This window comes from Pleurodeles waltl, chromosome 2_1 (assembly GCF_031143425.1).
Source record: "Pleurodeles waltl isolate 20211129_DDA chromosome 2_1, aPleWal1.hap1.20221129, whole genome shotgun sequence".
NCBI lineage: Eukaryota > Metazoa > Chordata > Amphibia > Caudata > Salamandridae > Pleurodeles > Pleurodeles waltl.
In genome coordinates, this window is record NC_090438.1 from 194,740,678 (window position 1) to 195,239,597 (window position 498,920).

A 498,920-nucleotide genomic window follows, 5' to 3' on the forward strand; every position below is an offset into this window, starting at 1 on the left:
ACAAAAATCTGCCTGAAATTCCCCTATTCCGTATTAAGGAAAGCCAGTCTCTTGTTTCCCACTCGCCAAGCTTTGTACCGGTACATAATGATTTTCTGCTTCCTCACTGCTTGCTGGAAGTTGAAACTTTAGTGTTAAGTGCATGCGACGTCATTCTGCAGGGCCCGAATTTTCAATCAGTTTTACAAATGTAGTGCTTTATAATGCAAATATCTCTAGCTTTAATGTTTAAACTGCTGTTTTTTTGATGCACTTGCACTTTGACAAAGGGTAGGCCCAAACTAGTTTGTTGCTTCTAAAAGATATTAACTTTTTAGGCATTTCGTTAATCTCTTTCGTATAACCCAAAAAACGCTGCTGATTGCATGATCGTGCACTTTGATAATGGCACCTTTCCCAATTAACTTGGTGATATCCCTTCATCCACTTGTATCCAAGTGTCCACTACTGGTCATGCTTTTATCATGTTTCTAAAATTTGGCACGAAGTGTTTTTGTATAAAGGCAGGTATTACAATTATGTTGTACTATCCATAGAGATAATTTAGTCACCCGTTTACTAGCAGAGTTGTGTCATTTATAATTGTAATAATATTGTTATGGTTTTAATTGACTGAAACAATAAATCTGAATTTGAAATTTGAACATGTGCATTTACGAAATGATTTAAATGAGTACAGTCATGACATTGCATTATTGCTGCTGGAGCGAGTAGTGAATCATATACCTCTAGTTTCTTTTGTAAGCCCCACCAACCAACCTATGCAACAAGCACTGTAATTGGGCAGAAGAAAATTTAAAGTAGACTACTTTATGATGTATTTACAGGAGTATCAATTGATTCTAATAATTCGAGAAAGTAACTTTTACTTGGTTAGTATTTGTTTATGTATTATTGGGTTATTTATTACCTATTAAGGCAAAAACTAACTAAATTGAATTGACTTGTTAACCCATTGGAAAGATCCCTGGTTCCACAAGGCTCCAAGATGTAATCTTTGCCAAACAGTTTATTTATGGTAAAGCATGTGAATTTTCGGGACAAACCCTCCATCCCTATCCACCCTTCATTGAAAGTTATGTGATTCAGAAAAGGCTCACGTAGAGGCATTTTCTGTATGTTGAAGAATTTTGGAGTACCTAGAATAAAATTAGACCTACTAAATCTATGGCATGCTGCTGTTCAGAACCCAATTTACGACAGTGGTTGGCAATGGGGATCTCTGGCAATTACTTCAGGGACCTGTAACGCTTTCCACCTCCCCCATTGTCCCGGGCCTGGAATGCAGCTGATTTAATAGGAGAGAAAAGGAATACATCAGCTCAGCACTGATTTTGTTTCCAGAGTGGCCCATGGAAATATAAAGACAAACAATACAGCCATCCTTTACCACTCAGTGCATTCACAGACCGTCTTCTGTTTCCACAAATAGTTGAAATAAAAAAAGTCTTCTCTGTCCCAGAGGGTATGCTACTCTCCAGTAAGACTGGAGGTCTTGCAGTTGTAAGATGATTTTCGGTGCTCCAAGCTGAAACTGGGGCTACAATTGTTGGCAGGCATTACAGGGTCGAAAAAAGTCTGGAAGTGAACATTGAAAGGGTCTCTGGGATCTATGAAAAATGATTGAGCTCTTCTGGAAGAGCACGAACAGAAGGGTTACAAGGTGCTGGCGAGTCTTTCTCGTTTTTTCAGGGCAGTAACCTACCAAGCATTTCATTCCTCAACCTCTCCCGTGCTGGATGCTAGTCTGGCGGGGGTTTGAGCACTGACGAGACCCGGGCTCACCTTCTGGTGCTCATCCACCTTTCTGAACCTTCGAGATCTGGAGAGTGGCTTGGGGTATAAACAACTGCTCAAAATGTTGCCCTCCTTCCTCCTAGCAGGAGTAGGTGAAATCTGGAATCTTACGTGTGTCTGCCTTCTCCTGAGGTTACCACCTTTAATTGTGCTTGCAGTTCCTTCTTTGCTCACGAGGTGTATTTATACATCAGCAGGCAGTATCCCTGCTTGTAAAAGCTGCATATCTATTGCATTTTCGAAGGCTATAGCTGAGCATTACTGCAGTGCTTGAATTGTTAAATATGTAGAGTTGCCAGTTTTATAGTACAAATGTAAAAAATATATATTTTTGCCATTCTGAGGGGGTCCAATGGAATCTTTTAACAGGAGGGAAGGTGGCATTAAAAAGACACCTGCCTTATCACCTCCCAAACTGACCTCCCTACAGCATAGTCCAAAACTATATAGATTGATTGAACCAACATCTGGAGGCAGCATTGGAGACGACCTGAAAGCATAATAGAAACCATGAAATATAATGTGGGAATTTTATTACAATCACGGAGGCTCCTATTATGCTTTCTTCTCTTGCTTTAATTCAGATAGCAGCCAAGAAAAAACTACAAGTCCCAACATACCCTGTTGGGAAACTACAAATAACTACTATGTCATACCATATGTCATAACAAGTAACCAATCACGAACATGGAAGGGTATAAACATATTGACTGATAGCCGCAAGTCCTCTTTTCTTGCTGCTAGCAGTCAAGGATAAGTACTACCTTTCTATTCATATACATTTATGTCTTAATCAGTGTTTTTAACTTATTTGACTTAGTTTTCAATTATAACTTATTACGTTATTTTCCTTTCCTTCTTTCCGTGTTCATTTCCTGTCTGCAACGTTATTTTTATAACGTTATTTTTATAATCTTTCCTTTGGTGTTGGTTATCGCGCCCCAACGTTCTAAATTGAACGCCTGGGGCGCGCGCTCTAATCCGCTGCGTTTCTCTTCAGAACGCGAGCGGATTAAGCCAGTTGACAGCGCGTTTTCTTGACGCGTGTCGGATCAGCTGTTTTTCAGCTGAGGCTTGACGGCTGTCAGTCAGCGCTGCCGGGAAGAAGCATACCTGTTTCGGAAATCGTGTTCCTTAGTTAATTATCCTACAACGCGGTTTCGCTTGGCTGGATTATTTAATTATAGCATTTCCGACGGTAACGGAGACATTCAAAACTCAGTTTATTTTTTAAACTAGTTCACATCGGATTTTATTTATTTAAAAATAAGTATTTAACCCGGTTTTTAAGGGAAATTTTAGTTTCTTCAGTTTTAAAAATTTTCAAACATTCAAATCTCTTTTAAAAATGGAGAATTATTCGGAAGAAGACGACGCTCAACAATTTAAAGAAGATTTGGATCTATTTATCCAGGATTCTGTTCAGAAGGCGGTATCTTCTTCAATTTCGGGGTTTTCTAAAACTTTTGAAGCCTCCATTAAACGGCTAATTTCTTCTGCTTCTCCTTCCAAATCTAGGAAAAGAAAGTCAGACAATGTTGAGGATAAATCCGACTCTCCTGCAAAAAAGGTAACTAATCAGCCGTCTACCCCCAGCACTTCCTTTCCTATACAGATCACTAATTTGGGAGACACAGAGGATGATATGGGTGATTCTGATTCGGATAGAGACTCGGATAAGGATGATCCAGACATAATGATCTGGCCAGGGCCTTCGGAGAAGAGGCGTAAAACTTCTCTTAATAAATTGGGAGAGTCATCGCAATAAAAAATAAAAAATTCTTTATTGGACTTTGAGGGTCAACCGATGTTTGACCCCTCCCTTATCCGTCACCCAAATTCCACAGAATGGACTCCCTGTGATCACGTTTCGGAATACGTGCTAAAGAACTTGCGACAACCACTAGACAAATTAGTGCGCAACAGACTTAAATCCGAGTGTCCCAGACCTTCACTGCCCAACAACATTACCAATACTCCTGCCATAGATCCTAATATGATTATGTTTTTTACCAAATTTGGGAAAGATCCCAAAAAAGGAGTGGACAGAGCCTGGACCAACTGTCAGGACAGGTTGCTGGACATATCTGGTCCACTCACCAGAATTTTGGACCTAGCGGAAGAGGCTAGGATGGAGGGTAAGAAAGTGGACCCGGTAATTCTTTCTAATTGGGCCCAACGGGCGATATGCCTTCTTGGCAACGCAAATGCATCAATGGCACAGGAGAGACGGAAAAGTCTACTTTTAAAAATTGATCCGAAACTTAATTCTCTCGCTTCTAAAGAGACTGGTCCGGAAGCCAAGGGTTTGCTGTTTGGGGACTCCTTCCTTAAAGAACTCAGCAAATATGTACAGACTTTTACTTCTATGGATAAGGCACAGTCTTCCATGCACAAAATCTTCCACTCCCGTGTTTTTGGAAGAGCCGGCAAAGGTAGGAGCCGCTTTGCCGGCCGTTACACCCAGAGGGGTGCGGTCAGTCAGACCAGAGGCTCCACTTCCTACCCTCAGGAATACAAGCCACAATTTTACCCACAAAGATACCGGTCTTTCAGACGTGGCTTCAGGACCAGAGGCTCCCAGAACGCAGGTAAGCGCTCTTCCTTATGGCTCATTGTTGGTGGGAGGCCGGACGGCTTTGTTTATAATGAATTGGCGTTCTCTAACCGCAGATCCTTGGGTCCTGCAGACAGTCTCGTGTTATCATATAGAACTATATTCAATTCCGTTTCAACATCTTCCTCCAAAGCCCTTAAAGTTTTCCGCACAACAAGATGCTCTTCTCTCTCAGGAGGTCCACTCTTTAATTCTCAAACAGGCGATAGAGCCATGCGATCCTCATCCTTCAGGCTTCACCAGCACTCTTTTCCTGATACAAAAAAAGAACAAAAAATATCGTCCTGTTATAAATCTAAAGTTTTTCAACAAATTCGTAGTTTACCATCATTTCAAGATGGAAACCATTCTCCATCTTCGAGATTCCTTGTTAACAAACGATTGGATGGTCCGTTTAGACCTACAAGATGCCTACCTTTCCATTCCCATTCATCATTCCTTCAGGAAATTCTTACAATTTCAGTGGAACGACCAATTTTATCGATTTACATGTCTTCCGTTTGGCCTTTCCTCGGCCCCTTGGTGCTTTACCAAGGTGTTGAAGCCAGTGGTAACTCATTTACGAACACAGGGATTCAGGATTATCGTATATTTAGACGACTTTCTAATCTTACATCAGGACAGGTCCATTCTTTTACAGCAGGTAGACACATTAGTTTCTCTCCTTCAGGATTTAGGTTTTTTAATAAACAAAGAAAAATCCAACCTCATTCCATCTCGTCACATGGAATTCTTGGGGTTTCTCATAAATTCGGTCAAGGCCACCCTTCATCTTCCGACTCAGAAAATTTCCCATATCAAAAAGGAGATTCTCCTAGTTCTCAGCAAATCTCAACTTACGATCAAAACTCTCGCCCGGATAATCGGTCTATTAGCATCTTCTATTCAAGCCATATTTCCAGGCCCTCTTCATTATCGAGCTCTTCAAAGACTAAAAATCCGACATCTCAGAGAAGGTTTTACTTACGAAGACCTGATTCTTCTAGACCACGAATCCAGAATCGAACTCCAATGGTGGCTCGATCATCTAGACGCGTGGAATGGCCGGGCAATATTCTCTACAGCACCAGATCTTGTCTTAGAATCCGATGCAAGTCGGACTGGTTGGGGCGCAAGATGCGCTCAGTTCTCGACTGGAGGTTTATGGTCAAAAGAGGAGTCTTTTCTGCATATAAATTGTTTAGAGATTCTTGCAGGTTCCTTTGTGATCCAAACCTTCGCCAAAGACAGGGTAAGCTGTTCTATTCTCCTTCGGATGGACAATCTTTCAGCGGTTCGTTACATAAATCATCTGGGAGGTACTCGATCAAAACCCCTTGCCGAACTAGCAAAGAGCCTATGGGAATTTTGTCTCCAAAATCAGATTTCTCTTCGAGCAGAGTATCTTCCGGGGGACATGAACACAATCGCAGATTGGTGTTCCAGATATCTTCGAGATTCCAGCGACTGGCGTCTTCACCCTTCAATATTCAAAGTTCTTTCTTCCAAATTCGGTCCCTTCTCGGTCGATCTATTTGCTTCTCGTTTAAACAATCAGATTCCGCGATTCTACAGCTGGCGACCAGATCCTCAAGCTTTGGCCACCAATGCTTTTCAACAGGACTGGTCCAATCAAACCAACTATGCTTTTCCTCCTTTCATTATGATTTCCAGGGTTTTAGCTCAGATTCGACGTCAGACCACCAGAGTACTTCTGATCACCCCCCTTTGGAAGGGTCAGCCTTGGTTTCCGCTAGCTCTCGAATTACTTATAGACCTTCCGATCCTTCTTCCAATATTTCCATCCCTTCTATTAACTCCTCAGGGTCAATCTCACGATCTGATTCTCAATCAGTCCCTCCAATTAGTCTCTTGGATGGTTTCGGGTCTGCCTGGAGAACCCCAGGAATTTCGCAGGAAGCTGCAGATTTCATACGTCAAGCCTGGGCTCCTGGCACGACCAAAGCTTATAGGTCCGCCTGGTCAGTCTGGCATAATTGGTGTTTGCTCAGGGGTGCCAATCCCATTTCAGCAGATGTCGTCCTAGTTGTTAATTTTTTAGCATCATTGGCTGCTCAGGGTAAGGCCTATAGAACGGTCAATATGTATAGATCCGCCATTTCCGCGGAACATGATAGAATAGATAATAAACCTATCGGTGAGCATCCTCTGGTATGTCGATTGTTAAAAGGGGTTCGTTTTTCCAAACCTCCTTTACCCAAGTACAATTCCATGTGGGATGTAAATGTAATCTTACAGTTCTTTTTATCTCAACCGTCTAATTCCCTTCTATCTCTAAAATTACTTTCTGCTAAACTAACCATGCTTCTCTGTTTGGTTTCTCTGAAACGTATTTCCGATGTTAGAGCATTAGATGTGACCTTGGTACAGTATACCCCTCAAGGTGTTTTCTTTCAGATACAAAGAAGAACAAAAACTAATTTAATGTCTGTTTTTTATCCATATTTTCCCGAACATGTTAATTTATGTGTGGGCAATTGTTTGAAAGAATACATTGCTAGAACCAAGGATTTGAGAAGGTCTTCGGAAACCCAACTTCTCGTCTCATTCAGACCCCCTCATAAATCAGTCACTTCCACCACCTTAGCACGGTGGGTGAAATGGGTTATGGATTTGGCTGGTATTAACATTTCCATTTTTGGGGTCCATTCTACCAGAGGAGCTATGGCTTCCAAAGCCTTTTGGGCAGGTCTGAGTTTGGGAGACATTCTCAAATCCGCTGATTGGTCTAATGTTTCAACTTTTAGAACTTTTTATTGTAAACCTGTTTCTCATGTAGCTAATTCAATAATTTCTATGCTTTGAACTAAGCATAATAGGAGCCTCCGTGATTGTAATAAAATGGAGATTTTCTTAGCTTCAGTGAAAGAAAGTCTTGATTTTATTAAAACACGGAGGCGAGTATTATCCCACCTCTGTTGTTACACTGTTAACCCTCCCTTTATTTTTATTAGGTACAACCTCCACCAACAACCAGTCAACTTAAAACTTTTCCTCCACCTTCACGAGACATTCCGCGTGCGGCGGTCTACTCGAGTCAAGCAAGGACTTTGTTTCAAGATCTCTTCATTCCTAACCTGGATCAAAAGACTATTAATATTATATATCGTTGTGAAGCTTTGTTTTCAATTTTTTTGGCATGTATTATTTTATTGTTGATATTTCCGTTGTTCAGAGTGACTTAACTGCTCTGCAAGAAAAGAGGACTTGCGGCTATCAGTCAATATGTTTATACCCTTCCATGTTCGTGATTGGTTACTTGTTATGACATATGGTATGACATAGTAGTTATTTGTAGTTTCCCAACAGGGTATGTTGGGACTTGTAGTTTTTTCTTGGCTGCTATCTGAATTAAAGCAAGAGAAGAAAGCATAATACTCGCCTCCGTGTTTTAATAAAATCAAGACTTTCTTTCACTGAAGCTAAGAAAATCTCCATTGCAGACTAAACTATAACCAGCAGCTAATTACAATTATAACTTGGGCACCTATGTCTCACCTGCCCTTCTCCATCACACTCCTAGGTGTTGTGCCCCAAGACAAGACAACAGCACACACCTCTCTGGTCACTCACACACATAAAAACCTTCCCCCTTTGAATCACTACTCTGCCAATCACACACTTCCCCACTGTCCAGCGTGCTACTGGTCCAATAATATGTTTCAGCACCCCTGCTCTTGCAAAACAACAGAGCAGACTGTTGGAGTTTCATGACAATGCAAAGTCACTGTAGTGCAATTCTGGGTTATTTGATAAATCCCTGCTATAAGCAGATCTGCAGAAAACATGTGGTACTAAGTCTAAAACCCCAAAGATTGTGTTTTTTTCTTTCTTTTAATTCATTTATCAAGGTAGTGCAACTATTTACCAGGGTACTGCATACCCTCCATGAACCATTCTTAGAAATTGCCTCCATATTCTGAAACTCCCTGCCTACAGAAATCATAACCATGGCCACTCTTCCTTTCTTCTGTTGTTTAATAAAGACTCATTTATTTAGACTGCACTTGACCCAAAGCCCATATTAATCCAGAGGATTAGTGCATTGCTCCATAGTTAAGCATTAATTATCTTATCTTCCTCTATTTTTCCCATTGCCACCCTCCGGTTGTTAATGCTGATTTATTATTGAAATTATTAATGCATATTCATGTATTTTGAGTGTTGAATTTGCATAGGAAATGTAATAATATAGAGAAAATAATGCACACATTTGAAAGTGTGACCACGTCAGTGGCCTCCAATGTTCACAAAGTTTACTTATTAATGGTGTATTAATATGAAATGTTGAGCTTTTGTTTGGGTAATGAAGTAATATGTAATATTGAGGGTTATGCATTATGTACTGGTTTTATTAATTGTAGGCTTTAACTTAGTGGAGGTCTTGGCCTAGTTGCACGGCCTCATGTCAAGCTGCATTTCTTAGGCGTTTAATAAACTGCCTGCTTAGAGAATTAAAACTGTGATTTTCCACTGTACTATACTGTCCATGTGCTTGTAGATGAAAGTCTTTCTCATGAGAACTGCTTGCTTGAAGATGCTGTACTACCTACTGCAATATTGTTAATGTAATGTGTGTAAGACTGATTTTCTCAGGAGAGTACAATGGAGACTCTGACTGGAATATAAGCTGCAACAATATTGTTACCTGACGAGCCGGATGAATGAGAACAGGACAAGAGGAGCCAATCATCGACATGTGAACCATGTACTAGTAGAAATGTAGATTGATTTGAAGTTTTAGTTTTATTGGACAAAGTGTGAACATGCAATCCCTTGACCAATAGGGATTTGGGAAGTAGTTTTAGGAAATCTAACTTTGGCGTACTGCACTGATAGGAGAGAAGCCATTCACCCCATCCTTACTGAGACTTTAGATCCATTTTGCCCATTTTCCATCTTGTGAAGAGATGTGCTTAGCTTTACTGCTTAAAGACTTTGCCTTTTCTGAACTTTGATGCTGAATCCTGATGCCTTGCTGACCAGACTGATGCCCTGATGATGAAGACTGTCACAGCTTGCTGATCCTAACCGAGGATAGGTATATTGACTATGATATTGTTTGCTATGGCTATTTGCCTTTGTTTCTGGGTACCAGACGCAATTTTGATAGAGCCATAGTTAGATGTTTTTCAAAATTTGTGTTGATTAAATTGTTTAGCATGAAGCCCAAAATGCTAATTCTAATCTGATGTTAGCTAGGGAGCTCACTGATGAACTTAATTACATGTAATAACAGCTGATGTTTTTTTCTTTGCTGAATCTAAATGTATGTGATATCTTTTGTGCAGTTGTTCTTGTTATTAATTTGCACCGTTATTTTAGATTGTGTAGTAGCTCAAGCTTTGATTAGATTAAAAAATGTTCATCATTTCGGTCAGCCAGTGTTGTTTCTGTATGTTTATCAATTGATTTTGAGATTAACCAATATTACATTAGCATTGTTAATATATGGAAATAAATATTCTACCTTTTACATAAATGTGTGGTTATTCATGACTCCAAGGTCATGGTGTGTGACAATTACTGACTCCAATTAATTATTATAGTTATTGACTGTTATTCTGCACATACTGGATATCTTGTCGGAACATCTTAAGTGCAGTCAAAAGGTTCATCGACCTATTTGCGTCCCCTTGTAAGTTTACTTATTAAGGTCAGACGTGTCAACAGCACCCTCATAATTTTCCAGTCTACCATATTTCTGTTCCTCCTCCCCAGTCCAATGCTGCTTCCTCTTCCCTGAGTCTCCACTCCATCCACCTCGCTATCCATTCCCCATGGGCCCTTCTTCGGCTGCCTACTTCAGTTTTCTTTTAGGTATACTTGAAACACAATTCTTAAAATACAATCTCTATTCCAGCATCTCAAAGAAACAGTTTCTGTTACGAATCATTAGCCCTGTGAATGCCTAACACTTTTGTACCTGACGATACTCTGGAATTGAGAACATTCACAAGAACCTATCAGGAAAGACCCCCACCTTGTCCGTCTCCTCAACCAGTGACAACCACTTGAAATAGTGTGAAGCTGGGCTACCGCTGGAGGAATGATGAGCAAGCAATGTGGTCCTCTAAACGTAGTAAGCTTCAAGGCTGCTGTCTAGCGAAGTACAGCTCCAGAGAAAAAGTAAATAGAGCCTTGCAACCGCTAGGAAATATACCCCATAAAATTCTAGAGTGTAGTAGAAAATATTCAGGTAGCATAAATTAGAAAGAGCTCCAAGAGAAAGGACTTCAAAGTTAAAATCGAAGTGGTAGCTGCTGAGCAAAGTAACCAAGACTAGCACAGCCATGCCTCATTGAAACATTTACAGCAGGTGATTTGAGATAACAAAATGTCTGAGAAAGGTAGCAGAGACAGGAAGATGGGAGTTGCTGCTGGACTGTAGCTAGTTAACTCTTTGAACTAACATCTGAGGTCGGTCCTGTGCTTGGATCTGTAATTTACCAGTGAGCAGTTGTGCCTAAATTCTTCCCATCTAAGCAACTGGATCAGAGTGCTAATGTGGCACAGTGCTTTCGCTATCTGACAACGTTTCTGCATCACTTATGTCCATATCAAGGGTGTCCCGGATTACAGGAACACATACCGGTTGCAGCAAGCCATGAAGAGCAAACCTAGCAGTGAGCACCTGATCAGTGAGGAAACTGTGATACTAAATTATCCTACAGAGATTGTTCTAGGAATGTAAACTAGGCCGTACTCATTCCTATGGAACACTACTTCCAAATAAATGATAATTTATCAGCACTAAAATCCCTTTTCAGGGGAAACAAAGATTCCAAAGGAATATTGCCCATCATTTGATTTATTATTCATACATCTCTTTGGAGAATTATTTTCGCCCCTGCACAATACAAATTCCTCGAATCAAGATATCTAGGGATTCACTTTGGTAGCCCAATTTAACAGCCTTTCACTGTATTTTAGTAATTTTATCTTTTGCTGCAGACACTATGGGGGTCATTACAACATTGGCGGAAAAAGCCGCTTACCGCCGTGCAGAAAACCGCCAACACACCGCTGCGGAATTCTGCCACAGCTATTATGACCCACAGCTCGGAAACCGCCAAAATCTAAGACACCCACACAAGTCCGCCACACCAAAGGTCAGTGATGAACTGGCGATAACAAAACCTCCACCGTCACGCCAACAGGAATACGCCCACGCTATCACGACCTACGAATCCACACAGCGGTCTTTCAACCACAGTATTCCATTGGCGGTACACACCGCCGTGCTCAAAATACACACACATTTACAAAACACTACCACATTGGAAAAATCGAAATACACACACCTGATGCACATACACACACCACTCCCACACACCCAATACAATATAAAACACACACCCACATCACCCACTAACCCCTACGACAACAATTGCGACAGAAGGCCAGAGAGAGACACCACCAGAAACAACACTAGCATCCACAGGCACTCAACACCATCATTCACACAACATCCACGCACCTCACACAACACACAACACACCTCTAAATATCACCCCACACATCACAACACACACCACCCCACACATCACCCACACCACCCCATGGCACCACAAAGACACCCCAGTTTTTCTGAGGAGGAGCTCAGGGTCATGATGGAGGAAATCATCCGGGTAGAGCCACAGCTATTCGGATCACAGGTGCAGCACACCACCATAGCTAGGAAGATGGAGCTATGGCACAGAATTGTGGACAGGGTCAACGCAGTGGGACAGCACCCAAGAACTAGGGATGACATCAGAAAGAGGTGGAACGACCTATGGGGGAAGGTGCATTCAGTGGTCTCAAGACACCAGATTGTGGTTCAGAGGACTGGCTGCGGACTCCCACCTCCTACCCCAGACCTAACAACATGGGAGGAGCAGGCCTTGGCTATACTGCATCCTGAGGGCCTCGCAGGAGTAGCTGGAGGAATGGACTCTGGTAAGTCAAACCTTTAACTACCATATCCCTCACCCTATCTGCATGCCATCACATACCTCCACCCTCGCCCTCACCCCCATCACGCCAACTCCTCACACATGTCCCACTATCACAAACCACACATCCCAAACCAAAGCCCTGCATGCAACACCAAAGCCTAGACACCCATCACCAAAGCATGTCCACTGCACATACCCATACACCCTCCTAAACCATTATCACCGAAGGTCCCACACAAGAATGGAAGCACTGGGGTACAGGGTGACCCACCCATTGCACACCATGGCACACACAGATGCAATAATCATGCCTTTACACCCCTGCAGAACCCCTACCCAACGTCACCGGACAGGAGGGTCCAGACATGTCCACTCCACCCACAGAAGAGGCCCACAGTGATAACAGCAGCTCTGTCCAACTGGATCAAGATGACCAGCCCGGCCCATCAGGGACCTCGGGACAGTCGGTTCCCCTAGCACTGGCACACACCACTATAGAGCTTCCCCCCTCTGGAAACACCAGCACAGCAGCCACCCAGCGGGCCCATCCCTCTGTCCACCACTACAGGGAACCCAGGCTAACCCACCACCCCAACAACACCAGGGACCTGGGGGCAGTGGTAGTGGGCACACGGTTCAGGGGACAGAGGCCCAGGAACACAGGAGAACTGGGAGGGCTGCTGTGCGACAGGGGGAGGACAGGCCCAGGGAACCCACTTTCCACGAGGCCCTCTCCAACATAATGGGAGCCTACCACCATTCCCAGGAGACAATGGCAACTGTACTGGCCAAGTTTCAGGAGACCCAGCGGCTGCAGGAGGAACAGTATTTGGGGTTCAGGGAGGAACTCAAATCCATCAATTCCACCCTGGGCACCATTGTAGGGATGCTGAAGGAACTTGTCAACACCAGGAGGGACACTGGGCACAACAAGGGACCCCTGACACTAGCCTGGACGATGAACTGCCCACCACCTCCGCCGGCGCTAGTGGACAGGAGGCACCGCCACAGGACCACAACACCAGAACCCCACCCCCTGCAGATGGAGAACCACCCCACAAGCGGTCCCTGAGATCCAGGACAAAGACAGAGAACAATGCCAAGACCCCTGCCAAGAAATGAGACCTCCCTGATTGTCATCCTTCTGTCCCACTTTGTCACCCTGTCCATCCTTAAACTGCCCTAGCTCCACTTCCTATGCCCCTTTGGACAATGTACCTGTGAGACTAATAGACTGGACTCTGCCATGGACATTCCTCCACCATCACCCCAACCATTTTACAGCCCCCTCCACTATTTAGCACTTAAATAAACACCCTTAAATCACAAAACAATCTGGAGTCAGTCTGTGGTTTCGAAAATGTGTATGTGCAATAACTGTGGAAAAATGCTGTATCCAATGTAATGTCAACATACCTATGTCACACAGCTCTAGTCCATGCGGAAATAAAGCAGAGATCACACAGTGGGACCCACATCTGTGAAATCGAAAGGGAAAGTGATAACTCAGTGTCCATACACTGGATGAAAATGACAGACAGATGAGAGGTAGAAGAATTAAATCAGATGTAGCAGGCAGTGTTGTCTTCTTACCTGTGTCTCACTGGAAGTATTGCTGGATCACCGTGTTCCTGTTGTCTATGTCCTCTTCTTCAGCTTCCTTGTCCTCACTGTCCACAGGCTCCACAGCTGCCACAACTCCTCCATCTGGACCATCCTCCTGCAGAAAAGGCACCTGTCTTCGCAAAGCCAAGTTGTGAAGCATACAGCAGGCCACAATGATCTGGCACACCTTCTTTGGTGAGTAGAATAGAGAACCACCTGTCATATGGAGGCACCAGAACCTGGCCTTCAGGAGGCCGAAGGTCCTCTCTATAATCCTCCTAGTTCGTCCATGGGCCTCGTTGTAGCGTTCCTCTGCCCTTTTCCTGGGATTCCTCACTGGGGTCAGTAGCCATGACAGGTTGTGGTAACCAGAGTCACCTGCAAATGGCGAGGGACAACTGTTAGACACACACTAACTCTTAGGGACATCCCCAGACACCTAGTCACACTGTATTGGGTCCATGTCCTCACCTAATAGTCACACACGGTGCCTCTGAAGTTGCCCCATCACATAAGGGATGCTGCTATTCCGCAGAATGTAAGCGTCATGCACTGAGCCAGGAAACTTGGCATTTACATGGGAGATGTACTGGTCGGCCAAACACACCATCTGCACATTCATAGAATGGTAACTCTTCCGGTTTCTGTACACCTGTTCACTCCTGCGGGGGGGACCAAGGCCACATGTGTCCCATCAATGGCACCTATGATGTTGGGGATATGTCCCAGGGCACAGACGTCACCTTTCACTGTAGGCAAATCCTCCACCCGAGGGAAAACGATGTAGCTGCGCATGTGTTTCAGCAGGGCAGACAACACTCTGGACAACACGTTGGAGAACATAGGCTGGGACATCCCTGATGCAATGGCCACTGTTGTTTGAAAAGACCCACTTGCTAGGAAATGGAGTACTGACAGGACCTGCACTAGAGGGGGGATTCCTGTGGGATGGCGGATAGCTGACATCAGGTCTGGCTCTAACTGGGCACACAGTTCCAGGGTTGTGGTATAATCAAGTCTGTATGTGACAATTACATGTCGCTCCTCCATTGTCGACAGGTCCACCAGCGGTCTGTACACCGGAGGATGCCGCCATCTCCTCACCTGCCCCAGCGGACGTGCTCTATGGAGGAGAACAGCAAGCAGAGAGTCAACCAACACTGAGGTACGTAAACACAACTTTATAGCAATGTTTGAAAATCGATATATGGCTGTATTAGTATTTAAGCAAGGCCTAGATATGTGTGACGCAGTCAAAATTAATGCCATGTGGCCCCTGAAATGGCGGCTGCCTGACCTGTAATGTGAGACAAGGGGATATGAGGTAACCTCGCTGGCATTGTACACCGTCGCGGTAGGCGGTGGAAGTCTGCGGCGCAATCCTGCATTCGTTAACATTGGACCTTATGGTTCCCAGGAGCCAATGACGATGTACGCCGGCGGTGACGGTACACACCGCCGCAGACGTCACTGCCATTTTCTCTCTGTTCAATCACTTGATACCTGATCTTCGACAGGAGAGGACCTACACGGCAAGTGCTGCTGTGACCTCAGTCTGGAAGATACAATGGCTCATGTGTCTGGGGAAAGGGCCCCTGCCTTCAGCACAGAAGAGCTGGAGAAACTAGTGGATGGGGTCCTCCCCCAGTACACGCTACTCTACGATCCTCCAGACAAACAGGTAAGTACACTGTGAGCATGCCAAATGGGCAATGCCTGTGTGGAGTGGTGTTGATGAAAGATAGGGGTGGGGGAGAATGAGGCGTGCATGATACGACGGTGAGTGCATGTGCGTCATGGCAAGGGTAGGGATGCGGGCCAATGACTGTGACGATGCGGACGGTTATATCTTCTCCTTTTCCCCTGTACTATTCGTGTAGGTCAGCGCCCACCAGAAGAAGGATATTTGGTGTGCCATCGCCAAGGAGCACCCACTGCCGTAAAAGATGGGAGGACATTCACCGCTAAAGCAAGAAGACGGTGGAGGCCCAGCTGGGGATGGCCTCCCAACGTGGGAGGGGTGCCCGTCGCACCATGACCCCCCTGATGTTCCGGATCCTGGCAGTGGCGTACCCGGAGTTGGATGGGTGCTTGAGTTCATCTCAGCAGCCACAAGGGTGTGAGTACACTCTCATTCTGCTGATTCAGCGCGCATTGTAGGTGTCTGGGTGGGGGAGGTGGGATGTGGGTTCCCCTAGGCCAGGGCGAGTTTAGTAGACAAGGTCCCTTCTTAAGGCAGGCCCTGTGGCACCCCACCTGTGTCCAGAGCCAACTACACCTAGTCAGGCTCCTGTGACTTCCATGTGTGCAGCAATCGGGCATAAGCCTTGTAACCCATGTCCCTGTGATTAATTAGGGAACTCTAAGTGCACGGCGTAGTGCACTGGGCTTCTGTGTCTGTAGTGTCCGCCAACTGTAGCAGTATTGGATGCACTCAACATGTCTTTCTTCTGTCTTCCCCCCCCCCTTTTTGTGGTCTCCCTGTTCTTGTGTGCATTAGCATCATCAGGCGGAGGAGCAGTGCCAGCAGAGCAGGAGGGAGCTGCATCCCACATGGCCCTGGAGGGCAACACAACTGATTCAGAAGCCACCAGTGGGACGGAGGGTGAGGGGAGCTCTACGGCGGGGACAGGAGCTGAGACCAGCGACACGGACTCCTCCTCTGATGGGAGCTCCCTTGTGGTGGCGGGCCCCTCTGTGCCCACCACATCTACAGGTACAGCCGCCACCCCCCCTACCAGCACCGCCCTCCCAACAGCCCCCCAGCGTGTGCCCCGTGGCCGCTCACCCAGGAGGGTGGGCATCTCCTTCGCCCCAGGCACCTCAGGCCCTGCCCCAGTCAGCCATGCTGCCCTCAGTGAGGAGGCCATTGACCTCCTCAGGTCCCTCACTGTTGGGCAGTCTACCATTTTGAATGCCATCCAGGGTGTAGAGAGGCAGTTGCAACAGACCAATGCATACCTGGAGGGCATTCATTCTGGTCAGGCAGCCCAACAGCGAGCTTTTCAGACTCTGGCCTCAGCACTGATTGCAGCCATTGTCCCTGTCTCTAGCCTCCCCCCTCCAACTTCCTCCACCCAGACCCAAACCCCTGTACCTCAGCCTATCCCAAGCACAGCATCAGACCAGCATGCACACACGTCAACACACAAGGGAATCTCAGGCAAACATAAGCATCACACATCCCATAGGCACTCACGCAAGCATCATACACATTCAGATATACCAACATCCACTGCCTCCAACGTGTCCCCTTCCTCATCGTCTCCCTCCTCCCTCCCAGTCTCGACTCCACTCACACCTGCATGCACTACATCTTCAGCCACTACCTCCATCACCAGCACACCCACCACCACACCCTGCTCACATGCAGTCACCACCCCCACTACCATTCACACATCCCCTGTGTCCTCTCCCAGTGTGTCTGTGAGCCCGCCTCCCAAGGTACACAAACGCAGCCACACACCCACCCAACAGCCATCCACCTCACGACAGCCTCCAGCCCATGCACCTTCACCCAAAGTCAGCAAACGTACACCTCTTACAACCACTACCTCTTCCTCCACTCCCAAACCCCCTCCATCTACCCGTCCCAATGTGTCCAAAAACCTTTTCCTGTCCAACCTTGACCTCTTCCCCTCACCTCCCCCACCCCTTCAGTCTCCTAGAGCCCGCCTTTCCAGGTTCCAACCCAGCACCTCAGCCACAACATCTGCGGGAACAGTGGTGCCAGTAGTAACCGGCTTCTGGAGTGCGCCAAACAGCAGGGCAGCCTGTGTGCCAAAGAGCCAGACGACGGACAGTCCCCCACCTCAAAAGCACAAAAAGTTGGCCAGTGCCCGGCCGGGAGAGAGGCAAAACATCTACCACCAAAGCCTCTCCCAGGGGTACAGTTGGGAGTGGGAAGACAGCTGCGCCACCATCCAAGGTGGGGAAGGGGCACAGAAAAGCAGGCAAGTCGGCGAAAACCTGCACGGCGGACAAGACTGCCACCAGCATCGCTGCCACGACACTGCCGCCACAAGCACCGCTGGCAAGGAAACTGCCGCCACAAGCACCGCTGGCAAGGAAACCGCCGCCACCAGCACCGCTGAACAGGACACCGCCGCCACCAGTACCGCTGAACAGGACACCGCCGCCACCAGCACCGCAGGCCAATGAGCGCCAAAGCTTCCAACGCTACTGAGGCCGCCACGAGCAGGATGAATCACTCTGGGCAAAAGGCACCCTCCGGAACCAGTGGAGATTTGCATCCACTACCTCAGTCCTTGGCAGGATGAAGCACTCTGGGCACAAAGCCCCCTCCAGAACCAGTGGAGATTTACATCCACTACTTCTGTCCTTGGCAGGATGAAGCACTCTGGGCACAAAGCCCCCTTTAGAAACAGTGGAAATTTACATCTACTACCTCTGTCCTTGGCAGGATGAAGCACTCTGGGCACAAATCCCCCTCCAGAACCAGTGGAGTATCACATCCACTACCTCAGTCCTTGGCAGGATTAAGCACTCTGGGCACAAAGCCCCCTCCAGAACCAGTGGAATATCACATCCACTACCTCAGTCCTTGGCAGGATGAAGCACTCTGGGCACAAAGCCCCCTCCAGAACCAGTGGAGAAAGGCATCCACTACCTCAGTCCTTGGCAGGATGAAGCACTCTGGGCACAAAGCCCACTCCAGAACCACAGGAGTATCACATCCACTACCTCAGTCATAGGCAGAATGATGCACTCTGGGCACAAAGCCCCCTCCCGAACCAGTGGAGTAAGGCATCCACTTGAGAGACTGCGGCTTGGCACTCCCCAGGATAAAGCAGTGGGCAACCCACCCACTGGAAAGACTTGTGAGACTGTGGCTTTGCACTCCCCAGGATAAAGCAGTGGGCAACCCACCCACTGTAAAGACTTGTGAGACTGTGGCTTTGCACTCCCCAGGATACAGCAGTGGGCATTGACCCCCCTCGTGGATCTGGCGTCGTGCACTCATCCGGCTGAGGTGCCCCCCCTTCGCTTCCCCCTGAGGTTACTGTTGTATTTCTATCTAATGCCCCAGCAGTGTTCTTTCCGTTTTGATCGGGTATTGAGTGTGGGCCTCGCCCATGCATTTTAGGCCCAGTGGTCCACGGACTATGATGGTGGAATACCTTGGACTTGTATTCTTGGTGTATATATTTGTTTATAGTGTAAATATATATATATATATATCTTTGATTACTGTATTTGAATAGATTACAAACGTTTGACTCATTTCCTTTTGTCCTTGCATTCTTCCACAGGGGATTGGGGGTTGTAAATGTAATGTATCTACATGTACTTGTGTGTGTGTTGTAGTGGGTGAGGGTGGGGGTGGGAGTGTTGCGTGTTGCGTGTGTGTGTCACTCTTTCTTCCCTCCCCCCTCCCCTGTGTCGTAGGTGCAGTACTCACCCTGGTCTTCGCCGCCGTCTATGTTGTTCCTGGTAGAGGAGCAGGAAGATAAAGTCTGGGAGTATCTGGAGCTCGGGTTCCATGGCGTCCTGGCTCCTCGTGGGGTGTGTAGAGGTGAGTGTTTTCCCTTCCAAGTCCTGTTTCCGCTGTGTTTTTGTTCGCGGTGAATCCGCCCTGGAAAAGGTGGTGGATTGGCCGGTTGTAATACAGTGGGCGGAACCTTGTCTTCCGCCTGTCTGTTGGTGGTTAGCGCCGCAGTGTTTGTTTGTACCGCCGTGGCGGTCTGAGTGTTAAAGTGGCTGTCTAGGTTTCCGCCACTGTCGTGATTCCATTTTTTTTACCGCCGGCCTGTTGGCGGTTTTACTGCCGCTTTAACACAGACCGCCAGGGTTGTAATGACCCCCTATATATCTTTTTAAGTTTTACTCTGGATAAGACGTTTGAAAATCCACACAATGATCAGTTTTCACTCACCATTCACACTCTCCACTTATGTGTCACTTTACATGGATTGTTTGGCATGAGCTGTTATTTCTCCTCTCAGAATTTAATTCCCTGGCACCTAAAACCACCCTTGGCCCTTTCCATACTGAGGGGGTCATTCCAACCCTGGCGTTCGGTGTTAAAGCGGCGGCCAACCCGCCAACAGGCAGGCAGTCAAAAAAATGGAATTCTGACCCTGGCTGAAACCGCCAACACAGACCGGGGTCATTCCAACCCTGGCGGTCGGTGTTAAAGCGGCGGCCAACCCGCCAACAGGCAGGCAGTCAAAAAAATGGAATTCTGACCCTGGCGGAAACCGCCAACACAGACCGCCACTTTAACACTCCGACCGCCACGGCGGGACAAACAAACAGCGCGGCGGTGACCGCCAACAGACAGGCGGGAGACAATGTACCGCCCACCCTATCACAACTCACCAATCCGCCACCTTTTCCGGGGCGAGAGCCCTGCCGATAAAAACACGGCGGAAACAGACTACGAACGGGAAAACGCTCACCTCTACACACTCCACGAGGAATCTGGACAGCATGGAACCAGAACTACACATCCTACCAGCTATTGTCTACCTGCTCCTCTACCAGGAGCACGAACGCCGGCGCAGAAGACAACGGTGAGTACTGCACCTATGACACAGGGGAGGGGGGAGGAGAAAAGATTACGGGCACACACATACGTGACACACCCACCCTCACCCACAACTACCTACACATCAATGCAGAGCAACAACTCAGAGTGACACCCCCCAAACCCCCCGGAAGAATGCCAAGACAAAATAAAATGATCATGAAATTCAAATATATTGTAAGGCTGAGTAAAAAATTATTTCCAACATCTATAACTATATACACATATGTAAATTGTCCTGTCCAAATTGGGTTTCAGTCATTGTACGTGGGCCAATGGACCTCAACACATGGGCAAAGCCCACACAGGAGACCCGAATCCATTGGAGAGAACACTGCAGGGGCATCAGATAGAAAAACTACAGGCACCTCAGGGGGAAGGGAAGGGGAGGCACCTCAGCCACATGAGTCCACGACGCCAGATCCACGAGGGGCCTCCATGGCCACTGTCCCATCCTGGGGAGTGCAAAGCCACAGTCTCACAAGTCTCTACAGTGGGTGGCTTGCCCACTGTTACATCCTGGGGAGTGCAAAGCCACAGTCTCACAAGTCTCTACAGAGGGTGGCTTGCCCACTGTGCCATCCTGGGGAGTTCAAAGCCACAGTCTCACAAGTCTCTACAGTGGGTGGTTTGCCCACTGTGCAATCCTGGGGAGTGCAAAGCCACAGTCTCACAAGTCTCTACAGTGGGTGGCTTGCCCACTGTGCCATCCTGGGGAGTGCAAAGCCACAGTCTCACAAGTCTCTACAGTGGGTGGCTTGCCCACTGTTACATCCTGAGGAGTGCAAAGCCACAGTCTCTCAAGTGGATTACAGACTGGTACTGGAGGAGGCATGGTGCCCAGAGTGCATTGTGCAGCCCTGCCCGACACAGATCCGGGCCTGCCCCTTCTGCCAATGGGCCAGCGGTGCTTGACTTGAAGGGCCCAGCAGAGCGGTGCTTGAGATGAAGGGCCCAGCGGAGCGGTGCTTGAGATGAAGGGTCCAGCGGAGCGGTGCTTGAGACAGCGGTGCCCAGCGGAGCGGTGCTTGAGATGAAGGGCCCAGCGGAGCGGTGCAGAGATGAAGGGCCCAGCGGAGCGGTGCTTGAGACGGCGGTGCCCAGCGGAGCGGTGCTTGAGATGAAGGGCCCAGCGGAGCGGTGCTTGTGATGAAGGGCCCAGCGGAGCGGTGCAGAGATGAAGGGCCCAGCGGAGCGGTGCTTGAGACGGCGGTGCCCAGAGGAGCGGTGCAGAGATGAAGGGCCCAGCGGAGCGGTGCTTGAGACGGCGGTGCCCAGCGGAGCGGTGCCTGAGATGAAGGGCCCAGCGGAGCGGTGCAGAGATGAAGGGCCCAGCGGAGCGGTGCTTGAGACGGCGGTGCCCAGCGGAGCGGTGCAGAGATGAAGGGCCCAGCGGAGTGGTGCTTGAGACGGCAGTGCCCAGCGGAGCGGTGCTTGAGATGAAGGGCCCAGCGGAGCGGTGTAGAGATGAAGGGCCCAGCGGAGCGGTGCTTGAGACGGCGGTGCCCAGCAGAGCGGTGCAGAGATGAAGGGCCCAGCGGAGCGGTGCTTGAGACGGCGGTGCCCAGCAGAGCGGTGCTTGAGATGAAGGGCCCAGCGGAGTGGTGCAGAGATGAAGGGCCCAGCGGAGCGGTGCTTGAGATGAAGGGCCCAGCGGAGCGGTGCAGAGATGAAGGGTCCAGCAGAGCGGTGCTTGAGACGGCGGTGCCCTGTTCAGCGGTGCTTGTCTTGAAGGGCCCTGTTCAGCGGTGCTTGTCTTGAAGGGCCCTGTTCAGCGGTTCTTGAGACGGCGGTGCCCTGTTCAGCAGTGCTTGTCTTGAAGGGCCCTGTTCAGCGGTTCTTGAGACGGCGGTGCCCTGTTCAGCGGTGCTTGTCTTGAAGGGCCCTGTTCAGCGGTTCTTGAGACAGTGGTGCCCTGTTCAGCGGTGCTTGTCTTGAAGGGCCCTGTTCAGCGGTGCTTGTCTTGAAGGGCCCTGTTCAGCGGTTCTTGTCTTGAAGGGCCCTGTTCAGCGGTGCTTGTCTTGAAGGGCCCTGTTCAGCGGTGCTTGTCTTGAAGGGCCCTGTTCAGCAGTTCTTGACATGTGTCTCCAGGGCACCATATCCGGCCAATATATGGAGTTCACTCGCCATCCGACTTCTCGCTTGCGGGGCCCTCCTGTGCTGGAGTCCGGGGCCTGTGGGTGTCCTCCTTCACACCCGGAATGGGGCTGGTGGGGCCCTCCTGGGCAGCTCGCCTGCTGCCGGACTTGTCGGCCGTGCTGCCCTTGCCATCCTTCCGTGATTCTCTGTGGCCCTTGCCTCCCTTTGTAGATGTGCCAGGTGGCACCCCACTACCTGACGGTGCCAGGGTAGTGCCTTTGGAGGCTGCCGTCTCTGGCCTCTCGCGCCGGGCCTTGCCTTTCTTGGATTTTTTCCCAGGGGGTGGGCTGGCTGTCCCTTTACTGCTGGCCGATGTAGCTGCCCTTGAAGGTGGTGGACTCCAATATCCTTGTACTATGGTCCTTGTAGGTCCAGGGGTTGTGGTGACTGAGGTGCTGATTGGACTCTTACGAGATGGAGGGGGTGGGTCAGGTGATGGAAAGAGGTTAATTTTGGACAGGAAAAACTTTTTAGGAGCAGTGGGAAGGGTAGGTGCAGTGGGTATGGGAGTGGAGGAAGAGGATGTGGTTGTAGGAGAGTCAAGTGTGGTGTCTTTGGGTGCAGGTGCTTGTGACGGAGGCTGTCGTGAGGTGGATGGCTGTTGGGTGGGTTGGTGCCTGCGTTTGTGTGGTTTGGAAGAGGGGGTGACAGACACACTGGGAGAGGACACAGGGGACGTGTAAATGGCAGTGGGGGTGGTGACTGCACGTGTGCGGAGTGTTCTGGTGGGTGTGCTGGTGATGGACGTAGTGGCTGATGATGTTGTGCATGCAAGTGTGAGTGGAGACGTCACAGGGAGGCAGGAGGGAGACGAGGAGGAGGGGGACACAGAGGAGGCAGTGGCTGTTGGTATGTCTGCATGTGGCTGTTGCTTGTGTGAATGCTTGTGTGATGTGTGGTTCTTATGTCTGGATGAGCTGCCCTTGGGTGTTGAGGTGTGTGCAGGCTGGTCTGTAGGTCTGTGTCTGGGATAGGCAGAGGAACAGGGGAGTGGGACTGGGTGGAGGAAATTGGAGGAGGGAGGCAGGAGACAGGGACAATGGCTGCCGTCAGTGCTGAGGCCAGAGCGTTGAACGATCGCTGATGGGCAGCCTGACCCGAATGAATGCCCTCCAGGTATGCATTGCTCCAGTGCACCTCCCTTTCTACCCCCTGGATGGCATTCAAAAGGGTAGACTGCCCAACAATGAGCGTCCTGAGGAGGTCAATGACCTCCTCACTGAGGGCAGCAGGGGTAACTGGGGCAGGGCCTGAGGTGCCTGGGGCGAAGGAGATGCCCGCCTTCGTGAGCGAGCGGGCACGGGGCGAATGCTGAGGGGCTGCTTGGAGGGCGGAGCTGGTGCGCTGGGTGGCGGCTGTACCTGTTGTTGCGGTTGGCACGGATGTTGCCACCACCACAAGGGAGCTCCCTTCCGAGGACGTGTCTGTGTCGCTGATGTCTCCACGTGTCCCCGTTGTGGAGCTCCCCTCGCCCTCCGTCTCACTGGTGAACTCCGAGTCGGTTGCATGGCCCTCCAGGGCCATGTGAGATGCAACTCCCTCGTGCTCCGATGCCACTTCTCCTCCGCCTGATGATGCTAATGCACACATGAACAGGAAGAGAAGCAAAAAAGGGGGGGGTGAAATAAAGACATGTTGAGTGAATGCATTGGCAACACAGTTGGCGGAGAGGACAGACACAGAAGCCCCCTACACTATGCCGCGCACTTGGGGTACAGTACTCAATCATTGGGACTTGGCCTACAAGCCTATGGACGACAACTGCACACATAGGTGACACAGGGCCATGGATAGCTGTACTTGGCACCCTACAGAGGTGGGGGGCGGGGGCACAGGGCCATGCCTTACGGAGGGGCCTAGCCTACAGAAATCGCCCTGGCCTAGGGATACCCACAGCCCTCCTCCCCCACCCAGACACCTCCACTGCACGCTAAGATAGCAGAATGTGCTGGTACTCACCCCCTTGTGTCTGCTGTGATGTCCTCACGCGCCCATCCAAATCTGGGTAGGCCACCGCCAGGATCCGAGACATCAGGGGGGTCAATTGACGAGTGGCACCCCTCCTACGTTGGGAGGCCATCCCCAGCAGAGCCTCCGAGGTCTTCCTGCTTCAGCGGCGGATGTCCTCCCACCTCTTGCGGCAGTGGGTGCCCCTTCTGTTGTGGACCCCCATGGTCCGGACGTCCTTGGCGATGGCACGCCAAATGTGGGAGAAATAACATTGTCATAATTTTCTGCATGCTCGATATGAGTGGCCCCCCATCCCCACCCTTGCCATGTGGCACATGCTCTCATCCGTCGTTTGATGCATGCCTCAATCGTTCCCCTCCCCACCATCTTTCATCCACCCGACTCAACACAGGCATTGCCCCCAAAGCATGCTCCCAGTGTACTTACCTGTTGGTCTGGTGGACCGTAGAGTAGCGCATACTGGGGGAGGACCCCATCCACGAGTTTCTCCAATTCTTCAGAAGTGAAGGCAGGGGCCCTTTCCCCAGTCGCAGCAGCCATTGTATCTTCCAGACCGAGGTCACAGCAGCACTTGCAGTATAGGTCCTCTCCTGTGGATGATCAGGTCTCGAGTGATTAAGCAGATAGAAAATGGCGGTCACGTCCGCGGCGGTGCGTACCGCGACCGCCGGCGCACTTCGTCATTGGCTCCTGAAATGCATAGGGTTCAATGTTAACCAATGCGGCTTTGCGCCGCGGTCTTCGACCGCCTACCGCCACGGTGTGCCACGCCAGCGCATTGACCACACATCCCATTATTGTCGCACTTCACAGGTCAGGCAGCCGCCATTTCAAGGGCCCACATGGCTTAATTTCTACTGCGTCACACATGCCTAGGCCTTGCATCGACACTCATACAAGCCATTCAATGCATAGAGAATCGTGTACTGTGCAAGCTGTGGGAACGTACCTGTGGGTTGATTGACTCTGTGCTCGCTGTTGTCCTTCCTAGGCACCGTCCGCTGGGCCTTGCGAGGAGATGGAGGAATGTTCCCGTGTACAGACCGCTGGTGGACCTGTCGACAATGGAGGAACGACATTTCATTCTGACATACAGACTTGACCGAGCCACTATACAGGAACTATGTGCCCAGCTGGAGCCAGACCTGATGTCACCCATCCGCCAACCCACAGGGATCCCCCCTCTAGTGCAGGTGCTGTCAGTACTCCATTTTTTGGCAAGTGGGTCATTTCAAACAACAGTGGCCATTTCATCAGGGATGTCTCAGCCTATGTTTTCAAAGGTGTTGTCCAGAGTGTTGTCTGCCCTGCTCAAACACATGCGGAGATACATTGTTTTCCCTGAGGTGGGGGATTCGCCTACAGTGAAGGGTGATTTCTATGCCCTTGGACATATTCCCAACATCATTGGTGCCATTGATGGGACACATGTGGCTTTGGTACCCCCCAGAGAAAGTGAACAGGTGTACAGGAACAGAAAAAGTTATCATTCCATGAATGTCCAGGTGGTCTGTTTGGCTGACCAGTACATCTCCCATGTAAATGCCAAGTTCCCTGGGTCAGTGCATGACGCGTACATCATGCGAAATAGCAGCATCCCTTATGTGATGGAACAACTACAGAGACACCGTGTGTGGCTAATTGGTGACTCAGGTTACCCCAACCTGTCGTGGTTACTGACCCCAGTGAGGAATCCCAGGACAAGGGCAGAGGAACGGTACAATGAGGCACATGGGCGTACTAGGAGGGTGATCGAGCGGACCTTCGGCCTCCTGAAGGCCAGGTTTAGGTGCCTGCATATGACAGGTGGATCCCTAATGTACTCACCAAAGAAGGTGTGCCAGATCATCGTGGCCTGCTGTATGCTTCACAACCTGGCTTTGCGACGCCAGGTGCCTTTTCTGCAGGAGGATGGTCCAGATGGTGGTGTTGTAGCAGCTGTGGAGCCTGCGGAGAGTGAAGAGGAGGAAGATGAAGAGGACGACACAGACAACAGGGACACAGTGATACAGCAGTATTTTCAATAACACACAGGTAAGAATCAACACCGGCATTTTACATTTACTTACAGTCTCCTGCCTCTCTACTGTCTGTCCTTTTCACCCAGTGTATGCTAACAGAGTTGTGACTTTCCCTTCCAGTTTCAGAGATGTGGGCCCCACTGCGTGACCTCTGCTTTGTTTGCCCATGGACTACAGCTGTGTGACAGTGGTATGTTGTCATCACAATGTAACTGGTCATTTTGGCACGTTTATGTCTAATACTTATTTTCAAAAATACAGGCAGACTCCAGATTATTTGTGTGCAATAAGTGTGTTTATTAAAGTGCTCAATTTTGGGACATGGTTGAAAATCGGTGATGGGTGATGGTGGAGGAATGTCCATGGCAGAGTCCAGATTCTCAGTCTCACAGGTGCATTGTCCATATGCCTGTGGAAGGTGGAGCAGGGGCAGTTTAAGGTTGGACAGGGTGACAATGTGGGACAGTGGGATGACATCAGGGGGTATCCTTTCCTGGCGGGGGTCTTGTCATCCTACTCTGTCTTCTTCCTAGATCTCAGGCCCCGCTTGCGGGGTGGTTCTTCTTCTGCAGGAGGTGGGGTTCTGGTGGCCGGTTGTTCCTGTGTCGGGCCTCCTGTCCACTAGCGCCGGCGGAGGTGGTAGCCTGTTCCTGGTCCATGCTAGTGACAGGGGCCCTTTGTGGTGCCACATGGTCCCGCAATGTGGTGACAATCTGGTTGAGAGCCACAACGATGGTGCCCATTGCGGAACTAATGTTTCTCAGTTCTTCCCTGAACCCCATAAACTTTTCCTCCTGCAGTACCTGGATCTCCTGGAACCTGGCCAGGAACGTCGCCATCGTCTCCTGGGAGTGGTGGTATGCTCCCATGATGGAGGTGAGGGCCTCGTGGAGAGTGGGTTCCCTGGGCCTGTCCCCCCCCTGTCGCACAGCAGCCCTCCCAGTTCCCCTGTTTTCCAGGGCCTCTGTCCCCTGGACCGTGTGCCCACTACCACTGCCCCCAGGTCCCTGTTGTTGTTGGGGTGGTGGGTTAACCTGGGTGCCCTGTAGTGGTGGACACACCGCTGATTGACGTGTCCTGGAGACAGAGGCATGGGCCCACTGGGTGGGTGCTGTGCTGGTGTTCCCAGAGGGGGGTAGGTCTGCTGTAGCCTGTGGCTGTCTGAGGAAAACCGACTGTCCCGAGGTCCCCGATGGGCCGGGCTGGTCATCTGGGTCCAGGGAGACAGAGCTGCTGTCATCACTGGGGGCCTCTTCTGGGGGTGGGATGGACATTTCTGGACCCTCCTGGGCGGTGTGGTGGCGTTCGGGTCCTGCAGGGGTATAAGAGTATGGTTATTGCTTCTGTGTGTGCCATAGCGTGCAATGGGTGGGTGCCCGTGTACCCCAGTGCTGGCATTCCTTTGTGGGGGCTGTTGTTACGGCGGTTTGTGGGGGAGATGGGTATGTGCAGTGGGCATGCTTAGGTGATGGCTGTCGACGGTTTGTGGTGGCATGCAGGGTTTGGTGTTGGGATGGGTGGGTTGTGATGGTGAGACATTAGCAAGGAGGATGTGTGATGGTGGTGTGGGGTGAGGGTGGGGGTATGAGTTGGCATGCTGGTGGGTGGGGGGGATGAAGTAGTTGAGATTAGACTTACCAGAGTCCATTCCTCCAGATACTCCTGCGAGGCCCTCAGGATGCAGGATGTTCAAGACCTGTTCCTCCCATGTTGTAAATTCTGGGGGTTGAGGTGGGGGTCCGCCGCCAGTCCTCTGCACCGCAATGTTGTGCCTGGATACCATGGAACGCACCTTCCCCCGTAGGTCGTTCCACCGCTTCCTGATGTCGTCCCGATTTCGTGGATTCTGTCCCACAGCGTTGACCCTGTCCACTATTCTTTGCCATAGCTCTATCTTCCTGGCAACGGGGGTGTGCTGCACCTGTGTCCCGAAGAGCTGGGGCTCTACCCAAACTATTTCCTCCACCATGACCCTGAGTTCTGCGTCTGAGAACCTGGGGTGTCTTGGGGGTGCCATGGGGTGGTGTGGATGAGGTGTGGGGTGGTGTTTGCGGTGATGAGTGTGGTGAGTGTAGTGGTGTGTGGTGTTTTGTGGGTGGTTGTTGTGTGGGTGATGGTGTAGTGTGCCTCTGTGTGATGGTGTTCTCTATTCTGTGCTGTCTCTCTCTGGGCTTCGTCTCTGATTTGTGGTCGTAGGGGTTTGTGGGTGATGTGGGTGTGTGTTTTATAGTTAATTGGGTGTGTGGGAGTGTTGTATGTATGTGTCTCAGGTGTGTGTATTTCAAATTGTCCAATGTGGCTGTGTTTTGGAGCTGTATGTGTATTTTGAGAGCGGCGGTGTGTACCGCCAATGGAATACCGCGGTTGAAAGACCGCCGCGTGGATTCGTGGGTCGTAATGACATGAGCGTATTTCTGTTGCCGTGACGGTGGAGGTTTGGTCTTCGCCAGTTTAACACTGGGCGTTGGTGTGGCGGACTTTTGTGGATGTCGGGTTTTTGGCGGTTTGCCTCTTGAGGGTCAGAATGACCGTGGCGGTTTACCGCGACCGCAGCGGTGTTGTGGCGGCCTTCTGACCGGCGGTAAGCGTCTTTTACCGCTGAGGTCAGAATGACCCCCTGTATCCTTAAAAATTAGACCTGAAGCGCTTCTAGAAATGGTTGAGCACAAGATTTAGGTGGATGTTAAATAATTACATAATCTTACAAAATGCAGACAGGTTAAGCAGGACCGTTAGAATTTAATGATAAAAACAACGGATGATTTTCTGAAGTTTTGGAAACTTGTTGATAGGTGGCTTGATAATGTTAGTGACAGGGTGTGAATAAATGCAATTTACACTGTAGAACAACTGCCTAATGTAGCCTACAACAGCCATGTTTGCGTGACCATAGTGAAACCCGCTTACCAGAAGCTCCAGTCTGAGAGTCGAGTTGTGGGGTGCCCCTGGCACCCAAAGTGTGATTGTTTTTAATTGCTGTAGATTCCTTGCTCATGTGTTGATAGTACTCTGGTTTCGTAGGCTCACCACTTCACCTCGCTTATCAAAACTTTCAGAGAGTGACCTAGTCAAGAAACTTCAGTTGTTGGGTATGAATGTGTGTGTTGCTTCACCTCTGGAACCTTGACTCCTTGACCAACACTGTGGGATCCCTGCTACATTTTTCTGTGGTGTACACCTTTTATTGAATACATTCTCACACTCAAAGAAACCCAAAGCTGATGTTTTCTACCACAGTCTTGGTTCATTGACCAGGAAGTCACAACAACTTGACTAGCAGTGACAACTAGGGCAGGACCAGATCTTCACTCTACGACCCAAAATACACAAAATGTATGATGGAGATGTCTCCAAAGGGTATTTGGATGGGTAGCAATTGGGTCATTGACCACATCCGGCAGTTTTTCATGATTCCAACTTTTGTTTTGAAAAAGTCTGTTATGTATTTATTGGTTAAAATAAGGACATAAATAATTATTGGGTGATGCCTGGCAGGCCATCATGGATTAAATTGTTGGGTAGGAAAACACGGGAGTCCAGGGTATTAGGAAATATGGTGTGAGTGAAATCCACAGAAAGTGCAATTACTCAAGAGGGACATTGTAAATGTCTAAGAAAATACCCTTGTGTAGACCACATTGGATCAATCCTCTTGATTGATGGAAACCTATGCATCCACCCAAGTAGCTCTGTGAATTCCAAAAGATCAAGCCCAGAGATTTTGTGAATGCAAGGGAACAGTGGAACATTGTGGTTCAACAGGTGTGAATGTGTAACTTCTGTCTTCCCTCTTTGGCAGGAGCTATCAGTAGATGACAGACCACTTACTTCCTTTACCCTCATCCCTGTATTTGCTTCCTCTCTCAACAGGTATGGGCGGCTATATTGGGGGCAGACTACCTGTACAATTTCTCCTTTATTCAATGAAGGGTACAACAGTCTAATATGGAAACCACAAAATCTAAGAGTGATAATGTTACTGTTAGAAATGGGGTCTCTAGTTGGCAGAGGTATACACCCTTATCCAAATAGGGACCACAATCCTAGTCAGGGTAAGTCACACACAATCCAAATTATCCTGTGCCCACCCTCTGGTAGCTTGGCACTGAGCAGTCAGGCTTAACTTAGAAGGCAATGTGTAAAGTATTTGTGCAATAAGTCATACAGTACCACTCTGAAAACACCACAAAAATGCACCACACAGGTTTAGAAAAATATAAGATATTTATCTGGTTAAATTAAGGTCAAAACGAAATAGATTCAATAAACACAAGTTGAGATATCACTTTTGCAAGATTAAAAAGAGTCTTAAATCTTAGAAATCAACAGTTGTCTCTTCCTTAAACAAAAGTACCTGGTTTGCGTCAAAAATAACATGCACAGAGACCACAGAGGAGGAGATGCATGGAAAAATAGGGTGTTCGTTGGATTTGCAGATGAGGCGCAGACAATGCATTGTTTCTTTCCACGCTGCAAGGGGCTTTGTGTTGATTTCCGGCAAGCACTCTTGGTTCCTCACTGAGATGGGGATCTTTTTGACGCCCAGGGGCGATGCAGGGAAATCCTGGGCGTGCGGGAAGAAGTCACAGGGTTTGTGACGATACGGTAGGCGATGCGTCGAATTTTCTGTTGCACGGCAGGCGCTGCGTCGATTCTTCACTCGGGGAGTTGGGCTGCGTCATTCCGGTTTGGTTGTGCATCGATCCGGTAGGTTCTGTGTTGAATTTCCGGCCGCAAGGCAGGCGCTGCGTCGATTCTTAACTCAAGAAGTTGGACTGCGTCATTCCGGCTCAGCTGTGTGGCTATTTCTCAGTCGCAAAACAGCTATGCATCGGTTCCAGCAGGCTGTGGGTCAATTGTCGGCACACAAGGAGTTACCTGAAGAGATGAAGTCTTCTTGGCCCTGAGACTTCAGAAAACAGGAGGCAAGCTCAATCCAAGCCTGTGGAGAGCACTTCTCAGCAAAGTCAGAGGGCAGCAAGGCAGCAGGGTAACAGCAGGGCAGAAGTCCTTCTCAGCAAAGCAGTCCAAATGAGTCCTTTGGGCAGCCAGGCAGTTCCTCTTGACAGGTTGCAGGTTCAGGTCTAGAAGTGTCAGATCTGGTGGGGTCAGGGACCCAGTTTATATATACAGAAAAGCATTTGAAGTGGGGGAGACTTCAAAGAGTGGTTTTGAAGTGCACAAGGTCCCCTTTCAGTACAGGTCTGTCTGCCAGAGTCTGAGTAGGGGGTTTGGCAGTCCTTTGTGTGACAGCAGGCCACTAGCCTTTGAAATGTAAGTGTCAGGCCCTCCACCCTTTCAGCCCAGGAAGACTCTTTCAGTATGTAAATGAGTGCAGGTTGTGACTGAGTATCCTGTGTTTGTGGTTGTCCGGGAGAAATGCACAAGGAAGCTGTCAACCATCCCAAACGTTGATGGAGACAGGCTGTAAGGCACAGATGGATTTGAAGTGCAGAATGCCTGACTATAATGAAAGACTCACTTTCTAAAAGTGGCATTTCTAAAATAGTAATATAAAATCCAACCTCACCAATATTTTCTAATACCATTCTAGCCATACTAAATATGACCTGATTACCCCTTCCTGATCAGAAACTACCACTCAAACAGTATATGAGTGTAGCCCTAATGCTATCCTATGAAAGGAGCAGGCCTCACAATTGTGGAAAACTAATTTAGAACTTTTCCACTACCAGGATATATAAAACACATATGTACATGTCTTGCCTTTTACTTACATAGCACCCTGCCCTATGGGTTACCCAGGGCCTACCTTAGGGACGACTTATATGTGGAAAAAGGGGAGTTTAAGGTTTGGCAAGTACTTTTAAATGCCAAGTCGAAGGGCCAGTAAAGCTGCACACACAGGCCTTGCAAAGGCAGGCCTGAGACATGGTTAAGGGGTTACTTATGTGGGTGCCACAACCTGTGCTGCAGGCCCACTAGTAGCATTCAATTTACAGGCCCTTGGTACATGCAGTGCACTTTTACTAGGGGCCTACAAGTAAATCAAATATGCCAACTGGGATGCACCAATGTTACCATGCTTCAAGGGAGAGAGCATATGCACTTTAGCAATGGTTAGCAGTGGTAAAGTGTGCAGAGTCCTAAAACCAGCAAAAACAGTGTCAGAAAAGTGGAGGGAGGCAGGCTGTCAGGTCTAACAGTTACATATAAGGGATCCCCCCACCCATGTTATGTAAACCCAGTATGGGAGCAGCTCATGCAAGTATTTAAAGAATGAAAATAACTGCTCAGAGGAAGACCAGAATTGCTCTCCAGGAGAAGGTACCTTTCACATAAAAATGCCTAACCCTAAAAGCAAACTTAAGCAACTTACAAAATGAAATGTCACAAGAATAATGTCAGGCTTTACTGAATTGTCTAAAGAAAGCTTTGAAAGGCAGCAAGAATCTCACGTTAGAGGTCTTCAAAACACACAGGTAAAAGTAAGAAATACAATTAGTCACATGAAATAAAGAATATAGAATTAAGATTTGTTCCCCGACACCACTACCCCTCCTTACCTCTTCATTCAAATCACAGATAATATCAAGCAAGATAGGAAGGATGTCTCAGACATTTTAACGTTCCCCTCTTGGGTGAACAGAGCTCATTTCCTATTTGGTGAGCCTGTGGTTGCCCAAGTGTCAGTCTTTAGGCCGGCAAATGGGCTGCAAGCATATGTGGTGCAGGTAGATGAGGTGCAAGCAAGTGTAGCAAGCACGGTAAGCCACAGTACTACTAGTGGCAGTGCAGCCAGTACAACAACAAGGTAGGATGCAAGTACCACAAGTCATTACTTTCAGCCTCCCATGCAGTCAGTACCTGCCTGAACTAAGGTGCAAGCTCAGAACAGACAGATGCATACCCTGTAGATCACTTAGAATAACCTTAGACAGGTCATTGAGCAAAGCTATAATCTTGGAACTAACACATAGATCAATTAGTTCACCGTCCCTGAGTGATAATGACACTAAAAATCCTGATAACCCATCCACCTAAATGCACTCCTTCTCTTAAGACAGTACCCTGACCTAGAAGATGACTGTGTCCCCATCCTATCTTGTCAAGTAACTAGAAAATTCCAAAGAATTAGGAGAGTCCTTAAACATTTAGGAAGGAACCACTCTTTGAGTGCTACAATTATGATCGTGCTGATATCAATCAGTTATTGAGAAATATAATGCCTGCTGGTGTCCACGACAGATTGACATCCAAAGCTAATTAATCACAGCAGTCCCCTAGAGAATACACCGCACTAGCCACTGCTGAGATGCATTAATCAATGAAATAACTCACGCTTGGCCTCCTAAAGCAGAATGAAAATGAATAAATGCAAACAGAATAAAGGTGAGTGATCCTCTGATTAATTATTCAGATCAACTGAAACACATATTTGTACACAATTCTGGTATTTTGAATGACGAAGATCCTCTTTCTATTTTCTCTGTGGCCAACCGGAGCTTTCTGAGGAATACTGCCAGCATCAAACCCAGTTACCAGAATTAGCATCCCAGTTTCCTGCACATCCACCATTCCCCCCCCTCCCCCACCCCCCCCCACACACACACACACAATATGGGTATCTTGCCTGTTAGACCAGCACAGGAGACGTTGATGGCCCCATGCATACTTTAAATCCCGCAGACCACAAAGAGCCGTACTTCCAGTACACTATTAATGCCAAGTCCACCCCATGTACTACTGACGCAGGCGCTAGCTGAGTCACTTGAAAACCTCTGATTTCCTGTAATGTCTTCCATCAGGCAAATCAATAGATGCAAAAAGAATCCTTTACCCTGTCTCTAAACCCTTATTTGTTTCCCTGGGTCCCATCGCAGACTGACATGCCCCTTATTTGAGTCCTACCTTCCATCAAAATCCGTTGGGTAGTGATCGTTTTTTTTCAAACTGTATTTTACTGTATGTTGGACGAATGGTGGTGCATTTCCTGATGAGAATGAAACAATGAACATTAAGTTTCAGCCATGTTAAATAAATGTTCTCCCAGCATTAATATTGATGAAAGTGTTTCCTACTCTGAGAACATATCCCCTCTTCTGTATGGTCTCAATATGATAGCGATAAAGACTGTGCTGTAAATGTGGACCCGGTTAACATTGGTGTGAACCCAATGAAGAACTTTCCCCATGTACTACAATACTCCCTCCAGCCTGAGGAGAAGATCCATCATTTTATTGCTATTAGAACAAAGTGTGTTACTTTCTACTATCAGCATTTCTAACACTTTGGCATTGCCAGTGAATAGGTTGAAAAGGAAACATATACTTTTGTGCAAGTCCTGCGAACTATTCTGTATTGTCCACTTTTCCTATTATTCCAAACCCTGCTACAATTTATTCATGTATTCTGCCGACTGTTACCTATTGTAGTGTTGTTGGTATGTTTTCTGCTTTCCTCTCCATTTCAGTAGACCCAGAAAGTCACCTTCTATTTGAATCTTGATCAGTGGACAATACAAACGTGATTCATTGTGTGTGCCTAATGAATACACTAAACAAGGACACAAGGCTTCGAAAGAAAACTTACATTTCTGTTAACACTGTGTTTTATATTTAGGACACAATATTTCTGCCACTAATCGCAGCCAGGCTATTTAGTCAGATATTAAGCTCATCCAATTACTGTGTCCCACATGTGCGCCCTTTATTGCATGACAGGTTATCGCCATCAAAGGATTCTAGGCTATGTTTGTATTGTCAAGGCCTATGAGGATTTAACAAAAAAGGAGGCATCTGCCAGGTTTACAGAAGCAGAGAGAAGTTTCTAAAGAGTGCATTATCTTCTGGTCTCACAATAGGTTTGCCTAGTTTTTGTATTGAAAGGGAGGGCCTGGCCTTCAGGGTACTAATATAAGATCATAATTTAATAAGAACCACAGCACTCAATCAAATGGTTGTATAGCAAGGTAAGTAAATCGCTAAACATATGATAATGTTTGAAAACACACTCTTAGATACACGGTAGAAACTGCAGCACAACATTAGTTCTTTTTTCTTGTAATCTTCTTGGTTTATTTGTATCCAGAAATGTACACACAGTACATGCAGTAGTGTCTCGTTTGAGGTCCAATAAAGGAGGAATCCACAGGTAGCTATTGTATCCACCAGAAAAAGCGTTACCGAAGGTAAGTAACTTGTTCTTCTGATGGATACAACTACCTGTGGATTCCTCACCTTATGAATAGAGTCCCAAAGTAGCACCGCACTCAGAGGTGGGTGCCTGACTGGTTACACCAAGAAATCCTGCAGTACAGATCGTGAAACATGGCCGTCCCTCCTAACCTCTGAGTCCAAGCAATAATGCTTTGCGAAGGTGTGGAGGGACACCTAAGGTGCTGCCTTGCAAACATCCACCACCGGAACCCCTCTAGCCAGGGCCGAAGTGGCGGACTTAGCCCTGGTGGAATGGGCTCTAATACCCTCAGGGGGAATTTTCTTTGCCAATGAGTAGCGAACCTTGATACAGAGAATGACCCACCTGGAGATCGTTCTTTTATGGACTGCTCTGCCCTTCCTCTGTCCAGTATGCCCCACAAACAGCTCGTTCTCTAGGCGAAAGTCTTTCGTCCTCGCAATATAAAAACTGAGAGCCCTTTTGGGGTAAAAACGGTGAAGCCTCTCTTCCTCCTTCGAGGGGTTAGGAGGAGGGTAGAAAGATGGAAGGATAATGGTTTGCCCCATATGAAAAGGAGTGACAACTTTTGGTAGGAAAGCCGCCCTGGTTTTCAGCACCACTTTATCCGGAAAGAATAAGGTAAAGGGGGGTTTAACAGAAAGAGCCTGAAGCTCACCAACACACCTAGCCGAGGTTATAGCTATCAGAAAAACTGTCTTAAGAACTAGAAACCTTAGCGGGCAAGAATGCATGGGTTCGAACGGTGACCCCATTAAAAAAGTTAAAACGAGATTCAGATCCCAGTGAGGCATATGAAAAGGAGTGGGAGGAAACCTATTAGTTAAACCTTTTAAGAACCTAATAACAATAGGCGATTTAAACTAGGAGGGCTGATCCAGGAGGCAAAGAAAGGCTGACAGTGCCGCCAAATAGCCCTTAACAGTAGCAACTGTACAACCCTTCTGTGCTTAATCTAAAGCAAATAACAGAATATCGGAGCGGTGGGCCCTCAAAGGATCAATTTGCTTCTCTCCACACCAAGCCACGAATTTTGCCCACCTGCCGGCATAAACGGTCTTAGTGGAGTGTCGCCTGGCCGATAGAATAACATTCACTACATATGGTGGGAGAGAAAAAGAACTCAGGTTGCCCCTTTCAATCTCCAGACATGAATGTGTAGGCTCTGGAGGTGGTGATGTATAACCTGCCCCTGCGAGAGGAGGTCTGCCCTGAGAGGGAGACGGAGCAGAGGGCACAGTGAGAGTTGGAGAAGGTCCGTGTACCACACCCTTCTGGGCCAGTCCTGGGCTATTAAAATGACCTGAGCCCGATCTTGGCGAATCTTCCTCAGAACCCGAGGAATCAAGGGTATGGGGGAAATGCGTAAAGCAACTGGTTGCACCATGAGATCTGAAACACATCCCCCAAAGCTCCTTGCACCGGATACTGGAGGCTGCAGAATGACGGGCAGCGTGCGTTCTCCTGAGTGGCAAACAGATTTATCCATGGAAAACCCCACATCTGAAAGATGTGCAGGACCAGATCTGGATGGAGACGACACTTGTGATTGACCGAAAAATGTCGACTGAGAGTGTCCGCACGTACGTTGAGTACTCTGGCCAGATAATTCGATACCAAGCACATCCGGTTGTCCCGAAGCCAGGACCAGAGTCGCAGAGCTTCTCTGCAGAGACGATACGACCCTACTCCTCCCCGCTTGTTTATATACCACATCGCTGTAGTATTGTCCATCAGGACCTGAACTGACTGACCGCGAGGGGACCGGAGGAAGGCCTTGAGAGCCAGATGTATCGCCTGCAATTCTAACAGATTGAAATGAAAAGTCTGTTCCACTGAAGACCAACGATCCTTGATCTCCAGGTCCCCCAGATGAGCTCCCCACCCTAGAGTGGAAGCATCAGTCATGACCGTGGCCACCGGAGGCAGCAGGGAAAACGGCATTCCTTGAGAAAGGTTGCCATCCACAGCCCCCCATCGTAGATCCGCTGCAGCGTCTCTGGAGATTGTTATCGACTCCTCGAGATCCCCTTTGTGTTGAAACCACTGCTTGCGGAAGCACCATTGGTGAGCCCTCATGTGCCAATGTGCATGAGTGACCAACAGAATGCAAGAAGCGAACAGACGGAGCAGGTGTAGGACCTTGGGGACTGGAACAACCGCTCCATTTTGAAACATTGGAATCAACGCCTGGATGTCCTGAATCTGCTGAGGGGGAGGATAGGCCCGATTCAATGTAGTATCCGGTACTGCCCCTATGAACAGGAATCGCTGAGAGGGCTCCAGGTGAGACTTGGGTATATTTATCGTAAAACCCAGACTGAACAACAACTGAGTTGTCATCTGCAAGTGATGCAACACAAGCTCTGAAGACTTGGCTTTGATCAACCAATCGTTCAGATAAGGGAATCCCGATATCCCTTTCCTTCTGAGACTTGCTGCCACCACTGCCATCACCTTCATGAAGACTCGAGGTGCAGAAGTAAGACCAAACGGAAGGACCGCAAACTGGTAGTGTTCTGACCCCACCACAAACTGGAGATACTTCCTGTGTGACTTGAGTATAGGGAAATGAAAGTAAGCATCCTGCAAGTTGACAGACACTATCCAATCCTCTCTGTTCAACACCAGAAGTACCTGTGCCAGAGTCAGCATCTTGAATTTTTACTGTTTGAGGAACAAATTCAAAATCCTCATGTCTAGGATTGGTCTCAAACGACCGTCCTTCTTGGGAATCAGGAAGTATCTTGAATAACAACCCTGCCCCCTTGACCCCTTTCCTGCTCTGGAATCAACTCCACTGTACCTTTTGACAACAGGACCTGAACCTCCTGCTGCAAAAACAGGAGATGGTCTTCTGAACAAAACGAGGGACGCAGAGGGATGGGAGGGGGAAACTCCTGAAAAGGGAGAGCATATCCTTTCCTCACAATGTTCAGAACCCAGGAGTCTGATGTAATTAACTCCCACTCGTGGAGAAAAAGACGTAATCTTCCCCCTACAGGAGAAGTGTGGTTGAAAATGGGCAGAAAACTAGGGCTGCTTCCCTTGTTGTTGTCCTCCAGAGGAAGAGGATGATGAGGGTGCTGCTGGGTGGCCCCTCTTGTCCGAACCCTCCCCCGCCCTCTAAAGGACCTACAAGGGAGGCTGGTAGGCTGTTGGACTGTAGACTGGAGTCTCCCACGGTAAACGGCTCCACGCCCAAACCCTCTGAACCTCCGAAAGGACCTGAAAGGGGTAGTAGAGGAGGCTAGCAGACCCAAAGACTTTACCGTGGCCCGACTGTCTTTAAAGCGCTCTAGGGCAGGGTCAGCTTTATCACCAAAAAGTCTTTCCCCATCAAAGGGCAAGTCCAAGAGAGGAGTCTGTACATCAGAGGAAAATCCAGAGGAACTCAACCATGAGTGCCTCCTGGTTGCAATTGAGGTACCCGTCGCCCTGGCCACCGAGTCTGTGGAATCCAGGCCAGACTGGATTATCTGTTTTGCGGCAGCCTGAGCATCCGATAGGAGTTCTCCCAAATTGTCCCTGCACCTCCTGCGGCAGGTCAGGAACCACAGCCCTAGCTGAATCCATTAGGGCGTGCACGTATCTGCAGAGAACACAGGTAGCATTTGCTGCCTTGAGTGCCATACTGTAAGAAGAAAAAGGTTTCTTCACAGACTGCTCCATCCTTTTACATTCCCTGTCCAACGGATTCACAGGGAAGGAGCCTGGTGCAGACCGTGTGGAACAAGAGGCCTGAACAACCAGACTCTCCGGGATAGGATGTTTTGATAAGAACCCCGAATCCCCAGGCACCACTCTGTACCTCCTTGCCACAGACCTATTGACAGCAGGTGAAGACAGAAGCTTCCTCCATAGCTCTAAGATAGGCTACATAAGAGCATCATTAAACGGAAGCAATGGATCTGCCGAAGTAGAAGAAGGGTGCAGGACCTCAGTCAGAATATTTGTTTTGATCTCTACAGCAGGCAACGGAAGATCCCAAAAATGTGTAGCCATCCTAATCACAGAATGGAAAGAGGCAGCCTCCTCCGTAAACTCCCCTGGTGAAGAAAAGTTCCATTCCGGGTAAGTGTCAAGCCCACTGGCTGAATCCAGCCCTTGATATTCTCCCAAGGACTCCACAATTTCCCTTCTTCCAACAACTGCCGCTGGTACTCTTCTTCTTCCAAAAGTCTCAAAGCCTTTCTACGTGACCTCAGCCTGGCCTCTAGCCTCGGCGCTGACATAGAATTAGCCGATGTCGATGACACTGGCTTCAGAACTGTAAGGTGCGGAACAGGAGAAAAAGGCTGACTTCGGTCTAATCCAGCATCCGGATCCGGCGCTGGAGCGGATCCCATCGGCACCGTGGACACCTGAGGCTCCATCATCGGCGTCGACTGACGGGGCGATGAGATCGGCACCGTAGGTCTAGAAGGTGACGTCATCGGAACCTCAGGACCTCGAGGCGACTTCATCGTCGCCCAACTGGCACCCTCAGCCAGGTAAAAGGGCATAAACAGGCTGCCTTGTAAGGAGCAAGGGAGCCCAACGAAAATGCTAACGGACCCGTGGGACCAGCCGGTGCACCAGCAGGGTCCATAGCACTAAAAATGGAAAACATGGCATTTAAAAATGCCGCCGGATCCGCTCCTGGAGCCAGGAAGGCAGGATACCGCTGTTCTCCATGTTGCACCTGCGCCTGCTGAACATCCGAATCCCGTGCCGCAGGTGAGAATTGAGGACTCTCTGGAGGTGCAACTACCTTGAATGCCGACGGCGCCCGAGAAGCCTGAGGGCTCGGGTGTTGTGGAGTTACAGTCGGACTAACCTCCCACATCGTACAGCGCCGCAGAGATGGAGACCTGGATCTTGAACAGCTCCAAGCCGAGCAACGCCGAGAGTCATGACGACATCGTGTTTCTTCGATGAAGTGTGAGAAGATGACCTGTGAGTTTGGCCTCCCTCTTCTTTGAGCCTTAGGATTCATGCTCTAGCAGGATACAGACTCCTTGACGTCATGCTCGGAGCTCAAACACCAAAGGCAATCATCATGAGGATCTGTAACCAACATGCGACCCCCGCACTCTCGGCATGGCTTCAATCCCGACTTCCTAGGAGGAGACATGGTAACCATAAACAGGATTGTAACTAGTAACAAGATGGAACACCTTCAACAGTAGCGAGATCTAGGAGAAAACCGTTAGCATCAAAGGCACTGAAAAAAGGAACTGGCGTCAGCACACCGGCGAGGACCTCTTATTGGCACGGTGACTTCAGACAGAGTCGCGTGGAGCCGTGCAATTGTGACGTCCTTGTCGACGTGGAGAGCTGGGAAGAAGATTTTCCGTGGGATGCTGGCGCATGCGAGAATTCATAAGGTGAGGAATTCACAGGTAGTTGTATCTATCAGAATAACTGATACAAGTACTTATAAGAAAACACTTTTAGCGATATATGGACATGACACCATGCAAATCAAACGTGCTGAGCATTATAAAGGTAATACTATGCACCATGCATGGATTGGCATGGTATCAAGGGTTCCTTATCCGTGAAGAAGAAAAATAGTAACACCACACGTGAATCAAGTGTGACAGCTTGTACAAGTTCACATCTGAAGAGTGCCAAGAGTTATTTGTGAAACCATAACCAAATTAAAGAATGAATAGTATGATGCCCAAGATAAAGGCAATATCCGGTATGTCGGGGCTAGGGACAGCCTATGCCTACCCGATGAAGCAAAATGTAGAGTTCCCATATACTAGGATAACGTCAAAGACGAATAAGCTGTAATAAATAGTAAGACAATGAATTAGCAACCTCACATAGGAAGTTGTGGCGATAAAGAGGTTCTGTGGTTAGATAACCTATATTGAGCCAAAATATATATATAAGGACACACTGATAAGAGAGAAAAATGAAGATCTAATGCAAATACCTGTATTGAGGTATTTTAAAAGCAAAGTGGTTCAAAAGTAATGTGTTCTATAACACTGTCTGTAGGAATCCAATCTTCAAAATCTTTAGATACATGTGGACTGGAGGACTGATTTTTGAGAAAAGACATGGAACATCTTTGTGGGACACATGCCATGTAACATAACTATCTAGAGCAAGAATTTAATTTATTTTCCTTTGTTCTGCCAAGCTAACTTACAGAGAACTGTCTTTCTATTTGGATTTCATGTCAAGACCAGAGGGTAGCATTATGCATTAATCTTTTATTGCTACTGCATTGCAGCATTTCAAAGCAAACTTTAACCAAACTTAAAATTCCAGAGTTAGAACCATACTGCGGGTTATAGAAATCTGAACACAGCAGCAATCTTTCTCTTTTGATTGCTGCTCATTCCCAGTTACGTGTCTGTGTGCTTTATTAGCAGTTGTTTTCTATTTGTTTCAGATTTGTCATATTTTAAAGGAATATTATGTTTAGATTGTACTAAAGTATGAGTTTGTTTGAGTGTAGATATTTTGCAAAGTTTGATGTGTTTTCTATTTATGTATTTATGTAGTGTTCCCAATTTTCAGGATTATTAGGCCTCTACAATTTTGATTTGACTTAGGTGTTAACTCAGTAAAAATATTTTCACATCATAACTTTTCTAAGAACAATATTTTTAGTCTGCTGATGTTTTGTAGGCAAATCAGACTTCGATCTCAGTGTTCAGAACTAAACAGTCTCAGCGCAAGGCTTCTCTAGTCACCCCTCGTGCAGAGGTAGAAGCTGTGCTTCTTTGGAATGTGTGCATATGGAGATTGCCTCAGGCTTCTCTATGTGTCAAGTGATGTTGAACGGGGTCCGCACATGACGGTGTCACATGACTTGGGCAGCCATTTTGGATTTACCCCACTTTTAGGTTTTTGAAGCACTCAATGACCATTTTGGTGCAGGATAAAGTGCAAGACGGAATTGTAACAAAGATTTCTGTCATCCCAACAGAATCTTCAAGACGAGTGGTGTGCAGTACTGAGGTACTGAGACCAGATGTTGCAAGATATATTTTATAGATATGAAAAAGGAGAGAATAGTATATATTCTAAAGGAAAAGAGTTTGAGTTTCCACAGTTATAAATTCAAATAAAGAGAATGTATGTATTAGAGACAGATACATGCCTTCTCAGTTGGAGAGCTTGTTTGGATCAGCAAGAGACAGATGAACATGGGAAGAGAGTGGGAGCCATATAAATGGGTTGGAGATGAAGGCAGTCCTTTTTCTATTGAAAATGTTTTTGAAACATTAAGGAATTGCAATGTTTTGTTAAAGATGGACAATGTTTCAGCAGTACGTTATATAAATTGTTTGAAAGGCAACAAGTCAGAGAATCTAAGTCCGAGTGCAAAGGAAATTTGGAATTTCTGTCTGGAACAGAGGATAGGATTGCAGGCAGATATCTTTCAAGTCTGTACACTTTGATGTTAGGCTGAATTTGAGATATCTCAGGGACTACAGAGATTGGAAACTGGATGCTCACCTATTCAAGAGAATTCACAGAGTTTGGGGTACTTTAGAAGTATATCTTTTTGCTTCAAAGTTGACACTTCAGTTACCTCAGTATTTCATTTTGAGACCAGATCCACAAGTGGAAGTGGTGGATGCAGTCCAACAGGTTTGGAAAGGACTTCGAGGGTATGCTTTCCTTTCTTTTGCAATGATACAGAGAGTTTGTTGATGGTGAAAAGACAGTTGTCAGACAGTACTGATCACTCAGTGTTGGACAGCACAACTTCGGTTTCCAGGGTTGTTAGAGTTCATAGTAGAGGAGCCGTTTTTGATTCCAGTTTCAGAGAAGATTTTGTTAGGGCCAGAAGGAGAAGTTCATCTGTTGGTTGTGGAAGGGAGATTGAACCATCTTGTTTGGAAGATTTCAGGAGAGTGTCAGTACTCCCCGGATAGCCTCCTTACATAATTCTAGTATGCTTGCTGATTGTCCTTTGCCTACAGGCCTTCACTTTTCCTGGTGTCTACGTTGGCAGTCTGCGCATTCTGTGCCCACATCTACATTTAAAGCTTAGGAACCTACACCAGCTCAATGGGGAGGAAAGGCATAGAATCTTACACCATTTCAATTGGGGCCAAGGGCAATGTCTCAGTTTAGTAGCCATTAGCCTTAGAGTACTGGGGATAATGGACTTTTATGCTTACATGCCTACTTGCACTCTTGAAGTTCCCTTAACTATTGCCACCACAGACTTTACCGCAAGCAATAGGAAGGTGAGACTCTGCCTCCAGTTTAATCCCACTGGCTGATATCCCACAGACCACTTGAAGCCTCAGTGGCCATTTTGAAAGACGGAGGGCTATAAGTAGCCTGCTGTTGAACATTTGATGCTTCATATCAGGGAATCCTGTTTTGTCGCACTGCATCCTTGCTCCCGACCCTGGCCCCCAAGTGGTTCACAAGTCATCTTTCTACTCAGCTCTTCCTCACTTACTTATCTCCTGGAGCAGCGCGTATTGAGGGAAAAGTTGTTGCTATTGATGACACAGAAAAAGAGGGTCCTACACATATTCATTCATATCGCATAACCAGACATATAATGCAGTGTGATTTAGTAAAGGAAAAAAAAAAATGTACGAGGGAAATTGTGCCCTCGGGGTAGTTCGCCAACATTGTAAACGAGCTTTATTAATCATGAATTATTGAAAATGTATTAATCCGTCATAATTACAAATGTATGCCATGATTTATTATTTGAAAACTGCTTTACTTAGCTTAAATTTAGTGCAGGCTTTGGCCTAGTTGCCTGGCCTCAAATTCTAACTGCGTGGCTTTTTCTTGAACTAATGAAACATATATTCTTGCTTGAAGTTGTATTTTTCCAGCAGAGATGACTAATACACTTATCTCCAAGGTTTCGTACTAGGCCGGTTTCATCCCCTTTGATACAAGGTCAGTCTCTGCAGGTGCGGACAATGAAGGTACAGATACCAAAATAATTGGCAAACCATGATACAACTTGTGTTCCAAGGCTCCAAGGCTAATGTATGTACAAATAAGTTCTAGTAAAGGACAATTTTTCATTGGACAATTTGAAGCCAACCTATGAACCCTCCAATGAAAGACCCTGCAAGATTTGGAATGTTTCTTACTTAAACCCACCGGACAAAGAGAAGTCAGCCATTTTCCTCGATGCCAGTTTGAAGCCTGATGCCAGACTCCATTTTGGACGACACCCCGATGTTCTTTTCTCTATCTGAGAGAAGGAGACTTTAAGAATTCTCACCCTAGAGACTTTAACTTTGATTTGCCCCGTCTTGCCCATGCAATAACTTTGCCCATCTCCTTGCCGCTGCAAGGACGTTTGCCCTTAACTTTGCCCCCTTTTGAAACTTGTCCCATGCTGATCAACCGGTACCTGAAGGACGAAGACTTTTCTTGAATGCTGATTGTATTTGGTAAATATGAAAGGATAAATGTATTATGCATTGTGTTTTTCCTTTTAGGTACCAACTGCTATTTTGATAGTGTCCTAGCTAGAAGTTTTCCAAATTTGTGTTGACTAAATTCGTTTTGCATGAAGCCCCACATGCCGATGCTAATTAGAGGTTAGTCAAGGTATTCATTCAATGTACCATGTTAAATTGAAATCTTGTTATGCTGACCAATGTACGCAATTAGTCAAATACAGTTAGTCATATTAGTGATTTGTATTGCAATAACTGAGTGTATCATTATTCAGATTTTACGTAGATTGCGTTTCTTCCGCCACTATGGACAGCTAGTAATGTTCATATACATATATCAATTGGTTTTGAGACACATATATATCGTGCTAGCTTTGTTAATATAGGGAAATAAATTCACTAACTTTTAATAAACTGGTGTGGTTATTCATGACTGAAAGGTCATGGTGCGCCGAAATACCAACTGTTATTGATTTTGATGTGTTATATTGATCTATTAATGGTGTGTTGAATTACGGATTACAATAGTAATTGATTATTGATTTGAGCGACTCGACTATTTTAGGATGAGGAGAGCCCAACTCGGTTAAAAGATCCACCGACCTCCAACGTGTCCAAGTACAGGTAATTTACAAGGGCTGGACGCGTTATCAGTAGATGGTAGCAGAGATTGATGGTTTTGCCCTTTGGCACCCCATCCGAGCAATAGACAGAGTCAAGTTAGAATTTTCTTTGATAAAATAAGTTGGAAGGATGATGATGCCCTAAGTCCCCAATGACTTTCCCGGGATCTCGGAGCTTGCGAATGGAGGACATGGAGGTGTGAGAATGTTTTCGGCGTTTCTAGTGACGGTATGAGTAAAGTTAGGGGTTTGCGCTTGCATAGCTTATCGCCGCAGATTAATTGAGAAGTTTGTGAGGATTTTAGGGGGGTTAAAAGTGTGAGAGTAGGGAAGTCGTCGAACTTCACTTGTGTGTAGCGCTTTGTGCAGAAAAAAATTGTCCACGTGGTTGTTGATGTTGGGACGGGCCCTGCGAGGTCAAGAGACTCCGGAGTATGTTGAAAAGTGTATGAGACACTTGTTTAATGTTGTAATCTGGTCGGTTTAATAGGTTGATCGGGTGTGGTCAACGAGTCGGTATGAATGTTGCGGAGTGAGAGAAAACTTCGACTTTGAGATTTGACGAATTCTAAAGTGCACGAGAATAGTTCATTGATCAGTTGAGAGTAAAGTTTGCGGGTCAAATTTTGCTTGCGAAAGCGGGAAACCGAGAAAGATGGAATAACTGCCGAGGCTAGTGAAAAATCCCTAAGGTTTCTGAAGCGATTGTGTTACCCCTCCTGTAGTAAACCAACAGATTTGTTTTATTATTCTGGTTAAAGTGCTCGCGTTATATTGCAAAAAGTAGTTGTGAGTGAAGAACGAGTGAAAGAAGACAAGCCGCGGGACTTTGTCAGCCGCAGTGTGTGAGTGTGACGTCACTAAGAGCCGCGCTGGGATAGGTTGGTTGGTGAGAAGGGTCGCGCACGGATTGGATACAGTCCGTGAAGCGCAATTGGAAGGGGAAAGGCAAGCGAAGAGTATTGCGGGAATTAAAGTCATGCCATGAGGGGAGACGCTTATATTAAAGCAAACGTAGGAGAAGAAACACCGCCTGAGGGTACACCAGCTTACATTGTGATTTAAGAAAAGGGTGTAGCGCCATGTCTATGGCTAAAACAATGGTGCAAATTAACGGACAAACATGGGAGTGTAGCGTTCCTATCCACGGGTCATTTAATCTGAGGGTTTTAGAAAATTTGAGATTCGCGCTATACGATATGAAAGTACCTCCAAGACCAGCACAATTTGAGGCACTAGCAATTTGGGAGCTGATAGCTAGAAACCAACAACAAAAGAAGTTCGAGACTAGGATAAGAAAGGTAGAAAAGACACTAGCGGATGCTAGATGGGACACCACACAAAAGGTTTGGAGATCAGACGTATTGCAGGGGATTAAATTGTTTCCAGCAATTACTGATGAAGGGGAAACGGAAGGAAGGAAAGCTACCCATAAGACAAACAGGAGTCAGTCCAGAGATAGGGAAAGCAATAGAAACTCAAAAAGGGGAGACGAGTCAGACGATGAGGAGTTCATTATACAATTGTTGAATGACCGCCCGCCACCGTATGTGGAAAATGAGCAAGGCTCAAGTATCAGTACTGCCCCTCCAGAACCAACACAGGGTAATGTAACACCTAATTTGAGAAAATCTCAGAGACCGAGCAGCTCCAATATGCCTTTTTTCCCACAAATACCACAGGTTCAAAGGATGTACCCAGAAGTGCCTACATTGAAACCTGCTGATAACTATCAGCCACAGGTTCAAGGGCACTGTTGTAATGAGCATAACTTGGGAATGACTTCTGATTCAACGGCACAGGGAGGACAACACTATCAGAGACCGATATTGATTCAAGCGGAATCAACACAGTTCTCGATGCCCCAAAAGCAGACACAAGAGGCGCGAGTAATAGAAAGTCAGTTAGGTATGCCAGCAATGATGAACCACAATGTGGGGATTAACATGCCACAGAATTCGGGGAACAGACAGAATCCAGACGCAATATCTCTACCTATCACTGTAGGCCCACCAGTACCACTGTATATACAGGCAAATTCAGGCACAAGCGACCAAGGGTCAATGATACAGAACGGGACAGGGAGGAGATGCATAGAAAATACTCCAGAGACAACTCCGATAGCGGCAATGTCAAATGGATCTGGGTCCTTGTCGGAATTTAGCCCAATTCCAATTTGTGCTCCGTCAACCGTGGTAAGGTCACATCCACCACTGTTAGTACCGTTGACCTCACAGACTGAAACATTACAGAAACCGTCAGTGGCAGTCGATGTAACTGCTACACTGATGGGACTGAATGCGCAACAGTTGACACAATGGTTCAACAGCCTGAACTCCCCACAGAGTGCATCTAGTGGGAAGGGAGAAGAATATCTAAACAAGATAAGGTTGGGTATGGAGGCAGATGAACTAGTGGAGGGAACAATGGGGTTGAACAGACTAGAAGCATACACGGAGGAAGAACTAAGATACATGTGCCCTAGGATTACAAGAGAAGTGAGCAGCATACACAAGAAATTACAAGAAATTGCAGACAGACACAAGATTGATATAGGTAAGACTAAACACCTGAGTAGAAGTTACAGGTTAGATTTCGACACAAAAGACTTTGAACACATGAGGTCCGCAGGTATGAAAACTCACCTTAAAGAGATACTGCAGAGTGCACAGGTATGGAGATGTTTAGACAAGTGGGAAAACAGAAGGGTTAAGAAAAAGGATAAAAAGAAAGAAAATACTCTAGAGCGCAAAGAGAAAAAACAACAGAATGACGATTTGATAACAATGTTACCAATGAGAGAGACAGCAGGGGGAAAACTTGTACATGTACCGTGGCACAGATGCGATATTCAATCCTTTACGGATGACTTTCCCAAATTGAGAGAGAAACCGATTGAATGGTATCAACAAACAGATAGATTTGTGAAACTCGCGAAATGTCTCTGGGAAGACTTGAATACTTTGTTTGAAATTGTGGTTCCGGCAGATTTGTGGGAGGATTGTAAAAGGGCTGTAGGCTGGCCGACGAGTGAACCAGAGAGAGACAGGGACACAGGTGCGCCATCACCTACGGTAATGAGTTTATACCACAAGGTGATTGAGCACTTGAAAACCAAGGTTGCGTCGAAAAATGTGGATTGGCAAAGGATTGACAGGACCACCCAAGAGGTTAAAGAGTCCATACACGCGTATTATGAGAGGTTGTTGAAAGTGTTTAAAAATTACAGTGGCACGGTGTAGGAAAGTACCATCTTGCCTGGCATGTTACCCCCATTTTTCACTGTATATATGTTGTTTTAGTTGTATGTGTCACTGGGACCCTGGTAACCCAGGGCCCCAGTGCTCATAAGTGTGCCTGAATGTGTTACCTGTGTAGTGACTAACTGTCTCACTGAGGCTCTGCTAACCAGAACCTCAGTGGTTATGCTCTCTCATTTCTTTCCAAATTGTCACTGACAGGCTAGTGACCATTTTGACCAATTTACATTGGCTTACTGGAACACCCTTATAATTCCCTAGTATATGGTACTGAGGTACCCAGGGTATTGGGGTTCCAGGAGATCCCTATGGGCTGCCGCATTTCTTTTGCCACCCATAGGGAGCTCTGACAATTCTTACACAGGCCTGCCACTGCAGCCTGAGTGAAATAACGTCCACGTTATTTCACAGCCATTTTACACTGCACTTAAGTAACTTATAAGTCACCTATATGTCTAACCTTTACCTAGTAAAGGTTAGGTGCAAAGTTACTTAGTGTGAGGGCACCCTGGCACTAGCCAAGGTGCCCCCACATTGTTCAGAGCCAATTCCCTGAACTTTGTGAGTGCGGGGACACCATTACACGCGTGCACTACATATTGGTCACTACCTATATGTAGCTTCACAATGGTAACTCCCAATATGGCCATTTAACATGTCTATGATCATGGAATTGCCCCCTCTATGCCATCCTGGCATAGTTGGCACAATCCCATGATCCCAGTGGTCTGTAGCACAGACCCTGGTACTGCCAAACTGCCTTTCCTGGGGTTTCACTGCAGCTGCTGCTGCTGCCAACCCCTCAGACAGGCAGCTGCCCTCCTGGGGTCCAGCCAGGCCTGGCCCAGGATGGCAGAACAAAGAACTTCCTCTGAGAGAGGGTGTGACACCCTCTCCCTTTGGAAAATGGTGTGAAGGCAGGGGAGGAGTAGCCTCCCCCAGCCTCTGGAAATGCTTTGTTGGGCACAGATGTGCCCAATTCTGCATAAGCCAGTCTACACCGGTTCAGGGACCCCTTAGCCCCTGCTCTGGCGCGAAACTGGACAAAGGAAAGGGGAGTGACCACTCCCCTGACCTGCACCTCCCCTGGGAGGTGTCCAGAGCTCCTCCAGTGTGCTCCAGACCTCTGCCATCTTGGAAACAGAGGTGCTGCTGGCACACTGGACTGCTCTGAGTGGCCAGTGCCACCAGGTGACGTCAGAGACTCCTGCTGATAGGCTCCTTCAGGTGTTAGTAGCCTATCCTCTCTCCTAGGTAGCCAAACCCTCTTTTCTGGCTATTTAGGGTCTCTGTCTCTGGGGAAACTTTAGATAACGAATGCAAGAGCTCAGCCGAGTTCCTCTGCATCTCTCTCTTCACCTTCTGATAAGGAATCGACTGCTGACCGCGCTGGAAGCCTGCAAACCTGCAACATAGTAGCAAAGACGACTACTGCAACTCTGTAACGCTGATCCTGCCGCCTTCTCGACTGTTTTCCTGCTTGTGCATGCTGTGGGGGTAGTCTGCCTCCTCTCTGCACCAGAAGCTCCGAAGAAATCTCCCGTGGGTCGACGGAATCTTCCCCCTGCAACCGCAGGCACCAAAAAGCTGCATTACCGGTCCCTTGGGTCTCCTCTCAGCACGACGAGCGAGGTCCCTCGAATCCAGCGACTCTGTCCAAGTGACCCCCACAGTCCAGTGACTCTTCAGTCCAAGTTTGGTGGAGGTAAGTCCTTGCCTCACCTCGCTGGGCTGCATTGCTGGGAACCGCGACTTTGCAGCTACTCCGGCCCCTGTGCACTTCCGGCGGAAATCCTTTGTGCACAGCCAAGCCTGGGTCCATGGCACTCTAACCTGCATTGCACGACTTTCTAAGTTGGTCTCCGGCGACGTGGGACTCCTTTGTGCAACTTCAGCGAGCACCGTTTCACGCATCCTCGTAGTGCCTATTTCTGGCACTTCTCCGGGTGCTACCGGCTTCAGAGAGGGCTCCTTGTCTTGCTCGACGTCCCCTCTCTCTGCTGGTCCAATTTGCGACCTCCTGGTCCCTCCTGGGCCTCAGCAGCGTCCAAAAACGCTAACCGCACGATTTGCAGCTAGCAAGGCTTGTTGGCGTTTTTTCGGCGGGAAAATACTTCTGCACGACTTTCCACGGCGAGAGGGATCCGTCCACCAAAGGGGAAGTCTCTAGCCCTTTTTGTTCCTGCAGAAACCTCAGCTTCTTCTGTCCAGTAGAAGCTTCTTTGCACCCGCAGCTGGCATTTCCTGGGCATCTGCCCATCTCCGACTTGCTTGTGACTTTTGGACTTGGTCCCCTTGTTCCACAGGTACCCTAGATTGGAAATCCACAGTTGTTGCATTGCTGGTTTGTGTCTTTCCTGCATTATTCCTCTAACACGACTTCTTTGTCCTTAGGGGAACTTTAGTGCACTTTGCACTCACTTTTCAGGGTCTTGGGGAGGGTTATTTTTCTAACTCTCACTATTTTCTAATAGTCCCAGCGACCCTCTACAAGGTCACATAGGTTTGGGGTCCATTCGTGGTTCGCATTCCACTTTTGGAGTATATGGTTTGTGTTGCCCCTATCCCTATGTTTCCCCATTGCATTCTATTGTAACTATACATTGTTTGCACTGTTTTCTAAGACTATACTGCATATTTTTGCTATTGTGTATATATATCTTGTGTATATTTCCTATCCTCTCACTGAGGGTACACTCTAAGATACTTTGGCATATTGTCATAAAAATAAAGTACCTTTATTTTTAGTATAACTGTGTATTGTGTTTTCTTATGATATTGTGCATATGACACTAAGTGGTACTGTAGTAGCTTCACACGTCTCCTAGTTCAGCCTAAGCTGCTCTGCTAAGCTACCATTATCTATCAGCCTAAGCTACTAGACACCCTATACACTAATAAGGGATAACTGGGCCTGGTGCAAGGTGCAAGTACCCCTTGGTACTCACTACAAGCCAGTCCAGCCTCCTACTTTGGTTGTGCAGTGGTGGGATAAGTGCTTGAGACTACTTACCACTCTTGTCATTGTACTTTTCATAAGAGAAAAATATACAAAACAAGGTCAGTGTATATACACATAGCCAAAAAGTTTTGCATTTCCTCTTTTCACTCTTTTCTAAGTGCTGAAAAGTACTTCTAACTTTCTAAAAAGTTCTTAAAAGTTTAAAAAGTTTTTTTCTGTCTTTCCAAAAAGTTCTGAAAACTTTTTTCTCTTTTTCTATCACTTTAACTCTCTCTAAAAATGTCTGGCACAGGCCAAAATGTTGATCTGTCCAAACTTGCATATGACAACCTTAGCTGGAAAAGAGCAAGGAGTCTCTGTATAGAGAGAGGTTTGAGTGTAGGGAAGAATCCTTCCTTGGAACTGTTACTTAACATGCTTAGAGAACAGGATAAGGCCATAGGTGCCTCATCTGTTGAAAAAGTACCTAATAGTTCTCAATCTGATTCAGGGACTCCCCCAGGAAAAGATTCAGGAAAGAAACTTCCTAGCCTGCCCATTACTAGACAATCTAGCATAGATGGTAATGATGATGAGCCACACCATATAAATAGTGTTGTCTCACATCATAGCAAAAGCATTTATTCTCACCATACTGGTAGTAATGTTTCTGTTAACCAAGCTGTTAGGGTGGCTTCTGTAAGGGACAGGTCTCCTTCTGTTCATTCCCATCATAGCTCTGTTTCTAGGAATGTCCCTCCCACCAACCCTGATGACAGAATGTTAGAGAGGGAACTCAATAAGTTGAGGGTGCAACAAACCAGACTGAAGCTTAAAAAGCAACAGCTGGATTTGGATAGACAGTCTTTTGAATTAGAGAAGGAAAGACAGAAGTTGGGTTTAGATACCCATGGTGGCAGCAGCAGTATTCCCCATAGTCATCCTGCAAAAGAGCATGATTCCAGGAATCTGCACAAGATAGTTCCCCCTTATAAGGAGGGGGATGACATTAACAAGTGGTTTGCTGCACTTGAGAGGGCCTGTGTTGTACAGGATGTCCCTCAAAGGCAGTGGGCTGCTATCCTATGGCTATCATTTAGTGGAAAAGGTAGGGATAGGCTCCTTACTGTGAAAGAAAATGATGCTAATAATTTCCAAGTTCTTAAGAATGCACTCCTGGATGGTTATGGCTTAACCACTGAACAGTATAGGATAAAGTTCAGAGAGACCAAAAAGGAGTCTTCACAAGACTGGGTTGATTTCATTGACCATTCAGTGAAGGCCTTGGAGGGGTGGTTACATGGCAGTAAAGTTACTGATTATGACAGCCTGTATAACTTAATCCTGAGAGAGCATATTCTTAATAATTGTGTGTCTGATTTGTTGCACCAGTACTTGGTGGACTCTGATCTGACCTCTCCCCAAGAATTGGGAAAGAAGGCAGACAAATGGGTCAGAACAAGAGTGAACAGAAAAGTTCATACAGGGGGTGACAAAGATGGCAACAAAAAGAAGGATGGTAAGTCTTCAGACAAGGGTGGGGACAAATCTAAAAATGAGTCTTCATCAGGCCCACAAAAACACTCTGGTGGGGGTGGTGGGTCCAAATCCTCCTTTAATCAGAACAAGGAAAAGAAACCATGGTGCTATTTATGTAAAATAAAAGGCCATTGGACAACAGATCCCAGTTGTCCAAAGAAAGGCACCACTGCTCCTACCACTACAACCCCTACTGCTACACCTAGTGTCCCTACTAATAGCAGTGGTGGTGGGAGCAAACCTACTAATAGCCAATCCAAGGGAGTAGCTGGGCTCACTTTTGGTAACTTAGTTGGGGTTGGTCTGATTAGGGAGACCACAGAGGCTACTTTAGTCTCTGAAGGGGCTATTGATTTAGCCACTTTGGTTGCTTGCCCCCATAACTTGGAGAAGTACAAGCAACTAACCCTAATAAATGGTGTTGAGGTCCAGGCCTACAGGGACACAGGTGCCAGTGTCACAATGGTGATTGAGAAACTGGTGCACCCTGAACAACACATACTTGGACACCAGTACCAAGTAACCGATGGTCACAACATAACACAAAGCCACCCCATGGCTGTTGTAAATCTCAACTGGGGGGGGGGTAACTGGTCCAAAGAAAGTTGTGGTAGCTTCAGATTTACCTGTAGACTGTCTATTAGGGAATGATTTGGAGACATCAGCTTGGTCAGATGTGGAGTTGGAGGCCCATGCAGCAATGCTGGGCATCCCAGGGCATATTTTTGCTTTGACAAGGGCTCAGGCCAAAAAGCAAAAAGGACAGGGAAGCTTGGATCCTGGAACAATGGAACAAGTGCTCCCTAAAGCTAGGGCTAGTAGAAGCAAACCACTTCCTACTATCCCTCCCTCTACAGTGGATTCAACTTCTGAGGAAGAAGAATTCCCTCCCTGTGCAGAACCTACACCAGAGGAGCTGGAAGCAGACACTGCTGAGCTTTTGGGTGAAGGGGGGCCTGCCAGAGAGGAGCTGAGTGTGGCACAGCAAACCTGTACCACATTAGAGGGTCTCAGACAGCAAGCTGTCAAACAGGCTAATGGGGATGTCAGTGACTCTCACAGAGTTTACTGGGAGGACAACCTCTTGTACACTGAGCATAGGGATCCTAAACCTGGAGCTGCCAGGAGATTAGTGATTCCTCAGGAGTACAGAAAGTTCCTCCTAACACTGGCACATGACATTCCCCTAGCTGGGCACCTGGGTCAAATGAAAACTTGGGACAGATTGGTTCCATTGTTTCATTGGCCTAGGATGTCTGAGGACACAAAGGAATTTTGTAAGTCCTGTGAAACCTGTCAAGCCAGTGGCAAGACAGGTGGCACCCCAAAGGCACCCCTTATCCCACTGCCTGTGGTTGGGGTTCCCTTTGAGAGGGTAGGGGTTGACATAGTTGGCCCCCTTGACCCTCCTACTGCTTCAGGCAATAGGTTTATCTTGGTGGTAGTGGACCATGCCACAAGATATCCTGAAGCTATTCCTTTAAGGACCACTACAGCTCCTGCAGTGGCAAAGGCCCTCCTGGGAATATTTTCCAGGGTGGGCTTCCCAAGGAAGTAGTATCAGACAGGGGAAGCAATTTCATGTCTGCATACTTAAAGGCCATGTGGAAGGAGTGTGGTGTAACGTACAAGTTCACAACACCCTATCATCCACAAACAAATGGACTGGTGGAGAGATTTAATAAAACTCTCAAAGGCATGATTATGGGTCTCCCTGAAAAACTCCGCAGGAGATGGGATATCCTTCTACCATGCCTCCTTTTTGCCTACAGGGAGGTACCCCAGAAAGGAGTGGGCTTCAGCCCCTTTGAACTTCTTTTTGGACACCCTGTTAGGGGTCCACTCACACTTGTAAAGGAGGGTTGGGAACAACCTTTAAAAGCTCCTAAGCAGGATATTGTGGATTATGTACTTGGCCTCAGATCAAGGATGGCTGAGTACATGAAAAAGGGCAGTAAAAACCTTCAGGCCAGCCAAGAGCTCCAGAAGCAATGGCATGATCAGAAGGCTGTTTTGGTTCAGTACCAACCAGGGCAGAAAGTGTGGGTCTTGGAGCCTGTGGCCCCAAGAGCACTCCAAGATAAATGGAGTGGACCCCACACAATTGTTGAAAAGAAGGGTGAAGTCACCTACTTGGTTGACTTAGGCACTGCCAGGAGTCCCCTTAGGGTGCTCCATGTCAACCGCCTGAAACCCTACTATGACAGGGCTGATCTCACCCTGCTCATGGCAACTGATGAGGGACAGGTAGAAGACAGTGATCCTCTACCTGATCTCTTCTCTTCCACAGATCAAGATGCTCTTGTGGAAGGTGTAGTTTTGGCTGATTGTCTTACTGCTGAGCAGAAAGACAATTGCATAAATCTCCTAGATCAATTCTCTGAACTCTTCTCTACTGTGCCAGGTACCACTTCTTGGTGTGAGCACACTATAGATACTGGAGACAGTTTACCTGTCAAAAGTAAGATCTATAGACAGCCTGACCATGTCAGGGACTGCATAAAGCAAGAGGTCCAGAAAATGTTAGAACTAGGAGTAGTTGAGCACTCTGACAGTCCATGGGCTTCTCCTGTGGTACTGGTACCAAAACCCAATTCTAAAGATGGAAAGAAGGAAATGCGGTTTTGTGTAGACTATAGAGGTCTCAACTTGGTAACCAAAACTGATGCTCACCCTATACCCAGGGCAGATAAGCTTATAGATACACTGGCATCTGCCAAGTATCTAAGCACTTTTGATTTGACTGCAGGGTATTGGCAGATCAAATTATCAGAAGATGCTAAACCTAAGACTGCATTTTCTACCATTGGAGGACATTACAAGTTTACTGTAATGCCTTTTGGTTTGAAAAATGCACCTGCCACTTTTCAGAGGTTGGTGAACACAGTCCTGCAAGGGCTGGAAGCTTTCAGTGCAGCATATTTGGACGATATAGCTGTCTTTAGCTCCAGCTGGGATGATCACCTGGTCCACCTATGGAATGTTTTGGAGGCCCTGCAAAAGGCAGGCCTCACTATAAATGCTTCAAAGTGCCAGATAGGGCAGGGTAAGGTGGTTTATCTGGGACACCTTGTTGGTGGGGAACAGATTGCACCACTTCAGGGGAAAATCCAAACTATTATTGATTGGGTTCCCCCTACCACTCAGACTCAGGTGAGAGCCTTCCTAGGCCTCACTGGGTATTACAGGAGGTTCATTAAGAACTATGACTCCATTGCAGCCCCTCTTAATGACCTCACATCCAAGAAAATGCCTAAAAAGGTATTATGGACAGCAAACTGTCAGAAAGCTTTTGAGGAGCTGAAGCAGGCCATGTGCTCTGCACCTGTCCTGAAAAGCCCTTGTTACTCTAAAAAATTCTATGTCCAAACTGATGCATCTGAATTAGGAGTAGGGGCAGTCCTATCACAACTTAATTCTGAGGGCCAGGATCAACCTGTTGCTTTTATTAGTAGGAGGTTGACCCCTAGAGAAAAGCGTTGGTCTGCCATTGAGAGGGAGGCCTTTGCTGTGGTCTGGGCTCTGAAGAAGTTGAGGCCATACCTGTTTGGCACTCACTTCATTGTTCAGACAGACCACAAACCTCTACTTTGGCTAAAACAAATGAAAGGTGAAAATCCTAAATTGTTGAGGTGGTCCATATCCCACCAGGGAATGGACTATACAGTGGAACATAGACCTGGGAGTAGCCACTCCAATGCAGATGGACTCTCCAGATATTTCCACTTAGACAATGAAGACTCATCAGGTCATGGCTAGTCTTATTGTCCTTCGTTTGGGGGGGGGGTTGTGTAGGAAAGTACCATCTTGCCTGGCATGTTACCCCCATTGTTCACTGTATATATGTTGTTTTAGTTGTATGTGTCACTGGGACCCTGGTAACCCAGGGCCCCAGTGCTCATAAGTGTGCCTGAATGTGTTACCTGTGTAGTGACTAACTGTCTCACTGAGGCTCTGCTAACCAGAACCTCAGTGGTTATGCTCTCTCATTTCTTTCCAAATTGTCACTGACAGGCTAGTGACCATTTTGACCAATTTACATTGGCTTACTGGAACACCCTTATAATTCCCTAGTATATGGTACTGAGGTACCCAGGGTATTGGGGTTCCAGGAGATCCCTATGGGCTGCAGCATTTCTTTTGCCACCCATAGGGAGCTCTGACAATTCTTACACAGGCCTGCCACTGCAGCCTGAGTGAAATAACGTCCACGTTATTTCACAGCCATTTTACACTGCACTTAAGTAACTTATAAGTCACCTATATGTCTAACCTTTACCTAGTAAAGGTTAGGTGCAAAGTTACTTAGTGTGAGGGCACCCTGGCACTAGCCAAGGTGCCCCCACATTGTTCAGAGCCAATTCCCTGAACTTTGTGAGTGCGGGGACACCATTACACGCGTGCACTACATATAGGTCACTACCTATATGTAGCTTCACAATGGTAACTCCGAATATGGCCATGTAACATGTCTATGATCATGGAATTGCCCCCTCTATGCCATCCTGGCATAGTTGGCACAATCCCATGATCCCAGTGGTCTGTAGCACAGACCCTGGTACTGCCAAACTGCCCTTCCTGGGGTTTCACTGCAGCTGCTGCTGCTGCCAACCCTTCAGACAGGCAGCTGCCCTCCTGGGGTCCAGCCAGGCCTGGCCCAGGATGGCAGAACAAAGAACTTCCTCTGAGAGAGGGTGTGACACCCTCTCCCTTTGGAAAATGGTGTGAAGGCAGGGGAGGAGTAGCCTCCCCCAGCCTCTGGAAATGCTTTGTTGGGCACAGATGTGCCCAATTCTGCATAAGCCAGTCTACACCGGTTCAGGGACCCCTTAGCCCCTGCTCTGGCGCGAAACTGGACAAAGGAAAGGGGAGTGACCACTCCCCTGACCTGCACCTCCCCTGGGAGGTGTCCAGAGCTCCTCCAGTGTGCTCCAGACCTCTGCCATCTTGGAAACAGAGGTGCTGCTGGCACACTGGACTGCTCTGAGTGGCCAGTGCCACCAGGTGACGTCAGAGACTCCTGCTGATAGGCTCCTTCAGGTGTTAGTAGCCTATCCTCTCTCCTAGGTAGCCAAACCCTCTTTTCTGGCTATTTAGGGTCTCTGTCTCTGGGGAAACTTTAGATAACGAATGCAAGAGCTCAGCCGAGTTCCTCTGCATCTCTCTCTTCACCTTCTGATAAGGAATCGACTGCTGACAGCGCTGGAAGCCTGCAAACCTGCAACATAGTAGCAAAGACGACTACTGCAACTCTGTAACGCTGATCCTGCCGCCTTCTCGACTGTTTTCCTGCTTGTGCATGCTGTGGGGGTAGTCTGCCTCCTCTCTGCACCAGAAGCTCCGAAGAAATCTCCCGTGGGTCGACGGAATCTTCCCCCTGCAACCGCAGGCACCAAAAAGCTGCATTACCGGTCCCTTGGGTCTCCTCTCAGCACGACGAGCGAGGTCCCTCAAATCCAGCGACTCTGTCCAAGTGACCCCCACAGTCCAGTGACTCTTCAGTCCAAGTTTGGTGGAGGTAAGTCCTTGCCTCACCTCGCTGGGCTGCATTGCTGGGAACCGCGACTTTGCAGCTACTCCGGCCCCTGTGCACTTCTGGCGGAAATCCTTTGTGCAAAGCCAAGCCTGGGTCCACGGCACTCTAACCTGCATTGCACGACTTTCTAAGTTGGTCTCCGGCGACGTGGGACTCCTTTGTGCAACTTCGGCGAGCACCGTTTCACACATCCTCGTAGTGCCTGTTTCTGGCACTTCTCCGGTGCTACCGGCTTCAGAGAGGGCTCCTTGTCTTGCTCGACGTCCCCTCTCTCTGCTGGTCCAATTTGCGACCTCCTGGTCCCTCCTGGGCCTCAGCAGTGTCCAAAAACGCTAACCGCACGATTTGCAGCTAGCAAGGCTTGTTGGCGTTCTTTCGGCGGGAAAACACTTCTGCACGACTCTCCACGGCGAGAGGGATCCGTCCACCAAAGGGGAAGTCTCTAGCCCTTTTCGTTCCTGCAGAAACCTCAGCTTCTTCTGTCCAGTAGAAGCTTCTTTGCACCCGCAGCTGGCATTTCCTGGGCATCTGCCCATCTCCGACTTGCTTGTGACTTTTGGACTTGGTCCCCTTGTTCCACAGGTACCCTAGATTGGAAATCCACAGTTGTTGCATTGCTGGTTTGTGTCTTTCCTGCATTATTCCTCTAACACGACTTCTTTGTCCTTAGGGGAACTTTAGTGCACTTTGCACTTACTTTTCAGGGTCTTGGGGAGGGTTATTTTTCTAACTCTCACTATTTTCTAATAGTCCCAGCGACCCTCTACAAGGTCACATAGGTTTGGGGTCCATTCGTGGCTCGCATTCCACTTTTGGAGTATATGGTTTGTGTTGCCCCTATCCCTATGTTTCCCCATTGCATCCTATTGTAACTATACATTTTTTGCACTGTTTTCTAAGACTATACTGCATATTTTTGCTATTGTGTATATATATCTTGTGTATATTTCCTATCCTCTCACTGAGGGTACACTCTAAGATACTTTGGCATATTGTCATAAAAATAAAGTACCTTTATTTTTAGTATAACTGTGTATTGTGTTTTCTTATGATATTGTGCATATGACACTAAGTGGTACTGTAGTAGCTTCACACGTCTCCTAGTTCAGCCTAAGCTGCTCTGCTAAGCTACCATTATCTATCAGCCTAAGCTGCTAGACACCCTATACACTAATAAGGGATAACTGGGCCTGGTGCAAGGTGCAAGTACCCCTTGGTACTCACTACAAGCCAGTCCAGCCTCCTACTTTATTGAGCCAAAAGACATGCTCCATTTTGTGTTTAGGTTTGTGGAAGGGCTGAGACCCGAAATTAGCCAGATGATTAAGTCGCACTTGATTTGTTGGCAGTCAAAGTCGATCGATGAAGTGTTGAATTATGCGAAATACTGCAGTGATGAGATTGAGACCAAACAGAAAAAATTAAAGGAAAAGGTGATGGTGATGCAACTCAGAGCAGCTCAGACAGGTTTACAAGGGTTTCAACAACAGATGCCGCAGCAGCAGCAGCAGCAGCAGCAGCAGCAGGGAAATGCTATGTTCCAGCCGCAGATGAGAGGCAGAGGCCGAGGAGGTTTTGTGAATAATGGTCCTGATTTAAATACCGTTATGATTCCAAATGGTATACAAGCAATGAAAAAGGTGATGCCATGTCACACGTGCGGAATCGTCGGGCATTGGAAACGGGAGTGCCCAATGATGGTGCAGGAAGGTGTAGATCAGCAAAACAATGATGTCAATGCATTTCAGACTATGAGAGGACCAAAACAGAGAGGTCCAAATCCAAATTTCCAAAACAATATAAACCAGCTGCAGGGTTTACAACCCCTGCAACCGCAACAGGTGCAAATGCCCCGTGTGCAAATGACCCAATTGCAGCCAATGCAACAGCAGTTTCCCATGGTACCTAATCAGCAAATGCAAATACCCTTAGCACCAATGAATCAGCTGCAAGCAATGCTTCCTCAACAGGTTGCGGGTCAGGGAATGAGTCAAAATGACACAGTACACCAGTTCCCATTACACAGAGAGAATGGAATAAACGATGTATGGGAGAGTGAAAGTTCAGATGAGGAGGGAAATTGCGTGCTTGCAGCATCTTTGGAGGTTGATCAAAAGGGTCCGTATGTGGAGGGAATAGTTATGGGTCATTGCGTCTCATTCTTGGTTGACACAGGAGCTACGCGTTCCACTGTCAGGAGCATTGAAGTACCAAACTTGCCACTTTCAGGAAGAACAGTACAGGTAGTGGGGGTAGCAAATAGGTATCTGACGAACCCAATCACAGACTCAGTACAAGTCAGAAATGGCAACTACAGAGGATCACATAAATTTGTGGTGTGTGACTCAAGCCCGATATCACTATTGGGGAGAGACCTATTGTGCAAATTGGGATGTTCGATTATGTGTTCAAATGATGGAATTAAAATTCAGACGAGTAGTGATGGGGAAGAAGAGGACAGTGTAGGAGGGGACGAAGTGGAAACTGTCGATGAAGAGTATCCCCTGATTACCCTTTACCCAATGGTCACTGAGGCAGACATTCCTGCTGAGTTACAAGAAACAGTTGGAAAAGAAGTGTGGGACATGACTGGGAAAGAGGTGGGATTGGTGAAAGGAGTGGAACCAGTGAAGGTGACTGTAAAACCCAATGTAACCTTTCCCCAGACCCCACAGTACCATATGGCACAAGACACCCTCATAAAAGTCGCCCAACTTATTGATGAATTTGTAAAACAGGGAGTACTGAAGGAAGTATTAAGCAGTCCGTGTAATTCGCCAATAATGGGATTAATAAAACCCAGTGGGAAGGTCCGAATTGTTCAGGATTTGAGGAAAATAAAGGACATAATAGTAAAATGTTGTCCTGTAGTACCGAATCCAGCTGTGATAATGTTTCAAATTCCCTGTGATGCTGAATGGTTCTCAGTTATCGACTTATCACAAGCATTCTTTTCTGTGCCTCTTCATGAGGACAGCCAGTTTCTCTTTTGTTTTAAATTCCTAGACAGAGTTTACAGTTGGTGTTGAATTCCTCAAGGGTTTTCGGAGTCACCATCAATCTTCAATCAGATTCTAAAGAAAGATTTGGAAGCACTGGAGTTGCCATTCGAGTCAACACTAGTGCAGTACATTGACGACTTATTGATCGCGTCCAAGACAGAAAGTGACTGCACAGCTGACACCATCGCCCTACTGAACCATTTGGGAAGAAATGGACATAAGGTGTCCCCTTCCAAGTTACAATTCTGTCAAAAGAAAGTGAAATATTTGGGCCACCAAATAGAGAAAGGGTCTCGTAGAATAATGAAGGAAAGAATAACAAGTGTACTGCAAATGAGTCCCCCAAAGACGAGGAGGGAGGTGAGGAAGTTTTTGGGAATGGTGAGCTACTGTCGCCAATGGATTCCCAACTTCTCGACTCTAGCAAAACCTCTGTTGAAATTGACTCAGAAAGATGCGTTGGATGAAATAGAGCTGAAAGGAGATGAGATGGATGCTTTTATTGAATTGAAAGAATGCATGTGCAGGGCTCCAGCTTTAGGTATGCCTGACTACACAAAGCCTTTCACATTGTTTTGTCATGAACGTGATGCATGCTCCTTGTCTGTCTTGACCCAAGCCCATGGTGGCGTAAACAGACCAGTAGCATATTTTTCAGCTACTTTGGATCCGGTCGCAGCAGCACTGCCAGGGTGCTTGCGTGCCGTAGCAGCAGTTGGTATCAGCCTCACTCAGAGTGAAGGAATAGTGATGGGACACCCTTTAACAGTCATGGTCCCTCACTCAGTCGAGATACTTTGACACGTTCCCGAACACAGCACATGACTGGTGCTAGACTCACAAGGTATGATACAATAATCCTGGGATCACCTAATGTGCAGCTGAAAAGGTGCACTACGTTGAACCCAGCAACCTTGTTTCCCAGTGAAAATGCCGAAATTGAGAACGCTGAAGACATCGAGCACGACTGTCTTCAGGTGACTGAATTTTGCACCAAACCAAGACCTGATATCAAAGACACCCGATTGGAAGAAAACGATCAAATCATTTTTGTTGATGGTTCATGTTTAAGAGATGCATTGGGAATATTAAAAGCAGGATATGCTGTATGTACTGTAACAGGTGTTCTAGAAGCATCTTGGCTTCAAGGAGTTTACTCTGCACAAGTAGCGGAATTGGTAGCCCTTACTAGAGCTTGCCAACTCTCTGCATTAATGAAGGTTACCATTTACACTGATAGCCAATACGGATTTGGAATAGTGCATGATTTTGGACAATTGTGGTCACAGAGAGGCTTCATGACCTCTTCAGGATCACCAGTGAAAAATGGTGAAAGAATAAGAGAATTGTTACATGCCATTCAATTGCCCGGGGAAGTAGCAGTGGTAAAATGCAGTGCACACTCGAAGGGACAAGACTACGTTTCCCTGGGAAATGGATATGCGGATCAAGTCGCAAGGTTTTGCGCATTGAACTGTATATTGCTCAGGGATGAATGGAATTTGATAAGTGAACAAGAACTTGAACCAAGCGAAATATTTGCTCTAAAGGTTATAGATACAATGGACGAATTGAAATCCTTACAGAATGATGTCAGTGAGGATGAGAAACTCTCATGGACCAAATCACAATGTGTAAAGAGATTAGATGATTTATGGGTCTCAAGTGAAGGGAAATTTGTTCTTCCAAACAGCCTTTTGACGCAGATAGCAAGATTTTACCATGGACAGGCTCATCTTGGGAGGGATGCCATGATTAGATTGTTTAAAACTGATTGGTTTAACCCCAAATTCCGTCAAGTTGCTGAAGCAGTTTGCCACCATTGCGTCATTTGCCAACAGATGAACGCAGGGAAGGGAACCGTAGTACATTTGAGCCACATTGGAAGAGCAGGGGGTCCCTTCAGCAGGATGCAAATGGATTTCATTGAGATGCCTGTGCATGGAGGCTTGAAGTATGTGTTGGTGATTGTGTGCATTTTTAGTCACTGGATTGAAGCATACCCTATACGCAGAAATGACAGCCTCACAGTCGCAAAACTACTCTTGAGAGAATTAATACCACGTTTCGGATTCCCGATCTCTTTAGAATCAGACAGGGGAAGTCACTTCAATAACAAAGTAATAAAATTGCTTTGTGCAGCACTGAACATTGAGCAAAAGCTGCATTGTAGCTACCGCCCTGAAGCATCAGGTCTGGTGGAGCAAATGAATGGCACATTGAAATCAAGAATGGCGAAAATATGTGCATCAACAAATTTGAAATGGCCTGACGCGTTGCCTTTGGTGCTAATGTCAATGAGAAACACCCCTGACAGAAAGACTGGACTGTCCCCACATGAGATCCTCATGGGCAGAGCTATGAGACTTCCAGCAGTTCCTGCAAATGCTCTTTTGAATATTACAGATGATATGGTGTTAGACTACTGCAAAGGTCTAGCTGATGTGGTTCGCTCTTTCTCTCACCAGGCGGAGGCAACCACCTTGCCACCGATCCAAGGTCCAGGACACGCCCTGAAAGCAGGTGACTGGGTCGTGATAAAGAAGCACGTGAGGAAGTCGTGCTTGGAACCCCGTTGGAAAGGACCATTTCAAGTGATTCTGACAACTACCACTGCTGTGAAGTGTGCGGGAGTTCCCAACTGGATTCACGCCAGTCACACAAAGAGGGTATTGTGTCCCACAGACGAGGAAGTTGAAGTGCTGAAATCACAAGCACCTGATAACAAAGTACCAAGCACTGAGACAGAGCGAAAAAGAACTAGAAGCGAACAGGCAGAAATAGAGGAGGGAGAAATATTTTCCGAGGACGAAGCAACTGATTCACTTGGGGAAGACCAAGGAGGAGCCTCAGAAAGCGACGAAGCAGCTGAAGGAAACAAAGAACCTGACACAGCTGAGGGTGACAAAGAGCCTGAAGCAGCTGAAAGTGACAAAGAGCCTGAAGAAAGTAACGGCGACAAAGGGCTCGAAACGGGTGAAGAAGCAGGAGAGCCTGCTCAGAGGAGGGCTTTCCCAGACGTAGACGATACAGGAAAGGAACAGGAAAACCTGATCGACTTCCCAGAGGGAGAAGGCGAAACAATACAGAGTGAAACTGTTCAAACTCCTTCGGAAGAGGTTGCAGGTCCATCAAGTGGACCCAGTGCAAAAAGAAGACAAAGCATATCACCAGTAAAACTAAGAAAAAGAGAAACATCAAACGACAGTGAAGGGCCAAAGGTGAAAGAGAAAAGAAAGGAAGTGTCTGTCGTAGTACCGGCACCAAGTGAAAAAAAGGACTTGGCAAAAGAGGAAAGTACCAGTGAGAAAGAATCAAAGAGAGATGCAAAATTGAAAAGAAAAAGGATACCGAGCAGGAGGTATTCCGGTCCGGAATGGGCATATGTAGCCAATAACGATTGGTCAGACGAATTCGTATCCCTCAGTCTCGAGAACGAGGAGGCAGAACATCATTTTGGAAATAAAAGCCTCATGGACTCTGTCGATTGAAACACTGACAACCTGATTGACTTTCAACCGGCTAAGACATTGCTAACTTGATTGACTTTGAAACCGATCTTGAGACAACGCTGCTAACCGATAAGAGACAAAAGCTGCTAAAGAAAACTGTGTGAACATTGAACTCGTTCAGCTTTGTAAATACCTGCAAAACCGCTTTGATAAGGTGTCTTCGACTCTCTGATTCTATACAGATCATGACTAGTTTCACTACACAGGGGCGTAAAATGAAGTATTGTAAATACATGTGTATAGGGTTACTAACCACATGCGTATTAATCATAGTAGTAATAGTTCTTGGAATGCATGGAAAGAATGAGAGTGAGACGAATGATGCTACTACTTCTAAACCTACTATCGTTACTAAACTTACAGCACTGAAAAGACTCGAAAGAGACGAGAGACACTTGCATGATAAAAAGGAACTTTCATCTAACGTTTTCTATCGCTTGCTGAGTGAGTATGTTGAGACCATGGATGCGAAAGATTGTTATGTGTGTACACAAATACCTACCTCAGTGGTGGAAGGGGTAACATATCACAGCAGGCCCCTTACATATGGAATTACATGTAGTATTATAGCATCTAGATTTTATGGTCAAAAAGATATTCATTATTTCTACACTAATTATGATGTTACGTTTGCATATGTCCCCATAATAGGGCATCTAAGTAAGGTAGCTAGGGATTGGTCTGCCAAATTAATGAGGGAATTTTTCGAACCAATGTCACCTTTTCACACAGCTCACGCACATAGGGAGAACCTTACATGCTTGCTTTCACCAGTAGAAATAGAATTTTTAGACCGCACTGATGACAGAAAGAATGAAATGAAGGAGAAATTAGAAAGGGAATTACACGAAAGAACATCTGTAGATAATTATGCTTTTGCTGCAATAAAGACACAAGGGAAAATAGCTTTAGATACATTGCATGTGGGACGATTTTGTATACATAGATTCCAATCATATTATGACACAGTTTTTGTGGGAACGAGTGAATGTAAACACACGTATGCATTTCAACCTGAGTGGACGTTCATGCTGAATGGACAAGACCCAGTTATTCCTGGAGTATATTATATTTGTGGACTCAACGCCTATTATCGTCTTCCTAAAGGATGGTATGGGAGGTGTTATTTGGGAATAGTGTTCCCAAAGGTTTACCAACTAGACGACTTAAAGAAATTTCCAAGGCTGTCTGAATCACATCGCATTCAGAAAAGGGAGACAGCTTCTGGTGTGGTAGGAGATATATTTGGAGCATTGATTCCTTCAGTAGGAGTCACATTGAATTCAATCAAAATACGAAAGTTGTCTACTATTGTGGATAACATGTTGACAAAATTTTCAGGAGCAATAATCCTGATGGATGCTGAACTTGCTGCAGAAAGAGCTATGACTCTTCAAAATCGGCTTGCTTTAGACATTCTTTTAGCAAAGGATGGCGGCGTTTGCAAAATGCTTGGTACGCGTCACTGTTGTACATATATACCCGACAGCAGTGGAAAAATTAAAATAATGCTTACAAATTTAACCAAAGAAAGTGTAGATTTGAAGGAATTGAAGGAACCCGGAGTTTGGGAGAAAGTTGGAAAAGGATTTGCTTCTGTGGGAAATTGGCTCAGCAACGTTTGGAACGGATTGTTATTAAAGATAGTAAAGGGAATATTATTAGTATTAATTTGTTTATTAGGCCCTTGGGGAATATGGAAAACTATTAAAATATTAAAAGCAAGGAACAAAAGGAAGAGGGAAGAGAAAATAGAGAACAAAATGGTAGAAATTTATAGAGAGAAATCAAAAGGGACTAAACGAAAAAGGGAATTGACTGAAGTGCAAAATTACTATACAGAATTTTAATGGAATAAAATTTGTGGGAAGATTTGATGTGATGACATAATTAGTCATCAGAGGAGGGATTGATGATGCAGAAAAAGAGGGTCCTACACATATTCATACATATCGCATAACCAGACATATAATGCAGTGTGATTTAGTAAAGGAAAAATAAAAATTTACGAGTGAAATTGTGCCCTCGGGGTAGTTTGCCAACATTGTAAACGAGCTTTATTAATCATGAATTATTGAAAATGTATTAATCCGTCATAATTACAAATGTATGCCATGATTTATTGTTTGAAAACTGCTTTACTTAGCTTAAATTTAGTGCAGGCTTTGGCCTAGTTGCCTGGCCTCAAATTCTAACTGCGTGGCTTTTTCTTGAACTAATGAAACATATATTCTTGCTTGAAGTTGTATTTTTCCAGCAGAGATGACTAATACACTTATCTCCAAGGTTTCGTACTAGGCCGGTTTCATCCCCTTTGATACAAGGTCAGTCTCTGCAGGTGCGGACAATGAAGGTACAGATACCAAAATAATTGGCAAACCATGATACAACTTGTGTTCCAAGGCTCCAAGGCTAATGTATGCACAAATAAGTTCTAGTAAAGGACAATTTTTCATTGGACAATTTGAAGCCAACCTATGAACCCTCCAATGAAAGACCCTGCAAGATTTGGAATGTTTCTTACTTAAACTCACCGGACAAAGAGAAGTCAGCCATTTTCCTCGATGCCAGTTTGAAGCCTGATGCCAGACTCCATTTTGGACGACACCCCGATGTTCTTTTCTCTATCTGAGAGAAGGAGACTTTAAGAATTCTCACCCTAGAGACTTTAACTTTGATTTGCCCCGTCTTGCCCATGCAATAACTTTGCCCATCTCCTTGCCGCTGCAAGGAAGTTTGCCCTTAACTTTGCCCCCTTTTGAAACTTGTCCCATGCTGATCAACCGGTACCTGAAGGCGAAGACTTTTCTTGAATGCTGATTGTATTTGGTAAATATGAAAGGATAAATGTATTATGCATTGTGTTTTTCCTTTTAGGTACCAACTGCTATTTTGATAGTGTCCTAGCTAGAAGTTTTCCAAATTTGTGTTGACTAAATTCGTTTTGCATGAAGCCCCACATGCCGATGCTAATTAGAGGTTAGTCAAGGTATTCATTCAATGTACCATGTTAAATTGAAATCTTGTTATGCTGACCAATGTACGCAATTATTCAAATACAATTAGTCATATTAGTGATTTGTATTGCAATAACTGAGTGTATCATTATTCAGATTTTACGTAGATTGCGTTTCTTCCGCCGCTATGGACAGCTAGTAATGTTCATATACATATATCAATTGGTTTTGAGACACATATATATCGTGCTAGCTTTGTTAATATAGGGAAATAAATTCACTAACTTTTAATAAACTGGTGTGGTTATTCATGACTGAAAGGTCATGGTGCGCCGAAATACCAACTGTTATTGATTTTGATGTGTTATATTGATCTATTAATGGTGTGTTGAATTACGGATTACAATAGTAATTGATTATTGATTTGAGCGACTCGACTATTTTAGGATGAGGAGAGCCCAACTCGGTTAAAAGATCCACCGACCTCCAACGTGTCCAAGTACAGGTAATTTACAAGGGCTGGACGCGTTATCACTATCCTATTTCCCAAGCCAGTAGCCCACACACTCACAGACTTGCAACATCGTTTTCCGAGGCCCTGGGAAGAGATCTAAGCCACGAAACAAGGATGCCGAACATTGGAGACGGCAATTCTGAAATACGTACACTGAGATTATCTGCATGTTTTTACTGTTATTTCTTGCTGCAAACGTTTGCTATTCAGCTTTCTGTATAGGATTATGGTGCTGAGAAACAGACTGTTGATGGTTGTCATTGTACGACTCCTAAGTTTGATCTAGTTGAGATCTCTATCAACTAGGTTGCATGTTATTTGAACATTCATGTGCTGTTTAACATGTGCTACATTATAAGATTCTGTGTTTGTTTTATTATGCCTTTCACTACAGAGCGGCCCAGAATGTGATGCCTAAACACCATTGGAGACAGTTACCTGTCTCCTGTGAGTGCAGGCTACAGTGCGATGATTTAAACTCTTCTAAGGGGTGACGGAACTTGTACAAGCAGTTGCCCAAGGTACCCTATAGGTAGAACTCATCAGTGTCCATGTAGGTTGCGGAACTATTCTATTTCCCAGTGTTCTATCTTTTATTCTTTGCACATCCATTAGGTCTCAGGGGATCTCATGAAGATTACTGCTCAATACGTTTCTTATTTTGATATCTTGTTTTAGTTTACTATTTTAGTTCGTTTTCATTTTTTGTTTGTTCAAATCCTCATTCCCTTGTGTGTTTATCCTGACGCCATCACGTTTCATCACATCTGGTGGTTGCGAGGTGTGTGCAAGGGAGCTCCTGCAACAGTCGGTTCTAAGACATCATGAATGGTGACCTAAATTGAAAGAGCGCTCTATCAGAGAGGAAAGCACTTTGCAGGACTTTCACAACAGGCTCAGGAATTGCTTAAAGAATCTTAGGCTCCAGGGACTAACATTGTGTTAGAGCATGGAAGAAATGGGTTTGTTGGAGCATGGAGAGGGACTTTGATCCCGTGGAGGCATCTTTCATAGAGGTTTCACATTTTTTGTCATCTTTCTTTGAAAAGGGTATGAGTTATAGTACTATTAATTGCTCTAGATCTGCAGTGGCAGCAGGTCATGTTCCTCTAGGAGGTCTATATATATATGGAAAGATACTTTCATTTGTTGAGTAATGAAGGATATTAAGTCACAGAGGCCACCGAGACCTAGGTATAGTTGTCTATGGGGTGTGAATTTAATATTTCAGAAACTGGAAAGTAGGCATTCAAATAATGATTTGATCCCACAACCGTTATCTTGCAAGTTGGAAACTTTACTATGTTTGATTTATTTTAGAAGGGTTTTAGATGTAAGAGCTTTGTAAGGTGAGTAATTGTTTTTACAACCCAGATGGAGTGATATTTCAAATTACTAAAAAAACAGAAACTATGTCTACTCCAGTGTTTTACCTAAGATTTGATGAACATCCAGAGTTGTGTGTAGTGCGTTGTTTGAAGAAGTATGACAGTAGGTTAGATGTGTTTAGGAAGGATGGAGTGATTCAGTTGTTGATCTCTTATCTGATATCATTTAATCCAGTGAGTTCAGTGACTATACCGCAGTTGGTGAAAATATGTATGCTTGAGTCAGGAGCCGATATGCAAAGATTTGGGGCACATTCAATTCGATGGTGAGTAAGGTTTTTTCTTCAGGAGGTCGTTTGGAGGACATTTTCAAAGCAGCAGATTGGTCTGATGCTGATGTGTTTCCAAGGTTTTATTTAAAACCCATGGAACATGCTTCAACTGTTGGGTTTTCCAGGTATGACCAGGCATAATGCTAGCCTGCGGCCTTGACATAAAATGTAGATTCTCCAAATTTTGTATGAAAAAATCTGGATTTCATTAAAGATACAGAGACTAGCATTATCCCACTCTTCCTTTCCCTATTAACTAATTTCAGAAGCAGAGTAGGTTTAAAGGTATTTGGAAGCATTTGTAAAGTTTTCAATACATACACAGTTTCCAACATTGCTTGTTTTGCTTCTGAGAATCTATAAAGATGGAGAGTTTCAGTATTGGAGGAAATGTGAAACATTGGAACATTTTGTTATTCTTTTTAAAGTTCATGACAAAACTTGAAGAACGTTCAAGAATTTGAGAGCCTGTTGTAAAAATGGGGAAAAGGGTATGGGGTGACAGAGAAAACAGAGACATAGGACTCCACCGCTTCTAACATGTCTCCTGGCTAGTCTGTGAGTTCTGCAGAATATAGTAAATCACTGCAAGATGAAAGGACATCCCAAGTGACTTGTCATTGAGTGAGCTAAATGTAACTGCAATTGTAAATTAATGTACCTGAGCAGTATGTCTGTGTAACCAGCCCTCTGTACTTTGATATGAGACTGATATTTCCTGAACACATAAAACTAGAAAAACTAAGTATGTTATCTATGAATGTGCACTAGTATTTCTCCCTGTGCATTGGTTAACTACCCAAAGCTTTGTCACTACGCACTGTCTTGAGGGAGACAAGTAAAAATTCCTAGTTGGCTTCTGTAGAACTACAAAAAAATCCATGCAAAATCCTTTTGATCCCTGTTCTTAGCAATTGTATATGCTTACTAAAGCTCTAATACCTTGCACATGACTTTCGTAAATACATATGCAATAATCACCTTAAGTAGTTCTTAGCAGCTCGGGCTTTAAACTGCTGGTAGTGCCAGTGGTGGTGGTGGTGCCTCATGTAGTGTGTGCAGGGTCCAGGACGTCTCCTGCAGCCTCGGACGGCTGCCCACTGGGGATGCTGCTGATGTCCGCTGTAGTGGCAAAGGTTAGGCACGTCGCGGGGCAGGTGGTGGTGTCTGCGGCGGAGATGCTGGCAGTGCTGCCCATGGTGCGGGTGTCTGTAGTAGTGGAGGGAGACACCAGGCCATCTCCTGCAGCCTCGGACGGCTGCCCACTGGGGATGCTGCTGATGTCCGCTGTAGTGGCACTGGCTGGGCACATAGCGGGGCAGGTGGCGGTGGCTGTGGCGGGGTCTGCAGCAGAGATGCTGGCGGTGCTGCCCGTGGTGCAGGTGTCTGTAGTATCGGACGGCTGCCCACTGGGGATGATGCTGGTTACTGTAGTTGTGGCAGCTGCCTTGCAGTTGGCGGTGCAGATGGCGGTGCAGGTGGTGGGCGTTGCGGCGGTGCTCACCGTGGTACAGGTTGCTGGCCAGTCCTGAGGAATGGGGGTCACCAGTCCCTCACCAGGAGGCTCAGTGCCCTCAGGTGACTTTCCTTTGCTTTTTTGTCCCTTCCCCACCTTGGTAGTCGCTGCTGGGACCTTGCCACTGTCCTCTTTGGTTCTGGATGAGGCCTTGCTGGGTGGGTGGTGCGGATTTTCCCTTCTGCATGCTGTCCCCTTCTTTACCTTGGCAGGTGGTGGAATCGGGTGGTCCTTAGCTTCAGTAGGTGGCACACTGGCAGCCCTGATGGGTGCCCCCTTTGTTCCTCCCGGACTTGCAGGGACCACAGTGGACAACGATTTGGTGGCTGAGGTGCTGGTCTGGCCTCTAGACATTCTGGCCCTAGGGGAATGAAGGAGGGGAGGTGTAGGGAAGAGGTCAATGTTAGCCAGGAAACGTTTTTTAGACACACTGGGATGGGAAGATGGAGGGGGTTTGGGAGTGGAGGAAGAGGTAGTTGTTGTAGGAGCTGAACGTCTGCTGAGTTTGGGTGAAGGTGCATGGGTTGGAGACTGTTGTGAGGTGGAGGGCTGTTGAGTGCATGTATGCCGGCGTTTGTGTACTTTGGGAGGAGGGCTCACAGACACACTGGGAGAGGACACAGGGGACGTGTGAATGGTAGTGGGGGTGGTGATTGCACGTGAGTGGTGTGTAGTGATGGGCGTGCTGGTGATGGAGGTAGTGGCTGAGGATGTAGTGGAGAACGTGGAGGAGGGGGACACAGTGGAGGCAGTGGATGTTGGTGTGTCTGCATGGGTATGGTACTTGTGTGAGTGCCTGTGGGATTTGTGGTGCTTATGTTTTCCTGAGCCACTTTTGTGTGTTGATGTGTGTGCATGCTGGTCTGATGGTGTGCTTGGGATAGGCTGAGGTAGAGGGTATTGAGTCTGGGTAGTGGAAGTTGGAGGGGGAGGCTGGACACAGGGACAATGGCTGCCATCAGTGCTGAGGCCAGAGCCTGAAATGCTCTCTGTTTTGCCGCCACGCCAGAATGAATGCCCTCCAGGTATGCATTTGTTTGTTGCAAATGCCTCTCGACACCCTGGATGGCATTCAAAATGGTTGATTGCCCAACAGTGAGGGATCTCAGGAGGTCAATCGCCTCCTCACTGAGGCCAGCAGGGCTGACTGGGGCAGGGCCTGAGGTGCCTGGGGCGAAGGAGATGCCCACCCTCCTGGGTGAGTGGGCACGGGAAACATGCTGAAGGGCTGCTGGGATGGCGGTGCTGGTAGGGGGTGGCGGCTGTACCTGTTGATGCGGTGGGCACAGAGGTGCCCGCCACCGCAAGGGAGCTCTCATTAGAGAAGGAGTCGCTGTCGCTGGTGTATGCTCCTGTCCCTGTTGTGGAGCTCCCCTCGCCCTCCGTCCCACTGGTGGCTTCAGACTCCGTTGCTTCACCCTCCAGGGCCATGTGGGTTGCAGCTCCCTCCTGCTCCGGTGCCACTGCTCCTCCGCCAGATGATGCTAATGCACGCAAGAACAGGGAGACAAAACAAAAAGGGGGGGAGACAGAAGAAATACATGTTCAGTGCATGCAACACCACCACCGTTGGCAGACATAACACACAGGGAGCAGCCCTATGCACTAAGCCATGCACTAACAGTTCCTAGAAAATTCACATGGCCATGGGGGAACGAGGCCTAGGCCCAATTGCTGCACACCTTGAAGTCACAGGAGCCTGACTAGGTGTAGATGGCTATTACCAGTAGTGGGGTTGGGGTGCCACAGAGCCTGCCTAACAAGGGACCTAGCCTACCAGGTTTACCCTGGCCTAGGGGAACCCACAGCCCACTTCGACCACCCAGACACCTCGTAACGCGCGCAGAGTCAGCTGAAGGAGAGTGTACTCACCCCCTTGTGGCAACTCCGGATAGGCCACCGCCAGGATCCGGAACATCAGGGGGGTCATGGTGCGACGGGCACCCCTTCCACGTTGGGAGGCCATCTCCAGCTGGGCCTCTGCCATCTTCTTGCTCCAGGGGCGCAGGTCCTCCCATCTTTTACGGCAGTGGGTGCTCCGTCTATGGTGGACCCCCAGGGTCCGACGTCTTTGGAGATGGCACGCCAAATACTCTTCTTCTGGTGGGCGCTGACCTAGAGGAAAAGTGAAGTAAAAATGGATGTTTCTATCCCGTACATTTCATCTCACGCATTGCCAAACACCTCCCACCCTGGCCCAGACATACATACACACACTATCCTGACATGCTGGCCCATCCCCCTCCCCACCCTCTTCCATTGACGCCACTCCATACACTCATGTGCCATCCACCATGCTCACAGTGTACTGTTTGTCTGGAGGACCATACAGTTGCATGTACTGGGGGAGGACCCCATCCACCAGTTTCTCCAGCTCCTCTGAAGATAAGGCAGGGGCCCTTTCCCCAGACACTGTAGCCATCGTCGCTTCCAGACACAGGTCACAGCAGCACTTGCAGTGTAGGTCCTCTCCTGTAGAAGGTCAGGTATCAAGTGAGAGAACAGTAAGAAAATGGCAGCCACGTCCACAGCAGTGCGTACCGTCACCGCCGGCGTACATCGCCATTGGCTCCTGGGACCCATAGGGCCCAATGTTAACCAATGCTGAATTGCGCTGCGGACTTTGACCGCCCACCGCGACGGTGTACAACGCCAGCACAGCTACCTCATTTCCCCTTGTCCCACCTTACAGGTCAGGCAGCCGCCATTTCAGGGGGCCACATGGCATGGAAAAAAACTGTGTCACACCTATTTAGGCCTGGAACACGGACAGATAAAGGCACATTGCGAATTTCCAACTTTTAATCAAATAACACAATGTGATACCTAAGTGTTGGATGACCCTCTGCTCGCTGTTCTCCTCCATAGGGCACGTCTGCTGGGGCAGGTGATGAGATGGCGGCATCCTCCGGTGTACAGGCCTCTGGTGGACCTGTCGACAATGGAAGAGAGACACATCATTATCACCTACAGACTTGATCGTGCAACAATCCTGGAACTGTGTGCCCAGTTGGAGCCAGACCTGATTTCAGCTATCCGCCATCCCACAGGAATCCCCCCTCTAGTGCAGGTTCTGTCTGTACTCCATTTCATGGCAAGTGGTTCTTTTCAAACTACAGTGGCCATGGCATCAGGGATGTCCCAGCCAATGTTCCCTAACGTGTTATCGAGAGTGTTAACTGCCCTGCTGAAACACATGCCCAGCTACATCGTTTTCCCTCAGGTGGAGGATTTGCCCACAGTGAAAGGTGACTTTTATGCCCTGGGACATATCCCCAACATCATTGGTGCCATTGATGGTACACATGTGGCATTTGCCCCCCCCCCGCAGGAATGAACAGGTGTACAGAAACCGGAAAAGCTACCATTCTGTGAATGTGCAGATGGTGTGTTTGGCAGACCAGTACATCTCCCACGTGAATGCCAAGTATCCTGGCTCTGTGCATGATGCTTACATTTTGAGGAATGGCAGCATCCCTTATGTGATGGGGCAACTCCAGAGGCACCAGGTGTGGCTAATAGGTGAGCTCAAGGTCCAAATACAGTTGACATTGGTGTCTGGGTATGGGGTTGTCCCTAAGGGTTAGTGTCTGTCTAACAGTTGTCCCTCGACATTTGCAGGTGACTCTGGTTACCCCAACCTGTCATGGCTACTGACCCCAGTGAGGAATCCCAGGACAAGGGCAGAGGAACGCTACAATGAGGCACATGGGCGAACTAGGAGGATTATAGAACGCACCTTCGGCCTCCTGAAGGCCAGATTCCAGTGCCTTTATCTTACAGGTGGCTCCTTATACTACCGAAGAAGGTGTGCCAGATCATCGTGGCCTGCTGTATGTTGCACAACCTGGCTTTGCGACGCCAGGTGCCTTTTCTGCAGGAGGACGGGCCAGATGGTGGTCTTGTGGCAGCTGTGGAGCCTGTGGATAGTGAAGAAGAGTAGGCAGAAGAAGAAGATGTCGACAACCGAAACAACATCATCTTGCAATACTTCCAGTGAGACACAGGTAAGAAGATGTAACTGCTTCCCACATATCATCCTTGTCATTTTTACTCAGTGTATGGACCCTGACTTGTTACTTTGCCTTTCCGTTTCACAGATCTGGGTCCCAATTTGTGCCCTCTGCTATGTTTACTGCTGGGCTACAGCTGTGTAACATTGGTATGTGAGCAAGTACATTGGCATTGCTATATTCCAGAGATTTTGCAATTACACATTTGTGAAAGCACAGACTGACTCCAGATTGTTTTGTGATTCAAGTGTGTTTATTTCTGTGCAAATAACTGGAGGGGGTTGTAAAATGGGCTGGGGTGATGGTGGAGGAATGTCCATGGCAGAGTCCAGTCTATTTGTTTCACAGGTGCATTGTCCAATGGGGCATATGAAGTGGAGCGATTGCAGTTTAAGGTGGACAGAGTGTCAAAGTGGGACAGAAGGATGACATTCAGGGGGGGTCTTATTTCCTGGCGGGGGTCTTGGCAATGTTCTCTGTCTTGTTCCTGGATCTCAGGGACCATTTGCGGGGTGGTTCTCCTTCTGCAGGGGTGGGGTGCTGGTGGCCTGTTGTTCCTGTGGCGGTGCCTCCTGTCCACTAGCGCCGGTGGAGATGGAGGGCAGTTCATAGTCCAGGCTAGTGTCAGGGGCCCGTCGTGTGCCACTGTGTCCCTCCTGGTGTTGAGAAGGTCTGCCAGCACCCCTGCAATGGTGACCAGGGTGGTGTTGATGGACTTTAAGTCCTCCCTGATCCCCAGGTAGTGTTCCTCTTGCAGCCGCTGGGTCTCCTGAAACTTGGCCAGTACTGTGCCCATAGTCTCCTGGGAATGGTGGTAAGCTCCCATGATGTTGGAGAGTGCCTCGTGGAGAGAGGGTTCCCTTGGCCTGTCCTCCCCCTGTCGCACAGCAGTCCTCCCAGCTCCCTGTTATCTTGTGCCTCTGTCCCCTGAACCGTGTGCCCACTGCCACTGCCCCCAAGTCCCTGATTTTCATGGGTTGGTGGGTTTGCCTGGGTTCCCTGTAATGGTAAACACACTGCTGATTGACTTGTCCTGGGGACAGAGGGATGGGCCCGCTGGGTGGGTGCTGTGACGGTGTTTCCTGAGAGGGGAGGCTCTGTGGTGGCTTGTGACAGTGGCAGGGGAACCGACTGTCCATAGGTCCCTGATGGGCCGGGCTGGTCATCTTGATCCAGGCATGCAGAGTTGCTGTCATCACTGTGGGCCTCTTCTGTTGGGGGACTGGATATGTCTGGCACCTCCTGTCCGGTGACGTTGGGTATGGGTCCTGTTGGGGTGTGAATGCATAATTTTATTTTCTGTGTATGCCATATTGTGCAATGGGTGAGTTAACCTCTACTCCTGTGCTTGCATTATTGCCATGGCCCTTGTGTGATTGGTGTTTTGGAGCATGAGTGATTCTCTCTACTGGACATGCTTTGGTGATGGGCATCCATGCATTGGTGTTACATGCAGGGCTTGATTTTGGGATGTGTGGTGTGTGGTAGTGGGGTATCTGTGGGGTGTTGGGGGGATGGGTGTGAGGGTGAGGGTGGGAGTATGTGTTTGGCATGCAGGTCGGGTAGGGAGGATATGGTAGTTAAGATTTGCCTTACCAGAGTCCAGTCCTCCTGCTACTCCTGCGAGGCCCTCAAGATGCATGATCGCCAAGACTTGCTCCTCCCATGTTGTTAGTTGTGGGGGAGGAGGTGGGGGTCCACCGCCAGTCCACTGTACAGCAATCTGGTGTCTGGATACCATGGAACGTACCTTGCCCCGTAGGTCGTTCCACCTCTTCCTGATGTCATCCCGTGTTCTTGGATGCTGCCCCACTGCGTTGACCCTGTCGACGATTCTCCGCCATAGCTCCATCTACCTAGCAATGGATGTCTGCTGCACCTGTGATCCGAATAGCTGTGGCTCTACCCGGATGATTTCCTCCACCATGACCCTGAGCTCCTCCTCAGAAAACCTGGGGTGTCTTTGAGGTGCCATGATGTGGTGTAGGTAATGTGTGATGTGTTGTTTGTTGTGATGTGTGAGGGGATGTGTTGGTGTGTGTTCTTTGAGGTGCGTGGATGTTATATGAGTGATGGTGTTGTGTGTCTGTGGATGCTGGTGTTGTGTTAGCTAATCTCGCTCTCTGGCCTTCTTTAAAAAATTTGGTTGTAAGGGTATGTGGGTGATGTGGGTGTGTGCTTTATATTGGATTGGGTGTGTGGGTGTGGTGTGTATGTGTATCAAGTGTGTGTATTTCGAATTGTCAAATGTGGTGGTATTTTGTAAATGTGTGTGTATTTTGAGCGCAGCGATGTGTAGCGCCAATGGATTACCGCGGTTGAAAGACCACTGCGTTGATTCGTGGGTCGTGATACTGTGGGCGTATTCCTGTTGGCGTGACGGTGTGGGTTTTGGTATCGCCAGTTTTTCACTGACCTTTTGTGTGACGGACTTGTGTGGGTGTCTGTATTGTGGCGGATTCCGAGCTGGGAGTCGTAATACCTGTAGCGGAATTCCACTGCTGCAACAGTATGTTGGCGGTCTTCTGCACGGCGAAAGCGGGATTTACCGCCAGGGTTGTAATGAGGACCATAGTGTGTTGCTGTAGTCAAGTCTGCTGATGATCAGGGCCTGAGTGACGGTGCGTCTGATGCTCTTGGGAGTCCATCTGAAGGTTTTGTTTAAGGATGCGTAGCAAGTGGAAACAGGCAGAGCTAAATGCATTCACCTGAGCAGCCATGTAGAGTTTGTCATCTCATATGATCCCCAGGTCACATGTATGGTTGGAGGATGATGAGGGGTGGCCCGAGCTCTGATGGCCAGTAGGAGGAGTCCCACGGGGAGCCTTTGTTCTTGAAGATCAGCACTTCTGTCTTATCCGTGTTGAGTTTCAGGCCATTCCTCTACGTAGGTCATGCATTTGAGGAAGATGGATCTGGTGGTTGGAACTTGCCTGATATGGAGAGGATGAGCTTGGTGTCATTGGCGTAGGAGATAATTGGAATGCTGTGGGATCTGATGACGTCCTTGAGTGGAATCATGTAAATGTTGAACAAGGTGGGGCTGAGATGTGATTCTTGTGGGACTTTGTGGATCAGGCCCTTGGTCTCTGATGTGTAGTGGGGGTAGTCTGACTTGCTGAGTTCTCCTTGTGAGGAAGAAGCATTTCCATTTGAAGGCTTGGCCTTGGATGCCTGTGTCATGTAATGTTTTGATGAGGTTGGAGTGTGACACAGTATTAAAAGCTGCTGATAGGCTCAGACGAAGTCAGTCTAGGAGGGTGTGGATCTCATCTGTTGCAACAAAGAGTACTGTCTCTATTGCTGTGATTGCTGCAGAATCCGGACTGGAAGTAATCGAGAAGGTTGTGGCATTCCAGGTGGTTGCAGAGTTGCTGGTTGATAGCTTGCTATCACCTTTGCTGTATATGTCAGCATGAAGATGGGTCTGAAGTTGCTGAGTTCGTTGGGGGTCAGACGATGTTTTTCTTAGGAAGGCTGTGACTGCGGCATGCTTCCACTCCTCTGGGAAGGTAGTGGGCTCAATGGAGGAATTGATGATGAGGGTGAGGAACTTGCTGATCACAAGTCCTCCAAGGTTGTAGATGTGGTGTGAGCATAGGCCTGTGGGGGCACTGTAGTGGATGGTCTTCATGACTGAGGTGGTGTCTTCCTCAGTGAGTTTTCTCCAGTTGCCTAGGTGTCTGTATGAATGGCAGGTGTGCAGCTTGCTGATGATGTCTGTTAACTTTAGAATATATATATATATATATATATAAAACACTGATGCATGATAGGAGAGGTTTATTCAACGGGACGGGGCGCTGCTACCGACAGCAGCGCCCACCAGCAGAACATCGTCAGGCCATATCATTGTCATGATACAGCTGGCGGCGGTCTACTGGCGTGGTGCTGCTGGTGGTGGTAGCAGCGCCACCTTACCACCATACGCCAGTATGGCCACAGCCGGATTTCCGCCCTTCTTATGGTGGAAAACCGGCTGTGGTCATAATTTGTCGAATGGATGGTAGCAGCAGTGACGGTCTTTTGGCGCCCGTCACCGCGGCAGTAGGAGCCATTTACCACCAGTGTCATAATGAGGGCCATAATCTTATTCCTTTTCCTTTCCCTTTATTGGTGACTACAATGGGTGATAACCATTCAGAACTTTCAATTGGTTCAATTACTCCTAATTCTTCTCACCCTTTAAGTTCTTCTTTAAAGGTTCTTCCATGAGATGTTGTACAACTCTTGCTTTGTATACTGCAGGACGAGCATTGTTTTTCAGTTTGATTTCGTGTTGGTACTTTTTGAGGCATCCCAGTTTGCCCTCAAACAACTCTGGGAATTCATTACAGACCTCTTTTCCAACTGAAGATCTTTCACATAACAGTACTTGTTCAGGGTTATAAGGGTCTAATTTCACTCCTAACTCTTTTTGATGCCTCCATCCAAGCAGATTTGACCCTCGTTCGATTACATACACTTTACCTTCTGTGGAGTGACCCTTAATTCGTATGCATACAGTTGTCATCCCCAATAACAGGATAGGATCTTTGTTGTACCCACTAGGGCTTATGTCTGCTTCTTGTGATTAAAAGCCTTATGTGCCTAGTTTACTGTCAAATACTTTATTTTCAATTAATGTGTATGGAGAGCATAAATCTGCAAAGACAGTAACTTCTTTTCGATCCATAGTTACAGTGCATGTGGGGTATACATTCTTGTTAATTATGCAATCTGGTTCTACTTGAAACATGAATTTCTTCTTAGTATATTCTTCGCTTCCACCCATCTCTTGTATTTCTTTAATCTCACTGTTTCTACATACTCTAGTATAGTGTCCCCTCTTGTTGCATTTCCTACATGTACTTTGGCAGGTTGGACAGTTTGGGCTATTTGCTAAATGATTATTGTTTCCGCATCTATAACATTTATATTTGTTATTAATTTGTGCGGTTTTCTGTTGATATTTGGTGTCTGTTTTTTTTAAATTTCCGGTACCTTAGAATTATTTCCTAAGCTATCCCGTAGCTCATGTATTTCTTCATTGTGATTTGGTAGTTTTATTTCTTTTATACATTGGGCTGTATGTTCAATTCCTTTAGCTATGTCATTAGCTTCTTTTAGATCTGGATTCAGGGTGAGTAGTTTCTCCTGTGTTTTTGCATTATTTGTACACCTGACTAATTGGTCCCGAATCAATTAATCATTCAAAGAACCAAAATTACATGTATTAGCAAGCCCCCTGAGTTCAGCGATAATAACTAGCTATTTTTTCATTCTTTTCTTGGAACCTGCAAAATAATTTATGTCTTTCTAGTACTATGCTGATTTCCCCACTAAAATGCTCCTCCAGTTTTTTTAAGATAGTTTGGTACATGTCTAATGATTCTGCACCGGACTCTTCATTACTTATTGTGGGTTCTCCCGAATTGTCATATATTTTCCTTCCTTGTACTCCTAGGTTATGTAATAATATATGCTGTTTCCTGAAAGGTGAAAACTTCTCTCCCCCAACAGCCAATAAGTAGGATTCGAATAATTTTGCCCACTCATTCCAGGGTAGTGTAAGTTCACTTCCATCATCCAGGAAGAGAGGTGGTTGACATGCTTGCTGCTGCCATGTTATATGTTGGCTACCTCATTTATGTTCTGTGTCTTCCAAAATGCTTGTTTAACACTATATATACATTTTTTAGAATATTAACAATAGGGTAGATTATAATTTTACAATTTACAAAATTACAATTGTAAAATAAACAATACAAGATAAATTATTGTTGAATGGTTTAAGGTTCAATTCATTTCTTAATCAACCTCTATAGTGATATTACATTTGTTTCTTCCCCTTTAAGTTCTGGAGAGGAAGTAGTTTATGGTTGAATGTCACTGTAGCCAGAATTATTACCTTGTGAACTCTGTTCCAGTGTTGGTACCGAGATATTTGTGAATAACACAATTTTGATTGCGTTATTTATGTTCAAGTTGAGCCTGTCTACGATGAGACGTTCTGTTTCAAATGGATTCCTTTCACAGCTGTGCCTGTCAGCCTGACAAGCTAGAAAGTTCTCAGACTTTCACAGCTCATTCATTCAAGCATACGCTATGCTTGAAGGCAACAATTCCGCCTCCGGTCACCAGTCCACTCGCTGAATGCTATGTCTGTCAGGGTGACAGGCTCTGAGGGAGTTTTACAACGCACAATAGATTACACTGGCAGATCAGCCATGCCGTGTTTGTTTTCTGATTCAAATCCTCAAAAACGAATTCATTCCTCAAGGCCATCTGCGTACCCCATTCCGGACACGAGTTCCAACACCAAGAGAAAGCACGGTCGCACCCCACACTGCAATGTGCTGTGCCTGTCAGCAACGTGGCAGGCCAAAATATCACACCTATGCTGATTTCTGTGTGCCAACAACTCGTTGCACATGCGGGACAACATGCCTGGTGACAGAAAGGTTTGTTGCCGAAACCTCTATTTTGTAAGTTTATATTATTTCTTCCTCTAACGCAAGGTTGAGTACTTATACTTCGTTCGTTCAGAGGAAATGTACCTCTTCTGCACAGGTGTATCATGTTAAGATTGGTGACAAGCCTTTGCGTCAAAATTTTGCTAGTGAAGTCACTGACCTTGTATCCATAACTAGTATTAGGTCCTCCTTATACCTGAATGTCAGCTGTACCTCTTCTTTGTAGCTGTTCTCCCAGGACTCGTTAGTGTTTCTGGATCACAGGGGTGGAGGTGTCGCGCTGTCCCCATGCACAGCTGGATCCCATCTCTCGTCGCCAGTGTTAGGTTTAGAATATATATATATATATATATATATATATATATATATATATATATATATATCTCTGATACTTGATAGGAAAAGTTTATTCCTCATGACACCTCCAAGTTGACACACGATCTCTCTCTGACAGTTCCCCAGTTAACATTATAAGTCAGACGCCCGGAGATTCTAATGGGAAGGTGGGTGAAGGGGGGAAGGGAACGAACCATGACTACAGGTAATAACTTGGGAAAGGGACAAGTAAATTATTACTTAATAACTATACTTATTAATTCATTATTAACAGTTGCGTGAATTATTTAAATTACAACAATGTTCTTTGGGTTTTGCTGCTTTTCAAAGTTGTAGATTTTCTTGATTTTGTTGTTGAGGGCGGCCTTGTAGGTTGATCTGGAATTAGGGCTGTGGCTGTTTCTCTACTTCATTTCGAGCTGTTTGTAGAATCTTTTGGAATCTCACAGTTCTTCCACATACTAAGTGGCCCAGTTGTTGGTTCCACAATGTTTGTGAGTTTTGATGGGTGCAAGACTATCAGCACAGTCGGAGATCCATTGGTTGAAGTTAGTGATGTTCTTGGATAGGTTGCTGGTGGCGCACGGTTGGTTTCCTTTGAGAGTATAGCTCTCATCTGTTTCCATTATTCTGATCCAGTTTTGGCTGATTAGGTTGGTGTGGATAGGAGATTTGGCTTCAGCCATGGAAATGGTGAAAAGGATGATGTAGTGGTTTGTCCATGTGAGTGGGGTGAGGGAGCAGTAGCTGATGCAGTTTCAGGAGGCAAAGATAGCGTCTAATGTATGTCCTACACTATTGGTAGGGTCTGTGACAAACTGGTAAAGTCCTATATTGTGTACACTCTCAATGAGGTCAGTGGAGCATTAGTCAGAGGTGTCTTCCAGGCGCAAGCTTAAGTCTCCAAAAAGAAGGATGTTCTTAGTGTTCATGATGAGTGGAGCGATGAAGTCTGAGATGAGGTTGCAGAAGTTCCATTGCGGATCGAGCAGTCTGTGGGTTAGTGTTAGAAATGGGGTCCTTGGTTGACAGTCAGGTTGCCCCCTGTTCAAGCAAAGACCCTCACTCAAGTCAGGGTAAAAGAGAATCACCCTCAGCTAACCCCTGCTTACCCCCTTGGTAGCTTGGCAGAGCAGTAGGCTTAACCTCAGAGTGCTAGGCGTAAAGTATTTGTACCAACACACACAGTAACTCAATGAAAACACTACAAAATGACACAACACAGGTTTAGAAAAATAGGAAATATTTATCTAAACAAAACAAGACCAAAACGACAAAAATCCACCATACACAAGTCAAGTTATTAATTAAAAATCAAAAAGAGTCTTTAAGTAGTTTTAAAAACACACTTGCGCTGCTAGAGTGAAAATGTACCTGGTGTGCGTCAAAAATAACCCCGCACGGGCGGGCGTCCGTCGAAAATAACTCTGCACGCCGGTACTCGAGTCAAAAATCCAGCCGCACAATGAGTCGAAGGTCCAGCCGCGCAGGTTGCGATCTCCCAGCCTCCGTCAGCGATGCTGCACGTCGTTTCTCCTGCTCCGTGCGTCGATTCTTCGGTCGCATTTCCTGCGAGCGTCGTTTCTCAGCTGCGGAGCGGGCGGCGCGTCGTTTTTCAGCCGCAGATCGGATTCGCGTCGATCTTTTCCCCGCAAGGCGCTCTGTGCGTGGATTTTCTTGTCTTTAGGCTGCCAGCTTCTCCTTTCAGGGTCCCAGGAACTGGATGGGCACCACAGGGCAGAGTAGGAGTCTCTCCAGAGGCTCCAGGTGCTGGCAGAGAGAAGTCTTTGCTGTCCCTGAGACTTCAAACAACAGGAGGCAAGCTCTAGATCAAGCCCTTGGAGATTTCTTCTCAAGATGGAAGGCACACAAAGTCCAGTCTTTGCCCTCTTACTCTGGCAGAAGCAGCACTGCAGGAAAGCTCCACAAAGCACAGTCACAGGCAGGGCAGCACTTCCTCCTCAGCTAACAGCTCTTCTCCAGGCAGAGGTTCCTCTTGATTCCAGAAGTGTTTCTAAAGTCTGTAGATTTGGGTGCCCTTCTTATACCCATTTTAGTCTTTGAAGTCACCTTTCTTCAAAGGGGACTCACACCTACTTGTGAAATCCTGCCTTGCCCAGGCAAGGCCTCAGACACACAACAGGGGGTTGGAGCCGGCATTGTTAGAGGCAGGCACAGTCCTTTCAGATGAGAGTGACCACTCCACCCCTCCCTCCTAGCAGAGATGGCTAATCAGGAAATGCAGGTTACACCCCAGCTCCCTTTGTGTCACTGTCTGGTGTGAGGTGAAAAACAACCCAACTGTCAAACTGACCCAGACAGGGAATCCACAAACAAGGCAGAGTCACAGAATGGTTTAAGCAAGAAAATGCTCACTTTCTTAAAGTGGCATTTTCAAACGCACAATCTTAAAATCAACTTTACTAAAAGATGTATTTTTAAATTGTGAGTTCAGGGACCCCAAACTCCACATGTCCATCTACTCTCTAGGGGAATCTACGCTTTAATCATATTTAAAGGTAGCCCCCATATTATCCTATGAGAGAGACAGTCCTTGCAACAGTGAAAAACGAATTTAGCAGTATTTCTCTGTCAGGACATATAAACCACATTACTATATGTCCTACCTTATCCATACACTGCACCCTGCCCTTGGGGCTACCTAGGGCCTACCTTAGGGGTGCCTTACATGTAAGAAAAGGGAAGGTTTAGGCCTGGCAAGTGGGTACACTTGCCAAGTCGAATTTACAGTGTAAAAATAGACACACAGACACTGCAGTGGCAGTTCTGAGACATGATTACAGAGCTACTTATGTGGGTGGCACAACCAGTGCTGCAGGCCCACTAGTAGCATTTGATTTACAGGCCCTGGCACCTCTCGTGCACCTTACTAGGGACTTACTAGTAAATCAAATATGCCAATCATGGATAAACCAATCACATACAATTTCACACAGAGAGCATATGCACTTTAGCACTGGTTAGCAGTGGGAAAGTGCTCAGAGTTCAAAAGCCAACAGCGACAGGTCAGAAAAAAATAGGAGGCAGGAGGCAAAAAGACTGGGGATGACCCTGCATAAGTAAAAGTCCAACACGACCCCCTACCAGCCTAAAGCCAGGGGAGAACAATCAATACCTTGATGTACTTCCCTGATTGGGGCGATAGAACAAGGACCCAGGCCCACAACAGCAGGGGCATGTTCCAGTTCTACGCCTTCCTGACTCCAGTTGGATCCCTCTGTCCATACTCTCAGGGCCCACTAACCTAACCCAGGGGGAACCCTTCTCCACATCTACAGACACCATCTGTGCAGCACCTAACTTTACTTTGCTCACAGATGAATTGCAATGGGCAGATAGTACCACCAGGGCCAACACAGTGGTGTTGCCCACTCCACCCCCGGGGTGTGACTCTCGTCCCCCCCCCAGGGGCAACTCTGTCCACCAGGACAGCAAGCCACGGTGGCCCCGGACAACTGTCAGGGATGAGAGCCCGACCTCAGGCCTCTCCAACCACTGTGACTGCGGAGAGTGGGGGGCGGTAGCCCCAGGTGCCTGGCACCCTTTGACCACTCTCTCTTCCACCAGGTCAGGGATGACAACCTGACCCTGGTCCTCCCCTCTGGGGCTCTGTACCCTCCCTGCCGAAGCGGCACCCCCAGAGTCAAAAACTGTCAGGGTGCTTGTAGAAGCAGTCCTGCACAATTCTTCCACCAGTGCAGGGCTGTTAACCTGCAACTGGTCCGCCAACCTGGGGTCTGTACCTTCAGGTTGGACCAGGGCCAGGGGTGAGGCTCTTTCTCCCCTGTCCCTACTCTCAGGGTTCTGCACCCCCCTCTCAGGGAGAGCACCCCTTGAAACCACACATGGGGGGGTGATTGGGCAAACCGCCCACCCCTTCAGGTCAGGGTTTACCCCCTGCACCTGATCCTCCAGTCCAGGGTCTGTACCCACAGACTGGACCACTGCCTGGCAACCCAGGACTTCCTGGGGGGCATACCTACCCCCCATCAGGTCAGAGTTTACCCTCTGAACCTGGTCATCCAACCCAGGGTCACCACCCTGCGGTTGAACCACTGCCTGGCACACCAGGACTTCCAGGGGGGCACACTTACCGCCCTCAAGGGACACACTGTCCCCAAGGGCCACACAAGAGTCTGGCTGGCGCAGGTCTCCTGACCTCTGCCCATCTGACAGAGTCTGGATTCCCCCCAACCCCGAAATGGTCTTACCAAGGTCATTCCTAGGGGGCTCTGCTCTCAGAGCTGACCCCTGACCCTCCAGGTTCTCCACTGGGGTCCGCAACCCCCTCTCAACCCTCTGTCTGGACTTCTGCACCCCCTCACTAGGAGTGGTACTGCCAGACACCAGAACTGGTGGGACGCTGGCTACAGCCGCCCCCCCAAGTTCTCCTGACACTGTGGGGTCTCCCTCAACAGATGGCCCTATGGTACAGGCTAGGCTCCCCTCCTGGTGTTCCCTCATGGAACCCTCCAGGACCTGGGACCGGATCTCGGGCACCTTGGACCTCAGCCCATCCCCATTCCCTCTCCTCAGAGACTGGACATGGGGTCCCTCACCCATCCCACTACACTGGGACCTACCTGGGACACTACAATCCTTCCCTACCTCACCTGGTTGGGAAATACCTAGACCACTCCTCTCAGGAGCACCCCCAAATGCCTCTTCAGACTCTCTGGTACTCACCAAGAGGTCTGCCTCCATTGTAAGCTCCCTGGGGTCAGAGAACTCACACTCCACCTGGTGTTGGCATAGCTCTGGAAAATAAGGACTAGACATATGCTCTCCAGCAATTACATCACTCAGCCCCTCACATGAATTAACCAAAGTACCCTTCACCCAACCATCCAGTGACTCTGCTTTGAAAAAGCACCCCACATCACCCTCCTGAGACTGGTGAGACAGTACCTGACTGTCCCTGACACTCAACCCACACTCTTCTGGGATGTCTTCACACTCCATAACCAGGACTTCTACCTGGGGGGAACCCCTCTCCCTGTCACTCTCACCTAGAGTCAGTAGAGTGTCCTTCCCACCAGTAGGAATATGACTCCCCATGCCAGTTCCCCAATCCACCTCAGGGACCCTGTGCATCACTGGAGCTACCTCATACCCCTGAACCTCCTGGTGTGTGTGAACTCCCTCCTTCAAGTAGGGCACCACATCTCTGGGCATGTGCATTTCTTCAGCAGCACTAGATATAAAATTGTTGCTGCCACCATTCCAGCTGGATTCAGCCCTCATGACTTCCAGCAGTTTCAATTTAAGCTTGTAAGCATAAATCATCCTTTGTATCTCGAAGTCCCTTTCCCACTTGTCATACTCCCTTTGCATCCTCAACTTTTCTGCCTCCAACCGGCGAACCCTTTCTGCCTGTCTGTCCTGCACATCTTTAGGAGTCAGACCCTTAGACGACACCCTGCTACCCCTCCTGGGGACCCTCCCCCCAGGCGTAACAGGTACCTCCACTACACCACTGTGTATCCTCTGCACTTCCCCACCCACATTCTCCTCCTCTGTGTGCCCTCCAGCCTTCTTGATTGTCACCCCGGCCCTCTGTGCCTTTTGCAGCTCCCCCTCCCTGGTGGAGCTCTTAGTGGGACAGTCAAGATCTTTAAGGAACTGTTTCAATTGAGCAACTGAATACTCCTTCAGTTTCTCCATTTCAAACACAGCTCCAGCTGTTGCATCTCCAGATTGAGACATGATGGTCACAAGTGCAAAGTTCCAAAGGCAGAAAATAAGTTCCCAATGAAGTAAAAAGAATCAGTCAAGGGATCAGCAAAATCATGGAAGTAGAACAAAAAGGAGTCCTTAAGAGAAAAAATCACCAAACAAGTAGTATGTGGTCACGTAGTGGTCTGAGATCAAAACAGTAGTGTACACTTAATCACTGTATGTCAAGTACAAATACAAGTCCAAATCCCGACCGCTGATCACCAATGTTAGAAATGGGGTCCTTGGTTGACAGTCAGGTTGCCCCCTGTTCAAGCAAAGACCCTCACTCAAGTCAGGGTAAAAGAGAATCACCCTCAGCTAACCCCTACTTACCCCCTTGGTAGCTTGGCAGAGCAGTAGGCTTAACCTCAGAGTGCTAGGCGTAAAGTATTTGTACCAACACACACAGTAACTCAATGAAAACACTACAAAATGACACAACACAGGTTTAGAAAAATAGGAAATATTTATCTAAACAAAACAAGACCAAAACGACAAAAATCCACCATACACAAGTCTAGTTATTAATTAAAAATCAAAAAGAGTCTTTAAGTAGTTTTAAAAACACACTTGCGCTGCTAGAGTGAAAATGTACCTGGTGTGCGTCAAAAATAACCCCGCACGGGCGGGCGTGCGTCGAAAATAACTCCGCACGGCGGTACTCGAGTCAAAAATCCAGCCACACAATGAGTCGAAGGTCCAGCCGCGCAGGTTGCGATCTCCCAGCCTCCGTCAGCGATGCTGCGCGTCGTTTCTCCTGCTCCGTGCGTCGATTCTTCGGTCGCGTTTCCTGCGAGCGTCGTTTCTCAGCTGCGGAGCGGGCGGCGCGTCGTTTTTCAGCCGCAGATCGGATTCGCGTCGATCTTTTCCCCGCAAGGCGCTCTGTGCGTGGATTTTCTTGTCTTTAGGCTGCCAGCTTCTCCTTTCAGGGTCCCAGGAACTGGATGGGCACCACAGGGCAGAGTAGGAGTCTCTCCAGAGGCTCCAGGTGCTGGCAGAGAGAAGTCTTTGCTGTCCCTGAGACTTCAAACAACAGGAGGCAAGCTCTAGATCAAGCCCTTGGAGATTTCTTCTCAAGATGGAAGGCACACAAAGTCCAGTCTTTGCCCTCTTACTCTGGCAGAAGCAGCACTGCAGGAAAGCTCCACAAAGCACAGTCACAGGCAGGGCAGCACTTCCTCCTCAGCTAACAGCTCTTCTCCAGGCAGAGGTTCCTCTTGATTCCAGAAGTGTTTCTAAAGTCTGTAGATTTGGGTGCCCTTCTTATACCCATTTTAGTCTTTGAAGTCACCTTTCTTCAAAGGGGACTCACACCTACTTGTGAAATCCTGCCTTGCCCAGGCAAGGCCTCAGACACACAACAGGGGGTTGGAGCCGGCATTGTTAGAGGCAGGCACAGTCCTTTCAGATGAGAGTGACCACTCCACCCCTCCCTCCTAGCAGAGATGGCTAATCAGGAAATGCAGGTTACACCCCAGCTCCCTTTGTGTCACTGTCTGGTGTGAGGTGAAAAACAACCCAACTGTCAAACTGACCCAGACAGGGAATCCACAAACAAGGCAGAGTCACAGAATGGTTTAAGCAAGAAAATGCTCACTTTCTAAAAGTGGCATTTTCAAACGCACAATCTTAAAATCAACTTTACTAAAAGATGTATTTTTAAATTGTGAGTTCAGGGACCCCAAACTCCACATGTCCATCTACTCTCTAGGGGAATCTACGCTTTAATCATATTTAAAGTTAGCCCCCATATTATCCTATGAGAGAGACAGTCCTTGCAACAGTGAAAAACGAATTTAGCAGTATTTCTCTGTCAGGACATATAAACCACATTACTATATGTCCTACCTTATCCATACACTGCACCCTGCCCTTGGGGCTACCTAGGGCCTACCTTAGGGGTGCCTTACATGTAAGAAAAGGGAAGGTTTAGGCCTGGCAAGTGGGTACACTTGCCAAGTCGAATTTACAGTGTAAAAATACACACACAGACACTGCAGTGGCAGGTCTGAGACATGATTACAGAGCTACTTATGTGGGTGGCACAACCAGTGCTGCAGGCCCACTAGTAGCATTTGATTTACAGGCCCTGGCACCTCTAGTGCACCTTACTAGGGACTTACTAGTAAATCAAATATGCCAATCATGGATAAACCAATCACATACAATTTCACACAGAGAGCATATGCACTTTAGCACTGGCTAGCAGTGGGAAAGTGCTCAGAGTTCAAAAGCCAACAGCGACAGGTCAGAAAAAAATAGGAGGCAGGAGGCAAAAAGACTGGGGATGACCCTGCATAAGCAAAAGTCCAACAGTTAGGGTGCCATATACGGTGATGTTCTTGTTAGCTTGCAGACTAAAGCACAAGTGTTCCAAGAATGGGTCAGTGGTGGTTGTGCATTTGAGGATGTCCTTGTAGATGATGTCAAGGGCATCACCGAATTTCTGGAGGTGAGTTCCTGGCATGCAATTTTGTATCTTGCTGGGTTCGGTTTCAGTTAGGAAGAGGTGGTCCTGTGTGCAGTTGCTGATGAGGTCTCAGATTTTTCAATGGCATGTTTCTTTTAGAGAGCGGATGTTTAGGGGCATGCATTTGAGGGTGTGCTAAGGGTCGGGTGTGGTGCTGGATGAGGTGACGTGAGCTAGCGATGTGGGAGTCTGATTGGGGGGTTTCAGGTGTCGAGCTGCTGCAGGTGAAGTGGCAGTGGAAGCAAGAGAATGCTCCTAAAGTGCTACATGGTGCAGAGCAGCAGCAAAGGGAGGAGGCGCCTCCAGGGTCGAGTACGTGGAGGGTTGCTGCGCAGTAGTAGTGGATGGTGATCCAGCGAGGGGTTGTGGCCCTGGGAATGGTCCAGGTGTGGAGGGGAGCAGACAGACTTGCCTTTGCTGCACCAGTGGCATGGTCGCACAGTGCTCAACATTAAGCAGGGCATAGGAGGCGGAGTAGCGCTGGGAGGAGGATGCAGGGCTAAGGAGGAGACATTGGAAGAAAGTGCCGGAGAAAGACATGGTAGTACAGGTAAGGAGCAGCAGACGAAAAGGGGCACAAGGCAAGAGTGTGAGTGAGGAAAAAGGCATAGTAATGGAAACAAGTGAAAGAAAAGAGGCAAAGCAATGGAAATGAAAAAGAGTCAAAGCAATGAGAACAAGTGAGAGAAATGAGGCAAAGGGAGAAATGAGGCAAAGAAAGAAAAGAGGCAAAGCAAAGTCAAAAGGGTGTGAGAAAGAGGCAAAGTAGTGTAAATAAGTGTGTGTGAGAGAGAGAGAGAGAGAGACAAAGAAAGAAAATGAGTGAGGGAAAGAGGAAAGCAGATTCAGAGAGTGAGAGAGAAGCAAAGCAAGGGTAAAGAGAAAGGAGCGTGAGTGAGAGAAGAGTGCACCTAGGCACTGAAAGCAGCAGCAGCGAGATTGCATCAGTAAGTGGGGAGAAGGGGCCTAGGCAAAATATTGAATATTTATTGGATTTTTCCAAAAGCCAGGAAGGAACTACAAGAGAAATATGTAGTAATGTAGTGCTGTTCTGGTCACTGGTTTTGGAGTTCAGTAGCTTTCTACGATAACTAAATCTTTGTTTGCACTTCACTTTCAAGGGTTGGGGGCGCAGCATACATCCTAACTGAGAAGCCCAGGTCATTTACACCCTCCCTTCATGTTAAGTCAGCAAGTTTCTTCTTAACCATTTCTCAGTGACAGGAATTGGGACTGAAGGTGTTGATTGCCACTCAGTCCTGCCCATGTTTGTGGAGGTTATACTCTAACTCTGCTTGCGCTAGGCTCTTTTCAGTGGCAGAAGGGCTTGTAGTGTCTTTCTGGATACATTCTAGTGTTTCCACCAGCCATTCTGTGAGGTCTGGCTTCCACATTCACCCCACACCATCCATAACAGGAGTCACCAGTCAGGTGACCCTGCCAATATAAAAGGCTGACGCCAGTTACCAGTACCATACTTATGTGTCTGTGTTTCTTAGTTGCCCTGTATGTGGGCCCAGAGCCCATGACACAACATTGGTGACAAGTGGGTTTGATCCTTCGTGAGTGCTGGCTGCAGGTCTGTGGTGCCTCAAGGAGGATAAATAGCTCAAGGAGTGCCCGCATTTGTCATCTGTAAGGCTTGCCACTGCAGCACCCACCCTCCCCACCTGCTTTGAGCCAGCACGCTGACTGGACAAAGAGAGGAGGAAATCACATCGCGCAGAGTAGAGGAGAGCCTCTCTCTGTGTGATGGAGGAGGGGAAGAGACCGTTTTGTCTCTGACTCCTCACTAGCGTAACTGTCACCTGGGGGGTCTGTTGAGAAGGGTGGATGGTGCCACCTACAAAACGCCGAGAAAGCAAGTGCCCTGACCCCTCCATGTACATCTGGGCCCCTACCTGGGAGGCACCAGCAAGCCGCCCCTAAATACAGCCATCTGTTCTGGAAGGAGGAGAGAAGAGTGCCCTCTCAATGAAGGGGGAGCCACATGGCCAAAATCACAGTGAGGCCCAGAATAATGAGCACTTGCTGTCTGTTGTCTGACCTGCCCCGGAAGAGTGTGAGCAAGAAGTTGATAAAGGGGATGAGTGCTGCAGCCAGAGCTGTGCACCCACCCTCAACACTCGAGGCACCCGTGAGCTGCCAGCCTGCACTGCACTCAGGCGGCACCCAGGCAATCACAGCCTGTTTGCAGCAGCTATGTTATCCCGGTGAGCCAAGAATGAGGCTGTGAGGCATGATGCACCTCCACCCATCTACCATTCCTGCAACTGCTGCAGCGGCTGTTACATAAGGTGCCAGAACAACCAGCAGGCAAGACCTGACCGCATTCCATAAACGGACAAAAAAGTGGCAGTGCAAGTCTACTCTGTCCAGCAGATGGTATGTTCAGGAGAACTGACAAAGCCAGTCCCTACCAGCTGGTTAGTTGACCTTCCTCCTCTCATGCAGCAGGTCCTGCGACCATCAACACTCCAGACAGAGGCCGTGTTTCTTTTGGGGTTTGTGGCTTTTCCCAAATGCTTAGTATCCTACTCCTGAATACCCGTGAGGCACACAGCATCTGAGAAGTGGCCTTTGTATCAAAAAGAGTGGCTGTAGCACCACCTAACGGCCATTACCCAGCACACACTGCAGTGCAAGTTTTAACACCTACATTCAAAGTATGATTGAGTCCCCGTGAAGCACAGGGAGGCTGTGTTTGTTCTGACCAGCCCACAACACAACGCACTTGCAGTACAGAACCCGCACCCACCTGCAAGTTAAGCCCCAAGTGTTTTCCTCCTGTTAAACCAGCCAGCCTGGACAGACAAGAGATGCTACACAGGTGGAAGGAGGAACTACCAGGCCCAACAGTAATTCACTCCTAACATGGATGCTAATCCCACTACAAGAAAGTGTTACTGGCGCCAGGAAGCGCAATGAATAGTGTAAGTCTGCTACATGAGAGAGCACCCCGCAGCACAAAAGTACAAAAAGCACTGTCGCCCAAGAAAGAATCTACTGGGTGCCAGGCACTCACCTCAGGCCCCGGGAGAAGTGCATGCATACTGGTGCAGTAGCCAGAAACCAAGGAAGATGGGACGGGTGTAGAAAGTGATGTGCACCCTGGTAGCCTCCCACCACCACTACTGAGAGAGTGGTCAACCAGCACGATACCAGCCACCCTGCTGCCCAGCATCAGTGAGAGACTACAGTGCCTCGTTGACCTCGCCATGAGCAGCAGCACTAAGAGACTGAGAGAGAAAGACCCCACAGCATATCCACACTATCTACAGTGCAAGAAGCACCTACCCCTTGGTCAAGGACAGTCAGTGGCCGAATAAATAGAGTACTGCACCCCTCCAAGTGGCATCTACTGCCACTCAAATCGAAAGGCAGCACCGCAAGCCCCTAGAGGCAAATGGCCACCACCTCAAGCAAGAGGAGCAGACACATGAGGTGCCAGGTGAGGGCACACACGAAGGGACTGCCTCATAGCCTCACCACTGCCTCAAAAAGGCATTAAGCTCAAGGGGCACAGAGGCAATGCATGAATCCAAGGATGAAACTGCACCAGCCAGCGGCCAGCCCCAACACCAAATGGCCGCCAGTGGCAAGTCCAAGAGAAAGTCAAACAGAGTGACCAAGCCTGCACGAAACTAGGTAGGACAAGACATCGCAGTGGCGAAGCCTCAAGGCGCAAGCACTACGCCCTCGAGCGAAGGATGAAAAAAGGTTATCCAGCGAACAGAGCAACAAGAAGATCCCTGAGGAAAGGACAGGACCTGAGAGAGGTCCATGAGATGAAAGAGTCAAGTCCCACTGACATGACTGGGCCTAAGAGAGGTCCATGATGAGAAAGAGCCAAGTCCTACTGACAGGACAGGACCTAAGAGAGGTCCACAAGGAGAAAGAGTCAAGTCCTATTGACAAGACTGGGCCAGTGAGAGCCTGCAACGGAATATGGTACACCGTCCCAGAAACCAGCGAGAAGTCCATGTGCAGTGAACATGCAGCACATGGACAGATGCCACATCATAGCAGGCAAGGAGACAGCATAGAATGATGCCACGTCATGAAGCAGGAAGGCAAAGGAAAGAAGAGAGTGTGACTAGATCTGTCACACTGAAAGTCCCAACAACCACAGGTATGCAAGAGGAGTGAAGAAATGCGTTCAAGATCGAGGACTCGTACCACCACCCGAGAGTGCATCTATCTATCCAAGCCGGCCACTAGCCACTGGGGTGCAGTGACGTCACTGAAGATAGGCCAGCGAGAGTAACAAATGCAAGCAACCTGCATGCGTGAACCTCGTACCTGCCCTGCGCTTCACAGTGCGACCATCTAGCCACCTGTCACCATCTACTTGAGGCAAGCGACACCCTTGCTAGTAACAGTACATACCAAAGAAGAGCCGCACACAGCTACAAAGTCCCTCCATTCATCCTCACTTCAAGCAGGACCTCGCCACCTATAGCACAAGTTGTCAGATCGGTAAGAAAGTCATCATTACCACATGCATCACTTAAAAAACACTTAAGGAGCATCTCACAACCAGAGTGGAGCCTTACACCTGTGAAACACAAACACCAGGAGACCGACAAAGCATCCCTGGTGCTATGGGAGACCAATCACCCAAGACCATCTGTTAGGCTCCACATGCACCTGAGTCTGCTAGCAAGAGCACAGAGACCATTAGACACCCACCCTTTGTGGTTGCATGAGTAACTTGGCCGTGGGCTTGTTGGTGGTTCCGCATTGACCCCTGCGTGCAACCTATGAGAGGCCCCGCACAGCCCACGCAGTCCCATGGCAACCCAGCGAAAAAGGGCCTCCAGGGAATCCTGGCACAAGAGAGGAGTCTGAAGCTGCTCCACCAACAGGAACCAGGAGGCACCGAGGCCTCAGAAGGAGACATCCAAGTATCGCACTGTCATGCCAGTCTCTATGGGTTTTCCATCCACGGAGCCAGGACACCCCAAAAGAAACCTCTACAGCAGACTCCAATGCTCTCAATGCACACCTGTTTGAACAGTTTATATCAACTCCAACACCAGGAGAGCAGGCAGGACTGACAACCATACAGGTGCAAACTGTAACCTCTCCGACACGCTGTCGAAGGATCCAGACTCCATCCACACTGTGACTGTGCCCAGAGTTGGATGGTTAAATTACGGATGTGTGCCATGATGACCGGGTGCTCCTTGATGCACCTGTCCAGAGATCATGTACTGTCCTGCGAACTGTCTGAAAAGACCAAGACTCATTGGTGTTTTTGTTTTGTTGTCTATTTCTTTTCCACAGGTTGGACTCATTTGTTTTTTTTCAATAAAGTTTAGGGGGTATGTAGTGCCCTGCTGGACACATTCTAGTGTTTCCACCGGCCACTCTGTGAGGACTGATTTCAACACTTATCCCACAGCTATCCATCACAGGCATAGCTAGTCACGTGGCCCTGCCAATAAAAGAGGCAGGGCGCACGTGCCCTGAGGCTAGTTACCAGTACCATACATGTGTCTGCGTGCCTTATTTGCCTAGCATGTGGGCCCAAGGCCCACAACAGGGCTAGTGGTCATCACAGAGTGCTGGTACTGTGTGGACTGAAGCTAAGTGTGCATGAGGGATGCATTGCACTACAGAATGCTGGAAATTATCTATGATTCACAGACATGTAGGAAAGAAAGAAACATGAAGGTATCACCTGGTACTACCTCCCCATGCACATAGCAGGATGTGCAGCTCTTTGTTTAGTCTTGTTTTGTTGTGAAGGATGGAGTACGATTAGTAGAGATTAGGTAAAATCCTAGGGGAATATTTAAGTGCCCTGAGCTCCATTTTAGCGCCGCCATAGCATTATTTCTCTGAGGCTAAGGCAGCGCTAAAGTGGCCTTTTCCCTTGGCCATATTTACAAGGTAACACAATGCATGCATTGCGCCACTGTGTAAACTCTTGCGCCACATTATTCCTGCTCCAGGTATAATGTATGCAAAAGGGGCATTCCCCCATTAGGGGGGCCAAAAAAATGGCACAAGGAAATTTAAGAGATTTCCTTGTGCCATTGTTTTCAGCCCTTTTAAAGGCCGATCAGAGTAGGCTTTGAAAGGGGGCATAGCATTATTTATAATGGGCCCCTATGTACTCTGCATGAGTAGCGCCAAAATGTTGGCACTACTCCTGCAGAGTACATAAATAGCGTAAAAAAAATTATGCTATTGCCTCCTACTGTGCGCCATATTTTAAATATGGTGCACACATGGTGGCGGTAGGGGGCGCTAGGGGTGCAAGGAAGTGGCGCTGCAATGGGTGCCACACCACTTTCCTTAAATCTGCCCCCGAGTTTAGTAATGATTGTGTTAAATAATGTGTCAGGAAAAAGAGCTCGACCCAGTGCTAGAAATTGAAAACTTTTTCTCCGGGAACCCATAAATTGGGGGTAGTGGCAGAAGAGGGCGGAGTTATTAGAAAAGGCAGTGCCATGGGAGCGGAATGGAGAAAAGTCAGTTTATGCATTATTTTTAAAACTGACCGCAAAGGAATTTGAAATAAGAAAAAATGTAAGAAGAGAGCTATGTTGTTTTACATAATTGATCAGCAACATATTGCATTTTAGGCTAATTTGACAAGCTGAGGCACCTGCTGAGAAGATCTGTGCGTATCCTGAACGTTTCAGGGTTCGATCCATATGTATTGACGAATGTGAGGAACGATTATGTAATTTTTGGTTGAGATGGGTCTTGTTAAATGCAATTACATGTACTGTAGAGCACAAGGCTCATTTAGATAAGCTTTGCAAGAAGCAAACAAAAAAAAGGTCTGCAATCAGTTTGTAACGGAATTCTTTTGTTAAGGTTTTCGTAAAAGTATTATTTTTATGGACACCATTATACAATAAAGAAGAGGTGTAGTGTCCCTCCCGGCACCTACGTGCCATATAACCAGGTCAAGGCAACCCTGACACTGGACACTGCGGAAGAGATGAATAAAGGGAAATTGCAGCACTCAAGGTCAGCCCTGGCCTGGGAAGCACAGTGATCTGTCATGTGTGGTGCTTGAGCAGCGTCTGTGCAGTCTACTTCACTTTGCCTGCACCACGACACAGGCGACGAGGGTGAGGCTCAACGTGTCTCACCTCCATGGTGCCCAAGGCTGGACTGGGGAAAAAAAAGCAGCCCTGGCAGAAAGGCTCAAATCAGCCAGCTCCCTTTGTGTCTTCTTGTCTCTTTCCATCATCCATTATATTTCTCTCCTATTTCCTGTCTTGCATCTCCCCCTCTGATCGCTTTCCCTTGCCCCACCTACTAACTCCACCTCCTCTCACGCCCACCCTACGTATCAGCCCCTGCAGACACTTATCACCTCTTCAGAGCAGGCCATAAATGTATGTGGAAAACACCCACAGAATTGCAAATTCTGCATGATTTCACAGGCGGAAAACTGGCCCCACACAGTAATTCCTTATTCCATGAGGTTTAACTCATAAGTGCACAGTCCTGGACAGGTTTTCTGCATGGTAATAGTAATTTCGCATGCAAAGGTATTGTGCTGGGAATTTACCACAGTAGCATGCAACTTGTAATTTCAACCCAGGTGTTTCTTCAAAGCATGAAAAGCTATGCTCCGCAAAGCCATGAGGAAATACTTTGATCCTCAAATAAATACCGAACTAGTCATAGACAGCAGCCTGAACCGCTTAGGGGCGATGCTACTGCAACACCAAAACAACTGTTGCATTCACTACTTCAGTTGGATAGTAAGAAAGGATATTCCCAAACACTACAATTGATAACCCTGCTGACTACCAGTTGAGGCACGTTGCTAAGATGGCCATCTCACCGTGCAGAGATGCAGAAGAACTTGTGAACTTTGATGGTAAAGTGAGGTGCCCCAAAGTCATATCATGAAAGAATAATCAGTGCCACAGTCAGAAATGAATGCTTTTCACAAGCAAAGATGCCAGCCAGAAGTGGCTAACTGAAAATCTTCCTATCAAGCCTAAAGACTAAAGACATAGGGTCTGATTTAGAACTCTGCGGACGGGTTACTCCATCACAATGATGACGGTTATCCCATCTTCCGAAATCTAAATTCCATTATATCCAATGTGATTTAGATTTTGGCAGATGGGATACCCGTCACCGTTGTGACGTAGTAACCCATTGGCCGAGTTCTAAATCAAGCCCATAGACATCCAAACGCACTTCTGACTTTGTGAAGGGTCAATTAGGAGTTACATGCAGCAGATGAAGGACTGCACATGACTGTAACCCTCTGCAGGACAAAGCAATCTGGTTGACTCATGAGGGGCCATCAAGGAATTGTGAAAACAAAAGCTATGAAAAGTATGAAAAACTCTGCTTCTCCGCCATGGACGAGCTGTGTGATGAGAACTGTGGTGAACAGAATGAAGCTGTTAAGTGGGCCATCCTTAACATTCTACGCAGTTGCACAAAAACTACCTATTACACCACCGTACTTACTTCCGAGACCTTGATGTTTTGAGGAGCCCTACAGAACACCATACTAGTGGCTCTGCAATGTAAGCATTCAGCCCAAAAAATAGTAGTCAGCATCATTGACAACAGAAAAACGGCAATGCTAACAGAAGGCTGATATACACACCAATGAACATTCAAGTGGGAGTCACATTTTAGGCCAGGGACCAGCACCATGCACTAAAAACTCAGAACCTCATTTGAAAGTGCCCCATGGCCTGCTATCAAAATTCCATAGCAGCGACCATCACCCGTAACATGTTCATGTTTAAGAAACTGAAAGGCAGACACTTAAGCAGTAATCCACCACTGAGGGAGGGCAGTATAAAGGGTTAGCATTGACGTCATTTAGGGATCACCAAGGGTCGCAGCTGTGCCCCATAGCTTGCACCTTGTGACACCAGGCACTTCCTGTGTGACCCTTGGTCTCCTAGGTTGAAAATGAAGCAAAAGAAATAGAGGAAAATTAATTTTCTATTTCTCGCTCTGCTAAAAGCAGATCCCGTCTGTCTCTGGGCACAGACCACAGTTGAAACTTTTAAACGTTTCAATATGTCCAAAGAGCTGAGTTGTTACCTAGGAACACCTTTCCAGGCCCCAGTCTCCACCAAGCATGAGTATGCCTGGCCTGCAGGCTCTGGTCTTAGGAGTTTTTCTCAACTGGATAGTCCTGCATGTGGGTGAACTCAGGTTCCTCTACTATGTAACCTGTAGTTTTACAGAATTAAGCATTTTTAGGTCAAGCGTAAGCGTTCAACCTCGTGTATACTTTTAGTATACTTCTTATGGCTGAAGCGAATTAATTTGTTGGGTACTGCGTCCTTTAAAAGGTTTTGTTCGCTAGTGGTCAGTTCTGCCTTTTTCTCACTCCTTTTTGTGTTTGAGAGCAGTGGCCAACTACTGTATTATTCCACTTTGGTTTCTTTATCTGTTGCTGTGACAGACTATTTTTGTTATTTCTTTGGTGCTTCCCTGTCACTGTGGGTGTTTTAGGCTGGTAGCTCTCTGCATTTTATTGCAGCATTCCGTTCCTCCCATCTAGCTGACATTTGTTTTGGCTTTATTCCAGTGCTGTCCTCGTTTACGTCTGGCTCCCAAAATAAGCTTATTTTACAAAAGAAACACCCGGTCGTGTAGCTCTCTGCTCACAAAAGCCACAATATGCCCTTTCTGGTAGAATGTAGCTAATCCTAGAAGAAATGATGTGAAACTGGCTCAGCTTCGCGTTGCATTTCAAGCCTCTCTCTCCAGGGCCCCTCTCTGCCAACACTCACATCGCACACAGGGCATTGCTTATCTCCTTTATTGGGGTCATAAATCTTCTCAGACTGCACTGCTCATTGAAATGTGAGGCAAGAATGATTGCAAGACTTTTCATTCTGTTAAAATAAAAATAAAATACTTTTCCACTCTTATTTTTCAATTTGTGTTCAGACGTTTACACAACGCAAAGTAGTGAAGTCATCTTCTCATTTCTCCTCAAGGGCTTGTGATTTCTGATGACAGTAGCCACCAGTGACCACCAAAACATGGCAGCAAATGACGAAATTATGAGACGGGGTTGACCAATTTATGTGGCAAGAAAAGGCCAGTTCTGAATTTACAATGTACATAGCTCTAACTCAAGAAAATGCGAGACCTATTGCATTGCAAATGCGTTTTGCAATATGCCAGTTATCACAACGTTGCACATCCAGTAAATAGTTTAATTATAAAAAAAATTGTTAAACTTTCTTTATTAAAGTTTAAGTGGTGCAGACATCAATACATTGACCATAGAGTCAGAAGCCAACTGCAACCTGATGTTACAGATAGTTACAGTATCTCACAAAGTTTGGCCATTACCATGAAGTAAAAGTAATAGCATACATCTTGTCCCCTTGTCAGTAAATTATAGGGATGAAACATATTACCACCATATAGTAAAACATCCTAACAAGGATTACATTAACATTGAAACTACAAAAGACCAAATCAAAGGGCATGGAGAGGTCAGAGTGAGAGAGGAGTCCCATCAATGGGGTTATGTTGTCGACAAGGATTATTACATCAGGGGGGTCGCGTGTCATGAAGGGGGAAGTCTTAAATCTGTAATAAATTAAGCGCCCTTGTGTGGGGATGGCATGAAAAAAGGAGGATCCCCCTGGATAGAAACTGCACCAGTTGTCCCTAAATGTAGTAAAACCTTGCCCTGTTGTCTGTCAATACATCGGCCAGACGCTCCATAGAGAGTGCGTGCCAGGGCCTGGCACGCCATTGTGACAGAGATGGGGCCTCGGGCTTCTTCCACGCTGCCGCGAGTGCCATCTTAGCCGCCCCAAACATATTGAGCGGTCCCCTATTGTCTGACGACTCAGGGCAGAGTCACAGTCACCTAATAATACACATTCCGGCATACTATGGATGAGATATCCTAGAGTTTCTTTCATCTGTGCCAGTATTTCATTCCAGAAAGGGCCAATTGTTGGGCAATCCCATCATATGTTGCAGAAGTCTCCCAGCCTCCTACATCCCCTCCAGCAGGTATCATGCATGCTGAGGTAGATCTTTTTTCAAGTTTCTCAGGGTACAGGTACCAGTCATAGAGAAGATTATAATGTGCCTCCCGGAGACCTATGGATCTATTAAACATAGGGATGTCTCTGTACAGCTTAGTCCAAAGTTTTTTTACTTATATTAGTGTCAAGGACTCGATTCCAAAATGTGATGTGGCAGGGGTCGGGGACGGTCTGCTGCCTGTAACAGAGCATAAAGAGCAGAGATACAGCCTCTAGAAGCCCTGGCCTGTCAACACTGGAAGTAAGTCCCTTCTAGCTGCCACACGTACGCTAGGCTGAGACACACAATGTTTCAGCTGCTTATATTGCAAACGCTCAGAGGCCTATAACTGAAAGTCTCTAGTTGGCAGAGGTATGCACCCTTTTCTAAATAGGGACCACAATCCTAGTCAGGGTAAGTCACATAAAATCCAAATTATCCTGTGCCCACCCTCTGGTAGCTTGGCACTGAGCAGTCAGGCTTAACTTAGAAGGCAATGTATAAAGTATTTGTGCAACAAAATCATGTAATAACACAGTGAGAACACCATAGAAGGACACCACACAGTTTTAGAAAAATATAAGATATTTATCTGATTAAATGCAGGTCAAAACGATCAAGATTTAATAAGCACACGTTGAAATATCACTTTTGAAATGTTAAAAAAGAGTCTTTAGTTCTAAAAAGCAACAATGGTCTCTTGCAAGCACAAAGAACCTGATTTGCGTCAAAATTACACGCACGAGGACCACAGAGGAGGACATGCGTGGAATACAAAGGGTGTGCATCGGATTTCCGGGCGCACACTGACAATCAGTAGATTCCTTTACACGCGGCAAGGGCTTTACGTTGAATTCTGGAGCACAGGCTTGAATCATCTTTGCGATGCAGGCCTTTTTGATGCCCAGGGACGATGCGTGGAAATCCTGGGCATGCTGGACAGAGTCAAAGGTGATGCGTCGATCCGGTGGGCGATGCAGGGAGGTTTCTGTCGCACGGCTGGCACAGCGTTGATTCCTCTTGCAGGAAGTCGGGCTGTGTCGTTCTGGCTCGGCGATGTGTCGATCCGGTGGGCTGTGCCTCAAAGATCCAGTCGCAATGCTGGCGCTGCGTCGATCTCCACTCGGGGAGGCAGACTGCATCGTTACGGTTCAGCGATGCGGTCATTTTCTCACCGCTGGGCAGGCTGTGTGTCGATTCCGGCAGGCTGTGCGTCGATTTTCGCTGTACAAGGAGTTTCTTTGCAGAAATGAAGTCTTTTTGGCCCTGAGACTTCAGGAAACAAGAGGTAAGCTCAATCCAAGCCCTTGAAAAGCAATTGTCAGCAGAGCCAAAGGCCAGCAAGGCAGGAGGGCAACAGCAAGGCAGCAGTCCTTTACAGCAAAGCAGTCCAGGTGAGTCCTTTGGGCAGCCAGGCAGCTTCTCTTGGCAGATTGCAGGTTCTGGTGCAGAATGTCTTCCCAAGAAGTGTCTAGTTTGGTATGGTCAGGGGCCCAGTTTATATACCCAAATGTGCCTTTGAAGTGGGGGAGACTTCAAAGAGTGGCTTAGAAGTGCACAAGTTCCCCTTTCACTACAATCCTGTCTGCCAGGGTCCCAGTAGGGGGGTTGGCAGTCCATTGTGTGAGGGCAGGCCACTGTCCTTTGAAATGTAAGTGTCAGGCCCTCCACCCTTCCAGCACAGGAAGACCCATTCAGTATGCAGATGTGTGCAGGTGTGACTGAGCATCCTGTGTTTGTGGTTGTCTGGATGAAATGCACAAGGGAGCTGTCAACCTGCCCAGCCCAGACGTGAATTGGAGACAGGCTGTAAGGCACAGAAGGATTTTAAGTGCAGAGAAATGCTCACTTTCTACAACTGGCATTTCTAAAATAGTGATATTAAATCCAACCTTACAGTCAGCAGGATTTTGCATTACCACTCAGGCCATACTAAATATGACCTATTTACCCCTTTCTAATCAGACTCTACCACTCAAACAGTATATGAGGGTAGCTCTAATATTAGCCTATGAAAGGAGCAGGCCTCACAGCAGTGGAACATTAATTTAGGAGTTTTCCACTACCAGGACATATAAAACACACCAATATATGCCCTGCCTTTTACCTACACAGCACCCTGCCCTCTGAGTTACCTAAGGCCTACCTTATGGGTGACATATGTAGAAAAGGGGGAATTAAAGTTAAGGCTTGGCAAGTACTTTTAAATGCCAAGTCGAAGTGGCAGTGAAACTGCACACACAGGGCTTACAATGGCAGGCCTGAGGCATGGTTAAGGGCTACTTAGGTGGGTAGTACAATCAGTGCTGCAGGCCCACTATTAGCATTTAATCTACAGGCCCTAGCCACATGTAGTGCACTTTACTAGGGACTTACAAGTAAATTAAATATACCAATTGGGTATGAGCAAAACAGTGTAAAAAAAATGGAGGGAGGCAGGCAAAAAGTTAGGGGTGACCACCCTAAGGCTGTCAGATCTAACACCTGTTGACTGGGTCCCTTATAGAACTCCCTAAATGTTTGGGATTTCCCTCCTCCTGGTACTGTGGCCTACCTCCTTCATCCCATATCAGCCCTAAATATTCCTTCTCCTGCTTTCTCCTTAATTGTCTCGCCAACAGAGGACCTATCTTGTTGCCCTTTTCATAAGTAGTTTGCTTCAGCTGTAGTAGTGTGTGCTCCACTCTATTAGCATAGATTGCATTTTGTAAAGATTCTTTTAGAGGCAGTGATGGTGCAGTTTTATGGGCTTTCTCAGCCAAGAGTAATTCCTTTTCTAAAGCTATCTGTTCAGTAGTCTTTTGTCTATGTAGTGTGGTCATCAACGATATACATTTGCCCTGTCCCACCGCCTTGAAGGCATTCCAGGTTGTAGTATAGGAAGTATCTTCGGGGTCATTCAGAGCAAATAATTACCTTATTGTCTTTCTAAGTTTGTCCCTGAATTGCCAGTCTCTTGTAAGAGCATTGGGAAAGTACGATTTAGTAAACTTGGATTTCGGAGCCGGCCATTTGGAGATAACCTCGAGGGGGGCATGACCAGACATGAGGATGGGGTGGATGTTGGCAGACTTAGCTGCGGGTTGGAGACATTGGCTAGCAAATATGTAATCAATCCTGGAATATGATCTATGCATGTGGGAAAAGAAAGTGTAGTCCATTTTGGCAGGGATGCAGGTGCGCCATATGTCTAGAAGGCCTAATTCTTGTAGCCCCGCCTTTAAGGAGTTGGAAAAGAGCCCCCCTGAAGATCTATGGGGATGTATGGAGTCCATTGTCGGGTCCCAGATGACATTAAAGTCCCCCATTAAAATAATGGCCCCTTCCGCAAAATCCCCCAGGGTTGCCAAAAAGAGTCATAAGAATGTGGGCTGTCCAGAATTGGGGGTGTATAGTGTAGCTATTGTACATAACTTCCCTCTGAGAAGACCCTTGGCTATGAAATACCCTCCCTCCTTGTCGGTTTTGCTGTCCTGAATCTGAAAGGGGACCGAGGCGTGGAAGAGTAACGCCACCCTATTATGTTGGGTGGCTGCCGAAGTGCGGTAAATGAGCAGGTATCTCCTAAGGTGGAAGCGCTGGTCATCCCTTTGCGGAAGATGTGTTTCCTGGAGTGTTATGATATCAAAATGATGATCGCCTATATATTTCCACAATTGGGAGTGTTTTGTTTGGCAAATTCAACCCCTGTACATTCCACGTTAACATATTCAGGGCCATAGTAGTGATCCGAAGTTATCAATTGTTGAAAGAGGCCCCCTATTGTGCACAATAATATATTGAAAGGTACGTCAATTCCTTTTTTTCTCCTTTCACTCCAGTGGCCTCTCCCATTCCCCCCACACATGCCCCATCCCTTCCCCACTCCACGCAGGAAACATCCGTAACTGTGAACTTAATTTAAACTCTGAAAAACATAAAACTTTGAGATCTATTAATCACAACATTGTCTAACATTTAGGATATTAACTAACTTTCTTCTAAGCAGGCAGTGGACTGTTACGTGCCTATGTGCCCGCTGGTTGCCATAGGTTTTCACAGGCCTTTTACCTATAACTTGTAGATTTCTCAAAATGTGCCATCTGATTGTGAGCATCAGTATAGGTCCCCACTAGGGGTCCCTGACCTGAATCCCCCCCAGACCTGAATAGCCTGGTATCCGCAGCTAGCTTGATAGACTTCTCCGGAGTGGACAAAAAAGTCTAGCTCATGCAAGTCCTCAGCAGCCCTCCGTCCACACCAATTTCCAGTAAGGTTGTGGAGAGTGAGGTCCTTCACCTCTTTATGATTTGCAGGATTTTTTCCCCTTCTTCTGTTGGTGCCACAAGTTAGAGGTTCTTATGTCCCAAGGTCTCCACGGCTGCATCTGCACTTGTCTCAAAGCACTCGCTGAGTCATCTCTGGAGACACCCAACAGTGAGGCCGCCTCATCAAAATCCACGTAGTGATATGGTTATTGATATCAAATGCGATACCAAATGAGAATGTCCATCTATATTTGATGTTCTTGGATCGGAGGGCCGCCGTAATGTGCAGAAACTGTTGTCTACATGCCAGGATGGCCGGAGCAACATCTTGAAATAAAGAATAATATGCTCCCCGATAACTCACAGCCTCCTGCTGTCAGGCCTTTTGAAGTATCAGTTCCTTGACCTTGAAAGAGCTCACCTTGGATAAGATATCTCTGGGCTTCTTCTCATCTCCGGTGGTGTGCATACCCACCCGGTGCACCCGTTCCAATTGAACCTATGGGTGATCATCCCCTAGGATCTCGAAGAACATTCCCACCATGAAAGCCTCAAGATCATGGCTCTCGCTGCCATCCTCCAGGCCTCGCATCCTTATAATGTCCCAGCGTGAACAATTCTCCAGATCTTCACACTTTAGGAGCATGGATTGTAGTTGGGAATAAAGAACATCTATTTCCCCTGTCATTGGAAGAATCTGTTGTTCCAAGTCTTTAACTTTAGTCTCTAGATCCATTGTGCGCATGCCCACTGAATCTGTGTCTGTCTGGAGACTGGTTAAACAGGAGTTAAACTCTTCTCTAAAAGTCTCAAAAGTGTCTTTAATATCAGTTTTCAGTTCCTCCCTCAGCTTGTTTTTACATTCACGCAGGGAGGCTAGGAGATGCTCTTTGGTGAGCGCCATGGTGTTTCCCGTCGGGTGAGCCCCGTAGTCTGAAAGGGTCTCAGCAGGGGTGAAGTAGCTGGACACCCTTTTAGGCTGTGTCTTCTTACACAACATAGAAAACCCATTGTCACTGCTGTGTTTTGATAAAGGGCAGGGGCTGCACCTTATCAAAAACTCTGTGAAGCTGTCACTCTAGGGTTTCACCTTCAGGCCCTACAATTCTGCATCTGGCTGCGGCACTTAAGAGGCCACTGTTCCGTGGGTTACAGCAGGGGAGCTTCTGCCATATTCATTCTCTGATGGAAAGGACATCTGCACGTGGCTCCCTAGGCACCCCAGTGGGTTGCTTGCTCACACTCCTCCTCACGATGGAGCCCCCTTCATTGGCTTCTAAAATTCAAAGCTGTGTTCCAGTAAGCAGAATTTCTTCCCCTTGCAGACCCTTATTCTGCTTCAAGCGTTGTTTCTAGGTATGAGCCGCTTGGCCCTAGGTCGTTTCAAAGGGTGCAGGGGTGGCTTCACTCTGCCTGACCGGGCACCATCTTATGGTCAGGTAGCCTACTGTAAACTTTCTCCGTTGCCTGTGCTATGTCCCAAGTCTTCGTGTTTGCAGTGACCTGTGCCCCCGAGCAGCCCCCCCCCAGGATGTACCTGCTGTCTCCTCTCAGGGTTCCACCCCCTCATTGGGGTTTGTGTAGCGGCGATCCGCTCCCCTTCTCCTCCCTTGAGCAATGGGTGTGCTTTGCCCAGGGGCCATCCGCCTCCGCTCCCCCCTGTCACCGCCCTATCTTCATGGGTAGTCCCCTCAGCCCAACGATATTGTCTCAGGCCTCACGCTCCTTGAATCCACAGGCAGCTCCTGTCTCTGTCGTCTCCTTTCATCCCTGTGCCTCGGGCCTGCCATCTTATTTCACCTTCTCCCTCATCTGGGCCTTCTCACACCGGCGTGTTCATTCCCGAACAGCCAGCGCCTCAAGTCTATCTTCTTGATATTCCTATGGCGTTTGGCTGTCAGATAAACTTAATTCCATCAACCACTGGCCCCGGTGAACAGCCGAACCACGGGCGCAAAGCAGAGCCACAGTGGATCACGTCCACTCATCCATGTTGGCTGGCCATGCCTCTTAATTTTACATTTTCAATTTAAACAATGTGTGCCTGTGTTGCGCCTGCACCATTACATAACTGATAAGTTTTCCGTTTACTTGATTTTTTGTATGTGTGTCATTTCAAAGGCCTATTTATAACACCTTAGCTTCAACTTTGAGTTGCACAATACTGGCATGGTGAAAAATCTGCACCCATAATTTCCAGTAGCCTGAGTTAATACCCCTCTTCTACTGTGCAGTTAGAAATGGGGAATACCTATGAGGATCTGAAATTATATGGCAGAGTTCTGCATAATATTTTGTAAACAGAGAAACAAATCTAACATCTGCCAGGGTATGTGGGCAAGGGCTGAAGTGTGGGGTGGTAAAGTGGAAGGTGGTGTTGAAGTTAAGGCGGGAAAAGGAAGAATCTGTCTGGCAGGGAGACCATTACGAGCGTTCCCCACTCTTTGCTTGAAGGTGAGGTGGCGACCCGGAAATGGGACCATGCTCCACTGTAGCCCTTTCATAATGCAATTTTACTGACTGGATTTACATCTAGTAAAACACGGTCTGTTGTTTCAGCATGTGGTAAGTCTGGGTAAAGGAGCGACTGCCTCCTTCTGATTGAGTAGAGCAAATTCCACAACAGAATTCTGCTCCATGCAACCTACACTTTACCACTCAGGTTGGGGAGATGCTAACAATTTAATTGAATTGATTTTAAAACTGTACTGAAACTGTGGCAGCTTCACAAATTAAAGGGGTGAACAAAAACAGAACCTCTGCAACAGCTCGAGACATTCTTGTAGTTACTGTGGCAGCCAGTAGGGCTCCGCTGACACACACTCGTAAGTAAGTAAAATATCCAGGACTGTATGACACCATAAGATGCTCTTGTTTCACTGCAGCTGGAAATCCCACCTTGAGTGGCAGGACTTCTGGTGACCAACACCCAATGAGCTATTCTTTAATCCTCTTAAGACTGTATTTAATTTTCAGCTAAATATGTCAGACTACTATATGGCTAGGAAGATGTTTTATGATTCTCATCACGTGCCATCAATGAAAGCAGCTTCAACCTTTGCATTGGCCGTTGTTTCTCCTGACACCCCCCTTGTAAACTCCAAGATGCAAAAGCAGTGCCAGGAACAGAAAGAAAGCAATGCTCCTATGAGCCTTGTTTACTTTCTGCTGCTCTACCGAGCTGGTACTTTTAAATTTATTACACTGCAATACACTTCTAAAATTATTTATTTTGCAAATGGACATTTTGAAGAGCAAAGCACAAACTAAAGAATTAAAATGTTACTTTCACGCCCAGGTGTAACAAAAATCTCCAAAGCAACCCCTAAGGTGCCTGGGATTCGCTATTTATCAGTACCATTGTTGCTACAAAAGCAAAAACCGTTTTTCAAAAGAAGCAGGACTCAACTGCTTTAGCCTATACCCTAGCCTATGAAAGGAGGCAGAGAGTATTGGATAGACCTCCATGCTCTACTCATCATTACATTGAAGGTATAGATTATTCTAAGCTGGGGCCACCAGAATGGATAGTGCATTTCAGGACTAAGCTAGCACCAGAGGCTGTTTCACTTTCTCTGCTGCCTGGAGAAGAAAAGAAACTCCAGCAAGACAACGTCACAGAGGGCCTCTTTACAAGCCTTATGGTAATCTTGATGTTGCCAGTGATTGCAGTTACAACCCTAACCAGTGCTTAATTTGTGCTTGTTGTTTCCGGTGCGGAGCACCAGCACTTATTTTTGAGGGCCGGCACTTATATTTCTGCCTCAAGCATTTACTGCGAGGAAAAGACACATATGGAAAAGACTGAAGAAGACAAAAACGAAAATGCATCACAATGGGAGAAAGAAGAAAGCTGCAAGAGTGAGCTGAAGGGGCAGGGAGTGGCTGTAAATGGATTAAAGAGGCCTGAGATGGCTTTAGGATTACGCTGCCTCAGTATTGCGTGTTCGCACATTTAATTGCAGCAGCCGCGTGTTTCAGAGGAGAGCTTTGGGCACCAGCACATTTTTATTGACAAATTAAGCACTGGGCATAACCGATTTACAAGATCCCTGGTAGCTACACAGATCCATTGCACTTCTTCCAGAATTGTCGGCCACTGATATAGCTGAAATGACTGGGTTAAATGTTGTGGAGAAATGGGGAATTACCAGAGGAATGGGGTGAGATATTACTGATTTCCTCCTTTCTGAAGGTATCCTCAGTCTACACCTAGTAATGCCCAGTAATTCCAACCACTCATCACCATGGAGTTACCTATGCCCCTGATATTGGTGATTTCGAGTTGAGGGGAGACATTGTCATAATGCTCTGAGTCTGTGGCTAGCCTCTAATTGGTGTGGGGGGGACACATAAACTGCAACAAACCCAGATCATGCAGAGGGGGTCCCCAAGATTGTGAGGCATACTGGTTGACCTCTATCCCCCAATCACAGATCCTCCTGTGGACGTTAAGCGGTTCAATAACATATATGAGCAATAAACCAATACAAAGGGTATGGAAAGAGGAGCAGAAGGAATAGACATAACGAGAGCGAGGTGGAAACAGGGGAGAAATGGCATGAGAGGGAGGCCATCAGTGTAAGGACAAGAAAGGATTCAGGATAGAGAAAGCAGCAAGAAGGAGAGGTGTGATCTATTGCAGGATGGATGAGGAAGTAAGAAGTTAAACCAAGATGCAGTAGGCAAGTGGAGAAGTAGGATGACTAAGGGAGTGACCGAATGATGCAGGGACAGGTGTGAAGCATCAAAAATAAAAGGGAGAGTAGTAGAGATGAAACAGGAGCTAGCATATACTGAGATGAAAACTAGGAAAGATGTGACTAAGTAGGAAGTTATTTAAGAAGCAGATTAACAGGGGAGGATGGAATATGCAAGACTGATGTTGGTGAATGTCTGAGGTAGATGTGAAGTAGATGGGATGCTGGGAAAGATATGACAGTAAGAAAATTATAGGGAAGGGGACATAGAGATAGCGATAAGTCAAAAATAGTGCTAATAATTGTGTGGGCTTCAGCTAAGAGAACTCAAACCTGCTGGTCTAAGGAACATGGGATGGAGGTGATAAATGAGAGGAGTAGGGAGAGAACCTGAGAAAGGTGTAGGTGAATGTGAGACAAAGAGAGAGAAATGTGAATGATTAGAGTGATGAAGTTGAAGGTGAGAGGCAAATTATGGACCCAAATGAGAGTGAAAAGCATAAAGAGAAACCCAGGAGAAAGAGGAGACAGAGTCCGTCAGATAAAGAGGTTACGTAATGAGAGGCAGATGTGATGGGAAATACGCGAGCACTGGTAATGAAAGGTGGTAGTGGGAGGGAACAGGAAATGAAACCGTGGGTTGGGTATATTAGAGGTAGGTGGTTACGCGATAAACTGGAAAAGAGGAGAAAATATCACAGGATGATGAAGAAAACTTAAAGTGATGTGCATGGCATGTACTGGTGGAGGTTAGAGGAAGATAGGGAAGGAAGACGATAAGCAGATAGCAGCTACGGAGGTGAGAGAGATCCTGAGGCAGAGGTGTAACAGGTAGAGATGGTGAATGCAGATAAATGTGATGATATGATGAAGGTATACACAGTATTTCTATGTTATTAATTGTGCACTAATTGTAGAATGTATATATTTAGTGATTTACTTTCTGTGACATCAACAGGGACAGAGCTCATGTGGCATCACTTCCTGGAAGACACCAAAGGCCATATGATGTCACTTCCTGTAATGTAATGGGGGCAAAAGGGCATGTGATGTCACTTCTGTTACGCCTGGCATTTTGGTGTATCGACATCCCTGAGGGGAAGATCCAGTAGAACGGAAGTGGGGTTCATGTCAAACATCTGGCCACATCTCTCGAACTGAGCTGTCCCAAAGTGCCACAGAATGAGAATCTTGCAAAGATAGATTGAAAGGTACCACCTCCGGCTGAGTCCTCAAACATCCTAGAGAATGTGTGGTAACATAAAGGATGCAACTGTACTTTCTAGACTCTGATGGTCCAGTTATTATCCGACCTGGGAAGAGATGCGATGTGTCACCAGGCACCTATATGCCACATAACTCTTACACACAGAACCCTGATGCATGTGTGTTGGACGGAATAGAGAGGAACTGCACCCCCCAGCTCAGTCCTAACACAGGAAGCAAAACGCTGCGTCAAGTATTTTGCTTATTCGGCAACACGCCTGCATGTAGTTTTACTCGCCTGGCACTTAGCAGTGATATGCAAATTTATAGGGAGTAAAGGGCACAAAAAATGTGCCTGTGTGACGTTTCTGAGAGTATATCTTACACGTAGCCTTTTGATAAAGCCACACTGCTGTGTTGAATTGAACATGGGGATTTTTAAAGACAGATGTGAAAAGCTAATGATGTGTCATTGATGCAATGTGAGCGTTTCAGTATACTATAGAACATTTTGTCGGAGCCTGTGACAAAACCACATACAATTTACCCTTGCAACCATTAGTAGATAGGCATGCACAGTTGTGAATCATACAAATAATGCCATAAGACGAAAATGGACAAATAAAAAACACTTCTTGTATGAAACATACTTTGGTAAACAAAGTATGACACTTCAGCTCTACCTAACGACACTGGCTTCCACTTTTTAACCCCTTTGCTAATAGGCCTTTTCCTCCCAGTGCTTAGCTTTTGTTGACTATTTGGGGTATTTCTCGCTTACAAACCCATCACTTTTTAGTTTACATAAGCTATTCACGCCAAATTAACGTCCTTTTTTTCCCAATATCCTAGGGATTCTAAAGGTACCCAGGATTTGTAGATTACCCTAGAAGGGACCAAGAAATTAGCCAAAATATAGCTAAATTTTTCTTTGTGTGGGTAAAAGTGATGCAGAAGAAAGTGTCTGTTGTTTTCCTGCAAATGGCATCAATGAATGGTTTGCCGTGCTAAAATCACCATCTTCCCAGCTTTTAGGAACAGGCAGGCTATTCAGAAAAATGTTTTTTACCACAGTTTTGGCATTACTGGGAGATAGCCAATTTTTCCTATTTTTGTGCTTTTAACCTCCTTCCAGTTTGTAGTGGACCGGCTATGAATCCCATGGTCGATCCCGGAAAGCTATACATTTCTGAAAACTAGACAAAATTCTGAACTCAGCAAAGGGTCATTTGAGTAGATCCTTCAAGGTTTTCCCAAAGAAACTAAGAGACTGATTTAGAGTTTGCGGGAGCTTACTCTCTCACAACAGTGACAGACATCCTGTGTGCCAAAATATAAATCCCATAGGATATATTGGCATTTATATTTTGGCAACAGGATATCCGTCACCTTTGCCACCAAAACTTTTGTAAATTAGTAGGAAACAAATGGGCATTTGTGACAACTTTTTCATAAGTAACTTCTCATCACGACGGCCACTACCCAAAAGCAATGTACCATTACATCTGCCAGACCCTTCTGCGTGCAGGGAAATATTGAGTTTTTTTTTTCAATAACTCATGGTACCCAGAGCCAATAACTGAGCTGCACCTTGCAATGGTTTTCTTTGTGTACCGGGTATAGAGAAATTCATATGGTAAAATATAAATAGTGAAAAATAGGTCTCAAGCAAACCTATGTATTTCCAAAATGGGCACAAGATATGGAGTTTAGAACAAGTCGTTATTTGCACATCTCTGAATTTGTGGGTAGCCATACTACTTTGTGAATTAGAGGGCATTTCTCAAAATGACTTCTTTCTTACATACTGTCTTACATTTGGATGGCGCAAATGCAGAGAAATATTATTGACAATAACACTTGTTTTAATATTGAGTGTTCCCCTAAGTCTTCTTACAACAAAAATAGTATGTCACTTGTGTGGGTAGGCCTAGTGCCCGTGACAGGGCACAGCACAAAATGCAACACAGATAGATCAAATTTTCCCACTTAAAACAGCTTTTTTGCAATGTGTCTAGCTCTGAATTTTGAGCAGGCACCTACAGAAACCTAGCAAACCTAAATATTTTTTTTAAACTGGACACCTATAAAAATCCAAGATGGAGTGGCCTGTGTGGCTCTTGCTAGGTTGTGTTACCCACTCATAATTTGACTGGAAAAAACTCATTTTCCTTATATTTCTGTGATAGAAAGTTCTGGAATCTGGGGGGAGTTACAAATTTCCTTCCATTCAGCATTTCCCCAAGTCTTCTGATAAAAATGATACCTCACTTGTGTGAGAAGGCTTAGTACTTGCGACAGGAAACAACCCAAAACGCAACGTTGATACATCACAATGTTCTACTGAACACTGACCATTTTTTTGCAATGTGCTGAGATGTGGATTTTGTGCCCTAGCTCAGCTGCCACCTAGGAAACCTAGTAAACCAATACAGTTTTGAAAACTAGGCATTTAGAGGAATCTAGGATGTGGTGACTTTCGTGGCTCTCACCAGACTATGGCCCTCATTACAACCCTGGCGGTCGGTGATAGAGCGGCGGTAATACCGCCAACAGGCCAGCGGTACCAAAAATTGAATTTTGACCACGGCGGACACCGCTCAGACAGACAGCCACTTTAACACACCGACCGCCACAGCGCTAGCAACAAGCACCATGGCGGTAACCGCCAACAGCCAGGCAGAAGTCAATGTACCGCCCACTGTATTAAGACAGGACTATCCGCCACCTTTTCCGGGACGGTACCAAGCGTTGTAATGTCCCCGCCTGTCTCCGCCGTGGTGCTCCCCTTGCCCTCCGTCCTACTGGTGCCCTCACCGCCGGTGATTTCGGCCTCCAGGGCCATGTGGGATGCAGCTCTCTCCGTCGCCGGTGCCTCTGCTCTTCCGCTAGATGATGCTAATGCACATAAGGACAGGATGACAAAACAAAAAGGGGGGGAGAAGAGACAAAGAATAGACTTGGTCAATGGCTGCTCCAACACCACCGTTGGCGTACATGACAAACACACACACAGGGAACAGCCCTACGCAGTAGGCAATACACTACCAGTCACAATGATAGTCACCAGGCGATGGACAGGACTACCTAACGCCAATAGCAGCATACCTGAGACCCACAGACCCCTGCCCAATAGTGGATGCCTACTAGCTTGGTAGGAGGTGGTTTACATCATACCCTGCCCAACATGGGACCTACCCTTCAATGTCCGGCCTTGCCTAGGAGCACCCACAGGCCCACAAACCCCACCCGGAGACCACCCCACCACGTGCAAGTAATATATTGGGAAAATGTACTCACCCCCTTGTGGCTGCTGTGATGCCCTCAAGCGCCCATTCAGCTCCAGATAGGCCCGTCAACTGATGATATGTTTGTTTTCTCTGACAGGTTCCTTATGTAGACTATAGAATAAGATAGTCTCATATGTAAGTAATTTTTCTGTGTCTTGTTTTCCCTTTTTCATAAGCATAGGAGTTATATATTTTGTGGTCCTGAGGAAGTGCCAATTGATCTGTAGAAACACCCAGGGCACGAAACATGTTGACCGTTTACCAGCCTTAGGATATTTTCCCTGTTTAGGCTGTTTTTGGTCATTGAGTGGTGGAACCTTATTCCGTTCCCACTCCCCCTTGTTTTTAATATTGACCTAGAGCCTCCACACCAATTAAATCAGTTGTTTGGAGACTTGAGAGACAATTTTAATTGTCTTTCTTCTCCAACTTTTCTTTTGAGGGTAGACTTCACTGTAGCTCTACTGTTCTACTCGGCACAGATTTTCAATTTGAAAAGATCTCCGGTAAAGTGTCCCAGTGTGGGGCCCGTTAGGCATTGCAGCATCGGCCTAACGAGGAGCTGCCCTATGATGAAGCATGACACCCATTGTGTGTGTGAGGGCTCTTGCTCCTGACAAAAGAAGTGCCTCTTCTTGAACCTGTGCATGTTTCTACAGGAACAGTGTACTCTGTTTATATGACATTATCATAACATACAGAATTGATCGGGCCACAATCCAAGAACTGTGTGCCCAATTGGAGCCAGACCTGATGTCAGCTATCTGCCAGCTCACAGGTATCCCCACTCTGGTGCAGGTCCTGTCAGTGCTCCATTCCCTGACAAGTGGTGCCTTCCAATCTACAGTGGCCATGGCATCAGGAATGTCTCAGCCAATGTTCTCCAAGGTGTTGACCAGAGTGTTGTCAGCCCTGCTGAAACACATGCCCAGCTACATTGTATTCCCCCAGGTGGAGGATTTGGCCACAGTGAACGCTGACTTTTATGCCCTGGGACATATCCCCAACATCATTGGTGCCATTGATGGCACACATGTGGCATTTATCCCCCCCCCCAGGAGAAATGAAGAAGTTTTCAGGAATAGAAAAATATATCACTCTATGAATGTGCAGATGGTGTGTTTGGCGGACCAGTACATCTCACATGTGAATGCCAAGTATCCTGGCTCTGTGCATGGCGCCTTTATCTTGAGGAATAGCAGCATCCCATATGTGATGGGCCAACTCCAGAGGCACCGGGTGTGACTAATAGGTGAGCCCAAGGTATCCACCTAGTATAAGTAGGTATCTGGGTATGGGGTTGTCCCTAAGGGTTAGTGTGTGTCTAGCAGTTGTCCCTCGATATTTGCAGGTGTCTCTGGTTACCCCAACCTCTCATGGCTACTGACCCCAGTGAGGAATGCCAGGACAAGGGCAGAGGAACGTTACAATGAGGCACATGGGTAAACAAGATGGATTATCGAGAGGGCCTTTGGCCTTCTGAAGGCCAGGTTTCGTTGCCTCCATCTAACTGGTGGATCCCTGTACTACTCACCCAAGAAGGTCTGCCAGATAATCGTGGCATGCTGCATAACCTTGCCTTGAGATGCCAGGTGCCTTTTCTGCAGGAGGATGAGGCTGGAGATGGGCGTGTGGCAGCAGTGGACCCAGTGGACAGTGAAGATGAGGAGGCAGAGGACGAGGATGAGAACAACAGAACAGCAATAATACGACAGTACTTCCAGTGACACACAGGTAAGACACTGTAACTTCACTTTACATTGACAGTTTTGTGTTGGACATTGTACATGGCAGATTCTCCCAATGCCATGGCCTCTTACTGTACCCTTCAGAATCTCTATTTTCAGATATCTGTGCCCCATTCTGGCTCTGGTGTGTTGACTGCAGCCTTATACAGGTCATTCCCATGTATACATTCCTGTACAGTTGTATTGCAGTGTTTAAAGCTTGTTAAAGGAATACATAGTTCAATCATTTGCCAGGCTCCATACTTGTATTTTTTTAAATGGTGTTTATTTATGTGCCAATAAGTAGAGAAGTATGTGCAATGGGCTGGGGTGATGATGGAGGATAGTCCAGGATAGAGTCCAGTCTATTTGTATCACAGGTGCATTGTCCAAGGGGGCATAGGAAGTTTAGCAATGGCAGTTCAAGGTGGACAGGGTGACAGAGTGGGGCACAAGGGTGACAATCAGGGGTGTCCTATTTCCTGGTGGGGGTCTTGGCAATGTTCTCTGGCTTCTGCCTGGATCACAGGGACCGTTTGGGGGATGGTTCTCCTTCTGCAGGGGGAGGGGTGCTGGTGGCCTGTTGTTTCTGTGGCGGGGCCTCCTGTCCACTAGCGGCAGTGGAGGTGGAGGGCTGTTCATCAGTGTGGTTAGTGTCAGGGACCCAGTGGTGTGCCACCGCCTCCCTCATGGTGTTGGCCATGTCTGCCAGCACCCCTGCAATGTTGACCAGGGTGGTGTTGATGTCCTCCAGGTCCTCCCTGATCCCCAGGTACTGTCCCTCCTGAGCCACTGGGTCTCCTGCAACTTGTCCAGTATCTGGCCCATCGTCTCCTGGGAATGGTGGTATGCTCCCAGGATCCCTGCAAGTGCCTCCTAGAGAGTCGTTTCCCTGGATCTTCCCCTCCACCGTCTCACAGCAGTCCTCCCAGCTTCCCTGTTGTCCAGTGCCTCTGTCCCCTGAACCATGTGCCCACTGCCACTGACCCCAGGTCCCTGATTGTCCTGTGTTTGTGGGGTGTCCTGGGGTCCCTGTAGTGGTGGACACACTGTTGATTCACGTGTCCTGGGGACAGAGGTATGGGCCCGCTGGGTGGGTGCTGTGCTGGTGTTTCCTAAGGGGGGAGTGTAATAAAGAAGTTGAATCTGATGAGGTTGTAGTAGGTTCTTTAATGATGAAGCAGCCCATCCACAAACACAGCCTCTTCATAGCCCTCCAACTGCTATCTCCCCTTCACATTCTGGATGCTTCATTACACAGTGTTCCATTGCCTTCCCCCAGTGACATCAGCATCCAGAAGTCAAAGTATTGTATGAGGGAGAAGATACCACACATCTCCCCATTTTACAAATAGAAGAACTAAGGATGAACAAAGGAAATGGAGGAAAACTGTAAAAGTAACTTGGAAACAAATAAACATGAAAATGCAAAATTACCCATTAACACCAACAACTCTATTGAGATTCCAAACTCTTCCATCATCAACTTTCACAGAATTACTGAAAAGTTTCACAACTTTGAATGGGCCCAGGAACTTAGAGCTACTCTTTCATAATGTTTTTTTATCAGCACCTTGTCTCCAACATCAAAACACACATTCTTTGTGCTCTTCCGAAAATCATAATACTCCTTTCTTTTCTCAATCATTCTCTTTTCTCTCACATTACCCCCACTCATCAGCTCCCACGACACTCCTCCCCCTTTTCCCCAGTGCACCCATCTAGGGTGTTAGCCTTTCTCCCTCTGAATACCTCAAAAGGAACTTCCCCTGTGAAATATGCGGGGAAAACCTGTACGCTTTCAGAAAAGTTTTCAAACCATCTTTCCAACATCTACCCGCAATCAATTCCAACTGTATGCATTCTTTAACGCTTTTGTTGAACCTTTCAATAGTGCCATTACCCTCAGGATGATACACAGAGCACTTCTTGTGAACAATCCCATGCATATTAAAATAATTTTGCATTGTGGAGGACACAAATTGAGGTCCATTGTCTGTCAAAATATTTTTAGGTAGCCCCTCATGACTAAACACTTCATTCAAAAACTCTATGATTTTTCCCGATTCAGTGCTTCTGACAACTCCAATCTCAGCCCACCTAGTAAATTCATCAATTAATGTAAGCAGAAAATTAGTCCCACTTCTTGAATGTAATGGCCCAATTATGTTTAAGGCCATATCTTCCCATGGTTTGGAAGGCAAATCTCTAACCACCATGGGAGCAGTTCTGACTTTATGTATCTTGTCACTACAGGAACAATCAATACAATTTCTGATTAACCTCTCCACCATCAAGTCCATCCCAGGGCACCAATAACTAAGTCTGATCCTCGCCTTGGTTTTGCACATCCCTTGATGCCCCTCATGACCAAGACTCATCACTCTGTCCCTCAACTCTGAAGGTACAACAAGTCTGACCCATGTAACAATACACCTTTGTCAAAGGACAGTTCATCCTTAACCTTCCAATAACTCAACAAATCTTGAGCTCTTTTCCACTCACACTTCCACCCCTGTGATATAGCTTCCTTCACTTGTTGTAAAACAGAATCATTAACAACTGCTCTGACCCAATCATCCTGGGAAAAGCACCTATCAGTAATACTGCAAACTCTCACATCATCCTCATCAACTAACCCTTCTTCAACCACTGAACTAAGTCTCGATAAACAATCAGCAACCTTATTAGATGAACCTGTAATATACTGTATATTAAAGCAAAAATCCTGTAACCCCACTATCCACTTGCAAATGCGCATAGAAATGGAATCTAGCCCCTTTTTGGTAAATATTTCGACTAACGGTTTGTGATCAGTGTGTAAATAGAATCTTCTTCCCCACAAAAAGGACTTGAGTTTCTTCACAGGCCAATTGACACCTAATGCTTCCCTCTCAATCGTAGAATACCTTTCTTCCGCACTCTGCAATGATCTAGAAATGTATACTACAGGCTTTAGCACAGAATTCTTTTAATCTTCCTGCAACAAAACAGCTCCTAGACGCTTAAGGCTGGCATCCGTCATAACCACGCAATCTTTCTTAGAGTCAAAACATTTCAAAGATTCCACATGACTCAGCTCCCTTTTGATACTCGCAAACTCCATGTCGCACTCCTTAGTCCACACAAATTTGTCTTTTTTTTTTTAACAACTTCCTCATCTCAGTGCTCTTTGCAGCTAAGTTTGGTAAAAATTTTGTGTGGAATTCCATCATGCCCAAAAATGACAGCAAATATTCTTTTGACCCTGGAGTACATAATTTCACAAGGCTGTCAATCAAATCTCTTTTAGGTAGAACACCCTCACCATTGACTCTATGCACAAGATACTCAATCTCTTCCATTCCAAAATTGCATTTCTTCAATTTAAGAGTTAAACCTCCATTCCTCAATTTGTCTAAGACTTCTTTTACTCTCCTGTCATGTGTCTCTTTGTTTTCACCATAAATCAAAATGTCATCTTGAAATCATTTCACCCCACGCATCTCTCCCAACAACCTTGACATGACTCGTTGGAAAACAGCTGCTGCAGACACAAGTCTGAAGGGCATCATAGTATAACGAAAAATACCAAACGGCATCACAAAAGTAGTAAAATCTTTAGAATTTTCATGTAATCTAATTTGGTGATACGCTGCTGTTAAATCCAAAGTGGTAAAAAATGTTGCACCATGTAATAAAGTAACCATTTCAGTGATATTTGTCAGGGGAAATTGATCACTGATCACTCCCCAGTTGAGAGCTCTTAAGTCGACACACAACCGAATCTCTCCAGAAGCCTTACGAGCTAATACAATGGGCGCCACCCACTCTGAACATTCCACTGGTATAATGACACCCAGTTCACACAACTTCTTGATCTCTGTCTCCAGAGCGTCTCTCACAGATAAGGGCACAGGGCGAACCTTGGCCACTACAGGAACTGCTCCTCGTTTTAACCTAATTTGATGCACATATCCTTTCAAACAGCCAATTTCCCCACTAAAAACATCAGGGTATTCTTCACTCAAAGATGTGTAATCGTTCTGCGGATTCACACACTTAAGTTCACTCACACTCAATAAATCTTTAAAATATTCCTCTCTGAGCATGACCGGTGTAGGCGAATTAGGATCAAGGATGATTCCCAGACCCCTCTAATGAGGCCAGCTAATCACACTGTCTCCTTTTATCAGCACATAAATCTTCCCATACACAGACTTATTTTTGAAAGACAGGACAGATTCAAAGTACCCTTTCAATTGAATAATTTCTCCTCCATAAGCTCCCGGAATCACATCAGGATCAAGTAATTTTATCTTGTCACTGAAATGCTCATCAAACACTTCATTCGAAATCAAAGTCAACCATTCACCAGAATCGAAAAGCATCTCCACATTCACATCCCCAACATACACTTGTTCTTTAGGTTGTTTCTTCCGTTCACACTGAGAAGTCACAGACAAAATACAATCATCAACTACTCTAACCGAATTTTGTTTAGGATCCATCGCGGACCTACAACATTTGGAAAAATGTCCCCTCTTGTTGCAAGACTTGCATAGAACATTCAAAGCAGGATAAAATTTGAATGAAGCAAAGCGTCCAGGATTCCCACATCTAAAACAAACTCCTGTTCTCGTTTTTCCCATAGCTTGTGGAATCTTATTCTTGTCCAAATATTTTCCTTTGTTCTCTTCACTCTTCATACATACTTTATTGACAGGAAAGCTCTTATTTTTTTCTAACACTTCTACACAAGCCAGTGTGTGCTCAACTCTCTTGGCAATATCAATAACTTTGTGCAGAGATGGATTATCTTTAGTCCACAGTTCATGCCTAATCTTGTCGCTGTGACACTTTAACATAAACTGGTCCCTAATACGCTCCTCTAGAGTGGGTCCAAAATTGCAGGTGGACGCCAACTTCCTTAAAGATGTAATATATTCTTCCACACTCTCATCGGGTCTCTGTTCCCTTATTCCAAAATGGTACCTTTCCAAAATTGGGCTGACTTTTGGTAGATAATGGAGATCCAATTTCTTTAGGCACATCTCAAATTCATTCAGATCCATGACATCTTCTTCCAAATCAGGTAGATTGTCAAAGACCTCTTGACCCACGCTTCCCAGAGAATGTGTAACAAAGATGTTTTCCTCTCACTGGAAAGGTTGGTCCCGCAAACCCTCGCATAATGCAGGAAAGTATTTTTCCATTTACTCCACCTTATTATGGGTTTCCCCGGAGAGCTAAGGAAAAAGGGAGGAGGAGTGACGTTCTGCATTCTTTAGATATATACGATATTAAAGTACCTTTTTATTTAACTTGCCAAGCAGGTGCTCATGTTCAATCTTTCAGTCCTTTAAAAGTCAAATGGTTGAATAGTTATTTTTATTTTTTTATTTTTTAGAGGAGTGCTACAAAGTCAATAGAAAAAAATGTATAAGACCCTGTAGAGAACTCGAAATGCTTTATATGCTGAAACGTCTGTGCCTCACTGTATTTGTAGCACAAGTTTTTATTTGTTGCAGCGCATGTTGGAAAAATGTGTATAAAGTCTTTATGTGTTGCTAAGCAATACTCAAAACCGTCGAAAATACGCTTGAGGAAAATAGCACACGTCACTTTGAGTTGCTGGGCAACCCTAAGATATGCTCGACGGAATAGAACACGTGTCTCTTAGTGTTGCTAGGGAACACTCGAGAGGTTAAACGAGCGCGAGCAGGAAATGCAACTGATAGAGAACAACAAATGTTAGGAGAAAAAAATAAATAAAAAAGTTTCACTTGTTGAAACGCGCTGTGTTCCTTACTTGTAGGAAGAGTTTGGTCATCAGGATAATGAGAAATCAGTTCCTTCATGAGATGGTAAAAGCTTCAAATCTCTTCCTTCAAAAGCTTGTGAAAACTTCAAAATGGTGTTGAGCTGCTCCTTCACAGGTCCACTCGTCGCCAGTGTAATAAAGAAGTTGAGTCTGATGAGGTTGTAGTAGGTTCTTTAATGATGAAGCAGACCATCCACAAACACAGCCTCTTCATAGCCCTCCAACTGCTATCTCCCATTCACATTCTAGATGCTCCATTACACAGTGTTCCATTGCCTTCCCCCAGTGACATCAGCAACCAGAAGACAGAGTATTGTATGAGGGAGAAGATACCACAGGGAGGCTGTGTGGTGGTATGGGACTGTAGCTGGATAACCGAGTGTCCGGGGGTCCCTTATGGGCCAGGTTGGTCATCCAGATCCAGGCGTCCAGAGCTGGTGTCATCACTGTGGGCCTCTTCTGGGGGAGACTGGATGTTGCTTGCACATCCCCTCCGGTGACGTTGGGTGGGGGGACCTGTGGGGATGTAAATGCAGTGTTATTGTTTCTGCATGTGACATCTTGTGCCTGGGTGTGTTGCCCTCTATGATTGTGATTGCCCTGGCAGCTTCGACTTGTGTGAGTACTCATTTTGTGGGCTAGGTGATTGTCTCTTGTGTGCATGCTTTAGTGATGGGTGTCCATGCAGGTCTGTGATGGGGGTCCGTGCATTGGTGTTACGTACAGGGCTTGCTATTGGGATGGGTGGGTTGTGATGGTGGGGTGTATGTGAGGTGGTGGAGGGGTGGGGGTGAGAGTGGGGGTATGTGATGGCATGCAGGTGGGGGGTGAAAGTAGTAAAGAGTTGACTTACCAGAGTCCAGTCCTCCTGCTACTCCTGCTAGGCCCTCAGGATGCATGATTGCCCAGACTTGCTCCTCCCATGTTGTTAGTCCTCCGTACTGCTAGTTGGTGTCTTGTTACCACGGAACGCACCTTCCCCTGTAGGTCGTTCCACCTCTTCCTGATGTCATCCCTTGTTCTTGGGTGCTGTCCCACGGCGTTGGCCCAGTCCACGATTCTCTGCCATAGCTCCATCTTCCTAGCAATGGATGTCTGCTGCACCTGTGATCCGAATAACTGTGGCTCTACCCGGATGATTTCCTCCACCATGACACTTAGCTCCTCCTCTGAGAACCTGGGGTGTCTTTGTGGTGCCATGGATGTAGTGTGAGTGGTGTGTGTAAGGGTGTGTGGGGTGATGTGTTGGGGTGTGTGCTGAAAGGTGCGTGGATGGTGTATGGGTGATGGTGTTATGTGGCTCTTGTTCTGTGGGTGCTCTTGGTCTATCTCTCTAAGTTGGCAATTTATCTTAGTCGTAAAGGGTTGTGGGTAGTGTGTGTGTGTTTTATAGTGGTGTGGTGTGTGTATGTGTCAGGTGTGTGTAATTTGAATTGTCCAATGTAGTGTTGTTTTGTTTGAGTATGTGTATTTTGAGCGTGGCAGTATGTACCGCCAATGGTTTAGCGCCATTGAATGTCCGCCACGGTGATTCGTGGGTCATAATGCTGTGGGCATTGTTCTGTTGGCGTAACAGTGTGGGTTTTGGTTCCGCCAGTTTATCACTGTCCTTTGGGCTGGCGGACTTGTGTGTGTCGCTGTGTAGTGACGGATTGGTATGTGTGTGTCATAATATGGGTAGCGGTAATCTGCTGCGCTGACGGTATGTTGGCACAGTCAGCATGACGGTAAGCAGGACTTACCACCAATATCATAATGAGGGCCACTGTTACCCAGAATCTCTTGCAAATCTAAAATTTTGACTAAAAACACATTTTCCTCACATTTCCTTACATTTCTGTGATGGAAAGTTCTGGAATCTGTATGGAGCCACAAAAGTCCTTCCACCCAGCATTTCCCCAAATCTTCTGATAAAAATGCCACCTCAGTTGAGTGGCTGGGCCTGGTGTCTGCGACAGAACAAATCAAACCAAGGCCTATGAGGGTCCCTTTGCGAGGACTGACATTGATGTCAGTGTTCTGTTGTGGGCACAAGGCCTCACCAAACAAATGGGGCGGCATTATTTATAGAACAAGTAAGGAAACGCTAGGTGGTAGGAATTTTATGGCTTCTTCTGATTCCGGAAGAATATGGCACAGACATTTTAAGGTTTGCTGGCAGGGCATTGTGGGTAAGGAAACGATGGGGTCCACAAGAGGCACACCACCCTGTATTCCCATGGGTGTCTAGTTTATTAAAATATCTAGAGTTGGCAGATTTTCACTACTGACAATGTAAACTCTGGCAGAGAAAGACAGAAAAGCCAAATACTGCTGCAGAACCATCTGTTCCTCAAGTACACACACATACTGATTGGATTTGGCACAGGGATGAATGAAAGGTTAAAAATGTAAATTTTATTGGCAAGAGATTTCACAAAAATAAAATACACTGTTAATAACTGAAAGTTCAGAAAAACTGAACCAATGACTCACACCTCGTAAGATGTAAAGCAGCAACAAGGCACCAACCTCTGTACAGACCATTCAGACACCTTTCATGTGTGACACACACAAAACCATTCACACTGCCAGCCGCAGGCCCAGCACATTACAACACTCACATTAACAGACATTGCCATTCAAGGGCCCTTCACTTTTATATGCCCACATTAATGACATAGTAATCAGCTAGCGGCTGGCGAAGTGTGTGGACTGGCATTTGGCTGGCAATGTATGTGTAGTGATCAGCAGTAAGTCACTACACACACATCACCAGCCAAATGCCAGCTTACACACACCACAAGCCAAGTGCCAATCCACGTACACTACTAGCCAAGCGCCATTCAAGCACACTGCCAGCCAAGCGCCAGTCCACGACACGGTCAGCCAAGTGACAGCCACGTACACTGTCAGCCAAGCGCCAGTCCATGCACACCACCAGGTAGGTGCTAGTCCACACACACTGTCAGTCAGGCACCAGTCCACAACACTGCCATCACATTTTTCTAACAAAAAAAAACATTCACCGGCTTGAAGGAGATGGAAAACCAACTAAAACTACAAACACAACAGGTCTAACTAAATACATGAAACTACTGCCAACCGTGAAACTCAACAAAAAATATAAAATGATACAGACCAGCCACTTTTATGTTCATGGTTGCTCCCAATAATTCTGTTCCATGTGATAGAATTTAAAACATGCGGGCACACACATCCCAAGATTAGAAAGACAGTTGGGGCAGTACATACGACTCTCCTTCTGCACGCCTCTTCGGACACAGACTCTACATCTCCTACAGGGAAAGGTTTTCTTGGGTGTGGGAGGAATGTAATCATGAAAGTGGTGATCTTTGATTAGCTACAACCTCCACCACTCCAGCTCAAGGAACACTTGCCTGCTGCACTACAACTGAACAAAATCAATCTTTTAATCTGGAGAACAATCCTTGAATACAACAAAATCACTAAAGGTTGCTAAATGAAACAACTGGATAGCCAACTTCTAATACCATATGAACAGCAGTGTAGGGCTCCAACCTCTGATCTACTCAATGTACACCACCCACATGCTTATTGTAGTCTACAATGCACACAGGTGTGCGTGCTTCAGCAACCTGACCCCCAAACAGTCACAGGTGAAATACTTTCATCATGAATATTTATCAGCATGTGTCATATGCCTGACATTTTCACAGCTAGAAGTTCATCTCTATGCAAAGCACTGCACAGTCCCCTCCTAAGCTTTTTACATACATGCTCTTCAGGGCAATCTTCATGGTTAGGGTGGATTGTGCCACAAGCAACAGTGCCCACTTTGAAGTTTGACAGTAGCCATGATAATATAGAGCACTGGTGTCATTTTGTGCATACATAATATATCACATTCATAATTGTTCTTAAACACTTAGCTTAGTTCTTTACTTCCATATACACCTAGTTTGCCCAAACTCTGGTCTTTGTGTTCTACAGCAGCGTATGAAACCTTTGCCAAGTTTATGTATTACCAGATATCATGCCATTGGGTGGGGCCCTTTTGTTAGCCAGAGCCCACCCAAGCCATTTCAAACCACATAGACAGAGAATATAGACGTTATATTACTAAAGTGTAACTCTACAAACTAATTAACCATGTCCTTGTGTTGTGCAATCTCCAGCGATTCTGCAACAATATTTGAGTAGTAGCAGCTTGTCTGTCGCTGCTGAGTTGCTGCTGGGTTGGTTTTATCTGGGAACCCCAGCAACCTCCAGTGGACCTCTTTGGCGTTAATGATAGGGCCTTATCCCGGAGCCCTTCTCAGCCCCGGGCTCTGTATGGGTGTATTCAGGGAGGTCAATAGCTTCCCACTCTTACATAATCTCTGCCCAGAGATGCGCTATAGGTTGGCGTCGGAGCCCTTGTGATTCCTCTCTACTTAAAGTCCTCTCCTCCACCCCGGCCCAGCGTGTGACTTTGTGTACTCATGTTGTAAGCTGGGGTCCCTCCGGTGTTTTCCATGTTATCGCTGTCCTACCCCACGCCAGCACTAGGGCCAGATCTATGAACCTGTTCCCCACTTTTTTAGGAGGTTTCCTGACCAGGAGGCCCAATAGGCAGACCTCTAGGGTAACAGGTAGGGACCTATCTAGGGCGAGATTAAGACGCACCACCACCCCATCCCAGTAGACTCCCAGGGTAGGGCACCCCAAACTATGTGTCTGAAGTCTGCATCCCGAGCACAGCATCTAGGGCAGGCCCCGAGTTCCCCACCGTAGATGGACTGGAACATATGCAGGGTAATATATATCCTGTGTATGAGATTGAACTGAATTAGTTCAAGGCAAGTGTTCCGTGAGATGTGAGATGCAGATGCAATTACCTGTCCCCACTCAATCTCCGTCAGCTCCCTGCCCGTATCCGCCTCCCATCGAGCCTTCAGGGAATGCAGTGGCCTACTCACCATTCCATTTAGTGCCTTGTACAGCAAGGTCACCAAGTGGGGTCCTCCACCCATCTCTAGTATCGTCTGGAGCACTGCATGTATGGGTGGTACCCTCCCCCATACATACAGCTCGGTTCACTGCCTCATACCTCAAGAACTGACCCTGCTGGGTCCAGTAGTTCTGCAAAAGAGGACCGCTCACCCTGGCCAGAACAGTCGTCCATGGTAACCAGCCTCGCCTCCGTCCAAGGGGACATCTGTCTCTCTGTAAAGCAATGCAGGGGTTCACCAAGTGGAAGACCCACCAATGGGATCTCAGGCGCGTAGGGCGTCCGGATACCAGTATGCCTAAGTGCTTCACACCACGCCCTATAGAGCGCAGTCACGAGAACCCCATCCTGCCGGGACAGGAGTATCGGCCGGAATAATCCAGTCATTAGTGTATCTGAGCGCTGTCCAGCCCCATCCCAATACACCTCGGACAACCCATGGGCATTCAGCCACCACACCAGCCACTGCAGCTGTGCTGCCATATAGTAGCGCTCAAAGTCTGGGACCCCCAGCCCCCTGCTTCCAGGCATAGTCAGAGGGTGGTCAATGCAACCCTTTGGCACCCACCATTCCATATTAGGTCTCTGAGTAGGGTGTTTAATGCTCTAAACCAGTGTACCGGAACAGTTACCAGCAGATTAACAAAGAAATAAACAAGCCGTGGGAGCATAATCATCTTGGACAGTGAAATGTACACGTTGAAGGGAAAGTTGTGCGAACGCCAAAAACCAACCCCAGATCTAAGGGATCATATTGCTTTGCCCAGATTGCCCTCCCGCAAATCGACTATGTTGTGGTAGATTTGAATCCCAAGATATTTGAATGTACTAGCGGCCCATTTAACATCCATCGGGCAGGTGTGGGGTGGGGTACTGCCAGCAACTACCGGAAGCACACGCGTTTCCCCTGTGTTAAGGCGTAACCCTGAGTAGGTTCAAAAAGTTTCAGTGTCTCAAGCGCCCAGGGCAAGTCTCTCACCCCATCTCTTAGGTAAATCAACAAGTCATCAGCGTACAACAATATGATCTGTTCCACTCCTCCCCGACATATCCCTCAACCACGCCTCTCCTGTCTGAACCACTCCGCCAGGGGCTCCATAGCCAAAGCGAAGAGCAAAGGGGAGAGCGGACACCCCTGCCTGGTACATCTATGGATGTCGTACTCATCCGAGAGCTGCCACTAAGTTCTGGCTCTTGCGGATGAGGAAACCGTTTAACAGCCGAAACCATTTAAGACATGCCTTTCCTAATCCCAGCCGTCACATCGTATCTTCGAGGTAATCCCAACTCACTGTGTTGAAAGCTTTTTCAAGGTCTACTGACACTACCACTGCATCTGATTCCGTTGGGTGTGGGGAACTATATAATACTGTATACAGTCTACCGAGATTTTGTGAGGTGTTTCTGGTAGGTATAAACCTGCATTGGTCATCATGGATCAGGTTCTGCATATGCGGCTGGAGCCTGGTGGCTAGGAATTATAAAATCAGTATTGAGCATGAAGAGGGGCCGGAAGTCTTTAACCCCTGCATGTCGATCGGTAGTTTTAGGGAGGGGTACCACCAGCACCTCCCTCAGCATCACAGGGAGAAGGCCCAGCCCATAGGCTTCCACATACATCGCTACCAGCCTTGGGGCCAAAATACCTACAGTCAACTTGTAAAACTCTGGAAGAAGGCTGTAGGCAGTTGGCTCTGTATATACTATCTCAAAGTGAGAGATAGTGTGCACAGAGTCCAAGGGTTTCCCTTAGAGGTTGAGAATGGCAAAATTAGATAATACTAATGCTCTATTTTGTGGTAGTGTGGCCGAGCAGTATGCTTAGCAGAGGGTATTGTTAAGCATTTGTGCTACACACAGGCAATAAATGAGAACACACACTCAAAGACTTAACTCCAGGCCAATGGATTTTTATATAGAAAAATATTATTTTCTTAATTTATTTTAGAACCACAAGATTCAGAATTTAGGTAAGTACATAAATTGTAAGGTACTTCACACAGGTTAGTATGGAACTTTTAATTTAATTAATTAAAACAATAGTATACACAGTTTTGGCAAAAATGGCAATAAGCTATTTTAAAAGTGGACACTGCAAAATCAACAGTTCCTGGGGGAGGTAAGTAATAGTTAGTTTCTCAGGTAAGTAAAGCACTTACAAGTTAAGTCTCCTGGGCATAGACAGCCCACTGTTGGGGGTTCAAGTCAACCACAAACCCACAGCACCAGCAACACAGGGCCGGTTAGTTGCAGAGGTCAAAGGAGGGCCCAAATAACATAGGCGCCTTTGGAGAACAGGGGTGCTCCGGTTCCAGTCTGCTAGCAGGTAAGTACATGCGTCCTCAGGGAGCAGACTAGGGGGGTTTTGTAGAACACTGGTGAGGACACACACAGGCACACAAAATACACCCTCAGCGGCACAGGGGCAGCCGGGTGCAGTGTGCAAAGTAGGTGTCGGGTTTGTCATTGAAAACAATGGAGGGACACTTGGGTCACTCTGGCGATACAGGCAGGCCACAGGGGGGCTTCTCGGGCCAGCCACCAAATGGGTTAAGATGAGGGTCGCCTGCTGGTCACTCCTGTACTGGTAGGTGGTTCCTCTCAGTCCTGAGGGCTGCGGGTGCAGTGCTTGGTCCAGGCATCGGGTTCCTTTGTTACCAGGCAGTCGCGGTCATGGGGAGCCTCTGGATCCTCTTTGCAGGCATCGCTGTTGAGGTGCAGGGAGGTCGACTCAGGGTGTCCACGTCCTTGGAGTCGCCTGGGAGTCCTCTCTGTGGTGTTGGTTCTCCTGAACTCGAGCCGGGGGCGTCGGGTGTAGAGTGTGAAGACTCCCGCTTCCGGAGTGAGGCGAGGATCTCTTTAAAGTTGGTTTCTTCTTGCTGTTTTTTAACAGAGCCGCTATTCTTGGGAGGTTCTTGGTCCTTTAGGTGCAGGGCAGTCCTCTGAGTCCTCAGAGGTCGCTGGTCCCGCTGGATGCGTCGCTGTGCAGGTTCTTTGAGTCTGGAGACAGGCCGGCTGGGGCCAAGTCAGTTGTTGTCTCCGTCGTCTCTGCGGGGCTTTCAGGTCAGCAGTCCTTCTTCTTTCTTCAGGTTGAAGGAATCTGATTTCCTCAATTTAGGGACGTGTTAGGTCTGGGGGATAGTAGCAATGGCTACTGTCCTGGAGGGTGGCTACACCCTCTTTGTGCCTCCTCCCTGAGGAGAGGAGGGCACATCCCTATTCCTCCAAAACAAGATGTAGGATTTCTTAAGGCAGGGGTCACCTCAGCTCAGGACACCTTAGGGGCTGTCCTGACTGGTAGGTGACGACTCCTTGTTTTTCTCATTATCTCCTCAGGACTTGCCACCAAAAGTAGGAGCTGTGTCCACAGGGGGGGGTATCTCCACTAGCAGGAGTGCCCTGGGGCGCTGTAATACCAGGTTAGAGCCTTTGAGGCTCACCGCCAGGTGTTACGGTTCCTGCAGGGGGAGGTGAGAAGCATCTCCACCCAGTGCAGGCTTTGTTCCTGGCCACAGAATGACAAAGGCACTCACCCCATGTGGCCAGAAACCCGTCTGGATGTGGCAGGCTGGCAGGAACTGGTCAGCCTAACACTGGCATTTGGACTGATATACAGGGTACATCTCCAAGATGCCCTCTGTGTGTAGTTTTCAATAAATCTCACACTGGCATCAGTGTGGATTTATTGTGCTGAGAAGTTTGATACCAAATTTCCCAGAATTCAGTGTAGCCATTATGGAACTGTGGAGTTTGTGTTTGATAAACTCCCAGACCATGTACTCTTTATGGCTAACCTGCACTTACAATGTCTAAGATTTGGCTTAGACACTGTAGGGGCATAGTGCTCATGCAACTATGCTCTCACCTGTGGTATAGTGCACCCTGCCTTAGGGCTGTAAGGCCTGCTAGAGGGGTGGCTTACCTATGCCACAGGCAGTGGGTTGTGGGCATGGTGCTTTGAGGGGAGTGCCATGTTGGCTTAGTCATTTTCTCCCCACCAGCACACACAAGCTGTGAGACAGTGTGCATGTGCTGAGTGAGGGGTCCCCAGGGTGGCATAATACATGCTGCATCCCTTAGAGACCTTCCCTGGCCACAGTGCCCGTGGTACCAGGGGTACCACTTACAAGGGACTTATCTGTGTGCCAGGGCTGTGCCAATTGTGGAGACAAAGGTACAGTTTAGGGAAAGAACACTGGTGCTGGGGCCTGGTTAGCAGGGTCCCAGCACACTTTCAATCATAACTAGCATCAACAAAAGGCAAAAAGTTAGGGGTAACCATGCCATGAGAGGCATTTTCCTACAAAGGCCATCCGTCCCAGGAGTCTTACCGGTCGCCAGGTCCTTGATTGCCAACTTCACTTCATCTTCCGTCACCTCTGCACCCAGCAGTGCAGCGTTCTCCTCTGTGAGGGTTATAAGCTGCATTCCTGTCAATAGGTCATCTAGTGTGTCCGCGAGCGGGGTCTCTGGGTAGGCATACAGCGCTAAGTAATAATCATGGAACGCTGCATTTATACCAAGGGGTTCATGTACCAAAGAACCGTCAGACAATGTAATCTCAGTAATCGGGTTCCTCACTATGTGGGGGTGAACCAACCAGGCCAGTAACCGCCCAGCCCTACCTTCCTCCTCGTGTACCCTGCGCATATAACCTACATGATCATGAAACCTAAGCTTCTCAAGGGCCACTGCGTATTCCTCCCGAACTTCCAACAACCGGCGGAGATCCTCAGGGCAGCGGCCCTGCTCACTGTCCAAAGTTATCTATGTATAAATGGTGACCTTTGTTAAAATGTCTTCTACCAAGTTCCCACACAATATTCTCACTGACTCCAAAAGTGGGCAGACAACCTGGGAGGTCAATAGAACAATCCCTACCAGTGTACACCCTGAAATTATAGACATACCCAGTACGAATCTCAGACAGCACATACATCTTAATTCCATAGCGTGCCACCTTTCAAGGAATGTACTGCCTAAAAACCAATCAGCCTTGAGCAAGAGAAAAGACATATCCACAGCTATTTCTTTACTAGAACATCGATCTCTGAAAAGTGATCTACACAATCATCAAGGGCAGGCCAAATCTTGAAGAGACGGTCACAATCAGGGTGATCTCATAGCAATGCTGAAGCTTTGTCAACAAATGCAGCATCTGAAGCATGAGCAAATAACGATCATAACTCATGGTTGTAGAAAGTATAGCCATTGCCATCAAGGGATGGGTCAACCAATTTGAAGACAACAATGGCCTCCTTATCAAGCCCACCAAAAACTTAAACCTAAGAACTTCTTCAACTCATCCAGATTTGTGGGAGTCCACCGGCTAGCTCTAGAGTCGGGCTTAAGTGTGGCACTGTTGTCCCTCAAATACTGTTCAGCATACAAATTAATATGGTCAACAATATCATCCAAAAATACATCATCCATAAAGAAGTAAAAGAAATTCATAGGCAAAAAGATTTCAGTATTCACTCTATACCCTGCAACCCCATTAAAGGCCTGCAACACAGGTTGCTCCACGTTTGTGGCAACCCAGATTTCAGCACTTCCAATGGGAAGCCTTATAGCACATGGCTACAATCCAGATGCCTCTTGCTGCACTAACGGCATATCAGCATCCTCCTCTGAAAGAGGCACTTCCCCCACATTTAGAGTGGCTTCATCATCAGATGATTCCTCTCAAATAGAAAATTCACTACCAGAATCCTGGACTTCCTCCTCTGCCTCTGATGCAGAGTCAATCTCAGAACCATGGTCAGAGTAAGATTCAAAAAACAAGCTAACAACCTACTTAGCAGTAATCCTGCAGCAAATATGTTTGTAAAATAAGTAATGTGGCTTTATCAAACAAAAAGTAAAACTACTAACATATAGTAATGTGGAAGGAAAAGTCAATCAGTACAAAGCACACAAAGACCAATATTCTCAAAAAGGATACCACTCACCTGCCAGAGACAGCAAGAATGAGGATCAACCGCACCTACTTTGCTCTGACACACCATGCACCAAAGAAGTGCCACTGGAAAGAAAAAGAAAAAACAAATAACACATATCACAAGGCAGTGAAGAATGTGTACAAATCAATATGTTAATTTAAAAGACAATCACACAAAAGCTTAAGATTCAAATATTAGCACAGCAGTTAAAACAATTTATACAAACAGGCCAATAATACACATTAGAAGAAAAGATTACAAAATGAGTTGCTTACCAACCACAACTTCACAAACTATAGAGCTATCAAAGCTGCACCGGCAAACATGATCCACCAACAAGACAAAGGTAGTGATTTTCTCTACAATAAAAAAGAAATGAAAATTAAAACACGAATAAAAATGCTAACAAAATATCAGAAGAAACTGATGTTTCCACGAAAGGAGGCGTGACAAAGGCAAAAAAAGACACCACCACATGGAAGTAAACTCCACCGTAGAAGCAGATCTCCCACCACATGTATAACCTTATTCCCACGTGACTCAAATGTTACCACCCACCCTGAGGCCCAATCTACTAAAAAAAGACTAAACATCTGCTGTCAAAGGGGCAAAAATTATATGGTTTTAAACTAGAGCAAGTGATCTGCCTTCTGAGGGTGGAGGAATAAAAAAAATATCCCTCAAGGTAAGCGACCCTTGCCCAAGAGGTTGCTCCCTGTAATTATCACTAAAATATAATTCCTGGCATCTAGTGGGTTTGACATTGTTCAGCATTTGGTCCACCATCTGTTCTTTTTCCTTTTAGAAAGCTGGCATTTTTTTACTCTAGCCATTTTATACCTGGTGCCTGTCTCTAAGCACTTGTCTGGGGTCAGTGACAGCTGGGCTTTGTGTATTCCCCCTAGACTTCCACACACAATGGGAACTTAGGTGTGACTGATGGGCTTTGATGGACCATACTGGCATGATGGGACAGAGGAGCTGGCCACAGTCTCCCTTTCACCTGAATAGGCTGTGCCCTGTCCCCACACAAAGGGCTGCATAACCCCCATAGTAAGTCTGGAGCTAATGCAGGAAGAGCAGGACCTCTGTGTACTTCAACGGCCTGTTTTTGAAGTCTCCCCCACTTCAAAGGCCCAACTGGGTAGAAGTACTGGACCTCTGACACCACCAGCTCAGTACACTTCTGAACATATAACCACTCTGCCAGGAACAAGGACTTCTGTGCTGTTGAAGGACAGCCACTCTGCTGGGCTGCTGCCTTGTTGGACTCCTGCCATGCTGTGCTCCCTGCTGTTCCACTGCTTGGGTGAGAAGAACTGGACCTGCATCAGTTGAACCCAGAGTGGCTTCAATGGCAAGTCGTCTGGCCTCTTGATCACAAGTCTCAGGGACATAACAGACTTCCAACCACCCTGCTTCTGCACCTGGACTCTGTCATTTGTGAGTCTGTCCTGCCAAGAGGTACCACAGAAGTCCTGGACCCTCAGATGTAGACCTAAGGTGCTTGTTGCAGCAGAACCGATGCATCCTCTGCTGCGGGAGCAGAAACGACGTATCGCCACTTATGCATGGAAAAAATCTACACATCACCTCTAATGCCTGGGTTTGAAATGGCACAACCAGGATTTCATCTCTGCTGTACCTCGCATCTTAACACCACCACCTTCAGAACCAGCACTGTGGCACTTGTCTCAGCAGAAGGTCCTCACATTCCTGTCGACAGCAGCCTTGAAGACGACACTGAAATCTGCATCGCAGCCTCTGGGCTCATCAGAACTGATGCATCACCTCTACTGCACCTAAGCTCCTCATTGTTAACGTAGTATGAACTCTCACCACAGCTTCACCGCATCTTGAAAACAACGCATTGTTGCTGTTGTGAGGGGAAAAAGCAACACATCCCCTCTACTACATGGTTTCGACCCGACGCATTGGTCCGCAACCCAGATTTAAGGTACTTTTGTTCAGTGAGCCCAACTGGGTCCCTGTAGCAGGCACGTGTTACATTGCGGTCAGCATGAACTTTTGACTTTGTCCTTGTCTAGTGTGATCAGATGCCCTGGGTGAAGCTTCTTGCTTCTAAGTGCTAGTTTAATCTTTAAAAATTCATAACTCAAGTTCTACTCATTGGAGTTTTGTCTTGTTTTATTTATTAAATCTAACTCTATTTTTCTAAGGAAAGGTTAATTTAGGGTTTGTCTGACATCTACCCTGACTAGGTTTGTGGTTGCTGTTTGACTAAGGTTTACACCACAGTCAACCAACAACCCAAATTCTAACACTGGTGCTCAGCGGTGAGATAAGAACTTGTGTTTGTGCAGTGCCATACAGTAACTTGGTCCACACTACCAATTCACATCTAAGACCAATTAGAATTTGAAATTCTCTCTAATTGGCATTTTAGATTTTTTTTTTAAATCATGTCTCTGGCTGCTGGGTCTACAACTGGAAGCATGGAATTTGAGCTGGCCAACCTGGAAACCTATACAGTGGCCCAGCTCAGAGACTTCTGCAAGGAGATTGGGCTTCCTGCCAAGAGTGCCACAAGGAATGTTGAATTACAAAAGGTGCTAAGGCCTTGGCAGACGCTCACTTTGGGTAGGAAGATGACCCAAAGGAGAAAGATGGATTGGGGAGCCTTGACATGGCTCTTCTGAGGAACCAGCTGCATTGGTTGAGGGTCACATCCCTGAACTAGAGCTCCCTGTAATGGCAGAGAGCAGTGTTTCTTCCTGTAGTCTCTCCCCTGAGGAGCTGGAAGAAAAGAGGGAGGAAAGAGAATTCAAATTCAAGATTGCAAAATTAAAAACAGGGGCAGAAGAGCCTTAGCAGAAAAGAAAATCTTACTGGCTCAACACTGAGTCTAAAATAATTGGATATTAAAGCCCAACGGGGGGGATTCTATAAGTGATAATGGCAACATACTTACAGTACCTGAAGGAGATAAGAGGGTTTGCATATCTAAGAATTTGGTGCCCAGTTATGTACTGGGAGATGACATTGATAAATAGGAGCACTGGGGAGTGGTCTCTGGAAACACATGCCTCTTGGGTGAAAGCACACACTTCTGACACTAGAGGTTGGGGACCAAACCAAGTATACCCTCATGAAGGCCATCTTCACTGCCAAATTTGGACTGAACCCTTAGAGGTATTGCCAAAAATTCAGGGGCAGCCAGAAGCTCCCCAACCAATCCTGAGTAGATTTTGTGGACTACTTCAGTAAGGCACTGAATAGTTGCGTGTGGAGCAGGAAAGGTAATGATTATGTTGGGTTGTATAATTTAATCATGAGAGAGCACATGCTCAGCATCGGTTTTCCAGAATTGCGCCAGCACCTAGTTGACAGCTAGCTGACTGACCCCATGAAACTTACTACAGAGGCTACTATCAGGGTATCCAAGAAGGTAACAGGAGGGAACTCACACAAAGGTGGTCATGGTTCCAACCAGAAGAAAGGAGGAAGGGAGAAAAACTTAAAAATAAGGAGTTCTCTAAAGGCCCCTCAAATAATTCCCACGCAGACAGAGGCAGGGGTGGCCCCTCCACTATGGCAGAGAAGCGTTGCCATTGCTGAAAGACAGTAAAAAGCAGAAAAATAAAATAAATATAAAAGTATTTTATTATCATTTTATTTTTCTGCTTAGCCAGCCACTGCATGTTCGCCAGTCTAGGGCGGAGCATGGCAAACATCCTCTGTGTCAGCAGGGGGAGGAGGAGTGCTAACTGTACTCTAAGTGGGTATGTCAGTTTGGTTGGCGGTCTGAGGCCGGCCAAACCAACATGCACACTTAGAACTCTCTACCCCAGTTGCACAGCTGGGTGAAGACCAAGCGCAGTGTCCTACTCCCTAACTGAGTGGTATTTCAGCCCACTCAGGCCAATCCTGGCCATTCTCTTATACTGAGTATTAGCATGAGAGAAGCATCTGAATTGGATGAGGAGTGGAGCAATTTGAGAAGGGACCGAGGCAGCTGGAGCAAAGGGACATGGATGGCCAGCAGGGGAAGGTAAGTCTTATTTTTTTGTATTCATTATTCCCCCCTTCTCCTACATCCCGTACCCTCTGCTCCCACGCTGCCAAACCAAGCCGTCCTATTAGCAGCCACCTCTGGACAGAGGTGACCCTAGTTCCCCTGGGGTATAAAGAAATGTTGCATAAAGTCATTATGCCTGCAACTAATACAAAGGATATGCAGTGGATCACCATTAATGGGCAACAGATAGAGGCTCTGAAAGACACAGGCCACTGTCCACTGTCAGATGTTAGCTGGTGTCTGTGTCTGTAGAGCAGGTCTTACTGAAGACATTTCACCAAGTGGTAGTCTCCGACAATTGAGAGAGCCATCTAGCGGTGGCTCTGGTTCACTTTGAGAGGGGGTGGGGTATCAGGTTCTTTGAAAGTAGCTGTGACCACTGCTGAGCCTGTAAAAACCTAGGTAACAACCTGGAGCACATTGCCTGGAAGGAAGTAGAACTCAGGTCTCACTTGGAAATGTTGGGATTGCCTGAGTGGGTCTGTTTGACTACACGGTCTATGGCTGCCTGGGAAGGGAGTCAAGGGTGTCTGAAGCCTGGAACAGTTGCCCAGACAACTGCCAAGCAGCGGGACAAGGGGTATGGGAAATCAGCCCTTAAAGTTCTCACAGTGGAGGTTGATGGAGTCCCCAAGGAGGAGGCCCTCAAGCCAACCTGGGAGGACATTGCCACCTTAGATTACTTACCTGGGCTTGCTAGCTGGCAAGCAGAGGGTGGGCTCACCAGTGAGGAATTCTTCCAAGCGCAGAAGGAGTGTCCCACTCTTGAGACAACAGGTCTCAGTTCATGCAGCAAGTGAAGACTCTGGGGATCACCTAATCCGCTGGGCGGATGATCTACTCTATAGTCCATGTGCTGGTGGTCCCCCAGTGTTACAGGCCCTTCCTACTGGTTTAGCTCATGAAATACCCCTGGCAGGACATTTGGGGTAAGACAAGATCTTTCCCAGGCTTGTGCCCCAAATTAGAACACCCTCAGATGCATTCTGCAGGCCCTTTCACAACTGCCAGGCCAGTGGAAGGACAAGGAAACAGCAAAAAGCTCCTCTGCTCCCCATCTTTGGCAACACCTTTGAAAGGGTGGGCATCAACATCATTAGACCCTTGGACCCCAAGACAGCCTTAGGCAAAATGTCTGTCCTGGTCTTGGTGGACCATGCCACCCGCTACCCAGAGGCAATCCCTCTGAGGTCACTGACTGCACCAGTGGTGCCTAGAGCTCTGATGGGGATCTTTACCCGTTTTGGGTTCCCCAAGGAGGTAGTATTTGACAGAGGCATTAACTTCATGTCTGTGTACATGAAGTCCATATGGGATGAGTATGTAGTGACCTCCAGGTTCACCACACCTTATTACCCCCAAACCAATGGTCTTGTGGAGAGATTCAACAAGACCTTAAAAGGCATGATTATGGGCCTACCTGAGCCCATGAGGCGTAAGTGGAATGCCAAGTCTTCTCTTCCTTTTAGTAGACCTCTGAGCCTTGTCAAGGAGGGATGGGAGAAAGCTCCCAAGAAACTATCACAGGGTGTGGTCAGCTGCATGCTGGCCTTACGCAACCAGAAAAAGGTGAAAAGCAATCTAGAAGCCAGTCAAGAGGTCACAAAACTCTGGTATGACAAGAAGGCTACTCTTTTGAAGTTTCAACTTGGCCAGAAAGTGTGGGGCATAGAATAAGAAGCACCCAAAGCTCGCCAGAAGCACTGGACTGGCCCACACAAAATCAAGGAGTGCAGTGGGGAGACCACCCACCAGGTGGACCTCCAGAACCCTAGAAAGCCCCTAATGATGCGCTATGTAAACCAACTTAAGCTTCACATTGAGAGGTCCGAAGTGAGCATTCTCCTCATGACAGATGTCGGCGTGGAAGAGGAAAGTGAATCTCTCACAGACCTCCTCTCTGCACAGGAACACTATGGGTCAGTGGAGGGTCTCAACCTCTCTACCACCCTGACCCCAGAACTGCAGGTTGACTGTTGCTGGGACAGTTTGCCTCCCTTTTCTCACTCACCCCTGGACTCACGCACCTGCGCATCCATGATATTGCCACTAGAGACAGTCCACCTATAAAGAAGAAAATTTACAGGTTGTCAGACAGGGTGAGAGCCAGCATCAAGGAAGAAGTCTCCAAGATGTTAGCCTAAGGGGTGATTGATCCCTCTAATAGTTTCTGGTCCAGCCCTGTGGTGGTGGCACCAAAAGCTGCCCCACGGGGCACCACACCAGAACTCAAGTTCTGCGTGGACTACTGAGGTCTCAACTCAGTCACAAGGACTGGTGCACACCCCATCCCCGGAGCTGATGAGCTCATTGACTGGCTAGTGCTACCAAATTCCTCAGTACTATTGAGTTGACATCAGGGTACTGCCAGATTGCTCTGACTGAGGGAGATAAAAAGAGGTCAGCATGTTCAACCCCACAGGGCCACTTCCAGTTTCAGGTGATGCCCTTTAGATTGAAAAATGTCCCTGCTACCAGCCAAAGGTTGGTTAACAGGGTCCTGGCTGGTAAGCAGCCCTGCATTACCTCCATGAGGTGCTTCAGTCCCTGCAACAGGCAGGCCTGACCATCAAGGGCAGTAAGTGCCAGATTGGGCAGGGTTTTGTGCTGTACCTGGGGTATCTGGTAGATGGGGGCAAGGTGCAAGGTGCAGCCCCTCCGGGCCATGATTGAGGCTATCAAGGTCTGGCAACCACCTAAAACTTAAACAGAAGCGAGAGGTTAATGCACCATTTTTGCCCCTTTAAACATGTTGACTTCTAAGAAGCAGCTTGGTTTGGTGATCTGGACAGATGATTGTCAGAAAGCCTGTGATTTCCTCAAGAAAGCCATTTGTACAGCATCTGTACTCCAGGCACCTGATTTCTCTAAACAAGTTATTGTGCAAACGAACACTTCGGAGTATGGCATAAGGGCAGTCTTAGCTCAGTTAAATAACGAGCAGGGCCTAGACCAACAAGTAGCCTTCATTGATAAGAGGTTACGTCCACTGGAACAGAGGTGGAGTGCCATTGAAAGAGAAGCTTCTGCTGTAGTATGGACACTGAAGAAGTTGACACCACACCTTTTTGGGACTCACTTCCTGTTTCAGACTGACCACAGGCCCCTCAGATGGCTCATGCAGATGACGATTGAAAATAGCAAACCATTGAGGTGGCCCATCTCCCTAGAGGGAATGGACTTTATGGTGGAACACAGTCTGCGGTCATACCACACCAATGCCGATGGTCTCTCCAGGTTTTCCCACCTTAGTGAAGAGAACTCCCAGGGGGTTGGGTAGCTGTCCCCACTTTTATCTGGGGGAGACACATGTTAGACCTGACAGCTTTATGGTGGTCTTCCCTCCAACTTTTTGCCTACCTCCTGCCCTTTTCTGACCTCATTTTTTGAAGGTTTTAGGACTGTGTACACTTTACCATTGCTAACCAGTGCTAAAGTGCTTGTGCTTCCTCCCCTAAGCATGGTAATATAGGATCATGGTCCATTTGGCATATTTAATTTACTTATAAGTCCCTAGTAAAGTACACTACTTGTGCCCAGGGCCTGTAAGCTAATTGTATTAGTGGGCCTGCAGCATTCATTGTGCCACTCAATGAAGCAGTCCTTTAACCATGGCTCAGGCCTGTCACTGTATAGCCTGCATGTGCAGTTCTACACTGCCATTCTGAAATTTTACAAGTGTAACTCACAATCTGAAAGAGTACATTTTTCTGCGTTTGGTGTCGCTGGACTCACAATTTAAAATCACAACTTATGATGAAGTTGGATTTTAAATTGCTGTTCTGAAAATGCCACTTTTAGAAAGTAGGCATTTTCCTACTTTAGCAATTTGCTGCCTGCTGCCCATCTCTGAATACAAGTCTGAGGTGAGTGACAGTGGGGCTTTGTGAATTCCCTCTAGACAGCAGCACACAAAGGGAGTTTGGTGTGACTTAATGGGCCATCCACCCCTACTGGGACATCCTGGGCAGGATGGGAGGTGGTAACTGGGCACAGCTTTACATTTACATCTGAATAGGCTGTGTCATGTTCCCATACAGAGGGCTGCAAACCCCACTGTAGTGAATCTGGAGCCAGGGTGGGAAGGGAGGGAGGAAGGACCTTGGTGCACTTTTCTGTGAAGTCTCCCTAACTTCAGAGGCACAACTAGGTATACGTACTGAACCTTTGACACCACCACTTTAATGCACTTCTGGACCTGTGGATACTCTGTCAGGAAGAAGAAAAGCTGTGCTGCTACAAGAACTGCCACTCTGTTAGACTGCTACCCTACTGGACTCCTGCTTTGACGTGCTGACCAGCTGCCTGCTGCTCTCTTGCCTGGGAATGAGAAGAACTGGACCTGAATCTCTCTACCCTAGAACCCAGAGTGACTCCAAAGGTTAGCTGACTGGCCTCCTGTTTTCTGAAGCTTTAGGGACATAAAAGACTTCCAACTCATCTGCATCTGCACCTGGACTCTGCCATCGGTGGGTCTACCCTGCCAAGTGGTGCCACCCCAGCCCTGGACCTTTGAAAGTGAGGCCTAAGGTACTTTTTTCACTCAAATCCACATATCCTAATTGGAACCAGCACATCTTCGCCTTAGCATAGATAGGATCTGGTGCATCCTCGTCGCTGCGTGGAGCGGGCCTGGCGCATCACCTTCAGAACCAGCACATTGCCCTCGGAATCGGGACATCCTCTGCTATAGGAGCAGAACAAATGCATCACATTTGGGACCAGGGGACTGTCCTTGGAACCAACGCATCACTGACTTTGAGTGGAGATAACCAATGCATCTCTTTCTGTTGATGGATCAGAACCAACGTATTACCTCGGCTGCACCCTGTATCTTCCTCGCCATCGATGCAACCAGGATCAAGTTACTTTTGTTCAACAGGTCTAAGTGGGTCCCTGTAAATGCCCATGCAAACTCTTGATTTTGTTACGGTCCAGCGCGACTAGATTTTCCCGATTGCCGCTTCTTGCTTCTAAGCACTTTTCTACAGTTTACCCTTTAAAAAATCATAACTCAAGTTCTACTTATTGGATTCTTGTCATTTTGGTCTTGCTTTATTGATTACATTTGGTTCTAACCAGGGGTGGGATGTTTTTGTGTGGTGTCTTCACTGTTTTACTGTTTGAAATGGTGCACAAATAATTTACACATTGTCTCTTAAGTTAAGCTTGACTGATCTGTGTCAAGCTACCAGAGGGTGAGCACAGGTTAATTTAAGGTGCGTTTGTCACTTACCATGACTAGGATTGTGGTTCCTGCTTGTTCAGGGTGCATACTTCCGACAAACCAGAAACTCAACTTCTAACAATCTTTTTCTCTCTTTTAGGTCATTTAGTATTGCTCAACTCCAAGTCTACATCTGGAATATCAATCTGGTCCAAGTGTTCCTGTTCTTCTAACTCACAGTCTTCCCTGATCATCTCTGGTCTTGTCCTAGACACCAACAGTCTCTTTCTAGTGGCCCAGCTTTCACTTCTTGGGGAAGCTGCTACAGAAAGTTGGTCTCAGACTTCACTGAATTTTCGCTGCCCTGGTGGAGGTGCCTGCTAGAGGCAGATGCTGGTATCACAGTGGTTGCTGGAAGGACAGCATTTCCATCAGTCTCCGATCTGTACACTGCTCATACAATGGGATGACAGATCTTCGGTATAGTCCTCCTCGTCTTCTTCCAAAGCCTCGGACACCGCAAACCTAAGGCGACTAAAGGAAGTGACAGATGTTGACTTTACTTATGCCCCTTCGTACGTTGTCCTCTTGGTATGGGAGAGATGTATCCAGCTCAGCTGACCAGCACACTGAACAACTGTGTTGGTGACCAGGATCACCTGTTAGGGTCCCCGCCAGTGCTCTTCTAGACAGGACTTCCAAAAGTGTTTCTTGATATGGACCCAGTCACCAGGGTTCAAATCATACCTTGGGTTTTCTCAGACAGCTGGAGTAGTAATGTTGAGCCGATTAGAGATGTAAAGCACCATATCAGACAATCCCTTGCATTACTCGAGGACCATGTCATCTGTGATAGTCATAATAGCAGCTGTTGGGACAGAGGGTATTCGCAAGGCTCTCCCCATAAGCACTTAGTCTGGAAACATTCCAGATCTTTTAAAATGGGTACTTCCGATACTCATGAGCACTAAAAGAAGGGCAACAGGCAATTTAAGTGATGTAGAGGTGCAAGCTGTAGCCGGTTTAGCTTTGTCTCATTCAGTCTTTCTAGGAGCCCTTATTCTTCTGGTCTGTATCTACAGTGAAACCTTTGGTTAATCCTTGGAGCTGTACGTATCAACTGCATGAACTCACTTGTAAAGTGTGTTTCTTGATCCGATTCAAGATGAACTTGCAACCTAAATTGTGGTATTTACTACCAACAACAGTTTGGCAACTGTTAGTCTCTCACATCTCTGAGTGGAGTACGCCTCGACCAATCTTGAAAATAGGCACACAATGATAAGTATGTACCTCACCTGATTGCATTGTGACATTTCCACCAAGAAAATCGGAAGTGGTTAAAAGGACCATCAGATTTTTCAATGCACCCCAGAGTCACTGCAACTCTTTGGCCCACGTTTTGCTGTGTACAGATCATACATCGTTGGCACAAATCTTCCATTGTTCAGAATTGAGGATTAAACCAGTGAGAACAGAAAGTAGATACCATTCCATCTCTTCCCATGTGAGTTGGACCATGCATGTGCCTCACCATTGCAGACAGGAGGAAATCGGGAACAACTGGTTTTCCTTCTTTGGATAATTCAATGTCACTGACATCTTTCACACATCCCATTCTTTCCCATTTAGCCTTTTCTATCTCTGAGACAGCATGCTGTAATTCCCTCAACTCATTGGAATTATGTAAAGTACTCAGTTATATGTCGGGCATGGTCTCTTCTGTGCTAGACAGCTCATATAGATGTAAGGTGCTGGACTCAAGAGTGAAGTATCGGGTGGCTTATTTTGCATAACAGTTGCCTTTGGTGACAAAGTCACTGCCGCTCTCATGTGCAACACACCTCACTATGGCAATTTCCTGTGGCAATTGGATAGCAGTTATCAAATTTGAAACATTCAACCCATTTCTGATGGAGGAATCAGCCAAAATCAGAAATCCTCCCTGTGACCAGAACTGACCAAAGTCATGCACAAGTCCAAATCCATACTGGCTGTCAGGATAAATGGTAACGTAAGAGCCTTCTGCGGTACAGCAAGGTCTGGTAAGGGCAATCAATTCAGCTACTTGTGCAGGGGTTACATGGCACAAGTAAGACGTTTCTACTACTCTACACAGCGTACATATAGTGTAAGCAGCTCTAAGGATGCTCTGTTGGTCTCTCAGACATGAACCATCAACAAAGAGGGTGTGGTCGGAATCAGAAAGGGGAAAATCCAGTATGTCAGGCCTTGATTTTGTTCACAACTCAGTCACATTGACAGTCATAGTTGAAGTCCTCTTCATCATCTCCCTCTCGGGTTTATTGTGTTACATCTCTGAATAGAAACATCCTCAGCCTCCAAGTTGATTCTCTCCTAGCAGGTTAGGAGACTATGGGGGTCATTCTGAACCTGGCGGCCGGTGACCGCCAGGGTCACCGACCACGGGGGCACTGCCAACAGGCTGGCGGTGCCCCGTCGAGCATTCTGACCGCGGCGGTTCAGCCGCGGTCAGAAACGGAAAGTCGGCGGTCTCCCGCCGACTTTCCGCTGCTCGGGAGAATCCTCCATGGCTGCGGAGCGCGCTCCGCAGCCATGGGGATTCTGACACCCCCTACCGCCATCCTGTTCCTGGCGGGTCTCCCGCCAGGAACAGGATGGCGGTAGGGGGTGCTGCGGGGCCCCTGGGGGCCCCTGCAGTGCCCATGCCAATGGCATGGGCACTGCAGGGGCCCCCGTAAGAGGGCCCCACAAAGTATTTCAGTGTCTGCAAAGCAGACACTGAAATACGCGACGGGTGCAACAGCACCCGTCGCACCTTCCCACTACGCCGGCTCCATTCGGAGCCGGCGTCCTCGTGGGAAGGTAGATTTGCCCTGGGCTGGCGGGCGGCCTTTTGGCGGCCGCCCGCCAGCCCAGGGCAAATCTCAAAATACCCTCCGCGGTCTTGCGACCGCGGAGCGGTATTTTGTCGGGGGTAGACTGGCGGGCAGCCTCCGCCGCCCGCCAGTCTCGGAATCACCCCCTATTTATCAAATTCTGAGCCCTGATATGAGTCATAAGAATCTCAATAGAATGTGGTACCATTAAAATCAAATGGTAGCTCATCACGATCCCCTGAGTTTGTTTCATGCTAATGCTAACCTCTTTGAGAAAATGAGGCAATACTGCGGACACCGGATCAGTAATAGCTGCAAAATAGCTGATGAGGTGCTTGGTGTCTCCATGGGTTTGTGTTAGTACAGACAGTGCACGCTCATATCTTTTGTGAAAAAAGAGTACAAAATCGTTTGTATAGTCTGGCATTCCATGAGAGGGTGCACTGCAAAGCATGTTACTGAGCTTCTGGAAGGCTTCAATGCTTTCATCATTCCATGGTACTGGGTCATTGATATCAGCGTGCATCAGCCTTATCAAAGGCTTTGCCACCAAGGACAAGTCTGGGATCCATTGTTGGCAGCAGCCAAAAATGTCCAAAATTAACCTTACCTCTCTCTAATAGTTGGGAACCTCATTTTAAGAACTGTGTCTATGCGTTCATGAGACACTCGTCTCACTACCGTTTCTATGTCCCAGATACATGACTACTTTTTGGCACTACTGCAATTTTTCGGGTGAGAACTTGTTCCTGTTTTCAGCCACATGGTTGAGTAAGGCAATAGTGTCCTGTTTGCAAGCTTCGTTACTCACTGAGGCAATCAAGAGATCAACTATGTATTGGATCAGTGTTGAGCTACATGGAACCTAAAGGGACTTTATGTTCTTTTTAAGAACCTGGCACAAGCAGTATGTGCTCTCTGTAAACTTTTGTGAGGCGCAACACCACACAAGGGTCTTCTCTTGGAATGGAAACACAAAAAGAAACTGGCTCTCTACATGGAACGGGACTGAGAAAAAAAGATTAATGACCGTGAACCACTCCACTTCTTGAGGGATTTGGAATAGAATAATGGCAGGGGTCAGTACCACATTATAGCATTAAACGACAATTTGGCTAATATTTCAGATGTTTTGGACAATCCTCCGCTTTTTATTCGATTCCTGTAGGGCCATAATTGGGGAGGTACATGAATTCTCAATAACTTCCTCCAGAATACTTTGCTCTAGCATACTCTCAATGACATGGGTGATTCCTGCAATGGCCTCTAGGTTATCTTGTATGGACGAGTCAGGGGGTAAACAGAACTAGGTTGGAGGGTAATCCAGTCTCCCTTCCTGTAAAAAGCAAGACCTCTCCTTAATTGTATACCTAAATTGATTGGCAAATCCTCAGTAGCGATGACTGGATATAGCCTGATGACAGACTGCGGTGACTGTAATTTGAACTCAGCATCAGCCGCTTGGGTTTCAATTCTGATCCCAAAATGCAGTGTGCAATATATAACACAACTCATTTTGCAAAGAAGGACTGGAATCAAAGATTACAAACTGGTGTTCATATTTTTAGCGGTACTGGGGCAGTAACCTGGTTAGTGCACTGTTGATTTGTAATGCCTACAACTTGGACTTATTTTCCTGAGAGGGGTAGTTAGGGACCCTCAACAGTTCTAACCACTGAACGAGTAGCTCCAGTGTCAATGTGGAAAAATATGGTATGGCTGTTAACTTCTCCGTTCCACTCTGAATCACTTCTAGGACTGCACCAAGCACACTCTCCTTCTGCCCCCTCAGGCACCGTCATTGATCCTGATATGTGGAAGTTTCAAACATCATATTTCAAGCATCATGGATTTATTTGCACCAGCATTGGATTCTGAGGAACCCCGTGGTTTGGCTGAGAAGGTAGAACCTCTCCTTGCATCTGCATTAGGTTAAAGGTGTTGGGCAAAACTCTACATTTTGGGACTTTCTGGGCTGCCATAGGGGGTCTAGGTACTGGGGGAAACTCTCCCTGTACTGTTGAAGTCATTCCTAGGGATTCAGTCGCAATTCAGTCTGGATTGTAACTGTACTCCCTCTTCCAGTGTTTTACCCTGTTACAAATGTAGCAATGGGTAACCTTCCTTAGGGCCTTATGTTTGTCCCTACCGTATTTCCTTGACCTCTTCCTATTTCAGGTGTATTCCTACTGTAGTTTGGAGAAACTCTTTGCATTACCATTCCAAAACTGTGATTCAATTCGGACCATTGGACTGGGATTTAAGTCCTTTGGTCCCAACGTTCTGTGCCAACCGGGTTTGGGCTAACATAAACTTCTCCTTCGGCCCCCTTCACTTTGCCTCTAGTGTCTTGCTACAATATTTCACATATTGCAAAATCTCGTCTACTGACTTGCTTTGCCAACCAAGGACACCTTGGATGATTTGATTGCTGATTTCTAGCTTTAGTCTGTATACAAAAAAGGCTAGAAATCCTATCATGTGCTCTCCTAATGGGTCATTCTTTCCACTGTGCTCCCTATACACCTGCATTAATGTCTCAAAATAAGCATTTATGGATTCCTTGGGCTCTTGAGAGGTTCAATAAATCTTAGGCCAATTAATCTCTTTTTGAGGAACCTTCCTCTTCAGGTGTCTTTTTACTTCCTCATATTTGAACCTAATAATGGGCGAAGGGGCATTCGGCTCTCTTTCATCTTGCCCACAGCAGTGGCATAACAGAACATGAGGGGGGCCCCTAGTAAGTTATGCTTAAGGGGCACCCAAACTTACATCACTGTGGGCTGAGGGGGTCCCCTCCAGTATGGGTAATCCTGGGGACCCTGCACTGCGGGGCTGCTGTCAGGAATCCCCAAGGTGCCTCCTGCGTTATCTGTCAGCATCCCCAAGGATTAGGAATAAAGCATATCTCTGTTCTTGGTTAAACCTTCATGTTTCTAAGTAAACATAATGGCCCTCATTACAACCCTGGTGGTAAATACAGCCTACCGCCATGCTGACAGCCGCCAACATATCGAGCCCACGGCGGTATTCCGCTACCGGTATTATGACCCCACACTGAGAAATCCGCTACTATACAGACACCCACACAAGTCCGCCAGACCAAAGGTCAGTGATAAACTGGCGGTACCAACCGTTACACCAACAGGTATACACCCACAGTATCAGGACCCATGAATCACCGCGGCTGTCTTTCAACCGCGGTAAACCATTGGCGGTACACACTGCTGCACTCAAAATACACACACACTAACAAAACTCCACCACATTGGACAATTCAAACTACACACACCTGACACACACACACACACCACACCCACACACCCAATCCAATATAAAACACACACCCACAATACCCACAACCCTTTATGACCCAAACATTTTGGCAAGTGAGAGAGAGAGAGAAGCCAGGAGCACCCACTCAATCAGAGCCACAAAACACTCTCACCCATACACCATCCACGCACCTCACACCACACACCCCAACACAGCACCTCACACACCCGCACACATATCACTCACACCATATCCATGGCACCCCAAAGACACCACAAGTTTTCAGAGGAGGAGCTAAGGGTCATGGTGGAGGAAATCATCCAGGTAGAGCCACAGCTATTCGGATCACAGGTGCAGCAGACGTCCATTGCAGGGAAGATGGAGCTGTGGCGGAGAATCGTGGACAGGGTCAATGCCGTGGGAAAGCACCCCAGAACAAGGGATGACATCAGAAGAGGTGGAACGACCTATGGGGGAAGGTGCATTCCGTGGTTGCAAGACACCAGGTAGCAGTACAGAGGACTGGCGGTGGACCCACACCTCCTGCCCCGCAACTAACAACATGGGCGAAGCAAGTCTTGGTGATCATGTATCCTGAGGGCCTCGCAAGAGTAGCAGGAGGACTGGACTCTGGTAAGTCAAACCTTTACTACTATATCCCCCACCCTACCTGCATGCCATCACAAACAACAACCCCTACCTTCACCCCTTTCACACCACCACCTCACATATACTTCACTATCACAGCCCACCCATCCCAGTACCAAGCCCAGCATGCAACACCAATGCATGGACACCCATCACAGACCTGTATGGACACCCATCACCACAGAATCCACATTAGTGACAACCACTTAGCTTAGCCAAACCAAGCACAACTCACACAAGCCAAAGCTGCCTTGGGAATAACAACCATAGTGGGGAACATACCCATGCACAAGATGGCACACCCAGAAAAAATAACACTGCATTTATATTTCCACTCAACGTCACCGGAGAGGAGTTGCCACCAACATCCAGTCCCCCCCCAGAAGAGGCCCACAGTGATGACAGCAGCTCTGCACGCCTGGATCAGGATGACCAACCTGGCCCATCAGGGACCTCCAGACAGTCAGTTACCCTGCCACAGTCCCAACCCACCACAGAGCTTCCCCCCTCAGGAAACACAAGCACAGCGCCCAACCAGTGGGCCCATGCCACTGTCCCCAGTACAAGTCAATCAGCAGTGTGCCCACCACTACAGGGACCCGAGGCAACCCCACAAACACAGGACGATCAGGGACCTGGGGTCAGTGGCAGTGGGCACACGGTTCAGGGGACAGAGGCACAGGACAACAGGGAAGCTGGGAGGACTGCTGTGCAAAAGGGGGAGGACAGGCCCAGGGAACTGACTCTCCAGGAGGCACTCACCAACATCCTGGGAGCATACCAACATTCCCAGGATACGCTGGGCCAGATACTGTACAAGTTGCAGGAGACCCAGCGGCTGCAGAAGGAACAGTACCTGGGGATCAGGGATGACCTAAAAACATCTACACCATCCTAGTCACCATTGCAGGTATGATGGCTGACATGGGCAACACCATGAGGGAGGCAGTGGCACAACAACAGGTCCCCGACACTAGCCACACCGAAGGACAACCCTCCACCTCCGCTGGCGCTAGTGGACAGGAGGTCCTGCCACAGGACCAACAGGCCACTAGCACCCCACCCCCTGCAGAAGGAGAACCACCCTGCAAACGGTCCCTGCAATCCAGGCAGAAGCCAGAGAACATTGCCAAGACTCCCACCAGGAAATAAGACTCTCCTGATTGTCACCCCTCTGTCCCACTCTGTCACCATGTCCACCTTGAACTGACATTGCTCCACTTCCTATGCCCCCTTGGACAATGCACCTGTGATACCAAAAGACTGGACTCTACCCTGGACTTCCCCACCAACACCTCAGCCCATTGCACACCCCCTCTACTTATGAGCACTTAAATAAACACCCTTGGAACAAATACACATCTGAAGTCTGGCAAATGATTCAAATATGTATTAGTACAACATTATCAAAGCATAGCAAGTCATATGTAAAGTTAAATTTTCATTGAAACGACCTTTAGTGGGCAGCAGTAAACACACCAGGAGCCAGCAAGGGCCACAGAGATCTGAAAATAGGGATGCCAAAGGGTACAGTAAGTGGCCATAGACATAAGGAATTCAGGCTGCCATGTACAATGTCCAACAGAAAACTGAAATGTAAAGTGAAGTTACAGTGTCTTACCTGTGTGTCACTGGAAGTACTGCTGTATTTGTTACTTCTGTTGTCCTCATCTTCTTCCTCTGCCTCCTCTTCCTCACTGTCCACCGGCTCCACCACTGCCACAAAACCATCTCCAGGCTCATCTCCCTGCAGAAAAGGCACCTGGCGTCTCAAGGCCAGGTTGTGCAACATGCAACGATAATCTTGCACACCTTCTTGGGTGAGTGTCAGTGGAGACACTTGAACCTGGCCTTCAGGAGGCCAAAGGTTCTTTCAACTATCTGCCTTGTTCACCCATGTGCCTCATTGTAACATTCCTCTGCCCTTGTCCTGGCATTCCTCACTGGGGTCACTAGCCATGAGAGGTTGGGGTAACCAGAGACACCTGCAAATATAGAGGGACAACTGCTAGACACACACTAACCCTTAGGGACAACCCCACACCCAGACACCTCCTTGTTTTGGGTGGGGACCTTGGGCTCACCTATTAGCCCCTACCGTGTGCCTCTGAAGTTGGCCCATCACATATGGGATGCTGCTATTCCTCAAGATAAAGGTGTCACGCACAGAGCCAGGATACTTGGCATTCACATGGGAGATGTACTGGTCCGCCAAACACACCATCTGCACATTCATAGAGTGATATATTTTTCTATTCCTGAAAACTTGTTCATTTCTCCGGGGGGGGGGGGGACGGGGGGACAAATGCCACATGTGTACCATCAATGGCACCAATGATGTTGGGGATATGTCCCAGGGCATAAAAGTTAGCTTTCACTGTGGCCAAATCCTCCACCTGGGGAAATACGATGTAGCTGGGCATGTGTTTCAGCAGGGCTGACAACACTCTGGCCAACACCTTGGAGAACATTGGCTGAGACATCCCTGATGCCATGGCCACTGTAGTTTGGAAGGAACCACTTGCCAGGGAATGGAGCACTGACAGGACCTGCACTAGAGTGGGGATACCTGTGAGCTAGCGGATAGCTGACATCAGGTCTGGCTCCAACTGGGCACACAGTTCTTGAATTGTGGCCCGAGCAAGTCTGTATGGTGTGATAATGTCATATAAACAGAGTACACTGTTCCTGTAGAAACACGCACAGGTTCAAGAAGAGGCGCTTCTTTTGTAAGGAGCAAGAGCCCTCACACACCCAATGGGTGTCATGCTTCATCATAGGGCAGCTCCTTGTTAGGCCGGCGCTGCAATGCCTAACGGGTCCCACACTGGGGCACTTTACCGGAGATCTTTTCAAATTGAAAATCTGTGCTGAGTAGAACAGTAGAGCTACATTGAAGTCTACCCTCAAAAGAAAAGTTGGAGAAAAAGGACAGTTAAAATTGGCTCTAAAGTCTCCAAACAACTGATTTAATTGGTGTGGAGGCTCTAGGTCAATATTAAAAACAAGGGGGAGTGGGAACAGAATAAGGTTCCACCACTCAATGATCAAAAACAGTCTAAACAGCGAAAATATCCTAAGGCTTGTATACGGTCAACATGTTTCGCGCCCTGGGTGTTTCTACAGATCAATTGGCGCTTCCTCAGGACCACAAAATATATAACTCCTATGCTTATGAAAAAAACACATGTAGAGTTCAGGGAAAGCAAGACACAGAAAAATTACTTACATATGAGACTATCCTATTCTATAGTCGACATAAGGAACCTGTCAGAGAAAACAAACATATCATCAGTTGACACGGGGTAACATATCTATATTAAGTAATATCACCCAATATTGTGAAACACTCTGTGTAGGTTGTGCTAAAAAACAAACAAACCATGTGACACCATCCACCATGATAGGCAAAGGGAAAGAACAGAGGCAGGGGTATAAAAGCTCACCCCTCCATATTAGGAAATAGGCTCCTTGGGATGCAGCTGCCCGTAGAGACTGGCAAGGAACTGCGGAAATCATATAGTTAGTAGAACAAATATCATATAATAGACAGATAACAAAGTCAGGGGCAGCGTATACCCCGTCTGCCACTTGTTCTTTTATTAGACAGAGAACATACTAAACATCACTAAAGTAATCATGTGGATAGGGGGGCAAGTAGCCCAATCCGTTCACTTAATATTGGTGCAATATTGGTAAAATGGCAAAGTCTCGCCCAGTGACCTTCTTGATAAACGCATCCAGCAGACTACGAACCGCCCCGAGAGTCACTCAAGGATTACTGAAAACAGTAATCAGCACACAGTCTACACAACCCAGCTCGGGTTGTAACGTGGAAGGAGGAGAAAAAACTCCAACTACAATATACTCAATCCTAATGTTAGGTAAAGGTTGTCAGTTGGTCAAAGAAAGAAAGGTGACCCACCACAATAAATTGAGAATCGGGGGTCACCCAGCGGCATGCACCCTTGTGCACTCAGTGGCCAGGAGCACTTACAGGATGGCTAACAACGCTACTCTCAGGTGATTAAGCAACGCGCAATTCGCAGGGCTCCCGTCATTGAGACGGAATAGGCACTCAATAAAAAAAAATTAATAAAAACTTACTTACTTCACTGTCCTAGTCCCTTGATGCCATGGACCTGCCCAGCGGCCGTGCTCCTGGAAGTGAATGGGGATTGGCTGAGGGTCTACATTAAAAGGTCACGGCATAAGGAACAGACCTATCAAAATCAGAGCCTTACTATGACATGTATAGGCAAGGCCCCTCCCAAACTTTATATGACTTGGTATCTAGGGAGGCCGTGCACTGGACCTTATAATCTCCCTATCACTCTCTTTTTTGCTGTTATGATAATGTGGCTGTCCTCCATTGTAGCAAGATCCAGCAGGGTTCTGTACACCGGAGGATGTCGCCATCTCATATTCAGCCTCAGCGGTTGAAGCCTATGGAAGAAAACGATGATCAGTGGATCATATTCACACATCTATTGCACTAATGATGCATTTTTTCCTTTACAGAACCAGTATGTGAATCCGAAAATCAGTTGCTGTGCCAATGTCTGCTGTAGTGCATGGCCTAGTGCATAGGGCTGCTCCCTGTGTGTTGTGTATGCCAACAGTGGTGGCGTTGCTGGCATTGACCAAGTGTATCCTCTGTCTCTCCCCCCTTTATTTTTGTCACCCTGTCCTTGTGTGCATTAGCATCATGTGGTGGAGGAGCAGAGGCACCAGCGATGGAGGGAGCTACATCCCACATGGGCCTGGAGGCCCAATCTACCGACAGTGAGGGCACCAGTGGGACAGAGGGCGAGGGCAGCACCACAACGAGGACAGGAGGGGACACCACGGACAGTGACTCCTCCTCCGATGGATACTCCCTGGTGGTGGCGGACACCTCCGTGCCCACCCCAACAACAGGTACAGCCGCCACCCCCCCTTCCAGCACCGCCCACCCAGCAGCCCCTCAGCGTGTTCCCTGTGCCCGCTCACCCAGGTGGTGAGCATCTCCTTCGCCCCAAGCACCTCAGGCCCTGCCCCAGTCAGCCCTGCTGCCCTCAGTGAGGAGACTATGGACCTTCTGAGATCCCTCACTGTTGGGCAGTCAACAATTCTGAATGCCATCCAGGGTGCCGAGAGGCATTTGCAACAAATAAATGAATACCTGGAGGGCATTCACTCTGGCGTGGCGGCCCAACAGAGAGCATTTCAGGCTCTGGCCTCCTCCCTGATGGCAGCCCTTGTCCCTATCTCTAGCCTCCCCCCTCCAACTTCCTCTACCCAGTCCCAGTCCCAATCCCCTCAACTCCAGCCTATCCCAAGCACACCTTCAGACCAGCATTCACCCAAATCACCACACAAAAGTGGCTCAGGCAAACACAAGCACCACACATCATCCCACAGTCACTCACACAAGCACCATCCCCATGCAAACACACCAACATCCACTGCCTCCACTGTGTCCCCCTCCTCCTCGTCATCCACCTCCCTCCCAGTAGCGTCTCCACTCACACCTACATGCATTACATCCTCATCCACTGCCTCCATCATCAGCACGCCCATCACAAGACACCCCTCACTAGCAGTCACCACCCCCACATCCATGCACACGTCCCCTGTGTTCTCTCCCAGTGTGTCTGTAACCCCTCCTCCCAAAGTACACAAACGCAAGCACCCACCCACCCAACAGCCATCCACCTCACAACAGCATCCAGCCCATGCACCTGCACCCAAACACAGCAGACAGACACTCCCTCTTCCTCCACTCCCAAACCCTCTCCCTCTTCCCACCCCAGTGCCTCTCAGAAGCTTTTCCTGGCAAACATTGACCTCTTCCCTTCCCCTCCCCCCCATCCTTTCCCTCGGGCAAGGGTGTCCAGAACCCAGCCCAGCACCTCAGCCACCAAGTCGACGTCTGCTGTGGTTCCTGCAGCTAACAGAGGCTCAAAGGGGGCACCCGTCAGCCCCGTCAGTGTGCCACCAACACCTGCCAAGGACAAAACGATTCTGCCACCTGCCAAGGTGAAGAGGGGGACAGCATTCAGCAAGGGGAAGGAGCACCAACCACCCAGCAAGGCCACCTCAAAGACTCCAGCTGCCAGACCCAAGGTGACATCACCATCTGCCAAGGTGAGGAAGGGGCAGAAAACACCAGACAAGGCACTTCAGCCGTCGGAGGCTGCAGGTGAAGGTCTGGTGGCTACCAGTACAACCACCAGCACCGCTACCTGCACCACGGCCAGCACCGCCAGCAGCCCCGCCGCTAGCAGCGCTGCAAGCACCGCCACCTGCACCACCGCAAGCATCACTACTGTCAGCAGCAGCAGCCCCAGTGGGCAGCCATCCGATGCTGCAGGAGAAGGGCTGGGGCCTCCACCCACCACTGGCAGCACCGGCACCTGCACCACGGCCAGCACCGCCACCTGCACCACCGCAAGCACCGCCACCTCCACCACTGACAGTAGCACCACTACTAGCAGCAGCAGCCCCAGTGGGTAGCCATCCGAGGCTGCAGGAGAAGGGCTGGTGCCTCCCACCACCATTGGCAGCACCCCCATCACGCCCGGGACTACAACCAGTTTGCAGCCTTAGCCGCCGCATGGACTATCATGCAACCTGGTCCATGCAAATCTCGTGCCTCAGACACCCAGGTGAGGGACTGTGGACTGCCACACCCCAAGTGTTGCATCAATGGGCACCAAGCCCCCTTCAGACCCAGTGGAGAAAGGCATCCACTCACCCAATCCTTGGCAGGATGAAGCACACTGGGCACCAAGCCCCCTCCAGAACCAGTGGAGAAATGCATCCACTCACCCAATCCTTGACAGGATGAAGCACACTGGGCACCAAGCCCCCTCCAGAACCAGTGGAGAAAGGCACCCACTAGAGAGACTGCGGCTTTGCACTCCCTAGGACCAAGCAGTGGGCAAACCACCCACTTGAGAGACTTTAGAGACTGTGGCTTTGCACTCCCCAGGACCAAGCAGTGGGCATGGAGCCCCCTCGAGGAGCAGTGGCTTTATTCCATCTTTCGGCTTAGGTACCCCCCCTTCCCAGTCCCCGTGAAGTGCCAGTGTGTTTTCGACCTGATACCCCTGCAGTGTTCTCTCCGTATTGAGGCAGGAGTCAAGTGTGGGCTTGGCCCATGATTTTTGTCCCAGTGGCCTACGGACATTTTGAATGGACAATGTACCGCCTTATGTACATATTGTATATTTTAGTAAATACTGTTTTTCTATTTATTACGTATATCTGCCTATTTCTAAAATATCACTGATTTAACTCTATTCCTTTTGTCCTTGTGTTCTTCCAGGGGGTTACGGGGTGTAAATGTAATGTTGATGCATGTGTTTGTTTGAATGGTGTGGGTGAGGGTGGGGGGTGTTGCGTGTTACGTGTGTGTGTCACTCTCTTTTTCCTCCCCTGTGTACTGGGTGCAGTACTCACCATGGTCGTCGCCGCCGCCTTTTGTACTCCTGGCAGATGAGGGGGTAGACCAGCATGGGCAGATCCTGCAGCTCGGGCTCGATGGTGTCCTGGTGCTTCATTTGTGTCGATCGGTGAGTGCTTTTGATGGCGTTGGTATCGCCCCGGAAAAGCTGGCGGATTGGCAGGTTGTGTTGGGGTGGGCGGTACATTGTCTTCCGCCTGTCTGTTGGTGATTACCGCTGCTGTTTACATCCTCACAGAGAGTGTGTGATTACAGTCATGTTCATATCCCCACAGTGATACTGTGTGATTATAATGAAGCCCAGGCCCTGATAAAGATAGTGTGTGAATATAGTCATGTTCATGTCTCTGTAGAGCTACTGTGTGTAGTGATGGTCAAATCTCCACTGAGATACTGTGTGATTATAGTCATTTTCAAGTCCTTGCAAAGATAGTATGTGATTTAAGTCATGCTGAAGTGCCTGCAGAGCATGGTGTGTGGTTTTAGTCATATTCAGGTCATGAGAGATACGGTGTGATGATTTTTTATGTTCAAGCCATTGCTGAGATACTACACAATGATAGTTATGTCCATGTTAATGAAGTTGTGTGTGATTACTGTAATGTTAAAGTTCCCACAGATATCGTGTGATGATAGGCGTGTTGAAGTCCCCACAGTGATAGTGTGTAATTATAGTGAAACACAGGTCCCTACAAAGATAGTGTGTGATTATAGTTATGTTCAGGACTCTGCAGAGCTAGTGTGTGACAGTCCTGTTCAAATATCTGTAGAGCTAGTGTGTGTGAGTCATGTTCACATGTCACTTGAGATAGTGTGTGATGATAGCCATGTTTAAGTTCCTGGAGTGATAGTGTTTGATTATAGTCTTGTTCAAGTCCCCACAAAGATAGTGTGTGATTATAAACATGTTCAAGCCATTGCTGAGATACCGCAGAATGATAATCATTTTCAAGTTCCTGCAGTTATAGTGTATCATTACAGTCATGTTAATGTTAACTCAGAGACAGAGTGTGATGATAGGCATGTTGAACCTCCCACAGTGATAGTGTGTGATTATAGTGAAACACAGGTCCCCCACATAGATAGTGTGTGATTATAGTGATTCTAGTCATGTTCAAGTCTAAGCAGAGCAAGGGTGTGATAGTGATGTTCAAGTCTCTGCAGAGCTAGTGTGTGAGTCGTGTTCATATCTCACTTGAGACAGTGTTTGGTGATAGTCATGCTCAAATCTCCGCAGTGATAGTGTGTGATTATAGTCAATATTCAAGTCCATCCCCACAAAGATAGTGTGTGATTATAGTTACGTTCAAATCTCGGTAGCCATTAGTGTAATACCACATAATTATTTTCAAGTCCCTGCAGTTCTAGGGTGTGATTACAGTCAAGCTAAAGTTGCCTCTGAGATAGTGTGTGATGATAGGCATGTTGAAGTCTGTGCAGTGATAGTATAGGCTTATAGTGAACACACATGTCCCCACATAGTGTCTGATTATGGTTATGTTCAAGTCTCTGTAGAGCTAGTATGTACTAGTCATGTTCAAGTCTCTGTAGAGCTAGTGTGTGAGAGTCACATTCACATCTCACTAAAGATAGTATGTGATTAAATCCATGTGTAAGTCCCTGCAGAGATATTGTGTGATTATAATGAAACACAGGTCCCCACATAGCGTGTGAGTGTAGATGGCTGGCCAAACACACATGCACACTTAGTTGCACTCTCTCCTCCTCCTACCTCCAGTGACCCAGTCCCACCCCTCCCTGCACTGCTGGCTGAGCAAGCAGATGGAAAATAAAATGATAGTAAGCTATTGTTTCATTTTTCAATGGCTAGCTCTTAGCAGGAGGATGACGCCCCTACGTTGTTGCAGAGGAGCCACCCCTATGTAGAGGTAGTGTGTGAGTCGTGATCACGCCTCATTTGAGTTAGTGTATGATGATAGCAATGCTCAAGTCCCCACAGTGACATCTGGATCACAGTGATAGTGTGTGATTATAGTCACATTCAAGTCCCAACAGAGATAGTTTCTGATGATAGTCATGTTCAAGTCCGCACAGAGATAGTGTGTGATGATAATCATGTTCAAATCATTGCTGACATACCACACAATGATTGTCATGTTCAAGTAACTGCAGTTATAGTGGTGATTACAGTCATGCTAAAGTTCCCGCAGAGATAGTATGAGATGATAAGGATGTTGAAGTCTCCATAGTGATAGTGTGTAATTATACTAAAACACAAGTACCCACAGAGATAGCGTGATATTGTGGTGATTATAGTTATGCTGAAGCCTATGCTAGTGTGTGATAGTTATGTTCAAGTCTCTGTGGAACTAGTGTGTGAGAGTCGTGATCATGTCTCACTTGAGATAGTGTGTGATGATAGCCATGCTCAAGTCCCCGCATTGATAGTGTGTGATTATAGTCATGTTCAAGTCCCCACAGAGACTGTGTGAGATGCTTATCATGTTCAAGTAACTGCTGACATACCATACAATGATTGTCATGTTCAAGTCTCTGCAGTTATATTATGAGTACAGCCTTGTTGAAGCCCCGTCAATGATAGTGTAGTTATAGTGGAACACAGGTTCCCACAGAGATAGGCCCTCATTCGGACCTTGGCGGGTGGCGGAGGCCACCCGCCAAAGTCCCGCCGTCAAAATACCGTACCGCGGTCACAAGACCGCGGCGGGTATTTTGACTTTTCCCCTGGGCTGGCGGGCGGCCGCCGAAAGGCCGCCCGCCAGCCCAGGGGAAAACGACCTTCCTACCATGAAGCCGGCTCGTAATCGAGCCGGCGGAGTGGGAAGGTGCGACGGGTGCTACTGCACCCGTCGCGTATTTCACTGTCTGCTATGCAGACAGTGAAATACTAGCGGGCCCTCTTACGGGGGCCCCGCGACACCCCCTACCGCCATCCTGTTCCTGGCGGGCGAACCGCCAGGAACAGGATGGCGGTAGGGGGTGTCAGAATCCCCCATGGCGGCGCAGAATGCCCAAGGGAGCACCGCCGGCCTGTCGGCGGTGCTCCCGCCCCCGTTGGCCCTGGCGGTGCAACACCGCCAGGGTCATAATGAGGGCCATAGTGTCTGATTGTAGTGATTATAGTTTATGCATTTGGTTATTAGTATTAGGCCTCACCCAACTGGTTATTAGTATTAGGTCTCACCCATCCGTTCAAGGTACCCGCACACAAGGCCAGACACACCCTCGACCCTCTCTTCACCTCCAGCAACAGAGTCAGATTCAGCCACATCACAGAACCTTCCTGGTCTGACCACAGCATCGTCAACTTCACCATCGCTGATGCCCAAAACACCACCACCAAGAACCACAGAGCCGACTACCACAACTGGAGCAGAGTAACTGAATCACAGGGGACGCATGCCCCCAGCTCATCCAAACCCAAGGCCTCATCTGACCTTGACCAGGCCATGCTGAACTTTTCCTCCTGGGTCCCCAAATGTGCCAAATCAGTTGCCTCGCTGAAACCAGCCAGAGCCAACAAAACCTCTACAAACACCAGCTGGTATGTTCCATAGTTCAGAGCCACTAAGACAGGCGCACCTGCTACAAACTCAAGAAACAATGGCGATCCACCAGGAATTCCTCTGATAGAACAGCCCACAAAGCAGCCCTCAGCAACTACCACTGACAACTCAAGGAGGCCAGGAGAAGGGCCATCACGAGGAGCCAGATAACTTGTGGCTGGATATCTGCTCTTGTGGTGGAATCTGCATCGGCTTAGCAACCAACCACACAAAGGAACTTTTCAAAATAGTCAAAGAATACTCCATCCCGGCAAGACAGAGAACACCATTCACCCCTCCCAAGAACTCTGCAACTCCCTCTAAGACTACTTCCACAGCAAGATTGCCACCATCTACAACATCTTCGACTCCTAACCCACGATTTCCAACCTCAGCTCCCTTGACCCCCAAGCGTACACCAATAGCACTATCTCCAAGTGGGCATCACTCACCATTCAATCCACCTCAGCCATCATATCACCCATTCATTCGGGGATACCCACTGAGCCATGCCCCCACCACCTGTTCAACCTCAAAACCAACCTCATCAGCACGGAACTCGCCAGCATCCTCAACACCTTAATCACCCCAGCAGTTTTTCTGGACAAATGGAAACATACGGAACTCAAACACCTCCTGAAAAAACCTTCTGCCGACCCCAACGAACTCAAGAAATACCAACCCATCTCTCTACTCCCCTACCTGGCCACAGTACCTGAAAAGACCATCAATCAGCAGTTTACCAGCTACCTGGAAGAAAACAACCCACTGGATGACTCCCAATCAGGTTTTCGTTCCAACCACAGCACAGAGACTGCACTCATTGTCACTACTGAGGACATCAGAGCACTCTTCGACCACGGGGAAATAGCCGTCCTGATCCTCCCCAACTTGTCAGCCATGTTCAACACCGTCTCCCAACAGACCCTCATCAACAGACTCCACAACATCAAAATGCAAAACAATGCCCTCAAATGGATCGCCTTCTTCCTAACAGGACGCACTCAGATCATCAGACTACCCCTTTTGACCTCCGCACTCAAGAGTATCTTTGCGGCATATTCCAAGGCTCATCCCCCAGCCCCACTTCGTTAAATCCTACATGACCCCCTGACCGACATTGTTAGATCCCGCTGATTCAACATCATCTCCTACGCAGACAATACTCAACTGATCTCTTGCTTACTGAAGACCTCTCCACTACCAGAACCAACTTCTGCAACACCATGATAACCGCAGCCACCTGGATGAAAACTAACTGCCTGATGCTCAACTCCGACAAGACAGAAGACCTGATCTTCAGGAAAAACATCTCCATATGGGACCATAGCTGGTGGCCAGCACAACTCGGGCCCACTCCCATACTGACAGACCAATCTCGCAACATTGCCATCATCCTTGACAGTGAGCTGTCCATGAAGTGGCAGATCAATACAGTAGCCTTCTCTTGCTTCCACACAACGTTCATGTTCCGCAGAATCTTCAGACTGATCCCAGCGAATGCCAGGAAAACTAACATGCAGGCCCTCGTCACCAGCCGCCTCTACTACGGTAACGGTCTTGATGCTGGCATGTTCTCACAGCTCCTAAAGAGACTACAGACAATACAGAAAAATGCTGCCGGAGTCATCCTGGACCTTCCATGGTGCACCCACATCACCCTCACCTCAGAAACCTCCACTGCCTCCTGTCCAGAAGAGATGTCATTTCAAGCACCTCACGCACGTCTACAAAGCCCTACACATTTAAAGATTGGAAGATTAGCTACCATCTATACTTCTACCAACCCACCGGACACCTGTTTTCTTCCTTTCCGGCCCTCGCATACACAACCAAAACCCGGCGCAGCTGCAGTGACGGCTGCACTTTTTCCTTCTTTGCCACCATGGCCAGGAATGACCTACCCCTGCCCTCTGAAATGCACCTTCACTAGCAGACTTCAAGAAAAGACTCAAGATCTGGATCTTCAACAGAGACATCACCCCACCCCCAGCACCCAGGTACCTCCAGGGGTAACAGTGACACACTCTACAAATGACTGTATTGATTGAGTTAATTTTTTATCTTACCATGTTTATATTATTACATTTTTTTGTTTTTTTTTTTTAAATAAGGATGTTGTTGCAATGTTTGTTTTTTTAACTTTAACTTAAGTATATTTTTAAATATTAGAGCATTGTAACATTTTTAGCGCCGCGGTCAGAATGGGCTGGGAAGCACCGCCAGCCTGTTGGCGGTGCTTCCGTGGTCCCCGGCCCTGGCGGTCTTGGACCGCCAGGGTCAGAATGACCCCCAGAGTCTCCTGAACTGAACAATACATACTGTGTATGATAAGACTTTTTTTATTTAGCTAGCACCGCAGCAATATGTGCTTGTGATGCAAATGATTCTCCTGTAACATTAATATTAGATGTGCGTCTAAAGTCCAATAATTCTTCTGCTGTGTGATGATATATGCATGCAGAACCTTATCCCTCAAATACTTTGAATCATATTTAATGCAATTTACAACACATTCAGAAGCCTAATCAAGTATGTGGTTCAAAAAACTTCAGAGGAATGGGAGATTGTAACTCCCTAGAGGAAAATGTAACTTTAATTCAATGGAATCAATCATGAAACAGCACTGCCTTTGTGGTTAAACTTAATCAGACGGTGGAGTTGAATATGCTTTAACGTGATTGATACTATGAGGCATTTAAATATATAACAATGAGGGGAACCTAGTTATAGAATTAAACTCAATGAAATATATCACCCCCTAAATGAGACTCCCATTTTGAGGACCTATGTTCTCAATACCTTGTTTTAATTTCTACATGGAAACATCAGCCTATGATGCTACAAACATGCTGCTTAGTTGTTTTCTTCTTTCCTGCCTGACAGGTGCAGATACAGATGGAAAACCTTTGTTCCCTCAGATGACTTATTAAATGTGTAGCCAACTCTGTTTACTCAATATATATATTATATCAAAGTTGAATGCCATAAGAAAATCTGATTTTAAGTATCAGTCACATGCTGGTAACACTCAAATCCTGTTTAGGGTACATGTTATTATTTCAAATTTGTATACTCTATCTTTACTGAAAGACATTCAGGGCCAGATTCACAAAGAGCCTCTGTACTCGATGGGGAGGCCACACACTTGTGGCTGGATATCTGCTCTTGTGGTGGGGTCTGCACACTGCAGTTTCTCATTGTGGAGATCCTGCCACGACTGCAGAGCCTCAACCACGATTGTGGAGACTCTTTGTGAATCGGTCCCTCAGTTATGGATGATGACATTTTCCATTAGCTGAATGGTAGTAAATATAAGACATATTTAGAGGGACTAAGAATTGGATACAAAATGCTGACCTTCACCCATTAACTCCTGAGTTGTCTGATCTGCTTATTGATCCATAAAGCAAGGTCAAATACCTTGGGTATGGCTAGATTATTCATAATCATATTTATGTCAAGAACAAGTGGAACAGATGTCAAAGGCATAATTTTCCTTCTTAAGTGACTTTGAAAATGTATCATAAATCCCCGTCAAGTTAAAGACCAATTTTAATTGGATCCATTGAAAATTCCTGGCTGCCCTACAGAAATGAGCCCTTCCTGGGCATCGCTAAATTTAGATAAAGATGCAAGTCATGAGAACCAGAAGTAGAAGGCTTAGATTAGCTCTTGCCGGTTGAGCTCTTGTTCTGTCTAACTCTGACGCCAATGCTGTAATGTTGATAGATTTATTTTGTGGTGGAAGAACCTTCTTCATTAGATTCATATCCAACTCTGCTTCTATAAACTAGGCTGCTTTTTTCAAGTCATTAAATTGACAGAGAATCTCAAGTCAAGGAAAAGAGTGATTGTACTTGAAACGTTCTTTGACAACAACTTGTGCATTCTCGCCTTCAGCAAATAATTATCTAGCTAGGCATAAAGGAGAATTATATTCCAAATAAAATGGGTAACCACCACGGCCATTACTTTCATAAATACTTGAGGGGCTGAATCCAGGTTGGATGGCAGAATTGCAAATTGGAACTGCAATTTCCTGTAGTGAGTTAATGGCACTTTCTATAGCACTGTGCAATAGGAACATGAAAAGAAGCATCTTGCAGGTCTAATGAGAATAACCAATCCTCACCTTGAAAAGGTGGTGAGATTTATTGCAGTACACCATACAAAATGTCCCTTGAATGAGAACTCTGTTGACAAATCTGAACTCCAAATTAGTCTCTCTGTTAATTGGGATCAGGATGTTACAGGAGTACAATCCCACCCTTTCCCCAAACAATGAACTAACTATATGGCAACCTTCAGCAACAGATCTGCTACCTTCTTCATCGAGATGTTCATGTGGGGGGAGGTAACTTTTGTGTAAATGGCAGAGAATAGCCCCTGGCAAGAATTTACAGGACCCTTTGGTCTGAAGTTATCCTCTGCCTCTTGTTCATAAAATCAGCCAGCTAACCCGTGACTGGTGTCTTGTAATGCTGCATTACTAGGTAAGTAAAAGTGGATTTGCAGGAGTCACAAAAGAAGTTAACTCAGCTGCCTAACTTTGCCTCCAAAGGCCAGAGTGGATGCCTACTGCTGATGAACCACTTGCTAGAATTATGAATGGTGAATTTGAAGACATTAGTCCTAAAAATCTTGGTACTGTTGGTAGAATTTTCTTAGTAGAAGATTGGAGTCCAAACTTGCTGAACAATTTTGGCCCATCAAAACCAGTTTGCACAGCATGCTTAGTGTTCAAGTCATCTTTAGAAAGGTTGTGCGAATGCTTTGGTATCCTTTCCTGAAGTCTTGGCAAGACAAGTGCAGTCAACTCCAAAAGACACAAAATGTAATAGTAGGAATGCTTCCAATAAGTCTACCCACTGGTAATCACTTCGAGTACCTTTCCAGCCCATTGTTCTTTTGTCTACCATGGAACCTGAGTTTGGATCCACCGATCTACAAATCAGTCTTGACCAGTGCTTAATTTAAGCCGGTGGTTGCCAGTGGGGGCCACCAACACTTATTTTTGAGCCCCAGCACTCATTTCCCAAGATCAGACATTTCCCAAGAGCAAAAGAAGGAAAACACACACATAAACGGGAAAGAAGGATGAAGAGAAAGATGGAAAAGCGACACAAAGGGGGAAAGAAGGCACCTGCAGGAGTGAGATAATGGCGGATGGAGTGCCTGGCAGTGGATTAAAGATATCTCTCAAAAAGGTACACTGTTCCAACAGTGTACCTTTCTGAGCGATACAGTATAAGGGTGGATGCACACTGGACCAGATAACCCCCTAGTCCCCTCTCTTTTTTAAGTGGATTAAAAATGCTTGGGGTGCATTCAGGGCTACATAGCCATGCTATTCAGCATGCTGACGTTTTATTTCCCCAGTTGTGGGCTTCTGAGGAAGGCGTCGGGCACCAGCACTCTTTGTCTTACAAATTAAGTACTGGTCATGACCCTAGTCCATTGGGAACAGTCCAGTTCAAACTTCCAGGCCAGGTTTTCCACGGACCAAAACATGAAGAACTAAGGACAGGTTTCAACCTGATTGGGTGGCTGACATTAATTCAAGCATTCCATTCATCACCTTGTTGTTCTTGCATTTAACTCCCAAAGAGTGTGATTGTATCGCAACATTAAACAACCTGTGTTGGAGGAATTCAAAGCAGCACCAAGAGAGGCAAACCCTTCTGACCTAAAGGATAAATCTATTTATATTCTCTGTCATGTGATACATTCAGAATTCTCAACTTAACCTTAGAGGCAGACGCGTGAACTACAAAACTCTATGGGATTAGATTTGAAGCCAGAGATCACACACAGCAGCCTCCACTTCTTATCCACCATTCATGAAACAGCTTCATTTGATTGAGGTTTATCCCTAGTCTTTGGGACCTTGTCCACCAAGGCTTAATTTAGCTTTATTAAAACGTGGAACACCCTTCGTTTTTATTTACTTACTAAAACCTTCATAAGAAGAGATGAGTTTGGTTCCATAATGTGAGTATGTAACTTAGTAAAATGAAATTCAACTGCCTTTTTCACAACAGAAGTAAATTTTAACTGCCTTATAGATACTTGACCCTGCAGAAAAGGAAATTCAAGCATCTTATACAAACTACATGTGCTTGCAGACCTTCAAGCAAAGCATATTCTGAAGAAGAGGTAGACAGTTATATGTATCACTATCTATCGTTTATCCTCTTCCCAACAAGCAAAGGACAATTAAATTGAGACTGAATCAGGTCCAAAAAGGTCCAGGATTCTTTGCATAGTGCCCATAGTTGTGACCATTTGTATATTGTCAAATAATAATTCTGTGGATATGGTTAAGCCTTAGCTTCCACTCTGATAGCTTTTGAGTTTTACTTTGTAGATGAAACAGTCTAAAACAGCCTTAAATTTTGAGAATTCAAACATTTTGGGAGGTTTTGGTTAACACGATAATTAAGAATAGCCAGGTTTTATCTTAGACAAACCGCACTCAGAATCCAATACCTTATTTGCCAGGCTTATTTTTTTTAAAATAACATGTATGTTATGCAAAACTTCAGCTCACCAAGTAGCTATACATGCTGCCTTATTCATTTGGTGTCTGTGATAAGTAGGTAAAACACAGATCTCTGTGACAGACGCCCAACCTTCCAAGGCATCCCACTGAGGTTTACTATTACAACTGCTATTAATTACTACATTCATAAAGGATACATTATACAGTGATCCCTAACTGCTACTATTTAAGGAAGGCTTGAGACTGGGAGTTGGTTTCTACAATCAAAGTTTTTTTTTCCAATTGAAACAGCAGATTTGTATTTGTGTAGCAAAACTGTGGACGTTTGCAGGCTAGCTGGACGGCCCTGTCTCCCTATACCCATCCAATTCTTCTATGAAGTTGCTTCCCATTTCTAAGAGTCTGAGAAAGCACAGTGCTGTGCAAGATTGGGTTTTAACAATCACTAAGATTCAACTCTATACCTAATGGTGAACCAGAATAATACACAACTACTACCCAATCTCTAGTTTCCCCAGGATAGCAAACATTCTGAAGCCTATGGTAATCATAAAACATATCCCGTCTCTATCAGGGCACTGTTCTGAATGATTTGTAAACTGTTTTCCATCCCGCCATGAAACAAAGATACCATCATTTTCATCATCTATGAAACCAAGATCAACCACGTACACTTTTCATCCTTGATATTGTGCTGTCCTTCAAAATTATGGGATACAAGAGTCTCCTGGGTCAGCAAGCAGCCAACCGTAGCAATGGTGAATGGCTCTCTCCGTTTGAACTAACAGGTCTTCTCTGGGAGCTTTCTAATACCCCAACAACACCAACTGTTGAGTCCCCCATGATTTCCTATACACACCTCAGAATATATATGATACTGCTTACTACTGTAGTTTAGAGATACAATTTGGTTTAACGCATATATAGATGACACCAAAATGTATATAGGTTACCAATGAACCAGGTATCCTCAACAAATGAAATGTATGAATAGAGCATCCAACACTGGAAGCACCTAAATCTGCCATGTTTCAACTTCTCATAGACTTGTGTTCCCTTTTGACTGGCCTTCTTCTATGTGCTACCAACCAGTTGCCCAAAGTGTCTGACGTTCACTACATGAAACCACAGCCTGCTCCCTCTGGGATTTTCCTACACTTTTCTTCTAGAGCAGGACTGGATCCCTTAGAGATCAGGGGCTGCTTAGAAAAATAGGTTTCCTGTTTGGGAATGCAGGACCAGGAATGGTGGTCTGCAGTTCCTTTCAGACCACTAGTCCTGTGTTGTATTCAAACACAGGGTGTTGTAAATAATGACCTGCCTCATTGATATTCTTTAGACAGATTGCCCCAGGACTCCCTGTGATTGGTGATTACTTAATGTGACCTATTAGCGCTTATGTTGCATTGCAAAATCAGAGACAGGTCACAAAATGTTGATGAGCAATTTACAACTGCTTTTTGAGACCTGTCTCTTTGTACACATGGCCCCAAGATTCACTGTCTTAGTGTGTTGTACCTTTCTCTTGTCTGTATCGCTATCATTGATTATGCTATCCGATTGCCCTATCTCAGAGTCTGTGACACGCTGTTCTAGTGTCTCTTCACCAGTTGGCATTTCATCCTTCCCAATGTTTGTTTTCCCTGTTTCGGAGTCATTATAAATCGGTCACATTTAGATGTCTATCTGTTACAGTGTGTTCTGCTCTCCTCATGCCTCCCATATAAATCTTTAAATGTCTCTCTTTTCCAATTTTTCTTTTTCTCCATGTCGTTTCCCCATGTCACTACCCCATGGCTCAATCTCTAGTCTGTGTGAGATCTCTGGTCCATGTCTTGCTGTTTTAGTGTAGGCACATCTGTGTCTTCCTCTCTCTATCTGATACATGTTTTTTCATAAGATTAGTTCTGTCTGTTTCCAAGTATTATTGTGAACAATACCAATGCTTCCAAAGGGCTTATGACCAGCCCATTACTATGCACATTCCATGTTGCTCACTCTGCCCTCTCATCTTCTTTGATGGTTCCCCTACCCTTCGCAGCTTGTATTTTGTTTGCTTTTTTAATGCCTCCTGAGTTCAAGCTTATTCTCTGCTCCCTTGACTGCCAACACTCATTGCTCCTCCTTGTCTGGACTTTCCCCATCAGTTTCTTCATTGCTTTCCTCCTTCTCTCATCATGATCTTTAAAGAATAACATTTTTGAGAGCTCAGCTGCTGGGTGCCATTCACCACTCCAAGATCAATGTTTACTACTTGAAGTAGTACATTTAAAAACAATTAAAAAACATTGGTTGCCTAACTCCATATGGGCATCCGTGTGTAGTGATACATGTATACTTCATCACGCTAGGACGTTGTAGTGTCATAATGTATATAAACAATTGCGTTCTTTTACTTTATTTTGCTAATGATGTACAGAACAGTAAGAAATATTTTTGCTGATAGTAAACAGCACAAGCCAAAATCATGAAAAGGGCTCCATCGGCAAACTCAAGACAATGCCTACTGTCTTTTGCCAGTGCTTGATTTATAATGTTTTCCTATGTTCTACATCCATGCCTTCCTGTTTAGGTCAAAACCTACAAGATCCCCAGCTGTCTGGTTTGCTAAAGACATCTTGGGGACATTCAGAAAGCTGGCCTAGAAATGCAATCTGGCTGTTGCTTACCATTGGCTTTGTGGTTTGTAACTCACATTTCCTGGGTTTCCATTTGCTGTCTTTATGTGTTTTAAGCTGTCCAGGGTACGTTTGTCCCTCTCAAGGAGCAAGGCCCATTCACACCAATTCTCCTTGCATTCTTTTACGAGTGCTCCTTTCTGTAAACATGCCTGTAAATATTGTTCTTTTCTTGTCAACTTTACTGTGCATTCAAAGACAGTCTTCCAAGGGAACTTGGGGTTTACTTTTCTTTCTCTGACATCAAAGTAAGAGGATTTATGTGGTAATCTTGTTGGATATTGGAGGTAGGAAAGGGTTTTTTCAAGCACACACATTTAAATGAACTGTGCAAGTATTTTAGAATATTTCAGAATGAGGAACGCACAAACTAAACACATTTTTTGTTAGTTCTGAAGTGTGTTGGAAACATTTACTTTAATATGATCAAAACAAATGAATACACTAGGTGATGCCATTTACACACTTTGCTGTTTGTGCACTGTATAGTTTTATTAGTGAAACTGTATGTCTGTGCAAATGTTATGGTCATTTTATTTAAGATTGTGTTCTTTGCAGTGGCATTGTGCTACCACACCATGCATTCTCCACTCCATTCTACTCTGCACCACTCCATGCCACTGCACTCTGCCCCACTGCACACTACTCCACTGTGCACTACATCACTCTACTCCTCTCTACTCTACACCACTCTACTGTATGCCAATGCTCTCTGTGCCACTCTACTCTACAAAACTGCACTCATCGCAACTGTACTGTAAACCACTCCACTCTAGACCACTCCATTCTACTCTGCATAGTTGCACTCTTTGCCATGCCATATTATGCCACTCTCCTATACTGCACTCTATGCCAACACACTGTGGGGGTCATTCTGACCTCGGCGGTAAAAGGCGCTTACCGCCGGTCAGAAGGCCGCCATAACACCGCCGCGGCCGCGATAAACCGCCACGCTCATTCTGACCCGCAACCTGCAAACCGCCAAAAACCCGACAACCACAAAAGTCCGCCACACCAAAGGTCAGCGAAAAAATGGCGATGACCAAACCTCCACCGTCACGCCAACAGAAATACGCCCATACCATTCCGACCCACAAATCCATGCGGCGGTCTTTCAAACGCGGTATTCCATTGGCGGTACACACCGCCGCGGTCAAAATACACACACACATAGAAAACTCAGCCACATTGGTCAGTTTGAAACACGCACACCTGATACACATACTAACACCACTCCCACACACCCAACACAATATAAAACACACACCCACATCACCCACAAACCCCTACGACCCGAAATTATTGACGAAGGCTAGAGAGAGAGCACAGAATAGACAATCCCACAACACAGAGGCACACAACACCATCACCCACACAGATTCCACGCACCAAACACCACACACCACCACACGCACCACACTCATCACCACAAACGCCACCCCACACCTCATCCACACCACCCCATGGCACCCCAAAGACACCCCAGGTTCACTGACGCCGAACTGAGGGTCATGGTGGAGGAAATAGTCCATGTAGAGCCCCAGCTCTTCGGGGCACAGGTGCAGCACACCACAATTGCCAGGAAGATGGAGCTATGGCAAAGGATAGTGGACAGGGTCAACGCGGTGGGACAGCATCCACGCAATCGGGAGGACATCAGGAAGCGCTGGAATGACCTACGGGGGAAGGTGCGTTCCATGGTATCAAGGCACAACATTGCGGTGCAGAAGACTGGCGGCGGACCCCCACCTACTCCCCCAGAATTTACAGCATGGGAGGAGGAAGTCTTGCACATCCTGCATCCTGAGGGCCTCGCAGGAGTAGGCGGAGGAATGGACTCTGGTAAGTCAAATCTTCACTACTGCTTCCCACCCCCACCCCACCTGCATGCCAAATCATACCCCCACCCTCACCCCCACCCCATCACACCAACTCCTAGCAAAAGGCTCACCATCACAACCCACCCATCCCAACACCAAGCCCTGCATGCGACCACAAAGCATGGACACCCATCACCAAAGCATGCCCACTGTACGCACACATCACCCCCACAAGCCACCCTCACAAAAGCCCCCACAAGGGAATGCCTGCACTTGGGTACATGGACACCCACCCATCATACGAAATGGCACACACAGAAGCAATAACCATACCTTTATACCCCTTCAGGACCCGAACACCACCACACCGCCACGGAGGGTCCAGAGATGTCCATGCCACCCCCAGAAGAGGCCCCCAGCGATGACAGCAGCTCTGTCTCCCTGGACCCAGATGACCAGCCCGGCCCATCGGGGACCTCTGGACAGTCGGTTCCCCACAGACAGCCACAGGCTACACCAGACCCAACCCCCTCTGGGAACACCAGCACAGCTCCCACCCAGCGGGCCCATGCCTCTGTCTCCAGGACACGTAAATCAGCGGTGTGTCCACCACTACAGGGCACCCAGGTTGAGCCACCCCCCCAACAACAACAGGGACCTGGGGGCAGTGGTAGTGGGCACACCGTCCAGGGGACAGAGGCCCAGGAACACAGGGGAACTGGGAGGGCTGCTGTGCGACAGGGGGGGGACAGGCCCAGGGAACCAACTCTCCAAGAGGCCCTCTCCTCCATCATGGGAGCTTACCACCACTCCCAGGAGACGATGGCGACGGTACTGGCCCGGTTCCAGGAGATCCAGGCGCTGCAGGAGGAACGGTACATGGGGTTCAGAGAGGAACTGAGGAACATCGGTTCCGCAATGGGGACCATCGTCGTGGCCCTTACCCAGATAGTCACCACATTGCGGGACCATGTGGCACCCCAAAGGGCCCCTGTCACTAGCCCAGGCCAGGAACAGCCTACCACCTCCGCCGGCGCTAGTGGACAGGAGGCCCCCACACAACAACAGGCCACCAGAACCCCACCTCCTGCAGAAGAAGAACCACCCCGCAAGAGGAACCTGAGATCTCACAAGAAGACAGAGTAGGATTGCAAGACCCCCGCCAGCCTAAGATACCCCCTGATGTCATCCCACTGTCCCACATTGTCACCCTGTCCAACCTTTAACTGCCCCTGCTCCATCCTTCCACAGGCATATGGACAATGCACCTGTGCGACTGAGAACTGGACTCTGCCATGGACATTACTCCACCCCCACCCATCACCCTTTTACAATCATGTACCTTTATGTAGCACTTAAAATAAATCACTTATTGCACTTAAAATAACAGGAGTCTGCTTGTATTCTTAACAAATGTATTACACATAACGGTGCAATAATGTCCAGTTACTTTGTGATGACAACATACCAATTTCAATAAGCTTTAGTCCATGGGCAAACAAAGCTGAAGTCAGGCAGTGGGTCATACAGCTCTGAAAAGGGAAGGGAAAGTCACAAATCAGTTAACAGGAACTGGGGGGAAACACAGACAGTGGAGACGCATGAGGCCTTAAGTAAATGTAAAGTGGCGTGGGTGATTCTTACCTGTGTGCTACTGAAAATATTGTTGTATGACTGTATCCCTGTTGTCCGTGTCGTCCCCGTTGTCTTCCTCCTCTTCACTCTCCACAGGCTCCAAATCAAATCAAATCATTAGCATTTATAAAGCGCGCTACTCACCCGTGCGGGTCTCAAGGCGCTAGGGACAAAGGGGGTGGTTATCGCTGCTCGAACAGCCAGGTCTTTAGGAGTCTCCGGAAAGCGGAGTGGTCCTGGGTGGTCCTGAGGCTGGCTCCACAGCTGCTACAACACCACCATCTGGACCATCCTCCTGCAGAAAAGGCACCTGGCGTCGCAAAGCAAGATTGTGAAGCATACAGCAGGCCACGATGATATGGCACACCTTCTTTGGTGAGTACATTAGGGATCCACCTGTCATATGGAGGCACTTGAACCTGGCCTTCAGGACCCCGAAGGTCCTTTCTATGATCCTCCTAGTTCGCCCATGGGCCTCATTGTACCGTTCCTCTACCCTGGTCCGGGGATTCCTCACTGGGGTCAGTTGCCACGACAGGTTGGGGTAACCAGAGTCACCAATTAGCCACACACGGTGTCTCTGTAGCTGTTCCATCACATAAGGGATGCTCCTATTTCGCATGACATACGCGTCATGCACTGACCCAGGGAACTTGGCATTTACATGGGAGATGTACTGGTCAGCCAAACAGACCACCTGGACATTCATCGAATGATAACTTTTTCTGTTTCTGTACACCTGCTCACTTTCTTTGGGGGGCACCAAAGCCACATGGGTCCCATCAATGGCACCAATGATGTTGGGGATATGTCCAAGGGCATAGAAATCACCCTTCACTGTAGCCAATTCGCCCACCTCAGGGAAAATAATGTAGCTCCGCATGTATTTCATCAGGGCAGACAACACTCTGGACAAAACCTTAGAAAACATAGGCTGAGACATCCCAGATGATATGGCCACTGTTGTCTGAAAAGACCCACTTGCCAAAAAATGGAGTACTGACAGAACCTGCACCAGAGGGGGAATCCCTGTGGGTTGGCGGATGGGGGACATCAGGTCTGGCTCCAGCTAGGCACATAGTTCATGTTTAGTTGCTCTGTCAAGCCTGTATGTAAGTATGATATGTCGTTCTTCCATTGTCGACAGGTCCACCAGCGGTCGGTACACGGGAGGATTCATCCTTCTCCTCGCAAGTCCCAGCGGACGGTGCCTAGGAAGGACAACATGGAGCACAGAGTCAAGCAACCCACAGGTTCGTTCACACAGCTTGCACAGCACACGAATCGCTATGCATTGAAAGGCTTGTATGAGTGGCAATGCAAGGCCTAGGCCTGTGTGACGCAGTAGAAATTATGCCATGTGGGCCCTTGAAATGGCGGCTGCCTGACCTGTGAAGTGTGACAGTGGGATGTGAGGTCACTGCGCTGGCGTGGCACACCGTGGCGGTAGGCGGTCGAAGACCGCGGCGCAAAGCAGCATTGGTTAACATTGAACCCTATGGGTCTCAGGAGCCAATGACGATGTGCGCCGGCGGTCGCGGTACGCACCGCCGCGGGTGTGACCGCCATTTTCTAACTGCTTAATCACTCGAGACCTGATCATCCACAGGAGAGGACCTATACTGCAAGTGCTGCTGTGACCTCGGTCTGAGAGATACAATGGCTGCTGCGACTGGGGAAAGGGCCCCTGCCTTCACTTCCGAAGAATTGGAGAAACTTGTTGATGGGGTCCTCCCCCAGTATGCGCTACTCTACGGTCCTCCAGACCAACAGGTTAGTACACAGGGTGCACGTTGAATGGGCTATGCCTGTGTTGAGTGGGGTGTATGTAAGATGGTGGGGAGGGGAGCGAATGAGGAGTGCAACGCACGAAAGATGAGAGCATGTGCCACATGGCAAGGTTGGGGAGGGGGGGGCCACTCACATTGACCAGGCAGAAAACTGATGCGATTTCCTTTACCACCCTGTACATGTCATATAGGTCAGCGCCCATCAGAAGATTGACATTTGGCGTGCCATCGCCAAGGACGTCCGGGCCCTGGGGGTCCACAACAGACAGGGCACCCACTGCCGAAAGAGGTGGGAGGACATCCGCCGCGGGACCAGAAAGACCGCCGAGTCTCTGCTGGGGATGGCCTCCCAACGTAGGAGGGGTGCCAGCCGCCAATTGCCCCCCCTGATGTCCCGGATCCTGGCGGTGGCCTACCCCGATTTGGATGGGCGCGTGAGGACATCACAGCAGACACAAGGGGGTGAGTATCAGCACATTCTGCTATCTTTGCGCGCAGTGAAGGTGTCTGGGTGGGGGAGGAGGGCTGTGGCTATCTCTAGGCCAGGGCGCATTCTGTAGGCTAGGCCCCTCCGTTAGACACGGCCCTGTGCCCCCGCCCCCCACCTCTGTAGGGTGCCAAGTACAGCTATCCATGGTCCGGCCTCACCCATGTGTGCATTTGTCGTCCATAGACCTGTAGGCCTAGTCACAATAACTGAGTAGTGTACCCCGATTGCACGGCCTAGTGCAGGGGGCTTCTGTGTCTGTCCTCTCCGACAACGGTGTTGCCAATGCATGCACTCAACCTGTCTTCATTTCTCCCCCCCACCCATTTTCTTTGTCTTCCTGTTCATGTGTGCATTAGCATCATCAGGCGGAGGAGAAGTGGCATCGGCGCAAGAGGGAGCTGCATCTCACATGGCCCCGGAGGGCCATACAGCAGACTCCGAGTACACCAGTGAGACGGAGGGCGAGTGGAGCTCCACAACGGGGATCTGTGGAGACGTCAGCGACACCGACACGTCCTCGGAAGGGAGCTCCCTAGCGGTGGCGGCAACATCCGTGCCCACCGCCACAACAGGTACAGCCGCCACCCAGCGCACCAGCCCCGCCCTCCCAGCAGCCCCTCAGCCTTCGCTCCGTGCCCGCTCGCCCAGGAAGACGGGCATCTCCTTCGCCCCAGGCACCTCAGGCCCTGCCCCAGTTACCCCTGCTGCCCTCAGTGAGGAGGTCATTGACCTCCTCAGGACACTCATTGTTGGGCAGTCTACCCTTTTGAATGCCATCCAGGGTGTAGAAAGGGAGGTGCATCGGAGCAATGCATACCTGGAGGGCATTCATTCGGGTCAGGCTGCCCATCAGCGATCGTTCAACGCTCTGGCCTCAGCACTGACGGCAGCCATTGTCCCTGTCTCCAGCCTCCCTCTTCTGACTCCCTCCACCCAGTCCCAGTCTCCTGTTCCTCTGCCTATCCCATCCACACCATCAGACCAGCCTGCACACACCTCTACACCCAAGGGCAGCTCATCCAGACATAAGCACCACAGATCCCACAAGCATTCACCCATGTCCCCCACCTCCTCATCTCCCTCCTCCCTCCCTGTGACGTCTCCACTCACATCTGCATGCACACCACCATCAGCCAGTACTTCCATCACCAGCACACCCTCCATTACAGTCCGCACACGTGCAGTCACCACCCCCACTGCCATTTACACGTCCCCTGTGTCCTCTCCCAGTGTGTCTGTCACCCCCTCTTCCAAAGCACACAAACGCAGGCAGCCACCCACCCAACAGCCCTCCACCTCACGACAGCCTCCGTCACAAGCACCTGCACCCAAAGACAGCACACTTGACTCTCCTACAACCACATCCTCTTCCTCCACTCCCATACCCACTACACCTACCCGTCCCTGTCCTTCCCAAGTCCTTTTCCTTTCCAACCTTGAGCTCGTTCCAATCACTGACCCACCCCCTCCATCTGGTAAGAGTAAAAAAAGCACCTCAGCCACCACCAGCCCTGCATCTACTGTGACCATAGTGCAGGGCTATTGGAGTCCACCAGCTCCTAGGGCAGGAACATCGGCCAGCAGCAAGGGGACAGCCAGCCCTCCCCCTGGGAAGAGGACAAAAAAAAAGAAGGGCCGGCGCGACAAGCCTGAGACGGCTGCGACCAAGGACAGTAGCCTTGCCCCGTCACCTGCCACATCATCAAAGGGAGGCAAGGGCCACAGAGCTTCAGAGAAGGAGGGCAAGGGCAGCAGGGCGGAGAAGTCAGGCAGCAGGCGAGCTGCCCAGGAGGGCCCCACCAGCCCCATTCCGGTTGTGACGGACGACACCCACGGGCCCAGGACTCCATCACAGGAGGGCCCCGCGACCGCAAGGTCGGATGGCGACTGAGCGGGAAGTCTTGGCCAGGTCTGGCTCCCTAGAAACACAGGACAAGCACCGCTGAACAGGGCCCCGCAGGGAGAAGCACCGCTGAACAGGGCCCTGCCGGGAGAAGCACCGCTGAACAGGGCCCCGCCGGGAGAAGCACCGCTGAACAGGGCCCCGCCGGGAGAAGCACCGCTGAACAGGGCCCCGTCGTGACAAGAACCGCTGAACAGGGGCCCGCCGGGAGAAGCACCGCTGAACGGGGCCCCGCCCTGACAAGAACCGCTGAACAGGGGCCTGCCGTGACAAGACCTGCTGAACAGGGGCCCGCCGTGACAAGAACCGCTCCGCTGGGCCCTTCATCTCAAGCACCGCTCCGCTGGGCCCCGCCGTCTCTGCACCACTCCGCTGGGCCCCGCCGTCTCTGCACCGCTCCGCTGGGCCATTCATCTCAAGCACCGCTCCGCTGGGCCATTCATCTCAAGCACCGCTCCGCTGGGCCCTTCATCTCAAGCACCGCTCCGCTGGGCCCTTCCTGTCAAGCCCCGCTCCGCTGGGCCCTTCATCTCAAGCACCGCTCCGCTGGGCCCCGCCGTCTCTGCACCGCTCCGCTGGGCCCTTCCTGTCAAGCACCGCTCCGCTGGGCCCTTCATATCAAGCACCGCTCCGCTGGGCCATTCATCTCAAGCACCGCTCCGCTGGGCCATTCATCTCAAGCACCGCTCCGCTGGGACCTTCCTGTCAAGCCCCGCTCCGCTGGGCCCTTCATCTCAAGCACCGCTCCGCTGGGCCCGCTGTCTCAGCACCGCTCCGCTGGGCCCTGCCGTCTCTGCACCGCTCTGCTGGGCCATTCATCTCAAGCACCGCTCCGCTGGGCCATTCATCTCAAGCACCGCTCCGCTGGGCCCTTCCTGTCAAGCCCCGCTCCGCTGGGCCCTTCATCTCAAGCACCGCTCCGCTGGGCCCCGCCGTCTCAGCACCGCTCCGCTGGGCCCCGCCGTCTCTGCACCGCTCCGCTGGGCCATTCATCTCAAGCACCGCTCCGCTGGGCCCTTCATCTCAAGCACCGCTCCGCTGGGCCCTTCCTGTCAAGCCCCGCTCCGCTGGGCCCTTCATCTCAAGCACCGCTCCGCTGGGCCCCGCCGTCTCTGCACCGCTCCGCTGGGCCCCGCCATCTCTGCACCGCTCCGCTGGGCCCTTCCTGTCAAGCACCGCTCCGCTGGTCCCTTCAACTCAAGCACCGCTCCGCTGGGCCCCGCCGTCTCTGCACCGCTCCGCTGGGCTCTTCCTGTCAAGCACCGCTCCGCTGGGCCCTTCATCTCAAGCACCGCTCCGCTGGGCCCCGCCGTCTCTGCCCCGCTCCGCTGGGCCCTTCCTGTCAAGCACCGCTCCGCTGGGCCCTTCATCTCATGCACCGCTCCGCTGGGCCCTTCATCTCATGCACTGCTCCGCTGGGCCCCGCCGTCTCTGCACCGCTCTGCTGGGCCATTCATCTCAAGCACCGCTCCGCTGGGCCCTTCATCTCAAGCACCGCTCCGCTGGGCCCTTCCTTTCAAGCACCGCTCCGCTGGGCAATGCCGTCTCAAGCACCGCTGGCCCATTGACAGTGCCGGTTCTGTGTCGAGCAGGGCTTCACGAAGCACTCTGGGCACCATGCCTCCTCCATTAACAGTGGAGTCGGTAATCCATCTGATGGACTGTGGCTTGGCACTTCCCAGGATGGAACAGTGGGCAAGCCACCCACTGTAGAGACTTGAGAGACTGTGGCTTTGCACTCCCCAGGATGGGACAGTGGGCATGGAGGCCCCTCGTGGATCTGGCGTCGTGGACTCATGTGGCTGAGGTGCACCCCCTTCCCTTCCCCCTGAGGTGCCTGTAGTTTTATCATCTGATGCCCCAGCAGTGTTCTCTCCAATGGTATCTGGTCTCCTGTGTGGGCTTTGCCCATGTGTTTGTGCACATTGGCCCACGGACTATGGAACTTTGACAGTATGTGCAGGACTTATTGCCTATGTATATATTTTTGACTATGTTCATTCCTTATTTTGTATCATTCATATAGCATATTTCCCATACCTTCAGTGGAGCTATTTATACATATATTTTATAGATCATTTTAATTGTGTCTTTGCATTATTCCGGTGGGTTTGGGGGGTGTCACTCTGACTTGTTGCTCTGCATTGGGGTGTAGGTATTTGGGTTGTGGGGGTGGGTGTATGGCGCATGTGTGTGCCCGTAAGCTTTCCTCCTCCCCCCTCCCCTGTGTCGTAGGTGCAGTACTCACCGTTGTCGTCTGCGCCGGCGTTCGTACTCCTGGTAGATGAGCAGGTAGACAATAGCTGGTAGGATGTTTAATTCGGGTTCCATGCTGTCCTCCTTCCTCGTGGAGTGTGTAGAGGTGAGCGTTTTCCCGTTCGTAGTCTGTTTCCGCCGTGTTTTTATCGGCGGGCTCCCGCCCCGGAAAAGGTGGCGGATTGGTGAGTTGTGATAGGGTGGGTGGTACATTGTCTGCCGCCTGCCTGTTGGCAGTGACCGCCGCGCTGTTTGTCTGTCCCGCCGTGGCGGTCGGAGTGTTAAAGTGGCGGCCTGTGTTGGCGGTTCCCGCCAGGGTCAGAATACCTCTTTGTGGACCGCCTGCCTGTTGGCGGGTTGGCCGCCGCTTTATCACCGACCGCCAGGGTTGGAATGACCCCCTGTATGTCAAAGCATTCAACTCTACACTCCTGCACTCTACACCAATCCACTGTATGCCATTTTAATCTATTCTGCACCACAGCATTCTATGCCACTACACCCTACACCACTTTACTCGATGCCATTACACTCTGTGTCATTCTATGCTGCTCCAATGTACCCTGAACCACTCCACTTTATGCCCCTTAACTTTACTCTGAAACAATCTACTCTGCTCCACAGCACTCTGTCACTGCACTCTTTTACTCTACTCTGCACCACTCAGCTGTATGCAACCCCACTTTACGCCATTTACTCCAAACCATCACACTCTACACCACTGCATTCTATGCTAATGCACTCTACACAACTGCACTTTACGCCACTGCACTCTACACCACTGCACTCCACTCTGCAACATTGTGCTCTATACCACTCTAGTCTACACCACTGCAAACAAATACACTCTATGCCACTCTAGACCACTGCACTCTAGGCCACTCTACCCTGTACCACTGCATTGTATGCCACTGGACTCTGCATCACTGCAGTCTACACCACTGTACTCTGTGCCACTCCACTCTGATGTACTCTATGCCACTACACTCTTTGCCACTCTACACTTTGCTCTACACCACTGCACTGTATGCCACTGCACTCTACTCTGCACCACTGCACTTTACCATGCAGTGCTCTAATCTGCACAGCATTCTACGATGCTGCATTGTACAAACTGAATTCTATGCTGCTGCACTTTACCCTGCACTACTCCACTCTACACTGCTTCACTCTACTCGGAAACAATCTAATCTATGCCACTGAACACTCTAAATCACTCTACTCCACTCTCTGCAACTTCACTGTATGCCACTGTACTCTAAACCACTGCACTTTAAGCTACTGCACTCTACACCAATGCACTCTACCCAACTGCACTCTACATCACTGCACTCTACTCTGTACCTCTGCACTCTATGCAACTGTACTCTATGCCAATGCACTTGATGTCACTGCACTCTACACCACTGCAGCCTGCTCTGCACCACTGTACTCTTCGCCACTGCACTCTTCCAATGCACTCTATGCCAATGCACTCTATGCCACTCTACATATGGCACTCTATGTCACTCTACTCTGCAACACTGTACTGTCTGCCATTGAACTCTGTATCACCCTACTCTATGCCACTGAACTCTACGCTACTCCACTCTACACCACTCTACATCATTGCACTCTATGCCACTGCTCTCTGCCACTCTATTCTGCACAACTCCACTCTGCTCCACTGCAATTTATTATGCACTACTCTAATCTAAGCCACTGCATTGTACGGTGCTGTATTTTATGCTGAAGAATTATATGCCGTTGCACTCTATGCCACTGACTCTACTTCACTATACTCTGCAACACTCCACACCATTGCACTTTACACCAGTCCACTCTACACTACTGCAGTCTACCCCCACTGCACTCTACTCTGCACCACTGTACTCAACACCATTGCACTCTATGCCACTCTACTCAACACCACTCTACACCACTGCACCCTATCCCAATGCAGTCTATGCCAATGCACTCTGTACCACTCTACACCACTGCACACTATACAACTTAACCCTACGCCACTCTACTCTGCACTACTGCATCCCATGCCACTGTACTCCATGCCATTGAACCCTATGCCGCTCTACTCTGTACTACTGCATTCCATGCCAATGTACTCTATGCCACTCAACACCACTCTACTCTGCACCACTCCACTCTGTACCAATGCACTCTGCAGCACTCTACTCTACACCACTGCACTCTGTGCCACCGCACTCGATGCCACTCTTCTCTGCACCACTATACACCACTGAACTCTGTGCCACTCTACTGTGCACCATGGCACTCTACACTACTGTACTCTATGCCACTCTACTCTATACCACTGCTCCTTCCTTAGTCTCGTTGACATGACTCCTTGTGTTATTTTTGCAACTGGATTGAGTCTGGATGCAACTTATCAGCAAAATGAAGTTCTATCACCTTTATAAAACAAATTGTAGTTACATGTAATGCAAACTCTAAGGTGTTTAAGCACAAATTAAGATACACAAGGTTATTTTTTAGGAACGGTAGGTTATTTGCCCAGAGACACAGGATGTTGAGCCAGGGCCGAAACCTTCAACCTGGTTCCCCAGTTCCAGATAATAATGGCACATCCTATCTCCTTATACTTTCCTCCTCCCTTATGTTACCCTGTCGCCTTGTAATCTTATAGTGTTTGATGAAGCTCGGGCATGTAATTTCCAGGAATAGTGTGAAGTTGTATAAGAAAGCTTTTATTGTATACGTTTATTGAACGCGAGATGCTGTTTGCGGAAATAAGTGTGCATGTTCAGTAGTCGCTCTATTATAGAAACCGTGATGATATAGGAACTTGGAGAGTAGCAGAACACTTAAGAAGGGTGATAAAGCGACTGTGCAGAACAGCAAAATCTGTTTAACTAGTGCAGAAACGGAACCCATGTTTCCATGAGCAAAAAACTTTGCAATCTAAAGTTTCCTATCACAATTTATTAGAGCCCCAAACATTTTACAGTTTTAAATTAGTGTAAAATACACATGTTGCTAGCCAGCAGGTAGGGACGTGACTGCATTTCACATGTAGTGAAAGAGGTCCTAGCCTGAGAAGTATATTTTGTTAAGAACCAGCAAACAGTCTTTTGTAAGATACACTTGATATCATTTTCTTGGACATCTGCCTCTAAAGCATACCTTCGCATGGTGAATGGTTAATAATGAAAGAAATTCGGTTCAATGTTTTGTATGTGAAGCCCATTGTATCCTCCCCCACGACTACAGTCTGCGTTTGATGGTTGCCTCTGGATGACTTGCTGTTGTGCACGTATTAGTTCATGGTGGGAAATAAGCAGGTCAGAATGGAGCTGAGAGCGGCAAGCTCTCAGCCCTTTGATATGCTAAACCTGGGAGAGTGACCATTCACACCTGACCCAAGGGCACAGTCATGGCAACAGAGGCAGACAAAAGCAGCTCTCGTCCCTGCATCATCCTGAGTATGGGGGAGGGCTTCCAGAAAGGATGGGGCACTTAGGAAGAAGAGCTACTTCAGTAACAGTACATTAAATTAACGCGCACCTCTCAGTCATACATTCTCTGCATGTTCTTTGGGCAGCAGAGATCGCAGTTCGCGGGAACTTTCATTCCCAGGCCCTTGATAATGGGCATTTTAGCCTTGATATTTTGACTTGGGAATCCATTGTGAAAGTCGACTAGCAACTCCAAGGCACTTTTAAGAATAAAATGAAATTGACACCGCTAAATTATATTCACATGTCTAGTAAATGGCAACATGTTTATCTTTAAAACTCATTTACAATAATACTATGGGCCTGATTACAACTTTGGAGGAGGTGTTAATCCGTCCCAAAAGTGACAGTAAAGTGACGGATATACCACCAGCCGTATTACGAGTCCATTATATCCTATGGAACTCGTAATACGGCTGGTGGTAGATCCGTCACTTTAACGTCACTTTTGGGACGGATTAACACCTCCTCCAAAGTTGTAATCAGGCCCTATGTCTACTCATGTATTAGTGAGAGGCTATTTTTGAAAAATGAACTAGTCTCGATATGTTTGTGCTTTTTCCTTATTATCATTTTTATAGCTACAGTGAATGTGAATATATTTTATTATGCAGTGCTGCCATGGGTTCTCAGCATTGTATTATTATTGTTTTATGTGTTTTGCATTCTGAAACTTGTAGTTTTGCATTCACCCTTACAGATACAGCACTATCAGCATCACAACAAGGAAAAAGATGGGGTGAGGGCTGGATACAGAATAACTTTATGTATGTATATATGTATGTAGCACAGGCCTAGCCAGCTACAACATGGCAATATAGGAGGCCAAAAAAAAGAGTATACAGAGAGATTGTTTGTATGGTTTTGTGTGGACTCCAGTGCGAGAAGGGAATGGGACTTTCCAAGGCATTAAAGTGAATAGAGTCCACCTGCGTCAAATCTTTACACCTTTTTCAGTGAAGAAGAGGATGATAGCATTGCATTTATCTATTGAATGTGGTATTTTTCTGCCTGTTAAGGGTTTGGTGAAATGCTTAATTGTCCTGAAGACCATTCTACTTTTATTTGTGCACCTCTTTGATGGGGTTGATGCTGAATGCATGGATTTTGGTAGAGTGAGTTAATTGGTGGATGAGCTTTTCTTCCATTATTTCTTCTCAGTGAATGGTGAGCTTGTTGATGTCGAGCTACATGGAGTAGCAGGCTGCCTATGATTTGCTTATATACTTGTGTGTTTTCATTGGTACTTGGTTGTCTGCATAGTTTTCAGGAATGTAGTGAAGTTCTCAGGAAGGGTATTAATGTTGGGAGGTTTTCCTGGACCAAGATATATGGTCAAACTGTATATTATCATGATGCAGCATTACCCTGCAGGTGCTTGGTGAGAGGTGGGAGAAGAGGATTTGGAACAAAGGCCCACCATGATCCCTGGTAGAGGACAAACCAGGAAGTGCTTTTAAGTAATGACTTGCTCTGTCCAATTCACAAGAAGCACGTCAAAATATGCAGTTTGCTGGGAATGGCGGTTCTAAGCCTAAAGGAGGGCAGCGGCTTTGTAAGTAGAATTTTGCAGAGGCTGATTGGTAGGAAATAGTTTACATAATGCAGTGTTTCTAATAGTTGTGGTCCTGAGCCAGGGTTTGACTGGGATGAAAAATAGGCCAGAGCACCAAAAAGAAAGTGTCCCCTATTAATGAACGAGATAGCTAAAAAAGTGCCCCACACTTGCAAACCAGGGCACTCTTGAACTTGTAAAGATAGGCTAAGTGGTATTTTGAAAGATATGGGAGATTGCATGCATCTGTGTTTGCTGCAGCCAATGCCTGTAGTAATATCACAGAAATCAACAGTAAACACAGGCCCACAAAACAGACCCACATACTGAATTGTCAGACTAGCCCAGACTAGTGCAGGAAATCAGACGGATTCCAGTTGATGGACTTTCTTTTTTTAGAAGTTTCAGTGGTTCTGAGTACCCCATATTGTGTATAATTCTTTACTTTTTAAAGGGGACAAATAAATTATCTGTGAGGGGAAATTGAGGGGATTTAGTGATGATGATTGATGAGTGATTTGTCTCTGGAATGTTGTTGACTGAACGGGATGGATTTTCTTCACGGAGCAGAAATAGGAGGTAGGGTGTTTGCTAGTGATTGTGCTAGGTCAGGAGAGGACTATAGTGAAGAAGATGGCGATCAAAGACGGTGTGTTGCTCATACCAAATGACAGAGGTGATATTATGTCCACAGTGAAATATGGTGTCAAACAATGGCCTTTGCTTTAAAGGAATACAGTGACTGCTGTTTCCAGGCTGATGATATGGCATTTGTCAAAGAACTATTTGAAGGATGGGATAGTTTAGTCTGTGTGCTGAAGGTGAATCCGCTATCGATAGGCGGTGACTGGATGTGAGTAAGAAGTTGATTAGGAGAGAAGATAAGTTTTCAAAGAAGCTTTGTGCAGGCTAGGTGGGTAAGAACAAGTATAGATGTTGATGGAAAGGTAGGGAGGGTCTTCCCAAGGATTAAAAAAAAGTTGCTGTCACTGATGGTGAGATTGATAATGTGGAGATTTCGCCTCTGCATAATGAGTGAGACATGCACTGTACCTGTAGATCCATTGGTGAGTTTGAGGAAGTAAGTCTGTGGGCTAATGTGTTGAAATGTCAGGAAGGAGAAGGCAGTGACCCTGGTCTGAGTGATGAAGAAATAGCCAGGCTGATAATCAAGTTAGTGAAGGTCTAGGAATGTCTGGAAGCATATATAGCATTAATAAGGCAGTACTTTATATTAGATAAGTTTTGTTGTACATTTTGGTTTACATTGACAATTGACAGAGAAATGGTGAAGGTTTAGGATCCCAAGATTTTTTTAAGGAGATTATAAGGCTCTCAGAGATGGTGAAGCTGCAATTCATCACATTGTGTAGTTGTATGTAGAAGTAATCAATGGACTCTATATTTCAATGGCACTGAAGAAGGGTGCTGGTTGGGGACCTCCAAGGACTAAACATTTAGTGGCTGGAGAAGGTAGTCATGTGACAACCAGGATTTCCTTTCCTATCAGCCTGCTTAGAAAACGCTGATCACAACCCTTGCAATTACATGGTGGCCAGGGTATGTGTTTGTAATGGGCCAGTCTCGCCCACCTTGCTTTTCTTCATTCCATGGCTAAAGGCTGTCCAAGCTGTGCAGCCTCAACGCACTGCCTCTTTTGCTTCTTTTCAATGGCCCAAGACTCTCCAGGTTACCTGCATTGCTATTCAGGCACTGATAGACTGAGAATGTTGCCTTCCTCTCTAGGTCTCCACATCCTTTCACTGTTTTTTTTCCTTTCATCAAAAGTGTAGCAGGTCTACAGAAATTAATAACTAAAGTGGAGAAGCCTCAGTATCTAAATTAAGCAACACCATCTTACGTGCAGTCCATTGCTGCCAATAAACCACAGCAAATCACTTACAGAAAGTACATTTTACTGTATATATTTGGTGTATATGTTAGAAGGACAAATGCTCATTTTGCATCGAACAAAGGAGCAGTCAATGTTGATAAGGAATAATTGCATTTTAAACTACATCTTCAACACTTAGGGGGTCATTCTGACCCCGGCGGACTAAGACCGCCGGGGCCAGGGTCGGCGGGAGCACCGCCGACAGGCCGGCAGTGCCCCGCAGGGCATTCTGACCGCGGCGGTTCAGCCGCGGCCAGAAAGGGTAAACCGGCGGTCTCCCGCCGGTTTACCGCTGCCCTTAGAATCCCCCATGGCGGCGCAACTTGCTGCGCCGCCATGGGGGATTCTGACACCCCCTACCGCCATCCTGTTCCTGGCAGTTCGCCCGCCAGGAACAGGATGGCGGTAGGGGGTGCCGCGGGGCCCCTGGGGGCTCCTGCCGTGCCCATGCCACTGGCATGGGCACGGCAGGGGCCCCCGTAAGAGGGCCCCACAAAGTATTTCAGTGTCTGCCTAGCAGACACTGAAATACGCGACGGGTGCAACTGCACCCGTCGCACCTTCCCACTCCGCCGGCTCAATTCTGAGCCGGCATCCTAGTGGGAAGGTTGATTTGCCCTGGGCTGGCGGGCGGCCTTTTGGCGGCCGCCCGCCAGCCCAGGGCAAATCTCAGAATCACCGCCGCGGTCTTTCGACCGCGGTGCGGTGTTCTGACGGCGGAACCTTGGCGGACGGCCTCCGCCGTCCGCCAAGGTTAGAATCAGCCCCTTAGTTAATAATATCACTTTTCATACATATTTTCATCCAAAATACACCTAGTCTCTGCCTCTTGGATGTATCTGGGCTCATACAGATAACAGAATGTCTGGGTGAGCTGCATGTTCAGAAGTTTATATCCCATTGAACTTTGCTTCCGCCTTTCATCCTTCTGGGACAGGTAAAATCAATACCATTAAACAGGGTAATTGTAATTGTTTTGTATAGTGCTTCTTACCCCATTGCAAGGTACATAGGTGCATTATCAGAAGGTTAGCATGCTACAGGCTTAGTTTGGATGGTGGTGTATTGCAATGAGATCTTTGTGGAAAACATTTGCTGTTGTGCATGAGTGACCAGTCGTGTTCTTATCCTGTCCAAAACAGGAGAGCGTATTAGTGTGATCAGAGATAGAGTATGCACAGTTATACATGTAGTAGCTGCTATGATCTATATTTCAAGGTTGATCACAGAAATGCAGATGCGCCTGCTGATAAGATGGTTACACTTTCATTTCTCTTAAATACCGAGCAGGCCTCTATGTAGAAGTGACCCTCATGGAATTATTCTCTTTTCCTTGCAGGCTTCTGCAGGTAGGTCGCTCCCCGCTCTGCCTTCCGCGCCACCTCCATTCCTGCTTCCTTTTTGCCTTTTTCCCTGCCGCTGCGTCCCCTGAGGCCCCTCCCGCCTCCCCCCTCCTTCTCACCGCTTCTTTTTGCCTTTTTTCCCTGCAGCTGCGTCCCCTGCGGCCCCTCCTGCCTCCCCCTCCTTCTCACCGCTTCTTTTTGCCTTTTTTCCCCCGCCGCTGCGTCCCCTGCGGCCCCACCCCCAGCCCTCTCATTGGATGAACCCTCCCACCTCCCAGCTGCCACTCCCACCCTTCCCTCCTCTTATGGCAGCCGCGGTGCGGCCGCGTAGCGGGTACGCCAAAGGCAAGCCCGTCTGCACCCGTCCGCGCCCAGTGCCACCCACCCTGCTCCACGAGACCCCTGCGCCTCCAGACGCCGCTACTACACGGCAAACCATCTCAACGCCCTCAACTCTGGCCGCACCACAGCCTGCTCCCAGTCATCACCTAGGACCACCCACGGACCCTTTGCATGCTGCGCCTGTAAATTCACCTGCGACAGAACAAGGAAACCTACAAAGACCGGAACAAACCACCTCCACTACATACTCCTCAACACCAGCTCCGCACGCAAGCATGCCATCGAGCTCTGGGACCTGCTCGACTCCACCGCCCCAGACGTAGCCTTCCTGACCGAAACCTGGTGGAACGACTCCTCGGCGCCCGACGTCGCAATAGCCATCCCGGACGGCTACAAGATCATCCGTAGGGACCGCAACAACGGAACCGGAGGAGGCATAGCCATCGCCCATAAATCCTCCCTCAAAGTCGACACCCACACTGACGACTCCCTCAAGACTGCCGAACACCTACACTTCCGCATCTACACCGACCCCAACACCACTCTCAGAGGAACGCTCATCTACAGACCCCCCGGACCATGAGCACCTTTCAGCGAATCCCTCGCCGACTCCACCAGCACCCACGCACTCACCTCAACGGATGACATCCTCCTCGGAGACCTAAATTTCCACCTGGAGAACAACAACGACACCAACTCCACCACTCTGATCACCAACCTCGCCAACCACGGCCTCAGACAACTCGCATCGCCGGCCACACGCTTGATCCCATCTTCTCCTCAAGCGCCCACATCACCTTCAACCATACCATCGTACTCCACTGGACCGACCACCACTGCATCCACTTCACCTACAAAAAACATACCGAGCACCATCGCACCCAACAACCACCCCGCCGATGCTGGAACAAAGTTACGGAAGACCAGCTTACCAACGCCCTCGTCCAGAACCCACCCCCGACTCCACCGACCCAGACACCGCCGCCAACAACCTCACCCTGTGTATCAACGACTGCGCCAACACCCTCGCGCCACTCAAAATACCCACCGACAACCAAGCCAGAAGAAAAGCCACCTGGTTCACCGACGAGCTGCTAAATTCCAAACGTGACTGCCGGAAGCTAAAAAAAAATGGCTCCTCAAACGCACACCTGACAGCCTCACAGCCCACAAGGACGCCACCCGCAAGCACCACCAACTCATCAGACAAGCCAAACGATCCCACTTCAAAGACCGCCTGGACAACAACGCACACGACAGCAAAGAGCTCTTCAGCATTGTGAAAGAACTCAGCAAACCCCAGCGCCAATGTCAACAACATCTCTCCATCCCAAGAACTCTGCAACGCACTGTCCACCATCTTCCACCGGAAGATCATCGACATCCACGACAGTTTTGACGCCACTCCCACGCCAGGCCCCACCCCCGAACACTTCTCCTATGCAAACCACCTGACCTCCTGGACCAACGTGAGCGACACAGAGACACGCAAGATCATGAACTCCATCCACTCAGGTTCTCCGTCAAACCCCTGACCACACCATGTATACAACAAAGCCGACGCCACCATTGCCCCCCAACTACGGAAGGTCATCAACATCTCCTTCGAAACAGCAACATTCCCTGAAAAATTTAAACACACCGAAATCCACGCCCTCCTCAAGAAACCCAAAGCCGACCCGAACGACCTCAAAAACTTCCGACCCATCTCCCTGCTCCCCTTTCCAGCAAAGGTGATTGAAAAAATCGTCAACACACAACTAACCAGCCACCTCGAAGACAACGGCATCCTAGACCCTCCCAGTCCGGCTTCAGACGAAACCACAGCACCGAAACCGCCCTTCTCACCGCCACAGATGACATCAGACGCCAAATGGACAATGGCGAAACATCAGCCCTCATCCTCCTGGACCTATCTGCCGCCTTCGACACAGTCTGCCACAGCACCCTGGAATCACTCCTCCACGAAACCGGAATTCAAGGAAAAGCCCTCGACTGGATCGTCTCATTCCTCTCTGGCAGAACCCAGAGAGTCCGCCTCCTCCCTTCCGCTCCAAAGCCACCGACATCATATGCGGCATCCCCCAAGGCTCATCCCTCAGCCCGACGCTGTTCAACATCTACATGGTCCCCCTCGCACAAGTGGCCCGACAACACAACCTCAACATTCTCACCTACGCCGACAACACCAAGCTCATCCTCTCACTCACCAAAGACCCGCGCACCGCCAAAACCAACCTCCACGAGGGGATGAAATCCATCGCCGAATGGATGAGAATCAGCCATCTGAAACTGAACCCTGACAAAACGGAGGTCCTCATCCTCGGATCCACCCCCTCCACCTGGGACGACTCCTGGTGGCCCATTGCACTAGGAACCCCACCGACACCAACCAACCACGCTCGCAACCTGGGCTTCATCCTCGACTCCTCCCTCACCTTGTCTAAACAGGTCAATGCAGTTTCTTTCTCCTGCTACAACACACTCTGCATGCTCTGCAGAATCTACAAGTGGTTCCCGACAGAAACAAGAACAGTGACACAGGCCCTCGTCAGCAGCAGGCTGGACTATGGCAACGCACTCTACACAGGCATCCCAGCAAAAGACCTACTACGTCTCCAACACATCCAAAACGCCTCCGCCCGACTGGTCCTCAACGTACCCCGCCACAGCCACATCTCCCACCACCTGAGAAACCTTCACTGGCTCCCCGTGGACAAAAGGATTACTTTCAAGCTTCTTACCCACGCTCACAAAGCGCTCCACGACACCGGACCAGCCTACCTAAAACAACAGACTCAGCTTCTACACCCCCACCAGTCAGCTCCGCTCCTCTAACCTCGCCCTCGCCGTCGTTCCCCGCATCCGAAGAAAGACCTCCGGCAGCAGATCCTTATCATACCTCGCCGCCAAAACCTGGAACACCCTCCCCACCAACCTGCGACAGACCCAAGACCTACTCACCTTCAGAAGACTCCTCAAGACCTGGCTCTTCGACCAGTAACTCCAGCTGCCCCCACCTCCAGCGCCTTGAAACCCTCACGGGTATGTAGTGCGCTTCATAAATCCTATGATTGATTGATTGATTGAGTGATAAAACACTTAAAGCAAAAAACAACCGTCACTGGATATTTTCTCCTTGTGCGTCAGGGAGACTTCAACACTTTCCTTCCTGGGACTGACATGCTTAAATGGCAGTTTGAGAAAGAATCAGTGAGCTTAACGGCAATCTAGGCCAACTGCCACCTTTACCTGTGGTCTTCAAGTGGACAGACCACTGGGGTAATGGTTTACACTGGAGTTAGCTGAGGTTCTACTGACAGAAACCCAGTGGTCCCACTACTTGTTTGGCTGCAGAGAAGTGCTAATTAATAGCAGTGCTCTTGCTCTGCCAAACTCGAAATGACCACCAAAAAGGTTTTTTTCTGCTGGCTATTTATTTTATTAACTTTTAGGGAGATGGTCTTTTAGTTATCAAATTGCTGCTGTCAAATGAATAATTATTTGCAAAGTATCACAATGCATAAATGTATTTGTCAGGATAACAAATTCTCTAAAATTATGGATTGCAAATGTCAGCCCTGAAAGGTGTGAGCACCAATGGTTGTGCACTTCACTCACTGAAACATAATAAAAAGTATATCAAGAGAAACAACAGATTAAAAGGTGCTGTACCAGGGTTACAAGAGTGATCTTATTAACTTGGCTTAGTCATATACACTCAGGTAAGTTTTGTTCTCCCTGACGTTCTTGCCATGGGAATGGTAGGTTTTCTAGCATGTACACGGCTAACCAGACATGTGTGATCATAAGACCAAAGAAGAGTTATTTCTAAAAAAATCCCATCCATGTGATCCATGCAGTTGTAATAAGCATGGAAAATACAAATAATTTGCTGTTCTGAATTCTGAATCATTCACACACTCAGGGACATATTTACAAGCCCTTTCCTCCCCAGTGCATCACTTTCTTTGGTGCTCCAGTGGTGCATAGTACAGAACCATATCTATGAGGTCACGCAATGCCACTTTGCCTGGCTTTTCATGGCTCCGTAGATATGATGTAAGGGAACGCAGCACAAGTCGCTGCACTGAATAACACTGCATCAGGGGGGCTTTCTATAGGCATTGCAGTAGGTTTTCCCACACAACACCCATGGGTTTTGACACATTCCTAGATTTACAAGGTAATGTAAAACTGGGAATGCATCAAAACCTTATGCCTCCCCAGGGCAGACGCAACAAGGATAAATGCCTTTTTGTTTCTCCTTGTTTTTTCCTCTTTCTATGAGTGCTACATTCTACAACACACACAAAAAGATGAAAACAACTCTCACAATTCTTTTTGTGCAGGAAGTTTACCCATTCCGCACAAAAACAATCCCTGCATTCAATGCAGACACCCTTAAACAATAGTGCAAGGGTGCCTGTGTTTGCGCTAGGCTGCAAATTGTGTGCCAGCACAGTGGGAAAGGACAGAAATGCACTGTGTTTCATATCTATAGTGTTGTTCTGCCCTTTCCCTGGACCACTTTTTTGTAAATATGCCTCTAAATATAATTCAGTAAATACCCCATTTCAAACACATGGCTGGTTTCTTCACATCCAGCTTTTTTTCTTTCTAGTAATAGATGACCCCACTCATAAAACATAAAAAATACAGACGCCACCATAGTGATGAAATGGATGACCCTTAGCTACTCTGCTAAAATACTAAGAGGCATATTTACAAGCCCCTTTCACTTCTGGTAAGTCACTTTTTTTGATGCTCCAGCCGAGTGCAGACCCATATCTATGAGCCATGCCAAGCCACTTTGTGTGACTTTTCTTGGCCTAGTAGATATGGTGTAAGGCAATGCAGCGCAAGCCGCTACATTGCCTTGCTGTGCATAAGGGGGCATTTCATGGGCATTGCAGTGGGTTTCCCCACCTAACACCCATGGGTTTTGACACATTCCCACATTTTTGAAGCAATGTAAATCTGAGAATTTGTCAAAATCTTAATCTCCACAGCAGTGGCGGCTCCCAGCCATCTGCAACCACTGTAAATCCTTGAACAATGAAAGGATAATAAACTAGGCTATTATCCTTTCATTGTTAAAAGGGTGGGGCATTGGGGGTGGCGAGCAGTGAGGGCAGTGCACTGTGCACTCCCCTCAGGGAGCATGTGTGTTTGGCCGGCCGTCTTGGGCCATCCAAACACACATGCACACAGGGTTCTGTCCAGCCCGGCAACACAGAGAGGGCGGGCACAGGTTCCCAGTCTGCCTGGGAGTGCCCTGGCTGGACACTCCCAGCCAAACCTAACGCTGCTCTGAGTGGCATCAGGATTGGCCGCAGGGCAGGCTGGGAGCCTTTGCCTGTGAGGAGATAGAGGAGTGGTGGTGCGGCGCAACGTGGAATTAATTTTTTTTTTTTTTTTTTTAACCCCCCCTCCTCTCCAGGCATGGCCCACTCCCTGTGACCCACGTGAGCCGCGATTGCTCCCCAGGGCAGGTGCACGAGGAGAAATATCTTTATTTCTCCTAGTTTTTCCCTCTTTCTATGAGTGCTGCACTCTGCAGCACACATAGAAAGAGGAAAACGCCTCTCTGGATTTCTTTTGTGCAGGAAGATGCTCCTTCCTGCACAAAAACAATCCTACATGCAATGCAGGCACCCTTGCACTCATGGTGCAAGGGTGCATGCGTTGCCTCTATGTAGCAAAAGATGTACCAGCGCAGGTAGAAAGAACAGAAATGCATTGTATTTCGTAAATACAGTGCATTTCTGTCCTTTCTCTGTGGCTCTAGCAGCACAGCAAGGTCACTTGCTGCACTGCCGTGTGCCATTTTTTAGTAAATATGCCCCTAAGTCCACAGGTTTAACATTAAGGAAATCAGGTATGGAGATTCAGGTCTTCATGTCCCAGGGTAAACAAAAGCCATCCTTAAGTCTAGGTTATTGTTCATGACTGCTAATAATGTTTTCAACACATTATGTTTGTCATCTCACCAACTTGCTAGGTACTCTACCTGGGAAGACAAATAATTGAGATTGATTTCTGATTTAGCTTCCTATTGTACATGTATTATGTTGGTCATCCCACAAAGAAAGAAGTTAACATTTGCCAGTGTTTGAGGCTGTGGAAAAAGTAATTAAATAATTAGAATGTTTTTAATGGCCAGATGACCAACCTAGTCACACTGCAGCACAGTGCAATCAAAGTGACAGTAATATGAACTGACCATGTCCTAAGGACTCTTGTACGTCTACAAGACTGCTGAATTAGGGATGGCAGCACTTTCGATTGTAGGTGACTAACTTATTCCCACAACAGGTGGCAACTGTCGGCCTAACCCTCCAGGCCCTCTAGCAGAACCTCACCAAAACATGAAAAGTAAAGGTGATTTCTGGCAGACTAGTGCATGGACTCTGAAATCCTCTCAGGGATTTGCCGTGCAACAAGTCTTACCATTTTCTCTCATTAGAAATGAGTCCCAGCCAACCACTGCGTCCTGGTGGAGCAGTTTTATAACTGCTGTTAGAAATGGGGTCTTTGGTTGGCAGACGGGTTACCCACAGTCCAAGCAAGGACCCTAACTCTAGTCAGGGTAAGTCACACACAATCTTAATTATCCTGTGCCCACCCTCTGGTAGCTTGGCACTGAGCAGTCAGCCTTAACTTAGAAGGCAACGTGTAAAGTATGTGCGTAATAAATCATACAATAACACCATATAGAACCACAAAAATACACCACACACTGTTTAGAAAAATATATATTATTTCTCTGGCTAAATGCAGGTCAAAACGATTAAAGATGCAATAAGTAAATGTTAAGATATCTTTGAAAACGGATATAAAGTGTCTTAAGTCTTTAAAAGCAAAAAAGTCTCTTTCAAGCACAAAGTACCTGGTTTGCGTGAAAAATCTCAGCAAAGAACCACAGAGGAGGAGATGCGTGGAAACAAAGTGGTGTGCGTTGATTACTCGTGCCGCACACAGCGATGCGTCGTTTAATTTTCACGCAGGGACGGATGTGCGTCGATTGCTGGTGCTCCGCTGTGGATCATCTTCACGGTGCGGGGCTTGTAGACACCCCAGGGACAATGCGTGGATTTCCCATGCTGGCAGGACGAAGTCACAGGAGCTGTGTCGATTCGGTGGGCGATGCTTTGAATTTTCTACCGCACGAAGGCGCTGTGTCGATTCCTCTCTGGAAGTCGGGCTGTGCCGTTCCGGTTTGGCTGTGAGTAGTCCCGGTGGGCCGTGCATTGAATTTCAGGTCGCTACACTGGTGCTGCGTCGATCTTCTTGATGCGAAGTCGGGCTGCTTCGTTCCGGTTCGGCGTGCAGTGAAATTTTCACCACGGTGCAGGCTGTGCATCGTTTCGGGCAGGCTTTGCATCGAATTTCACCGCACAAGGAGTCTTTCTTGTAGAGATGAAGTCTTTTTGGTCCTGAGACTTCAGGGAACAGGAGGCAAGCTCTATTCAAGCCCTTGGAGAGCACTTCTTCACCACAGCCAGAGAGCAGCAAGGCAGCAGTCCTCCACAGAAAGCAGACAGGTGAGTCCTTTGGGCAGCCAGGCAGTTCTTCTTGGCAGGATGCAGGTTCTGATTCCAGTTTCTTCTCCAGGAAGTGTCTGTGAGGTAGAGTGTCTACCCCAAGAAGTGTCTAAAGGCTGGTTTTGAGTGCTCTTCTTATACACATTTTAGCCTTTGAAGTAGCCTTACTTCAAAGGAAAGTCTCACTTGTTTGTGAAATCCTGCCTTGCCCAGTCAAGGCCTCAGATACACACCAAGGGGTTGGAGACTGCATTGTGTGAGGGCAGGCACAGCCCTATCAGGTGTGAGTGACCGCTCCTCCCCTCCCTCCTAGCACAGATGGCTCATCAGAATATGCAGGCTACACCCCAGCCCCCTTTGTGTCACTGTCTAGAGAGAGGTGCAAACAGCCCAACTGTCAAACTAACCCAGACAGGGAATCTACAAACAGGCTCACAAAAATGGTTTAAGCAAGAAAATGCCCACTTTCTAAAAGTGGCATTTTCAAAAACACAATCTCAAAACCAACTTTACTAAAACATGTATTTTTAAATTGTGAGTCCAGAGGTCCCAAACTCCACATGTCTATTTGCTCCCAAAGGGAATCTACGATTTAATCATGTTTAAAGGAAGCCCCCAGGTTAACCTATGAGAGAGATAGGCCTTGCAACAGTGAAAACAGAATTTGGCAGTATTTCACTGTCAGGGCATATAAAGCACATTAGTATATGTCCTACCTTAACCATACACTGCACCATGCCCATGGGGCTACCTATGGCCTACCTTAGAGGTGTCTTACATGTAGGAAAAGGGAAGGGTTAGGCCTGGCAAGTGGGTACACTTGCCAAGTCGAATTTACAGTTTAAAACTGCACACACAGACACTGCAGTGGCAGGGCTGAGACATGATTACAGGGCTACGTATGTGGGTGGCACAACCAGTGATGCAGGCCCACTAGTAGCATCTGATTTACAGGCCCTGGGCACCTCTAGTGCCCTTTACTAGGGACTTACTAGTAAATCAAATATGCCAATCATTGATAACCCAATCAATAGTACAATTTACACAGAGAGCATATGCACTTTAGCACTAGTTAACAGTGGTAAAGGGCTCATAGTTCTAAAGCCAACTAAAACAGGTCAGGAAAAATAGGAGGAAGGAGGCAAAAAGTTTAGGGATGATCCTGCAAAAAGGGCCAGGTTCAACAACTGCTAACTCCACTTTGCCATGTAAAACAATGGCAAAATGCAGACATTCATTTTTAGTAAAACCTCTAAATTGTCATTTTTGCTATAGTATGCCTAGTAGCTCCATTGGCAAGTACAGGGTTACATACTGACTGCACATCTGTGCTCAGGAGCTCAACTTCTGAATGCAACTACTAATGTTGGTACTTCAAAAAAATCACTGCCTTAAACCTGACTTGATGCTCAAGTCAAATTTAATATAACTTTTGAGTAAATGGCAACTTTACAATATTGGCACTCTGTTGCCCAGAATTTTCCAGTGACTGTTTACAGTTGCTTGCCACTAGACAGTCGTTCACACCTCCCCCTAGGAGGGAAGAAGGCAGTCAGGAAGAAACACAAAAGGGACTGCCCTTGGAAGAGTTGTTACTCCTCCCTGGCAGGAAGGTCAAACAGGATGTAAGCCCAAACGGCAAGCTTCAAAGGGGCACGCACACCTCTGTTCAGATTAGCACAAGAAAAAGGACAGAAGAAGGAATATGCGACTGTTCCCTGGACCCGGCAACGAGAAGCTGCAGCAAGACTGGACTGCACCTACTGCTTCTGGGCTAGCATAGAGAGGACTCTGACTGTGATGCCCCACTCGAGTCATTCCCGAGTTCCAGACAGACGTGACTCCAAGAGTCCTGTTACAGCTACAGGTCCATAAAAGCTTAAGAAGCCTGCCTTGGAGAGTTAGTAATCACAATAGTTTGACTGATGCTGACTGTGGAAGCACAGCACTGAAGACCAAATTTTGATGCTCAGTACTTGCAACCTAGTCTGCTGGACCCGGGAGAGTCATTGGGGTGTATTTTGGTCACCCAAGACCTACACTAGCCTCAGAATTGCTGGTTTGTCTGTAACTGGAGAACTGTGGCAATTGGTTTTCGGCTGCACTTCGAGGAACGTTGAACCCTGTGGCCAAAATGTCTCCACTGTGACTGTGGAGTAGCCTCAGGAAGACCCCTGTTATTAGATCAGCACTGTCAGCATCCTGTCCCCCTTGCATCAGGACCACTCCTTTGAAGTCTAAGGCGGTTCACCCATAGACCCTGGAACTGGCTTGGAGGCTTCAGTAACTGCAAGGTACTGGTCCTGGCAAGCCTTCTTGGCCTCTGTGACCCAAATGGGCCAGAGTACCCAAATGCAACTTTATAGAAGCTTTAAAATGTTTTTAAAGTAACCACTAACCACAGTAGTTGCCAGTGCTTGTCTGTGGTTTGAATGAGAATCAGTGATTCAATATTTGCCCAATAATTTATATCTCCAGAACCCTTTGGTGGACTCTGTTTATTTTGGCCTAAAATTAATAAAACAATAAGAGCTATTGCTATAAATTGGTGTGGAATTTCTTTTGTGTCCTGTTTCTTTCGCATTCAACTTTGTTGGTGCTTCTAAATGCTTTGTACTTGCTCTTTTGGTAAAGCCTGACTGCTTGAAGTCTCAGCTACCCAGGGTTAAGCTAAGTTTTACAAATGAACCTAACTGGATCCAAAATGGATATGTGAGTTTATTACACAGCGAGGTCTCACAACCACTCCATATAATAAACCACTTTCATTAAAAGAGTAAAAATAATTGGAAAATCAGTCTCTCTACCTGGACAACAATGTTGTCTGCTCAGCCAACCCTGCAGAACATCTAAATATAAAAGCTTTCCTTAGCATAAGCCATTCTCGCTTCACAGCCATCACTCCTTGCCTTTCAGAGGCAGGGTGAGTTTGAAAATATATGTATTATGTGTATTCCACTGTAGGCCTGCCTGCCACAAGGTCAAATAAAGTATATAGGCCCTCATTATGACATTGGCAGTAAGTACCGATTACCGCCATGCTGACTGCCGCCAACATACCGCCTCCGCAGCGGATTACCGCCACGCATATTATGACCCACACATAGCAATCCGTCACAATACAGCCACACGCACAAGTCCGCCAGCCCAAAGGTCGGTGATAAACTGGCGGTAGCAAAACACCAACAGAACTACGCCCACAGTATTATGACCTAAGAATCACCGTGGCGGATATTCAATGGTGCTAAACCATTGGCGGTACATATCGCTGTGCTCAAAATACACACAACCCAACAAAACACCACCACATTGGACAATTTGAATAACTCACACCTGACACATGTACACACACCACACCACTATAAAGCACACACTCACATTACCCACAACCCTTTACGAATACAAACAATTGCCACAAGAGCGATAGCACGACGACAGACAAGACCACGGCTACACACCACCATCACCTATACACCATCCATGCACCTTACATCACACACCCCAACACATCACCCCACACACCCTCACCCACACCACTCACACTACACCCATGGCACCACAACGACACCCCAGGTTCTCTGAGGAGGAGCTAAGGGTCATGGTGGGGAAATCATCCAGGTAGAGCCACAGCTATTCGGATCACAGGTGCAGCAGACATCCATTGCTAGGAAGATGGAGCTATGGCGGAGAATTGTCGACAGGGTCAACGCCGTGGGACAACACCCCAGAACAAGGGATGACATCAGGAAGAGGTTAAACGACCTACGGGGGAAGGTGCGTTCCACAGCAGCAAGACACCAAATAGCTGTACAGAGGGCTGGCGGTGGACCTCCACCTCCTCCCCCACAACTAACAAGAGGGGAGGAGCAAGTCTTGGCAATCATTCATCCTGAAGCCCTGGCAGCAGTAAGAGGAGGACTGGAATCTGGTAAGTCAACTCTCTATTACTATCACCCCCCCACCTGCATGCCATCACAAACCCCCACCCTTACCCTCACTCCCATCACTCCACCACCTCACACCCACAACCCACCCCTCCCACTACCAAGCCCTGCATGTAACACCAATGCAGGGACTCCCATCACAGACCTGCATGGACACCCATCACTAAAGCATGCACACTAGAGAGAATCACCTAGCCCACAAAATAACTACTCACAAAAGGTTAAGCTGACAGGGCAATAACAACGATAGAGGGCAACACACCCATGCACAAGATGACACACACAAAAACAATAACACTGCATTTACATCCCCACAGGTCCCCCACCCAACGTTATCGGAGAGGAGGTGCCAGCAACATCCACCCGCCTTCCACCCCCCAGAAGAGGCCCACACTGATTACAGCAGTTCTGGATGCCTGGCTCTGGATGACCAAACCTGGCCCATCAGGGATCCCCGGACAGTTGGTAACCCAGGCACAGTCCCATTCAACCACAGAGCCTCCCCACCTCAGGAAACACCAGCACTGTACCCACCCAGCGGGCCCATACCTCTGTCCCCAGGACACGTCAATCAGCAGTGTGTCCACCACTACGGGGACCCCAGGCCACCCCACAAACACAGGACAATCAGGGACCTGGTGTTAGTGGCAGTGGACACACGGTTCAAGGGACAGAGGCACAGGACAACAGGGAAGCTGGGAGGTCTGCTGTGCGACAGGGAGAGGACAGGCCCAGGAAACCGACTCTCCAGGAGGCACTCACCAACATACCACCATTTCCAGGAGACGATGGGCCAGATACTGGACAAGTTGCAGGAGACCCAGCGGCTGCATAAGGGACGGTACCTGGGGATCAGGGAGGACTTGAAGGCCATCAACACCACCCTAGTCACCATTGCAGGGGTGCTGGCAAACATGGCCAACACCATGAGGGAGGCAGTGGCACACCAGCGGGCCTCTGACACTAGCCAAACCGCTTAACAGCCTTCCACCTCCGCTGCTGCTAGTGGACAGGAGGCCTCGCCACAGGAACAACAGGCCACCAGCACCCCACCCCCGTAGGAGAACCACCCCGCAAACGGTCCCTGCTATCCAGGCAGAAGCCAGAGACTTTTGCCAAGACCCCTGCCAGGAAATAAGACTCCCCTGATTGTCACCCTTGTGTCCCACTCTGTCACCCTGTCCACCTTGAACTACCATTGCTCCACTTCCTATGCCCCATTGGACAATGCACCTGTGATACAAATAGATTGGGCTCTATCCTGGACATTCTTCCACCATCAGCCCAGCCCATTGCACATCCTCCTCTACTTATTAGCACTTAAATAAACACAATTTGAATAAATACAAGTATGGAGTCTGTCAAATGATTGAAATATGTATTCATTTAACAAGCTTTAAACACTGCAATACAACTGTACAGTAATGTATACATAGGAATGACCTTTAGTTGGCTGCAGTCAACACACCAGGAGCGATAGGGGGCACAAATATCTGAAAATAGAGATGCCAAAGGGTACAGTAAGTGGCCATAGAAGTGGGAAAATCAGCCTGCCAGTGACAATGTCAAACACAAAAACAGTGTCTTATCTGTGTGTCATTGGAAGCATTGTCGTAATAGTGCACTTCTGTTGTCCTCATCCTCATCCTCTGCCTCCTCATCTTCACTATCCACAGGGTGCACTGCTGCCACACGCCCATCTCCAGCCTCATCCTCCTGCAGAAAAGGCACTTGGCGACGTAAGGCACGGCTGTGCAACATACAGCATGCCACGATGATCTAGCACACCTCCTTGGGTGAGTAGTACAGGGATCCAACTGTTAGATGGAGGCAACGAAACCTGGCCATCAGGAGGCCGAATGTCCTTTCTAATATTATTCTTGTTTGCCCATGTACCTCATTGTAACATTCCTTTGCCCTTGTCCTGGGATTCCTCACAGGGGTCAGTAGCCATGAGAGGTTGGGGTAACCAGAGGTACCTGCAAATAACGAGGGACAACTGTTAGACACACGCTAACCCTTTGGGCCCACAACATACCCATACACCAACACCTACTGGGTGGGAACCCACCTATTAGCCACACCCAGTGCCTCGGGAGTTGAGCCATCACATATGGGATGCTGCTATTCCTCAGGATAAATGCATCATGCACAGACCCAGGATACCTTGCATTGACATGGAAGATGTACTGGTCCGCCAGGCACACTATCTGCATATTCATGGAGTGAAAGCTCTTTCGATTTCTGAACACCTGTTCATTTCTCCGGGTGGGGTATGGGGACAAATGCAATATGTGTACCATCTATTGCCCCAATAATGTTAGGGGTATGTCCCATTGCATAGAAATCTGTTTTCACTGTGGCCAAATCCTCCACCTGGGGGAAAACGATGTAGCTGTGTATGTGTTTAATTAGGGCAGACAACACTCTGGTCAGCACTATTGAGAACATTGGCTGAGACATTCCTGCTGCCAAGCCCACTGTCACTTGGAAGGAGCCAGTTGCCAGGAAATGGAGCACTGATAGGACTTGCACAAGAGGGGGGATCCCGGTGGGCTGACGGATAGCAGACATCAGGTCAGGTTCCAATTGGGCACACAGCTCTGTGATTGTAGCCCTGTCCAGCCTATAGGTGAGGATAATGTGCCTGTCCTCCATTGCTGCCAAGTCCACCAGGGGCCTGTACATGGAGGATGTCTCCAGCTACTATTCATCCGCAGCAGTTGCAATCTAGGGGGCAAACGGTGAGCAGCTGGTCAGTATTCCATTTTTACAAACACTACACTGCATTGCATGTTGTGACTGTAAAAGTATATTGTTGGATAGGCCCAAATGATGCCTATGTGTACTGTGACGCAGTTAGGTGCCATGGCCTGCCCGCCCTAAAATGGCAACTGCCTGTCCTGTATGAAGGGACAGGTGGAAATTAGGTAATTCCGCTGACATTGTGCTGCAGGAGGCGGTCGAGACCCGCCGTGCAACTCCTCAATGGATACCATTGGGCTCTATGGGTTACAGAGGCCAATGGTGATGTACGCCGGCGGTGAGGGTACTCACCGCCGCAGACGTGACTGCCATTTTCTATCTGTTCACTCACTTGCTACCTGACCTTCAACAGGAGAGGACCCACACTGCAAGTGCTGCTGTGACCTGTGTCTGGAACCGACCATGGCTCGTGTCACTGGGGAAAGAGCCCCTGCCTTCACCGCTGCTGATTTGGAGAGACTGGTGCATGGGGTCCTACCCCAGTACCGAATGCTGTATGGGCCTCCAGACCAACAGGTGAGTACACTGTGAGCACGATGCATGGGTCATGAATGCATGGAGTGCTGTGTGTGAGGGCCTCGTGTAGGGGGGTTGGTGGAAGGGCCCTGGGCAGCGTGCTGCATGTATGGTGGGCAATGTCTGTGTGTAAGGGGATGTGAGGGCTATAGTGGGAAATGAGTGTAACAGGCAGGATGGTTTGACTGACACCTTTTCCTATGTGTATTTCTCTGCAGGTCAGCACCCATCAAAAAAAGGCCATATGGCCTGCCATCGCGAAGGACGTGCGGACCCTGGGGGTCTACGGCAGGGGGAGCACCCACTGTTGCAAATGGTGGGAGGACCTGAGACGCTGGGCACAGAAGACAGTGGAGGCCCAGCTGGGGATGGTCTCCTAATGAGGATGGGGTGCCCGTCGAACCCTGACCCCCCTGATGGCCCACATACTGGTGGTGGCCTATCTGGAGCTGGATGGGTGCTTGGGGGCATCACAGCAGCCACAAGGGGGTGAGTAAAGTGCCCCGATATACTACTTGCGCGTGGTGGTGGCATCCGGGTGGGGATGTGGGCCTGTGGGTGCCCCTAGGCCAGGCCGGACATTGCAGGGTAGGGCCCATGTTGGGCAGGGTCTGATGTACACCTCCTCCAACCAAGCCAATAGGCATCCACTACTGGGGAGGTGTCTGTGGGTCTCAGGGATGCTGCAATTGGCGTTAGGTATCCCTGTCCATGGGCTGGTGGATAGCATTGTGACTGTTAGTGTATTGCCTAGTGCGTAGGGCTGTTCCCCATGTGTGTGTGTCATGTACGCCAACTGTGGTGTTGTTGCTGCCATTGACCAAGGGTATCCTTTGTCTCTCCCCCCTTTTTGTTTTGTCACCCCGTCCTTATGTGCATTAGCATCATCTGGACGAGGAGCAGAGGCACCGTCAACGGGGAAAGTTGCATCCCACAGGGCCCAGAAGACCAAATCCACCGATGGTGAGGGCACCAGTGGGACGGAGGGCGAGGGAAGCACCGCGGCGGAAACTGGAGGGGACAGTTCTGACAGTGATACCTCCTCCTCCGATGAATGATCCCTGGTGGTGGTGGTGGACACCTCTATGCCCACCCCAACCACAGGTACAGCCGCCACCCCTGTACAAGCACCGCCCTCCCAGCAGCCCCTCAGCGTGTTTCCCATGCCCGCTCACTCAGGAGGGTGGGTATCTCCTTTGCCCCAGGCACCTCAAGACCTGCCCCAGTTAGCCCTGCTGCCTTGAGTGAGGAGGCTATTGACCTCCTGTGAGCCATCTATGTTGGGCAGTGGGAATGCCATCCAGGGGCTGGTAGCCCATTTGCAACAAACAAATGCATTCCTGGAGGGCATTCACTCTGGCGTGGCGGCCCAACAGAGATCAATCCAGGCTTTGGCCTCCTCCCTGATGGCAGCCATTGTCCCTGTTTCTAGCCTCCCCCCTCCAACTTCCTCTGCTCAATCCCATTCCCCTCAACCCCAACCTATCATAAGCACACAGGCAGACCAGCATGCACCCAGGACAACACACAGGAGTGGATCAGGCAAACACAAGCACCAGACATCATCCCAAAGGCACTCAGACAAACACCATCCAGATGCACACATATCAACATCCACTGCCTCCACTGTGTCCCCCTCCTCCTCCTCGTCCACCTCCCTTCCAGTAGCATCTGCACTCACACCTGCATGCACTGCATCCTCATCCACTACTACCATCACTCCTATCACTACACGCCCCTCACTGGCAGTCACCACCCCCACATCCATGAACACGTCCCCTGTGTCCTCTCCCACTGTGTCTGTGCCCCCTCCTCCCAAAGTACATAAACGCAAGCACTCAGAAACTTAACATCCATCCACCTCACAACAGCATCCAGCCCATTCACCTGCACCCAAACACAGCAGACAGACACCTCCTACAACCACTTCCTCTTCTTCCACTCCCAAACCTTCACCCTCTTCCCGCCCCAATGTCCCTAAGAAGCTTTTCCTCCCCACCCTTGACCTCATCCCTACCACTCCCCCACACCCCGTCCTTCTCGTCAGGCCAGGGTGGTCAGAACCCAGGCATGCACCTCAGCCACGCAGTCCATGGTCACAGTAATGTTGACAGCTACTGCAGGTGGGAGAGAATCCCGGGCAGCAGGCACCAACACTTACAGGGTGCCTGCACCAGGTGCATCAAGGAAGGGCAAGGGCGCACCACCAGCTGCGACAGGGAAGGGCAGGGAGGCACCACCAGCTGCGATAGGGAAGGGCAAGGAGGCACCACCAGCTGCGATAGGGAAGGGCAAGGAGTCACCACCAGCTGTAGGAGGGGAAGGGCAAGGGGCAATCCCCGGCTGCTGACAGGAAGGGCAAGGGGCCTGCACCAGCAGGCAGGAAGGACAGGAGGCCTGGTGCTGGGACTCATTCGGAGCCCCCACCACCAACCATGGTGGTTCAGCCATCTGAGGCTGCAGGGGAAGGGCTGGAGCCTCCCCCCACCACTGCCACCAACACCGCCACCAGCACCACTGCCAGCAGCAGCAGCCCCAGTGGGCAGCCGTATGAGGCTTCAGGGGATGGGCTGGAGCCTCCCCCCACCACTGCCAGCACTGCCACCAGCACCGCCACCAGCACCATTGCCAGCACCGCCACTGCCTCTACTGAGCAGCCGTCACCGCCGGGGGACAGTGTGTAGTCTTGCCTTCATGGGCTGTTGTGCATCCTGGCCCCTGCAAATCATGTGGGTCTGACACCCAGGTGAGAGACTGTGACCTTGCACTCCCCAAGATCTGCATCACAGGGCACAATGCCCCCTCCAGAACTAGTGAAAGAAGCCATCCACTCACCCCATCCTTCCCAGGATGAAGCACACTGGGCACAATGCCCCCTCCATAACCAGTGGAAAAAGCCATCCACTCACCAAATCCTTCCCAGGATGAAGCACACGGGTCACAAGGCCCCCTCCAGAACCAGTGTAAGAAGCCATCCACTCACACCATCCTTTCCAGGATGAAGCACACTGGGCACAAGGCCCCCTCCAGAACCAGTGGAAGAAGCCATCCACTCACCCCATCCTTCCCAGGATGAAGCACACTGGGCACAAGGCCCCCTCCGGAACCAGTGGAGAAGCCACCCACTAGAGAGACTGTGGCCTTGCACTCCTCAGGACCAAGCACAGGGCATGTTTCCCCCTCCAGAGCATGTGGGCAAACCATCTACTTGAGAGACTGTGGCCTTGCAATCCCCAGGACCAAGCAGTGGGCAAAACACCCACTTGAGAAACTTTGGCCTTGCACTCCCCATGACCAAGCAGTTGGCAAACCACCCACTAGAGAGACTGTGGCCTTGCACTCCCCAGGACCAAGCAATGGGCAAACCACACACTTGAGAGACTGTGGCCTTGCACTCCCCAGGACAATGCACAGGGCATGTAGCCCCCTCCAGGACCAGTGGTGTTGTACCATCTTCCGGCTGAGGTGCCCCCCCATTCCACATCCCCCTGTGTATTTTCAACCTGATGCCCCTGCAGTGTTCTCTCTGTGTTGTTGCAGGAGTGAGGTGGGGCCTTGGCCTATGTGATGTGGCCCTGTGACCCACGGATATTGAGGACTGGGCAGTGTCCCTACATTTGTAAATATGTACATCCGTTTGTATTTTGATGCACTTATTCATGTTGTTTTATCGTATTACACTCACTTTCTTCAAATCATTTTGTCCTTGCATTATTCCTGAGAGGTACGGGGTGGATATGTAATGTTTGTGCCTCTGATTATGTGTATGGTGTTGGGGGTGGGGGTGTTGCATGTGTGTGTGGCACTCTTTTTATCCTCCCCCCTCCCTTGTGTGCTAGGCGGCAGTACTTACCGTGGTTGTCTTCGCTGGCATTGCTGCTCATAATGTAGGAAAAGGTAGACGAGCATCGGAAATATGTACAGCTCGGACTCCACAGCGTCGTGGTTGTTCCCTGAGTCTCCAGAGGTGAGTCCTTTGACTTCTGTGTTCTGTTTCCACTGTGATTTTGATGTCCATTGGCTCCCCTTACTGAGCCACACTGCTTTAAAAACCAGCTGCGCCATTTACAAAGGTATCACTACCATCATCCCCGCTTATCTTGCAGACAAACTCATGAATTTAGCAAAAAGAAAAAGACTCACCACTACATCACAATGCATTAACCATCCACAACTCAGATTCCTCTCCTCTTACTTGTTGCCTTTATGCTTCTCTTGAGATTGTACAGCACTCAGCGGCCTTTTGGCTAGGTTTGCACCATTGAAATACCATATGCATGGGGGGCATAGCCACTCAGGCAACCAAGATGGTGGTGTAGTGTGCAGCTCTGTATGGCATGTCCCATCCTCATGGTCAGTAGGTGGATTTGGATGGCCTCCAACTATACCCAACACCAGAGGCGTTGGAGATGAGCATGGGTCGCATAGGGGGAGCACGCTCAAGCAGCACTATTAGTTGTGGGACTGCATGTGTGGCATAGTCATAAGTCCTCTCCTCATGGGCATTGCAGTGACAGGGGCGGCTAGTGAGAATGAGACAATCCTCATTGCCCGTCCGGCGAGTTAGGTGGGCTGTGTGCCTCTCCATTGACAATAGGTCCGTTCTGAGCAGTGGCATCATCACTGGCAGAGTCACAAGCAGCTGAATTCTCTCATTCCACCATGTTCCCGGATCCCACAGCAACGCAGAGTGTAGTGCAGACCTGATGACTGCTCCAGCTATGGGTTGCCTTGATTTTGAGGCGTATCGACGTAGGCAGTTATCTTTGATAGCACATCACAGCAATGGGATAGTCCGAGCCTGGGGGCTCCATCAGGGAATTACTGAGTATACTACCCAAAATTGTGTCAGGGGCCTGATTCTCCTTTGACATGATTATTCAGATCTTTTAAATACCACAGTTTTGTTTAAGTGCATGTAAGCAAACTGGTTCCTACACAGCGGCAAATACACATCCCACACTGGCCGCATCAACATCGTTTGGTGCACACACTAAATAAATCAGCTGCTTAATGATACGCATGCTCGATAGAAAAACATATCATTTTGACCACAGAGCTCACCCAAAGCAATAAGGAAAAAGATCACGTGAGATTATGTAAAGTTCTTGTATCTACTGTAAAGGTATGCTGCAGCTTAGGTCAAAGAGCAGTGCTCAATTGTGCAGTGATTTTGAAGTGAAAGTAGTGAGTCTGTCATGCACTGATATCAAGATACATATTATCCTGCTTCTTAAATCACTCAAAATAAATATTATAGTGATAGCTGAATATATCTTCTAAGAAGTTCACTAATTTTGTAAGATCTCCCGCTTCTGTTAAAAATATACTTACCCATGCTGTGGGCATAACATTGCTTCCATCCACAGTCTGCAAGAACATAGGCCTTTGCACAATGCAGCGCTAGTCACTCACTCAACTAGCCAACCTCAAAAAGAACATATTCCATACTGCTTATCTGTATGTGAAGAAGGGCAAAGCAACATGAAGACTGTGAATTCCTGGTAGAAGCTTTAAAATGTAACAATAAGCATTGATGCCCCTAAGTTATTTGCAAGAAAAACGAAGAGATCAGTTTAAATTGTATCTCAGTGTAGTGCACCATCATTCTTTAACTGCAGATAAGGATCAAATTGAAATATTGAAGTATTCTGGGATTATAAACCAACCCTAATTGCTTTAAGCAATGTTTATAAAACCACAAACAATTTTCAACCACAAAAATTCTAAATTCAATAGCTTCAAGTAAACAAATGTTTATTTAAACAAATAAAAGAAAGCTAATTTGCATGTAAAATATTTGAATAAATACAGGATTATACAGCTTTCCCTTTGAAATGCTTGTCCTTTCTGCTGCTAGCATATGCTTCAGCTGAGGAATGTGTGTTTAAATGCAGTGTGTTTAAGGCTGCAGTACCACCTCCTGCCTACAGGGGCAGAGCTGAGCAAAAATATAAACATGTTTGATGAAACACAGGTCCCCACAAGGCAATTTTTTAAAAAAGTTGTGAACATTGACACATTTGTTCCTGAAGTCATTTTTTTATCATTTAGAAGACATTGCCTTGTTGGGATCTGGGTTCAGGTCCCCACAGTGCAATCAAGTCCCCAGAGCGTGTGTGTGTTATCACACCCAAGTCCCCACAAGGATAGTAACACAAAAACACACACACAAACACAGTAACACAGTGAAAACACACAAAAATACTCCACACCAGTTTAGAAAATAGCCAATGTTTACCTGAGTAAAACAAGACCAAAACGACAAAACTCCAACATACACAAGCCAAGATACAAATTTTCAAATATTAAATCTTAGTATAGTGCTTAGAAACACAATAGCTCTAACTGGGGCTATCACGGTGTCTTGACAGAGTCATCTCCAACAAGCCAATGCCACTCCCGAGGGAGTGCGGGACGGTCTCGGAGTCGCACAGACCCCAGTTACAGTACCTTGGGAAAAAATGAGGAAACAAAGACGCTGCATGGAGTCAGTGTTGTGGGTACACTAGCATCCAATCCAAGGGCTCGATTACAGTAAGATGGTGTTGCTTGCAACATTTACACTTATTTGGGTATATTTATTACATTCTTGAATATCAAGTTTGCATTAACCAATGGTTGTTAAATGTCTCATTTATTATAACCAATACATGTTGATTATACACGTTGTATTTCACCCTGCTCCAACTGTGACTGCCTAACCATGTGCTCTTCACAATGTGATCTGTATTGAACATATGCCATAATCAGTAGGATAACTGCTCATTTCTTTAACAAGCAACCAACTAACTTTCCACATGCTCCAACTGTAAATGCCAAAACATCTGCTCTTCACAATGTGATCTGTATTGAACATGTGCTACAATCAGGAGGATAATTGCTCATTTCCTTAACAAGTGATCACCTGCCATAATGGCATATGTGCACATTGGATTATTTAAGGAAGCGGGTGAGTCGGAGGCCTTGCTTGGCTTCATACCTATTGCTCTGCTCACCTGTTTCCAGTCAAGTCAAGTTCATTGTCCTCCTGTCTGCCTCCAGTGGAGTTCCAGTGTTCTTTGTTCTCCTACCAGCTTCCAGTCATGTTCCAGCATTTCTCGTCCTCCAGACAGCCTCCAGTTGAGTTCCAGCGATCCTCGCCCTCCAGTAGGCTTCCTGCGGAGTCCCGGCTCCCCTCTTCTGTCTTCTGCCGATGATCCCGTATTTCCTGTAAAAGAGAGAAAATAAGAAAGGTGAACAAAACTCAGTTTGGGTTCGTCCGAAATTTTCAAGCAAGGAACTTAGGGGGTCATTCCTACCCTGGCGGTCTGAGACCGCCAGGGTAGGGAACGGAGGAAGCACCGCCAACAGGCTGGCGGTGCTTCTTGGGCTATTCTGACCGCGGCGGTAAAGCCGCGGTCAGAAAAGGGAAGCCGGCGGTTTCCCGCCGGCTTCCCGCTGCCCCTGTGAATCCTCCACGGCGGCGCTGCAAGCAGCGCCGCCATGGGGATTGCGAGCCCCTTCCCGCCAGCCTGGTTCTAGCGGTTTTCACCGCCAGAACCTGGCTGGCGGGAACGGGTGTTGTGGGGCCCCTGGGGGCCCCTGCAGTGCCCATGCCACTGGCATGGGCACTGCAGGGGCCCCCTAACAGGGCCCCACATTGATTTTCAGTGTCTGCTTGGCAGACACTGAAAATCGCGACAGGTGCAACTGCACCCATCGCACACCAGCAACTCCGCCGGCTCCATTCGGAGCCGGCTTCCTCGTTGCTGGTGCTGTCCCGCTGGGCGGGCAGGCGGCCTTTTGGCGGTCGCCCGCCAGCCCAGCGGGAACGACAGAATGACCGCCGCGGTCTTTTGACCGCGTTACGGTCTTCTGGCGGTGACCGCCGCCCGCCGCGGTAGGAATGACCGCCTTAATTTCCAAGAAAAGAAAGATTAATCGCTTAAATGAAACAAAACAGAGCTCTGTCTTTTATATAACTTATGACAATAAGAACTAGCATGAATTATCATTTGGGTGGGAATCCAAGATACCGCTAAACAGACATTAAGGAAAGATGCATTTCCTGTAATAATTGCTCCCAGAGAATTGGGAGATTGGAAATAGATCAAGTTTATCAAAACTATTATTGGCAAGAGATTACGCTAGAACACAAAAAAGCCCTTTAGTCAAGTGATTTTAATTTGGACATTGCTTCAGAGACTCTGAAAGTATAGTAGAAAGAGGAAGAGACTTGTTCAGCATTATAGAAATGTATGCACAATGTATAATTTTGCAATAGTTTATGCAAGTTCAATGCATTAATGAAGTAATTATTTTACATCCCAGAATCCTTAAAACCAAGAACCCAGAATTTTGAGAAATCAGAAGTCCTGATGCCCAACATGAGATGCAGTCCAGCAGTCCGATTCTGCAGTCCATGAAGCAGAAGTTGGTATTTTCAATTTTTCTCTTCCCGAAACCCCCTTACCCTTGAGGACTTGAGAGAGGGCAATGTACTCTTCATCGGGCCACGCTAGTCCTCACTGGGATTGGGGAATTGTCATCGCCCCATCGGACTGCCTGGAATTCACATGAGTGGCTCGTACAGAACAGTTGGGGAGGTGAGGCGTTGCTGGAGCCAGTGCAGCGCTGGTTCTTTACTGCCACCGGGGAGGTGAGGCGTAGGTTTCTTACTGCTGTGCAGGGGAGGAGAGGCATGGGTTCCTTACGGTTGCAGAGGAGGTAATGTGGCATTGGCGGCGAGGCATTGGTTCCTTAAGACAAGACGAGGTCGATGGATCCAGCAGGTCAAGACATGAGGCATCAACTTCACGGTGTCGCAATCACACCACAGGGTCACAGGTGCTGCAGCTGGGTTGGGTGCCACGGACATTGGTGACACAGTGCTCTGGACTCATGCTGTGGTGGGATTTCGAAGGCCCTGCAGCGCCATAGGACCTGCGGCATCGGTCGTGGCAGTTGCACTCAGCGGGGACCATGGCTCCGGTGCAGGCAGTGGCACGGATTCAGAGAGCAGTGCCAGTTCCGAAGTCAATCTGGAGGTGGATGCACTAGTTTCTCCCTTGGTTCACCAGAGCTCACTCTCAGGGCTCTCAGCAACAGAGCCCAGATGCTAGCAGATGAAGTCTTTGATGCCCCTGAGACTTCTTAACAGGAGGCAAGCCCAGTCGAAGCCCTTTGATAACCTTTGAAAGCAGGTTGTAGAAAGCCAAGTCCAGTCCTTTCACTCCAAAGACAGAAACAGCAGCCAGTAGGCCAGCACAACAAAGCTACAGCATCCAGCTCATCTTCCTGTCAGAATGTCCTCAGTCCAGAAGTGTTCTAACTATGTGGTTTCAGAGGTCCAGTATTTATATCCAATTTTTGAAGTAGGCAAACTTTATAGATCAACTCTGTTTATTGATTTTAGAGGTAATATCACAATACACAGCTCTATGTCTACAACCTTCACGGCCAGCAGCAAATAACATCGTCTATATGAAGCACCAGAAACGGGTGCCAGCTGAGAGAATTGATATATCATGAACTCAATACAGCATTGCCTCCCTCTTACCTCAAACAGTAATAACAAGAACCGGTATCATATAATAGGAAACCAGCGGGAAAGAAAGGAATATAGAACAGGGAAAAACAAAATACAGCAACCCCACTCCTCCCATCCACACCCAGCCAGCTGCCCCCCCGTGGCCCGGCCGACCATCCGCCAGGGCTATGTCTCGTCACCCTTCCCCATCCTTGACTATATCCACCCCAGTCAGGTATCGCTAAGCAACCGCAGCACTCGCAAGTATGCAGGGCACGTAAGTTTGTTAAATTCCACTGATAGAATCTGAATAAACGGCCTCCACAAAGCAGCAGTTTCGTATGCTCTCAGATTGGCTGACAAGGTTCATTTCTCCATCGCTAAAATATACCAGAGCTTATGAAGCCACGAGGTATAGCTCAGGACCATGTCCGTGCCCCAGAGACCAAGAAGCACCTGGTGTGCTGCATTGAGGGCAAGAGCCATCTGTCGGCCTCTCAAGGATCAAAGAGGGAAGGTGAGAGGATTGGGCAACCCCAATGTAGTATATGTCGGGAGCCTCAGAATCTCTGTGCAGAATACCCTGTCAACGTCATCCAAAATGCTGTTCCAATATCTTTGCAGTTTCGGGCAGTGCCACAATAAGTGAATGAGGGTGCCCGTATTACCACACCCTCTTCATCAGAGCTCAGATTTGGTGGAGTCCCAACCCCGGACCCTCACCGGGGTGTAGTACCAGGAAGTGGCTATCTTGTAGGCCGTTTCAGCCCCTGAAGTAATGTGAGCTGTATGGTGCACCCTAAAGTATATGTCCTCCCACTCCTCCTCTGTCAACTCTCTCCCAATCTCCCTCTCCCATCGCTTCTGCCCCTTCATCCTGGAGATGAAGGCCCTAAGGAGGAGCACATAGATTTCGGATATCAATCTCTTATCATCCTTCTTCCCTACCAACCATTTCTCAAATGTTGTAAGTGTTCTAGCCACTAGAGGTTTAGCTGTTGGCTGCAATACCCAGTGACGGACCTGATAATATGTCATTCTATCTGCTTCCGTTAGATCATAGGTCTCCCTCAGCTGGTCAAAGGGGACAATACCATCAATGTCAAATAAACAACAACTCTTTTACACCCTTTCGCCTGCAAGCGGTGAAAGCCCTCCGAGTGTAGGCCAGGGGTAAACTCAGGGTTCGCACATATCGGCGTCATGGGGGAAGGGAAAGTCGTCAAGCTGTATCTAGTTGCCACCGCATCCCACACCCCAAGAGTCGCACCAGTGATGGGGGATGAGTAGAGTCCTGTCGCTCTATGCCTACGTCGCAGACAGGGTTCCTTCCAAATATGGGACCCGGCAACTGCCTGGTCCATAAAGCACCTGTGTTTCTCCGTCAGCTGGCGACTCCACTCCAATAAAAAGCACAGCTGAGCCGCCTGGTAGTACTTTAACAGACACGGAACCCCCAGTCCTCCCTCCAGCTTTGGACGATATAAGGTGTTGTACGGGATCCGCGTGGGTTTCCAGCACCAAATAAACTTCAGAATCGCCTTTTAGAGCATAGCTATGGTATTAGGCGGCGGAGTCAGGGGAAGCGTCAGAAACAAATAGAGACTACGTGGCAAAATAGTCATCTTAATCGCCGCGATCCTGCCAAACCAGGATAATTTATGCTTCCTCCATAGCTCTAAGTCTTTTAATACCTCTCTGGAGAGGGCAGCATAGTTCAAGCGGGACATCTTTGCTATCGTTCTCGCCAGGACAAACCCCAGGTATGGGATGTGCGACGATGCCCATATGAAAGGGAACCTAGAGCGCAATTCCTCCTCGTGGTCTGGGGAGACTGACAGGTTCAGGATCTGAGACTTCTGCATATTCACCTTAAACCCCGAGACTGTACCAAATGCATGCAAAGCATCTGCAAGCGCTGGAAGTGAGGTCGCAGGCTCTCTGTCAACGTAAGGATCACGTCGTCAACGTAGAGGCTGATCAGGTGATAGTCCCCCAAATTTGATGCCTGTAACTCATGGGTCAGCTCGAAGCCTCTGAGCCAGAGGCTCCATATAAAGAGCAAACAGGAGCGGGGAGAGTGGCCACCCCTGCCTCGTTCCTCTTCGTATCGGAAATGGCAGAGAGACCGTTTCCGTTAACGCGGACCGCCGCACTAGGTGCATGATAAACACATTTGATCCAGGGCAGAAGCATCGGCTCTACCCCGAAGCGCTCCAGCACTCAAAAAAGATAGGGCCAGTACACCCTATCAAACGCTTTCTCCGCGTCAATAGTAAGAAGGAGAGCTTCTCTATGGGACCCATGCATTTTATCTATCAGGTGTAGAATCAGTTTCGTATTATCCCCGCATTGGCGCTGGGGTCTAAAATCCGCCTGGTCTGGGTCAATTAGCCCGGGCATATAGGGGTTGAGGCGCTGCGCTAATATGCCTGTGAACAGCTTGGCATCTATGTTTAAGAGCGTGATAGGGAGATATGATCCACACTCCTCCGGGGCCTTCCCGGGCTTATGAATAAGCGTAATAAGGGCTTCAAGCATACTGGGGGCAAGAGACTTGATCTCTGTAAAAGAGTTAGACAGCCGAACGAGCACAGGGGCCAGCTCCGAGCAAAAGGTTTTGTAGAAAAGCAGAGTGAAGCCGTCTGGGCCAGGCGATCTCCCCACCTTTAAACGCGAGATGGCTGAGATTACCTCCTCCAGCCGAAGAGGCTGGTCAAGAAGATCTGCGTCCTGCTCCCTGAGTGGCGTAACTTCGCAGTCAGACAGATAGGAGGAGGGGTCGAGAGCAATGGTCGTCTCCTCCGCATACAGCACCCTGTAAAACTCAGCAAAGGCCTCCGCAATCTGCGTATCAGTGTGCGCCTCCCCCTAAGAGGGGGAATGCACCATCTTTATGGCAGAGGCACGCCTCTGAGCCCTTAGCTTTTGAGCCAGGAGTTTCCCACATTTATCGCCCCCTGTATAATATTTGTGTTTCAGGCGAGCGAGCACATATTCTGCTCTGTCCCAGTCCAACCTCTTCAACTGCATGCGCACCTTCTCTAACTCTCTCCAGACTCTGGGATCTCCTGTGTGCTTATGAGAGCGCTCTAGGGCGGCTACTCGCCTCTCCAGAACCTCCCTCCGGTCCCTGAGAGCATTATTTTCTTTAGCTGAAAGGGATATCACCTCCCCCCATATAACTACTTTAAGCGACTCCCAGAGGGTCTCTAGGCTCGTCAGACCATCATCATTCTGGGCAAGATAGTCTCCAATCGCTCGTCTCACAGCATCTACCATATCAAGGGATTGCAAAATAGAATCCCGGAGGTGCCAGCTCGGTCCCCGCATGCGGTCAAGACTCAGGTGAACCGTCACAGAAACAGGAGCATGATCCGCCAGAGCCCATGGCTCTATTGAAGTCTCCTGCACCCTAGAGTGAAACTCTGAGGAGTCTAGAAAATAATCTATGCGTGCGTAAGTTTTCGTGGCGGCTGAGTAAAACGAGTAATCACGGAGGCCCGGATGAGCTGTCCGCCAAATATCCTCCAGATCACAGTCTGCCAACCACTGCAACCCAGCCGAAGTCAGGGCCCCAGACTGCCTGTATCGTTGCCCCGATCTGTCCAAGTCATTGTCCATGACAATATTAAAATCTCCTCCCACAAGCAATGCTCGTGAGTGTCGGGGAAAAGGCCTGTTTCATAAAACTTTCTTGTTGAGTGTTTGGCGCGTATATGGTTGCAATTGTGAAATGGAAAGAGTCAATACGAACCCTCAGAGCCAGGAACCTGTCCTTAACCTCGTGAATCTTAGCAATGAATTCCCCAGGGAAGGGGTTCGATAACAAAATCCCCACCCCACCGTGCTTAGTGAGCGTAGAAGACCAGTACTGCAGGGGGAACCATCTAGAGCGTATGCGATACACATCAGTAGCCAGCAAATATGTTTCTTGTAACAAACAGACATGGCTCCCCAAGCGTTCAAAGAAGGACAGGACTGCTAGTCTCTTCAAGAGATTATTCAGACCCCTGACATTGAGGCTTGTACACTTAAGATTCAGGAGCGAAGGAAGAAGCAAACAGCCATGACAGCTGACCTCCTCGATGGGGCTGGGTTCGGGAACCGTCCCGGATAGGGAAGCCACATAGTACCATTGCGAGGCTCAGGGGGGAATGAGATTCCAGCAGGGGAAGGAAAGTAAAACTAGGCAAAAAAAGCACAACAGGTGCAGATTAATAACAGTTCAAGTCTTTTACAGAAGGTCCATTGCGAGGCATATCTCCAGACTAAGGTCCGAAACATTCACGTGGCCCACTCCTAGTATTCAGAAGCCCCGCCACCCAAACCTGATATAAGTCCTGTGCACAGCAGATCTGCAGAACGGTCCACGGGCTCGCCCATTGATTACCAGTCAGAAGCAGCGCCTAAGGGAAGGTGCCGGCCGTGACACTAGTCAGGACGGCTTGTCTCTCCCGAGCACGCTCCTTCGACAAAGGGCGGGACGGCCTCCGCTTCCTCTCTTTCCTCTGCCAACCCGTCTGGCACGCTACAGGGCCCCCTCCAGGGGAACCTGCCCGATGTTCCGTCTCCTCCAGTCCCAGAACCCGGCTGGCCTCTTGCAGAGACTTCACCTGCCGCATCTGATCTCCCCATCAAAAGACAAGCCTAAAAGGATGGCCCCAAGTGTAGGCCGTGGAGTTGGCACGAAGGTGATCCGTGATGGGCTTAAGCTCCCTGTGCGCCTCTGCACAGAGAGGTTCTGATAGAGCTGCGGACTGTGCCCACAGAAATGGATCCGAGGGAGATTCCGGCCTCACTGGAGAATAGCTTCTTTAGCCGTGAAGTTGTGTACACATGCTAGAATATCCGGAGGGCGTGCAAAGGCTCACCCTGTGGACCCGATCTAACGTAATCTTGTGCGTGTCCTCAGTGCCCAAGAGCGAGCGAAACAAGGCCGTGAATATCCTCTCCCTCGGCCCCATGTGGCACCCCTCTGATGCGTATATTATGGCGCCAAGACCGGTTCTCCAAGTCCTCGGTCGCAATCTGCAGCTGCTCCTGCTGTTCACACAGACGGAGAAGTTCCTGTTGAAGTTGCTCGACCTCCTCGCCTCTGGCGATCTCATTATCCTCCATGCTGGACACCCGTCCCCATAGGGAAGTAATATCAGACCGCAACTCCCGCATCTTCTGGGAGATATCGCTACGAAGATCCTGCATATCCACCCTCAGCAAATTGAACAAGGAGGTAAGAAAGCCTTTCGTCACTGGAGACTCGCCATCAGCCTCTGCCTCTCCCTGGCCCTTGGCCCCACGAGCCGGGGCCACGGCCTCAGCCTGCTTACTCTGTGACGGGTGCAATCCCGTCAGCATCTCCCTTACAGACTGCTCCCTTTTAGGTTTGGTGGATGTCATCGTGACTCTCAAAGCGCTATAAAACCTCCGCTCCGTCCACCCCGGGGGTCCACACTCCGCACTTCCTCCCGACACCCTCCGCAGGCCGACCAGTCCGCCCGACCCCCTTACTCCAGCTCGTCACCACACCTCTCGTCCCTGGGCCGGCTCACGACCCTGCAGACTGAGCCAGGGACTGAGTCAGGGAGACCGACCCCCCCCCCGTTCCCGGGGACCCGCCAGCCAAGTCCGGACTCGCAGGTCTCCACATGGTGCCGGCTCCGGCCAGCACCAGTACCACCGCGGGCCGAGCAGTCCTGCCGAGCTTCTCCTTGCCTCTGTTCTGGAGGAGCTCGAGGGCCCCCAGACCCACCACTCCAGTAGGCCCCATTGGAGGCTCCTTTCTGTGAAGACAGGCACAGCCCTATTCAGGTGCAAGTCTCAGCTCCTCCCACCTCTTTAGCTCAGGAAGACCTATCAGCCTGGTGATGGGCCATCAGGATATGCAGAGCACACCTCAGCTCCCTTTGTGTGACTGTCTAGAGTGAATGCACAAACAGCCTAAATGTTATCCTGAACCAGACGTGTACTCCACAGACAGGCAGAGGCACAGAATGGTTAAGCAAGAAAATGCCCACTTTCTAAAAGTGGCATTTTCAAACTTACAATTCAAAAACCAACTGCACCAAAAGTTGTATTTTTAAATTGTGAGTTCAGAGACCCCAAAATCCACATCTCTATCTGCTCCCAATGGGAAATTACACGTAAAACATACTTAAAGGCAATCCACAGGTTACCCTATGGGAGAAATAGGGCTTGCAATAGTAACAAGCATTTTCAATGCAATGGGTCTCGCATTTGTTCGACTTACAGCTATTAGTGTTGTAAAGTCCTAACCGGACTTGTCTTACCACATAAATTGAAAATGAAAAGTGATACAGTTTTACATAAGCGAGAGGATTTAATGTGCCAAGTCATGAGCATGAGCGTGAAGGAGCACACAAAAGGAAACAGCAGTTTGCTTGCAGTCAAACATATTGACAGTTATGCAATTATCTATGTAACAGGGTCGATGTCATGCAAAGCGCTCAACTACCGCCCAGCGAGATCACGCTGTGTAGGAAATAAAAAGCAGTCGCAGAAGCCATGCGGAAAACATGGAGCCTCCTATGTTTTCAGTTGTGTACCAGTGCTCTTGAAAAGGGCTAAACACCAGAAAAAGCCATGACGTATGCATGGCTTTCACAAATTAAATCAAGTTAATTTTAGAAAGGCAAGCCCACAAAACAACTGATGGGCGTGGTTAAAAACCCACAGAAAGATTACAACAGGGGCCAGATGACTTGTGCGCTCGACCCTAAAAACTAATTTAGCAGTATTTCACTACCAGGATATAAATAACACCAGTACATGTCCTACCCTTTAAATATACTGCACCCTGCCCATGGGGCTGCCTTGGGCCTACCTTATAGGTGAATTACATAGTAGTAATAGGGCAGGTTTGGGCCTGGCAAGGGGGTGAACTTGCCAGGTCGAAATGGCAGTTTAAAACTGAACACACAGACACTGCAGTGGCAAGTCTGAGACATGTTTACAGAGCTACTCATGTAGGTAGCATATTCAGTGCATCAGACGCACTTAATAGCATTTGATTTGCAGGCCCTGGGCACACATAGTGCATTCTACTAGGGACTTACCAGTAAATCAAATATGCCAATCATAGATAAACCAATAACAATACAATTTTGATAGGGAGCACTTGCGCTTTAGCACTGGTCAGCAGTGGTAAAGTGCCCAGAGTCCTAAGGCCAAAATGTAATTCAGCACAGGATCAAAAACCAGGAGGTCAGAAGCAAAAAGACAGGGGAAACCATGCTAAGAGCTGACAGGTCAAACAAAATCTTGAACTCAAACTCCTTCCTTTTCTTTTTGCCCGCCATTTGTTCCCAAAGGTTAACCACCTCAATTTGAGTGGACCTAGGTTGTGGTTTTGAAATGTGGAAAGTTCCACTCAGTGGACATCGAAGCTCTCTATCCTTAGTCGTACATTTGTGCCAATGGTTACGTGTGTGACCCTTTCTTCACTGCCATTTCCCCTGGGGTACCTTCATGGGAAAACTTCTCTTCCTTATTTGTGCCCTTCTCCTTTTCTTGGCAAGGGATTACTCATTATAACAACTATCACAAAGAATCCCAGTTCAAACTTTCACTTCCCTCGTACCGATAAACTCTCTATTCTGTACACCAATCCCAGAGTGTCTCTGTCAAAGGACACCCTATCACAGCACGATTTCACTGCACTGCACCTTTATGATGCAACGCTCCAATCGCTTCTAAGTCTCCTTTTAATCTTTTCACCATTTGCCTGCTTACACTACACAAACCTTTTCTAGATGATAAGAATGCTACCTATATCCGTACAATAGTGAATCCTCAACCAGCAAAAGTCTCTACATACTGCACTAGGAACAAACCACCACTAAGCTTGGTTAGTACATTCCTGCAAGAACAGATTACTTTTCTACTTTGGTTTAACTGATAACGCCTCACAGTACACCTCTCCTAGAAGGCAAGCTCACCAGTTCAATAATTGGTAATACTTTATTGCATAGTTAATTAACAGCATTAGGTAACTTGCTTAAATGTTTATTTTAGAATACTGAGTGCGATCAGAGCTGGTGCAAATGGAAAGGATTTAACTAAAAATACATGCTAACGGGCCAAGGTCCAGAATATTCAGTCACTACGTTACAGAACAGTTATATAATTGTTACTAAAGGGCCCGTCCGCAGGAGCCAGAAAGGTACAATAGCAGCTCAAAGATCGTGTCACCCAATGTTAAACAACTGGCACTACTCTAAGGCCCTCATTCTGATTTTGGCGGCCGGCGGTCGCCGCCCGCCAAAATCTGGCCGCCGAAAGACCGCGGCGGCCATTCCTACTTTCCCGCTGGGCCGGCGGGATCCCTCCAAAAGAGCACCCGCCGGCCCAGCGGGAAAGCCCCTGCAACATTGAAGCCGGCTCCGAATGGAGCCGGCGGTGTTGCAGGGGTGCGACGGGTGCAGTTGCACCCGTCGCGATTTTCACTGTCTGCAAAGCAGACAGTGAAAATCCTGCTGGGGCCCTGTTAGGGGGCCCCTGCACTGCCCATGCCAGTGGCATGGGCAGTGCAGGGGCTCCCAGGGGCCCCACGACACCCGTTCCCGCCATCCTGTTTCTGGCGGTGAAAACCGCCAGAAACAGGCTGGCGGGAAGGGGGTCGGAATCCCCATGGCGGCGCTGCTTGCAGCGCCGCCATGGAGGATTCCCCCAGCCGGGGGAAATCCGGCGGGAAACCCCCGGACCCGGCTGGGAGACCGCGGCTTTACAGCCGCGGTCAGAATGCCATGTGAAGCACCGCCAGCCTGTTGGCGGTGCTTCCGGCATCCTCCACCCTGGCGGTCATAGACCGCCAGGGTTGGAATGAGGGCCTAACTATATAATTTGTAATTTGTTATTAATTGTTGACTCTGCATTTGATCATTCTCCTCTGGTGGACAGATCCTTTGCCTGAGTATGCTAAAAAATTTGGCACACCTTGCCAGGGCCCACGGTGCAGTGCTATTAAAACAGATTGAAGATGCATCTTGACATGTTTTGCTTCACAACAGACAAACAGAAAAATACACACACACTAAAATTAATTTATAAAATACAACACTCTTAGTCTGAGAATTGCATTTATTAAGGAACTTAGCAAGGTCCGCAGAGAAAGGTTAAAAATGTACAGGTGGCTTCAGGCGTCAAGATGGCGGTCGCACTTTGAGAGTGCTCTGGACCCCTCCGTCATCTGCCTGATTTAATTGCCTTCCTGAGCCCTGTCCCGTGCTTTTAACTACCCCAGGAGATGTGGGGATTGAGACTCTCCGGGACGCGGTGAGTGCTGTCCCGGCGGCGCCTTTAGGGCCGCTTAACAAGGAGCCGACTTCACGGCCGATATCGCGGCCGGGGCCCGTGGGGACTGGCAGAGGCCCTGCAGCGGTGCGCCCTCCAGATGGAGCGGTGCGCGGGAGAGGACCGGGTGAGACCCATCCGGCCCACCGCCTGGGTCGGGCAGAGGCCACGTGCCTGTGGGGAGCAGGCCCCCTGAGGACGGGGGCGTGGACTTCTTGCGTCGGCCCGGAGCCGGAGCGGGCGGCCCTCTATCGTTGGCCCGGACCGTCAGGAATCGTGGGCCGCGGCCGGAGATGACCTCTGGGGTGGAGGCCCCCCCCGGATTTGGGGCCAGGTGCGCGGCCCGCCCTGCGGCGCGATGCCGGCGACCGGGTCCGACCGGTGAAGTGGAGGCCGGCTTGGGGAGCAGGCGGCCCCCTCCTGTGAAGGAGAGTGCCTGATGACCACGGGCTGGAGGGCCGCCCGGCCTCTGGATGGTGGTGCGAGCCGGCGGCCCAGACCCTGGGGCAGAAGAGCAACGGACCCTGCACGCGGAGGTGCGGTGGCCTACCTGGCGAGGCAGAGTGACGAGGGGGAGCATAATGGCAGCCCGCCCAGGCCCTGAATCTCATCTAAACAGACTTGCCTGCGCCGGTCCGTCCCTGGGGGCCTGACCTAGGACCCCGTGGGCCCCGTGTGGACCGAACTGAACGCTGGTGGCCCAGCCTAGGGAGCAGGCATCGTGGACCGGGAGAGTGACCGGAAAAGCTGCAGCCTTCAGACGGGTGAGAAGAAGCCGGCACCCCCCCCACCCCCTGTGGCTGAATGACAATGAGAGGTGCACACTGAATGGTCGGACCCGTTTTCCTGGCCACGATTAAGGCCGTGGCCCTGACCCGGATGTGGGAGGACGACGCGCACCCTCTTGGGGTTGTGCCCCAGCCTCCTTGAGCGGGGTGCGGCTACCCCCCTTGCAGGAAGATGTGATAGGAGGAGGCGCACCGACCAGATTACTCTGATCCTGCGCACCAACCGGCACTTGCGGACCTATCTCTGGGGGCCGGCCTGCGGCCCGGTGGTGCCCCGGACCGTGATCGAGGCCACGGGACCAGCGGGTGGGGGAGACTCCCCGCTGCACCCCCTTCCCCCCCTCGATTGACTGGGCGGCTCCTTCCTTGGACTGAGAAAGAAACCAAGACCCAGGAGGGTAGTTGGTGAAAGGCACTGAGGTCCCGTTGGACGACCCGCTGGCCGCGGAGGGCCGCCGGAGAAATATGGGGAAAGACAAAGCGACCAAACAGTCATCTACGTCCCAACAAAAGATCGACCAATTCACTACACAGGCGGCCTCCCGGGGTGACGGGGACGGCCCTAGCGGTGGTCCCGCTCCTGATGGGGTCAATGCTATCCTTCAAGCCATCCAGGCATCGCAACTAGCCGTGGAGACCAAGATTGGGGAAGTAAAAGAAGACGTGGGCCTCATATGACAAGATCTCAGGAATGCGGTGGGTCATATCACAGCATTAGAAACTCGTGTCTCACAAACACGCTGTGTGAGCTGATCTCAGGACCAAAGTGGCCAAACTACAAACTCGTACCGGAGACTTAAACCGGCGTGCTGAAGATGCAGAAAATCGCTCCAGGCGCAATAACCTGCGATTCATCGGTTTTCAGGATGGATTAAGTCCTGGAATGCCGGATCAAGCTCTCTCGCCCTGGTTCGCAATCGAACAAGTACATAGGGCCCTGGCCCGTGCCCCCCCACCCCTCGGGCGGGCCCAGAAGACCTGTGATTGCACACTTCCTCAACTTTAGGGACCGAGATAACATCCTCAAAGAAGCTAGAAAAACCACGGACCTCTGCAGGGACAATCATAAAATTCTAATATTTCCTGACTACACCCCGAAGTCCAGGCCTGGCGTCATTCATATGAACAAGTGAAACAAAAACTCTGAGCAATGCAGCTATTGTACATGCTTCTTTTTCCGGCCCGGCTAAAGGTCATTATGGCTGACAAAGCATACTTTTTTGACTCGCCTGAGGAGGCTTGGGACTGGCTAATGGAGGAGGGCGTCGGAGGAGCCCCCCTGGCTCGGCCGGAGCCTCCGCTGGGGGTGCGATGGGATCCCAGCCGGACGCACGTAGAATCCGCAGGCTCACCAGGTCTCGCCAAGGGAGGAAAAGAGACACTAACGACCTGCCTGGAGGTGACTGTGGGCCAGGATTTGCGCCGCGGGTGGGGGGGCCCCCACGGGCGTCCCGGGGGCTCGCTCGCTGGAACAATCGCTGGACAGTAACAGACTAAGTCAGCCCCAGGTGCTTGGTTAATTATAGCTAGAACAAGAAACTGGAACTAGGAAGCTTCCTAGTGACTCATCATTTGTCATTGATTCGGGCAGGCGCTGACCGCGACGCATCCGAGTGCGCCACTTATTGCAGTGATCACCAGTCACCACACGGAACTCGGCTTCTTTCGAGCAATTGTATATGATCCGCAAGAATGGAGGGGTCCATCACCTTATCTTAGTGACGCCCATCTGGCCGCGTCACCATGTTTGGCCAGTTGGGTGACAGATGTTTCCTGGGTAGAAGTATGGGGATGGGGGAGTTGGGGGGGAGAGAATCCAGTTATGGGATTTAGTAGCGTTGTTTTGATAAGTTTCCTTTTTTCCCGCCCCCTTTTTTGTGTTTATTTTCTTATTGTTTGGCTGAGACGGCCACCTCGGAGCCCCTCGATGGACTCCAAATGTTGTATCACACAGGCGCAATGGACTCTGGGCCCGCACTGACACAGATTCTTTCATGGAATGTGAACGGACTCTTGGACAAAATCAAGAGGTCTGCTGTGTTTGGCACCCTTCGCAGGTACGCCCCACTTGTAGTCTTAATGCAAGAAACCCATCTACTCGGCACCAGCTGCCCCATGCTGGCACCTTTGGGGATATGACAGGGTCTTCCACGTGGGCTTTTCACGGGGATCGAGGGAGGTGGCCATTCTCCTCCATCACTCGCTACCAATGGTTGTTACATCTACGAGATCTGACCCACAGGGGAGATTTGTGGTGGTGACCGGATCCCTTCATGGATCGCCATTTAACCTAGTCTGCGCTTACGCCCCACCGACGGGGTTTGATGCCCTCTTACTGGTACTCCGACGGGTGGTGGCGGGCCTCCCCCAGGCATCTACTCTATTGGGAGGGGACTTTAATTCGGTCCTGTATCCAAGCTTGGACGTGTTGTGGACAATATCCACCTCTAGATCCGGAAGAGCGTCGAGCCTGACGGGGTGGGCGGAGAGCCTGGGTCTATGTGAGGTATGGAGAACTTGGCACCCGAGAATGCAACAGTACACACACACCTCAGCAGTTCACAAATCCCACGCAAGAATAGACCTTGTGTTCATGCCAGCGCAGGATATTCCCAAGGTCACGGGCGGAGATACTGTCTCGAGGGGTCTCAGACCACTCGCCAGTACGGACCAGACTGGGCTGCTCTTACCCGACCCGGCGCCCATTGTGGCGCCTAAACGCGTGGCATCTACAAGAGGATGGGTACACCCTGGAGATTAGAGAACACCTCACCCAGTATTTCGAACTTAATGTGGGATCGGTGCGATCGCTGGGAATGGTCTGGGCGGCATGCATGGCCACCCTCCGAGGTCACTCCAAGCATCTTGTTTGCGTTCATGAGCGGGCGCGAGACACGCAAGTGACGGCACTGGAGGCCAAGGTGCTGCGCTTGAGCAGCGCATTGCGGGAGACATAGCAGCCTCTACCTTGAGGCAACACACCGCGACTAGAGAAGAGATTAAACACTTGGTTCTAGAATCCGCTAAACAAACCTGGAGAGTGACTGCGGCCCGGATTTACGGCTGGGGTGATAAAAACAGTAAACTCTTGCACTGGCTAGCTAAGCGACCCCTTGCAACTAGAGTCATCTCGGAGATCACTGGCGAGTTTGGTGAACTTGTTACATCGCCAGATGACATTGCCCAAAGCTTTGCTTCCTATTATGCTCAGTTATATGCGAGACGCCCCAGACCTCTCGCTGAAAGAGAGTCCCCGCTTTTGAATGACATCGCTCTCCCCAAGATCTCGTATGCAGCCAGGGATAGCCTGGATGCAGAAGTGACCCTAGCAGAGATTGCAGGGGCAATGGCGAATCTGTTGTCGGGAAAAATCCCCGGCCCAGGTGGGTTTCCGGCCGAACTCTATCATAAATGTGGGGATATCTTTAGCCCCCACCTCCTTAATATGTACGAGGAAGCGGAGAGGAGGGGCTGCTTCCCTCCCGAGATCGACCAAGCCACTATCGTGGTAATCCCCAAGACCCAGCCTCCATCAAGCAATTGCTCGGCATACAGACCCATTTCCCTCCTGAACACTGAATTCAAGGTGTTGTCGACCATACTTGCCACCAGATTAAGAGACACACTCCCCACCTTGGTGCACCCAGATCAGTGCGGCTTTATGCCAACGTGCAGTACCAGGCACTGCACCAGACGACTAAACGTTGCCTTGGCACATCGCAAGATCCTGTTGTGGTCACCCCTGGCCCTCCTTCACCTCGACTTTGAGAAGGCCTTCGACACAGTGGACTGGTCCTATCTGGACCAAGTCCTCCAGAATAACGGGATTGGGCCCAAATTTCGTAGCCTTGTGAAACTACTCTACTCTAACCCAACTGCCTGTGTCCGGGTGAACGGTGTGGTCTCGGACCCCTTCCCCATATGCAGCACTCGTCAGGGATGCCCACTATCCCCTTTGTTGTTTGCGCTTGTGACTGAACCCTTAGCAAAATTATTGAGAGAGGACCCCCTGAAAGAGGGCTGGGTGTGGCCGGCAGGCCCGGAGGATCGAGTGGCACTGTATGTGGACGATGTTCTTATCTACTTCTCCAACCCAGCTATATGTGGTCCCCGGATCTTACAAATCTTAGACCTCTTCTCCCAGGCTTCCGGCAAGTCCCTCCTGGTCCCTCTACACCCCTCTAGAGAGTGCATCGATTGGCAGCAGAACATTCCAATCAGACGCAACAATTTTAAGTATTTGGGCATGCACATAGCCCTACTGCCGGAACTAGCATGAGAGTTAAATGTTTCGCCACTAACCAGGAAAATTAAAGTAGACCTCCAGAGATGGGGAAATTACCCCTCAACTTGCTGGGTAGAATAGCTCTCTATAAAATTATGATACTCCCTAGATTTTTATACCTTCTGCAAAACTTACCATACCTGATCCCCCGAAAATGGTTCACAACAATGGATCAGTTGGCACAGCAATTTTTATGGCAAGGTTCACGCCCTAAACTAGCATTTATTACTTGACAAAGAGACACTTACGATGGAGGACTAGGGATGTCCAATATCTACCTCTACCACCTCGCAATGTATTTACTAGTAATTAACGATTGGTTGGGAGGAGGCTGGGCGGACCCTGCCTACAGATTCGAGTTACAGATGCTGGGCTGGCCGGGGGTTTTCAATGTGCTATACGGCGGCCCTATTCCAAGAGACACCCCGGAGGTCACCGGAGTGGTTCTGCTGGGCTGGCGTGCTGCGCAGAGAGCGACCGACTGGTGGGGCCGTCTCACACAGCAGACCCCCCTGTGGCAGGGGAGACAGCTGTTGGAGGTCTCAACATTAGAGGGATTCCGGAAGTGGGATATCATTGGGATATCTACCCTTGGGGACGTCTGGGGTGAGACACACATGCGGTCCTTCGGGGAGATCCAGGAGGCCTACTCATTAAACCAAACCCAATTCCACAAGTATCTACAGCTCAGACATGCACTGCTGGTAGACGTTCGACCAGGAACTAGCATCCCAGAATGTAGCCCCATGGAAGCAAAGATCTTGATGGGAGGCGTGGGTGGGAAGGGAATCTCCCAAATTTACCGCTCTCTAATGACTAACACTACACCCTCTCTTGATGGTTTGTGTGGGAAATGGGAGGTATGGTTGGGCCCCATAGAGGAGGAGGACTGGAGGGATGCATTAATGGCCCCCAGGACCCTGACCATGTCATCCAAATTTCGAGTGCTCCAGGCCTTTTATCTGCACATGCCATACCTTACTCCAGAGAGACTTTTTAAAGCAGGTCTCCGTCCATCCCCCGACTGCCCCCGTTGTTCCTCACCTAACGCTGACTTTTTCCACATGGTATGGGCTTGCCCAGTCATAGCAACTTATTGGAGGACGGTCATGGGGGAGGTGTCGAGGGTCCTGCAATCGAGGTTGGAGGTGGCTCCACTGCCGCTCCTCTTGGGGGCTATGGGGGAGACGGGGCTGAGAAGGGCAGACCGTATCTTCTTAGGTGTGGCCTGCCTGGTGGCAAAAAGAGACATTATGGTGGAATGGAAAACCAGAGCAACACCCACAATTGTCAAATGGAGGAGGGGCGTGGACTGGTGCGCGCAATGTGAAAAACCGGTATATGAAGCCAGGGGATGCTTAAACAAGTAAGGCAAGATTTGGGGGAGGTGGGGAGATGTGTAGAGTGGGTGGCCTGTCGGGAGGCGGGGCCTTTCATGGGTGCCAACGCGTACGTGGACTGGGCAATTGGTGGCGGCTGTGAGCCATTCAGATCACCTGTCGCAGGGGCCCAGAGCCCACTTGACATGATACCAATGTTAAACGTAAGTTGGTTGTTGCTTTATTGGCCAGCTCCAGGTGGTGACAATGCACATGTACTCAATGATTGTATAGCCCCTCTGGGCCAATGTTACATTATAGCCATCCCCAGACACGTTCCTGTGTCTTATTATTTATTTCGTGTCTGTTATTATGTACTCCTCATTCCAAGTTTTTCCTTTATCTTTTACAAAATCAATAAAAATCTTTATAAAAATTTAAAAAAAATTACAAGCAGTGCACGTTCACAAATAATCACAGCAATGAAATCATAATAATCCTGAAAACATGCGCTAAGGATCAGCTACTTCAATCTATAAATAGCAATTATATAGATATATATGTATATATTCATGCACAATGCAAAGCAGAAAATAAAGTTAAAAATTCATCACCATGGGAAAAACTTGAATTCACTTAATCTCTTTTGCCAGCAACAGATTGTGAACGTAGTCGACCGTGAGAGAGAAAACTACCTCCAGGGAATTCGCGACAGACACAGGCATCCTCGTTCTGCCAGAGGTCAATCAGCTTCCCAGTCAATCTGGTTTCAGTCTCTTACATACCTTAAACAAGCCAGAAAGGAGAATTCTAGAAAACCCCTCCCATTGTTGTTCAAAATGCCGGTATGAACAAAACCTGCACTCTTTTACTGCCACTGCCATCCCAAGTGGGGTGAAAGTCTCTGATTGGCAACAGTAGCAGTCTCATACACAGAATCTGTACTTTTGCCTTCCAGTAAGTATGGTTGAGGTTTCATTACATGGTAAGAATTGTTCAGGGGCAGGATCAACACTGAGTTTTTGAAGGATGATAAATCTTGCTCCAATTAGGTCTCTTTTAGTTGCCGATTGATGACTCTCCTTCAAATGCTAAATGGGACACCTCCTGTGGGAAAGGCAGCTTCTTTAATCTTAAAGGTCTTTATTGCATCTCTTATTAGGGCATGCCAGGGGTTCCCTGGGATTTCGAAGATTTATCTTAGCTGCCCTTTTAGTGATTTTGACTGTGCCCTTATGGACCTCATGTAATATTTCAGTACGGAGGCTGAGCAATCTAGTGTTTGGGTCACCAGCCCCAAGTCCAGCCTTAACCTGGACTGCTGTGCATATTGTGTTTTTTGGAAAAAGGTTCTGTAGGCTCTACAGCGGATTTGTTCCAAGGTTGAACCTAGAGCACCTGGGTAAGCATGGTGACCATACTGTAGAGATGGTAAAAGGGTCACCTTCATTACTCTTAATATTTGGTGCAGCAGAGGCACTACTCAGCTTCTGATAAAGTTGGTCAATCCTGTACGTGAAAGTAGCACCCTTTTTTCTTAGAGCATTAATCTGAGCCACTGGAGACTTATTTTCGCTAAACCATACCTCCAAGTAATTATACTTCCTGGCAGTGCTGATTGTTATGCTGCCCAAGTGCCAGGAGGCACGTTTTTTGTTTCTGAATATTCCGAATACTAGGACGTTAGTGTTTTCCTGATTTACTCGGAGATGGTTCGACTGATTAAAGGAATTCAGGGCATTTAGTGCACGCTGCAGATCGTTTTTCGTGCAGTCCATAATTACAATATTGTCTGCATATTGAATTATTTGTAGCTTGTTGTTTCCTAGTTTGGGCTGAACCAGGCAACAGGGCCACAGGCTTTTACCCATGTCCTCTGTATACAGGTTGAAGAGCAATGGGGCCAAGACACAATTCTGCATTAGGCCACAATCTGTTTCAACTTTCCGAGCAACTGTACAAGGGCCTGTTTTCACTTGGACCCACTCCCAGGATACAGCAACATTATGGCTCTTAGCAGCATAGGGGGTATGCCCCATTCTTCAAGCTTCCTACAGACAGCTGGCTTGTCTGCCCGATCAAATGCTGCACTGTAATCAATTAAGTAAAAAAAATAGAGGCAGGTTGCGGTTCTGAGACGTTTGATACCTCAAAAAGGATAGTGCAAGGATATTGTCCACTGTAGACGCTCCAGCTCTGAAGCCTGGTTGAGAAAACTGTAAAATGTCTTGCTCGTGTACCCACAGCTCTAGCTACTCCAATAGAATATGGGCATAGGCTTTTGCCTCCACATCAATGAGTGCAATTAAAGGATAATCCTTTCTACCTGCCTGCTGATTATTTGATCAGATGAAAAGCACTGGGCCTCTTCTGAGCTGGACAATGAGGCAGGCTCCGTGGTAGTACAGTCCCCTGTGGATATGGCCTCAAAGGAAATATGGTTATGGTCCTTAACCCAGGCTCCAGTTGTTGGCTCCCCTGGGGGGAATGTCCTCAGTAAAGGTTTGCTTAAGAACTGTTACCACGGAGTGACCGAGTACAGGTGAGGCTGTCTGATTGTCAGTGTAGAGATCTAACATGTTTCTTATCCAGGCTATTTCTGAAACACAATTCTTTTTTGTTTCCTTACTGCACTTTAATTTATTTTCGTGTGCCTAGGAGGGTGCTTGATTTTGCTATCTTAGCAGATGAAATATCGTTCCCATTCTTTTTGATTCCTTGCCTCCTTTTACTCCCAGGCTGGTTTTTTGTGAATCGAGCACATTCTTCTTACCGTCCCTGCTGTGATTGCTGACGGGTTTTGTCTAAAAGCCTGCTGAGCTCTGCGGAGGTCTAATCTTGAGGCGATTATGCCTTTGTTAAACTGGGCTTGCGTTCTTCTGCCCCCACCATTTTGCACTGTTTTACCAGTTCAATATTCAATAGAGGTACCTCTCTTCAAAAGTTTAAAAACGTAATAAGAACCATAAAAACTATTGCTCCAATAAATCCAACAATCAAAGGCACATAATATTTGTTCTTGATTGTTGCCCACTGCATCTTATCTCTCTATGCTTACTACATCTCCCAACATGCATTGCACCGCACTTACTTCATTCCCTCATTTCGCATGCATCCCCTATTTAAACTCACATTGTTGTTCTTCTTCAGCCACCTCGTCTCTCCGGAACCATGATCAGATTGGGGCTGGGTCAATTTAAAACTCGGGGTAAACCGTGTGGGACATAAAGGTACCATACTCGTTTCTACAACCAATTAATTTATTAATATATGGGTTGGCTCCAGTCGGAACCACCTCCTCTGCTACCAGATCTGTTGGCACGCAAATCAGTCTTAAATTTTAACTCATGAGGAGCGCCAATGTCTTGGCCCAGGAGTAGCTTAGTCCCAATAGGGTCTTTCTTGCTTGTCCCCGACTGGAACTGTCTCTCGTTTAAACTAGGAAATATAACAAAGCTGGAGCACTCTCATTAGAATGACAGACAAGTATTAATGTTTCAAAGCTTTATATAAAGAATTATTTACAGGTTACAATATTGCTCCAATTTAGCAGGAATTATTTTCTGTCTCACTTCATTCAGGTGTCATCCCTGCTTCTTGGAAGAGAGCAAATGTTGTTCCCCTCCATAAAAAGGGCAATGCAGACCCAGAAATATTATCTAATTTTACCCGGTCTCTTTTATCGCCCGCAGCTGCCAAGATTTTTTAAAAATCAGTAAACCATCTACTCATTACTTTTTTGACCAATAATAAGCTGCTAAACCCTTCCTAGTCAGGCTTTCACACTCAACATAGTACGGGGACAGCACTGCTAGAAATTGCTGAAACAATTCATTTGAGTTTGCATTCTGGTCTCAATGTGCTGTTTGACTTGTCAGCAGCATTTGATACGATGGACCACAGCGTCCTGCTACAAATACTGGAACACTTGGGGGTGGTTGACTCAGCCATAGGATGGTTAAGATCTTTCTTGAAGTGAAGACAGTAGGTAGTTTGGATTAAACCATTCTCCTCTAAACCTAAGAAGTTGAAATAGGGGGTGCCTCAGGGATCTGCACTGAGCCCCACCCTTTTTGACATCTAGATGTCCCCTCTGGCGTATTTGGTCGAATTGTTTAGCATTAAGATAACTTCATATGCAGATGATACACAGCTCCTGCCTATCTATGAAGGGGATTCAGTTAGCGCCAAATAAACATTTTCTCTTTGCTTAAAGGAGCTACTTGACTGGCTCAGAAAGAACAATCTACAGTGCAACCCTGACAAGACCGAGATCCTGCTGTTTGACCAAATTCCCTTCCAGGTTGGACAGGGGCCTGGTCGAATAATGTTTCCCCTCTGGCAAGAAATGTTGGTGTTTTGTTTGATACACATAACTCTTTTAAAGACCAGGTTTCATCGGTGGTAAACTCCTGTTTCTGGATTCTTTGCCTGGTCAGGAGATTTCTGCACTTGATTCCTCATGATGCTCAAGTCGCTTTGGTTAAGGTTTTGAGCATCTGGATTACACTAATGTTTTGTACCTGGGTACCCCAGAGTACCTAATCCAGCACCTACCGGTGGTACAAAATATGGCGGTCAGATTACTGCACAAGTTACCAAAGCGATTGTCTGTAATGTTCTTCAGCAAACAGCTTCACTGACTGCCAGTGCTTAAGCGAATAATGTTTAAAGCTTTATCTCTGACGCATCAAGACCACCACAAAAAGGGTCCTTCATATTTGAATGGGAGAATCAGTGTAAACAGTCTAGGGAGATTGCTGCGCTCTACCCAACTTTGAAAAAAGCATAAGCAGAGTGGAAGGGCTTCCTATGCAGTTCTTATTGAAGGTTTGTGGGACCAGTTTCCCAGTCAACTGAGATTAATGAGAGAAGAAGCAAGTTTCAAAAAAGCATTGAAAACATACCTATTTAGTCAGTAGGGAATAAAGTTACTGGCTGAGCTCTACTTTTCTCTTTCTGTCTTTGATGATGAGAGCCAGGACACTCTTGGAGTAGCCGAGAGCAATACAAATAATTTTCATGCATTCAAAATATATAATTAAGAAAATGTATCAGCATGCATATGTCACAAGTACAAATAACTCAGTACAGTTCCAACTGAGATCTGGCATAAATTAGCCTTCAAAGGTGGGGGAGTAGGGGTCTCTCTAGTCACTGTAATCCACATATTTGTACATGGTTTTAGATAAAGACTTTCATACATTCTGAGGGAATACAGGTTTCTCTGGGTCTGCACAAATAGGAAACAAGCTATTAGAAATATTTTACTACAAAATACAATTGAGAATTTTCTCAGGATAGCAATACATTGAGATTCAGTCATTCTCACAGTCTTAGCTGTACAGTTAAGCTGTTACATTGTTTTAGCATGAGCCTGGGATGACGAGAAGTGGTCTTGATCCAGTACGAGGAAGCTTTTCCGAGCACACTCTCTGCTTACTCAAGTGAACACTGGCATACACAGTAACATTTTATATGAGGAAAGTGGGATATTTAAAAAAAGAAACAATCCAGAGAATGTATTTCTCCCACTGACAAATTGAAGAAGAGGCAATTTCAGTCAGAAGACGCCTGAACTGGGTCTATTGGCATGTATGCACATGATCTACTTTGTTTAAAACAGGGATCTGCAGTAGACATGAGTGGTATATTGAGACAGCCAGGCAATACAGAGGACAGTGTAAACACAATCTAAACTAGCATAAACTTAATTCATAAAGCTCTTTATTGAGAGAAAATCGTCTCTCACAATATTCACGGGATGAAGGATGGCTACTTATTAGTCTAAAACGGCATAGGAATACATTGGTTGGAGGGTGGCACAGTTGCCTTGTTTGATAGAAACGTTGCTTTGCTCGTGCTTATTTCTCAAGGGCCCTGTATGCGGATGTGGTGGGTTTGAAAAACAACAAAAATATTTGTGAGCCAAACTGCCGTTTTCAAGCAGCTCAAGACTGCAGGGGCCCTCCAAGTTTTCTGCCCTGCCCCCAAGCCTCACAAGTTACCCCTTTACTCCCCACCACATAGTTCCGCGCACCTGCATGCGCCCAGGTGCCTAAAACATCGTATATACTGTTTCTTTTTGTCGGTGTACGCCCATATACCCACGCCTCTGCCAATGTACCCCTTCTCCGGGTCTGAACAGTCTCTTCCCAGGCAGCTGATTTGAAATGACAACCAGCTGTAGCGGACGCGGCCTGAGAGCGGCTGGCCCATTACTTCCGGGGGTCGTTGACAAGTAATTTTGTTAACCAATCACAGGGCTTGTGGGGCGGTAGTACTGCCTCCGAGCTCCAACCAACATCGACCCCTAGCTAGAACGCTAGTTTCAAATAGTTTTCCGACGATCTATAAGAAAAGGTTGAGTGGAACGTATTGGACGGGGGAGTTGGTATGGGTACTCACCTGCAAGACTGCATCTTCACTCAACTGGAAAAATCCCATGCTCTTGCTGAAAATGCGCCACCGGTATGAATATGGAGATTGGGGTGCCTGAAAGAGTTAGGGAGGCAGCAGATAATGATATTGGCCCGGAAGGCACAACACCGAGGCCAAATTCTTGGCTAGAAAGGACATTTCTTAAAGTAACCACATCTCCCACCCTAAAACTAACAATCGAAGATCACCAGCCTGTTGTCATCATTGCAGTGGAAAGATACTTAGCGACTGTATGTACCAGCGAGAATACGACACCGGCAGTCTCCCTGGCTCCCCGAGATAACTTCTGCTATGACCTAACTATCTCCGATGGGGTTTACCAGGAAAAGTGGCACTTGGACACTGGGTTGAACTTTCTAGTGCAGAGAAATATATTAAAATGCGGCACTGAAGTAAATATTACAAAGTGTTCCTACATATATGATGAGAGGCGAATAGGTTGGGGTTTTATGTGCATCGAAGAACTTGTTTGTGGAAATGATGGTTTAACCCCCAAGACATTACCTTGTAGAGAACACGAAAAGAAAAAAGATCCCAATCTGCCTCTGACCGGCGGTATGAAGCATTACCTTTCATTGTGGAATAATGAAGATCCCTATGGGGATATTTGGATCCAAAATAAAGTACCAGACGACCAACTTAACTTTAACAGTAAGTGTATACGTTCGTAAAAACACTTGGCCCAAAAAACTAGGAATACCGCAATTAACCAGCAGTGAATCCTTACTGTTACCTTTTTTTCCAGTGATTGTGTGAAATAGATTCTTCACTGCAGGTCAATCAGCCAAGTTCTACTCAAATCATATGTGACATTCGTTTTTCTCTCAGGTCTGACATCCTAGTGCTACTCAAGTCAAAGCTGATATTCATTCCTCTCTAGCAGGTCAAACATCCACATGGTACCCAAAACACAGGTGATATTCATGAGTGAAGTAGTGCCAACTTAAAAGTGGGTGCTGTGTTCTGCAAAAGTTCTCCTAGAAGTTTATTTATCAGTTGACGTAATAACATGAATTCCTTTTTTAGATCAAAAGCATAGATTACAACAATCTTCTCATCAACAAATCACTATACTGTTGTCTGTTCCTTGACGTTGTAACAATTTTGTCCACCTCAATGTTTTTGCATCTCCTACAAGTCAGTCACAGGCAAATATTTTTCTTAGATTGGGCTATAATTTTGTCTTGTAAGGGCTCTGTGATGTAGAAAGGGACATTTGTAAGATTTGTATTGCTATTCAGTCATTTTAAGCTTGCTTCCTACTTTTCTTACAGTCCGTGTCAATGGGTGATATTGAACTTGAAAGGTAAACCAGGATCACTAATTACAATAACCGGAGGCTGACATATCCATCTTTTTGGACAGAGATGTTATGTCAATATCAATAGTTGTGTTGTACTGTAGCATTTGTATACCTCTCACTATAGTCCATCAGTACTACTGCTAAGGTCGCTTCTTGGCATTAAGCGGTAATGATACATTGTAGGCCAATTTTTCTGCAGTTGCAAAAATAGAATTTCATAATTTTCCTAAACGCACAGAGGTTATAGTCTGCTAGGAGACGGACAGGACGAGAGTTCCAGGTTTTGGCAGCAGCTGCTGCAAGTGCTTTGTCACCAAAGTTTGCAAATTGTGACATTGGGACTGCCAGTAGAGAAAGTTTGTCCGAGACTAGTATCGTGTTGGTAAGTACCTGAGGAGTTTAGCTGCCATAATGTCGGGGCAAAAAGCTGGTACAGAGCTCTGTGAACTGTAACCATTGAATTGAAGAAGACACAGCTTTCTATAGGCAACCAGTAGAGATGGTGGAGAATGGGGGAGGCGTGAGAACTTTGGGGCATTGAAAAAGAGTTGGGGAGCTGCATTATGTGCTAGATGCTATTGTTTGACTAGTTCATACTCATGTTGATGTCAATGAAATCAAGCCTGTTGGTTTATTACAGTGAGTCTTGAAAGACATGTTTGGATAGGAAGTCTTGAGTACATACTCAGGAGGTGTTATTTTCATTAGTACTCTTAATTGTTACAAAGCTCTTTGTGTACGGCGACTTCTGAACAGTTTCCCATCACAGGGCCGACTTAGAAGTTCCCTTTTAGTGCCAGGTATGGGGCAAAGCCTGACTGCAATTTCCTTCCTTTAGAGTTCTAATTAAAAACAATTATACATTTTTCATTGGGTTTTACATCTGAAACAACATTGGGATGTAACGGTAACAGGCGAGCGAAGATGACGCTGGACAATCAGTACAACTTGGTCATAGATGCTTGTACAGTTAACAACCCTAGCGTAGGGCATGCAAGAAAAAAAGACAAAGGATTGAAGGATGTTCGTTATACATTGACATTAAGCAGCTGCATAATACCACTCTAATGCCAACTGGGAGTAAACTTACTATCTGGGACGAAAAGCAGGTGGGCAGGCATGAGGACGGTGGCAGAGTATAAAGAGCGACACAGACACAGTAGTGAGGGCGAGTAGACGGGTAAATGGGGCAGTTGTTACTACTACGAGGTTGAGATGGACTGTTGGGAGTGCTGACCTAGGAACTTCCAACCGTTGTTGTTTTTGTTTTGTAGACGGGAAGCACATGATATATTCATGGAGGAAGATCGTTTCCCACCTCCCATTTGGTATGCATGAGTAGGGTGACCAATGGGGGAAATTGGTTGTTTGCGCAGTTGGTGGGCCTCATTGTAGCAGAGGGAATCTTCTGCCACACCTCATTTGCATACAACTCCATGCCATGCAGCCACCAGAGGGGGGGCTGTAGGTGATCACCAGTGAAGCGTGAGCACGCGTTTGGCAAGAAGTAATGTTAGGGCTGCGAAGCAAGTGCACACTTTACGGTGGGCTGTGCACTTGCAGATGTCTAGGGCGCAGGCTTCGCACATGTATATATCTGGTAAACTCCAAGACTTCACACAAGATGGTGTGGACTGATTGCCAATAACCCTGTAGGGTCAGGCAGGACCACAACATGTGCCCGAGGTCCGCCCCTGGGGCTCGGCGATGGGGGCATCCGACCCGAGTCTCCAAGAAGTAACAATTTAGTTGAGGTGGGGTTAGATACGCCCTGTGGAGCAGAAAAAAATGTATATTCTGAAAACAGGATTTGTTGGAAACCTGTTGAGGAAATTCTAGTGCCTGTTCCCATTCCCTATCATGCAGCACCCTCCCAATATCACCATCCCATTTTTGTTGCAGTGTAGCAAGGGGTGCGATTGCCAGTTCACGTGTAGCTTTATAAAGCCAAGTGATAAGATGGGCTCATCACCCATGGTAAGTATAGCCTGCAGTACTCAATGCATGGTGGGTTTCCCTTCTGTGTTGACCCAAAGGGTGTGACAGGTATGACTGAGCTGTCGGTGTAAGAGGAACTGCTCCGAAGGGAGGTTATGCTCCACAGCCAATTGGTCAAATGGGAGGAGGTGGCCATGGGAAAATAGGTTGCCCAGTATAATCACCAAGTGTTGTGTGTAGACCTTCAAGTCACTGATAGAATAAGAGCCTGGGGCACGGGGGAGACCAACAAGGGGTAGTGTTGGTGCGTATATGTGGGCCCCACAGGAGAGGGCGATGTATCCAGACCATGCATGAGCGAGTCACTGCCACCTGCAAGGGCCAAGGGGAGGCGGGTAAAGGTATCTGTAGGAGGAGGCCCCGGATCGTAGACACCAACAGTGACCCCTGCTTGGTGCAGACCTTGCCCATGTAACGCCCAGTGGAACAGCCATTCCAGCTGTGTTACTAACAAGTATGTCCAAAAGGAGGGGAATTCAAGGTCTCAACAGCTGGTAGCTGCAGTTTTGCAAGGACAACTCAGTGTCAAGTTTCTTGAAAAAGGAGCATGGTGGGATGATTGGGAGGTTCGTGAAGTAATACAGAAGGCGGGGCAGGATTACCATCTTTAACCAGGCGAGAGAGAGAGAGATATATATATATATATATATTTCCTTCAGCACTATTATCTATGAACAGGACACTTGCTGTGCCAACATGGATATTTCTCTGAAATCCACAATCAATTTATCCATCTAACATGAGGAAGGGTCAAAGATTATATTTGATTAATTAGTAAGGACTTTTGTAGTCTGAAAGTGGAACTACTAAGAAATATATAATAGATATTGAGGATTCCTCTTGTTGGGCCTGCCTTTACCACGGCATTACGACATCATTGGACTACTACTTGGTTATGTTATCACTGATGAAGACCTAGTGACCCGTCAGGCATGATTATACTTTGTAGCCTTTTTTGGCTTTATCCATGTTGGTCTTAATGCATTTAATTGAGCCGTCACATTTTTTAACATGGTATGAATGAAGTTAGTATGATTGTGATTTTAGTTTTTTTGTTTTAGTACTTCTATTCTTCCAGGGTGCACATCAAGGATGTTTATTATAGTGTTATTTGTTGGTATATTAAGTTCTAGTATTGGCTTATACAGAGAATGAAACAATGACTATATTTAAATAAATTTTGCATTGTGCATGTCTAATTTTCATTAGTTCATGTTTCTTTTTTCTTGTGGTTTGTTATCCTGAAATCTCTTCTTTAAGGGATACCTGGAATTCCGTGTCTGGTACCCAAGGTGTCCTTGGGACATTTATTTTCATTTTTGTACGCCCTGTGGAACAGCCATTCCAGCTGTGCTACTAAAAAGTATGTCCCAAAGGAGGGGAAGTCAAGGTCTCACCAGCTGGTAGCTGCAGTTTTGCAAGGACAACTTGGTGTCAGGTTTCTTGAAAAAGGAGCATGGTGGGATGATTGGGGAGGTTCATGAAGTAATACAGACGGCGGGCAGGATTACCATCTTTGGCAAGGCAATATACATATGTATACAATAATTATTTTTTTCCTTCAGGGCAGGGGTAGGGACTGTCAGAAATGTACCTGGGTTCATATTCCTGCCAGGGCCTTGCAGAGGTTTTCCTCATATGAGTCCAGAGGAGCATGGTAGAGAAAGACCCCCAATTAGTGAGTCACTTGAGCATGTCAACGGAGGTGGTTATCACCCAGAAGTACTTCTTGTAATATCGGTTGGTCGGGAAAGAGCGGGTAGATGGCTGATTTCTCCAGTTACCCCGAAGATGTGCTGCAGCAGCATAATCAGCTAGGCTATCCCGGAGTGGCGTAAGGTCAGTTGTTCCATCTCTCATATATAAAAACAGGCCATCAGCATATAAGGACATGCATCCTGTCCGCAAGTGGGATCCCCCACTCTCGGCCCTCCCCACACAGTCGTATAGTGAGGGGTTCCATTGTGAGCACGAGCAGCAGTGGGGAGAACTGATATCCCTATCTCTTCCCACGGCCGAATGGGAAGAGGGCTGAGATGAGGCTACCTACATGGATCCAGGTGATTGGTTTGATGTAAAGTAGTTGGGTGTTGGCGATGTGCCTGGGCCCGATTCCCAATGTGGGAGAGGGTCATAAAAAGATAGTGCCATGTCAGAGTATCAAACACCTTCTCTAGATCTAAAATGAGGCAGTCCGCTTGTGGGAATCATGACCCTGACTTGGTCTTGTACATGAAAGAGGCAACAAATATTCTGGGTCGTGCTGCCACCTGGAAAATAGCCATTTTGAACAGTATGGACTAGTTCCGGGAGGATTTTGATCAATTTGTCAGCAAGGTTCTTTCCCAGGACTTTATAGTCTGCCCTAAGATTGGCTACGGGCCTATAAGATGTGAGCTGTGTGGGGTCTCTGTCTGATTTAGGGAGGCAGACCAGTAGGGACTCCCGGAGGGAGTGTGGAAGTTCGCCTGCATTTAAGGCAGCCTCATACATTTCTCCAAGGTTGGGTGCCAGGAGTGATGAGAAGGTAGTGTAGTATGTGAGGGGTAGGCCATCTAATCATTGTGTTTTATTTCAGGCAAGGTCATGGATTGCTTGTGCTACGTCAGCAGGTGTAATTGTGGTCTTTAAAGAGAGTCTAGTGGGTGGGTGAGTGATATCTACTAGGAATGCATTGGGTTAACTTTCCGAGGCATCTGGTGGCACCTGGTAGATGGAGTTGTAGTATTCGTGAAAGGCCTGTAATATGTCAGTTTGTGTACAGGTGGTGGTGCCCAACAGTCACCACTTCCCTAATAGGGCAGATAGAGGACTCTTGTCTGCTCAGCTATTCCAGGAATCTGCCAGATTTGTCACATTTCCTATGACCTATGGCTGCGTATGCTGTAAAATTCTACTCTCCACATGCGTTCTGGAAGGGCTGTGTAGTAGGTCTTCGCTTCCGTGAGTTGTTGGTAAGCGCGGGGCCATGATCTGCGGCTTTACCCAATCTATCAAGGATCCTCTCAGCTGTCACAATGTCCCCTTCCAAGGCCTGACGGACTCCTACTGTCTTTTGGTTACAAATTACTCTTGTTACCACCTTAACGGTGTCTCACTCCAGCGTCCTGGTGGAGGCTGTGTTATGGTTATTGGAGAAATAATGCCAGATGATGTCCTCCTGTTTGTGCCGAAAGACAGGGTCCTCCAAGCAATCATGGGGGAGCTTACATGGGAGGGTCGTGGGTATAGGCGTGTCCACCTGCAGGGTGTGGAATTTGATAGAATATCTACTTGTCCATGGGAAAGGTTGCTTCTTAAATCTAATTGTCTTGTTAAAAAATCAAATCTACTTGTCACTTTGGTGCCATGTATTGTGGCAACAAATTATGGCAGCAATATCTTTATGTAAGAGGTCTGATAATAACCTCTCTGGTTATGCAAGGTCTAATACTATAGTAGGACTTAAATACTTGCAATTTCAAGCCCTACCATAGTAATTTCTTTATTTTGCCACCTTTCCGCAGATCTACGTACTGGGCCTGGCGGAAGCAGTAAGCAATAGTTCCAGTGCTAAAATGCCTTTGAGTCTGTGCAAACCTACTAACTTGAAAGTTTTAAAGATTCTCTAATCTTTTCCTATTCTGAGAAAGTTTAGAAATTTACTCCTAATAAGGGCAGAAGTAAAAGTTTTTCCGGGGGTTGGGGAAAAAAGTGGTTGGAGGGAAAGGGATCTTGTAAATGCTCAATATATTTTTGCATGAGAAAATCTACACATGCATATTTGCTCATGCGAAAATAAACTTCACACATACTTACTAGGTGTACGATTTCCTGGTTCTACTTCTTCTGAGTTCATAAAAGCCACTAATTCCAAGACATATACCATGGATGCATTTTTGTATCTTTCTTTAAGAATCGGGCCCCCGAATAAGATCCGGTGTTAACCAAGACATTTTGTTTTTATTAAAATTCTATTACTTTCTCTACCTATCTATCGGCTGGCTTTACTGTGAGTGATCGTATTCTGCTCTTCCACAAGGAGCATATTTGGAACACAAAGTAGTTTTGTTCAGTGCCAGGAACTACTGAGGCAATGTGTGCTTTTTGAGAACAAAAAATATTTTTTGCTTTTTGCCAGTGTTTGTTACAACAGTGAGGGCCCGGCTGCTTCCACAACAATAAAGTGTTACAAAAGCAATGTCAAAACAAGGCACTCATTGACAAAACCAAAAGACTGACAACCAATGTCGGATTGGAAATACTACAATGTATCAACACTTTTAATGAAATGATGCTTCAAAGAAATAGTACCTAAAGTTTCACAGTAATTTAGCAAAAGTTTTTCTTTCCTACTTGAGTTTTTTTCTGTACATTTTATTTTGAAAGCAAAGAATCATCAATCTTGCTTACAAGCTTCTGCAAACATTTGCATTTAATCAGAGAGCATTCTGGGAGCATTATACATAGCCTCATATTGTTAAACATTTCACAAGTGTGTATTTTTTTATGGTTGAGCGGGCGAAGCGATCTGCCCCTGTTGTTATCTCTCTTTGAGCTTGTAACCACGGCCATCACTTTGGTTCATAGGCTTGCCTTTTAAAATTTGCTTGATTTAATTAGTGAAAGGCATGCATACGTCATGCCTTTTTCCGGTGTTTAGTCCTCCATGAGCGCACCGACTAACTACTGAAAACATACGAGGCTCCATGTTTTCCGTATGGTTTCTGGACTACTTTTTCTCTTTGTTTCCTAGGTTGCACGCTCTCACTGGGCTTTGCATGACATCGATCCTGTTACATAGATAATTGCACTTATGCCAGTTACATGGATAATTGCACTTTTGCCGATACGTTTCACTTCGAGCTAACTTCTGTTTCCTTTTGTGTGTTTGTTTTGCGGCCCGCTTATGTGAAACTGTTTATCTTTTCATTTTCAGTTTATGTGGCAAGAAAAGTCCGGTTAGGAGTTTACAACACTAATAGCTCTAACTCGAGCAAATGCAAGGCCCATTGCATTGCAAATGCTTGATTTATTATTATTATTTTTATTTTTTTTACTGGAACTACTATGAGTTGTGCAGTGTGACTTGAAAACGTTTATTTAGAGCGCTCAACCTAATAATGGGGGCTTTGCATTTACGAGCCATAAACATAAGTTCGAACAGCATTAACATGGGGATGCAAATATTATCACAACTGCAGACAATTACCTTCCCTGTAAACTGGCAGCCCAAGGGTTTGTGCTGTAGGGATTTAGGCCTACTTGTCCCAACGACAAAATAAACATGAAAGCTTGTTGTCCTTGACCCGAAACAATATGTCCTGGTCATTGGGCTACAGGAATTCCACACCTCTGCACCTGAGGCCTATTACGTGTGCATCATGGTTGGAGACCACGTGTCCCAGCTAATCTGAGTGCTGAACAAGGGACACCTGGGCGGGTGGGGTTGGGTGTAACAAAGGAAGTGGTCAAGGTGGAGGAGCAAATTGTGGGGAATTAAGTGGATCGATTAGAACTGGGAGCCAGTGTTGTGAAAAGGTCATGCATCTGTAAGTGACTTGGCCAGTTTTGGAATCGATTTGCCTGCGGGTATGGGGGCGAGCAGGGTAGCTGGAGGTGGGACCGATCCAAAGTGAGGTCAAGCATGGAATTGTAATCACCTCTCAGTACCCAAGGCAATGTGGTTTTGTGAGTTAGTGTAGTGGAGAGGGCATTACAATAGGCTCTCTGATCCATATAGGGGTGTAGATGCTCCAGAGGGACAGTGTCCGCCCGTCAAGGCGGCACTCAAGGAGCACATTGGCCATCCTTGTCTGTGGGGACTCCGGGGCTAACCCATATGATGGCACCTCATGCGTACACAGAGTAAATGGTGGCACTAATGGGACCCCCACCAGCTCGTGTGCAGGCAAAGTAGCTCTTTTTTTGTGGTGTGAGTCTTCTGTAAAAAAAAAACTCCAGTAGGCGTTTAATATGAGTAGACCTCAAAGCACTTTCTGGCTGTGTGCATTCCCCAGACATTCAAGATGAGGAAACAAATATTAGTCCAGGGGTCCACGGTGCTGTGGGTGTGCAGTGAGTAGCACTTGGGGTGTGAATCACCTGGGAGTAATGTAGGCCCATCGTGACACTCAGCGTGCGCCATGTCAACCATAAAAGACCTGCCTCCTAGGTTGGAGCATGTGTGGGGAGAGTAGTGAACAGGGGAGACTGTGGCAACCGGAGTGAATTAAAAGGCCAATACTGGTGGTGCACTCAAACTAGGCATTTCAGGAAACTCTAGTGTAACTTGTGGGTGAGGCCAAGTGTCTGGGTACGGTGGAATGGCCGTAGTCCTCTTGAAGGACAAGGGCTGAGTCATGCTGGCACTAGCAAGGACCACCATCGGCTTAGGTGCTCACCGCTGGAGCAGCACAAGGTGTAGAGCACAGAGATGTACAAATCTGTGGAGGTTGTCATGAGGAGATCGAGTGAGAAGGGCAGGTGATTGTGGTCTTTACAGTAGCGAAGGTATGCACATTATAGTCCTACTGTTCAATGCAAACTGACTCCATGTAACAATCAGTTATAAGAACACTGGAAAAGCAGTTTTCATATAAGCGTGTCTGCTGTCTATGGTGTTACCAGTTTGAGGGTTGGGGGCGCGGGGCAGGGAGAGTCTCTGAGTCCCTTTGACAGTCATCAGACGGGAGAGTGTCATCAAATAATGTGAAAATATGCAGGCCTTTGTTTGTCATCTGAAGTTGCAGCAGTGGTTCCCAGGTTAGCTGCAGCCGCGAGTCTGTGGTCTTTGATGATCTGCTTCAAATTGGGGGAGGTCGTTGTTGATTCCCAAAGTGCAGTACCCACACGTGGCATGCCTCTTGTCTGGCCTCGTGACTTGGAGGGGCCTGATGTGGGTTTGGTGAGGGTCACTACTGAATCCCGATGGTGTTGATAAGTCCAATTTCAGGCTTCCCTCGCATCCGTGAAGAAGATGATGGTGCCGTCAGATATTATCTTGAGGCGTGTTAGACCTGACACCCTTAGGGTGGTCACCCCTAACTTTTGCCTGCCTCCCTCCACTTTTTGCACACTGTTTTCGCTGGTTTTTAAACTCTGCACACTTTACCACTGCTAACCTTTGCTAAAGTGCATATGCTGTCCCCTTTTATACATGGTGACATTGGATCATACCCAATTGGACTATTTAATTTACTTATAAGTCCCTAGTAGAGTGCACTATATGTGCCCAGAGCCTGTAGATTAAATGCTACTAGTGGGCCTGCAGCACTGATTGTGCCACCCACTTAAGTAGCCCCTTAACCTTGCCTCAGGCCTGCCATTGCAAGTCCTGTCTGTGCAGTTTCACTGCCAATTCGACTTGGCACTTAAAAGTACTTGCCAAGCCTAAAGCTCCCCTTTTTCTAATTATAAGACACCCTTAAGGTATGCCCTAGGTAACCCATAGGGCAGGGTGCTGTGTATGCAAAAGGCAGGACATGTACCTATGTAGTTCACATGCCCTTGTAGTGTAAAACTCCTAAATTCGTTCTTATACTGCTGTGAGACCTGCTCCCTTCATAGGCTAACATTGGGGCTGTCCTCATACATTGTTTGTGTGGTAGCTGCTGATATGAAAGGAGTAGGAAGGTCATATTTAGTATGGCCAGAATGGTGAATTTGGATTTAATATTAATATTTTAGAAATGCCACTTTGAGAAAGTGAGCATTTCTCTGCACTTAAATTCTTCTCACAATCCCTGTCTGGGTTTAGTTGACAGCTCCTTGTGCATTCTCTCACACACCCCAAACACAGGATACTCAGCCTCACCTGCATACATCTGCATTTTGGCCCTCCTGGGCTGGGAGGGTGGAGGGCCTGCTCTCACACAAAGGACTGCCACACCCCCCTACTGGGACCCGGGCAGACAGGATTGAACTGAAAGGGGACCTGGTGCACTTCTAAGCCACTCTTTGAAGTCTCCCCCACTTCAAAAGCACATTTGGGTATATAAACAGGGCCTCTGCCCCTTCCAACTCAGATATTTCCTGGAGAAGAAAGCTGGAACCAAAACCTGCATCCTGCCAAGAAGAACTGCCTGGCTGTCCAAAGGACTCTCCTGACTGCTTTCTGTGAAGACTGCTGCCTTGCTGTTGGCCTGCTGCCTTGCTGCTCCCTGGCTGTGGTGAAGAAGTGCTCTCCAAGGGCTTGTATAGAGCTTGCCTCCTGTTCCTTGAAGTCTCAGGACCAAAAAGACTTCTCTCTTGCAACTGGACTCCTTGTGCGGCGAAAATTAGACGCACAGCTTGCTAAAACTGACACACAGCCTGCCCTTCTGTGAGAAATTCACTGCACGCTTAATCGGAACGATGCAGAGCAACTTCGCAAGGAGAAGATCGGCGCCTGCGTTGCGACCGGAACTTCGACGCACAGCCCACCGGATCGACGCACAGCTGACCTGGGACGATGCAGCCTGACTTCCAGAGGGGAAATTGATGCAGCGCCTGCTGTGCGGAAGAAAATTCCAGGCAATGCCCACTGGATCGACGCAGCGCTTGTAACTTCGCTCCGCAAGCCCAGGATTCCATGCACAGACCCCCGGGGCATCTGAAAAACCCCGCAACCCGAAGAGGATCCACAACCGAGCGCGGGAAATCGACGCACAGCCATCCCTGGGTGGAAACTAAACAACGCATCGCTGTGTGCGGCCTGAGAAATCGACTCACACCCCTTTTGTTTCTACGCTTCTCCCCCTCTATGGCCCTTTGCGGAGATTTTTCACGCGAACCAGGTACTTTGTGCTTGAAAGAGACTTTGTTTGCTTTAAAAAGACTTAAGACACGTTGGCCTTCATTACAACTCTGGCGGTTGGTGTTTAAGCGGCGGTAATACCGCCAACAGACGGGCAGTAAAAAAAAATGGGATCACGACCCCAGCAGAAACCACTAACCCATACAGCCACTTTAACATTCCGACCGCCACAGCGGTAGTAACAAACACTGCGGCATAAACCACCAACAGACAGGCGGAAGTCAATGTACCGCCCACCCCATCACAATCCACCAGCTTTTCTGGGGCGGTAGCAATGCCATCAAAAGCACGGCATAAACAGTCCTCAGAAGGAGAACTACTCACCTTTCAACACTCAACGAAGAACCAGAATGCCATGGAGCCCGAGCTGCAGGTCCTCCCCATACTGGTCTACCTCCTCATCTACCAGGAGTACGAACGACGGTGGCCATGACCACGGTGAGTACTGCACCTAGTACACAGGGGAGGGGGGGAGAGAGTGACACACACACACACACACGCAACACCCCCACCTCACCCACAACACCATACACACAAACACATGCAACAACATTACATTTACACCCCGTAACCCCCTTGAAGAACACAAGGACAAAAGGAATAGAGTTAAATCAGTGATATTTTAGAAATATTCAGATATACGTAATAATTTTAAAAACTGTATTTACAAAAATAGACAATATGTACATAAGGCAGTACATTGTCAACTCAAAATGGGACAAAACTCATAGGCCAAGCCCACACTTGACTCCTGCCTCAATATGGAGAGAACACTGCAGGGGCATCAGGTCGAAAACGGACAAGCACCTCAGGGGGACGGGGAAGGGGGGGCACCTCAGCCGGAAGATGGAATAATGCCACTGCTCCTGGGGGGGGGCTCCATGCCCACAGCAATATCCTGGGGAGTGCAAAGCGACAGTCTCTCAAGTGGGTGGTTTGCCCACTGCTTGGTCCTGGGGAGTGCAAGGACACAGTCTCCCAAGTGGGTTGCTTCTTCCACTGGTTCTGAAGGGGGCTTTGTGCCCAGTGTGCTTCATCCTGCCAAGGATAGGGTGAGTGGATGCCATTCTCCACTGGTTCTGGAGGGGCCTTTGTGCCCAGTGTGCTTCATCCTGCCAAGGATAGGGTGAGTGGATGCCATTCTCCACTGGTTCTGGAGGGGGCTTTGTGCCCAGTGTGCTTCATCCTACCAAGGGTAGGGTGAGTGGATGCCTTTCTTCACTGGTTCTGGAGGAGGCTTTGTGCCCAGTGTGCTTCATCCTGCCAAGGATAGGGTGAGTAGATGCCATTCCCCACTGGTTCTGGAGGGGGCTTTGTGCCCAGTGATGCAACACCTGGGGCGTGGCTGTTCACAGTACCTTACCTGGGTGTCTGAGGCATGAGATTTGCAGGGACCAGGTTGCATGATAGTCTATAGAGGCAGGGCTAGACTCCACCTGGGGGCGGCTACAGCTGCAAACTGGTGGTAGTGCCGGTGCTGGCGGGGGTGCTGCCAGTGGTGGAGGGAGGCTCCAGGCTTTCTCCTGCAGCCTCGGACAGCTGCCCACTGGGGCTGCTGCTGGCGGTAGTGGTGCTACTGTTAGCGCTGCTTGCAGCAGTGCCAGCGGCAGTGCTAGTGGCAGTGCAGGTGGCGGTGCTGGCCGTGGTGCAGGTGCCGGTGCTGCCAGTGGTGGAGGGAGGCTCCAGCCCTTCTCCTGCAGGCTCGGACGGCTGCCCACTGGGGCTGCTGCTTGCGGCGGAGCAGGTGGCAGTGCAGGTGGCGGTGCTAGCGGCGGGGCTGCTGGCGGTTGTGCTGGTAGCCACCAGGCCTTCACCTGCAACCTCGGACGGCCGAAGTGCCTTGCCTGGTGTTTTCTGCCCCTTCCTCACCTTGGCAGATGGTGGTGTCACCTTGGGTCTGGCAGCCGGAGTCTTTGAGGTGGCCTTGCTGGGTGGTTGTTGCTCCTTCCCCTTGCTAGATGCTGTCCCCCTCTTCACCTTGCCAGGTGGTGGAATGGCTTTGGCCTTAGCAGGGGTTGGTGGCACACTGGCTGGGCTGACGGGTGCCCCCTTTGAGCCTCTGATAGCTGCAGGAACCACAGCAGACGTGGACTTGGTGGTTGAGGTGCTGGGCTGGGTTCTGGCCACCCTGGCCCGAGGGGAAGGACGGGGGGGGAGGGATAGGGAAGAGGTCAGTGTTTGCCAGGAAAAGCTTCTTACGGGTACCAGGGCAGGAAGAGGGAGAGGGTTTGGGAGTGGAGGAAGAGAGAGTGGTTGTAGGAGGTGTCTGTCTGCTGAGTTTGGGTTCAGGTGCATGGGCTGGGTGCTGTTGGGAGGTGGATGGCTGTTGGGTGGGAGGGTGGGTGCTTGCGTTTGTGTACTTTGGGAGGAGGGGTCACAGACACACTGGGAGAGGACAAAGGGGATGTATGCATGAATATGGGGGTGGTGACTGTCAGTGAGAGGTGTGTTGTGATGGGCGTGCTGGTGATGGAGGCAGTGGATGAGGATGTAGTGCATGCAGGTGTGAGTGGAGACGCTACTGGGCGGATGACTAGGAGGAGGGGGACACAGTGGAGGCAGTGGATGTTGGTGTGTCTGCATGGGGATGGTGCTTGTGTGAGTGCCTGTGAGATGAAGTGTGTTTGCCTGAGCCACTTTTGTGTGTTGATTTGTGTGAATGCTGGTCTGAAGGTGTGCTTGGGATAGGCTGGGGTTGAGGGAATTGGGACTGGGTAGAGGACGTTGGAGGTGGGAGGCTCAAGACTGGGACAATGGCTGCCATCAGTGTGGAGGCCAGAGCCTGAAATGCTCTCTGTTGGGCCGCCACGCCAGAGTGAATGCCTTCCAGGTATGCATTTGTTTGTTGCAAATGCCTCTCGACACCCTGCATGGCATTCAGAATGGTTGACTGCCCAACAGTGAGGGATCTCCGGAGGTCAATAGCCTCCTCACTGAGGGCAACAGGGCTGATTGGGGCAGGGCCTGAGGTGCCTGGGGCGAAGGAGATTCCCACTCTCCTGGGTGAGCGGGCACGGGAAACATGCTGAGGGGCTGCAGGGAGGGCGGTGCTGGTACGGGTGGTGGCGGCTGTACCTGTTGTTGGGGTGGGCACAGAGGTGTTCGCCACCGCCAGGGAGCTTCCATCGGAGGAGGAGTCGCTGTCTGTGGTGTCCCATCCTCACCCCTTCGTGGTGCTCCCCTCTCCCTCCGTCCCACTGGTGCCCTCACCATCGGTGGATTCGGCCTTCTGTTTCATGTGAGATGCAGCTCCCTCTGCCCCGGTGCCTCTGCTCCTCCGTCAGATGATGCTATGGACACATGAACAGGGTGACAAAACAAAAAGGGGGGGAGAGACAGAGGATACACTTGGTCATTGCCAGCAACACCTCTACCGTTGGCGTACACAACACACAGGGAGCAGCCCTATGCACTAGGCCATTTACTACCAGTTACTAAGATAGTCACCAGCCCATGGGGTACAATACCTAACACCATTAGCTGCACATCTGAAACCCACAGGACCCTGCCCAGTAGTAGATGCCCACTAACACTATTGGGGTTGGAGTGCTTCAGAGCCTGCCCAACAAGGGACCTACCCTGCCATGTTCGACCTGGCCTTGGGGCACCCAAAGCCCACACCCCCCACCCAGGTAATCCTTAATACGCGCAGTCATGATTCTGAATCTGTACTCACCCCCTTGTGGCTGCTGTGAAGCCTTCAAGTGCCCATCCAACTCTGGATAGGCCACCGCCAGGATGCAGATCATCAGGGGGATCAGGATACAACGGGCACCCCTTCCTCGTTGTGAGGCCAGCCGCAGCTGGGCCTCCGCCATCTTCCTTGCCCAGCGTTGCAGATCCTCCCACCGCTTGCAGCAGTGGGTGCTCTGCTTGTCGAAGACCCCCACGGTCTGCACCTCCTTGGCGATGGCACGCCAAATACCTTTTTTTCTGATGGGCGCTGACGTGCATGGAAAAGACAGCAGAAAAGGGAATTAGTTAACACTCATGGCCCACCAGATCCCTCCCATCCCCTGATGCACATACATTGACCACCATACATGCAGCACTCTGGCCAGGATGCTTCAGCCCCCCCACATGTGGCTTACACACACAGCAATCCATACATTCATGGCCCACGCATCATGCTCCCAGTGTACTCACCTGTTGGTCTGGAGGACCGTAGAGTAACGTGTACTGGGGTAGGACCCCATCCACCAGTTTCTCCAACTCCTCCGCAGTAAAGGCAGGGGCCCTTTCCCCAGACACATGAGCCATTGTCGCTTCCGGACACAGGTCACATCAGCAATTGCAATGTAGGTCCTCTCCTGGAACCCATAGGGCCCAATGATAATAAATGCGAAGTTGCGTGGCGGTTGTCAACCGCCTACCGCAACGGCGCACAACGCCAGCAGAATTACCTCATTTCCACTTGTCCCTCCTCACAGGTCAGGCAGCCTCCATTTCAGGGGGGCACAGGCCATGGCACCTAACTGCGTCACAGCAGACATTGGCATAGCAACTGACTCTTGGATTTACATACAGGGTCTGTAAAGGAAAAGATGCATCATTATTTCAATTGAATATGACCCTCTGCTCACCGTTTTCCTCCATAGGCTTCAACTGCTGAGGATGAATATGAGATGGTGTACATCCTCCGGTGTACAGACCCCTGGTGGACCTTGCGACAATGGAGGACAGACACATTATACTAACATACAGACTTGATTGTGCCACAATCCATCAACTGTGTGCCCAATTGGAGCCAGACCTTATTTCAGCTATCCGCCAGTCCGCAGGTATCCCCCCCCCACTAGTGCAGGTCCTGTCAGTGCTCCATTTCCTGGCAAGTGGTTCCTTCCAAACAACAGTGGCCATGGCGTCAGGGATGTCTCAGCCAATGTTCTCCAACGTGTTGACCAGAGTGTTGTCTGCCCTGCTGAAACACATGTGCAACTACATGGAGGATTTGGCCACAGTGAAAACTGACTTTTATTGCCTGGGACATATCCCCAACATCATTGGTGCCATTGATGGTATACATGTGTCATTTGTCCCCCCCCCCCCACCCCACCTGGAGAAATGAACAAGTGTTCAGTAATAGAAAAAGCTATCACTCTATGAATGTGCAGATGGTGTGTTTGGCGGACCAGTACATCTCCCATGTGAATGCCAAGTATCCTGGCTCTGTGTATGACACCTTCATCTTGAGGAATAGCAGCATCCCATGTGTGATGGGCCAACTCCAGAGGCACCGGGTGTGGCTAATAGGTGAGCCAAGGGCCCCACCCTGTATAAGTTGGTGTCTGGGTATGAGGTTGTCCCTAAGGGTTAGTGTGTGTCTAACAGGTATCCCTCGATATTTGCAAGTGACTCTGGTTACCCCAACCTCTCATGGCTACTGGCCCCAGTGAGGAATGCTAGGCCAAGGGTAGAGGAACATTACAATGAGGCACATGGGCGAACAAGTAGAATAATTGAAAGAACCTTCGGCCTCCTGAAGGCCAGATTCCGGTGCCTTCATCTGACAGGTGGATCCCTGTGCTACTCACCCAAGAAGGTGTGCCAGATCATCATTGCATGTTGCATGTTACACAACCTGACCTTGAAACGCCAGATGCCTTTTCTGCAGGAGAATGAGCCTGGAGATGGTCTTGTGGCAGCGGTGGAGCCTGTGGACAGTGAGGAAGAGGAGGCAGAGGAAGAAGATGTGGACAACAGAAGTAATATAATACAGCAGTACTTCCAGTGAGACACAGGTAAGACACTGTAACTTCTCTTTACATTTCAGTTTTCTGTTGGACTTTGTATATGGCAGCCTGATTTCCCTATGTCTGTGGCCACTTACTGTACCCTTTGGCATCTCTATTTTCAGATATCTGTGCCCCACTCTGGCTCCTGGTATGTTTACTGCTGCCCACTAAAGGTCATACCAATGTATATATTACTGTAAATATGACTTGCAATGTTTTTAGACTGTTGTACTAATAAATATTTAAATCATTTGACAGACTCAAGATTTGTATTTGTTCCAAGGGTGTTTATTTAAGTGCTCCTACATAGAGGGAGATGCGCAATGGGCTGAGGTGAGGGTGGATGAATGTCTAGTTAGAGTCCAGTCTCTTGGTATCACAGGTGCATTGTCCAGTGGGGCATAGGAAGGGGAGTAATGGCAGTTCAAGGTGGACAGGGTGAAAGAGTAGGATAAAAGGGGGACTATCAGGAGAGTCCTATTTCCTGGCGGGGGTCTTGGCAGTGTTCTCTGGCTTCTGCTTGGATCGCAGGGACCTTTTGCGGTGTGGTTCTCCCTCTGCAGGGGGTGGGGTGCTGGTCCTGTGGCGGGGCCTCCTGTCCTCTAGCGCCGGTGGAGGTGGAGGGCTGTTCTTCGGTGTGGCTAGTGTCAGGGCCCTGTTGTTGTGCCACTGCCTCCCTCATGGTCTTGCCCATGTCAGCCAGCACCTCTGCAATGGTGACCAGGATGGTGTAGATGTTTTTGAGGTCATCCCTGATCCCCAGGTACTGTCCCTCCTGCAGCCGCTGGGTCTCCTGCAACTTGTACAGTATCTGGCCCATGGTCTCATGGGAATGGTGGTATGCTCCCAGGATGCTGGTGAGTGCCTCCTGGAAAGTGGGTTCCCTGGGCCTGTCCTTCCCTCTGTCGCACAGTGGTCCTCCCAGTTTCACTGTTGTCCTATGACTCTGTCCCCTGAACCGTGTGCCCACTGCCACTGACCCCAGATTCCTGATCGTCCTGTGTTTGTGGGGTTGCCTGGGGTCCCTGTAGTGGTGGACACACTGCTGATTGACGTGTCCTGGGGACAGTGGCATGGGCCCGCTGGGTGGGTGCTGTGCTGGTGTTTCCTGAAGGGGGAGGGTCTGTGGTGGTTTGGGACTATGCCTGGGTACCCGACTGTCCGGAGGTCCCTGATGGGCCAGGTTGGTCAGTGTGATCCAGGCGTGCAGAGCTGCTGTCATCACTGTGGGCCTCCTCTTGGGGGGGGGGAGGGGTGGTCTGGATGTTGCTGGCAACTCCTCTCCGGTGACGTTGAGTAGGGGTCCTGTGGGATTGAAAATGCAGTGTTATTGTATCTGTGTGTGCCATCCTGTGCATGGGTGTGTTTCCCTGTATGGTTGGGATTGCGCTGTCAGCTTTGCCTTGTGTGCGTGGTGATTTTGTGGGGTAGGTGATTCTCTCTAATGGGCATGCTGTGGTGATGGGTCCATGCAGGTCTGTGATGGGGGTTCATGGATTGGTGTTACATGCAGGGCTTGGTTTTGGGAGGGTGGGTTGTGATAGTGAGGTATATGTGAGGCGGTGGAGTGATGGGGGTGAGAGTAGGGGTAGGAGTTTGTGATGGCATGCAGGTAGGGTGGGGGATATTGTAGTGAAGATTTGACTTACTATAGTCCAGTCCTCCTGCTACTCCTGCGAGGCCCTCAGGATGCATTATTGCCAAGGCTTGCTCCTCCCATGTGGTTAGTTGTGGGGGAGGTGGTGGGGGTCCACCGCCAGTCCTCTGTACAGCTACCTGGTGTCCCACAGAACGCACCTTCCCCCGTAGGTCATTCCACCTCTTCCTGATGTCATCCCTTGTTCTTGGGTGCTGACCCACGGCATTGACCCTGTCCCCGATTCTCTGCCATAGCTCCATCTTCCTAGTAACGGACGTCTGCTGCACCTGTGATCCGAATAGCTGTGGATCTACCCGGATGATTTCCTCCACCATGATCTTTAGCTCCTCCTCCTCTGAAAACCTGTGGTGTCTTTGGGGTGCCATGGATGTGGTGTGAGTGATATGTGTGGGGTGATGTGTTGTGGTGTGTGCTGTGAGGTGTGTGGATGTTGTATGGGTGATGGTGTTCTGTGACTCAGATTGAGTGGGTGCTCCTGGCTTGTGTCTCTCTGTGTTGGCAATCTTTTTTTCAGTGAAAGGGTTGTGGGTAAGGTGGGTGTGTGTTTTATAGTGGTGTAAGTGTGTGGGTGTGGTGTGTGTATGTGTCAGGTGTGTGTATTTTGAGTTGTCCAATGTGGTGTAGTTTTGTAAGTGTGTGTGTGTTTTGAGCACAGCGGTATGAACCGCCAGTGGTTTACCGCGGTTGAATGACCGCCGTGGTGATTAGTGGGTCGTGATACTGTGGACGTATTCCTGTTGGCGTAACAATATGGGTTTTGGTACTGCCACTTTATCACTGACCTTTGGTCTGGCGGTTTTGTGTGGGTGTTTGTATAGTGGCGGATTTCTCAGTGTGGGTCATAATACCTGTAGCGGAATTCCGCCGCAGTCACAGCATGTTGGCAGCTGTCAGCACGGCGGTAGGGGGCATTTACCGCCAAGTTTGTAATGAGGGCCTTTATATCACTTTTCAGTGATATCTCTGCATTTACTTATTGCATCTTTGATCGTTTTGACCTGCAAATATCCAGATAAATGATATATTTTTCTAAACACTGTGTGGTGTATTTTTGTGGTGCTATATTATGTTATTGTATGATTTATTGCACACATACTTTACACATTCCCTTTTAAGTTAAGCCTGACTGCTCAGTGCCAAGCTACCAGAGGGTGGCACAGGATAATTTTGATTGTGTGTGACTTACCCTGACTAGAGTAAGGGTCCTTGCTTAGACAGGGGGTAACCTGACTGCCAACCCAAGACCCCATTTCTAACATTGGTGATCAGCGGTGAAGATAGGACTTCTGTTTCTGCAGTGACATACAGTAGCTAAGTATTTCACTACCTACCCACAGTTGAAGGTCAACTTGATTTTTATCTCTTTTCTGCAATTTCATTTTTCCTGTCAATTTTTGACAAATCCTCATATCAACATGTCTCTAGCTGGGTCTCAAGCAGGAGATGAAGTTTTTGATATGGCTATGGTGGAAACCTACACTGTTAAACAGCTGAGGGCATTCTGCAGGGATATAGGTGTACCTACCCAGAAAGCCTCCATGAAAGAGGAATTCCAAAGGGCGCCTGAGGGCCTGAGCAGAAGCTCCTGCTGAGTAGGATGTTGAGGAGGAGAGTCCAGAGCATGTCCCCTCAGGGGATTTTTTGCCCTCACTAGATGAGATTAGTGCTGCAATTGTGCCCCCTGCAAAACCAGGGAGCAGTGTCTCGGATCAAAGCCTGACCGCAGAGGAAAGGAGACAGGAGAGAGAGTTTCAGTTGCAGATAGCAAAGTTAAAAATTGAGGCTCAACAGGAGGAAAGGAGAGCAGAGAGAGAAGCCAAGCAAGCTGAGGCTTAAAGAGCAGCCAAACAGATTGAAGCTGAAAGAGCTGAAGCTGTAGCTGAGAGAGCCTTGGCTAAGAAAAAACTGTTGTTGGCTCATGAACTGAGTCACATGGAGCTGGAGATCAAGGCGAGACAGTCTGAGTCCAGCAGTGATGGTGGCAGCATATGTGCAGGGCTGGTTGGGGACAAACAGGTTCGAATACCCAAGAATGTGGTGTCATGTTTTGTGGTGGGAGATGACATTGATAAGTGGCTGGCTGCCTATAAAGTTGCAATAAGGGCCCATGGGACACCTGAGGAGCACTGGGGGGCGGCCATGTGGTTTTATTTACCATCCTTAGGGAGGGACACACTTCTCACACTTGCTCCACAGAATAGAAATGACTACTCACACATGAAAGCCGCTTTACTGGCCAAGTTTGGGCTGACCCCTGAGAGATACCATCAGAGGTTCAGGGACAGCACCAGACTTTCAACACAAACTTGGGTGGATTGTTATGATTTCTCCAACAAGGCACTGGATGAATAGGTGCGGGGCAGCAAAGTAGATGATTATAAAGCAGGGATGTGGAATTCCTATCACCCGACGCCCGGGACATCTTGTTTGGGGTCAAGGGCAACAAGTTTTTATGTTTACTTTGTCCTTGGGACAAGTAGGCCCAACCCTCTGCAGCACAAACCCTTTGGCTGCCTGTTTACAGAGAGTGGAACTCTATACAGTTGAGGTAATGTATTTCCAAAAGATAATGCTGTTCGAACTTGTATTTATGGTTCATTATTTGAAAACCTTCATTATTAGGGTGAGTGCTGTAAATAAATGTTTTAAGGTCACACTTCACTACTGACGTTGGTTCCAGTACAAATAAAAAAAACGTGTATACACATGTTTGAAAAGTTTAGGCTATGAGGCTAAGTATAATGCTCCCAGAATGCTCTCCGATTAGATGCAAATGAGGTGTCATTTAGTAAAATGTTTTGATGCATGCTAGTATTTCCCAAAAATATTTCTAATGGAAAATCAGTGTAACCATTTTCAACACGATTATGGGAAGCATGAAAATAAACAAACACTGACAAAGCCAACTGATCTGACATATCTTTATAAGTCTTTTAGTTTCATCAATGCGTGTCTTGTTTTGACATGGCTTTTGTAACACTTTATTGTTGTGGGAGCTACCAGGCCTTCAACATTGTAACAAACACTGGCAAAAAAAAACAAAAACGTTTTAGAACTCTAAAAGCACACGTTGCCACCAGTGGCATAACAAAGGCCCCGCAGCCGCCCTCCAGGGGACCCCTTCAGCACAGCACCTGCCCTGAGTGAGTCTGGAGAGGGGGCTCCTCCATGTTCTTTGCAAAGGGGCACCCTCCAGTTTCGTTACGTCACTGATTGCCACTGTAGTTCCTGACACTGAACAAAACTACTTTGTGTGCCAATATGCTCCTTGTGGAAGAGAAGAATGCGATCACTCACAGTAAAGCCAGCCGAAAGAGAGAGAAATAGACGTTTAATAAAAACAAAATGTCTTTAACACCAGACCTAATTAGGGACCAAGACCCACATGTAGGTAGCTTTTTGCATGTCGCAAACAGCGACTTTCGCTGTTTGCGACGTGCAAAAAGCACATTGCGATGCACAAACCCAGTTTTGCGATTCGGTAACCTGGTTACCGAATCGCAAAACGGGTTTGCGACTCGCAATTAGGAAGGGGTGTTCCCTTCCTAATTGCGACTCGCAGTGCAATGTAGGATTGTTTTGCGAACGCGGGCGCAAACCAATCGCAGTTTGCACCCATTTCAAATGGGTGCTACCACTTTCACAAAAGGGAAGGGGTCCCCCTGGGACCCCTTCCCCATTGTGAATGTCACTGTAAACATTTTTTCAGAGCAGGCAGTGGTCCGCAGGACCACTGCCTGCTCTGAAAAAATGAAACGAAAACGTTTCATTTTTCGTTTTTGTAATGCATCTCGTTTTCCTTTAAGGAAAACGGGATACTTTAAAAAATAAATAAAAAAAAACTACTTTATTGAAAAGCAGTCACAGATATGGTGGTCTGCTGTCTCCAGCAGGCCACCATCCCTGTGAGGCCGCCATTCGCAAGGGGGTCGCAAATTGCGACCCACCTCATGATTATTCATGAGGTGTGCATTTGCGAAGCCCTTGCGAATCACAGATTGTGTCAGGGACACCATCCTACATTCGGATTTGCGACTCGCAATTTGCAGGTCGCAAATCTGAACCTACCTACATGTGGCCCCAAATTCTTAAAGAAAGTCACAAAAGTGCACCCATGGTATATGTCGTACCCCTATAAAATATTTGTGAACTGTATTTTAGCATGGGTAAATACGCATGTGTAGATTTGCTCATGTGAAAATCTATTGAGCATTTGCAAGTTCATTTTCCCTCCAGCCACTTTCAACCCAACCCTGGAAGAAGTTCTAATTCTGCCATTGTCAGGAGTAAATGTCCAACCTTTCTTATTATGGGAAAATATTAGAGAGAAGCTGGTGAAGATCTTTAAAACATGCAGGTTAGTAGGTTTGCAGACTCAAAGGCATTCCAGCCCTGGAACTATTGCTTACTGCTACCTCCAGCCCCAGTATGCAGATCTGCAGAAAGGTGGAAAAATAAGGAAATTGCTACAGTAGGGATTGAAACTGCAAGTATTCAAGCCCTACTATGGTAGTAGCCCTGGCATAATCAGAGAGGCTATTATCAGAGCTCTTGCATAATGAGATTGCCGCCATAATTTGGCGCCACACTACATGGCACCAAAGGGACAAGTAGATCTTTTTACAGGACAAGTAGATTTGAGAAGCAACCTGTCCAGTGGACAAGTAGATATTTTAATAAATTCCACACCCCTGATAAAGGGTTATATGACTTGATTCTGAGGGAGCATATGCTCAATATTTCTTTTACAGTGTTGCGCCAACACTTGATAGATAGTAAGCTGACTAACCCCAGGAAGCTTGCTGAGGAGGCAGACCTCTGTGTTAGCACCAGAGTGTCCAAGAAGGCATCTGAGGGGCACTCCCACAAAGTTGGTCAGGGTTCCCAACAGAAGAAAGAGGGGGGAAAGAAACTTAAAGATAAGGAGTTCTCAAAAGGCCTCCAAAAGAATTCCCGGGGGGTTAGCGGGGGGGGTCGATACCATTCCTCTTCTACATTTGGGAAGAAGCCAGGGTATTTTGATAAAACATTAGGGAAATTCATCCCCAAATGCTTAGAGTGCTACCAGCATGGACACTCTAAGGGCGACTCCCAGTGTCCCAAGAGGGCACAGTCCACTACTGGACAGACACCTGGGTTGGCTAGTGTAGTGCTTGGGGGGGAGACAGTCCCAGTTAACTTTGGGGGGGCAGGCAGAGGTTTCCCTAGTGTCCCTGGGGGAAAGAGAGATGGTGCCTAAAGCCTACATGCCAGAAAATACTTCCAAGTATAGGCAGTGGGTCACCATTGATGGGCAAAGGGTGGAGGCTCTGCGTGACATAGGAGCCAGTATGACTACTGTCAAGAGTCAGCTGGTGTCATCAGAGCAATTAGTCCCTAATACATTCCACCAGGTCATAGTCACTGACAATGGTGAGAATCGCCTACCGGTGGCTCTGGTTCCCTTTGAGTGGTAGTGGTGGTGGTGGGGGGGTAAGGGGGGGAGGGTGTCTGGTACTCTGAAAGTAGCTGTGAGTCCTGCCATGCCTGTAGGTTGTCTGTTAGGCAATGATCTTGAGCATACTGCCTGGAAAGAGGTAGAGCTCAGATCCCACCTGGAGATGTTAGGGTTGCTTGAGTGGGTCTGCATGACCACACGGTCCATGGCTGCCCGGGAATGGAGTCCAGGGGGTCTGGAGCCTGGAACAATGGCCCAGACAGCTGCAAAGAGGAAGGGCAAGAGGCGCGTGAAACCCACCTCAGATATTCCCACAGTGGTGGATGGGGCCCCTGAGCCAACTGGTGAAGACATAGCTGACCTGGGTAATCTGCCTGAACTTGCTGGCTGGCAAGTAGAGGGTGGGCCAACCAGGGCAGAATTCTGCAAGGCGCAGAAGGAATGCCCCACCCTTGAGGGTCTGAGGCGACAGGCCACAGCCCAAGCAGCAGGTGACGCCTCTGGCAATCACCATATTTACTGGGAGACTGATCTCCTTTACAGTGACCTGAGGTTCCAAGTCCTGGGGCAGCACGGGTGCTGGTGGTCCCCCAGTGTTAACGGGCCTTCCTACTGGGTCTGGCTCACGACATTCCCCTGGCAGGACACCTGGGCCAAGACAAGACCTTTAACAGGCTTGTCACCCACTTGCATTGGCCCAGAATGAGGTTAGCCTCAGATAATTCCTGCAGAGCTTGCTCCACCCGCTAAGCTAGTGGGAAGACAGGGAAAAAGCTTAAGGCTCCCCTGTTTCCACTTCCCATCGTTGGCACCCCCTTTGAAAGGGTGGGCATTGACATTGTTGGTCCCTTGGACGCCAAAACGGCCTTGGGCAACAGGTTTATCCTGGTTTTGATGGACCATGCCACCCACTATCCATAGGCCATCCCTCTGAGAACAGTAACTGCACCGGTGGTGACCAGAGCCCTGTTGGGAATATTTACCCGTGTGGGATTCCCTAAGGAAGTTGTGTCTGACAGGTGCACAAACTTCATGTCTGCGTACATGAAGCCCATGTGGGATGAGTGTGGGGTGACCTACTGGTTTACAACCCCTTATCATCCTCAATCCAGTGGGCTTGTTGAGAGTTTCAACAAGACCCTGAAAGGTATGATTAGTGGCCTGACTGAAGCCATGAGGCTTCCTCTTACCATGCCTGTTGTTTGCCTACCGGGTGGTGCCCCAGAAAGGGGTAGGGTTCAGCCCCTTTGAGCTTCTCTATGGTCCCCCGTCAGGAGATGTAATGACCGGAAGACCACTCTGGTTGAGTTCTCACTTGGAGACAAGGTTTGGGTGAAGGAGCCAGTAGAGCCCAGGGCTCTCCAGGATCTCTGGACTGGCTCCTTTGAGATCAAGGAGCGTAAAGGAGAGGCCATTTACCTAGTGGACCTCAAGACCCCTAGGCACCCCCTAAGGGTCCTCCATCACAACAGGCTCAAACCTCATTTTGAGAGGTCTGAGATCAGTATGCCCCTGGTCACAGATGAGGGCATGGAAGAGGAGAGTGAACCTCTCCCCAACCTCCTCTCTGCCAAACAAGGTGATGGCTCAGTGGAGAGTGTCATTCTCTCTAACTCCCTGACTCTAAATCAGAGAGGAGACTGCTAGAGCTGTTCTCTTTCCTGTTCTCCCTTACTCCTGGACTGACCCACCTATGTGTTCATGACATTGCCACAGGTGACATTCCTCCTGTGAAGAACAAAATTTACAGGTTATCGGATAAGGTGAAGGCCAGCATCAAGCAGGAGGTCTCCAAGATGTTGACTTTAGGGGTTATTGACAAATCCAGTAGTCCCTGGGCCAGCCATGTGGTGCTGGTTCCTAAGGCTGCTGCACCCGGTGCAAAGCCAGAACTCAGGTTCTGCGTGGACCACCGGGGTCTCAACTCAGTCACACAGACTGATGCTCACCCCATCACCCGAGCTGATGAGCTCGTTGACAGGCTAGACGATGCCAAGTTCTTGAGTACATTTGATCTTACATCAGGGTACTGGCAGATCGCCCTGACTGAGGGGGCTAAAGAGAGATCTGCATTTTCCACACCTGGTGGCCATTACCAGTTCCGGGTGATGCCCTTTGGGTAGAAAAATGCCCCCGTTACCTTCCAACGGTTGGTTAACTGGGTCCTACCTGGCAAGGATGCCTACTGCGCAGCCTACCTAGACGACATAGCTGTCTACAGTTCCAGCTGGGAGGAACACCTGCTCCACCTCAAGGAGGTGCTTCAAGCTCTGCAACAGGCAGGCCTGACCATCAAGGCTAGTAAGTGCCAGATTGGGCAGGGTTCGTGGTGAACTTGGGACACCTAGTAGGTGGTGGCAAGGTGTAGCCACTCCAGGCCAAGATTGAAACTATCAAGGCCTGCAACCACCTAGAACCCAAACAGAGGTGAGAGCCTTCTTAGGCCTCTCTGGATACTACCGTACATTTGTCAAGGGCTATGGTACCATTGTGTCACCCTTGACAGAATTCACTTCCAAGAAACAACCTGGGTTGGTGAATTAGACAGAGGCTTGTCAGAAAGCCTTTGATTCCCTGAAGGAAGCCATGTGCACGGCCCCCGTGCTCAAGGCCCCTGAATACTCCCAGGAATTTATTGTGCAGACGCTTCAGAGCATGGCATCGGGGCTGTTCTAGCACAGCTAAATGAGGAGGGCTCAGACCAACCAGTAGCCTTTATTAGCAGAAGGAGTGGAGTGCTATTGAGAGAGAAACATTTGCCGTGGTTTGGGCACTAAAGAAGCTGAGACCCTACCTGTTTGGGACTCACTTCCGGGTTCAGACAGACCACAGGCTTGTCAGATGGCTCTTGCAGATGAGGGGTGATAATCCTAAACTCTTGAGGTGGTCCATTTCCCTACAGGGGATGGACTTTACTGTGGAGCAACGCCCAGGGGTTGACAACGCCAATGCTGATGGTCTCTTCAGATACTTCTGCCTTAGCGATGAAAGCTCCCAGGAGGTTGGGTAGCTCTCCCCACTTTCAGCTGGGGGAGGGACACATGTTAGACCTGACAGCCTTAGGGTGGTCACCCCTAACTTTTTGCCTGCCTGCCTCCACTTTTTGGACACTGTTTTATTGATGGTTTTAGGACTCTGCACACTTTACCACTGCTAACCAGTGCTAAGGTGCATATGCTCTCTCCCTTTAAACATGTTAACATTGGATCATAACCAATTGGACTATTTAATTTACTTATAAGTCCCTAGTAGAGTGCACTATGTGTGCCCAGGGCCTGTAGATTAAATGCTACTAGTGGGCCTGCAGCACCGATTGTGCCACCCACTTAAGTAGCCCCTTAACCTCGTCTCAGGTCTGCCATTACAAGGCCTGTGTGTGCAGTTTCACTGCCAATTCAACTTGGCATTTAAAAGTACTTGCCAAGCCTAAAGCTCCCCTTTTTCTACATATAAGACACCCCTAAGGTATGCCCTAGGTAACCCATGGGGCAGGGTGCTGTGTAGGCAAAAGGCAGGACATGTACCTATGTAGTTCACATGTCCTGGTAGTGTAAAACTCCTAACTTCGTTATTACACTGCTGTGATACCTGCTCCTTTCATAGGCTAACATTGGGGCTGCCCTCATACATTGTTTGAGTGGTAGCGGCTGATCTGAAAGGAGTAGGGAGGTCATATTTAGTATGGCCAGAATGGTGAAGTTGGATTTAATATTACTATTTTAGAAATGGCACTTTTAGAAAGTGAGCATTTCTGTGCTCTTAAATCCTTCTGTGCCTTGCAATCCATGTCTTGGTGGGTTTAGTTGACAGCTCCCTTGTGCATTCACTCCCCAAATACAGGATACTCAGCCTCACTTCCATACATCAGCATTTTGAATGGGTCTTCCTGGGCTGCGAGGGTGGAGGGCTTGCTCTCACACAAAGGACTGCCACACCACCTACTGGGACCCTGGCAGACAGAAGTGAACTGAAAGGGGACCTGGTGCACTTCTAAGCCACTCTTTGAAGTCTCCCCCACTTCAAAGGCACATTTGGGTATATAAACAGGACCTCTGCCCCTTCCAACTCAGACACTTCCTGGAGAAGAAAACTGGAACCACAACCTGCATCCTGCCAAGAAGAACTGCCTGGCTGCCCAAAGGACTCACCTGACTGCTTTCTGCGAAGGACTGCTGCCTTGCTGTTGACTTGCTGTCTTGCTGCTCTCTGGCTGTGGTGAGAAAGTGCTCTCCAGGGGCTTCGATAGAGCTTGCCTCCAGTTTCCTGAAGTCTCAGGACCATAAAGACTTCTCTCTTGCAACTGGACTCCTTGTGCGGCACAAATTCGACACACAGCTTGCTAAAACCGACGCACAGCCTGCCTTGCGGTAAGAAATTCACTGCACGCGAACTGGGACGACGCAGCGCAACTTCGCAAGGAGATGATCGACGCGGCCCACCGGATCGACACAACATTTGTGACTTCGCTCCGCAAGCCCAGGATTCCACACACAGACCCCGGGGCGTCTGATAAACCCCCCAACCCGAAGAGGATCCACGACCGTGCGCCAGAAATGGGCGCACAGCTGTCCCTGCATGGAAACTAAACAACGCATTGCAGAGTGCGGCCAGAGAAATCGGCACACACCCCTTTGTTTCTACTCTTCTCCTCCTCTGCGGCCCTTTGTGAAGATTTGTTCACGCAAACCAGGTACTTTGTGCTTGAAAGAGACTTTGCTTTAAAACATCTAAATACACTTTATATCACTTTTCAGTGATATCTCTACATTTACTTATTGCATCTTTGATCGGTTTGACCTGCAAATATCCAGATAAATATTATATATTTTTCTAAACACTGCGTGGTGTATTTTTGTGGTGCTATATTGTGTTATTGTATGATTTATTGCACAAATACTTTACACATTGCCTTCTAAGTTAAGCCTGACTGCTCAGTGCCAAGCTACCAGAGGGAGGGCACAGTATAATTTTGATTGTGTGTGACTTACCCAGGCTAGAGTGAGGGTCCTTGCTTGGACAGGGGATAACCTGACTGCCAACCAAAGACCCCATTTCTAACAAGGCGGGTTTGCAACAACAGTAAATATTGTACCCCCAATTGTCAACAACGCCGTTTGACTTCCAGGAAGGAGTGCTAACACTGGACTGCTAGGTTATAATCAGGAAAGAGTATGATGGTTTTGTCCTCTACCTGGAGTGGGCCCGCCTGTCTATCGGCATGGAGGATAGCACTACGGTCCTTGAAGTGGAAGAGTTTAACCAGCATGGGGTGCGGAGACAGGGACCCTGGTGTTGGGCGCCAAGCCGGGACATGGTGAGCCATTTCCAGGGAAAATCAAGGAGTGAGATCCAATGGTGAAATTAACATCTTAAGTCAAGTGTCCAGATATCTAAGGGGGTCCAGACCCTCTGTCTTCTCCACAAACCCCAGGAAGCAAATTTTACTCCTTCGGGAGTGGCCCTCCAGGTCATCAGCTCTGTCCTCATGATTCCGTGCACGGTCTTGCAATTCCTGAATTGTGGGCTGATTGCCTGATGCCAGTGGCTGTAGGGTTCCAAGTGTTTTCTTTCCATTAGAGAATTTGTCCAAGAGCTTGAGGTGGTCATCACATAGGAAGCTTAATTCTGCAGCTTAGGTTTCGAGCCGGGTCTCTGTGTAGACTCTGAAGTGTTTAGTAGCTGCCAGCACCTTGTCCAGTTGTTAGAGATAGATAGGGGTGGTGTGCCTCCCCGCATCAGGGTGTCCAGGTGTTAGACCTGGCAGCTCTTGGCGTGGTTTCCCTGTACTTTCTGCTTCAGCCTTCCTGCTTTTGGACCCTGTGTTGCAATTCGTTTTAGCTGGTTTTGATACTCTGGTTACTTTACCACTGATAACCAGTGCTAAAGTACAAGTCCTCTCTCTCTTAATTATATTGGTGATTGTTTATCCATGATTGGCAGGGGTGTGGAATTTAATAAAATACCTACTTCCCGTGGGACAAGTTGCTTCGTAAATCTACTTGTCGTGTAACAAACCCCACTTGTCCCTTTAGTGACGTGTAGTACGGCTACAAACCATGGCAACAATCTCAGTATATAGGGGCTCTGATAATAGCCTCTCTGATATGCCAGGGCTCATACTATAGTAGGGTTCGAATAAAGAAAATCCCTTATTTTACCTCCTGTCTGCTGATGTACATACTGAGGATGTAGGTAGCAGGAAGCAATAGTTCCAGGTTTGGAATGCCCTTATGAGTCTGTGCAAACCTGCGAACTTGCATGTTTTAGGGTTTTTACCAGGTCTTCTCTAATTGTTTTTGATACTGAGAAAGCTTGGACATTTATTTCTGACTGTTTGGGGGAAAAAAGTAATTGGCGGGAGAGTGAACTTGTAAATGCTCAACAGATTTTTGCATGAGCAATTTTAGGCATACATATTTGCTTGAGCTAAAATGTAGTTCACAAATATTTTCTAGGAATACCATTTCCTGGCCTACTTCTGTAAATTCTTCATAATTCATGAGTTGTAAATCTGCACTAATGCAAGGCCGTATACCATGGGTGCAGTTTTGTAAATTCCTATAAGAATTGGGCCCCTAATTAGGTCTGGTAGTACCCAAGACCATTTGTTTTTATTACACTCTGTCTCTCTCTCAATCTGTCTATTGGCTGGCTTCACTTTGAGTGACAGCACTGTGCTCTTTTACGAGGAGCATATCGGCACAGAAAGAAGATTTGTTCAATACCAGGAACTACTGTGGCAATGTGTGCTTTTTGAGATAAAAAAATATTTTAGCTTTTGCCCATGTTTGTTATAATAGTGAGGGCACAGCAGCTCCCACAACAATAGTTTTCCACAACCATGTCAAAACAAGACACGCAGAGACAAAACCAAAAGTCTGACGACCAAAGTTGAACCTACTGACTTTGACAATGCTTGTTTATTTTCATGTTTTCCATTATCTTACTCACTAGAGAGGGTATGGTCCCTTTCAGGTTTTCCTATTGTGTCCTCTTCTTTCTTTTGATGGGTTAGAGGGCTGTGTGTCGCTTTATCTGTACTTTCATTTCTGACATTTAGTTGTATTGGTTGTTGTGGTTGTTGACTAATAATGCCCTAAGAATAATTAGTTGCGTCAATCTTTTCTTTCTGTTCTATGGATTAGCTAGACTCTGGGTCTACCTACAGCAGGGTTGTGAAAGTAGATTTAGTATCGGATTGCATTTAGGTGGGCCTTTATTACATTTAAAGATGGCCGCATCAGTTATTGCATTGGTCATGTAACATGTGACTACCTGTATGCACTGTAATAGGGAGACAGAAACTCTGGGTATTAGTTAGGCATTTTTGCAAGTTTAAGATGGCCGACATAGTCATCGGAACGGTCGCATGACCTTTTACTTCCTTATTTAAACTCATCGGGCAGGCCAGCAATGTTTGATTCTGACTCACACGTGTTGAGCATATGCGCATGTGTTTAGCGGATGCGGACGGAGACAGACGCTAGCAGTCCATATTTAAAAGGTATGAGCACGCTGCAATAGAGGCAGTGTTTTTCTAGAGTTTGTTGTATGGCCGTTAAGCAATTTTAATATTTTAATCCTTGTGGATTTGTTTACTTAGGCTTGTAGGTTGAAGTCCCCTTGTTTGCTGCAACTTGTTTGCAACCTGTTTTAAGTAGCAGAATATAGCTATTCTGGTTGGGATCCTGGCACGGTGTAGTTTATGGTGCACATTTGCTATGTTTTGAAAGTATTTTTTTATTTATTTTCCTAGTCTTATAGGTGGTGGCTTATACTAGTATCCACACCTGTGTTTATGGTGTTTTCTTGGGTTCAACAGGCTGTACACATGGTGTGATTTGATAGATTGCACATACTGTTTTATAATTAATTTCCCTTATGTGTAGGTATTATTTAACAACACTTAGTCCTGATGATGGTCTGATGGACCTCTGACTGCCACTACAGACTGACACATTGACATTACCTTCTCATTTGACAAGCTGAATTGAAAGTTCATGCTATTGCTTGAACTGGGACTAAAAAACAGGCAATTATTGTGCAGGACTTTCATGAGGAGGGTTATAACCCATTCCTGGATTTTCTGTTGGGATTCAATCTAGTGATCTTGGGGGGTTATATATAGTGTTGTTGATTATGAGATGGACATTAGTTGGATTTTTTTTTTTTTAACTTCCTGAATCTTATTAAGTAATGTATTGGATTTTAACAGTACAGAGTTCTCTTATTCATTAATTGAAGACTGGGTCATATGCATGCATACTATATCTAACAAATTCCCTTAGGAGCATTTTTAAGTGAGACTTTTAGAAAATGGGGATTTTCTTGCTTAACCTTTTTGTGCCACTGCCTGCTTGTGGAATCCACGTCTGGGTCAGAATAACAGTTGGGCTGTTTGTGAATTCCTACTAGACAGTGACACAAAGGGAGCTGGGGAGTGTGCTGCATATCCTGATGAGTCTCTTGTGCTAGAGTGGGGAGGGCGGAGCGGACACTTGCACCTGAAAGGGCTGTTACTGTCTTCACACAATACAGTCTCCAACCCCCTGGTGTGTCAGGGGCCACGCCTGGGCAAGGCAGGATCTTGTAAACAACTTTGAAGTTTGCCTACTTCAAAGGCAGAAATGGGTATATGTAGTGGACTCAAAACCCCAGCCTTTTAGATCACTTCTGGACCAAGAGGAACCTCTGCCAAATAGAAGAGCTTGATGCTTGAGGAGGACCTGCCACACAGACTGTTGCTTTGCTGTGCTGGCCTGCTGCTTCTGCGTAAGAGGGAAAGGACTGGACTCTGCTTTCTGCAATCCTGCTGGTGAAGTGTCTCCAAGGGCTTGGACTGAGCTTGCCTCCTGTTAAGAAGTCTCAGGGACAGCAAAGACTTCACTTACCAGCCTCTGGGTCTGCTTGCACTGGATCCTAGCTCACCAGGTGGTGCCTACTCCAGTCTCTGGGCCCCTGGGAGTGAAAGCTTGTTTAAACACAAGAAAAACCAGTGCACCGACTCCGGATGACACCGGGACCGATGCCGCTGCTTGAGCCCGTGACACTGCCTGCAACCGAAGCCATGGTCCCTATTGGGGTGTGACGAGGTTACTGACATTGCAGGCCTGATGCCGCTGCAGATACGCTGACGTCCCGTGACCTTGTAAGTCCTGAGTGCCGTGTCACTGACGTCTGTGACACACGACTCTGCCGTGGCGCCTGCAGCCTCGTGGCATGACCGCAACCCCGTGAGGTCACCACACCACGTATTGACCCGCCAGATTCATCTACTCCACTGGAGCATAAGGAACCGACTTTCACACTGACGCCGCACCAAATCCTGCAACGCCTCTCCTCCCAGACTCTGTGCACCGGCTTGTTTCTTCGTTTACCAAAGCTACTTACCTGGGGTCCGTGTGACTCCGTGACCAGCGCCATTGGCGTCTGAATGTTGGGAACGACTCTGTCACGATGCAGCTATAAGTCCAAATTGAGGCTCATGTGTTTTTAAGTGTGTTATTCAACTATAATCTTTGAAAATTCATAATTTTGTTTGCATATGTTGGATTTTTGTCGTTTTGGTCTTGTTTCATGTAGATAAATATTGGCTGTTTTTCTAAACTCGTGTTGAGTCCTTTAATGGTGTTTTCACTGTGTTACTGTGTGTGATTGTACAAATACTTTACACATTGCCTCTGAGATAAGCCTGACTGCTTGTGCCAAGCTACCAGTGGGGTGAGCAAGGGTTATCTGAGCAGTGTATCTCCCTTACCCTGACCAGAGTGAGGGTCCCTGCTTGGACAGAGTGCAAACTGACTGCCAACCAGAGACTCCCTTTCTAACACCAGGATTACAGAGGACAGGCTTTCTGAAGCTGGCGTTGGGGCAGGAGTGCCAAAGTGTAGTCTGCCCATGGTGAGTGGTTTCACTTGTTCAGTGATAGGAGTAGGGGATGAAGTTCTGGGTGACAATCTGTCGAGCAGGATAACTAACTAGGGATGTGGTGGGGGAAAGAGAAAAAATGATTTTAGTGTTGGCTCTGGGCCGTTTGCCAGTCTTCCCCTGCACCCAAAATCCAGTGCTGACCAAGGGGGGCACAGGAGTGGAGGGCCCAAAGACCTGTAGCTGGATCAAAACAGCCCAGTGTGGTGGAGGCAAGAATTACTGGGGGTGGTGGGAGGGGTGGCTAGTGGGTTACCAGGTTCACCACCGCCTCGAGGACCAAGCGAGGTCAAGGTCTTGAAATAACTCCCAGTGGGTCAGTTAGGTGGTCAATGGTGGGAGGGGGCAAAAGTCAGGGTCAGCTGGCCCGCTCTATGTCGCAGGAGTTCCTTGCATGCCTCGGTGATGGCGCAGAAGCAACGGTAAGGAGTTGGAGTGGGTGGGAAGTGACAAGTGCCCTCACGCACATCAAGGAGAGCTCCCCCTTGATGGGGGTGTTAGCAGTGTGGGGAGAGAGAAACAGTAGTACGTGGGGTGCCCGCCTCAGTGGGAATTTGCCAGGGTGCCACAGTCCTGCATGACTTTTAGAGAGAAACAGAGGGGGCCCACCAAAGGAAATGCAATACGAAGGCAGCTGTGCTGCGTAAAATCTTGGGGACTAAGCTTTTGGAGGCCCCTTTGTCATGTGGTACCCTCCTCACGCCTCGATTGTGGAGCAGAAGTGGGGGAGTCCAGTTGAGAGCAGTTAGTGAAGGAGGGATTCTTCTTCCATATCGCCTGGCTGTGCGGCCCTGGGGTATGTTCTTCCAGCAGACTATAGGTGCGATGATGCAGGCCCACGCTGGGTCGTACAAGGGGCCACTGTAGGGGAGCTGGCATCCTGGCCTCCTTGCTGGTGTGTCAGCCTTACTTCCCTCGCCGCAGCAAGAGAGGGTTTGTGTAGTGCTCCATGGCACTGAGGATGGAACTCCTGCCACACACCTCGATTTTGAGTGCTGATGCAGGGGAGCCGGATGCAGGCAGGCTGGCGAGTGTTAGTTACCCAATGTCTCTTGTCCAAATGACACCTGGGACCTCTCTGCTCAGCTAGATGTTGCCGTGGTGCTTCGGCCCCGCCCCCCCCCGGGTGACCAGGGGGGGCCCGCTGTAAAGGAGCGGGTGCCAGAGATTAACCATTTTCGCCACAACAAGGACATGTGTATACAATGATCAGGGAGGGTGGGGAGGCATCCACACTTTCGCCTCCGCAGGTACGTCACTGTCTGATCCGATGTGGCAGGTGCAGCCTCCGATGTGGGGCCATGTGCTGTGGAATGCGTCACATGGCCCACTTAGGGAGGATAGAGAATCATTCTGGACCCCATTAAAAAGTGAGTGGGGTCCAGGGGATCACCTACGGCCCCCGGCGACCACTCCACCAGGGTTTCGGCCTGTATGTCGGCCGATTGGTGGGCTGACAGACTGAGCTCTATGGAGTTGTGTCCACCATCTTAGCTGGCTTTGCCACGCCCCCTCCCTTTAGATTTCTGTTAGGTTCATCTAGTTGGGGGATGGTACACTAGGTGAGGCTCCTATTGCTGTATTTGCAGTGCTCTCCTTCCTTTCTATTGTCTTAACATTTTCTTGATATCTGGGGTTGTCATGACAACTGTGTCACCTGACTTAATTGAAGGACTAGTTATATGCCTTTCTTGTGGGCACACTCATTGCTAAATTGCAGATGATCAGCAACCTTCATAAGGCTTACACTTGGTGGGGTTGAACAGAACAAAATTGGAATTTGCTGGAAGATAGTGGTACCAGGTTCAAGCCTCTTCAGGCCATTCTCCACATCCTCTTTCCTACTTTTGTTCAGCTTATTCTGCATCGTCTTATCTCTACTTTCAAATGTTTTGGCAAACACAGATAGAATTTCAGTTGACATTTTGCCTTGCCTTTTATTCTTCATGTGTGCGGAAAGTCTTTAAAAGGCTTATTGCTTTATTGTTATTTTACCCTCTCCCTGGATTTCTAGCTTTTGTTGCAACAGAATTGAATGTTTCTTTAAGATGTCCCTGAATTTTTTTTTTCCATGAGTTTTACAGCGAGGTTTATTTTCTGTGGTTGTGATCCAAATATGAGCAATGCAAGTTGTTTTTAGCTTCTACATATTTGGTTCTGGGGTCTTTTATCATCTTCTAACCTCAGATTTTACAGTCTGACAGATTTGTAGGTCCTCCTCATAGGTACCCTGGAATTCCTGGTGGGGCTGGTAACAGTTTTATTGTCCCCATGAGGAATTACACAGTCCGTGGAAACTTATTGGTTCTGCCATGTCTCCCTCATAGAAATTTTGGCCAAAATCTCCAGACAAAATTGTAGGGGAGAAGAAGAAATTTTGAGGATATCAAACCCTCTAATTACAGATTTCCCCCATAATTCTCTATTCCTCATATGATTGGCAGAGTTCAACTTGCAATCTATTAATTTTGCACCCCTATACGTAACAGGATCTCCAGTATTGGTAAAGGTGTAGGTGCATCCCTGTACCTGGGCATTTGTAATGAGGCCCGTAGTGTTAAGGTAATGAATGTTACTCCAGATAAACCCTCTCATCCTTAGTCTTCAGTATTTTCACTGATTACAGTATGCCGCAACCTTCTAGCTATTAATGTATGATTTTAATTGAAAGGACACAACTCATACTGTCAGATTTAGCTCCCCCCGTCTTATAGAGGAAACCACGCTATTCAGTAGGAGTGGTGCTGACCTGGGGATTTAGTCATGCAACAGAACTATCAGTACGGTAAATTGAAAAAAATAGCCTGGAATCCAGGATCTAGCCAGAGTATGTGCCAAGGACCACAGTAAGCCCACAAAATTGCTCATTTCTTTGTTCTTGTAACTGGCTTTTCTGATTTAATTTTTTGTTTCGGGAGCAGTAAAATTGAAGGACATCAAGTGAAAAGTAAGAGCAGTAATTTTCCAGGGACAACTTAACCATGACTAGTTGAGTGAGGTATATATATGAGGCGAGGAGCTCTGGCAAGCCCATTTGACCTCATAGTTTACTCATCTGCCACTTATGTTACTATATTGTGGAAACCTACTCAGTTGGCTGCTTACAAGCCACTCACACAGTGCTTAATTTGAGTGCTGGTTGGGGCCACCGGCACATATTTTTCATCAAAAGAAATTTCTAGAGAACAAGAGAAGCACACAAATGAGAAAGAAAGAAAGAAGAGGAGAAAGACGAAAAAACTTCACCATGGGAGAAGATAGGAAGTTGCAAGAGTGACATAAAGTTGATATAAAGAGGCCTGAGGTGGATTCAGGACCTTGCAGTCTTGGTATTTGGTGCGTGAACATGTAGTAGCAGAGACTGCGGGCTTCTGAGCAGTGCTTGGGCACCTGCATTCATTGTTTTCAAATGAAACACTGGGTATACAACCATTACCGTGCAGTCATAACCATGCAATGCCTTTACCAATCATCCATTACCATGCATTTCCTTTACCACCCAAGTCATTACACGCATATCCCTTTACCATGCATGCCTTTACCACGAAATAGTAAGTATATGCCCGGTAATATACACATGTATTCACTTAAAAATCAAAGGTTACAGGGACGTTATAGTTAGGTTCATACTTTAAACGTACAAAACCATAGAAATTCACCTGTTATAGTTAGTTATCTCAAGTAACTATACCTCGTGCCCTAAGGTAACTATAACTTGCGCCCCCACTATGCAGTTTTTTCATAATTTTTTTTACTGCAAATATTACATTGATATTGTCAATGATGTTATCAAAGATGTCATGAGTGCTGTAATTTGTAGATGTGACGGGCTGAATTGCGATCACCCGCACACATCCAGGACCTGTGCTGACTCTGCCCCTGGTGATCGTTGTCCGACCCGCCTCCCGTCCCGTGATTGGTGGGAAGGTCAGGAATGGTGGGCCGCTGACAGGTCAAAACTGCCTCTGGCAGCACTCGTGCAAGTCGATGGTTTGAAGGAAGCGAACAAACGACCACGGGAGGAGGAGGAAATCCCTCAACCAAAGAGGAGAAGGAAATCGCGCATCCGCAGGACGAAGGAGAGGGAGAGTGGTGGCGCCTCGAGACCGGGACACAGCAACTCCCCACTGCGGCTCGAAAACCCAACCGGAGGCCTCTGACAGGTTCTGCTGAGACAGGCAACTGGGAGGACGAAACGCTATCGCCCGCCACGCTTCTGGAGAAGCGTGGCAACCCCAGGTGCGTGGGATCACATACCTGTGAGAAAACGAGAGAGAGAGTGAGAGAGAACTGTATGGGGGAAAAGGAGGGGAAGGTAGGAAGGGAATAACTGGGGGAATGGAACAAAATGGGCACGGGAAGGAGGAAAGAGGGGGGGGGAATACAACCGACACACCACCAATTGAGCATCCTAAAGCACTTTTGTTTAGACAATGGCACTGTAAAGGCACTGCACCTAAAAACCGTAGAGGCACAAAGAGAAGGGAAAGAGATACTAAGCACTGTAAGAAGACCGCAAGAACCATTCCAGGACAAGCGCACAGGAGAGGCAGCAAGCGGAAGAGAGACAGAGATAACATAGCGTTTGTTCAGAAGGAGAAAGACAGGAAGAGAATAGAAAAGATAAAAGAAAGATCAAAACCCAAAAGCGACCTAACCACTTACCATATTTCCTCTGTTCTCTTCACATGTACTTCCCGGGGACACCTGTACGCCAAGGAAACAAAAGAGAAAGACGAGTGAAAAACTACCACAACAAGAAACCACCAGTTCGCCCACCGCCCAAAGTAGAAAACCTTAAAACATACCTGCACCGTACCTCACCAAATATCATCTTACTCTAATAAAGCACTGGTACACCGCAACAACGCTTTTGAGTATTCCTTCCACACGGGAACCGGTCACAGTAGAGTAATGGCAGGGTAAAGCAGTGCATGGCGAGGGCGAGTTATAGGGGGTGGCTGGTTATAGGGGATGGCTGCAGGGCCTGGCCACAGGCTAGACCCTGCAGCCAACCCTATAACAATTCAACCTCACACTGCGCAGTGCCTTTGGCCGTGTGCAGCAGGGGTTGGCCCCAGGGCCTGGCTTGTGGCCAGGCCCTGCAGCCATCCTCTATAACCCCCCAAGCCTGCACCCCCTAACCGCCCGACCCCACACTGCGCATTTCCTTTGGCCATGCACAGCAGGAGTTGGCCACTGCCTGTCACTCTGGGTGTGAGAATAGGTGTTACAGGGTGTATACGGTCTGTCTGGATGAGAAAGTGGGTGCATCAATGTCTTATTGGGTCTGTAAGTGGGTGTGTTGGGCTGTGAGTGAGTGCGTGAGGGTTTCAGTGGATGCGTAAGGGTCTGAATGCGGCTGTGAGTGGGTGCACAAAGGTCTGAGTTGTTCTGTGAGTGTGTGCATGAGTGGGTGCATAAGGGTCTGAGTGGGTGTGCGAGTGGGAGAAAGAGATTGAAAGAGAGAGAGAAAGAGGGAGAGGGTTTTTAAACTTTGAATGATATTCTCAGAATAAGATATTTCTGGATAACTTGAAAAGAAAAATATATTTGTCAATTGAAAAGAGTGAGATCACCTTTTAAGTATGAACCTTATACTTTTGAAGTTTAAAAGAAATTAAAGAAGAATAATGACCTCGGGCACGCCTGGAATAGAACTCTCAACTTTTAGTGTCTGGGTTTGTGATCTTAACCTTTTGGTATAGAACAGTGGTTCCCAACCTTTTGATTCCTGTGGACCCCCACTTTAACATTAATGGAACCCAGGGACCCCCACTGAATCATCATTGGAACACGGGGACCCCCGCCTGAGTCATTACTGGAAGCTGGGGACCTAATTTGTTAATATATGTTAATATTTTTTAATTTTCTTAGCAGTCGCGGACCCCCTGAGAAGGCTTTACGGACCCCCATGGGTCCCCGGACCACAGGTTGGGAACCACTGGTATAGAAGAAGAAGAAGGCACGTAGGTATTCACATGTTCTTAGAAGAAAGTCTCTTTATTTGAAAGTGCAGTTCTTCTGTTTAACGGAACTCACGCACCGCGGATCCTATTACCTACATGATACTGCTGTTTACACTGTGTGCTGTGGTCTGTTTTGCTCATGACTCCTTACTATGATGCTTCCAGACATACCTATGACTTTCAATCCACACATGTGATAGGAAGGAAACGTGAATGTTCCATCACTAGGAAGGTTTAACAGTCAAAAAATGAATGAATAAACAAATCCACTGCCAAGCGACACTAGGATTTGAACCTTCAGCCTACTGAATCACAGCACAAGACCTTGACCATTAGGCCAGAAGTGACTCTGTTCCGCTCTGCATACAAACTTAACTATAACATTCATACCAAATATCTTGCCAGTTTGATGCTTTGAAGTCATTGCATGGCAAGACCATTGCAATGGCAACCTCTTGCTCTCTCTTTTATCCCATTATGGGATGGAAGAGAGAGAGAGAGGTAGAGAGAGAGAGAGAGAGAGAGACAGAGACAGAGAGAAAAAGAGAGTGACAGGATCGCGGACAAAGCCTCAAGGCCCCACGGTCCTAGCTGGCTCCCCACATCCTGCGGGAGCCGGTGTTGCTCCCACAAGCAGGAAGCTGCTTTAAATAGCAGCTCTCTACTTGTGGGAGCAATGTTTTCTTCTGTTGCCCTGTACGCATATTTGTGTGCATTCTGACACTGTCAGAAAGTGGACTTCATTTACTTTTGCTTGGTGGGAGCTGGCAGCTCCCACCAAGCAAAAGCAAACAGCTATGACCCAGAGGTGTGAACACCAGGATATAGCAGTAGCGGTGCCTGTGGGGTTGTGGTCCCCAGAACCATTAATGGCTCCTTGAGGGGGTCAGGCCCCCCCACAAGGAAATATCCCCGGGAAGGTCGTGTTCCCCAGGGCTGCAGGTGCGGGGTGGGGTAGGTGGCCCACAATAAGTCGCAGCCCCAGGGAGGCTATTTTATCTATCTCCATGGGGAGGTGGTGGTCCTGGGGGCTGTGGGGAAGACCTCCCCCATACAAATAAAGCATTTTGTCCCGGAGAGGTGGTGGTCCCCAGGACCGTTGGTGAGCCCGTTGGTCTCCCCCACACAAATAAAACATTTTGCCCCGGGGAGGTGGTGGCCCTGGGTCGCAGGGGGCCATGCGGCATCCCTGCACCTATAAAATAAATCAGCCTGGGAAGGCGGTGGTCCCCTGGGCTAATTCAAGCCCTAGGTGGCGGGGCCCGTGCTCCCCCTCCTTTCTCAATGCCCCTGGGTCCTGGCCCACCTGGAGGTAATATAAAACAAAAGGGCACGATCCGCTTTTTTTTTTTACAAGATTATTTTTTAGGCATTTGAGCTCTGGCATGGTGCCTCTGGGGGGGAATCCACGTCCCTAGATATCTATATTTTTTAAACTCTAATTTCTCCATACTACAGATTAGATTTACACCAAATCACAAAAAGCACGCTTTCTGCATCAAGATCGAGCTTTCTGCCAAATTTTGAGTAATTCCATTCAGAGGTTCAGGCTGTAGTTCTGTTCCAAAATGTAAAAACAAATCCCATTGACTTAAAATGGGGGAAAAGTGTTTTAGTACCCACCCCTTATTTCTCAGCCCTCACTTGACGTATCACCTCGAACTTTTCAAGACAGCAGCTGAACTGACCAGCATTGCTCTGAAGTACTAGATCCTCGGTAATGCTGTCAAAGGTGCCACACCAAAGCGTCTACACAAACGCCCTTTCTCCCTTTGAATCACAAGAAGGCCAGCATTCTGTTGTAGGGGTGATCTTTTAATCAAAGTGAAAAAAAAGAACGTGTTTCGGCACCAAGAGCCTTTCCCAACTAGGGAGGCATCATCTTGCCCACCCTTAAAAAATAATCATGTGACTTTTCATTGACATTACAAAAGATGTAATAAATGCTGTAAGATATGGGGTAATTAGCAATGCATGTAAGTTATAGTTACCTTAAGCTGCAAGTATAGTTACTTGAAATAACTCTAACTGCTGAATTTTTTTAACGTAAAGTAATTTTCTTTACTATTTGTTAATCCAACCACCGCCACACACAGCTTCTAGCTATGTGCAGCAGGGGTTGGCTGCAGGGCCTTGCCCTGCTGCCAGCCCCCTTAACCACCCAGCCATGCGCAGTGGGATTTGGCCACAGGGCCTGTCTCTCTGAGAGAGGGTATCTCTGGGTGTGAGAGTGGCTATGGGAGTGTCTGGGTGGGAGAGTGGGTGTGAGAGTGTTTGATTGTTCTCCAATACATGAAAGATGCATTAACCGCCTCAAAGGATTTCAGATAATTTTTCAATATGGAATCGCAGAGTAAGCACACTTGCTTTGCCTTCTCCAAGCCCAGGAGTTAGGATCATTTGTCTTTTCCAGAAGTGGAGTTTCAACTGGGGCACTTGCTCCGTTTATTTTTGTAAGTGCTTCCTGTCGAGGTTTAATTTCTGTGAAATTAGTGTCATGGGCAGAACGTAGCTTACTTGCTCATTTATCGAACAAGAGTCCACAATTTGCACAAAATGTCTATCGAACTGGAGCACTTTCTTCTGGTTAGTTAGTAAGTGCTACCCCGTTAGGTAAATGTCCAGTGTAGGGGGGAGGAGGTGTCCCCCTTCCCCTAGCTGATTTCGGCCCCATGGCCCCATCCCCCAGAGCCCACTATGATTTGATTTGGGGGGGGGCTGCAGCATCTCTCCCCGGGCTGTTCTCGGCCCTGGGAACCCCATCCCCAGGGCCCGGCCTTCAATAAATGGAGAAGTGGGGCCACACAGCCACCCTCTCCAGCCCAATCTCGGCCCCGGGGATCCCATCCCCTGGGGCCTGTCAAAGCTTTCCCCAAGTCAGAACAAACACCTATGCCCCAGGGTTGCCGGGGGGGGGGCCACACCGGCTCCCATGTTATTTTAATCTTTAGCCCCGGAGATGTGGCATTCCCTGGGGCTCCGGGGGAGGCCATACGGGCCTCCCCCAATCAAATTATTGTTTTTCCCCGGGGAGGTGGTGGTCCCCAGGGCATTTATGGCCAAAACATGTTGACCATTTTGCGTGATGCTTAGGATCTGAAATTCGTCTGCAGAACATCACCCACACCTTTTTAATCTTACCCTATCCCTTCTCTTCACAATACACTTGCTTCTAATAAGTAGACAAGGTAATTGTAGCCCTTTTTCTGCACAGATCCCACCTATATATTTTTCCAGATATTCTTCCTCATGGAGGAATCACTCACCTGGAGAAGCGAGTACCCAGTTATGGAGCCAGATGACACTATATATTATGTCACCCAAGAGGAGATCATATATACCGCTGATGGTAATTGGTGGTTGAGGGTTTCAGAGACAACACTTGTGAAACTGCTAATAAGACCTGTGTGGTTTACTTTCCTTTTGATTTTGTACAGTTGTTAGTCCAGAAAGCGCCAGTTGCAGCAGGTCAGCTGTGCAGTTGAAGGAAGGCCTCTGGAGCTTGTTGTGTCCCTTAAGCTCAGAACAGGAAGTCAGCCAACTGACCGTGGGATCACTCTGGTAGTCCTGGGTTCAAGGAGATGGCCCTCTCTTCTTCAAGCAGCAAGGCAGACCTCAAGCAGCAGGGATGTCCTCTGAAGAACATGGCAGGCCTCAAGCAGCAGGCCAGTCCTCTGGTAGCAGCAGGGCAGTTCTCTGAAGTATGCGGCAGTCCTTCTGAAATATTTTTTATCACTGCGCTTCCCCGCAGGGCCATCACCAATCTCATCGCCCCCTTACCCATTGACTCAACAGACTACTTATTCCTAGGAGACCTGAATTTAGATCTAGATGACCCCAGCGGCCATAACACCACCAATTTCCTGGACAACCTTAGTAACATTGGACTCTAACAACTAGTCACCAGCCCCACATACACCATGGGCCACACCGTGGACCCCATCTTCACAACAAGTGAAAAAATCAAGTTAAGCCACAAGACGGAGCTCACTTGGACCACTTTGCCATAACCAGCTGACCGGAGCTGTCCAATTCATCCCCCCCTTTACCCCCCACACCTCCACCCTCTCCTCAGATGGGGAAAAGTTACATACTCTCAGGCAACCTCGAACAAGATGCAGGCAATCTCTCCAAAAGGATCATCAATGGTGGCAACAAATTCACCCGCGTAAGGAGTTCTGCTCCCAGAAGATCCAGCAAGCCCACAAGGTGCTTCACGCCCCCACTTCACACATTCAAGAGAATGCAAAAGGCTTGAAAGATGGTGGTGATGGAGAAGGGACCCCTCAGACTGGACCACCTTCAAAGTTGCGCTAAACAAATATCATCTCTGCCTCCAGAAAGCAAAATAATTGCCCTACTCAGCTGCATCGAGGAGAGCACTAACCACCTGAAGCAACTCTTCAAGATCGTCAAAGAGTTCTCCTGACCAGCAGCCACCGAAAACCCTATCCTACCCACAGAGGCCCTCTGCGACTCACTAGCCATCTTCCATAGCAAAAATACAGCCATCTACAGTAACTGTCAGCCCCAACCCACCAGCACGGAACACCTACTGACCCCGTCTGAGGACTTCCCCAGCCACCTTATCAGGGACTGGAGGCTGTTATCCATCGGGAAACAACCACCCTCATGACCTCAACCTACTCTGGCTCACCCAATGACCCTTGCCCACATTATATCTTCAATTTGGGCCAGAAGGATATCAGCAGCATCCTCTCTCCCATCCTCAACACCTCCATCAGGACTGCCGCCATCCCAGAAGCATGGAAACAAGCAGAGGTCAAGCGGCTCCTGAAGAATCCTTCTGCAGACCTCAGCGACCTAAAAAATTACCGACCTATTTCTCTGCTCCATTTCCCAGCCAAGGCCCTGGAAAAAGTAATCAACAAACAGCTTTCCAAACACCTGGAAAACACAACCTACTAGACCCCTCCCAATGCGGTATCCGCTCCAACCACAGCACTGAATCACCACAATGGACAGCATCGTGCCCCTCCTCGACCGAAGAGAAAAAGCAGCCCTGATCCTCCCTGACCAGTGGTTCCCAACCTTTTGCCCTCTGTGAACTCCACTTTATCATTACTGGAACCCGCTGACCCCCACTGAATCACTGGAACCCGGGGACCACCCACTTAGTCATTACTGGAACCCAGGGACCCTGGCCTAAACATTGCCAATGATTTGAAATGCAAAACAATACCTAAAAAGAACAGAAACAAGCATTCATCAAACACATACACAAATGATAACACGTTTTAATTAATTTGCAAACAAATATAAATTAAAAACACAATTTTAATAGGTAAGTTGGAGCTTTTCTAAATTCAATTGAAGCCATACATCGTCCATACTATATTCTGTTTGATGCACCTGCACTGCTCCCACAAATCAATCGGGATACTAATTTAATTTTTATCCTTCAATTTCAAATTACTTGACATTTACAGTATGTTTTCAAATGTTCAGTTGCACATTTAGCCACTTTATTTATATACGCTTTATAAATTCGGCCCACAGGTTGGGAACCACTGTCCTAGACCTCTCTGCTGTGTTCGTCATCTCCCACTTCTCCCTCACCGCCAGAGTCCACCACATTGGGATCTGAGGTAACACCCTCAAATGGATCCACGCCCTCATCACAAGCCACGCTCAGAGGGTCCACCTCCCATCCTTCAACTCGGGACCTAAGAGCAACATATGCGGCGTCCCCCCGGATCCTCTCTCGGCCCCACTCTTTTCAACGTTTACGTGACTCGGCTGGCTGAGATGGGTCTCCCCCATGGCTCAAAGTCATCTCTTACACCAATGACACCCAAATAATACTCTCCCTTGCCGAAGACCATGCCACCCCCAGAGAGCGCTTCAGCAGCGCCATGGCACACATCACCGAATGGATGAGATCCAAATCCTTGAAACTAAATATGGACGACAGAAGTGATTCGCTTCAAAAGCAACCCTGGGGATGACTCATGTTGGTCCTCCATGCTTGAACAACCCAGTCCCTGACTGACCACACCTGCAACCTCGGCATCATCATAGACAGCAAACTCACCCTGAAACAGCAGATAAGCGCAGTGGCCTCCTCCAGCTTCCACAGCCTCTGTATGGTATGGAAGATGTTCAAATGGATCCCCATCAAAACCAGAAAAACTGTCATTCAAGCCTAGACTATGACAAGGCCCTCTACATCGGACTCCCTCCCCAACAACTTCACCGCCTCCAGAATGCAGCAGCAAGACTCGTCCTACACCTTTCCAGAACACTCCACATCACTCCCACCTCGGAGGTCTACACTGGCTGCCAGTGCACAAAAGGTGCAAATTCAAAGTTTTCACCATTGTCTACAAAGCCCTCAACAATATCAGACCCATGCTAGTCAACCGCAGACTCTTTCCATCAGCCAACCAGGGAGCTCTGCTTGACAACCCCCGCCCATGTCCAGAGAATGCGACGCAGCCGATGCGGAGAGCGCTCTTTCTCCTACCTATCTGCAGAGAACTGGAACAACCTCCCCCACCTCTGCACCTCCCACACCCTCCTTAGCTCAAGCCATGGCTATTTTGAGGAGTAGCTCGGACACCCAGCGATCCCCCTGAGCGCCTGGATACTCCCTGGGGTGATAAGCTGCGCTTTACAAATACTGTGATTGATTATGAAATTTTGCTCATGCCTAGGAGTGTACTTAAGAGTTGATCTGTGGGTCCATTATTTATACCCACTGGCGGCCATGAAGTGGGAGAAACCTCTAGGCTGCTCTCCACATGTTACTGTAAATTACCTTCCTTCTGAGGCTCCAAGACGTATGGGGTAACAAAAGGCTGACCCCTTACTTCCTCAGTGGCTAACTCTACCCCTCCCGAAAAAGTTGGCAAGCCAGATTAATGGTGGTCTTAACTAACAATATTTCTTGCAAGTATTGTGATATATTCTTCCTTCGAGTCTACAAAGAAATTGTACATTCATAACTACATTGCATCAAATACTAATAAAAACGTATGTGATGCCATGACATCAAAACATAAAGAGCTATATGGCCAAAATCTGTGGCTGCAAACAGGGAATGTGGCCCTCACTGAACATCTCCCAAAAAAGAGAGGCTGACCATCAGTTTCCCATATTGGCTTAGCTGACATTTTACTTTACCAATGGGATGTTATGGCGTGAGCAAATTCTTTTATGAGAGCCAGAATGGAGAACACTTCCTTTTTCACCCCCATTTAGCTTTTTGTCACATGGACAGACTATCACCAAACTTGGCATGATGAACCTGAGGTGACTGACTTATTAGCCTTAGGCTTCCAAATGTTCTCAATCCTTTCACGGGTTCCAGAATTATAGTCAAAGGCAAATCAAAAAATGCCTTTTCAATGGAAACACCTTCTGAAATAAATATATATGTATGTTTATTATATATGTGTGTGTGTGTGTGTGTGTATATGTATATATATATATATATATATATATATATATATATGTGTGTGTATATATGTGTGTGTGTGTGTGTGAGTGTGTGTATATATATTTACCACCCACCCACCCACCCACCCACCCACTGGCAGTTGCCAGTGGATAGTTTTAAGTAGGACCACGTTTCCATAGAATATTCGTTTTTTGGTTTACTAATAATTTTTGAGCCATTTGATAAATCTTCACTCTCAGCCCCTTCTTGGAAACTTTTGTGTGATACGTCAAGCCGGAGACGAGAGAAAAAGGGAAATGCATGAGAAATACAGAAAGAGGCTCATCGCTATCAAAAAATGAAAAAAGATATTACTGCCATTTATACGTCTGATGCAGTGGAACAGAGGTTGAGGGGACATTGCTCAGACTGTCTGTGAATTCTTTTAAAACCTTTAAATGAATATGGGTAAGGGTAGAAGCTAAAGACACCAATTTCTCTTAATGAAATAAAAAAGGCGATCTGATGCCTTTAAAGAAAGCCCATGGGCCAGATGGACAAAGAACTCTTACTCTATGAAATATTCCACACTGAATTGTCACTAAGTCTTGTAATATTTTACTTTGTATGTTTTTAAGGGGCCCCTCTTTATCAAGTATTTATTTGCCCATCTGCTTAGGCTGCATAAGTTGTTTATTATTTGTAATAGCTCATTTATTTCTCGTCATTATACAGCAGTGTGGATTACATGAACTACATATGTTGTGTTTTGAGTTAATTTTAGGTCATGTAGTCATTTGGGTACACGGTGCTTAGGAGAAAGCCGAATAGCTTTAGATTGTAACGTGAGGAATTCTCATAATATTTCTCTCACCCTACATCACGATCACAAGATTTATTTTTTCTTAAAAATAAACACCAGAATGATACATAGTACCTGTGCACAGCCTTTTCAGAGAGCAACAGATTGTGCCTTCCACATTCCGTTCAGAAGAGCAATGGATCCGAGGCAAGCCATCTCAATCCTTTCGAGACTGCTTATCTCATTATAATTTTTCTAAAAGAGCCATAATTTAGCATTTCTTTGCAGGCAATCCGGCAATCTGGGCAACCATATATAAGGTACAGGTGTTGAGTCTATTGAAATACTGGCACTCATTGTAGCAGTATTGCCTTATGACCAGCCAGGCATGTACGGATTTTGAAATACACTTTATGTAATATTCTGTTATATTTATACCTCACGTATGTTGTTGCTACTATTTTACTAAGTTCTGCAATTATTTTGTATCAGCTATTTTGCACTAAAGACTGGCTCAAAATAAGGCCTTAAAAATAACAGTGTGGATTTTCTGTGTGTGTTTACATGTGGCAAAAGTATGCCAGAACTCTCAACAACAATAAAAACATAAATATGCTTGAGAGTCTCTGAAATTGTGACTTTCTGCATAAGAATTATCTGCAGGTAAGTCCAGGGAACATGTGTGGGTCATCATAACATGTGTGTTCTCTCAGCCCAGAATTGGTAAATTGATCCATACCTGTGCTTCTCAAAGAGCCATGAAGGTTCTAACAGTTCGTGTTTACAAAATCCTTGTATAAATGTAACATGGCATCCAGTGATGTGCTGGTTGTCTGAGTACCTTTAGGGCTACACAGAAATGCTTGCCAATTATTACTAATGTCTAGACATCCTTTGTAATGTTGTTTTTTTCCTTTTGGTTCAGAAGGAAGTTCTCTAGTCTGCTGGAAGCATTGTTAATCACTTCACTAGTAAAATATTCCATGTAATATGACTGCTGTTTGAATCACTCTTTGAATATGTTGCCAAAAGGGTGACTGGGACTGTTGACTAATCGGTTAATACCACACAGGTTTCCATCTACTAGGGACAAAGCCATTCTGGTATTCACATCGAGTCTAGCTTATCCTTTTGAAATATTTAACTTTGGGTAGAGTTTGTACCAGTTAACCCGATAGATGCTCCTGCACAATGTATGCAATATGAAAGTGCTGAGATGGAGTGCGAAAAGAAGCGAACACCTTCTAATGGGAAAAGAAGCAGAAGACTAAGTGGTTGACACAGACTGGATCTTCACCAAAGCAGGGTTACAGTGTGGGAGGTTATACTTTGAGGGAGAAGTCCTGATGGTATTGGTATACTAGTCGCTGTAACTTAACTTAATAGGACTCTTGTGAGAGTAGTTGCTCAGAGAAATACTCCCAGGGAAAGATGCAGCCAAACTCAACAATGTGGAAAAGACAAAGAAGCTTGGATCACAAAGCACTGTGTGAAGAAGGAGAAAGGTTTGGATTCAAAACGTATTTTAAAAGAAGATGGATGACTTGACAACTAAAATGAAGATATAGGTCTTGGAGAACAAAAAAAACCTTCTGAGGAATGGAACAAGGGCACAGTGCTTCTCGACTACACAGCAGAAGTAGCAATATTTTGTTAGACTCTCAATGAGAATCTAATCATGAATCCTACTATTGAATACATTTAAATGGAAACAGCAAATCGACAAGTACATTTTCCCAATGGAGTTCATAATGTCGAAAACAAACAGAAGATGACACATCACACACTATAAAAGTAGTTTTCTGATCACGCTTGTCGGATGCCTTGATATCATGATATCATCTCATGGGGACAATGTAATATTGGTAGCGTTTTCTTCCCTAGTGTCTCAGAATCTCTTGGATGAATATGCTTGTGAATGGGCTTTAATTGAAACTCCAGTACCATATAGAAAGCAAAGGAGACGGGATAAAAAAAATCTGTGCCACATATGATTCCTCTTCTGAGTGACCAACAGGTACATGCTCAATGTTCATTGCAGCCAGAGGCAGAGCGTAATATAAAAAATGTTCAGACACAATTGCAGTATGAGGGAGGGATAATTACATCATCCAACTATGAACACACCTCTGATTCAGGTGGTCAAACCAAACTGTTGCTATTGTGCTTAACTATAGAAATGTGGACTCTTACATACATACATGCAGTGCAGAAAATGCTCACAGTACTAGACTGATGACCAATTTGGTCTGAAAAATATAGAAGAATCTTGATATTGCTGATGGGCTCTTTAGTCACAATATAGCACCTGAACCACAATACGTAATAGTGCCTTTACAAGATTTCCATGGAGGTATAGAAACAGTTCAGATTTATTCATAGTGAGAATAATGGAGTTTCGTCAGGACAGTCGCATTGATATGTATTTCACTGACAATGACTTAGGTGAATATTTAGAAAGGCAGGGCAGACTAGTAGAATTGTGACTTCTTTAGCTCGTCCTGGATATAAAATAAAATTCTTTAAATCAAAGATGGACTCATTGAGTGTACCCTTTTTGGTATGTGAACTATCCAGTAAAGACAGAAATGTGCTAATTTGCCACCCCCAAATACACTGAAGACATTTAAAATCTCTCACGGTGTTCTGTAATGTTGAAACGCCTTACCTAGCATGTTTTGCTGAGCAGGTGACGCATTTGTAGGATTTAATGCTGCCCATCTTCTTATGACAAGAATTGGATAGATGCATATACAGCAGTCGTATGCGAGCTATAGGTAGATATGTTGGAAACTAAACATACACAGGCATGTGACATAAAAAATAATTATCAGGGTTATTCCAAGCACATCAGTCCACATATATGTTTTATGTAATGAGGGAAAAGCTCTCCCCGTAACCTATGAATCACACTTATATTCAGCAGTTGAGAAACAACAGTCCAGCTGGGAAGCTTCTCAAAGCTGTGTAGATGGCCATTTTGAACAAGCAACCTCCTGTGCAGATAAAACAAGTTATTTTACTTTCTCCCATGCCATCCTTAGAGGCAGCTGCTAAAACTAGCATGCTGAATGTGCATGCATTACAACTGTGCTGGGTACAATGGGTGTCAATACAGAATTGGAGTGATTTAACATCTGAGGAGGATCACACACGCAGGAACCTTTTACAATATCAACAACTGGTACCACATCCTTCCCACATATTACCCATACACATGTATACAATCATGTTCTATCTGGATGTCCCTCCAAAGCCTGAGGGTATCATTGAACAAAAATACTCCACAGCTTGTGCTGTGGTGCAGGGAGTTTTCCAATATGGTGACTTCAAGACTTATGTTATCATGGCCAAACTTTGATGTTTGCAGGGCATTCTGGGTAAGCAAAAGTAGTGGGATCATCAAAAGCCATACCACCTTGGATTACCTCTTTTATATTGATTTTAAAAAATTACTGAACACAGGAAGAACCCCAAACGTATATGCAGTAGATACTCCATCCATGGGATTCAAAAAATCTTCAAATTGCTAAGGTGTTTTTGGATCTGTCATATCCCTTAAGATAGATCCACTAACACAGGTGGAACACTGCTTTTATTTGAAGACATGCTGGACATAGAATAGAACACTTGTTATCATGTATTCTTTTTTTCTAAATGTTTTGGCTTCCAGTTGTCCTTACAACTGGAAGCCAAAACATTTTGTAAAACGTCCTCAAAATCCCTAGAATATGGATAATCCCAATTATGAGAGGTGCTAGTAACCTCTATTTCTAAACTAGGATTCTGCAGCACATTTAAAAAAATGCATAGCCTTCCTTCACACCCATTTTTCATTCGTTAAAGTTTTACTTTATGAATTAATGCATGGTCAAAACAATAAAAAGTCACTGTAGTTGCAGCTCTGTTGATAGCTCTGGTTATCGCTTGGTTTTGGACAACAGACAAACACTCCATATCCCCTCCATACCACTGCAACCATAAATTCACACTTTTTTCTCCTACATACTGCAAGTAGGTATAAACTGCAAAGTAGGAAATATTGGCCACCACTTATAGAGTTGCTAAACAAACATAGGGCCTGATATCCAAAGTGTCCATTTGCAAAAAGCGGTTGCAAAAAATGAAAAAGAACTTTGCGAATGGACCTACGTAGTTGTAAATTCGTTCACAAAATTTTAATCAGACCTACCTCAATATTCATGAGGTAGGTTGTAAATTGCATCTCACTTTGAAAGGATGCCATCACATTAATGGTAGCCTGCTGTTTTTTTTTTTCCTTTAGGGAAAAAGGGTTGCATTTAAAAAGAAAAGTTTATTAATTTTTTTTACCACCCCAACTCGGTAGGAAAACATTAGTAGCTACAATATCGATGTTTATAAGAGTCACCCTAAACACTCTTCTTTCAAATAGTGATACATTGGGCCTATCTAACATGTTACCGAATCGCAAAATGGGTTTAGTACTATTAAAAAAAAAAAGCCATCAAGTGAGTGTTTAGACTACGATGGGGGCTAAGGAAGATGGACAATAGAGGCTTATGCAAGAAAACTGGGAATTTATCCATGTCATGGCCGGCTGCTAGGGATGAACTGTGTTTATTGATTCCCTATCCTGCCATGTTTGATAGCTGTCCTGGCGTACTTGGATATGTCCCTTTGACTAATCATCAGCAGTGTTGCACCTTACGTGTAATTTTGCACACAGCATAGGGCCATGTTAATCCTATATCAGTGCACTGCCACTATGGGATGGATGGTAGCGCCAAGGTTTATCGTCTTTTCATCTCATACTGGCTCATGATAATTCATGACGGGTGCCTGTACTATTGCAATTTACTCGTTATTTTGCATGCAACTGTTTTATGAAATGATTATTCCCCCCAAAAAAATTCTTTTTAAATCTATTCTGTGATATTAATTGAGTATTTTAATCATATTTGTGGTTTTTAAAGACGAATAAACGATTTATTACTACTCCTGTTTGTAAGAGTCACCCTAAACATGCCCTTTCCAAATAGTGATTAATTATGCTCATCTAACATATAACCGAATTGCAAAATGGGCTTAATACATTTAAAGAAGCCATTTTGTGGTGCAAACTGTGACTTTACAAATTGTAGGGATTGCGACCGCAAATGGCTGTGTACATCAGCCCTATTTTTATTTTATTTTAACAATGCAGCCTGTCTCTGTTAGTTAGGAGCAAGGCAGTCTTCGTACTGCATACCTAGGGCTTATAGATGAAAAAACACTTCCTTGCAGAGCACTTTTTTCCTCCCTTTTTTGGATTAAAAATGTCACATTTTGTCTAATTTCAGGCCTTTCCATTGTTAACTACAGACCCTAGGCACCTTTAAACTCTCCAGCATGTGAGGGACTAAAGACGCCAATTTGGCCAGAAAAATGTATAATTGCTAAAGCGTGACCTCCTGCAAATATCAAACAAGCATTTGCAATGCAACCGGTCTCGTGGTTGCTTGAGCTAGAGCAATTAGCATTGTAAACTCCAAACCGGACATTTCTTGCCTCCTAAATTGAAAACGAAAATAAAACAGTTTCACATAACTGACTGGACTTTTCTTGCCATGTAAACTGCAAAGTAAAAGATTCACATAAGCGAGCTGACGGCCGCAATCAGTGCAAAGCACACACACAAAGGGAAATAAAAGTTCACTCGTCGTGAAACCTATCGGCAAAAGTGCAATAATCTACATAACCAGCAAAAGAGCAATTAACAATGTAACAGGGTCAATGTCATGCAAAGTACTCGACTCCTGCCCAGCGAGAGCGTGCTGCAAAAAAAGAGAAAAGGTAGTCCAGAAACCGACAGAAAACGTGGAGCCTGGGATGATTTCAGTACTTGGTCGCTGCGCTCGAGGAGGGCTAAACACCTGAAAAGTCATTACTTATGCATGCCTTTCACTAATGAAAGCAAGCAGATTACAAAAGGCAAGCTCAGGAACCAATGAAAAAAACTGACGTGACATGGGCGTGTCTTGAAGCCCAAAGAGAGATTACAATGCTTCGCTCCACAGGGAAAAAAAACCTATAAGTTAAGTGGTGAAGAAAAGATGGTCCCCAGATTGAAACTTTCAAACACATAGATTGATTTTAAAAAGCAAAGAATGAATTGGATATGCTCAGTTTGGTTCCACAGTCTATTTTCTCATTTTGGCTTTGGAGGAACAACATTTCTGTATTACAGATTGTGGCTGAATATGATTTTTGTTGTATCTGAATATTTTTGCGGAATTCATATTACAAAAGTAGCTAAATAGTTTAGCACTTGTAATTACACTGCTGCACAAAAGTTCTGTATTATTACCTCACCCCCTCTGTTGTATTTCACGAGTGTTTACGTGGTTTTTGATTGGTGTTTTAAAATCTTTATCGTAGGTCAGTGAACACGTTTGAAATCTATTTTCCTTTTGTCTTCTAGCTTTCAAGATAGTCTCTTTGTCCGATTTGGAAATGAGCTGGAGAAACCGAAAATCATTTCCCCCTTTGCTTGTAAAAATTATGCACAAATCAAGGCTTCTATATTTTGGAAAAACAAGGAGGAAGCCTGATGTGCCTTACCAGGTAAACAAAACTTAAATATTATAGGTTTGTGCTCCTTCACCGGGAAGCGCGATGTGTAAACAAGTTGCAGCATTGTTGGTGTATGTCAGTAAGACAATTTAGTGTGTGTGTAACTGTGTATATATTGGCTGTGGCAAAAGGTCTTCAAAGGTTACTAAGGGAGCATAACAGATTCAAAAACATTTTTAAAAAATCTCGTACGTTTAAATGCTAATATCAGTGTTGCATTAGATTTCTGAAATAGCTGCTTAGCTGCATGTTTTTTTGTTCCGCTAAACATACCCAAAATTAAATAAGTGCAACTATTGAGTGAAATTAGTATTTAGCAATGTAGGTACATGCTGTAGGCTGCCAGTAGGTATCATGGGCTCCATTCTCAAGTCAGAAACTAATGGCTATGTAGGTTCTGTTTAAGTTTTCAGAAAGCGTACACACATTTCGTGCCTTTTTTTTTTTTTTTAAATAATTTCGTGACTTTCTTTTTTTGGATAAATGTATTGAATGTAGATTTATGCGTGTGGGATCTTCTCTGATTACAAAATTAATTTTCAACTGAGAATGAAATGTGCCATTTACAATTGGCAGGTCCTCAAAAAGGAGAAATCATCAGAAAATTATGAGTTCCCAGTGAGTGGCCTTAAGAAAGCAGTGCAAACCAAAGAGTACACCGACAAATGTGTAAATCAGGAGTTCTGATTCACATGATTGGGGCACACATTTACTTTGTCAAAGCTCGACCTGTCCTCACATAGACTTTTGGTGATGGTTTCAATATCCCAGAGCAGCCATATGTCCTGAAAGAAAGAGTGGCAACATAAAATTACGCTAAAACACACTCACCGAGATAGGTAGCAAAAGTGGAAACTACATCAAAAAGCATGGTCCGCATGCATTGCAGCATGTTTCTAACTTGAGTCTCGATTACGAGGTGATTGGCTATATAAGTGGGGATCCTGAATGTCTGGAAATAATATTTCTGTCTGATATACCTGCACGTAAATCTAGCTATGATGAGTATTTGTCAGTGGAATAACATACAGACGCGGTTTTATCGAGACAAATCCACATGCGCTATCCCCAATCCTGGGTCAAGTACACTTCCATTTACCACCTCCTGTGAACAGGTGGCATGTGGAACCAGAAAGGCAGGTGCGTGGTGAGTGGAAGGAGGCCAGGAGTGGGGAGGACATCAGAGGAGAGCTTTCTCTACTCTTCCCAAACCATGCCTTGTGAGGGATGAAGTCAGGCTGTGCTTGCAGTCTTACTCTAATTTGATTCTCTGGCTGGTAAAATCAGGTCCAGAAATCTGGTAGCGGGAACACTGACCCAGTTATAATTATATTTGGGTAGAGAGTTATGCCATTTGGAAATGCTGCTCCTCCTAAATTATATTTGACGCCTTAGAAGAAACAGACATGACAATATTTAAAACAATTAAAAAGTTAAAAAATACTAATGAGCGCAATTGTACACAGTGATAGCTGTTAGACTTTTTCATCCTTGGCCTGGTCTCTTAACTTTTTGCCTCTGTTCCCCAGTTGTTGATGTGTGCTGGACTCAGATTTTGCTGTTTTTGTTACTCTGGGCACTTTACCACTGCTAACCAGTGCTAAAGTGCAAGTGCTCCTTTACAAAATGTGTATGTAATTGGCTTATCCATGATTTGCATATTTGATTCACTAGAAACGTTCCTAGTAAAGTGCACTAGAGGTGCCAGGGCCTGTAAATCAAATGTTACTAGTGGGCCTGCAGCACTGGTTGTGCCACCCACATAAGTAGCTTTGTAATCATGTCTCAGGACTGCCATTGCAGTGTCTGTAAGTGCAGTTTTAACTGTAAATTCGACTTGGCAAGTGTACCCACTTGCCTGGCCTAAGCCTTCCCTTTTCTTACATGTAAAGCACCCTAAGGTAGGCCCTAGGTAGTCCCAAGGGCAGGGTGCAGTGTATGGTTAATGTAGGACATATAGGTGGTCATTACAACCCTGGCGGACGGTGTTAAAGCGGCGGTAAGACCGCCAACAGGCCGGCGGTAAAAATGTAGCAATTACGACCGTGACGGAAACCGCCAACAAAGACAGCCACTTTAACACTCCGACCGCCACGGTGGTACAAACAAACAGCGCAGTGGTCACCGGCAACAGACAGGCGGAGGACAATGTACCGCCCACACTATTATGACAGGCCAATCCGCCACCTTTTCCGGGGCGGATTCACTGCGGATAAAAACACGGCGGAAACAGGCATTTCGAAGGGAAAACGCTCACCTCTACACACTCCACGAGGAACGACGATACCATGGAGCCGGAACTCCATATTCTTCCTGCACTAGTCTTCCTGCTCCTGTACCAGGAGCACCAACGCCGGCGGCGAAGACCATGGTGAGTACTGCACCTACGACATAGGGCAGGGGGGAGGCAAAAAACAGAGACACACACACGCAACACCCCAACCCCCACCCCCACCCTCACCCACTACAACACACACACCAATGCATATCCAAACATTACAGAAACACCCCCCAACCCCCCTGGAAGAATGCAAAGACAAAAGGAAATGAGTGTAACCATTGTAATATATCAAAATAGAGTAAGCAAATATATACATATATACACTATTAACAAAATATACACCACGAATAGTAGTCCAGGTATTACACAATTCATAGTCCGTGGACCACTGGGCCCAAAATGCATGGGCGATGCCCACACAAGATACCGGAACATGACGGAGAGAACACTGCAGGGGCATCAGATAGAAATACAACAGGCACCTCATGGGGAAGGGAAAGGGGGGCACCTCAGCCGGATGAGGGCACGACGCCAGATCCACGAGAGGGCTCCATGCCCATTGATGTATCCTGGGGAGTGCAAAGCCACAGTCTCTCAAGTCTCTCCAGTGGGTGGTTTGCCCACTGCTTTATCCTGGGGAGTGCAAAGCCACAGTCTCTCAAGTCTCTCCAGTGGGTGGTTTGCCCACTGTACCATCCTGGGGAGTGCAAAGCCACAGTCTCTCAAGTGGATAACAGTCTCCACTGGTTCTGGAGGGGGACTGGTGCCCAGAGTGCTTCATCCTGCCAAGGACAGACGGAGTGGATGCAGGTCTCCACTGGTTCTGGAGGGGGACTGGTGCCCAGAGTGCTTCATCCTGCCAAGGACAGACGGAGTGGATGCAGGGCTCCACTGGTTCTGGAGGGGGGTTGGTGCCCAGAGTGCTTCATCCTGCCAAGGACAGACGGAGTGGATGCAAGTCTCTACTGGTTCTGGAGGGGGACTGGTGCCCAGAGTGCTTCATCCTGTGCAGGACAGACGGAGTGGATGCAGGTCTCCACTGGTTCTACAGGGGGACTGGTGCCCAGTGTGCTTCATCCTGTGCAGGACAGACGGAGTGGATGCAGGTCTCCACTGGTTCTGGAGGGGGACTGGTGCCCAGATTGCTTCATCCTGTGCAGGACAGACGGAGTGGATGCAGGTCTCCACTGGTTCTGGTTCTGAAGGAGGACTGGTGCCCAGAGTGCTTCATCCTGCCAAGGACAGACGGAGTGGATGCAAGTCTCCACTGGTTCTGGAGGGGGACTGGTGCCCAAAGTGCATCACTCACCCCGTGACGGTCCCTGTTGCGTCACTGCCCCTGGAGCTCATGGGCTAGCGGTGCTTGACTTGGCGGTGCTTGCCCTGTTCAGCGGTGCTTGACTTGGCGGTCCTTGCCCTGTTCAGCGGTGCTTGACTTGGCGGTCCTTGCCCTGTTCAGCGGTGCTTGCCCTGTTCAGCGGTGCTTGAGTTGACGGTCTTTGCCCTGTTCAGCGGTGCTTGAGTTGGCGGTCCTTGCCCTGTTCAGCGGTGCTTGCCTTGGCGGTGCTTGTCCTGTTCAGCGGTGCTTGCCCTGTTCAGCGGTGCTTTACTTGGCGGTCCTTGCCCTGTTCAGCGGTGCTTGCCCTGTTATGCGGTGCTTGAGTTGGCGGTCCTTGCCCTGTTCAGCGGTCCTTGCCTTGTTCAGCGGTGCTTGAGTGGGCGGTCCTTGCCCTGTTCAGCGGTGCTTGCCCTGTTCAGCGGTGCTTGAGTTGGCTGTCCTTGCCCTGTTCAGCGATGCTTTACTTGGCGGTCCTTGCCCTGTTCAGCGGTGCTTGCATTGGCGGTGCTTGCCTTGGCGGTCCTTGCCCTGTTCAGCGGTGCTTGCCCTGTTCAGCGGTGCTTTACTTGGCGGTGCTTGCCCTGTTCAGCGGTGCTTGCCCTGTTCAGCGGTGCTTGCCTTGGCGGTCCTTGCCCTGTTCAGCGGTGCTTGCCCCGTTCAGCGGTGCTTTACTTGGCGGTCCTTGCCCTGTTCAGCGGTGCTTGCCCTGTTCAGCGGTGCTTGCCTTGGCGGTCCTTGCCCTGTTCAGCGGTGCTTGCCCTGTTCAGCGGTGCTTTACTTGGCTGTCCTTGCCCTGTTCAGCGGTGCTTGCCCTGTTCAGCGGTGCTTGCCCTGTTCAGCGGTGCTTGAGTTGGCGGTTCTTGCCCTGTTCAGCGGTGCTTGCCCTGTTCAGCGGTGCTTGAGTTGGCGGTCCTTGCCCTGTTCAGCGGTGCTTGCCCTGTTCAGCGGTGCTTGAGTTGGCGGTCCTTGCCCTGTTCAGCGGTCCTTGCCCTGGCGGTCCTTGCTGTGTTCAGCGGTCCTTCCCTGTTCAGCTGGGCTGTGGCTGGCGGGGCCCTCCTGGGCAGCGACGATGGGGCTGGCGGGGCCCTCCTGGGCAGCGACGAAGGGGCTGGCGGGGCCCTCCTGGGCAGCGACGATGGGGCTGGCGGTGGCCTCCAGCCCAGCGGGGATGATGGCGGTCTTCTCCGCCGTGCTGCTCCTCCCAGACTTTGCAGGTTTCTTCTGCCCCTTCCCCACCTTGGGAGGAGTCACAGCTGAGTCCACACACCCCCCGGGACCCCTGTGAGCGGCTTGGGTGGCTGGAGTCTTCCCCCTCTCCCGCCGGGCACTGGCCAACTTCTGGTGCTTCACAGGGGGGGACTGGCTGTGCTCTGGCTCCCTGATACACTGGCTGGCCTGGTGGCCGGTGCACTCCACATACCTGTGACAACAGGCACCACTGGTCCCGGTGATTTTGTGGCTGAGGTGCTAGTACGGGACCTATGAGTTGGACGGGGGGTGGTGGCAAATAGGTTAAGGGTGGACAGGAAAAGTTGTTGGGAGACACTGGGACGGGTAGCTGGAGGGGGTTTGGGAGTGGAGGAAGAGGAGGTGGTTGTAGGAGGTGTAGCTTTTGTGGCTTTGGGTGCAGGTGCATGCGCTGGAGGCTGTCGTGAGGTGGATGTATGTTGGGTGGGTGTGTGCCTGCATTTGTGTATCTTGGGAGGGGGCGTCACAGACACACTGGGAGAGGACACAGGGGACGTGTGTATGGTAGTGGGGGTGGTGACTGCACGTGAGCGGGGTGTGCTGGTGGGTGTGCTGGTGCGGGACGTAGTGGCTGTAGTGGTAGTGCATGCAGGTGTGAGTGTAGACAAGACTGGGAGGGAGGAGGGAGACGAGGAGGAGGGGGACACAGTGGAGGCAGTGGATGTTGGTGTGTCTGTATGTGTGTGATGCTTGCGTGAGTGCCTGTGGGATGTGTGGTGCTTATGTTTGCCTGGGCTTCCCTTGTGTGGTGAGGTGTGTGCAGGCTGGTCTGATGGTGTGCTTGGGATAGGCAGAGGTACAGGGGATTGGGTCTGGGTGGAGGAAGTTGGAGGGGGGAGGCTAGACACAGGGACAATGGCTGCCATCAGTGCTGAGGCCAGAGTTTGAATGGTTCGATGAAGGGCAGCCTGACCAGAATGAATGCCCTCCAGGAATGCATTTGTGTGTTGCAACTCCCTTTACACCCTGGATGGCATTCAAAATGGTAGACTGCCCAGCAGTGAGGGACCTGAGGAGGTCAATGGCCTCCTCACTGAGGGCAGCAGAGGTGACTGGTGCAGGGGCTGAGGTGCCTGGGGCAAAGGTGATGCCCACCCTCCTGGGTGAGCGGGCACGGGGCGAAGGCTGAGGGGCTGCTGGGAGGACGGTGCTGGTAGGGGGGGTGGCGGCTGTACCTGTTGAAGTGGGGGGCACAGATGTTGCCGCCACCACAAGGGAGCTCCCATCGGAGGACGAGTCCGTGTCGCTGGTTGCAGATCCTGTGACCGCCGTGGTGCTCCCCTCGCCCTCCGTCCCACTGGTGTATTCAGAGTCCGTAGTGTAGGCCTCCATGCCCATGTGGGATGCAGCTCCCTCGTGCTCCGGTGCCACTGCACCTCCACCTGAGGATGCTAATGCACACAAGAACAGGGAGACCGCAAAAAAAGGGGGGGGGGAACAGAAGAAAGACATGTTGAGTGCATGCATTACCGCTACCGTTGGCGGACAAGACAGACACAGCAGCCCCCTGCACTACGTCGCGCTGTTGGGCTCTACAGTGCAATTCCTGGGAAATGGCCTACAAGGCTATGGACGACATCTGCACACATAGATGACACAGGTGCATGAATAGCTGTACTTGGCACTCTACAGAGGTGGGGTGGGGGGCCACAGGGCCATGTCTTACGAAGGGGTCTAGCCTACGGAACTCGCGCTGGCCTAGGGAATCCCACAGCCCTCCTCCCCCACCCAGACCCCTCCACTGCGCGCAAAGTCAGCAGAATGAGAGTGTACTCACCCCCTTGTGTCTGCTGTGATACCCTCAAGCACCCATCCAACTCAGGGTAGGCCACCGCCAGGATCCGGAACATGAGGGGGGTCATGGTTCGACGGGCACCCCTCCCACGTTGGGAGGCCATCCCCAGCTAAGCCTCCGCTGTCTTCTTGCTCCAGCGGCGAATGTCCTCCCATCTCTTCCGGCAGTGGGTGCTCCGTTTGTGGTGCACCCCCAGGGTCCGGACGTCCTTGGCGATGGCACGCCAAATATCCTTCTTCTGGTGGGCGCTGACCTACATGAAATGTACAGGGGAAGAAGAGAAGTCATTACCAACTGCACCGTCAAAGTGAGTGGCCCCCATTCCTACCCTTGCCATGTGGCACATGCACCCACGGTCTTTCATGCACACAGAACTCTGCCCCCTTCCTTCTTACAACCGGCCCTCTCCACACAGGCATAGCCCATACAGCATGATCCCTGTGTACTTACCTGTTGGTCTGGAGGACCGTAGAGTAGCGTGTACTGGGGGAGGACCCCGTCGACGAGCTTCTCCAACTCCTCCGATGTGAAGGCAGGGGCCCTTTCCCCAGACGCACGAGCCATTGTCTCTTCCAGACCGAGGTCACAGCAGCACTTGCAGTGTAGGTCCTCTCCTGTCGAAGATCAGGTATCGAGTGATTCAACAGCTAGAAAATGGCGGTCACGTCCGCGGCGGTGCATACCATCACTGCCGGCGTACATCGTCATTGGCTCCTGGGACCCATAGGGTCCAATGTTAACCAATGCAGCATTGCGCCGCGGTCTTCAACCGCCTACCGCGATGGTGTACAATGCCAGCGCAGTTACCTCACATCCCATTGTCCCGCTTTAGAGGTCAGGCAGCCGCCATTTCAGGGGCCCACATGGCCTAATTACCAACTGCGTCACACATACCTAGGCCTACTCTCAACACACATACAGGCCTGATTTTGTGTATGAATCGTGTTCTTTCTAGACTGTGGGTACATACCTCTGAGTTGTTTGACTCTGTGGTCGCTGTTGTCCTTCATAGGCACCGTCCGCTGGGACATGTGAGGAAATGGCAGAATCCTCCGGTGTACTGACCGCTGGTGGACCTGTCGACAATGGAGGAAAGAAATTTGATCATCACCTACAGGTTTGACCGTGCCACAATCCAGGAACTGTGTACCCAGTTGGAGCCAGACCTGATGTCAGCAATCCGCCATCCCACAGGAATCCCCCCTCAAGTGCAGGTGCTATCAGTGCTCCATTTCCTTGCAAGTGGGTCTTTTCAAACAACTGTGGCCATGGCATCAGGGATGTCCCAGCCTATGTTTTCCAACGTATTGTCCAGAATGTTGTCTGCCCTGCTGAAACACATGCAGAGCTACATCGTTTTCCCTCAGGTGGAGGACTTGCCTACAGTGAAAGGTGACTTCTATGCCCTTGGACATATCCCCAACATCATAGGTGCCATTGATGGGACCCATGTGTCTTTGGTCCCCGCCCCCCCCCCCACAGGAGTGAACAGGTGTACAGGAACCGGAAGAGTTATCATTCCATGAATGTACAGATGGTATGTTTGGAAGACCAGTACATCTCAGTGCATGACGCCTACATCATGCGGAATAGCAGGATCCCTTATGTGATGGGTCAACTACAGAGGCACCGGGTGTGGCTATTAGGTGACTCTGGTTACCCCAACCTGTCATGGCTACTGACCCCAGTGAGGAATCCCAGGACCAGAGGAACGCTACAATGAGGCCCATGGGCGGACTAGGAGGGTGATCGAACGCACCTTCGGCCTCCTGAAGGCCAGGTTTAGGTGCCTCCATATGACAGGTGGATCCCTATTCTACTCACCAAAGAAGGTGTGCCAGATCATCGTGGCCTGCTGTATGCTTCATAACTTGGCTTTGCGACGACAGGTGCCTTTTCTGCAGGAGGATGGTCCAGATGGCGGTGTTGTGGCAGCTGTGGAGCCTGTGGACAGTGATGAGGAGGAAGCAGAGGAAGAAGACATTGACAACAGGGACTCAGTCATCCAGCAATATTTCCAGTGAAACAAAGGTGAGAATACATTCCTGCCTACTACAAGTACTTTTACACTTCTACCTCTCTCCTGTCTGTCGATTTCACCCAGTGTATGGTCACTGAGTTGTCACTTTCCCTTACGGTTTCACAGGTGTGGGTCCCAACGTGTGTCATCTGCTTACATTCCTCATGGACTAGAGCTGTGTGACATAGGTATGTTGACATTACTATTTCCTGGAAATTTTGTCACTGTAATTGCAAATACACTATTTCAAAATCACAGACCGACTCCAGATCTTTTGATGTTTTAGGTGTGTTTATTTACATACAAAATATTGGAGGGGGAATTTAAATGGTGAGGGGTGATGGCGGAGGAGTGTCCAGTCTATTTGTCTCATAGGTGCATTGCTCACATGGGCATAGGAAGTGGAGCTGGGGCAGTTCCAATATGGACAGGGTGACAAAGTGGGACAGTGGGTTGACAATCCGGGTGGTCTCATTTCTTGGAGATGGTCTTGGCATCGTGCTCTGTCTTGTTCCTGGATCTCAGGGACCGCTTGCGGAGTGGTTCTCCATCTGCAGGGGGTGGGGTGCTGGTGTGGTGGTCCTGTGGCAGTGCCTCCTGTCCACTAGCGCCGGCGGAGGTGGTGGGCAGTTCATCGTCCATGCTAGTGTCAGGGGCCCCTTGGAGTGCCACAGTGTCCCTCCTGGTGTTGAGTATTTCCTTCAGCACCCCTATGATGGTGCCCAGGGCGGAGCTGATGGTTCTGAGTTCCTCCCTGAAGCCCAAATACTGTTCCTCCTGCATGCGCTGGGTCTCCTGAAACTTGGCCAGGACCGTTGCCATCGTCTCCTGGGAGTGGTGGTATGCTCCCATGATGGAGGAGAGGGCCTTGTGGAGAGTGGGTTCCCTTGGCCTGTCCGCCCCCTGTCCCACAGCAGCCCTCCCAGTTCCCCTGTTTTCCTGGGCCTCCGTCCCCTGGACTGTGTGCCCTCTGCCACTGCCCCCAGGTCCCTGTTGTTGTTGGGGTGGTGGGTTATCCTGGGTTCCCTGTAGTGGTGGACACACAGCTGATTGACGTGTCCTGTGGACGGAGGTATGGGCCCGCTGGGTGGGTGCTGTGCTGGTGTTTCCAGAGGGGGGAAGGTCTGTGGTGGCCTGTGACTGTGTCAGGGGAACCGACTGTCCCGAGGTCCCCGATGGTCCGGGCTGGTCATCTAGATCCAGTTGGACAGAGCTGCTGTCATCACTGTGGGCCTCTTCTGTGGGTGGGGTGGAGATGTCTGGACCCTCCTGTCTGGTGACGTTGGGTAGTGGTCCTGCAGGGGTGGAAAAGCATGATTATTGCATCTGTGTGTGTCATGGTGTGCAATGGGTGGGTGACCGTGTACCCCAGTGCTGGCATTCCTGTGTGGGGGCTTGTGTGATGATGGTTTAGGGGGGTGTATGGGTATGTGCAGTGGGCATGCTTTAGTGATGGGTGTCCATGCTTTGGTGTTGCATGCAGGGCTTGGTGTTGGGATGGGTGGTTTGTGAAATTGGGACATTTGTGAGGAGTTGTAGTGATGGGGGTGAGGGTGGGGGTATGTGATGGCATGCAGGTAGGGTGGGGGATGTAATAGTTAAGATTTGTCTTACCAGAGTCCATTCCTCCACTGACTCCTTCGAGGCCCTCAGGATGCAGAATCGCCAAGACCTGCTCCTCCCATGTTGTTAGTTGTGGGTGAGGAGGTGGGGGTCCGCCACCAGTCCGCTGAACCGCCTGGTGGTGTCTTGAGACCACGGAACGCACCTTCCCCCGTAGGTCGTTCCACCTCTTCCTGATGTCGTCCCGATTTCTTGGGTGTTGTCCCACTGCGTTGACCCTGTCGACTATTCTTCGCCATAGCTCCATCTTCCCTGCAATGGAGGTGTGCTGCACCTGTGCTCCAAATAGCTGTGGCTCTACCCGGGCGATTTCCTCCACCATGACCCTGAGGTCCTCCTCCGAGAACCTGGGGTGTCTTTGCCGTGCCATGGGCTGGTGTAGGTGATGTGTGGGGTGGTGTGTGTGGTGATAAGTGTGGTGATATGTAGTGGTGTGTGGTGTTTTGTGCTTGGAAGTTGTGTGGGTGTGGGTGATGGTGTTGAGTGCCTGTGGATGCTAGTTTGGCGATGGTGGTGTCTCACTCTGGCCTTCTTTCAGAATTTTTGGTCGTAGGGGTTTGTGGGTGATGTGGGTGTGTGTTTTATATTGCATTGGGTGCGTGGGAGTGGTGTGTGTATGTGTATCAGGTGTGTGTATTTCAAATTGTCCAATGTGGCGGTGTTTTGTATGTGTGTGTGTGTGTATTTTGAGCGTGGCGGTGTGTACAGCCAATGGAATACCGCGGTTGAAAGACCGCCGCGTGGATTCGTGTGTCGTGATAGTGTGGGCGTATTTCTGTTGGCGTGACGGTGGAGGTTTTGTTTTTGCCAGTTTATCACTGACCTTTGGTGTGGCGGACTTGTGTGGGTGTCTGAATTTTGTCAGATTTCGAGATGTGGGTCATAATAGCTGTGGCGGAATTCCGCGGCCGCAGCGGTGTGTTGGCGGTCTTCTGCACGGCGGTAAGCGCCTTTTACCGCCAATGTTGTAATGACCCCCATAGTAATGTGTTTTATATGTCCTGACAGTGAAATATTGCTAAATTTGTTTCTCACTGTTGCAAGGCCTGTCCCTCTCATAGGTTAACATGGGGGCTACCTTTAAATATGATTAAAGTGTAGATTCCCTTTGGGAGCGGATGGACATGTGGAGTTTGGGGTCTCTGAGCTCACAGTTTAAAAATACATTTTAGTAAAGTTGATTTTAAGATTGTGTGTTTGAAAATGACACTTTTAGTAAGTGAGCAGTGTCTTGCTTATACCATTTCTGTGACTCTGCCTGTTTGTGGATTCTCTGCCTGGGTCAGTTTGACAGTTGCGCTGGTTGCACCTCACACTAGACAGTGATACAAAGGGAGCTGGGTTGTAGCCTGCATATCCTGATGAGCCATCTGTGCTAGAAGGGAGGGGAAAAGTGGTCACTCACACCTGAAAGGGCTGTGCCTGCCCTCACGCAATGCAGTCTCCAACCCCCTGGTGAGTGTCTGGGGCCTGGCCTGGGCAAGGCAGGATTTCACATTCAAAAGAGACTTTACTTTGAAGTAGGCCTTCTTCAGAGGAGAAATTGGGTATAAGAAGGGCACCCAAAACCACAGACTTTAGAACACTTCTGGAAACCAAGAGGAACCTCTGCCTGGAGAATAGCTGAAGAGCTGAGGAAGAAAAGCTGCCCTGCCTGTGACTGTGCTTTGTGGAGCTATCCTGCAGTTGCTGCTTCTGCCAGAGTAAGAGGGCAAAGACTGGACTTTGTGTGCCTTCCATCTTGAGAAGAACTCTCCAAGGGCTTGATTTAGAGCTTGCCTCCTGTTGTTTGAAGTCTCAGGGACAGCAAAGACTTCTCTCTGCCAGCACCTGAAGTCTCTGGAGAGACTCCTACTCTACCCTGTGGTGCCCATCCATTCCTGGGACCCTGAAAGGAGAAGCTGGCAGCCTAAGAAAAGGAAATCCGTGCAGAGAGCGCCGTGCGTGGAAAAGATCGACGCAACACCGACCTGCGCCTGAAGAAACGACCCGCCGCCGGCTCATGGCTGAAAATTTACTCTCGCCGGAAACGTGACCGAAGAATTTACGCACGGAGCTGGAGAAACGACGCACAGCATCGCTGACAGAGGCTGGGAGATCGCAACCCACGCTGCGTGGTTTTTGGATCATCGTGCGGCTGGATTTCTGACGCAAGCACCGCTGGCCGTGTAAAAACAGCGCAAGGCCTGCCCAGACCCAAGAGTGCTAACCGGATCGACGCATTGCTCTCCTGCTGAGAGACGAAACGATGTGCCCGTCCTGACGATAGGAGAAACGACACAAGGTCTCGCTCGGGAGTGAAATCGACGCATCAAAAGCCCTTTTTGAAGCACACTCGCCCATGCAGGGTTATTTTTTACGCACCTAAGGTACATTTTCACACTAACAGTGTTAGTGTGTGTTTTAAACTACATAAAGACTCTTTTTGCTTTTTAATTGATAACTTGACTTGTGTATTGTGGAGTTTTGTCGTTTTGGTCTTGTTTTGTTTAGATCAATATTTCCTTTTTTTCTAAACCTGTGTTGTGTCATTTTGTAGTGTTTTCATTAAGTTACTGTGTGTGTTGGTACAAATACTTTACATCTAGCACTCTGAAGTTAAGCCTACTGCTCTGCCAAGCTTCCAAGGGGGTAAGCAGGAGTTAGCTGAGGGTGATCTTCTTTTACCCTGACAAGAGTGAGGGTCCATGCTTGAACAGGGGGTAACCTGAGAGTCAACTAAATACCCCATTTCTAACAATAGCTGAGCCACAAATTGACCTGAGCTGATAACTAGCATGCCTGACATCAATGCTGGATTGGTACCTAAACTATTGTGGATCTTTGCTGCCATGTCAGGGCTATATTTCGGGAAGAGAGGTGGCATAGAGGCAAAAGGGTGCTCTCTTCATGGATGAAGAAACACTGGTAAGATTTTACTTACTATCCCATGCAATACTGAACATGATGGAAGGTTGGGTTCTTATCATAAACTGCCCATTCCTTGACTTTCCTGTTCATATCAGGATACTTTTAGCTCAGAACTGTGATACAGACTATTTTCAGAAGACAATAGGGTGGACCCCATAAATATGCAGGTTATCTGTGATGCCAGTGTGCATGACCCTTGCATAGTCTCCCAATTTGTGTACAATCAGACTGAGCAATGTATATATATTTATGCAGTACACTAACACTCACACTTACCATGAACGTAACAGTGCCTACCCTCTATAGCCATAACGTCTGATACTCTTCTGACTACCTGCTGGACAACCTCAATAGAAGTAGATTAGACTGCACTCGGATAACATCTTGAAGACAGAATAGTAGTGCATGTTTCATACTGGTAGAGATGGCCTTTATTATTGTGCTGTGGTGGGGAAGATTGTATGTTTCACTGAATCGCCTTGGATTATGTGCTGCATATTGGCCATGTAGGTAATCCGGTTACTTGTTGGGGGGGGGGTGAAACTCTACTCAAGCATCAATCACAATTCTCGTTAGAGTAAAGTCACAAGCAAACCCCCAATGAAATCTGTGCTTCACCCTCTGATAGCGTGGTATAAAAACAGGCCAAACTTACAGGCAGTGTGTGAAGTATTTCTGCAGCACTTCAAACAGTAATGAAGTGAAAAAACAACAAAAGAAAAATCCCACATCAATTTAGAAAAATAGAGTAAAATGTAACCAATTAATTGAGACCAAAATGACAAAAATGGAATTAGCAGAACTGGAGATATGCAAGTTAAAATATTTAGGTAGAAATAGTGTTTAGAAGCACAAAGTGTCAACTATGGTGATCTGGTCGTGCTGGACCAGGAAAAAGTCACAAGTTCAGGCTGACCACAATGGAGTGCTGGCCAGCTACAGGGACCAAGTTGGGTTTGCTGAACAAAGTACCTTAAATCCTGGTTGCACAGCGTTTTGAGATCCTGTGTCAAGGATGTCTTGTGCAGTGGAGGTTCCAAAGGGCTGCGGGAGACTATGTGAGATCCTGCATCAGAGATGCCTGACTCAGTGGTGGTTCTGATGGATCTGTCGATTGGGCTTGCAACTTGAGGTCCTGCAACATCGTTGAGGATGCCTTCTGGGAAGGCTTGCGATGCAAAGTCCTGCATCAGGGATGTGTCATGCAGTGCTGGTTCCGAGGTGGAGCTGCAAGGAGATGCTACGTGCTGCATCAGTTCTCCCCAAAAGAGCACAGCTGGGCTGGCAGGGCACGTTCAGGCCCACTTCCAAGGGTCCAGCACTGGGTTGGCACCACCTAGGAGGCAAGACTCAAAGCAGGCAGAGTCCAGGTGCTGGGTTAAAGATGGTTATAGCTTTTTCTGTCCCTGAGGCTATGATCTAGAGGACAGCCAACTAGCCGTTGGACTCGCTCTGGTGGTTCCGAGTTCAAGATGCAGGTCCAGTCCTTTCACTCAGGCAGCAGGGCAGCAGAGTAGCAGTCCGTCTTGTAGTAGAGCTGCAAAGCAGACCTTCTGAGTCTTCAATAGGTCCAAAGGTGCACTGAAGTATTGGGTCTGACAGTCCATTATTTATACATGGTGCCAGCTTAAACGTAGAAGAATGTTCTGGAGGTTTCCACCCCCAAAGATGTTTGGAATTTCCTGCCTTCCTGTCCTGGCCTCAGCTTGTCTGGGGGCATAATAGACTGGTCTGAAACCCTTTGAGTCTGTTGAGGTAGAGCCTTTGTGATTTGCGAATGTGGTAGGTGACAGCTCATCTCCCTCATCAAGCCAGAGATGACCCATCCTGCCAACGCCTAGCCCCGCTTTATTTCACTGTCTGGGAGCATTACACAAAGACCAACTGCCAGCTACACCTAGTCATGTGACCCAGGATACAGGCTGCAGGAACCAAATTTAGGACAAGAAAATGCCAACTTCTTCTAAAAGTGGCATTTTCAGAATAAAGACCCAACATACAAGTTTATGATTAAAGTGGGCTTTAGATTAAAATTCTTTGTACCCTAAACTCAACATTCCTACTGCTCCCAATAGAAAGTTAGCACTTATTAAATGTAATAATAAGGTAACCCAATTGTATCCTATGGTAGAGGTAAGACTTGCTGTAGTGAAAAACAAATGTAAGAGTTTTTCACTACTAGGACATGTAGAAGTCAAAAGTACATGCCCAGCTTTTAAAATACATTGCATTGCATGGGCTGTTTAGGGCCTACCCTAGCGGTGACATATGTATTAAAAAGGAAGGTTTAGGCCTCGCAAAAGGTTGGTTTTGCCGGGTCTTAATGTCAGTTTTAAAAACGGCACACAAGCTGCAATGAGAGGCCTGAGACATGTTTAAAAAGGTTAATTAAGTGAGTGGCACAATCAGTGCTGCTCGCTCACTAGTAGCATTCAATCTACAGGTACTGTACATGTCGTACCACCTTACTAGGAACTTAAAAGTAAACTAAAAATTACCATTTGGGTTTGAACCAATGTTTTAGGGAGAGAGCACAAGTTGTTTAGCACTGGTTAGCAGTGGTGACGTTCGCAGAGTCCTAAGGCCAGCAAAAATAGGTTCAGAAACCTGGAGGGTCAAGGCAGAAAGTTTGGGGATGTCCCTGCAATGAGAGCCAAGCCCAACAGGCTGCAACTCTTGACTTTATGCTCCTCCATTACCTGGTGCACTAAAGAGGCAAAAGTGAGCAGGGAGTGGTTAGGCGAAAGTTTGGTGTGGGATCCTTTTCACAAGTTTTGATCAGCTGGCAGCTCCTCCTCAGTCAAGATTAAACAATGCCAAGTGGCTTCGCTTGACCATTTGTGGTATGATGATATGGCTGTGTCAGTATAGCACTATACCATGCAGTGCTTGTTACTATCCGTGATGCCCAAGCACAGTGGTTGGATAATGATGCGCCACAACGTCATAAGCACGTGAACACATCCCACAAAAGTGGTGTGATGCAATCGTTCCGGCAGTGTCTGTGCTTTTGTGATATAAGTGTTAGTTTCAGATGATAACATGCCCAAATGCTCACTTAAGCCTACATTGTATTCCTTCGCATCACAATTTAGTCCAATTCATCTGGGCTCCGTTTCTGTTACACTTTTTTGCTTAAATTGTATCTTCTGCTCACACTTCTTCTACATAGAAGTAGCCGACGTTTTTTGGGCGACACTTCCACTTTTTTATTTTGCCACGAATGTGGAATTCGCTGTACTTTTAAATGCTTAGTTGATATAAACCATTGCATAAAATACACCAATAAAATGTATCAAAAGCGCGATAACATTTTATAAGAGTCATGTGCATCAGTGTTCTCGTTGTCGCTGGAAAATAAGATTCTACAGGCATAAAGTGCATAATTGGTTATAGAGTTCATCTAAGGAATGCACAGTTAAGTACTTTTGTGTTACTGGAAGGAGACGACTGTTTTCCTCTCCGTAAGTTTGCTTTGTCTTCTGGATTTCTAAATGGAGAATTTTTTGCAACACAGGTCAAGCACTTAATCGTCTGTACATTTAGACTTGTGTTTAACTCGTCCATGCGTGCATTTACTGCCTGCCGGACTGTGCGCACTCCCAGAATTTGAAAGTAGCTGCGGAAAAGATCTCGGCTGTCGTTCAGGCATTCGGCACAAATGCAGGAGATATGCATGGCAGTTTCAAGGGCTTGGCTGCAACCTCTACAGAGGTTATTGTTTCCTGTTACAAACCATTTTGGGCACAGGCTGAAAGTTGGAATATTCATGAATGCTCTTGATTTGAGAAAGCTTTGAGAAAGCATTTTTGTCTTCCAGAAGACATTTTGTTGACATATTTCGTGAAGATTTAGTAAGATGGTGGAAGCTCCCACAGCCCTGTAATTTGCAGGTTGTGTGAATTATTCGATGATTCGATCCATAACCTTTGGTCAAGTGTGTTCTCTTTGGCGTGTCTCAGAATGTGGTAGAATTTGACAAAAGCTTGTTGTTATTTACACTTTTGCTGTAGAAGCTAAAACTCCAACTTATGTGGGCTGGGGAAGCATTGCCAAGTAGCTGAAAGAGTTCCCTATAAGACTTGAGATGCAGTACTTCCAGCCACTTAGAGTCACAACTGTGGAGGGCTTCACTACCATAGATAGGCAATAGTTGACAGAAATGTCGTTTTGATAACCTCTAGTTTTGGGAGAAACAGATAACCTTCTATCTTTTTCTGTGAAGAAAGAAAGGCTGAGAGGAGGGACACTGCATTGGACTGTTTTGCTCCCTATGCCACTGGTAGGTGCCTTTTGTGTCAGGCTTGATCGCAGGATACTTACATTCGCTATCATTGATTAGTTTGTGATTATCCAGGGCCCTGCTGGCTATAGTTTATCACTGAAAGTTAACAATTTTGTTTTGCTTCGATTAATTTGCAGCTTGTTATCCAAAAAAAAAAAAAAAAAAAAACAGAAAAGAAAATAAAAAATAAAAAATTGCCCTGCCACCTAGAGGTTTCTGCCCCCCCCTGGGGGCAGATCCGCCTAATAATAGGCCGATCTGTCCCCAGTGGGGGGCAGGCAGAAATGGCCTAAAATAATTTCCCCCCCAGGGAGCGACCCTTGCCTAAGGGGTCGCTCCCCTTGCGTGAAATTCACACAAAGAAAAAAAACTCCCTGGTGTCTAGTGGTTTCTGCCCCCCTTGGGGGCAGATTGGCCTCATCAAAATAGGCCAATCTTCCCCCAAGGGGGGCAGAAATGGCCTAAATATAATTTTCCCCCTAGGGGAGCAACCCTTGCCTAAGGGGTCGCTCCCCACCTAAAAAAATAAATAACAAAAATAACAAAAAGAAAAAAATAAACAAAAAAATCCCTGGTGCCTAGAGGTTTCTTTCCCCCCTGAGGGCAGAAAAGGCCTTCCTGAAAATGCCCCCCCCCCTCTCCCCCCCCCCAGGGGTCGCTCCCTTTTGTCACTTTCTTCAACAAAAAAAAAAAAACCCTGGTGTCTAGTGGGGTTTCAAAAGCCTGGGAGAGACTTCAAAGGGAAGGAAATATATTATCTTCCCTTTGAAGCCCCTCCGGGCCTCCCCCAGTGATTGAAAGAGAAATGCTTTGCATTTCTCTTTCAATCGCGCTGGAAGTAGAGCTTCCAGCGCGATGGGGGAGGCCCCTGTGACAAATCAGCGATCGCTCGCGCGCTGACGTCACAGGGGGGGTGGGGGGGATCGGGGTGGAAGGGGAAGGTCTCCCCTTTAATCCCCGCCTTGGAGGGGAGGGGGGTGCACAGGGGGGGCGCGCTAGCGCTCCCCCAAGTTCCCGTGTGCTTTGGACGAGGTGACCTCGTCCAATGCACACGGGAACTGTAGTCTTGGACGAGGTCACCTCGTCCAAGGCACAGAACAGGTTAAAAAAAAAAAAAATTTTTTTTTTTTTACAGTCCTTAGGGCTGATGTATACCACTCCAACTTTTGATTCCTTGACCTTGGTTGATGGCCTTTCTGACATTGCGTGTCTTGATATTTGTATAACAACGTATTGGCTATCCTTTCCAAATTATGGATGGGGCTACATCCTTGTGTGGATTTATGGAGGAATAAGATTGAACGGTCCGCAGCTATTTCATTGTGGATTTGCCATTTCCATTGTATTCTTCTCGGTTTTTCTGAGGTTACTGGGACTAATATCGTTGCCACTTTAGGGGTAGAGGCAGGTTGTTGTACCTAAACCTATTAGCTGAGGGCAGTGGTCACTTTCGACTCTGGGTTCAATCCTAAAAGAGATTATCTGATTGAATAGGCTAAGGGATAAGGGACATCAAAGTGTAATCGATTGTGGATTTGTCACAAATGATAACATGTTTAGAGAAGCAGGTGACTGGACAGGAGTCCCCCAGAGTGCAGATTAAAAAAACAGCAATTCCATCGGCAAAAAATGGGAATGATTGTTGAAACTAGACTGGGTGTTTACCACAGTACAGTTGAGGCTATGTATAAAAGTGCAAAAGGGAGGACAACTGCTGTTTAAAAATTCAGCTTTTCTGTTGTCAGAGCACCTCATTCTACGTTAAAAAAAAAAAGTAAGTAAAATGCTTTTCTAAAGCCACATACTAGCATCTAGGATTCAACAAACAAAAATACACAGCCCAGCAAAGTCTGTAAAAATTCAGTCTATCATGATTATTCCCAAATTAGTCAGTTAGGTACAATATAAGCATTCCTTTTTGTCAAGGGCTAGACACAAAACACATTCCTTTGCTTCTCTTGCAAAAGTCACCTGGTAAAGAATGATTGAGTCGCAAAGGCACTCTGGATTTACAATAGCAGGACATAAACAGCATCTGCCCATGAAATGTTGCAGTATTGCAGAAGGAAAAACCTGATGAGCATAAAAAAACCTACATAATGTGAGAAGTGTCAAATGTTTTAAATACTTTTAAGACCAGACAAGGTGCTGGTTTAGAAGCAGCACATATTTTGAGTCCCATAATTGACAAGATGGAAACATGGGAGAAATGGCCGCACTTGAAAAGATGAATTGATTATGTTTAAATGTTCATAACACTGGAGGTTGGCAACTCTGGTCAGTTCAGGGTTTATGGAAAACAGAATGGTGCCATCTTGGAACTGGTGGTCGAGGGTGCCATCTAGAATAGATGGCATAAAATAAAATGCAGTCACTGGAAGACCATGTCGATTTGTTGCAGGCCCTGTGTCTTTGACTTCACCACAGTAACAAGTGGTGTCAGGAGCAACATGTGCCCCAAACACTGGTTTTGCGGGAAAGAACAGAAGCAGAAACTAAATGATGGGGTAGCTCTGGGACCTGCTACAAAATTACAGATACCTGAGAAGTACAAGTTAAAACAATAGAAGCCTGATTTAGATCTTGGTGGTAACGGTCCTGCCACAACTTTTTTGTCAGAAAATCCATCCAACTACTAGGTGGTCCGCCTGGCCAATTTAGATGTTGGTGGAAGCATAGGCACAACCTGCCCATGTCCCGCAGAGTCTGCCAGAACTTCCCAACCGCGTTGGCCATAGGTAAAGGCGGCTGATGGCAGGACTACAGACAGTCTTCCCACTGTGCAGATTTGGATGTGCCTTCCTGCCAAGAAAACTGTGGCGGGAATACCTCCACACTTGAGTTGTCGGATTGGCAAAGTAATGAGGACTAAACCTACCTTTTTTCCTGATTCCAATTCTATTATTGACGGGACAAGGTCTTCCATTGCTGCTGCCACTGGACCACGGAGAAAACATGAACGCCCTTCCCCCCCATTGTCTGACTTGAAGGTAGGGAATCCGCATTGCCATTCTTCTTTGTAAGGTCACGGCATATGAGCTCAGGATCACTGTAGTCATATACATGTCACAGTAATCTTTTGAAAATATTGTGACATGCATATGTCGGGAACACAATTGTGTCGGCCATGGATGGGGACACACTGGTACAAACAAGACATATATCGCACACATACACAAATGTCATTTTGGTGTCCGTATTCATTGCCAAATTAATGCTGGCACCACAATTATGTTGCAATCCAACTTGTCAACAAAGTCCATGTGTGCACACTGCAAGGGACCTGTAATATTTTCTTTCCAGTTGTTTATGTGAGTCAGTACATGTATGTGTGAGTGAGATTGGATTGGCTAGATGAGGTGGAGGGAGATGGAGTGTGCGATGTGGTTGTGTCAATATGTGTGCTACTTGCATATGGGTCTCATGTTGTGTATGTTTGGTTGTGTGTACCATTCAGGAGAGTGTTGTTGTTGTATGGTGGTTGTGATGTGTGAGGTTGTGCTTTTGTGTGTGTAGATGACTGTATAGTTGTGGTGCTGTGTGTAGGATCAATAGTGTGGATATGTTGTGTCATGGATATGGCAATGTGTATTTTCGGCATGTTCGTGTTGTGGTGGAATGGCTATGGATATTTGTGTGTATGTAGTTTGTTGTGCAGGTGGATACACCTGGCAAAGGTACAGTGTGTGTGTGTGTGTGTGTGTGAGTGAGAGTGTGACTTCTCTATTCCATAGCCACTGCCATTCCAGGATGTACATTTGGTCCTGCAACGGGCTCCCTCTATTAGCAATTCGCTGCCAGCACACCGCCTGCAGAACTGTAACATCTACAATAGAGCCAGTGCATCCATCGCCCCCGAATTCCGCAAGACACTGAACTGCTCTGTCAAAACATCCACCTTCCCCGATGATTGGAAGCATGCCGAAGTCCTCCCTCTCCTGAAGAGACCCACAGCACCCATCAGAGCTAAAGAATTTCCGGCCCATCTCGCTACTACCCTACTCGGCCAAAGTCCTGGAAAAAGCCATAAACTCACAGCTGAAACAATTCATCGAAGACAACAACTCTCTGGATACTTCCCAGTCTGGCTTCTGCAGCAACCACAGCATAGAGACAGCTCTTAGTGTAGCCACCGATGACATCTGCAGACTCCTCGACCGCGGCCACACCGCAGTACTCATACTCCTCATCCTCTCAGCAGACTTCGACACAGTCTCCCACAGCACCTTATGCACCAGACTCCACGACGCAGGACTCTGCGGAAAAGCCTTGTATTGGATTCACTCCTTCCTCACCGGAAGCACACAGAGTCAGGCTCCCACCCTTCATATCCAAACCAACAGAAGTCCACTGCGGAGTCCCTCAGGGATCCTCCCTGAGCCCAGCGCTCTTGAACATCTACATGGTCCGGCTTGCAGCCATCATCGGAGGCCACAGAATGAACATTGTGTCATAACTCATCATATCCCTCACTGAAGACCTGGACAAAGCCAAGAGGAACTTTCATACCAGAATGAAAGCTGTCGCCACCTGGATGAGGGAGAGCTGGCTGAAGCTCAACTGAGACAAGAATGAGCGTATTATCTTTGGAAACTCTGCTTCAGCCTGGGATGACTCCTGGTGGCCCACATCCTCCAGCATCCCACCTATTCTGACTGACCATGCCCGCAACCTGGGAATCATCCTCAACTCCTCACTAACAGTGACCCGACAGGTAAACGCAGTCACCATTTCCTGCTGGCACACCCTCCGCCAACTCTGCAAAATGTTCAGATGGATCCTGGAGGACTGCTGCGATATAGTCACCCACGCCCTAGTCACAAGCAAGCTCCACTACAGCAACGCACTCTAAGCCAGCACTACGACAAAGAACATCAGGAAACTACAACTCATCCAAAATGCCACCTCCAGACTCGTCCTGAACCTTCATTGCCAGGAACACATCTCCCAACACCTGAGACTCCTTCATTTGCTCCCGGTGTAGAAGTGAATCAACTTCATCCTACTCACCCACACCTACGAGGCCCTTCACAACATTGGATTGGCCTACCCAAATCATCGCATCTCTTTCCATAACCCCACAAGACCCCTCCGATCCGCCCAGCAGGCACTAGCCACCATTCCACGCATCCGGAAAACCTACCTCGCAGTCAAGAGCTGGAACAACCTACCCACGCACCTCAGACAAAGCCCATCACTCACCTTAAGACCTAGCTCTTCGAATGAGGCCAAGACCCACTACCAGCACCTTGAGACCCTCACGGGTGAGTAGTTTTGCTTTAGAAAAACTGATTGCTTGAAATATGGTTGTGGAATCCTGCCAGTCTATCAGCCACGAAAATTACTCTGTTGTGGCAGTCTGCGGCTCAGCGACAATACATCTAAATATGGCAGTTGAAACAACGTCAACTTGACGGAGTACTCTGGTCCACCGCTGTGACAGATTTGTGGTAATACCACCAAGATCTAAATCAGGCTCTATGCCTGAGTTCCTGCATCCATGGAACAGCCAGGACAAACAATGTACACCGTTCTGTAGTACTGCCAGCCATCTGGCTACCCCTTTCAAAGCACCAAAAATTAGAAATGCCCATTACGAACACAACAATCTCATCTCTCTAACTCTTCCACTTAAAGTGGTGTCTGTCCACAAGAATAAACAAGGGTGTTACAGTGTTGTTGTGGTAGGCATCATTCTAATAGGTCTTCTCTGGGGTAACATGGAAGGCAGGATGCATCTATCACGTAATTGTGAAATTGTAGACGGTTGATAATTACAGTGGAACTTTGGAAATGCTATGTAAGCAAAACACTGGAAGAAAACCATATAAGGGTTGTCTACAGAAAAGGATGGTTACTGGTGATTATAACAAGGAATTTTCTCAGCGCCTGCCATGGTGTGGTGGAGAGCAGTAACATCCACGTACAGGGCCTCATTAAGGGGCTGGCGGTCTTAAGACTGCCAGCCTCGCAATGGTGGTCGGACCGCCGCAGACAGTGAGGTCTGACCACCCCATTATGACTATGGCAGAGCCGCCACGGTCCAACCACCGAAACCGCCAGGCTGCAGCCAGCCTGCAGCCGTGTCAGTCCCGGCGGTTGTAATCCGCCAGGGCAACGCTGCCCTGGGGACGATGAGTCCCAATCCGCCAGCCTTTCCATGGCGGTAAACACCGCCATGGAAAGGCTGGCGGAATGGGAGTGTTGAGGGGCCCCCATGCACAGCCCCATCACACATTTCACTGCCCGAATTACGGGCAGTGAAATGCGCGATGGGTGCTGTCGCACCGACACACCACAACATTGCCGATAGCTCAATTACGAGCTGGTGTCAGTGTTGTGGTGAGTGTTCCGCTGGGCCACCGGAACACTAATAATATGGCGGGCAAAAGACCTCCAGAACTGGTGGTCTTTTGCCTGCAATGAGGCCCACAGTGTCTAGTTTGTCAATGGGTGCTGTTGTCAGAGGGATAATACACAGTACTGTGAAGATATGAGCAAAGGACCCAGGGTTCTAATCATGTGGCATGTGAGGACCAAATTATTTGGTAGGGTTTGCCAAATTACGCAGCAAGATAAGGGAAAATATGCAGCGTAAGGCAGCACATTTTGGGATAGCATTACCTCCTTATTTTGTCATTTTTATAGCTTAAAAACGACCTGGAAAGAGGTTTCACATCATTAGTAACAGTTAACATCCAAATATAGCAAAATGCAACAGAAAGATGACCAGTCAACATTTACAAAGGGCCATGTGTTACTGTGTTTTATTAACCTTTGACCCGTTCCAGCTAGAATCATTTTTTGTTAAAATCTTCAAATTATGCAGCACATTATATGGCAACTGCTGCAAATCTACTTATGCGGAAAATGCCACGGCAGCAAAATTGCACGATTCCAGTGGCCCTTTCCTACCTAATATTTATGTATTAACTAGGCCAATGGTTATTGCATTGGCCTACCTATTTGTAATCTCCCTGACGTTCATTTCAAACCATGTAATTATCCCCTTATACACCACAAAGCTGTTGTATCTGCAGGTGGACAATGGCACTTCAACATTTCCCTTCTATCAGTCAGTCTTTGTGTTTCCTTCTCCCAAGTTTCCACGAGCTGCTGCATAGTTGTGTCTACACTCCAGAGTACGGACAATGCATCTGTCAGAGATGCATTCGAAAGGCAAGCAGCTGTAACTCATTTTCCTCAGTCCTTCCAGAAGTGGATTGTTCCAGGCCAGATGGCTTTGCAGTGCTAATCACTACACATAGGCCTCCGGACAGCAGAATGGAAGATTACGCTTCTGCATTTCTGTTTTTTTGTTGTTGTTGTTGGTGCTACTGAGCTCAACCTGCTGCTTAAAAATATGGCGATCTTGCACACACTAAATTGTAAACTAACTTCTAGATTTAGAATCTAGAGTAATTAGAATATTGGTTTTCTTGGTCCTACGTCTCATGCTTACACACTCTAAAGTGCCATTCATCTTGGCATTCCATAAGGACTGATTTGTATGTAATTCGAATGTTCTACTAGAAAAGTCCAGCTACAGACATCGGTGAAACGTGTCCTTATGTTCAGATTGTTCATGGTTAGTAATTCTATTCCATCTGCTTTGGAAGACATTGCTAAAACAAAGTAGAAGAAGTTTGAGACTAGTTCCCTATTTTAATCTGTCCCTTGGATTGAGGTTGATAGTCGAAATCTAGAGGTTGTTTAATATGCAGGGACTAACAAATGACCAAGCAAAGTTTGGGGTGAAATAGTTAATAATATGCTCTCTAATACAAAGTAGTAATTTCTCTGAATTCTGTTTAATATTTTGATGAATTGTTTTGGTCAGCGTCTTCTTTTTGTTTTGCCATGGAAGACATCTAGACTCCTGTTGTCATGGCCAAGTAGTGTTGTTTCCTGTGCATTTCGAAAGTATTACCACGATTTCAAAGTGCACAGTTGGATCAGTGTGAAAGATCCTGCAGCACTTTTATGCTGACGATACTCAAATCATTATCCCTATTGATAATGATCTTGAAGAAGTAGCTATTCGCTTCAATGCCTGTATGACGGCAGTCAGTCACTGGATGAAGTCCAACTGGTTGAAACTCAATTGCGAAAAAACCGAGATTTTGTGCTTCGGAATTGACAGGGTACATTGGACCTCTAGCTGGTGGCCGGAAGAGTGTGGGACGCTTCCTGTTCCACGGTCTCACTTGAGAAATTTAGGAGTAGTGTTCGATGAGCAATTGTCATTTAAACCTCAGGTGAATCTGATAATTAAGTCCTGTGTGTGGACAATGAAGAAATAAAAAAAAAAAAAATCCCTTTTATTCCTCAGACCAGTAGAACCACCGTCATTTTGGCCCTGGTCATTTCCAGATTGGATTATGGGAATGCGCTTTTACTTAATCTGAATAAAGAATCTCTGCACAGACTTCAGTTGATGCAGAATACGGCTGCCAGGCTGCTACTAAAATTACCTCGTGGGGCCTCTTTTAAGAGGGGCCTTAAAGATCTACACTGGCTTCCGATCATCCATCGGCTTTCTTTTAAGGCCCTCTGCATCACTCACAAAGCGGCTCATGGGATTGGGCCTACAACACTAACCCCCAAACTGAAATGGCATAAGCCTAATCGCTTGTTGCGTTCAGCCGGTGCCTATCAAATTCAAATAGCCCGTACTAGGAAAGTAAAATGGGGAGACAGAGCTTTTACTATTGCAGCTGCTAAAATTTGGAACTCTCTTCCACTGAGTATAAGGCAAGAACACAACCATTTAACTTTCAGGAAACTGGTCAAGACATGGCTGTTTCCTCAATAAGTTTGGGAGCTCCTTTGCTTAGGTCTTTACTGCCTCACCCAGTTAGCGCTTCGATGCCCGAGGGCCGGAATGCGCTTTATAAATGCCCAATACATACATACATACATACAACTTGCAAAGTAGATTCCTTGCAGCGGCATCTCACAGAGACCTGATCCTCCATATATTTTCCACGCCATAGTGGTATATAAAAACGATTAATAGTTTTCTCGGTAGGACATGAGGGTGGGTCAGTGGTGGGTCCGTAGGTGGGGTGAGAGGCGTAGATACTCCTCCCATGTACTCTTGAAGTATCTGTGCTATATGCAGTAAGGGAGGTGACATAATATTTCACGGACTTTTGAGTTATATTTGTATCTCTTCTACTAGCCCATGTAGACCAATACATCTTCTACACTCATTTCTGTGCTGTTGTAACAAACAAAATATGACTTTGGGTGATAGATCAGATGTGAAATGGGAAAACTGTTGACCACCTCATCTCTTCTGGAGACGTAGTCCATCCACTTGGATATATGCACTTCATGTAGCACAGTCAGTCATATATTATTCCTCTGTACAAATTAACAATTTTTTTGTTTCTAAATAATATTTCCAATTCTTAGCCCTTTGCATGGTATTTCTAAGAGGTAGCCCGCGCTACCACATTTAATACTTTCAAAAAGAGTTTAATATTAAACTCTTTTACCTCAAGATAATCATTATGCCTGACTAGTCTGGTTCAATTTCAGTCAGTAAGCACTGTGTTTCGAGTACCTTGTCTGGGAAATTCATACAGGTCACATCATGTCTATAGCCTTCTCCTAGTGTCTTTTAGTCTGAGATTGAAGCATGCAGCAATAGCAACCAATTTCGTTTAATAGTACTTTACTGCAAACAGAGCAATATTTTAGTTATAGTCAGAGCTGATCAAACTTTCAGTTTTAGACATGATCTATAAGTAAAGTAGCTTGTAATTTCTGGTTCTACGAGAAAAGAACAACTCAGCAGTTATTTCCAGTTTCAATCATGGCAACATACGTTACTATGCGGTCTAATTCGATGTTTAGTCATCTACCCATTAAATATGGAGGTACCAGGATAGATTCTACATCTCGTGGTTCCGTCTGTGAAGATCTTGCACTCTTTTGGAGTGGGCCTGCTGTAGGCTTTTCAAGAACGATTACTTACACTCTGTCCAGGCCTTAGGTTGTGAATGGTACATGCTCACTTCAGGGTTGTGCCACAGAGTCCGAATTGCCCTTTTTTTTTTTTTTTACTAATTATGCGTGGTTCGGAATGACATCAATAAATGTGATTGGTCCTGTGTGCCACAAACTAGTGTTACAGACATTATAACTGAATATGCATGCAATGTATGACCACTTACTGAAGCGTATGCACAGTTGCTCGGTGCAGTGCTTTCTTGTGGTGTTTTCATAACAAACCACTCTGTGCCCCTGCTTTCTGTTACCCTGGCAGCACTACAAGCGTTCTTTTCACGGTGATCATCTCTACACATCTTTGGCACACTGTTCCAGGTGTTGCATCTTCTTATTGTTGTTTCTCCATTACGTCTTCCTTATCTGACACCGTTTGTAGTACTTAAGATACATTAGTGCTCTGACACAGTTGAGTTTTTCACACTGTATATTCCTTGCTTCTGGTCCAGCAGTATGCTGTGTTAAGGTATCAGTATTGTGAAAAATCAGTTTAATTAGTAACTTATTGTATGTTTATTTTTTTAATATTTATTTGTTTTGGAAAATGTTGTATACCACAAAGAGTCAGCCGCGGAGGAATTAGGGAAAGGCTAGAGACCTATGGGGAGAAACTGATAACTATCCAAGTGGTTAAATTTAGTCTGCAGACAGACTGGGAATTGATGGTTATTGGTAAAAGCCTGCCTATCATCACCAAAGCCTTGAGTGGACAAAGTATTCTTGATTGGTCGGAATATTAAGGTAGTAGCTAATTTTGTGGGTTTTTCCAGTTGAGGGAGAAAGAGATGTCCATGGACAGCCACAAAACAACTTGGCTGACCATAGATATTGAATTAGAGATCATGTTTATTGTTCTCTTGCTTTTGAGGATGCGATTTTCGATTTTTAGTTGTGGTCGTCAAGTATTCCACAAAAATAACACTTGTACAGGGAGAAAAAAACATCTGCCAAATGTCTTGTTTAGTCTGCTGAATGGTAAGTGCTCTTTATTGTAAGTAGTGCTAATATAAATATACACATGTGGAAAAGTCAGCCCGCCTATTGGTGTTACATCTGTGACCGTGCTTGCTGAGACATTTTGTTTCTTCGCTTGCATTAATTTTTCAATAATCTAGTTCAGTTCCACTCGCCACAGGTGGATCATTGATGTGCTGAATCTACACTAAAGTCTTGATTCGTTCAGTGGCGATGACCCATTGCTAGAATCTGTTTAACATTCCTTCCTTTTCATATGCCAACAGCCATTTGTCTTGGTTTTTTCTAATCCATATGACTACTCGCTATAGAACAGTGTTGGGAGGGGAGAAATTGTTAAAAAGTAACCAACAGCTTTCTGTCCAGTCTCTTCTTTGTTTCCATTTTATGTGCCTGGCCCTGGTGTGCAGCTGCTGATCCCTGCTGGCAAGGATCATGAGAATGGCAGGTTCACAGCTCCCACTCAGCTTCCTGAGCTGGGTTTGGTGACAAGCTACCAAACATAGCAGCACCTACATATCCTTTGAATTTCACACAGGAGCTCCAGGGATACACTCGGAAAGTAGCTAAAACAAGTGCATCTTGTGACAATTTATGCTGAAACTGCATTTTAAAATCAGCCAGCCTGATTTTGAACAGCATGGGCCTCTGTACAATCTGTTGCAATCTTCCTCATGCCGCCTCACATCTTCAGCATACTCATAACAAGTGCCTAATGCCCTCGTCCATTTGGAGCTTTCATCTGAGTAAAGAAAACCATGAACACACTAGAAAATATTTATCACTTAATTTTTCCAAATTACAGAGAGAGCTCTTTGATGCCTAGTGTTGCCCTCCAGGTAATGGTGATGATTTGGTCTGCATCCCTTAATATGGCACACCTGGCTTTCTTTGAATTGTTGGGTGTAAAGCTGAGGTCCGGCTCATAGGTGGGTCCCATTTGCCACCATATGAGGTCCTCAAACAGCATCTAGGTCTTTCTACTGCAAGTAACAATTGTCCTAAGATTAGGGAAATTATGACTTGATTTAGAGATTAGTGCATGGTTACTCCTAATGCACTTGTAGTAAGGCAAACAGGATATCAGCGACATTTGTAACTGAGTACCTTCTGTGCCAAACTCTAAATCAGGACCTTAGACTGTAAATTGCATTCTTTTGGCCACATTTATTCCAAAATTTTAGAGAGACAAGACTTTACCTTCCACAAATTTCCCAGTAAACAGATGTATTCAATTTGAGAAATAAATTGTTGTGTACATCCCTCTGTGTCAAAATGTGCTCGTTTGTGGGCTTTCTGACACATTAGCACAAGTTTATTAAGTTCAGCAATAATCTATATGTACGCAATGTTGATTGTATTTATTTAAAATATTCTCTTTGATATGCATGCTTAATAAATAAATATAACATGATATGTAGTTGCCTCGCTGAATTGTTGAGTATTGGCTTTTGCAGTGTCCTTGATTATCTTTCCTGTTAACCATTCTAGGCATATTTTGAAGTTGCTGACCAATCCGGCATGATGCCACTGATTTTGTGGAACTCCCTGTGTTTTGAATGGTTTCAGAGTCTAAGAGTTGGTACTGTAATTCTGCTTCGTCAGTATGTTGTAAAACTGAGTTACCCCTCTAGAACACGCCCAGTTTCAAGGAACACGCAGATGAATATGTTTACAACAATTGGTTAAGTATTTAATTTGTATACCTCTTTTTAACATGTTTCACAATACATCTGATATTTTCTTTCCTTTCTACAGTTCTGTCATTTATTACCATTTCTTTTCTCCATCCAGCAGCAAACCTGAAGAAAGAAATTATTCCTAAAGCTGCTCATTAATTTACTTCATAACTAAACACAATCTCTTAACATATCCCCCTTTGTAATACGCTTTCTACATCCCACTGTTCCAGCAGTGAGAAGTGCTGTGTTAATTTCTTTCCTATGTTTTGCTGTGCTGTAATTCTTTCTTTACTTCCTATGGGTAATTTGTGTGGGGTCTTCTATAAGTTGAGCTGTTTAAGTTTGGTGGTCTTTCTTAAATAATGTATTTAAACCTATATCTCCCTTGCTTCTGATTGTAGAGCTTCGCTATTAAAGGGGGTGGTTGGGAATTATAGATGTATTCGCCAAACACACTTTCACAGCTGTTAGAGGATAAACATCTTACAGGCTGTGAAACATGTCTATTACAAGCAGGCATGAACTGACTCTGCCACCTCAGTCCCTGGTATGAGTTAACTGCATGCTTTCCTGTGTGACACTTGCAGTTTGATTAAGTTGCTCATATTGTTTTAATAATTTGCTGGTGAGTTGAGAAGTCTTGCCAAGCCCCCACCATTATAACGCAGTTCAGACTAGGCCAGAACACACAGGTCGAATGACGGAAGTTGTTGCATATTTGGTTTCGCCCATTTAGTATGCCAAGATATTTTGCTTTTTGATCACCCAGTTTTTGGACCTTTACTGTGGGTGAGTGTTACTACTCTCAGTAATTTCATAGTAAATTGGACTGTGCACTTTTATTGCCAGTGTCTGCATTTTAAGATACGGCCGCTGCAGTGCAGCTAGAGTAAGAGGGCACTGGGCTGGTTACATGTGAACACGTGTGCACAGACATGTGGTGGATGCGCGTAAAAGACTACAGTCATGCACAGCCTGGTAGCTGCACACAGGTATCCTGCCTGTGGCAATTTTAAACTGCAAATTCAACTTGTCAAATTGACCCATTTTGACAGGTCTAAACCTTCCTTTTAAATATTAATAAGTCACCCATATGTAAGCCTTACTGCTCATAATGGTAGGGTGCATGATATTTAAAAGTAGAGCATATACCTATTACTTTTGCACATGTCCTTACAGTGAAATATCTCCAAAACGGTTTTCATGGTCACCAGGCTGGCTGCTGCCATAGGGAATCATTGAGCTACCTTATTTTTACATTTATTAAATGATAAATGGTTGGTAGCAGCTAGAGAAATATGGCTCCCACTCATTTCACTTGTAATTTAAAATTCTCTTTAGTTGTAAATTAAGAATGTAAAGTGTTATTTTTGAAAGTCTAATCAACCCACCACTATGACGTTAATTTGTTCCCCCACTGAGATATTTCAGGAAATATAAACACTGGCAGACTCTGACTATCTCCCTGATGGGGAGGGCTGTGTTGTTTAAGATGGTAGCCCTCCCCATCTTCCTTTATGTCCTCAAAAATTCCCCATACTTTATTCCAGACTCTTTCTTCACTAGAGTGGAGGCTCTGGTCTGCACACTAATATGGTCAGATTGGCAGCCGAGAGTGGCCCTCCACACATTGTAAAGATCGAAGTACGATGGGGGAATAGCCATCCCGAATATTAGAAAATACTATGAACCTGCACAGGTCAGCGTGGTCAATCACTGGGCATTTGCCTCCTGGGAGGACGCTACATTTCATACCGATAGAGCATCCATGGGTAGCAACAGCTATTCATGCGAACTTCATGGTGGGAGGATGGGACCCGCATTCTGCCCGGCAACAGTAATAGTTATCCAGACATGGAGGAAACTGACAAGAGAAATGGGATGGGCTACTCATCTGACCACAAAAACACCCTTCTGGGAGGACACACTGCTTCCCAAAATGTCTGCACTGCCAGGGGTTCTGAGACTGGGATGACATAGAGATGTCCACCCTGGCTGAGGTATGGGACGCCAATGGGGTAGTGCCCCTACACCCTACACCCTACAAAAAGAGTACCGAATGTCTGATAAACAATGGCAGCAGAACTGTGTCTTAGTATTCCTGCAGAGGCGAAGACACAGGAAGATGCCCCATTGGAGATGAGACTACTGGACGGTGTGATGCCGGAGAAATTATCACTTACATATGGCACAATAATGAGGAACACACAACCCACCCTAGACATAATGTGGGAGAAATGGAATGGAGATTGTGGGGATTTGGAGGAAGCCGACTGGGTAGAGGCGCTTATGTTCCCAGTTGATGTAGCTATACCCGCATCGCTCAAGCTCATTCAGTTTAAAATATTGCATAAGGTGTATTACACCTGCACCCTACTTTACAAAGTGGGGAGGACAACTTGTGCGGAATGCCTTCGAGGGTGTGGGGAGGAAGGGATATTTTACCCCACAATATGGAGTTGCCCCAGAAATGAACGGTTCTGGAGGGAAATAGGCCAGACCTTCGAGCACGCCATGGGTAATTCCTTGCTATTAAGTCCAGAGACTGTACTCCTGGTAATCTGGAGACACATTGATCATACTAGACATCATAAGTTATAATCAATCTTGGCTACATGATGGCAAAATAGAGACATCACCCGGAAATGGGAATCTGGGGCACCTCCATAATGCAACGACTGGTAGAAGGGTATGGACAGATGCCAGAAATTGGAAAAAGAAATATACAGAGGGAGAGGCAAGGATAAGAATTATGGGGAAATATGGAGTGGATGGGAGGCAGTGTAAGCTATATAAGGAGGCTCACAGCGAGTTAATAGACCTAGTTGAGGGGCCTGTGTACATGGGAGAGGCAGGCCCGAGGTGAAACAAGGAACGCTGGGGGGCTTCATCACGAAGAAGGGCTGAATGCTCACCACACCGGAATCACACATATACCATACTGTACTTGTAAGGAGATGTACTGTGCGGAAGGATGGGGTTGGGGGTGAGTTATGTAACACACTTGATAGCACAGTCTGATATGTGTTTTTTCTCTAATGTTAATAAAAAGGAAAGTACACTTTTATAATGTTTCCCTGCTCAAAGGTTCTGGGGCCTATCTGTGATGGCTCCCCCACTGAGGAATGTGTATTGGAGCCAGACAATGAACAGAAGGGGCCTGGGTGTAGAGGGGAGTGGGTCTTCCTAGCAGGCTGGCAGGTTAGGAGCCTTGTCCTGCGCGGAGTACACTTCAAAGGAACTTGCCTCAAGCACACATAGAGGTTCCTGACACTAGGCCTTCCCTTGCCTTTGTTTCAATAGAAGGCTGGAGCTAAACCCAAACTGACCAGAACAAGGTTTAGAGATAGACAAACGGGTGTCCCCCACCCACAGGCTGCCACTAAGCATAAAAGTGGCATCCCCAAAACATGGAGGAGGGCAAGAACCTTGTCTTGAATGGCAACAGCAGCAACACCATGAATAGCTGGATGCAAAGCCCCCTGATGGATTAAGGACTTTGTCTGCAACTGACCACCCAGGACTACATGGGTCTCTCCAGGGCCGGTGATGCTGGCCCTTTACACCCCTTGAGGACCAGTTGAAGGTAGACAAGGACTTCTTTGCCTCACCCGGAGGAGAGGTGTACCAGGAGGCTGGAAAATTTGAAAAACTAGTACAGGGAGTAAGTGCAACCAGTTCCTTGTAGAGTGTGCTCTTATTGAGGCCTGGATGATTGCTGAAACTGCTTCAGCTGGCTAGGCTCACCAACATTAGCAAAATGAGCCCAAGATCAAAAAGTCCTCCCCTTGGAATGCCCCTCATGTATTAGATGATATTTCTTCTGAGACCTCCATCTCTTGTTAGAACTGTATTTAAACTACATAAGACTTCGTTTTTCTTCCGCCAGAAATAGGGGCAGGGCACCTCCTAGTTCATTGTTGTGCTAATAGACATCAGCAAGTAAAGTGGTGGATCTTTCAGATCATGACAGAATTCCTGCATCACCAGTGCAGCAAGAGATCTGGTTTTTACCCCAGTAATTTGACTTGCCACCATTCTGTTGCATTCATTTTGAGAAGCTAATTTTGGGCATTCCCATAAGATGTGGAGCCAACTTCCTATCAGGTCCTGACATCTGACACAAAGATTAGAGCAATTATCAGAACATTAGCAAAGTTGCTTTCTGTAATTTGTAAGAATATGTTAACTCTTTCTTAACTTAAAATATATCTGCAAGCTATGTATTTTAATATGTATCCCCTTCTATCTTTGTAAAACAAATCCTAACTTAAGGTACCTGTTACTTAAAATTTATCTTTTTGCACATTTTCCCATTAGGGGTGGCTAATTGGTTATAAATGTAGGCCGTGTGGCCTTTGCTGAGTGCCTTTCAGAATGTTGTTTGATAAATCATTGAAGATATCCCTTGCCTGGTTTGGGAAAATAACTGTTAAAAAAAAAAAACACCTTCCTCAAAGGTGATCCCATATTCATTTTGTAATGCTGGCCATCTTGGTCCAACAAGTTGCACTAATTCTTTTATCCTGCAAACTTGCTATCTGGCCTCGTCCATATTGCTTTCTTGGGAAACTTGTGTTATCCCTTATAGCCGTCCAGCCCCCTCTCCCATCCTTCACAGTTTCTTCACCAATAGGTCATAGCCTAAAAACAGAATCTTCTGTGTTTTAAATGTTATGCTATTAGTTTGTCAAACATCTATCCATTTTGAAGCAAATCCGAATAATCCAAATTCCTTTATCATCTTGTTACGATGATGGTTTAAACTGGTGCTATACATCTGCTATGACTATACATTGGATGATAATGAAAAAAAACTTCCATATATTAATTTTCAAAATCAAGCAGTGTCTAGGTGACATTTTCAAAGTACATCAAAGTTTCTATCTCACTTATTGGTGCCTTTCACCTTCCTGTATGAATGAAACCAGCATACTGTTAAGTCACTGAAAAGACATTCTCTTAAAACACAATAGACAATGCCGGAGTACCACTATTTAATAGATTTTATACAGCCTACGAGAGGAAGTGAGAGTTACTTCTATTTCGAAAACTGAGACTAAATATCTTAGAGGAGATAATTATAATTTAGCCTGTATATCTCACAGAGATTCCCTGAAGCTCTTATAGCAGTGCGTTTCACTGTGACAACAGGGCTGTAATTCCAAAGGAATTGTCCTAGGATCAGAGTTGATGAGAATGATTATAATTTGTTCTGTTTTCACTTGGTATCTTGCAATACCTGAATTTATGTTTACTGTGTCATATACCTTTTTAATACTCTGACGTGTGGCTCAATGAAAGCACAATATCACCTGGATACAGCTGGATTTTGGTAACCACTTATGTTGGGACTACATGTTGTACTCCTCATCTCTGGTTTCTTATCCAATATGTCTGATATAAGGATTCATGAGAATGACAAACAAGAAAGTAGGGGTGCCATCTTCGATCTGAATGGAATAACATTCATCACAAATTCAGTGGAGTGGACCTAATTGAATTGCTGAAATGGTGATAAAGCTTTACAGTTTCTAAGACTTCGTTTACCCATTAGTTTTTTTTGTTTATTTAAATCCTAAATTTCGGTATTGTACTTTCTAATTAAGTTCTGAGTTTGGGTATTTTAACTTTTAGTAGTGGCTGTTAGTTTGGTGTGGTTAGGTCCACTAGAGAAGTAAAAGTAGTGCTGTGGCTGTTTTTACACTTTGCCATTTCTCCCTCTGATCAGAATATAGTTAGTGCTCTACCTCCCTGGTGGGTTGTTGCTTGAAAGGGATAGCCCTGCGTCCAAACACATCCTAACCTCATCAAATGTAATGAAGGCTATTATTAAGAATTCACGTAAAAAGCTGTGGAATGTATCTTCTCTTGAGACCAATATAACGGTTGTGTTGTTTAAAATACTTGAAACAATAACACCTTTTTAATTATGTTCTCCTTACACTTCCCCAGTGCGGATAAAGAAAGTGAGAAAAATAACTCAATAAAAGCAAGGTCACAATATCTCAATTCGGACCACACTTTAGAAAAGGGTAGGAGTGACTGTGCCCCTACTACAAATCAGCACCAATAGTCTTTCTGATACCTGGGGAAGCTGATGGGGGATTACCTGCAAGCTCAATAAACACCAAAGAAAAATGGTTAAAAAAAAAAGCTGCAAATCCATCCCATAATGGATCTAGAAGTATGTCTTCCTCCCACCCAAATGGATGGGGGACGGATTTATCCCTAATTTGCCACCAAGGAGGGTGGGGAAGGCAGAAAGCCCACCAGATGCCAGGGACTTCTTTTTTTTTAATGGGCTGGGCTCTGTCCTGTCATGACATTAAACAAACAGAACAACCACCCCAGCCTCCGTAAATTACTTGTTTTATGTGCATACACACAAAACAGTATGTGAATCCTGTGTGTATTTGTATGTATTTATCTGATTCATTTTCTTCAAGCCCTACTGATACTCTGCACAAAATAACCTTATGGTACAAAAACTTCATTCAACATCCGTAATAAACGGGTCAAACAATAAATAACCAATCAAATAGATTTTGCAGACAAACACACACAAAGATTAAACAGAAATAACGAACCACATTTAGTGTAGAAGTCCAGCACAATAAATCAAATAAGAATAAGGTGCTACCCCCAGAGATAGTATGGTGTTTGCTATCTTCAATGTCTGAAATAAACAATGTGAGGGAGGCAAATAGTGTGTAGTCTCCCATTTCCTTGTAGTAAATTATTTGTTCTTTACCATTGTCACGTAGGTTCTCATTAGGGTAATGAGGCTACTGGATTCGGGAGGTAGGATTGCCTGGGTTGTGGGTACTGAGTACAATTCCACACCAGGTGACACCTGTCAGCCTAATCCGGGGTTTCCGGCTAACTAGCAGATCCCCATCTCTTACCGAGATGATTGTGGCAACTAAGCTCATGGTAAGATATACTCCCCAGGAAATCGTGACACATCAGATTGAATCCCTTTCTCTCAGTTACCAAGATCTCACTCAGGCAAAGACAACTGATGGAGAATATATTTAAATAAGCATTTATTAAAATAGCTGCATCTTAGATAAAAGCATATGAATAGCAATAATGAGAATGATAGAAAACAATAGGAGCAGGCATGTGACTAAAAGTGTAAAACACAAAAACAGTCCTACCATGCTGTCTAAATGGGGGAGTGGATCTATAACCCCTCACCTACGCTAAGTATGAGCACAGCATACTAAGCCTAATCTGCCCTTCGGGCTCCCCCCAGGAGAACATTATCCCTCATTCCTGAAATGGAGGCCTGAGGTCTAAAGAGACACCGTTCCCATCTGGATCAGGGCTCAGTCATCTAAGCAAGTAGCTGTAGCAAAGCGTGCAGCAGTCAGCGTGCAGTCGTGATCGTCTGGCTGGAATCTCTCTTTAACGTGTCTGGGACGAAGGGGTGTTTTTATAATAAAACAGCTCACATTCTAAGAAATGTTATGAGTGTGTTTTTCTGTGAATGCTGGAGACACAGTATACCACGTTTGTCGGCAACCCTATCTAACTGTAGCCTTGAAGAAAGCACAAAGTCAAATGAATGTTCTACTAAGAACGTGTTTCTTTCCTAGGCGAAAGAACAACAAGATAGAGAAAATAAAACAGCACTGCTTAAGTAGCTATTGCTGGAAAAATAAAGCAATGCTGAATAAAACGTGACTGTATTAACGTGCACAGCTGCAGACCTAGTCAGCTAAAACAAGGTGTTTAAAACATGGTTAAATTAGCTACACAAAACTATGAGACCTTTGCTTTGTGCCTCCTATTAGTGGAATAGAAGAAGGGGCTCTTCCCCCCTCTCTCACACCAGGTGGAAACAATGATATTAGGGAGATCTTCATCAGGGCTCAGTACATAGTTTACTTCTGGACAAGGAGGCACTTATGGCGGTCAAAGTCTGGGTTGAACGCTACTGGAAATTGCAATGACTGCCTGCCGCTGGCTTGAAATTCGGGGAAACTTCTCAAGTCATTTCAAAAACTCTGAGGCAAACGTACATCAGCATTGTGTTGAGTGTTGTTGGTGGCTCCAACAGTATTTCCTCCTCCGACCCCTGGTGGGGGCAGATTGGGGGATTTATCCCCAATTTTCACCCAGGAGGGTGGGGGGACTGAAAACCCACTAGATACAAAGAGTTCTTTTATGGGCCAAGCGGTGGCCTGTCCTGACATTAGGCAATAGCCCCAAAGCCCCAACAAACTATCCGTCCCTCTGGAGCCTAAAGCATCCTCATCGCCACAGCAAAGTAAGTTTGGATTCTTTTGGGCCTTATTTTGACTCATGAGCCTGCATAGAGGGGATATATCCCAATTTCTGTCCCCACTTGCCATTGGGCTCCGAGTCAGTCCGGCAGCAAGAGAAACCTGCAAACCATGGGCATTTATGAAACCTAGAGACCCAGGCAAATCCAGGGTGGCTTGCTTCAATCCTACTACATTTTCTTCTTACTCTGAATGCCTTGTAAACATCAAACACTGACCATAATTATGCATTTTCCCTGCATTTTTGTGAGGGAAAATTTTTGAATCTGTGAGGATGCACAAATTCCATACCATTTAGCTTCCCACACTTCTCCAGTACCCCACTTGTGTGACTGGGCTAATTACCCGAGACAAGAATGGACTAAACCAGGTGCCATGTAAAGATAACATTGAATTCATATGGTCACATTTCTTTAGCCTTTCCTGTTGCGGATAGTAAGCCAAACCACACTAGTGAGGTACCATGTTATGGGGAAACATATAGGGATGTTGGGTGATAGGACGTTTGTGGACCCCACAGATGCTGGGATTGTCAGTCAGAGAAATGTGAGGAAATTTTGGATTTTAACCAAAGTTTGAGGTGTACTTGGCATTCTGTGTAAGGAAACATTGTGATATCCTACACGTTACAGCATCCCCGATTTCCCTGGGTGCCTAGTTTTAACAGATTTCTTGGTTTCATATTTCTCTTGGTGCTGGCAGAAAAGAGTCATGTGAACTGTCAAGCATGTGCTTCAAAACCACATCAAGTTTTGGTGCTGCAACTTAAAAAATGCCTGCCTTGACATAAAGTTAAATAAACTGCACCAAAACTGCTACATTATACATAGCTCAAATAAAACTCCATGACCTAAAAACTGAAAACATGTTTTGTGAGCCTTTACTAACCTGTTAGAGCTCAGAGGAGAAATAACCTCTTAATGGATTGTGGCAAGGTATCGGAACCCAAAACTCGTATCTCCTCTTTTCTTGAACTGTGTTCTAGAAACAGCCAGAATTAGGTACTGATCCTCTGACAATCCTGCTACATATGGCAAATAGTTTTCTCGATTAAAGGAGCAAATTCATCGATTTCACTTGGGCGTATAATTAGTGTAGTTCTGTCAGAACATTATTGTGGGATACTGAATTAAGTGTCTCGTATGTACCAGCAGGTTGCAAATAGTCGATGTAAATCTTGCATCAACATTTTGCAACCTGTCAATCATTTTTCAATGCGGCAGGTACAGCTTCCCCTTTATGAATCAGCAGCCACTCAACACTGGTATCAGTATCTGATCATTTTTTTTAAACTTCAGTTGTGCCTGTGAACCATTGATACATGTTCTTTGCGAATTGTAATTATGAGGGAACACCCCTTTCTTGCCACCTTCTACCTGTGATTCAGAATGAATAATGGAACTCCTTTTGCAAGTCGTAAAATCTTGTCTGCTTGCAGAAGGTTTTTTTCACATCACAGAACACTTTTTTACATTTGCAAACCAGTGATTTTAGCAATCACAGAGTTGCGACTGAATATATGACCCCGGATTTCTCCAGCCCTGGAGCTACGGATGTACTACATCTTCGTCGATGACCTCAACGACTCAGAAACACCAGCACAGCCAGCCTCCTGGAAAGCATGAGCAACATCGACCTCACTTAACTGGTCACCTACCCCACACACAGTCAAGTACAACCATGTCACCGAACTCACCTCGACCAACCATGCCATCGCAGGAATGCCATGCACCACCACTAAGACCCCAAACTCCTCCCACGGCATCTGGAGCAAAGTAACAGAGATCCAATGGACAGACGCGCTCAAAACCACCCTTCCTGACACCGCAACGAACCTCAGTCAGGTCGTCAAGAACCTCTCCTTCTGGATCACCAAATGCACAGATAGTTGCCCCTGCCAAGCCCTCCAAGACCGAGATCCACCAAACAAGGCAGCTGGTACACACCAGAACTCAGGATCACGAAACGCATCTGCAAATGCCTAGATAGAAGATGGCGCACCAGAAAAGATCCCAGTTGACACTGGGAAAACGGTCACCCAACCCCTAGTAACCACCCACCTTGACCACAGCAACACTCACTACGCAGGAATCACCACCCAACTCCTGAAAGGACTCCAGACGATACAGAACTCAGCTGCCAGACTCATCCTCAACCTCCCCAAACAGATCCACATCACCCCCTACCTCAGAAATCTCCATTGGTTCCTCATCCAGAAAAGATGCCAACTCAAGATGCTGATACTCACCTACAAGGCCCTCCACGACCAAAGAACAGCATATATCAGCCTCTGCCTGAACTATTCCCAACCCATCAGAAATCTGGGCTCCTCCTCCCTCGCTTACACTCCTCGCATCCGTCGAAGCCACAGTGGAGGACGCTCCCTCTCTCATCTCGCAGCCAAGGCCTGGAAAGATCTTCCACTCTACCTCCAAATAGCATCCCCTCTCACAGAATTCAGATGATAACTCAAGACCTGGCTCTTTAGCTGATTGCAGAGGGATCCTAACACTTGGATACCCTCCTGGGTGATTAGAGCCTCTTACAAATCCTGATTGATTGATTGATTGATAAGCATCTTAAAAACATTACTGTTACAGGAAGTGAGGATTCAGTTTGGCGTTCAAGAAGGTGGTGAACCAGTCATGGTTGTGGATGAATATACTGCTATTTTAAAGACCTAGGATAAAAGGTTTAAACCTAGGAAGACTGTTGATTTTGAGAGAGAGAAATTCTTACAATGTGCCTAACATCTAAGCAAACCTATAGATGATTTTGTGGCAGCTGTAGGGACACTGGTTGCCAATGTTACTATATTGATTTAAAGGCTGAAATGTTTCGAGATCAGCTGATAAAGACCAGTAGTGAAAGAATTCAGTAAAGACTATCGTTGGAGGATCTTACACTGGAGGCTGGATTAGAGCTTGCGCGCAGTATAGCACATTCAGACATGTATGAGAGAGCTACCTATTACAGGTGGGAGAAAGCGTGTGTTGAAGTCTAAAAATTCCTGAAAGGTGATGGTAGGGGCATCAATTTGCCAGAGAGGGAGTTTGTTTCAGGTGTGGCAGTAAATTGCATTAGGACAGTGCTAAGAATTGCCAAGCATGGTCACAGGAATGTTTGCGATTCAACATAAATGAGCATTTCACTAGGAGTTGCAAAACAGTTCAGTCTTTAACACTTTGTTAATAGGCATTTAAAAAAAAAATACAATGCAGCACAGAATCAACTCTGAGTCCGATTTAGGAGAGTTCAAAATGAGTACTGAATCAGTTTTTTAGATCTACTATTCTATGCCCACAGTCTACCAGCAGAGATAAACACCTGCCAGGGATGGGGTTATTTCAGGAGCTTTAAATGCCATTCAATAATATTAAAATATACATAACATAATATAAACATTAACTGTGTCCATGCATCTCTAAGGCTTATTATAGGATGTCAGGACAACATCAATTGATGCGGGTCCGGGGAAGTGGGTGGGTGGGAGCAGGGGTTGCCAATCCATTCTATCTACAGCAACATCTATTCGCCACTCACCAGGACACCACCCCACAGCCTACCCTTCCTCAATGTCAACCGTTCCCACATCCAAAGGGGACTCCCATTCATCAACCTCTTCCCTCCCGAAAAGCGCAATAGGTCTGTAACGTACACCTGTGGCTTCGTCCTCCTGAAGTGCTCTTTCTTCAGCCCATGCCTAGCAGCTAACATCAGAAAACCATGACACCACACTGGGTCCCCTGGGTGATTTTCAGGGCCAGGGACATGTCCACAAATCTATTCCCCACCTTCTTGGGGCCTGGCCTACATAAGAGGCCAAGTAAGTCCATTAAAGGATCTAATATGAGTAATATTCAAAAGCAAGGCATGCTAGCGCCTTGGGAGAAGCAGGAGATCTAGGACTATGTATTGATGTTGGATGACAACTATGAGGAGCTAGTTATGGTGATTACGAAATGGTAGAGGAAGCCATTGTACTGTAATTGAATGGTTAACATTGTGGAGCTAAGAGTAATGGCTTACCTGAATTTATTTACACATTAATAGGGGAAGAAGAATTTTCGAATTTCCCTGATACCGCTTTGGACAAATCAAGACCACAAATGTTTGCTTATGAGAAAAACAAATTTAGGATAATTTGTGAGTTTAAAGCAAAATTTAGGTTTGAGGGCAACCCTACAAATTAATTAGGTCAAATGCTTTACCCCTAAAATTTCCCTTAAGGAAGGTTCCAAAGCATGTGTAAGCAAGGTTCTTAATATACCATTGAGCATGAGCACAGAGTTGAGAGAAGAACTGAGAAAGGTATGTGAACTGAAAGTGATAGAAAAGGTGCAAGTTCTAAGTGGCTGGTTTTGGTCCGCTGGCCAGACCTCTTGATCAAAATATGTGTTGATCTAAGAGAACTAAATAACATCTGGATAGGTCAGCAACCACTTTCTTTATTGCAGAAATGTTGGTGACTGTTAGAAATTGGGACTCTACTGGCAGCACCCTGTCCATTTAGGGACCACAATACTATTCAGGGCAAGTTAAGTTAAACTCCCTAAATGAAACTGTGCTCACCCACTAGTAGCTTGGCACAGAGCAATCAGGCTTACCTCAAGAGACAATGTGTAAAGTATTTGAATACAGTAACTCAACGAAATTCAATGAATACACCACAGAAAGACTGCACACAGATGCAGAAAAATAGAGAATATTTATCTGAGTAAAACAAGACCAAAATTACAAATATCCTATCAGTAGAAGTCAAGAGATACATTTTGAAAGATTAATTCCAAAACCAGTGCTTAGAAGTCAGTAGTAGTCAAAAGGTTACGCAACGCCAAAAGGAGACTGTGCAAATCAAAAATCCAAGTCAACCACGATGGAAGGTAGGCCAGCTACAGGACCCAGGCTGCTCCCGTTGAAACATTACCTTCTTTGGAGCCTTTGTTGACGTAGCGAGTCCACTGCATCTCATTCGAGCCACGCAAAGGGTGTCCTGCGTTGTCGCTCTCTGTTGACGGGAATGGAGATGCAGTGTTGTCGAGCAGTGCAGAGTGCCATCGTTGAGCAAAGTAGATCATGAATCCGATGTCCCTTGGTGTTGAGCTGTGCTGGGCGTCCAGGCAATGACCTCAAGCAACTGCTGTGTCGCCGTCCAAGGGGAGATGCACCAGTTCTGATTGGGGCAAAGTCCCCTATGCTTTGACGTTGAGAGGGCTGCAGAAACCCACTTCAGAGGCCCAGGACTGGAGGGGGACCTCAGGCATGGATAGGACTTACAGATGGCAGAGTCCAGCAGCACCAGGAGAGTTGCAGGCAGTCTTTGATGTTCCGGAGACTGCAGGAGTACGTGAGCAAGCCAACAAGCCCTTGGAGAATCTTGAATGCAAGGATGTAGAGAAAAGGTCCAGTCCTTCTCGCTGCATGCAATAAGCAGCAGACAGCAGGCCAACACAGCAAAGTAAGTAGCAAAGTGGCAGTCCCTCCTACAACACATCACACAGCAAGCAGTAGGCCAACACAGCAATACAGTTGCAGAGTGGCAGTCCCTCCTGGCAGCACAGCAGTCCTTCTTCCTGGTAGAGTGTCCTTGTGTCCAGTAAAGTTCTGATGTGGTGGGGTTTGGGGTCCTGTACTTATACCCAAATGTGCCTTTGAAGTGGGGAAGACTACAAAGAGGCCTTCAAAGATCTCGAGGTCCCTGCCATTTTTCCCTGGCTCCAGGCACTCCACAGGGGGTTATGCAGCCCTTTGTGTGAGGAGAGGCACAGCCCTATTCAGGTGTGCCCAGGAAGACCCATTAGCCTGCTAATGGGCCATCAGGATGCAAATGTCCCACCCAATCTCCTTTTGTGTGTGTGAGACTGTCTGGAGGTCAGTGGCATTTTCAGACTTACAGTTTAAAATCCGACTTCACCATAAGTCGTGATTTAAATTTGTGAGTCCAGAGACGCTAAACTCAACATTGCTATCTTTCCCTATTGCAAGTTACACTTGGAGGATTCTTCAAGGTAACCCCAATGTTAACCTATGGGTGAGATAGGCCTGGCAGAATTGAAAAAATTAATTTAGCAGTTTTTCACTACCTGGACATGTTAAACTCAACAGTACATGTCTAACCTTTTACGTACACTGCACCCTTCCCGTGGAGCTAACCAGGGCCTACCTTAGGGGGTGACATATGCCATAAGAAGGAAGGTTTGGGCCTGGCAAGCCGGTGCACTTGCCAGGTCGAAATGGCAGTTTTAAACTGCAAATACAGGCTCTGCAGTGGCAGGCCTGAAACATGTTTAAAGGCTGCTGTAGTGGGTGGCACAATCAATGCTGCAGCCTACTAGTAGTATTTAATTTACAGGCCCCGGGCACATATAGTGCACTTTACTAGGGACTTATAAGTAAATTAAATAAACCAATTGTGGATAAGCCAATGTTACCATATTTTAAGGCGAGAGCACAAGCTTTTAGAACTGGTTAGCAGTTGTAAAGTGCACACAGTCCTAAAGCCAACAAAAACAAGGTCAGAAAATGAGAAAGAGAAAGGCAAAAAGTCTGGGTATGACCCTGCAGAAAGGGCCATTTCCAACATTGACACTCGATCAGTCAATAAATCACGGATTTGTAAAGCGTGGCTAATCACCCATAGGGTCTCAAGGCGCTGAATGTAGGCATGCTGCTCAGTCGAAGAGCCAGGTCTTGAGATCCTTCCTGAACTGCTTCAGTGATGTGGTCTGCCTGAGCTTGAGGGAAGTGTGTTCCATGTCCGGGCTGCTAGATAAGAGAAGGATCTTCCTCCTGCTGTACTTTTTTGGACCGTGGGGACGGCTGCAAGGGCGAGCTGCGAGGAACAGAATTTCTGTTGGGTACGTAGAAGGTGGGGCAGTGGTTAAGGTATGCTTGTCCTATGTTGTGCAGTGCCTTGAAGGTGGGGATCAGGAGTTTGTATGTGATGTGCTTGTGACCGGGAGCCAGTGTAGGTCTCTGAGGTGGGAGGAGATACGGCTGTGACGGGGATGTCCAGGATGAGTCTGGCTGCTGCATTCTGGACTCTTTGTAGTCTAGTTTGAAGTTTCTTGGTGGTGCCGGCATGGAGTGTGCTGCTGTAGTCTATTTTGCTGGTGATGAGTGCGTGGGTGACTGTCTTCCTTGTGTTGGGGGGAATCCTATTAAAAATCTTCCGGAGGAGATGGAGGGTGTGGAAGCTGAAACATATTGCTTTAGTGTTTACTGTAACATACCATCAGATCAAGCTACACCCACATTCCTGCCATTTGAATTCATTTTTTACCCCAGAGGGTGCCTATAAATACAGTCAGATGACATTTGGCTCAGCATCCGTATCGCCAGATTTCAAAGGGTAGTGGACGTCCTTTTCAATTATATGAATACAGTTATTTCCTTTTAGGACTGTATTTTTATCTATGCAGAATAAATTAAAAAAAAGCAGCATGATGAGAGGTTCAATACCATGCTTAAGAAGTTTAAAGAAAAATGGTATGGAACAGCAGGAGTGTGAATCTGCTATAGGTACTGTAGATTTAGGGCACAGTATTTCAGAAAGATGGAGTGCAGCCCAAAGACTCATTACTAAAAGCAATAGAGGAAGCTCTGAAACCCAATAACAAAGAACAGTTGATATCCATTTTCGGTCTTGCTTTGTTGTCACGATGGTACCTCTTCATATGTTGTTGAAGAAAAATCAACTGCATGCCTAGGGTGAGGGTTGCATTTATGTGTATAACAAGAGAAATATAATTTTAGCTCAACCTTGAAAAAATCATAATCCTGTCTGATGCGAGTGAATATTGTCTGTGCAGAGAAGGGTTAATGATAAAGAAGAAATTCTGTCAGGACCAGAGGCGAGGATTGTCCTGTACTTTATTCACTTTATTTTTATAGCAGCCATATTAAACAAATAAAACAGGACTTCGTTTCCCATGAACCATTAGGGAAAAAAATAAGCAAAACAGTTCACCCAGTCCATGGCCAGGAATCCCCTTCATAGTCCCTTGTTGCCCTTGCTGTCTCCTCTTTCTTCACTGCCTCAGCAGGTTAAGCTAAGTGCCTCCAGCCTGTGGGCCATCTTCACTTGATGTTATGTTTTTATGTGCATAATTATGAATTATTGACTATTTACTGTACTAACAGTGCTTCTGTTATAGTGTGGCTGCGGGGACGGACTGTCGCTCCTCCATAGCTGCTTGTAAGGTCATTTTCATGTTGCGGTGAGGGGCACACGCAGTGTGATCCTCCAACCTCTAGAAGTTGCCACATCGGGCGCTCAACACACTCTTAGCGTGTTCAGGCTCCAGACCGGTGCGCTCGCTAGCCAGACTTCAAAGGAAAAGCTCTTCGGACCGAGAGCCCCCAGGGAATAGTTTATTTGTCCCCTGATCACCTGGAAACTAGAACACCCTGCTGGGGTCTGTTTTGTTAGCTTGATTGGCTTAAGAGCTCACGCTCAGAGGTATTACTTCAGGAGCTCACACTCAATACAGTTGACTTTGGGACACTGGCCCAGGTGAGATATCTGCCCAGACCAAAGAGAGCTGGTGAGTGGTGTCCCAGATTTGGACCCTCTGAGTGTCCCTGTGGGCTATATACATAAATTGGGAAACCCACAATAATTGGACTCCTGCCCTCTTGATAAGCTGGGAGATCCCCAGGCATTTTTGTGCTCATTCCTCATTATGAGCGACATTGAGGAGAACTACATGGAGGAGAATAGTTACCTACGTCCCTATTGATGACAATTTTTGCGAGGTTATAGATTCCTCCATCCTGAAGGCAGTGTCACAGGTGGTAGCGCATCTGGAGCAGAAGCTCCTAAGAATGCTCTATTAAACCCCTCCATCTGAGGGAAGGCCCTTTTAAGGACCCAGATCCTTCTACATCTGTGGCCACCTGACTAGCCTACTGCTAATTCGAAGCGCAAGAGGGACCATGATGCTATTGCGAGGCTGAAACAGACATTTATGGACCACAGTCAGCCCCCAAGGTCTGACCCCATAGTGGTACCCCTGCCTGGACCCTCAGGCCTTCAGTCTGCTAACAGAACCTTTTCCCCTTTCACTGACCCCACTCTCTCCCACCTGGATGGGGCAGAGTCCCCCTTTGGCTCGGACTCAGAGCACAACATGGGTTCCGGACCAAGGTTGACCTTCGCCCACCCCTACAGCGCCAAACGATGACGCTATGTCAAGAACATGCCCAAGAGGCATCCTCTGATATGTTAGATCCTGTTGAGCTGTTGCACCCCCGCTCTGTGGCGTGGTCCCCGGCTGATAGAGTAGCAGCCTATGTCGCAGGGAGACTTTGCAAACCTCTGGATAAGGATGTTAAAGTTTGCATGGCCACATTCTTAGCCAAGAACATAAGGGACTATAGGAAGGGCATAAATAGATCCTGGAAGGCCCTTCAGGATAAACTCCTGGATATTTCCGGGCTGCTAACCAGAATACTTGACATGATGGAGGATGCCAAGGCATCTGTAGCCCTGATCTCCCCAGAGGTGCTGTTGGCATGGACCCCACTGGCCATAATCTTTTTGGACAATGCCAACTGCCCCATCTTAACCAAGAGGCACAGACTCATTAAGATCAATCCCAAATTGGGGGACCTAGCCACCTCCGAGGTGGGCCCAGTCTCACAAGTGGGGCTTTTTGGTCACCTGTTCAGCTGAGAGGGTGGCAAGTTTGTGGTGACTTTCAATTCTTAAGCCAAAACCCAGGCTTCCATTAAGCAAACATTTACCCCCTGGGTTTCTTCGGGGTGGCCATGGCAGGGGGTGCTCAGCTGGGTGATCTCAATCCCAAACCCCAGACAGAGGCTATGGTGCACGCAGGGGACAGTGGCAGGACAACTCCCTCTTTTGCACTTTTTACCACACCAGAGGTTAACCTTCCCACAGGGGTTCGAGAGGTGGCCACAGTAAGTCTGTTGCAGCAACCTAGACTCATCCATGCCCCTCAAGGTGGGTGTACACCTCTTTTCACAGCAATGTTTCAGGGGTAAGTTGAGGAGATTTTTAAACAGTTGGGAAGTCCTCACCTCTGACTTGTGGGTCATTCAGATGGCCCAGGGATTCCAAATAGAGTTTTATGGCTCACCTATCCAACAGGTTCCACCTATCCCTGTGGCATTTTCAGAATCAAGTGTTGCGCTGATGAATGCAGAGGTGACAGAGTTGCTCACAGAAGGGGCCATAGTGCAAACCTCCCTCCATCCCTCAGGTTTCCTCAGCAACCTTTTGCTGGTCGAGAAGAGAGACAGCTGGCATTGCCCTTGTCACAAATCTGAAGGAGTTTGAGTAGTTGGTTTTCCACCACTTCAAAATGGAGGTCATTCACCTCTTGAGGGATCTTTTGCAATCCAGCGATTGGATCGTGCTCCTGCCACATCACCGCCTCCTCCAAACCTCTTCTGAACTTGGCCAGATAGTTCTGGGACTACGATCTCAAGAACTAGTTTTCAGTGACGTAGGAACACCTCCCTGGATAATCCAACCAAGTAGCAGACTGGCACTTCTGACACCTACAGGATGTGAGCCTGTGGAGATTACACCTGCGAGTCTTTCAGGCCCTGTAGGCCAAGTGGAGTCTGCACTCAGTGGACCTTTTTGCATCTCATCTAGACTATCAGCTCCACAGATACGTCATTTGGAAGCCAGACCCTAGCGTAGCAGTGACTGACTCATTTCTCCAGAACTGGCAGTCAGAAAGAGTGTATCTGTTTCCCCCATTCGCGATGATCATGCAGCTCTCAGCTCAGGTATGGTGTCAGCTGGCAGATCTGGTGGTAGTGACACAATTTTGGTGATCACAAGTATGGTATCCAGATCTTCTGGAACTTTCCTGGGATTCTTCAATCCATCTACCCCTATTTCTGGATCTCCTTCGAGATCCAGAGAGACATCATCATCACATGATCCTGGATGGCTATCTATATCTGATGGCATGGAGGATTACAGAGAATGCTGGAAAGTCCCAGGACTTTCGCAACACACTGCGTACCTTCTCTCCAATGCTTAGGCTGACAGCACAATTAAAGTTATAGATTGGTGTGGTCTCAATAGATGGGCTGGTGTTACCAAAGATGCTAGGATCCCGTGGGGGCAGACTTTGTCCTTGTATTGAACTTCCTCACTTCTTTGGCCTCAGATAGTATGACTTACAGGTCGGTTTCAGATCGGTGATTTTGGCAGGTCACTTCCACATTGGTGATCACCCAGTAAGGGAGCACCCACTGGTGTGCAAACTTCTCCGGGGCACCTGACTATTGCTTCCCCCAGAACCCAGGTCTTCCACCCTGTTGGATTTCAATAAGGTCTTGAACCTTTTTCTCTCGTCAGTCAACAAATATCCCTCAAAGAAGGAGCTATCGGCCAAGATTGCTACCCTGTTATCCTGTAGAAGGGTCTTGAATGTTAGACCGCTTCTTCTAACTGGTAGATTATTCACTCCAGAAGGGGTTACTTTCCATATTCCACAAAGGACGAAATCTAATTTATGTATGGTTTCCTATACTTCCTTAGCAGCTTCCCCCAAACTATGTGTAATCCGCTGTAACAAAGAGTATGCGGCAATGACAGCAGAGATCCCTCCCCATGGAGAGAGGCAACTCCTGATTGCCCATAAGAAGCTGCATAAGGCAGTCTCATCTCCCATTATTGCCAAATGGGTTAAATGGGCCATACAGCAAGCTGGCATTGATGCAAAGGTTGTTGGCATCCATTTAATAAGGGGGTCTATGACTTTGAAAGCATTAGGTGTGGAAGTTCGTCTATAAGATATCCTCAATGCACCAGACTGGTCTTTAGACTCTGTCTGTAAAAGGTTTCATCTTAAACAAGTCCCCAGCATTGCATCCCTCATGGTGAACAAGCTTTAAACCAGCATAATCCTCACCTCAGGTCCTGACATAGAATGTCATATTTCCTAGTTATCGGTATGGAAAGTGTCACTTCTATTAAGGACACAGAGGTGACGAGTAACCAGTCCAATGCTGCGCAAGTGCTTCCCGCCCAAGCTAGAATTTTCCTTCATATGGGAGAGTTTTTTATATTTAATTATAGGACTATGACTTGACATAGTATAGTCGATTTACTGGATATTGTTTTGCATGTCTCTTTAGGATCGGATTCATCTAAACAGGAATGAGGGATGACACTAGTTGGTTTCTGTTGCAGGAAGAAAGAGGAGGCAGCAAGGGTGACAAGTGACTATGAAAAAGGTTCCTGGCCATGGATTGGTTGAACTGTTTTGCTTGATTTTTTTCACACTGGATAATGGGAAACAAAGTCCTCTTTTATATAAAAATATGGCTGCTGCAAAAATAACATGAAGAAAGCACAACATAATCCTAGCCTCAGTGTCCTTGACAGAATTGAAACTTTCTGTTACCGTAGCTAGGAAATTTTTCATTAGAAGAATCAACATACTTTGTAATCACAAAGGAGGTCCTTGATTTATGGTGGGGCATGCAACACTTCAGAAATTGTATTTTGATTATCTGTTTTTATCCTTAAAACTGATCACAAACATTTAATTGACCTGCTCTACATGAAATGTGGTAGATATGCGACACCAAGCAAGACCAAGTGGCAGTTTACACTGCAGCAGTACCAATATGTATTGGAGTATATTCTTGGGTTAAGAAGTTTTGCTGCAGATTTCTTATCCTGATTGCCCTTTCCAGTGGAGGATGACACTGTATGGAGGAGAAATTGTCCATCGTTAGCAATATTAGTCTAGTGAATGAGGTGTTAGTTGGAGCACTGGAAGAGGACGATTGGTTGGCACTGTTAGAGATGGAAGAGATTCGGAAGCCAGTGATGGTTCATAATAAAGGGGTTGGCTGGTCAGAAGGGCTGGACTGAAAAAAGGGTTGCATATTGCTCTGTGGCTAATAAAATGTCATTAGAAAACGGTTTAGCGAAACACACTTTTTTTGTCGTACCATCAAATTTACGTAAGAGCATACCGCAGTTGGCATATAAGGCACACATGGGCATTCATGCCATGAAGAGGAAGCTACAAGAAGATTTCCAGTGGGTGTGTGTGGATGAAGAAATTGGGGGTTATGTCAGTGATTGTAATATAGGTGGTTTAAGTGACCAGTCTCAAGCCATGACCAAAGTGACAATCTAGGCAGTAGAAGTTATTTTGTCTTCTTGGAGTAACGTTTTTATCGATTGGACTTTTCTTTGTGTTAGGCTGTACCTCCAGGTATTGACATTGTCATGAATGACTATGCATCAAAGTGATCTGTAATTTGTTGAAAATGTACATACACGCTCTATTACTGTATTCATGTGTGATGTGGTTCACAGTGTGTTTCAGCCGAGTTGGAGTTATTTTTCAATGTTGTTGGTGTAAAGAATGTGAGGTCTTTGCAATATCCGACCAAGAAGTGATGGTTTGGTTGAGCATTTTAACAGACTGAGCAAAGAAAAAACTCAATTGTCCTTGCTAGACAGTTTGCCACGGGAGAAAACAGTGTGAGATGTGAAGTGTGCATTGCAGACTACTCCCAATGTGAGCAAAAGAGTTTCCCTATTTATTATGTTAAGAAGTAGAGTGCACGGGTTACGTTTGAACACGAAATCGATGAACTGGAGACAGACTGGCACGGACAAATTACAAAAGGTAGTCTATGTGATGAAGGCTGTGCAATATAAAAAAAAGTCAAGTGATTTGAAGAGTAAGATTTGGATGTAAAGGTTGAAGATGAGGTAATGATGAAGTTTTAATTGCCATACTTTGAAGGTTAGGTCACGTTTTTGATTTCCCAGGAGGGTGGTCTTTGTAAGGGATTATATGGTGGTACTGAATGATGGTAAAATATGAAATAAGGACAATTTGACAATTTTGTGTGAAAGCAAAGTTCCACGTGTATGAGAAGTTGGGTCGGGAAAATGATCAACCTGTTGATACGGATGTTCTGATTGAGAGATACGAAAGAGTCTGTAAAGAGAATATTGGGAAGAATTATAGAGAGACCTGCACACCTGAAAGATTTTACTTTATAGCCAATATAGGCACCGTCCATGTATATTATTTAGGTATTCATTTTTAGCATGTGTTTATTATATTTGCATATAAAATGGGAGAATGTGTTGTCTATTTAATGTTCTTTTACATTGATTATTGTAAGATCATACTAACCACCGCTATGATGTTATGTTGCCCAGTGGTTCCAGATCTTTGTTTGAACTCACAGCATTCTGAGGAGACTTGTTCACCTATCAAGAGAGCTAACAGTGTTAGTTTGTTTTTTGTCTATCTTTCAATAAAGTACATTTCCTTACCTACCAGAAGTTCTTTACATTGGACTGTGGGTCCGAAAGATGGGCCTCACGCTGTAAATCAGCATGGTAAGGTGGATTACCTTTCTTTTAGATGAGTTCTTGTACAATATTCAAACGGATCATTGAGAGAAGCCCAACACAAACTCAGTATGGATGTCTGAAGTATTTTCAGAGCCATCAGTCCAAACTCCTACGAATAAAAACAGATTTGGTATTCATCTACGACAATCTGGATCCACAAGAGAATGGTGTGGCTCATCCTGGGGACAATAAAGACCACCATCATACCTGAGTTTGATTAGATCAGCCTAGATAGATCTCGTAATATTGAAAAATGTTGTTTCCTCTTGAATATATTTCATAATCATAGTATCCAGAGTATGTGCACCTGTTCTTGCAATGGATACATATTCCTCTTGTTTTACACATAACAAATAACATCCACCTCACATGTTCATTTAAAAACAGTTCCACTTACTTTTCTGTCCCAGACTGCCCCACCCTGCTGCCACGTTTTATCTACAACTTCAGATCTTGACTTGGCTTGTGTTACTCTGGGACTAAGGTCCAGAGTCCGCTAGATATATAAAAACAGTTCTAAATGTACTTATGTTCAATTGTGCAAACCATTCTAGACTTCAGTGGTACATATCAAGCAAGTTGTTTGATCCTGAGAGTGAAAAAGGTCCTTGGTTTAAGGATGGTTAGTTCGTGACCTGCGATCCTCTGGCACTGCAGAAATATGGATTGTGCAATAGCTGACATGAGAGGTAAAATATCTCATCATATCTCCGCTTTATACCTGTCCGAAGCAATTAATAATGAATTAATTAAAAATAAATAATGGATTTACTAAGTGAAATATTCATTTCTTTTGAGAAAAGGACACAAAATGTAAACGCATCTGTTTTCTGAATCGCAATAAAACAGCCTTAAAACAAAAGCCAAGTATACATAGGCTTTCGAAGGAAACTAGTATCCGTAGGTAGGCAGTAAGGACAAGCGTTTGCATGGCCAATAGGACTTCCTTTTTGGCTTTGCCAATGCAGGGTTATTGGCTTTGACGGTGCTTTTTGTTAGTGCTATTCAGCATTGTCAAAAAACAGAAAATGGTTATTGCTGAACCTGAACCACATCTGCAAAAAACAATGGGAAAGGATGATGATGTATAAACGCACAGTTTCATCAGGCACGGCGGCCCCAGGGTCAACAGTTGTGAGTGAGCAAGCAGCGTGACACAGCAGCCATTTCGTGTTTGTTTTAATTTACCATTTCAAGAGGGTGGATTCCCATTCTTGGAGCAGTAAATTCAAAGCAAAAAATTACAATAGTACACCAGAGCTCTTTATTCTTCCTTTTTTTTTTTTTTAAATGAGTAATGAAGCAGCTAATTGGAGCTGCCGAGGCACCCCAAAAAAAAGAAAGACAAAAGTGACTGGCGGGTGAGGTAAGTGCCAACAAGCAGTGAGGGAGAAAGTAAGGAGCTGTGTAAGGGTGTATTTAAATTTAAAAAAATAAATAATCAAAGTTGAGCATGAAAGTGGTGCGGAAAGCGATGGATGGAATACGTGAGCAACAAGGAGAATATGGCAGTGGTGGATGGGGATGTGAGGAGGGAAGCAGCACACTTGTGACAGAGCAAGATAACTCATGCACTCCCTTGGAGTTCTGAAAGCTAACGTAGTTTATCTGATGTCCATCTGTATAAGGATATAAGACATCCAATTAAAAAGATGGTAAATAAGCTATGCACCAGGAGACAGAAAAACACAAGATGGAACAAGACTGAATAAAATGCAATCAAATGAGATTGACAAGAAGCCGACAAATGTTAGACAATGGGCTGGCCAATGCCCATTGTATGTATAGGTGTTCATCACAAAAGGTCTTTGACAGTGCACTGCGAAAAGCTGTCTGTGGGCAAGATCTAAAAACGTAAGACAAGATCTAAAAACTGAGGACAAAGTGAAAGTTAGTGAGCATCAACAGAGTGAAACTGCTGTCTCCTCACCTTCTCCCCTGGAAAATATTTGCTTCAGCACCTCATGATAGACCTGACAAAACTGAAAAACAGTAATTGTGATATTGTCCTCTGGGAAAGAGTGAAGGGACAGATCCATCCTGTCATCTTTGTTCGTCTTTATAATCATGCCGTGCATCAAGGTTTGATATTTAAACAACGCCCAAATGCACTCTCAAAAGTGAGTGTGTATATTTCCAGGTTAATATTTTCTCCATCCTGTGTTTTTCCAACTGTCTACCGGAAAAGTAGGTAAACGATGTTTTTCCTTTCCTGCTTTAAGGAACCAGGAACTTGTCAGACTGATTGATGATTCGTTCACAAGCCTGCTAAATTGAAAAGTTAACTCTACAAAGTGCCAGTGTCAGACAAATTCTACAGTGTAAGTAACCCAATCCATTTTGTGTAACTGGTTGAAATAGTGTTCTATTACGACCTGAGGCGAGGGGGCAAATTAAATGAAACACCTGAGTAAATTGCATTGACTGAAGAAAAATGCGTCTAGAAATGTCTTATTAAAGCTGTTGTTGCTTTCAAAATCCTTTAATGATTAGCACGATTGGTAAATAATACAATATAGAGATTAACACACGTGGCACTGGAGAGGTAGTCGAGGTCAACACACAGTGAAGCGTTCAAAATAAAATTAATGGAAAGGGAAAGGTGCACCAATTGTGAAATCGCAACAAAATGAAATGTATTTTTCCCCTCAAAAACAGATACATCATTTGCCAGGGCGGCGGGCTTGCTCTGTTTAAATACCACCAGTTGCCCTTGGGGCGGAACAGAGATATCAATATACCACAAGTCGTAAAATATTATACCCCCACATCGGCAAGGTGAGGTAGTGGAGGAAGTCCAGTGCCCCCTCCCAATAGCTAAGGTGGTCAGGTATATAAGTATCCCCCACCATCTGCTTCATGGGGATCATTAAAAACCTACTTAAACCTTTTTTCGGTCTTTGCCCACACACTTCACTGGACACATCCTAAATGCCATTTTTGCAACCCTAGAACTCTTTACTGTTCAAAGCATAACACCAGCCACATGGTAAGACCACCATTTGGTAACTTTCCAACATAAAACACAACAAATCAACACTACCAAGACCACCTTACATACACCCACCAATCGACCACACAACAAACTCTATTTTGAATACTTAGAAACACAACTAACAGCGATCTAGACAATACATTCTGTTCAAAACCTTTATGAGTGGCTACAGGAAGCTTTTAATATCCTAATACCACTCAGAAAAACAAACCAGGACAAAAGAAAACAAGCACCTTGGAGAAACACAGAAATACAAAAATAAAACAACAAATCAGAAGGCTCCAACAAACCTGGCTCAAAATAAACAACATTCAAGACAAACTTCACCTACATATACAAATCATCAGTCGAAAAATCTAAAAAAAGGTACTACTCAAACAGAATTCGAAATGCTATATGTGCAAATAAAGAATTTTATACAAATCTCAATGAATTTTGAAAACCTAAATGCATGGAAGGAACTCAATTCACAGATAAACTGGCAAATCATTACCCAACCAAGGTAGATACATTGGACTCCTATTTAAAACAAAGGAAAACCACCAGCACCAACCCATTTCCAAACATCCCCTCCAAGAGAAGCCAACCCAGCCTCTGCAGTCCTTCAAACAAATATCACTGCGTTAATTTATGGATCTGTTCAAAACAAGCAGGCCTTCTGGCTGTCCTTCTGACCCTTTTTCACTGCACGTCTTCAAAAACATTCTTTTATCTACTTCTTCTGCCATGCCAATCAATAATTCTTTAACTACAGAAATCTTTCCTGAACACCTCAAAAAAGCATACCTATGCCCATTATTACAGAAAACAAACCTGGACCCGCATGACCTCAGCAACTACTGACCAATTACAAATTGACCTTTCCTGAGAAAACTGATGGAGCAGCTTTCACCCAAATGTCACATTTCATTGAAGATAACTCCATACTTTCAGACTACCAAACTGGCTCCACCCAGGAGGAGGCACTGAATCTGCCCTTATCGACATCTGAGATGATCTTAAAACACAATAGACCGCACTGGAGTCGCTGCACTACTTCTCCTGGACCTCTCAGCTGCCTTTGATACAATTGACCATGACACCCTAATACAAAGCCTCTATGAACCAGACATAGAGGGGACTGTCATCCCCCTTTCTCGTCCAAGCCCTACTTTTACAAAAGCGGGTGTTCCTCAAGGCTCAATCATCTCACCCATGCTTTTCAGCATTTACATGATGTCATTACTGTCAATGATCAATGAATTTCAACTTACATGCTACATGCAGATAACACACAAATATTCCTTAAACTGGAATGCCCCAAAGATATTGCAAACTCACAAATCTTCAAGTGCCTCAGGGTCGTTGATCAGTGGATGACATGGAACCATCTCAAACTGAATGCTTCCAAAACAGAAATACTCACATGTGGCAATTCAAAAAATGATGACCCACTCTGCACCTAGCCTGACGATCCAGGACCATTTCCTTAAGTATCTAAGGAAGTTAGAAACCTTGAAATTACCATGGACTCAAAGTTAAGAATGAATGCTCAAGTGGACAAATAAGCAAGATCAAGCTTCATCACCATGAAATCTCTGCAACGCATCTTCACCCTCCTCGGATTTCCACACAAAGTGCAGACTACTATCCCTCTTGTACTACCTAAACTGGATTACACCAATGGCCTCCACCATGGATCATCTCCATCTACTATGAAAAAACTACAACGCATTCAGAAGTTGGCTGCCAGACTACTCCTACACGTAAAGCCACAAGCCCACATCACCCCTGCCTTCAGTGCCCTACATTGTTTACTGGTTGCCAGAAGATCCTCCTTCAAGCTGCTTTGTATCACTTACATCAGAAATGAAATAACCAAATTCTCACAACAAAGAAACCTCTACTCAAGATTGGCACCCCACCTCAAAACACCACCATACTAGAAAAAGGCAATACGTGGCACATCTTTCTCTGTTCAAGCAACCAAACTATGGAATTAATTACCCCCAAATGTACGATCCATGGATAACTTCTTATCTTCAGAAGTCTACTCAAGAGTTGGCTCTTCCCTACATAGCCACCATACTTAAACAGCAATGGACTGCATATCCCTGTATATGTAAACATTTATAATTTCATTATATGTATATATCTAAGTATGTGTATTTCTTTGTACAAATAGGTATAGTAACTATTTAAAAATAAATAAATATATATATATATATATATATATATATATACACATTGTTGGTGTTCCATATATATGTATATATATGGAACACCAACAACTCGTGTATATATATATGAAACTCCAACAACTCATCGCTGTATCCCAGCCACTTAAACGCAGCGAGCTCACCGCAGGGTAGGGAACGCTTTAAAACATCCAACACTCATTCGTCCCCTCCATGCAAAACTAAAACACAGCGTAGACGACGGACCACGGCTCATGTCCACATAACATAATTTATTTCAATAAACAGCAGCATTGTCAACCCTACGCGTTTCGGAGCCCTCGCTCCTGGATCACGGGTTCGGGATCCCTTCTCTACTTTACTGATCCCATACCTCACCTTCATACAATGATCTCTTAATTAACACTTCCGAATTCTTGCCCTCCCCCATACCTCCATTGTTCTATTCAGTCCAACTAACAGACTCTGATCCTGCGCTCAAATTAAATCATACCTTCCTATACTAATATTGTAATTACAGTGCTTATGCTGTGCTTGCGAAATCTCTTGTAATTAAAAAAAAGTCTTAAAAGGGGTATCATAAAAGGAGCTTACTGCCCGCTCAGTACTTACCTTTATTTACCATTTGTTGATTCCAATGTCGCTCTAACTCACAGGCTTCTGATTGCTCAGCACATTGTCTTTCAGGTCTTCCTGCTATGATGTCCTTGCGATGTTGTGAAGATTGACCTAAGTACAGCTCCCGGTCACTGCCCACTGGCTAGTGACCAGTGTTCTTCCACTGGCTGAGCACTCTGAAGGTACTGTTTTTTAGTAGCTGTCGAGCACTCCATGCAAGTGCATCTGCAGCCCGTCTTCTCTCATTCCTGGAGCTTTTTCCCACATCCTTCCAGCAGGGTGAGGTTTTCTTTTCGCTGATGTGAAGGGATTTGATTGCATTCTGGAAAATCCCATGCCTTGGCCCAGGGACACCTGTTACAGATCCTGAGCTCCTGCTCTGGATGGAAAAGATGACCTGGAGCTTTGTCAAATAAAGGGTCAGGTCTGGGCTTCTGGGCAAATCACTTAGACCCTCATTAGGAGTTTGGCGGGTGGAAAAAGCAGTGCGCCAAACTCCTGCAGGTCAGGAGACCGCTGGTGCCGGTCCTGCCAGCTGGCACTGTTATGAGTTTCCCGCTGGGCCAGCGGGTGGAAACAGTTTCCGCCCGCTGGCCCAGCGGGGAACGCACAACATTGTTATATGGCTGGTGGCAATGCTTTTGTGCATCGGGTGGACCAGCACTCGTTGAGTAAAGCACTGTCTGCAAAGCAGACAGTGATTTGCGCGATGGGGCTGGCCATGGGGGCCCCCACACTGCCCATGCCAAGTGTCCCCCTGGTCCTCCCAGTACCCTGTCTCTGACAGAATTTACATGGCGGTGAAACCACCATGTAAATGCAGGCACCGCCAGGCCGTCTGGGGGCCTAAAAGTGGAGGTGCGGGCAGTCCGACCGTAACGCTTTCCCAACAGTCGTAAAGTCGCGGTCAGACCGCCAGGGTCATAATCGGGCCCTTAATCTCCTTGTGACAAAAAAAGTGTACTCCTTGTGTAATGTAATTGGTGCTTGTGTAAAGCTCTTGAATACCTTTGAGTATTCACGCTATATAAAACTGAAAGCCCACATCCCTTCCTTTACAATCACCCCTTCCCTGTTGCGCTTTACTCCTGCCCTTCTCCCTCTCTCTGTCTTTCTCCCCACACCCTAGATTCCCTCGATCTGTTTGTCTGCCCAGGGCTCCATCTGCCACTATTAGAGTGTGAAACGCAGGGCCGAGATACCAGATGCCCCTCCCTCCTCTCTGCTGAGAGCAGCACTTATATTGCTATTGTCCGACAGTGATTGGTTGTCACTTGTGGGGTGTTCCTGCCTGTCTTTTCAAACTGCTGTAATTGCAGTGTAGTGTAACCTATGTGTGTTGAGCTGACGTCCCAGCCTTGTGTTGCTTGTTGTTTTCACCCCTATGTGCTCACTGCATTCCTCTTCTATATTTGTGGTTCCTCTCCGGGGAAGTGGGTGTGTATGTATGTCTTGTGTATATATTGCCCGCTTGTAGGGCTACCAGTTGACTCTACGTCAGCACAATAACAACTTTTACAGTTTGGGGATTTCTTTTCACCAATAGTATTTAAATGTGGTAGATGAACTGTTTTTTATTCATTTATATTTACCGAAGTTATTCTTCAGTACTCTTAGTCATAATTGCCCTATTCCCAGTCATTGCTTGTGATATGCATGACTACACCCCCCCCCACTTTAAGACAGGAAAAACTTCAGCAAAGAATGGTGAATTGCAAGTCTGCCCACCAACCTCAGTGTCATAAAGGGGACTAGCATTCCCAGCATTCTCCTGACATGTCAGACCTTATGCGGAAGGCAAGACCAGTAAAGAAAAAGGAATGCTGTGTAGTATTAAGCATGTGCACAATCCAATGTCCCTACTGTTGGGAATTTGTTGGTTAGGTCTGAGTAAAGCAGGTTGTCCCCCGCACTCTTCCAACATCTTTCTGCTGTTCCTTATATGTAAATCAGAAGCTTGTTATTGCTCTATAGCAGAAGCTTGTTGCTTCTCCTTCACCCACTCCACATACTCCCCCTGTTAATATTACTCCCCTGCCTGCCTTCTATTATTTCTTTCACTGCTCTGCAACATGACTCATAGTAAATAAAATAAAATCGTGCTAGGACGTGGTCAAAACTAGCAGCACCATAGCGCTGTGTTTTTATTAACTTTGCTGTGCAACATCTTAAAAAAACAGGGGAGGGGCAGAAACCACTAGACACCAGGGAATTTATTTTTCATCATATACTTACATATAAGGGGAGCGGCCCCTTGGGTAAGGGTGGGCAAATAATTTTTAGGCCATTTCTGCCCCCCCCCGGAGGCAGATCGGCCTAATACAATTAGGCCGATCTGCCTCCAGGGGGGTGGGGTGGGGGGGGGGGCAGAAACCTCTAGACACCAGGGATATATATGTATTTTTATTTACTTTGTTTATATGTATGGGGAGCGAACCCCTAGGCAAGGGTCGCTCCCCTGGGGGGCAAATTGTACTTAGACCAAGTCTACCCCCCTTGGGGGCAGATCAGCCTATTTGTGTTAGGCCAATCTGCCCCCAAGGGGTGCAGAAATCACTAGACACCAGGGATTGGTGTGTGTATGTGTGTGTTTTGTTTGGGGGGGCTGCCCCTTGGACAAGGGTCGCTCCCATGGGGCCACATTACTGTGGCCATATCTGCCCCCAAAGGGGGCAGATATGTATCCCCCCTTCAATTTCGACATGTTTTTGGCTCTTCCCTGTCACAGGTACTTTGCCCACCTACACAAGTGAGGTATCATTTTTACTGGGAGACTGAGGGGAACGTTGGGTGGTAGGAAATGTGTCCCGGTGCAGTGATCCCACAAAGAAATGTGGGAAAAAGTGATTTTTGTTAGCAAAATTTGAGGATTCTGGGTAAGAAATCATTGGGGGATCCATGCAGGTCACACCTCCCTGGACTCCCTCAGGTGTCTAGTTTTCAGAAATGTCTGGGTTTGGTAGGTTTCCCTAGATGGCTGCTGAGCCCAGGACCAAAAACGCAGGTTGCCCCCCTCTCCCAAAAACAGGTAGTTTTTTATTTGATAATTTTGTTGTGTCCAGATAGTGTTTTGGGGCATTTCCTGTTGCGGGCCCTTGGCCTACCCACACAAGTGAGGTATAATTTTTATCAGGAGACTTGGGGGAACACTGGGTGGAAGGATATTTATGGCTTCTCTCAGATTCCAGAACTTTCTGTCACTGAAATGTGAGGAAAACGTGTTTTTTTAGCGAAACTTTGAGGTTTGCAAAGGATTCTGGGTAACAGAACCTGGTGAGAGCCACAAGTCACCCCATCTTGGATTCCCCTAGGTCTCTAGTTTAAAAAAATGCACAGGTTTGTAGGTTTCCCTAGGTGCCAGCTGAGCTAGAGGCCAAAATCCACAGGTAGGCACTTTGCAAAAAACAGCTCTGTTTTCTTTGGGAAAATGTGATGTGACCACATTGTGTTTTGGGGCATTTCCTGTCGCAGGCGCTAGGCCTACCCACACAAGTGAGGTATAATTTTTATCGGGAGACTTGGGGAAATGCTGGGTGGAAGGAAATGTGTGGCTGCTCTCAGATTCCAGAACTTTCTGTCACCGAAATGTGAGGAAAATGTGTTTTTTTTTTTTAGCCAAATTTTGAGGTTTGCAAAGGATTCTGGGTACCTGAACCTGGGTAACAGAACCTGGTCAGAGCCCCACAAGTCACCCCACCTTAGATTCCCCTAGTTGTCTAGTTTTCAGAAATTCACAGTTTTGCTAGGTTTCCCTAGGTGCTGGCTGAGTTAGAGGCCAAAATCTACAGCTAGGCAGTTTGCAAAAAACACATCAGATTTCAATGTAAAAATCTGATGTGTCCATGTTGCGTTTCTGGTCGCGAGCATCAGGCCTACCCACGCAAGTGAGGTAAAAAATTTATCGGGAGACTTGGGGGAACACAGAATAGCAAAACAAGTGTTATTGCGCCTTGTCTTTCTCTTCATTTTTTCCTTCCAAATGTAAGACAGTGTGGAAAAAAGACGTGTAATTGAGAAATGCCCTGTAATTCACATGCTAGTATGGGCACCCCGCAATTCAGAGATGTGCAAATAACCACTGCTTCTTAACATCTTATCTTGTGCCCATTTTGGAAATACAAAGGTTTTCTTGATACCTATTTTTCACTCTTTATATTTCAGCAAATAAATTGCTGTATACCCTGTATAGAATGAAAACCCATTGCAAGGTGTAGCTCATTTATTGGCTCTGGGTACCTAGGGTTCTTGATGAACCTACAAGCCCTATATATCCCCGCAACTAGAAGAGTCCAGCAGACGTAACGATATATTGCTTTAAAAAATCTGACATCGCAGGAAAAGGTTACAGAGTAAAACATTGAGAATTTTTTTTTTTTTATTCACCTCAATTTCAATATTCATATTTGTGTCTACTTTTCAGAAATGTTTAGCTTTCCAGCATTGGTTTTACACCCATTTCTGTCACTAAATGGAAGGAGGCTGAAAGCACAAAAAAAGTAAAAAGAGGGTATGTCCCAGTAAAATAACAAAATTGTGTTGAAAAATTGGGTTTTCTGATTCAAGCCTGCCTGTTCCTGAAAGCTGGGAAGATGGTGATTTTAGCACCGCAAACCCTTTGTTGATGACATTTTCAGGGAAATAACCACAAGGCTTCTTTTGCAGCCCTTTTTTCCCATTTTTTTTAAAACAACAAAATTTTTGCTGTATTTTGGCTAATTTTTTGGTCTCCTTCAGGAGAACCCACAAAGTCTGGGTACCTCTAAAATCCCTAGGATGTTGGGAAAAAAACACGCAAATTTGGTGTGGGTAGCTTATGTGGACAAAAAGTTATGAGGGCCTAAGCGCAAACTGCCCCAAATAGCCAAAAAAAGGCTTGGCACCTGAGGGGGAAAAGGCCTGGCAGCGAAGGGGTTAACTAAATTGCAAATTAATTGAATATGGCCCCTTATTGTGTTTTTGTTCCTGGTTGCTAGAATCCTTTCTGGGTCACTGGCAAGTAACCTTGAGGGTCCATGTTGCTCCACCGATCCTCAACAGCATCTAGTCCAAGGTCTTCTGGTGGTCCTCCCATGTGTTGATGAAGATAGTAATGCAATTGAAATGGGCCACTAAGAAAAGTGGTAAGAGCATACTTCTGCTTAAAAGGGCATGACTGAGCTGGTCCAGTCCTTCCATGTGGACCACACAGTCTTCTCCTTTGAACTAGGTACCTGGTGCTGTAATAGAGGCAGCACAGCCACTTTTTGTGTATTTAGCCCAAACTCTGCCTGTTGTCCTAGAATTCGCCATCTGTGTTTCTTACTCGCTGCTTCAGGACACTCTTAACTCTGCTCTAATTGTTTGGGGGGAACCAATTGGGAACAAAGGCGGAGTCAGTCAGATCTCTAAGCCCTTCAAATGCTGGCTGCAGGTGGATGCTCGAAAGGCAAGCCTTTCTGCGCCCGTCTGCACCCAAGGGCCATCCATTACACCCTAAAGCTAGACTATACCTCTAGTGAACTCAAATATCTCTTCTCAGGAAGTCACCAACTAGACCCATCTCTCTTGCCAAAACATAGTGAATTAGGCATTCTAAATCAGAACTCATCCATCACTGCATTGCCAAAACGTACTCTGGTAACTAACACTGCCTCTGGCAACACTTCTACTTCCACCCCCATTAAACGAAATACTAATCACCTTTGAATCACTTACCTTAATACTCGTTAATTGGACAAGTACCAACTCAAGATATTTCATCTAATCATCTACTCAATTCAGAACCCCCAGATATATTACTCATAATTGAAACTTGGTTAATGGACAAATCCATGCCAGATATCCTAGCAGCTCTTCCCAAAAACTATTATTTACTCAAAACGTACCTCTATATCGATCCCAACAGTTGACAACATGTTGATCAGATTAGACTCACTAACTTCCCCCTGGATATGTACCCTCATGTACAGATACTGGTCCATCTGCAGCAATTCCCCCAACTTTTGGCCGACTCCAGGTCCTCATTAGCTATTAACCACGCAAAAATCCTTCTCATTTTAGATTTCAGTTATTGGGCAAATGAGGAAACTGGCGGCCAAACTTCCACAGATCTGACTGACAAACATGCTTGTACTCACACATATCAAAGGTCACACATTAGACCAGGTTTGGTCCACTAACCTAAACATATCCAATCTCACTGTCTCTCCTGGTGTATGGTTGGACAACCAATTTTTAAATTCATTTTAAATGACCCCACTGAAACCCCTCACATGCCTGGGAATTGTCTCCAGGAATTGGAATCATATAAATCTTAACACCTTTTGCGACTCACTGGCACGCTCCTTACGCACCCATACTGAGAGCCTGTATGAATTTTAAGAGACAGTATATAACTGGTTAATGATGCCCCTCTTTGCAAAACCAAATGAACCCGATGCCATGAAGCATCCAAATGGTCTTCAGAAGAGCTGAAGACAGCCAAACTCGAACTCTGGCAGGCAGAACAGAAATGGTGGAACACCTACTTGCCCGAAAACAGGGAAATCTTCGCCCAACAGCTAAAAGTTACAAAAAAATCAGCCATGCAAGTTAAATCTAACTTTTTTTTTCAAACAAAATTCTAGACTATGTAAATAAAACAAAGGGTATTTTTGGAATTCTCACAGAACTATCTAATCTGGATAGAATAACTCTACTTATCATTCCCACCCAAAAATGCTCCGAACTTATTATTTTTCATTGACAAAATCAGGGTGATAAAAGATTACATCCCCCAGCTCACCAGCCAAAGTGACCCCATCTAAAGACAAACTCTACCACACCCTTGGCTTTTCCTGTCGTGAGTAAAGATCATCTCATGGGTCTGTTGGCCAAAGTTAAATTAGGATTCCTGAAAGACACTTGCCCCCCCACCGGATCCTAAAAAACATATTCTCTCTCTTCCACGATCTAGCTATCTCCCTCCTTAACCTATCACTAAATCAGGGTAGTGTCCCACAGTCCTTCAAGAAAGGTGTGGTAATTCCACTCCTGAAAAAACACAGAGGGGATCTCACAATCTTGAAAAGCTATCAACCCATTTCTTTACTTCCTTATCTGGCAACACTACTAGAGGTCCATGTCCCTCAGCATCTCTGCTTCTTCCTAGAGGACTCTAATTTCCTCGACCCTCACTAGGCAGGCAGGCTTTCGACCTGCTCACTCATAAGAACAGTCATCCCTCTTTAATAGGCAACATGAGAGAAGAAGCCGATAGGGGCATCACTCAGGCACTGCTCCTCTTAGATCTATCAGCGGCCTTCGACATGGTCAACCATGTTAGTCTGATCGACTGTTTTGTAGCTGCGGGCTTGCAGGGCACTGCCCTGGACTGGATAAAAATCTTTCATCAAAGACTGCTGTCAGTCGGTCCGTCTCTGCCCCTTTAGTTCATCTAAGGTCCAATTAAACTGTGGAGTACTACAGGGGGCCCCCCATCTTTTTAACCCTTACATTCGCCCCTGGTACATTCCCTACAGAAGCAGAAGGTGAAAATCTATAATTACGCTTTTCAACATTGATAACACCTGGGAATCCATGGAGTTCTTCCAAAACACAGTTTTATGCTTTTGTGACTTGAAGAATAGCCACTAGTTAAAACGAAATTCTGATAAAACAAAAACCTTTATTACCAAAAACAAACTCCACGTTGGAATAAATTTTTCTGGCACCTTGAGATGGGATCTCCCTCCATGCCAAAGAAAGCTGTAAAATGCCTTGGGTTCCCTGTCGACGAGGATCTTTCCACGAAATCACAGATAAGAGCAGTGATTTGCCTCATTTTTTCTCCAACTGTGGAGAATTAGAAAGATCAGGAAATACTTAACCTTTGAAGCCGGCGTCCAAATCATCATTGCCTGAGTTATCTCCTAGATAGATTACACGAACACCTTCTATTTGGGACTCCCAGTAAGCCTCAACAGTAGGTTACAAATATCAATTCAATTCAATTTGGATTTGTAGGGGCACTTATTACCAGTGAGGGTACCCAAGCGCTGTGTCTGCTGCGTGGAATCAGGTATGGGACGTCAGTCGAAGAGCCAGGTCTTGAGTTATTTTCTGAAGTCCAGAATGGTGGTGAAGGACCTTAAGTGGATAGGCAGATTGTTCCAGGATTTTGCCGCATGGTAGGACAAGGTGCGACCTCCATAGTTGCTCTTGCGGATGCAAAGTGTGCGGGAGAGGTAGAAAGATGCTGAGTGAAGGTGTCTAGTGGGGTGGTGAAAGTTTAGTTGGTGGTTGAGGCAGGCTGGTCATTGGTTGTGCAGGGCTTTGTAGGTGAGGGTCAGCATTTTGAATTGGCATTGTTTGTGTACGGGGAGATTCCTGAGGTGTGGGGATATGTGTGTACTTCTTGGGAGGTCAAGAATGAGCCTGGCTGCTGTGTTCTGGATGATTAGGAGTATTTTTGTGAGGTGTGTTGTTGGTCCGGCATAGACGGTGTGTCTGTAGTCCATTCAGTCGGTGATTAGGGCCTGAGTGATGATGCACCTTGTGTCAGTGGGAAGCCATTTGAACATTCATTTGAGTAGAAGGCAGAGGTTGCGGAAGCAGGCGGAGGATACTGCGTTGACCTGATGTCTTGTGTAGTTTGTTGTTGATGATGACCCATGGTCATGAGGCTGCAGACTTGTTCTGTTGAGTTTGGAGGGGTGGCGGGAGCTGGGGCCTCTGCTTACCAGGGGTCGTCCCAAGGTAAGGTGGAGTTTCCAAGTAGCAGCACTTTGGTTTTTTCTGTGTTGAGTTTTAGGCAGTTGTCCTTCATCCACTCGCTGATGCTGTTCATGCAGAGTTGAAAGTTGGCCTTGGCGTGGTCTTTGGAAAAGCGAGACAATAAGCTGCATTTTGTCTGCATAGGAGATGATGCTTTGTCCGTGGTTTCTTACAATGTTGGCCAGTGAGGTCAAGAAGGTGTTGAAAAGAGTAGGGCTGAGAGAAGATCCCTGTGGAAGTCCACAGATGATGGGCTTGGGTTGCAAGGTTTGTGGAGGGAGGAGGATTCTCTGTGTTTTGTCGGAGAGGAAGGAGGCAATCCAGGAAGGGCGTCTCTTGGGATGCCAATTTGGTGGAGTCTTCTGAGTAGGTTGTGGTAGGAGACAGTGCGAAGGTCACGGATAGTTTGAGGAGGATGAGGGCCGCCGAGTCTCCTTGTTCTAGAAGGGTTCTGATATCGTCCGTTGTGGCGATCAGGGTGGTTTCAGTGCTGTGAGTGGAGTGGAATCCAGACTGTGTTGGGTGGAGCAGGTGGTTGTTTTCCTAGTATCACAAGAGTTACTGGTTGATGACTTTTTCGAGTACCTTAGCTGGGAAAGGGAGCTTGGCGATTGGTCTGTAGTTTTTGAGGCAGTTGGGGGGTCGGCAGAGGGCCTCTTGAGGAAGGGTTTGACTCCTGTGTGTTTCCAGTTAATAGGGTACGTTGTTGATGGATGAGTTGAGTATGTCTGTGAGTCTGTAGCCGATGCGTTGATCCCAAGTTTGGTCTGAGGGGGGAGCCTGAGTGGAGGGTTTTTATGATGTTGGTGCTATTTTGGGTGGTGAGCTGATTCCACCTCAGGCTTTCCTACTTGGAGGGTGTGTCCGAGCTGTTGAGAAGGCTGAAGGTGTCTGCTGCGGTGGGCTAGGATGTGAAGTGTCTGTGAACAGTTCCGATTTTGTCGTGGGAGTAAGTGGCTAGGAAGTCCCATAGTTCCTGGGTGGAGTGTATGGTGTACTCTAGTGCTGATGGGTTGGTGAATTCTTTGATGATATTGAAGAATTATTTGCTGCTGTTGGTGCTGTCATGAATGCGAGTGGTCAATGCCTGTTAGCTAGCATTCTTTCGGAGTTTGTGGTATTGGTTGAGGGCATCCTTGTATGTGGTTCTGTCATTGGGGTGTTTGGAGCTGCACCATTTCCACTCAACTTGTTTGCAGTTGCATTTAGCGGTGCAGAGATCTGGGGAGTACTAACTGGCTTGTTTGGAGGTTTTGATGGGATCGGTGGTTTTGGTTGGGGAGACAATGTCGGCACAATGTGAGAACCAAGAGGTCAAGTTTTTTTTACATCTCTGTCAATGTCTGGGGTGGTGTTGCAGTCTGGAGAGTGGTGTCCGGAGGGTTGAAGTTGAGGGTGTCGGACCACTGAGTTTCAGTTACCTTTCTCCAGCTTCGAAGTGAGGTGGGCGGGGATCTGGGCATTCTGCCTGACATGAGGAGGTAGTTGAAATGGACGATGGAGTGCTTGGTCCAGGTGAGTTTGGTAGTGTCACTTTATTTAAATCTGTTGCTAGTCTAGAGTGTGTCCTGTGATGTGTGTGGGGTCGTGGAGGCTGATGATTCCCATGCTGTCAAATAGATCAAAACCAGGCAGCTAGGCTGGCCTTTCATCAACCCAGACACTGCCATATCAAGCCACTGATGGAAAAGCTACATTGGCTCCCAATAGCCCTGAGGACCATCTTCAAAACTGGCTGCATTATCTTTAAATGGCTCCACAAGAAAAGCCTAGTGTTCATATCCTCCAGAATTCAGAGATACACCCCCAGTCAACCTAAGATCGGCCCACTTGAACCTCCTGATTGTACCAAGATTTAAAAGGAAGAAGTTTGGCGGCGCTAGATTTTTGGTGATTGCCTCCTGCACATGCAACTCTCTTCCCCCTGACATCAGATCCGCACCCAACTATGCGAGGTTCAGGAAAATCCTAAAATCCTTGCTGTTTAAACAAGCATATGGCTAATTCCCATGACAGCGTACCCCCTACTTATTAGTTTAGTGCCAGGAAACCTATCTGGTGTACGTGTGCTCTACAAATTCCGCGTAACATAACATTGTAACCTTAAAATAGCCACTGGTCCTATCAAGAACCTAGCTACTCCCAGCCTGCCCACCAGCTCATCAGCTAAGGGGACCGGGTGTTACTCAGTCAAGTTTTATACAGTAATTTATTGATTTTTCATAACATAAACAAGTGGCTCAGTATTGTGCTGTTACTTTACTCCACCCCTCAAACACCTTCCCATCTGGTGGGTCATCTTGTCCTGTGAAAGGATACATTAATTTGGTGGGTATTGCCATGTTGAGCCATGACTGGTTTCAGTTGTCTGCATATTTAACCTGGTTTCCAGGGTGTGAGGTTGGCTCATCCTTTGTAAGGCTCCTTCACATACTCTCAGGTTTTTACTTGTTAGTTCTTGTCCAGCCCACCTACCTCATATTTTTTCAAATTTCTTTGGACATCCCCTACCCTTGTATATCATTTTTTTCCCTGGCATAGGATATGTTTATTTTACATTTCCAGTCTCACAACTGTAGCATTCGTGTGGTGCCCCACTTGAGTGCTATTTATCGCTTGACGAGTAAAATTCCTAAATTATGGAATGATGCGTCTGCCTCCCCCCAGACCCCCCGGCTGGGGTGCCTGCACTTTGAGATGTGTTCCCATGACTTTCTCTGATTTCTGTGTGACCCCCTTGCCAAATTCGACAGAGATGCTGGCAGTCCCATCGTGTGTGGTAAAAGGTGACTTTCTGGCCCCATTTTCTTAGGCACTGCTCGTCTGTGATTTTCCCCGTCTTGCATATAAGGACTCTTGTGTAATGTACTATGTGCAGTATTTTTAATTAGATCAGGCGGCATTGTGCTTTTGCCACCTCCCTGGGGAATTGAAGTGCCGCCTCCCAGTCATCATCATCTAGGTCTCCCACATCTGTTCACCATTGCGTCTTTAACACCTAGGGTGCCCAGGACGAGCTGGTCTCACCCTCTGCAACGGTTGCCCGGTGCCGAGGACGAGACCAGCTTGTCCTGCTATGGGCCCCTGGGGGGAGCGCTAGCGCTCCCCCAGATGGCCAAGCACCCCCCTCCCCTGGGCAGAGAGGGAAGGGGAATCGCTTCCCCTTCCACCCGGACCCCCCTGTGGCGTCTGGTGACCTCATCAGAGGCCTTCCCCCCCGATCGAAGGAGAAATGCAAAAGCATTTCTCCTCCGATCACGTGGATGGGGCAGAGAGGCATGAAAGGAGAGGGAAGGCCTTTTCTCTCCTTTCATGTCTCTCTGAGCATTTCTGCTGCCCAATCGCAATGCGATCGGGCAGCAGAAATGCCTGCTAGACACCAGGGAATTTTTTATTGTGTGTTTCAATAAGGGGAGCGGCCCCTTGGGCAAGGGCCGCTCCCCAGGGGGGCAAATTAATTCTAGGCCATTTCTGCCCCCCCCAGGGGGCAGATCAGCCTAATATTATTAGGCCGATCTGCCCCCTGGGGACAGAAAACCACTAGACACCAGGGATAATTTGTTTTTTGTTTATTTTTATTTTTTTTATGTTTGGGGAGCCAAAATATTTTTAGGCCATTTCTGCCTCCCCTGGGGGCCGATCTGCCCCCGGGGGGGGGAGGGGCAGAAACCACTAGACACCAGGGATTATTTATTTTATTCATACTTGCGCATAAGGGGAGCAGCCCCTTGGGCAAGGGCCTCTCCCTAGGGGGGCAAATTATTTTTAGGCCATTTCTAACCCCCGGGTGCAGATCGGCCTAATATTATTAGGCTGCTCTTCCCCCGGGGGGGGCAGAAAACCACTAGACACCAGGGATAATTTTTCTTTTGTTTATTTTTCTTTTTTTATCTTTGGCATTGACATTGCAGGGAAAAGTTACAGAGTAAATTATTTTATTTCAGTTGTTATTTTCTGTAGGAAACCCTTGTAGGATCTACACAAATTACCCATTGCTGAATTCAGAATTGTGTCTACTTTTCAGAAATGTTTAGGTTTCTGGGATCCAGCATTGGTTTCACACCCATTTCTGTCACTGACTGGAAGGAGGCTAAAAGCACACAAAAACATAAAAATGGGGTATGTCCCAGTAAAATGCCAGAATTGTGTTGAAAAATTGTGTTTTCTGATTTTAGTCTGCCTGTTCCTGAAAGCTGGGAAGCTGGTGATTTTAGCACTGCAAACCCTTTGTTGATGCCAATTTCAGGGAAAAAAACAACAAGCCCCTTTTTCCCATATAAAAAAAGAAAAAAAAACAATTTTCACTGTATTTTGGCTAATTTCCTGGTCTCCTTCAGGGGAACCAAAAAGTCTGGGTACTTCTAGAATCCCTAGGATGTTGGGAAAAAAGAACGCAAATTTGGCATGGGTAGCTTATGTGGACAGAAAGTTATGAGGGCCTAAGCGCGCACTGCCCCAAATAGCCAAAAAAAGGCCTGGCACCTGAGGGGGAAAAGGCTTGGCAGAGAAGGGGTAAAATGCTTTAGCTCCTTTTGTGCATTGCTCAGTAATGTATTATATGTGAGGGTGTTACTTGGTCTTGCTCACCTAATTGAGAGACCCTTCGAAATCAACCTCACAACAAATTCTGCAGACTGCTCAAGATGCACTTTACTACTATTGATAATGAAATAATTGCATTCAGCTTGAGGATACCATCAGCTATCTCATCAGAAGATTTGGCCTAACGACAGCTAGTCTCGAACCTCGTCTGCTCTAGGGGAATAGCATTGGATGACGAATGACAACTCCTAACTCCTGCCTCTAATCATTCTACACAGGTTGTTATTCTAAAATCTAATCGTCTCCTGATTGGTCAGTCTATGGGGTGGTTTCATTTCAGCCAATCAACAACTAAATTGATGACCTAAACTTAACATATTTACGCTAACTATAACATTTTCTCCCGATGTATCTATACTTCTTCCATCTCGTCTGTAACTCCATTGTCTCATCGCCTCTCGAATAGCTTGTTCTCAGGAAGAATCTTTTACTGTATCTGTCTACTTCCATCCTTGAGGAAAGACCAGATATTAGTAACCTATCCAAACAATAGGACATTTCAACATATGCAATGCTCAGTTAATACATGACCTTGAAAGTCATAACACTGCAACCCTCTAGGGGTAGCTGTGGATACATCTACACAAGCTTTGAAAACACCTATTATCAAGACAAAGAAAAATAACCACAGCATTTAAATATAATTTTGCTTAGCCAAGAACAGAAAAACAAATATTTCAGAAGATTTCTCATTTTACACGTTAGTTCATTACACATTTTAATATGAAAATCATTAATAAACATATTACAAAATTCACACTCTCACAATCTCCTATCTTACCCCATATTCTTAATTCTTTTAGTCTAGTCTTCTTGCATTGTTTTCTGCGTGTTTCTTTAAAACTCAGATGGCAATTAATATGTCATGCATGCGTTTGACTATCCATGGGTAAATATCTGTCATACTGGGCAATAGACTGTAAAGTAAATTTTTGTGGTTTATGTACTTAAATGTACAGTGTTTAGTCCCTAATATATATATATATATATATATATATATATATATATATATATATATATATATATATATACACACATATATTTATATATATATACTTATGTGTAACTTGTTTTCATATTACAATGATACAGTGACATTATTTGTAAATGTGAAATCCGTAGCTTTTCAACAGAAATAAACATTCTAATCAGAAAAGTCCCAATTGAGGATTGTAAGTGTTTTCATCACTGTTAGTTCAAAGTAGTCTTTATTTATTTGTGCCAGCCAAAATAAACTAAATGTTCATGGTCTGCTCTTTTTATATTTTTCAGAATTGGGTCTGAACTCACTGAAACCTTCAGCAGTCATTAATATCGTACCAGACAAACAAGTTAAAGCAGAGTGGAAATTACCCGACGTAAAATATAACTTTATAACAAGGTGAAAAACGTGTTGATTCCTAGTTGTAACTAAACACGTTACTATGAGTAAAGAATTTAGAAATGTGCGTTTTATCACCCAACTGGAACTTATACATAAGAAGTGTTTCATTAGGCAAATGAATGGTAAATGTATGTTTGTCTTTATTGCGTCATTCACATTTAGAAATTCATCTTATCCTCTTTGCAAACTACTTTTTCATCAAGGCTAGGATGTAATATATATATGTAATTACTTAAGTGGTAATATAACATATGTCGAAGAGAACCCTTTGAAACAAAGCAGGTCTCTCTTTTCAATCCATTGATACTGCATTTGCAGTTTAGAATGTGATGTTTGCTCTTTTGCTCTCATTTAATACCGAGTAGCGTTTTGTCCATAGTTCATGGTTGTTCACAGTATTCTTTCTGTTCTTGTTCAACAGGCGACTGTGTCCTTTGTTCATCAGAACATCTTGTACTATTGGGAGGTATTTCTTTATGGAATGCCACGCCCCTTCCAACCGCTTGTCTTCTTTCTGTCGCAATCCAAAAGTAGAACTGGATATCTCCTCTACAGTACTATATTTTTTTCCTCTGGGAGAGATTTGTAGCTATTTTTATTTTTTAGTAGTGGCTAAAGTTCTACTGTTGCAACCAGATGGTTAAAGGCCACAGGCGCCCGGAAGCCCCTAGAACAGTGGTTCCCAACCTGTGGTCTGGGGACCCCTGAGGGTCCGCAAGGTATACTCACGGGGTCCGCGACTGCTAAGAAAGTTCAATAATATTAACAGATTAGGTCCCCAGCTTTCAGTCATGACTCAGTCGGGCGGTCCCCGGATATCATTAAAGATTCAGTGGGGGTCCCCGGGCTCCAGTAATGACACAGTGGGGGTCCACAGTAGTCAAAAGGTTGGGAACCACTGCCCTAGAAGCTATGGGAACTTCCTAGAGCTCTCACATTCTGGGTATCAGGAAACGTCAGAACATTATGACCCTCATTACAACCCTGGCGGATGGCGGTAAAATGGAGAAAAGTGCTGCCAACAGGCTGGTGGTATTTTTCCGATAATATGACATTGGCGGTTTGGCTCAAGCCATACCGCCAATGTGCCATGGCGGCAACGACCGCCGGGCTGGAGACTGCAGTCTCCAGCCAGGCAGCCGTCACTAGCCCGCCCTCAGGATTATGACCCTGCCTACCGCCATGGTTTTCGTGGCAATCTTACCGCCACGAAAACCATGGTGGTAGGCACTTCCTTCCCTGTCACTGACAGGTGTCTTCCCTGCCCCCCTCCCGTGGTTTCTCCCACCCCCCCTTCCCACTCCAGACACCCCCACGACATACATGCACCTTCGCGCACCATCAAACACACGCATTTACACACTTACACCCACATTTATCCACACATGCATACATCCATTCACACATACATCCACACACACTGACATACATACATGCATGCATACAACACAACATTCATGCACTCACACATCCATACATGCACACACGGACAACATGCATCTCACACCAGCATACATGCACGCACAGACATGCCACCACAGACACACACAACACCACCCACCCCCACCCTGTCGGAGCACCCGACTTACCTGATTGCAGGGGTCCTCCGGCAGAGATGGGACAGGGCGCGCCAGAAGAACACCACCAGGCCGTATCATATGTCATGATACGGTCTTTGGCGGTCTACTGGCGTGGCGCTGCTGCTGGCAGCAGCGCCACCTTACCGCCATCCGCCACCATTAAGGAATAAAAAGTACACTAATGTCAGGGTGGAGACCATTTTTTCATGCTGCCTATGTCCCAGTTTCTGTTGCCCGCTAGTGCTACCTGCCATGTCTGCACCAGTTCCTCTCTGTGGCTCGCAGGTGTTCAGACTGGCACCATAATCTGACTTGCCAACACCTACGATTCATTCAGAAACTGCAACACAATGTGTGAGGTGCTTTTGCAGGCAGAGAGTTGGATGGCTTTTATGACCAGGCATGCCACATACACTTGTGCATGAATTGTAAGCCGTATTGCAGTCTTCTCATAAGCAGCGGAGCTTACTTACAGTATAGTTAGATCAACTCGTTTGAGTTTTGGTGCCCCAACCCCACCCCAGTTATAGCTGCTTGCATATACACATTGCACCAACGCTATACTGCCAGCCTGTACTGTGGTCTTCCTGGACTTAGTGCAGTGTTGTACCGGTGTCCATGTGGATTTATGGCCATACCCGTTTGTTTTTGCCCCTTGGATGTTTAATTTTACCTGTGTTAATGAATATTGTTGATGGGAATACTACACTTATTGTCCTGTGAAACTCTGGCACCCACCAGTTGTCAGTTAAAGGCAAGGGTAGTTAACAGAGATTAGTATGATTATAATACATATTCTTAAAATGTCTTTCAGGGAATTACCAAACACTTAAAACAACCATTTTTGTTCCTTTGCTGTGATTTCCCGATTATGTGAAAATCACACCTTTCTTACAGTGTTTTTTTTAACTTGTAAATAATGACAGTTCAAAGGTGGAAATACTATATGATAATTCCACTTCAAAGCAACTCCCTACAGCCTTCCACGGACTCCAGGTAGATGCACGGATTAAGGGCAAGGTACTCTCCAGCATGCATAAGACAGAGAAAAAGGGCCAGGGTGATAGCGGAAGGCAGCACCCATATTGGACTAACCCAGGATCTTCACTCTGCGCCTGCACACCTGATCTTCTAACAGCCCTTGAAGTGACTCAAGTGAAGAGGCATATCTTAGGTGGTCCATCAGCCAAGGCTAGCAATTAAAATAGACCATCCCTGCAAGCAGAAACACGGTCTGTTCAATCCCTCCTTTAACTTAACTCTGTTCCAGTCAGTTGTTGTGAACACAGAGTGCAGTATGTTAACTTTGAAATTTAGTGTTTTTTGCTGTTTCTCAATTCTTTGTCTGTTAGTCTAAGCTCCAAAGGAAGCTACCAACTCTAGCCCCCCAAAAAATAAGACAATTTCTTTTTCTTGGTTTATTTCCAATCGCAACTAATGTTTTTTACACGTTAAATGGCAAGGCAGATCCTTCTATCACGACCCACTGGTATTCACTTAAGTATTACATATACTTCTTTTAGTGTACAACACATCTACTTTATAGGTTTCCTTTATTAATACACATACACGCATAGGTATGATGCTCACCTTATTTCCCTGGGACTGTAAGTTCTTTCTAGTGCAAACTGAAAAATCCAAGTATGGGTGTGAGAGTTACTAAAACGTGCAACCTTACTTTGGTTACACAATAAAGAACATAATTATTCCATTTACTTCCTCTCAGACCATGTTCGTTGGAGCGGGGGAAGAAGCAGGCAGGCAGGAGCAACTGGGTCGAAGGAATTGAGGTGGTTTGCCTCTGATGTCCCAGGGCCCAACCTACTTAGGCTCTGCAATCTGGACAAAGTATAACCCTTTCTGCACTGACTCTCAAGGTAGCAAGGGCAAGCAGTTACTGGCTTCTCAGTGAGGTAGCGTGGGGCTTCTCCAAACTTGGAGCTCAATAATTTGTGTAAGTCCACGTTGGGTTTAGCACAGGAGAGCAGTATCATTTATTTGCTTTTCAACCATACCCCTCACCACAGTCAGTTACATTATGGAGTAACAAGCTGTCTGTGTCTTATGGTAAATAGTCTGAATACCTTACTTAACTTTAGTTATCGATTCCCATATCTTATGTCATCTGCAGGTTACCAACCAGTCTTACATCCCTGAACTAGTTTAGGTACATTTGAAGATATCGTTTGACAGGGAATTATCAGCTGACCATATTGTTGCCTAGTCTCCAAAACGTACATAGAGAGGCCTCGGGCTCCACCCAGAGTAGTATTTATCACTCACCTTATGCTGTTAGCTGTTCAGTGTATATTTCCACCTCCAGTGAAATGCTTGAATTGCTTTACAAGTCGGCCTGTTTCAGATCTGAAAAGTTCTCTGAATTGTCACATTACCTTCTTTGTCTCATCAGTGAATTACCTAAATTGTATTATTGTTCTTTGTTTTTTTTTTTCACAGCAGCAGGCTTTTTTAAAACTTTAGTCATGACGCATAATGCAGACTAGAACGATTGGCTTTGCAAATGCTAGTTTGTTTGTTCTCTGGCAGATATGTTTGACAAGATATACAAAAGTAATTGAAAGGTGCAGTTGGTGCTGGATGAGGTAAATAGAGAATTGTTGAAATTACTGATGCATGTAGAAGTGTCCTGTTCATGTGTTACTCATGCCGCTACTGTATAACCTATTAAAAGGAAAACTTAAAAATGTTTGTATAGTACAGCCAGAATATGACTTAGGCTTTTTGGGGGCGCAGGGGGAATTCTTTCTAGCCAATGCTTGTAGAATGACTTAATAGTAAATGTTGTGCTTGGTTTTACTTTTTGTTTGTTTCAGATCAGAATTAGATTCTCTACCACATAATCACTCTTGTGATGTGATAGGTCTTGTAACCTTTGTTGGGAGATCACAAAGAAAAAGAAAGAGAAGTAGACCGGGGTTTCCAGGTATGTTTTTGTCAAACTTTGTCTTTGTCAAGATTATTAGTGGGAAAAGTAATTTGAAATGATTTTAAAAATTCTTTCTCACAGATGACTGTGAAGGTTTTTGGTTGTACCGTTGGGTTCAGGCTGTTGACGGGACCTCAGAACAACCCTTTGTGCTTGAGCTGTTTGCGTCATCTCAACCTGACATATTTGAAAACATTCACCCAAGTATGTATCACTAATAGTTTTGATGCTATAAAGAAGTGATTACACTGTGACTTGATTTTCATTGTTGACGTATCGCTTCCTTAAATATCTTTGGGGAACCTCAACGTGTAGCATTATGATGTTCCCTGAGATGTGATTCCCCCTCCAACATTTGGCCAAAGCAATAATGTAGTGGGGCCTGACAACTTTGTTTGCTCATGCAGAAGACAAGTCTACCTAAATGAAGACATAGTGAGTTTGCAACAGTATCAAACAGAAGATAGTGGTTTGCCTCTGCCTATGAAGCTCCATGTTTGTTGAGCTTTTAACTCTTTTTGCAGACAAAAAAGTAAAAAAAATCTTAGATTAGTCAACTTCCTGTTTTTCTAAAATATTCACTTCCAAGTAGGCACAATTGTACAGTTCCCTGGTAAGCACGTTTAATGTTAATGCTTGTTGTTTTATTAGATTCCTGACCAGTGCTTAATTTGGAAAAGCATTTGTGCGAGGGGCCAAGGTTTTCTAAGAATTCCACCAACATCGCTATGGAATATCATAGTTACCGAACACAAGGCTGACTATTCGTGATTGTTCCCAATGCTTCTTTCCCCACCACCTGATGCTCCTGGTCCCTTTATCTCACCCTTGCGGGTTCTTTTTCATACCTGCTTTCTCTCTTTGTTAATGTTTTTATGTTCCCTCTTCGTTCCCCTTTTTCAGGCATTTTATCCCCCTTGTTCAGATTCACAATCTGATGATGGAAAAATAAATTTCAAGCCTGAAAAATGATGCACTGTGGGCCCTATCGCTAACGATGGTCCAAATTAAGCACTGCTGCTGACCATGGTGCAACCCATAGGACTATCAAACACTGATACCAAAAGGATTTGTTGCCAGAATACATCAAATTTAAAGCATCTTGTTCTACTTCAAGGTCTCTTTGTTTCATTGCATTTCACATCTCCCAATCCTGATTCAGTGTCTGGATTAGTGGTATTTTTGAAGCACAACATGCACTTACAGTGTGGGACTAATTTTGTGGTGGGGTTTTCACCATAGTAAGGGCAGAGGCAGGACAAGTGTACCTTTTTTGCTATGATTCTATCATAAATATAGTTTAAGCTTAACATTTAAGAGGGTGGTTATTTTGCCATTGCTTAGAAAATAACTCTGTTTTGTAAAGTTGTCATCTACTTTTTGAGAATTAAGGGCCTGATTTAGATATTGGAGAAGGGGTTACTCTGTCACAACGGTGACGGAAATCCCATCCGACGAAATCTAAATCCCAGTATTTCCTCTGGGATTCAGATTTCGGCAGACGGGATATCTGTCACCGTTGTGACAGATTAACTCCTCTGCCAATATCTAAATCAGGCCCTAATTTTTGTACATTTTTCAAAAATATTTTGCATGTTTTTGTCACCCTTATTACACCCTGGAAACAAATATAAAAGTGTTTGTGCTAAGGTATGAGTAAGATACTTTACAGTTAACTTCCCCATACTTGATGTGTATGTAGCGGAAATGCTTTCACAACATGAGAAATTGTTTTCATGGAGAGGTTGTATATGTAAATGCAGATTTCTGCATACTTAATTCAGGCAAATCCGAAACCTTTTGAAACGTGCACATCATAGATTTCTAGAAGTGCTCCTGAGATTCTTTGCGGATTCCCAAAAACCTGAAAATCTGTCCCAAATTTAGGATGAAACTAACTGTAGTGTATTTCTGATTTTTGCAGCTTACCTTCATGAATGAGCCCCAGAGTAAGGCTGAGAAGTTAAAAATGATATCAGGTCAGATCGTTTTGCAGCCTCTGCTTTATAAGTCCTGGGTGCTCTCCCATTAAAGCGCACATATGACAGTTTATCTTGTTTGATAGCAGTAACAATTACATACATTACTGCCCCAGGTTGTATAATAGATTTTTACCATGGAATTTAGGGAGGATGTTGGTCCTAAACACAGATAAGCAAGGAATACTGTTAGACCTGGTATCCTTGGCATGGTCTCCCCTCTCTTTTTTGCCTCTGATTCTCATGTTTTGACTGTGTGCTGGAATCAGCTTTTGCTGTTTTTGGTACTCTGGGCACGTTACCACTGCTGACCAGTGCTAAGGTGCAAGTGCTCCTGTGAAAAGTGTATGTGCAGTTGGCTTTTCAATGATTGGCATACTTGATTTACTAGTAAGTCGCTAGTAAAGTTCATCAGAGGTGCTCAGGGCCTGTAAATCAAATGCTACTAGTGGGCCTGCAGCGCTGGTTGTGCCACTCACATTAGTAGCCCTGTAAACATGGCTCAGACCTGTCACTACAGTGTCTGTGTGCAGTTTTAAACTGACTATTCGACCTGACACCCACTTGCCAGGCCTAAACCTTCTCTTTTTATACATGTAAGGCACCCCTACGTTAGGCCCTTGGTAGCCCCATGGGCAGGGTGAAGTGTACATTAAAGGTTGGGATGTATACTGATGGAATTTAATAAGTACGTTTGTCCTAAACACAGATAGGCAAGAAATACAAATGTGGCATCTCTGAATACTCCGAAGCCACCATTTGATTCCATACTTCCTATTCTCACCAAGACTGATGGACTCCTTTAACCTGTAAAATAGATGTTTACATTGGAATTTATGGAAGACATTTATCCTAAAGACAGATAGGCAAGGGATACAAATCTAGCATCTTCGAGTATTCAGAAGCCACTTTTTTATTACATACTTCCCATCCTCAACCAGATTGCTGGACTCTTTAAATCTCAACCCTTGGAAACCAAAACAATTCTTATGGCTTAGATGATTTATTGGATCAATATCACCCCACATGACATCCACTAGTCTTCTCCTCTGTTGTTGTTTATAGCTTGTTACTTTTCAGAATGAACAGTGGGTCAAAAGATCTCCTATTCCTGGCTGAATTGTGTAGCTTGGCCACTGGTCCATTCATGGTAAAGGACCAAAGATTTGCTACACTTCCACAGATGGACCTTCATCAAAAGTAATGATAGTGTCAACAAAGGGTCCCAGTGGTTTAGGCTGCTTGCAGCCCCCTTCAAGTTGGCCAGTCACTAATAATGAATACTTGACTTTCTCTTAAGATTAAGGGGTTCACTCTCCTTTGCAGTCATATAGTGCCCCTAATATAGAGGACAGGGAAGGGGCCAAGAGTAATACATTTTTTGTACAAGGTGTATTAAAGATTAAAGGCATTATATTATTTGTATTGCAGAAGGGGGCTGTCTTACTGCTTTAGTTTATTGGTATGTATAACTTACAGAAAGAGACTTGATAAATGTATCTTTTCACAAATTCCCCTGATTTTCTGGACTGCAGTTTGCCCTCAGGCACATTCTCAGTATTGTGCTGAGGTTATGGAGTTCATTTTTCAGCTTGCTTACCAGAACCATTCTCATTTTTAAGATGGGAAGCTACCTTTGTTATTCTACTTATCTCAGCCTGAACATATGCGTACTTGGAAAGGCCTTCTGAAGACTGAGGCTTACCTTTATTGTAGGTGACCAGAAAATATTAACCACTAATCTAAATTGTGCATTCTGATACACGGAGTGTGAATCAGTGGAATCTTAGGATCATAATGGGAAATTTTCCAGTAGCATGTACAACTTCCTGCATTATACTTTTAGTGTTGTGGCAGAAAAGGGGAGGGCCCACCATGCACGTTTGTAGGAATTTGCAAACATCTTGCAGTGCCATTGTCACACTGGATACCCTTGTAAATTGTTGGAATGACTGGTTCTAGGCTAGGAATGGAATGGGAAGGGAACAACCCAGAAAGTGTTATGTCTTTGAATTTTGATATAGAATTCTCCTGTTTATTCCTGAATTATGGGGTTTGATGCGAATCAGTTGCAACTTTTGAATGATTAATTTATTACAGCCTGCCTGATCGTAATGTTCCCTGAGCCATACTAAGCTGTAACTGACTCACATGGGACCCCATGCTTCAGGAATAACAGGAGAACACTTCACACAAAGCATTCCACATCAAGACTTAAGGACATAACACATCCCTCTCCCTTGACTATTCCAACCAAGAAACAAATTTGTGAAACAACAACCCATTGTTAAATGTATATACAGGAATAAAGGTAGTAACACTGGGGTGCTTATCCCTAAACATTGTCTTACAGATAGACAGGTGGTCTTTGTTCTCTCCTCATCCCACCCACACTCACTCCACCTTCCCCACTGTAATAGCTCCTTCTTACTCCTTCCCCTTGATCACCAGAAGAAGACACTCTCCCACCTCCACCACTCCTTGAAAATCATTAATCGCCCATCAACATATACCAACTGCAGCCATCTTCTTCACTGCTCCCTTTGCATTCACCTCCCTTTTGAGAACTACCCTTTGTCTATTCAATTTGTTACTATTTTCCAACACTACATACCAGTCTTGCACTTCTTTCACTTTAAATGGCCATTGTAACTTATATAGCCCTCTTCTCAAACATCCATCCTTAACCTTGACCCAGTCTACAGCCTCAATGTTGCGCATCATCTTTTACTAATTGACCTGTGGATCATCTGTTATATTTCAATCCTTTTATCATATTGGCACCAAATTGATCACTGGTTTACGTCCTCTCATCGCCTTAGAGAGCGAAAACAAAGTCACACTTATTCACAGTAGTATGATGCGTCCACACCAACTCATCTGTGAATAGGGTATGAGGAGAACCCCTGTCCCTGAACACTTCCTCCAAAATAGATACAGTGGCCTTTGTGGTCATCTCTCAATTAACTTTGACTACTAACCATTTAGTTTGAACATCTACTAAGACCAGGGCAAATGTAAACTCTCTCCTCATTTTCACCTCAGGGCCAATAAACGTTGCCATGCTTCTCAACAGTCATGAATGTTACCTACCGTGAGTCTTTTTTCCTTATCCTTACTGAGGAGCCATACGTATGAGTGAAAAGAGAGCGAGATGCTTCTCATCCTGAGAAGGATCAGCATCTTCCCGTTGTTTATTTATTGCAAAGTTGATACATTCAAGCAACCTCTCCTAGACATTTTGATGTGAAAATATGCAAACATTGTTCAGTCAATGAAAATCAATTTTATTGTGTTGGCATTGATTTTTGCTCTTTGCAGTGTCCTATTTGGTTTGCACGCAGATGAAATTGGTACAAGATTCGGCTTCGACTACTACAGCATACCTCACAACAGCTAATGAAAGTCAAATATTTATCACTGGTAGGTTATGAAACATTAAATATTTATCACTGGTAGGTTATAAAACACAATTATTTATACTTGCTATTGTGTGCTAAAGTAGATGAACAATGGTTGTAATGTTTTGTTTACTTGTACACGTTCATAGCCCAAGCCTCCTCTACCCCATGCAGAAAAATCTTACGTCTTTTACCATACTTATAATTTTAAGATTCCTTAATAATGGATTCTCACGAACAATGACTAGGATGTTCGTAATACAGATACCTTGAATATTTTTGTTGAGCTGTAATTTAACCCACAAGTGATTCTTTGAACAAAAAGCTTAGTTTGCCATCTCTTTAACAGGATGGCTAGTTCACTACTATTAAGAAAAGGATGCTGTTTTGTGAACTTGAATCTAAAATGTGAAGAATGAGTTTGTACAATTTTACAGCAGATCTGAAGCCAATCCTCCACTACCAGATCTTGGGAGATTCTCAATCCTATGACCTACTGGATCTCATGGTAAATAGCATTAGCATTTTAGAGGCTTAGATTTGAAAGTGCATTACTTTTCTGAAGATCATCAATACAGAGGATTTAGTAATGTAGATATAATTTAAATGGAGGTGATTCCTAAAATGTTTGCAGTCATAAATTCCACAATCCTGATTCAGTGGTACTAAGTTTCACTTGTGAGTGCAGAAACTTGTTTTAAATGGTGAAACTTAGTACCATGAAAAATGTGCAAGCATGGCAGATTTTTCATATTTTAAGATTTAAGGGGAGACAAATAGATGGGACGTAGCAAAACCTGTAACTTTCTAGGTATTAACAACCATTTTCATGGGTATTGGCACTCTAGATGAACATGTAAATAAAACCCAATTAAAAGATGCATTTGGGGCATGTTAGGTGGAAACATGAATGGACCATCTCTTTATTGCATGAGGTTGTGGGGAGGTATACTTCCTCTGGAAATAAAGAAGCATAATCTGCTAACACACAATTTTAGTGTGCTTGTCTATGAGGATAGTGATCCCTGCATGTTTTTGACAAACTGGCCTTCTAAAAAACAGTTGCAACCAACCTCCACTCTTAAAAAATCCAAATCCAAATATTTTATCAAGTCAGTCATAATTTCATTGAGTATAAAAAGCATGTTAGGATGCAAGGATGGCGATAGAGACGGTGTACAGTTTTCTTTAATTAGGACTTAGCCTTTTTATTTTCTGTTAACTTTCAGTAGTTGAAAGAATATTGTGTGGAGTATTTTCCACTCTTGATAAAAGAGCTGGGTCATCTACATACAGTAAAAATGGTCATGAGCATGGGACTGACCCCAAAGCCTACTCTGTATATTATACTATAGAAAGTAGGGCTTCTCCAGTAGACAATTAAAGTTGTTCATAAGGCATGATCTAAAAAGTATGTAGGTTGCAATATCCAGCAGAAAAAGTGTTGTTCTTATAACAAAGAAAAATACTCTAGTTCTACAAGGCTTCCAAATAAATTTAAAAAAATGTTTAGACTTTGCTTATCCCACTGATTCAGGTGCATTTCATTGTCTTAGTCCCTCTCCATATAAATAGTTTCAAAGACAGAACCATGTATTTCCATGAATGCAAATTTCAAATGATCCCATTTTGTCTGACAACAAACGTATTCTCTATTGTGTATCTTGCTGGTGCTAAATCTCTCTCATCTCTGTTAGAAATGGGGTGTCTAGTTGGCAGTCAGTTTACAGCCTGCCCAAGTAGGGACCCTCACTTTTGTCAGGGTAAGGGAGTTACACTTATAACATAAATCCTGCTCACCCCCTTGGTTGCTTGGCACGAGCAGTTAGGCTTATCTCAGGCAAAGTGTTAAGTATTCAAACCCACACACAGTATCACAGTGAAAACACTACAAATAGACGCCACACCAGTTTAGAAGAATAGCTAACATTTATCTAAGTAAAACAAGACCAAAGCAACAACAATCCAACATACACAAGCAAAGATATGAATTTTAAAACATTAAATCCCAATAAAGCACTTAGCACCAGTTAGAGCTAGTGTGTTTCTATCACGTTGTCGTGACTGAGTTGTTCCCAACAGTCTGCTCCTAACGGGAAATTTCCCTTAAGAGATATTTCAAGGCAATCCCTATGTTAACCTATGGGAGATATAGGCCTTGCAATAGTGAGAACGGAATTTAGCAGTATTTCGCTATCAGGACATGTAAAACACACTTGTACATGACCTACCTTTAAATGCAATGCACCTTGCCCCTGGGTCTACATTGGACCTGCCTTACAGGTGCCTTACATGTATTAAAAGGGAAGGTTTGGGCCTGGCAAAGTGAGTGCACTTGCCAGGTCGACATGGCAGTTTAGAACTGCACACACAGACACTGCAGTGGCAGGCTTGAGGCATGTTTACATGGATATTCGTGTGGGTGGCACAAACAATGCTGCAGACCCACTAGTAGCATTTGATTTACAGGCCCTGGGCACACAGGGAGCACTATACTAGGGACTTACTTGTGAATCATAAATGCCAATCATGGTTAACCAATTATAATCACAATTTACACAGGGAGCACTTGCACTTAAGCACTGATCACCAGTGTTAAAGTGCCCAGAGTACCAAAATCAGCAAAAACGAAATCCAGCACACAGTCAAAGGTACAAGGAGGGCTTAGGCAAAAAGACAGGGGGAACCAAGACAAGGGAGCCAAGTCTACCATATCTAAAGATGGAGTACTAGCTGGAAACTATGTTGACCCCCTGAACAGTGAATGTGAAACTGTCCTATTTTTTCCTGAACTGAGTCATACACTCCTTCAAAACCCTAATCACCAGCAGTTAAACAAATAGTCTGTTTAGTCGGTCCATAAGTTGCCCGCCTTCTTTCTTCCAAATGTTACTGACTGCCCATTTCTAGACTAATATATTGCTTTATATAGCAAACTTCTTTTGCTTGTGTCCTACTATTCTGATCTGGTTGGTTTGCCTTCAATCTCAATATTTAGGTGATCAGGGTATAGGCCAATAGATACAAGGTAAATCCCAAATTGTGTTCCTGGAAAATTCCCGTCATCTGCTCATCAAACACATAGAAAGTTAACTCTGGCATACTGAATTGAAATCCATTTCTCAGGGCCTTTACCATTATGAAATATGATTTTAGCAACAAGGTAAAAGAATTACAGAAACTATAATGTAATCATCAAAAGTTGATAAAACAGACTGTGCTAAAAAACAGATCGTAAAATGACACAACTGTGACAACAAGATTGTTTCACCCTGCTATTTATTAATATTTGATCACTTAGGGAGATTTTCTTAGAACCCGCACTCTAATTTTGACAATTAAAAGTGGAAACTGTAAGGACCAATTACTTCAGATTTTCTTACTGCAGGGCACACAAACATTGTTCTAAGTTAAACCACTTGAATGCGGTATAGAGATCCCATTTGAAGAGTAAAAGTAATGAGACACTCTTAGAGGGAAAATAATCTTGAGGCATTGTCAGTACTTGCCTTGACTAACTCGGGAATAAGCCCAGTCCTGAGTCAAGGCATGCTACCACAGTGCTCTTTGAATTAATGCAGAAAATGATTCCAGCTTTCGCAGGGAGGCCAGAAATTGATGTCTTAATAGCAGAAATTTAACGAGTAGGTAAACTCCTGAATAAGAGCACAAGTGCTTATTTTTTCATCCCAAGAATGCCTGTGCGAAATGCTTATGCCAACGTAATCTAGCATAATTTCTAGCATTTTAGTTTGCACCTATTATGAGAGATCCCGGAATTATGCCATTACATCACACAGCATAATTTTCTGTTTTTTCGAGGAAAAAAATCTATTGCAGGAGCACATGGAACATGAATAGATCATGAGATACTGCTCTTTTCATTTTGTTAATTTTTTTGCCAAGGTTCTGGTTTGCATAATTTTGTATAACTTTCCAGAAATTCTGCACACCATCAATCATATGACAATTGTGCTGTAAAGTACGAAATAGTTTTGTCCTTGTATGTTTCTCCCTGGCTTCACTGTTAGTTTCTCACTGCAGCAAAGACCCTGCTAGCTATAAGCAAAATGTGAATGTTGCTTCCTCGGTTTGATTTTCACATTTGTAACCCTTTGTAACTATCTGCTTTTTTTCCCCGATCGCGACAAAAACTCCATGATTTGTAATCTAGTAATAGTAAGGATATGATTTCAGTCACACACCTTTCCCCAGTGCTTGACTTCTTTGTGCTTCTTTTGCACAGTATAATATGAATTGCGTTCAATTCCCACACTCATGTCACCAAATCTGCTGAAATTCTCTTTTTTGTAACTTGGTACTCTCTTTATCAGGGTTTCACAAAGGGCAACCTTACATTACCAACGAGAAGGTTAAGCGCTTTATCCGGTGGACTAAAACACAGACCGAAGCAGAGTTGTTGGAGAAAAGCGCCATAGGAGGCTATTACCACTTTCCACTGGCTCCTGATACTTTTTCACTATATAATAAAGACAGCAAAGGTGTGTTTTTAACACTAATTCTGTGTTATTTTATTTACCCTAAATGTCTACTTCATGGAATACAACATTGACAGTTACTCAGTTCATGCTCCAAGATTAAAATCTTGAATCTCTCGGTATTCTCTTTTTTTAATGCTAAACTAACCTCATGTTGTGTATGTTTTTCAATTATTTTTAATGTATATATTGTCATTATGCTGTCATTTTTTTTCTGTCAAGTCATGTCGTACTAAAACATATGTTGATAAATAACCTAACTGTTCATGGCATGTGTTGCTGTCGATACACGTGCTGGACTTATATAACTTGTTTTTCTTCAAAGAAGCCTTTCGAGTAAGAAGGTAAGGAGAAAGCCAACAAGTTACTACGTCAAGCTAATCACGAGAAGGGATTTAGGCAAGGCGGGAAATGAACTTGAAGGTTTCCCGGTCATATTTTCATATCGCTATCCTACAAAAAAACCTTTTCTTTTTGTGCTAGATGTCCCACCTCAAGAGTGGGTCCAGAACAGTGTAGTAGCTAGCGCAGAGGGGTGGCGTGGAGGTGGAGATTCTCATTGAGCCTTCGCTGGGAACAACTGGTCCAGACTTGGGAGGAGTTTGGAAAGAGGAAGATAAGCAGGAATATTCACCTGGCATTCTTGGCTGCAGTTTTGTTCAGAGCAGGTGGAAACCATTGGAGGAAAAGACCAGAGAACTGAGAATCTGCATACAGTAAAGTCCCTGTGTTTCTGGGTGTCGCTGGTGTTTCCTATTCTGATGCTTCTTATTAATAATGCCCTTATTCAGGGATGGATACACTGTCAAGATCAATTCATTCAGGGCCTGGTATCTTCCCCCTTGCCTTCCTGCATCACAGGCAACTCAAAATGGCACCCTAAATGTATATACCCCGTAATCTCAGATAGGAACTCACAATTTTAAGAATGATATTGACCTTAAGAATATAGATTTGTGCTCCTACCTTATTTCTGCTGTGGTAAAACACTGTACTCGTGCTAGTGAGTACATTTGTGTACAGTCTCAGATTTGGAAACTACCTAAAAATATTGACGAATACCCACAAAGTTATAGGTTTTTGGATGTTCACTATCTTTACAGTTGGGCCTCTCTGATGCACTCATAATCCCATATTCCAAGCCTAGATTTGCGAATTTGGAAACTGCACTACGCTGGTGGGATTTGCATATATGCAAATCTGTTTGCAAAAGGAAGGGTCTGAAACCTTGCCTAGGCTCCCCTGAATATTATATTTTATTTGCACACATAAGTTGACTTCAAGTACGCAAAATGCGTTGAGTGTCAGGACCTCGTAGGAGGTGGCCTAGATAAATCACAGGAATTGAGGATGCACATTAGTGCTATTTGTAAATAACTGGTTCAATAGGTGTATCTGCAGATACTCTGTCTTTTTCACACAAACAATACTGTACATTTCACAGTGATTTTTTTTCTCTGCGTTTTATGAATTATTTTTTTTTTTACAGATGAAATCAGTTTTTCAACTTTTGGCGAACTGAAAAGGGAAATTGAAGAGCTGCAGTACAGGGAACACAGACGCATTACTGTACAGGGAATAATTGCTGCTATACAGTGTATCAGCGATGACCATACAGCGAAAGAAGTCCCGGGAACAGAACCAGTTGAGGTATTGAGCTCATACGGAATGCTGTGATCATTAATGCAAATTATAACTGCTTTTCAGCAATCATGTGTTGCCTGTTCAAACGCAATGCTATTGGAGAACATATTTGTGTTTTTAATACAAGCTTAGAATCTCTTTGTAATATTTGTTTTTTTTTCTGTTCAACATTAATCTCTACATTGTACCTGCTACAAAGAGCAAAATATCACAGCTTTGTCAAAGCAGATCTTATACACTCACTACATCCTGGTTGTGTCTGATGTAAATCTATTATTAAACTTAAGTCTTACATGTGCATCTCCTACTTCTGCCTGTAATGCCTGCAATCTGATCTCATTTCTTCTCGATAAAATAGATCCATATTCCTCTGCCAGAAATCTCTGTGTCTACATTGAGAGGCATATGAATCTACCCCCTTTTATCACTTGACCTGCCACTGCTGTACAAGTGTTCACACTTCTAGAAAGTTGACCATTCATGTTTAGATATGACTCAATGAGTTTTAGAACCATAAAAAATAATGTATGTACTTTGCCAACTTGGGAATAGAGAAATCCAATACAAAATATCAGCAAGTGTTCTGAGGCCACTACATGTAAAAATGTTACTGGTCCTTTTTGAGTGTCTTCCATGAGCATGTCCTCTTTGTCCCTTCTGTATATCGACAGGTTGGCCTCAACTGGGTCATATCAAGAAGATCTTCACAGGCTCCTAAGTAGCTTGCAGAAGTTGATAATGGTCTGGCTGGTAGTTGAATCTTGTGAGAGCCAGTTACTGAGGTTGATTCTGTGTCATGTTCCTAGACTATGAAAGCTAGATAGTTCAACAACATCTTCAGCTGTTGGGTCACCCAAGGGTCTCGAATGTAAATTGAGAGACTGGCTGGTCCATTTCTGGTCGATAGATTCTAATTACAAGGGGTCTGGTGCCCGGGGTACAGGAAGGAAGTTATCTCAGGACTCTGGAAAAATACATGACTGCTACAAAATTCTTGATATCAACAAATCATTATAGAGGTAAAAACCGACATCGCATTGACAGTTTCGAAGCCTAAAATGCACCAGTGACGAGCAGTTCCTAAAGTAATGTATACCCATTTTGACAATAAATGACCTACACTAAAATTCAGATTTAGTAGTTTTCAGGTGCTCATATTACCCTGTGTGATTTCCTATAGTTGAAAAGATGGCCCAAGCTTCCGCTTGGGAGCACAACGTACCCCTTTCTTTGTTCAGGCAGTCCATTTAGTTAAACACGCTCAGAGTTTGGACACATAAGGCACATGCAAGAGCCCGTGCTTGAGGTGAAAAATAGTCCTTTCCAAACACTTTAAAAAACTGAAGCAGCTCGGTCACCTGCAACCCCCGTGGGCTAAACATAGTGGAGGTAAAGCCTATGAGAGGAGAAGATGGAGGACCTGTGCTGAGGGTCTCTTGCATTTACCGTTGCTTGCAGTCATTACCATTTCTGTTGAGTCCTCGCCCTCTGTAGTTCCCTGCCTGTTCCCGTCACATGGTCAATAAAAATAAATTGTATTTAACCTTCCGCCATGATTTCTTCAAGTTGAGTAAGTATTTTGAGACACACTCATTAAACAGTATGCATATTATATGTCTATCTTTATGATATTTCTACTGATGCTTACAGTACTGAATAAACACGCTTGTTATATTTGAATTTACAACAGTTTGTGTAAAATGATTTCCCTAGGAAATCCTCTTTTCCATTGGCCTCTGATTTCCCAGGAAATATCAGTTTTCTGTACGTTTGTTCCCTTCAATTGCCACACTGATGCATCAGGTACGCTCAGGCGCAGTTGTTGCTGAGGGGCCACCAGGCAACATGGTGATAGCAGGAGTAGTAGGACACAGAGCATGAAGCCGCATTAGGGGCTGATTGTGAGAGGGGATGTTTAGGTAGGTGTTGGTTCGTTTACGTTTCCACATTCAGTATGTGAATGGTTCATTTAGGCGAGCCTTCATGGCACTGCTCTCCTGGAATGACTTTAGGATAAATAGGACTACAATGCCAAGATGAAGCTTGTAGAAGATGGGTACCTCGGTATGTGGCAGACATTCCTCACATATAGTAGCTTTCACTGGCATGCAATGGCCACTCCTGGCATCTGGTGTACGATTGTGGCAAATGGGGGCATATGACGGCAGTGCAACATCTTTTACTATTGTGTATGTTATAGTAAAGCACTTACCAGTTGACACGGAGTGATAGGATGAAATATTTTTATTTGGCAACTCCTAACTGGTTTTGTGTCCCCTTAGTGCTGACCTTTAGGAGCACTTCCTTGGTACAGGGAGCACAACTTTCTATGTAGAAGCCTCTATGACAGATGTGGAGGCATTTCATGACTTTCATTTATTTATTTAAGGATTTTTGTAAAGAGCTTTACGCTACATAATGCCACTTCAGAGCACCTTGCCAAGGGTTGTAGGAGAAGAAGCCATGTAAGAAGGTCCAGGCATATCCGTCCAAAGATTTTTGAGTGCGTAAAGAGTCTGCTATTTGAAAATACATTCAAAGATGTGGTCATTATTATAGGTACTTTCTTTCTACAGTGCTGTGATGGGTAAACCTTAGTCACAGTCCAATAGCAAATGAGCAGTCTTAGGCATCAAACCGAAGAAGTAGATGAAGTGTTTGCATTGTATTGCAGAATTGATTGGCTGTAGGTTGTGCAGAAAATATGAGTTTTCAAATTGTTTTCTGAATCTTAAGAAGTTCTCTAGAGTATTAAGTAAAGGAATAAGGAGTGCCATTGAGTTTAGCCTTGAAAGTGAATGTTTAATTAGTAGGTCATTTGAACTTATATGTTAGAGACACATGTAGATTTGTTGAGGTCAGTCAGAAGCACTTGCGAGGCTGCGAGGGATGAAAAGCTCTTAAAACATCCTGTGACATGACCATGGATAGATTTGTGGACTCAGCTTAGTTTTGCTGATCTAAGAATTCTGCTGGACAGTAAGTCAATGGAGTGCAGAGATATATTATAAGTATGTGTCAACCTGATCTCTGAGTCGAACAGCTTAATTTTGGACACTTTGTAGTTTAGTCGGGGGTAAACTCTTTCAGTGACAATGTACAGGCTATTTATGTAACACAAATGGGCTAAATCTACAGCTAGAATTAAGGCAGTTCTTTGTGAAAGAATCAGAAGAGGGGGTATTTCATGAAGAAGACATAAGTGATGAAACACATTCTTGATACCAGCATTCATTTTGTGGTTGAGGAAGAGTTCAGTACCTGACAAAACAACAAGATTATGGACTTTGGTAGCCACTGTTAGCAATGCGTAGGGTTTGGCCGGGTAAAAGAAAGAAACAAAGGGTTCACTGATCCCATGAAGGGATGGTCTCAGTTTTTTTGGCCATTGAGGCAAAGGCAGTTTTTTTGCATCTGACCCTGGTGATGGACACTTGATACTTGTAAAAAAGCATTGTCTGTCAGGTTGAGATGGATCTTAGCGCTATCAACATATATTTGGTCATGAAAACCATGACCATCAAGGATATGGGATAGGAGAACCATGTAGATTTTTAAAAGATCTGTGGCTGGGTAGACTCCTGGGGTACTCCACAGGCGGATGGTTTTCAAATCTGAGGCAAATATGGCAACTTTGATTTTATGTATAGCTTTTGGAGAAGAATATGATCCAGGACGATGCAGAGCTGCTTAATCCGGCAACGTCAGTCAGTCAATCAAATACAGTTTTGTGATCTATGGTGTTGAATGCTGGCTACAGGTTCACCGTCATTACAGTGCAGCCTATATGCTTGTGTCTGGTGGTGAGTAGCTCCTGCGATGTTAAGAAAGAGTGGATTCTCTTCCACAATGACACGAAAGCCAGATTGGAAATCATTCAAGAAAATGCTGTTTTCAAGATGTCTTGAAACATGTTTGAAAACAGATGTGGTGCACAAGGTAGACTGGATATAGGGCTGTTACTAGAGGTGTTGTCTGATCAGGCATCTGTTTTTCAAGAGAATAGTTAGAGATCACATTTTTCAGTTTTTAGGTACCTCTTCTAGGGAAAATGAGGTATTGATAATATTAGTGCTAATGCGTGATGGTGATGTAAATAGGTTTTGACAGTGTTATTATCACTTAACATAATTAAGACTTCTGAGGTTTTGACTCATAAAGTTTGTATAACCCAAAATTTCCATCTACTGAGTGGGCCTGTTAGGTGTCTGCCCCTTGAGTTGTGCACCATAAATAAGTCTACTGTGAAATACGCTGAATTACTATGTCTTGTAAGAAAAAAAATCTAGGAGTGTGGCACAGATTACTCAACCCTGTGGGAGGTCGGGCTCTCACTGTAGACCACGAAGTATTGGGTTATTTCATGAGTGCCCTGAAAAATTACTTCTAAGCCTATTCCTTTCTGTTCAGTTTACTTTTATTTCAACATTGTCCTGGCAAATGCACATTGTCACCACGTCAGTTGCAGTGCTTACCATCTTATTGCCTTTGTTGGTACCACAGTCTGTTAAAGAATGATACAGGCAATGTCTCCCACATGAGTATTCTTACACCTTGAAGAATTAGTTGGCTAGATAATGAAAAAGTATGACTTTACTGATGGGAATTTCCTTTGTGCTGTCATGCTGTACATTGGCAGATGTACAGGTGTAAGTATCGCGTTTTTTAGTTTCACATGTGCGCCGCAGATATATTAGCATTTTAAAGAATTTTTTCTTAAAATACTGAAGTGCCACAGTTCCAAAGAGATGATATTCTTTAGCAGAATTCAAGTTTATTTATCCGTCTTATTATGTCGCCCTCGATTCTTCCGATTTCCGTACATGATGTACCTTTCTCAGGTATTTCACCAGGAGTACTTTCGGAGTAATGGATGTGACTGTAAAATAATGGTTCTTGCAGGAAGGGGAACTCTCGTCTACTCCGTATGAGACTGCAGAATCTGGAGGAAGTCCCAGCGTTCTGTCGAAAGCTCGCATCCAAGGAGAAGCCAGACGGGGTCAGGATGAAAGAGACAGGCTTGCACTTAGCGCCCCGGAAAGTTCTCAAGAACAAGGCCTTCGGAATCCGAGCAAGAGAAAAAAGACTCGGCGTGATTCAAACGCTCAGCAGTGAGTCTGTTTCCTACTCAGTTGTCATTTTATTCAGCACATGATATGTTTTTATTCTTTCTTTGAATTGTTTGACGTTTTTAAGCATACCCTTTGAATAAGAGCACACTATGTTTAGAGCTTACGGAAATGCTATTTTCGCACTTTCAAATGTGATTAAGATAATTTTTTTCTGAAGAAAAGTGATTTGGGTACAAACTTCAGCTCTATTTTTCTTTGCAGAAATGTGTGTTAAATGTTATTTTCTTATCGCTATTGGGCGACTTTCTTTTGCTTGTTTCTAGTCAAGGGGAAAGCCCCATTAGGCTGAAGAGGAGCGGCTTGCTTTGTGGGCTGGATTTGTTGACGAAATATACTCAATTTTCACATAGCTACTTATTAAGTTTTCTGCTGCAAAAGTACTCCTGGCCTCTGGCCCAAGCCCTGACGTATTGGGATATTGCATCAGGTTTTCTTCAGAATCTCTTGGGAGCTAAGCACCCCCAAACCTCTAGAGACTTCAGCTTGTGCACTCTTTTGCACACTCAGTGATTTTGTGGGTCCTTGTCCTCTGTTAAAAATGTGTTCCACCTACTGCCAGCTCCCACTTCCGCATTTGAATTATGAATCCGCCTGCCAGTCTCCAAGGCATTCATCCATGGAGAAGGGTCTTGAGAGGGCCGCTGCCAAAATCTAGAACCTTACATGTGTATAGTCACTGTGTAAGGCTCTTAGGCTGACAGACGCAATAATAATGGATAAAACCTTGGTTATTAAAGCCGTATTTGTACAACAATACCCTTTGACATCGGATGGGTAACAACCAGCACTCTCCATATCACCATCTCTGCACCACGCCAAGACCACTGAGACCTATGGAGCATTGGTAATCAGTGGTCCAGGTGAGGCGTACCAATCTATAAAAGATACCAATACCGGAGAACTGTAGTTACAGGTACGTAACTCATTTTCTTCTTCTTGTGTGCCCACTGGTTTTGGGTTTCATTGATTCCCTTTGGGTATTGGTTATTTTTAATGTGTATGCATGTTTGGGATTGTGTAGTGTATTGTTTATCTGTTTATTTCAAACAATTTCTACTTTTTATATCTCTTGTTCTCTTTGCCTCATACTTTTCTTCATTACTTTATGGTCTTTGGATTTCATTTTGGGAAGTAAACTTGTAAGCTGACTAGGTTTTTGGATGACTATGTAGGGAACATTACTTCCCTACATTTTTATGTAGTTCATGGGATGGGATTTATCGCACCTCCTAGTCACTTTTATGTGTTCTAATAAAAGCCGTACATGACAATAGAAAATCCAATACAAAAACAAATACACAAGTATTCAACCAGTCATGCTTACACTTTATGTATTTGTTTTTTTCCAGTGATAACCCTGTCTCTTCGAAAGAAAGGCCTTTTGATAAAGAAAGCATTGAAGATGTGTCCCAGTTTAGTGAGCCAGGTATTAAGCATTGTTTCGAGCACTGTATTTCCTTTTCTTTGTTCATTTAAAATATGATTATTTTTGTCAATAGTCAACGAATATTTTATGGACGGTTTAATTAGATATGAGATATATTTCACTGGATGTCATTTATGGGTCCCCAGGGTTCACAACTATGCAATTTGTGCCATGGATAATAAAGTGGCATCATGTCACAAAGAAGGTGTGGGCTAGCAGAATGGAAAATCCTGTGCACACTGCACAAATGCCTACAAAGAAACCTCTTCCTCATTGTGAACACCGAGTTGATTTATTTGATATTATTGTACTAAGTAAAACTTCTAAGCCAAGTCTGCAATCTCACTGCAGCATTTTGAATGTGCTGGGGCCTTTCCAAAGTATTTCCTGGTAAAGGCATTTAATGTCCATTCTTTGTGTGAGAAGATGAGGAAAAGATGGATTCTCTGAAAAGATCTAAGGTGAAAAGAAGCACCATTTTAAAACTGTTGAGGTCTGTGCCGTAAATTTGAGTCCACTAATATACCAACCATATCTCACCATCATAGAAGGCCTGGGTCGGTCTCCATGGAACTGAGCCATAGGGATCTGTAATAGCTGAAGATGGCATTTTGAGTTAAATGATCTCAGATTTTGATGGTTGCAGCTTATATTCCTCCACCACCTCACGCAGTCCAGATCCCCCAGGTGAAATTTCTCCCAAGTATACTTTTTCCAATATACAAAAATACTTGGGTTTTGTTGCCATAGAAGATGTTGGAAACCCCAGTCCATTCAGCTGCTGGGCCAAAACTCTCATTTAAATGTTGAAGAGGAGCATCAACAAGTGTTGAAAGCCTGCTCCAGTGACATGGCATAGTACTGAAGGTAAAAGCGCAAGGTTGAACTAACTGAGTCCTACCTTTTAAGAAATCCTTAGTCCACTGGAATGGAGAATCATCAATATCAGATTTCCTTAGTCACTGTGAGAGAGTCCAGTGGTCACCAATGTTGCTTTTAATCGATCCAAATGTATCAGGGCCCGACACTGTCACTGTTGACCCCCAATGTGCAGTTTGTTCAAACAGTGAAAACTGGTTAATAATAGCTGGATTTATACCTGTTTGACAATAATTTGCTAAATTAATAATCATTTGTATAAAATCAGAAGATGTGCAACATTGAACATTTAGGGTCTCTTTTAGAGTTTGGAAAACAGGGTACTGTATCGTCCCATTTGCTGTCTGCCAAGTGCATCACTGTCTAAGGCACTGAAAGCAGGCAGACAGAAAGAACATTTGCCACATTTTGACAGAGTATCCTGTCTGTCACACTCTAAATAAGGGCCAGAGTGTTCTGTGTAGCACATTCCTTAGGTGGTTGCTCAGCACCGAATACATGTTTCCAGGACAATGAGGCTTTGCACATTAGCAGCAATGAACGAAGTCTAAATTTATGCCTGTCTGTCTGACAGGTAGATACTGCTGTTCTTCTGTGGTGTGGGGGTGTGGAAGGACTGGTGGTGGTGTAATGATGGCCTGGGAAGCAGGAATAAAGAGTGAGGGGTGAAAACAATGTCTTGGGTGCTGGGCTGCAAAGATGATGTCTCCTCTCATTGTGATAGGAGAGAGATTTATTATTATTATTTTTATATCAGGGTCACTGCGGGGAAAACCTTTAGCTATTGGAAAGTTGGGGTAATTTTACTTGAGGGGTACTGGATCATAAAGAGGGACATCTGTGCAGTGTGAGTGAATCAGTACTCTTTTCTTCTGCGGGTAATTATTGCAGCATGCTTCTTCTTAGATGGTGCTGCTAACTTGAAATCATTGACAGAGTGTGTATTGTCCATCAGTTATTGAGGGACAGTGTCTGTTGACCAGGAAGAGAGACTGCACAGGATTGCTAATTGGAATGGCTTCTGTGCCATGCTAACTTTCAGAGCACACTACAACAAAATACTGACTGAAAGGATGATTATTGGCATAGTATGTGGTTGGTGGTAAACAAGATTCACATTTGATCTGTTAGAGGCTTGCTGATTACTTTGATAAAGGCTGATTCGTGTGCTTACTGCCTTGATTGTGTTGTGTTCAGGGATGCATGCCTTAGGTAATACACAAAAAGAATGCTTAAGCTCAAACAGGGCGACCCAGAGGTTCTAAGGCATTTATAAGGACGACTGTCCTTTTTTATTTTCAAAAATAATTTCTTGACTATCTAAGTGGCACAGTAATCTAATGAGATGAATATGTATCTTGATGGTGTTCAGGAGACTATGGTGGTAATTATGACAATGGCGGTGCCTGTTAAAGTGGCGGTAACACCGCCAATAGGCTGGCGGTAATTACCGCCAAATTATGACCATGGCGGTGATACCTCCCATAGACAGCCAATGTACCACACCAACGGCCAGGGTGTTAACACCACTGACCACGGCGGCAGCCATCAACAGCCAGGCGGAAGACAACGTACAGCCCACCATATTATGACATAACAAACCGCCACAATTTCCAGGGCGTTACCAACGCCATCAAAAGCCTGGTGGAAACAGAACACAGAAAACGAAAGACTCACCATCAGAGACAGAAAAGATCACTGCAGACATGGAACTGGAACTTCATATCTTCCCAGTGCTCCTCTACGCCATGCTCCACCTGGAACACCAATGCCGATGAAGACGACGACGATGAGTACAGCCGCCTAGCACACAAGGGAGGGAGGGAGCAAAAGGAGAGTGACGCACACACAACACACACCATACACACAACCAGCTGCAGCGGAAAACCAGTCTCACAGGACACCCGTCATAATAATGCAAGAACAACATTTAGCCAGAACTGATAGTGTAATTTGATGCCAACAGCCACCATATTGTCCAAATATGAGTAAATGTTCAGAAAGGGCCAATGGCCAGTCCAAAGTACAAAAGGCCCACATGGCCACAGGACACAGTCCAAGCCCCAACTTGTTCCCTGACGAAATCTGCACTACACTGCGCAGGGTTGCCACGTTCGAACTGGCCAGGCACCTCAGGGGGAAGGGGGTCTGGGGGCACCTCAGCTGAAGTGGGGAACTTGCCCACTGGTTCTGGAGGGGGGCTCCATGTTCATTTGTCTTTGCTGGGGGCTGCAAGGTCACAGTCTCTGAGGTGGGGAACTTGCCCACTGGTTCTGGAGGGGGCTCCTTGTACACCAGTCCCTGGAGTGTGGCCTACATGCCTTCCTACAGCTGGAGGTGAGGGCTGCTGTGTCCCAGCTGGAGGCGAGGGCTCCTTGCCCACTGCTGTTGGTGGGGAAACTCTGCCAGCCTCTGCTGGAGGTGAGGGCTCCTTGCCCACTGCAGTTGGAGGGGAAACCCTGCCAGCCTCTGCTGGAGGTGAGGGCTCCTTGCCCACTGCTGTTGGAGGGGGCCTCTTGCCTCTCTTAGTTGGTGGAGTGGGAACCTTCCCATTCTTGGGTGGTGGAGTAGGGTCTTTCCCTCTCTTGGGTGGTAGAGTGGGATCCTTCCCTTTCTTGCCTCCACGACTAGGAGGTGCCTCCACTGTCCCCGTGGACTGTTTGGCTGAGATGCTGTGCTGGATCATTCTGACCCTGCTCTTACGGGCAGCACGGAGAGTGGAGGTGGGGAAAGAGGTCAAGTTGGGCAGGGAAAAGCTTCTTAGGGATGGTGGTGCGGGACGAGGGATGGAAGTGGAGGTTGAGGGAGTGGTTGTTGGAGGTGTTTGTCTGCTGGACTTGGGTGCAGGTGCATGAGCAGTGTGCTGATGTGAGGTGGATGGCTGTTGGGAGTCTGAGTGCATGCGTTTGTGTCTCTTAGGAGGAGGGAAGACGGGGTGGGAGAGGACACGGGACGCGTGGATGGATGTTGTGGAGGTGTCTGCAAGTGAGGTGTGTGTGCTGCTTGCAGGTGTGAGTGCGGATGTGACAGTGAGTAAGGGAGGAGGAGGAGGGGGAGACAGTGGAGGCAGTGGATGCTGTTGTGTGCGCAACTTTCTGTTGTTTGTGTTAGTGCTTGTGGCCTGAAGTGTGCTGCCTTTGTTTGTCTGTGCCACTCTTGTGTGATTTTTTGTGAGCATGCTTGTCTGTATGTGTGCATGGGATGGGCTGGGGTTGAGTAGATTGGGACTGGGAAGTGACAGTTGGAGGGGGGGGACGGTGGGAACAGGGACAGTGGATGCCATCAGAGAGGAGGCGAGAGCCTGGAACGATCTCTGTTGGGCTGCCAATGCACCGTGAATGCCCTCCAGGAATGCATTGCATTGCTGCATCTGGGATGTAGGGCACAAGTGCTAGGTAGTTTGAACTTATGCGCCACCGCAAGATGGAGGAGCCTTAGACAGTGACGGGTACTGTGCCCTGGTATAAAGCCACACTGGTCCAGCATGTACAAGGCTCAGTGATCAGGAGGGCATTATGCATTTTGTACAACCATGATGGTTGCAAAATCTAGGCCTTTAGGAAACACATCATTAGTTGCTGCTTCCAGGTAAAGGTCCAGCAATTGAGGCGCCAATAGCTTGCAAAACCTGCAGTAGTATTCAGTCGGGTAGCCGTCCAGGCCCAGTGCCTTACCCTCATTTAATTCTGTCAGGGCATAGCTGATCAACTTCCAGCATAAAAAGAGAGTCAAGATCTTCCCTTTACGAGGGATGTAGGGATGGGAGCGGAACATCAGGCAATATGGGGTTAGACCAAGCTAAGGGGAGCAGAGAGCCCAAAGCATACAAATTACGGTCGTAATCAGCAGAGGTTGCAGCTGTGTAGGAGGCAATGCATCTCCGCACAACCATGTGATCTACAATCTCCGGGACCAATCTCGAGGTCATGTGTCTTGTGGTCAGCCGGTAAAGTAACCTACTAGATTTGTCACCGTGTTCGTACACATGTTGCATTGAGGCTCGCCAGGACTGTCGAGCTTCTTCTAATGCCAGGTGATATGAGGTGGTTCTGACGAGGTTGAGCTGCCTTTGTAGAGTAGGGAGAGGATTAAGGGTGCATTGCTTCTCCAGTCAAAAGATCGGTATCTCTAAGTCACCAATCGGGGTTTGTTTCTGTTTTTCTGCTTGGTGCAGAAGTGATTTGGCCACACCTCTAATTACGGCTTTGCCTGCGGTTCACAGCATACCGGCTGAAGATACAGCATTGGTTAGTCTCGAAGTACGATTTGATTTCAGACTCTAAAGCCTCAATGTATTGGGGGTTAGAGAGGTGAAATGTATTAAGGTGCCAATTGGGACATCTGGTGGCTGTGGCAGTCCCTAAGTGTAGATTATCAGGTGAGTGATCAAAGATGCCTCATGGGAGGATGGTTACTCCTATGGCGTGAAGGGCCTCAGTTGTGGGAAGCAGAAACAGATCGATCCGGGAAGGGTCTTATGCACAGCAGAGGTGTGCGTAAAGCTCTTTTCAAGGGGATGCAGATCCTTCATATGTTGCACAGTCCCGAGGAGGACATCAGCGCAGTCAAGGATTTTGAGGTTTCCTTGCGGTGTACCATTGGGATGGTGATGGACTCCCAACAGGTGTCGGGGACCACATTTAAGTCACCCCCAATAATGGTGATTCCCTGAGGAAACCTAAAATGAACCATTTGCAGACTTTCAGGTCCATTTGCAGTGTATGGGGTGGGACGTACATACTGAGGCGGTTATAATTCGTGCCTTCCAACATGCCCTTGATCCCACATATCTACCTCTGGGATCTAGGCTCATAGAGATCACTACAAAGGGGAAACTTCTATGCAGGAGTATGGCCACCTCGCTGGATACTCTGGACTATCATATACGTAACAGCCCAGAAAAGGGCATCTGGTGCCTAAAAGGGGAGTTTCTTGGAGCATAAATATGGAGGGACGCAGTGTCTTTTTGCATTTTGGAGGACTACAAATGCAGCCCAGGTGGCCATTTACCTTCGAGGTGATTATTGTGAAAACAGTCATGGCAGGTCAGAGGGGTCCTGGCAGGTGACTGGCGAGCAAGTACATCTAATTTGTCTAGTTGGAGTGGAATTGGTGAGGGGAACGGCGGCACAGGGTGAACTGTGAGGATCCAAGTTCAGTGTTCAAATGTGGATGATAAAATTGTTACAGGAAACTTCAACATAAACTGAAACGTAACAATTCCCTTACCTCCCAACTCCCCCCACCCCATACTTCCTCCCAGACACATCTGACGCCCAAAAGCTCCATAGAACAAAACATACCAGTCACTCCTGATTGTCGGAACTAAGAAGGGAGGGAACCTCCATTAACCCCTCGGGTGCCCTGGACAGGGTGGCTACATCCGCTGCTGTGGCGCTCAGGTGCCAGGGACGTAACCATCTCGTCCAGGAATGGACCCTTGGGGGAAGCGCTAGTGCTCCCCCCGAGGGCCTCGCACCCCCCTCCCATGGGCAGGGATGGAAGGGGAATCACTTCCCTTTTCACCCCTGGCCCCACTTCCCCCGTGAAGTGAACGGGCTGCAGAAATGACCACTAGACACCAGGGATTTTGTGTTTGTGTAAATAAACAATGAAGGGGAGCGACCCCTTTGGCAAGGGACCCTCCCCCCCCAGGGGGAGATCGGCCTATTGTTATAAGGCTGATCTGCCCCTGGTAGGGCAGGACCCTCTAGACGCCAGGGATCTTTTTTTTGTTTGTTTTTGTTTTATTTTTTACAGGTGGGGGAGCGACCCCTTAGGCAAGGGTCGCTCCCCTAAGGGGCAAATTATCTTTAGGCCATTTCTGCCCCCCTTGGGGGCAGATCTGCCTATTTTTATTAGGCCGATCTGCCCCCAGGGCGGCAGAAACCACTTTGGGCACCATGGATTGGTGTGTGTGTTTTGTTTGGGGGTAGATCCTTGGGCAAAGGTCGCTCCCCATGGGGGCACATTACTGTTGCCCATTTCTGCCCCCCTTGGGGCAGTTCGGCCTATTTTTGTAAGGCCCATCTGCCCCCAAGCGGGGCAGAAAGCCCACCAGAGACCAGGGAAGATTGTTTTTCAAACAAGAAGGTGGGGGTATGGCTATAAATGGGGACAAAGTTGTTCTGCCCACTGGTGGGCAGATGGGGTAATTACCCCTGATCCACTCCCCGGGTAAGGGGGGGTAGAAAGCCTACTAGATGCCAGGGAATTAAAAAAAAAACAATGGGGTGGTGGCTACCAACCAGTATGGGCATGGTTATGCCCCCACCCCAACTGAAGGGGGTAACGGTCTTTCAGCTCTCCCACCGCACACTAAAATATCTTATCTGAAGGCAAGCAAGAGGATTATTTTGGGTTTTGATTTTACATTTGGGCCATGAGAGCTTGTCTAAGTCTCAAAATCGTCCCACTTGGAATGGTGAGGGCTGCACTTTTTGGACTTTGGGATGCTGCCATGTAGAAAAATCTACAAGACCTAGACATATCTGAAAACTAAACATCTGGGTGAGTCCAAGGTGGTCTGCTTCTCATGCACCCCGCACCATTTTCTTACCCACAATGCCCTGCAAACCTCCGACTTTGCTGGTAGTCACACATTTTTCCCACATTTTTGTGATGGAACCTTCCAGAATCTGCAGGAATCCACAAAATTCCTACCACCCAGCACTGTCGCATCTATACCGATAAAAATTCTGCACCACTTGTCAGCCTAAAAACATTTTTTTCAAACTTCTCTTTTGGACCCGCTTTGGTTCCCCCCTCATTTATGACATGGTTTTGGCTCTCCCTGTCACAGGCACTTGGCCCACCTACACAAGTGAGGTATCATTGTTACCGGGAGGCTGAGGGGAACGTTGGGTGGTAGGAAATTCGTGCCAGTGCGGTGATCCCACACAGAAATGTGGGAAAAATGTTATTTAATCAGCTAAATTTTAGGTTTGCTGATGATTCTGGGTAAGAAAACACTGGGGGATTGTAGGAGGCTGGCCTGGCTTATAGTGGATACCAATGGTACTTACACCTTGTGTCCAGTTATCCCTTATTAGTAGAGTGTAGCAGTATTCTAGCAGCTTAGGCTGACAGAGGTAGCTATAGCAGAGCAGCCAAGGCTGAACTAGGAGACATGCAAAGCTCATGCAATACCACTTTTATCATATAGGTACTATGTCATAAGAAAGACAATACTCATAGGTATTAAAAAATAAAGGTACTTTATTTTAGTGACAATGTGCCAAAAATATCTCAGAGGATATACTCCCTTAGGAGGTAAGTAACTTACACAAAATATACACAACAAACCAAATCAGGTAAGTAAAACAGTCAGAAAGAAGTGCAAACACTATAGAACACATTAGGATGCAATAGGCTTAGGGGCAACACAAACCATATACTAAGAAAGTGGAATGCGGACCACAAATGGACCCCTAGGTTAGTGTAGTATGTAGAGGGTTGCTGGGAGTGTAAGAAAACACTAAGGGTGTAAAAGATACCCCACCCCAAGACCCTGGAAAGTAGGAGTAAAGTACTACTATATCCCCAGAAACACACTAAAGTCGTGATAAAGGATTTTGCAAGGACCACAACAGACTGCAGAGCACTGAAGACTGATTCCTGGACCTGAAGACCTGCAAAGGAAGGGGACCAAGTCCAAGAGTCGCTAAAGTGTCGGTGGGGCAGGAGCCCACTGAACCCCGGATGAAGGTGCAAAATGGCTGCCTCCGGTTGGAAGAAACTGCAGGTTTTGCAACAACGAAAGGAGGTAGGAAGTTCTTATTCATGCAGAAGATGTCCCAAGACGTGCTGGGAGTTGCAGAGTTGTTTCCTTGGCAAAATACCGCAAACAAGCTTTGCTAGCTGCAAGAGTCGTGGTTGGAGAAAAAGGGTGCTGCCCGGGCCCAGGAAGGACCAGGATGTCCCCACTTGGGAAAGGAGACAGAGGGGGTCCACAGCAACGTAGAGAGCCCAAGCACAAGAAGGAAGCACCCGCAAAAGTCCTTGAACACGGGTTCAAGAAGACTGAACACGGCGGTCGTCTCAACACTGCAAAGGGAGGTCCCACGACACCGGAGATCAACTCAGGGAGCTGAGCATCGCAGGACAGAGTGCTGGGGACCTAGGCTCGGCTGTGCATGCAGGATTTCTTGGATATGTGCACAGAAGCCCTTGTAGCTGCAGTTAACACGGGGGACAGGATTACTGTCTGGAGAGGGGAGGCAAGGACTTACCTCCTCCAAATTTGGACAGTTGGACCACTAGACAGTCTGGGTCACTTGGGTTCACCAGCTGTGTTCCGGGGCCACGCTAGTCCGGATGAGAGGCGACCCAGAGTACCGGTGATGCTGAAGTTTGGTGCCTGCTGAAGCAGGGGGAAGATTCCGTCGACCCACGGGAGATTTCTTCGTGGCTTCCAGTTCAGGGTGAAGGCAGGCAGCCCCCAGAGCATGTACCACCAGGAAACAGTCGAGAAAGCCGGCAGGATTAGGCGCTACAATGTTGCTGGTAGTCTTCCGGCTACTTTGTTGCAGATTTGCCGGCATCCTGAAGCAGTCAGCAGTTGATCCTTGGTAGAAGTCGAAGAGAGAAGTGCTGAGGAGCCCTGCAGGATTCTTGCAAGTCGTTATCTGAGGAAAACCTCACTGGAGAGACCCTAAATAGCCCTCAGAGGAGGATTTGCCACCTAGTCAGGTAAGCACCTATCAGGAGGGGTCTCTGATGTCACTTGCTGGCACTGGCCACTCAGAGGCCTCCAGAGTGCCCTCACACCTCAGGAAACAAGATGGCAGAGGTCTGGGACACACTGGAGGGGTTCTGGGCACCACCCCTGGGGTGGTGATGGATAGGGGAGTGGTCACTTCCCTTTCCTTTGTCCAGTTTCGTGCCAGAGCAGGGACCATGGGTTCCCTTAACCAGTGTAGACTGGCTTATGCAGGGAGGGCACCATCTGTGCCCTTCAAAGCATTTCCAGAGGCTGAGAGAGGCTACCCTCCCCAGCCTTTTACACCTATTTCCAAAGGGAGAGGGTGTAACACCCTCTCTCAGAGGAAATTCTTTGTTCTGCCTTCCTGGGACTGGGCTGCCCAGACCCCAGGAGGGCAGAACCCTGTCTGTGGGGTGGCAGCGGCAGTAGCTGCAGAGAAAACCCCAGAGAGCTGGTTTGGCAGTACAGGGGGTCCCAGGATGCATGGAATTGGCTCCCCAATACCAGATTTGGAATGGGGGACAATTCCATGATCTTAGACATGTTACATGGCCATATTCGGAGTTAGCATTGTGAAGCTATATATAGGTTTTGACCTATGTGTTTTGCACGCGTGTAATGGTGTTCCCGCACTCACAAAATGTCTGGCGAAATGGCCCTGAACTCAAGTGCAAGGGTGCCCTCACACTTAGTAACTTTGCACCTAACCTTCAGCAAGTGAAGGTTAGACATATAGGTGACTTATAAGTTACTTAAGTGCAGTGAAAATGGCTGTGAAATAACGTGTGCGTTATTTCACTCAGGCTGCAATGGCAGTCCTGTGTAAAGGTTTGTCTGAGCTCCCTATGGGTGGCAAAATAAATGCTGCAGCCCATAGGGATCTCCTGCAACCACAGTACCCTGGGTACCTAGGTACCATATACTAGAGAATTATAAGGGTGTTCCAGTATGCCAATTGAAATTGATAAAAGTGGTCACTAGCATATAGTGACAATTTTAAAGCAGTGAGAGCATGAGGACTGAGGTTCTGATTAGCAGAGCCTCAGTGACACAGTCAGGCACTACACAGGTATACAAATTCAGGCCACAAACTATGAGCACTGGGGTCCTGGCTAGCAGCATCCCAGTGAGACAGGCAAAAACATACTGACATACTTGTAAACATGGGGGTAACATACCAAGAAGGATGGCACTTTCCTACAGGGATCCATGCATGTCACACCTCCCTGGACTCCCTCGGGTGTCTAGTTTTCAGAAATGTTTGGGTTTGGTAGGTTTTCCTATATGGCTGCTGAGCCCAGTGCCAAAAACGCAGGTGTCCCCCCAGCATAAATAGGTAGTTTTGTATTTGATAATTTAGATGTGTCCACATAGTGTTTTGGGGCATTTCCTTTCGCGGGCACTAGGCCTACCCACACAAGTAAGGTACCATTTGTATCGGGAGACCTGGGGAAACGCTGGGTAGACGGAAGTTTGTGGCTCCGCTCAGATTCCAGAACTTTCTATCACCGAAACGTGAGGAAAAAGTGTATTTTTGCCTAATTATGAGGTTTGCAAAGGATTCTGGGTAACAGAACCTGGTGAGAGCCCCACAAGTCACCCACCTTGGATTCCCTTAGGTGTCTAGTTTTAAAAAATGCACAGGTTTGGTAGGTTGCCCTGGGTGCCGGCTGAGCTAGAGGTCAAAATCCACAGCTTGGCACTTTCCCAAAAAACAAGTCCGATTTCAATGTAAAAATATGATGTGTCCTTGTCGTGGGCATTAGGCCTACCCACACAAGTGAGGTACCATTTGTATCAGGAGACTTGGGGGAACACAGAATAGCAGAACAATTGTTATTGCCCCTTGTCTTTCTCTACATTTTTTCCTTCCAAATGTAAGACAGCGTGTAAAAAAGACGTCTGTTTGAGAAATGCCCTGTAATTCACATACTAGTATGGCTACCCCGGACCTCAGAGATGTTCAAATAACCACTGCTTCTCAACACCTTATCTTGTGCACATTTTAGAAATACAAAGGTTTCCTTGATACCTATTTTTCACTCTTTAAATGTCACCAAATGAATTGCTGTATACCCGGTATACAATGAAAACCCATTGGAAGGTGCAGCTCCTTTATTGGCTCTGGGTACCTAGAGTTCTTGATGAACCTACAAGCCATATATATCCCGCAACCTGAAGAGTCCAGCAGACGTAACAGTATATTGCTTTCGAAAATCTGACATCACAGGAAAAAGGTACAGAGTAAAACATGGAGAAAAATGGCTGTTTTGTTTACCTCAATTTCAATTTTATTTTTTTATTTCAGCTGTTATTTTCTGTAGGAAAACCTTATAGACTGTACACAAATGACCCCTTGCTGAATTCAGAATTTTGTCTACTTTTTAGAAATGTTTAGATGTCCAGGATCCAGCATTGGTTTCACACCCATTTCTGTCACTAACTGGAAGGAGGCTAAAAGCACAAAAAATAGTAAAAATGGGGTATGTCCTAGTAAAATGCCACAATTGTGTTGAAAAATGTGATTTTCTGATTCAATTCTGCCTGTTCCTGAATGCTGGGAAGATGGTGATTTTATCACTGCAACCCCTTGGTTGATGCCATTTTCAGGGGGAAAAACCACAAGCCTTCTTCAGCAGCCCTTTTTCCCATTTGTTTTTTTTTTGTTTTTTAACAACATTTTTGCTGTATTTTGGCTAATTTCTTGGTCTCCTCCGGGGGAACCCGCAAACTCTGGGTACCATTAGAATCCCTGGGATGTTGGGGAAAAAAGGAATAAAATTTGGCGTGGGTAGCTTATGTGGACAAAAAGTTATGAGGGCCTAAGCGCGAACTGCCCCATGTAGCCAAAAATAGTCCTGGCAGCTGAGCGGGAAGAGGCCTGGCAGCGAAGGGGTTAAGGAAGAATATTAAGGCATATCAAGACTACTGCATGAAACCTAGTGGGGCGCACATTTATCGGGGCATTATATGAGGGAATTTTTACTTATGTGGTCTGAAGTATACCACATAGACGTAACCCTTTAGTGGAATGTGGTAATAATTTTTATTTTGGAGTGAACTGAAAAGATTGCCTTTATTAGGTAGAATTTCATGTAAGGGGTACCCTTTTACAGAGTTATGTTTTATATATCTGTTTCAGCTGCATTTGGAACTTATTGTATTAATTTATATTTATTTTGACTTTTTATGCCTATTTTATTCACTCTTGCTGTGCATGCTTTATCTGCAGTGAGCGTTACAGAAGCTTGCTATAATTGCTGTCTTTGCATTTCCGGCTGTATATAGGTATTTAGGGTTTCACTTGGACCTGTGATTAGACACGGGCGTTGCATGTGGACATTTGATGCTGTCCCTTGCCATTTGATATACTGTAGAATATGATCACTGTCTGGGTAGAAGATGGCTGCATCTATAAAATAGCAAAGCTGCATCCATGACATATGGCAGTGCTGTAGTTTATATATGGCTCATAGCCGAGATAGACTTGTATCTGCTTTAACAACCTTTTGGGTTATAATATTCACTTACTGTTTAATTTATTGTAGATTTTTTAACTTTAGTTATGTCACTTCCTGTTTTGTCATCAGTGTCAAAGTTCAGGTGTTGCCCATGATTATGAAGTGACATCAAAAAAGTGTGAAGTCAGTTATGCTACTTCTCGCATTTTGGTGACTCAACACCCATGCATACATGTCACAGACAAAAACCAAATGAACTGTGCTCCTGCTTTCTATGTACTGCTTTTAAGGTAGTGTCCAATCGCATTATACTGTGCTGTGCCAACATACTGTGATGTCCTCCAATTCTCAAGATTTTCTGGTAGTGTGGAGAAGAAAAATGAGTGGAAGTCTGTTAACTTATTTGTGCAAGAATTGTGGTGAGCAGGTTGTACTATTTAAACACAACCATTTCTTTATTGATCGGTGATTTCTTAGGTGGTACATGCTACACTCCAGCAAATCCAAGTGGTAGGTGTTGAAATTCCTCATCTGTAAAATTCATATATTAATAATCTAACCTTCATTCTCCTGCCCCTTTCGAATTCAACCCACGAATTCTTCCTTTAACCAGTTCTTCATGACCTTCATCTTCACCTCATTGGTCAAATTTGCTTCTTTGTGACCCTGTTGTATCTTCACCTTGCCCCTTTTCACTCTTAACAAAGTATTCCTTTCTTCAATCCTCAAACTCCCTAGACCTAACATCTCCTCTCCTAGCTTCAAAATCACATTAGTTACTCTCTTATACAAAGAATCAGTCTTTTTTACCTTTGCACCTTCCAGTGGTCCCAATCTTCTGTCTCCCCTTCTTATCATTAGCTTTTTTTAAACGTGGAACGCATTTCACAGACCCCTATGATCACCTAAGTCCAACTTAGGAACTGATGTGGCTTCAGTTGTAAGAGTAAATTCAACTTTGAAATTCCGTAAACATGAATTTACATTCCCAAATGTATTGACACACAAAGTTAAACCAAAAAGCTATAATTTCTTGTGGGTCTGACCCTGCTGCTCACATGGGCACAAAGTGGACATTGCAGGGATCAGTATGATGACATTGTAAGGTGGTGAGCACAAGCGAATGTGAGCTTGTGGCTGTTCCTTCTCACGGCATGTTCCCTCGCTGGTTACAGTTAAAAATGTACTCCTTTTAGGAACAGCAAAAAGTTCCTATCCAGTTTGGAAACGGAGGGCTACACCCTCAAAACTGGTAAGGTTGTGTTAAGAGGTTTCTCCATGGTAAAGAATATTTTCTTCATGAATAAAAAAGTAAAATTGTATGTGCAAATGCACTTTTCCTAATCAGTGCATGTGCGTGAATTTATGTTGTACACACTTACACGTGTAAGTGTTTACTATTGTGTATTCTATTCAAAAGCTGCTGTAGCTTCCCAGGAGTGTCCTTGACATTTTTCAGATGTCAGAAAAAATGACCCCAATCTTTCTGTAAATCTGCAGAAAATGTAGGATTTATTTCATTGGGCCAGAGAACTATAGCAAAATCAATTACATACGTACTGCCCTTGGCCGTGTCTCCACAATAAGTTCCTGTGCTCACCAGGTATCCTTAAGGATCCCAGTGTCTGAAATAATTATATTTAAAGTACTATTAATATCCTTTTAGGTTACAACATGATTTTCTTTAGAGTAGACCTCTTTTTGGACACTTGTGATAGACCTTTCCAGCACTCCTTCAGTTCCCAATCATACATCTTGCTTGAACTGGAGGAAACTCTGATCCCTAGTTTTGTCCCCAATATAGAGAACTTTCTTCCTCCTCATTTGATGCTTACTTCCAGCTAATTTCCTGCTTTTCTGACTCAGGCTCTTTTCCGATCATATGGCTTAAAGTAGAGTCTGTCTACAAATCTGTGGCCTTTTAACATTAAAGATCTCGGTACCCTGTCCATCTTCTTTTGGACTTCTGCTAGGAGAACCTGTTGTGAATCAATGCACTGTATAACATATCAATTACGAAATTCTCATCTTTCAGCTTAATTGTACTCAACCTTCCATCGTTAGAAGAATAAAATGCTGAGTCGGAGCTGCCAGAACACATGGCTTTGAGTTTCTCATTTCAAGAAACAATCCACCAGTGAGAGCTTATTTCATTAAGGGCTCTCCTGCTTTTGCTATAGAGCAGTGGTTCTTAACCTGTCGTCCAGGAACCCCTGGGGGTTCACTAATGCTCAGAAAATAAAATATTATTAAAGTGTACATAAACAAAGAAGTAAAATATAAAATTTAAAACTGTTCCGCAAATGTGAAGGATTTTGACATTGGAGGCAAAAAATTAAGTTAGTATCCTCGGATTGATTCATTTATTCATTTTTATATTAGTTTTATCAATGTTTTTTTCTGTACTTTTGTGAATTGTTTGGCGCTGAAGTCATAGAAATTGCTTAATATGGTATCTCCAGATTCCAATAATGACTCAGTGACTGTCTCCCCGGATTCCAAAAATGATTCAGTGGGGGTGGGGCAGGATTCCAGTAATGATTAAATGGGAGTTCACAGGAGTCAAAAGTTTAAGAACCACTGCTGTAGAGCTCTTTTGCATCTCCTGCATATTTACCTACCCCTCTCATCAAGATCATGTATTTCTTTGAGAATTTGCTTTAGAACTCATCTACAATACCCACTTTGTTTATGCACTAAATTAATTTTTTAATCCATTAAATATCCTGTGTCAGAATGTTGACAGCCAGTGTTTAAACAGAGGTAAGCGAAGTAGCACTAAATAATGTAGCCTTAGGATGGTCTTTGCGTATGGGTGCATGAATATCTCCCACTTCACAGAATAGGAAACAGGGGTTTTTAATTGTCACAGACCTATCTCTGACTATAACTATCTTCTATTTTAAGTACAGGTTTTCATAATTTGAAAAATGCCTTTCTATTCAGAGTTCTGGATTTTTTTTGTTTGTTTTTACACTCAGTTATACTAACAAGCTTTACCTTGGCCTTCTGTTGCACATGTCACATAAGAAAACCCACTGGCTTATCTGGTAATGCATTTTTGACAAAATTATGCCGGTTTTCCAGATTTTTCACAAACTCCCTGTAAAGTAGGGCATTCACATCACTCTGTATTAATCATCATGTGTTCTCTGAAAGAGGCCCACAAATATTGTTAAACACATTCCCCTTAGTACGGACTGGATATATCTCAATACCTCTTTTTTGCATAAAAATGCTATCAGTCTTAGAGTAGAGATAATAGGTTCACGTCGGGTTGGAAAAACTGATATAAACTTCTAGCTGCAGATTCCTTACCTTAGAATTATACCCAGGCGTCAGACTGGATTTGGAAATTCTTCAGCAGAACCCCTGTGTGCGCGGTGCCTAAATAGGTGTCACCCCAGCGCATTGACGGCTGTTCTTTTCTTTCCACACCAGTCAGTGCAGATCTGGAAGATCTACCCCCAGTTACTTTTTGACTGAGCTTTTCTGACATTTTATCAAATACTTTTTTGGAGAAATCCTTTCTCCTGGTGTGCAAGGGATAGCACCCAAAAAAACATCAGGTTTTAAACCATGTGGTGCCTGTCACAGACATCTGTCTGTGACAGACCCACACTGTTTGTGGCGCTTGGAGCAAGACCACGACTCCATAGTCTGCGAGGACTGCTGCGCTTCTTGCCATCCAGCCTGGGACGACCCAACGACGTCCCTAAATTCTTGCTCCTAGACCTATCTAGTGAATAGGTTGGCTACATACGCAGGTTTATTTAGGTGAATGACATTGTAGGTTAGGCCGCAGACGTTTAACCTAATCTTCACATGAGCGTGGTTTAACTGTAACTCTTGTATGGTAGGGATGTTATGGCCACATTACCTTTTGGGGAGAGGAGTCTGGCTGTAGAAGGTAAACAGACCTTGTACGAACAAGCAAGATTTTAGGTATACATTTTAAAAAGGCATTGATAGGAAATACATTTCAAGAGCTTGAGTTCCAGTTGTCAGTTGGGTAGTCAACAAAAAAGACTTTGATCTTTTTTAGATAATGCAGATAAATATTGATTCTTACTTGATGCTGCACGTAGGAACATTTGGAGTAAGTGCATTCACGAATCAGAAAGTTAATGATAATTTTGCAGTCAGCAGTCTTATAAAATTAGAAACAGTTAAACAAAGTTTTTAAATCAAAGACGATAGGACTTATTTCAACAAATATTTGTTGCAAAAATAGATTTCTAAATTTTAATTTTTGGAACAAGATGGGTTTTTTTGGCAGCCCGGGTGTGATGTTGTTTGCTCTAAAAACTGATTCTCAGCAACAAGAAATAAGAGATTCCCATGGCATTATTGGTGCCTAGTATCTCCGCAAGTTTGTGAAAAGAGGTATCAGACCAAGTGCCGCTCACCTGAATTTCCAGGACTTCCGCAGAAGTGAAGATCTTCAACCACTTCCCCCTGAGGGTAATCTTTATTTCTTTTAATGTCTTTATTCACAATTTCAATACAGCATAAGAACTGACAGTTTGACATATCAAACTTTCCAGGATATACCTGAAACATATACATTAACAGACTAGGAGGAAATTGCATCAAATAGGTAATGCCCAGTCCACAGCCATCAAGGGGGGGGGGGGTGATGCGGCAAGGGGCTAATCCTTAATATTAGAAGACACGACTAACACTAATGGCTGGATCCTGGGTGAGGGGAGGAATTGGGGAAGAGAGAGATTGAGATCATGCAATAGTTCTGGGTACGTCGAGCTCCTGTGGAAACAATAATAAGTGTGTGTTGAAGGGTCCTTTTGAGTAGGACTGTAAGGAAATGCCTCTTTTTGCACAGTTACGCTACATTTTTCAACTGAAGCTGCTGATTTTTCGTCTCTTGGTGTGAACTGAGGCCTGCTCACTAGACCTCAGTGCCAGTGCCCTGACGCTAAAGAGAATGTCGAATTGACTGTGCCCAATTGGAAATGCCTAAGTTGCCTGTGGGTCCCTAGCAGATGGTACCCTGGTACCCAGGGTATGTAGGCTGTAGGTATGTAGGTTAGAGGGGTACCCCAGGGCTTGCAGCACTGGTTGTGCCACCCTGGAGGTCCCCCAAGTAAGAAGAGTCTCCCGCCCACCACTGCGCACTGGTTGTACACTGCTAGCCTGACTTTGCCATTTAAAGCAATGGCAAAGCCAGCACTTATACTGAACATGTGTTTAAGTAACCCATCTGGCAGGCCCCCAAGTCCTAAAGGCAGGGTGCAACATATGACACAGGCAGATAATGTACTTTACATGTCCTGACAGTAGAACATTAAAAAGTACTGTTTTTACCATGGAAAGAATTGGTCACCCAAGTGACGAGTAGAGGGTTACACGCTGACCTTTCAGCTGCACTAATTCTTGAATGGTGCAACCAAAGTGGGCACTCCAAGGTATCAAGCAGCTAGTTACATTAGCCAGACTTGTATCTCAAGTCACAATTAATGTAACCTGTTGCAGTTTGCAGCTTTAGAAAAGCTGCCACTTTGTTGCCTTTAAAACTCCTGTGCCTTCCCGGTCACACATGGCGCCTCCTCCACGAGACAGCTTTATGCCCTCCTGGAGAGAGATGTGCCAACGGCTCTTAAGATTGAGAACAATGAGGGATTCCAGACCACAGAGGTGTCCCCTCCCTCCTGCAGGAAGTCACTTAACTCTTGCCACCAAAAGGCAGGCTTCAAAGGGGAAGCCGCCTTTGAAGGGCAGATGTGGAACACCATGGGGGAGGGCTGCTCCACTGTTCAGGGAGCCAGGCTGGTACAGGGAGTGGGGGGGAAGTTGCCAAACTGGTTTCCCCAGGTTTGTGTATCCCTGTGGTAGCCACACACCAGGGTGGGCTAGGCGAGGTCTGAACACCAAGAGATGGGTCTCGCCATCTTGGGAGGAGGCAGAATTGTGCATTCTGGGATAGCCAGATGCCACACTCTACACAAAGTGGTCAACAGGTGGGAAGGAATCTGGTAGCCCATTGGCTATGAACCACATCCTGCCCTGAGGGCACTTTCCAAGTGTGAAGGGGTCATCCCTGGCACCCAGACCACAGATTTCGACCAGCCTGGAAGAAGAACCGAAAGGAGGACTGCTCTCCTAAACCAAGGGGCCATCAAAAAGAGGCTGCATCATCAAAGACAGCACCAGCACCTGCTACACCTGGTGGCTCGCGAAGAGAGGTACTATGCCTGCTGTGTCCTGCTCAAAGAGGAGTTGTCTCCAGAGTCAAGTCAAGCCGAGAGTCTCCAATGGCCAGCTGATTGGCCGCCTGTTCTCAGCAAAGGGCCACAACAGTTAAAGATACCTGTTGAGGCAAGTTAGTAGCCCAAAGTCTTCAACCTGCTACCACCGCCGCCGTGCAGAACTAAGAACTAAGGACTAAGACCCGAAGCACAGAGTTGTACCAAAGTTGGCTGAACTCAGCAGTGCTGTCAGAGTTGCTGGGACCCTCGGAAGACAAGTTATCGACTCAGGAAGGATTGGGCTGTGACAGCAACAACAGGAGACTGGTTGTCCAGTGGTGACAAAACTTTGGCTAGTCCAGAGAGGACTTCATGGGACGTCAACCTTGCAAACAGGACCGCCTAACCATCTTTGTAGACTGACTAATTCCTGCAGGAAGACCCCATTGACAGTGCTGCATCCACAGCATCCTTCAAGCATCTCCAGCTTCCTTCTTCCCATCTATCAGGACCACTCCATAGGAATCCATTACAGTGTGGATAAAGTGCCTGGAATGACAGAAGGACTGCATCTTCGGTGAAGGTAACTGTTCTTGAGGACCTTGGTGGTCCCCCTGACTAGCTTCCTGCTGGAGTTGGTCACCCAAGTATGTCTAACCAACAGCATGGACACTTATTTAAGTTTTCTTCCGCCAAATGTTTGTGTCCAATGCGTTAAGTTTGCTAGGGCTTGTTCACAGATGAGTGAAATTGCATTGATTTAGTATGGCTTGTAAAAGGTATATCTCCAGAATCCTCTGGTGGATCTTTTTGTCTCTAGTGCCTAAATTCCCATAAAATACAGTCTATTTTTATAAATTGCTGTTTGCTATCTTGAGTGTTGTTGATTTCTTAAATTTTTCTGGTGCTGTTTAAATGCTTTTCACTTGTTCCTCTGTGTAAGCCTTGCTTCTCAGTACTACAGCTACCTAGGGTTGAGCTGGTGGTTTTACAGATAAAATCTACTGGACCTGAGGGGGTTGTTAAGTGTATCACACAGTGAGGTCGCACAACCACACCATGTAATACACCCCATTTCATCACAAGGACCCTTCAAGTTCTAGTGGTAAGGTGTTCTCTTTCTGGCAGGAGAGGTACTCTGTGGCAAAAGAATCCACTAACTTTAGGCAACCATACAATCAGCTCCTTTACAAGCTTCTTACAAGGTAAAAGGGATACCATAGAGTCACTAGTGTCCTGGGTTATATTAAGTTATTGCTTGCTAGTGACAAACTTGCTCGTTGCTCTTTGAAGTGTGATACACATGTGATAAAGGTGATCAAAGTATGTGTCAAATCAGTAAAGAAGGGCTTGCTCCATTGATTATAAAATACAATGGAATGGGGCTGCTTGCAAGTTGACGATGTTTTGATCCTATTAGAAATACAGGATCAGCATTAGGACCCGGTCAAATATGGAGCCCAAGAACACACTGTAGAAGGACAGAGAGAGGAATCTTAATCTGAGATATAAGTAAAACACATCATACATATGTGCAGGAAGAAACAAGTGTGCTGCTCAATTCCTTAAGTCACAATGTGCACTGTATTACTGTAATATAAAAGAAAAAGAATTACGTGCAAGGTGCTGGTAACAAAATGAAAGGAGGAGTAGAAAATAAGGATATAAAGATCACTGAAATGGAGAAAGAAAAATGAGCAACAGGAAGACGGATCATGTGGAATGGTGTGTGTAATACACGAGGAGACTGGCTAACAGAGAAAGAAGCATGAAAACATGAACTAACCAAGTACATGTACCAATTACAGGTAAGGGGTCATGGGGTCCTTGAGGAGAAAAGACATTGAGATGTTTGATGGTTGCAGCAGTGCAGGTTGGAGCGGCAACCCCTGGAGAGTATGAGGGGACACTTTGTATGAGGCAATAAGTGAAAGGCATATACTGGATCAGGAGCAGGGAAAATGCCCCAACAGCTGTAAAAAGATCATACTTCCTAGGCAGGCAGTCTGGCAATAGAGGATCAGCCCACCAAGTTCTCCGATGACCAGGAAGGCAAGCATGCCAGATGGGGCTGTATAAATGAAAATAGAGAGGGGGCCAAGGGTAAGGAAGGATGCTGGTGGCCTAATTGGAATGGGGTACGGGCACAAAAGTGGTATGTGCACTTGGCTATTATATGTTTTCATCTTCTTTTTTTTCCTCAGGCATAACATCAAACCTTCCCATCCTTTTTTTTCTGGATGATGCCAGACTCACGATGCATTACCTTACACCACTGGTTCTTAACCACCGGGGACCCCTGGGGGTTCTTGACTGTTACAAAATTAATACTATTAAAATGAACACATTAAAGTTAATAAAGTATATACAAATAAAGAAGCAACATTGAAATTGTGAAAACCTTTCCTATATTAGACTGGGACATAATATTTCAACATTCGAGCATTTGTATGGTGTTTATTGGTTTGTAGTTCAGATCATAGAAATTGCTCAGGCCGGGTGTTCCCAGCATCCAATAATGACTCAGTGAGGGTCACCGGACTCCAGGATTGAATCTGTGGGAGTCCATAGAAGTCAAAAGGTTAATAACACTGACCTACACCATTCTTCATGAAGCATATCTCTCTGTTGCTCATGCATTTTTTTTCAGTTTTAGTGAGATTTGTATCCTTCTTTTCTCCTTCCCATTCTGTTTTGTGATTGGCACCTTACATAACATTCCTTTCTATTACAGTGCTCCATGTGACTTGAAGAAGTGAGTAGCACACAGCTCTTTCTTCTTGTACATATGTATGTTGCTGTTTACTCATGTATCAGATTAAGATTCCTCTGTTCTTTTACATTGTTTTCTCAGGCCCCATATTTGAACAAGTCCTGATGATGAAAACAGTGGATACAATCCTTAAATGCCCATCAACCAGCAGAGTGAAAGGTTTTAAGAGTCTTTCGGGACCTGCTAACCTTTATTAGCAGATTAACTCAGTTTCTGAGAGAGTGACCCTTTGCATGAGATTTTAAGGAAAGGAACCTCCTTTGTTCTGCAGAAGAAGCTGACCTTGCTTTTTCTTTGCTCGAGAAAATGTTAACTTCCACTCCTGTGGTTTGACATTCTGACCCCGCTTTGCTGTACTTTGATATACACTGTGGCCAGAGTGTTATCACAATGAGATGCAAAGATAGGGCACATGCACCCCAAGCCACCTTTTCTGAAAAATGACTTCCTGTGGAGCAAAAATATAACATTGACAAATGTTAACTGTTGGCAATCAAAATGCCTTTTCAGGAGTGGAGGCACTACCTTTAAGGAGCATGGCACACTATCACCATATTCTCAGATCAAAACAATCTACAATTTTTGTATTCTGCAAAAGCATTGAACCCACATCAAATGAGATGGCTTTTATTCTTTGATTTGATTTCATAATAACATATCGCTCGGTTCCAAATCGGCTAAAACAGATGCCATTTCATGTTTAGAAAAACCATTGGCAGGGCCAGATCAAGAGATTAAAGAACAGACTATACTCCCTTGTGAAAAAGTCATGGGAAGCTGCAGTTCCAAAGAATTTTGGCTAAAGTTAGTAAAGGAAATAGAAACCCTAGACCCACAAGGGTTGTTAGAGAAATCTAACCACAGTATAAGAGACGGTTGTTTCTGCTATGACAGCTTACCATACATACCCACACCGGAATTAAGGACGGTATTGCTAGGTTAGTGTCATTCCCTTTTCTAACAAAGAATCTTGGGGAAAAAGACCAAACAAAACTGTCTGTAACGGTTTTTGTGGGAAACAGATTTCAAGGATGTCACCTACAAACATATAGGCAAACTGAAAGAGTAAATCAGTCCTTTAAACAATCTCTATGGTGTTTGCTATCCGCATAAACCAGTAATTGGTTCCATGCCCTCAGTCTAGGCGAATTTGCATACGAAAAATCAACGCATTCCACTACTGCGGTTCTCTGTTCTTTTTCTAATCTTGGTCCCACCCAACATCCTTTGAGTCCGATTCCAACAGTACAAACATACCACTCCAATGTGATAAATATTTGGGAGAGGGCATAAAGAACACTTACTCACATATAAGATCATAATGAAAGTACAAGCTTATTATCGACAGAAATAAGAAGCTTTCTCCAAGGTAGGTTTTGATATGTTATGTATATTTGTAAAGTGCACTGTTACCTGCAAGGGTATCCTGGAACAGAGCAGGTCTGTGTATCTAGCCCTGCCTATGCTGGGTTGGTTAATTGAAAAGACAGGTCTCCAGCTTCTTTCAGGGCTCAAGAAGAGAGGCTCTGATGTGGAATGGGAGGTAATTCCACGTTATGGGAGCTTTTTAAGAGAACCGCCTGTCCGCCTGATCTGGTTCTGTGTATGCATAGGTTGTATGCGAGTTGGAATCCTGTGGAGCAAAGGTGTCTAAGTGGTTGGTAGAAGGAGATGTGACTTCAAGTAGGTGGGGCCTAAGTTGTATAGTGCCTTGACTGTGTGTGCAAGGAGTTTGAAATGAGCATGTTTATGTAGCAGGTGCACCCTGAAGTGTGGGTTCTGTGTGGAAGGTTGAGGATGAGTCTGGCTGCTGAGTTCTGGATGGTTTGCAGTCTTCTTCTGAGTTGCTTGGTTGTCTTGCTGTAGAGGGTGTTCCCGTAGTTCTGCTTGATGGTGACCAGGGCGTGTGTGGTGTTTTTTTTTTTTTTGTGTTACTTGGAAGCCATTTGAAGATCTTTCGCAGCATCTTCAGGGCAGGATGTAGTGACAGCATTAACTTGTGCGGTTGTGTCCAGTTTGCTGTTAATGAAAAGATTCCAAGGTTCCTGGTGTGGGTCTGGGTTCAGGCAGCCACCAGCTGGAGTTCATGGTGAGGTGTTTTTGCTAAAGATCACTACGTCTGTTTTGTGAGTGCTGAGCCTCAGTCAGTTGACTTTCATCCTGTCAGCGACTTTTATCATGCAGGCATTGAACTTGTTTCTTGTGTGTGGGGGCCTTGTCAGAGCCGGAGAGTTTGAGTTGCTAGGATTACTTGACTATTGTACTCATCAGTGTAGGAGAGTGCTATGTGCATAAATTCCTTTGGCCAGAGGGTTCATGTATATGTTGAAGAAGGTTGGGGCTGAGCGCTGAATCTTCAATCACTCTGTAGATACATTTATGGGCTTTCAATGTGTAAGGAGCCAGGCTGACAGGTTGCGTTCTATCAATTAAGAAGGAGCAGATCAAGCAGAGAACGGGTCCACGGGTCCTTGGATTTCAGTCTCATGGATGTGTCTGATCAGGTGTAAGGCCATGTCAAATGCTGCAGAGATGTCCAAGAGAATTAGGGCTGTCCTGTCTCCTCTGTCCATGATCATGCAGATGTTGTCTGTGGCACCGATGAGTGTTATTACTGTACTGTGTTTGGGCCTAAACCCAATCTGCACAATGTTGAGGAGCTGATGGTTGCTGAGGTGGTTGGTGAGGCATTGTCTGATTAGTTTTCCTAAGACCTTTGCAGGGTGTGGTAGTAGGGAGATGAGTTTGTAGTTGGATAGTGTGGTGAGTCAGTGGATGGTGTCTTGAGTGAGGGCGTGACTGTGGCATGTTTCCAGGTGTCTGGAAATGTGGCTGTGTCAGTGGTGGTGTTGAAGATAGGTGTTAGTGCTTTGATGATCGGTAGGAGTCCGTTGGTGATGGTGTGGTGGGGCAAGAGTCATATGGGGCCCCAAGTGTATGCTTTTCATGGTAACAGCAGGTTAGGCAGTTATAGAAGGCCATAAGGCCAGGGTACATTCTTTGGCCATTATGGGAAATTGAGTTTCGATGGTGACAGAGTGAAACATTCTGGCATGAAACAAGGATTGAGTTGAACGGAGGCCTTTAATTTATTGCTCTGTGCATGCTGTTCTAACAAAGAGACCAGGCACTTACGCTTCATTAAGCAGGCCCTGTTTCTAGTGCACACAAACTAAAGAGCATAGCTTGCCTTTTTAAATTAAACACTTAGGGCCTGATTCTAACTTTGGAGGACGGTGTTAAACCGTCCGAAAAGTGGCGGATATACCACCTACCGTATTACGAGTTCCATAGGATATAATGGACTCGTAATACGGTAGGTGGTATATCCGCCACTTTTGGGACGGTTTAACACCGTCCTCCAAAGTTAGAATCAGGCCCTTAGTGGCTCATGCAAAATAAAGTACATAGCAGAGTTCATTTCACCCATCTAATTGGAAAATAATGATGACAATGTGGATCATACAGCACAGGCAGACAGGGGTATGACATGTGGCCTCAAAAAAGCACTTATTGCTGCTGATCCCTGCCACAGTACCAACAGTATCGGTCAGTACTGTAGTCTTGAACTATTTAAAATGTTGCTTCAGATAGGAATACTTGACTGTTGTATTCAATGTTCCCTCTTGGTAGATCACAGAAACGTTATGTCTGAAACTCTACATTTCATAGCCTATTACGATGGCTTAGTAGACTACTGCATCCACATAAGAAATGTGTGATTGACCTCATGGCCACAGGTAATAATCTTGGCAGGCCATTCAACTTTTCATACTTCTAAAGTTGACAAAATGAATGTCATTGAGTTGCCTCACTATAAACATGTGACCTTCAGCACCAATATTCACTTTACAAATGCGTGTGTTATTTTATGTTTATATTTTTCTTACAAGCTATCAAAGCATTGCAGCAGCTTAATTTAGATGACTCTGCAGAAACATAAACCTTTAATACATGAAACGCTTGCTTGCTTTTTTTTCAATATTGGTTTTGAACTGATAATAAGATATCATCTTAGGCTGCCCTTTATACATACATATATTCAGTATATCATTACATTTATTTCCACCTGAGTCTCTCTTTAACACTTGGGATTTTGTGTTTCAAGTTCCTTTTCTCTGGTTAGGTCCCAATGGCATTGGTTCTCAACCTCTTTAAATGTCTATTCTGCTAAATAAATCCATGCTCACCACCAACTCCAGATGGTGTGCTCAGCCAGTTCTGATGTCAGAGGTACAATTTCAAAGTACTTCAAAAACATTTGTTATGCCACACTTGCAAGGATGAAAGGCGAAACAAAACTGTCTTATCTAACATAGGACTTGCAAGGCTCCATTAGCCATTGAACTAACCTTATTAAGTGAGATACATTAAAATGCTCTAAAGAGTGCAGGTAACTACTGAAATCAGAAAGGAATTTGCTTTTATTTGTCACATTTAATTCCACAGGCTGGAAGCTCAGTAGAACTTTAAATAGATGGTGTTTTTGTTATCCAGAACTATAGTATGTTATCTGTCTCAAAAGGATGAAAGGGCTGATCAAAATTACTAGGGTCAATATTTGTAATTTGCAGGGTGGTGGGCTACGCACAGGGTATCTAGCAGGTAGCCTGTTAAAAAGCTAGAAGGCACATGTCTGATTTTCTCCCTGTGCTATGTTCCTTAAAGAGGCCATGGAACTGTTAAGGAATTTTCAGATGAGACTCAAAGTGAGTGTGATATCAAAATATAATTTTCAAAATATCTCTGACCTAAATATTGTATCCTACATTTCTCATGGATACCTTGTTGGAAATTACCATCTGTTGTGTGATTTTCCCTAGATTTTTGCCTTGAGTGTTTTTGTTGACCATAGACTTCTAAACACTTTACCCATGCGAACCAGTGGTTAAGTGCTTCTGCTCCCCTTAAACATGATAAGATTGGTATTCACCAAACTGGCTCATTCAGCTTATCTATAGGTCTTGTGTATATGGTACAAAGTCTGTCCAGGGCCTGCAAGCTAAATGTCACCAGTAGCCTGCAGCACACATTGTGCCATCCGCCGCAGTGACACAGCAAGCCCAACCCCAGACCTACCACTGTAGCTTGGCAAAAGAGTTTCAAAACTGCCAATTCGCTCGGTCAAAATTAACCCTTTTGACAGGCCTACACAGGCCTTTCAAATATCAGTAAGTTGCCTTAGCGCAGGGTGGATGGTATTTAAAAGAGGCCATGTTCTACATGTTCTTACAGTGAAAAAGCCTAAAAGCTATTGTCACTGTGGCAAGGATGGCTGCTTTCACAGACAAATGCTGGATTACATTATTACTCATCTGATGTTGAGCCCCCCTTCTGTAGCCCCACTAAGGAAATACGACTTCCAATAAAGTTTCTAAGTACAAACGTAGTAGGTTTCAGCAGATGGTGCCGCCACCTGCATCCGATCAATGTCGAGAACGGTTTCGGTATGAAAATTAAACTTTTCCCCCTTTTGTTGAAGGCTTCGCAGAGACTGTGTGCTTTGGCTGTTTGATGTCGACGAGTCCATCTTCAACCAGAGCCTGCTGCCTTGGTCTGCTGAAGAGTCATGCTTCTCTGAAATTTTACAAGTACAAAGATAACTTTTTAATCGAGACAAACCTGGTCCCTGTATCTGACCCTCAATCCTTCGCAGTCTGTCCTAACTATGGGCTAGCACATGCTAACTAATTCGAGCGATACTTTATTGAGTAAGCTGATACGATGAGCTATACCCCCATGAAGGCAACCCTTGTGATGTTTGGTTTGACCCCAGAAAAATAGTGCCCCAAGTTTAGGGATAGCCATGAGCAGTCCCACCAGTCATAGGTTGATTTTGTGGATTACTGTAGTAAGACACAGTGTGGGTAGGTGAAAAGTAGCAAACTAAATCATTATGATTGGCTTTGCAATTTGAACATGTAGGAGCACTTAATCAGTAAATGTGTTAATCAGTTGCACCAACACCTTATTTGTTTCAATCTCACTGACCCTGGAGAGCTTGGAAATTAGTTTGACCTCTGGATCAGTACCAGAGTACCAAAGAAGGTACCTGGGGGGACCCGAAGAAGGGTGGCCCAGGTCCCCACCCACAGAAGAATGTGGGGGTGGGGAGATTAGAGGGAAAAACAAAAGGATTTCTGTGAAGACCCTCCCTGCCCCCAAAAGAGTTTCAGGGGAAGGAGCTCTAGTTTAATCCTGACCATAAGAAACAATGGTTTAGTGGGAAGCCCCAGGGGTCTTACCAGCCACAGTGCTCTGATGCTATCCTAGAAATTATTTCAACTGACAGCTAGGAGAAGCTGTCCTCTATATCAAGTACAAAGTCTGTATCATGAATCCCAATTAAGAAATTATTTTCCTTTTTTAATTTACAGTTTTTCCCAAGCTGCATTATTTTTTCAAATCATCCTCATCATTATCATGTCTAGTCTATTTAAATACCAAAACTCATCTTTTCCCAAATTGATGTCCTGATGTGGTGAAGACTTTCTTATATGATGCACCATTTTATATTGCTGCTTGTAACATGCAAGGCTTGAAAGAAATAATTTGTGGAAAGCTTATCGCAATATTTTATGCTGCTTTACATATACTGATTTTATGCTGTTTATACTGATTGTATTGCTTCATTTTAAAAATGAAGTTTAATGTTTTCCATTGTGAGATCATGGATTTTACTTAATATTTGTTCATTTTATTTGTTATTCTTGTAAAATAGAATCCCTAAAATGATGTCATCTGTATGCATTGCATTGTTATATCATACTCAGATGTACAGATGTTGTAAGATCCCGAACACAGACTCCGTTTTCAGCATGTTAGGTTAGCCTGTCTGCCTGTGGGCCATTTGCTGCAAATCATTATCTTTTGCAGAACTCATGAAAGTGTCAGTTCATCCAAACACCTAAGGTGACACAAATCTGTTACAAGTTCCTGGATATCTATGTAGATCTGACAGTGAATGTGTAAAATAAACGTGTAGTCCGAGTAGATGTATTTCCATCATGCTGGTTCATACTGGTTATGTCTCGGACCAAATGAAAAGTACCCAAATGTAGGGTAAGAGTCGGTGGTCAACTGAATAACTAACCTAACTAACCTAATGAATTGACCCACTGAATTGGAGAGGCCTTCCCCCAGTTAATTGCGTAATTGCAAGCGGTCCTGCCAGACTGCTGCAACATCCATTTCTATGCTAAGATCCTATATAGAGAGGAGAGGGGCGGAGCTCAGCTGATGTGTGTTTTCCTTCATAGAGAACACTCTCTCCCAGTTGGAGTCTGATAATCACCGCTTCTCCACTGTGAACAGCTATGCAGTGCAGTGAATCTCAAGAACCTCAAGTGGCACGTTAGCTACTTCATGCTCTCATAGAAGTAGTTTGTAGAGGGTAAGGCTGCTAGGAACGCTCCAATCATGTTAGAAAAGTTCATATTATTCTAACTGTTAGTGACACATTGTTCTAATAATATTCTGCATGGTTGTTATGCATGTATTAAGCAATAGGAGGAGACTGTTGATATAAGCATTTTTAAATATATATTTACTTTTCCTAGTGTACTACTAGTGTTTGCTATGTTAAAGAACAAAAATAGGTTTGGAGTACCACTGCATCCCTGACTCCTTTACAGGACTGTTTGTAATCCAGAATGCATGAACACCACACTGTCAGGTATGTCACGTGGGATTGTGTAGGGCTACAGTGGCCTGGACGTTCAGGCCCAAGCGTTGGTGCACTGAACAAAGTTTGGGCACCTGTGGGTACGAAAGCCAAACCTTGTAGAACTAGGCCAGAGCCCTAGTTCACGCAACAGTGCCAACCAGACCAGTATTCCCAAGAGGTACCACTCATGTCTACTCTTGATTGGCCCAGGTGACCCATATGTAGGATTGCCGGTTTTACCATATATAGAAAAGCACCCAGTAAAACTCCATGCAGGTCTTCTGTCATTTACCACCTACTCAGAGCAGGTGGAAAATGTCAGCAGAGCAGGTCGCAAAGTCGGGAACTATACATTGTAAACGATACTGCAATTCTAGATCCTGGATCTAATTCCCCATTCTGGGGCCTTTCACTCATAATGACTAGATTCATGTGTGGGGATATTGTGCGTAATTGTTAATTCCAGCCACAGTCCTTTTCTCTCCTCACCCCCAAATTCTGGGCAACTTTTAATGAGGCAAGGGGGGTCAGAAATTGCTGATTTTGTTCCAATGTGTGAGAGTGGATCTCTACATTTGCATTACCTCATGAGACAGTGGTTTCCCCTCTTCTTTCTTTGATATGGGAAATTAGGTTTTCTGGGTAAACTATCTGCTTGCCAGATAGTGTTTAGACCTAGTAGACCTAGTTTTTCCAGTGGGTTACCCTAGATTTCTCCACAAAGCCCTTTACTGGGGCAGTTCTTGTTCAATGAATATAAAAGAGCCCTCAGCATTGAAGTGACTTTTGAAAATCTAACCAAGATACCCACAGCATTACAAACAACTGTCATTTAAACTTTTTTTTTGTTTTGTACCTTTTGTAGCTCATTTTGTTCACTAATGCCTGTTTGTAGCCACAAGGATATAAATACTTTTCATACTTTCTCTTTTTATCAGATGAGCAAAGAACAAATAAAAGCCTTGATGAGAGAGAAGCAGATGAAGGAAAATGGGAAAGTGAACTGTGGTCAGATGTCAACCTTAACTTGATCGAACATCTAAAATACTGCCCTCTTCTTCCAGAAAGTATTCCACGTCAGTTTGATTACAGATATAAAGAATTCCTTATGCAACAATTCAATGTACAGCCAGCAAAACTCAAAGCTAAAAACTACCAATCAGATGAAGCAGTTGACAAATTCAAAGCTGCCAGTAGTCTTGGATACTATATTTTGACAATCCAGGGTAAGAAGTGTACATTTGTCATTATACGTTTATTAAAGTATGAGGTGTCCCACATCTTGGAAAACTATTTTTGACTTTTTGGAAAATGTCAGATCCTGCGCCCTTATGGATTTTCATAAAGTTCTGATATTGCCTAGACCCCTGTCATGTCCCTGCCTTCTTTTGGGAGGGCTTTGTTGTGCCCTGTTGAATACTGTTATTGTTGCAAGATTTTGATTGGGCAAAATGTGATTGACTGACTTATTGATTACTGATTAATTAGTTTTCATCACAGACCTGGGACACAAAGTGTGCTACTCTAGCCCACCGTCTTACTGAGCAGGTGCCCTCTATTTTGCCCATGAATAGGTGTTAGTCATTCCTTAATGATATAATCCAAGTATTAAATATTGTTTCTTATTTGTGATAATAAAGCTGTTTTGACTCATTGGATCTCACAAGGATAATCCTTGTGTGGGTTCTTAATTCAAATCAGTTTAGCCCTAAGCTTTATTTGTTTGGCCCACCTGTTGGTGTGACAGTCCTCCAACAGTGACAACAAATCTGTCTCAGAATCACTGCTGAAACAATCATTGTTATTTTCTTGTGCACATCCTTGATGTCATACATACCTCCCAGCAGACCCAGCTGACTGCAACATCCCTGGAATAGCACTGAAATAATTTTTTGGGGCTTTAAGCATAAATTCTTTTTTGGCTATTTGACTATATCCCACAAGGTATAATTTGTGGGCTTTCATTTGTTTCCAGGAGATCAACATTGAATAATTTGAGGTGAATTTTTGTGTTATGCGTTGTGTGATACCTCTGCTCATGGCTGTGGTTTTGATGCTAGGATTCATGAAATCTTTGAATTTCTGATGCTAACCTTGTGAATATCCCTAGATACCAGACTGGTTCCAGATACTCAAAAAGCAGTGGTCCTATGCCCCAGAAGGTAGCATTGTGCTGCTCCATTCAGGAAGTGGCAAAGCTGCATACAAGCACTACCCATGCATGCTGAAGTCAGTTCCTTTCTTTCTGAGCCTTAGATGCCTATCCATAGCTTTGTTCTTTTTCCTCTTACCAAAAGTAATTTCTTTTTTTTTCTCTCTCAATTCTACTGATGTGCAAGGGAAAATGTCACTTCCTAAGACTACAGGGTTTAAACATTGGAGGCACTGTTGCAAGCAGATGTCTGACAGATCCCCACAAGGTGTGCCTTTGGTGTATAGGTTCGATGAATGGCTCCACGGGGTGCAACAACTCTGCCAAGATGAACTTGAAAGCTATCTAATCAGGCCTAGACACCACTGATTATCTAGAACGAGCTAATGGGACAAGTAGATCGTGGTTCTTAAGCACCACATATTGATAAGGTCTACAGGCTTCTCCGGGGTCATCCAAGCGTCCGTAATTGACATGCCTTTTAACGGGTTCTGGCTTTTCATTGAAAAAGTGGACATTGGCCTTGGAGCGTTTTAAAGATAGCCACAGCAAACTCTTTGGGTCTTTCAGCACCAGTTCAGAAATCTCTCCAACAATTTTACCCTTTTTGGGTATAGGCTAGGGGTTTGGTGTATCAGCAGCGCCAGGCTCTACCTTCCTTCAGCAAGTCTCCAAGCCCTTTCGAGGTCCTGGCCTACAACATCCAGGCCATCAAGGACAGCACGCATCTTAGTTTCTCCTGTCCCCACTCCTCCTCGGGCAACAACCACCTCAAAACCTCTTTAATGCATCGTTAGTGGCACACTACCATCATGTAGGAGACAGGGCACTCCTCTTCTTCTAGGGGTCACAGAGCATCACATCCATCAGGTAGGGTCCTCAAATCTTCCAACGTGGCTCCCATTCCTTATTTTATCTGCCATGTCTGCCACCTGCATCAGAGCAGCTTTCTGAAGACCATCTGTCATTTTGTGTTAGGAGGCGCAAGCTTTCTTGGTCAAAGGAACCGTAGAGAGGGTACCGGCATTATGAGGGGGACTGAATGTTCATCTCGCCACTTACTTGTGCTGAAGAAGGACGGAAGCATTGGCTGTATTTTTTATCTTTGTCCATTCGCAGGAAGGTGTTGAAAGGACGACTTCAAGGTTGTCCCTCTGGCCCAAGTTCTGTCTATCCTGGATCCAGGATGGGCCAGCAGTAATGTATGTATGTATGTACGTATGTATGTATGTGTATATATATATATATATATATATATATATATGTTCGATGGCATGTGTAGCTGCAGATACACATGCTGTGCACAGTCCGCCATCTGGTGTTGGGCTCGGAGTGTTACAAGTTGTTTTTCTTCGAAGAAGTCTTTTCGAGTCACGAGACCGAGGGACTCCTCCCATTTCGATTCCATTGCGCATGGGCGTCGACTCCATCTTAGATTGTTTTTTTTCCGCCATCGGGTTCGGACGTGTTCCTTTTCGCTCCGTGTTTCGGGTCGGAAAGTTAGTTAGAATCTCGGAAAAAAACGTCGGTATTGTTTGCGTTCGGTATCGGGTTAGTTAGAACAAATCGACACCGAATTTTGAAGAGCTCCGGTGGCCCTTCGGGGTTTTTTCGATCCCCCATCGGGGCCTGGTCGGCCCGGCCACGTGCGACTTCAAGGCTGATGGAACGGACCCCATTCCGCTTCTGCCCAAAATGCCATAACAAGTATCCGTATACGGATCAGCATCTGGTCTGTAACTTGTGCTTGTCCCCCGAGCACAAGGAGGATACTTGTGAAGCCTGTCGAGCGTTTCGGTCGAGGAAGACGCTGAGAGACCGAAGAGCCAGGAAGACTACAAATGGCGTCCACGCCGACAGGTCAAGATCGTTTCGAGGAGGAAGAAGAAGCTTTCTCCGTCCACGAGTCGGATTCTGAAGAACTCGACGCCAAAGAAACACCCAAAACCGTGAGTAAGACGTCGAAAATCAAGCCTCACGAGAAGTCCACAAAAGCCCAGGGGACGCCACCGCCAACAGGCCATGGCTTAACCCGAAAACAAGGTGACCGATCCAAGGCACCGAAAAAGGGCATGCTGGTGTCGAAGTCATCCGACTCCGGTCGAGATACCGCCACACAGCAACCTCGGAGCCGAGACAGCGGCTCCGAGAAACTTCGGCACAGAGACAGCGGCACCGAAGAATTTCGGCACCGAGACACCACGCCGAAAACAAAGAAGGTTTCTTCGGAGCCTAAAAAGACTTCCGAAAAGGTTTCGGTTCCGAAACATCCAGGCTCGGAGACGAAAACTAGTTCCTATACAGAGGAACAAGGATTAACCTCCCAATTACATAGATTTGGAGAGGAGATTCAAGCTGTAGAGCCTGACTACACGCAAAGAAGGCTTCATATTCATGAGGACACAGGGAAGATAACCACTCTTCCCCCAATCAAAATAAAAAGGAAACTTGCCTTTCAACAAAAGGACAAGCAACCACAGGCAAAGGTGGCAAGGAAAACAACCCCACCACCGTCTCCACCACCATCAATACATGCATCACCAGCAACAACTCCACCACTGATGCACTCACCAGCTCATACTACAACGAGTCAGGATGATCCCGATGCATGGGACCTTTACGATGCTCCAGTGTCTGACAACAGCCCAGACTCCTATCCTACAAAACCGTCACCACCTGAGGACAGTACATACTACACACAGGTGGTCGCAAGGGCAGCCGAATTTCACAACGTCACCTTACATTCTGAACCAATTGAGGATGACTTTCTGTTTAACACCCTATCCTCCACCCATAGCCAGTACCAAAGCCTTCTCATGCTCCCAGGAATGCTAAGACATTCAAAACAAATATTTCAGGATCCAGTTAAAGGCAGAGCCATAACTCCAAGGGTGGAGAAAAAGTACAAGCCACCGCCAACAGATCCAATCTATATTACAACATAACTAACACCAGACTCAGTAGTTGTCGGGGTAGCTCGTAAGAGAGCCAACTCTCATACCTAAGGAGACGCACCACCTCCAGACAAGGAGAGCCGCAAATTTGATGCTGCAGGAAAAAGGGTTGCAGCACAAGCAGCAAATCAATGGCGTATTGCCAATTCACAAGCACTTTTGGCAAGATACGACAGAGCTCATTGGGATGAAATGCAACATTTAATCGAACACTTACCCAAGGAGTTCCAAAAAAGAGCGCAACAGGTGGTGGAAGAGGGACAAAGTATCTCAAATAATCAGATACGGTCTTCCATGGATGCAGCAGATACAGCTGCAAGGACAATAAACACTGCAATCGCGATACGAAGGCACGCATGGCTGCGCACTTCAGGGTTCAAGCCGGAAATCCAACAAGCTGTGCTCAATATGCCATTTAATGAACAGCAATTGTTTGGGCCGGAGGTGGACACTGCCATTGAGAAACTCAAAAAAGACACTGATACAGCCAAAGCCATGGGCGCACTCTACTCCCCGCAGAGCAGAGGCACATTTCGAAAAACACCTTTAAGGGGAGGGTTTCGAGGTCCACCCACAGAAACCACAACCTCACAAACAAGGTTTACTTACCAGGGTCAATATCAGAGCGGAGGTTTTCGGGGGCAATATAGAGGGGGCCAATTCCCAAGAAATCGAGGAAAATTCCAAGGCCCCAAAACTCCTCAAAATAAACAGTGACTCACAAGTCACACAACCCCATCACATAACACCTGTGGGGGGAAGACTAAGCCAATTTTACAAACTTTGGGAGGAAATAACAACAGACACTTGGGTCTTAGCAATTATCCAGCATGGTTATTGCATAGAATTTCTCCAATTCCCTCCAAACGTCCCACCGAAAACACACAATATGTCAAAACAACATATAGATCTTCTAGGACTAGAAGTTCAAGCATTGCTACAAAAGGACGCAATAGAATTAGTACCAAATCTACAAAAAAACACAGGAGTTTACTCACTGTACTTTCTAATACCCAAAAAGGACAAAACTCTGAGACCAATACTAGATCTCAGAACACTAAATACCTACATCAAATCAGACCACTTTCACATGGTCACATTACAAGACGTAATCCCACTGCTCAAACAGCAAGACTACATGACAACATTAGACCTAAAAGATGCGTATTTCCATATACCAAAACATCCTTCACACAGGAAATACCTAAGGTTCGTATTCCAAGGAATACATTACCAATTCAAAGTGTTGCCATTCGGAATAACAACTGCACCAAGAGTTTTTAGAAAATGCCTGGCAGTAGTAGCTGCACATATCAGAAGGCAGCAAATACATGTGTTCCCGTACTTAGACGACTGGTTAATCAAAACCAACACGCTAAGACAGTGTTCACAGCACACAAAATATGTCATACAGACCCTTCACAGGCTAGGTTTCTCCATCAACTACGCGAAGTCACACCTTTTGCCGTGTCAAACACAGCAATACTTAGGAGCGACAATCAACACAGCAAAAGGGATTGCCACTCCAAGTCCACAAAGGGTTCAAACATTTCACAAGGTAATACAGGCCATGTATCCAACACAAAAGATACAAGTCAAAATGGTAATGAAACTCCTAGGCATGATGTCTTCATGAATAGCCATTGTCCCAAACGCAAGATTGCACATGCAGCCCTTACAACAGTGCCTAGCATCACAATGGTCACAAGCACAGGGTCAACTTCTAGATCTGGTGTTGATAGACCGCCAAACATACATCTCGCTTCTATGGTGGAACAGTACAAATTTAAACCGAGGGCGGCCTTTCCAAGACCCAGTGCCACAATACGTCATAACGACGGATGCTTCCATGACAGGGTGGGGAGCACACCTCAATCAACACAGCATCCAAGGACAATGGGACATACATCAGAGGCAGTTTCACATAAATCACTTAGAACTGTTAGCAGTATTTCTGGCGCTGAAAGCATTTCAACCCATAATAACCCCAAAATACATTCTTGTCAAAACAGACAACATGACAACAATGTATTATCTAAACAAACAAGGAGGGACACACTCGACACAGTTGTGCCTCCTAACACAAAAAATATGGCATTGGGCGATTCACAACCACATTCGCCTAATAGCACAATTTATTCCAGGGATTCAGAACCAGTTGGCAGACAATCTCCCTCGAGCTCACCAACAAACCCACGAATGGGAAATTCACCCCCAAATACTAAACAATTACTTTCAAATTTGGGGGACACCTCAAATAGATCTATTTGCAACAAAGGAAAACTCAAAATGCCAAAGCATCCAGGTACCCACAAGATCAATCCCAAGGCAATGCTCTATGGATGAACTGGTCAGGGATATTTGCGTACGCTTTCCCCCTCTCCCTCTCCTTCCATATCTAGTAAACAGGTTGAGTCAAAACAAACTCAAACTCATACTAATAGCACCAACATGGGCAAGGCAACCTTGGTATACAACACTACTAGACCTTTCAGTAGTACCTCATGTCAAACTACCCAACAGACCAGATCTGTTAACACAACACAAACAACAGGTCAGACATCCAAATCCAGCATCTTTGAATCTAGCAATTTGGCTCCTGAAATCCTAGAATTCGGACACCTAGACCTCACACAAGAATGTATGGAGGTCATAAGACAAGCTAGGAAACCTACCACTAGACACTGCTATGCAAATAAGTGGAAAAGATCTGTGTATTACTGCCAGAATAATCAAATTCAGCCATTACACGCATCTCCAAAAGATATAGTAGGATATTTACTACATTTGCAAAAATCAAATCTAGCTTTCTCTTCCATAAAGATACATCTCACCGCAATATCAGCTTACCTGCAAATTACTCATTCAACTTCACTATTTAGAATACCAGTCATTAAAGCGTTTATGGAAGGCCTAAAGAGAATTATACCACCAAGAACACCACCTGTTCCTTCATGGAACCTCAACATTGTCTTAACAAGACTCATGGGTCCACTTTTCGAGCCCATGCATTCTTGTGAAATGCAATACTTAACGTGGAAAGTTGCATTTTTGATTGCCATCACATCTCTAAGAAGAGTGAGTGAGATTCAAGCATTTACCATACAAGAACCATTTATTAAAATACATAAAAATAAAGTAGTTCTAAGGACAAATCCAAATTTTTTACCAAAGGTTATCCCACCGTTCCACTTAAATCAAATAGTAGAATTACCAGTGTTCTTCCCACAGCCAGATTCTATAGCTGAAAGAGCACTACATACATTAGACATCAAAAGAGCACTAATGTACTACATTGACAGAACAAAACTAATTAGAAAAACAAAACAACTATTTATTGCATTTCAAAAACCTCATACAGGAAATCCAATTTCAAAACAAGGCATTGCTAGGTGGATAGTTAAGTGTATTCAAACCTGCTATCTTAAAGCAGAGAGAGAGCTGCCTATTACACCAACGGCACACTCAACCAGAAAGAAAGGTGCTACCATGGCCTTTCTAGGAAATATTCCAATGAACGAAATATGTAAGGCAGCAACATGGTCTACGCCTCATACATTTACCAAGCACTACTGTGTAGATGTGTTAACTGCACAACAAGCTGTACTAAGAACATTATTTCAAACTACTTCAACTCCTACAGGCTAAACCACCGCTTTTGGGGAGATAACTGCTTACTAGTCTATGCACAGCATGTGTATCTGCAGCTACACATGCCATCGAACGGAAAATGTCACTTACCCAGTGTACATCTGTTCGTGGCATTAGTCGCTGCAGATTCACATGCGCCCACCCGCCTCCCCGGGAGCCTGTAGCCGTTTAGAAGTAGATCTTGAACATTTGTACATTTGTAAATATATTACTTTAACCTTTATTATGTACATACGTATTCATTCCATTGCATGGGCACTATTACTAACATACACAACTCCTACCTCACCCTCTGCGGGGAAAACAATCTAAGATGGAGTCGACGCCCATGCGCAATGGAATCGAAATGGGAGGAGTCCCTCGGTCTCGTGACTCGAAAAGACTTCTTCGAAGAAAAACAACTTGTAACACTCCGAGCCCAACACCAGATGGCGGACTGTGCACAGCATGTGAATCTGCAGCGACTAATGCCACGAACAGATGTACACTGGGTAAGTGACATTTTCCATATCGGGCCTACATATGTTACCTGTGGTTCAAGGTACATCTCAAGCATTTTCAGTACACCCTCAGGTGTAAGATGGTGATGGTGGTCGCTGCCTGTCTTCGGAGATTGGGGGTACCAGTTTTAAGCGACTGGCTGTTGAAGGCAGGCTTGCCATGGTCAGTCATGGACCACCTCTAGGCGACGGCCAACCTCCTTACATTGTTGTGGTTCTCAATTAACTAGCCAAATTCACACCTGACTCCTTTGCAGAGGCTTCAGTTAATCCAAGCCACCCTGGTGCGCCTTCAGGCCTTCCCTCTATATCAGTAAGTCCAGGACATTCGAGCTATGATCCCAATGTTTCAGACTCTGTCAAAGGCCTCAGGGAGGATGGCTCTGAGGCTTCTTAGTCTAATGGACTTCTGCACCCTGCTGGTTGACCATGCCAGATGTCACCTGTGAGATGTCCATTGGGATCTGTAGTCTCATTGGCCCAATAGCTGTATCTGACAGATTTCATCCAGGTTTTGGAGTAGACTGCAAAAGTTCTGCAGTGGTGGCTGCTCGACTACAATTGGAGCAGCAGCAGACCCACCTCACTACCGCAGCCAGAGTTGACCGTGGTGACAGCTACGTCACTACTGGGAGGGGGAGGTCATCTGGCAGAGATTGTGCTAAGAGGGCTCTAGACTGCAGCAAAGAACCGTCTCAACATCAATTTGCTGGAGTTGTTGGCAGTTCACTTGTCGTTGAAGTCCTTCCTGCCAACCATGAAAGTAAGGTTGGTGCAGGTTCTCACGGACGACCGCATCGCCATGTGGTACTGCAACAGGGAGGGTGGAAAGGGTCATGTGCCAGGAGCGTCATGCCTCTGGAAATGGGTGGGTCTTCAGTGCATCTCCCTTGTCGTGAACAACCTGGCAGGATTTTTGTCAGGGCGGACTAACAGCCAGCAACACCAAACAAATCTCAAATGGCAGCTACACCTTGAAGTCATGCAAGCCATCTTCCAGCAGAGGAAAAACCCTAACTGGATCTCTTCACCACTGTGGAGAACTCACATTGTCAATACTTTTGCACATTGGAGTTCCCAAGAAGACTCTCTCACGGGCACGCATCACACTAAAAGTGGAGCACGGGACTCCTAAATACTCCCTCTATTCCACTGAGTTCTGAAGAAATTCTGGGATGACCAGGCCCAAGTCATATTAGTGGCTCCGGATTGGGCCGGTGGATTGTGGTACCCAGAACTTGTAAGCTTGAGCATCTGTACTCTGATCAGGCTCCCGCTTCGGGAAGATCTTCTGTCTCAGTAGCAGGGCAGTATCTTGTACCCAGGTCTACGCAACCTGCACCTTCTTGCATGGAGAATGAACAGCAGCAGTTGGTCTCCTTAGATCTCCATTTCGAGCTTCAGGCCTTCTCAGTCCAGCCCTCTTATGCTACCCTTTTCCGAAACAAACTATTGTTAAGAACACAAGCTGTGTTCCTGCTAAAAGAGAGGAGTCTTTTTATGTTGGATAAGCTTTCATTCTTCTGACATTCTTTGCTCTGCCTTATTCCCCGACAGAGAAACTGTATCGCGTAGACCCCAAAAAAGAGCTGAGCTTTCACACTGATCGTACCAATCACCATCGAGTGGACAATTAGCTCTGTGAGAAGTTCTCTGCAGCAAAGAAAGGCAAGCCTATGTAGAAGCAGACCATATCATGATAGATTTTCCTCTGAAATAAGATGTACTATGCATTGGTTAAGAAGCAGCCTCCAGGAGGCCTGCAGAGTTCATTCCACCAGGGCCAAAGCTGCTAGCATTGTGGTGGAATGCAGAGTGGCTGTTTTGGATATTTATCAGGGTGCTACATGGGCACATTGCACATGTTCATAAGCACTATTTTTTCAACAGTCAGGTTCATAGGTATGGGCATTTTGCCTATTCAGTCCAGCAGGACGTTTTAATCTCAGCCGCTTAACAGCCCTATTACCTTGGTAGGTACTGCTTTGGTACATATTCACTAGGTGAAGAATCTGCGATTAGAAGTATCCATCAGAAGAACAAGGTAAATAACTTGTTCTTTCGATTGATATTTCTTACCTTTGGTGTTGCTCTTTCTTGTGGATACTCCTAAATTGTTCTCCATCTAAAAAGGTCCTTCCGTTTTTGCTGATGGGCTCGGCTCTGCATGAAGGACAAGCTTATGAAATGAACTTGTCAGCATGCACTAATATGCAGCTCCATTTGTCACTTTATGTTGCAACCAGACCTACTTCCTGTTTCTAATAAGATTTCTGTACTTTACCCCAATTTCTAAGGAATCCTCAAATGGAATTATTGCTCTTGCATCTTTGATTTTCCCATTCACAACCTGTTGATATTCTTGATACGTATGGTGTGTTAGGACTCTGGTTCAATAGCTTTTTATTCTTAAAGCTTTTGTGTGCCTGTACTGTATATTGATAAATGCATCATCCCTGGAGTATGCGATCCATTGCCCGTTACCATTTTCTATCCATCGATGTAGATAAGAATTTGCTTCTTCCATGCTCAATGAATTCCTTTACTGGGCCTTCTTTTTGCTGTTTTTTTTTTTACCTCCATCACATTCTTCCTTTAGATTGGGTAGTAACTGCTGCTGCACTGAAGCTTTCAGCCATAGGGGTTGTGCCATTGCCTATTTGCTACGGCTGACTCACAACCTCTGTGTCTCTTGGGGAGACACATGCATGCACAGTTAAGGGTTCTCTGGTCCTTTGCGAGCATCTTTGTCACTGGCTCTAAATTGAGAGAGATTAAAGCATCCAGTGAAAAGACCATCTATACCCTGTTACATGATCACTGCTTCAGCCTGAACATGTTATAGGAAGGACATGAATCTTCTGGAGCTGATCACCTGGAACAGACAAGATTTTAGATGAGAAACCCTGGCTCTGCAAACTCTATTAAATATTCTAGCCAAGCATAACTTCTCAACTGGAGAGAGAGATCTGAAGACTCCACTACCCTAAATGGTCCAGCCAGTTGCTCCTAGTGTGGTGGTGAAGTTTTGGCCCTTTGAGAGATTGAGCCTTGTACTTGGCTTAAGTGTGGGTCCAAAATATCTATCTGCTATAGGTGAATTTGAAAGCTTTCACTAGGGAGTCAAGTCCAGCTACTCCTTTGGACATTTTCTGTCGCAGTTTTACTGGACTGGTCTCTCTCTTTGCTTCTCCCCATAGTTGAGGCTGTCTTCTTCCCTTTGAAGTTAACCGTTAAGAAGGCAAGCACTCTTCAGTTAATGAGCTGTGAGATTGATGCAGGAAGTTGTGCAGACGCCTTCAGGTCATTGCTATTACTTGGACATACCTAGAGTGCTTTACAGACGGCAAGGGCCACAATAAGATGCAGAAGAACTGCCTATGCCAAGTTATGTTCCTTCAAAATCTTCATGCCTTTCTTCTGTTTTGAAGTCGGACCCACCATTTGGAGGCACACTCAACGTCCAAAGAAGTAATCGGTGCTTGACTTGTGGGTGCAGCTGTTGGGCTTTCTGGAGTCCATCTTTTAAGAATGCAATCCCCAGTGGAATCTCCTCTATCTGCCCCATTCTTGCATTTCGTAGACTTCAAAACATGCAGGACAGACATGTCTGATCCCTTGGACTAGGAGTACTTGGCCTCATCTTTACCAGCCTCTGTCAGTTAATCTGTACAATTTGCTTCCGTGCTATTCTCAACACATGCTCCGAACGCAAAGTTGTAGACCCTCTGCAAAGACACAGATCAGCCTGCACCTCTATTGTTAGAGCTCACAACTGCTCTAACACAACACCCACCATCCCCAGTTCAGTTCCTGAGATCCAGCCATCAGCTCTTGGTACCAGTTCAGCTGATGAACCTTATGGCAACATTCACCCTGGTACTAACCCTGAAATATGTTGCAATCACATCTACTGGTCTTTCAGAAATGGAAACTTTTGCTGTATATCTTCCCTCAAGCCCCTCTACCATCTCCCTTTCAAGAGAGTCCATCTTGTATAACCAAACACCAGTCAATGTTTGCTATCATTAGATTCCTAAAGATAAACACTGTCAATTGGTAAAGGTGATTTTGTCAGCAATACCTTGGAAATGCCACTTCTAGAAATTGGGCATTTCCATGTTCTAAAATCCCTTAGGCAACTGGAACAACAGACCTCTGCCATTTTGAGGGTCTGGCTGGATAGACTGGAGTGAGAGGTTCTGACACTTAACCTCTCTGAGCCAGATCATGGCATCACCAAAGATAAAGATCTGCATTCCACGGCCCCATGGCAGATAGGTCTGAAATTTAGGGGAGACATCTATGGTTCAAAGGGGAACCCTTTGCGCCACTCCAGCTTTAAAGGCACGTTTGAGTATAACTACAAGTACCACACTTCAGCAGTTCAGAGTTACTCTAGCAGGATTGCAGATTGGAGTGTCCAAACTGCATGGTGCACACTGCCAGAATCGCACAGGAGTATTTACTGGCCTGGGAAGGGATTGTGCATCGTTCCTGAATTGTGGCTGGCCTGGGCACACTGCTTGCTGCAGTGTGAGACTCAAAAGTGTGCTCTCCTAGGGCTTGTTGGCTTGCCCCCTATTCTGTGTGGAGGTCTTGGGGACATCATAGACCTTCTAGAGGGACCTACACCTTCTACAGTGTGGTGCCCTCCTACGCATCTATGTCGTTTGTTGGATTCCAACAGGTAGCAGTGGTGTGAGCACCGAACAAAGAATTGTGCTTGAGACCAGAACTGCCTGGTGCAGAGCCTGAAAAGTACTGCCCATATTTAATGAGTGTTGCCCTTCCCTGGTTGCGACCCTCGGAGGCGGGGTCGTACCTGGAGAAGTGCTGCATTCTATCTCATATGGTAATCCTGAACTGGCATCTGTGTGTGTGTGACCAGATTGATCTGCTGCAACTCAAGTCATTGTGCACCAGACAACGTGCTTCATCCCAGGGAGACACTCCATTGGTAACTTTTCATGTGTAAGCGGGGGTTGTCTGTCGGTTCATCTGTACAAGTCATCATGCACCAGACGTTGTGCCTCATTCCAAGGAGGCATGGCATTGGTGACCTTTCATGTACAAGCGGAATTGTCTAATGCAACTCAAGTCATTGCACACCAGACATTGGACCTCATCGCAGGGAGGCCCTGCATTGAGCCCTTTGCATGTGCATTCGGAAGTGTCTTTTGCGACTCAGGTCATTGCTCACCAAACCTTGTGCCATTACCAGGAGGGCACGGAATTTGGTAAACTCTTCATGTGCAACTGGGATGCCTTGGGCAGTCCAAGTCATTGCTCCCCAGACGTGGTGTCTTCTGTCCTGGGAGGTGCCAGATTGGTAACTATTTGTGGAGTGTCTGGCTTGGCAGAGTGCCACTGTGAACAGAGTGCACCAAGGTGACCCTCCAGCCATTCTTTCTTTCTTCCCCTGTACCTTTGCCCCGGGATCCTAAGTTGAACCACTAGCTGTGAGCGGCCTAGTATCCGGGGAAAGGTTGCTTCATTTCTAACTTTGAGGGGGGTGGGAATTGGTTGAAGGGTGGAGGAAGGTTTGGGTCCAAGAGGTGTCTGCAAACTCATTTACACCCCACCTGCCAGGTGTCACGGCACCACTTTAGGGTGCTGGAAATGAGTGTGTGCGAGTGCCTGTAAGCTAGTGTGACTGATAACCAACCGTGGCACCACGTAGCAGTGTGGAGTGAGAGTGTGGGAACGGTGAATGGGCTTGATTTGATTTCACCGTGCAGCAGCGTTGCCCTACACATTGTTTACAATAGTGGTTGGCATCGATGTTTACTGGTGTGGCCTAGGCCACAGAGCTATTTCAAAAGTGCTATATTTCTCTATATGTATACATTGCTGCTATCGTTGGGAACCGGGATGCATCCTACAGCTATGGCCCACGGGTGGGTCTCGGGCTGCCAACGTGGTAGTACCGCATGTGGGTACTAGGAGGGAAAGTATTGTTTCTCTCACATGTCCATTCTTCTAATGTCGTATTAACACTGTTGGACCTCGTACTTCTAGAGATCTTTCTGAATGTGATTTATGCCCATTGTTACATGATGTTCATGTGGTGTTAACTCGTGTGTTGAATACAAATTTTATTTACATACACCTTGTGTGAAGTCTCCTTTGTGATGCTCAGTATATACTTGTGTGGACATGCTGTGTCAATGCTTTACACATTTCCTCTGTGATAAGCCTGACTGCTCTGTGCCAAGCTACCCAGGTGTGAGCGCAAGTTAGACAGTGAGTGTAATCACCCACCACTCACAGAAGTGGTAGGTTCTGCCTGGCTAGGGCCTTGCCTCAGCCAACCAGAAGGTGATGCCTCCAACACACACAATCTGGATCATCATACAGATCATCCTGTTTATCAATGGTATGCCAGTTCTCTGGTGGGAACAGGACCCAGTATTAATGTCCAGGCAGACATCCATATTGGTCCTCTGGCCCTGATGAATCTGCCAAAATTGAAGAGGCAGTGAAACATGTTGCCCTTCAGTTAATCAAGACTTAAATGTGTTGGGCGGCGTGGGTAGAGCCTGAGCAAGATGGCCACTTGAACTGTCAGCTCTCCGCTCAGCCTGCAGCCCTAAAGGATGGGAAAGCTCCCAAATGATTTGGTGACCAATTCCTCCACATAAAAGCGAGGGGATACCAGCGGCAAACCACTGAAACCATTCACCGACCTGATCTATCGAGACTCGAATAGATTGCATAGACCAGCATGCTGGGGCGGGGAGTGACAAGATAGTGGCGATTTACCACAACACTGCAAAGCTCTGAGCAGTCTACTTCAAAAGCTGGGATCTGCCTCCAAGGTCTCTGAAATTAAAGTAAGGAGGAATAAGGCACTAGCTCCACCATCATAGACACTCTAACTTAGGGCTCTGAGAGCACACCTAGCCCTCCCATACTGTAACCCGGTGTGAACGTGCACAGCGCTGATCTGACCTCTAGGCCCATGCCGCGGGGGTAGCAGAACAGGGTTCACTCACGCACACCCCCTACCATCGTGGCTGATACCGATCACCTAAGATCTGCACTGGGGTAGACGGCTGACCCAGCTTTCTGTTCATGATGGCTGCTACCCGGCATCCCAGCATGGCTATGCGCGTCCTGGAGAAAGTTGCCCAGAAAGTCTTGAACAAAGCCCCACAACAGAACTAGGTGAAAGTAAGACAACTTAACATAGGATACCCGTGAGTAAACCTACACCACTCATCATTGAAAGATATGAGCCCCCCATGGGTCCCTTTGCGCCCTCTTCACGGGGCACTGAATATAACTGACCTCCAAGACTAATCCGTCGGAACTGCAGCGGTGGTCACCCTTACGCGCTATTGCACCCTACATAGAAACACCAGAGCATAAAGGGAGTCAACATTCACATAACCCTGGGGTCTTCCCCTCAAATGAAAGCATTCAGGCTCAAATAATCATAGGCAACAATACTATTCTGGCAACTGCCTACACATCCCAGCAGCCTCAAGCGAGCCCCAAACCTTCCCCCCCCCGTGCCACGTTTCTGTTCACAAGATGGCGGCCGCTGACATATGTGGCTCTGTGTCACCAAACGATTCTCAAACAGTGTCCATAATACCCAACAACTGGGAGCGCTGCAATTAAAAACCTAACCTCACTCAGACATTAGCAGTCCTAGTCCTAAGTTGTTGCCATAGATAATGTTACCATATATCGGCACTCAAATCCTCGTTTGGACTGCAATCAAAAGGGCCATCCTTGACTGAGCTTAAGAGTCCAATAAGAGCCAGACAGCACTGATGAAAATGGCGCCCTCCTGCTAGTGTGGCGAACCAAGCAAAATGACATGCCTGGCAATCTGAATAGATGGAGAACTGAATGAGGCACTGAATAGAAGGTAGAAGTTGGAGCCCTAATCTCTACCTCCACAACGGATCTATACTCCAACCTTTGCACCAGTCTGTGTCCCTTCAGAATTGGCAGAGCCATCTATCGCAGCTCCTGGCTCATCCCTAGAGTATCCATAACTCTATATTCCACTTGTTAACTAGTGATGCTCATCCTGTCACACAAACACACCCTTTTGGCGATTTTTACAATGGCAGACCATAGAGGCAAATAACTCAATGACAGCATAGACCCCAAAGACAGCAGGTAACCCTAAAACATGTGAAAGCAGAACCGCTGCTGCCAGGCTTTCCAGTGAAGCTGAATTCAGAACAGGGGGCTAGCCTAGCAATGATATTGCAACGCCTCAGAACCCTCCATGATCTGGCCCAAGAAACAAAAACAAACACAAATGCTATGCACCATGATATCCAAGCACTAAGGAACAACATCCATAGCATGGCGGGGAGACTAACAGACATGAAGACAAGAGTTAGTAGATTGGAGGAGTCCGCAACAACTGAAAAAAGGAGACTGGAAGCTGCTACCACCAACATCAAGTCACTTCATAAATGGGAGACCGTAACCGCAGAGGAAGCCCAAGATGACACAAACTCCTGTGTTGAGTTTCTGGCAGTATGGATCCCCCGCAGGCTGCGCATAAAATTTGCTAAAGACTCTGAGATAGAAAGGGCGCACAGAGTTCCAATAAGAAAACCTCACTGTGGCCCTCCAAATACATCCTCGAAACCCAGGGCTATGATCTTCAAACTGCTTCACTATCGCCACTCTGAAGTTATATTAGCACATATGAGGAAAGACCAGCACATAATCTGGAATGGCTCTAAGATCAACATCATGCAAGACTACTCAAAGGAGATCGTTACCATTAGGAAGTGCTTCCTGGCCCTCCGCCACTCTTAAAGCCCACAATATCCTGTTTCAATTTGCTGGCCTCTCCAAATTCCGAATTGTGTTCAAAGGTAAGAATCTATTTTTCTCAGACCCGGCCGAGCTACAAAATATCTTAGAAGCATCAATACCTGCCCCCATGAACATATAACTTATCCTAATCAGGACAATATTCTACATCTCTCAAATTGACAATGCTGACGGTTCAAGATCACAGGCTCTCATACCTGAGACACAACTACCCTACATCTCTATCCCCCAGTTGACAACGGCCATGCCACCGCTCCGTGGCACGCAGCAACAATAGCTTAAGACTGACTAAATAGGGGTGTGGTCTGTCCACGATCAGCGATGGCCGCCTAGGAGCCGAGCTCCACAAGGCGGCAGACCGCTGGATGAGGGTGACGGCGCCGGGGGCACACCGAAGGCCCCCCAACCATCGCTGGACCGGGCACGGGGGGTCGAAGGCACAGTGGAGCCATTGCCTTCGAGCGGGAGACGTGCGCTTTCCCCGGGGAGAGCGGAGGATGAGATCGAGGCCCGTGGCAGGATGGCAAGCCGCGGACTTGAGTAGGAGGGTGCCCCGAACCAGGAGGTGTGCCTCCTTCTACTGTGGACTTTGGGGGCGGCGGACGTCCGGGAACCTATCTGCCCAATAACCAATGCCGAACCGAGCGCCGAAGACTGTGGCGCTGGAGAAGAACCAAAGAAAGAATGAACCACCGACCCGAGCGGGAGACACTCGCTGTCCCCTGAGCGCTTGGGGAGAGCGGAGGACGAGCCAGAGGCCCGCGCCGTGGAAAGCCGCGGCCTCGAATAGAGGGGAGGCCCGGCACGGGAGGCACGCCTCCCCCCTTTGTGAACCTCCGGGGCGGCGGGTGCCCAGGAACTTCCCCGCCTGCCCCAACAACCTACCCGACCTAGCTGGGGACCTGAAGAGCCCTACACTTGCGGCTCCCGCAATACTTACCCCTCCACCTCCATCCTACACCATAAGGGAGGCCTGTAGGGGGGGGGGAAATCAAAAACGAAAAAAGAAGAATAAAGAAGAACTAAGTAGAAGAAAAAGAAGAAGAAGAAGAAAAAACAAAAAAAAGAAAGAAGGGGAGAAAGACAGAAAGAAGATCAAGGACACCAACAACAGCTGTGCCCTCGAGCACCCAGGAGGCCCGACCTAAGAGGGGCACCTCATCCTCACTCCTACTCCTCCTTCTTCTTTGCGGACTTCCTCGCCGAAGCAGGGGTCGGTGAGCGGCAGGGGGCCTCCTCGTTCACCCCCGCCCCCCCCCCCCTAGTCCAGAGCTTGGAGGGCCCCTGCCCCGACGGGTGTGGGGGTGCAACTCGGACGGCCAACAGAGGACCGTGATGATGCCGTGGACCTCCCCTCTCGTCCGATTTGGGGAAGGGAGCTGCAGAAATCCCCACCCCCCTTTTCTTTTTTCTTTTTTTTTCTTTTTTGGGGATCCTGGACGCCACAACCTCCGGGCTTGCGGGGGCATCGCCGATGCTCATATTGGGGCCCTCTCATCTCTCACTAATGTCTGCACGAAAACACTGCCACACTGACCTCTTCCCCCCCCTTGGAACAGTGAGAGATTGCCTGAGAATGCACCTGCATCCGGACCCACACTCTGCCCAAGCATCTGGAGGTCTGCTCTCTGAGGTCATCCTGCGAGACCAAAAAGTACCCATCTGAAATTGCTGATCACCTGGCTCCCCCTCCCCCCCACTCCCCTCAGTCTTTCTACATTTTCTACGCTCTCTGCATCTGCTGCGACAAGGACAGGTACCCTTTGGATCCCTACCTGCACGGGGGAACCTGCAATGCCCAGGGGCAAGACAACGGGCAAAACATCAGGTAAACCAGCCTGCCAACTACTCTTCTCCGAAGGCCTGCGTCAACTGAAACACCCTCCTGCAGAGGACCCCCTACACACCCCTCCTCACCAACATGGCAGATGACACGCAAGGTGCATCAATGGACCGTATATTACAGAAGATATCGGCGGTGGGTCGCAAACTGGAGGGTATGAACAGAGCCATGGTGGCATTGACGGCAGAGACAAGATCTATGCGCCTGTAGATAGCGGGCTTTCAGTTGCAAATATCCGGGCTAGACCACCAAGTGACAACAGTGGAAACCCAAGTAGCCTCCTGGACCGACAGAGACCAAGAACTCCTACACCTTTGTAATAAACTAACTGACTTGGAGGATAGAAGCTGCAGGAACGATATTCACCTTCTTGGATTTCCGGAAGGCATTGAAGGCGCGGACATACTATCCTACCTACGGGACACACTCCCCAAGCTAACGGATACAACATTTGATCCTCCTTTGGAATTTCAAAGGGTGCACAGACTTGGTCCCAAGAGAAAAGACAGAAAGGGCCGCCCTCGTCCAATCATAGCCTGTATGCTGGGCCATGGGCAGGCTCGCCAACTGCTACAGATAGCCCGAACGCAAGGTCCACTTCGGTTGGGCACCCTGGAAATCCGACTTTCAGCTGACTTTTCTAAAGAGACTGCAGAACGAAGGAGAGCCTTCCTTTCTCTCCGCCCTTGCCACTTAGATGTGAAATTAGGCCTATTTGAGCTGGCCAGAATATGGACAACTAAGAACAGAGAATCACGGACCTTCTACGACCCGGAGGACCTGAGAACATTCCTGTAGGGACTTCATGACCAGACACAATTCAAAGAAACAACAGTTCAGTCCCCCCAGGACATACTTGGCCTACCCTCGGGAGCCAGCCATCCAGAAACTGCACCTGATCCTAATGGAAGATCGACCATAGATCCCCAAACCAGGGGAAGAGACCTAGAGAGACTTACAAAAAGCTACGACAACAGGGGCCAAGTACTCCAGGCGGTAGCAATGTACACACAGCTGTCGGATAGAGACAAATCCCGATCCCCTTTGAAACCCACAGTGGCCCCCACCTGAGGTCGAACGGGCACTGCGCCCTTTGGGGTCTTGGCTATCGTAAACTCTGGACTATCACGGATGTGCCAAAGGGATCCTGCGGCGGAGAAGACCAAATGGAGAGATGAGTACTTGATTTTGTGCACCCATAAGACATTCTAATACTGACAGCCATTGCCTCTGTTCGGCCTTGACTGTTTTTGACTGTTCTTGATTGTCCTTGCTTATTACCATCTGTTTCTGTATATCCTTCTTTGCTCTCTCTTCCCTCAGAGGCTCAGAAATTCCCCACCTCCTCCCCCCCCTTTTTTCAGTAGCACTACCCCCGTCTCATCTGGTAAAACGATTTTGTGCACTCCCTAGGAACTGTTAGAACTATTATACTGTTCCCATTTACTGCTAATTCGTCCTGGTTTGGTTTGTTTTTCAATGAGTGCTGTGGAGGGCCCACTGTGGGCGGTAGAGTAGAGTAGACTATAGTTGCATCTGCCTAGCGTATAAGAGCAGTGTAGCGCTTTAGATAAAATTAATATTCATGGCCCTCACGGCTAAATCCCTCTAGATACGACTAAGCTACTGACCCTATCTCCCAAAAATTCTGCAGATCCACAAAGCGCTCTTCTCCTGCTCCCCGCTCCCTCCCCTCATCTCCGCTCCCCCCCTCCTCTAAAGGTACAGCACCACCCGCCTCTGGATCTAAGCTGACATAGGAGCAGCACATGCCCTCTGCATAACCCCCCACCCCCCTCGGACCTCTCACTTCCCTCCCGTGTAGCGCAGATCCACGCGCAGATGGAAGAATCAGTAGAGAGGGGGCCTTGATGCCGTGCGTGCGCCGCCCCCCTCAGCGCGGGGCCCGCTGGCCTGGCAACGGAGCTCAGTAGGCCTAGGTTTTAGACCCGCAGGCTATAGTTCGAGAACGCCGGGGCTTCAGTCCCGATCTCCTTCTCTCTCTTCTAATCTTTCTTCTCTCCTCCAGTCTTGCCCACTGGTTCCCTTTCTCTGCTGACTCTTTTCTTTTCCCTCTCTTCTTATCACCCTACATACTTATTGTCTCCTCCTCCCCCCATCCTCCTTCCCCGTCTCTAGAGTCTGAGCCCAGTCCCTATTCCCCCCCTCTCTCTCTAACCCCTTCCCTCCCTCTCCTGCCCTGCCGTTAGTGCCCACACCCCGGGTGGGTTTCCATAACAAGCTGGGATGTCCGATACGAACAAGGCACCTACGGATCATATCATGGAATGTAAATGGCCTCACCCATTTCACTAAGCGGAAAAAAGTTCTATCCTATCTTAACTCCAAACAGGCCGACATTGCCCTCTTACAAGAGACACACCTGGACAGACTAGAATCGGACAAACTACGACGTGACTGGGTTGGTACCGTCCTGTATAGCTGCAACCCACCCTCACCCAGTACGGAGAACACTCCGAGAAAATGCGGGCTGGCGCTGTTACTGCGTAAAACCCTCCCTCCCGGCAGAAAGAGAAATTACTTTTCTCTCACCGGTACACTGCACCCAATCCCGACTCGATTATTTTCTTCTATCCCACAACCTTGTAGCCCGCACCCTCGATGACAGCATACTGGAAGGCGGCCTCTCAGACCATTCTCCAATTAGTGTAGCCATCCAGTTGGGCCTAGTATCCCCGGGCCGCAAACCCTGGAGATTTGCAGTCCATCGCTATCGATCCCCCCAAGGTAAGTTACAATTGCAGGACCATGCAATCTAGGCACCGTTGATTCTAGTCAAATCATGTGGGTCGCAGCCAAGGCTTCGATACGGGGACAGCTGATGCGGGATGCCGCGCTAGCGAAGAGACAGAAAAGAACAACAGGCGGCACTGGAACTGGACATTCGCCGACTTAGCAGGCAATACACTGCACACCCCTCCCTCTCAGGACGCCGAAATTTAGAGCGCGCCCAAATGGCCCTTAATGAGCTAGAAGGCGGGGTGCTTGCTGGCAGCCCAGCTTCGCCAAAGAACAGCCGCTCTTGACATCCCGGCTATTCGTGCTTCCTCTGGGGAAATACTAACAGCTATTGCAAACAAATTTGCGTCATTCTACAGGCGCCGTTACACACCAGAAACAACATCCAGTCCGGCGCAGACTACAGCCTTCTTAGAAGGCCTAGACCTACCCTCCCTTTCAGATGAGGGCCACAGTCTCTTAGAAGGGGAAATAAGCAGACAGGAAATTAGAGTCATCTCCGACCTCCCCTACCACAAATCGCCCGGGGAGGATGGATTCCCGCCGGAATTTTACAAATGGGTGGGGAAAGAGGCGATCGATATCCTACACGAGGCCCTAAACGAAGCCTGTTCAAAACAGACACTGGGGGCCATATCCAATAATGCCACAATAGCCATCATTCCAAAATTCGGGAGAGAACCCCTGCTGTATGGCAGTTATCGACCCATATCTCTTCTAAACGGTGATATCAAAATCCTAGCAAGTGTCCTGGCAAATAGACTACGGCAAGTTATACCGTCCTTAATCCACCATATACAAGTGGGGTTTGTTCCGGGCCACACCTCTAGGAACCATCTGCGCACCTTATGTCATACCCTATGGACCTCGAAGGACTCACCGGAGACGGCGCTGGCCTTGTCCTTAGACGCCGAAAAGGCATTTGATCGCATAGAATGGCCCTACCTGTTTACGGCCCTGGAGAGATTTGGTCTGGGAGACAAATTTATTTCAATGGTGCAGCTGCTTTATGGCCAGCCTGCGGCTAGAGTCAATTGTGGAGGCTTCCTATCGGACCCCTTCCCTATGCGTAGAGGTACACGACAGGGCTGCCCCCTCTTGCCCCTCTTGTTCCTGCTGGCAATGGAGCCCCTGGCCGCAGCTATCCGATACTCCCCCCTCATAACTGGCCTTCCACTACCTGAGGGTATTTCCAAAATCTACCTATATGTCGATGACGTCCTATTAACTCTCACGGAACTAGAAAGCTCCATACCAGCTCTGTTGGAGGTCATCAAGGGATTCGCAATCCTCTCCGCTTACCGCATTAACTGGGATAAGAGTGAGGGAACCACAAAAGCAGCACTCCTAGGTTTCCATTCCACTGGACGCCGAAACACCTTAAATAACTGGGAGTGCTAGTCAGTCCGGGACTGGTGCACATGGTGGTGGACAATATCGATCCCCTCATTGCACAGACAAAACTTGATTTTGCAAAATGGACCCAACTGGGCCTTTCTATGTGGGGCCGGGTACAGGCGATCAGGATGGTCACAGTACCCCGCTTCACCTATATTCTGGGACTCCTCCCCCTACAGGTATCCCTTCACACGCTACGAAGCATAGATGCACTCATTAGATCATTTGTATGGGGCCCAATGCGACCACGACTATCGCCTGCTAGGCTTCTAGCCCGCCGCTCCCACGGGGGCATGGGACTTCCGTCGGTGGAGCACTATTCATTAGCACTACAGCTGTCCCAACTGTCCCATACATTGTCCAAAGTGCTAGACCCGCCTCAATGGATCGGCAGCTGTTATCTGCGAATGAGGGACTTGGAGGACCTTACCGTGACGACCTCCCATCCGCCAACTCGGTGAACCCTATTTTGAAGGTGACTAGGGCAGCCTGGCAAAGGGCCCACCGAATGCTTGGGGTCCATCCCCTCCTCCACGCCCAGGCGCCTCTGTGGCGCAACAGCGGACTTCGGATAGGCGGGGAAGTGCTCAATTGGCTGCAGTGGAGGAGGGCTGGCACCTCACTCTTTCTCAGATCCTGGAAAACGACGCGCTCAAATCCTTCCCCAGGCTACGGGAAGAATTCAATCTCCAGCCGAGTCAAGAGTGGAGATACTTACAACTCAAGCACTGTATCTCCCAGGGGACCGATACTATCCGACGGGGGTCCCAGTCCTCACCTATAGTGGCCTACCTGCAGCAGTGGGGGCAACATAAGGGAGTTATGGCAGGTCTCTATGACCTAATCACCCGCAGCTCTACTGCCAGCCTCTCCTGGATAAGCTACGTTTACAATGGCAAACCCGATTGCAACAGACCTTAGACCCAGACGACTGGGAAGACATCCTAGAAGCCTTGGACAGAGGTACCCGGGAGGCACGTTTAAAGTTCTGCCTCTTTAAGGTCTTGCACGATTGGCACTGGTGCCCAGCGAAACTGCACAGGACAGGGCTCCTCACGCATGCGAAGTGTTGGCGATGCCCAGAGACATCCTGTGACTTAAAACATATCTTAACTGACTTCCCAATGGTCTGACCACTCTGGGACGTTGTGAGTTCCACCCTGGCCGAATCTATGTTACTTCCATCACCACTCCGCCCCCCCCTCATACTCTTACAAGACACGACCTCCCTCCCAGATCTCTCTAGACCGCACAAAATGCTGCTACATACTGCATTAGCCACCGCAACAATCTGCATACTCCGTCACTGGCGTTCAGAGGCCTCTCCAACCCCGGAAGAATGGATTATAGCCATGACCCACACGGCCACGCATGAAAGAACCATCTATAACCTGCAAGACCAAGCTCAAATATTTAACTAGTTGTGGGCTCCCTTCCTCACAGTGGGACGATTGTAGATCACCTGAAACCACATGTCCCCCCTCCCCCTTTTCTTCCCCTCCCTTTCCCTTTTCCCCCTTCTTCTCTTTCCCCCTCTTTTTCTTCTCATTAGTCCCCCATTTCTTCTCTTCTTTTTCCTTCTTCTCTTCCTTAATCTCACCAGAGCCTAGATACTGGTCCCTCCTATCTCCTTTAGTAAACTTTTTTCGCAGATTCCTCTTTCAGAGCCATTGGAAGGACACTTAGTACTAAGCTTGAACTGGCCGAGCGAAGACAGAAGATCTAAGTCCCAATATCCTGGCTGTGCAACTAACTCGACAACGTGCAGCTCTAGGGTACACTACCATCTTGACGTTATGACCTTCAAGGCAAAGACGTCCGGCCTGACACGGACGCCCCACGGTATGTGCGCCCTATGACCTGTTCCCAGTTCAGATGTCGACACAGTGAGGAGCCCACCCTCTACCCCTAGGGAACCAGATGACCCTGCATTCATGCCCTCGCCACCCGACTAGCTTGCTTATTTGCTTATTCTCCCTACCCTCTCTCGCTTATACCCAGAGTGTCCTATGACGCAACATTTTGTCTACTCTCCATCTCCTATCTCTTATCTCTACCTATACCTTTTCTTCTGTCCCTTTCCTTCTTTCCTGTTTGACTTGATCAGTACAATATGTTTTCAAACCACGAATGACAATATCCCATTGTCTTACCCGCTTTCCTTATTCTTTGATGTACAATTGTTCACAGATGCCGGGACCTCAATCCCACCTGGGTTGTGTACTGTATTGCAGTGTTTACATTAAAATCTTTAACAACAACAAAAAAAAAAAGACTGACTAAATAGCCCATCAGTCATAAAGAAGATGTCTTCAATCATAAAGATTTCAGTCATAAAGAAGATGTTTACTGTCACATGGTTTAGGCTTGACACAATATGTTCAGTCGATCTACAATTACTCTGTCTCTATTGTAATGCCATGGCTTATTTACGAATACTATATCCTGGCAAAACTTAGACCATAGTCACCTTACCAGTGAAACTAGTGAAAGTTAGAGGCTAGAAGTTGCTTCTCTCTCGTCACATATGGAGGTATGTTAGGCTTTACATGGGAGGACGGCCTGAGATACTATTTACCTCTGTGCGACGTGAGTCACAGTGCATTTAATACTTCCTCCCCCCATTAGCGACCATGGCCAAGTACGGGCTCCCTCGGGCTCAGTGGCTGGCGGAATTAAGTTTGGATCACCAAATCATTCTCAACCTACAATAATAAACAACACCCTCACAAGTAAGGGGCCCACATAACAATGTACCCTGAGGGCCCATTGCCTCGATCCTGTAACTGATCGCACATGTCGACCTACTGGGCTCATATTCACCAGACCCACAATAGGGGTCCCATAGGACCATCCATTATAATTGATAACTGTCAACCAAAGTGATGCTTTGCGCTGTGACTCACTCACATTTCCGTTTCCTAGTTCCGAATTTATTGATTATTACCATGTACTGCAGGACAGGGTAGCTATTTAGTCCGTTTGGGACAGGCTGGCTTATGGCCCAGAGAGTCCCAACTTCATGAAGGATGGGGAAATGCATCCTCGCACATTTCTTAGGTTGGGTGGAGGGTGGGTTGGGGTAGGACTTTTTGTTCTTGTTTACTGGTTTATGTCATGTCTGCTTGGCTCCTCTCTTCTCTTATTCTCCCTTATTCTCCTTTTTCTCTATCTTCACTAGATCTCTTCTCCTGCCCTTCTTCCCCTCACTCCCCGCGCTATCTATCCCTACTTCCTTGGCTACTTGGGTGTCCCTTCGAAGCACCAAACACCATGGCTTAACACTGACCCACACATGTGCAGCTCACACGCTCCCAAAGGACACCTTAGTCTAAATATTCTGTTATATATGCTCACACGCGCCTCTCAAACGCACATCCCAGTGTTCACTGTCACAAGGACATCATCTTGGTGCCCAAAAACTCTACATCACTCCACAATGACTACTCCTTTAAATGTACACTTCTTAGAAACAAAAGGGCTTCATCCGTAAAACGTAGATTGGTGGCTTACTATTGCAATAAACTCAAAGGAGATATCGGTCTCCTTCAGGCGACCCGTTTAAAATCCATACTTGATGCAAAACTTTACAGCACTTTGGTCGCAGACATTGGCTTTTCTCCTGCCCCACAAAAAAAGAACGGAGTTGTCACTTTGATATCAAAAAGTGCGGATATTTCAGTTATATCACACACTTGCAGCAGGGAGGTCAGGTGGTTCATTTCTAAAGTAAAGAAAAGAGATTTAGAAATGTTTATAGCTAACATATATGTATCTACCTATCTAACCTGCTCTAAGGATTAATAAATGTTTCGCTCCCCTCTGTTTGGGCACACACACCTGAATGATGGCATCCCTGCTGCTAACTGCAAGCCCAACCCAGTGTAGCCTCCTTCCCCTTCTGACTTCCGCTTGCCTACCTGTCTTCCTTACTCTTCAATCTCACGTTCCCTATAGTCTTATCTCGGTCTACTTATGAGCATCTCAATTTGCCATGATACTCTACTGTTGAACCCCAGGCTCTGTAGTACACCAGCATAGCACCTTTCACCTCACTCTGAATGCCAATCTTGATGTACCTCATTAGATCTCCCACTATACTTGTTTAAGGCTGCTAACCAAAGCTGTTTCTCTTTCCACATGTATTGCAACAGGAGTATATGATATACCGTTGTTACTTTTCATATATGAAAATAACAATTAATTGGAAAAAAAAAAGATTTAAATGTGTCATTTTTATTTTAAATATGTGCAAGGTATCTCAGCACCTTCAATAGACAGGTCACCTTAAGAGATTTTAATATATCATTGTGAATTTGCAGAATTAATTCACCCACTGATTTCCGAAGAGTTCAACGTATCATATGGTTGTCCTATTCATTTACTAAGAAATTAATAAGACAACCCTAGAAATTTTACTTTTCACCAGACACTAACCACTGAAATGAGGTGATGTAGTCTTGAGTGCAGATTCCCCTACCCAGCCTAAATTTTCACACTTTTCCCACCCTCAACCCCCCACTTACCCCTAGTCGCAGGTGCATGCCAATGATGAGGCGCCCAAGGAAGTGAATAAGCATTGTCAGTGTTACCCATGGTAACTCCTTTGATGTATCTCCTTTTACATGGTGAGTATGTACCAATTTGTATGTGGACAAAACAATTTATATCAGGGTTAGGATTATGTACACTAAGTTGTTCCTGGCACAATAACATTATTACTCCTTTTCCTACACCTTGTTTTAAGGAGGATTGGGAACCACGTGTCCTGAATGATTTAGGTGTATGCCTTTAATGGGGCTTGTTTTGATTATATATCGCCAATTGTGGTCAGTTTTTATGATGGCATCTTCCAGGAAGGGTAAAACAACGTATTGGCATGTGCACACGGAGCGGAGAGTTTAAACACACATGTAGAGGATTTACTAGTTTAGACATCTCTCACTGCAGCGGGCTTAAGCCGAAGCCATTGTAGCCAGAGAAGGTACACATTTCATTGTGCTGCCTCCTTGCTCCTGGACAGTGCCTTGGAAGAGTATTGGTTCATGCTGAACCTGACTTCGGAACCTCCGGAGCAGAAACATCTGATGTTCCAAGACTTAAGCAACGTGAACACCAAAACCATGATTGCCTGCTTGTCCAACAGTAGTTATGACTCACGGCCTTGAACCCGAAGCTAGAAGGAATGTTTAAGGTCATCGACTTCCCTTTTAATGATTGATTCAGTGATTAATGAGGTCCTCCACCAGTACAAGAAGGGCCAGTAAAAGACTTGCAGTCTTCAAAGGCTAGTGAGACCTCTGGATTCAAGAACCATACTTAGATTTTCTTCCATCAGAAGCAAGCCGGTGAAAAGAAGAAATGACATATCAAGGGGAAGAAAACCCCATTTTCACAGCCTCAGCTGAGGGAAACAAGTCCCAGTGTCTTCTCCACCCTTTGTGGCACCCGTTCAGGAAGCTTACTCTACACCAGTGCTACTCCTGAAGATGCATAGTTCTTTTTAGTTTTGAGGAGCAGCTAAGCTCTAGAGCTTCTTCAGCCTCTACCATCAAGGCTACCTCTGTCTTATTTAGTGTCCCAAAACATTTGCAGAAGGGAAAGAGGCTCCTGTCTTTACGTACACTTGAACTGGTTCCACCCCAAAAGAGGCCAGTGATACTACTCTCATCACTTCAAAGGATACATGAATGTAGAAGAGCCCACCCTATTCTGGGTGTATACCCTTTGAACCAGGTACTTCCCCTGTAGATGTTCAAAATGCTGACATGTTTTAGCAGTTGTACAGATCAAGTATCTACACAGTGGGCCCTTAGGATGCCTACTGGTGTCTGTTCTGAAAGAGCCTACAGTTCATGATGGGAAACCAACTGTATCAGTACAGAACACTATTATTTTGTCTTTTAGGATTAATCTGATATATCCCTGCATGTAAATATGGTGGAAGTGGGGGCAGTGTTCTTGGAGGTGAAGACTTTTGTCTTAGTGCTGGGATCTAGGATGAAGGTTATGGGCCACGCAAATATCACAGCTCTATTTTACTTGAGATAATGGGGCACACATTCTGCCAACTGCAGCTTTGTAGGAGTGGTCACAGCAACAAGATGTGTTTCTGCTAGTCTCCCAAATTGCATGGATAGACTACACTAGAGCAGAAAGCTTAATAAGGCTTCTCTTCTTATCGCCTAAGTGGGAAATTACCCCTCTCAAACTACACACCCCATCCTCTACCCCCAAGAAGTCTCTAAGCCTATGTACTAGGTCTGGAGGTGCCCTGCCACACCTTTTCAGCCCACTTCAACATCAGATGTGAGCAGCTGGTGCCTTGGATAGAAAATGGACCAGATTCCTTTGAGCACAGCTCCACAATGGGCTTGATGAGGGTGTTCCTGTTCATCTTTCCTCAGAACCCTCTGATTCAGTGAGTTTTCCTGATAAGGGAGCCTCATTAATACAGGGTAACCATGTCCGCCTTCCCCAAGGAGAGAACTCCTATTTGTGAAGGAAAGGCAAGCATTACATCTCTTTCCACCATTGCTCAACTTGAGTTCATGATTCCCAGGAAGTTGACAATTCAACATCTAGACCTCTCCTCAAAGATGTTAGACGTCCTGGTAGCAACCAGGAAATCTTTCAGTAGAACCAGTGTAACAGCAAGTGTTGCAGTACTGTAATTGGTCACTGGAGGAGAACATCACCATACCAACTTGTTTGTGTAATGGTGCCTTGTCTTTTTTTATGGCATGTGGCTGAGCAAGGCGTTGAAGTAGTTACCTGCAAGATTCTACCTTATTAGCTATAGGAGCCTACCGGAACAGGCCCGTAAAGTCTTTCTCCTTGGTAAATGATGATGGCAAGAGGGGTCTGATTGGTCAATGCATTTTTATTCTGTACTACAGTGTTCAGTGACTCTTTAGGCTTCAATTGTCAGGCACACAGGTCTTTATGACCAATGGCATTTGACCACCTAAAACGTCTTTGAGAGGAGACAGCTTTTTGAGTGCCCGTAATATTGGGCAGTTGCATAAGTGGTGTACCTTAAGCCCTTTATACATTAGAGCCCTTCATAGTGTTTCAAAGAAACAGGGTGCTTTCTCGGTTTCACCCTCTCTTCATCCCATAGTTGCTGTCGTAGTTACACATGTGCAAGCTTATGCTTCTTTGGCTGCGGAGACCCAGTGTAGCATAAATGTGACATGCATCTTGGGCATGGTTTTGGAAAGAATCTGTGATCTGCATGTGTCAAACCAATATTTTCTTTACTTTTGGGGGTCAAATAATCCAGGTAAGCATCTGCTTAAGACACCCTTGCAGGGTGGATAAGACCATGCTTCATCCATCGCTGTACTGCAGTGTAAAGGTGCACTCTACTAGGGTTAAATACATTGTTAGTTGATTTTTTACAAGCATGTGACTGTTGCAGATATATACCAAAAACCTGGCCAAAACTTTAGACCAGTGACATCCATCTACAGCAATGCTACATTTGGCCAGGAAATACTGCAAACCCTATTTGCTGAAGACTAAGATGCACAATACTGCATTTGTTCTCCTCCTCATTTTCTCAGTTTCAGTAGAATTGACATATAGGTTGAGAATGGAAAAGAGCCATTTTGTGGGAATATGATAATGTAGCCTTTGTGGTGACTGTGTTACTCTTAGTCCATTTTCCTTTGTCAGTGCTGTTCTGTGTCCCCCCTAAGCCATTGGTCAGCAATCACAGTAATTGTCCTTGTTTTTTTTTTCAATTCAAGGAAGTTACCATTGGCAAACTTAGGCACTGGATTGGCTATGCTTGCATATGCTGTACTAGCATACAAAAGCTTTGAAAATAAGTTTTGTAAGTAAACAGCTATAGATTAACTTTCCAGTCCGCAACATTAATGAAAACGTTCAGGAACAGTACACACCCAAGCTTGGTAAAGATGATTTTTGATTGTTTTTTTCTGTGTATCACTAGATGCCAGCGGAGTTCTTTGAGGGCTGGTGTGATACGAGAAACTTTCTCCATGCTTTTGCAGTCTGTTGAGTTTAAAGTAGAACTTGCACTTGTCCTCTAAAAGTGACATCATTTTAGGCAGTGGGGTTTCTGCAGTAGTTTCCCTTCTTCAGTGTAGCCTGCCATGATGATCCCATATGTGACTGCAAGTATTGTCATGTGAAGCCTATTCTTAGCAAACACTTTGTAAAGAAAGGGCTAAGAATTCAACATTCCCGTTTATTTATAACTTACAGGAGTCTGCAACTAGACATTTCTTAATATGCATATTTTTCTATGGTAAGCCCCACCAATCTTTGCTACTTGGTTTGATAAGGGCCAACTTAGAGTAACGTTAACAAGAAACTCTATATGGCTCTCACCAATCACAATGTTGTTTTAAGCATTGTTTGATAAGTACTTTGTTTGCATACTGTTAGAAACGGGGCTTCCAGTTTGCAGTGGTTTGCACCCTGTCCAAGTATGCCCCTCACTCTAGTCAGGGTGAGGGAGTCACACAGCTAACCCCTGCTCACCTCGTTAATAGCTTGCCACTAGCAGTCCGGCCTATCTTAGAGGCATAGTGTAAAGTATTTGCACACACACACGCACACACACATATTAATACAGTGAAAACACAACAAAAGGACTCCACACCAGTTTACAAAAATAGCCAATATTTATCTAAGTAAAACAAGACAAAAGCAACAAAAATACAACATGCACAAGTAAAGATAACAATTTTCAAAGATGAAATGTTGTATAGTGCTTCCAAACACAATAGCTTCTACTGAGGCTATCAAAACGGCTTAATCGAGCCTCCAACAGTCCAGCTCAAACCGAGTGGGAGCACGGGCCAGCTAGGAGTTGTATCATCCCCATTTACAGTACCATGGGAAATAATGAGGAAACGAAGACATTGCACAGTGTTTGGGAGGTGAGGCATCACTGGAGGTGGTGCTGTATCAGTTCCTTACTGCCACTGGCAAGGTGATGTGTTAGTTCCTTACGATTACAGGGGCAGTAATTAGGTGTTGGTGCTGAGGCATCAGTCACTTACGACAAGGTGGGGTTGATGAATCCAGCAGGTCAAGATGTGAGGTGTCAACTTTGTAGTGTCGCAATTAGACCATGGGGCCAAAGGTGCTGCAGCGGAGTCGATGTCACAGACGTCGGTGACACGGCACTCTGGACTCATGCTGTGGCGGGACTTCGAAGGCGCTTCGTTGTCAGGGCCTGCATTGTAGGTCACGGTCGTTGCACTCAGTGGGGAGCACAGCTCTTGACAGGCAGCGGCATTGGGTTGTGGAGCGGCCCATATTCCGAAGTTGCTCTGAAAGTCGATGTACCAGTTTCTTCCTGTTTGCACCAGAACTCACTCCAAGGGCCCAGAATCTGGATTTGGCTCCACTTGGGAAGTCAGTACTCTCAGTAAGCGAGCCTAGGTGCTGGCAAATGAAGCTTTTGATGGCCCGGAGCCTTCTTAACATGACGAAAGCTCAGTTCAGGCCCTTGGAGAACCTTGGAAAGCAGGATGTAAAAAGCATAGTCCAGTCCTTTCACTCCCAGGACACAAGCAGCAAGCATCAGGGCAGCACAACAAAGCAACAGGCAGAGTGGCAGTTCATCGTACAGCATCCAGCTCTTCTTCCTAGCTGAAAGTCCTCAGTCCAGAAGGATTCTAGTTATGTGGTGTCAGAGGTCCAGTACAGTTTCTGTCTTTGAAGTAGGCAAACTTCAAAGAGAAATCTTTGTAATGAACAAGACCCTGCCTTTCCCTGCCCTGGCCACAGACACACTCCAGGGGGTTGGAGACTGCTTTGTGTGAGGACAGGCACAGTCCTATTCAGGTGCAAGTGTAAGCTCCTTCCACCACTGTCGCTGAGGAAGACCTATCAGCCTGGAGATGGGCCATCAGGATATGCAGGGCACACCTCAGCTCTCTTTGTGTGACTCTCTAGAGTGAATGAACAAACAGCCCAACTGTCATCCTGACCCAGACATGTACTCAGCAGACTGGCATAGGCACAGAATTGTTAGGGAAGAAAATGCCGACTTTCTAGAACTTACAATTCAAAAACCAAAAGTTGTATTTTTAAATTGTGAGCTCAGAGAACCCCAAGCTCCATATCTCTATCTGCTCCCAATGGGGAATTACATTTAAAAGATATTTCAAGGCACTCCCCATGTTACTATGTGGGAGAGACAGGTCTTGCAGTATTGAAAAAGAGCAGTATTTCTCTATCAGGACATGTAAAACACACCAGTATATGCCCCACCTTTTAAATACACTGCACCCTGCCCATGGGGCTGCTTTGGGCCTACCTGAGGGATGAAATAAAGGTAATAAAAGGGAGGGTAGGGACCTGGCAAGTGGGTGTACTTGCCTGGTCGACATGGCAGTTTAAAACTACACACAGAGACTGCAATGACAGGCCTGAGACTTGTTTGCAGGGCTACTCGTGTGGGTGGAACAATCAGTGCTGCAGTCCCACTAGTAGCATTTGATTTACATGCCCTGGACACACCTGGAGCTCTATACTAGAGACCCGCTAGTAAATCACATATGCCAACCATGGCGAAACCAGTCACCAATACAATTTAGACAAGGGGCGCCTGCACTCTAGCACTAGTCAGCATTGGTAAAATGCCCTGTGACCTAAAGCCAACAAAAACAGGTCAGAAAAAATAGGAGGAAGAAGGCAAAAAGTTTGAGGATAACCATACAAAAAGGGCCAGGTCCAACATATCCTCTTGCTGTTTTTCTTCATACGCCATAATGTGAACTAATTGATGTCTCTTAAATCGCCTTGGTGATTGGGAGCCACATGAAGATGATGCCCTGAATTTCAACATTAAATGGTTCATTTTAACTTTCTATTGTCCAGTCTAAATATGAAGTTTTCATTGCTTCACATGTTTTCTCCTTTTTAGATCTCAACCACAGAGTTGCAATAGATGTTGCTTATTTCCCAGTAGATGCCACACATCCACAAGATGGTGTGTTAAGACCTAGAAACCCAGCTGGCCAATCTAACACCAACTGCATGAAAAGAATGCTCCAAAGATTTCCACTTCCAGGTAAATTTAAATTTGCAGTAGTTTACATTTCTCCACATATTGCATCCAAGAGCATATGGTCTTTGCAAAATCAGGATGAACATATATTGCAACTGTAAATTTGGTTTTGAGAGATGTTCCCTGCAAATTTGCATGCTAAAGAAAAGACATGGCTTCTAGTGTGCACAACAAACTAAGGTTGAGGGTCATAAAAATAAATGGCTAGACCATCGCCTTGAGTTTATGGCCTACCGCAAATGGAAATACGTTTAAGTTATGTGAATTGCTCAATAAAACTCAAAATCGTCGGTAAAAGCCCCCTATCAGCGTCATCAGAGACCAGGTGGTTAGAGTTTTTGAGAGAGTACCTTATTTGCCAAACTCTAGGTGAGGCCCAGAGTCCTTCTTAACATCACTTATGGCATTAGTTAGTCAGTAATTAAGGAACTTATTCTGCTGTTCTTCTACTGTTTTAGTGGACTTAAAGTTTGGGTGAGTCAGTTCAAAGGAAAATAGATAAATTCAGGACTAGAGTGAAAAGCCTGTTGGTGCATTATTCTATGTGTTGCCTTGTTGACACCAAGAATTTACCCACAAATCCCGGCCGTCTTGGGACTTTAGGGAAGTGTGTCAGCAGAAGATTTTTCTGTTGGTTATTATTCAGAATCTCAAATACAAGTAACAAACGTTGGCTCAGAGCTACCAATTTACCAGCGTTGGCGTCCCTGAAACATTTCCTTCGGTAGGGATTCACATCACGGGTAAGGACAAATCATTTACTGTAAAGTGCATACTTGTGAGATATTCACTGAGGTCGAAAGGAAGAGGAACAGTGAAGGAATATTTTCATATCCTTGTTGCTACAATTTTCATATCTCCTGTACTTTTAACTGTTGAAGTTATCTTTTTCAGTTGCTGTACTTCATAATTCTTTGAAAGATGGTATTTCACTTACACTCCTACTACGCTGGTATAATAGTTTCTGCCATCCTCTACAGTCTTGTGTAACAGAAAGATGCAACAGGAGACAGATTAATCACTTAACTCTTTATTGTCCAATAGGCTGTCGCCATCTTACAATTCATGTCAGAGTGAAATCTATTATACATCTAAGAATTCATTGCATTTGTCAAAGTAAATTCAGTAAATGATACCGTTCTCCCATCCCTCCCTGATCCTGTAGCCCATGGGTTTTTGTATGCATGAAGCATACGAGACGTGAGTGGTTGTTGTATGCTAACCACATAAGTGTCGCAGAAGGCAGTGGTTTTTTGGACTTGCTGGCACTAAAGGAACCCACCTAGCACTCATAGGAGAGGAGTAGACTTGCTAGTATTTACTTTTGCAGTCGACGTGGGTAGCAGAACATCTTGAATCTCATGGTAACACAGTTGTTCAACAGGATTGGGCAGTACATTTACAAGGGTTTCTTCCAGCAACTGGTCTGGGGCCTTGAACCGCATGCGGTGTGAGTGGCACCTGATTTAAAGAGGCCTTTGCAATGGGCAGGTTCAGGTTGGGTGGGGGTTAGGAACAGGAATAATCATGGCAGTTTTCTGTTGATAATAAAGCGCATCTAACTCCATATGTAACCTTTGGCATCTCTACTCCCCAAGCCCTTAGTTTGGCAAATGTCCCTTGCCACAAAGAATCTGTATGTATATGTATGCTTCATCTGGACTCCAAGGAAGCCTTCGCATCAAGGCTGAGAGAAATGTTTGGCAGGAACACATTAACTGGTGGCAATTCTCCTTAGTTCTGGTGGCTAGTCTTGGACCCTAGGAGGTTTTTGTTGCTTTGACCGACTAAGTGCGTGGGAGCTTAAGTGCCCATCGGATAGGGGGAATGGGGAGAATGGGCTCCAATAGTTCGTATTTATACAGATTTATATAGTTCATGCCAGACTCGTAGTGCTAGACCTCACCACATGGGGTATTTGGTACATTAGCAAATGAAGTAGAATAAAAAAATATTTTTTACGTGGTATCGTCCCTGCGGACAAACTGATAGCAAGAGAAAAGTAAATGAGCTTCTTTATAAGAGAATTAAACATATTTGTTCTCTCGGGGTTTAATATCCAGGTTCAAAAGATGCAATGATTATAGGATTATTTTTGGAGATAATGCTGGATCGAAAGTTATTTCAGATCCTTTTGGGGGATTTTGGGGATGTTGCCTAAAAACTTGTGAGCTGGCTCTTTGTTTCAAGGAGCATGGATGCAGCACTCTGCAGGGAGTAATTGCACCCGGTAGGCTGAGATTTTGTGCAAAGTACCTTGAGAAACCACATTGCACTGCCTTGAGTGTTATGCAGAATATTTTCGTTATGCTTCTAAGCCAACTAAGGGTCGTTAGGACTGATGTGACATGTTCAAAACTTTCCACCACTGAGCTGCATGTATGGAGTTGCCTTAAGAGGATGCGACTCTAGTTCAAGAATAATTGTAAACGGGGCACGTCTACACTTAAACCTTGATGGGAGCAGAGATTGTACCATACCACTTGAAGTCTGATGCAAGGTATGATCCTGCACTAGTACTGAACAGTATTTTTGTAGTGTTTATATGAGCTTGAAGGTTTAGGTTTTTAGCAAGATTGAAACCAATAGATTTCACACAACTGGTGCTGCTAGGTGTACAGTCTGTTATGTTATGTGAGTCAACCCATGTTTGGATTGGTATTGAGCTCTTTAGAGGAGACATGTGGAAGAATTAAAGTCTCAAGAGGGGTTAGCTTTAGGTTGTAAAATAACATCCAGGATTCATTTCCTTTAAGTTTACACTTAAACAGGTAAAGTCCTCAGGTGTAGTTGTGTAGCACCGGCATGGAGATAGGATATGATATCTGAGTGTTTTAGCAGTGGGGTGAGATGTTCACTTGCAAATTATTGGGAGTTGGAGATAGCATTGAAAAATGCTCTGTCCTGTGAGTGCAGGATCTGAAAGAGTGTTGCCTTGTGCTGGGAGCGATTTTCTAGGTAGGGCGGAATCCCCCAACCACCCCCCCCCCCCCGCCCGCCCCTCCAATATTTATCCGACAGTGTCCAATAGTGACTCGTGGTTGACCCCATTAAAGGCTGCTGATAGGTCAAGAAGGAAGAGTAGACACGAGTCACCATTGTCCAAAAGTCATAAGCCTTTGTGAATTATTTGCAGAATAGGGGTTTTTGTGCTATAGGCCGCCCTGATTCAAACTCAAGTTTGTCGAACAGGTAGTAGTCAGTGTTCAATTATTTGAGTTGAGTAGCAACACTGCTTTCACGCATTTACAACGGGACAGGTAGATTAGTTCATGGTGGATTTTTAGATCCTTCGGATAAGCTCCTGTATATATTTTAAAGGGTGGTGTATCCTTTCTTAATTCAAAGCACTCTGGGCCTCGTACAAAGAATTGATTCAGTATAAGTGGTCGCAAATTGCAGACAGACTTTTACCAAACCATTTTTGATTTTGGTAACTGACCTATTTGCAAATAGGTTGGTTCACAAAATCCAGAATTGTAGAAGGTCGAAAGTCGGCCTACCTCAAAAATATTCATCATGTAGGTTGTAAATTGCGTCCTGCTACGGTTGGCCACAGTCAGACGGGTGGTGGCCTCCTGGCGGTCAGCAGACTATTATGTCAGTGACTGGTTTTTAACAAATCTTTTTTTTTTTTTAATTCAGGCCGTTTTTGTCAAAGGAAGACAGGATGCATTAAATAAATTAAGTTACACAAACCTTGTAATTAATGGTAGGAAGTGGCCCCATGAAATCGTTACTTGGGTTTAGAACATTTCAAAAGGTGTTTTAGCAGTGTCAAACATTCAGATTTACAGAATCTGAGGGTTTGCCACCATTAAAACACTTTGTACATGAGGCCCTCTGGAACGTCATCTGAGCCAAAAAGGAGTGGATTATTGGAAAGGGATGCTGGTCTACTGTTTGAAACTGCTGAAATGAGTTTGGTTTCTGTGATTTTTCTGACAATGTCAAAGATCACTCTATTTATTAGCTCCGGAATGTAGAGTGAGTTGTCATTTCTTGGAGGGTAGGAAGAGCTGTACCTTACAAATCTTCTCAGCAAGAAGCCGGAGAACTCTCCACATCTTTCCTTTGACCCACTGATATCCTGTCAGTGGAGAGGTTTTGTGTGCTGTTTTGCCAGCTCTGACAGTGGTTTGGATAGGCTTCTGGCTTGGTCCGGCTGATACCTAAAAAAGGAAGGATTTGCTTCAAAGAAGATGATCGTTTTCCTTTCATTGCAAACAGTGGCCACGTTTATTGTTGAAGAGTTTTAATCTATATCTTCAAAAAGAGGGACAGGGGGCCAATAAAGGTCCAGCACCTATGCTCCAGGATCAGTATACACCTAAAGGAACTGTTCCTATGAAAAAAGAGGAAAATGTGTGGTTGAATGAAGACATTAGAGAATCCTGCTGCTTATTAATGGGTGTCCTCACACTCCCAAATGGTGTCCTGCTTCCTCATCTGGCGAGCTCCTCATCGGGATGGTGCTGCAATGCCTGATGTGCCCCGCAAGAGTGCAAAGGGATAACCACGCAAAGCAGAGAATGGGGTAGGTCGCTAGCCTACAACGTGCAGGAACACTTCTCTTAACTTCCCTATACTAGAGCCCATATAGCGCAATGAGCATGGAAAGTGAAAGAGGACAAGAAGTCAGGAACCCATTCATCTCAGGAAATGATTGTTATGTATGCTTATGTTTATAAGCAAAAGTATATACACATATTTTTCAATTCAGTATGAACGCAATATTTTTATTCTTCATATATACCGAATAGTTTTTAAAATGGCTAAAAGACTGATATTCTCGATTTGTGTATTGTTGTGTTGAGTTCTATTTATTCGACACTTTCATGAGGCTGCGAGCTCCCAAATTACCAGGTACATATACACAAGTCACATATGGCTGATGGAATGCACATGAAGTCCCTTTATAACATATGTTGGAAATGTAATCAACATGTGCTTAAGACTTCAACCAAGACCTTTCACAGTGGCGCTCGCAGGCAGTATTTACCACTGTGCTGTAGATTCTGAAGGCTGTCCGAGGATTAAGGCTGGTTTGCCCTCACAGGCTTGGAACAGTAGCTGATGTAGCATAGCTGCGACGGGGAGGACGGCCTTGAACGCAGACAGGGGCACATACCCTCCCTGTGCGAGAACCGAGCAGACCTGCCTAGTCCCACTGCCTGTACCTGCACAAAAGCTCCCTGCTCCCAGAGAAGCCCGTGAGGTGCGGTGGTGGTCATAAATGGACTCTGACTACTTTTCCCTCAGGAGCGTTTCTTTTCCTATGCAGAATGAAAAAGCAAGAAGGAAAATGCCTTCCCTCACTCAGAGTGAAAGCCAATGGATGAAGTTGGCTGACCTCTAGTCCCATGCTGTAGGTTGTGGTGGGCGGAAGTTCAAATGTGAATGACGCAACAACAGGCCAGTAGCTGAAGAAGGCTGAGTAACAGCCCCTACATGTGTATATGTATTTGTGTTTTTAAGATTATTTTTTTTTTTTTTAAATGTTGTCTAACGCCAGACCTAAAAAGATGATTTTTTTTGGCCTTTTGTGTGATATTTGTTCCACAAATCAATCTTTCATTACTTAACACCATGGCCTCACTCTTGGGTAACGTTTCCAATGCAGACTAAGCAGCAGGGCTGGATTCAGAGATCAGCCTAAAGAATCATCTACATTTTGTCAAACTGGCAAACAAGAGCTCTGTAGTATGCCAACATTGTGGTTTTCACACTGTTGTCCCATAAATGTATTCTCGAAAATGTGCTGATTATTGCAAGAGATGTGTCTATTTCATCTCCTTAGGTGCAGTTTAACAATACCTGCATAAAATATAAGAATTTACCACCTGTACTCCTCTTTTTGTCTTTATCTTAATTTGGACTTAAAAGTGTGATACATCAGAAATGTCTGTTAAAATTTGCACCATATTTAAGAATAGGTAAGCATGTAAAATCTTCCTTTATACGTTTTTCATGGTGTACTTTTGTCCTGAACAGTCGCGCACCCTCCCCCACCCCCCACCTGCAGCAGAAGCTGCAAACCTTTTACAACGAAAGAATAATAACCTATGTTTATTATCCTTTCTTTGTGAAAGGGATGGGCCCATGGGGGTAAAGAGCAGTGAGGGGAGTGCACAGAGCATGTATGTTTGGCCGGCTGTCTCGGGCCATCCAGACACACATGCGCACTGTGCTCTCTTCAGCCCCACACTGTGTTGCCGGGCTGGAGAGAGCAGGCACAGGCTCTGAGCAGCATCAGGATTGGCCGCAGGGCAGCCTGGGAGCCTGTGCCAGCAGCCTGCCTTCAGCAGAGGAGCCGCGGAGCGGAGATAAGTAATTAAAAAAAAAAAGTAATTATTAATATTAAACCCCCCCCCCTCTGGCACCCACCATCCCCCCTGCGCCCCCCCCCCCCCAACTCCCCTGCAGGCCGTCATTTCCTCTGTAACCCCGACGAGCCTTGACTGGTCCTGAACCTTAAACGGCAACTCTGTTGATAAAATACCTGTTTCAGCATTTCATAGTTCATTTCCTTTAACCTTTACATCATAATTAGCATTCACTAAACAAATTTGCTATAGCTCCGTAGTTTATGCATCCCTTGTAAAACCTGTGCTTCTTCATTCCACTTAAATGTGGTATGCACAGGTCTACCTGTGACTCTTTCCTTTTGCTGTATTTTATCTGACACATCTTCATGTGGCCATAGCCTTCACAATAACATGCTGCCAGTAATCATCATCTGCCCCAGGGCAATCAAGAAAATGGCCCCCATAGTAGCCACTAAAGCTTTAGGGAAAGAGATTGCAAAGTGCAAACCTCAAAGGCTTTTATGAGTTATTGATCCAAAGTTGACTTAGTTATTTGGAAGCCTATAACTAAATGGCCCTAATAATTGTACTTTTCTGAAAGCATTGTTTTATAGACATACAGTCTGGAATTAATTTCATCCAAGGTTTTGACTAGTGCGATTGAGAAATATTTGCCTGCCTTGGTTAATGTGTGAGTTTGGCTTTGTAAAAGGGTGGTGAGCAGCATCAAATTCTAGGTTACCTTTGTGATCTTTGGCTGTTATTTATCTGTGAGAAGGTGTAGGAAGCTGGCTGTTTAAGTAGTGCACTAAAATGAAGTACACTGCAGAGAGTCCAGTGGATCCCCAGTTGGCATTGAGAGGCAGAAGTAGATAGGACTAATGATCTATTCGTGGTACTGTGGGTGAGCAGTTAGGGTAGTGCAAAGCATTTGTCGTACTCAGGCAATACATGAGAGACACACTCAAAGAATAAATCCGAGACCAAGTTAGAAAAATAACAATTCTTTTTATATATGTTTCAAACCCAAGAACTTCATAATCAGGTAAGTAGACTGAAGCATAAATACTTTGCGGTTTCAAAAATAGACTGTGCAATTTTCAGAGTTCTCTCAATGTTATCCTATGGTGAAAAACAATTTTCAGCAAACACAGGGTTAACAACGACTTACAAAGCCAATCTCAGGGAGTTAAGCTAAGTACTGGGCACTGATCAGAACCACGCCAACAAGTCACACCGGGCGGCAGGGTGCAGAGGTGCATTAAGACGTCGGGTGCCCAATGGTTTCCTACGGGAGTTTGGTCCTCGTGAAGACAGGCTGCAGGCTCTGGTTAGGAAGCCAGTCAGGGACAACAAGCAGGTAGGTAGTAGACTTTGGCTGCTCGGGGACGTAGGTGCACCTTCAGTTCTGCTCTTCTGTGCCCAGGGGCGACAGATGTAGGGGTTTCTTTAGGCATCGGGTTTTCACATTCAGGATCACTCGCGGTCAGGGGGTCCTATGTGTTGAGGCTGCAGACATCATCTGGGAGTCCGGCAGAAGTGGACCCAGGATTGACTCAAACTCTTGGGAGCCGGGGGGCGTTGTTGGCACCAGTGACTCACCTCAGCAATGGTCAGTGGTCCCAGGTGCAGTGGTTGCCAGAACTGTCGGATTTTCCCTCTCCACAAGCCTGTGGGAAAGGGGGCCTGCATGCAGAGGCTGCAGGTGTCTCACGTGGGTCCAAGACAGCACTGGTCTCGGTCTCTGGGCAGCTGAGGACCTGCATTGGCACCATTGGTTGGCTTCATCTCGGGTTGTGGACATCAGGTGTAGTGGTCACTTCTGGTGTCGGGTTTCTGGGGTTCCAACAGCTCCAGGGTCTTTTCTTTGGAGTTTCTTGTCGCAAGGCAAGTCTGCTGCCCACTGGAGACTTGAGTCTTAATTGAAGGCTGGACGAGTTGGCTTCTTGTCCAGGATCCTTCGAGGTCATCAGGCAGGCCCGAGTGGTATGATCCAAGTCAACTGTTTCTTCTTTTCCTCTTCTGCGAGTGAAACTCTTATTTGTCCGGGACTTCTTAGGTTGTTGAAATCTGAGCTCTAGGGTTCAGGAGTGCCACCTAAATACAAAGTCTAGGGATGTTACAGGTAGTGCCAGGCGGTAGCCAATGGGCTGACCACTTTTAGTATGACTTTACCCTTCTTATGATCACTTCCGCTGGGAAGTCGGCCTGATCCTAACCCTAGTCGCCTAATTCCTTCCAAGCAAGATGGAGGAATTTGAAAAGTAGTGTCCACTTCAGCTCGTCCACCTTAGGGATGAGACTAACATGTAGTGGACACTTCTCCCAATTTAACTAATTTTACCACCTGTGCTGATGCCAAAAGTGGGGTCAGGACAGGGAAGTTGGTCATCTACGCCATTTGGAGAGACCTGGGTCGCATTACAAAGGCAGCAGGGCCTTTGAATCTCCCCGCCCTGGAATATCCATCCTGCCTGGGAGAGGAGGTCACACTTCTTTCAGTGCAGGCTTTTCTCTCAGGCCCTCGAAAGCTCTGGCTCTCTCCTTAGGGGGCCAGAAACGCATCTGTGGTGGCTGAACTGGACAGGACCAGTCAGTCATTACACTAGTCGTTGGTAGGCTTTCAAGGGGCACCTCTAAGGTGCCCTCTGTGTGTATTCTTTAATAAATCCATCACTGGGGTCAGTGAGGGCTTATTATTGGGAGATGTTTGATACCACACATCCCAGGATTCAGCTATGCCATCAAGTAGCTGGGGGACTCATGATTACGAGTGTCCAGCACATGCATTTAAAATGGCTTACCTGTGCACTTACTATGACTCAGAATAGACAGAGACATAGCAGGGCCATATCTGCTCATGCATAAATGCCCTTATATGTGCCTGAATGCACACTGCCTTAGGGATGACTTACACCTGGCACATGCCATGATAGGGGAGCTGGTACACAAGGGTGTGTGACAGGTCATGTTTTCAATTTAGCCTGCACCAACACACGCAATCTGCAATGGCAACACTTACATGAGTTTGGTGAGGGGTCTCTGAGGGAAGCACAATTGGTGCTGCAGCCCTCAGAGACCTTACTTAGTACCCCAGGCCCTAGGTACTAGGTGGACCATTACCCAGGGGCTTACAGTGATAGCTAAAGAGTTTGAGAATTGTGCAAAACAACTGTGCAGTTTTGGGGGAAAGAGATCTGGCACTGGGGACCTGGTTAGCAAGGACCCAGTACACTAACAGTCAAAGCCATATCAGAAACGAGGTTCTATGTCTTCTATTTCTGCTTTTTTGAGGTTCCCTGATCCACCTCCTTTGTGTAAGTCCCCTGTTGTAAATAGGTTCCTCAAAGAGCTTACACATCTGTTTCCTCCATCCCCATTCATTATACCCCAATGGGATCCTGAATTTGATTTGGACATTTATGCTGTGCGCTACTTTCGAGCCTCTCCACAATTGTCATCTCAGGCTTCTCACTTTGAAAACAGCTTTCCTTGTGGCCATTACATCTGCCTGCAAGGTAAGTTAGTTGCCCTTTGATGTAGGCCAATCCATCACATTGCCTACTTCTTATGCACCCCCACATCCTTCTAAGAGGAGAGACTACACCACCTGGACCTAAAAAGAGTATTGGCGTTCTACCTTGATAGTGCAAAAAAGTTCTGGGTGGAAGATCAACGCTTTGTCAGTTATGTTGGTGCGAAGAAAGGTCTAGCATTGCAAGAGTGGGCTAGCTCCAGATGAGTCGTACTCTGCATTAAGATCTGCTATGCACTGGTAAAGATGCAACCCCCTGAGGGTTTGCATGCTTATTCTACCTGAGCTAAAGCTTTAACCACTGCGTTATCACGTGGAGTTCCAGTCCTTGACATCTGTCAGGCAGCAAAGTGGGCATCTCTGCACACGTTCATCAAACAGTACTGCCTGGACAGTCAGGTCCGTAGGGACGAACACTTTGCCCGTTCGGTTCTGCAGGACTTTCTAGTATGAACTTGGTTCAAAGACCCACCTCCAGGGAAGGTATTGCTTGGATATCTATTGAAAGACAAGGAATCTGCAACTATATGTCTCTGTCAGATGAACAAGTTATTACCTGAGGTAGCACCTTATCTGGTAGAGACAAAATCTAGTTGCAGATTCCTTACTGACCCACCCATCCTCCCTGCTCTGCAAACTGATTTCTAGAGGCAGGGACTCCCTTTTCAGAGCCTTAATTTTGATGCACCTGTTTCTTTGTGGCTCTGCGCTTCTGTCTTGGAAAGTCGAGAAAAGAAACTGACGTCAACACGTTGGGGTGGCACCTATATAGGAACCATGACGTCCTATCCGGTTTGGACGATGACGGATTCAGAGCCATCAACACCACCTGACGTCGTGCAGGGGTGCTGATCACAAAATCTCCGGATCCAGTCTGACGCCGGGGGGAAATTCAAAAGTAGGGAATCTGCAACTAGATATTGTCTCTACCAGATAAGGTGTCACCGAAGGTAAGTAACTTGTCTTTGCTCTCGCTTGGCGGGAGCTTTAAATTATTCCCACCGACCGAGAGCAAATGGAGGTTTTCTTGCCTGCACTAGTGCAGGCAGGGATACCGCTGTGTCCCGGGGGTGGGCTCCCCTGGACATAGCAGGAGCCCATCCCCGGGGAGTGGGGTCCCCAGGGCCATTTATGTTTCTGGGAGGGGGGCTGTGTGGCCTCTCTTCCGTTGCATTAAAGGGCTGGGCTACAGGGGAAGGGGGGCCCCGGGCGAAAATCAACCCAGGAAAGGGGTCACGCAACCCCCTCCCACTTTTGTATTATGGCCGGGCCCCAAGGGATGGGGTCCCTGAGGCCGAACTCGGCCCTGGGGGGAGAGGGGCATACGTTTTCAAACTCGATCAGGCCCTAGAGGATGGCGGATCGGCCCGGGGACGCAGGGTCGGCCACGCATGCCTCTCTTCCCTCATTATATAGATACTCCTCCTGGGACCTGGCAGATTGTGAGGGGGGGGGACACATTTTTTTGCAGTGGATTTGCGGATCCTTCAAAAATGTGTGGCAAAAATTAAAAAATTTAATATTTGCCCCCACCACCAGGCCTAGGGGGCAGGGTATTCCTGCCCTGCCCCCTCCTGTCTTTTCTTTTTTGTACTTTTTACTTGGGACTCGACTGAGTCTGAGTACCAAGATAACTGCCAACACTTCCTAGTTGAAGTGTTGGCAGCCAGTCAGATCGGATCAGCAGAGGATTCCTGGCAACAGGGCAGGGAGGAATGCTAGGGCTTTTGTCGGAGTTGACACTTTGGCAGGCTGCAGCAGGACTTGCCCGGACCGTGTGACGTAAAGAGGATTAATTCACGCCCCTGTGTCCCAGGTGCTCTTTTTCTTCCAAAATAGGTTAGCGATAGAAAACAATTAAGTGGGTAGCATCTAATATTTTGCTTTTTAATTCTTTCCTTTACAATCCAGTCAGTTAGAGAACCTCTGCACTAACTACTTTGTATTAGAAAGTTAATATTTTTTTGGGAGAAACTGCAAAAAAGGCTGGTTTTGCACACTTGCTGGACTAATTATTATTAGGCAATATTATAGTATGGATCATCCAACTCCTCCATGTATGTTTGGGACAGTGGTTATGGTTGGGACAGTAGCTGGTGTGTGAGTTGTCAAAGGAGACGAAAAAGAATCAAATGGGCCTGCGTTTACAATCTATTTTTGTAGTGAAGAAAAATAATTGTCAAAATTATGTAGGTGAACGTTTCTGTTTCCAGTAGTCTAGCTTTATCAGTTTTATTTTTCATAAGTACATTTCTGAATGCACGTGATCTTGTCTGTGTAAGTGCTGAATCCAATTTGTTGCTCGAGTAATGGGACTGGAGGCAACCTATTACTGTGCCCAACCTTAGCTAATTGGCAACATTTTCATTTTATTGCTGCAGATAGAGGTAAATGGAAGTGCTTTGGGTATATGCAGAGCCACTGGAATTATTTGGCAGGAAAAGACAAAATTATGAGGCAGGGTTGACAAGTTATGTGGCAAGAAAAGTCCAGTTGTGAATTTAAAATGCCAATAGCTCTAACTCGAGCAAATGTGAGACCCTTTGCATTGCAAATGCTTGTTTTAAATTGCACCTGGTTACCAATGACTTAGTTGGTGGTAATTGCATCTCCTAAATGCCTAAGTCGCATTTAGGAGATGCTTTTGTACATCAGAATAGGAATTGCACATAGGAAATTTCTATTTGCGATTTCCTATTCTGGGAATGGTAAATTGCGATTTCTACAAGGTAGAAATCGCAATTTGTGATTTTCTAAATACCTTTGTATATCAGAAAAGGCTGTTTGGCATTTTACTTAACAGCCCGATATACTGATTCGGACAGTTAAGAAATGCAAAAGGGCTTTGTATATCTGGCCCTTCATGATGTATAATTTTAGAAGCCTTGACAAAATTAAAGCTCTGCAGAGTGCTTTGAGGGCTTTCATTATGATGATTAAATCTGTATTTTACACAAGCTGGGAAATATTTCCTATATTATGTGGTTCACCATAAAACACACGTTTTTGTACCACGGCATTTTGTGCAATAAATGCACCAAAATATATGTATTTAATAGACCTGACATCCTTGGTGTGGTATTTCCCCCAAATATTTTGCCTCACACCTCCTGTTAGCTGAATTCGTTTTTGTTGACTTTAGTACTCTGTGCACTTTACCACTGCTAACTAGTGCTAAAGTGCTTGTGCTCGCTCCTTCAAAGATGGTAAAATTGGCCTACACCTAATTGGCACACTTAACTTACTTGTAAGCCCCTAGTAAATAGTACTCCATATACCCAGGGTTGGTAAATGAAATACCACTACTGAGCCTGCAGCAGTCACTCTGCCACCCACTAAAGTAGCATTTTAAAGCATCTTAGGCCTGCTACTTCAGCCTGTAGTGCAGTGTTAAACTGCTGTTCTGGCCTGGCAAAATAAACCTTCATTTTTTAAATCTTATAAGTCACTCCTAAGGTAGGCCCTAAAGGCTCATAGGGCAGGATGCATTATATTTAAAATAGGGTGTGAACTTAGGTTTTGAATGTCCTAGCAGTGAAAAACTCCTAAAATTATTTCTCACTGTTGCAAGGCCTTCTCTCCCAGTGACTAACAATGAATTACCTATCAAATTTAATAAGGGGTAACTTTGGATTGAGAGCAGGTAGAGTTATGCTGTACACACTCAAATTAATTGTAATTTAAAATCCTCTTTAATGGTGAAGTTGGATGTTAAGTTAGAATTCTGAAAATTCCTCTTTTAAGAAGTTCCTTGTCCTAACCATTTGTGCCTTCTGCCATTGTCCGCGGTGACGTGACTGTGAATGGCCCTTCTGTTGAGGTTTGTGTATTGCTTCAAGACAGTGACACAAAAAAGGGCTTAGGCATGGACTGGATGGGCAATCCTGGCAGGATGACTGTAGAGGGGCTGTACCCAGCCCCACTTAAAATTCTATTGACTTTGCCTCTTACTCACACAAACCTGCCACCACGCCTGCCCAGCCTTTTGTCACCCCTCTGGCAGTTTGCAGCCTTGACAGGGTAAAGAGAAGACCTTTCCAGAACTAGATGTGGGGGTAAGCCAGGTAGTCCTCCCCCCCCCCCCACAGACAGAGGCTGGCACCAGGTATAAATATTGGACCTCCAGAACCACCATTCAGGGCACTTTTGGACCTATGGAAGTTACAGAAGAAGGGCTGTCCTGCTGCTTGAGGGGTTGCCTTGCTGCCTGAGAGGGAAGATTGGAACTCCTTGGTTTCATGCCAGGCTAACCAGAGTCCCTTGGCTGGTATCAGAGCAAACACCTCACCAGGAAAAGGTGAAAATCCTGAAGTTTGGGCTCCTTATGATGGCAAGCTAGCACATTTGTGCCAAGACTCTGCCACCCATGATGAATGCCAATGTGAAGATTCAGTAAGACCTGCTCTTCGTGCTACAACGCCTGCCAGTAATGACCGTTAACGTGAGAGCCGCACTTTGCACCACAGCCACTACATTCAGCTGTGACAGCCATCGCGAACGTACAGCAATGACAGTCTACGATGCCCAGCTAGCTCTTTGAGCTACACCGAAAATAGCACTTGATACACAAACTGCTCTTTGCGCTACAGCGACAACCATCCACAACACTCTACTTGCTCCTCTCAGCCTCCTCCCCAGCTAATGGAACTGTTCGTGCTGGACTTTGAAGGTAAGTGAAGGACTATAATGGTCCCTATATCCAACCCCCTCTCCATCGATGTTGACTTTCCCTCGGTCTGTTGTGACCAAGTGAACATGAGTGGCGCTTTGTGTTTTTAGGTGCTAATTTATTTTTTTAATGGATTGGATTTGTGTCGTTCTGGTATTTATCATCATTCTTGTAGATCAGGCCTATAACTCTTATTTGCGTCCTTCAATCTATAACTCTGGCTTGGGGCCTTTAATAACTATATAGCCCTCGGCAACTGGATATAAGGCAGCAGTGTTAAAATAAATAATGCAGCCCAAATGGAAAATGTAGTGACAAGCATAATCTATTTACAAGAACCTCAGCAAAATAATTGAAATAGAATTCAATCAATCAAAATTACTTTCTTCGGCTTAGTTAAGCCATTAAAGTACATCAGCAAATTAAAATACATTTAAAAATCCATTATTTTTTTTTTTACCAATTTCACAATGTAATGCAATATTCAAACTATAGCCTCAAAATACAGTTAAAATGAGCTAAGTAAATGTAAACACTAAGGGGGTCATTCTGACTCCCGCCAGCCGCGGTAACCGCAGGGCCGGCGGGAGCCGCCAGAATACCGCTGCGCGGTCAAAAGACCGCCGTGGGTATTCTGGGTCTCCCGCTGGGCTGGCGGGCGACCGCCAGAAGGCCGCCCGCCAGCCCAGCGGGAAACACCCTTCCATGAGGATGCCGGCTCCGAATGGAGCCGGCGGAGTGGAAGGGGTGCGACGGGTGCAGTTGCACCCGTCACGATTTTCAGTGTCTGCATGGCAGACACTGAAAATCATGGTGGGGCCCTGTTACGGGGGCCCCACGACACCCCATACCGCCATCCTGTTCCTGGTGGCCAAAACCGCCAGGAACAGGATGGCGGTATGGGGGTCGGAATCCCCATGGCGGCGCAGCAAGCTGCGCCGCCATGGAGGATTCCCCAGGGCAGCGGAAAACCGGCGGTACACCTCCGGTTTTCCGTTTCTGACGGTCAGAATGCCCTTGGGCGCACCGCCAGCCTGTTGGCGGTTCTCCCGCGGTCATTGACCGCCAGGGTCAGAATGACCCCCTAAATCCCTTAGTCACATTAACAGTACGTCTTTGTGCATTAGACAGTAAAATATGAATTATGTGGTAAAAAGTATTCCGAGCTAAACCTAAAGTGTCAAAACACATAGTTTCAAGTGTGGCAAGCTAAAATTAATTTCCATACATCCGTACTCGAAATTTTCATTATTTCCTAACCCTGTTTCTTAGCCTGACCGCATCCGAAATATATTTATGTACCATTGAACAACTAAATTCAGTCTGCAGGAGTTGTAGGTACAGCAGCACAAGTTTACATTTCCTAATGTTAAGAGTTTTCAGTAAAAGTATTGAAAACAATTTCCTTGTAACTGTGTAAAGCTTACAAACCAAGAAATGGAGCATAAACTGTGAAGAAACAGAATCCCATGCTCAGGGTACCAAATCTGAGTCTCTGCACACAGCTTTAGGTAAGAGCTATATTAAAACAAAATCTCACCAAGTAAAATCTATGGCAATAGATAGGGACATGATAGAGGTACGTTTCCATATGAATCTTAGTTGACAGCAGTTGGAAAGCAACCACTCTGCATACTACAGTCTGCCACCTTCCTATTTCTTTTAACAGGGCAAGATAGGCGTGTTTAACAGAGACTTTACTAGGAGGCTCAGTATGTTTTGCATTCTCCAAATGTTCGGGTTTTCTACTAGAGCAAATTGTACATCAACCATGGGGTGGGGAACTTGGGAAAGGGAGGCGAAAAATTCACATAATCTTCTAGGTACATTAACCCTACCTCAGAGTGACATATATGACATCATACCAGGGGGGACAGATAGCAATATTCTTACAAATTAATTGTCAGTTATCGGTAGGTCTGATATCTCTTGAATGCCCCAGATACCCCCACCCCAAAAGTGTCCAGCAAAACACACTTGGCCCCAAAAATATTACTCATCACATCTATGGGGCTAGAGCCCAATTTAGCAGAAAAGCTAAAACATTGCAGCTATAGACCGTTCCAGCGAGAGATTGGTATGTAAATGAATTTAAAAAATGCACCAGCAGGTGCTTCAGTCATTCTATCCCACAGTTTTGCCTGGTTTATACAGTCAAACGTGAAGCTGAGATCCATGAAAGCCAGATGTAAAGAACTTTTCTTACCCTTTGTGTACTTATTGATTATAAGTTGGAAATTCAGACATCGTTCTATGGCCCCAGACCTTGTCTAAAACCATATTACACATTGTGTTTCAGTTGCCCATACCTCCAACCGTTCGAATAACACTTTGCCAAGTATCTTAGTTGTAGAGTTAATCAGGACGATAGGGTGATAATTTGGGATCAGCTTTGTCCCCTTCCTTAAAATTGGGAAAATAGATGAATGCGACCATGCCTTCAGAACCCCATTCACCATAGCGCTTCTAAATTCACTTACTAATAGGGTTGCCCAGAGCTCAATAATATCCTTAAACATATCAATGGGGACCCCACCCGGGCATGCAGCCTTATGACTTGGGCTTTGTTGGATAGCACTGGCTACCTCATTCAGAGTAATCACTGGAAAATTGGCACAGTCCAAACCTACATCTCATGAAGCAGTGTTTCTTTTAATTGTGTCTTGGCCTTTTGATAAAGCTTTGAAAAACGTTTCACCCACTGATGTGAAGGTATGACAGTGTCTATTATAGTATTGTGGCTATCTCCAAAAAAGGGTTGTATCATTCCTGCTACTGTCCTCACATAGTTGTGCCCAGGCAGCCTGCCTGATCAAGCCCTTCCTTTCCTTAATCGCCTGTTTATACCTAGCTCTACATAGTTTTACTTCCACTGCCACCTGAGGCATTTTCTGAACTGACCGCATTAGGCTGCGGTGAGTATACCAACAGTCGCTGGCAAACCACTTTGTCCCATTACTAGTTCTGCAGTTACTGGTGGTGGTTAATAAGTTGGTGACTGTACCACATATGGTGTCGTAAGATTTTAATATATCGGCTGGGTCAGCTTCATTCCCTAGACAGATTAATAAATCATCCCAGTTTTTTTTTTTTTACCACCAGCTTGTGCAGCAAAGATTTTGAGTAAATACTGACCCATTTCCTCAAAACTCCCCTTTTAGGATGTGTCTCCAATGGAGGTAAAGTCCGGGCATATAATAACGCACCATACAATTATAAAGTAAATATCAGAGGATTATAATCACTTAAGCTTTTATGCAAATTTGTAAAATCCTTAACCAGGTGTCCCAGGGATTTTGAAATGATAGTAAAATCAATCATATAACCACTGCCCTTCTTGGAAAAAGTGACTTGATTTTATTCCCTAACTCTAAGCATGTCCAATGTAAGTACCAACTCAAATCTAATGAGGATTGTATTAAAAATGTCTCAGCTGGGTATGATTAAAGTGGAAGTAATACACACTGTCAATGCACCATAGAGTGTTACATAGTGCATCATAAGAATTAGTGCATAGCCTAGTGTTGAAATGTAATTAAAATAATAAAGTCAGTGCAGTTGGCCAGCTCCCCTCCTACGTGTAGAATATAGGAACGCAGAAGTAGGGATCTGTTTACACTCCAGCTACCCACCGTTGTGTATTAATTATTTTACAAGAGGTAGAAGTGTATCTCCAAACAGTCATAAAAGGGTTCAGGCAGTGTCCACCATCTTAAGGCATGCAGTAGGCAGGTAGAAAGAACAAAACAGGCAGGAGGCCCAGCTTGCACCAGGCAGTATCTGGCAAGTAAAAGTGGAAAACAGTGTAAATAAATTAAGCAACCCAAATTCAAACAAGAAACCAAGCAGCACCTTAATACAAGGAATACCGCAAAATACTAACTGAAATGTAATTAAAGTAAAGAAACCAATGCTGATGTTCAGGCAATCCTCCTACATTCAACACACCATCAATGAAGTATTTACAGCTCATATCAGAACTCTATATGCTGAAACGTCTGACCAGTAGGAGATGCACGGGCTCCCCGAGTACCTGGGAGGCCTGACACTCATGAGCTTGACCTCGGAGGACAGAGACTCATTGGGTGCCCATGTGCATATCCCGAACAGGAGGTGGCAAATACCTGTCCTCTCCATCTCCTCCTGAGGTATCTGATACAATCTACTAGAGGTGGGTCTCCTGTAGAAACACCACCGCAATGCCATTCCTATGTAGATGGACATAGACCCTGTTGCATTTTGTTGGACCCTGTAGGCCTCTCACATTCAAAGTTAGCAGCTTATATTTGGTATCATAACCAGTTGTGAGCTCCCATGGTGAAGTACCATGTGTGTGTGGAAGCTGTGTCCCCAAACAAAGTAACATCAAAGAGCATAAATGCAATCAAACCAGAACTATTGCAACAACCTCTCATATCCCTCTACCTCCCCAGTCCCAACCACAGGCAGCATCTGTGACCCTCCTTCGACTCAACCATCAGTCGTAGAAGACAGCAAACCCCACCCAAACCTCTACCCAATTCCCCCCAACCACACTCGACTAAGAATTCTGGAAAAATGTAGCAAGAGTCCAGGTAGCTAAACCTCCTGGGTTGCAGGTTCCAATCGAATCTCAACAACCCCTGGCCGTCCTAACCTCGTACCCTCCCAGAGAAGAGATTTGTAGCACACTGAAACAACATGTGGAACAATTGCCACAGGACATCTCCTCTCTCCGCCTGAAGCTAGGCGACGCACACCGCCCAGCCGGCGGTTGGTCAAGCAGTCGGGTAAGGCTCGGGAGGTCCTCCAAGAGCACAGTTTCCACCTTCGGCTCGCGGTGTAAGGCGTTTCATGGCTTCCCTGTTTCCTCCGCTCCTCGCTGCACTCAAGGCTGCATTCTCCACTCAGTCATCAGACCTCTCACTGGCTCCCAGGGGTCAGGATTCCGCTTCCACGGCACGCACAGTCTTTCAAGGGGTTGTGAGCATTCCCCTGTGGGGACCCGACACCATCAGTCCCCCAGGATTTTGCAGGATTCCGGCCTCAACTCCAGGAGCCTCAGCAAGGCATGTCTATTCAGCCATCTTGGCTGACCACGCCCCCGTCTACATTATGACTTATGGATAAGATGGAACCTGAATCTTGGCATACTGAAGTGCACAACCTGGCCAGGCGGCTTTTCAACAAAAATGGTTGTATCTTGTTGTTTGGTATTGAACTTCTCCCTAAAGAATATGGCACGTGAGCTACTCACTCCAGCTGCATGGGCTTGGCAGTCATGTCTACCTTAACTGACTTTGCCCCAGCCTGTTACTGTTTTCAAAGGCCTTCCTCCATTATTATTACCCTTCCAGGCTCTATTCTGTTTTAAACCCTAATTACTGTTGAGAATAATGCATAAGCACAGGGTGGCACATATGTTGTTGATTCCGAGATGGGTAATTTTCAGTGGCTGGAAGTCTCTTGTATTTGTTGTCAACAGAAGTAAATATCAGCATTTAAAAGCATGTTTTCTCATGTCAAAGAGAACCACAGTAGGTTTATTGAACAACTGTAAAATATTAAAAATGTGGCCTGTATTCGCGCCCACTGCTGTACAAAACCAATATCTAAAAACAAAAGATGTCCATATTTACGTACCACATTTCACTGCTGCACCAATGAACTGGCCACATGCTTCAACACTGGCAGCCGTTCATACATCATGAATGACAGTAACAATAAACAAATGTATTAAGTATGTGTTGAGTGGCACTGGAAACAACCAGTAGCTGAGCTGGGGCCACGTTCTTGGATACTCTGTGCAGCTGTTATCTATGATGGACAGCTTAGGCTATCTCTACCAGACCTCAAAGTAAGGCCAGCTCGCCCTTCCATCATAGTCAGGTCTGTCAATTGAGTGCATTACATTTGGTAAAAGTTGCACCTGTGATTTACAGTGCTTAACAATTGCAGAACTGTGAAATGAAGCTCTTTATCAAAAGCTAGCTATTATTATCACAATTTTTATTAATAGTGTACTACTTTAAGCACATCTTCATTGTAGGATTGCACACTGTGTATTGCATTGTAAGATCTATGTGGACAAGTATTTGCACATTCCCTTTGGTTGTATTACATTGATGAGGGGAATAAACTAGAAAAGTTCAAGCAGTTTAGAAACAATACACTTTGGGTGCTTTTTTATGGTGTTTATCTTTGTTGGAGCTATTGGAATCCTTCAGGCACAGGTAGCTAGTAATATCCAGGACATCATATTATAGATGCCAACCCAGTGGGGTGAATTTGAGGCATTGATCTCAGACGTCAGAAAGCTGACCATTGGCAAGTTTCTTTCTCATTCTGTTCAAATGATAGACATCTAAAAGAACTAAGAGCCTGATTTAGAACTTGGTGGATGGGTTACTCTGTCTCAATGCTGACAGATATCCCGTCCACCGAAATCTAAATTTCATTCAATCCTATGGGATTTAGATTTAGGCAGATGGGATATCCGTCACCATTGTGACAGAGTAACCTGTCCACTGAGTTCTAAATCAGGCCCTAAGTGTTCATAGCATGTGTGTTGGCTGCAGATGCACATGTTGCGCACACTCCTGCTATCTAGTGTTATGCTCAGCCATTGCCTTTGAACATAGAACTCCTCTATGAACTTGTCTTGGGGCCGTAGTCTATGGGATGCTGCCCCAGGACAAAAACCACTCCAAAGGCCATGAGTGCCCAGAGTCATCAGACCCTTGAATACTTAAAACCATTGTCCCACCACCATTGCACCACCTCCTTGGTGCACAACAGCCCACAGGCTCTGGCCGACACCAAGACTGCGCTTCGCAGCCGAGATAGGATGAGTGAGAATCCTATCAATTCCTCTCAGGCTTCAGGCCACAAAGGCAAGCAAGAAAGGGGCAAACAGCCCTTAATGCCATCAAAACATTGGTGCCATGCACCCTCCTCTGTGCTGGAAAAGCAGTTGGAGCAGAGCAAGCACAAGCCAGTGACTCCATGCAACCCATTAGCACGACCTAACCGCTGATGCCGACAAAGCCATTAAGGTCGAAGACAATTGTATCGACTATCGACCCTCCATAGGAGCACTGAACAAAAAAGGCACACACTGACAAGTCAGCAGCAAAAGAAGTTTATACCAGACAGAAAACCAAAACTGCTGCAGATCCCAATTTGGAGGGATATCTGTCACTGTTCAGACGGTGTAACCCGCCTACTAAGTTCTACATCAGGCCCTAACTATTTGTAACGTGTGCAGGCTGCAGATACACATGTTGTGCACACTCCTGCCATATAGTGTTGGGCTCAGGCTCTACAACTTGTTTTTCTCAAAGACTCTTTTGCTGCTGGCGTAGTGTTGAGACTCCTCCTCTTTGATTGAATGAGCATAATCAACCTCTCCATTGTTAGATAGATTTTTTTCCTGCTATGAAGTTTGGACAATTAGTTACCGAGATTCATTTGACTTCGGCACCCTTGCGTCTTCTCGACGTGGACTAGACATGAAGCCCTTACTATTCTCTGATACTCGCTTCCCCAATTGATCCCAATTTGGAGGGAATATCTTTGAAAACCTCTATGTACTTATGCAGAAAAGATAAGCTTTTGAGGTAGAACCAGTAACTGGAATGTTAACCTAAAAGAGGAAGAGGCTGGACATGAGCAATCTCCGCCTCCACCAAAGCAAAAGCTTGTTGAGCATAAAGCTCTATGCCATTAGACACAACACCACCTCCTAGTTCTATATCACCTATGTCCACACACTCAAAGGATGTAGACACTAGACGCCCTACTCACTACTCTTATGGCAATGAGTTTGAGGAAGGGCACCCAGACAGCCCCAATCCCTGGCAGGGATATGATATAGATCTGCAAGATCCTAAATAGACCTACCAATCCCAGTCTCACCTCCAGATGACAATTCATCATACCACAATGACCTTCAACATGCAGCTGAGTACCATAAGGTCCAGATGCACACCAATCAGGAAGAAAGTGACTTTTTAGTAGGGACAATCCCCAAAACTAAGCACTCAGTTTAATACCCATGAAGGGGAATGCTGAACATCTACACTGAGATATTCAAAGAGCCAGTCAAGGATACTCCCTCCCGGTATTGAGGGCATATATAATCCTTCCCCTACTCACCCAATTTACATTAAGGGGACACCCTGTAACATATTCCTTAGAGATCACTACCTTGTTGCATATTCCTTAGTGGTCACTACAGCTAGACAGAGGGCAGCTTCCCAGAGTACAGGTGATGTTCCTCCCTCAGATGAGGACAGCAAGCCTAGCGACACAGAGGGCAAGCATGTGGCAGTTGGCCAAGCCAACCATTAGTGCATTGCCAATTCAGTAGGCCTGCTGTCCTGTTACAACTGAGCTGCTTGGGATGACATGGAAGAGCTGCTACAGTATCTTCCTGACCAATACAAGAAAAGAGGGAAGGACCTGAATAGTGGGGGCAAACAAATTTCAAATGCCACTATTAGATGTGCACTAGACGGTGCAGATACTGTTGCACAAAGGATGAATTCCTTCATTATACTATGCACACATGCTTGGCTGTGCAATTCAGGGTTTAAACCCAATGGGCAGCAACACACCCTCAATGTCTCATTTGATGGGGAACACCTCTTTGACCCAAAAGTAGATGCTCAACTGGAAAAGATCAAATAGGACACAGACTGCAAAATCCATGGGTGCATTGCAGACACCAGCCCCTAGTCAGCAGTCCTTTCATACGTACCAGGGCAGAGGAGTGGCTTGAAACCACCACTACTGACAACTAGCCTATCAAAGACAGCAACAAACCTACCACCAACAAGCAGGAAAAGGTAATTACAGGGGAGGATACAAGAGTGGTAACCAGCGAGATAAAGGTAGAGGTTCCCCCTTCACCACAAACCAGTAACTCACCTCACATTCCCCCGATCACACAACACTTGTCGGGGGAAGACTACAGCGGTTTCACCACCAATGGCTGGAAATAACCACTGACCAGTGGGTGCTGTCCATTGTTCAGCAAGGATATTGCCTAAAACCTCAAACCCTCCAAACGTACCTCCACGCAGACAGAGCCTTGGCCCTCAACAGCTTCTCAAGGATTAGGTAAAAGCACTGATTTTGAAGGGGGCCGTAGAGCCAGTTCCAAATCAGCACTGAAGCCGATAGTAGATCTTCAACCTGTACAACTTCTCAGAACACTTCCACATGGTGACAATTACAGGATGTGATTCTACTGCTACAGGAAGACAACATCATGGCAACACTCAACCTGAAGGACGCTTACGTTCACATCCCCATCTATCCAGCACATCGCTGTTACCTGAGGTTTGTGGTAGGTGGATGTCATTACCAGTTCAAGGTATTGCCTTCTGGATGATAAAAGCACTACGAGTATTTACCAAATGTCTGGCAGTCGTGGCAGCAAATATAAGAAGACACAACAATCACGTCTTCCCATACCTAGATGATTAACTAATAGAGCCTCCAAGCAGACAGAGGTGTCTACAGGACACACAGACTAACATCAATCTGTTACACAAAATGTGGTTCACAATCAAAGCCACCGATTTTCAGTTACAGCCCCTCTAGATAAGAGCTGGGAGCCATCCTGAATTCTGTCACAGCCAAAGTGTACCCCAATGCCCAGGGAGGTTCTCAGTATCCAGAACAAACTGGCTCTTTTTCGGCCACATTATTGCCTGCCAGTCTGAATGGTGATGCATCTTATGGGCATGATTTCGCCCTGCATAGCGGCTCACACGCCACACTTCACATATGCTCACTACAAGAGTGTCTCGCATCTCAGTGGTCACAAGCGGAGGGCAATTTAGAGGATCTTGAGTCTATTTCTCATCACTCATTACAATGGAGGAGCACAGACAATCTACCCAAAGGCATATCATTTATGGACCCAATTCCGCAGGTGACTATCACCACTGATGCATGACTCAAAGGACGGGTAACGCACATTAGAGGCCACAACAGCCCAGGGACTGTGGACCATTCACCAATGGACATTACACATCAATGTGTTCGAACTTAGTTAATTCTGAAAACTTTCATAGTTAACATTTCCCACAGGGTTGTCCTCCTCAAAACAGACAACATGACTGCCATGACCCAGCTGTCTCGCTTAGCACTTGAGATCTGGAATTGGTCCATTCTCCATCACACCCACCATCTGGAAGAATATCTCCCCAGTTAACAATTAGGTTCTAAACCTACAAAGCAGGATGCAGCAACAAGTCCACAAGTAAAAACACTACCAAGTCCTTCATCGCTATTTCTGGCATCGGAAGATGCCAGATGTGGACCCGTTTGCTCTGCAGAAAATGCAAAATGCTAAAACTTCACCTGCAGGTATCATCCACAGTCCACGGCCACTGCACTATGGATGAACTGATCAGGGTTATTTGCCTACGCTTTTCTGCCTCTCCCACTAATTCGATACCATTTCAGGAAACTCAGACAGACATCTTGCAAGATGATTCTAGTAGCTTCAACATAGGCATGTTAATCTTGGTACACAACACATCTAGAGTTGTCCGTAGTACCTCACAAGAGGCTCCACAACACCCTAGACCCTCTCACTCACAGCAACAGCAAGGTCAGATATCCCAATCCCAAACAACTCAACCTTGCAATTTGGCTCCTGAAGTCGTAGAGTTTGGGTACTTGCAGTCACCTCCAGAGTGTATGGGCATTCTTAGAGAAGCAAGAAGACCCACAGCTAGGGTCTGTTACGCAGCTAAGTGGAAATGTGTTGGCCACTACTGTCTTGTTCAGCACATAGACCCTTGCACCCCCACAGCCCCAACTAGTATGCTATTTATTCCACTTACAAAAATCCCATTTAGTATACACTTCAGTAAGACTGCATCTTGCTGCTATTGCAGTATGTTTGCAAAACAGAAAACACCTGTCCCTTTTACGTATACCAGCCAATAATCTAACGAGAGAGACGTTCATCATGCACATTCACTCCAAAAGGAGGAGTCTTGACACCACATCAACTGCAAAAGACTTTTGAGAAAAACAAGTCGTAGAGTCCAAGCCCAACACTAGATGGCAGGAGTGTATATAGCATGTGGATCTGCAGCACTAAACTCTACGAATAGATGCTTACAGGTTAAGTAACGTGCTCCTCAAATGCTCCGCTGGATTTCCACTCCTTTTTTCAATGTTTGTCGCAAATTCTCAACATCTATATTAAATCATCGAAAAACTATCAGCAATAGAGCTCCATGTTGTGTTCTACAGAAACGACTAAGAAAGGCCTGCACTCAACCTTGACCATATTGTCCTGAACAAACACATAAAGCAGAAAATTAAAGCTTGCGGTTGCCTAGATCCTCAATGCCATTGAAGTATTGAATTGCTTGATTTCATCAATCCACATTCTGGTTTTGATCATTCAGAATACTCTTCTACATTTCCTTAGGATTTGGGCACAGGTATTCCTTTAGGTTCTAACACTCATTTCATGCAAGGAATGGTTCATATCTTCTCTTAGAAAGACAAGCCGGTTAGTAAATAAACATCAACACAGAAAGTTGCATACTTTTAAATAAATATTCCTGGCTGTACCTGAAGTTTAAAAATTACCTTTTATGTATTTCCACATGTCAAGGTCACTAGACTGCCACTACATGACACAAATGATTTGTCTTCCCTCTGGAAGATTGATTACGCCATAGAAACTCTTTAAGTTTCTGATGTCAAGCAGGGTGACCAGTGCAGGCCTTTTTTCCACTCTGAAGGATTCCTGCATCTCTCTTGTAAGGTGTGTCACCATTGAATTTATTTGGTGTTCACAAGTTTGATTCCCAGCAAAGACTGATTCAGGCTTCCGTCCTTTCAAGATAAATACATTGAATGTCATCAACTTGGGCAAATGGCACATCTGTTTTTAACAGCTGTTTCAAATGGCAGAATTGATCTATGAAGCAAAGTATAATGCCGGTGTATCTCTGCTGAAAAGAAATGTAGAGTTCCTCTTTCCTTATCGTGTAGTCTGATTATCACTTTTTTGTTCTTGTGTGTTCATATTTTCAAACACCTCTCTGCCCTTCTGAAGCCCATTTTCCCAGCATTAATGAAACCTGCAAATATGACTGCACTTCCCCGTGGTTTTGAGAGAGTCTGGTACTGGCATCCTTTCTGTTACATGCCACGTCCGCTGCAGAATCTTGTAGAAGCATTGCTGGAGATGTGGAAACCCAGCCAGTTTGATCTTTCAGTGAGGACCAAAGAAAGGGCCCTTTGGTTTTTAAAGGATCTGCTTTTACATAACAGGGAAATAGACGTGGTTGACGTGACTCATAATTAGCTTCTTCCACAAATAGAGCAAAAAGTACTGTTGTCGCGTAGGCTCTCTTTATTCTAATGAGACTACTGGGTTTGAGAGGCAGAATCGCCTGCAGTGTGGGGGACTGAGTCTGAACCCACTACAGGTGACACCTGTCGCCCCAATCCAGGTTTTGTACTCCGGCTAACTAGCAGTGCCTCATCTCTACCCAAGAGCAGGGATGACTGGGCAGCCGAGCGCATGACACAATTGACTCCTCAGGGACATCGTGGTCACTCAGATCTCATCCGTTTCTCTGTTACGTTAGTCTCACATATATAATGACAAGCAGAGCCAGTATATGTTTCAATAAGGTTTTAATGAAGCAACTGCATCTTAGATAATAAAGCATGTACTGCAATAACCAGGATGATAAAGCATGACAGGATTACAATTGTGACAAGGAGAGTGAAGCATAGAAATAACGCTACCATATTGTCACTAGAGTCAACACACTAATTCCTACCTAGGCTATATTAGAGCACAGCATGTTAAGCTCTAGTTCTGCCCTTCAGGTTCTCCTGGGAAGACATCATCCCCTATACCTGAGCGAAGGGCTGAAGTCTGCATAAGCAGCTGTAGCGAGTCGTTCAGTAATCAGCATACAGTTGTGGTCATCTGGCTGGAATCTCCCTCTAAAGTGTATGGGACACGGTAGTGTTTTTTCATAATAAAACAACTGATGTTCTGAGAAAATGTCCCTACATAAGGATGTTTATATGTCTATGAATACCAGAGACAAAGCGTTACCACATTTTACCAGCAACCTATCTCGCTGCAACCTTGAGAGAAGCACAGAGTGCTTGTTTAAGAACACAGTGCTGGCCTAAGCAAAGAACAGCTAGATAGAAATAAATAAAACAAGACCGCAAATGTGGCTATTGTTAAAAAAATAATAAATGAAGCTGAATAAAATATATCTAGGTTAAAGTGCGCAGCGGCAGGCCTAGTGTGCTAAAATAACATGCATGGAGGTATAACTAAAATGGCTACACAACACTGTGATACTCAAAGCTACATAAATATAGTGCGGTGTCAGATCCGGAAGGTAGGGATCTGTGCATTCTGTCTGCGGAAGATTTGTGGACCTTTCATGGAGAGAATCTGATAAATTGTGCATCAGTGGCAGGGGAGCAAAACTGCAGAAGAGCTGTACTCAACCACTTAGGGTAGACCTAGCCTGATGGGGAACTTTATGATGCGCTTCTGAACCAGATGTTTCTTCTCTAGGGGAAGGAGGGAAGTACAAAGTATAACCTTTACTTTTCTGAGAATTCTCCTGGAAGAAAGCTGTAGATGATCCTCTGTTGACTTTATTTTTATTTCCTCTGCTGCATGCTTATCCTTAGGACCTTTAAATTCGGGTAAGTCTCCCTTGTCATTGGCTGAAACTGAAATAAGAAAGCCCTAGCATGTGGCAAATAATCCAGCACTGGAAGATATTGTTCATTCCCAGGAAGCATATCCTCTTTGAATAATATCCAATGACTGCCAAAAGTTGGCTCCAAAAATACAATTGCAGCACAGCCGTATGACCATCATCCAGTGCTTGTGCAAAGCATCATTATACTTTGATGCTGGGCATAGACCCTCTGATCCGATAACACAGATTTCTGTTTTGTAATAGCTTCAGGTTAGTTCTCCAAATTATTTTTGGTGAAGCTGAAAATTCTGAAGATTAATGGGGGTTTCCCAGTCATCACAACTGGAAGTGAAAGTTGGAATGAGACAAGAATATTGCTGACCTATTAAGGTTTATAGTTCTATAAGCCTTAACTGCACTTACTTCCACTGCTAAGTAATTGACAATATAAATTATATCTATTGAAAAGGGATTGATATGTTTTTCCAACCAACAGCTAGCCCATAAAGACCAAGCCGACTTGTAGGCCTTAAAGGTCCTGGGCACCCAGGCTTTACTGATTAAATCCAAAGCTTCTGACGAAAGTAGAAGGGACTGTTGGAATGGCTGTAAATTTTCCAGGCCGCTAGAGTTAAAGAGCTTTCTAGGACCAGGTTATGAGGAAGACCTAGAGGATCCGATAAAAGAGATGGGAAAGATGGACTCAAGATCGGAAAATCATAAGTCAGTTCTAGAAGTTGAGGAAACCAAACCAGGGACGGCCAAAAGGGGGTTACTAGAACCAAAGAGGCCTGCTGACGCCTTGCCTGAACTAAGACTCCTGTTGATCATGGGAAAGGGAGGAAAGACGTAATTGACTGACCGAGACCAATCCTGTAAGAACGCATCTGTAGCTAGATCAAGAGGATATGGACGCCAAATGAAGAAACTAGGGAGGTGGGAATTCAGACGGAAAGCAAAGAGATCTATGTGAAATGGACACCATTTTTTAGATAGGGAGCGAAAGACGGAGGGGTGAAGTTTCCACCCGCTGAAATCCTTCAGGTGATGAGAGTGCCAGTTTGCTATGGAGTTGAGGGTTCCCAGAAGATATTCTGCTTGAACCAATAGTTTGTTTGGCAGACAAAACTCTCAAAGGTTATTCGCTAATTCTGTCAGAGGTTTGGACTTGGTACCGCCCAGATGATTTATGTAATGGACCGCAGAGACATTGTCCATTTGCAAAAGGATGGAGCATTGAACCCTGTCTTTTGCTAGGCTTTTGATTGTGAAGGAGCCTGCAAGCATCTCCAAACAATTGTTGTGCAATTTGGACTCCTCTAGAGACCATGTACCTCCATTCGAGGTTGTATCACATTGAGCGCCCCAACCTGTTAGGCTTGCAGCTGATTCTAACACAAAATCTGGGGCTGATGGAAAGATAGTCCTGCCGTTCCAAGCGTCTAAATGGTATATCCACTATTGAAGTTCTGATTGAGACTCCGGATCGATCCTTATGGAGTCGGCATATGTGAGACCTCTGCGGAGATGACAAATGTTTAGTCATTGAAAAGCTCTGTAGTGAAGTGGACCTGGAAAAATTGCCTGGATGGAAGAAGAAAGAAGATCAACTATTCTTGCTAAGGACCTGAGGGAAATTTGGGAACTGTGAAGAGTATGAATAATCTCATGTTTTATCGCTGAGACCATTCCCTGAGGAAGATGCAGAGTTGCGGAAAACGGATTTACTAAAAAACCTAGAAATTTAATTTGTTGGGAAGATACCATTACTGATTTTACTATGTTGAGGAGAAAACCGAGATCTGTCAAAAGTGTGCACGAAAGATGAAGATGATCATGTAATGTTTGAATGTCTTGGCTCATGAGAAGGATGTTGTCTAAGTATATAATTAGTCTGACACCTAGAGACCTGAGGAAAGCCACCACAGGATTCATTACCTTTGTGAAGCACCCTGGTGCTGAGGAGAGACCAAAGGGTAGGTTTGACCTTGCCACTGGAACTGAAGAAACTTCCTGTGATGAGGATGGATGGGAGTTGTGAGATAGGCATCCGGTATGTCTAATCTTACCATCCGATTGTGGTGCCGTAGAGAATCCCTGAGATGAATTATTGTTTCCATTTTGAGGTGGCGATAAACCACAAACTGATTGAAGTATATGAGATTGATGACTGGGCGCATCTTTTTGTTTTTCTTTTGAACCAGAAAGATGGAGCTGAAAAACCCCAATTGATCCGGAAGGGAAACCTGAATGGCTTATTTTTGTAGCAGGGAGCGAATCTCTGAAGAAATTATGTCTGAAGTGAATTTTGGAGGAGGAGGAAAAACGCTTTGAAAAGGTGGACCATAGAACTCTATACCATAAGCTTGAATATTGTCTAAAACCCAAGGATCTGCTCTTATCAATTGGCACTTTGCTAGGAAGAACTGAAGCCTGCCCCCCACAGGAGGGAAATTGGAAAGAGAACTTACCTTGATTGTTCTGTCTGAAGCCTCTTTGACCGCGACCCCTGAAACCCCTACTCCTTTGTGGGAAGAACTGCTGCTTGTACTTTTGGTAGTTATAGCTGTTATTGAAGGAGCATCTTTATCCTTGGTTGCATAACGCATGGCCAGTAAAGCAGCTCCTACCTCTACAGGCCCTGGCAAAAACACATTGGGAAAATACCTTTATTAAAGAAGCTTCTGCATTGTCGATTGAAGAAAAAGTTTTCTCATACCTACTCGGATCTTTGATGAATGACTTTCCAAAGAGGAGTCCTTCTGCTCTAATGCCTGGGTATAACGTCGCCAAGTTAGCTAGTTTAGGATCTAACATTATTAAGAGTCCTTTCCGGCGTTCATGCGTAATAGCTGGGTTAGCATTACCAAAAAGGCAAAATGCTCTATGAACCCACATGGAAAGTTCCTGAGGATCGATATCCGAATTCGCCAGTCTAGCCGTTTCCACTATATCAAAATCCAGGCCAAAGGACCAACCACGTCCAGCAATTTGTCTTGGCAGTTGACCCAAGTCTTGTCGACACCCTTGCGTGGATCGTTGCCAAACTTAGAGAATAAAGTAATCAAAGCTGGGTCGATAACTGACGTGACAGTAATATTAGCCGGAAGTGAAGGTCTTGGACACTCCCAACTTCAATTTACTCCGTTTCTGCTTATCCAGAGGGAGATGGAGTCTAGAGGATATGTAATCCCCTACATGTGCCGCAGGGAGCCTTTCCGTGGAATTAGGGTGCCGAATGAGAGAGGGATCAAACATGGGACAAGCGACAACCATCCGCATCTAGTATTGTTTTATTCAAGAGGGAGTCAAATTGTTAATGTCATCCACATCACCCGTATCATCATCGGTGTCTAAGAAGGAAGAATTTACCATATGTTTGGGTCTATTTTGTGCATTTTTAATATTTTTAGATTTGGCTTTTTAAGGGATGTTTTGGGGTTCCCCTCCTTTGAAGGAGGCCTGGGAGGAGCAGAATCCTCAGTCGCTTGTGAGATAGACTCACTAATCATAGGCGCCAAATATGTGGATATGGGCTGTTTGTGTGGTAATAAAGAAGAAGACTTACGTTTTCTGCTTTCCCCGCAGAATTGGCTAAATCTTTTGATATTAAACTCTTCATTAAGTTTTTAATATTTTTTTATTTTTTTCCATAGAGACTGAAACAGCCTGTTCCATAGAAGAGTGAATACAATCACTCAAATTATTCTTAAATGCTTCCTCATTGCCCAATTCAGGATTAGGTAAAGGGGAGCTATCTGTCTCCATTGCCGCACAATGATTTCCAGTTATTAAAGGATTAAACTGAGGCAGAAGTCAAAGGGGAGGAAACAGATCTCAAGCCCTCACTTCTTGGCGTCGCCGATTACAGGGAAAGCCCCAAGGAGTGGGCCAGGGAAGAAATTCAACCCTTGCCTGAACCGGAGCGAAGCAAGAGGTTGAAACGAGGAAGTGGTGCAGAAAACGAACTGCTTGATCAAGGAAAAATACTTTGGTAACACAGCAACGGGAAACATCTGACAGCGCTATGCAGACGAAGTGGTAAAAAGGAGACCGGAATGTGAGGCGGTTGCAGCCGAGTGCACAGTAAGCATGAGGAGAAAAACAAGCGCTCAGCGCTTAGCCTAACACAGTAAATACAACCTATTAAGGGAAGCAAACCAATATTCGTAAACATATACCACAAATTGTAACCATGTGTAATACATTTAAAACATGCCCTTGAGGTAAAAGGTACTTATCTTGACTGCAAGCAGCAAGAAAAGATGGCTGTTCGCAGTCAAGTTGGGTGATATAAAGGACGATGGTTCCTATTGGCTGGGGAAATTGTACTACGTGTTTTTCCCATTGGTCATTTCGTATGGCCCCATGGGATTGGTAGTTTATCTTGACTGCTGCTATTTGTTATAAAGCAGGAATTGAAAGCATCCGGTCTTGATATAAAATTGTTTGAAGGCTTATCATGGTCGCTCACATACTCTAGAACTGTTTTTGAGACAATGCAATGACATCACTTGTGTACCTGTGGTTTACCTACAATATTGGCAATCCTTCTTTTATTACTTTTATATTGTCTGTTTCTTATAGGATTAAGATGTGCTGTGTGGGCGTTAGATGACTAGAGCATTTTCTTTGCTTCTACGGTCTCAGTACATATACATTATCTCTTTCTCACAGCTATTTTATTACTATTTCATATGACTATCCAGCCCTACTTGCGTTCTGGATTATATTAAACAATACAGGTACTCCACCAAATTGTTGTCATCATGAGAGGTAATCTTGTTGTTCTGTTGACTTGGAAATCATTTTTCATGAACAAGTACTCACTTGTTCTTTCCCTCCTGGTCCATTACTGCATGTTCTTTCACTCTTTGGGTATGGGTACTTTTCTTTATTTCTTGTCTGAATCATTTGAGGGTCACAGTGGACCTTTCTCACTGCACACAGTTACTGGTTTTGCTTGATTATTATGTTGTGGCACATATGGTTTGAGGTTCTTGAGGCTCTTCCGGACATTTTTACATTTTACTTGCACATGCGATCACAATTATCTTTTTTGTTTCGTTGTTAGTCAGACTCACAAGTGACGTGAGTAATTTTATACACATTGTTTAGAACCTTGAAAATGTCCAAGTGACAAAACATGTGTCGGCTGCTGACCTCTAGATGTATTTTTATGTGCACAAGAATCTTACGGAGAGTTTGAAGAATAAAAAGACAATTTGAAGAAACTTCCATCCTACCTTTGGATTTGTTAGTGAAAACGTGTGTGCTTCGGTACCTCTTGTATTAGTTTACCGATCTGGGATATTGTTCCAGGCCGGGTGTATTTAACCCATGGTGGCAGGGTGAATGTATCAGGCGAGCACCTGTCACCAGAGAACATATGGACGCTATAAGAGTTTATTTTCGCATACTATACCGAGGGCCACTGGAATTAAGCGGCATGAAAGGGCCAAATTATGCAGCAGGGTTTAGTAAATTATGCGGAGGAAAATTTCAAATTATGCGGCATAATGTGGCACACTTTGTAATAATATTAATTAATTATTTCAACATTTTTAAACTTGATAACACAGTCTGGGCACCTCGTTAGTACCATGTTAATACCTGAGCGTAGCAATAAGCAACAAAGAGCTGACCAGTTACGTTTTGTAAAAAGCCTTTCACTGTGCGGCAACACTTGTAACTTTTTAACCATCTGAGTTAGAAACAATTTTTGTGTTAAAATCTGCAGGTTATGCGGCACATGATGGAATATGGGGCAAATCTGTAATCATGCAACAATCGCTGCGGCAGCACAATGACATAATTCCAGTGGAACTGAATATACCCTTTTACTTTGGCCATTTCTTGATGTGCGGCCTAGAGGCATTGCCACCATTTGTGTTAGTACTCCTTTACGCTTAACTTCGACATAGGAGGGAGACGTTTATTCTGGTGCTAGCATTGACTCACTATCGGTAAGACCTGCCAGGCCTCAGAGAAAAAGAAGTGAAGGTGCACAAAACCTGTCCTCCAGTGCCAGGAAACCTGATTTAGGTTCAGTTCACAAGATGTGCTTTCTTTAACCACACTGTTTTTTGCTATGAATAGAGACGTTATAATATTTTTATATTTGAACCAAGAGAAAGTTTTTAGGTTGTTTAAATCGTGTCTGCCAGTCTGCTCTTTGCTAACTAACGAAGGGTAGGGATACGTTTATCAAAGGGAATAAAGTGAATTGCCATGAATAGTATACAGAAATATATAATTGGTTATATTTTTTTAATAAATTTCCCAATTCATTTTGACTTGCAGGTAAAACCGTGAAATCGGTCCATGACCTCAACAGATTACATCTCATCTTTATCCTAGACATCTGTAACTTGGGTGGAGATCGTGTTGAAGTCTGTCTGAACAGAATGTACAACCCTGCAGAGGAAATTAATGTGGAAAAATAAGTGCAGATTTGTATTTTCTTTGTTAGTGTCATTTTGTTAAATACGTAGATCTATTTTTGTATGTGGATTTTTGTGTGCATTTTGTATGTGAATTTTATTGTACAACTTATATAATAATGTTGTTTTCATTTGTTTACAAGCTACTTGGGTGAATATATGTACCCGTTTTTAATGTTAACGCCCAGTTACAAAACATCATCTATCACTTTACCTCAGCTCAAACATACTTAATGTGTATTGAATCGACCAATTAATTACCTTTCTTGCCAAAACCATTTAATTCCTTTCAGTTGAATTAATGAATTTTCAAAAAAAAGGTGAAACAACACTTGGATAATTATGGATACACCAATAAAGTATATTTGCACAGAAATCCATAATGCCGATTTAAGATAAAACCAGTATATTTAGAGAATTTTATTTTTTCCCTATTAAATGCTAAATAAAGTAAAATTAGTGTTTTTTTTCTTTTTGGTCTAGCGCCACATTCTCTAAACTCGCAGTGTTTTAATAGTTTTTATTAAAATGTTTATGACGTTTTACATTATTTTACATGAGACTAGTTTTGTGTGTGTAAGCAAAACTAAAACCGATTATCTTCGTGAAGAAAATACAATTTTTACCCTTGATTTTTATGGGCTAATCATCCAGTAGTAGCAATAGTAGTTAAATGATAGGTTTGGCACTCAACGCCATAAAACCTTCCCGCAGTTCGTTTTAAATAAATCTTAATCCTCTTTAACATTTGGCAGCTCTTCATTGCTTTTAAGCACGTTGACGCGTTGTAAATTTTCATAGCCGAAGTGCTCCATGAGTTAAAAACCAGTCACCTAACTAAAATCATGTAAAAAAAAAATCGCCTGCTGACGAACCTATAAAGTAAGATACGGAAAAGCTCTGTAAATAAATATATGAAGTGAACCTGTTGATGTGTCTTTTAAGTTCTTGATTGTTTTTTAATGCAAACCTGAGGTAACTCCCGCCTGACTATCAGTTAAGCCACAAATAATGGGTTTGGGTGCTGCAGACTACATGTGCTGCAGAGAATGGACAGCCGTGTGTATGAACTGAATATCGCCTCCGCATTGCCTTGAATTTAGGCCTTTTTTCAATCCAAGAATGTATTTTCCACTCAAATCAAAGTCAGAACCAAGAGAGCGTTTTGTAACCTAATGCCATTTGAATTTCTGTTTGCAAAAGAGTTTGACCCATAGACAACTTATCAGCAACAAGTTCATTGTCTCTGGTTTTGCAACAAAACATAAAATGATCTGCTCTTTGAATAACCTCACAACATATCACACCCATATTCAGAGAATGCTGTAGACTCCCACTTTCCTTAGTAATGCCAGTGACTTTAATGGAATATTTACTAAATAGAAGCATTTAAACCAGACTGAAATTGACACTCCGCCTTTTGAATGAGTCACTCTGCTAGAGAAACTCAGAATGTAGCATCAGACGAGCAATATACATATATATTTTTTTTCACTGAAAACAGCAAAGGTTACAGGGACGTTATAGTTAGGTTCTGAATGTACTCGCACAAAACCCAGAAATTCAGCTGTTATAGTTGAGAGTTATGTCAGGTAAATATACCTCGTGCCCTCAGGTAACTATAACTCATGCTCCAGCCATGCACAGTTTTCTTATGAATAATTTTAATGCAAATGTTGCAGTTATATTATAAATGATGTTATAGAAGATGTTATTACTGATGCATTTTGTAGGATAAGCAGCAGTGCATGGCATGGGTGTGAGTTATAGTTACCTTAGAGCCCAAATTACAGTCACCTGACATACTATAACATCACTGTTACCTTTTTTTTCAGTGAATTTCTGTGTTTTGTTATTATTATTTTTTTTTTTAATGCAGCAGTTCCAATTCCTCATGTCCTGCCAACCCCACACCACATCCGGCCTTTTGCCATTGGGCTCTGGATTTGCGAATCCACTCCAGATTTCCATATCCGCTCTGGATTTGCTGTTCCGTTGCAGGATTTACAGGGGGGGGGGTCACGCTGAGCCCTGCAGTGGATCTGCAAAACTACCAAAAAAAAAAGGCCAATTTTTTGCCCATGACCCCTCCATCTATCCTATGGGGCCAGGATACCTCTATCGTGACCCCTTATCTCACTTTTCACTGTTTCACTTTGCAATAAGCCGATAAAGAAAATAGTGGCCGCAACTTTTTTCTCAGATTATGACCAGCCAATCAGGGCCTTTCTTTGACATACGGATTCACAAATCCGCTGTGGTGGATCCGAGGAGGATCCGCGTCACTAGATATCTATATTTCTTATTTTTTTCAATATCTCTAAAACTACTGAACGGATTTACATCGTCACAAAAAAGCATGCTTTCTGGGCCCAAAGCTAGCATTCTGCTAAATTGGGTGTAATTCCTTCCAGCCGCTCGGGCTGTAGTCGTGTTCAAAATCCCTATGGAAATTTGCATGGGGAAAACTCGATTTGGGACCTTTCCTTTTTGTTGGCCCCTGTTTGAAGGATCACCCTGAAACTTTCAAAACAGCAGCTGAAGTGACTGTTGTACTAGTTTTGAAAATGTCTTGAAGATTCGACAAATGGCGCCTAAGATACTGGCAAAATAAAAACCTATTTTCTTATGGAAACTTGGTCCTAACTATAACTACCTACTGGCAGTAGAGTATCTATCTATCTATCTATCTATCTATCTATCTATCTATCTATCTATCTATAGATAGATATTTAGATAGAGATATTTTTAGAAAACAACTCAGTGTTGAGGCCTATTTCAAACTATAATTCAGCTATTATTCAATGAATGGTCCATATTTCCAAAGGCTTATGATCCACCAGTTGGAAATTGGGATACCTAAATGTCGGAAATTAATTTCATGTGCGTTTTCCATTTTTATGATTTGTTTGGGGCCTGGATTGCTGGTATTTTTTATTTCTGCCCAACAAGGCACTTCCAATCAGCTCACAGCCTCATTTGTCTTTCCCAAAGCATTGCAATCAATTTGGCTGGTATTAATTGACATATTTTACTTTTCTGTAATCCAGCAATTATTACAGTCAAAAAGCATAACCTGCATCACAGTCAAATACCACTTGCGGGATCCAGTGACCTCACATGAATAAAAGCCTAAGCTAGGATGCAGCCATGTGACACTGTAGGCCATGCCTTTGTATTGAAATACAAAAAAGAAATCAATTTTAAAGGACAAAGCTTGTAAATTTGGCATTAAGTCTGCTGTCAGTGTGACTTTTGTAAGTAAGACTCAGGTGCATACTGTTAATGCTGGACATGTAAGCCTAGCATATTTGAATGTTTAAAGGAGGCTCAAGGATTAAAGTGCCATGTTGCTTGTATGGTGTAGTGCTTTCCTCTTATCTAGTTTTTAAGCACTAACATAACACACCAGAAATGCACTTCTGAGGTCAAAGAAGACTTTTATTGTTGTTAATTCTTCCCCAACCCCAATTTTTATGTATGACGAATTAGTAGCTTTCAAGTCCGCGTTAATCAAACAAAATATATCAGTTTGCAATATACACAGCAGGTTATATTTATAAGATATTGAATGCAAAGCAAAACAAATACTTCACCGTGTGGGAAACTATCTACAGCTTCATCTTTCTAAGGTCTGCAAGCTGATGACCCCTGTCAGCCGCGAGAAAGAGATTCATCTACCCACACGGGATTGCTGGCAGCTGGCGCCAAGCTCCAGCACGAGGTCCGGCAGATTCGAATCTGACCCTCTGCAGCCTGTTACATTCGTTACAAAGGTGTGCCCCCTCCTCTCAGACCTGGGAAACTGAGCAATCCTTTTGGAGACTGGCCAGGTCTCCAAGACTACTCCTGTTCCCAAGCTCAAGCAGAGAGAACAACACCATGTACCCTCTCTTATCATGTCTAGTCTACTGTGAGAAAAACATCTTGGTTAAAAAACACAGCTTGGAAAAATACAGCTTGGATTCTCAACTGCAATGTCTAACTCCACGTTAAAGGCAATAGGCAGCTAACCTAGATATCAAATGCAATGTCATGTTAAAGGCAATAGGCAGCTAACCTAAATATCAAATGCAATGTCTAGTGTCATGTCAAAGCCAATAGGGAGCTGAGCTGAATACAAAATACAATGTATAATATCATGTCAAAGCCCATAGGCAGCTGAGCTGAATACAAAATGCAATGTATAATATCATGTCAAAGCCAATAGGCAGCTGAGCTGAATATAAAATGCAATATATAATATCATGTCAAAGCCAATAGGCAGAATATCTAATAGCATGTCAAAGTCAATAGGCAGCTAAATTGAATACATCATGTCAAAGCCAATAGGAATGCAATGTCAAAGCCAATAGGCGGCTAGACTGGATACAGCATGTCAAAGCCAATAGGCAGAATACAGAATGTAATGGATAATGCAATGTCAAAGCCAATAGGCGGCTCAACTGGATACAGAAAGTAATGGCTAATGCCATGTCAAAGCCCATAGGCGGCTAAACTGAACAAAACATACAATGTGAACATTGAGCAACTAATATGCGCAGTGGTGAAACACAAAGTCATTGGTCAAAACAAACTCCATCAAATGGCAGTACATATGGCTGCAGCTCTTTTACACTTTGTGAGCTCCATATTCTATGGTGGTGAGAAGAGCAGCTGAGGTCTTGGACTTTGAATTGCCTTCAGTGGCCATCAGGACCAACCTCCCGACAGAGGTGCTTCAACCTAGAGCTTCCTCCACAGAACACATGGTCCCCATTAATGAAGCCCTCACAAATGTCCTACTGGGTACCTGGTCCAAACTCAACTCAGGAGCTCATGTGAACAGGACAATCGCCCGCCGGCATCGCCCCACTCCAGGGGACCCTGGCTTTCTGATACAACATGCCACTTCACAGAGTGCGTACCCTTCTACACTCCCAGAAAGGAAATCCAAATGGCTGGACACACTTGGGAAGAAGATTTCTTCTTCCACCAGCCTAGCATTTCGGTCCGTGAACACTGCATGCCTTTTGGGACATTACTTCCACATGCTGTGGAATACAGCTCCTCAGAGGAGGCCCAGGCTGTACTCTCTTAGACAGTTGTCAATGGGAGGCAAGCAGGAAAGTTCACCATCCATTGCAGGCTAGACAAGACTGATTCATTAGGCAGAGCTGTTTCATCGACAGAGGGCCTGAGGCTCCACGCTTGGCTGAGGACGTTTGGCTTTTCAGGGGATGTCCAGGTTACTTTGATTGACATGCCCTTTGATGGCACCCATCTCTTCGGAGGCAAGGCAGGCTCAGCACTCGAGCGCTTCAAGGAATCTCGAGCTACAGCCAGGTCCTTGGGCCTCGCAGCGGCCCCACATCCCCCTCAGTCTGCCTTTCGTGGTTATGGATGGGGCCTCCATCCCCATCCATTCCTGGCCAGCCACCATGCTGCACATGCTGCCCAACCTCTCCATGGCCGAGGGTATGGGATCCAACGACCTTGTGAATCAGGCAGCCAGCGATCTGGCCAGTCCGCCACCACCCACAACCCCTCTATTGCTCTGCGGCAGCAGATAAGTCTTCCCAGTCTGACTCCCCACTAAGGGCCAGTCTCTGGTAAACCATCATGTCAGACAGGTGGGTTGTGCAAGTAGTCCATAGTGGCTACTCCCTCCCCTTCAAGACTACCCCTCCATACATGCCACATCCTACAATCGGATGACAGAGGATCACTTATCCCTTCTCCGTGAGGAAGTTACAGCTATCTTGGCCAAGGGAGCCATAGAGAGGGTTCCCGTGCCAGTAGATCATGGTTGCTATTCCTGCGTCTTTTTGATGCCCAAAGAGTACAAGGGCCTTGGCCCTATTATAGAACTTGGATTCCTCAATCTCTTCCCCCAAGATGCTCATTCTGGATCAGGTGCTATCTGCCCTGGACCCAGGAGACTGGATGGTAGCGCTGGAGTTGCAGGATGCTCATTTCCATATTCCCATCCTGCCGGCCCACAGACATTACTTACGGGTCACGGAGCGGTTCTGAACACAGTGCAGTTTCGGGCTTATCCTCCCGAGGGCCGAGTCCAGGATATTCAGGTTATGCTACCGATGTTTCAGCCTCTATCCTGGATCTCTGTGAGAATGACTCAGAGGCTGCTGGGCCCTCATGGCCTCCTGCATCCTGCTGGTAAAACATGCGAGATGGCATATGCGGGCTCTGCAGTGGGACCTGAAGTTCCAGTGGGATCAGCATCAGGGGAATCCCTCCGACAAGGTCCAGATCTCGGAGGGAACTGCACAAGCTCTACAGTGATGGTTGACAAACAGTGATATGGTCAGAAGCAGATCTGTCTCCCTTCCCCAACCAGATCTGACAGTAGTGACAGATGTGTCACTTTTAGGATGGCTCGGCAATCTGGGAGTGGTGGCAAACAGAGGCATCTGGTCTCCGGCGGAACCCAGACTCCACATCAACCTACTGGAGCTCTGTGCAATCTATCTAGCATTGAAGGCATTTTTTCCTTCTGTCAAGAGAAAGATGGTGCAGGTGTTCACGAGCACCACCACCTCGATGGGGTACTGCAACAAGCAGGGTGGGGTTGTGGACCCTTTGTCAAGAGGCTCAGCACCTCTAGAAGTGGCTGGAACAGCAGAGCATATCCCTGATGGTTCAACATCTGGCGGGATCCCTGAATGTCAGAGCAGACCAACTCAGACAAAAATGCCTAGCGGATCACAAAAGATGTCTCCATCCGGAGCTGGCACAAGATCTCTGTCAACAGTGGAGTGAGCCTTGGTTAGATCTTTTCACCTCTGCAGAGATGCGCAATGTCAGCAGTTTTGTTCATTGGCGTTTCCAAGGCGACAATCGCATGGAGAGTGGAGCCCAGGTCTCCTGTACGCCTTTCTGCCCATACCACTTCTGCCCAGAGTTCCCAGGAAGATAAAAAACAACTGGGCCCAAGTAATCCTTGTGGCATTGGGCTGGGCACAGACAGTTTGGTATCCCGAGCTGCTGAGCATGTCCATCGATCAGACTGCCCCTTTGGGAGGATCTTCGGTCGCAGAAGCAGAGGAGGGTTCTGCACCTGAACCTGTCCTACTTTTTCATCTACCCTTACAAAGTGGTGCTTCGCAGTAGGGCCTCCTTTTGGCCAAAAATGGTTATGCTCTTTCATGTAGCCAATCCATCACCTTGGCTACTTTTTACGCACCCCCATATCTTTCTAAGGATGAGGAGAGACTCTACTGCCTGGACCCAAAAAGACCATTGGCATTCCATATTGGTCACACAAAAGAGTTCTGGGTGGATGATCAACTCTTTGTTGGTTATATGGGTGCGAAGAAAGGTTGGGCAGTGCAGAAGTAGGCCATCTGCAGATGAGTCATACTCTCCATTAAAATCTGCTACGCACTGGCCAAAAAGCAACCCCCTGTGGGTTTGCATGCTCATTCTACTTGAGCTACAGCTGCAACCGCTTTAGCACACAGAGTGCCAGTCCTTGTTATCTCTCAGACGGCAACATGGGCATCCCTTCACACGTTTACCAAACACTTCTGCCAGGACAGTCCGGCCAGTAGGGACTGGTACTTTGCCCATTTGGTCCTGCAGAACTTTCTAGTATGATCTTGGTTTACAGACCCACCTCCTGGGATGGTATTGCTTGGGTATCTATTCAAAGGTAAGGAATCTGCAACTAGAGGTCTCTGTCAGATAAACAAGTTACTTATCTTCAGTAATGCCTTATCTGGTAGAGACAATATCTAGCTGCAGATTTCTTACTGACCCACCCATCCTCCCTGCTCTGCGAACTGATTTCTAGGAATAAAGCTTAGTTTTGCTGCACCAGTACTCTGTGTTCTTCATGGCACTGCACTTCTTGCATGGAAAGTTGTGAAAAGAAACCGGCATCGGCGTGCCAGGTTGGTGTCTATATAGGACCTGCAACGTCATGTCTGGTGCAGACGACGGACCTGGAGCCAATCGACGCCACCTAACGACGTGGAGGGGTACTGCTCAGAAAAATCTCCGGATCCAGTCTGAGGCCTGGGGGAAATTCAAAGGTAAGTAATCTGCAATTAGGTATTGTGTCTACCAGATAAACCGTTACCGAATGTAAGTATCTTGTTGTTTGTCTAGCTTGTCCTTGCACTGGGCACTGTTAAATGCAGAAGAACCAAAAGGGCTGACAAATAACCTTTATCGGACCAGCCATCCTTTATTTTATTTATCTATGTTGCAGTATTTGTAAAGCACAAAAACTCATCCCCAGAGGGATATCACAGCGCTTAGACTGCCACACAGTCTACCAACTAAAGAATTGGGGGGGGGGGAGATGAAATTTATTCGATCAGATCAGTTACTCTGGGAAGAGTCATGTTTTAAGTTTGTTTTTCAACCTAACATAGTCTCTAGTGAGGCAGAAGTCCAGGGGTAATAGATTCCACTGGGCCGCTGCTAGATGGGTAAAGGAGCAGCCTTTGGCTCTGGTTTTTTTCCAACGCACTTGGTTTTGGCTAAAGCTAGGGTAAGTGATCTCCGGTGTTTTTGTAGGTTTGTAAAAATTCCACCTTAGATTGAAAGATAACATGGCTGGAATCGTGGAACTGTGTGTGTGGCAGGGAAGCTTGAATTTTGCTTTTTTTTTGTTTGGGCAGCCAGTGGACGGTTTTTAGGCAGGCCTAGGTAGGGCTGCATCTATCTTTGTTGCATATGAGTTTTGCAGCCACTTTTGTATCACCTGCAAATTAATAAAAAGATAGCTATGCCCATGTAAAGGGCATTACTGTAATCCAACCTACTGGTGATTAGGGCTTGGAATACGGTTCAGCACCAATCAACTGGAATCGAACGAAAACGTTTCTTAAGGAGCTTGAGTAAGCCAAAGCATGTACTTCAGGTGGCATTAACTTGTTCCTGCATGGATAAAGACTCATCAATGAGGACTCCTAGGTTTTTCGCCACTTTCTTTCTTTCTTTTTTTTGCTTGGATTCAGTGCTAGGGATAGTGGCCACCATTATGAATTCCAAATCTGATGGGCACGCTTAATAGTTTTGTCAGCATTTATTTTTAGGCAGTGAGCCATCATCCAGCTGACGTCCTCAGAAAGGGAAAGGTTTTTTCTGGTCCCTTTGTGCTTCTCCCCGAGATGATTAGTTGGGTGTCGTCTGTGTATGAGCATATCTCAAATCCCCAATTTCTGACCATCTTGGTGAGGCATGGGACATGCATGTTAAAAAGCACTGGGCTCAGGGAGGATCCCTCTGGTACCACACATTTGAAGCTCCTGGGGAAGGATCTAACAGTATTCAGCTAAACGGACTGGGTCGTTTTGATCATGAAAGATCCAAACCATTGTAGGGCTGTAGAGTCAAGCCCTATGTCATGAATTTATTTCACCATTTGGAGGTGCGAGACTGTGTCGAAGAGATAGAGTAGAATCAGAGTGACCACCTGCCATGATCTACCTCTAATCTAATGTTATCCAGAACAGCAAGAATGATGGATTATGTACTGTTCGTTGCCCTGAATCCTGTCTGGGAAGGATCCAACAGGTTGTTGTCCTCCATAAAAGTTGACTGTTGAAAAATCTTTCCAGGACTTTGGACATATAAGGAAGCAGGAATATGGGGTGGTTAATTAGATAGAATGGAAACAAATAGTCATTATTTTTTTGGTCAAAGGAAGGATTAGTGCTTGCTTTCAGGTGTCTGTGTCCGGGTACTCTGCATTCATCAAAGAAGAGTTAAAAGTTTGAGTTCACAGCACCTGTTGTGATTCGGTTTGTTAAAGGATTAGCACACATGTTCATTCTCAATCTGTTTGTGATGCCACATTGAGGCCTTAATTTGTTCCTCATGTTATTCATATTTGTTTTCTTTTAACCAGTGCACAGCTGCTTGTTTTGACACTAAAGACTGGCTTCTGTGGCGTGATCGCTTCAGCTTCTCACATGAGTGAGCTCCAGGCACTTTTAGTGCAACCACCCTTCACCAATGTTTTAGGTCCTGGCTCTAGGGGGCGCGCAAAGTGCCTCCTCGAACCGAGACATACTGTATCTTCTTCTGGGCTTACAGCCCACGCATGGGCTTCCGATTTGCTGGCACCATCATTGCTCCATTTTGCAGTCTCCCCACTTGGCAAGGGCATGCAAAGGGCATGCCTTTTCAGTTGTTTAGTCCTCCACGAGGGCATCGGCCAACTACTGTTAATGTACGCAGCGGAATTTTTTTTAGCCATTGTTTCGGGACTACTTTTTTAATTTTGTTTTCAATGGCTGACCGGTCCCGCCACTCATTGGGAGCGATATTGTTTTCATTAGCGCTGATCCCCAATTTTATTATTTTTGGGGAAATCCTGTGCCACTGCCTGGCTCCTGGTTGCGTGTGTAGTAAAGCCCCCAGCACTGCCCCCTCCCCTTCGTCCCAGCACTGTACCTCAGCAGAACTGCTGCCATCAAGGTTGCTGCTGTCACTTGGTTTGTTTCATATAGCGGCTTTCTTTTCCGTGCAGGCTTGGATATTTAACATTGTCGATTGTGTATTGTGAGTTGCGCCATTTAGTCTGGATTTCTTTAATCATGGCCTTGCACACTTTTCAACATGTGAGTAGTTCTTTGTAATGAAATGACAAACTCTTGTTTTGATTTTCAGTCACAGGACTTAAGAGTTTATTGGCCTTAAATCAAATTAGGTGTACCTTAATGTACACTCTCTGTGCCTTTCTGCTTATTTCCTGCCTTCTGTTTGTGCCTTTCTGCTTGTTTCTTGCCTTCTGTTTCTGCCTCTCTTCCCATTTTCTGCTTGTTTCTTGCCCTCTGTTTCTGCCTTTCTGCATGCTTCTTGCCTTCAGTTTGAGCCTTTCTGCTCATATCATGTAGTTCTTTGTAATGAAATGACAAACTCTTGTTTTGATTTTCAGTCACAGGGCTTAAGAGTTTATTGGCCTTAAGTCAAATTAGGTTTACCCTAATGTACACTCGCTGTGCCTTTCTGCTTGTTTCTTGCCTTCTGTTTGTTTCTTGCTCTTCGTTTGTGCCTTTCTGCTTGTTTCTTGCTCTGTTTGTGCCATACTGCCCGTTTTCTGCTTGTTAAGTACGATTTCTGAAACCGGCTATCCCTTCCAGTTCAAATAAGCATTGGCAAAGCTATTAAGTCTCAGCAATCCAAGAGCTATAGGCGTTGGCAATGTAAATGCATTTGTGTACAGCTCTAGGGCTGGTTTTTTATATACACAAATGCATTAACATGCCAGCGCCTTGTTTATGGAGAAACTGGTGCAGAGGACCAGGCTGGCCTTCTTGCTGAAAGTTGTGATTCTTTTTCATGATGGAGAATCTGTCACCCTCCCTGTTTTCTTTACCATGCCATTCATAGAGGAGAAGGGACTCCATGAACTGGAACTCTAAAGAGCTTTAAGCTTTTACATCAGTTGCACTAAATACTATTCAGGTGTACGATCAGCTTTTTGTGAGGTTTTCTAGGGCAAAGAAAGGTAAGGCAGTGCAGAAAAAGACTTTGTCAATGTGGATAGTCCTTTGTATTAAGATGTGCTATGCACCACCCAAAAAGCAGACTCCAGGAAGACTGAGGGCCCATTGTACCAGTGCCAAGGCTGCTACTAGTGCTTTGCACACAGAGTGCCTGTTCTTGACATCTTTCAGGCTGCGATATGGATGTCAGCGCACATGATCACAAAGCACTACTGCCTTGACAGGCTTGTCTGATGGGAAGAGTATTTGCCCATTCAGGACTTTTGTTCTGAGCCTTCTCCACAGATGGTCCACCTTGGGATGTAATGCTTTGATAACTATTCTACGGGTGGGGAATCTGCGGTTAGAAGTATCCAAGATAAGAACAAGTTACTTAACTTTGGTAATGCACTTTCTGGTGGCTACTCTGTCTAACTGCATTTTACTCACTGCCATCTCAACAGTGTGTTCTGTGAAGCTGTTGCACTGGGTTGTGCCCACGCACTATTCCAGTTTTTTTTTTGTGCTTTTTTTGATCACCCATTTTTTTGGACTTATCACTGTGGGTGAGACTCATTACCGGTGTCCCACCCATGGTAATCACATGGTAAACCGACTGCATGTGTTTATTGTCAGTGTCTGCCTTTTAGGATAAGGCCATTGTGATGCAGCAAGGGTAAGGGGCACTTGGTTAGTGACACGTGAACATGTGTGCGGTCTGCTCGTGGGAGACTACTGTCTTTCACAGCCTGCTAACCTGACTTTTCTGTACCTACCAACAAAGTTACAAAGGGGAATTGACGCAGGGAGCCAAGAGGACAAGCTTTCGGAGGGCTGCATCGCTTTGGAGGTGAGGAGAGTTGTTGTAACTGCCCCTGGTGAGTAGAGCTCGCCACCAGGAGTAAAATGAGCCCGGGATCGTCCAAATTGGCCCAATGGGGAAAGTTATGGCCAAACATGTGGGGCTCCTCTACAGGTCCTGTCAATTCCTCTGGGGTGGGCTCCCTCAGAAATTGAAAGTAGATTCCCCCGGAGTGCCCTGTCACCCCCAGAAATGGAAAGGGGCCCAGGACCCCAACCCTGATTTCAGGTGAGGCCAACCACAGTGCGCATCTGCCCGGCAGACCAAAGTGAAGCTGCTGGGCTGAGGTGGGCTCCTCGAACTGCTCTCCAACGTTGTTGAA

General features: G+C 46.4%; 1 protein-coding gene across 2 annotated transcripts; it reads left to right on the plus strand.

Annotated features, from left to right (window-relative positions):
* Nucleotides 1-235,096: 235,096 nt before the first annotated feature.
* Nucleotides 235,097-487,222, plus strand: RADX (RPA1 related single stranded DNA binding protein, X-linked). 2 transcript variants are annotated; one of them, XM_069212392.1, is made up of 14 exons: nucleotides 235,097-235,890; nucleotides 290,691-290,833; nucleotides 320,827-321,019; nucleotides 364,092-364,200; nucleotides 368,618-368,727; nucleotides 368,812-368,934; nucleotides 374,031-374,132; nucleotides 378,445-378,612; nucleotides 380,099-380,259; nucleotides 385,156-385,364; nucleotides 386,735-386,811; nucleotides 417,439-417,726; nucleotides 451,485-451,631; nucleotides 486,153-487,222. In XM_069212392.1, the coding sequence occupies exons 1-14, from the start codon at nucleotides 235,272-235,274 to the stop codon at nucleotides 486,293-486,295; spliced, it is 2,592 nt and encodes an 863-aa protein (XP_069068493.1). In that variant the 5' UTR covers nucleotides 235,097-235,271; the 3' UTR covers nucleotides 486,296-487,222. The 2 variants fall into 2 exon arrangements, with proteins under 2 accessions (XP_069068493.1, XP_069068494.1); XM_069212393.1 differs by lacking the exon at nucleotides 451,485-451,631 and having other exon boundaries at nucleotides 235,126-235,890; nucleotides 486,153-486,735.
* Nucleotides 487,223-498,920: the final 11,698 nt, after the last annotated feature.

Bases quoted from the DNA above. Each gene is read 5' to 3' on its own strand.
- RADX (XM_069212392.1), top strand. From the start codon at position 235,272: ATGAATATGGAGATTGGGGTGCCTGAAAGAGTTAGGGAGGCAGCAGAT. The intron at 368,728-368,811 runs GTATGTTTTTGT...TCTTTCTCACAG, and splicing joins AAGTAGACCGGGGTTTCCAG to ATGACTGTGAAGGTTTTTGG. The intron at 380,260-385,155 runs GTATTGAGCTCA...TGGTTCTTGCAG, and splicing joins CGGGAACAGAACCAGTTGAG to GAAGGGGAACTCTCGTCTAC.